The following is a 576,500-nucleotide window of genomic DNA, read 5'->3' as shown; positions in this document are numbered from 1 at the left end:
TTTTTTTAAAATTTAGGTATCAAACGTATATGTTTAGCTGCATCAAACTTTTCTGATTCTGACTCAGATTTAGTGTTACTTGGTGGAAAGACATGACCTTGCCTAATCTTTTCAAGTTCTATTTCTTTCTGAATGTCAAGTTCTTTTTCTGACATGCTAAATTCTGCTTTTCTTAATTTCATTTATTTATGTTCTTTCTTTTCTTGCATTTCTCTTTCTTTCATGTTAAATTCTGCTTTCCTTAAGTCCATTTCCAATTGTTTAACTTTAAGTTCATGGTCCAATTCCATTTGTTTCAATTTTATCATATCTACATTTGCTACTTTCATGTCAAGAGCATCTTCTCCAAAAATTTCGTGTTCAATCATTTTGTCCATTGACAGATTTATTATAGTTTGTTTTCTCATTGAAACACTAAATCATCTTTTTTCAGCTGATCAATTGTTTGTTTGTTTGTTTGTTTGTTGGGGTTTAACGTCCGAGCAGCAATATTTCAGCTATATTCAGACAATGAACATGAAATGGATGATAAAATGAACATGAAATAAAAAAAAACATGGGTCACAAGGATAATAGGGTCGACAAATTTTGATTGCCATTGGAAAAAGGGGGTGGGTAAAGTCGGGCAATTTAGCCTCCTGTGGCGGAGCGCAAAAGTTCCTACTCCTATCGAATACCCCAGCAGGGTTCTTTAACGTGCGAGGAACGTGGCATCTTTCCCAACACGGTGAACCACTATGGTTTGCGGTCAGGTTTTCCGTATTATAGCCTGACAACCCCAGCATGTAACACGCCAGGGGTACCCCATTCCACCACCTGGGGCACACATCCCAGTTGCTCTGTGGGCAGAGCGCCTAGCCCCCGGCTAGGTTTCTGAGCACTATTTAGTCGCCTTTTACGACAGGCTTAGCGCTGCTGCAGGCCTATTCTTTTAACACCCGGACCTGCACGGGGCTTAGCTGATCAAACTCATCTTGATATGGCTTTTTCATAAAGTCATGAGCAACAAAAACATTTTGTTTCTTGTTGGCTTACTAAACAATAAACTGAAATATTTCAAATGTCGATCCCGGACCAGCCCCCAGTTTCTGTTACAACAACAATGTCAAGGTCAGAAATAATCTCTTAGTAAGATTCAGCCAACAATAGGCAAATTACAATTTCAATAATTTTAATTAAACTAAATAAGTAATGTGTTACAATCTACAGTGATTATAATTACAAAAGTTACTTATCACTATACAGTCTGGATAGTTTGCTAATCCAACTTTTGATGTCCACTTTTGAAATCTGTTATACAGCAGGAATCCCAAAGTGAATTTAAGTAGTATTAGTATTAGAACAATTTAGAAAACAATCACTAATGAGTCAGATAAACAATACTTGTTTGTTACAAATTCTAGAAAATTATATTATTGAAATAAGAGGTTTGCAGTAATGTGCCATTTCTAAATTTAGCAATAAAGGTCAAACAGATCAGGTCAAACAGATCAGGCCAAACAATATCAAAATTATTACAAATAAACTGTATCCTAATAGTTTACTGGACTATCTCATTAGCGCTCTACTGAAGGTTGGCTAGATTTATTGGACTGTCTCACTAGCACTCTACTTACGGTTTGCTCGAATTACTTGATTATCTCACTAGCGCTCTACTAAAAATTTGCTGCAATTACTGGACTATCTCACAAGCGCTCTACTGAAGGTTGGATAGATTTACTGGGCTGTTCCACTAGCATTCTATTATTGCTAGATTTATTGGACTATTTCTCTAGCGCTCCATTGAAGGTTTGCTAGATTTACTTAGACTATCTCACTAACGGTCTATTATTGCTAGATTTACCGGACTATTTCACTAGCGCTCTACTGAAAGTTTTGATTAAAATTCCTAAATAAAACTGAAACATAAACAAATAAAACAGAATAAATAAAATTTATTGTATGTAAAGGTGACATATTTGCATTAATTATTTTAATGCCGATCGAATGTTTATGGCAAGGATCTTGCTTGGAATGCTAAAATAGATATCTTAACAGTCGCTTCATTTTAGAAGACATATTATGGTATTGTCACAGTATGCCTGTGTCAAATGTAAAAAAGGTATCAATCAATTTTTAACCGTACATACATTGACAAACTTCTGGAGTACCCCTAAAATGTTCCAATAATTCATTTTTTTAATTTGTACATAAAACACTTAATGTAGTTCATCTCTTTTGTATAGAAAATTCACTGTGCAGAATTGTGACAATAAGGACTAAAAATTGCTATTTTTAGCAATCTTTATCATTGTCCAAACTGAACCATATCTGGTATCTTAGGGTCAATTAACTGAATAAACAGTCAAATTAACTTAAAGAATATACATATGTAAGATTTAACACGAACTTGTTATAATAGAAGAGTAACTGGGCATTAATTATATATTGAACATTACGTGTCAAAATTGTATCACATGCAGTATCAACCCGAGACTCCTATATCACCCAATGATCACCGGCCTGCGGGTTATATAGGTCGAGGTTTGATACGGCATGTGATACAGATTTTAACATGTCATAATCATTATATCATATATTTTAAACATACTTCAACTGTGGTGTGTGAAGGGGTGTGATATTGGGTAAACGATATAGGTCTATGGTTGTGACATATTGTATGCGGTATAGATCAAGAGGTGTGATTTAGGGTAGACGATATATGGTTTAAACAAACAATTATAATGCATATGCAAAAAAGTTTACTAGTAATATTAAAATATGATATAAAAAAATATCAAAAAGGGGCAGTTTTGAACTATTTGCCTATATAAAAAAACACTGATTTGGATCAATGCTGTACCAGCTGTTCCGGTGGTGTAGTATATATAGACTTGACTTGATTATGAATCGGATTAGTGGCCGGTAATATTGTTGCTACCCTTATTTGCAATAAAAACCATAATCAAATTTTTGTACAAAACTGATATTATGTGGAATATTCATATTCAAATCTACAAAGTTTCTGAAATGTTCACAGTACACATGCCTAATAACTTTTTGTGTACATTCGTCCAAAAAGGTGCATTTGCAAGATAAGTGCATACGTTTATGCATCTCAGAATATAAACATATCAATCCAATCTATATGCATGTTACTTTTCCACTTCCGATATTTCTAAAAACATATTCTAGTTGTAACTTTCCGGTGTATTTTTCTGACAATATAAGATACTACAGTAAAACAAATCTAAATTGAACTGAAATAAGTTTGGCTTACAAAGGAAATACATTCGAAATAACTTTAAATTAACTTTTATTAGTGTTTTAAGGTTATTTGAGTATTCAGTGTTCCGTTTAGGTATGTGTCATGGTAATATTTCCCCTATACCTACTTGTCTTAGACTAGACACGCCTTGAATCTTTTTATTTACACTATCAACAATACAATAACATTAACTTTAAAACGGATGAGTTTGCATGAAACGATAAAAAAATATAGCGTTTTTTATGAACTAGCGGAATTAATACAGAGAAAGAAATTGCTTTTCCACATTAGAATCTTCATAAGATTATCATAAGATTTTGCTTATGGTCTTTGAAGATGAACGGAAAAATTGATGAAATTATACTGCAAATCAAAGCTCTTTCCTGAAAGGAATGTTTTTTGTAGCTTTGTTTTTGTTCAGGTTCAACCTTAATCACCGACAACGTTGGGTCAACAGTGATTGGTCGGACGTGCAAACTAGTGACAACCCCTGACAACAAACAATCTACAGGTATTTTCATAGGACTTGATATTTACGTTGATGGTTAAATGACAACTGCGTAAACCTTATACTTCAACAGCGCTATACAAGGCCTGGAAAATGTTACTGTAGAACATATATAAACTTGAAATTGAAGGTCAATTTTCTCCTTACTGATTTTCTCCTTTGGATACACCAAAAGGGTTGTTTCTTTGTCTATGTGAAATTGTGCTTAAATCTCAGAAATAAGAATTCATTTATAATATTTGTTCATTAAATAGAGATGACACGACAAAATCTCTGGGGTCTTCAGAATAAGTGTGTATGTACATCAAAATCAATGTACATTGTGACGATTCCAATTTTTTTTAGATGTTATAAACGGTGGATTTTCTAACTGGACGGAATGGGGTGATTGTTCTGTGAACTGTGGAGGTATTGTAAATCGTTCTAGAGTATGTAATTCCCCTTACCCACGTAATGGAGGATTAAACTGTAGTGGAGCTGATCATGAAACAAAAAGATGTGGTGAGTATGTATTGCATATTTCTTAAGATGTAAGTTTTCGTAAATAATGTTATTTTTTTTCTCTGTGATTTGTGACGCTTTTATTATACATATATTTACTATAAAATGATGATTTTAAAACCCGAGTGTCTTTTTGTCGTTATGATGTTTTTTAGCTTGATTTTGAAGAATTATCATACCCCGTCTCGTATGTGGGGCTATATTGCCATGCCCATTCATCCGTCCGTCTGTCCGGCCGTTACACTTTACTGTAATAGATTCTATGGGAGGAAACGCTTCGATATTTGTAATAGTGCTTGCTGACTTGTACTGTGTCTCCTCTTTTCAGGTTTGTCGTTCATCTACTGTTTACCAGTTGACATCGTAGTTTTCTTGGTGATGCATAACGAATATTTTTGTCACAGATTTCTCAGCTTCTATAGGAGGGAATGTTTAGATTTTTGGTATATTGCTTTTGCATAATGACTTGTATTATGTCTCTTCATTTCAAGTGTGTTGCTCAATTACTTCCTTTTTACCGTATGAATTAGTAATCACTTATGTCGTGTGTAATGAGAATTTTTGTAACAGATTTCTCGATTTCTCAGCTCCTCACATACGACTCATCAAATCAAATACGCAGAACATCTCTACGTCACAGAGACATTCCTTAGAAATTTGTTACATTGCATTTGCATGATGACTTGTACTGTCCCCCCTTCCCAGGTTCGTTGCCTTACTATTTCCTACTTACAATAGATTGTTGATTGGGGTATTCTTAAGACGACGTATTGTGCAACATCTTGTTTTTGTTGACAGGGTATTCAGAATTTACTTAAAAACATTATACATCGTTGTTTATGAGCAACTCGGCGGGTGTTTCTAGAAAAGCCGAGGACGCTTACCCTACCTGTGCACCTGGTCCATGCTCCCGGTTTTTAGTGGAGACCAAGTTTCTCATTTGCTTTTGTTACTTTGTATGTATGATTTTAGTTACTTCATGTTCCTTGTTGTGTATGTCTGTTTTCCATGTCTGGTCCTTGACCCTGGATTACATTCTTTTGATTACCGCTATAACCTTACTTTTTTGGATTTCTTTATAGGCTGGTGCATTTGTTCCGTTTAACCTATTTTTTTTTTGCCGGGTCCAAAAATGATATATACATTCAGAATTGTTTTTACCAATCCACACCCTCAGTTAATTCTAAAAACACAAAAAAATATATAGTAGGATAGCAGAGGTTTAAAAAGTCTTCAAATAACGAAGTTTAATGCATCGAAATATAATATTGCTAAATTTTGTATCATTTTTTAAGGAAAATCATTCTACTTTTAAATTATAATTGTCGCACAAATGTATTGTGGTCACAACTTGTAAAATTGTGCTTTTTGTGAGGGTGCCTTGTTTACCTACACAAATACAGGCTGTTAAAAAGTCAATTTTGATTATGAAAGCATGAAATATATATACAGAAAGGTCTGAAAATTTTCCAACGATGTTAAAAATGTCAAATTTGGGATGCAAATTTTTGGTCGTTCCCTCCGCGGCACTCGAACTCGTTGGGAATTTTTCAGACCTTTCTTTACGTTTACATATCTTCCCTGTATCAATTTGATCCGATGGAGCAGTGTAGTGAATAGAGTCGTCACATTCTGAGATGTACATATATATATGCCATACTTCATATTGGAATAGTTTTTTCTTTTCAAATAAACTAAAACAAAGTAGGGGACTTCGTTAGCTCCGAAGTCCCTACTTTGTTTTAGTTTATTAGAAACGAAAAACTATTCCAATGTGAAATATGGCAGGTTGGTAAACAAATTTCTATCGTAAATCCTATCCCCCAAGAGAACAGTGCAAAGAAACTTAAATATCCTCTCTTTTCTGACAAGAATGTTCAATACTTTTACTCGCTTTTAATTTACGACAGTTTAACTCTTCTAAGAACCTATTCTTTCGACTCATGGGTACTATTTAAAAACGTGTTTAAAAACTTGTTGCTGACACAAATAATAAAACTGGTCAGAAAAAAAAAGTGTCTTCGAGGTGCAGTGTTTGTCGCATTTCATGACCTTCCAAGCCCCTCGTACTGCAATATAAAACAATGAAAGTCTTTTTCTTTCTTTTGGCTTGCACTGGCATGTTTAACAAAAAACAAAAAACAAAACAACAAAAAAGTTGAAAATAACTTTCTGTATATCCGTTACATCCTTTATTTCGTGCATTATAAAGCTAGAACATCGTTGCTTCTAGGAAATAATTCGACTGTCTTTGTGTATATAAACCACTAAAATCCCCAAAAATCTTTCGTAACACAGTGTCAGCCAATCATTTGCATGATATGAGTGACGCTGACAATCAGCTGACTGTTCCTATATACTTGGTTTAATTTTCGTTTTCGTGCTAACATATATGTTTAATGCTGATAGACCCGGTTTTCACTCATATGTGTAATACATCATGACGGACTGAGGTGTTTCTTACCGTCCTTGGCTATCTTTTGGCATAGTCAAACCCGTGAATGTGGGCCATTGTGTATTCGGAGAAATTAGTTGTCATGTGACCACGTTCATTCATTAAATTCATTAAAATTAATGCATCAGCACTTGATTTAATGTCAATACAGCCTTGTACAGCGTACAGCAGCATTTGCTGAATCTTTGACCCAGCAAAATACTTTTTGGGATAAAAGCAACACAGTGCATGTAAGAGAGATATTGATGCATGACAGTCAATTGATGAGAAATTTCCAAGGCCGAAAACAATAATGTTATGTTTCGGAGCACTATTCTGAAATTTTGTAGGGTTGGTAGGTAGGAATTTTTATGTTCATTTAATATTTTTGAAATTAAATAAGTCATAAAGATACAATGAAAACCATATTTGCAAAGACTAAACATTTAATAGACTTAGTCCACAGCCTAATCCTTTTTTGGATTCGGCGCATGGGTAATTTTTGTTTTGTTTTGACGGAAATGGTAAAATAAAAAAAAATATCAAAAAATTCAAAAAAAGGATTATCCACGACCAAGAGCACAATTTTTCAATTTTCAATTTTCCTTTTTTCTGAAAGACAAATTTTTACGTTATTTACGTCTGAAGGAGGGTCAGTAGGATGACCGGAAACATTTTTAGGCCTAAACGGATGGTCTATTTACTATTCCAGTAGTGCTAGAGATTGTCTGTCAAGCTTTTTCCTGACTTGGTTTTGGGTATGAAAAAACGGAATCGCAACCTCTTACATCAATTATCTATAAATATACAAGTAAAGATTCTAAAGAAAAGTTAATGATACACGTTATGTTAGTTCTGAAACCAAATGATACTGGCAGTGCCTCTTGATATATTTTATACAGCTGCAAAATAAGTACATGTATATAGTTTTTGTCCAAGGAAATATTTTTCAGACTACAAATGTATATGACTATTTAGAAGTTGATAAAAATTTTTTAATACAAGATTCAGTTGAAATATTGATTTTGAAGTGTTGATTGTGAGTCAGTACCGATGGATGTAGTCTTAAAGTCTTTTATATACCGGTAATGTATTATTGTTTCATAAGAATTTCGAATTTTTTCTATCAAGTACATGACTGTAAGTGGGAAATTTTTCCATTATGCAGTTTTATTCTCCTTTGCCCGAGAACTGTTTAACTAGCACTAATGTAAAAACAAAGACGTTAATTCTTAGCAAATCATACACTACTAATTTGGTCCTAAGGTTGCAAAATGGTGCTGAAAGCGACGTCAAAGGCGTCCGTGTCGTCGTCCATATTCACTTAATTTTCGTGCGATGACTTTATGGTTATGGTTGATCAATTGTTATGAAGTTTTGATATGATTTTACTAACTACTATTAATGATTGCTTCTGTTTAACTTTTTAGTTTATTGCCCCTACCATTTTAAAATTATTAACGTGACATATGTTCAACACATCCATGCAAGTACACCTTCACGGAAAAATATGTATATGACATGTTTTATGGTTTTGGCAAGTCATTTGGCATTGAAATTTGTTCCCCATTTATTGATATCAGTAGATATTTAGTAATACATGTTAATATATATGTATAAACATGTGCATAATTCAATTATTGATTTCAGTAAATGGAGGAGTTTTCTGGACGATGTAAACACATTCACCCTACCGGTGCATCTAGGCCATGCTCCCAGTTTTAAGTGGATTCGGAGTTTCTCATTTACTTTTGTTACTTTGAATGTATTATTTAAGTTACTTTATGTTCATTGTTGTGTTAGTCTGTTTTCCGTATCTGATCTTTGTCTCTGGATTTCATTCCTTTGATTTCCGCCAGAATCTTGGATCCATTGGTTACTCTTTCAAAACAAAACGTATGTATGTTCAAATTTGCTCTTGGGCATTACCAGTCTGCGTCCATACTTACCCCTCAGGCAATACCAGTCTGTGTCCAGATTGTTAGTAAATAATAAATTTGATTTTGGGATTGGCTGAACGATCCGGTTGGACGTTTTTCCCTTTTCCGCACAAAAGTCCCGACAGACGATGGTTATACTTTGTCTTGTTTAACTTCAATTTAACCTCTATAATGGTAGCATAAATAAATATATCACCCAATACCTCTAATGACATTTGACCTGAGACAGATGAAAAAGCAGTACTGCATAGACACCAAATTTCAACCGTTACTTGATGTTGTGCAAGAATGTCAGTTACATCGCTTACTCAAAGTGATTAGAGACTTTAAAATCTTTTGAACGCTTGACAAAAGAAACGATAAAATGAATGAAATATATACTCAAAAGAATTATTTCAGATGCAAACCAAGTGCTAGTTTCAAGCATTATGTTGGTGTTCCGGAGGACATTTAGGCATTACATCGGGTGTTGGAAATTAGCGGAAAAATCATACTTCGTCTTCCGATATTTCAAGTGGGGTGTCCTAGGTGTATAATGGTGACTTTGGGTGGCCCTTATATCCAAATGTATGATATGGTCCCAGCTACAGCCAAATATGTCAGTGCAAACATGGAATCCTATAAAAAATAATATCGAAATTTGATGTCTATAGAGAAAAAAAGACTAATTTGCAATTTCAGTAATGAAATATTTGTGAAGCTTTAAGTAAGACAGTGGTAACACAATATATCTTTATTTCTATTAATTTAGCGGGATATTTGGAAAGTTTTCTTATTTGCGTAGATGTAATTGACAAATATTGATGTACCATATTAAAACCCACTAAAGCAAATGCCATCTATAGTCGTTATACTCCCATAAAGCTCTATGTTTCTGGTGTTGGTTAAAATCTATCGGAGGTAGCTTTTCTTTCTCTATGTCCTTTGACTTTTTTCCCTGACCTTGGTTGATCTGTCTTCAACGTACTATTCCATCACACAGTGACCTTTGCCTTAGACGATTTAAAAGTTTTCAGTATTGTTTTCATATAGATTTTAGTTGTTTAATGATCTGTTTTGCTATTTTTCTTTACTCTTTATTTCTTGTAGTATGATGATTGCTTTTCATAATTGCGTGATTCAATCTGTTTTCAAATTTACGCTGCTATTTATATTGATTAGGTCCAGTAAATGGCAACTGGACAGGATGGGGTAAATGGTCTCCGTGTTCTGTCACCCAGTATAGTAGTAACACCACAGCATTATACGGAGAGGGAACATCGACCAGGTGGCGGTACTGTTCAGATCCTCCTCCTATTTGTGGTGGACAGTGTATTGGGTCAGAAAATGAAACTAAGCAGTGTGTAGGTGAGACTTCATGGTAATTGACAGAAAAATGTATTACAGTTCAAAAGGATCCGATGGCTACGTTATTCGATAATAGAAAATTATTTTTTTTTTAAATCGATATAATGATACTGTTGCATAATTGCATTACACATCGTTGAAGACTGAGAAATTATGAAGTTTTGGAAGGAGTAATCAAGGGAACCATGGTTATAGCGGTAATCAAAAGAATGTAATCCAGGGACAAAGACCAGACATGGAAAACAGACATACGCAACAAAGAACACAAAGTAACTAAAATCATACATACAAAGTAACAAAGGCAAATGAGCAACTCGGACTCCACTTAAAACTGGGAGCATGGACCAAGTGCACAGTTAGGGTAAGCGTCCTCTGCTTTTCTAGAAACACCCGCCGAGTTGCTCATAAAAAGTCAAGTCCGGGGTAGAAAAAAAGAACCTCCATATCGTCCACCTACGAATATTTATTGGAAAGAGTGTCGTAATATCTTCAGAGATGCATTAATTTCTAGAATAATATAAAAAATAAATGGGCTTGGAAAGAATGTTTTAAGCCGGCAATAATATTGTTCCGATATGACGTATATATTATACAAAGTACACCGTAACGAAATAACTAATTATCGAAATTATACAGAGAGTAAAATAACTAAAGGACATCATAAGTCAGATGCTTTGTTGCATACTAATACCGATCGCAAAAACCTTATACCTGATATAAAAACTCCCCAAATGCCGTTCAAATTACGTTTTATTTTTTTTAGTTTTTGATTGACAATATATTTATTTGATTTGTTAATGCTCTTTACAGACAGGATGTTGGTATTTCAATGGGGACTAATTGTGCTCCTTATAGCCGATTTAATTTGTTTTTCTACTGCTATGATGCGCATTTCATTGCTAAAATTTTTAAAGATCCTTCAAAAATGATCTGTTGCATGAATTTACGATAATTTTAAATACCTTGATTAAATTTTGGTCATATGTAGCCTCAACTTCAAAGACTACATGTATGTTCAAAATATCTACCCAAAAGATTTTAAGCTGACTAACTCTAACAAAAGAGAGGATTTTGATATTCCGATTCGTATATGGTGATATTACTGAAGCCCCCTCTTATGGTATTAAAGTTTTGCAAGTAGTCCGTTTTGCTCGCGTTTGTAATAAAGTGTCAGATTTTAATATACACAATGAATTCCTTATCGATATCGATATGAAAATATAATAAAAACACTTATTTGTATTCATAAATAGAGATATTCGACATGTAATTGCATGCCTTCCTAATAACTAAGTCATTGTTGAGTATTCCGCTACATCTTGCCTATTTAGCATTTTACAACTACACTCCCCGAATCTATCGAAGTTACCAGTCCCACGGAACACCGTACACGGAACACGGTACAGGGTACACGGTACCCAGAACGCACACGGTATACGCAATGACCACGATACCCGGAAAGCACAAGGTAAACAGAATGGACACGAAACGCACACGGTACATGGAATGGACACGGTGAACGGAAAGCACACGGTACATGGGAAACAAAATTGATTTGAAATGAAGAATAATGTTGTCTTGAGTTGATTTTAACATATTTTGTTTAAATTTATAAACTAAGATTAAAAATTGATAAAGATATATTCATCTAACTATCCAAAATACAACCCTTAAAAGCCCGGGAAACTCGCAAATAATGGATTCAGCCTAAATCTTGATTAGTACACAATATACTTGACTTAAATCGCGGAAAAGACACAATCTTCATCGGGGAATAAATAAGCGAGTTTTAATACATGTATGTTACATCATATTAAGTGCTAGATTAAAGATCTACTACACGTTTTACAATACATGTAGCATGTCTCTTTATTTACGATGCAGATATTAATCATTTTAAATGTAAATATGATTTCAATAGTGCATTAGTATCGTCTGCTTTACAAATAATTATGATTGGTCGATATCATCTCATAACAAATAGCATGTAGTTTTAACAAGTTTGTGAATCATCGGCATACTAAGCTGATTTTCATAAATATCTCAACTCTGTTGGGCCTATATTGCAATCACCTCGTCCGGCTATTTTTTGTTAACATATTTTTTTAGCTTCTGTCGAAAAGAATGACATGAAACTGATATTAACACACCTTCCACACTGGAAGTTACGCATGCTTTTGCATCATATGCGGTAACGTCGGAATTCAGCAACACTTTTTGTTTCTAGCTTGCTTGTTAATTAAAACACGTGTGCAGTCTAGCGGAATACACAATATTTTTTTTATTGGTAGCAATTGAAATATCTTGAACATTTCTTACAAAATCGAAAAGATTAATTACATTGATTATCAGTACTACCGATAAATTAAATTTGCACATGCTGTGCACCGCAGCGTGGGATGCAACCGTAACATATATGCACACTCTTTCTGTCTAGAGAGGGAATATTGCAACTTTCTCCTAAGATAAGTTAAATTGTGCATTTTTATATACATGTATGATTTTATGTTCCATGTACCTATAGCAGAATTTGCACCTTTCACAACTTAGTATTTCGATTGAAAGAGCTTTCTATTCATCAGAAAATCGGGCTTTCATCAACACCCATTAGATAGCAGCTCATTGACGAAGATTTTCATTTCATTTGCTTATTTGCGCTTTCCGAAATAAAAAAAAACAGGTTTATGACTCTCTTTTCTACTTTCATTCATCTATTAGCAATCTGCTTTTCTATACCTTCTTAAAGTTCTGTCAACTCAATGCTGCGTTTCAGGTATTCCACTCCGATTTAAATCCTCGTGTCTAAACTAAAAATTTACTCTTACCTTTTTTGGTTTATTTATATTCATTCGTTTGTTAATAAGACAAAATAAAAATACTTTTAGTCTTTTTGTATCCCATCGATTTCGATTTTTGTCTCTTTCAGTTGTATGTTCTATACTTGTAATTGCAGAGACGAGTGTTTGGTTTTTGTTATCTAAAGCGGATAATATTTCCGTTTTATTTCCCCATTTCCCGATCGACGGAAAACGTTCCAAACGTTCAAAAAGTGAAAGTTGGACAAAGCGCTAGACACTTGTTTTGTTCGAATTTTATCCGTTTTAAACGGTTCAAATCATTAAAAATGAAATATGTGTATTCCTAAGTGTATGTTCAATTACAAGGTATCATTATTTCATAGAAGAAATTTCCAATTAATTGTAGAATTGCGTTGGATCATAGAATTTTCTCAACGAACCCGGAAAATATTGACAACTGGTATTTTTTTTAGACATTTAAAAAAGACGTAACTTTTTGGTTTGTACTGAAAATATTATCAAATGCCGACGAAGAGTTGCTGACAGTATGCACATTTATAGGAATGTTTTTATCGGAAAATAATATTGTGTAAATAAGTTCTTCCAATTACTTCCAAAATAAAAATTGATTACTGAACACTTTTAAAAATCGGACTGTTTACCAACACTTTCATTTTTGTATTGAATATTTTATCTGCCTAAAATTAACGCAGTTTCGATAATTATCTTAAAAAGAATATATGAAGTAATTCTTCCATGCAAATTTTGGCGAATTTCGTACCCCCTTGCGATAGCACAATTCACTATTTTATCTTTTTGGACCTACAATTCATTACACCCGGCAGGCGGAATTTTAACGTTTTTTTATGGGTTTTTGACTTGTTTAATAATATATATTTGATTGATAATAAAGAATTAGAAGTACCATTTGTGACAAATATTCAGAACTAATAATTTGTCCTGATTCAAACAGCATACATCTTTCACAAATCCACAGTTTTGATTGTTTACATTTGTCATTTATAGTATAAATAGGTGTGCTTTTCAACACGGCCACAATAACGTGCGTAACGTCAAGTGTTATTATGCAACTGATCACTAAATATTCCTTTCTTTACTTCCGTGTTTTTTCACTTAAAGTGACTATAATTCATTTTAAAATAATCAGCAACTTTGAAACTTACCAATTAAGGCCGGGGACGATGTATGGTGGGTTGAATCCATGTGCACAGATAAAGATTAAAGGATTTCCAGATTGTGGAATCTTGTCCAGTGACACCTTCTGCGTTACCCTTGCTGTCGATTGTAAATTTAAAGCTGCATTAGCTGCCAAATTTGTTCAGTTTTGATTCTACTGAATTTGGCTAATTCAATGAAATAAGTTTGTGTAATGCGATTAAAGCAATAAATGTCGATAAAACCTACAGAATGTTGTAAAAACAACGTTTTTTAATTAGAAAAGATCGATAGCTCCGATCTAATTATTTTTGCCATTACTTTCGAAGATTGCCGACAGGACATTCACCCGGGTTAAAAATACTTTAACCTTTATAAAAAAGGTAACAATAACAGACACGCAGGTAAGCACGTGTCTTGTTTTTATCTCTTTTCATCCATTTCTTGATTAGTTTCCAAATAAATAATGACCATATTTGTGCCACATTATATCACAATACGGCCGATGTTTTGTTTTGTTTTTTGTTTTTTTGTGTAGAACTAAAATTTTGTCAAGTGACAACGAATCATGTGATCGAAATTTCCTAACACAGATCAAAATGATAAATTTATTAAATAATACAAAACCGGACTATAAATGTGGCTACAAACAGCTGTCATTCCCAAGGCTCCAATGCTAATTGCACTAAGTTCAGTGTGTGATGGAGCTTCTACCTAGAAGAAGACCATACATCACCTAAGAGCTGCATGTTTGAACTAATAGCCCCGAAAATATTATGTGGGGTTTACTACCTTTCAGCGTGACACTGGCTCCTAGAAAACAATGCGCTTAAAATAGAATGAGAATTCCCCTGCATTTAACAAAATTAAAGGGGTCGTCATGCAGAACCCATAAAAATATTTAATTCAGTAAGTTACAGTGACAATTTTTATGTAAAAATAAAGAACATGTAATTCACTGTCAAACACAGTCAAGCTCACTTGTGCAGATTTGGTGTGCACTTTTTCCACAGCAACAAAACACAAGTACACTAAAACTTGTGTAGGACTTTCGCTAGAATTAGTGGTATGTTTTCGTACGATTTGAATGCAAGTACTCTTACTAAAGTCTTTATAATTCCATTGATTTCTAAAATAATTATAATAAATCGAAGCCTGAGTGAAATCGTACCTTTCCGGTAATAACATGGTAATATATACCGACATTTATAATCTGATACAAAATCTAATTTTATGTTTTAACCGATGACTCTAGAGACATACGACGTTTTCGGACATTGACCTTTAATTGAATCATACATATATTTTTGGCGGTTCAAATTTATTTAACAATAAATTTGTGCACTTGTATCTCTCATGATGTATATAAAAAAGCCTAGGAAAATAAATGTCTTTTATATATTACTTGCCTTCTCGAAGTCTATAAATGAGCGAAAAGCACACAGAATGGACCGGGAACACGAAAATTAGCACACGGTACACGGAACACGGTACATGGAACACAGATTATTGGAAATGTTGATTGATTCAGGGAGTGTACAAATCAGTCCACTGGAATTTTGGTGACAGATTATTTCTAATGCTGGAAATTTGATGGTATTGTCATTCTTTAATATGTGGTGAGCTAGCTTTCAGTATCTGCCAACGCTATTTAAGTAGATATTTCATTTGTCTATATGGTTTATGTTGATGTATTATTGAATGAATTGTAAAGTGCGTTTTTTTTTGTTTCAGTTCATTTTACATTACATTAAAGTGGGGCTATTAAGGCCTTATCAAACTAATGTAACTCCACCGCAGATTGCATGCGTCTGAGATATGGGTCATCAATGAGTCTTTGCGTCGTTATATTACTTTGTAGTTTCATTCTTAAGAATTGCCTTCGTCCCGTTTCCGTTCAGTTTAATACTTTGTTGTTGGGGCGCTCCAAAGCTTACTTAAATGTGTGTTCACAGTTATTGAAGAAATATTTCGGTGATCTCTGAAAGTATTATGGTTATTTGCTGGTGCATTTGTTACTTTTCACCATATCCATTCTGGTTCTATTATATCTAGAAAGCTTTCTTGTCAATTCTTAATATTTGCAAACCATTGTCAGGGAACGAACTGCGCTGATTTAGATTTAACAGATTTAATACAGAATGGTTAATATTCTAAAATCAAAGTCGCTAATCGTCAAATATTCACTGTCACTGATTTTGGCATACTTTAAACATCCGAAATGGTACAAATGCGATATGCTCTAAAATCGGGGGACTTCTGCAAAAATCTTGGTTCCCTTGAGATTATTGCGTGCTCTTTCGTTACCGTTATGACCCAAATGACTATATATAGATATCGGTGTACTGATGATATATATATGACCTTTATATAATCAATTGTAAAGAACGCCAGTGATTGAATCGGAAACTGGGTAATATTACATAAATTCAATGCTAACCGATCATTTTATCTTTTAATGTATACTTCCCGTTCTAATGCAAGCAAAAAACACGCATAGACATGTGTATGATACGTTTTAAAAAGGTACGTTGTAGCGATCTTTGGGTCACTTATGATATTGACAGGGAACCAGTTTATGAACCAGATAAAGCAGCTGGCAATGAATATTCATAAATATTGGGGCGTGCTAATGCATATGACCTATAAAGTCTTGTGACTAGCCTCAGTGCCTGAATCGGAAACTGGGTAGTGTTGAAAGCTAACTGATCATTTCATGTAAACTTCCGTTTTCAATCAAACAAGAAACACACGTAGAACACACGTGTATGATTTTTAGAGATACATTTTTATCTCGTATGAATCTAGAACTATAACGCTGTGGCGGTGACTCGGCGAAGATCTGCTGGATTATGTGGCGTATAACTACACATTAATGCAAATCATATGAAAATATTAAATACAGAAATTACGAGTGCAAGAAGTTGCTACTAGTAGCGACTTAAAAATGCCTGTCGACCCATCTGGGAGTTATGGTTCCTGAGATGATATTTTTTAAATGGTTTTCGAGCATTATCATAAAGTGTGAAACCAGGATTAAAAATAAATAAAATAAAATATATCAGTGTAGAGAGATATTCCAGTAGTTCCATTTTCAGCAAAGTCTTTTGACACTGGTTGACAATTGATGATAAACTATATACATCCCAGTTATGTTAATTGTAATGTTAATTGGGGAGTATAAAGTTATTTAAATATTAACGAAATGCTAAGACATTTAGTCGTGAAAAATCGTGAACGTGAAGAAAATAATATTAGTGCAAACAAATTTATAACGACTTCCTTAATCGCTAATATTTTTTCGCTTTCATCTTAAATTCTTAAAATGAAAAATATAACTTGTAATAACAAGATAAATGATTTGTTATAACAATACTAAATCGACTGCATAAATATGGCATGTATTAATATTACAACAGAGGTCGGTTGATGTGTCAGCCTATGAACTTTATATAAAAATGCAATATTTTAAATCAAATCTTGATCAAAGAAATGTACAACATTTTTGTTGTTGTTTTCCCTTATAAACGTTTCCATCACCGCTGGTATAATAGCGTAATGACCCCAAACACGGTAGTTCGTGGGTTTGTTTCCCGATCAAGCCAGACTTTAAAATTTGTTGTCACTGCTTTTTATGTCAATCACGCGGCTAATAAGAGAAAAAAATGACGACTAGCATGACTTAGACTATTGTTTCAAGGTGACACGTTTACCAACAGACTATTGTTTCAAGGTGACATGTTTACCAACAGACTATTGTTTCAAGGTGACATGTTTACCAACAGACTATTGCTTCAATGAGACTGTGAGCTAATATAACAAAATCGGCTCTGCATGTCGATCGTCCTGAAACAAAGCATGGTCTGCTTAATTAATCAACCGATCCTGAAATGCATGAATTATCTGCCATATGACATTAAGTCACAATCAAACGATTTTTTTGTTCGTATTTCTCTAGTTACACCCGCATGCTTGACTGAGATGATATTTAAGTCTACCTATACGGATTCGGCATCACCAATGTTAGTCTACTCGTCGGCAAAAGTCGTTATAGAAACACAAACTCAGAATCTTTGTTTCCAAAAAACTACCATATACTACGATTGGCAGCTATATTTGTATAGTTTGGTTGGAGGTAAAGTCACAGAGATAGATATGAGGAAGAATGGGAGTAAACATTATTTCCTTTTACGACCTGGTGACTTACAACCCGCAATTTACCGCTTGTATGTAAAAATAGGTTATCCAAATAATTTTACACATTGGATGGAAGACTCTATGTTTATCAAGATTGAAAACCTTCCACCAAACACATTCATCACTGGAGGGACTGGTAGGATCATTGGAGCAGGACTTACACAGTTTGATGGTAGATCACAATCTTATAGTCTTAAGAATTCACCAGGAGATCCCTCTGGCCTTGTCTTTAGTTGGGCATGTTTACGTTATGTTACTTATGATATCTATTATCTGCTTAGTCTATATGTTGATCCTAAGTTCGTATTTGGGGATCACACTTATCCATTAAAATGGTATGATACCAGTTTATTAGAGATAATAAATGATTTGGTAAAGGCGGTCAATGGGACACTACTTCTTGAGTATGTGAAACAGCAACCTATTTATGGGAATACTGCCGAAAATCTCTACGTAACATTTACTCAGAATTTTAGCAGCACACATATTGGGAATGGGAGTGTCAATATTTCAATACCTGATGATCTAAACTGTACCCACTTTCTGATTAATGAGACTTCAGCTCTTACTGATTTTTTTGACATTAAGTTCATGTCAAACATGGTAAAAAATAGGGAACCAAAACTTCAAGAGAACATTTTTTTACCGGAAGGCCATGAACAAATGACAAAAGATTTTTTGGCAGTAAAGAACAAGACTTTTTATTCAAACGAAACATTTTTAATGGGTATAAAAGATGTTGGGGATTTTCTATCAGACAGTTATTCACTAGTTTACAGTCTTAATAAACTAAGAAACGTTTCCGGTGTTAACTTCGATAGCAGCTTCCTGAGTGACATGACTATTTGGTTAGTGGAGGTGGACAAGGTCACAAATGACTTAAACTCACTCTGCACTGTAATTAGTGAGTACAAGAATGAATTGTCAAATATTGAAGCAGGTTGGCCACTAATAAATTACGTGGGTATCCAGGGCTATCTAAGGCTGTATATTAATAGGTTACCACAATCCTCCAGAAAGTACTTACTACAGTTTTTGTACACTTTGTATGATACAATATTCAGACTGAAGGACTATGACTGGAATTGGATAGAGGAGAAAGAGAAAATGTTTATAAATTGGATGGTCGATATCTTAGTAGTTGAAGCTACGTGTAGTGATTTCATGGGAACAATTGACGGATTTGCCAATCTTAGTGTTACACAACAAAATGTACTGGATGGCTATGGGTATTTAGTTTACCTCAGAGCTGATGATGACGGTTCTGTTGAGTATTTTATACAGCACACACAAACAATAAGTGGAGATCCTCCCGAACTGGAACTTCAGTAAGTGTTTAGCATTATTTAGAATATAATTAAATCTGACGATGCTTCTTCCATATGACTAAAAGAAAGTCATGAACGGTACACAACAAACGAGAGTAATATATAAGTAGTATAGGGTTCAGTTATATCAAAACTGCTATCGAGCACAGATGTGCAGAACAAATTCAACCGAATAAGAATTAAATTTACTGTGTCTTTTAGGAAAAGATACTATTGTCAGGTTTTTTTCTTGTTTTACACTAACATTTGATTAAAAATGTATTTGAATATGCGGAATTGTATACGTTTATCAATAGATGCCGATTAAATTGCATGAAGAAAACAGCCATAAGTTCCATGATGTCATTGGTAGCAGTTTGCACGTCCTGTACGAATGATGAGGTTAAACATGCAACATTCTCTTGGGAACTCAGACGTTTTAATATAACCAGCAGAATATCAGAGGGTTATAAAGGATGGCAGGATATGATGCTTACAGGTAATATCGTCACTGAAGTTCACTCAATTTATATATCTAACATATAAACTATTTATGAAATCAACCATTTCATTGGTTTTTTTTAGATTGAACAACATTAAATAATTGTATGGAATAAAATCCAATGGACATTAATTGTGCTCCTCTCCTAACTGATTTCTTTTCATAATCATCATTTCTTCAGAATCTTGTACAGAAAACAAATTAAAAGATGCCTTAACGTTACATACACATATATTGATGTATTGTCGATGAAGTGACTTTCGTTTACTTATAACAAAACTAAACAAGTACTTAAACAAAGGTTGGCTGTCCTTGAACCATGTATTGTGGATTCCTCTCTTCAATTACTTTTAAAAGACGAATGTCTCTTAGCTTTTTCTGTCTTACTCGTTTAAATGAAATACTGGTAGGTCAAAACACGAATGTTCAAAAGTTGTGCAAGTTAAAAAAAAATGTTTTCCAGAATTTAAGAAATCTAATTTTCCTAAAAGTTTAACACTACACATGCGACATTCCAAAAAAATGAAATCACATTATCCAACTTCTATTTCTATTCCAGCATCTGCATCTGAACCAGAAATTTGCCCTATTAGAACAATATTTTTGTACTTACAAAGTTTTAAACATTTTTCAGGACCATCATTTAAGTTTCGGTACCATTATTCTGTCACACACCATTTTATTACTAAAATAACTAACTTACTAAATTCTTTATTTATTTTGTTTGTTTGTTTGTTTGTTGGGGTTTAACGTCCGAGCAGCAATATTTCAGCTATATTCAGACGATGAACATGAAAAGGATGATAAAATGAACATGAAATGAAAAAAAAAGGACGGGACACAAGGATAATAGGGTCAACAAATTTTGATTGCCACAGGAAAAAGGGAGGATTGGTAAGGTCGGCCAATTTAGCCTCCTGTGGCGGAGTGCAAGGGTTCCTTCTCCTATCGAATACCACAGCAGGGTTCTTTAACATGCGAGGAACGTGGCATCTTTCCCAACACGGTGCACCACTATGGTTTGCGGTCAGGTTTTCCGTATTATAACCTGACTACCCCAGCATGTAACACGCCAGGGGTACCCCATTCCACCACCTGGGGCACACATCACAGTTGCTCTGTGGGCAGAGCGCCTAGCCCCCGGCTAGGTTTCTGAGCACTATTTAGTCGCCTTATACGACAGGCTTAGCGCTGCTGCAGGCCTATTCTTTTAACACCCGGACCTGCACGGGGTAAATTCTTTATTTAAAAAAGGTAACATATTTTACCAGAAAATATGTTAATCTCCCCTGTGGCCTGCACAAATACAAACAAATAATGATAATAAAAAATAATGATAAACACAATACAAGTCTATAGGCATACATAATTATGATCATTATTCTGAAGTATATATGAATAAGATATTATACAATACAATTTGTTACTAAGTATCTTCATTTTCTTGATGATTTAGTAGGTAGGCATTACATTTTTTTTTCTAAAATTTTCAATACATTTTGACTGCTTTAGTTCTAGTGGAAGATAGTTCCAGAAGATTGTTCCAGTGTATTGAAATGTTTTTGTTCTCTCCAAAATTAGAATTTGATCTATTTATATAAAGGTTACTTGATGTCGCTGATCTTAATGTGTATGTATTTATGGAAGAGCGTATTGCAAATCATATCTAAATGGTGTTTCTATCATTGGTACTATATTATGCTACAAGTGTCTTTGTCAGGATAATGCACTTAAAGACCTTCTGAACATTTTGCATACAGGTACATGTATACATCCCGCCGTATTTTTTGTCTCAAGTAATTATTTTCTGGCCTCTGTACGTCTTGTATTGGTTTCACCTTTAGTTTATTTTTTGTTACTTGCTTATATAGGGGCAACTCTTCAGCTGTATCTTTGTATAATGCGGTTTAGAGGTCAGCTGCAGCATGTCATGTGCTGTGAGGTTTCCCTTGTCGTTCATTAAAGATCATTTCTATCCCGGTGAGGTTGTTGTCTCTGTGACATATTCACCATACCTATTTTCGTTCTATTCACCCGACTTAAGCACATATATTATTAAAAGCTTGTGCAGCGCTGTGAGGTCAGGAATAGCCTGCTCTTTTCTATCCAAGTAGTAGAGAACTAATTCACTATTCTGCTTACTTTTACCTGATATAAACAACTATAATTGTATATTAATGAAGTTGTATAGTCAAGATTATAGTGATCTATTGTAATATTAATCCATATTGTTTTTATGTATGTATATGAAATAAGGTTTGTCAGATCCATCATGCAGCTTTAAATCCACCTGACCTCTTTACCAACCTCTTTACTGATAAGTGACACAGAAGTATACATGTACTTTGTTTTTTGATTGTATACGTGTACAAACTGTATTTGTTATTAACTCCATAAATCACTGGCCGTTACGGTCGTCCGCTTTACCCCAGTGAAAAGTGTTAAATACCTAACGCATTTTTATTAATTGATACATGCTACATTTATTAAACAATATATCTTTAAGAGACATTTTCTCATGCTAACCTACATGTACATGTATATGTCATTGGAAACTGCTCACATACGTGTCATTTGTATGTTAATAATTTGATGTTGTACATATATATTTTATCCTCCATGTATCTATTTCCTGCTTCTATCAATGAACACAACATTCATCTATGAGTTTTTAATTTCAAGTGTACACATTTGATTTTTATGTTGGAGTGTTCTTATCATATTTAATATTATCAGGTCAACAGTTTAAGAATTTGTCAGCATTTGGAAGTTATCTCTAGCTGAGGGTATCACACATGTGATACTTTGTCTGATAGTTCACATATTACAATGTATACAATATTACTTTCGGAAGTTTTATGGTCGTCATCATGAACTCGTGGATCGTTACGGCGTATCCATCTGCACCATGAAAAATGATTTGTTCAACGTGTCATAGTTTTCCTTTCCTTTTACTTCTACCCCGGACTTGACGTTTAATGAGCAACTCGGTGGGTGTTTCTAGAAAAGCAGAGGACGCGTAGCCATTTTTGATTAATTATCTTTGTTAGCTTTGGCCGTTTTTTTTTATGCCATCCCCTTTTTGTTGTAAGGAGACTTTCTAAATTTTATGGGGGAGTAATTTACTTGGATATTGTTTTCTTTTGTCATTACCAAAAAAGCTTAGTTGTCACAGTTTGAATTAATTTGAACTTATCTCCTGGAATTTGGTACAGTCTTGAAAATAAAATGAATTATATGGCTTAAGATGCCCTTGTATGACCCATAAATGTTATAATTGATCATTTCACTTTATTTACATCAAGTAGAGATCTGATTTTATTATTGATGATTTTTAACCTACCACCATTCCTTTCTCCAACCTTTAATTTGGTCTGCTATGTTTCATGCATATGAGTTACTGGGAGCGACTGCTTATAATGCAATTTTTTGTTGACTCTCAAACATTTTAGGGGAAGTTATATACGTTATAGGTTTATAGTGTTATGTTCACTATTTTCATTCTTCAAGTTAATGTATATGTGTACACTTTTTTTTATGTTATTTCAAATACCAAATATCATGTTTTAATGGCATTTACTTGAGACTGTTTTCCAAATTATTAGCCTTACCAAAAAGAATTGTCACACCTTAAAAAATGCAAACTTATTCACTGGAACATAGTGCATTATAAATACCTTTTATATACTTATTTGATCTTTTAGATTTGAATAGCCCTAAATTTGTTATGAAGTCTGGACTTCCGGAAAACCAGGGGTTTATTGTAAAAGCATCGATAAAACTAGCGTCTGGACGGTATACTCAAAGTATCTGGCTGATCACAACAGATTTTGTACCCTATGGTGGAAAGTGTACTGTCAAACATAGTTCTAGTTTTGGTAAGTTTTTCATTGTAATGTTTCATTGAAGGATAAAATATATGATATGACTTTGTTATACTACGTTTTTTTGTTAATACAACTGGACATCTGTTCTTTCAGATATCTTTTGAGTATAAGTTTTAATTGAACATATAAAGACAGTAAAAATGCGAAGTTACCTAATGAATCAATTAGTTGGTCTATTATAGCGGATCAGTATGAAGTACATGCGATAGGATGGAAAGATGAAGGGTTCAGGATACGAAAAGACTACAGAGTCGATTGGAAAGAACAACTTAATTACCGAATAGACCAAGTAAACAACGCAGGTTCATCGATTTTATATTATGGAGGTATGTGTATCATGAACTGTTACAAGTAATGTAACATAAAGATCTTAATTGAATATTGTATTTAAAAACATTGATAATACAAATAAGGGTAACAAAAAAAGCGTCTGGTACCGCAATGGTCCAGACTTGGTACAGGCACTTCAGACGAAATGGTGGGTTAAATCTAGGTTTTGCAACGAGCTAAATCTCCCTTTTATATTGAGACGTCACTATACCAGTGGTGATTAAAAAGTATGCTATTGTCATAATCGGTAAATCGGTAAAACATTTAAAAAAATCATTAGTCTTTGTTTTAGAAGAAACTGAGTATTTTTCAAGTAAGAACTGATGTTTAAAAAGCATTTTGTAAGAGGCCTTTTAAGACGCATTTCCTCATACCCCTGATTCAGGAATCTGTTCCGCAGATATTTATGGCATTCACGGAAATCAGAGTAGTCAGTACTTGTTCTAGCGTAGCGAATCAAATGTGAAAGAGTAATCAATGGAACCAAGATTATAGCGGCCATCAAAAATGTAATCCAGGGACAAAAACCAGACATGGAAAACAGACACACACAACAAAGAACATAAAGTGACTTTATGTCCCTGTGTTTGAATCGGAAACTAGGTAATATTACATAAATTCAATGCTAACCGATATTTTTGTTCTTTTAATATAAACTTCCCGTTCACAATGAAACAAAAAAAACCAAAAAACGAAAACGAAAACACACAAATAGACGTGTATGATATTGTTTTAAAAGGGTACGTTGTAGCGATCTTTAGCTCGCTTATGATATTGACCAGGGAACCAGATAAGTAACCAGATTAAACAACTAGTAATAAATATTCAAAGATATTGGGGGAACGTGCTAAAGTATATGACTTATATAGTCTTGTAACGAGCCCCTGTGCCTGCATTGGAAACTGGGTAATTTTCAATTCTAACCTACCATTTCATGTAAACTTCCCGTTCCCATACAAGCAAGAAACAGACGTAAAACACACGTGTATGATATTTAATAGGTACATTTTTATCTCGTATGAAGTTAGAGCTATGACGCTATGGCGGTAAACACGGCACAGATCTGCAGCATGACGTGGAGTATAAGTATATAATTATGCAAATCATAGCCGAATATAAAGTTCTGAAATTACGAGTACAAGAAGTGGCTAACAATATTAATATTTTGAGAAAATAACTTAAGTTTAGGAAAGTTCATAGTAACAATAAAAAATGGACAAAAGTGCTACTTAATATCGATGGATACATGCCAAATAGCATTGCATTCATTTAATAATAATATCTGAAATAGAAGAAAGATTTCATAGAAGATGTTATTCGTTATTTTTTATATATCGTGATTGTCATGAAGATAAATTGATTGACGGTGTAATTTTTCGTTTGTTACGATTTGTGCGTTTGTTCCTAGTCTTTTAATAACAAATGTCGTTACATTTACTTGAACATCTCGACGTTTTTCATATACCCACGATATCATTATATGGACCGATACAATGAGCAGTTTGAAGTTTCTTTATCCATCAATGTTTGCAAATATTCTAGACTTTTGATGCTGCTTGTGAGACTCTCCATTGTTTATGAATTACTTCCATTAATAGCATTAAAACCTATGATTTTTCAACACTGTATACTTCTATTCCCCATACTTAGTTAAAATCCCGACTTGAAAACATTATGCATCGTTGTTTTTTCCAAAAAAAAAGATGGTACAACTAGATATAAATATATAGTTCTTGATAGAGATTCCTCATACTTTGAGAAATAATTCCAAATCATCTTCCATATATACAGAGGAAGATGTTTAGAAAATGCTGGAATTTTTGATCAATTACATCTTTGTCCAGTGTGGTGGACGTGTTTTTAAACAAACGGACGGCATTCCAATGGGAACAAATAGTACTCCTTTACTTGCTGACCTATTCCTTCACTCTTATGAGGTTGACTTTATAGCTGATCTGATCCGAAAGTAAGAATATCGTTTGGCTAGATCCTTTAATCTCAGTTTTCGCAATATAGATGACGTATTATCTTTAAACAATTCTAATTTCGGGGGTTTGATACATCGCATCTACCCCAAAGAACTTGAGATAAAGAATACTACAGACACTGTGAAGTCAGCCTCGTATCTTGACCTACACTTAGAAATCGATGGTAAAGGAAAACTATTGACCAAACTTCAGGACAAATGTGATGACTTTTCATTCAAAATTATCAAATTTACTTTCATCTGTGGCAACATCCCTTCAGCACCTGCGTATGGAGTGTTCATATCACAACTCATACGTTATGCAAGAGCTTGCCGAAACTACGCAGACTTTTTGTATCGCGCTAGAACTCTAACAAATAGGCTTCAGAAACAGGGTTATGTTGTTACAAGATTGAAGTCATCACTACAGAAATTTTATGGTCGTCAACATGAAATCGTGGATCGTTATGGTGTAGCCATCTGCACCACGAAAACTGATTTATTCAACGGGTCATAGTTTTCCTTTCCTCGTTTGTCTACCCCGGACTTGACTTTGTTTGGGCAACTCGGCGGGTGTTTCTAGAAAAGCAGAGGACGCTTATCCTACCGGTGCACCTGGTCCATGCTCCCAGTTTTTAGTGGAGTCCGAGTTGCTCATTTGCTTTTGTTACTTTGTATGTATGATTTTAGTTACTCTATGTTCTTTGTTGTGTATGTCTGTTTTGCATGTCTGATCTTTGTCCCTGGACTGCATTCTTTTGATTAACGATATAACCTTGGTACCCGTGATTACACTGCTAGTAGTTATGTTTGTACAAATGTTGGCATTTGAGATTTCTGTATTTCTTCAGTCTCCGAGATTAATAAACACATTTCTTAAGGAACATGACAGGGAATGTTTTGGAAATTCCTTCACATTGTTCGGTAATATCATTTAATGAATTTTTATAAGTATTTGTGTTTTCATTTTAGACGAAGAATTGAGTAGTATAAAAATAAAGCCCGGCTTGATTGAGGACAATTATACTGTGACATTAGAAGTACAAATCTATGATATATTTAAGGACTACGCCAAATGTTACGTGACAATACCCAATGTAAGCTTGAAAGAATTTTACAAAATAAATAGCATAATGCAACAAATAAGTTAATAACCAATCTACAAATAATACTACTTCATTTACAAATCAGTGTCATTGAAGACAATTGATATCACCATGCTTTAACCAACGCACATTGAAGACAATTGATATCACCATGCTTTAACCAACGCACATTTTCAGGATACCCATTTCATTACATATCAGAGTTTGCTCTATGGTAACTTAGTTCATTATTACAATGAATAACTAAATGCTAATTCCTTTATAAATAATTCAGTTAGTACTAAAGTATATGGAATATTTGTATCCTGTTCTTTTACTTCTGTCATTTTCAATTTGTGTTTCATTTCTGTTTCAAAAACATAGAATTTGAAATGTTCGTTTACTTAATGGTGCATAATTCTAGTCAAAATTCTGCATATCAGTATCATTTATGAACTTTTAATTCTTTATCTTCCTACGTATTTGATTCTAATGCTGCTTGCTAATGAAAGATTTCTTGTTCGAACACTTGTAAAGTATACCAAAATGTGCAATATTTATAAGATTGTTTTTTTTTTGTAATTGTGACCTCAACTACAATTCTGAAATCAATATTTTTCTTGCAGGTAAAGCCACCCGTTGATCGCACGATGGACAATGATGATCTTAATAGATTTATTAAGAAATCCAATGATGATATAGACTACCATTATAATACTGGCAATTATAAACTTGTTGCAATGAACACTGAAGTGGTCGGTGCGACAGTAATGGGTATAGTACGTAAAGCTTTTTCGAAGTCTGCATAACCCAAGTGCTAAACATGCTTAACAACACACATATTTAATACATATTTAATACATACCATTGTCTGGAAACTCTTTAGAATGTTTTTAACAATGAAAATATCAGTGAAATTTAGGTTTATCTGATGTTTATAGCTAAATTGTAGTTGAATTTTGGAATGAAAAATACGGTTAATTTCTTCCATAATTTTAACACCATTTTGTATTATAATAAACCACAAGTTGTCTGATATCAAAGGAATTTCCAGGGAAACAAACGTTGTATGGATTTATTAAAAAAACTATTCAAGTGTGAATATCTATTAGACAATGAATCGAACGCAACATGATTTAAAGGACCTTTTAATATATATAATTTAAGGCACTGAAGAAGGTCATTAGTTGACTGAAAATTGTGCTCATTATATTTTTATCATTGTGCATTAATATCTTTATCTCTTACTTTTAATTATCTTAAATTAGCATTTAGATCCAAAATTTAGAGTAAAATCTTAATATTAATGCAAAATCAACGTATTGTATCTATACATACAAAACAGTGCATTTCCGACTTCTTGTTTTTCAATATATATATATATATATATATATAGAAAGGTCTGAAAAACATCGTGTACGAAGTTACAGCCGTAGATTAATCCTACGAGGAGGAATGACCCGGCCAGCGAAAGCTATATTTTTATATAGCCTAGCTGGCCGAGTGGTCTAGGGCGCTAGACTTAGTGCAGGCGGTGTTGCCATAGATGTCACAGCGGTACGAATTCGAGTCCGCGGAGGGAACGACCAAACATTTGCATCGCAAATTTGACAGTTCTAACATCGTTGGGAATTTTTCAGACCTTTCTGAACGTTTATGTATCTTCCCTGTATCAATTTGATCCGATGGAACATTGTAGCGAATAGACTCGTCACATCCTGAGACGTTTATATATATATATATATATCTCGTTCAATAATAGAAATCCTGTATACAGATTTATTTGTTGTCGAATAAAATTTCAACACGACTAGATATTTCATTTTGTATTTCACATATTTCACAAGTACTTTCACTGCTTGCGCAGATCTTCAGGTGAATGAATACATATAGTAACTTGGTAACGTTCTTTTGACGTTACGTTATAATAGAACAACATGGTAACGTTAAAAATAGAAATCGAAAGTATAAAAATAATCTAAATATAGATTTATAAACCGCCTTGAATTTTTTAATAAAATTTCTTTCCTTTATTTCTCTTAGACAAATCCCGCTCAGCGCCCACATAGATACTTGTGGGCGCGGTAATTTTTTTTATTTTTCCTTTCTATAAAATGAACATAGATAGTGATTCCAGTGATTATATATATATATTGATTTCAACCCGTGTGGATAAATCCAAAAATACGTGTGTATATATTAAAAAGTCCCTTAAAATGGTTTTGCGTTCAATTCATTGCCTAATTGAAATTGTCTGTGATATAATAGTATTTCTGTATACATGTTCAACAAATTCTGCACAACATTTACTCCGTAGGATATTCCTGACAATGGTTTAGATCTTGCGCCTTCAAACTGGACAAAACTAGGGAGGAAAAAACTTGAAAATGGAACTGTGCAGCGCTTGTCTTTTGATGATTTATGGAATGCTTTCAACAATCAATCCCAAGAACAAGCCATTGAAATCATTCAGCAGGTAAAGAGAGAGAGAGAGAGAGAGAGAGAGAGAGAGAGAGAGAGAGAGAGAGAGAGAGAGAGAGAGAGAGAGAGAGAGAGAGAGGTGGCAATTAGTAAAACAAAAACAACTGCGTATGCAATAAAGTTACAATTTCCCAAACTCATAATCATTTGTTTTGCTTTTTAGAAAAAGCTATGTACATAGAGTTGTGAGGTGTTTGAGTTACTGTAGGAGTAGTTCAATAACAACTGTTACAGTATATACATACAGTTGTGAAGGTGTTTCAGCTACTGTAGGAGTAGGAGTAATAAAAATTAAGACAGTCCATGCTCCATGCTCCCAGTTTTTAGGCCCCGTGCAGGTCCGGGTGTTAAAAGAATAGGCCTGCAGCAGCGCTAAGCTTGTCGTAAAATGCGACTAAATAGTGCTCAGAACCCTAGCCGGGGGCTAAGGCGCTTTGCCCACAGAGCAAATGGGATGTGTGACCCAGGTGGTTGAATGGGGTACCCCTGGCGTGTTACATGCTGGGGTTGTCAGGCTATAATACGGAAAACCTAACTGCAAATCATAGTGGTGCACCGTGTTGGGAAAGATGCTACGTTCCTCGCACGTTAAAGAACCCTACTATGGTATTCTCCCGGAGTAGGAACCATAGGCTCCGCCACAGGAGGCTAAATTGGCTGACCCTACCCACCTCTCCCTATTTCCAGTGGCAATCAAAATTTGTCGACCCCATTGTCCTTGTGTCTCATCCCTTTTTCATTTCATCATCATTTCATGTTCATTTTATTATCAATTTCATGTTCATTGTCTGAATATAGCTGAAATATTGCTGCTCGGACGTTAAACCCCAACAAACAAACAAACCAACCCAGTTTTTAGTGGAGTCCGAATTGCTCATGTATGATTTTAGTTACTTTATGTTCTTTGTTGTGTATGTCATCCTCTTTTGAACGTGCTCTTTTGTGTTACTTTAAATTTGCACCATGAAAACTGATTTATTCAACGGTTCATAGTTTTCTTTTCCTCGTTTGTATACGTCGGACTTGACTTTTTATGAGCAACTCGGCGGGTGTTTCTAGAAAAGCAGAGGACGCTTACCCTACCGGTGCACCTGGTCCATGGTCCTAGTTTTTAGTGGAGTCCGAGTTGCTCATTTGCTTTTGTTACTTTGTATGTATGATTTTAGTTACTCTATGTTCTTTATTGTGTACGTCTGTTTTCCATGTCTGGTCTTTGTCCCTGGATTACATTCTTTTGATTAAGGCTATAACCTTGGTTCCCTTGATTACTCTTACAGTAGAATGTTTCTACTAGAGACAGTGCTATATATATATATACATTAAAGACACATCGCCTGTTTTTATCATTTAATACAATTTGATTACAAATATCCGTTATTAAAATTGAAATTACTATGAAATTGGGAAGTTGAATAATTTCTTTTGTGATGATGTGGCTCTCTTTTTGGAAAATGCAAGAGAGTTCACTGCCCGAGACATCCATTTATGTTAAGTTAATCTTTGCAAACATACCATCGTAAGCTTTGAAAACTGGTTTTCTGCCTACTTAGAGATTCTGCATTTTTGCAGTCATCATGCAGGTCCTCTCCGCGTTTATAGTGTGTTTTATAAGACTTGCAGGCTCTAAGCTTTACTTTTTCTCTTTTGTTTTAAATAAGGCTATGGACAACTACACATCAATCCTAGATAATGTTTCCTATGCTGTAAGCGTTGAATCACTTACCAATATACGACAGCTATGTAACAGTATCGGTACAGTTATTAACAATAAAGATTATGTCGTCAGATCTGCTGCTGTGAGTAGAGTTTCCGTATATATATGCATCGCAAATTTGACAGTTCTAACATCGTTTGGAATTTTTCAGACCCTTCTATACGTTTACATTATCTTCCCTGTAACAATTTGATCCAATGGAGCAGTGTAGCGAATAGAATCGTCACATTCTGAGACGTGCAAATATATACAAACAAATTGCGGACGTAATGTAATAGGGTGAACAACTTTCAATTTAGTGTTTTTTATTTTAATCATTTACATAAAAATACAACTTTGAATAATGTATATACAGATACGCAAAAGACGATGATAGTGGCTAAATATGTATTCACTATCATTTTAGAGTTGTGTCTAAAATGCTACTAAATCTATTTTGTAGTCTTTTTAGACAACGCTTTAAAACAATGTGATGTTCAATGAAGATAAAAGATCAATTATATTTCGTAACTTTAATATATTTATGTATGCTGCAGGTTTCTTAAAACGTCCATCACTCCGGTGTTCATCTGCTGTATTGGAAAGTAAATAATCATGACAATCACGTAGAACAACAAAACAGTGGTATAATCTATATAACCTGTGCAACACTCTAAACGCAAAAAATGTTTAATTGTAATATCACTGACTTGGTATACCAATGTTTTTTTGTTGCAGTGGATGGCTTTAGAGGGCAACAAGAAAATGGTAAATGAATTCATTCAGTTGTCAGAGAATGATACATACCCGAAATATGAAGATTATATACACACTTCCGAAGGTACGTTTTAATTAACAGATAAGTAGGTTAACAACGGATATAAAGTGATTTTATAATACCCTCACTTGCATGGTGGGTTTTAAAGTGATACTTGTATCCTGTCCTTTCTTCCTCCTTTCCTCTCTTGTCTCCGTCTGTACTTTCTTCCCTTACACAGAATTAAAGCAATTTCAGGTCCGTTACTCTTCATACATCACTTTATGCAGTTTAATGAAATTTCACGGAATCTTTACTACATATTCCTGTTGTCTCTGTCTTATTTTAGATTTAAATCCAAATCGATTTGGTACTTTTATGTATCTAAATATGAAATCGGTCATGTATAGAGGACATTAGGTACCCATCTCTTAACCACTATCCCACCTACTAAATTCAATGGAACTAAATGAAACATTCACGGAATCCTCATTGTAATAATCCTATTGCGCCGCTCCTTTAGATATCGATCTAAATTAATTTGGAGGTAAAAATTGCATGTTATCCAATATGGGAGTGGGATATCAATTAAGTGACCACAGTTCTTATGGTTTAATACAAAGTCGTTATTTAACATTTTGACACAGTCAAAAATATACATATAATGAGCAAGTAAATTTATCCTTGCATGTGTATTAATATAAACAGTACTTAACGCAATACTTTGCAGTTAAGTATTGATAGTTATAAAAGAAACATCAATTGTTTAACTTAAACAAACCAAACCTCAGTTGTTGATTTTCTCCTCAAAACTTACCTATGATACTAGCATTTAAAAATTGTTTACAGACATTCTGCGTGTATTGAGTAATTCACTAGATGGTGTGACACCAGAGCTTTCTGCAGACCTTCCGTCAGACATTAATATTTATAGTATGCAAGATCAACTTTCACTACTCGGGACCTTCGAAACAGACGCCACTTCTGAGAATGATGTGAATGATTTGACGAGTGCGGAAAGGGCGTACATCGCAACGCAGTTGGCAATGAAAGCGGTCTTAGTACAGAATGGTTTTCAGGAGGAGGTACACTTAGCTGAGTTACTACATTTAAACAGCGGCCAAATTTTTTTTAAAACACGGTATTGTGCTACTATTAAAATATCGGAAAATACTGAACAATTTAAGAAAAGGACAAAGGTAATCAGAATCCAATAACAAGCCATAGGTGAAAACAGAATACAAAGATGATACACAATTTGGTCTACAGAATAAATTACAATAATACGTTAAAGTTAAATATAAAAAGGAACGTACACTAAAAATAGCAATTGTATTATGAACCTCCATGAGGTGCCCCAGAAGGTATAGCATATCAAAATTCATTATGATGCGTTGAATTTTCACAGGCTCAGAAAGCAACAACATCAATATTTGATACAGTTTCATCCCTTGGCCCTGTCCTGGAAGTTCTTAATTATAGAAAACAGTTACCAGTATATGTCAGAAAAAAGGGTATCAGTACAAGTATGGATAAAAAACTGGTGTCTGAAATATTGAACAATGGAATTGCTCAAGATTCAATCAGTTTAGAATTCGACTCAAAAAACATTCCGACTCATTCCGCCTCAGAAGAAAGAGTTCAGGTTGATTATGTATACTTTTTGTTTTTCTAGATTACTAAATAAAAGTAAAGCGTTATTGAAATTGGATGAAATACTCAAGTTTTCTGGATATGATTTAAAGATTTATTTTATGTCGATAATGTTTTGTTTGGAGCTTACGTTATGCATTACTTATTTCATCGATTATGATAAAAGTAAAGGGCAGTGATTCAAACACAAATTCATTTCACATGTATACTCTATATTTTTTTCCGTACCGTTTAGATATGTCATTTTATTGTATATTTAATAACTAAAAATAATTGTTATAATTACTTAGTTGACAGTTTTTGACAAAAATCCTTTTTCCTGGGACCCTAGAGAATCCAAATATATCACATCGAAGATAGTAACATCTTCTATTGGAATCTCAGCACTGCCATCAAAACTCAGATTTAAGAATACAATCTCTGCTGGCAAATTGTTCCAACTGGCAATACCAACTGACGTTGATGATGTGTTCACTACCCAAGTGTTCTACAAAATGTACTGGAGAAATCATGCAGACTCCTTGATTGTATTTATCGATAACGCTTGTAGTTCTCTTGCTTATCTTATAAGTTTAAAGCAATATAAAAAACCGACAGACGTTGATTTTGACTGGAGGAGGCAAGTGATGAATAAAGATTGGAAAACAGAAAATTCATTCTCAATTTTAGTAGATGGAGGACTTTATGATAAATCATCAATAGTTCATATAAGAATCCATATCTCAAGAGGTAGGCTTACAATTAAATAGTGAAAATAAACATATCAGTTAACGTAGTTATAATATATTTACAAATTTCGAGGCTTCATAAGTGATTAGATGGCTGCATAAAGAGTAAACAACGCGTCAATATCAGTCATTGAATTTGTATTTTTCGTTCGTTCATACAACTTTTACGAGGACAATAAATTTGCACGGTTTCTGTATATGATGCTGGTGGTTGTGTTATTTACTAAACATTGTGAAGGATGTAATCAAGGGAACAAAGATTATAACGGTAATCAAAAGAATGTTATCTAGGGACAAAGACACAAAGTAACTAACATCATATATACAAAGCAACAAAAGCAAATGGGCAACTTGGACTCCACTAAAAACTGGAAGCATGAACCAGGTGCACCGGTAAGGTAAGCATCCTCAGCTTTTCTAGAAGAACCCGGCGGATCTTCATATAAAAATGTAAAAGATGTCTACTGGTAAAGGATTAAGTGTTAGTTTTTGTCAAATGCATGTCAAAACCCCACCGATCAGAGAGTATGACATCAGTCAAAAATGCTTTCCTTATTAGAAAAGACCATTATTTGATATCTGCAACCCTGGATTTGTTTAGAAATTTTTCAATAGAATCTTAGAAATAAAAAGCTTTTTGACAGAGTTGTCTTCCTTTGAAATATTCATTTTCAATGCATTTTAATCAAATTGTAACGCAATGGTCCTAAACAATAGCAATGACAAGACCTATACTGCTACCACACTCTCCAAAGAAGAAATTGTGGAAAACCATAAATATGTGCTATCCTCTTTTGGTCTCTCTACCAAGGACGATGACTTTGATTTACCGACTATGTACTGGATTCCTAAACTCATTTACTTTTGTTACTTTGTTTATATGATTTTAGTTACTTTATGTTCTTTGTTGTGTATGTCTGTTTTCCATGTCTGGTCTTTGTCCCTGGATTACATTCTTTTGATTACCGCTATAACCTTGGTTCCCTTGATTACTCCTCCACAAGAATCCATACAAACAACGTTACATAGCTGGATCTGCAAAATGTACCACCAAACCTCTTTCAAAACTTTTGACTTCTCTACTCACAGCTGGCAAAGAGAGTTTGCAGTCCTACCACAACGCTTGTTACTCCCGTAGTGGATCCTGAAAAAATCGAAAGATCTTTTGGAGACAATCAGTTCAAGACTATTATCAGAATATAATAACATTCAAACCTATGATTTTTCAACACTGTATACTTCTATTCTACATACTCAGTTGAAATACCGACATACATCGTTGTTTTTCCAACAAAGATGGTACGACTAGATACAAATATATAGTTCTTGGTAGAGATTCCTCATACTTTTTCAGAAATAATTCCAAATCATCTTCCAAATATACAGAAGAAGCAAATGCTGGAATTTTTAGAATACAGCACAACATATTTGTCCAGTGTGTTGGACGCGTTTTTCAACAAACGGTCGGCATTCCAATAGGAACAAATTGTGCTCCTCTACTTGCTGACCTATTCCTTCACTCTTATGAGGCTGACTTTATAGCAACATCCCTTCAGCACCTGCGTATGGAGTTTGCATATCACAATTCATACGTTATCCCAGAGCTTGCCGAAACTACGCAGACTTTTTGTATCGCGCTAGAATTCTAACAAATAGACTTCTAGAGCAGGGTTATGCTGTTACAAAATTGAAGTCATCACACAAAAGTTTTATGGTTGTCATCATATGAACTCATGGATGGTTACAGTATATCCATCTGCGCCATGAAAAGTGATTTGTTAAACGTGTCATAGTTTTCCTTTCCTCTTTCGTCTACTCCGGTCTTGATTTTTTATAAGAAACTCGGCGGGGGTGTTTCTAGAAAAGCAGAGGACGCTTATCCTACCGGTGCATCTGGTCCATGCTCCCAGTTTTTAGTGAGGTCAGAGTTTCTCATTTGCTTTTGTTACTTTATATGTATGATTTTTTTACTCCATGTTCTTTGTTGTGTATGTCTGTTTTCCATGTCTGGTCTTTGTCCCTGGATTGCATCCTTTTGATTACCGCTATAACCTTTGTTACCTTAATTACTCTCCTTCATGATAATGAAAATCTTGTGTGTTTTCTTTGAATCTGATGGTGCAATAGTCAAATTACACTATCAAAATGATGGTTTTTTATACCATGTTTCACTGTCTGATTCTTACAAGGACTGACACGTTAAAATATGTCTCTGGGTATTTCTCAGCCTTAATTGTCAAATATTTACCACAGTGGCCAGATCCCTTTTATTCTTTCGTTATCATCCTTGTATCAATTCGATCCGATGGAGCAGTGTAGCGAATAGAGTCGTCACATTCTGAGACGTGGAAATTGATGTCACAGCGGTGCGAGGCCGCGTCAAACGACCGAAAAAAAAGAATTCTTCACTCCCTTCTATGATTACTTCTCTGCATCAATCTAATGGAGCAAGGTCAATTAATGACCTTTTTCAGTTTGCAACATCTTTAACTGTTTCGTTGTGCAATCCTTTCGAGTTTAATTCATTAATTTGTTTGTATGTGTTGCAACATCATGCCTCGACGACCGAAACCGATTAAATATGCTGGTTGATAGCTCCCTTTAGACTTTATATATTTTGGGGCCGACTGCAGCCTCTCCTCTGGCGTGAGTGTCTCTCGTCGTTCACTGAAGAAAAATAGGCACCCTTGGGCTATCATTTTTTATCCTGCGGGGTGGTTGTCTCTTTGAAATATTCACCATACCTTGTCATGTTATTTGTATTGTTGCAGTTGCATCCGACAAATCTAGACAGCGTAGACGAGCGCTTGGAAACAATATGACATTTGTAGATACGATAATATTCACTAGTACTACTGCATGTCGTGTGTGGAACAATGTTACACAGACATGGAATACCAGCTCATGTCGGGTACTGTCTTCTGTATCATTTAATTGTCACCAGATGTAATGTTTTGTATGGAGTATCTATAGCACATTTATTACAACAATCATAGACAAAAATAAACTAATAACAAAACAAACAAATAAATTGGCATAACCTTAATCTAGATAACCAACAATTTAACCAACACTTTAATGTAATAATGTGCCTACGGCATTTATATAATGTGCACGCTGTTCTTTGTTCTTTGCCAGTATGATAGTATGGTCTTAGCTTTAATGACTTTTTTTAAAAATGAAATATTTCAAAATTTGAAAATATTTATTTGCTGGCATTTTTAACATATTGAATACTAAAAATGTATTATATTCCAGCTGTCTTCTAATTCCACAATCTATGAAACGATATGCTTGTGTACGAATCCACCCGGAAACAGTTTTGCCACCACATTTTATGTCCCGCCAAACATGATAGACTTTAGCTCTGTGTTTACTAAGTTTGAAATAAGTAACTCTGCAGTACTGTTTACTATTGTTGGTGTTATTGTCTTGTTTATAATGCTGTGTATATGTGCAGTGAGAGGAGACAAAAGAGATCCAGACAAGGTTAGTTCACTTTAATGTTGTGGAGTCATAACAGTTTAAGATATAAGATGATGAAATATATTGTGAATGTATACTGTGCGCTTCTTGTAATCCAGTGTCTATATCTGTATATAATGTTCGAGTTAGGGTAAGAAAACTTATCGGTCTACGGTAAACTACATGCGATTGGCTATTAAGAATATGTGTTTATTGGAATTATTACACTGGTCTGTATTGATCAAAACATCATTAGTCATTAAGTGTAAGTCTTATTGATATCATTTTTTACCTCATTATATAAGATTGGTTTGTTTTGGGCGTAGTTGTAAGATGTTTGCATTCCTAAGTGATTCTCTGCTTTCAGTGGGCTATTTCCTACTTGATGGACAATTTCATTGAAGATGAGTACCTCTATATGGTGACTGTTTACACTGGACTAAGGAAGAATGCAGGCACAAAATCTAACGTCAGATTTGTGATAGTAGGGGATCAAGTCACCACTGATGTCCGATATCTAGATGATGGAAATAAAAAAGTATAGAATTGTTAATTAGGTTTTACCTAAATCGTGCATACTAATGTTCTTTCATTGAATTTTAACAATATAATCGTGTACAAGATGTTCAAACGTAATTATATAACCTATATTAGTATACCACAGTATCTACAGTATTTATTTTCTAAAATAAATCAATTGTAACATTTTAACTAATTACTCAAAAAAGTGATGTTGACATAAGTTTTTATTGATGACAATGGATTATTGACCTGCTTATATTCACGATTTTTTTTAAGTATCCGAATCAAAGTTCAGATGTTTTCTTAATTTATTGTTGAAAAACATTTAATTAGGTACAGTGTGATTAGAAGACTATTAATTACTATGGGCCCAGCCTTAGTCACGCAATTAAATTGTTTGGAAAAGAACAGTTACGAAGGCATTATAATGAGTTGGTGTAATAGAACATTTGTCCATCTATATCATTAATTACTTTCGCTTTTAGTCATGGAAAGTATCAAAGCTGCTCTTTTCTTGATCATTTAACACATATACAGTACATGATGTCCATTTTCTTATTATTCTTTCTCTTTACGCAAACAGCGAACAGTTTCTCGGAGTGTACTTTTATAGGAACCACCGCGTCTGTCCGTAAACATATTAAATAAGCGAAACTCTACCTAAATCGCCTTATGAATTGAGGTACAATCTTACTGGAATACTTGTACGAAGCTTCACGATAAATCGCCTTATGAGGTACAATCTTACTGGAATACTTGTACAGCTTCACGATAAATAGATATAGATTGGATTTCTTAAAGTGAAAATAATCCTTAAGGTTTTTCATGGTTGTAAGCATATCTTATGAATGGCTTGATATATTTTGAAAAAGGAACGTGAGGCGTTTGATGTAGATGTACATAACTAAAGACAATAATTGGATCCTTTTCAATGCTCTAGAAAACATACGGATATACACTGTGAGAGACAATGTAGAGCAGGGAGTATATTATAAGTTTGTTTACAGTATTTATATAAATTTACGGTATCAAATATTTACACACTATTTCTATTAGGGTTTTGGATTGGGAAGTACACGACGATTTGTTATGAGTGTTCCTAAGAAGGTAGGGAATCCCAACTATATGTCGGTGTGGCATGACAACACTGGTGAGGGAAGTTTAGCATCATGGTATCTTAACAAAATAGTCCTGGAAGACATTCAGACTAGTGAACAGTAAGCATTTTGTTTATTTTACGACGACATTGTTTTATTCCCTATGTTCTATGACTTGTGATTTTCATAACAATGTCTATATATCTTAGCTAATCATTAGTATAAACTTTTCACAATTTTACTTCTGAACCTTATTTACAACTTAAGTGATTACCACAAATCACTGAACGTGAAGCAATAGTTATAAGCATGTTTGATGCTTGAAACTAGATTCTTGCTTTTTTCAGACATATTTTCATATTTGAGGAATGGTTGTCTATAGATGACTGTGATGGAAAGATACGTACTATCGCACCCGTCAATGGTGAAAAAGGAACTAATCAATTCTCTTTTTTATTCAACGAACAGACCCGAGAAGGAACAACTGATAATCATCTGTGGTTATCTGTGTGTTTACGTCCAGAACCAAGTCACTTTACCCGCGTTAAAAGGCTATCTTGTTGTTTTTCTTTGTTGTTTTTGACAATGATTACTAATGCCATGTTCTATGGACAGGAGACAGAGTCACATCAGACATCATTTGGACCCATAAAATTTAGTTTTGTTGGCGTTTATGTGTCTCTAAGCAGCATATTAATTACTATTCCGCCATTATTTTTCATTACGTTTTTATTCAAAAATTCTCGCCCTCTGCAAGATAAGAGGGAGAAGTTAGACATTGAAAAATTCATTCTTCAGCCTAAAGATGATTCTTTACATGCAGGATTCCAAATACTAGCGTGGGTATTAGTGATTTTATCAGTGGTAGTGTCCGGATTCTTTGTCATTCTGTACAGTATGGAATGGGGAAAATCCAAGTCGGAGGAATGGCTTCTGAGTTTTTTGCTTTCGTTTTTGGAGTCAATACTGATTGTAGACCCATTGAAGGTAAGTCTATAAAATAGATATTTATAGACAAATTTAGTCAAGCAACGGCAAAAACATTGAGCCAAACTTCAACAGGTAACATTAACAAGGAACATCGGAACTATTGAAAATGCCCTTTTTAATGATTAGTATTGACAAAAAAGCAAATATTTGAAACTAATATAAAAGCAAAATTAATGTGTTAATAATATTGCAGTCGTTTTTTTTGTTTTTTTTTTTTTTTCTAGGGAAAATATTGGACGCCTTTTTGATACTTTGCATCTTCCAAAATGAACTTTGTCCTGCACTTAGATATCGTTGATCAAGGAAAACTATAGACCAAAACTTAGGACAAACGTGATGACTTTTCATTCAGAATTTTCTTGCATGTCTTGCAACATCTCAGCACTTGCGTATGAAGTTTTTATATGACAACCCATACCTTATGCCAGAGCTCGCCGTAACTACTTTTTGTATTGCGCTAGACCTCTTACAATTAGGCTTCTGGAAGAGGGTCGTGCTGCTACAAGATTGACGTCATCACCACAGAAGTTTTATGGTCGTCATCATGAACTTGTGGATCTTTTCGGCGTGCACATCTGCATTGTATTTTTGGGTATTTTATACTCTTTGTCATGTTTGTATTTTCCATGTCCGGTCTTTGTCCCTGGATGATTTCCGCTAGAATCTTAGTTCCCACGATTACATTTTTAGATTTTGTTGAGCGGTTTGGTTGTCAGGTGTTGTGCCTTTTGTGTTTCCGATGTTGTTTTGTGCACAGATATTTCCTCGTTTACATCTTCCTCTTATGACCCGTGGACTCGCCGTACTAAATGAAAATGATTGTGAAAGATGAGATTTTTTGTCGTATATCTAGTTTAATGGTATCCCATGATTTTTATCTATCGCATGCATGAGCAATTAGAAGATGATACAATTATTTTGGTATAAAAGCCTTGTAAAATTGGGCAAAAATGGTCTTAATCTTTATTTCAACAGATTATAATATTAGCGTCCGTATTTGCATATATTACCACAAAAAGAACTGGTAGGAGAAGGGTCGTGAAATTCGACAGAGAATTGATACTGGCAGAAACCAAGAAAAGAGCCAATTCTCCTATGAATAAATTACTTGGTGAGTTTTAATAACGATTATGTGATTTATTTATTGGTTTATTTTACTTATCAGTTTATTTACACATTGATTTGATATGCTGGGTTATGTTTTACTTCACACGTTTACACTATGTGACGGGTTCTACGTTTCTGGGGACCGTAAGATAAAGATGACCTCATTTGATTTAAGGCAGTCCTAACTGAAACGTTGAGTTTGTCCCGTCCTGCTTTGACTTCTAAGAATAACCATGTAGTATATAGAAATATATCAGGGTTTATCTTGTTTTCTAACCAGTTTATCTGTCTAGAATAGTCAGACTGGATTCGGTCGTTTAAGCTTTATTTTTGTTACGAAGCATTTGATTTATTTTTCTGAGCAAAACAATTGTTAATGCCTGGATACACCAAAACATTTGTTAGTTATGTAATCAGCAATAATCACTATTTAAAACATTTGTTGGATATGTAAGCAGAATAATCACTAAGGAATAACAAGATAAGTGTTTCTATAATAGTCCAAGCAATGTATTTCTGGTTTGATATGTGTTGCCAGTATTTTTTTCTTTTTTTTGTCTTTAAAGACACCTTCCGCAAGGACACTTTAATGCCGTTAGACGATAGTACAATAAAAAATCTAAAGATCCGTCGACAACAGGTGATTAGAGCAGAACAAATACTAGTAGAACTACTGGTGTATGTGGCATTTCTGTTTACTCTGTATGTAATAAGCTATAGTAACAGGGACGTTAAATGGTATACATCAAACTTACATCTCCGCCAACATCTGGTAGACCAACAACAAAATGGGATAAACAAGATTACAGGGACACAGAAGTTTGATAATGTAAGTTCAAACAATATAAAAGGGACACCAAAAGCATATACTGTAAGTACAAACATTATTGCATTGACCTTAAAGTTTAATTTTTTAAGTAGTCAAATAATCACAAAGATACCAAAATTTAATTTGGTTTGTTATCATCATTACTGTTTTGCATAACAGGGACTCCAAAATTTGTTACGTAAGCACAAAAACTATTATAGGGACTCAAAACATTGACCATGTAAGTACAAACAGCCTTAAAGGGATTCCAAAGTTTGATTATGTAAGTACAAACAAAAATCAGGGACTCTAAAGTTTGATTCTGTAAGTGCTTATACAAACAAAGGGACACTAAATAATGATTCAGTAAGTAGAAACAGTATTACAGGGACTCTAATGTTTGATTCTGTAAATATATCAATCAACATTGATTTTTGTCAGCAAAACGTTTTACATCCAATGTTTATTATCAGAGTTAAACGTAGAAAACAAAAGCAGTAATAAGACCTATACTGCTACCACACTCTCCAAAGAAGGATTGTGGAAAACCATAAATCTGTGCTATCCTCTTTTGGGCTCTCTACCAGGGACGATGATTGTGATTTAGCATCTGTGTACTGGATTCCTAACTCCACAAGAATCCATACAAACAACGTTATATAGCTGGATCTGTAAAATGTACCAGCGAACCTCTTTCAAAACTTTTAACTTCTATACTCACAGCTGTCAAAAAGCGTCTCCGATCCTACCACGAAACATGTTACTACTGTAGAGGCATTAATTCAATAAGGATCCTGAAAAATTCGAAAGATCTTCTGGAAACCCTCAATTCAAGATTATTGTCGGAATACAAGAGCATTAAAACTTTTGATTTTTCAACTCTTTATACTTCTACACCTAGATACAAATATGTAGTTCTTGGTGGAGATTCCTCATACAAGTAAACAGAAGAATAAGTTTTCAAAATGCTGAAACTTTTGATCTACAACATATTTGTCCAGTGTGGTGGACGCGTTTTTTTAACAAATGGTCGGCAATCCAATGGTAACGAATTGTACCCCTATAATTTCTAACCTATCCCTTCAGTCTTATTAGCCTGATTTATAGCTGATATGATCCAAAGGAAGACAAATCTTTTTGCTAGATCTTTTTAATCTTAATTTCGGGGACTTTATACATCGTATCGACCCCCAGAAAACTTGAATTAAAGGATACTACAGACAACATAAAATCAGCCTCATATCTAGACAAAACATACGACAAACGCGATGATTTTCCATTCTGCATTGTCAACTTTCCTGTCATCTGTGGCAACTTTCCTTCACACCAACATATGGAGTTTTCATATCACAACTCAACGTTATGCCAGGGCTTACCGTACCTACGCTGTCCTTTTGTATCGCGCTAGACCACTTACAATAGGCTTCTAGAACAGGATTATGTTGCTACAAGATTGAAGCATTCACTACAGAGGTTAATGGTCGTCATCATGAACTCGTGGATCGTTACGGTGTATCCATCTGCACCATGAAAACCGATTTTTTTCAACGTGTCATAGTTTACCTTTTCTCGTTGTCGTTTGTTGACCCTGAACTTGACTTCTTATGACATACTCGGTTGATGCTTCTGAGAAAAGCAGAGGACACTTACCCTACCTGTGGGACTCTAAAGTTTGATTCTGTAAGTACAAACAGCATTACAGGGGCTCTAAAGTGTGATTCTGTAACTACAAACAGAATTACATGGACTCCAAAGTTTTATTATGGGAGTGCAAAAAGTTGAGGTAAACAAAGATTGACACCTATGTTTGATTCAGTTAATAACTTCATGTTAATTTTCAAGAAGACTTGGGCTTATGATATTTCTTGTCAAATTGGATTTAATACTTAAATTGATCAAATGTAGTCAGGTCACCAACTGGGACTGATAATTTGTTCTATGTATCATAGCTTAGACGTATTAGATAACGATTTCAATCGTTATATAAATGATAAGTAACTTGTAAAATAGTACTTCAAGCAAACCAAAAACGGTTCATGTAATTGTCTGTCGGTAAAAAACGTTACATGGATCGATTTAATTTATATGAATAAGTCCGAAAATTTATGTTATTATATTATATATATATATTTATGTTATATTATTAAAATAAGTATACTTAAAAATCTTAGGTTATTTGGAAAATAAAACATTTGTTAATTAATTAATTAATTATATATAAATTGCATAACCCTATATGAATTTCGGTAACGTTTGTTAATGGTATTTTTAAAGATACATAGGCGTGTACCGAACAAGGGATTTCGAGGTTTTTAATGTTCCTACCTAACACATGGCTACATCATATATCTTTGGAAAGGTCTTTAATCATACTTTCAGAATTGCTTGGTAGTAAAAATGGGAAGTGGTCACAATTTTTGTAAAACTGCAAAAACAGCAAAAAATGTGTATTTCAAAATCATATAAATAATTTAAAATGAAAACGTCGTTTAAAAATAAACCTTATTTTAAAATTGTATCAAAATTGTTTTTTATCAGTTTAAATCTGAGCTTTATTCATTTTTGAATTTACCTTATAGAAATTCCTTAGAATTAGGAAAAAGACGCATTATTTTGTAAAAAAAACCAAAATTTTTTGGGGGTTTCCATATTAAACGACAGGCATTTCTTTCTTGCCTTATAAACATAAAAAAACTTATGTTTTCGTCACAAGAACATATTTATCTGTTTTTGTAAACCAAAGATCGTGGTTGATTCGCCCCTTTATTGCTCGAAATGCTGTTTTTTTAAGGCTTTAAAGCGTTAACTTATAATCGAAGACACTTATTTATTTTATGCAACGAAAATTTGCGGATATTTGATATTTTGGTCCGTTCAAGTATCTATCCAGACGTCCGTACCTGTGTCCTTGCGTCCGTCCGTACCTGTGTCCTTGCGTCCGTCCGTCCGTCCGTCCGTCTGTCCGTGCGTCCCTCATAACGTCTTGTGGCCTAGGTAACGCCTCCGTTTTTTACCGATTTACTTCAAACTTTAGTGAATGATTAGTAACAAAATTAACCTTAGACGTTGTTCACGTACATCGGTCAATGTGCAATATTTTATTTGGTTACATACATGTAAAGGATTGAATGTACTTTAAATGCTTGCGTGTTGGGTATTGTGAGCTTGCTCGCTAAATTTCTTTACATTATTCCCCTTTTAGTTAGACAAACATACAACTACGAATATCTTAATCGGAAGCTAAACCAACGCAAGAAAAAAAGGTCGAGGGCCACTGGCAACTTCTGTAGGCAGAATAAAGCATGTCGTGTAAGACGACAGGGGTCCATTAGGGGCCTGAGAGGCGTATTTTAATGGAGACAGAAAAGTAAAGCAACAATGAGAATGAATGCAAACCATACATCTTTTTCACTCTTCACTATTAATTAGCAAAGCTTCAAGAAGTTAAAGGCTAATTATAAATGCCCATTCTTGAAATTTCTTCATTTTTTACCCGAGGTTACTTTTATTGCTTTTTGGTGATTTTAATATTGATGATTGGCCAGTGTGAGAGAGTGGCTCATAAACTGTCAAATGTTGTATGCGGCAAGCCAAAACACTGTGGTATTTCGAGACATTCTTGTTACCTAATACAACCTAAAAAAAAAGCAGCTCCAGTCGGCTATATGTCGTACACAGTATGAAACTTCGTACGGCACAGTTGGGTTGTTTTCCTGAAAACATTTGGTAAATAGGAGTGACAGCATATAAATCTGTATTTACCAACAGATATCAAAGACTCACATTTCCCATTTTTTCCCTAATGATGAATTAGAACAGGGCAGAGTATGAAATCCACCAAACCACAGAATGTGTAACTGAAAACAGAAGCTCAAGCATGTACAAAAAATGGTCAACATGCCTGCTCGCAAATATCATCACTCCACTGATATTGTATTTCTGCTTGTTGAACACAGTACACAAAAGAATTTGCTGTCTGTCAATTCTAGGTAATTTACATGGTAGATCAACAATAGTACGTGGTAAATTTCTAAAGAAGTACCAAGTAATGAGAGGTTTCTGCATGGAAAGGAAACATTCCAATAGCTTAGAAAAAGCCTAGTTGTCCTGAACAGTATCAGCTCTATGCTTTAGTTGCACTAGTATAAAGCGATGAAACTGTTTCGCCTATTGGCTGAGCTTTTATTCGACAACTGGTGATCATCTGATTGCGTTGCCAAGTATTTAATTTTTATTGCGCCTTACCTCCTCACAAACATGAAATGCGGCACTAACTATTGAATAAAAATAATCCTTTCCATCTACTGTTTCAGCATTCATGTCAACTTCATCGTAATGACAGAAAACAGTGGGTATATATTAAATACAAACATGCGAAGGTTGTCAGCTACAATGTACAATCAAACCACGCAATATGAAGCAAGGAAACTATGAAAGTATAAGTGCTCAATTAGAAATTATGACCTTCGATATAGTGCAATTGAAAGAGATGTCAATATAAAGTGCGACACAATACGTTCGGACAAACCTTAACTTTTTTCCTATATATACAAAAGGAGTTCAAATAAATGTTCCTTTCCCTACATTGCTGTAAGATTTATCGCCAAAAAGTCATGTAATAAACCTGTCGATAAAGAAGGCAAAGTTTTTTTTGGCGATTCTGTATCACGTCAAATTATGCTGTATTTTGAAATACAAATGAATACGATGGAGTTTCCGATCTTTTTGCATAAATGCAAGACGACCAATTGTGTAAGGTATTAGATATAGTCAATTGGTTTGGACAATCTACCCAAAAAATTTTCTTCGAGTAAGTTTTTTACACTTTAAATGATAATGAAAAACTCGGTTGAGATTGAAGAGTAATCAAGGGAACCAAAATTCTAGCGGAAATCAAAAGAATGTAATCCAGGGACAAAAGCCAGACATGGAAAACAGAAAATCACAACAAAGATTGTAAAGTGTCGTTTACTTGTATGCGTCTTGTAATAACTTTTGTGATGCCTAATTTTGTTTGAAAGAATGTCATCGAATGGATCAAATTCAATAACTAACATTCTATATACATCACCTTTCCTACCTTAAAGCATTTATAAAAGTTGGGAATATTTTATCAGTTGATAAGCGGTTAGTTTCTGCTGTCTGACAATTTGGCATATAATACAACGATGGCAATTTATTGGCTTTGTATACGTCTCAGAGGCAAGGTATGCATTCAGCGGGACTGAAACTCAATCATGATACGCAAATATATGTCTTTTTAAGAAATATTTCAATTTACAAAAGGAATAAAACGAGACCGGGATAAACACGAAAAACAATCCGGAAAATAGCTCCTCTGCTATTTATTTTAAAGGCTTGTAAAAATATTAAGTCGCATCATTGATCTTCATTAATTGAATAAATCGCTTAAATGTATTCGAGAAAAGATTAAAAAAGACTTATGAAAGTTTAAATAGGTTATTTTGATAATAAATCTAAAGTAATATAAAGTTTTTTGTGCTGTTTAAGGGGGGTTGACAACAATGTCATTGCATTTGATTATTTATAGTTTAATATTGTTTTTATTAAGATTTTCTCCTTTTTATGACAATGTTTTATCTTACTATTAAGAAAAGGAATAATTCAGCATCAAAAGTTTAAAAATATATTGAATTGAATCTCACTGTATAATTGCAAGCTTTTCGACATATCTTTGATCTCGCGAGATTTTTAAGAAACGTGACCACGGGAAACTTTTACGACCAATCAAATCTTAAGCTATGATGACTTTTCTTTCAACACATACCAAAATTACTCATGTGTTAGGTAGGTGCATTAAAAACCTTAGCGGGAGGTCTTTTTCCAAATTTGCACTCGTCTAATAGCGTGTATAGGTAATGTGGATACTATATTAACAACTATCAGGCGATAGTAATAAATCCATTTTAACAAAGTTATTTTGCTTTTTATAGGACTATCTTTCTCAAGGTTTTACGTTATAAAAAATCTCTTCTCACTTTCCAGATTAAGTCTTCAGCGGAATTTTATTCTTGGTTGAATGATACTCTTATACCATTTGTGTTTCCCGAGAAATCTGTAATGAAAGGAAAACTAACGGCATACGACAGACAATTTACATCAGATCTAAGTAACTTTAGGAATGGACCGATTAGATTACGGCAGTTGCGAATACCTGAAGGTATGTGAATACAATATGTGGTTTCATATAATCGATAGAAATTAAAGGCGTAAATGGCCATGATATACGGGGGATCCTAAAAAGGACAACAAATTGCACAATACAAATGAATGAAAGAGTAATCAAGGGAACCAAGTTATAGAGATAATCAAAAGAATGTAATCCAGGGACAAAGACCAGACATGGAAACACACACTAGCTCCAGAAGGGTAATTTGTTCTTTGTTCATATCAAACGCTCGTCACACTGATCGTTGAAGGTCATAATAGGTTAAAAAAAATATATGACAGGCGGATTTATTTTAATACTTTGGTCGACCAATCAGACCATAGTAACAAATAGTACTCTTCTGTAAAGACAAACATTACTCACTTGTTTATTTCGAGACGAAGCTAAAAAACAAATGCATATTTCAAATTGTCTGCAATAACTTAAATTCTAGATCTTTATGAATAAGTGGGATGATAAAGTTAGTCTTCAAATTTAGGCTATTAAGATTGACGTCTTACTGCTCATCCTACCAGACAGCCGTGTAAGCCGTAGAATAAGCACTTTTATATTACTACTTTGTTTGTTCTTCTTTCAATGTTTCAATTTTGTTTGTTACACAGGACTTATTCTTTTTTAGGTGATTGTTCTGTAGATTTAACAATTGCTGACATGACATGTATAGATAAGTATTCAGTGCTAAAAGAGGACGAAAATAATTACTGTGTTGGTTGGGAATCATTGCCTTGTCCCACAAGAGAAGCTGTGTATAATATTACTTCTAATGCATGGAAGTTCACACCCGCCGTAGATCTATGGGGTCTGCCAACAATTGGTTACCATACTACATATGGTGGGGGCGGATATGTGGCCGATTTAGGCGTTAATAACGCTTTATCTCGTCAGATAATTAATGACCTATATAAGTATGTTTGGATTGATAGAAACACAAGAGCAGTTTTTGCAGAGTTCACTCTATATAATGCTAATGAAAATGTGTTTTTGTACATTTCATTTTTATGCGAGTTTCTGGAGTTTGGGTCCGTCTTACTAACCCCGTCAATACAACCTTTTCGTCCATATCAGCATGTTGGTAATTTTGGTCTAATAGTTCTTGTGTGTGAAGTTTTAGTGCTTCTTGCATCCGTCATATTTTCTATAAAAATGATTTACGAAATATGTAAACAAAGGAGAAACTATTTCACCTCACGTTGGTGTATAGTTGATGTTATAATTGTTATTATATGCTATGTTGGTTTTATCATGTATATTGGAAGATGCTTAATGATCTCAAAATGTATGGATGCTTTTCATGACAATAAGCACAGATTTATAAATTTTGGTCACTTAGCAACGTGGGATGAAATGTTAAATGTTGTTTTATCTTTTTTGATATTTTTAACAACGGTTCGTTTAATGAGAGTTTTGAGCTATAACTCCAGGATAACCCAGCTGTCAGACGTTTTGTCCCATGTATTTAATGAACTGTTTGGTTGTTTAGTATTATTTTTCATAGTATACATGGCATTTGTTTGTTTTGGACATCTTGTTTTTGGGAGACATTTAGAGGACTATAAGAGCTTGTTAGTTTCCATGACAACCATCACAAATGCTATCATTGGAAGAAACAGCATTAACACTTTGTTTTGGAATGATCCAGTTCTTGGACGAATATACTATTTTCTGTTTGTATTATTTGTTATTTGGATTTTGATGACAATGCTTTGTGCCACTCTTAATACCGGGATATTTGAAGTAAAACAATCTTCAAAACATTTGCCGGCTCCTTATGGCATTGTTAATGTGACAGAAAGATTTATAAATCAAACATTTGGTTTGTTAAGACCTTCGACTGAAGATAATACATCGGAATTTAACTTTAAATTTTTAACTGGTTTTGGTTCTCGACATTCAAAAGAAAAGCAAGCTCATTATAAGTGTAATCGACTTGGTGTCTCTTTAGAAATTATCAGATAATTCATGGCCTTCACCGAAGTACATGTTTGTATGTATATTTCATTTGAAACCTGTTCTTATTCATCATTTGTAAAAACTACAATGTATTAATTCCTTGTATGCACTATAAAATTTACGCGTATTGAATATTTCAACGTCAATTTCCAATAAAAGTATTGCTGTATTGTGTAAAGTTCTTTTCTATGGATGTACAGTGTGATGATCATCTTCTAAAATTATAAGGATGCATTATAACAAAACTAAATAACTCAAAAAATGAAACTAGCCTTTTGTGATTTATACAACATATATCATGAAAGGGAAGAATACCTTTTATTTCCAAATATTTGTAAAATTATTGCAAAAATTAAAAGCCACAGCATCTAAATTAACAATAACTACAGATGCAATGAAAAACCCGAACTGCACTTAAATTTCGTGTAGACCAGGCGTTCTTTACACCAATTTGGGGTCATGGCACCAATGTGTGGCCTCGATGGCGATACTATGCGAAGAGGTGGTTTCTATATAGACATTTTCTTTTCACATTGATGTTCACTTACGAACACGGCGACATCATAGTCGGTCGACGTCGTTGCAGGAAGTTGTACAATGTATTTCCCAGAAATTCCGGTGGCTGTGAAAAGTTAAATTTACACAATAAAATGACATGAAGTCTATCAGCTCTCGAAAATAATAAAATTGTCTCTCTAAACAATGTCATATAACATTACGAAACATTGACAACACCTTTGTGTATTAAGAAAATGATTTAGAGTAATTTTTGTCATTTTTATACGTAGACGTTCTATCTTTATTGGAGTTTTAGCGACATATGTTTCTGAGTCTTAATTTCAACCGTGGTTTGGAATAGTAAATTTTTTTTAAATTTTTTTTCAAAACTAGAATGTCTTGATGCTGTTGTGTCTGATATATATATATATATATATATATATATATATAATCCACATTGAATTGAAATAAATCAGATAACAGAATGCAAAGAAAAATATATGGCAAAGAAATCAACAGTGGAAATGGAAGATGATAAACAGATTGGCACACTTGTTCCTCAAAAATTTGACCCAGAAATCTTCTTTTTTCTAGGAATCTGGTTGTGTTCATTTTCTCATTTAATACATCCCATTATGTATGGCACCTGTCTAACAATTATGTATGTGATAATTTCTTTAAAGTGATATTGATGTGTTAAAATTTCAAATAACGATTGAACAATATAATCATGGGAGAAAAACACACATCTCTTCATAAACCACTCAGCGTTTGTAGTGTCCTTTTGCGCAAGTTCTTTTTTTCTTTTTTGACATACATGTATATCGTTAATCTTGCGACTATATAACCTTCCTTCCATCAGCTTATTTGTAAGAAGTATCACAAAGTACATAATGAACTTACAAATCCGTGTCTCATGACATGAGGTGAGATATAAAATATATATTAGCTCAACGATTTGTTCATTCACTCTTATGAAGTTGATACCAGATTGCTAAAAAAGACAAAAATGGCGCTCGGTCACTTCAGAGTCCACTCGATAGATGACAATCTATCATTTAACAATCTTAGATTCAATAGTTTATTATGACGCTACTATCCTAAAATCTCGGTTCTTTAAATGTGATAAAGGACACTTCAGACAATGAGTGGTCTACCCCATATATTGACCTACTATTGCAGGAACACCCATGAGACTAAACTGTACGACAAACTCCATTAACATATTGCCAACTTTCCCCATGTGAATGTAAACATTTATCCAGTCCTTGTGTATGCGACTGCATTTTGTTCTGACCTGCAGCTTCCATCTTTTAAGCCCGTATAAAACATCGTTGAATTCAATTAGCACGCCTATTATATAATTCATCTTTTAAAATTCGCTTGTTTTGTTTCATTATTTTATATTACCTATCAATCTGTCGTCATATATACCCGGAAAAAGTATTGCAACACTTGATTTAATATAAAATAAAAATGCTAAGCACTTATATTTTGAATTTGATGAGCAGGTTCAATTCTTAGTGAAGGTGTATTACCCACAATTTAAAATGCAATACTTTTTTTCCAGGATTATATATATTGTGACTGTGCTAATCATTTATTTGTACATGGTAGTACTTGAATAATTAAAAGTACCAATCATATATATTGCAAATTTCGATATGTTGTATATGTGTTTGAATGATTAACCTATCATCAGCAGCATTAGAATCCAATATAAATGAAGATTTTAATCGATAAATTAATTGTGTAGAAGAAGTACTCAAAACCAGCACTATCAAAATAGGAAGCCAACTCCATCATCGAGAGTTTCTACCATGTGCAACACAAAGAACGAATCCTCAGTGTTTAGTATGATGTTAGTTTTTCGTGGGATAACCACACATTTGTGAGCTTTTCTATCTTCAGCTCTCTTGAAAGATTTTGCGAGTACATAAAAATGATTCTTTTGGAACGCTTAATATTATCAGAATATACTCATTGAATATTGAGTATGTGAACAAGTTTAGGCTTACTTCCATCTAATGTGTGTTAAATATAATTTCAGTGCGAATAATTATGTTCAATTGCTTAACTTAGTCATCGTTAAATTTTAGCCAGTTGATTGAGCTTACCACTAATAAGAATTTGAGACAAATATATGACTCAACTCATTAAGACAATTATCAGAGTTAATCAAAGAGCATTTGGTAATAAACGAGTGTTTGGTCCCTGTTATAACTTTGGTTCAGATAAATTACAATATTGAAAAACAAATTCTATTTTTGTAAAATTCCAACATGTGATTGGTTTCACAACTTGAATATAGACTGCTTAAATGAATCAAAACATAAGTATTTACCACAAAATGGTAGGCAGTACATAGGATAAACATTAGCACAGCTGACCAGAGGTTTTGTCAAGGTTGTTACTGTATCCTAGTAGTTTTAACGACATGATTAATTGATTTTACAACAGCGCCAAATATTATATGATACCAGCTGTACTTACCAAAACACTAATATGAGTATGATTAATCTTTATCTAGCATCAAAACATCAACAAGCATAGAAACAATATAAATACCATATTGACTACAATAAGAAACATAGTAGTTTTCGGCCAAGCAAGTAAAACACGTGTAATCAGTGAACAAAATTATATTTATTTTCAGTTAAACGACCTGGAATTATTTGTACATTTTGAACATGTGACCTGCTTTACAGAACATCAGTTGATTCCATGTGCCTGACTCGGGCTTGTTGGTAAAAAAATGTCATGTCACCGAAGAGAGAGTTACAATATCGTATTCGATAGAAACACCCCCCGAGTTGCGCATAAAAAGTCAAGTCTGGGGAAAACGAAAGAGGAATGGAAAACTTTTGCACGTTGAACAAATAAGTTTTCATGGTGCAAATGGAAACATGGTAACAATTCACGAGGTCATAATTACGAACGTTCTTTCATCCTCTACTTTTTACTTGCTCTATTAACAAAAGTACTATCATTTTTGACTTGTTATATTGAAAGTACTGTCATCCTCTATTTTAGACTTGTTCTATTAACGAATATTCTATCATCATCTCTTTTGACTTGTTATATTGACGAAAGTACTGTCATCCTTTCTTCTTGACTTGTTCTACTGACAAAAGTACTGACATCCTTTCTTTTTGACTTGTTCTATTAGTACTGTCATCTTCTTTATTTGACTGGTGCTATTAACGTAAGTTTTTTCATCCTCACGTTTCGACTTATTATAATAACGAAAGTACTATCATCCTCTCCTTTTGGCTTGTTCTATGGACGAAAGTACTATCATCCTCTTTTGAATGTGCTCTATTGTGTTACTTTAAATCTGCACCATGAAAATTGATTTATTCAACGGTTCATAGTTTTCTTTTCCTCGTTTGTATACCCCGGACTTGACTTTTTATGAGCAACTCGGCGGGTGTTTATAGAAAAGCAGAGGACGCTTACCCTACCGGTGCACCTGGTCCACACTCCAAGTTTTTAGTGGAGTCCGAGTTGCTCATTTACTTTTGTTACTTTGTATCTATGATTTTAGTTACTTTATGTTCTTTGTTGTGTCTGTCTGTTTTCCATGTCTGGTCTTTGTCCCTGGATTGCATTATTTTGATTACCGCTATAACCTTGGTTCCCTTGATTACTCTTTGCATGTATGATTTTGGTTACTTTATGTTATTTGTTGTGTATGTCTGTTTTCCATGTCTGGTCTTTGTCTTTGGATTGCATTATTTTGATTGCCGCTATAGCCTTGGTTCCCTTGATCACTCTTTCTATTAGCACTGTCATCCCAACCTTTTGACTTGTTATATTTACGAAAGTACTATCATCCTCTCTTTTTCACTTGTTATATTGAAAGTACTGTCATCCTCTATTTTAGACTTGTTCTAAAACAATGTAACTTTTGCATATGTAAGGTATTCCACATTTGTCTTGTTTGTTCTATGATAAACGAAATATACGCAAAGTTTCGAAGAGGAGATCCTAAACGTCTACGGAGGTTGTACTCCTTGATAACGATGGACTGTTTGAACTTAAACGGACATTTCATTGCACTATTTTGCGCATATTTCAATTCAGCGATCTAGTAAGCTGATAATCCTGTTCGTTGAATGATAGTTGAGTTTCTAAGTTATTGTATGGTTGCATTAGCTATCATGTTTTGTATTAATTTAGTTTGTTTTGTTTTGTTTTGTTTTGTTTTGTTTTGTTTTGTTTTTTGTATAATTCATAAAAACCATAACGTGTAAGTCAGCATTGCATGAAATGGGAATCTAACATGTGTCAATCTCTGAGTCGGTGTCTTATTGTTAGTTATCCTTCTTCTTTCATTTAGCCCGGACATGATAATTTTAGCAATATGGCGGGTGTTTGTTGTAAAACGGAGAACGTTTACCGTACGGGTGCATCTAGCCCATGCTCCAAGCTTTATGTCGAGTCCGTGTGGCTCATTTGATACGTTTGTTTCTTTTTACGTGTTTTTGTTTTAGTTATTTCATATTCTTTGGTAAGTCTGTATCGCTGTCTTTATCCTTTGAAAATGTTCTTCTGATTTCCGATTTAATTTTGATTCCCTTGGTTATTATTTGGTATCTTTTATCTGGTGGGACAGAAGGGCGAGGCCATCAGCAAAATCTTTCTTTTATCTGATGGGACAGAAGAGCAACGCCACCAGCAAAATTTTTCTTTTATCTGGCGAGACAGAAGGGCGAGGCCATCAGCAAATTCTAATTATTGTATGGGTGTAGTGACTGAGTCAGTGTCTTAATATCACATTTTTCTTCTGACAAGTGAAAATTGCTAAGTCAGTGTCTTATTGTCACATCTTTCTACTTACATGTGTCAATCATCGAGTCAGTGTCAAATTGTTACATCTTTCTTCTGACATGTGTCAATCCCTGAGTCAGTGTCTTATTGTCATATCTTTCTTCAGACGCGTGTCAATCATTGAGTCAGTGTCTTATTGATACATCTTTCTATTTAAATGTGTTAATCAGTGAGTCAGTGTATAGTTGTCACATATTTTACTGACATGTGTCAATCAACGAGTCAGTGTCTTAATGTCTCATTTTTCTTCTGACATTTGAAAAACATTGAGTCAGTGTCTTGCTGTCACATCTTTCTTCTGACATGTGTCAATCACTGGGTCATTGTCTTATTGTTTCATATTCTTTCTTTTGACGTGTTTCAATCACTGAGTCAATTTCTTAATGTCACATCTTTCTACTGGCAAGTGTCAATCACTGAGTCAGCGTCTTATTGTCAGATCTCAATATTTCAACTTATAAGCAGATATATACTTTCTTTGGAATAAACTTTTGTTTGTAGTTTTCCGGTAAAGCACCAACAATTTTATTAGCCAGAGGGCCTTGAATATTTTGATCTAAAAACATATTTTAGCTAAAAGAAAGTTTTACTCTGCCATGGATAGACCAAATTATTAATAATTTTCCCTTATCAGCTAACAAGGAAGATTTTAAAATAAAAATGTCATCACTGTTGATCTTTCTGAAATAATTGACTATAATGAAAGAAACCAAACCAAACCAATCCAAGCAAATAGGCGGTAGCTATCAAAGTTTCCAATGGGGATACTGTAGGATAGCCCTGTAGAATATTTAGTCATAGGGAAGTCCGATAAGTTTCAGTAATAAAACTATTTAGTTCATCTAGCTTGAAGATCAAAGTAGGTGTTAGATTTATGTACAGTACTAAAACCAATGTAGACGGTTCTTTACAAGAATTCCTTCCCTTTAAGTGCATATAGCAATATACATTAGCAACACTGTTATCAGGAATTCAGTGGTGTCAGATGTATAGCCATTCTCCCACTGATGAATTGTTCGTCCAATTTCCTTACACAAAAGAGTCTTAGTGTGTTGCATTTCCATTGCTTTATCCATTAATGGAGTGTTATTGAAACTATCGTTTGTTTTAACATTATTGAATCAAACAGAATCCTTCTCCATTTGTGCTTTAAAATAATTTATACTAGAGTCTTGTTTCCATTTTATTTGATAAGATTCTAACTCCATCGGTCGTATGGAATGTATCTTTTCCTTCTCATACAAATGAGATAAGCTCATAGTTTTGATACTAGCAGCCTCTAAGTCTATGAATAGCTTACTTAAATCAAGAGTTTGACTAGAAGTACACGCTTGTTCAAAGGTGTCAATGTCAGATACATCACATGATGTGGCTCTTTTGTGAAGAGTCAAACCAGTCCCAAGAAAGGTCCCCGACTCAGTCAATAGAGAACGAAAGTTTCCAAATGTTATATCACATGGAAAGTAAGATTGATCCAGGAAAGACATTTTTTTCACTTTAAATTCAGTCGATGAAACCGAAAAGAGATGTATAACTGGATTTTGAAGTAAATCGTTTACAATATGACTAACTAATGATGGATAGAGTTGATTTTTTGTGAGACCTTGGGTAATGTCATGTCTTGAAGTGAAATATTCTAACTGAAGTGTAAACTTGCTAACAGCAGGTTTATTATCTGTTACGGACTCATCCAAACCCTTACCAAATGACATAGGAATACGATCCAGCATTACTTCTAATGCTCCGGTAGAGAAACTACCAACGCCTAAGGGTTGGGCGGAATGTAACGTACAACGCATTGTAGAATCCTCCATGACTACCATGCCAGTCATGGGATAAAAATTAGCACCGATTGGTAGGTTTCTTCTTGTTTTTCTAGCAACCATTTGAAATCCATTAGAATCCGTAAAATATCTTAAGTTATTGTTTTTCAATGAAGTTGATATTCGCATCATTAACTCTGTGTTTTTATCCTTTGGGTATGATATTGTAGCATTGTTCTCAATATGAAGAGTTGTACCCTGAATCCCGTCAAAGTTGTAAAGTGTTACGGTATGAGTGAATAATTTATGACGTATCCGAACTTCAGATTTATATTTTCCACGAGTTACAGTTATGGAATCAGCCCTGTCTAGTAGTCCTTCTTCTTTTTTACTTGCATTAAAGCAGTAAGCATTACTATTGTGTCCAAAATATCTGAAAAAGTCTAGTATTACATCAGTGCATCGTTTGGATTCCTTCTGGCATACTTTTTGTAATGCGCCAGTTCTTTTTATGAAAATTGCCTTGAGATATTTATTTTCCAAGTAGAAATATGGAATAGATTTATCTTTTTCTGTTTTTAAAGAAAAGAAATTGTTCATATTAGTTATAACGCTTCCTTTTAAGCTCATGATATCTGCAAATTGATTATTTAATTGCTGAAAGTTGCTATTTGCTTTCCTACGTTTTATCTTGTAAACTTTTAGACCTAAAGGAGGAATATCAATTCCAAAACTTATGTCAAACTCGAGTTTTGCTAAAGAATTATAAGAAACCCAAGTAGGGCTTATTTGGTACTGTACAGGTCTATCCTCGCTGTCGTAAATTTCAATGTCAAAAGAGTCGACCTGTATAGTACTGATCTCCCTCCTGACTTTAGAATAAGGATTCATTATCAATACAGATGTGAACTCTTTGGAAGTTATAATTGTGGATGTCGTTAGCTGATGTTTCGGAGAAAGTAAATGTCTATTTAACTTGAAATCTGGTATATTTGTATGAGAACCGGGTGAAAGAATTTTTGTTACGCCATTCTGAATTGTTTCTATCAAGACACCTATGGCTTGATGTATTCTGAATTCGAAATCGTCCACCGTCTCTGCAGCTGAAGTTCCTGTAATTGCATCATGATGTTGCAGTAAACTATGTGCACGTCTTGCAAGTTGGATTGATTTCCAGTCCTTTTCCCATTCAAAATCTACGACGTGTGTAGTTTGTAGTAGATAAACATAAAACAGTGACGTAAAAATCTCTGTTGTCCTAAGTAACTCCATAAGCTCGCGTATCATTCTCTTATCAAATGGTCTTGTTGTAAAATATCCACTCCAATAGTCATTTTCCTTATCTGTATACGTGAAAAAATCGCCGGATAAACTTGCTTCCTTTGACTCTGATCGTCCAATCTGTGAATGCAGAAGTTGGAAATATTCTCCAACAGAACCAAAACGCATACGAACATTCAAATCCTTCCTCTTGTTTACATAGTTCATTAATTTTTTCATGTTGTCATAGTTGACTTTGAAGTCATAATCTTCAATATAACGGAAGTCATCTCCATGAGGCATAAGAATAACATTATGTTTATATAGTGAAGCTTTTTGTTTGTATTGTTTAACAACCAGTTCAGCATAGTCCTTGAAAGTAAGTACTTTTTCGTTACTGTCTTCCAACTGAATGCTGCTTCCTAAGCCGCCGTACTTTGAAAAATCCAGCCGTCTGCAAATACTTGTATCAGGACCACAACTGCATTCGATGTTATAAAGCGTATAAGGTTCTACGTGACAAGTGATATCGTTGGTTCCATCTTCGTCCCAAGATTGACGCCATTGGAAAGTCAACAGATTACGATTTCCCATGTAACCTTTGACTGCACCATGAATACGTAATATTGCCATATTTTTCATTCCCGCCTGTCTCCATAAATACGGTAATGTAGCCGAGTATCCGAATGGATCAATTGACCAACTTGTGTTGGGAGCAATGCCAATATGTTCCTTGATCCAAAGATGACCTTCGATGAGTTGGTCGAGTATTGCTGTATAGTGGGTTGTAGCCTCATCTACAGATACCCACCCACCAGAAAGAATCTCAATTTGACCTCCGTGGACTAATTCTCGGAAATCTGATGTCAAAGACTTAGAGGATTCCTTCCACCACTTATCAAGAAAAACAGTCTCAGTCCATATCATCCGGAAATCTTTGTGATTTTTTAGAAATTTTACTGTATTTGTTAGAATACTTTTAGTCCTAATGTAATAGTAGTTATCAAATGTCCATAGCCAACCCGGATCATTGTGAGAATGTGGTACCACAACAATCTGAAGAGGCTCTGACTTAATATCCAGTTTTACTTGCTGTGGTTTCTTTTTTTCATGGACTATGTAAAGACCATCATTTGGGTTCAAAGTGAAATTTAGATCATCATAAATAGAGTCCATGGTCCAGTCTGCACTCATGTATGGAGAAAAGGGTTTACATGCGGGAAATTCATTGAACTCGGTGGTTAAGGCTCTCCCGACTGAAACACTTTTGAAGACGGTGATGCCAGCGATTATAAAGAATATACCGAAGATCAACGAGATTATCCTTTGCTTGTATTTCATAGCAACCTATCGCTTCAACTCTGTACTACGGGTCTACAAAAGAAAAATAATCATTGAACATCTGATGTGTATCATTAGCAAGTCTCACATAAATTCGTTGTTACCTGGAATATTCATTGTTCCAGCTATTAGTTTCCTTTTATCATTTAATAAAGCCAAAGCCGTTGTGTGTTTTAAAATGGTGAGACAGAGAATCAATACGGAAAAGTGTATAGATAAGATTTATAAACTGTAAAAGGTATTCAAATAAGATTTTTAATGATTTTGACAGTTGTTTTTGATGTAGATCCAAGTTTTTGCTATGATTTTTATTATTATTATTATTATTATTATTATTATTATTATTATTATGTTGTAAACCAATAAACACTTAAAGATTGTATAGTGTTTGAGTCGAAATTCCGATTAACTGAAGTCAGCCATGAATGGAGGGTAATGCAATGGTGAAACTGAATTTTAAACCCAACAATTATAGTGTAAGATCTAGTACTACAGGATGTTATATAAACTTACCTGTTGTATAGAGAACACCTGATCGTCCTCATATCAGGGAGAACTTTTGATAAAGTTTTAGTTAAAGGAAAAAGATAAAACTATAAATTATCTCTTAATCAATAAAGCATGGACAATACGAACTTATAATGTCCTTTAGATGTTTAGTCGCTGTCTGTGGTGAATTATTCAATTGATAATGACACATACTACAATTACATGACCTCAGCATTTATAGTTGCCCTTTTATACGAAGAAATAGTGTACTGGATGTAAATGTAGTTCATATAAATGTAAGAAAATACTTCTATTTAAATTCTGATAGTTACCGTTCTCTCGTGAAAAACGAAATAACTGATCCGATTTCCTGGTTTTTTGTTTCGGAAATCAAACAGTATAAGTCTATCATCACGTAAACAAAGAAATTAGATAAAAAAAAAACTTTGAGGTTTAAACGTCATAAGATTGTACCTAGCTATAACAAAGTTTAAAGTATTTGACACTATTGCATTGTTAATAATTTAAGTAAATTTGTTCAAATGAATTCGAGCATGACAATGAAAAGGGTGATTGGAGTGACACTACGTTTCAAGGTGGATTGAAGGGATCATGGTAAAATGATTGGAACAAACAACTATAAATTGAAGTGTAATAAGAAGTAATAAGCGTATCGATCCCGGTATAACATGAAACTAGTAACCATCAATAGATATGCGTTTAATTTCAGCGAGCTTGAAATATATATATACTCAATCAATAGCATTACTTTACCTTAACTTTCAGCTCCATATTTGATGCAAGACTACATAACGAAGGTCGTCTATTAAATGGATTCAAATTGTTAACTCAAGTGGAATGAGTTAATCTACTTTTGTAGCCTTAAATGCCTTATGAATAAAATTATAGTATGTCAATTGCGATCAACTATGTATTTATCATAGTTGACTCCTGGATACAGATAAATGTTGTTTGTCCCACCACCAGCTAGTGTAAGGACATAAACTGATCAAGTAATTAACTTATCTATTTTAGTCTGAAATTGGTCTATTTAGTTGCATCGAATTCAACTATCAAATACATATGATAAAGATCACAATTTCAGTTTGATATGAGAATATAACTATTCAGATTGGTTTGTACTTACGCAAAGCCTTCGGGTGTACAAGATAAAGTGTTTCACAACTACCGACTCCAGAGGCTTCATGTTCTGATAGGTTTTAAAAATGCCAGGACCGTAAAATACACCAATAAAAACTTATCAATTTTATTTCAATGTAATAATTATGTCGCCCCAGACGAATGTCGGGCGGCATATTGCTATTTTTCTCATTCTTATTTTTATTTTTATTTTTTTTTTGCTGCCAATGATTTTTGTCCCGAGTTTTCAGAGAGAAAATAAATCTGGCAAAATAGATATTACACCACTGGAGAAGCTGGTACCGCAATGGTCCTGGCATTTCAAATGAAAAGGTGGGTAAAATGTAGCTAGGTTTTACAGTGCTAAACCTTCCTCTTCCATTGCGGCGTGAATATACCAGTGGTAATTAAAAAGCATTTGCATGCTATTGTCATAATAGGTAAATCAGTGGTTACATCAGCACAAAGAACATTTTACAAAAAACAATCATTACTCATTATTTTAGAAGAAACTTAGTATTTTTCAACCAAGGACTGATATCTAAAAAAAAGAATTCGGTAGAGACCTTTTCACAAAACTGAACTATGGAAGTAGATGGTATTGAGAAGGAATTCTGTAGGGAATTTTCACTATTTCGTGTCGTAATAAAAAAAACTGGCAGATAAGATTTCTTTTCAATTTATATAGAAAACAATTCTTTAATATTCCATAAAAGAAAATTGAGGGTCACCAAACTTCTTTTCTTGTAATACTAAGAAACTAAAAGTCCCATTACATTTCTGTCGAACAATTTGCTTTGAAAAGGGCCTTTACAGTTCATATTTGTAATTTTACGAAACAGTTTTTTTATGTAAAAAATTCTATTAAAGTGCTTTGTACAAACTATCTTTACATCATTTAAACACTGGTAAGTAATTGAAAATATATATGTCTGCATGATTTTGCAAGATGACAATAAAGAATGTTCCGATTAATAGTTGTTATCCACCTTAACGTCATAGCTTTCTTCAGATCCCACCCTTCTTACATTCGGCCCCTAGATGATAGCCTCGTATTTGACGACATTGTTAGCACTATTCTCTAGAAGATTTCAACATCTATAGACAGCCAGTAAACCAACCTGAGGATATATTTTCCACTATGATTTATTGGAAAACGTGTATCCTGTAAGTGTATGTAATGAAACTGGAAATACTAAATTAAAGTACAATCAGTATAAAATTCAGACACAGCCAATGGGGAAGTGATTCATAGTGTAGAAAGAACCCTAGAAACAATGTTCTTTCGGTCTACATATGCTGTATTTTTACGTAATGATCGCCTTTTCTATATTCACATCTGTATTCATACATACTTTTCTCACTTAAATCAACCGAATGAAGAACCATATCTCCTGCAAAGTGCCAAACACAATCCATATATCTATTATCTCAACAACCGAACTAAGATTGGTTATGTGGCCTGTGACTATTTCTGAATTAAAAATAAAAATGACTTTGGTGGGTTTTTGACATTTTTACCTCCTGTCTTATTTTTAGAAAGGCTGCTACTTAACAGTTGATGTTCATGCCATCTGTTTCTGAAAGTTAAAAATTAATCGTTATTTATAGTTATGATATTGGTTTCCAACTTACTATTGATATACTCCTGACATTATCAATGATAATCCGCTGCAGGATGGTCCTGTTTATTTGTTAGATCAGATGAAGTAATGCAGTAAAATCCGGTCATAGAGGAATCAAGAACTTAAAGGATTACCTTACCTGTCTGGCATGTGTTCCTCAGATTACGTGATAATACAGCATTCACTATAAACTTGTTTATATAAATATTAGTTGGTTACTAAACATGTTACAAGGTTTATTTTTTCGTACCGTTCCATCCACGACTCGGGCAGGGGATTGGTGTTCCATCACGGTTTGAATCGAAAAGTTTCATTTTGATCAAGTACAGAACTCAAACGACGTCCTAAATTCAGTCTTTAATTCATCAAAAGATACCATGTTTCTTAACTCTTAGGTTACTTTTGTTGTAAGCTGTATTTTATTTTTGGTGGGTATTTTGAACGTTATTTGTCTGGTGAGTTAACGTTGCAATAATGACCATAAAACAACGACAAATGATATATTATAAATAAGTTCGTAATGTTTTGCGTGAGTTTTGATTATAGTTGTATCTAAACCTCCTATTAGTTCATTTATTGTTCGTAAATATTGACTTTTATAGTGTGTTCAGATGAATTAAATATGTTAGTAGGTATTTGAAATACTACTTTGTCTGTGTATTGATGACAATGAATTCGCTCGACATCACATTCCCTAAAGATAATCGAAGCATTGAAGCTTCTATACTTCATTATTTATTTTACTTTAAATTTTAATGTTTCAGTATTGATTACATGATGTTACTTGTTTATTACTTTTCAAATACAAGAAGTTAAACTTCAATTAAACAATTTTAAATACATTTCACAGTGAGAATATAAAATTGTCATTTTTTCACGAATTTATCAAACATTTACAGTGGCGGATCCAGAGAATCACATAAGGGGTGGGCCCTAAATTGATAAGGGGAATACACGATATGTTAATTATTGAATATGACATCACTAATGAGATTGACACTCTCCTATTGTGTGATCTAGCTGAAATAATAATAATATCTACGACCAGACTATAGTTTATGGTGCATGATTAAATGAAAGATCGACGTCTTCAAAGTTGTTAATTGTCAAATATTCAATGCCACTAATTTTGGTTTGCTTTCAACATCCGAAATGGCACAAAAGCGATATGCTCTAAAACCAGGTGACTTCCACTAGAATCTTGGTTTCCTTGATATAATTACTCTTTCGTAACCATGATGAACCGAAAGTTTTTTTTCAATTAAAACAACTTGTTACCGTGAAGTGCGGGTAATGTTTTCGTTTCACAAGTTCCTTTCAAATTTTTAGCGATCTTTAGGTCACTTATGATATTGACCAGGGAACCAGATTTGGAACCAGATGAAACAACTGGCAATGACTATTATATATATCGGGGCTCTAATAATGTATATGGCCTATGTAGCCAATTGTAACTGGGTAGTATTCAATACTTACCGATCATTCATCTTTTAATGTGATCTCATACATACAATAAACACACGTATACGTAGAACAAAGTCATGTGTATGATATTTAAGAGGTACATTTTGATCTCGTATGAAGAAGCTAGAACTGAAGTTATGACGGTTAACATATCGCCGATCGGTAACATAATGTGGAGTAATAATATTTAATTGTGCAAATCATATGCGAATGTAGAGTACTGAAATTACGAGTGCAAAAAGTCGCTAACAATATAAGCGACTTAAAATAGCAAAGTTTCACGAAAATTTTCTCCAATTTACGGAAATGCACGACTAGCATCCCTTTTTTTTCCCGTATGGGTCTGTGTAATTATAATAAAAGGACACCCAACTCTTTGATTTTAGAATTTCTTAAATCATTGATAACACATTTAAACACTATATGCTATACATGTACATTCGGTCTTAAATAAGAGTAGTTAAATATATAAATGCAGATAGAAACATGTGCACAATTAGTTCTCATTTTGATGTAATTGGTTGTTTCATATACAATTAATGTACATCACACAGCTGAATTGTTAGGGATGTGGTACTTTGTAGTAGTTTTTCTTTCCATCTTCACTTACAACATGTTATTGCACTTTTTTAACAGTTGTGTTATCGAACATTTTATTTGTTGCGCCTCATTTTTACAAAGACCTGTTGTCTTAGGTTTTACTGTAACACCAACACATTACTAATCATGCGCAATATTGTAAAATGTATTAACACAGAAATTTTCGAGTACATGATTCAGGTAGAGATCTTTAGGTAACCTGTGTCGTTTTGAGACTGCACCATTCAAGTGAATCTAACCTTCAAAACCAAATGCGGCGTTTTCCATACATATCATTAAACGTCCTTCTGTGCCATGGGGGTCTTGACTATCCATAAGGATGTCGCAAGTCCGCCCCTTATGGGAATTCTGTTAGCCTGTCTGTTAGTACATGGAGGTAGTCCAGCATTCGGGATACATGACCGAAGAACTCAGAATATGTCCTACTAGCGGCTGGACTGTTCTAACTGTTGACGCTCTGGACTACTCTCAGACCACACCTGGGTCCGAGAGAGTTTCCGCACTTTAACTATTTGGGTATACGTCAACGTGTAGCGTGTCGCAATTATAGTAAAATATATGGCAAGCCAAAGTGGACAAAAATAGGCGTTTTCTAATATAAAAAAAATGATTTTTTTAATTATACAAATTCATTTTTTAATATAACAAATTTGATTTCTAATATTACAAAACCCTTTTTAATATTTGAAAAAAAAATCATTTTTTGATATTAAAAATTCAATTGAATTTCTACTATTAAAAATGTTTTTTTTAATATTAGAAATTGAATTTCTAATATTAGAAAATGGATTTGTTGTATTCAATTACGATTTTTTTATATTAGAAAATCATTTTTTTATATTAAAAACTGTGACTTATTTTGCGATATTGCAAAGTGATTTTTTATTATTACAAATTCATTTTCTAATTTTAAAAATTCAATTTGTAATATTACTAGATGTGTGATATTTTGTAATATTACTAAATCAGGAATTTGTAATATTAGAAAATGAATTTTTAATATTACTAAATGAATTTCTAATATTAAGAAATGAATTTCTAATATTAAGAAATGATTTTTTTAATATTAGAAATTGATTTTCTAAAATCAAAAAAAGTATGTTTTCTAATATTAAAAAATGATTTTTAATATTACAAATTCATTGTCTAATATTACAAATTAGATTTATAATATCACAAACCCCTTTTTTAATATTAAAGCGTAATCAAGGGGACCAAGGTTATAGCGGTAATCAAAAGAATGTAATCCAGGGACAAAGACCAGATATGGAAAACAGACATACACAACAAAGAACACAAAGTAACTAAAATCATACATACAAAGCAACAAAAGCAAATGAGCAACTCGGACTCCACTAAAAACTGGGAGCATGGACCAGATGCACCGGGAGGGTAAGCGTCCTCTGCTTTTCTAGAAAAACCCGCCGAGTTGCTCATAAAAAGTCAAGTCCGGGGTAGACAAACGAGGAAATGAAAACTATGACCCGTTGAATAAATCAGTTTTCATGGTGCAGACGGATACACCATAACGATCCACGAGTTCATGATGACGACCACAAAACTTCTGTAGTGATGACTTCAATCTTGTAGCAACATAACTCTGTTCCAGAAGCCTATTTGTTAGAGTTCTAGCGCGATATAAAAAGTCTGCGTAGTTTCGGCAAGCTCTGGCATAATAGTTTTCCTTTGCCATCGATTTCTAAGTGTAGGTCAAGATATGAGGCTGACTTCACAGTGTCTGTAGTATCCTTTATCTCAAGTTCTTTTGAGTAGATGCGATGTATCAAATCCCCAAAATTAGGATTGTTTAAAGATAATACGTCATCTATATAGCGGAAACTGACACTGAAGGATCTAGCCAAACGATATTCTTTCTTTCTGATCAGATCAGCTATAAAGTCAGCCTTATTAGAGTGAAGGACTAGGTCAGCAAGTAAAGGAGCAAATTTGTTCCCATTGGAATACCGACCATTTGTTGAAAAACACGTCCACCACACTGGACAAACATGTTGTCGATTAAAAATTCCAGCATTTTCTAAACATCTTCCTCTGTATATTTGGAAGATGATTTGGAATTATTTCTTACAAAGTATGAGGAATCTCTACCAAGAACTATATATTTGTATCTAGGTGTACCATCTTTTTTGGAAAAACAACGATGTATAATGTTTTTAAGTCGGAATTTTAACTGAGTATGGGGAATAGAAGTATACAGTGTTGAACAATCATAGGTTTTAATGCTATTATATTCAGATAATAGTCTTGAACTGATTGTCTCCAAAAGATCTTTCGAATTTTTCAGGATCCACATTGAATTAATACCACTACGGGAGTAACAAGTGTTGTGGTAAGACTGCAGACCCTCTTTGACAGTTGTGAGTATAGAAGTTAAAAGTTTTGAAAGAGGTTTGGTGGTACATTTTGCAGATCCATCTATGAAACGTTGTTTGTATGGATTCTTGTGGAGTTTAGGAATCCAGTACATAGACGGTAAATCACAATCATCGTCCTTGGTAGAGAGACCAAACGAGGATAGCACAGATTTATGGTTTTCCACAATCTCTTCTTTGGAGAGAGTGGTAGCAATATAGGTCTTATCACTGCTATTATTTTCTACGTCTACCTCTGATAAAAATTGGATGTAGAACGTTTTACAGACAAAAACAATGTTAGTTTGGGCTCTGTCTGCTGGTACGACAACATATTTGTCATGTATAGTAGACAATGTTTTGCTACATCGTAGCCTTGGCACTCATTGACCAACTTAAAACTTTTATTTGTTTCAATTGAATTTCTAATATTAAAAAAATGATTTTTTTAATATTAGAAATTGATTTTCTAATTTTGCAAAATGGATTTGTTGTATTCAATGACGATTTTTTCAATATTTGAAAATCATTTTGTAATATCAAAAAATGTGACTGATAAATAAACAAAACAAAACAATCACTAATGTTATTTGACTTATCATCATAGGAGAACTGCTATGACTTCAGTGTGTGAAAGCTTTAAGTGACCTAAAAATGAAATGTTTTCAAACTTCACAGAAAAGTTTAAGTGGAGTTCATTCTAGAATAAAAGCTCCATATACCAAATATCATTGCGTAAGCGTCGCTATATATTTGTGATTTGGAATTCTAAGATATGCGCCATCTTCGTTTAGTCTTTTGAAGAGTCTAACCGACTCCTACCTTTATGCAAGATGTGTAAATATTGATATACTGTATCGTGAAAAATAATGGCAATTATATAGCAATGACGAGACCTTTATATGTGTTTCAGTGTTTATTTTTCGATTTTGTTTAGGTTTCTACATTTCAACTAGTACAAAATTTGAAAATCATCTTAAACATAAAATAATAAATAAAATTGAACATAACTGACATTAACATAGACTTCTAGCTGTAATAAAGAAAAATAATGGAGAGCAAACAGCACACATATATGTACAATACTACATTTTCATACCTTTTAGAAACAACCAAATTTGTTTACTTGTTGTTACAAGATGTAGACACAGTTGCACAAAGAGTAATCAAGGGAACCAAGATTCTGGCGGAAATCAAAAGAATGTAATCCATAGACAAAGACCAGACACGGAAAACAGGCACAAAGAACATAAAATAACAAAAATAATACATACAAAGTAACAAAAGCAAATGAGCAACTCAGATTCCACTAAAAAGTGGGTGCATGGACCAGGTGCATCGGTAGGGTAAGCGTCCTCTGCTTTTCTAGAAGCCCGCCGAGTTGCTCTTAAAAGCCAAGTCCAGGGTAGACGAAAGAGGACACGAAAACTATGACACGTTGAACAAATTAGTCTTCAAAATATAATACGATGTCTAACATTACGAAATCCACTTCTATTTTATGTTTAAATTACTGAAAACTGATTAAAATTTACCCTAAAACGACTGAAATTGTATTGGATTCACGCTCACATCATACATATCATGATTTGTAATAAGTTATTTCAAACGGAATTTTTTAAAGTTCCAGGGCAGTAAATTTGATGTCCATGTCTATTTATTGACGGAAAAAAGTTAAGATGACCAAAAGAAAAAAAACGAAACAGCCAGATATGACAAATACAGATAGAAAATTATGCATATCACCTTACAGTACACATTGTCTTTTCCATATAGATGTTTTTTGGTAGAAAATTTTGCCACACATTATCAAGAAATCCGCAAGTCTAGCCATTTTGTCTACGCTTGAGCCGCTTTGCTTTTAAAGCTACAGTATATAGTGCCGCGGTCAAATTAATTAACAACATGCTTTAAGAATACACGAAGTAAGCTTTACAAAGAATCATTTATCATTGGAATGTTTGTTGTTTATTTAATGTGACAAAACAAAAGTCTAGGATTTGAATGGTAATTAAAAATAAACACGAAAGGAACCGTCTGTCTGCTCCCCCAAACCACCATTCGGAATTTCTGGTGCCTCCACTGGATGTGTTATGAGTATCACATTTGAATTACAAAAAATAGCGTGTTCGGTCAAAAAGTAAACTGAACAGGGTTACATATTCCAACACTATAGTACCTCCTTAAATCAGTTTACTTACAGGTACTTACAGGTCCACCTCTGAGCGCTGGTCATTAACCACTATGCTCAGATCCAAACTGTCGTCATAAACGTTGTATCAGGTTATGAGGTTGGATTCATAGTTACATAAAATGTCTTGATTACTCCATAATTTATCAAGTTTGTATTCAAATGTTATTGCATTTTTGCTCAAATCACATATTCGGACAACGTGTTTTAGGTGTTGACTATGCGGTTTGTGAAAAAGAGTTTTCGAATTTCTTTATTTGAACGGTGCTGGAAAAGATTTTTATTGTGACTTCGGGTTGTACCACTAATATTGAGTTGTAATAGAGGTGGTAGGGCTTGGTCGTATATGCCGGACAAGATTTTATATGTCTCTATTATGTCCTCTCGTACACTACGGTAAGTCAAGGTAGGGAGTTTTAACATTCGTAATATGTCTTCATATGAGAGGTCCTTCACTCCAGATAAAAGTTTAGTGGCTCTCCTTTAGACATCTTAAATGGCAGTGATGTTTTTTTCTTGAACGGCCTCCAAACTGAGTTTACATATTCTAAATGCTGCTAGACTGTAATTTATACAACATTAGGAATGTGGGCTCGCCCAAGAAAGTAAAGGAGCACCGTATAAGTCACATAACGATGTTGGCTTTGTTTGATCTTTTCGTTAATGTTGTCCTCGAAAGTCAGTCGGTCATCCATCACAACTCCAATATCTTTTTTCTTTAGTTTTTGATTGTAATTTGGTGTTACAGAGACTATAATTGGACTTTGATGATGAACGTTGGCCTATTGTTATAATCTTGCACTTATCCGGATGGAATCTGAGTAGCCATTTATCAGACATTTTTTTCAAAGTTGTGTCTGTCGTCTTGGAATATGACATTATCATTTGGTGACTGGTGTCCAATTGGAGTACTAATCATGACTCTCACTCGCTATTTCCGATTACTTAGGAATGATTGTGCCCAATGTATAATATCCTTTAAAATACCATAGTGTTCTAGTTCATATAACAAGCGACGGTGTGGCTCTTTCTCAAACGCTTTCATGAAATCTAAATACACACAGTCGAGATTTCCTCCTCTGTCTAATATCTGTATCCAATGCTCTAGCACATATAAAAGTTGTAGTGATGTTGACCGTCCCAACCCAACTGTTTATTAGAGAAAAGGGAGGTTACTCTCATATACTGGTTACCGGAAAATTTGCCAATTAATCTAGAACTATTTATATACGGACATGAGGATCTATCCAACGAACAAAACGTATTATTACTGAAGTCTGTTTTTGAATATATATAAAAAAAACTCATAGAAATTCCTTGCTTAAGTTTCTATTACTTCTGTTGAACTGGTACATCATGACACAAAAGCACATGTCTCATTTTGTTTATCTTTTCTCTTCCATATTTAACCCTTCAAAGCCTTTTCTCCAATTCTTCATCTGTTTTATATGAGTAACTTTCAAAAAATATATTTTTGTATGCGCATGCATATGCTCATAAGATTATTGAATATTTCTTTAGCGGGAAGAGACTTCATGAGTAAGATGTACTTGTGTCTTATCCCTTTTGTACATTATTCAACAAATAAAATATGTTTAAACTTAAAGCATTTTTTTCTAGTGCCCTTCTTGAATATATAGCTGTTATACAACCCCTCCGTCTTTTCTTTGCCTGTTTATCTCGCTATGTTGTCATCCTGGTTCATCGCATGATCTCATATTCCTGATAGTGATTTAGTTTTTGAGTTCACGTATACGTAACACCAGACTTTTTTCGGATTTTTTAAAATATATTTAATTTGCTATTTCCTTTTCTCCGTTTTCTAAAACCAGGTGACTTCCACTAGAATCTTGGTTTCCTTGATATAATTACTCTTTCGTAACCATGATGAACCGAAAGTTTTTTTTCAATTAAAACAACTTGTTACCGTGAAGTGCGGGTAATGTTTTCGTTTCACAAGTTCCTTTCAAATTTTTAGCGATCTTTAGGTCACTTATGATATTGACCAGGGAACCAGATTTGGAACCAGATGAAACAACTGGCAATGACTATTATATATATCGGGGCTCTAATAATGTATATGGCCTATGTAGCCAATTGTAACTGGGTAGTATTCAATACTTACCGATCATTCATCTTTTAATGTGATCTCATACATACAATAAACACACGTATACGTAGAACAAAGTCATGTGTATGATATTTAAGAGGTACATTTTGATCTCGTATGAAGAAGCTAGAACTGAAGTTATGACGGTTAACATATCGCCGATCGGTAACATAATGTGGAGTAATAATATTTAATTGTGCAAATCATATGCGAATGTAGAGTACTGAAATTACGAGTGCAAAAAGTCGCTAACAATATAAGCGACTTAAAATAGCAAAGTTTCACGAAAATTTTCTCCAATTTACGGAAATGCACGACTAGCATCCCTTTTTTTTCCCGTATGGGTCTGTGTAATTATAATAAAAGGACACCCAACTCTTTGATTTTAGAATTTCTTAAATCATTGATAACACATTTAAACACTATATGCTATACATGTACATTCGGTCTTAAATAAGAGTAGTTAAATATATAAATGCAGATAGAAACATGTGCACAATTAGTTCTCATTTTGATGTAATTGGTTGTTTCATATACAATTAATGTACATCACACAGCTGAATTGTTAGGGATGTGGTACTTTGTAGTAGTTTTTCTTTCCATCTTCACTTACAACATGTTATTGCACTTTTTTAACAGTTGTGTTATCGAACATTTTATTTGTTGCGCCTCATTTTTACAAAGACCTGTTGTCTTAGGTTTTACTGTAACACCAACACATTACTAATCATGCGCAATATTGTAAAATGTATTAACACAGAAATTTTCGAGTACATGATTCAGGTAGAGATCTTTAGGTAACCTGTGTCGTTTTGAGACTGCACCATTCAAGTGAATCTAACCTTCAAAACCAAATGCGGCGTTTTCCATACATATCATTAAACGTCCTTCTGTGCCATGGGGGTCTTGACTATCCATAAGGATGTCGCAAGTCCGCCCCTTATGGGAATTCTGTTAGCCTGTCTGTTAGTACATGGAGGTAGTCCAGCATTCGGGATACATGACCGAAGAACTCAGAATATGTCCTACTAGCGGCTGGACTGTTCTAACTGTTGACGCTCTGGACTACTCTCAGACCACACCTGGGTCCGAGAGAGTTTCCGCACTTTAACTATTTGGGTATACGTCAACGTGTAGCGTGTCGCAATTATAGTAAAATATATGGCAAGCCAAAGTGGACAAAAATAGGCGTTTTCTAATATAAAAAAAATGATTTTTTTAATTATACAAATTCATTTTTTAATATAACAAATTTGATTTCTAATATTACAAAACCCTTTTTAATATTTGAAAAAAAAATCATTTTTTGATATTAAAAATTCAATTGAATTTCTACTATTAAAAATGTTTTTTTTAATATTAGAAATTGAATTTCTAATATTAGAAAATGGATTTGTTGTATTCAATTACGATTTTTTTTATATTAGAAAATCATTTTTTTATATTAAAAACTGTGACTTATTTTGCGATATTGCAAAGTGATTTTTTATTATTACAAATTCATTTTCTAATTTTAAAAATTCAATTTGTAATATTACTAGATGTGTGATATTTTGTAATATTACTAAATCAGGAATTTGTAATATTAGAAAATGAATTTTTAATATTACTAAATGAATTTCTAATATTAAGAAATGAATTTCTAATATTAAGAAATGATTTTTTTAATATTAGAAATTGATTTTCTAAAATCAAAAAAAGTATGTTTTCTAATATTAAAAAATGATTTTTAATATTACAAATTCATTGTCTAATATTACAAATTAGATTTATAATATCACAAACCCCTTTTTTAATATTAAAGCGTAATCAAGGGGACCAAGGTTATAGCGGTAATCAAAAGAATGTAATCCAGGGACAAAGACCAGATATGGAAAACAGACATACACAACAAAGAACACAAAGTAACTAAAATCATACATACAAAGCAACAAAAGCAAATGAGCAACTCGGACTCCACTAAAAACTGGGAGCATGGACCAGATGCACCGGGAGGGTAAGCGTCCTCTGCTTTTCTAGAAAAACCCGCCGAGTTGCTCATAAAAAGTCAAGTCCGGGGTAGACAAACGAGGAAATGAAAACTATGACCCGTTGAATAAATCAGTTTTCATGGTGCAGACGGATACACCATAACGATCCACGAGTTCATGATGACGACCACAAAACTTCTGTAGTGATGACTTCAATCTTGTAGCAACATAACTCTGTTCCAGAAGCCTATTTGTTAGAGTTCTAGCGCGATATAAAAAGTCTGCGTAGTTTCGGCAAGCTCTGGCATAATAGTTTTCCTTTGCCATCGATTTCTAAGTGTAGGTCAAGATATGAGGCTGACTTCACAGTGTCTGTAGTATCCTTTATCTCAAGTTCTTTTGAGTAGATGCGATGTATCAAATCCCCAAAATTAGGATTGTTTAAAGATAATACGTCATCTATATAGCGGAAACTGACACTGAAGGATCTAGCCAAACGATATTCTTTCTTTCTGATCAGATCAGCTATAAAGTCAGCCTTATTAGAGTGAAGGACTAGGTCAGCAAGTAAAGGAGCAAATTTGTTCCCATTGGAATACCGACCATTTGTTGAAAAACACGTCCACCACACTGGACAAACATGTTGTCGATTAAAAATTCCAGCATTTTCTAAACATCTTCCTCTGTATATTTGGAAGATGATTTGGAATTATTTCTTACAAAGTATGAGGAATCTCTACCAAGAACTATATATTTGTATCTAGGTGTACCATCTTTTTTGGAAAAACAACGATGTATAATGTTTTTAAGTCGGAATTTTAACTGAGTATGGGGAATAGAAGTATACAGTGTTGAACAATCATAGGTTTTAATGCTATTATATTCAGATAATAGTCTTGAACTGATTGTCTCCAAAAGATCTTTCGAATTTTTCAGGATCCACATTGAATTAATACCACTACGGGAGTAACAAGTGTTGTGGTAAGACTGCAGACCCTCTTTGACAGTTGTGAGTATAGAAGTTAAAAGTTTTGAAAGAGGTTTGGTGGTACATTTTGCAGATCCATCTATGAAACGTTGTTTGTATGGATTCTTGTGGAGTTTAGGAATCCAGTACATAGACGGTAAATCACAATCATCGTCCTTGGTAGAGAGACCAAACGAGGATAGCACAGATTTATGGTTTTCCACAATCTCTTCTTTGGAGAGAGTGGTAGCAATATAGGTCTTATCACTGCTATTATTTTCTACGTCTACCTCTGATAAAAATTGGATGTAGAACGTTTTACAGACAAAAACAATGTTAGTTTGGGCTCTGTCTGCTGGTACGACAACATATTTGTCATGTATAGTAGACAATGTTTTGCTACATCGTAGCCTTGGCACTCATTGACCAACTTAAAACTTTTATTTGTTTCAATTGAATTTCTAATATTAAAAAAATGATTTTTTTAATATTAGAAATTGATTTTCTAATTTTGCAAAATGGATTTGTTGTATTCAATGACGATTTTTTCAATATTTGAAAATCATTTTGTAATATCAAAAAATGTGACTGATAAATAAACAAAACAAAACAATCACTAATGTTATTTGACTTATCATCATAGGAGAACTGCTATGACTTCAGTGTGTGAAAGCTTTAAGTGACCTAAAAATGAAATGTTTTCAAACTTCACAGAAAAGTTTAAGTGGAGTTCATTCTAGAATAAAAGCTCCATATACCAAATATCATTGCGTAAGCGTCGCTATATATTTGTGATTTGGAATTCTAAGATATGCGCCATCTTCGTTTAGTCTTTTGAAGAGTCTAACCGACTCCTACCTTTATGCAAGATGTGTAAATATTGATATACTGTATCGTGAAAAATAATGGCAATTATATAGCAATGACGAGACCTTTATATGTGTTTCAGTGTTTATTTTTCGATTTTGTTTAGGTTTCTACATTTCAACTAGTACAAAATTTGAAAATCATCTTAAACATAAAATAATAAATAAAATTGAACATAACTGACATTAACATAGACTTCTAGCTGTAATAAAGAAAAATAATGGAGAGCAAACAGCACACATATATGTACAATACTACATTTTCATACCTTTTAGAAACAACCAAATTTGTTTACTTGTTGTTACAAGATGTAGACACAGTTGCACAAAGAGTAATCAAGGGAACCAAGATTCTGGCGGAAATCAAAAGAATGTAATCCATAGACAAAGACCAGACACGGAAAACAGGCACAAAGAACATAAAATAACAAAAATAATACATACAAAGTAACAAAAGCAAATGAGCAACTCAGATTCCACTAAAAAGTGGGTGCATGGACCAGGTGCATCGGTAGGGTAAGCGTCCTCTGCTTTTCTAGAAGCCCGCCGAGTTGCTCTTAAAAGCCAAGTCCAGGGTAGACGAAAGAGGACACGAAAACTATGACACGTTGAACAAATTAGTCTTCAAAATATAATACGATGTCTAACATTACGAAATCCACTTCTATTTTATGTTTAAATTACTGAAAACTGATTAAAATTTACCCTAAAACGACTGAAATTGTATTGGATTCACGCTCACATCATACATATCATGATTTGTAATAAGTTATTTCAAACGGAATTTTTTAAAGTTCCAGGGCAGTAAATTTGATGTCCATGTCTATTTATTGACGGAAAAAAGTTAAGATGACCAAAAGAAAAAAAACGAAACAGCCAGATATGACAAATACAGATAGAAAATTATGCATATCACCTTACAGTACACATTGTCTTTTCCATATAGATGTTTTTTTGGTAGAAAATTTTGCCACACATTATCAAGAAATCCGCAAGTCTAGCCATTTTGTCTACGCTTGAGCCGCTTTGCTTTTAAAGCTACAGTATATAGTGCCGCGGTCAAATTAATTAACAACATGCTTTAAGAATACACGAAGTAAGCTTTACAAAGAATCATTTATCATTGGAATGTTTGTTGTTTATTTAATGTGACAAAACAAAAGTCTAGGATTTGAATGGTAATTAAAAATAAACACGAAAGGAACCGTCTGTCTGCTCCCCCAAACCACCATTCGGAATTTCTGGTGCCTCCACTGGATGTGTTATGAGTATCACATTTGAATTACAAAAAATAGCGTGTTCGGTCAAAAAGTAAACTGAACAGGGTTACATATTCCAACACTATAGTACCTCCTTAAATCAGTTTACTTACAGGTACTTACAGGTCCACCTCTGAGCGCTGGTCATTAACCACTATGCTCAGATCCAAACTGTCGTCATAAACGTTGTATCAGGTTATGAGGTTGGATTCATAGTTACATAAAATGTCTTGATTACTCCATAATTTATCAAGTTTGTATTCAAATGTTATTGCATTTTTGCTCAAATCACATATTCGGACAACGTGTTTTAGGTGTTGACTATGCGGTTTGTGAAAAAGAGTTTTCGAATTTCTTTATTTGAACGGTGCTGGAAAAGATTTTTATTGTGACTTCGGGTTGTACCACTAATATTGAGTTGTAATAGAGGTGGTAGGGCTTGGTCGTATATGCCGGACAAGATTTTATATGTCTCTATTATGTCCTCTCGTACACTACGGTAAGTCAAGGTAGGGAGTTTTAACATTCGTAATATGTCTTCATATGAGAGGTCCTTCACTCCAGATAAAAGTTTAGTGGCTCTCCTTTAGACATCTTAAATGGCAGTGATGTTTTTTTCTTGAACGGCCTCCAAACTGAGTTTACATATTCTAAATGCTGCTAGACTGTAATTTATACAACATTAGGAATGTGGGCTCGCCCAAGAAAGTAAAGGAGCACCGTATAAGTCACATAACGATGTTGGCTTTGTTTGATCTTTTCGTTAATGTTGTCCTCGAAAGTCAGTCGGTCATCCATCACAACTCCAATATCTTTTTTCTTTAGTTTTTGATTGTAATTTGGTGTTACAGAGACTATAATTGGACTTTGATGATGAACGTTGGCCTATTGTTATAATCTTGCACTTATCCGGATGGAATCTGAGTAGCCATTTATCAGACATTTTTTTCAAAGTTGTGTCTGTCGTCTTGGAATATGACATTATCATTTGGTGACTGGTGTCCAATTGGAGTACTAATCATGACTCTCACTCGCTATTTCCGATTACTTAGAAATGATTGTGCCCAATGTATAATATCCTTTAAAATACCATAGTGTTCTAGTTCATATAACAAGCGACGGTGTGGCTCTTTCTCAAACGCTTTCATGAAATCTAAATACACACAGTCGAGATTTCCTCCTCTGTCTAATATCTGTATCCAATGCTCTAGCACATATAAAAGTTGTAGTGATGTTGACCGTCCCAACCCAACTGTTTATTAGAGAAAAGGGAGGTTACTCTCATATACTGGTTACCGGAAAATTTGCCAATTAATCTAGAACTATTTATATACGGACATGAGGATCTATCCAACGAACAAAACGTATTATTACTGAAGTCTGTTTTTGAATATATATAAAAAAAACTCATAGAAATTCCTTGCTTAAGTTTCTATTACTTCTGTTGAACTGGTACATCATGACACAAAAGCACATGTCTCATTTTGTTTATCTTTTCTCTTCCATATTTAACCCTTCAAAGCCTTTTCTCCAATTCTTCATCTGTTTTATATGAGTAACTTTCAAAAAATATATTTTTGTATGCGCATGCATATGCTCATAAGATTATTGAATATTTCTTTAGCGGGAAGAGACTTCATGAGTAAGATGTACTTGTGTCTTATCCCTTTTGTACATTATTCAACAAATAAAATATGTTTAAACTTAAAGCATTTTTTTCTAGTGCCCTTCTTGAATATATAGCTGTTATACAACCCCTCCCCCCCCCCCACCCCCCAATTCATCTAGCACTGTAAATAGATTAACACAATTTTTGAATGTAGTAGTTATAGGTTAATTCAGTTCATCGCAAAGATCATGAAGTCTCGGGTGTAGATTACCTGGGCCCGTAGATTGGCTTACGTTCAGGTCGTGTAGCCTCTTTGATACTTTCCCCTGTTGATGACGAGTACCGGCATTCTGTGTTCTATTGTTGGTTTGATAGCAATGGGTAATCGTCATCGTTTTCGACAGTGTATCGGTCTTTTCTTTGCCTGTTTATCTCGCTATGTTGTCATCCTGGTTCATCGCACGATCTCATATTCCTGATAGTGATTTAGTTTTTGAGTTCACGTATACGTAACACCAGACTTTTTCGGATTTTTTAAAATATATTTAATTTGCTATTTCCTTTTCTCCGTTTTTTGATACAAAAATATTTTGCATTACTTTATTTTATAAATTTGAATATAATTATTTTCTAGGAGGTTTTGGTTGGCGTAATTTACCAAATATGCATTTAATAATGTACTACAAAGGGGAGTTTTAACGTCCTTAACTACCCTGTCGGGTATCGCACGGACATATTAAATTGTTCTCCGTAAGGAGTTTTATATAGAATATCGTTTCGATCACGACTGGGCCCGACATAATTTAGCAAAAAAAAAAAAGGAAAAGAAAATATTGGATAACCCCGAGTTGTTCCGAGTTTACTAAGTGCGCCAAAGTTAAGACCATCCACCGAATAGATACATATTATCAGTACCAGTAGATTTTGATTCTAGGTATAGTTCTTTTTAAGGTATGACCTTTGAAAGTATCAGAAAACATTCCGTGTTTTCTACCCTTCCGCGTTTTAGACCCCCTATTGCTGCAGTGTAAGCTCCTGTTGATATCTTGTATTTTAGAGCTTCTAGAAAAACTTACCTCAACTTTTTAAAAAATTTTGTCCATTTATGTGTTAGTCCCAGTAAACATCCGGCAGTAGGTGAAACATAGTTATAAAAAAAACAATAATTTTTCTTTATAGAAGAGTTCTTCGTGATGTCATCACTTACCTGTGATTTGGTTTTGGTTGGCAAAATATACATTGTGTGGCATAGGGTATCTATCAGCTTTACATCATCATAACTTTTTCATTCCTAAAGATGATTGAAAAATTCTTTTGGTTCCCAACATTGCAAATAAAATTCTTTTTATCCATGGAATTTTTAAATAAATATTCAGTAATTAGACTATATGTACATAAGATTTTAATTATAATTTTATAATTTTTATAATTTTAGAGGTTTACATATAAATATCACTACAAATTTATTTTTTTCAAGTAAAACAGTTATAAATTCACATACTTAATATGAATTATTTTATCTAAATGAAACATTTTACAGAACCAAAATTGGATATAAAATAACAAAGTTATAAAGTTTGGAAAATTAGGATTCTAATCATGAAATTGTCAATTGTTTATTTAGTTGTTTATTTGCCAACCAATTAAACACTTAATGAAATGCAAATTAGTGAATATGATATCACTAATGAGATTGGCGAACTCTTCTATACCCAAGAAATCTACTTGTACCACTAGGTCGATAACATAAAACCACACATTTTATGTTTATCTTTCATGTTTTCATCGAATATTTTCATTTTTTGTTTATAGTTAAAATGCGAAATTTTATCATTGGATGCTATTTTGCGGGAGTAACGTTCCTTCGAATTGACCAGCGGGATGTTTTTGTCTAGATATAACATAATATCTAATAAAAATATTTAAAAATGATTGAAGTACAAAGTTAAAAGACGTGGCTGTAAAATAAATTTCTTACCAGATGCAGAAATTCCAGTAAAAACATCCAAATTTGCTGTTAAATCAGCACATGTAAAATTCCATAAACACCAGAATCGATAAGTCCTGAGAAGCACATTTCCGAATAGCGATCAGCATATATTTAGGATTTTTAATGGTGCTACGAAATTTATTCACACATCATTTTGTCAAAGATAAAATATATTTGAAAATCATGTGGTGAGTATGAAAGTAGTATAATAAAATTAAAAAATGAAGGTTTTCATAATTTTTTGTGATCTTTGCCTTTGGAATGAAAAAAAAAACTTAAAATGATAAAAATTCGTTCCACCATATGAATCCGAAAATGCAGTCAACCCTAACATAACAAGATGTCAGCTTCTAGGCCAGATCACTTCGTGCTTTAATTCGGGAATATTATCTTCCAAACAAGGTTTGTTGGGATAAATTTGACTTCTTTTTCTTGTAATTATATAGTTTTGTTGAAAAAATATTCTTAATATGTCTGAATTTAAAGTTGATATTTACACCTTGAAATTAAGGTCCAATGATAATACCTCGCATTTTGACTATGAACAAAAAATGAAAATATGCGATGAAAACATGAAAGATAAACATAAAATTCGTGGTTTTATGTTATAGAACTACTAGTACCACCTGACAATAGAACCAGAAATAAACATCCATACCATTATCAACAAATTCAGACAAAGCAAGACACTTGTAAATTTTCGTATTACCCATATTCCATCACACAGTGGAACATGCTACCAACATCTTCAGTGGTCTACTACAGTAGACAGTTTTAAAATGCAGATCACCACATCTGCTGTTTCACTAATTTTCTAAACAGTTCATAGTTTAAACAAAAATCACTCATAGTAAAAGTTCTTTTTTAAATTTATGCGATAGCCACGCATGCAAACAGCATGTAATAGTAATAATAATTTCTGTTATGTATTCCTTACAATTTATATCATAACAGGATTGAGTATAGAAGGCATCTATTTAGATTAGCATTTTATTCTACACTGAATTACATTATCAATCTACATGGTATGTAACAAGAAATCTCTGATATGGTGGTAGGTACTTCTAAACAATAGAACAATAGAATTCACTGGGAAATGTTTATCATCACTTCCTGGATGTATAGAGTTTTATCAGTTAACTGCTGATTATCAATTTCCTAATTGTCATATATACCATATTACACTCAATGACATTTGTTTCTCTAACACTCAAGTCCGACCTGAGTGAATTTCGGTGTTACACTGACATTTTGAGTGTTTACCACCCAGATTCCACCTAGCCAACACTGACCATTTGTATATTGCAATAGTCGTAAAATTCGATGAGGCATAACTGGGAATTCATTGTAAGATATGATGTATATTGTGTTTCTGTTTCTCAGGTAATTCGGAGCAGTTAAGATAAAAAGATTGGTCATGTCATTAAAAATTCGGCATCATCTTTTTTTATATTTTGTAAATGTTTATCATTTGTTGATGTGTTATTTTTTATTTACAGCTACGTCCAACGAGTGGGAGATATCATGTAAAAATATCACTTCGTATTTTTATCAAGTAATCAATCTTTTTGAAATTTTAATTTTGCATTTGTAAATTGATAATTGTTATTTATAAATAAAACACTTCGACAGTATTGATTTTTGTAATTTGATCCGGTGATGAACTTGTAAAAACAGTCTGGTGACGCTTTCAGTTTCTGATAGTTTTACAGTGACTTGCCTACAACCATGACAGTCTTTTGTTACCAATCTACTGAACAATACAAAGGATTGACAAAGCTATTGGGACATTTAAACTGACCAGTTGCTATTGAAAGAGTTGGTGAATACTCACCTATGAATCTTTTTATAGCTAGCTCCTAGTTATTTAAATCTGAGGCAGCTACCTGGGCTATTCTATTTTTCATTGGTGAGGGGAGTTCAAATTAAATAAATTATATTTTGTTTTGTATTTTGCTGACAAGGTTGAAAACCATGATTTAGAATAGTATATAAAAGTATTTATTTTATTTTTACTACATTGCACAGAAGTCTTATATATTATTATAAAAATAAAGACCTCAATTAATATTTATTCCCTCCTTCATAAAACTGGAATAGGCCTTCCAAGGTGCCCTTTTAGTGGAAAGTATGTGATTCATACTATAGTTAAGGAACAAGTGTTATACAAAACAGTTTGAGGTTCATGTGAATTACAATTTTTTAAATAGTGCTATGAGTTTATTTTATTCAGTTTTGAGTATGAGTAGGCTTGAAAGTGAGTTATGTGCTTTATTAATTTTGGAGGATTTCCATTGGAATTATGATGTTTTGGATTAACTGCACTGGTGTTCATAGTTTGGGATTAAGAATCACGTTAATAATAATTTTCGTTTGTGTTATAGTTTGGGATTGAGTGCATTGAGTTTGATAGAAATTATAATTTGGGATTATAAGTGCAATGATTTTCAATGAAATTTAAGATTTGGAATAAGTGTTATTTACATTGAAACTTCTTTGGATTAAGTGCAGTTAATTGAATTTATAGCTTTGGATTTATATGCTGTTTTCCTTGAAACTTTTGTGGGTTATTAAAGTGCAATATTTTCATTCAGATGTAATAGTTTGGGATTTAGTGCATTTTTCAAAGTGCAATGATTTTCATTACCATAAAATGTAGTTTGGGATCTAGTGCAATGGTTATTTTTAAATTAAAGATTTGGATTAATAGCTTTTTTCATTGGAAGTACAGCTTGGGATTACGTGCAATGATATACATGTTACTGGAATTATATGGAGAATATTTCATTGTAATTGTTGTTCTGGATTAAGTGCTATGATTTACAGCTCTGATTTGAGTGTTTTATGTGAAAAATGATTTTATTGGAATTATACTAATGGCTGAAGTGCGTGAAATTTCATCAGAACTATATATACTTATTGTACATATATAAATTAAATTTTAAATAATATGAAAACGTGCAAGAAATTTATAAGAATCCAAACTATTGTTTAAGTAGATGCTTTGTAGGAGTATATTTCAATGCATATATTTAAACAACAATATTCAATGGATTCAGCTTTGTGAGTAATATTCACAAGCTGAGAAAATTCCATATGATGTGAAACATAGCCAATATTGGCTGCCTTACACCTGACCAGGTAAATTTTCATGGGTGAGTGGCTACCTATTCATCAACTCTTACAATAGCAACAGGTCAGTTTAGGTGACTCAATAGCTTTGTCAGTCCTTTGTATTGGTAACAAAAGATTGTCATGGTTGTAGGAAAGTCAATGTAATAATTGAACGACTTTTCTAGGAATAAAAGAAACTAATTAAAGGTCCCATGATAATGTGTACATGAGAATTGTAAAGTAGAAGCCCTCAATCATGACTGGGAACATTGTCAGTAATAATTATATAAGTTACAAGACATTGTCCAACGAGGATGAGATGGCGCCTCAGCTGGTTGTTTTCGACCGCTAAAATGCTTCAAGTCAACTTTGAGAAATTTCTTATTTAAGTATGTTACAAATACAACCTACATATATCTTTATTTTAATTATAAATTTTGTTAAACGGTTTTGAACTTTCATTGATGCCGTGCTAATCGTCTCAACCACTGTTTTATTGTACCAATGCTTTGGATTAAAGCTGGACAAATCAACTGGTATCGATTTCGGCGATTTGATTAAGAATTTTCACATGTCCTTCGGACTCCTTTGTTGTGATTTTCTGGAGTCCCCAATGAATTTTGGAGATCAGTGACCTGGGAGCTCGGGTATTAACGTCCATATTGTCAGCGAAGATCAATGAGATTATCTCTTACATAAGCACCTAGCATATCAGTGGCATAGTCAACTTAGCAGATGGCATCAGGATCTTAACTGGTGGATTTCAGTGATATTTAGTTCAAAATATTACATGGTCTTTTCTTTCATATACATTTGTACCATAAATGTACAACAGAGTCGTCTTGACCATCAGTCTGTTTGAATTCTGTCTCGGTTATCCTGGTTATATTTATCTAAATTATTTCAAATTTGGTTTTAACTTTATAGTCATGGGGCTTATGTTATAGACAATTATTGTTGGTGTCTGACATCGATTTCTATGTAAGTAAAATGGAATTTTTCACTGTGAATGTGATACAAAAAATATAGCTTTCAGTTCTGTTGCAAAAACCTTGAATTGTTCTGATGGGAATGATATGAAATTTGGTTTGCAGCATCAATATTGTAAACTTCTTTTCTTTCTACCTACTATCAACTTTCTTTTTAGTGGAACTAAGGATTTTTCAGTCCACTTGAAATTCAAACATGGTTTTCTTTCTGTGAGCTTGTTGACATTATATCTAGTTTGGGTCATTATAAATTGTTAAAAAAGTATTTAATGTAGTTAATTCAAAATCCAACTTTAAAAGATTATTGGATGGATGTCATCTTTCAAATGAATCGAAATTCTCGAATATGAGTTCACTAATCATTTTTTGAAAGTTTGAAACTTGCTGGGTGAGGATTTTCAGTAGTGAGTTGTATAGTAAATGCTGTCAAGTAAAACTTGTATATTTCAGATTACAGATAGGTGAATCCCATGGAAGCAGGATGTATTAAAGCTATTGACAAGGGATCTGTCCATAGGATATGCTCTGGTCAGGTGGTTCTCACTTTAGCTACAGCAGTAAAAGAACTGATAGAGAATAGTATTGATGCAGGAGCTACTATTGTTGGTATGATAATGACTAAAAGTCTTAATATTGTATTGTGGACCATTTTGTTTTTTTTATTCTTATTTTTTCCTAAACATTTTTTTTCATTGCATCTGAACTTACCATCAATTAGTTTCATGTGATGCCAATAACAACCCCTGCCTGTATTAGCAATCCAACACTCTGATATAATGCTCAAGAATTCATTCCGTTTTCATTTCAAAATGAAACTCCTTTACAATCTAGTTCATTGTCTAGCCGGAATCACTGTCTTTCAAAACTGTCATTACCTCACTTTACTGGAGATATACTTGATTGGCAATATTTTTAGGATTCATACGGTTCAACCGTCCACTTGAATCATACCCTCACCTACGTCCAGAAGTTCTCATATTTGAAATCCTTACTTCAATTCGATGCTGCTAGTGTCATATCTGGTTTAACCATGACAAATGGTAACAAAGCAGTAGATTCACTTAAAAATCGATATGGTCAATCGCTAAAAATCACCAACACATACATGATATTTTAGCTAGACCTTACCCGCACCGCATGATAGTCTTAAAAGTTTTAGGTCATTTCTCGACAAATCTAAAGCTTACATACGTGGCCTCAAATTCTTGGGTGAAGGTCAAGAGATGTTTGGGACCTAACTGATACCAGTAATACTTTGAACATTACCCCTTGAATTTCTAAAAGCTATAACTCTAGAAAATGGAAATGACAGTTGACACATACAAGCACTTCATGAAGCTATTGCGAGATTTCAATTGAAGAATCAGACTATTTAGATAATACACAAAAAACAAGTTATTTCGAGTGCAGACTTTATGACAGGAGTAAGACGAGAACATAAAAAACAGAACTACACCCACAGATCATCAGTTAAACAGCCAAGTTTGACAAAAAAAAAGAAGTGCCCTTACTATGATGGAAGTCATTGGTCAAATGAATGTAAAGAAGTCGTTGACTATGATGAAAGAATAGCCATTGTAAAGGAAAAGAAACTCTTGTTTCAATTGCCTTGGTGCACATACAGTAGGTGAATGTAACTAAAAAAGTACATGTAAGTCTTTTCACCGTAAACACCACTCATCCTTATGTAAAAAGACTACAAATACTAATAGCCAACATTCACAAGATGATGTAAAGAGTAAGAATTAAAAGACAATACGTCAATGTTTTACACAGCTAGTATTGAAAACAGATCCACAGTTCTATTGAAGACAGCTGTAAGCCCTGTTGTCTATAGCAATACATGTATTGACACAAATATTCTCTTCGATGAAGGAGCCCAATGATCCTTTATAACCGAGAACTTGGCCACAAAATTGAAGGTGGAAAAAGAAGGTTATGAGAGTCTATACATATCTACATTTGGAAATGCAAAGAAGAAGGTGAGAAATCTGAACAAAACAACAGTACATTTAAAATCAATTGAAGGTGAACTTATTCCAATCCAAGTGTTAGTTGTACCTACTATATCATCTTCAGCGCTAAGCTTGTCATAATAGGTGACTAACTAAAGCTTGGAACGCTGGCCGGGGGCTAGAACGCTCTGCCCACAAAGCACTTGGTTGTGTGCCCCAGGTGGTGGAGTGGGGTACCCCTGGCATGCTTCATGCTGGGGTCGTCAGGTCATAATACGGAAATCCTAACCGCAAACCATAGAAGTGCAGTGTGTTGGGAAAGATGCCATGTTCCTCGCAGGTAAAAGAACCCTTCTGTGGTATTCTCCTAGAGTAGGAACAATTGGGCTCTGCCACAGGAGGCTAAATTGTCCGACCCTACCCACCTCTCCCTATTACCAGTGGCAATCCAAATTTGTCGACCCCATTGTCCTTGTGTCCCATCTCATTTGTCATTTCATCATTGTTTCATGTTCATGAACCAAAATTTATTCCTAACTGTGCGCCATGGTTTGGAGGCTTTTGCGAGCGTTTAATTGGTCTAACAAAGAGAGCTATTAAGTGTGATCTAGGAAAAGCATGTATCAGCACAATATGCTTGAATTTATATTTTGACCATAATCGAAGGAACGATGAACAACTGGGCAATTACGTACATATCCATCAACATAAAAGATCTGACACCACTCACTCCATCACTCCATGTTACATGGACGTAGACTAGATTCTTTACCAGACAAAGTGACATTAGAAAACAGTGCAATATCCGAGAACTTACACTTTAAACTGAAAAGAAACTTACAAAGACCGAACAAACTTTTACAACACTTCTGAAACAGATGGAAGTACGAGTATTTAACATCTCTCAGAGAATATCATCGCACAAGCAGAAAAAAATGATTAATCGACACAAGTTGGAGATATCGTACACGACTATAATGATTTGAATTGATGAAGTGGAAACTCGCCATTGCCCAAGAACTTATACGCAGAAGTGATGAATCCAGAAAATGGAATTACAAATTGCCCTATTGTGACTTTATCCATTGGAAGTGAGAAACAACTAAAATGAACCAAAATGAAATACTGCTGGCCGGAGGAAGAAGAATCAACAACCTTGTAGTAGTGAAATTTAGTGTAGAGTAGTGTTTAAGTATAATTATTTTTCAGTACATCATTTTAGTTCACTTTGGTAATTGATAATTTTCATGAATACTTTCAGAAAGACAGACATTTTTAAAATATATATTGCATATCATGTTTGGTTAAAGATCATTTATGGCGGCCCCAGGGTGTTGTAAATTGGACTAAATATCAACATCACTTTTCTAGGCACTTTGTGTTAAGCTCTGCTTTAAAGTCACACAAGGCAAAATCTTGACTACGACACAACCACCTTCAATGAAGGCTTTTCTTTTCTTCTCTGTGGAGGCAAAGGAAGAATTACCAGTAGAGGAACTACCTCACTTTGAACTATTTCCTGAGAGGGAAACATTTACCTTTACTGGTGCTGGAGCATGACTGAATTGCTTCTGAACCTCATCAAGTGGCAAACCAAAAAGTTTGTCATCTAAAGGAGACTTGATTAGAGAATCCTTTAAGTTATCTGACACTCTAGCTTGATCCTTGATCTCAGACCTTTTGGATAGAGTAAAGTTTGTTAAGGTTCCCATAAGTGAAAGCTTAGAGCTTTATCCACCTGAAGTTAAAAAGGTTTTACTTCAGGATGAAGAGCAACATCCTTCAGTAAGGGAGCTACAACAAATGTTCCGCTGTTCCTAACACATGAGATGCATTTCTCAGAATGTTCTCAGTGGAATTTAAAATGTCATAGTCCCTAGATCGGAAATGATCATTAAAGGGAGCTATACCGAAACCACTAACCTTGGGAAGATGAGACTCATTGGCTATGATTCCTTCATTGATAATCTGAAGATAAGTGGACATATGACTAGATTCTGGAAAATTAGTATGAGACCTAGGTTACTAAGGTCGTTAGACACACCACGAGAAGCCTCAAAAGTAGAAGTGAGTCTCTTAGGTTTAGGAGGTGACTGAAAAGGCACCTTATTAAAGTCTTTCATAAGAGGGTAGACAGAATGTCTGAGATCCTTAAAAGAAGGAGTATCCTCAGTTTCAGCAGACTTGCTGGCATTGGTAGGGCCCGACCAGTTACAGAGGAATAGGAGAAACATTCGGAGGAACCTGATCTCTAATTTCACCTTCTTCACCAGAGGAAACATTACCTTCCTGACTACTTGGGGAGACTAAAAAATGTTCCTCGTCATCACTGCCCTTGTGTTCACTTTCAGGGTTGTGAACTGTTGGAAGAGGAGTCATAGAAGAGCTAGGTGTTTGTTGGTTGGCATTTTTCTCCAAAGCTGCAAGGCGATTCGAGAAAGCAACAAACTCAGAAGATATGGATTGATGAAAGACATCTTAAACACTCTTAATCTTAATCAGTAACCTGATTAGATGGACACCAAGAGGTAGGTGCAGTTTCAAGTGCAGTAACACTACTAGAAGGCACTGCTACAAAAGGAGCAGAGGTTGACACAATACGAGTGAATTAAATTTTGAGGACCAACAGGTCCAAAGTTTGAACCATAAGGCTAGAAACTGGAAAAGCCTGACTAGTAAAACCTGGGTAGGGGTAAGCCTGAGGCCAGGGAGGTCTTAACCAAAACATGGAGTTATTAACCAAGTAACACCACAGTGTGACCCTAGAAGTCTAGAACCAGGTAATAAACTCATTGAAACACCAGGAAAACTGAACTAGCTATAGTAAGGATGTCAATTCACAGAACCTACAAAACTTTAAAATATTGGTTGGTTGACTAGTCATATTTGGAGTTACTACCTGACTTACATAAGGTAATGAACCATCAGTAAAAACGTCATTGCTAGTAATGGCTTGTAATGGTGGAGTTACTACCTGACTTACATAAGGTAATGAACCATCAGTAAAAACGTCATTGCTAGTAATGGCTTGTAATGGTGGAGTTACTACCTGACTTACATAAGGTAATGAACCATCAGTAAAAACGTCATTGCTAGTAATGGCTTGACATAAGGTAATGAACCATCAGTAAAAACGTCATTGCTAGTAATGGCTTGACATAAGGTAATGAACCATCAGTAAAAACGTCATTGCTAGTAATGGCTTGACATAAGGTAATGAATCATCAGTAAAAACGTCATTGCTAGTAATGGCTTGACATAAGGTAATGAACCATCAGTAAAAACATCATTGCTAGTAATGGCTTGTAATGGTGGAGTTACTACCTGACTTATATAAGGTAATGAACCATCAGTAAAAATGTCATTGCTAGTAATGGCTGTAATGAACCATCAGTAAAAACGTCATTGCTAGTAATGGCTTGTAATGGTGGTGTTACTACCTGACTTACATAAGGTAATGAACCATCAGTAAAAACGTCATTGCTTACATAAGGTAATGAACCATCAGTAGAAACGTCATTGCTAGTAATGGCTTGACAGAAGGTAATGAACCATCAGTAGAAACGTCATTGCTAGTAATGGTTTGACATAAGGTAATGAACCATCAGTAGAAACGTCATTGCTAGTAATGGCTTGACATAAGATAATGAACCATCAGTAAAAACGTCATTGCTAGTAATGGCTTGACATAAGGTAATGAATCATCAGTAGAAACGTCATTGCTAGTAATGGCTTGACATAAGATAATGAACCATCAGTAGAAACGTCATTGCTAGTAATGGCTTGACATAAGGTAATGAACCATCAGTAAAAACGTCATTGCTAGTAATGGCTTGACATAAGATAATGAACCATCAGTAAAAACGTCATTGCTAGTAATGGCTTGACATAAGATAATGAACCATCAGTAGAAACGTCATTGCTAGTAATGGCTTGACATAAGGTAATGAACCATCAGTAAAAACGTCATTGCTAGTAATGGCTTGACATAAGATAATGAACCATCAGTAGAAACGTCATTGCTAGTAATGGTTTGACATAAGGTAATGAACCATCAGTAGAAACGTCATTGCTAGTAATGGCTTGACATAAGATAATGAACCATCAGTAAAAACGTCATTGCTAGTAATGGCTTGACATAAGGTAATGAACCATCAGTAGAAACGTCATTGCTAGTAATGGCTTGACATAAGATAATGAACCATCAGTAGAAACGTCATTGCTAGTAATGGCTTGACATAAGGTAATGAACCATCAGTAAAAACGTCATTGCTAGTAATGGCTTGACATAAGATAATGAACCATCAGTAAAAACGTCATTGCTAGTAATGGCTTGACATAAGGTAATGAACCATCAGTAGAAACGTCATTACTAGTAATGGCTTGACATAAGATAATGAACCATCAGTAAAAACGTCATTGCTAGTAATGGCTTGTAATGGTGTAGTTACTACCTGACTTACATAAGGTAATGAACCATCAGTAAAAACGTCATTGCTAGTAATGGCTTGACATAAGGTAATGAACCATCAGTAAAAACGTCATTGCTAGTAATTGCTTGTAATGGTGGAGTTACTACCTGACTTATATAAGGTAATGAACCATCAGTAAAAATGTCATTGCTAGTAATGGCTGTAATGAACCATCAGTAAAAACGTCATTGCTAGTAATGGCTTGTAATGGTGGAGTTACTACCTGACTTACATAAGGTAATGAACCATCAGTAAAAACGTCATTGCTTACATAAGGTAATGAACCATCAGTAGAAACGTCATTGCTAGTAATGGCTTGACATAAGGTAATGAACCATCAGTAAAAACGTCATTGCTAGTAATGGCTTGTAATGGACTATTAATATTAAATTCCAACATAAATTTTCAAAAAAACAATAATGATAGTATACAAAAGGAAATTCCTTCATAAAAACATTTCTTACACTACTTAATTTTCAAGATTCTTCACAGTAAATTTACCACATGTGTCTTCTTGTGCAGCCAGAAATAAAATGGATGAATGAAGGGTACATGGCTTCTATGAGGTCATCCCATTGGCTGATATTTTCAGTAAGGGGGTTCCGCCTGTTTGACTTGTGCAAATGGACTTACTCAGAATTTATGATGGTATCATCATGTATTGTAATAAAATTCACTTTGCAGATTAGACCCTGAGTATTGTCACCTTTGTTCTGATGGATGTGGCCTCTCCCTTTTTATATACATGTGATAAGTAAATTAAGAAACTGAATAGCTTCTTTGTCAACTGAAAACAAAACTATTTTCTTTTCTTATTGCATGCAATAATTGTTTTTATATTAAATATTCTTTTTCCCCTTTTCCAACATCAATATGTAAATATATGAAATGAAATTATTTATTCCAGTACATGTATTAAATTATATAAAATGAATGATTAATAAAAATTTTATCAATTGCAGTTAACATTTTCCATAAAATCTCCACATATGTAGAAACTTTGACTTTATTTCCTCTGACTTTTTTACTGTGACTTAGTTTCCTTTGAATTTTTTAACACAACTGCTTTATCTTTTAAATCATTAAATTAATTACGATTCATGTACATGTATTCTTAGTAGTAAGTAATTTAGATTTATGGAATATTTAGTTCTTTCTCTGCCTTAATTTCAAACTTATATGTTAGTATCAGATGCATCCCAAGATCAATCTCTTTTTTCATCTTTATTATCTAGAATTAGAACAATATATATAAATAAAAACTTCCTATAGATAAGTAAATTGGCAAACAGTCTTTTGATGAATCAACTACTGAGATGTGTGAAAAAGACATCGTCTAATTTCAATATAAAGGTATCCTTGCTTTTATTTCCATATTTAAAGTGTTGAAACTCACCATGTAAAAGATTTGAAGAATCCTTTATACAGGTAGAATGCATTACATTTAAACTTACAGAATGTTAGAGATACACTACAGTAATTGTGCATTGTAGATGTAAAGCTGAAGGAGTATGGCAGTGATATGGTTGAGGTCAGTGATAATGGGTCTGGTGTTGAAGAAAAGAACTTTGAAGGACTGAGTAAGTGTAGGAATATCAATTTAGTTGTTGATGTTTTTCATCATATTCAAAAGTAGAGGAGTCTAAAAATTCTATCAGAGATATTAAGACCACAATCGTTCTTTCTCTTATGATTTTTATGTCCAATGATACATTTCTACGTGCTCTTCCTTGTGTTCTAAAAAACATTGCTATGTGCTATTCCTGGTGTTCTGTGATTCATTTCCATGTACAATTCCCAGTGTTCTATAAAACATTGCTATGTGCTATTCCTGGTGTTCTGTGATTCATTTCCATGTACTATTCCCAGTGTTCTATAAAACATTGCTATGTGCTATTCCTGGTGTTCTGTGATTCATTTCCATGTACAATTCCCAGTGTTCTATAAAACATTGCTATGTGCTATTCCTGGTGTTCTGTGATTCATTTCCATGTACAATTCCCAGTGTTCTATAAAACATTGCTATGTGCTATTCCTGGTGTTCTGTGATTCATTTCCATGTACAATTCCCAGTGTTCTATAAAACATTGCTATGTGCTATTCCTGGTGTTCTGTGATTCATTTCCATGTACTATTCCCAGTGTTCTATAAAACATTGCTATGTGCTATTCCTGGTGTTCTGTGATTCATTTCCATGTACAATTCCCAGTGTTCTATAAAACATTGCTATGTGCTATTCCTGGTGTTCTGTGATTCATTTCCATGTACTATTCCATATGTTTTGTAATTCTCTTCCATGTTCTATTTCTTGTGTTCTTTGATACATTTTTACATACCATTCAGTACTCTAGATTTTTCAAAATTTTAATTTTCCATGGGAAAACTCTAAATGAAAAATTAACTTTTCCACTCTTGAATTTTGCTTTCCATACTCAACAAATCCTTCAAAAAATTCAAGGTTTCTATTGTCATAATAATAAAATTTCCCAAAATTTCCAAGGGTTACGGGAAAGTGGAATCATAGAACACTGCTATTCCTTGTGTTCAATGATTCATTTCTATCTGCTATTCTTTATGGTCTATGATTCATTTCCATGTACTATTCCTTGTGCTCTGTAATATATTTTTATATGCTATTCTTTATGCTCCATGATACATTTCTAGATGTATTATGTTAGTGTGAATCCCTTTCAGCCGTTTTAGGGTAGATTTTAATCAGTTTTAAGTATAAATTTGAACATAAAATACCAGTGGATTGTGTAACATTAGACATTGTATTTTGAAGACTGGTTTGTTCAACGTGTCATAGTTTTTCTTTCCTCTTTCGTCTACCCTGGACGACTTTTATTAGCAGCTTGGTGGGTGTTTCTAGAAAAAAGGGATGCTTATACCAATGCACCTGGTCCATGCTCCTTATACCAATGCACCTGGTCCATGCTCCTTATACCAATACACCTGGTCCATGCTCCTTATACCAATGCACCTGGTCCATGCTCCTTATACCAATACACCTGGTCCATGCTTCTTATGATACTTTTGTTACTTTATGTATTATTTTGGTTATTTTATGTTCTTTGTTGTGTGTGTCTGTTTTTAATGTATGGTTTTTGTCCCTGGATTACTTTTTTTTTTTATTTCCATTAGAATCATGGTTCCCTTGATTACTCTTTCAAAAGTTTAAAGGTTGAGGTTAATCCTTTAGAGTTTTTTTACTTGCTGGTACAATTCAAGGGACAAAAACCTATTAGCAAGTATTTATATTGAAAGTTTGTGTAAAATATGAAAAAAAATATTCTATGACTATTATTTTATTAAAAAAAACTTTTTGTGCAGCATTGAAGCATCATACTTCCAAGTTAGAAGACTTCTCTGATCTTATTGGTGTAGAAACATTTGGATTTAGAGGGGAAGCTTTAAGTTCCCTGTGTGCACTAAGGTTAGTGATAGCAGCAATAGAACTTTTGTAATGGTCAAGTCAGCATCTACATTAATTGAACTTATATTTCTGTTTGAGTAGAAGAGAACAATATTCATATGACCACAAAAAGAATATTGTTATATTGTAGTCAGGGAATTAATTGTCGTTGTCTGGAGACACTTCGTTTTTGTGCAATAACTTCAGTTGTGGTTGACCAATTGTTCTGAAATTTTGATATGCAATTAATGTAGACCTTTTTTTATTTTTTATTTTTCATTTAATATTTAATTCTGTCCAGCAAATGTATCCAGCAGATTTTTTTTTGTTTTGGACCATTTTCAAGCTTTATGGGGTCAAAATTGGGCAATGGCCAAAAAATTAAACATTTGTAGTTTATGCCTGATTTTGAAAATTTTTTTTATTGGATTTCTCATAAAAATTCTTGCCTGTGTTTGGCATACAGATTTCAGATATCTCTCACGGTTTTCAAGTTATATGCGGTCAAAAAGGGCTACACCCCCCAAAAAATCTTCTTTTTAGCTCACCTGGTCTTAAGGTCGTGTGAGCTATTGTCATCACAATGTGTCTGTTGCCTGTCATGTGTCGTTGCCCATAAACTATTTCAAACGTCTTCTTCTCTAAAACTACTGGAAAGATAGAAACCTTGCTTGAATGTTCTTTAGGGTATCTTTAACAATCTTTGTGTGGGGATTTTTGATCTGGCAAAAAAACATGGCTGATGTTATTAAAAATTGACCATAGGGGTCAAATTGAAAAATTATGCAAATTACTCAGAAATAGTTGGGTTCAGCTAATATCTTGGGGGTGTTAAATTTTTCAGCATGATGTCATGGACCTGTGCAGTAATTTTCAGAAAGATCTGTTAACAGATGAATAAGTAATAGGTCCTGAAATGAATTTTTTTCCTGGATTTTTCATTTTCAACTTAGAAAATCTATAATTTTGTTACCCTTTTATTGCAGCCGAATATCGGCTGTTTTTCCTGGAGACTTTTCCCAAAATGCTGAAAAATATTTTTCCCTGTGTGAGAAAAACTGATGGACATAATTTTTTTTAAACCAGGTAAAAAACCAATGACATGGTTACTCGGTTCACTCTTGGGGATGTTTTTTTTTTTTTTTTTTTCGGCAAGTCGTAACCTAATGAATATTTGGAGTACGTATTTGTCAGTTTGGTATCGGTTTTCACTTCAGCATTTAACACGTTTCTGTCCTCCATACCATATTATCCCAATGTGTTGAAAATGTGACAAAAATTTCCCAAAAATTAAGGGTTGGAGCTGCTTTTAAAACAAGGAACAAAATCACTGAAAATGTTCTCCACTGAGACTACTAGTAAGATGGATTGTAACCAAACAGGGCATGGATGTTTGTTAGGAAATCCTTTATAACATTTTTGTAGAGATATTTGATTTGTTGAAAAACATGCTGCTGCTACTAAAAATTGAGGATTGCATGATTTACATCTTAAGAAGAATATTGTGCTTATTTACATTTTGGCCTCCTATTACTACTTTTTATGGCCTCAGAAATGCAATTTAAACCAAAATCTTATTATTTATCTTGTAAAATATTACATTTATAAAGAGAGATTATCAGAAAAAATCAACTTTTTAGAAACATCAAATCAGCAATTAATGACTATTATCTAACTGAAATATAACTCAAAGGGAAACTTGGAAAAATTTTAAAAAAAAAGATGGTTTAGTTTGGCAAGACTATTTGACTAGTGAGCAAGGGTGTGAATGTTAGTATGAGTGATTTTTGTCTATTCTTTTCACACCTGAAAAAAAAATCATCTTTTTTACTTTTTGTCTGACTTTCATTGGATTCCTAATAAAAATCCTGCCTGCAATTTTCAATCATATTTTGGATATCTCTTACATTTCAAATTATAAGTGGTCAAAAGGGTCACAGCCTAAAAAATCAACTTTTTAATATTTGGTTCTATTTCGAAATTTTTGTTAATTGGATTTCCTATAAGAATCCCTGCCTGCATTTAACATTCAGATTTCAGATATCTCGTATGGTTTTTCAAATTATAAAGGGTCAAAGGTCCCTCACCCTTAAAAATCAACTTCGTTATATTTTTGTCTGATTTCAGTTTTTTTAATTTTTGATTGTATTCCTACATTAAGCATATATATTTCAGACATCTCTTATAGTTTTCTAATTATAAGGGGTCAAAGGGGCGTCTCCCCAAAAAATCAACTCTATTTTTGGTCTGATTTTGAAAATTTTTGATTGAATTCATAGTTTTATGCAATATAGTGTCCAAACCATTTGTTGTGTCCATAATATATTGTATGTCCTTATGCAGTAAGTGTTTCAAAAACTAATATTGTGTCCACATTTGCCCCGTCTGTTCAGGGTTCAACCACAGGGGTTGTATCATGCTGCACATGGTGAATCTTTTTATTGATGTTTTGCTTATTGAAAAATTTAGATTTTTTTCTTTCAAGCAGTTGATTTTCCTAATGTTGCTGTTCAGATAGTTCTCAAGCCTCTGACTTTTGATGAGTTCAAATGAGTTTTCAAGACTGATTGTATAGGAAGTTATCAATTGTTTTTAATCTTTTAAAAGTATGGTTAATAATTATGTAATTTCAGCGATTTAAATATTGTGTCAAGACACAAGTCTGTAGAAGTTGGCACTAGGCTTACATATGATCATCATGGCAGACTGTCATCTAAAACACCTATGGCTAGACAGGTTAATTCAATAATTCATTACTTTATTATTTAAAATGAGTTCATGTGAGAAATTAAATCTAGAATGAAATTAAACACTGTGATAAATGAAATAAAATGAGCTGTACTTGTAGCATCCACAAAAACAATTTATCTGTCAAGTACATGTAAGTACATATTAAGGACTAATTGAACTATTTATTTGGTTTATGCAGATATAACCTCATTCACTTATTACCCCTATAGTATTTTTCAAATAGACCAAAAAAAATTACGGTCAATTCATAACATTAACAATATTTTTAAGTGCATAGAGTCACTAACTGTGGTCAGCTTACAAGAAAAATTAGAAAAAGATCTTAAGGACTCATGATACTGAAATCTATATGTTGTAAATATGGCTCAAAATACTTTATAAAGTTCTCAGTAACTAAAGTTTCTGGTGACACAGTATAAACAGTATGTTTCTATGTTATAGGTAGGAACAACTGTTACACTACAGAATATATTTTATACACTGCCTGTTAGATATAAAGAGTTCCAGAGAAATCTCAAGAAAGAATTTGTTAAAATGGTTCAAGTTTTGAATGCATATTGTTTAATCAATACAGGTGTAAGGATATCATGCAGCAACCAAACAGCAAAAGGGTGAGATGTTGTGTATATTTGAACTGTCACAGGTACAAATATGAGTCAACAAACATTTTTTATTGTGTTGTCCTAACATATCAGTTACGAGCCTTGTCATGCATCATTGTGTAAATGAAAAAATTGAAGTCTCTCAATGAATTTTTTTACAATTTATTTCTTATTTATAAAATCACTGTATAAAAAGACATTTATAAAAAAGACTGTCATTATCCTGCCCATCTTCCTGTAGTTACAAAAAAAGCCCTGTACAAATTTGTTGGAGTTGCAATTACATGTATTAATTTATTGATTGAATCCTTTTCATACAGAGGCCAATATCACATTTAAACATATTCACGATTTGATATTATTTACCAACACATGTTCATCATTCACAACTTCCTGCATGTTTCTAATGTAATGGAAAAATCTAAAGATACAATGTTTTGTTTACTTGTTAGAAAGACCATGCATCGTCAAATTGATCTTGTGACTTTATGACACATTCAAATATATTGTTAGACATTGTATGTGATGAAATAACACAAATGCCAAGACATATCTTTATATGACTACAAAAAAATCTTTTTTTAAAAATTTATTCTCAATCTAGCATGTAAAAGACAGTCACAAACATCCAATTTCTCTTCCAAGTACGATAAAATGACTGATATTGGTTGTAAAAATATCTGGAGCCTTGGTTTGGTAGATTATAAAATATGAAATGATCTTATTTTCTTATGTCAATATGTGATAGATTTTATTGTATAGTCTGTAAGGTGTCCTAAAATAATTTATATATTAATTACAAGAAAACTGGTAATTTTAATTAGCTTTGAAAATCTTGTAAAATATTTTGTAACAAGATACACATATATTACAGGAATAGAAGTACAGTAGTGTCCAGCAAAGGAAACCCAACAATGAAAGAAAATATTTCTAATATATTTGGACCTAAACAGGTAAGACATTTTATAACCTTTATAGTTGGTTTATGCTTTAAATAGATTTTCTTTTGTTTTTAAGTTAAAAGTAAGGATTACTTTCCAAAAAATATGATATATTCGGGATTACATTACCGTACAAAACCTTAAGGTTAAAAACAAAATGTTGATAGTTTTTGCATCTGTTAATCAACTTTATGTAGATCTTTGGTTTACTGGGTTGGAGCATATTTTGACAAGAAAAAAAAACACTTGCAACTTATTGTTTTTGCTTTGTTCTGGGGTTTTTCTCAGACCTCTTATTGGATGAACACTGAAGTTGGCTCAAAATCAAGCATGATAAGGTGACTGTATTCAACCAGAATTTCAAAATGGCTGCAAAATTTAGAATGGCCACCAAAACAAAACCCCCAAAAAGGAGAAAAGAAATATATTCAATTAGTGCAACTATTTTATTGTATGAGAATTACTCAAACATCTGTTTAATTTTTTTTTTTTTTTTGGAAAGCTGCCAATTTTTTTTTCAAAATTGCCTCCTCAATTGCTAATATTTTGAACATGTTTGTTTTCGTTGATAATTGATATCTAAGGTTAACATTACATTCAATGGTGGCTTAATAATTTGACTGAATCCATCCATTTGCAAGTTTTGGCAGCTTTTATGTTTTGCTTGCAAACACTGTATCACTTGTATGATATTATTAAACTTTTAGACTGCATAGAAATTGATTGGTGAAACTCTGAGCAAATTTCATCAACTTAGTTAAAGACTTTCGGAGAATGTGTCAAAAATGCATGAATTTCATTTCTCTGTCCAGCCTTTTAATTGACCTTTGATATTGAAACCACAGGATCTGGCCTAGATCAAAGTGCCTTTAAAAACCTTCATAATCAGATCAGCTGTGTGCCAGTGGTTTCAAATTTTACCCATTTGTTCCCGAACTAGTAATTATCATGCAGTCATTACCATGATATTTTGTAATCGGTTATGTCATTCACCATTTTAGTATTTCCTCTGCTACATTTAAGAAACTTTTAGTTTGAAAAAGATGAAATCAGCTATGAAGGTTAAGCATGATGTGGTATTCTCTGCAACTTTTAGTTTGTTGAAAGATTGAAAATATATAAATAATGGTATTTCATCTACTACATTTCTTCTAGTTTAACATTTATTGTCCTATTTATTTGAACACCCTTCATTTACATTGATAATATCTTAGTTGCAGAGTTTGTTAGAGGTCAAACAAAGCAAACCCTCTGAGGAGGTATCTGCAGAATATGGTGTCAAGTGCGAAGGAAATGATATTTTCAGGTGAATATGGTTTCAAGTGTGGTGGAAGTGTATTTGTCTTCTTTATTAAATCTCCATGCTTTCTTTACCTTGAGTGTGATTGGATGGCAACATATTTTCTCAGAGTATTGTTTTCACTGAATTTATGTATAGTTGTGGCAAATTTGGACTAACACAGAATCTGTTGCCGAATTTATATACCTTGCAAAACTTATTTACTCTATGTATAAACAGCTATTTAAAACCACATGGGAATCTTTAGCTTAAAACTCTTCTTTATATATCAAATAATTAGAAAGTTCTAAATCTAGATAAATCTATCATTATCTTAATTATTCTGGTTCAAGAACATTCTATAAATATATAAAAGCAATGACCAGTGTTCGATTTTTAGTAGTAGGTAATGCCAATTATTTCTAAAGATACGAGAGGTACATTCAACAGTATTCTAGAACATTCATTAAAATTTGTAAACAAATCATACAATTAAAGATCATTAAAGTGCAATAATTTTCAAGAATAAAAACAATGTAATTATGAATATTAAACATATGACTGTCCATTATTATTGTGCATAGTTGGCAACAATAGTATCTTACTGGTGATACAAGTCCGTACTGAATTACTGATTTAATAGTTTGAATCCAAAAATCAAATTAATTTCATTTTAAGAACATTAACAAATTCACAATTAAGTTCACTACTTAAAGAAAAGTAGATAATTGTAAGGGCAATCTTACACAATGCTCAGACTAGTGATATAGACCAGGAAAACTTATATTGCTTGAGATTTTGGTGAGGCAAATTATCAGTTTTCTTGTTGATAACCATCATGAGGGCTGTCCAGATTTTGTAACATTGACTTGGCTATTATGTTTGAAGAAGCCATACATTAATATAACTGTTACTGCTTTGTCCATCATACTCCACGAAAGTATGAATTTCATGAAACTGTTGGTAGTTAAGACATGTGTAGTTGTGCAAGGAATTTATAATCTGCTGAATTTCGTTGGAGTTATACCTCTTTGAACTTAGGAAAAGGGGAGACACACTTTCTATGGATAAAAAAATATCTACTTTTTGCTTTTGTTCTGTTGATTGTGTTCTCATTTGTTAAACCTGTTTAACTGTCATTTCATAAATACACACGTAGAATTTGAATTGACCTGCCACAATGGATCCCACTGCTACAAGCCCAATAATACACGCACTCATATGCAAAAATTCGTATTAGCTGGATAATTAAGTATACAATATTTTAATGTATATACATGTATTAGTTTTGAAGTTCACTAAAACATTATTAGGAAAAGACGGACACTGAAACAAACACATTACAAAAGTGCACCCTCAATATTATTGTGGTTCTCTTAAATTTAATTTCATAGAGTACACAATTTTTTTCTACTTTTTTTTGTTTTGTTTTTGTGTGTTAAAATTTAGTGCCTGAGTAACTTGAAGTTTAACTTTCCCTGATGTGTCGTCTGCTCATGACAACATGAGCAATGTCAAAGACACTGATGTGCTTTTAGAAAGGGAAATGCATTGTAAATCTTAAATAATTTATGGTATTAGACTGTCAATACCAGATGATCAGACTTATACACATCAGTCTGTCTAGGTTTAACCAATAGAATGTTAAAATTTATTACTGATATACAATTATGTTTTATAAAACATTGTTCCTTATTTCCATTCTTGTAAGAGCAGAGAGTTTGAGTTTCATAAATTTTCCAAAAAAAAGTTTGTACCAATTCATTTTTCAAAATATTTTAACTTCTGTACTGCAGATCCTTTTCTATATAGAGTATATACAAACCCTGGAAAATATTCTAGAATTTTTTCTCAACAAAACAAAAACATTCCTATTAAGTTAAATGTTTTTTTTTTTCAGTTTATATATTTTTATTATTTTTTGTATGCTTTTAAAAGTATTTATAGTATCGATTTGATTATTCATAACTATGTCATATGAGATTTAGATATCTAAATATGCCAATTAAAATGCTTTCAAATACTGTATTGACATCCATAAAGACTCAAATTACTTGACCTAGTTTTGATATTAAGCCTGACCACATGGGTTTTTGTTTATATTTACTTCAAATATTTAAATTGCTATTCCAAACAAACAAAATTAAATCAATATATTTTGAATTACGATTGCATCAAGCCTTATGGGATTTCCTTAGAATTACGATTGCATCGATCCTTATGGGATTTCCTTAGAATTAAGATTGCATCGAGCCTTATGGGATTTCCGTAGAATTAAGATTGCATCGAGCCTTATGGGATTTCCTTAGAATTAAGATTGCATCGAGCCTTATGGGATTTCCTTAGGTTTGTTTCAATAAAATTCCGAAAAATTTTAGTTTGTGTGCTCTATAGAAAAGCAAGCACAGTTAAAAAATTGTTCATTATTATTTTTTAATGAGTTTAAAATAATTTATTTTCAAAGATTTATAAAAATGGATTCAACTGATATTACTGGTACAGTGGATTCCTGTTAATCGCATGGCCTGTTTGTCAGAAAAAAATATATGCAATTAACAGGAACATGCAATTAACAGAAATTATCATTTCAAGGGAAAATACCTAATATTATCAATGTTTAAGTGGGACTTTTACACCTATTGTGTCTGAAGTTATCAATAAAGTTGTCTAGTCTTTATGTCTCGTTAGATTCCTGCTATAGTGTCTTGTCTTTATTATGTCTCGTTAGATTTCTGCTATAGTGTCTAGTTAAAAGGGTTTATTCATGTTTCTCCAACATTTAAAATTTTTCTCACCTCAGACTAAAACAACAATCAATCAATGCTGGAGATTAAGAAGCCCATTAAAGGATGGTTTATGGTACATGTATTCATACATGTAAACTACCTGGTAGTGCTTTAATAGGCTGAAAAAAAATTCCTTAGAGTTTGTAAAGTTACCGGTGATGATTTTGATGTTTTAATGTCAAATACTGCTTTTCTTAACTTTTAAATGAACATTTTTTATAGTTCTATTCAAGTTTTTATCATTACTCAAAAATTCTTTTAAGAATGGCATTAGTATATTTTTATTGTATTATAATCTTTGTATTTTTTATGTATATATGGATTGTGAGACCTAAAAAAAAAAACAATCTATCTACATGTATCTATCAATTTTGCTTTTACATGTAACATCAGGTTTATCAAAATAGTTTATGGCAAAGTTTTTGCAAGCTGTTTTTAATAGAAATTCTTTCTACTTTCATTATTTTTTCATGTTTTCCTTTAACATGTAAAATGTTCTTGTCACAATTCGTTCAAGAGGAACTTTTTTTTTACCTTATGAAAAAGTATCTCGATTTTTTTATAATGTCATCAAACTAAAGTCTGACTCTCTTGAACTTATTTGTACAAAGTGCACTGCAAGCATTGTGTTTGCTATTGCCGGGTTCTATAGTGATATGAATAAGATAAACAATTCTAATGATAGTCACACAAGCTAAACCTCACCTATCATGATTATTAAAACAAGACTTGGACAACTTTATTGATAACTTCATACACAATAGGTGTACAAGACGACACCATCATAACACACAACAATACATAAAATAATTACAAAACATAAAAATAATGCACAACACAGTATTAAGATATAAAGTTGGAAAGGTTGGTTTTCACAGTAATATAGCAAGATTTCTAAGAAATGATGCCAAATTAATGTACAGTTCTTTTTGACAAAATTTGCCGCTTACTAAGGATTCTCTATAATTATCCAAGTAAGATAAATAATTTAAAAAAAATAACACAAGCTAAAACCTCACTGATCATGATAATTAAAACAAGTGCATTTAATATTTAGCAAAATAACTTGTAATAAAAAATAATCAGTTCTATACATGTTTATAGTTAAATATTTACCTTTAAAAAAGAGAAAACAAAATGTTGGTATATGAATTTTTATTGCAAGAACAGAAAAAAAGTATATTTTTTTTTCAAAGGTAAAATACAGGTAAAGTTAACATTGTAAACCCTTTTTAGGACCCTGTAATCCTTAACTTTAATTGAATGTTGTTTTAGACTTATAATCAAATGTTTGAGAAATGTGAACACACCATAAAAAGAATCAGAAAATGTTGTTGTAATTTAAAAATTTTTTTTAATTGGATAAGATATGAGTTTTTTCTTTGAGTTCCTACGCAATTAACAGGTATGCGATTTAGTGGAATCCACTGTAGAAACTTCAGAATTAGGATGTTGGGTTCATTTTACACATATATATCTTCATGGTATGGGTTAGGTTTTGTTTAATTTATAATTGCAGACCCTTCAGGTTGCATGTAGTCTCAAACACTTAACATATTTTTTTTTTTTACGTGTACAGCATATGTAGGATGCTGACCATGTTTTGCCTTTATTTTGGCATGTGTTTCATTCAATGAGGTGAAATGTTTTACAAAATTTAACAAGTATTCATAATTGCTTCACGACAATTTCCAAATTATTTTTATCCTATATAAATAATAATTTTAAAAATTGATTGAAATAAAACTTATGGTAAATGTTCTGTACTTTTGAAATTAAAAATATATGAAAAATTGAAAGGGAGATAACTGACATTTTGAATTAATAGATTATCGTGACACTGGTTCTGCACAGTTTTTTAAATTGTTAAATCAAAAACAAGTGATTAAGACAGTAATATTATACACCTTTTGTTGGTTTTGTTGCTTAATTTTCTAATCAAAGAAGTGAAAGTAAAACAAATTTTGGGAGACAAATGAGTTTGAATTCTGGGTTTATTGAGTTATTTTACATGATTGAAATTTGAAATTAAAAATTGTGTTTGGGAGACAAAATCATGTAAATCGTGCATGAATCTTAATAGTGACCACAAGTTATATGCTGTTGCCATAATTATATTTGAAAATATTGTACTTTTGATAGGGGTATATTAAATTTTAGATTTGATCCACAAATCAGTGGGGTACTCCCATGCCACAGGCAATTAGCTAATAGAGAAACAAATCATAGTTTGAGTTATGATCAGGTATGGAGATTAGTTTTTCTCTAAAAAATAAAGAACAGATATGGTGAAAGACAAAAAATGCATATAACCTTAATACAAAAGAGTAAAATAGTAAAACAGATCTAACAAAAATATCTTCTACAAATATACCTTTTAGTTCTTTAAGACCCAAACAACAAAAGTGATTAAATCTACGATACAACAGAACTATGACACTTCTTCAAAATAAAGCGAAGAACTAAAATAAAGACACAATGACACATTAATGACGAACATCTGACTGTAGACAGTTGTATGACTGTAGTGGTGTTAAATTTTATAAGACCTTAACCATCCTCCTTTAATGTAAGGTCAAAAACGAACTGAAAAAAATGAGCACCCCATAAAATTTTATAATGTACCCAGTTCTCTTCATGAAATACCTCAACATACACCGTAGAGACAAATTGAGTTACGTATCCACATATATAAAAATACAGTTACTGAAAGCTAGCTCAGGACATTAAAAAATTAAGGAAACTCTCTCAAATTCTAGCCAGTCCTGAATACAACTTTTCAATACATTTACTGTATGGCTATATAGATTTTGCTAAAATTAGCCAGCCCTGTCAAAAAATAGCCAGTCTTGGGTTGGCGGGCAGGCTACTATTTCTAACTCTGTGAAGGGGCATATCTCCTATCATGGAAACAATTAACATGAAGTTTTAGGAAATTTTGTTATATATGAATTTATAATGCAACATGTCTCAAGTTTGAATAATAAATATATTTGTATATTCAGATTAGAGGGCTATATATCCAAATGTGAACATGGACAGGGAAGAAGCAGTGGAGATAGACAGTTCTACTTCATCAATAAAAGACCCTGTGATCACTCTAAGGTGGGTATACATTGTATTACATATTTGAAAGGCCTTGTGATATCTCATAATTTCAAGGTAATGGAAGAAATATGTACACTCATCCTTATGGTATATCTGAAAAATCTTTCATATATGAGACAAATTCATTATATTACTCAACAAGTGGGTGATAGAATCACATTGTCTGTCTGTCCATCAGAGTTTCGTCACAATTATCTTGATTCCCAATGAATGGGTTGATCTCAAATTTGGTATGTGGTTTTATATAGATGGGGCATGTTGTACAATATCTACTTCCTGTTTTGTGGGATTTCACCTTTTTTAACTACCGGTATATGGAATGATATAGAAGATTTTCGTCACAAAAATCTTAGCTTCCAATGGATGAATTGATTTCAAATTTGGTGTGTGGCTTTATATAGATGGGGCATACATTGTGAGGGATTTCGATTGCTATACAGTATCAACCTCCTGTTTCTTACGCAGCTTTTTCTGCCTTTTTTCTAGATAAGACCATGACCCAGAGATTGGAAATTTTTTATCAAGTGGGAAAAAACTAATCAGATAAGATCATATTTAAACTCCTTGTATTTTGGAAGTTATTAGTAGTTTCGGTATAATTCTTGTAAATCAGCTCCCGTAAAATGTTGTAAATTGCAGAATAGACACATTTGTTTCCTCAATCTTAAACTTGCTCTCGAGAAACTATGACAATAAAGATTTGCTGACCCATCCAAAATATATTACTTTCATTTTACCAACTGACGAATTAATTGCTTGCTTCAGTTGGGAAATTCATGATAAATTTTGGGAAAAAAAACACTTTTTGTCATTGGAAATATGGCCGATAATTGGGGGTAAATCAAAACACACTATTCTACTTCCTGGTCTGATGATCTTTTCAGAATCTTCAGGTTAAAAAATTGTTTCAATATCATGAAAAGGTGAAATCTGACTGGCAGACCAGAAAGATCATCAGAACAAAAAGGAGAAGTGACTGTTCCTACATGCCAATGACTAATTGGAACAATTAATAGGTCTAATTTTAATTAGAATGTATGACTCAGACCTGATTTTCTTCCTACTTAAGGAACTCCTACTTTTTTATCTGAAAGTTCAGAATCAAAAGTTGTAAGGTTTTTCTAGACCTTACCCTCCTAATTCCTATTTTACTTCCAATTTCCCTACTTTTTTGACAATGAGCAAAATTATGTCTGAATTGATTAAACTGACTGGATGGGTGCAGTGCTTTGACAGTGTACTTACCTCTGTGACTAAACTGACTACATTGGAGCAGTGCTTTGACAGGGTACTTTCCTCTATGACTGAAAAAACTACATTGGAACAATGCTTTGATAGGGTACTTATCTCTATGACTACATTGACTAAAATGTTCAGAATCAAAAGTTGTAAGGTTTTTCTAGACCTTACCCCCCTAATTCCTATTTTACTTCCAATTTCCCTACTTTTTTGACAATGAGCAAAATTATGTCTGAATTGATTAAACTGACTGGATGGGAGCAGTGCTGTGACAGGTTACTCACTCTATAACTGCGCTGACTGCATTTGAGCAGTGCTTTGGCAGGGTACTCACCTCTATAACTGCACTGACTGCATTGGAGCAGTGCTGTGACAGGTTACTCACCTCTATAACTGCACTGACTGCAAATGAAGCAGTGCTTAGGCAGGGTACTTACCTCTTAGAGTACACTAACTTCATTTGAGTAATGCTTTGACAGGGTACTTACCTCTATAACTGCACTGACTGCAATGAAGTAGTGCTGTGACAGGGTACTTACATCTGTAACTGCACTGACTGCATTTTAGCAGTGCTTTGACAGGGTACTTCTCTGACAACACTGACTACATTTGAGTAGTGCTTTGACAGTGTACTTACCTCTATGACAATACTGACTACATTTGAGCTGTGCTTTGACAGTGTACTTACCTCTATGACAATACTGACTACATTTGAGCTGTGCTTTGGCAGTGTATTTGCCTCCATGACTACACTGACTATATTGGAGCAGTGCTTTGACATTATACTTACCTTTATGACTACACCAACTGCATTTGAGCAGTGCTTTGACAGGGTACTTTTCTCTGTGATAACACTGACTACATTGGAGCAATGCTTTGACAGGGTACTTTTCTCTGTGACAGGGTACTTATCTCTGACAGGGTACGTATCTGCATGGGAGCAGTGCTTTGACATTATACTTACCTTTATGACTACAGCGACTGCATTTGAGCAGTGCTTTGACAGGGTACTTTTCTCTGTGATAACACTGACTACATTGGAGCAATGCTTTGACAGGGTACTTTTCTCTATGACAGGGTACTTTTCTCTATGACAGGGTACTTATCTCTTTGACAGGGTACGTATCTGCATGGGAGCAGTGCTTTGACATTGTACTTATCTCTATGACTACACTGACTACATTGGAGCAGTGCTTTGACTGGGTACTTATCTCTATGACTACATGCTGCATGGGAGCAGTGTTTTGACATGGTACTAGTACTTTGGCTCCTGGTTGTAGAAGATATCTCTTAGAAGTCTTCTTCACTCATGAGAGAAAGTCACATCTTTTCATCATTTGGCTGAGCTTCATATATGAAAACATTTTTCTGGCTCATAGAAGAAATAAAATAGGTCTCATATCGGAAACCAGTGCTAGGGACCAAATTGAATGTTCATTTTTTGGTAGTCAAAATCAGTGGAGAAGTCGCAATTATACCCCCAATAAATGAGTGTGCTGTATATTGGAATGAATTTTGTCACAGTTGTTTCAGCTTCTTATGGATGGGTTGATATACTGTATATGAGTTATATATTATAAGTGACATGCAACTTCACTTGGATACGTTTTTGCATGAGTTTCTATATGACCTTATATCGTTTGTTTTACAGATATCAAAATTGGTAAATGAGGTATACCACCAATACAACCGTCACCAGTATCCATTTGTAGTTCTTAGTATTAATATGTGTAAAGGTTTGTCTATATTATAAAGGCAACAAATTCAAACATTTAAAGCAAATAGTTAAATAACTATAGTAGTGAATTATTCAGTGGTCCATGTGTTCACTCTCTGACTTTCTCCTCCCAAAATATCACAAGCTTGTGATCTTATTTTTATTTGAAGTCACTGAAGATCTGTTATACCTGTATCAATAGGCTGATCTCAGAACTTTAAAATTGTTGAAGATAGGAAGAATATTTTGAGAAAGTCTATAAAATAAACAGAATCATCTATTGATATCATGAATGAACGAAACAAATCATTCATGGAAAATGTCGAGGAATTAACTGGTGCACAGAAGAAGTTATTCATGTGTGGTTATAATTTTGTTATTCACTCTTTCTAATTAATTTTATGGTAAATTATGAATAAAGCTGCCACCAATGCTTGTCAACACATTGAATGCACTTCAGTGTTAACTTCAAAGCTAGAATTTTAAAGAAGTTTAAAATCAATGGTTTATTGGTAACTTTTTTCATTGTAGTTTTCTGGACCTCCATTTGAAAGATTAATTACAAAATTTGTGTGTATCTTTATATAGATATGGCTAATGTTTTCAGTGATTTTCGTTGCTGTCCAATATTAACTGCCTGTTTCATAGGACTTCGTCTTTTTTCACTACATGGAAATTTTGTCTGCTATTAATCAGATTGATTTCAAACGTAGTATGTTGCTAGATTTGGCGCACTTTATAAGTGATTTTTATTGCTGTCCATACTAACAACTTTGTATTTTCATGTGTTTTTTGTTTTTGTTTTTTTGTTTTAACAAGAGACTCAGACCTTTATGAACTGATTTTTGGTGTGTTTAATTGTGTAATATGTTTTCTGCAGTGGCCAGATATAAAAGGGCAAGGGTAAGATCATGCCAAAGTACTTTAACCCCACTGCATTTTTTGTGCCTGTCCTGTCCTGTTACCATGAAAATTTCTGACTAGTGAACATATTCATGGGTAACCACGAAAATTAGCAACCGCGAAAATTACTACGTTGACAGTATTCACCATATCCATTCTCATTATAACACCTAGTAGGACTGCATATGAAACTTCACATTCTTCATCTTAACCAGTGCCATGATACTTAAAAAATGGGTAATTTAAAAAGTCGACATAACATCAGATTGACAGTGGAAGTCGACATAACATCAGATTGACAGTGGAAGTCGACATAACATCAGATTGACAGGAAGTCGACATAACATCAGATTGACAGGAAGTCGACATGACATCAGGTTGACAGTGGAAGTCGACATGACATAACATCAGATTGACAGTGGAAGTCGACATAACATCAGGTTGACAGTGGAAGTCGACATAACATCAGATTGACAGGAAGTCGACATAACATCAGGTTGACAGTGGAAGTCGACATAACGTCAGATTGACAGTGGAAGTCGACATGACATCAGATTGACAGTGGAAGTCGACATGACATCAGATTGACAGTGGAAGTTGACATGACATCAGATTGACAGGAAGTCGACATAACATCAGGTTGACAGTGGAAGTCGACATAACATCAGGTTGACAGTGGAAGTCGACATGACATAACATCAGGTTGACAGTGGAAGTCGACATAACATCAGGTTGACAGTGGAAGTCGACATGACATCAGATTGACAGTGGAAGTCGACATGACATCAGGTTGACAGTGGAAGTCGACATAACATCAGATTGACAGGAAGTCGACATAACATCAGGTTGACAGTGGAAGTCGACATAACATCAGATTGACAGTGGAAGTCGACATAACATCAGATTGACAGGAAGTCGATATAACATCAGATTGACAGTGGAAGTCGACATAACATCAGATTGACAGTGGAAGTCGACATAACATCAGGTTGACAGTGGAAGTCGACATGACATCAGATAGACAGTGGAAGTCGACATAACATCAGGTTGACAGTGGAAGTCGACATGACATCAGATTGACAGTGGAAGTCGACATGACATCAGATTGACAGGAAGTCGACATAACATCAGGTTGACAGTGGAAGTCGACATAACATCAGGTTGACAGTGGAAGTCGACATGACATCAGGTTGACAGTGGAAGTCGACATGACATCAGGTTGACAGTGGAAGTCGACATAACATCAGATTGACAGTGGAAGTCGACATAACATCAGGTTGACAGTGATTTTGGCACTAATCAAAATAACATAATTGTTTAAAGTCTTGACAGAACATCACATCTCGACCGGTTGGGTTATTCTGTATTTATTCGAAAATGTTTATTGTTTTCACAGTCAAAATTAATTGATATAAAACAAAATAGAACTTTGGCCAGTATGATTAGGAGTTTTAGATGGCTAATGTTTTTAGCTCACCTGGCCAAAGGCCATGTGAGCTTATGCCATTACTTGGCGTCCGTCGTCGTCGTCTTGGACAAATTTTTAAAAATGTTCTCTTCTGAAACTACTGGACTGACTGGTTTTAAACTTGGCATGACTGTTCCTTAGGGTGTTTTGCACAAAATGACCTTTGGGATTTTTGATCGATAAAAAAACATGGCTGCTGTTACTAAAAATAGAACATAGGGTCAGATTGCATTTTTTTTCAAATAACTCAAAAAACCGTTGCCTTTAACAAATTTCTGGCATGGGGTAAAATTATAAAACATCATGAGAAGGACCTATGCCGAAATTTTCAAAGCTGTTCATGGACTAATGTAGATGTTACGACCCATGAAACAGTTTTTTTGTTGTTGTTTTTTTTTTTTCACATGTACAACTTTGAAAATCGTCTTCTCTAAAACCATTTAAGATCATTGAATGAAAATATGTATAATAGTTCTTTAGTGTATTGTGCTCAAAATGACTCTTGTGATTTTTAATCCGTGAATAGATATGGCTGCCAATACTAAAAATGGAACTTAGGGGTCATAAGACATGTTTTTGAAAAAAAATTAAAAATTGTTGCCTTTAGCAAAATTCTGGTTCAGGTCATAAAAATGCTATGAATAATTTTAGTTGATTTTAACTTAGCCTGTCTGATTCCACAAGTTTTTCAAATAAGCAAATGGTTAACAAGGTGAGCAATTCAGGCTCTCTTGAGCCTCTAGTTATATCATCTGTTAGATAATAGTGATGTGAAGAAGCTGATAAGAAAGTATGTGACTAGCCAAACTGACATCCTGCAATTGTAGTTTACACTCCTTTTCAGAGTCGGTGGATGTTAATGTAACACCAGACAAAAGACAGATCTTTATTGAGAATGAGAAGATATTGTTAGCTGTTATTAAGGTATGAATCGGTAGCTGAACAGTACATGACACTAAATCAACTCACTTGTTTTTTTATGTTTTGGAACAATAACCAAAATAAAATGAGCAAGTCAGTACTCAAATTCACAGTTCTTGTTTAGCTCTGAATGACCCCAGTTTGTCGCTGAATAACCTTCTGATGTCAGATAAACATAGTAATTTTAATTTGTGATGTCAGTAATCTTAAAGTTGAAGGAGAAACAACAGGAAAATATATTATTTTCTTCAATGGTGTCTACATGTGTGAATACGTCTATTGATAGGAACTCAAGTAACTTCAGTTGTCTAATTCCAATGAAAAATATAAATTAACCTGGCCAAAACTATTTTCATGACCCAAAGGACGACTGTTCATGTCTTTCATTTTAGTTGAACAACATTTAACAGACTTGTTACTTCTGATCATGTATGTAAATGATTGCCCATATTTTTTATAACAACTGTGATTGGATATTACTTAAGGTACTATTATCCTATGTAGTTGATTTTATGCTGCCTTGAGTTTGTAGTTTTTTAGTTTTCATCACCAAATTTCAGACAACACTGATAGAGATGTTTGAGCCCACCAGTTCAGTATATAATGTCAATACACTAGACAGCCTGGGTAAGTGTATCTCGCAATGTTTACAGAAGCCTGGGTAAGTGTTGTCACCATGTTTATGACAGTCTGGGTAAGTGCATCTCACTTTGTTTATAGAAGCCTGGATAAGTGCATCACACCGTGTTTATAGAAGCCTGGGTAAGTGCATCTCACTGTGTTTATGGCAGCCTGGGTAAGTACATCTCACAATGTTTATAGCAGCCTGGGTAAGTGCATCTCACCGTGTTTATAGAAGCCTGGGTAAGTGCATCTCACTGTGTTTATGGCAGCCTGGGTAAGTACATCTCACAATGTTTATAGCAGCCTGGGTAAGTGCATCTCACCATACTTTAGAAGCCTGGGTAAGTACATCTCACCATGTTTTAGAAGCCTGGGTAAGTGCATCTCACCATGTTCTAGAAGCCAGGGTAAGTACATCTCACAATGTCTACAGCAGCCTGGGTAAGTGCATCTCACCATATTTATGGCATCTGGGTAAGTGTATCTCACCATGTTTATGGCAGTTAGGGTAAGTGCATCTCACCATGTTCTAGAAGCCTATGTAAGTACATCTCACCATGTCTATAGCAGCCTGGGTAAGTGCATCTCACCATGTTTATGGCAGTCTGGGTAAGTGTATCTCACCATGTTTATGGCAGTCTGGGTAAGTGCATCTCACCATGTTTATAGCATCCTGTGTAGGTAATCTCACTATGTTTATAGAAGCCTGGGTAAGTGTATCTCACTATAGTATCAGTATGAACATTTCCGTAACTATATTGCCAACCATTCTTGTGGGTAGACTAATTGTGCATTCCTGTCATTATGTGTATTTTTTCCACCTGTCTGTATCAAGCACAGTTTGTCAGTCACTCCTCTGAAACTACAGAACAGAATTCCATGAGACTTTTTAAATATTAAGACAACATAATTAGTTGTGCATATTGCTAGGAAGGTTTACTTCATGAATTTTATGGAACTTGTGCACTATGAATGAAGACATTTCCAAAATATCCCTTAATGTTTTGGATGTCATGTGCCTTTGAACTCAAAATTTTCCAGAAATATGCTACTGAAGCAGACGCTACTCCTCTGGAACTGGAATGTAGAACATGAAACTGGAATGTAGAACTTCATGAAACTTGATAGATAGCAATTTTTTCCTAAATATCATTAGTTTTCTGACAAATGCTTTCTTCACCAATCCATTTAGTTAGAAAGAATAAAGTTCCTTTATAAGCAGTGTAAAAGGAGCTGAGAAATTTAATAAAGTATGTTATGTTACTAAAAATAGAACATAGGGGTCAGACAATAGTTTTTCACATATAACTCCAAAACCTTTAGGTTTAGCTAAATTCTGACACAGGGTAAAAGTGATGTTCAGCAAGATGAGGTCTATCTCTGCTCAAGTTTTGGTTTTAATCTGTTAAGCCATGTTGGAGTTATTGCCCTTTTTCAACTTTATTTTATGCTATTTTTAATGTTATTTCTTTCAAAAATCTTCTCTGACACTACTTGACCAATTGAAACCAAATTTGATATGAATGTTCCTTGTGATATCCTACATAGAACTGATGTGGGGATTTTTGATCCATCATAAAACATGTCCCCCATTACTAAAAATAGAACTTAGGGGTCAGACAGTAGTTTTTCGCATATATCTCAAAATCATTAGGTTTAGCCAAACCCTTTCAATTGCTGAAATGATCCTGATTATAAGGCCTTCAAAAGTCTTCAGGGATCAAAGTTGTCACGTGACTCCTTGTAAGAGTTATTGCCCTTGAAAGATGAAATTCTTTTTTTTTTAGTTTTCATTCAATATCTTGAAACCTATAATAGATAGAAAGAAACTTTTATTTGCTGAAATGATCCTTATGATAAGTCCTACCAAAGTTTTCTTGAGTCAAAATTGTTGGACATCTTGTTATATTTATTACCCTTGAAAGACAAACTTTAACCAGATGAGCAATTCAGGCTCCTGGGAGCCTCTTGTTTTTTTACTTTGCAAGTTCAATTTTCAGCAAAATCTAAAACGTAGTTTTAGGGTTACGCAATTTTGAACATTTTGCGATCCCCCTTTCTTCACCATTACATGGCTTGGTATCAGTTAATGTTCCATTCATTCCCTATTTTCTACAATGGCTTCCTGTAATGTACTATTTTTTTGTAATTCAGGTGGCAGATTGGTGTCAAGTCCATCTAAAAGCAGTCTGAATAGGTACTTATTATATATATATTAACAATTTAATAGATTTTGCACTGTAATCTATAAATCTAAAATCTTAATGCATTTTTCATTATAGCATTGAATTTCACTGTTTATTTTTTTTTATTGAGACTGTTAATTTTCTTATGTATGCTCTGGACCTGGTTTCATGAAGAATCTCAAATTGAGATTTTCCTGAAATCTTCAATGTCAAGTGATTTGATTGGTCAGTATATGAGTTAGACAATCTCAATTAGAGATTCTTTGTGTTATTGGGCCCAGTTGCTATTTATGGGTATTTTGCAGATATATTTGACTTTATAGTTTCATTATACCCTACGCAATGAAGTTGCGAAGAGTATAATGTTTTTTACCAGTCAGTCCGTCCATCAGTCAGTCTGTCAGTCCATCATCAGTTTTCCTGACTTTTTTCTAAACGCTTGCAGATGTTAACATGATTTTTGGTATATAAATTCACCATGATAAGTTACAGGTCAAGTTTACATTTTGTTCCACTCTGGTGATTTTTACCAAAATTACAGGCTTCGAACTTAGCAAAATTCCTAGAAATAAAAGTTTTTTTGACTTTTTTTCTAAACGCTTGCAGATATTGACATGATTTTTGGTATATGAATTCACCATGATTAGTTTACAAGTCAAGTTTACGTTTTGTTCCACTCTGATGATTTTTACCCAAATTACAGGCCTTGAACTTAGCAAAATTCACAAAAATAAGTTTTCCAGACTTTTTTTCTAAACGCTTGCAGATATTGACATGATTTTTGGTACTGTAAAAGTGGAAATTTTCGCGGGGTGATATTTTCGCGTTTTACATGTTAAAACCTTTTGTGTGGGGGAAATTTTCGTGGAAAATTTCTTACCAAAATGTGAAATTTCGCGATCGTTGGAAATAAAATAAAACAGAGTTATCCTTCTTTCACTGATTAACCAAGTCCAAGGGTTACCCTAAGGGTTTAAATCTATATTTATGGGTGAACTTTACTAACTACATGTAGTCGTACTTACATCTAAATACAGACGGATTTTGTGGCAATCAAAATGCTTCGTCAATGGCTAGACCAAACTTCAAAAAAAATTGGATTACCAGACCCAACAAAGCATTCTGCGCCAGAAAAACAAAAACTTACGGAGGAATTAAATGACATTGTGGAAGTCAAGTATGTTGCTAAAACTCCAGGGTCTGAATCGAGGAAAAGAAAACGTGGGGAATATGTTCATTATACTCCAGAACAGAAAGCTAAGATAGCCCGCTACGCAATAGAACATGGAGCCACTAGAGCTGCCCGTCACTTGCCCAGTGAAAGTTTCTGAATGTTGTAAACAGCAATATTTTGACACTTGACATGCATCCTTGATAATATTTTGATTTGTTGCTGTAAATTGTAATGAAATTGATACATGAAATTAAATTACATGTCTTTCAACTTACAAATGAAACAACGTTCTATTAATTGAACATATAAACCTGCATAATCAATGAAAATAACCAGACTAGGACACCCAAAATAATAATGGACATATTGTCAGTGTTCACTCAAGACCTGAAATAATACATAGAAATTCCAAATAATTCGCGTGGGGGATATTGCCGCGAATATTTTTTGATAGCGAAAGTAGCGAAAATTTCCACTTTTACAGTATATGAATTCACCATGATTAGTTTACAAGTCAAGTTTACGTTTTGTTCCACTCTGATGACTTTTACCCAAATTACAGGCCTTGAACTTAGCAAAATTCACAAAAATAAAAGTTTTCCTGACTTTTTTTCTAAACGCTTGCAGATATTGACATGATTTTTGGTATATAAGTTCACCATGATATGTTACAGGACAAGTTTACCTTTTGTTCTGCTCTTATGATTTTTACTGAAATTATGGGCCTTGAAATCAGCAAAATTCACAGAAAAAAAAGTTTTCAGAACTTTATCTAAACGCTTGCAGATATTGACATGATTTTTGGTATACAAGTTCACCATGATATGTAACAGGACAAGTTTACCTTTTGTTCTGCTCTTATGATTTTTACCGAAATTATGGGCCTTGAAATTAGCAAAATTCACGGGAAAAAAAAGTTTTCAGACTTTTTTTCTAAACACTTGCAAATATTGACATGATTTTTGGTATATAAGTTCACTATGATATGTTACAGGTCAAGTTTACCTTTTGTTCTGCTCTTATGATTTTTACCGAAATTACGGGCCTTGAAATAAGCAAAATTCACAGAAAAATAGTTTTTGGGACTTTTTTTCTAATCGCTTGCAGATATTCACATGATTTTTGGTATATAAATTTACCATGATAAGTTACAGGTCAAGTTTATGTTTTTTGTTCTGCTCTGATGATTTTTTTCCGAAATTATGGGCCTTGGACTTAGCAAAAATCACAGAAATAACAGTTTTGCAAACTTTTTTTCTGAATGTTTGCAGATATTGACATGATTTTTAGTACAGAAATTCAACATAAGTTACAGGACAAGTTTGTAGATTGTTCCGCTCCCTTGAACTTAGCTAAATTCACAGTAATAACCTTTTTTTTTTCTTTTTTTTCTAAACGCTTGCAGATTATGACATGATTTTTGGTATATAAGTATGATAAGGCCAAAAAAAAAAATATGTCTGTTTCGGGTTTCCCAGGCGACCCTTATTTTTTCTCCCGACCCTAATACGTTTTTTCTCCAAAACTGATAAAATCGGTAATTTCTGCCAATTTTCGGTATAATATAGATCATTTCCGGTAAAACCGAAAATACGTTTAAAACCAGGTCACAATAGCATTTGAATAGGAGACTTATTTATATCACGTAAATCCAAGTGTAAATACAGTGTACTTATATTTTGTTCAAAATTCCTACAAAAAATAAATGTATTGTAATAAAAGACATGATTAATAGCTGTGTATGTTAAAAATTAAACTTTCTACTTAAAACCATCTACTTTCATGACTTAAACATGATGCTATTTTACAAATATAGGCTCAACTTTAGTCGAGAAAAAATTAAATGAAAATGCCTACCGACTTACCCTATTTTTGGAGGAATGTAACCCTGAACAGACATTTTTTTTTTTTTTTGCCTAAGTTACAGGTCAAGTGTATGTTTTGTTCCGTTACGATATTTACTTTTGATTAACAAAAATTCAAAGAATTCACAGTCTGGAGTTTGAAACTACAATTCCGAGTAACAGACAAAGGTCTAAAGCCTGAAAAACACTCTATTCCTTGTTAGCTGACCTGGCCTTTGGCCAGGTGAGCTATTGCCATCACTTGGCATCCGTCATCATCGTCGTCCGTTAACAATTTTAAAAAAAACTTCTCCACTGAAACTACCAAGAGGAATTCTATGAAACTTTGCACAGATGTTTCTTAAGGTAATTTGCACAAAATTTGTGTTTAGATTTTTGATCCGTCAAAAAACATGGCAAACATTACTAAAAATAGAACATGAGGGTCAGACTGTAGTTTTTCTTATATATCTCCAAAACCGTTAGGTAAAGCCAAAGTCTGATATAGGTAAAAGTGTTAAGCATGATGAGATCTATCTGTGGTCAAATTTTCATTTCGATCTGTCTAGCCGCCCTTTTTCAACATTTTTTTGCTATTTTTAATGTTATGTCTTTCAAAAATGTACTCCTCTGACCCTACTTGACCAATTGGAATCAAACTTAGTATGAATGCTTCTTAGGGTATCTTGCACAAAAGTTATGTTTAGTTTTTTAATCCGTCAAAAACATGGTCGCCATTACTAAAAATAGAACATAGCCCTCAGACTGTAGTTTTTCACCTATATCTTCAAAACTGTTAGGTTTAACCAGATTCTGACATGGGTAAAGGTGTTCAGCATATTGAGATCTATCTGTGTTCAAATTTTCATTTTAATCTGTTTGGCCAGGAGTTATTACCCTTTTCGATGTTTTTTTTTTTTTTTTTTGCTATTTTTAATGTTATTTCTTCCAAAAATCATCTCCGACACTATTTGACCGACTGGAACCAAACTATGTATGAATGTCCTTGGGGTATTTTGCACAAAAGTATGTTTAGATTTTTTGTGGTACTAAAAATAGGACATAGTTAGACTGTGGATTTTCGATTATATATCTCCAAAATCATTAGGTTTAGCCAAATTCTGAAAAGCCTTCAGCATGATGAGATCTATCAGTGTTCAAATTTTCATTTTGATCTGTTAAGCAATGTATTGATCCTTATGATAAGTCCTACCAAAGTCTTCTTGGGTCAAAATTATTAGTAAACTTCTTGTTAAATTTATTTCCATTGGAAGACAAAATTTAACCAGGTGAGCGATTCAGGCTCTTGGGAGCCTCTTGTTTTATTGGAGTCCTTCTACATGTATTTCTCTTACAAACAAATTTACTTGAGTATCCAACATAGGAATGCATAGGGTATGTGAGTGCGCTCAGTAAGGTTCTTTAATTAGAATAGAGATTGTATTGTATTTTTTTTCATTAGAATAGAGATTGTGTTGTATTTTGTTTCATTAGAATAGAGATTGTGTTATATTTGAGGATTTGTCATCATGTCAATAATTGTTGACTTAAAAACTCAATTGATGACAAACAAAACCTTGATTGATGCCATTGTATCTTCTAATACAGTTTTCTGCTAATTAAAGACTGCATTGAGTAACAGAAAATTATCTAAGGTTAAAAGTCACCAAAATTTAAACAGAATGAATCCCAGTTTATTTTGTATAAAGCAATGCATTTGTGACATTGATAAATGTCTGATAGTATGTATTCATTTATAGGAGCCTGTCAGATAGTTGTCATAGTAACATTAAGGTATGTAGTGATATAATTCTAATAGTTTATCAAACAAAAAAATGATAAAAGATTTCCTAGCTTCTACTAGACATAAGTTTGTATATGGTATTTACATGAGGAGTGGTAGATATTCTTCCTCCATGTTCAGACTGCTGTATATGGTATTTACATGAGGAGTGGTAGATATTCTTCCTCGATGTTCAGACTGCTGTATATGGTATTTACATGAGGAGTGGTAGATATTCTTCCTCCATGTTCAGACTGCTGTATATGGTATTTACATGAGGAGTGGTAGATATTCTTCCTCCATGTTCAGACTGCTGTATATGGTATTTACATGAGGAGTGGTAGATATTCTTCCTCGATGTTCAGACTGCTGTATATGGTATTTACATGAGGAGTGGTAGATATTCTTCCTCGATGTTCAGACTGCTGTATATGGTATTTACATGAGGAGTGGTAGATATTCTTCCTCCATGTTCAGACTGCTGTATATGGTATTTACATGAGGAGTGGTAGATATTCTTCCTCCATGTTCAGACTGCCTTTTTTTTTTGTCACTTAGAAGCAATGATAATAATTTGCCTGACCTTAACGGTACAGTGTTGTTTCGCCTTTTGATATCTTCCCAATCATAAATTCTAGAATTCAGTATAAAAATAGAACTGGCTTTAAAAGGCAGGTTTACAAGTCAGTTGAGCATTTAAAGTTACATCCTTTTTTATTTTATTTCAGTGTCATTTGTTGTCTTGGAGAATGTTTTCAAAGACATTCTGAGGTCATGACCTTTGTTAATAATTACCTAACAGAAAGCACAATCACTTTAAGTTTAAATCAAACTCGTCATAACAGCGCCAGAAACTGATATTGACCAATCATTTGAGTGTATGATCATAGTAGTCATATATTACTAGTATGTATGTATATTGAGTAATTTGCCTCCATGCTGTCAGTAGCAAAAATAAATTAAAATGTGAAAAATGTCTATGGTAATAGTATTGGTAGTTAAAACATGTATAGTGAAAGAAACATTTTAAATCAGACAGAAATCTTAAAAGTCACTAGTCAATTGTACTTAACCACTGATTTTGGCTTGTTTTCAACACCCAGGGAAACTCAATGGTCAACTGAACTCCCACAGTCAGTGATTTTATCAGCGTATGGACTTGGTTCAGAATTTTAAAAATCTCAAATTTTAATGAGCTGAAACTTGAAGATTTTAGGACAATTGATGATATACATTCATGTTCTTTTCCATTTCGCATCTTTTGACATATAGTACATTTGTATATTACTAGCAAAATAAGTGTATTCCTTTTTTCAAAAATAATTTATATTTAACTTTTTAGAACATTTCAGAGATTACGTCAGTTTAAAAAGCTCATTAGATCTTATGTTATAATGTACAGACTTTACTTTTGGTTTTTCTTGTGCAACAGTTCGTTAATCAGTTAAGATTGGCAAACTTCAAGTGAAGTTGCAATATCCTCTATTTAAAATCAAGTGACTTCGTAACTATGATGGCCAGAATGTTCCTCAATCAAAATAACTCGGCGAATAGGCATTTCTCAGCTTTATTACAGAAAGTTCAATGCTAACCTATCATTACATCTTTTAATGTAAACTTAGTAAGAAACACATGTAGAACACATGTACACATATAGTATTTTAGATGTACATTTTGATCTCATATGAAGTTAGAATGGACGGTTCTACAGCATCGATCAGCAGCATATGGTGGAGTAGTAATATATAATTATGCTTATCGTATGCTAATGTACAGACTGAAATTACGAGTTCAAGAAGTCACTAACAATATTAGTGACTTAAAAAGGGGTATCATTTTATAAACCTGCTTGCAGCAATTTTATACAAGTTGATCTTTGTATAATTATTTCAGCCATCTATTGGAAGTGCATTCAATAATTTAAAAAGAACATTCAGTAGTAATTTTTCAAAAGGTGAGAGTAGCTCTCCTGTGACAGAACAGAGAAATAAACGTGAGTAAATTGTCTTTGATATGGTCCATTTTGGTGAAGCTGTTGTAACATTAAGGATTCCTTCTCACCTTAACCCTTGTCATGCTGATTTGTTCTGAAAAAATGTCAAGATTTCAATATTTTGCAAACTTATGCAGATTATATGCAAATTACTTGGTACTGATGTTGACTGTTATATAGAAGTTAAAGATAGGTAATCATGAGGTGGGAGGGTTGAATGGGCTGATGCTGAAAATGGGTCTTGTGACTCGAAAATGGTCATTTTTGTGCATTTTTTGCAAAATGTGGGGTTTGACAGGAGCAAAATAGGTACCAAAGCACATTAATCCCAGAGCTTGTACCCAGTGAAGGCCATCTAAGCCAAACATGGTTTGTTACACTCACTATTGGGAGATCAGGAGTCCCCTAAAGGGTCACTCGTGAAAAAATGAAGATTTTTTTCCAATTTTTGGCTTCAGTTTGGCCTAAAACTGGAAGTAGTTATTGCAAGGGGTTGACATAGTAATGGTGGTGAGCGACATGATTCTTATTTAGATTCCAGGTGAAATAAAGCACTATAGATCAATTATACTGTGGCAAGTTTCAAGAAATGAACCATACTCCCCAAAAAAATCTCACTTTTTTGGGTGGCAGAAACTAAAAATACTGAAGTCTTGAGAATATTCTTAACTTAAATGGTAACTTCAATCAGTCATTGAAATTGATGATGTCATTAGCAGTTAAGAATTTTCTTGGACTTAAATAATTTTTCAAGTTTTGTAGTGCTTTGGCCAAAACTCTCTGTGGTCATTCTATTCTAGACCATTTCTTTTTCGATAAAAGAGTAAAACAGGAGCATTATTAGTAAATTTGTCATATACATACATATGTGTAGGTATTTGGGATTTTTTACAATGAAGTCAGGCACAGATGTCTCCAGGTTCATTTAATTTTTTTAATGGCATTTATTTCTTTCCTGAGTAAATAATGTACTGAAATCTTTTCCAGAGAGAAAATTGGACAACTTTGTGGTTAAATCTATATCTCCATCCAAGTCTTCTCCAAGGAGAAAAATGGACAACTTCATTAATGAATCTCAGTCACCAATAAAGGCTATTAGTAGCATAAAACCTGATGTATTATGTGTAGATGATGATCCTCCTTGTTTTAACCTGACATTTGAAACCTCAGAATCTGTTATTGACAAAGAACCATGTAATACTCATGGTTTAGATATTGTTACAGAGGAGCACAGGGAAACATCACAAGCAGACTCGGGTATCAGTAGTTCACAGTCATTGTTAACAATATCCTCAGATGAAGTACAGCAGTTTCCAAAACAAGAGGTTATAAGTCATCATAGTAATGAGGAAATCATTAAGGAGCATTTGTCTGACCATATTGTGTTTGATCAAGACAGTAAATGGGATGGTAGTTCAGGAGTACACATTGAAAGAAATGTAGATAATAATAACCTTCACAAATATAGATTATGTACTGAAGCTAAATCTAATGATAGCATACAACCTTTGTCACATGAAACACCATGTGATTTGGATACTCCTACTTGTGTTCATGACAGTGAGTCACATGATACACCATGTGATTTGAATACTCCCAGCTATGTTAATATCAGTCAGTCACATGATGAGGTGGATCGCTGTAGTCCAAAGAAGAATGAATTTACAAGTTTAAAGAATGATGGCACCAATTTACAGATAACTTGTATAGTTAGTTTATCAATAAGCTATATAATTAGACTATATTTTGTTGTTAATTTCTTATATTTCCATTTTGTAGTAAGCCAATTAATATTTAAACCAGAACTATAATTTACTGGAAAGTTGTCACAAATAATTAATCTTATCAGATAAGGTGCTAGTACCTTCCCTTCAAACATTGTCTATACATAAGACATTAGACATTATCAAGTTTTATATTTCTGAACTCTGTCTTTCAGGATGAAAAAGGGGACCATGCAAAAAAAGAGAGGAAGATTCTGTTCAACCTACAGAATATCAAAGACAAGGCCAAGAGAAAAAATCAAAGTATGTTATTTGTATTTGTTGTAATTGTTCTACTCATATATTGATATGGTGCTGTGGTTGTTGTCATATATTGATATGGTGTTGTGATTGTTGTCATTATTGATATGGTGCTGTGGTTGTTGTCATTATTGATATGGTGCTGTGATTGTTGTTATTATTGATATGGTGCTGTGGTTGTTGTCATTATTGATATGGTGCTGTGGTAGTTGTCATTATTGATATGGTGCTGTGATTGTTGTCATTATTGATATGGTGCTGTGATTGTTGTCATATATTGATATGGTGCTGTGGTTGTTGTCATATATTGATATGGTGCTGTGGTTGTTGTCATTATTGATGTGGTGCTGTGTTTGTCATTATTCACCAACATTTGATTTTGTGCAGCAACTTGAATAATAGTGAAAGGATCTTGATGAAATAATTGGGAATCTTTTCATGTAATGATATTTTTTTTATTTTAGACCTTAAAGTATAAATGTTCAGTTTAAGTTTTAACTTCTATGACAACATTCATACTGTGTCATAAACCTATGCTGTGTCCAAATATTTAGTTGTATCAAGCTGAAGTATATATTTTCCATACTTGCAGCTGTCCTGTTGTGACACTAAGAAATAGTTCACTGAGCTCCATGAAAATAATACCTCATATACAATACATGTAACATGCTCTGAAGTTAGGTTACAGTCTAATGGCGTTAAACAACATAAAACTACTCAAAACATATGAATAAATAGAAAAATTAACTTGAATACTATATGCTTTGTCATTGGCTGTATAATAGAAAACAAGTACTATCTTTAAAAAAAAAGGTAGCCGACAAAGTAAAATATTGTTCTTTTTATACGCCTGTCTATATAGACAGGACATATTATGGTATACCGTTGTCCATCCATCCGTTCGTCTGTCCACACGTCGCGCGATAACTCAAATTCGCTTTTACAGATTCAAATGAAATTTTATCACAATATTAATATTAACGGAAGAAAGCTCCCTTTTGATTTCGAAGAATATTTTATTTGTCATTCCAGAGTTACGGAACTTTATTCACTTAAAAATTTATACTATTGCCAAATCTGATGTAATTTCCACAACATAAGATTGCTACTTACTTACAGTTTTGAAAAGCTGTATTATATTGGGACCAACAAACAACTTCAATTCTACAATAGATTTGATTTTTATGAATACTGACAATTATCAGAGTGGTACCCTAGAAACTTATTATTCTGACCACAAGGCAATATGGACTTCCTTACAGTAGAAGTAGAAGGAATTGTACTATTAACTGTAGATCTTACCTCATAATAATATTATTACATAATGAATTATTTGTCCAGTTTTCAATTCTGTAGTTTATTATAGTTTTATCTAGTTCAAAAACAAAGAATCCCTTTTAAATGCTATTGTAAACTTTCATCATGTCAAACAGTGGTAAGATCATTTATGCTTTTTGAATAACTGAAGAAAAAACTTTGCTCACTATATATACAGACTAATTTTTTGGTAATCAGAAATCAGGTTATTGTTTTTTAAAATTTATGCCATCAGCTATTCTTACGGACGAGTGTATCTTGCGCTCTTAGCGCAGCTGTTCATTTACTTCTAAGTTTCTACATTTCTTTCAAGAAGATAACACATGGCATACAATATTTAAGGTTCCGATAAAGCTTTTTTGCGAATGCAAATCCAAATTTTCGATACAGATTTTTCAAACGCCACTAAGTTATCAGTATTTGGTCAATCAGGAAAAAGAACTGCGATCAGGTGACTTGCTTTTCCATAGAAGAGCGTCCTTAATGTCAAAGGGTAAAAAGCGAAGCTATACCTGTGTCCAAAAAAATAAAGTATGTAGTGACATATAACAAAATACACCAAGGTATAACCTAAATCCAAAATAGTAAAAACACACTTTTATGCAAGCTTCAAAAGTCTTTTAAAATAGAGGTTGGAGGAGAGAGTTCTTGTTTAGTGTATTTGAACTGCTACATGGTATAAATTTTAATACATTGTTGAAATTTTTAGTTAAATACAATTCTGAAAAATTGGTGAAGTTTTGAGAGTTTCTGTAGAGAGTTACATTTGCATAAATGTAGTTAAATATGGAATTTCTGTCTGCAACATTGTAAATGTTGTGAATATTGTTTGGTATCTGTACATATTTTAGGGTCAGAAGGAAAGAATTTCTGTAGATCATTCAGGGCCAAGATATCACCAACAGATAACACAGCTGCTGAAGAGGAACTACAGAAAGAAATTAAGTAGGATTATTGTGCCTAAGTAGGACTATTGTGCTAAACTAAGATTTGCTTAACTCATTTTCATTTTCTTAGGTCTACATCAGTAGGACTTTAAATTGTGAGTATTTGAAAAAAAATGTAATGTTTCATAGATGTACAATACTATTGTTCTTTAAAGTTAATTCTAGTTCATACCTGAACTTATGTAAATGAATGTATGTAAAGTAAGGAATATAAAACTATGTGTATGTAAAATATCTACCTAATAGGTCAATATCTAAGACAAGACACTTTGCAAATAATGTGCTGATGACATGTATAGCCATTGTTAGGAAAAATGTTAAAACTAAATTAACATTTAACAATTTTCTATAGGCTGTTTCAAAGGTTCCTATATGGATATTCTTGTTCAATAACTGCTGAATACCTCTACACTGGTTTGTCTTATGAAATCAATGGTTTTTTTTTTCTTTCTGCCAGCAAAAATTCAGGAATTTATACATTGGTCAAACCTAATACAACCAAACAATTTATCAATTATGAGCTTAACATTTAATTCATATTTTTTATAACAAAATTCATGACCTTTGCAGGTGCCATTTCTCTAACATACAGTTGACTCTCACTTGCTCAAACATCCGAGATTACTCAAACACAATTCAAAGTACCAAAATTTTCTCCTGTATAATCAATATAGATAACTTTGGGTTTCTTGAACACTAGATTGATTGATTGATTGTTGGGGTTTAACGTCCGAGCAGCAATATTTCGGCCATATTCAGACGATGGACATGAAATGGATGATAAAATGAACATCAAATGAAAAATTGGATGGGACACAAGGATGATAGGGTCGACAAATTTCGATTGCCATAAGTCAAAAGTGGGGGATGGGTAGGGTTCAGCAATTTAGCCTCCTGTGGCGGAGCGTAAAGGTTCCTACTCCTATTGAATACCACAGCAGGGTTCTTTAACGTGCTAGGAACGTGGCAACTTTCCCAACACGGTGCACCACTGTGGTTTGCAGTTATGTTTTCCGTATTATAGCCTGACAACCCCAGCATGTAACACGCCAGGGATACCCCATTCCACCACCTGGTGGACACATCCCAGTTGCTATGTGGACAGAGTGCCTAGCCCCCGGCTAGGTTTCTGAGCACTATTTAGTCACCTTTTACAACAAGCTTAGTGCTGCTGCAGGCCTATTCTTTTGACACCCGGACCTGCATGGGCTATTGAACACTAAAACTCAATAGTCAGTCTGCATAGTAATAAATCTCCGAGAAATTCCCTCACTTACCCAAACTCGCCAACCATTTTGTCAGCCTTGGTATTAAAGCTGTTTATTACAAAGCCCTATCATTAATCAAAATGTCATTGTAGGTAATACAGGTAATATTCATGTAATCACTAATTAGGTAGTCTTAATTGAAGATATAGTACTGATTGGAATTTGAGAATGTTCTGAAATCAGCTTAAATGTTATGAAAACAAATAATTGACAACAAACTCTAACTTTGAAAGTTTTTAAAAGTAAAGGCAGTATTTTTAATATCTACAAATTAACATAACCTTCTGAAAGCAGTTGAAAAATGTCCAAAGAGTAATAAAACTTCGTAGGGAGTAAGCAGTGTCTAACAGTAAGGTTGAACTCAGACCAGCAACAAGAAAAATCCGGAAATGTTTGAACTCCTGATAACTCAAAACACAGATGAAATGAAGTAATCAATTATAACAACCTGTAAGTTACTGATAAGTTGTTCTGTAATAATACCTGTAAGTTACTGATAAGTTGTTCTGTAAGAATACATGTAAGTTACTGATAAGTTGTTCTGTAAGAATACCTGTATAATTCAGATCAATGATGTTAATTACAGGAAGGATATGTTTAAAGAAATGGAGATTTTAGGACAGGTAAGACTATAATGATATATTTCAAGTTAAAAGATACAGATTTATGTAGGAGTGATAGCTATCATGTGTATATGATTTTTGTTCTGTTTTGTATTTTTCATTGCATAATTCAGGGGAGATTTTTTTTCGTTTTGTACCAGAATTCCGCTATTTCAAATCCGGATTTTACCATAATGATTCTTTTTTTTACTGTATATTTACTTCAGATTTTGCCAATTTTCGCTTTGTTTGTAGACCTCGTAAAATCATCCCTTATAATTTTTAGCCCAGGCCAGGTGAGCTATTTTCATCACTTGGCATCCTTTGTCATTGTCCGTCTTTTTGAAATATAACTTCTTCTCTGACACTACATAACCAATTGGAGCCAAACTTGGCATGAATATTCCTACATAGAACTGATGTGGGGATTTTTGATTCGTGGAAAAACGTAGCCGCCATTACCAAAAATAGAACATATGGGTCAGGCAGTAGTTTTTCACATATATATCCAAAAACAAAGGATTGTTGAAATGATCCCCATTATAAGACCTACAAAATTCTACATTAAGTCAAAGTTGTAATTGACTCCTTGATAGAGTTACTGTGCTTGAAAGGTGAAAAATTGTGTTTATTTTTTACAGTTTTCACTCAATGTCTTAATAGACAAAAAGAAATTTTTACTTGCTAAAATGAGCTTTATGATAAAGCTCACAAAAGTATGCAGAAATCAAAGATGTTGGTAAAATCTTTGTTAGAGTTATTGCCCTTGAAAGACGAAAAATGATATTTTTAGCAATTTTCAACCAAAATCTTGAAAACAATAATAGATAAAGAGAATCTTTTAATTGATAAAGTGATCCTCATGATTCCTGCCAAATTCTTCTTTGAGACAAAATTGTCAGACAACTGCTTGTTAGAGTTATTGCCTTTGAAAGGCAAAACATTTAGCAGGTGAGCAATTCAGGCTACTGGGAGCCTCTTTTTTGTTATGAAATTAACATGAAATGTAGAGCATATTTCTGAGCTACTTGTTATATTATGAAATGAAAATTTTCATAATGTAGAGTTTAGAAACTTATATTTTTGTTTTCTACATGTGTGTGTGTGTGTGTGTGTTATTTTATAGTACTATACATGTATTTAGAATATTGTCAGTTTAAAAAGTTTTATTTTTATAATTTTTATTTTGACTTTTAGTTTAATCTTGGTTTCATCATTACCAAATTGAAAGATGACCTTTTTATAGTGGATCAGCATGCTACTGATGAGAAATACAACTTTGAGATGTTACAAAAACACACTGTCATACAGAATCAAAAACTTATACAGTGAGTAAATGTACCATATTTTTTGGATTCTAAGTTGATAATTACAACTGATTTCATTAGAATTGATTGTTTACATTCATGGGGTAAACTGCAATCACACAGGAAAACAAAAGCCATCAATGCAAATCAAATTGGCAATCAATTGAACTAAAAAAAATAATTGATCAGTGCCGCTACCCATTTATGAATGAATACCACAATGTTATATTAAGTCAACCCTAAGTGCTATTCTTCAAAACCATTAAAATATATAAACAAACTCTTGAAGAAACATTTACGCCAGCACTCCACAGTTTAGTTTAGTTTCACACTTTTGGCTAGGGATGACATTAATGGAAACTGGTGGTTGCTATAGTGATTAAAAATGAAGAATCTATTGTTGATAAAACATTTTCTGAAAAAGGGTGACTTTTAAAAGTATTTTGCAATGTTTTATAAATTTTCAATGTTGAAGGGGCTTTTTTCAATGACAATTTGACTTCATTGTGAAAGTGAAAGTAAGTCAATTTTTTACCATGCTAAATTTAATAAGTGGATTACAAAGTGAAATAGCTCAAAATCTAACCGGCGATGCCCATATGATGAAGGGGTTTTTGAAGGAAAAAGTTTGGACAGTTTTGGATATTTACAATCTTAGGGTTTCAATATTATAACAATTGATACAGATTTAAATAAAACTAATAAAACTCATTTACAAGATACGCTTTATTAAAAATACTAACAAACTTAATTATATCATTTAAAGTTACTTCCCTTGATTAATATGATTTGGAAAACTTCAGCTGAGTCCAACAGTATGTAGACATCGATGACCTAAGATGCATGTCTGACCCTTGACTAAACTGGCAAATTCAACCTATCTATATTTTTTTCGTCAATTTTAGTCAAAATTTGGCGATTCGACTTATACGTAGAAAAATATGGTAGTAGGAAACTCACCTAATAGATGCCAAACAGAGTAAAAACTGTTGTTTACAGTAGAAAAAGTTCAGAGCGTGAAAACGCCTTTATAGAAATTCAAAACCTCAAACAGTTACTCAAATACACATACAGTGAGTAAAATAACAATCCACCAGCTGACAAACTAGGTGGTTAGTGACACATTATTATACAGATAAAAACTCCTTTAAAAAAAAATTATGCCATTGAAAGAAACAAATTCTAAGTGAACCAGAGAGTGAAACAAATATTAATTTCTTGAACTACTTTGTTGTTCTTAGGATGGCATGCTCCCCTCAAGTGGGAGAGGTCCGGCATTCCGTCCACAATCAAGTCACACCATGGTCTCAGGGTAGCATGCTTCCCTCAAGTGGGAGAAGGTCTGGCTTCAGTCCACAATCAAGTCAGACCATGGTCTCAGGGTGGCATGCTTTCCTCAGGTGGGGGAAGGTCTGGCTTCAGTCCACAATAAAGTCACACCATGGTCTAAGGGTGGCATGCTCCCCTCAAGTGGGGGAGGTCTGGCGTTCAGTGTACAATCAAGTCACACCAAAGGCTTTTCAGCTTCCCTGTCAAGCTTGCAGTATTTAAGATAATAGAGTGATGACTGATTTGAGTCAGAATAATGTGTCCAAGTGGGATTGTATTCCTACCTTTGGGCTGTTCATCAATGTTAAACTCATTATCAATCAACCAATCAATTAATTTTTGGATATTGGTAAATGCAATGTTTTTTTTCAGTCCACAAGCTTTAGAGTTGACCTCAAGTAATGAGATAATTCTGATGGAAAATATAGAGGTGTTCCGGAAGAATGGTTTTGACTTTATTATAGACGAAGAAGGTATGTTTTGTCTTAATTTCTAAAAATATTTTAATTTATGTTGTTAAGTTTTCTTTGTCACACTTTTAATATGGCCACAAAAATAATAATAGGAAATGTCTGGAGCTGGTTTATATGTGAATGTAAATTCTTTTTAGTAAGTAATGTGGATTACTTATGGTCAAACAGGGATAAATAATTATGATGTACCTATTTTAGCTCTCTACAAACTCAGGTGGATGTGAGCTTATATTCTCACTTGACATCCTTTGTTGTCAGTTGTTTGTTGTTATTAGTTTCATTAGACATCATTTCCTTAGATACTACTGATATTCAGATATTAATAAAAATGTTAGGAATGCCAGATGGAATGTCTCTTGTAACTTTTGGTTTCACATAATTGAACGAGAAAGCCTTCAGAGGCTATTAAAGATTTTGATTGGCCAATTTTTAAAGATCAAATCCTTTTGAACTTCATAGGATTGTTGACCTCAAGGCTTTTACAAATAATACACATCTTATGTGCCTCAAGTGGCTAAGTGGATGGATGGGGACACCCAAAGTTTCCATTAAAGCCCTTTAGTTAAACATATATTGGCTTACATTCCTCTCTGCTTATACTCAGGGTGTCGAACATGCTGCGCTACTTTTTATTAACATTGAAGTCAACTGGGACGGAACAGAGGTGAAATTAAGTCTGTTCATGTTTATTTATGGATTGTTTTTACTTGTTCAAATATCATATCAGTCATGTATTTTTTCCTAACTTAACTATAAAAATAAGTATTTAGTGTCAGTTTTGCATTTGTAAACTAAGTCATTCAGCTACAAAATTATGTGTCATTTTAATGCATACATATAACTTTTCTTGTACTATTATATAAATATCAATTTTTGCATTTAAATGTGTAGGTGGTTGGTATTGGATACGGGTCCTACCATTAACAACGAAAATTATTGCCAAAAATTTGAATAATACTCAATCATTTATATACAACACACCAGGCTACTAAATTATACTATGCACATGGTTACATGGCAATTTAACTGTTTTCATGAATCTTCATTTCAGCTTAAGAATAAAATTTGTAAGCTATTTATGGATACATGTAGTATAAAATATTGACATTTATCTGTTCATTAAAAATTTTGATGGTGAAATCTTGGTTGTCCAGTGCTCATTTGTATATAAAAAACTTGTGTGCACTGCATGTTAGAAATTAAGGTTACCTGGAGCCTCATGTTTACAATTACACATTAAAAATATGCCATCATTGAAATCTAATGATTTGTGGTTTTTGTGCAACAACTTAAATATTATTGAACTCATCTGTTTGAAAATGTTCAGTAAGGTTCAATATCACAATAACGTTCAGTATCAGGTACAATGTCACAATAAGGTTCAATATCACAGAAGTGTTCAATGTCACAATAAGGTTCAATGTCACAGTAGAGTTCAATGTCACAATAAGGTTCAATATCAGGTTCAATGTCACAATAAGGTTCAATATAAGGCAGGTTCAATGTCACAACAATGTCTTAATAAGGTTCAGTATCACAATTAGGTTCAATATCGGGTTCAATATCACAATGTCACAAGGTTCAATCTCTGGTTCAATGTCATAATAAGGTTCAGTATAAGGCAGGTCCAATGTCACAATAAGGTTCAGTATCAGGCTCAATGTCTTAATAAAGTTCAGTATCACAATTAGTTTAATATCAGGTTCAATATCGCAATGTCACAAGGTTCAATCTCTGGTTCAATGTCATAATAAGGTTCAGTATAAGGCAGGTTCAATATCACAGTAAGAAGTGGGGGGCAATAGGTAGCTTGCCTCCCCCATAAGCCTGGTGATCATGCCAGAAGTTCACGATTGCCAAATGGTTGTAAATCAAGCCATAGATTAATACCTTCTCCGAGTTAAAGTTAACTGATGCCTGTATATGCATGTGTATTCACAGATGTTATATAATTATAAAAGATAACTTTACCTTTATGAAAGAAAAAATCTTGGTAATAGCTGAACTTTGTACATATTTTGATCATAATGTTTATGGTGGTTTAAGCCAGCAATCTAATTTTAAACATGCTATTTTTGGGGGGATTTATTTAATGAAGATACAACCATACATATATATATATTATTTGACTTCTGTTTTTTAGCAGACCCAACACGGCGTGTGAAGCTAATTTCTTCACCTGTAAGTAAAAACTGGACCTTTGGGAAGGATGGTAAGTATGAATGTTTTTTAAACACTTTTCTGTCCACAGTAATTTAGTTCAATACTCTGAAGCATTTTTGACACCATAACAAAAGTAAAAAGGTGATCTTTTGACCATTGCACTTATCATAGATTGAAGGCTGCATGGATTGTAGTTACATGATGGAATTCATGTTTGATAATATAGGGGTATTGCTCAACTATGGGTGAATATTATCTGGAGTAATGTTATACATGTAAGCTAGTGATTACACATTGACACCCATATAAGTATAGCTTCTTACCTATTCAATATCTGTTATTTTATTTTTAAGATATTGAAAACATATGAAGCTATATTTATTAAGGTTTAAATTTTACTACTTCAGGTAATTTTAGTACAGTATTTTCCGGACTATAAGTCAATATTTTTTTCAGCAAAGTGTCAGCCTCGAGTTATCGACCACTTTGACTTATCTAAGAATTTTTCTAGAAAAAAATGTTCTTCCACAATGCATTTCATTAGATTTGTTTAGTTCACTTTTGATTGCTTTAATTCAATTTTTTTGGTAAACTGCTATTAACGAAAACTGTCAAACAGTCAAACTGGCGATTGAAATCGATCATTGAAACATTATTGATTATTGGTGCTATCCTTTATGAATGAATACGAGGATTTGAAATCTTTAAAAATATATAAACAAACTCAAGAAGATAGTTAACAAAAGTCTTTTTTAACTGGAACACATTAACATGTGTTTTAGAGTTATCAGTCCTTTAATATGCAAATTTATACCCATTTACGGTATGTCGTAACACATTTGCACGTGGCTCAGATTATAGTTAGTTAAGGTGTTGTCTTAATGGCTAATTGCAACAAAATTTGCAAAAAACAATTATTTTTTATTGTATTTTGTAATACGACTTGTAGTCCAGAAAATATGGTACTCAGGAAATTTGATGCAAACCAAAAAGAGGTTTGTACATATATTTAAAATTGGAAATACATATCATATCACATGACAATGGGATAAACAAAAATTATCTGGATTGCAAATTTTTGTTAAAATAATACTAACAATATGTATTATTACCAATAAACTCTCTGTTGAAGTCATCACACATAGTATATACTTGTTTGTAGATATTGAAGAATTGATCTTTATGCTGACAGATTCTCCTGTAAGTATAAGTTGTTTACTGTAATGTCAGCTTATTGCTATTTTACAACTGGTTATTCATACAATTAATTAATGATTATAATTCTTTGTATCAGAGTCTATACTTATATCATACTTATCTTTCTTATTTATTCTGCTTGCATAACACTAGAAAAAAGGTCAAAATTGACCTTTAACCTTTTACTGAATATATGATTCCTCTGGTTAAAGCTAGAAATAAATCTAACTATGCTACTGGTCCCTTCTAAGGTAATCGCATCAAATAGGAAGTAAAATAACAACTTTGAATGATTCATTTTAAACTGAATGCGAATACATTATTACAGGGAGTGATGTGTCGCCCCTCTAGAATAAGAGCCATGTTTGCATCCCGATCCTGTCGCAAATCAATCATGATTGGCACAGCTCTTAATAAAGCTGAAATGAGAAAGGTGAATATTGTTTACTGTTAATTATTCAAACCTTGAAAGATAGTATTCTGATGATTCCAAATATACATGTAAATGAGTAAAGACACATTTTGTTACATTTAGAATTATCCTTATTAGTTCAACTGACCACAGTTTGTAGTGAACTATGTCCTTGCTATTATTATCGATTTGTCTTTAGTTGTATTTTTGGGTTTTGACTTTCCTCTGCACAAGCAGTGGTTGATATATATCTACATATAGCAATCTAGTTTTTCTTTAAGTGCTGATAAGAGGTAACTATTGGTATTAAATCTAAAGGGATGCTGGTCAGTCAACATACAGATACCAATGGGAAAAATAAATTAAGAATAAATTACAGGGTCCCACCATATATCTAAGGTATTTGCTCCTTGCAAGGAAACACCTGTGTTTATATGCAGGCTACTGATAAATGGGATATGTCTGGTCTTCATGGTAGACATGGACACACCATATCAAGCCCATGACAGCCACCATTTTCTTGTTGTTACAACTCTAATCTTTAGACAACATTGTTCTATAAGCTTATCTGAAAGGGGTTAAGCATTGCTAAAAAACAGCTTACAGCTTTGGTTAGTTCTTCTGTGAAATAATACATCATATGAATCCAAAATTAATGATGTAAAATAAAAAGTCCTTACAAGCCTTCTTTAAAACAATTGAATTACAAGCAGATATCCTCAAGTGTGGATCCTTGGGGAACATTCATGTATGAGATCTTTCCAGTATTGTCTTGATCTCTGTCAACATTTAAATGATATTACATAATGTTTCAGTTAGTGGTACACATGGGAGAGATAGAACAGCCTTGGGTAAGTTTGACTTGGTTCTTAGGTTTTTTGTCAGTAGTACACATGGGAGAGATAGAACAGCCTTGGGTAAGTTTGACTTGGTTGTAAGGTTCTGGGTAAGTGGTACACTTTGGAGAGATTAAAGTCTTGGGTAAGTTTGACTTGGTTCTTAGGTTTTTTGTCAGTGGTACACATGGGAGAGATAGAACAGCCTTGGGTAAGTTTGACTTGGTTCTAAGGTTCTGGGTAAGTTTGACTTGGTTCTTAGGTTTTTTGTCAGTAGTACACATGGGAGAGATTGAACAGCCTTGGGTAAGTTTGACTTGGTTCTAAGGTTCTGGGTAAGTTTGACTTGGTTCTGAGTTCTGGGTAAGTTTGAAAAAAAAATTTAATGTAATGGGAAGATAATCCTACTTATTTTTAAGGCTATTCTTTTTATACCTTTATCATTAGAGTGGGGTTATGCTGCAATAACCTTGTCCAGGCATCAGTTCATCCATCCATCACAGATATCTCAGCTGCTGTTAGAGGAACTATTTGGTATCTTGGTTATCTACTTCCTGTTTACAATACAACTTAATTTGACAGAAATGGTTTAGTTAGGGTGTAGGGTGTGTAAGTCTCATTCTAGTTTCATTTTCCTTACCTGAATTTCTGACGTAGTATGTATTGAAATCTGAAGACCAGTGTGGGTTTTATTGTTTACTTCCAGGATCTTGGAACGCTATATTACAATGCAAAATCTTCTATTTTACGCTTTTTCTTAACACTTTCATCAACTCGAAATAAATTGCCATCATTTGGTGTCCGTCATTTACAATTTTTCAGAACTCTTCTCTGACACTACTTGACCAACTGTAACCAAACTTGGTATGAATGTTCATTTTCACATATATCTCCAAAACTGTTAGGTTTAGCCAAATTATCACTTAGGGGTAAAGGTGTCCAGCATGATGAGATCTATCTGTGGTCAAAGTTTCATTTTAATCTGATAAGCCATGTTGGAGTTATTGCCCTTTTCAACATTTTTTTTTATAAATATTTTTAATATTATTTCTTTAAGTCAAAGTTCTCATGTACTGAATCAATTTATATTGATTGTTGGAAATTTTACGCCTCAAATAATCATCTAATTGCATTCTGATTACGAAGGACATTACAAAAAGAACACGCCAATTGCATAATGCATTGAAGCAGTGTGCCACTTTACGTAATATTCAGGTTCGATGACGGTAAATACATGGAACACCTAGATAAATGAACACAAAACTCTCCAACATACTGGGTAATTGAACAACAAACTACTAGTTGGCCTTTTCCAGTTTCTAAATATTTTCAAGTCGAAAATTTTAATTTATCATCCTCCAGGTCAAAACTGTCAAACATCAAACATCCAAATTTAAGCCCCCACAATCATTGAAATAAATCATGTCCTTAGATACATGTCCCTCTCCTCAGTTGATGAGCTTTATAGCTCTAGTGCTACAAGTTATCGTATAGACATCTATGTGTCATTTTAAGTGCTTAGTTTCATAGGTATCTAGTTCCAGACACACATACATTAACATAAACACCGAAGTCTAAGAATACAATTTCAACAATTATGTATGTTTAAGACAACTCTAGCCATGCACTGAAGCACCAGCAGCTCTATACTCTTGCTCCATTACACAAGGTCAAAATAGCCCAATAGAAGGATTATTAAAAGAAGCAATATCACCAGACCACAGACTGACACCATTCCCGATAAATTTATCATCAAAATTCCTATGCCATCGTTCAAGCAAAATTAATTTTTTTATTTGTCATCTCCGGGTTTCTGATGTCACAAGGCAGAAACCGTAATAAAAATACACGATACTGTGCGTGATGGTTTCGGTAATTATGCTACTCTTTTGTAAAACACTTGGCAAAAAAATGAGTGGCAAATGATAGCATGGAACCCCTTTCATTATATAAGTTTCTTGATCGGAACCACTGCCCTCTTTTTGTAAGTATATTTGAATCCCAGGGCCTGGGTGAAATGTCAGAATGTAGCTCCAGCATTTCAACTCTTTATAGTCTTACAGGGTGTTCATTTCTATCTATAGTATGCGTCTAAAAATAAATAGAAAAACTTGAATATATTGACAGTGAATGACTGAATGCATAGGACTAAACAGGTACTGATAAGAGATTGGAGGTCAACTATTTTTAGTTGGATTGTTGTTAATACATATGTACAATCCTAATTAATCAGCATAGTTAAGTTCGCAGAAAGGGTTGTTCATTGAATTTTTTATTGACGTAAATAACATGGAATTAAATTTCATATATTAGACATACCTATAAAATGGACCTATTTATCTGCATTTGAACATAACTGGGATATGCCAATGGGACTATTTTATTGTGGTAGTGTAAGATAATTGCAGATGCTATCAGGCTTTACAAATCTAAAGGCTCTGGCGACTGCTATATCAGTTCTGATCTTAGAATCTAAATTGATAAAAATCTTCTCCTCAGACACTACGTGACCGGGGTCAGGCAGAAGTTTTGCGCATTTATCTCAAAAACTGTTAAATTTAGTCAGATTCTGACATAGGGTACAAGTGTTCAGCATGATGAAATCTGTCTGGGGTCAATCTGTTACATGTCAGCCATGTTGGAGTTATTGCCCTTTTTCGATGGATTTTGCTATTTTTAATATTATTTATTTCAAAAATCTTCTTGTCTGACTCTACTTGACCAATTGGAACCAAACTTGGTATGAATGTTCCTTTGGGTATCCTGCATGGAAATGATGTGGGGATTTTTTATCTTTTGAAAACATGACCACTGTTACTAATATAGAATATGGGGGTCAGACAGTAGTTTTTCACATATATCTGTTAGGTTTAGCCAAACTCTTTCAATTGTTGAAATGATCCTTATTAGAAGGCCTTCAAAAGTTTAAAGCAATCAAAGTTTTCAGGGGACTCCTTGTAAGAGGTATTGCCCTTTGAAAGATGAAAAATGATGGGTTTTTTTTGCAGTTTTCAGCCAATATCTTGAGAACTATAATAGATAGAAAGAAACTTTCAATTGCTGAAATGATCCTTATGATAAGTCCTACATGTGTCTTCATGTGTCAAAATCTTTGGACAACTTGTTAACTTTATTGCCCTTGAAAGACAAAATTTATCCAGGTGAGCGATTCAGGCTCCTGGGAGCCTCTTGTTTTGTATCTTGACAAATATGATAGATAGGATGAAACTTTTTAATTGCTGAAATGATCCTTATGATAAGGCCTAAGGGGATCAAACTTGTCGTACAACTCTTTGTTAGAGTTATTGCCCTTGAAAGGCAAAACGTAAACAGGTGAGTGATTCAGGCTCCTTTTTACACGAAAAAGTTTTGCTTTTATATACTGAACGCAACACTCTGAAAATGACAAATCTCTAAACATTTGAATGATAAACTAGGACCCATTGTCACGAAACCATGGAGTCACATGACGAGACTTACTAACCCTATTGCATGCACAATATAGCAGGCAATATTTTGTTAGACTGGCTGGGTTTCCTTTTTGTAAACTGGCTCACAATATTTGTAGTTATTTTCAGATGTGAATGAAATGGCAATTTATATGTTTTGCATAATTCTTGTATTTAGTTCACTGATCAATATACATTCATTTAATTTCCAGAATTGTCCACATGGGAGACCTACGATGAGACATTTGATTAATGTTAACATGGTGCCAAGATGACATCCTCATAAATATTATAGTTGATCTAATCAATAAAGTTTTACTTCATCTTTTATAAGTATTTTATGTCTTTTTTTCTTCCTGCATGAATGTCAAGATAAAATTTTGACTTTCATTTGGTTACTTTATTGTTGATACTTTTAGGCTGTAAAAGGGATACAATGCATATTTGACAGGTATTATTTGAAGCAGCTTTTTTGATGTACTGGAATTTATTACTCGCATAAACGTTTCTTGGCTGCAGTAATCTGGAACAATGATAAGATTAACAAACAATTTTAGTATTTAATTCATTGTTTTGTATCCTGCAATAACTCTGTATGTGAATGCTCCGTATCTAAAGGCTGATATTCAGAATCGATTTTGGTTATAAATGTCATTGAGAGTGAACGTTTTAGAGGTCATCTGTCAGTAACATTTCTGTATTAAATAACAGTAAAACATGGCCACTGTCTAGATTTATAGTTGGTATTCCTGCATCATGTCCGTCTGCCTATGAACAATGTAATTTGTAAACCAAAATTCTTTCTTCATTGTTTTTGATGGAATTTTATATGATGGCTTGAAATAATATTTAAGTGCTCACAACAAGATAATTTTGCTCATGAAGGGAGATAATCCAACTAGTGTTTTTTGCGACTGGTATGACCCTAATTACTCCTGTAGTCACTTATAAAGTGTTGATACTTGGTTTTTACCCAATAACATGACTATTAGTAGCTATAAAAAGGTTCCAAACCACAATGGTAAGGTTGATATTTCCTTCACAAATGGTGGCCATGTTTTTCAAGGATGAAATATGAAGCATAAACTTAGTGCAGAATATCCAAAGGAAAAATCAATAAAGATTCATTTAATTCTGCCCAGTAGTTTTTAAAAGACTAGAAATAATAAGAGAAAGTATATGATAATTTGAAAATATTTTTTAGAAGGTGCATTTTAAGCTAAAGACATAAAGATGTGTATCGTAGGTGAAAACAACCCCAAAGCAATGTAATAAATCCTACAGTACAGTAATCAATATCAAATTTGTGTCTAGTTTGGTTTTGGTCATTCTTACGTCCTTAAGTGGAATGAAGTGCTCCTATGGAATGACAATCTGAAGAAGTAATCTATTATATCACTAAACAGATGTAAACATGACATCGCCACCAACTCGGCCATTATACAATGATTGATGAGTTGGTATAATGTGAACCTATGATGCTGGGTATATATACATAAATGTTACCATAAAAAATTGTTTTTACGTAAACATTGGTATTAATAGGAGGAGAGGCCTATTGTGTTGCTGATTGAACAAAGAAAAAATATGAGGGACTAACGAATACATTTACGATATTTATAAGGGAAATATTTTAATGCTTTTGCGTCGAAACCCTCATCTTGTAACTGTTATCTGGTTTAATTCCTTCATCTTTGATCAAGGAGTGAAGTATAAAGTCCTGATTTGATGCAAGATACTCATAATCACCATGTAACAAAATTATAGCGTCATTAGATACAAGCAACTTGTAAACTCCTTTTTAGCTCACCTGGCGGAAGGCCATGTGAGCTTTTGCTATTACTTGGCGTCCGTCGTCGTCATTAACAATTTTTAAAACTTCTCTGAAACGGCTTGACCAATTAGAACCAAACTTGGTATGAATGTTACATGGGGTATCCTGCATAGAACTGTGGGGATTTTTGATCCGTCGAAAAACATGGCCGTCGTTACTAAACATAGAACATAGGGGTCATACAGCAGTTTTTCGCATATATCTCCAAAACGGTTAGGTTTAGCCAAATTCTGAGATGGTGTAAAAGTGTTCACCATGATGAGATCTATCTGCGGTCAAATTTTCATTTTAATCTATTCAGCCATGTTGGAGTTATTGCCCTTTTTTCAACGTTTTTTGCTGTATATTCTCCTCTGACACTACGAGACCAATCGGAACCAAACTTGGTATGAATGTTTCTTGGGGTATCCTGCATAGAACTGATATGGGGATTTTTGATTCGTCGAAAAACATGGCCGCCGTTACTAAAAATAGAACATAGGAGCCAGATAGTGGTTTTTCGCATCTCCATAAGCGTTAAACCATATTGGAGTTATTGCCCCTTTTCAACGTATTTTTTTTCTTTGCTAGTTTTAATGTTAATTCTTACAAAAATCTCCTCTGACACTACTTGACCAATTGGAACCAAGATAAACTTTAACCTGGTGAGCGATTCAGGCTCCTGGGAGCCTCTTGTTACATGTATAATCTTGTACGGCGTTCATTGCCGTATTTTACAGGATAACGCTTTTCATACACTGTACACGTGTATTTATCACTTCATCTAAATCTACTTTGATAAAGAAGCAACCAAACGACCGACCGTATTGCATTGTTATTTTATTATGAATATCGTTTGGCTAGATCCTTCAATCTCAGTTTTCGCTATATAGATGACGTATTATCTTTAAACAATCCTAATTTCGGGGATTTGATACATCGCATCTACCCAAAAGAACTTGAGATAAAGGATACTACAGACACTGTGAAGTCAGCCTCATATCTTGACCTACACTCAGAAATCGATGGTAGAGAAAAACTTGACAAAACTTTACCACAAACGTGATGACTTTTCATTCAGAATTGTCAACTTTCCTTTCATCTGTGGCAACATCCCTTCGGCTCCTGCGTATGGAGTGTTCATATCACAACTCATACATAATGCCAGAGCTTGCCGAAACTACGCAGACTTTTTTTTATCGCGCTAGAACTCTAACAAATAGGGTTCTGGAACAGGGTTATATTGCTACAAGATTGAAGTCATCACTACAGAAGTTTTATGTATCGTGATGGTGTATCCATCAGCACCATGAAAACTGATTTATTCAACGGGTCATAGTTTTCCTTTCCTCGTTTGTCTACCCTGGACTTGACTTTTTATGAGCAACCCGGCGGGTGTTTCTAGAAAAGTGGAGGACGCTTACCCTACCGGTGCACCTGGTCCATGCTCCCAGTTTTTAGTGAAGTCCGAGTTGCTCGTTTGCTTTTGTTACTTTGTATGTATGATTTTAGTTACTTTATGTTGTTTGTTGTGTATGTCTGTTTTTCATGTCTGGTCTTTGTCCCTGGATTACATTCTTTTGATTACCGCTATAACCTTGGTTCCCTTGATTACTCTTCCAGACAGGAAAGTTTTTTGGCATGAAGATATGAAACTTTGCTTAGGGATGCACAATTTAACTTCCGGGATGGGGGGGGTGGTATTTAATTTTGGTTTTTAAAAATATTTCGATCCTGAATTTGGACAAAAGATAACTTGTTAAGGAAGGGTTATAAAATAAGTAATGTGAATATTAAAAAAAAAGAAAAAAATCGCTTACATGCGTTAGAAGAGTACATATTTTTTGCAACTCTTGAGTCAAAAAGAAAACCAAGTTCCTTTGAAAGTTTAATGGACAACTCCTCTTAAATTACTAAAGCAATTTGAACAAAACTGTACACCATTGATGTATGGAAGATGAGCGTCGATCCTCCTTTACAACGATTACTCATATTGTTTGGATTCGTCAAATTAGTAAGTGTGTTCACACTTTGCTTAATCGACCATGATTTTACAGGCATCCTCTAGTCCTATCTTTAAATGACAGTACAGATTCTAGCAAGTCTGTCTTGTATCTTCTCTTAAGATCAGCACAGACTCGAGCAAGTCTGTCTCATATCATCTCTGCAAAGTGCAATACAGACTCGATGAAGTTCATTTCATATCCTCTCTGTAAAGGACATTACAGACTCGATCAAGTCTGTCTCGTATCCCTCTCTAAAGGACATTACAGACTCGATCAAGTCGGTCTCGTATCCCTCTCTAAAGGACATTACAGACTCGAGCAAGTCTGTCTTGTACCTTTTCTGAAAAGTACAATACAGAGTCGAGCATATCTGTGTCCTATCTTCTCTCTTAAGGACCGTACAGACTCAAGCATGCTTGTTTCATGTCCTCTCTCTAAAGGGCAATACAGATTGTAGCAAATCTGTCTTATATCTTCTCTTAAGATTACTACAGACTCGAGCAAGTCTGTCTCATATCCCCTCTCTTAAGGATATTACAGACTTGAGCAAGTATGTCTCGTATCCTCTCGCAAAAGGACAATACAGACTCGAGCAAGTCTGTCTTACACCCTTTCTGTAAAGTACAATACAGAGTCGAGCAAGTCTGTGTGTCCTATCTTCTCTCTAAAGGACCGTATAGACTCAAGCATGCTTTTTTGATATGCTCTCCCTAAAGGGCAATACAGATTCAAGCAAGTCTGTCTCATATCCTTTCTGTACATGAAAATATAGAGTCGAGCATGCTTGTCTCATATATCTCCAAAGGACGATACAGACCAGAGCAAGAGTGTCTGTAAAGGACAGTACAGACCCTAGAAAGCCTGTCTCATAACCTTTCTCTAAACGGCAATACAGACTCGCACAAATATGTTCATATTCTGTCTCTAAAGGACAGTACAGAGTCGAACAAGTCTTTCTCATATTCTCTCTGTAAAGCAAGTCTGTCCCATATCATCTCTGTAAAAGCAGTCTGTCTCATATCATCTCTGTAAAGGGCAATACAGACTCGAGGAAGTCCATTTCATATCATCTATGTAAAGGACAGTACAGACTCGAGCAAGTCCATTTCATTTCCTCTCTGTAAAGGACAGTACAGACTCGTCAAGTCTGTCTCATATCCTTTCTGTAAAGGCAGTCTGCCTCATATCATCTCTGTAGAGGACAATACAGACTCAAGGAAGTCGATTTCATAACCTCTCTCTAAATGACAGTCAGACTGGAGGAAGTCTGTCTCATGTCGTCTCGGATAAGGGCATTTATCTGGACCTTTTTTATTCTCTGTCATATCTCTTCTTGCTGATTTTAAAGAGCTTTTCGACGTTGCTCATATATTTAACTTTTTATAGATGAGCCACTTTTTTTATAGTCTGTCGTCTTAACTTCAGAAGTTCGAATGTCTTATTAGACGTATTTGCTTTTGACTTCGGTTTTATAGATTTGGGTTTCATTCTAATCGTGGCTTCTGAAAATGTCACCTTGAACTTAAAATTATGTTCTGCTAAACGTTTCAGGATAAATGATATCTTTAGAAATAAATTTAAAAAAAAAACATAAAAACTAATATTGTAAATAAATGCAGGTGTAACCAATTTCTAGTATTGTTGGGTAAAAGGAAAGAAATCTGCGGAAGAAACAACACCTAAGTTCCGTGTTAAAACAAACTTATTATTTCATTTTATTATATGAATTCGTCTTACGACAATTAAATGTTGTATTTCGTAGATTATGTTTAGTGTGACGAATAGTTCCGTCGTTTGTCTTCAATCTAATATAACGACCCAAAGTAATGTTTGAAACAGCTGGACGTTTACAGACAAACATCAATGTAGTTGACAAGGAGTATTTTTTACGTTTTGATTAAAAATAATGTTTAACTATAGATTATAAAAGTACATGTTGCAGCACAGTTATTGCATCCAAACAAATTTCCCAACTTTTAATTTATTTGATTATACATTTAAATATAGAAAAACACCTAGGTTATGTGTATAGATTGCGTGGTGAAGTGATGTAGTTTTATCAGTCTTATATAGTATATAAAATTCTTGGGAGAATTTTGCAATGCATTACAACCTAAACCATTCGAATCCTCGTTATTCACTACCCAATAGATATACTCTTGTAAAAAGCAAAGGAGATGTCTAAGATATATTGAATGTATTTAGCAATACTGTTGGTACATCACTGCTACATTAAGCCTTCCTGATTCTTATGGAAATGTACTGAAGTTTGAACAATGATTCATTTTTCTTAAGAGTATGCATTGACTTCCAAATGTACCTTCAAAGGCAAATAAATATCAATGCTTATAAAGGCGTAACAATAAACATCGGTAATATCGGTAACTTTCTGAAAAAAAAGTTGCAAAGTGACATTAATGGAAGTTCTCATCTAGGGTTACACGTTAACTTTATATTAGCAAAAGGATTATTTAAGTGCTATTACTTTTACGTGCCTAAATGTCATATAGATCTTCTGACTTAGTTATGTAATGTGGTTTTTTTTTCTAGTTAGAAGCATGCAGATTTATCCGATGTAAAGACATGTTACAATGTAAAACGATTAAGAAAACGTACATCGAAGTAGTTTTCGATAATTTTGTTTCTTCATCTGAACGGAAGAAGCGCTTTCGGTTAGTGTGAACCGAGGATGACACGTGACACAGTCCGGTTTTTGTGCCAACTTTTTAAAAACGTCCCAAAGACTCTAATAACATTCATAGTATATCTACACCTAACTTGTTCTTATTGAACTTTTTGCTATATTATACACGTTTTAAACAAGAAATGATCCGGTAATTACGGATAAAGGTCAACAGCAGATTTTTATGTCTATTTTGTTCCATATTGTATTTAGGAAGTCTAGACATCACTTAATTACCTTAAGCTACCCATCATCCCTGCCAATGAGCCGTCAGGGACAGCTATCAGTTTCACAGCTTAAGGGTTTTTTTCCTTTATTGTCTCATATAATGAAGATTTGACAATGGAAAAAAATAACAGATATGATGAAAGGCAACAAAAGCACCAGCGTATAACCTAAATCATAATAGTTAATGTGGTTCCCACATGATAGTTGACATAATTAAGTTCAGATATTGTAAATATTATCTAATGATATAATGTACTACATACACACGAATTCTGTAATTAAGTATTTAATACGGAATTTTTTTTGTTAATTTACTCATTTGTTATACATTTCTTTAAATGTATCTTTGTGATCATGATGCACAATTGGTATGCAAATCATCTGATGTCAGATATGTGACTCATTGTAATAAGTCTATCAGTAGATCAACATATTGATAAGTTTCGTTATAAATTGACTCATTTGTCTTCATAGACCTAGGAACAATTTTAAATGAGAAATTTTAGTTCCTTGGTCTTGTTTCTTTTACATATAACTATTCAAATGATGCTAAATCAAATGTCTACGTTATTTTTGTGAAGACATCGATTTAGTGTGACAGAATTTTGATGTTTTTGTACTAGTTACACATAAAGTGAATGACTAAATTATAATGTTTATCTTATGAATCAATGGCACCATACGTTCAATACAAATGCTGACATTAATAAAGTACATCACAATTATGTATCTCATGATTATTGTTAAAATGCATATCCTTATATCAGTCCCGTATATCAGGTTTTTTTGGTCTGAAATATACATATCTAGTTAACATTGACACTATACAAGGCATTAGTTTCATTTTGTCTGTGAATTCCTCGTCTTTACATGATTCAAACTCATAAGCTACTATTCTATTGACTTGTGTTAACATATGAATAAGCTCCATTTTAGGACCATAATTCTCCACTACAATACACAAGGCCTGTATGAACCACGAACCATCCTGGTTATTCCTCCATGAGTAACATCCTGTAGTAAAATAGGTCATTTTCACATTTATTTCAATTGCTTATATCTTTTTATGCATCAAATAAATCTTTGTTGTCATTTCTAGCCCATATAACCTCACATTTCAGCTGCCGGCATCTGTCGTCGTCAATGGCGTCGTTGTTAACTTTTAATTTCAAATTACATACTCTGAAACAACTGCGTGGATCGTAACCGAATTTTGCCATATGCAACCTTACATTATATACTGTGTCAATTATGCTGATCAAGCATACAAAACGGATGTTTTACAACATGTAGGTATAATTACCAATTTCAACTAAATTACATTGCCAAAAGTTTAGAGGTACTTAAAAAAAAACTAGATGCAACACAGTGCCTGAATCACTCAACCTGGAACTCAATCCTTAGCCTTACGAATATTAGGTGGCAGGGATAAAAGAATATTACTGCTTTTCCTATCTGCTACAGTTCGTAAAATATCATCCATAAAATAGCTATTTCTTTATTTTCAAGGGACATCCCAAATAAATTCATTTCTTGCCACACTCAGCTGAATCGTTTATATGGCTGATTATAAGAATCATTTCTACAATTGAAAGTTTCTTTTTATCTGTGGTTTTCGATGCACTGACTAAAAACATTTAATGGTCGTTACTTCGACCCAATAGAGACATATAGGCCTTACCAGAAGGATCATTTAATCCATTATTTAATCATTTATCATTTACTTATTTTTTATTTATTTTAGGGGTGTTGGCTCAAAACTGCAAGAAGGACCATAGTTTGGTTTTTAAAGGCAATAACTCCAATAAAGAGACGCCCTGCAACTTCGACCCATACTTTTGTAGCGCTCTTTAAAAAAAAGTGAAGAAGACCATCATTTTTAATTTACATTATCTCTAATAGTTTTGAGTTTTACCTTGAAACAAGTGGCTAACTCATATCTTCTATACACAGGCATTGCAGATATAATTACTAAAGAATCAACATAATCCTCATAATTGTTAAAGAAGACATCCTAAAAATGTTGATGATTAAATTTGGTTACAATCAAGCAAGTGGTTTCAGAAGAGAAGATTGTTTTTAACGATAATGACTTATATACAATGAAGTATCATTGAGATGTCAGTCATAATGGTAAGTTCACCTACACCATTGAAAAGTACCCGTTTTTTGGTGTGTGTTTTCTTTAGTTTCTTTTTGTTGCCTCTATACCCATATTCTTTGCTTTGTTTGTGTCATATCAACACGGCTGCTTTTGAGTTTTGAGTATTGAGTATTTCAGATATCTGCCCCCTCTAATGCGTACATATTTTTGTAAAAATATGTTGAATTAAAAAAGCAATAATAACCTGGTACTGTAGAATAGGCAAACAAAAAATCTGCTTCAACTGGAATTTTCCGAATGGATGAAAGACCAGGTTCGAAATCTTCTGAAAGGCCACTCTTGTCAGACATGCTGTCAAAGGAATGATTCATAGGCATGGTACGGCAAGCCTGAAAAAAAGGAATGATTCATTTTATGGTGTGGTACGGCAAGTCTTAAAGGGAATGATTCACTGCATGGTATGGAACGGCAAGTTTAAAGAAGGAACAATTCATTGGTGCGGTACAAGCTTGAAAACAATCGATGACTTTTTGTAAATATTCACGGTTTATACAATGACAAATTACATCATGCTTAATTCAACAAAACATATATTGAAACAGAGCATTCGACAGTCGTTAAGGTATTGATTATCAGAACGTTATTTATCTTCTTGCTGATAAATCTGACTCAAATCTTTTATACAAGTTGCATACAAAATCCGAGCTTTAAGACCCAAAAATAAACGGTCTGGCTATGATGGATGTTTGACTTATAACTGAATGAAAAGAAAAAAAAGCTTCTGACTGTTAATTAAGATTCTTCCACAAAATTGTTTGAATAATAAAGAAATTTCATTTGATTGAAGTGGCATGTTCATGGTATAATATCCTAAAGAGATAAAAAGGAAAAACAATGACCTGAAATCCTAATCAACAGCATTTGAATATAAATCTACTGAAATTAGACCAGTCTAGTGTTCACTTAAATTAAACAAACAGCGAGATACAACATTCTACTGAATACAATAAATGGGAGGAACAAAACTGATTATAAGGATTTCAAGAGAGAAAAGCAATTTATAGCAGATGAAAAATGACACTGAACAGATTTATTGAGCATGAGTGGAGATTTCCCCCAGGAATAATGATGTAAGAAATTAACCTAGAGCGGTTTGCCATCATATCTCAGCGTCACAGGCAGCTCCATGATAAAATCTTTCAATCTAGGGTACTAGTCTGGGCTTTGTGACTCAGGAAAGACAATATCTTTGATGTAAAATTGTGAGAGATGATGGGATTGATTGATAACATGCTACATTTATACTATCCTTTCTTTTATTCCAATTTCTATCAGTTTATTGACCACTTTCCTCCAAGGCTTACATTACTATTGAAACATTCCCAGTTTGCCAATTGATGACTATGCACATAACAGCTGTATTTTATGAAGTTGGTTATTAGTTCGATACATTAATGTAGATCAGAAAAAAATGTATTTGGAACAATATCACGACAACAGCTATACTAAATAAAAATATAACGAAAAGATCCAAAAGTCCCGTGGCCTTCAATAGTGGATACTATTCTCCACTCGCGGAGCTCGGGATGCAGCCATTTTTTATTCTGTTTTTGCAGAGTTACCTCCCGTAAGAACAGGTATAATTTCGAAGTCTCTCTAATCGATGTTCGAATTCGGGTGCAGAAAAAAGAGGTAACTCGAATGAAAATGGCATCCCCAACACAACGGTGTTCCTAAAATTTACAGGGTGTTTCATTTTGTTGGTAGGTTACATAAGAATGATTTTCATTTGTATCCCAGGTAAATAAAATTTATGGCAGGGTCAGTAGAACGAGAAATTCCCTTTTGACTTTCGAGATTTTCTAAAGTATCGTCGATATCGGATGGAAAACCGTACGTGCTCCGAATAGACACCTGCTCCAATGGGAGATAAATGTTGACAAAATGTTGGTCCGCAAGTCGGGAATAAAACAAAACTGAAAACACATAAGGTTCAAACTACGATGTTAAGTTTCATTCAGAGTTTAAGCTTTACAGCATATGCTAACCGTCATTATAACAAACCAAAAATATATGTTTTTATGTTTGAATCCGGCATTTTTGATCGACAAGCGGTTTTCCATGTTGTTTCGACAAAGAGTTGCCAAAGATATGTACAAATATTTGTTCTAATGTTACTGGGTAAATTGAAGGGAAGAGATAATGTTTTGAGGGTTTATAATTAAAGTCAATCCGTAAGTTGAATAAATAGACCAATCCTTTTGACATTGGTTTTCTTTAATTGTGTCAACCTATTCATTGAGAGACTGAATTGCTTAGCATTTATAGTAAGATCTATTCCTGTTTTAAGTTCGCACGTTGACCTTATGACCCATGTTGTTATTAGTCTAAGTCGCCGTGGATATTTTCCTTGTAACTTTGTTTCGCAATGTACTTGATATCCGCGAAAAACTCGCTTGGTGACATTTCATAGTCTCTAAAATCACATCTCTACATATTAATATGATCTTACTATACGGAACTCACTTGAATAAAGAAAAGTTTTGGTTTGCCGACAAGTGTAGAACATCGGTCTCCCCTGAAAGGACTAGTAAGAACGTCTAAAGATAACATCCCATCAGTTGCATACACTCTTCCTTCTATCCCATGACTAAGTATAGCACAACCAAAGCAATCACAGTCAGAATGGTCGTAGTTGGAAGCTGTAATATTGTAACATATCAAGTGGCGATGCATATGTAATAAGTGAATGTAAAAATGAAATGTTATGTCAAAATCTACGGAACTACTAGTATTAAGTTATTGAATTACAATGGAAAAATTCTTATATACTCACAAACAGGTGGCGTATAGAACTACATACAACGCATACACAAAGCAAAATAATGAAGTATGATTCTTTCTAATTTTATTGTCTGTTTTGCAATATCCTGAACAAAACATTGATCTTATGTTTTAAGCACGAACGTCAACACGTGTTGTTATGGTTTGCATAACTTTGTCATGCTGGACGCACCTATTTCATCATATCATGCAATCTTCAATCATGACCTTTGTCATGCTGAACGAACCTACGCCATCATATCATGCAACTTCAAATATAATCTATATCATAAAAGACGCACATACGCTATCATTTCATGTTAACTTGGCCTTCAATCATGATCTTTGTCATGCTGGACGCACTTACGTCATCATATCAGGTAACCGTGAATCATGGTCTTTATCATGATGGACGCATATATGCCATCATTTCATGTTACTTGGTCTACTTACCAATCATGACCTTTGTCATGCTGCACACACCTACGTCTCATATCAAGAAACCGTCTATCATGATCTTCGCCATAATGGACGCACAAACGCCATTATTTCATGTTAACTTGACCTACTTACCTTCAATCATGATCTTTGTCATGCTGGAGGCACCAACGTCATCATATCGTCTGACTTCAAAACCTAGGTCTTGAAAACGTTCTTCCAAACGTTCTGCATCTGCATCTGTTCCATCACGACACCTTTGTCCCGTTGAGGGATGGAAATTTTTATTATTAATAATGATAAAAAGTCCCCGTTTTGGATAATTATAGTTGTAGGCATTTGGTTCTGATGGAGCACCAGGCCGAAGAGAACGTCTTTCTCCACTGCAAAATGAAGCTTTTATAAGAGTTTTACCAAAATGGAGAATTAATTCAAGTGTACACAATGTATTTCAAAATGTTTAAATGGAAGTATGTTTTCTATCGCTTGCTATGCATTATGATACAGCCTTATGTTTATAGATAGACTTATGTTAACTTTCATTTTCAGTCAGGTCCTCTTAAAGCAACAAGAAATGTCCGGTAATGAGAAGGTTTCAAATCTAAGTAAATAGATTTGAAACCATCTTATTACCAGTCTATACCCTATTTACTTATCTAACTTACAATTTATCTAAAATAGTCTTTCGTTTTTGCTTAGTGTATATAAAGGAATAAAGATCAGATCAGTCACTTTTACTTAAAATTTCAAAAAAGAAAATAATCAAATGAAAGTCGTGTTGAAATTTGTTCAGTTGCAAAAATTACGCTAATAGGACACACAGAATGACACAGATTTTACTTCTTAGTATAGTCCGTTTGAGTTTTAAAATTTTTTTTGAGAAAATAAATCTTTTTTTTTTCAAAATACTTTCTACTTGCAGATTCTTTTGTACAGTGCATAAGAACTCTGGAAAATACTTTTAGAATTTTATCCCAATTTACAAATGTCATTTCAATTTTATATATTTCTAATCTTTTTGTATGCTTAAATGTTGGAAGAGCTAATTGAATATTCAAGTACTGAATTATTTTATGTGACATAAACTAACTGATGTCAAATATGCTTTTTATACCTGTATTGACACCTTTAGATTTTCAAAGTACTTGAAGTACCATGCTTTGTAATGTAGCCTGATCACATCGTTTATATTTCATCAAATATTCAAATAGCTGTTCCAACATTTAAACAGATAAAAATTAAATTAAGATATTTAAAACAAAAATTACAATAAGCCCACTTGGAATTTCTTAGGGAGGCCTGTTGAGATTGAAATATAAAAATATTTTTCAGATTCATATGTACTCTAGAAAAACAAGTACAGTTTTTGAACAAAAAATGATTTTCTAAGAAATCTTTTTTTAAAGATTTATCAAACTCAAACGGACTATATAATGCCTCTATTTTCCTGTTTTATACAACACAATCTATATAAGTATAAAGTGATACGCTTTTACAAATTTTGATGTTTAAAAAAGAAAACAAGATGTCAAATGTATAGCCGTCTTTCTATATTATATGCATTGCATGGGGTTGCCTTACGAATAGAAAATTGCTTAATGCTATCTATAAAATAAAACATGCAGATTAAAATATCTAATTAAATGTTGTTGTTAAATACTAACATACTTGTAGCAAAAGTGTAGCATTTTATTGACAAAGTAATTAAAGAAAACCATGATATCAGTGTTCATAAGCAGTAAAATCATCATAATATCCAAAAGCACTATGATTGGTGTACATCACTCTTATGAACTAAAACAAGTATAATCCAAACATATTTAACCATTCGGAAAATGACAGGTTTTCCAGTTTTAGTTTTATTCTGGTTAATTGAAAGTATTCACTGTAATCTATCAATACGTGCATGTTCATTAAGTTTTATTGCTATCGTGACGGAGCTTTTATTATAATTCTGAATGCTAATAAACAACACCGACTTTACATGTCTATTACTTCTGGTTTTACCAACAGAAATACATGAAGTACATTCACTGTGTCTGATGGTATGTAGGACAGTATTTTACCAAAGTACAATAGACACAAGACCTGTAATTTATATTGCCATCATTTGTAATTATAATGAAACAATGAACAGAAGACGTCCGTTGTACCATACCAGGCTAATGATTAAAACGGTTCCCGTTAACTGTATTGATTGTCATTCCAGAATAATTGAGGATGTTTAAATTTGCACTTTTATTTTAATTTTAACATTTTGCTGAATGTCATTTATTTATAAACTACTTAACTACTTAAAGTCTAAACAGTGTGCATAATTACTCATAATGTGATGTAACTTTTCCAATTTATAAACTATATTTCCGTGATGACGAACTGTTGCTTCAAATCCCAGTAAACTAGTGATGTTCAAAAAGTATGTGAAATCAAGATGATTACAAAAATCTTAGAAATGCACCAGGTTTAAGAAATACATAACAAATTTAAAACGATTAGAGCGGTATCAAAATTACCAAACAAATTTAGAGTTATGAGCAAAGAGTACACAGTTAAAAACAACAGAAAAAAAAACAGACACACAACTGATTGCTGAAAGAGGAGATGTAATTAGAAGTGTTCGTTTATTGCACGCGTTTGATTGCCTCCAGAATTGTTGCTAATTTTATGTTGTTTTACTATCAAAAAAGCTGCTGAATAAAGCAATGGAACGGGTTGATGAAACGTGGCCTGCATGATGGGGCGTTTAATAGGACAAAGGAACACGTGAAAAGCAGCAAAAGATGTGGTGTTACCTGACATAAATGGACGCATGAATGACAGGAGTAGATGATATTGAACCCCAGACATACCAATTCACGGAAGTTGGGAGTAGATTGCACGCTATGTGGATACTTGAAAGACAGGCGTAGATGGAACGTTACCAGGAATAAATGAAATCTTGAAAAGCATGCGTAGATAGGACGTTACCAGATACAAACGAACATTTGAGACAGTAATCAAGGGAACCAAGGTTATAGCGGCAATTAAAATAATGTTATCTAGAAACAAAGACCAGACATAGAAAACAGACATACACAACAAAGAACGTAAAGTAACTAAAATCATACATACAAAGTAACAAAAGCAAATGAGCAACTCGGACTCCACTAAAAATGGGAGCATGGACCAGGTGCACCGGTAGGGTAAGCGTCCTCTGCTTTTCTAGAAACACCCGCCGAGTTGCTCATAAAAAGTCAAACAAATCAGTTTTCATGGCGTTGATGGATACACCGTATCGATTCAAGAGTTCATGATGACGACCATAAAACTTTTGTAGTGATGACTTTAATCTTGTAGCAATATAACCTTGCTCCAGAAGCCTATTTGTTAGAATTCTAGCGCGATACAAAAAGTCTGCGTTGTCTCGGCAAGCTCTGACATAACGTTTGAGTTGTGATATGAACACTCCGTACGCAGGTGCTGAAGGGATGTTGCCACAGATGAAAGGAAAGTTGACAACTTTGAAGTACGTCGAAATCCCAAACATGGACTGAATGTGAACACAGGGAACAAAGATGATCTACATACACAATGCAGCTTACCAAACATAAGGAAAACAAGACGTCACACAAAAAACCAAAGCACTGGTAATATGAACTCAGGGAGTAACATCAGAAGCTCCGGAAGGGTAAGCATGTCCTGCTCCGTCAGCAGCATCCATCAATTTGCAAGTGAGTATAATGTGGTTATAGTCTAGCAACACTAATGCAGCTCCTCGATACGAGACACAAGGGGTACCATCAAAAGCAAATCACACTAAAGCGAAATCAAACAAAGTTTCGTAATATAAACAATGCGGAAATAATGCGGAAATGTAAAGTATAATATAGAAATAATGAGGAAGTGGTGGAAATGTGTCCAAAATAGACAAAGAACATTATGATAATAAAAATCATCATAACACATTGGACATTACCGAAAGTAAATTTAAAAACGCCAGAATTTGTTCTTGAATATGATATTACATAGCACTGAACCATGCGATAAAAATAACATTTTGTCAAAAATGTACTGTCAAAGACTTCAAATCAATGAAATGTGTGTCTGTGTAATTTCAATACCTTCACACGAAGCTGTGTGATTTGTAATTGTAATTGAGAAAGGTAGTGAATCATATGACCTAGCTTCTTTGACTTGTGTCAAAAAGCTACATCAAAACAGCTAGTAAGTTTCAATTATGGTAAGTATTCAATATGAGTTGAATCTAACTAGTTGAAGATATTTTGTCTCATCTGTGAGATAGAAACTTCATATTGGTCAATCAAAATGTGATGTCGACCGTGAAACTTCCGTGGTGTCGATATTAACAAAGACTGAGAAGATATGACCTTACTAGAGAAAAATGAGCACCCGTAAGACAGGAGTAGAATAGCCCTTACTAAAGATAAATGAACACTTAAATGGCGGTAGTGGATAGAACGTTATCAAAGACAAACAAACACTTGAAAGGCAAAAGAACAACCTTAACGTAAGTACTAAATTGGTCATTACCGTGGAAAAAAGGACCATTGAATGAGTGAAATATGAATAACATTTTAATGGACACTGGGAAGGCAGAAATCACTGAGACCTGACAGAAAATAAATTAACATTCGTAAAGCATTACTAGAATGGGTGTTACGTTTGAATGTCAGGACGAAGTTGCAGATGAACCAATTGTTACAACAGTGAGTGATTCATTGAAATTAAGGATTAGATATCACTTGGAACAATCGGACAATTGAAAGATAGGAGTAGGTGGGACGTCACCAGAGATCAACGAACACTTACAACAAAGCAGTTGGTAATGAAAATCTTATTTTCGAGAGGAAAAAAATTTTAGTGTAAATTGTATATAAAGCAATCAAGATCATTTCAGAATTTTTTTTTGAAAAAGGCGAATAAAAGACGAAAACAAAATTAACGAAAAAGTGCATAGATCTGTAATCAATCCCATTATACTGACAAATCATTCTTTCAAGTTTTCTATTTACATGGAAGTGTGGTTATATGCAATTCTAAATCGCATTCTATGTCAAGCTCAAACAAAAGCAATATTTATGATTTTCCCGAAACAATCCTTCCGAGTTAGGGTCTTGAGTTTCAAACCCTAATTCTGGAAACATTTTAAAAGTCTAAAATAACATTTTGAGTCGTGGAAGACCAAGTGGTATTGCAGTTTTAATCGTGTTCAAATTTCCTTTAAACATGCTAATATACAAAAAAAAAATCTGTCGTGTACAGATTTGTTAACCGACATGGTTTCGGGCATTTTGTAAAAGAACTGGAAAAACAGCAATTTTAAAAACACGCACAAAAATGGAGGACAACTTCACAAAATATATAATATTTGCAGTAATTTACTTCCTGGTTGTAACATATGTGTCATATCTTAATCGATTTTTGAAATGATTTTTTTTAAAGAATTGTGTACTACACAAATTTTAATCAAACATATAAAGTATATATATGAAATTTCATACATCAAGGTCCTCCTTAAATATTTTTTCAAATCTATTTTCTAACTAAAACGATGCATTCGACTTATAGTACTGAGTAATACGGTATATATTGCTTCTTTATAATTCACCAAACTACAAGGTTCTTTTTATAACTGTAGTTAACACCGTTTTTTTTTTTTTCAAATATGTTCAATTTAGTTCTAATCTGTATCATGTATCAGTGTTACTTTTGGATTCCTAAGGTTTCAATGTATTGTCCCAGCATCTAAGACAAATTTCATATTACACTCGTAGGTAAATAAGTTACAGACGACGAGGAGCTATGGTAATGAAATGGCATAAAATCTATAATTGATACAAGTTCATCCTCTGTTTTCTCTGTTTCGGCTGACCAATCAATGTATATTATTTGAGGACAAGAAAATGTGAAGATAATTACCCAAGAATGGAATTTTTGTATTTTTTGACTGACAATATTATGGCGATAGACAAGCCAAACAACCTAATCAATAGAGCATTGTCTGTAGCAAAAAATGGTTCGTTCAGTTCTGAAATGTATTTTCTGTCGTCAAACTTAATTATACATGCAAATGAGATAGTTCCAACTAAGCCGTAAAAAGTTAAACGAATGCCAAGGTTTCGTGTTATTCCTTCTGATATTCAGAAAAAAATATAATTCATCCACATTTTTACACAAAGAGTAATCAAGGAAACCAAGGTTACAGCGGTAATCAAAAGAATGTAATCCAGGCACAAAGACCAGTCATGGAAAACAGACATACACAACAAAGAGCAAAAAGTAACTAAAATCATACATACAAAGTAACAAAAGCAAATGAGCAACTCGAACTCCACTAAAAACTGGGAGCATGAACCAGGTGCACCGGTAGGGTAAGCGTCCTCTGCTTTTCTAGAAACACCCGCCGAGTTGCTCATAAAAAGTCAAGTCCGGTGTAGACTAAAGAGGAAAGGAAAACTATAACACGTTGAACAAATCAGTTTTCATGGCGCAGATGGATACACCGTAACGATCCACGAGTTCATGATGACGACCATGAAACTTCAGTTTGATGACTTTAATCTTGTAGTAAAATAACACGGTTCCAGAAGCCTATTTGTTAGAATTCTAGGGCGATACAAAAAGTCTAGTTTCGGCAAGCTCTGAAATAACAAATGAGTTGTGATATGAACACTCCAAACGCAGCTGATTATTTGAAGGGTTATAACAAAATTACCGAACTTATGAACTCTAAGCCAAAAGAAAAGTACGTATAACAAACGGCAATATTTTTTTAAAAAACACAAAATTGGAAATCCTCGCAATGCTCCTCACTCGGTACAGGCAATGCCGATTAAAATGGTGGGTTACACAGGTCTTTTAACACACAAACACTCCCTCACCCTACTTCCATGGCCCTTAATTATTTCCTATATATTTCCACACAAACAGGCAGCAGAAAACAACTACCGGTCTAAATCGGAAAAGAAACAGTACAGAAAATAAATAAGTGAAAATAAAGGGAAATAAATATAGTTAGAATTAAGTAAATCCAAGTAGGCACCAGCTTCAAAATAAACCTTGAACTTTGTGGGGAAGACGCGCCAAGTTAAAGATTAAAATAATAATATACAAGTGAAAACTACAGAAAATTAATTTGTTGATATTTTACGAGCCCATCGTCTTTAAACAGAATACTTTTAATAAGATCTGGATATCGGAAATAACAGTTTTTTAGACAGCGTATGAGACGTATTTTTATAACATTGGTCCAAACGTTTTTCTCTCATGCATTGATGGTGCCATCGGAAGTCAGAATACTGGCTACTAGATCTGACATACATTCACAACAGAAAAATATATATGCCATGTGAGGGAAGCTGATATATTACTGCACAGAGAATTTTATATGATTTTAAAAGCACAATCGCCTCGTTTCTTTTTATTACTGGGATGATGATATATACATATCTTCTGCAAAATAAATTGACTGAAACTCTTGAATAGATATTTAAACTATGTTATAAAAATAGGGTAAACTCATAAAATTCGGATTTTATAAATACTATAGCTAAAATTTAGTCAAAATATCTCCATTGTTAAGTTTAGTTCCTCTAAATTAAAAAAAAATATGATTTATAACCATCACAGAGAGGACCCGCTGTTAAGAATATCAAAAGTATTAGTATCTAACTGGGGTTTTTCTCTAACTTTTGGTTTCCTTTTGTGTGCGCGCGACACAACTTGTAGTTGTTAAAATTGTAAGAATTTTATTGTTGAACTTCAGAAAGGTATTAAAGGTATCGAGCGGAGAAAAAAAGTTGTCATTTGCACAAAGGGGGTACCCAAGTTTAATGAAATGTCTTTTGCCTTCTGTGTGCGATCCTCTTCTAGTAGTGGTAAAAACATGGATGAAATCCAATAGGTATTAGATTTTATAGAGCGGACACGAATATTGTTCACTTATCCAAGGGTAATCCAAAGTTAAAATTTTCTGCATGTCTTTTGAGTTTTCTTTCTTGTTCACGACACACCTTCTAGTAGTAGTTAATAACCATACGTCATTAAAGTAATGATGGCAAGTATTATCGATTTATTCCAACATGAATGAAACTTATAGCGGTCACTTTGACAAGGGGTACCATATTTAACTTTGTCATCTTCGATGTCATTTGACTTTCGTTGATAGGACGCACCATTTATTAGTAGGGAATTATCACACCATGTTTTATCATGTAACTCCAAAAGGTTTAAAAGTTATAGAGAGGACACTTTTTTAGGTTTTGTATGACGGACGAACGGAAATGGTGATTACTATAGGTCCGTAATAAATATACGCAATTCCAAAGTGAATGAACTATACAGCGGTTAAGCTGTTTTGTGGTTACCTATGACATTCATCTATGACACTTAAAATAATGTAAAAACTACATTTTCAATCCTAGTCCGGGTTGCTCATTTACATTTTTGAATGTGTCTTTCTTTTTATTTGTTGTGCGTGTCTATTTTTTCCTGTCTTGTCGTTTTCCTTGGATTAAATTCTTTTGATTACCTTTCGAATCATTCACGGTTCCCTTGATTTCCCCTGTAAGCTTTCAACTACGATTTGATATACGTTCCTTGACTTTTCTAATATTGACAATTATGGAAGTTAAAGAACGTCTCATTTTTTCAAAGACATTCGAAATCGATAGAACAAATGTGTTAAAAAAAATCAGTGTAATTGAGGGCATATACTGTGAGTACATGAAAATAATGTTATATCAGTGGCGTACTCTAACTTATTAGAAACATCCAGGCACTTACGTATGATAATTCCGTATTATTGCAGGCTTTTTGATGGAATTATTGGCATAGAGACATTTGATAAAGCAATTAGTTGGAGATTGATTTTGTTAAATTGCGTTCAAACATTTTAAGATGAATTACGCCATCCATAACATTAATATAGACTGATTTGGGACAGTTTCATATCGATTTCAGTGTGACTTTGTTTCCTCTTTGTGTCGAATAGAGTTCGTGAAAATTTATTCTTCAATAAATGTCTTTGTGCACGCAATCTTGATTCCGCTGGTCTTTGATTTTCTGTCACGGCTTTCTTTGAGAATAGCGTTACAAGATGAAGGCATCGTCTGTTCATACTAAAGACAACCAAATGGCTCTAGTTATTAACGTTACCAATGTTATTACAGTGCCAACATGCGGAAATGACTTCCTAATGTTCTCGGACATTGGACATTGGTGATTAAGCATTTACCATTAACGTTTCAGCACAATCCAATCTTTTCCAATTTAACTATTGAATATACATATTTCATATGATGTTATCCACAAATTGATATTCAACTGTCCTGTTATAAGCCTTAAACTAAATCACGAAACTATCCAATCACATAGAGATCTACATATTTGACTCATTGCTTTCAGTAATAATAAAAAAAAATAGTACCATTTAAATACATTGTGTTTTGTAATATACCGCAGATAAACACAATAAATGTCTCATTAAAAAATGTCATCCCTTCCAATTGTGCACACAACAAGCACAAGTGGCCAATATGTTTCACCAAAGAAAATGAAATCTTGAAAATTATGGTATTTTAGTTCTCTTTCCTTTAAAACATCGTGCATTACAAAAATTAAAAAAAATATAAAAAAAAACGTGTATCGATTTGATATTGAAAACACTTACCTTGCCTTTCTCAGGAGGTAAGGAGATTCCGGCTTATCGACTGATGTCGGACTCAGCCGTGATAAAATAGATTCTGTCGATTGGCAGAGCGTTACCATCCTTTATTTTATCATATCACGTATGTAGTTCTCTTCAAATTATCCTTCAACAGAACAGTTATGATCTGCCATGTGCTATAGAATTTATCGATGACAGTCAAGAGTCACAAACTCTGATTTGAAGGCGATTATTGACAGCAGACGATAGTTTGTCACGTGCTTTTTTGAAGCTTTTGAGCAACGATGCTGTCTTTGATGTTCAGGTAGTTATTGATTGTTAAAAGTATCACAGAAAAATTAATCCTACAATCTCATTGACCTAAAATTGCAGAATGAATGATTCTTTACAAATAATGATTCATTTTTGCAATGCGTCATTGCTTAAAAGGTATTTGTCATGTTGTACCAGCGTAATCATCAATAGCATATATATATGCTTGCCTTTAATCAGATGATTTGTCTTTTAAAGTAATTTCTTGGTTTTATACTTTTTCATATTTGATTTAATTCTATGATCTATTATATGTTCAATATATTAATGTCAAAGCTTACAACTGAGAAAACTACTTTCGGTTATTTTTCTTTCTTGTTTTAATTTATAGAGTTATAGATACTTCTTACATGAAAATAAAAAAAAACAGTGACATTATTTGTATCTAATTTGAAACACGACCCAAGCAAAACAAAAATAATGAAATACTGTCACTAAGCGAAGGGTTCCCCAGACTGAGAATCCATGAATATTGATCTTGATTAATGAATATATGTATATGGTGTCAAAAATTCATAAAAAAAGTTCAATGAGAGGTAAAGGAAGAGTGGCTCTTACGAAGTTTGTGTACAGACACTGACGGACGGGAGAGAGTGATTTCTGTATTACCGCAAAAAAGTTAGTTTTTGAGGGCATACTAAAAAAAAATACTACAACTAATTCTTACGTGTAATTTTAGTGGCAACAAGATGTCACACGAATTGGATCTATCTTTAAGGAATCGGCTGTAATTCAGGTTAAAAATCTTATCTTGTGTTTAAATTTCAAGGTCAAGGTGCATAAACTATGCTACTAGACATATTGTCTTAATATGATCTAGCAAATTGTCAAATAATAAAGTCACAACTAACACATAAACTTATCATGCGATGTGAAAAATCGCGGTAATGATTAAGATGACCCTATTTAGTTTTTTTTCCAATTTCAATGCTTAATACAATTTTTTTTTAAAAATCAAACATTCAAAAACTTTCAATTGTTGATATGTAAAAAAGTGTAGATTTACCAACACTTCTTCCAGTCCTATAATTTTGGGAAACTTTAAAATTACTTTCTTCAATTTATTTTGGCATATTTTGTTGTTTTCTGTCATAGTTTATCATAGTGATGTTACAAAATGCAGATTTTTTGTAGTTTTCATAGAATTTGTAAGTAACTAAAATCATGCATACAAAGTAACAAAACTAAATGAGCAACTCGGCCTCCTCTAAAAACTGAGTACATGGACCAGGTGCACCGGTAGTGTGAGCGTCCTGTACTTTTCTACTAACTCCCGCCGAGTTGCTCATAAAAAGTCAACTCCGGGGTAGACGTAAGGGGAAAGGAAAACTATAACACGTTGAACAAATCAGTTTTCATGGTGCAGATGGATACACCCTAATGATCCACGAGTTCATGATGACAACCATAAAAATTTTGTATTGATGACTTCAATCTTGTAGTAACATGTCCTTGATCCAGAAGCCTAATTGTAAGAAATCTAGCGCGATACAAAACGTCTACGTAGTTAACGCATGAGTTGTGATATCAAAACTCCATAAGCAGGTGCTGAAGGGATGTTGCCACAGATGAAAGGAAAGTTGACAGTTCTGAATGAAAAGTCATCACGTTTGTCGTATAGGTTCGTCAATAGTTTTTCTATACCATTGATCTTTAAGTGTAGCTCAAGATATGAGGCTGACTTAACAGTGTCTGTAGTATTCTTTGACTTAAGTTCTTTGGGGTAGATGCGACGTATCAAATCCACGAAACTGGGATTGTTTACCGATACTAGGTCATCTATAAAGCGGAAACTGAGATTTAATGTTCTAGCTAAGCGATATTCTTTCTTCCGGATGAGATCAGCTATAAAGTCAGCCTAATAAGAGTTGAGTAATAGGTCAGCAAATAGAGGAACACAATTTCTTTCCACTGGAATGCCGACCGTGTGTTGAAAAACACGTCCACCACACTGGACAAATATGTTGTTGATAAAAAAAGTTCCAACATTTTGAAATATCTTCTTCTGTATATTTGAAATATGATTTGGAATTATTTTTTTACAAAGTATGAGGAATCTTTACCAAGAACTACATATTTGTGTCTAGATGTGCCATCTTTTTTGGAGAAACAACGATGTTTAATATTTTTGAGTAGGGATTTTCATTGAGTATGGGAATAGAAGTATAAAGTGTTGAAAAATCATAGGTTTTAATGTTATTGTATTCTGATAATAACTTTGAATTGAGGGTCTCCAGAAGTACTTTCGAATTTTTCAGGAACCACATTGAATTAATATTACTACGGGAGTAACAAGTGTTGTGGTAAGACTTGAAACCCTCATTGACAGCTGTGAGTATAGAAGTTAAAAGTTTTGAAAGAGGTTTAAAGGTACATTTTGCAGATCGAACTATGTAACTTGTTTATATGGATTCTTGTGGAGTTTAGGAATCCATTACATAGATGGTAAATCACACTCATCGTTTTGGTAGAGACCAAAAGAGGACAGTACAGATTAATGGTTATCCACTATCATTTCTTTGGAGAGTGCAGTTGCAGTATAGTACTATTTTCTACGTCTACCTCTGATAATAATCATTGGGTATAATATGTTTTGCAGACAAACACAATGTTGTTTTGAGATTTGTCTGCTAGTACGACAACATATTTGTCATGTATAGTAGACAATTTGTTTTGCAACATCGGGGTCTTTGAAAACCGATGTAGCCTTTGCACTCATTGATCTGCTTAAAACTTTCATTCGTCTCAAAATTAAAGACCTCACGGCCTCCACCCACTCTGCCAGAGAATCAATGTCTTCTTGTTCTCATTTTATCCATTTTTGCGTAGTGCTCCACGGCATCCGTAAGAACATCATAGTTATAATTAATTTAACTTTCTAGAGCGTGGTTCACGGTACTTGGATTCAGAAAGGACCCTACGAAGTGATTCACTATCGATGATGTTTAAATCTCCAGTGACGACGTGACCAGAAGGACCATATTTGAATGGAGAGTCAGTCAGGTGGTTTAGCCTTGAAATCCTCAATCTTGAGGTTCTTCAATAGCCTTTTGTAATTGAAAATTTTGGATGCAATAGGTGAAGTATAGGAATATGAAATAATCGGTATTGATTTGTCCTTGAAATAGGGGGGAATTTTGTTGGTTACGTTTTTGTGATGGATGGTGTTAGCCAAATTAATTACATCTATACCTTTGTTGACAAACGGTAGTGGATGAAATGATCGTTTTTCTTCATCTTGACCTTTTACATAAACCGGTTTAAAGATTCTGTGGAAACCAATCTCCAAAATGATGACAACAATCCAAAAAATCTAGAGCGGAAACAAAATATTTTGCTAACGGTTGTAATAATTAATATATATGCCTGTTTTTCATAAATATTGAAGAGTTCGTAACATGCACTCTATGTTTTTTGATATAAAAATGTCTTATCAAATAAGCTACTTTTCCACAATTTGTCTGGTTAAAGGGGCTGGTTTTTATTATTTCTGAATATACCACTTCGAATGAAAAAAAATAAAAATAATATGAACAATTTTGAATTGTACACGGAATGATAGGTATGGGACTTAGGTAGCTGGATGTCATGCAGTAAATGTATTTACAAAGCAACACAATCCTTTACCCACTTTATATGAAAAAAGTTTTGGTTGTACATTGAGAAAGTTTCAATCGCCTTTGATTTTCAACTAAAAGCTGTAGTATTATTCCATGGTGTATAAATTCGGTTTTACAACTGTGTCAAATACGTGGAGGTCATTGTCATTTGTCGAGAGCTCGAACTAACTGCTGTAATCCCGTGGTTATAAAATAAATTGTCTTTATGTGCAATATGAAATATTTTTAAAAAATTGTGAATATCTGAGTTTTACGATTAAATCCGTTCATTAATAGTCTTCACAGTTATTTTCGTATAATTCTAACTCCCGCTTTTTTTGTTATACTTATTCTGGGTAATCAACGAATTGGAAAATAATCTAAAAAACAAAATGGTGGAACGAAAACAAAACAAAAAGGAGCAAAAAAAATGAAGAAATGTACACACAAGAAAACAAAAGAAAAGTTTAAAATAAGATAAAACTTTAGCATCCTGTTCACTCCATTAGGAATTTATTTTTAATCTGCTTGTTCTCTGCAGACTCATAAATAGCTTATTTTCTCATTTTTTTTTTGTATTAGTTCTTTTCCTCTTTTATTAATTAAAACATAATGTAAAGAACGTTGCAAAGTACGAATTGTTACCAAAAACATCACATACCAAAACAAGACAGACGACGCTTTTTTAATATCTGAATCAAGTTACGAATTTATAATTGGTGAACTGTATGTTTCGTATTTCAATTCTTTTATTGGTTCAACAAGTACACTATTTCCAATTATCAATATATAACAGTTATCTAAAATATTCCGGACACCAATGCCCCCAACGTGGCCTTACATTTTACGGAGGCAGAAAGAAAGACCTTAACGAGTGAAGCTGGGAAATCGTCAATTTTCCATTCCAAGATGGTGATATTCCTGAAGTTCTCTTCTATGGTATTTACATTTAACAACTATTCCGTTTTGCTCGTATTTATAATAAAGTGTCAGATTTTTAATGAATGCAATACATTACTCGCAGAGAAACTTTTGCACCAGAGGTATCAATGTCACAAACTTCTAAAAATATTTATGATTTTTTTTCACTATTACATGACATTGATAAGAAAAATAAGAAAAAAACACCTGCAGGTTTTTTAAATTAAAAATGGTATTTTTACGGAAATAAAATCTTTAAAACAGATTCTTTCAAACAAGATCCGATCTCTTTATCGATTGTCCATGATAGATCCATTGGTAAAGAATATGATTTTCAAACTAGTGTATATTCTGTGAACCATGTTTTCTGTGGATATCTCATTTTGTCTATATGTTGTATGTAGAGATATTCCATGCAGAGAATCGGATGTATTATTGAGTGACTTGTTTTAGTATGTTTATTGTTTCAGTACATTCTTGACCTAACATTAAAAGGCCTTATAAATCTAGATTAACCAAACCGAAGATTTCATGCCCCTGTCCATAGTCAGGATTATCACAGAACATGAATGTGTCTTTGTGTTACAGTTTGATTTGAGGCTTTAAGAATTGTCATCATTCTGTTACCGTAATTGCATTACTTTTGTTGTGGGGCCTTTTAGGTCTTACTTAAATCTTTTGTAATTTCTGCAAGCATTTATTCTTGTTATTTTGGTTATACAGTGGCGCATTTGTTACATTTAATCATATCCTGAAGGATTGAAGCAGGGAGATGGTGCTTAAAGAAGTGAAGCAGGGAGGTGGTGCTTAGAGAAGTGAAGCAGGGAGGTGGTGCTTAAAGGAGTGAGACAGCGATATTATTATTCTTTTTTGTAGTTTTCTTGGTTGGCGCATGTGAACGTGATTTGTCGTTTCAATACACTCCTTACAAATAAGGTTTCTGGGACAGGGTTATGTTGCTACAAAATTGACGTTATCACTACAAAAATTTATTGTCGTCTTCATGAACTCGTGGATCGTTATGGTGTATGCATCTGCACCTTGAGAACCTAATTGTTCAACGTGTCATATTTTTCTTTATCTCCTTTGTCTACCCAAAATTTGACTTTTTATGAGCAATTTGGCGGGTGTTTCTAAGAAAGCAGAGGACGCTGAACCTACCGGTTCACCTGGTCCATGCTCCCAGTTTTTAGTGGAGTCCGAGTTGCTCATTTACTTTTGTTGCTTTGTATGTATTATTTTGGTTATTTTATGTTCTTTGTTTTGTGTTTCCGTTTTCCATGTCTGGTCTTCGTCCCTAGATTACTTTGTTTTGATTTCCGCTAGAATTATGGTTCCCTTGATTACAATTTCATTAATTATCCTTACATTTTGTTTCGTTTTGTTCACGCACACAGGGCGTCCAACGTTAAATTAAATTATTAAATAATTTTTTTGGTTCTTTAATAATTCCAGCAAAAAAACATAAAAACCAGGGACAGGGAAAGACTGTACTAAAACAAATCAAAAAGAATTAAAAGTGGGTTCATCATAACGATCCACGAGTTAATGGTAATGACCATTAAATTTTTGTAGTGATATATTCAATATTGTAGTAACATAACCCTGCTCCAGAAGCCTTATTATAAGAAATCTAGCAGGTATAAAATTCCACGACGATTCTGGCACAACGTGTGAATTATGATAATATGATATAGGAAACTCCATACACAAGTGCAGAATGGATGTTACCACAGATGAAAGAGTAAATATGTTGTCGATTAAAAATTCCAGCATTTGGTAAACATCTTCTGTATATTTGGAAGATGATTGGAATGATTACAAAGTATGAGGAATCTCTACCAAGAACTATATATTTGAATCTATGCGTACCATCGTTTATTGAAAAAACAACGATATATAATGTTTTTGAGTCGGGACTTTAACTGAGTATGGGGAATAGAAGTATACAGTGTTGAAAAATCATAGGTTTAAATGCTATTATATTCTGACTATTGTCTTGAAGTAATCGTCTCCAAACGATTTTTCAATTTTTTAGGACCCACACTGAATTAATACCACTACGGGAGTAACAGATGTTGTGGTTGGGCTGCAGACCCTCTTTGACAGCAGTGACTATAGAAGTTAAAAGTTCTGAAAGAGGTTTGGTGGTACATTTTGCAGATCCAGCTATGTAACGTTGTTCGCATGGATTCTTGTGGAGTTTAGGAATCCAGTACATAGATGGTAAATCACAATCATCGTCCTTGGTAGAGACCAAAAGAGGATAGCGCAGATTTATGTTTTTTCCAAAATATGAAAGCAATGTTGATGCAAATTCTTCGCGTTTGTCGTATAATTTGGTAGTTTAGAGTTTTTCCGTTCCATCGATCTGTATGAGTAGAAATGAGACTGACTATATAGTGATTGCAGTATTCTTTATCTCAAGTTTTTGGGTAGGTGCGTTGTATATAAAAATTCTCACAATTCTGCCAATGACCTTGAATGACAGATGATGAGACAAAACTTCCGGGAAAAAAACAAGCAGGCTTTAGATCCAGTGGAAGTTACATTGCCCATCTGGGTAATAGTTGTGTAGCAATCAGCTGGAATGCAATCTTCACTGCATAACAATTTTATAGACTTTGAAAAAGCCTTTCACCCTTAAGGGAGATCAGTTCTCTTAGTGCAGTTGGATCCATCATAACAATCCACGAGCTCATGATGACGACCATAACATTTCGGTATTGATGACTTCAATATTATACCGGAAACTGAGATCAAATGGTGTCCCTATCTTTGGATCAGAGCATCTATAAAGCAAGCCTCATAAGAGTGAAGGAATCGGTCAACAAGTAGCAGAGCACAATTTGTTCCCAGTGAAATGTCGTCCGTCTATTGAAAAAGTTCCATCACACTTTCCAAAAATGTTGTCGATAAAAATTTCCAGCATTTTGTCAAAATCTCGGTATATTTGAAAGATAATTTCAAATATTTTTTTAAGATTATGAGGAATCTCTACAAAAAGTAATCAAGGGAACCATTGTTATAGCGGTAATCACAAGAATGTCATCCTGGGACAAAGACCAGACATGGAAAACAGACATACACAACATAGAACACAAAGTAACTAAAATCATACATACAAGGTAGCAAAAGCAAATGAGCAACTCGGACTTCACTTAAAACTGGGAGCATGGACCAGGTGTATCGGTAAGTAAAGTCCGGGGTAGACTAACGGGGAAAGGAAAACTGTGACCCATTGAATAAATCAGTTTTCATGGTGGAAATGGATACACCATAATGATCCACAAGTTCATGATGACGACCATAAAACTTCTGTAGTGATGACTTCAATCTTGTAGCAACCCTGTTCTAGAAGCCTATTTGTTATTTCATATTTGTACCTTGGTGTATCGTCTTTTTTGGAGTAACAATAATGTATAATGTTTTGAGGAATTATTTCAACTGAGTATGGGGAATACTTGTATAAAGGTTTGAACAAACACAGTTTCTAATTGGCATTGGATTTGAATCCAAAAGGACATAAAAGAGTAATCAAGGGAACCAAGGTTATAGCGTTAATCAAAAGAATGTAATCCAGGGACAAAGACCAGACATGGAAAACAGATATACACAACAAAGAACATAAAGTAACTAAGACATATGCGACCATTGACAAGCTGATAAATAATAAGCTCTGGAATATACTGAAAAAGAAGAACAGCCTAAAACAAAGTGCGAAGGAAAAAACTGTAGCAGACCTTTGTTCTACAAGGAACAAAAAGGATGGATATTAAATTGAATTGAATCAGGAGTGACAATACCGTGATAAGACCCCTATGACAGTTGCAAATAATAAGGTTATTATAAGTAGTTTCGAAAGAATAATCAAGGGAACCAAGTTTATAGCGGTAATCGAAAAAGGTTTGGTAGTGAGTACATTTTGCAGAGTCAGTTATGAAGTGATGTTTTTATGGATTTTTATGGAAATTTTGGAATCCAGCACGTGTACGGTAAACAGTAACCATAGATCTAGATGATCTTTATATGTATTAAAAACTTTTCTTACTGTAGTAATGACAAAAACCTAGGCTGAACTTTTTTCACAACCAGTATGATCAATTATCAAAAATAATGGGGACATCAATCAAGGCTCATCGAAAACAACAAACCATAGACCTTACAAGGAATTTGTATGCTTCGGGAACTATTGCATCATTTTGAACGATGCTTATCTTTGCTAAATTTCTAATTTCTATGAAAAAAAGTTATTATACATTAACAACCGATTGCTATAGTACGAACAAAATCTGTACATTATTCAATATTATTAAATATCTGTATTTTGTTTGTTTGGGTGTGTGTTTTTTTTTTTTTTTTTTGTTTGTTTGTTTTGTTTTTGTTTTGTTTTGTTTTGTTTTGTTTTTGTTTTGTATTTTGTTTTTTGTTTTATCTGCATAGTATTGTATCAACTGTATACGTTGTATATATTAATATATTCATAAAGATACTTTCCTTTCGCTTCTTTTCAATGTCTGTTCATTTCACAGTTTTCTTGCTTTTTCATCGTCAATGAGAATTTTTCTTTCGAACTCAAAATTAAGCTGATTATTAAGATATGAAGGGGTTCAATAATGACGTTTGTAAACTGATGGAACAATTAAAATGTGAAGCGACGAACCTAACTAATTATCAATTTGCCTTTTGTTTGCTATTCCTGATATCTAATTTCTAATGACAACGCCTAAATCGGATTAAGAAATACTAAAAGTGTAAAAGCTCCATAAAACTGGATTTGCTTCTGTTTCAATTAGTGGCGATTATAGCGAGTATCTCTCTATCGATTTGGATAATGTCTTTTGTTTTACCAACACTTCAACAATAATGCAGTTGTTATTAGTCAAGAAAGATAGAAGAACTTTAATCTTATTACTGCTTACTATTACGCAGTTTTTGATCCAACGGTTTAAAGACATCTTGATTATTTTTCTAGTAAAACACTGCTTTGTGTATATTTTTTGTGTTTAAATCAATTATTTATGAGTCTCACAATCTATCACACCAAATCACAATAAACCAATAAAACTATAATAATAAAAAAGCAATAAATCACTGATATATGTGTTCACCTTTTTATGGTATAGGACATTTCTCTTTTTAATAATTTTAATGCAGTTTAACCAGTTGCAGTGTATTATAAGAGTAATCAAGGGAACCATTGTTATTGCGGTAATCACAAGAATGTCATCCTGGGACAAAGACCAGACATGGAAAATAGACATACACAACACATAAAACAAAGTTACTAAAATCATACATATAAAGTAACAAAAGCAAATGAGCAACTCGGACTCCACTAAAAATGGGAGCATGGACCAGATGCACCGGTAGGGTAAGCGTCCTTTGCTTTTCTAGAAACACCTGCCGAGTTGCTCATGGAAAGTGAAGTCCGGGGTAGACGGATGAGGTAAGGACAACTATGACACGTTGAACAAATCAGTTTCCAGTTTTCATGGCGCAGATGGATACACCGTAAAGATCCATGAGTTCATGATGACGACCGTAAAACTTTTGTAGTGATTACTTCAATCTTGTAGCAACATAACCCTGTTCCAGAAGCCTATTTGTTAGAATTCTAGCTCGATACACAAATTATGCGTAGTCTCGGCAAGCTCTGGCATAACGTATGAGTTGTAATCTTAACACTCCAGGCGCTGAAGGGATGTTGCCACAGATGAAAGGAAAGTTGACAATTTTGAATGAAAAGTCATCACGTTGGTTGTAAAGTTTGGTCAATAGTTTTCCTTTACCATCGATTTCTAAGTGTAGCTCAAGATATGAGGCTGACTTCACAGTGTCTGTTGTATCCTTTATCTCAAGTTCTTTGGGGTAGATGCGATGTATCAAATCCCCAAAATTATGATTGTTTAAAGATAAGACGTCTTGTATATAGCCGAAACTGAGATTAAAGGATCTAGCTAAACGGTATTCTTTCTTTCGAATCAGATCAGCTATAAAGTCAGCCTCATAGGAGTGAAGGAATAGGTCAGCAAGTAAAGGAGCACAATATTTTTTCCCATTAGATTGCCGACAGTTTATTGAAAAAGAGCGTCCACCACACTAGACAAATATGTTGTCGATTAAAAATTGCAACATTTTGTACACATCTTCTTCTGTATATTTTGAAGATGATCAGGAATTATTTCTTACAAAGTATGAGGAATCTCAACCAAGAACCATATATTTGTATCTAGGTATACCATCTTTTTTGGAAAAACAACGATGTATACTGTTTTAAGTCGGGATTTTAATTGAGTATGGGGAATAGAAGTATACAGTGTTGAAAAATCATAGGTTTTAATGCTGATATTCTGATAATAGTCTTGAACTGGTTGTCTCCAAAAGATCCACATTGAATTAATACCACTACGGGAGTAACAAGTGTTGTGGTAGGACTGCAAACCCTCTTTGACAGCTGTGAGTATAGAAGTTTAAGGTTGTGAAAGAGATTTGGTGGTACATTTTGCAGATCCAGCTATGTAACGTTGTTTGTATGGATTCTTGTGGAGTTACATAGACGGTAAATCACAATCATCGTCCTTGGTAGAGAGACCAAAAGTGGATAGCACAGATTTATGGTTTTCCACAAAATCTTTTTTGAAGAGTGAGGTAGCAGTTTAGGTCTTAGCACTGCTCTTATTTTCTACGGCTACCTCTGATAATAAACATTGGATGTAAAACGTTTTGCAGACAAAAACAATGTTGTTTTGAGCTTTGTCTGCTGGTACTACAACATATTTGTCATGTATAGTAGACAATGTTTTTGCTACATCGGGGTCTTTGAAAACTGATGTAGCATTGGCGCTCATTGACGTACTTAAAACTTTCATTCGTTTCAAAATTGAAGACCTCACGGCCTTTAACCACTCTGACAGAGAATCAAAGTCTTCTTGTTCTTGTTTTATCCATGTCTTCCGTAGTTCTCCACGACATCCATAAGAACTTAAAAGTTATAATTCCAATTTATGGGGCGTGGTTCACAGTACTTGGGACCTTTAGAAAGGATATTACTTAGAGATTCGTTTTCGATGATGGATAAATCTCCCGTAACGACGTGACCGCAAGAACCATATTTGAATGGAGAGTTTTTGCAGGAACAGTCAGGTGGTTTAGCCTTGAAGTCCTCAATCTCGAGGTTCTGCAATAGCCTTTTATAATTGAAGTTTTTGGATGCAATGGATGAATTATAGGAATATGAAATAATCGGTATTGATTTTTCCTTGAAATATGGGAAAAAATTGTTGGTTACGTTTTTGTGATGGATGATGTTAGCCAAATTAATTACATCTATACCTTTGTTGACAAACGGTAGTGGAAGAAATGATCATTTTTCTTCATCATGACTTTTCACATAAATTGGCTTAAAGAGTGTGTGGAAACCAATATCTAAAATAATGGCAACAAGTCTGTATAATGATGAGGTAGGGTCAGAAACAGGAGTATCAAGACTTGTTTTGTAAGGGATGTAGTAGAGTGAGAGGTATAGAATAGAGTTTGGTTTTAATGTGATGAAGTCCAAGAGGTTTTTGTATGAAAGGAAAGAGACCATCTATTGAGACATCATGTAACTTAGATGACGTATAGTGGCGATGGCCATGACTCCTTTCCCGTCTTGGAGTTTTGTCAAATAAATTCAGCACATTTATGCTATTGTTATATTGTTTTGAAAGGTTTCCTACACTTCTGATGTTGTCATTGCATCCGTAAGGTATTGCAGTACCTAGTCTACGTATCCAGTACTCCTCTCTTTCCCTACGATAGTTTTTACTTAGAATGGGACTGTTCGTAGGATGGTAATTTTTTTTCTAAAATATGAACTTTCATAGGGAGGATTGAATGGTCTTTTTGATTAAAGGGTTAATAAACTGTCGGAAATTTGTTGGTATTTATTCCCAATCGATGACCGCACATTCTTTTGTTTAATAGTTCTTGTGTTTCACCGATATATATTAGACCGCATAAGTTGCATTCTAATCCATATATTAAGTTTGTTGCTTTGCACCTTAAGTCATCGTGACTTCTTGTATGGAAGGTTTTGTTTGTAAGGGAACTAGAGAAGTACGAGTCGGTTATAAGAAAGTTGCATGTTTTGCAATTTTTAATACGACATTTTGATATAGTACAATGTGGTTCGTCATCGTTGTTGTCAAATATATCATTTAAAGTGATGGAACATGGTTTTGATAATTTCAAAATAGTCAGAACTGTTTTACTGGAATAGATGGTCTGCAGACTGACCGTGTGATTGGGTACTTTTTTGGAATGGACGGGGCACTATCCATTCCAGATGTGAGCGTGCTAAGATTCCCATCTAGGGACACCACAACCAATTAATATTATAAGAACCAACGGTTTGGTAAATTAAGCACAGCATATATCGAAAGTTCAATTATCTATATACTCACATTAAAACTAAACAAAGTATTTTTTTGTTAAGTTTGTGCAAGAATAATGTTCTGGATACATACTTTTGAAATATACACATTTAACATCTACCTAGTTAAAAAAACTTCTAAGTAAGAACTGAAACTATAATTTCAATATTTGAAAATGGAGCAGAAATGTTGGCACATTCAATGCAGCTTTAAATACAGTATAACAATAACAAGAGAAAAACCAGCGAGCCAAACAAACAAACATAGTACACAACCGTTTATTTTTTTTCAATTAGGTTTCAAAACATCTGCAAATTGTTTAATTAAAAACTCACAAATTTATGCATTTAAACAAAACAGAAAAAAAATAATCTAAGTTCTTATGGACAATTATAAGTAATGTATGCTTCTAAATATGAAGACATTTAACCACTTCACCATAATCAGTTCTTCAGAAATATGTCAAGTAATGGACCAAAACAACTACAATGATTCAAACTCAAATACAATTTAGCATTCTGTATTAGATTTATGCTTCCAATAGAATTTATCGACATTTCTCTTTCACTGACGATACTAATGAGCCTACAAATATTCATTACTCTTACTAAATACAGTTAAAATGAATAATCCAAAAGTCTCAACAACTGCCTAAAGAATTAGAATGACTTTTTGGTAAAAACCATAGGAGATGTTATTGGTTTTATTTAAAAGCTATCAGAAAACGAATTGTTCTCAGTTGATATTACTGCAAAGATACAGATTAACATTATTCAAACATTTGTTTGCCGTATACTGGCGTTTATAATACGCTGTTAGTTTTGAATGTTGGCTAACGTGTTCTTAGCAAATATATCAATGCATGTAAGAAACAAAGAAAAAGAAAAGAAAACGATATGTGAAATGAGGGAAAATCGGTGAACAAAATACAGCCAGCAACACATAGAGAACAAGTCGCGCACGCCTCAAATGATCTGAAGTATATACACACAGAAATGTAGATGTTTCGCAACAGTAGCAAGTTCCTGCTATAGGTCAATAACGAACAATTATGAATGAAATTAACACTCCAGCAAAGTCAATCAGGTCATGATCAGGTCATGGTGACGACGTTCATGTCCTGATTCTTAGTGTTGGTATTCAGAAAGTCGGTATAACTAGACAATAGAAATACTGTTAGCAAGCCCATATTAATGGCAACCTCCTTAGAGCAAATATCCAGAGCTGGATGATTCCTCTGAAGGCAAGAGACATCAATTATCTTCCTAGCACTATTGGTCTTTATCTCTCACATATATTTTCTATTTCTTCCGCCATGAATTAATTTCGTCAACGAACAGCATGACGGATGTCTTCTGGAACAGCCCCTTCCCTGTTTTTGTTGGGTTGTTGCTGCATTTTATTTTTGTAATTCATAATATTTGCCTACAAGATATGTGGACTGATGAAAGTACGGACGGGCAAACAGAAGACATAGTGATTTATGTTAAATTTTATATGTTGTGTCGAATCTTTCAAAATGTCTTTAGAAAAAAGCTTACTCCGTTTAGAGATTCATTGTAGGTTAGTTTCAGAATGTTTATCATATTTTTAACTTTGTAATTTTAATGTCATCCAATTGATTAATTGTCACCTTTAACATGTAAAATAATATTCGAAGGCACCAAAAGAAATCATGCGAAGTTGAATTGGGGTTGGTTTTCAACAGTTTCAGTACGATAAGTCCATTGGTTTCTCAATATTGGAAGATTTGTTTCGCTAATCAAAACGTAAATCAAAACTGACGAAATTCTAGAGGAGTTGTGCATTTTCTATCTATTAAACGCAAAGTCGGATATTCGAGCTGAAATGAATATTGTGAAAAGATTTGATTATTAATACTAAAATCTGATTTCATGTAAAGAAAGTAAATATGTTTAAGTTGAATTATACTGTTTTAACGTAAATAGTGCAAGATAAAATCGTATATGACCATGAAAAATTGGGGTGCAATAAAAGAATCCGCCAAATATTTATAATGAAAGGGAAGATTCATTTGTATTCCAATCAGTCCTTGTACGATAATCAAATCTTCTATTTGCTCGTTATCGATCTGTCAGGCTGACACAAACTATTCTTACCCTCCAAAATAATTATGTAAACCCTGTAAATCTTAATCTAATACTAGTATACCGACCTGTCATACTCTAAACATAGGATGCATAGTAATTCAGTTTTGTTTCTACTTGGATGATTGCAGAGAATTCAGAATAATTGAATTAGTGGAAATCTCAAACGAACTACATGTGGGTACTTCTGATTCAGTGACCTTAAAACCAGATATCGCTTCCCAAAATAAATTATCATATGATCAAATTATTTTTACTCAAAAGAGATTTCAGCTGTGAACTGTGTTTATATCCTGTGGGAAAAATGGCTGAAACAAGCAACGGCATGACACATAGATAAGTATAGGAACAATAACATCAAAATATTAAATATGGATCAGTGGCGGACCAAGAGGAAGGAAGCAGGTGATTTTGCAACCCCCTTTTTAATGAAAAAATTGTCATTATCATTTGTAAAATGGACAAAAAATGGCAAATAATGTCTTTGCCCCTCCCCTTTCTTTGATGAACCCCGACTGTCATCCCTCCTTTTTTAAAAGTTATCCTGTGCTAAGAAGTTGAGTGCAATATAAAATGTCCAAACAAACTTCATCAATTTTCAAATGTCGTAAACAAGTCAAATTGAAAAATCTATACACATGGGGCTGTTTGAATGTTACAACAAATAAACGAAAATGGATAGGGCGAAATGTGAAGACGCTTCGTTTGCGGTTGCCTTCTCCCTCGATTTTAATGAGCAGATAAAGATATGGGGTATCTAATGTCATTCTTCAATGGAGATACCTGATATATACAGCGAAAAGCGAAATCAGTGTCGGATCCGAAAAGGGGACCTGCTGACTGGTGTTAGGGAAATGACTTGCTTCGGTGGTTTCCACTTTTTTCATCAACACAATCAATCTTGAACTTAAGCATAAGCGCCCCCTCGTTTGACCCGCCTATGAAGAAAAAAATAATTGACCAAATGCCTTCCTTTTGATAAAGATTTGGTTATAAAGTTGGCTTAATAGTACTGATGAAAGAAATTAAGGTGTAAGGGAGACGTAGTCTGTCCCCTTTGGAAAGTTTATAGAGTATTGGGAAAATATGTCCAATACTGAAGATTAAATCGTTAATTATCAACATTTCTTCAAAATATTTTCTGGTGATAAAGAAGACTTCATCCACTCTGAAAGAAAAGCAATTTCTCTTTTCTATTTTCGGTCTACCCGTTTCCTGGCATAGTATCTCATGATAACAGAACCATAGGGGGAATGAAATGAATAATAGTAGTATGAACAGTGAAATGGTTTTAGTATCAAAGTCTTTGTGAAGTTAAATTGTACGTGCAAAGGCCAAAAGTAAAGGAATAAGAAATGAATAGAAAAGATTACTGTAAAGTAGCTTAATCCCTTTCATTTGGTGAGATCCATGTTTTCTTGTAGATATCTCTGGGAGGAAAGATAATGACGCCTACCATAAGGTTGTTCAATCCACAAATATTCATCTCTCAACATCCATGTTTACCCATTGTTTGATCTCTACCTTCATTACAACTTCGAACTTTGGCATTGAAATCTTAAACGATTAGCAAAACGTCATTCACTGATGTAATATTCATATCTTATTGCAATTGTTCATAGAAGATGCACATCTCCAGTCTCATTAGGGGTTGCTAAACATGTTATGATCTTTCTCTGTGTGCATTCTATTAAAACAAACAAAACTTTCATGGATAGGCTTCCATTTCATTGAGCTTTTCTACCTGTAGGTGTCATATTGATAGAATCACCTTCTGTGTACTGATCATCTCTTCTAAAATAAATGATGGTATTGTTTGAGTGTGTTGTTACTACTCAACTTCCTGTCCATCTACTTTCACTGACTCCTAATATAACAACATTGTATATTTTCATTTCTTTTTTTTGTGCTTTGTTTTATATTGCTTTTTATGCCTCATACATCATCCGCACATTATCATCAATGGTCGCTGGATACATTTTCTTGAAACGTTGGGAAGAAGTTAGCAGTGACCACCGTCTACTTATTGCTAAGATAGAACTATAGTTAGGAAAGTCTACGAAAATCAAATTAAATAAGTACTAAATCGCTCTGACCCAAATGAAACACCAGGTATCAATGACAGGTTTGGTGAACCAATGGATGAACATCTTCAACTACCGCAAAGAGAAGAAATAAAAGCTGCAATCAAACACTTGAAAAATAACAAAGCTCTTGGCATTGTCACTTGACCAGTGAATCAGATATACAAAAAAAATGCTATAGATCAGTTACACATCTTGTTCTCCAGGATATGAGTCTAGAAATACTTCCAGATAATTTGTGTTAAGGACTTATTGTCAAGTTACCAAATACCAAAAACAAAAGGGTGATAGAAAGGACTGTTCTAACTAGTGTGGTTACCATTCCCGCCAAAATAGTTTCAACTTGATTTAGATCTAAATGTGCCTGAATTTATTACATTTTACAGAACGAAACAATGAGCAATACATCGAATTTAACAGAAAACTACATCTAAACGTCCTATAGACTTAAAAAAACATTTGATAGCGTACATTCTGAAAGCCTTTGGAAAATACAAAATACATTTGATTTCTTTTTTACACTGTAATGTATTAAAATAAGCCAATAGTGTGAAAGATGAGCGGAGTTTGTTTTGCGTGCTACACGTGCATTTATGTCTGTATTATGTATCTTTAGTTATAGATTAGATTTGATAGCCAAAACAATGCGTTTAGTTCCCAGGCCATAAAATAACACCAAAGCGATATTACATTAGCGACAAGGATGGTGATTTTCTCTATAAAAAAACAAATAGAGGATGAGGATTAAATTCCGATAGAACTGTTAGTGAAGTTTAAATTCTGATGTATACGTGATAAGATTAAATTCTGATATATACGTGATAGGATTAAATTCCGATTTCACATTAAAACAATGGCTGGACATTTGGACTTCCATGCACCAGAACCGTTTAAAGTTATTGGTGAAACAAACCTTGCGAAATCCTAGGAACAGTATTTAAAACGGTTCGAGTATTACGTAAAAGCAACCAGAGTGTCTAAAGATGAACAGAAAAGAGCTTTGCTACTACATATAGCTGGACATGAAGTACAAGACATTTTCGAAACATTTACCGATCCGGGAACTAAATATCATCAAGTTGTTACGGCACTGAACAATTATTTTGAACCAAAGAAACATATACAGTTTGAGAGACATATGTTCAGGAAAGCTAAGCAACACGACAGAGAAACAATAGATGATTTTATTGTGAGAATTTCAAAACTCTGTATCGCTTGTGACTTTAGGCAAGACCAACGTGAAGATATGATTCGAGACCAAATTGTTGATGGGTGTAAATCAACCGAATTAAGAAGGAAGCTACTAGCAGCGCAAGAACTAACTTTAGAAAAAGTTTAGAGACTTGGCAGAACATTTGAATTAGCTGTAACACACTCCGAGAAGATGGAAAATAGCAACAAACTCGAGCCGTGTATAGACGATCCAGACATAAACAAAATCAGACAAAAACCGAAGCAATTCAAATCTCGAGGTGCTCCGAAATCGTATCCGGAAAACAACAGGGAAAGATTGTCACACGCAACTGCTCAATGTTACAGATATGGAAATACGGAACATTACGGAAGAGATTGCAGAATATCTCGAAATATTACATGTCGTAAATGTGGAAAAATCGGACATTTTGCAAGAATGTGCAAGACAAAATCAACAAAAAATGTTCACGCGATTAAGGACGAAGAATTGGAATTATTTACATTGTATGGAACAAACTATGCTGTCGTTCCGTTATCTATTGAAGGTAAAGTTGTCGATTTTCTCATTGATTCAGGGGCTTCTATCAACGTAATAGACAGAAAAACATTTGAGAAGTTAAAGGTATCAAAATCTCGAGTTCAGAAATGTGCAGTCAATGTATTTCCGTATGGTAGCAAAATACCTTTAGAAATGTTTGGCAAGATTACATTGAGAATGACTATTAAATATAACAAGCATGATGTAGAATTTCACATGATTAAGGGAAATGGAAGGCCGTTAATTGGCTATAAAACTGTTACTGGGTTAGGATTGCTCCACATCGAAATGTTAAATAGTGTCAACAACCTTTCTAACTCCAACACAGACAGGATAATCAGTTCATTTGAAGACAGACTCGTAGGTCTTGGTAAACTTAAAGACTTCAAATTGAAATTGCACATAGACAAATCAATAAAACCTGTTGCTCAGCCAGTACGAAAAATTCCGTTTAAAATGAGAAAACAAGAACTCCGACGTAATAGAGAAAGTCAGTGGTCCGACACCATGGGCTTTAGGCTTGGTAGTAGTGCCTAAGAAAAACAATGAAGTCCGTCTGTGCCTAGACATGCGACAAGCAAACGTAGCTGTTCAGAGAGAACGTTTTCCGATTCCAAATATAGAGGATGCTCTGCAACAGATGAATGGATCTGCGATATTTTCTCGACTAGATCTAAACTAATCTTTTCATCAGATAGAATTAGAAGAAGAGTCGCGTTATATCACCACATTCGTATGTCACAAAGGCCTGTACAGATACAAGAGACTGATGTTTGGAATTAATTCCGCATCCGAGTTACACCAACGTGTTATTGAGCAGACAATACAAGACATACCAGGTTGTAAAAATATTGCCGACGATATAATTATCTATGCGCAAAACCAAGAAGAACATGATAAAACACTTCGTGCATTGCTTACCCGACTCCGTGAAAAGAATCTAACCTTGAACCGAGGCAAATGCAGAAATCAATTGAAATTCATGAGACATTTATTATCAAAGGATGGTGTCAAACCTGATACAAACAAGATCGAAGCAGTACGTAATTTTGAGATGCCAACGACACCAGCAAGTGTCAAATCTTTCTTGGGATTAGTTAATTTTTGTGCTAAATATATTCCAAATTTCGCAACAATTGCAGAACCGCTTCGCAAGTTGACAAGAAAAGAAGTTGAATGGCACTGGACTGCCGAACAACAAACAGCATTTGAAACACTAAAACAATTACTCACAAGTGCCGAAGTAATGGCATACTACAACCAAAATGCCGAAACAAGTAGCATCATGGATGCCTCTCCTTTTGGTATAGGGGCAATCTTAACACAAAAGCAAACCAATGGTGACTATAGGCCAGTGGCCTACGCAAGTTGAACATTAAGCCCGGTCGGAAGAAGGTATTCACAAACAGAGCGTGAGGCTCTAGGAGTTTACTGGTGAATCCGTCGTTTCAATGTGTATTTGTATGGAATGGATTTTACCGTATTTACTGACCACAAACCTTTAGAACGAATTTTTATCGCAGCACATCAAGCGCCGCCACGCATTACAAAATGGGTTCTAAACCTACAAAATCACAGGTTCACAGTGAAATACCGACCAGGATATTTAAATGCAGCTGACATATTGTCACGTTCGCCAATGAAAGGCAGTGTAGGAGATGATAGTAATGAAACAGAACATTACGTTAATTATATTGCAGTCAGTGTATGCCCGAAAGCGATGACTTTGAAAGAAATTGAAAATACATCCGCACGAGACAAAACAATGAATCAAATTCGAAATTGTATTGCAAAAAACAAGTGGTCTAAATAAGGACAGATGAAGCCATTTTATCTTGTCTACAAAGAACTAAAACAGTGCAGACCTCAATAATCCTCAAAGGGGCAAAAATAGTGATCCCAAGTAATCAGCGAAAACACGTTCTTAGTCTTGCTCACAAATCGCATCAGGGAGTAGTTAAAACAAAGCAGTTACTACGTGAAAAAGTTTGGTGGCCACATATTGACTCCGATGTAGAATCATTGATTCAATGTTGTCATGCTTGCCAGTTAGTATCAAATCCGCCTCGACCGCCAACTGTTACAATGTCAGAGTTACCTGACGTTCCTTGGGAAAAATTAGCTATCGATTTAAGCGGTCCGTACTAAAACAACGAATATCTGTTAGTAGTTATCGATTATTATTCCAGATTTCCAGAGGTTGACATTATCAAATCGATTTCGACTGCCACAATCATTAACAAATTGCGCCGAATATTCTCAGTCCATAGATTATGTGCAGAAATAGTTTCTGATAATGGCAGTCAATTTGTGTCGGACGAATTTAAAGCGTTTCTTAATGATAATGGTATAGAACACACCCGTGTCACACCGTATTGGCCACGTGCTAATGGTCTTGTAGAGAATTTCAATAAGACTTTAAAGAAAACTATACGCGCCGCATGTGCTGAAGGAAAAAACTGGCATGACGAATTGTACAATTCCCTATTATTGTACCGTGCAACACCTCTTTCAACGACTGGATATGCTACCGCATCTCTACTATTTAACAGAACTGTAAAGATCAAATTACCTTGCTTGATCAACAACAATGTGCCAAAAAGACTGAAGGAACGAGATGCTAAAAAGAAAGCTGCCGAAAAACACTATGCAGATAAGACAAAAGCAAAGAACTACCAGATATTTCGTGAAGGACAAAATGTAATTCTTACAAAGAGAGGTGGAGATAAACTTTCGCCAAAGTTTGAAAATAAAGTGTACAAAGTTGTAAAGCAAAGTGGAACAAGTGTCCATGTGAGGTCAGATAACGGTAAAACTTTCTATAGAAACGTCTCGCATGTCAGACCGTATTATGGACAATTTACAGACAAAATCGGGACGACCATTCCGTTAATGATCGACCACCAAGAGATAAGAAGAAACCTCGACGATTTAATGACTTTGTGTCCGCTTAGTAGACAGTGCACTGGGACTTGGACAAATGTTTAGTATTAGTTTTGTTGTGTGTAAGGGGAAGAGTGATAGATTTATAGACTCATTTGGATAATTAAAATTTCTTTAACTGGAATGATATGTTTACAGTTTCATGGTTGATGAATATCTTGCTATTGACATTGACAGTAAAACTAATTATTTTGCTACAGTAAAGTTTTAATTCAAAAACAAGGGAGAGATGTAATGTATTAAAATACGCCAATAGTGTGAAAGATGGGCGGAGTTTGTTTTGCATGCTACACGTGCATTTATGTCTAAGTCTGTATTATGTATCTTTAGTTTTAGGTTAGATTTGATAGCCAAAACAATGCGTTTAGTTCCCAGGCCATAAAATAACACCAAAGCGATATTACATACACAAAACAGGGATTAATAGAAATGCTTATCCAGTTTTAGAGAAAGAAAAGGAATGTTCTGTGAAAAAAAAACACGCTGATTCTTACAAAAGAAGTCTTGATTGATGTTGTTGATATGTTGGAATTTTTGGTCGACAACATTTTTGGCGAATTTGGTGGACATGTGTTTAAGCAGACCATTATAATACCTATGGGAACAAGGGGTACCACAGAAAAAGTAGAAACGAACGAGTATGCCCGTTTTTCAATTTCAGTTTACATTATGCGGGTGATATATTGCCTCTGAATAACCTAGTTTCAAGGTTTACTTGTGTACTTATAACTGATCAGCCCGAATACACTTGGAATTAGATTAATTACTAGTAATTGAGATAACTAATACCTCACCGGCCTAATACCTAGACCTTAACTTATACTTTGATACTACACAACGTTTAAAATTTATAACAAACGGGATGATTTGGACTATCAAGTTGTAAACGTTCTCTTTATAAGTGGTAACGTACCATCATACTAAACCTATGGAGTAGACATTTCACAGTTGATCCGTTATTGTCAGGCCAGTGATTTGTACACAGACTTTTATTGCACCTCACCGATACTGTTGAATTAGTTTAGGGAGTATATTAAACCTTTATTGATATCATCACTACCGACGGTCTTCGTTACATTTAAAAGACCTATATGAAGTTGAGCGACAAGATAACTTTATTAAGGTGTCATGTTTTACCGGGTTGACCAAAAGCCCAACTTGACATATACTATCTCCTTTGGCTTATTATGTCAGAGGAGCTACACATCTAGGTCTCCATTGCAAGTCTTTAATCACACAACCATCATGTTTGGTCGTTAAAATTACACAGAGATTCATGTCATTTATTTAAGAATCTTTAAAATAATTCAGTTAATTTTCGCATATTTTAACTACAACACGAGATGATTGTGCAATTTATCTATTTTGGATAATTTTCTAGACTTTCCGTATTATTTACATAATTTTTAAACTTTGTTAACAAAAATGAAACGGTCCTGATGAAAAAAGCTCTGTCGTTTTATGCCTCCGCCATGACAACGTGTCGGGGGGCTACAATTTTGAAGCTGGACCATGTTTTACCCAATTACAAAGTGCCGCCGGTGGAACAGGATATCCATATAACCCTAACCAAAATCTCAATAATTTTGTTGAAGTTCTTATTACAACTGCTCCGGTGTTTTCCCATGAAATTCTACAATTCTGAGTACAAACAGAAAAAAAGGCCTACCTCAATATGCAAATCAAGTAAGACTTTAACAAGAAGAAAACTTAAGCCATAACCAACAATTACCTTCAACAATAAATCGCTGGGAGAAGAATAAAAATTCTGCCCGAAGAAATGTAATTAGCAAGTACAATGCAACTTGAAAAAAAAAAGAAACAGATTCTAGAAGGGACCCAAAAGCAACATCAAACAAGTGGCTGCAAAATGGACAATATCAGTTGGCAAACGAAATAGATGAAGACCAAAAGAAAATTGGCCAAAAATCATGAACAGCGAGTTCAATAGTATGGGAAAGAACTTTGGCTAAGTAAAGAAATTTCAAAATACCCCCACTTAGCAAAAGTTCATGAGTCAAATATGGAACACTGATACCTCAGCATTTTCTCTTTTTAAGTGTTTACCGAAAAATATGATAGTATCATGAAAAAGAAGATCAAGTGCTGAAAGTTAGATATCGTGGATACCTGTCTTCCGACAGCGACATAACATAAGGTAGAGTATACCAATACAATATCACACCAATAATTACTTAGAACATTTTTTTTTTCAAATAGGCATACCATTTGTTGAACATATGTAAATTTCGGTTATTTTTAAAGATAACTCACACCTCAATAAATAGTAGCAAAGTTTAGAAAAAATTCAATTGAAATAATTGCTTCATCTAAAACTGTATCGTAAAATGTTTGAATAAAAGTCGCATGAAGTATAATGGTATCAGACAGTGGAGGAAACACGGGCGATTTTGGGTGTTTTTTATTTCTCTTTTTTAATGTAGATTTCATATTTAACAAATACATTATTGAGATTTTAAAAAATATGTTGACAATAAATTTATCCATTCTATACGCATTAAAGTCCAGGAATATACAATACCGAATTTTAAAAAAATGGTTGACTCCCACCCCTTATGTTCCGGGCGCTCGTCCAATTGTGCCGAGATTGTAGACGGTTCAATCATTAATCTTTAGGTAGAAAACCATAATTAACATCCATTTAAAACAAGATTAAGTTCAGTATGGTTCTGTAACTGTTACTACAATATAGTCCATAGAATGTGTATAACGGAAACACCGCCACGTTCCCTGTGGTGTCTTTTGGGCGGAAAAGTTTATATAAATATTACTCTGTATTTAGTAAATGAAATACATAGAACAAATTATACTAAGTCCTATGAATGCACCACATAGTAATCATTGGCTATAACATACAATTTGTAATGTAAGGAAACGGTTATGGACTATTATTTAACGATAATTTGCTACATCGGTAAACAATTCTATTCCTGACTTGGCATTACGATGTTAATTTCTATTAAGTCTTTAGAACGATTATATAAATTAATAATCACAATTTGGCATAATTAGACTTTCAATTGAAATACTTGTTTGTTGTGTTTGTCTGTTTGTTTGTTTGTTTGTTTGTTCATGAAGCCGTTAATGCTCACAAGGCAAGAGAGTCCTTTATACACATCCACCACCAAGTTTTACTGGAAACTGCCGACGGTAGTTAAATCTGATTTACGATAATATTGTGTTTAGGTGGCGGTGAGTACTGGATCAAGTACTTAAAAATAAATTTTCAAATCTAACACACCATGGATTTCAACGGGTAACACAGTCATGTAAGGGTGAATTTTCATAAAAAGTGGTATCCAAGCTTTGAATTAATTTGTGTAAAAACACAATTCATTGATCGTGCTTCAGTATTACTTATTTTGTCAGAATTCTAAAAATATATCATAGATTATACAGAGAAATAAGAAAGCTTTTCATGTGACCAGGTAAATGTTAACCAAAAAAAAAATAAAAAATAAATAAATAAATAAAATAAACACGTGCTTTTGGTCTATTATTTAAAGAGTGTGTGGCCCCCACCTGGTTTCTACAACAACTACTTCTTTTAACTGAACACTGATAATAATATTGGTTATAAAAGACAAAACTTTAGTACTGGAAACTTTTTAATGGTATGTTTTTTGTTATGTTTTGTTTGTTTTGGGTTTTGTTTGTTTTGTTTTGTTTTGTTTATTTTTATTTTGTTTTCTTGGTTAACGATTTTAGAGTGTGTATGATGTGTCAACCTAAAATAAATACTGAATTCAGGTGAAAGTCTTATTTGTAGATTTTTATTTCATTATACTAAAAAAATAATTGCATTTCAACTGCAGAACTCGTGTAAAATATTGCGTTCCCTGATAAATACTAGTTTTTAGAACAGTATTCAGACTTGAAGCTTTATAGTCAGTGTATAGGTATATGAGAATATAGTGCATGAAAATGACTACTTTGTCTTATAAACAATTTATAGTTATTTGAAAGTATAGCGCGTGAAAACGACTACTTTGTCTTATAGTCAATGTATAGTTATATGAGAGTATAGCGCATGAAAGTGACTACTTTGTCTTGCAGTCACTGTATAGTTTATATGAGAGTATAGCGCATGAAAATGACTACTTTGTCTCATTTGAGATTTTCCATGTATAACACATTTATAGTTGTTTCTTTTCTCTTTTTTTGTCAAATGTATTTATACTTTTTAATCTATCTTTTTCCCCTTTTTTTGTATTTATCAAAAACAATAAATAAATTGAAATTTTAATAAATGGAAATTATTTTTTCACATGAACCCAATAAATAAGTAATCAACTGACCTGAATCTCCTGAGGAGATATGGTGAAGTGGATTCTGCTGAGGACGGACTTAATCGTGGAGACGACATTCGTCATTTTATCATCGATCCAGCTCCCGCAATTTTATAGCAGCGAAGTCCATGAGATCTAGGGCGATAAAATGATAGTATTTTCCGTGATATCTGATTCATCAGAACGTGTCAAGATTGATCTACACAACAATGCATTTCTGATAGATTTTGGTGACGGATTGTAGGGAAGCAAATTAAATGCCCTTTATAGATTTCTTTAAAAAAGATGTTGTGTGACAATAAAACAATAATTATATGACCAAACAAGCTGATTTATCGATATCAATGATAGCTGTTTTGTTTTTTGTTTTTTGCTTTTTTTTTGTTTTTTGTTTTTTGTTTTTTGTTTTTTTTTGTTTTATAGAAAACAAATATTATGAATGGCTACATTGAAATATTCGTGTAGAAATTGTTACATGTTTAGTATGCATAAGAAAGCATTCTTACGTCATACAAGCCTATCGGAGTATCAGTGTTTAAATTAACTTCGTCGCGTCCATTTTCTGCTCATCTCTCAAAAGCGATACAAATTAAATTGATGAAATAAAGTTCTAGCGATAAATTGCATAAAAAACTCTCTACGGTTTTACTCTGATCACAAATGTTCGAATACATACACTCAAATTATATTTGCTATGGCAAACACCGTACCACTGACCAGATCCTTACCAACTTACTACATGACACATATTTTTAACATTGTTATTTTCTTGGTACATCAACCAGTAATTAAAAAAAACTTGTGTGAATCAGATTGTTATTGTCACAGTAGAACGCCAGCTGCACGTGATATAGTAATAATATAAATAAACTTCTTAATATCGTAACGGTACAAACTGTTATATCGGGAAGTTGAAGTATTGTATTGGTTTGATACAATTATAAGGGACTAACAAAACAGTTTTGTCATGTCTGAAGGTTTGTATATCATGAAATGATTTGACTAGGGAAATGCTGAAGATCTGTATATGTGGCTTGTGTATACATTTATGGATACAAGAAAAGTATTTAAAAAAATGGGTGTATAAGCCATAATACTCGTGATCTATGTTTTGTCAGTTTTTCATTCAATCAAATATCACACCATAGACCTTATATTACTAACAGTAGTCAGTATCGCTTTCATGCAGACAGAAATTGTTAATAATCTCATGTTGACATTTTCACATAGTACGTGTACTTTCTTTACACCATAGATTTTTAACGTAATTTTTATTATTTCTTTGTCTATTATGACTCATTTTCAAGAAAATATATTGTCTTTCGAACTGTGCAAAGTAAAGGCCCAGAAATCCGGAATTATGAGGGGGACTGGGCTCAGAGAGGTCCGCAATAGTAATTTTACAATGGCGGGTAATCAACCAAAATTTTCAAGAATAAAGACGACTTTATATGCATCTGTATATAAAAACAAATAAAAAAGCAAATTTTTTAGTCAGCTAATGAAATTCTTCATGCAGTGCCGTCAACATCTACAATGATATGAACCAAACTCACTTTCACATATGAGAGCCCCTTATGAGGCCAAATCTATATAGATTAGTTGTGTTGGTAGCGTGTTGTATACTGCATGGTCTTAGTAAAGAAACTGGATGCGATAGGGTTCCATTATCCAAACTCCACTTCAGTTTTCTCTCAGTTGATTCTCCAACGTGCCCCTTGTTTTTTATGATTCTTCTTCCATTTTCTCTATTCCTGTTACACCATTCCTCGATTTCCTACAACTTTACTTTTTTTCCGGCTGTTTCCATGTGAACTTACTGGTCCCTTCTTTTCGTCTGTCTCAGTGCCTATGGTATCTACGTATCCGACTCTTATCCCTGATTGTTGAATTGTGCTTGTTACAGGCTATATTTCGATCCTCCCTGTGCGTACTTCCAAATTCGAGCTTAATTATTCTAATCTTCTCATCCCTAGGATCTCTTGGATTCAAGGCTATCTTTGTTCTAGTTCTTTTAAATTCCCAAACATGAGGTGAAATTGGCAGTTTGAGTTTGAAGATCTGCTGTAGAGCCATATGCTTGTGAAACAACCAGACGTCTCCTTAGGATCTTAAAGAACTCGTCTGTGATACATGGAACTTCATAGAGAATCAATGGCTATACCAATACAGGAAGTAGACCATTTTGAAAGGTCTTTAGTGGAATCCGAGTTGCTCATTTGCTTTTGTTACTCTGTATGTATGATTTTAGTTACTTTATGTTTTTTGTTGTGTGTGTCTGTTTTCCATGTCTGGTCTTTGTCCCTGGATTACATTCTTTTGATTGTCGCTATAACCTTGGTTCCCTTGATTACTCTTTCCCTTATTACTCCTTGGTGTTACTAGTCTTTCAATGTTGCATCGAACCACTTCCACAAACACGTGATTGGCTTGTCTACTAGTAACAGTATATCCTCATTTTTTATCCTCAGAAAAAAATCTTGATCCTTTTCCTTATGATCAGGCGTCTGGATTTTTATGTTTTGAATTTCACTCTTGCTCAACTAAACATATCAACGAGGGCTTCAATATCCAATATATTTGCACATTTGTTGTTGTTATGTTGGTTATATCGTCAACAAAGCCTCTATTAGTTGGTAATATGGTGTCTGAAGACATCTAAAGGTAAAAATATGGACTCTCTTTCAGCCGCTTTAATCATTAAATAAATTCCCACTAAAAATAATTAAGACCACCGGTATGGTGCAGCATATCACAATGCCTCTATTTAGCTACTGTCATATTTTTGTTACTAATCCAACGGTGAACATGAGATGTATGTTGTGTAAATTGCTATATCTTTCCATGGATATTCTCTGGAAGGTTTGTATGGGGCTTTCATAAGCAATGCGTATGGTAAAGTGACATATGCATTCGCTAAATCCACCTGTTGTTAAGTCATCATGCACGGTTGATTTTTGTTTCTTTAGTGAGTTATGAGATGGCATTTGTGTGTTCTAAGCACCCTAAAAAAAACCCGGAATGCCATTTTTTTAAAAAATATATGTGTGTATGTGTATTTGTTGGCACACACATACACATATATGTTGACCCGTTGACCCGGCCAACGAAAGCTATATTTTTATATAGCCTGGCTGGCCGAGTGGTCTAGGGCTCTGGATTTTGTGCAGGCGGTGTTGCCGTAGATGTCACAACGGTACGAGTTCGAGTCCCGCGGAGGGAACGACCAAAAATTTGCATCGCAAATTTGACAGCTCTAACATCGTTGGGAATTTTTCAGACCTTTCTATACATTTACATTATCTTCCTTGTATCAATTTGATCCGATGGAGCAGTGTAGCGAACAGAGTCGTCACATTCTGAGACGTTGTATATATATATAAAAGTCTAAAGGGTTGTACATCGATACCGATAAAGATGTTAATACACTATTATAAAATATACAATGTTCATATTTTGTTTACTGCACTTCGCGCAATAAACAATACGCACATGGAAAATTTATGCTATTTTTCAATAGACAAAATTTTTATTCTTGCCAATTCTTATGGCAAGCCAAAGTGAACAAAAATGGGCATTTTCTAATATTAAAAAAATGATTTTTTACTATTACAAATTCATTTTCTAATATTACAAATTGGATTTCTTATATCACCATCCTCCCAAGTCGGGGTTTGAAGTCAACTTTCGCTCACTCAAAGCGAAGGTGGACTCAAAACCCTGACTTGGAAGGATGTATATCACAAAACACTTTTTTGATGTTAAAAAAAATCATTTTTTGATATTAAAAATTCAATTGAATTTCTAATATTAAAAACTATTTTTGAATATTAGAAATTGATTTTCTAATATTAGAAAATGGATTTGTCGTATTCAATGACGATTTTTTAATATTAGAAAATCATTTTGTAATATCAAAAAATGTGACTGATTTTCTAATATTACAAATTCATTTTCTAATATTACAAATTCATTTTCTAATATTACAAATTCAATTTGTAATATTACAAAATGTATGATATTTTGTAATATTACTAAATCAGGAACGATTTTTTTAATATAAGAAATTGATTTTATAATATTAGAACATGGATATGTCGTATTCAGTTACGATTTTTTAATATTAGAAAATCATTCTGTAATATAAAAAAATGTGACTGATTTTCTAATATTACAAATTCATTTTCTAATATTACAAATTCAATTTGTAATATTACAAAATGTATGATATTTTATAATATTACTAAATCAGGAATTTGTAATATTAGAAAATGAATTTTTAATATTAGAAAATAAATTTGTAATATCAGAAAATAAGTGTTTCCTAATATTAAAAATGATTTTTTTAATATTACAAAATAGAGTTCTAATATCACAAAACACTTTTTGATATTAAAAATGCAATTGAATTTCTAACATTAAAAAACGGTTTTTTAATATAAGAAATTGATTTTATAATATTACAACATGGATTTGTCGTATTCAGCTACGATTTTTTAATATTAGAAAATTATTTTGTAATATTAAAAAAATGTGACTGATTTTCTAATATTACAAATTCATTTTCTAATATAACAAATTCATTTTCTAATATTACAAATTCATTTTCTAATATTACAGATTCAATTTGTTATATTACAAAATGTGTGATATTTTATAATATTACTAAATCAGGAATTTGTAATATTAGAACATGAATTTTTAATATTACAAATTGAATTTCTAATATTAAAAAATCTTTTCTAATATTAAAAAAGTGATTTTGTAATATTGGAAATACATTTTCTAATATTACAAAATATTGATTTTTGTCCACTTTTGCTTGCCATAAAAATTGGCCGTACGTAAACTAGATAAGTATTACAAAAGTATTCCTACATATTTTGTATTTGAGCTTTCGCATCACGTTGATATGTTTCATAGCACTTTTTATGATGTTGTCAATGTGTATATATCATTTGCTATTTTGACTAAATGTTACACCTAAGCAAAGAGTTAGATCTACATATTTAGATAGATCCTTGACCTAAGCGTCAAATGAATTTTAAAAAATGGCGGGAAACCAAATCGAAAGTGAAAGTATAGAAGACGCGCGAATCAACATCAAAAAAGTGAGCTGAAAAGATGTTCAGTGACTTAATTTAGTTATGTTTTGAGTATGAAAAGAGTTTTCTTACTCTCTACCAACACAGTTTTACAGGTGAGCATAAATAGTGTTCTAAAAGGCACTTTCATCTGATTTTTGAAGTTAGTTTCTGTTTGAAATATTTTGAAGAAAGTGAAAGTGAATATAGTAACCGAAATTTCCAGTTTAGTACTTGTCACTCGAATGAAAGTTGATCTGAAGAAATATTTTATCGGGGTAATTATTTGATTTTCTGTTGATGAACTTATTTTAAACAAGTTGGAAACAGTGCCTGTAAAACGTTAATTGCATTTTATTTTTACTATCTAACAATCAAGTAATATAACAGATTTATATGAAATTATGTATACAGTCACAATGCTTTTTTGGTGATATATTTGTCGTATTTCAAGTCATAACTCATTAGCTTGCTCATATAGCTGCTATATTTGAAAATGCAGAAGTACTTCTCAGTGCTGTACATTGAACTTTGTACTCCAAGAGTATTTGTTCTAACTTTGTCCACTGAAATAAGTATAGAATTATTTCTGACAGTTAATTTTGCCTAACAAACAATTTGCATCACATATTTGGTTTCCTTGATAGATTTCAGGATGAACAGATCAGCATGACCATGTTGCCATTGCCATGCACACACCTTTGTTTACTGGGCAATTCAACAGTGGTCTGCATGGCCCCTTTTGGTTGTCCTCATTATTTTTGGCCATTACTTGCGAAAAACAAGTGTTGACAAATCAGAACCATCATCCACACAACATTTAGCATTTAAATTAATCAGGGAATAGTTAGTAAATATACATTGTAAAGGAGCACTAGAAGCTATCTGAATTTTCATCTTCAGTATTTGACGCTGATGCAGACATGAAGAAACAGTTCCAATACGTTTAGTTTCAACAGCTTTAAATAAAAATGCATTTGTACCCACACCCCAGTATATGCATAATTCTTCCAAAAATTCATCCTGTTCTGAAATTGCTCACTATTGCCCTCTGACGTTAAAGGTGCGATTTTTGAAATTAGTAATTGCACTTTTTGTGCATGAAAATGCCAAGTGAAGCGAGGCAAACAAGTATTTGGAGAAACATCTAGATTTCACACACAAAAAAATTGTCCAATTTTAGGTGGGGGCAGCGTATACCCGACTATGCCTGTTGTGTCATGGGTTTTGCAGATCCCATAATAGGAATCTAATTTCACATTCATTGCTACTTGTTTAATATATGGACATTTTGTTTTTTGAAATAAACCTTATGATGTGAAAAGTCTCGTCGAGTAAAATTTGAGTTTCCCTATGATTTACCTCTTAGAGAGCAAAATAAGAAAGAAAAAGCTTTTAAAATTATCTGTTAACAACTTTATTGCATATTGAATTTTAATATTAAACTTGTTTTGACGAAATGAAAAGTCAGATTAATCAGAGCTGTATTATATTGTATGCATAATATGGATGTATCATCGATCTGTTTTACTGCACGTAGTCCATCAACACCTGGTTGAATAGCCAATCCATCAAAGAAAAGCTATTCAACCGGATCTGGTAAAATGGCCCACACATAATGGGTCTGGTTGAATAGCCACAGCTTTTTTTATCAATATTTGTAAAAGTTACCACAGGAAATCATTTAAAAAAAAAACAGGTCATGACAAGGCATGACATATTTCTGAATTTTGAGTCAGATTTTTTTTTGTCAAAGGCAATTTGAAAATAAAAGAAATACATGTAGGGGTGAGCTTGAAAATTGGGTCAGGGAGATGAAAATCAAGGATTTTTTTTTATTACCTCAAAACATGCATTTTATGGTCTGGTATTTTTTAATTAATGATGAAAGTAAAAGTATTTATTCTTCAGAAAACTGGCAAATGACATTGCTTACACTTTCTTTTGGTTATAATTGTTTTAAAACACACTGTAGAAGAGGAAGTATCTTATCCCTTTCGATTCGGTATGGGAGATATATTTTTTGCATTGACCACCACATCACCAAACTCTAAGAGGGGTTAGGAAAGTACCAATGATTATGGGGGATTATCCTTATTTTCCGGGATGCTCATTGCCTTTTAAATCCTTTAGCAATTGCACCAGCACAAAATAACCAAAGCCTTTACTCACATATAAAGTGAAATGAAACAAGATTTGTAGTTGGATACCGTTAAGCTATTAATTTACAGGTCATATCCATACCTGTTGACCCTTCACATTAGGAGGATACTCCCACAGAATTAATGGGAAATGTTTAATCATCCATCTGAAAATGAATGATTTGTGGTAGATTTTTAGTTTAAACTACTATGTTATGTGAAGGTACAAAATAATTGTTTGTTTGTTTGTTTGGGTTTAACATCAGAGCAGCAATATTTCAGCTATATTCAGACGATGAGCATGAAATTGATGATAAAATGAACATGAAATGAGGAATGGAAAAAGGGGTGGGACACAAGGAGAATGAGGTCAACAAATTTTGATTGCCACTGGAAATAGGGAGAGGTGGGTAGGGTAGGGCAATTTAGCCTCCTGTGGCAGAGCCCTATGTTTCCTATTCTGGGAGAATACCACAGTAGGGTTCTTTAACGTGCGAGGAACGTGGCATCTTTCCCAACATGGGCACCACTATGGTTTGCGGTCAGGTTTTCCTTATTATAGCCTGACAACCCCAGCATGTAACACGCTAGGGGTACCCCATTCCACCACCTGGGGCACACATCCCAATTGCTCTGGGCTAGGGTTCTGAGCACTATTTAGTCGCCTTTTAAGACAAGCTTAGCGCTGCTGCAGGCCTATTCTTTTAACATCCGCACCTGCACGGAACACAAAATAATTGAATTTTAACATAAAAATGACTTGTACGTAAAAATCTTCCACATGACACAGTGTCGATGGGGAGAATCTCCACAATGAATTGTTCCAATGGTGAACAGGTATGCATATATCTGAATCGATATAAAATACATGTATCACATTCGGTTTCAACATTTAAAAAAAAAGAAATGTTCTAAATTATATTGGAAATGCAAATTTATGATTACCATACACTTTTATTTTACATTATATAATTTTTGATATGGTTTGTGTATGCTACTATTTTCACAGTAGTCAAAAACCTCCAGTGCTAACAGTCCTTTGCTGCTCCTAGATAAACAGTCAAAAACTTACAAAATTTCTCTGACTGACTGTTTGTCTGACATGTCTGTCTGTTAGACAGTATAGGGCATCTATAAAAGGATTACTGAATGTGTTCTACTTGATGAAATAGTATGATTTCTAATTTTTCAGGTAAGTATTTTTTTTTGTTCAGCCTCTTATTTGATATTCAGGATCTTGGTTATTGTTTATCATTGCTAGTTATAGAATGCTCCTGTCTTAAATCTACATGTATCCTAACTGTTCAGGGTTGGACATTTGGGGTTGAATTAAGTTGTGCACTGTGAATATTTTTTGGGGGGTTTTCAATCTCATACACATACATGTATATTTTTCTTTTTGTACTCAATTTCAGAATGGAGGACATCGATAAAACAGTATTTAATATGCTGGTGCCTATCTTTCCCAACTTAACACAGGAGGTTATTGAAGTTAGTGTTAGACATCCAAGTAACCATGGAGTACCATTAACTGAGGACGTTCTGCTACAAAGGTGTATTGACGATCTGTTAGAACTCAGAACATTCACAGAGCAGTCATTGAAGAATAAGTCAGTTGCCAAATTCTTCTCATATGATGCTAAGAAAGCTAATAAATCACCAAACCCAGCAACATATAGACAGCCAGCAGATATTGTTCGGTCTGATGGTATGTTCATATAGAGATATATTACATGTTAGTCTATTCCAGTAACAACTTTTAAAAATACAAATGTACCTTGATTAAAACCTTCGATGCTTGCCTTAAGCCACTAGCCCAAAGCCCGGGGCCAGTAAAAACTAATTTGAGTCAGTGAAATGACTATGTACATTTCTCGTTTTGGGCTAGTTGAATCTTATACAGTCCTCTATTATTCGGGCTAGTTGTTGAGAATTTTGAAGGAAAGGACTGTAAAGCATAGAATACAGTGATCGAATTTAAGGGAAGTACTTGCTAAATGCAAGATGAAGTTTATTTTTGCAAGTAGAAATTATTTCCATTTGCTAAAATTTGCTAGCGGAATTCTGTATGCCATATAGGTAAAGTCCAGAAATAAACCAAACAACTTAAATTTAGCGAGTGTAAATTTTCAGTACTTGCTACATTCAGCTAGTGGAAAAAATTGTGAAATTCAAACCTTGGAATATGACAATAGATAAAAGAGGGAAGAAAGCAAATGTAATCCTTCTATATCTAGTAAGACATGTTGGCTGTGGACAAAGTGAAATAAGCCTAAGTCCAGTCCAGTACAGTTTCATAAAGGTTTTGAAATGTCACAATTTTTTTAACCTTATGTAATTGCAAACTTTTAATTATTCCTAGAAATGACTTTTTTATTAGATTAACTGAAATGGTTCCTTCCTTTTTGGGTATGGATGATAGTAAAAAAATTGAGTTTATTTTTTCTGGTAATGATAATGGTGTATGTTGCATATGTAGGTATATACATGTAGCAAAAGGCCATGTGAGCTATTGCCATCACTATGTGTCTATCATCTGTCACTGTCATCCATTAACTTTTTCACACATCTCATCTGAAACTACTTGACTGAATTTTTTTCTTTATACAGTTTTCAGTATCTTGAAAATTTGTGATAGAATGAACCTTTCAATTGCTGAAATGATTCTTAATATAAGGCCTACAAAAGTCTTCAGGGATCGAAGTTGTCATACAACTCTATATAAGAGTTATTGCCCTTGAATGGCAAAAAATTACGATTTTTGCAATTTTCAATCAATATCTTGAAAACTATAATAGATAGAATGAAACTTTCGATTGATGAAATAATCCTCATGGTATGTCATTCCAAAGTCTTCATTGAGTCAAAATTATCGGACAATTTCTTGTTAGAGTTATTGCCCTCGAAAGTGAAAAATTTAATCAGGTGAGCGATTCAGGCTCCTGGGAGCCTCTTGTTTTATCTTGCCACCATTTCTAAAAAAGTCCATAGAGGTTGAATTGCAGAATTTTGCAAATATCTCAGACGTTTTGGTTTAGCTTGGGGATCACTCAGCTGCTTTGCATTTGACTTTTGGACCTTTCCATAACTGACCACTGGTCAATTTCTCATGTTCCAATTAATTAAATACTTATTGAATTTCTCTCCACAACCCCTAATTCTGATGCCTTCAGCTACTAGATGAAGCATTGCTTCATCCCCTCAGTGTTCTAGGATTCCTACTTCCCAATACCTGAGGCAAGTGAAATTTGGGTCAAGGAAAGTTAGGTACTTAGTTACACTTTCCCGTAGCAAGTTAAAAACTTCATATGCTGTAAGGATTTGTTTTGTTAGGAAAGTAGTCATTGACTGTGGGAAAGCTGATTTTATATGGATTTTTCTCAGAGGAAACTTCAATTCCTGAAAAATCCTAGAACACTGCTCTACTGAGGAACTTACATTACAGTTCAGGTTGATTGACGGAGTGTCCTGTCCATGGGGCTTGGCTCTACTATACCAAGTGTCGTGAGCAGTGGCCTGGAGCAAAATTTCCGTTTATTGAGTTTTTGAGTCCCAATAGCCAAACAAAGTTTTGATTTAGTTTGTAAATAAATGTGTTAAACTTACACTTAATTTTCACAATCAGCAGATTCTGATAAATCAAATATACAGGCTAAAAGTCAGTTTCTTGGTTTAGGACTTGTTTGATAAGACAAAGGGTTTAATACATACATGTATAACAGACAAATGCTTTGGATATTGGGTCACCTTGAATACCAGTACTAAAGGAAGGAAATCCTTCCATGGTATAGTCAAACAAATAATATATGAACAGTTATATTAACTATCCTAATTAAAAAGAACACTTTATTAAAATAGCATTTACATAGTCACAAGGAAAAATATTTTGGTGAGGTCCAGTGTATGTATGTGGTCTATACTCAACAGATAGAGTTGCAATCTGGTCAATAAGGCAGGCATACATTTTGGTATAGCTAAAATCTTGCAGATTATGAAATTCGTTAAGCATGATGGGATGAACCTATCTATGCCAAAATTCCTGAATTTTACATTTCCAACTTCGAAAATTTTCTCTGAAATCACTGGATGAATTGAAACAAAATTTAGGATCAATGTTATGTTGAACATCTTTAACAATCTGTGCGTGGGGATTTTTGATCTTGCAAACATGGCTGCTGTTACTAAAAATAGACCATAGGAGTCAAATAGCAGAATTTTGCACAGAACCCATAAATAGTTGGGTTAAGCTAAAATCTGGCAAGGAGTAAAATTGTTCAGCATGATGAGTTGGACCTATGCCAAAATTTTCAAAAGATCCATTGAAAAATGAACGAGTTATGGGTCCTGAAATTTTTTTCTTGAATTTTACATTTCCGACTTTGAAAATCTTCTCCTCTGAGACTACTTGTAGGATGGATTGTAACCAAACATGGCATGAATGCTGGTTAGAATATCCCTTTAGATTTTTGATCTGTCACAGACATAGCCAATGTTAATTGAAAAAACCAATGGGTCTAGCTAACATTTCATGTGGTAAATTTGATCAGCATGGTAAGATGGACCTATGCCATAGTTTTCTTAAAGATCTGTAGATTGATGATAGTTTCATTATGTAACTGTTGTGTTATATGATCATGCCCCTCTTGGGCCATTTTTTGGTATATCTAACAGTATCTATCTATCCACTCACTTGTGGAATATAACTTTTTGATACAAGTATATTGTACATGTGTGGTTGATTGATTTACTAAGATTTACTTGTTTAGGCCTTCACTGGAAAAAGAAGAACGACCTGATGTTACAAAATTTTATGAATCTGCTATGGTTTGCAAATGCCCAACAAACTATTTTGTTTTTATTGGCTAACTTGTTTTGTTATAAACCCTATTCGTTTTTAACTTTTTGACTTATACATGTAAGTACATATTGATGAGAACTTTTAGATGAATATTATACAGAATATTCAAGATACTAAAACCTTAGTTCTTGGATTCCTGTCTCCTTCATTCATTTCCCTTATTCTATTAAACTGAAAATGATTTAAATTAAAATTTCAGTATAACAGCTCATTAACATTCACTGCATTACAAGTACAAGTAGGATGTCTATATTTTTATATCAATGTGCTCATTCATTTTTGTACTTCTACTTTTCAGAATCATCAGACAGTGACAAAGATACTACTAATGAAGACCAGACAACCATATCTATAAATGTAGGGGTAGACTCTCCTGCCAGTGCTTTACAGGAATCTCCAGAGAAGAATAAAGCTGTAATGATTAGAGGACATTTCCCAGCTAAGGATGTTGTTGTCATAAATTCTACAACAAAAACGAATAAGGAAACTTCAGATATAAAAGTTTGTAAAAAAAATAACATGAAGAAGGAGACAAATAGCAACAGTATGAAGACTGGCTCAGTGGAGAGCTCTGAAGAGAAACTGATCAACAATGACATGTATAGAGAGATCGACTTTAGTTCAGATTCCAATTCAAGTGATTTGTTAGCAGGTTCTAATCTTCTATATAGTTCTGATGAAGAGCAGGATCTTCCTCTTTTATCTAGTCCAATGATACCACTTCGACCATCACCTCTAAAACTTAAAGCCCCAAATGTCAGTTGTGGACCAGATTTCTCTACATGGAGAGACACTGTAAGTAAGTCTAGTACTTCTGCTGTTGCTGCTGATAAATCTATAATTGGAGGCAGAAATTTACTACAGAAATCTCAAACTGTTCCTGAAGTAATACCAAGCAACACATTGTCAAAACCAGAAAACAGAGGAGTCACAGCAACTGTCAATGTAAACAATAATAGAGACATGAATATTGATATCACTGTTAATGTTAGTGCTTCATCAGGAAAAAAATCAGATCAAAATTTGTTAAATCAGGTGCCTTCTACAAGACCAGCTGTTCAACAAACACATCAGCCCACTTCTAGTCCTTTAAATACAGCAAGTAATAAGCCTGGGCCACCTGGTCTGCAGCCAAGAAAGAGACAACTGAATGCCCCAGCTCTGCCTTCATTAAGTAAACCACATCTACCATCCAGTTTTTCTATAGAAAATATTAGTAGAAATACTGCTGTAACAGTAGATAAAGAACCAGTAACAAGAAGTGGCATTAGTGTACCATCAAGTATGCTATATACTGATTTGCCAATGCAAAGAAATCCACTAATGTCTGTTTCATATCCTAAACCTTCTGATCCATTAAAGATTAAAATTTCCAACAAAGCTGCAGGTAGTCCATTGCTTAAAGCTCCATCAGCAATACCACATCCATCCACGGCAGTAATTCCTAATAATCCTAGAATCTTCATAGCTTCTAGACCAATGGTCACTAGTACTGTTACCAGGCCAGTTGAAAGGATAGTCCCTCCTTTTGGACAGAGAGACAGACCTTCTGGTACAGTTCCAGATAGTTCTCATGTCACACCTGGAATACGGGCTCCTGTAAGGCCTGCTGGAGTTATATCTCAACCTGCCAATGCTATGACAATACCAAATGTGTATCAGACTAATCCTGTCCATAAAATATATGTACCAAATATGCCTGTGGTGCAGGAAAATCCTGTGAATGTACGGAAACAGACTTTGCCACCAGCTGTAATTAAAACTCTCCAGAAAAATTATCCTCCTTCTACAGCTTATAACGCATTGGAAATCCCACCAGTTACAGCTGGAGGTTTTACTGCTGCATCGACTGCAGGGCCAAGTTCTACTACACAATCAAAAAACATCAACTACCCACAAACCACAGCAGCTACAGTTAAAGTTCCCAACATAGATCTTAGGTAAGTAATATTATCTAAACCAATGAATTTGTTGTAGGTAATAAGGCTGACACTATTTTTTCACCGCTGATACTAATTTTTACCTATACATGTATCACCAACATTTAAAGCAGGCCTAGTACCTGCTCGACTACGTCTGTCCATCCATATTAAGGGTACCCATCTTGTGTAATCTGTAACCAAAAATGTATTGAAATATTATTATTCAAACTTTGCACAATGTTTGTATACATAACATTATATACATGAAGGAATGTAACAATTCCCTAAAGGGAGATAATTCAGCTCAAAAGTTAGGTCTCACTAACAACTTCCGGGTCAAATGGCCACCCCCATATGTAGTACCAAAAACACACTGAACCTAGACATATGCATGGTAAGTGCATTATTTGTGTGTATTATGATTAAAAGTAGTCAAAATAAAGCTGAGAATGTGTACTTTAAAATCATATATGTAATTAACTACAAAAGTGTATGAATATTGTTTAAATGTGTTAGTAATATGCCTCCATGCTGTCAGTTAGCAGAAATGGTAAAAATGTGGATTTTCAGTATTATTTATTCAAGTAAATTTTGTGAAGAATTTCTGCAATCATCGTACCGTTAGCTTAATGATTTTGGAAGCCTTATTTTCCAAGCTTCGCAACAGTATGCAACTTTAAGATGTCATTTGTCCTGGGAATTCACAGTGAAACTTTGAAAATTACTTTTTTAACGTGTAAAGTAATGGAAACATTTGAAGTGGTTAGTGAGACCTTAGAACCTAACACAACTCGTCCTAAATCAGTAAGCTAACTTTTATTGTAAAACCACTTTGTGGATTTCTACAAAATTTGGTCACTAGCATCCTTAGGGTACATGTATGTGCTATTTTTTAGAATACATGGGTCAAGTCACCAATTTCTACATATATCTCAAAAACTTCAAGAAATACTGGAAAATAAATGTGACCTTCCTTCTTCAGCTTAGAGAGCTCTATTAAAGTCTCAGTTGAGTCAAAGTTGTAGTATGATCTCATCCTTTAAAAGCAAAAATAACACTTTTTACAGTCTGGAAAACTATACTAAAAAGAAAAAAACCTTCATTGATATAAATGATTCTTATGATTCTCCATTGGGTTGAAGTTGTAGGGTGACACTTTGTTTGAGCTATTGCCCTTGAAAGGCAAAAGATGATGTTCTTTTTTTTTTTTTTACAGTTTTTAACCAATATCTTGAAAACTTGGATAGGTAGAAAAAAACTATAATGCTTAATATAAAGCCTGCATAAGTCTTCATTGTTTTAAATTGTATAATGACATTGCCTTTGTAAGGTAAAAATGAACCAGGTGAGTGATTGAGGCTCCTGGACTGTAGTTTAGGCAATGATTAAGTGGTTTAGAAAGAACAGGTCACAATTGGGAAAAACAGCATCTTAGTCAAATATTTAAATTTCATATTCTTAACCAATTTTGATGTTATTTGTAGAACTGGCTTATATGGAAAATCAAAAATATGTACAAAGATGTTTGAGAAATCTTACAGGAGGTACGGGACTTTGTTATATTTGTTCATGCTATACCGTAGGACCACTTTATGGATACAACTCTTGGGAAATCACTTAACTGATTTTGTTCAAATTTTGTAGGACTGTTAGTCACTATATGTAATTGATTACATTGGCATGCAGTGTAACATTGAGGGTTGGTTGAGAAATATGCAAATAATAGATTTTTGGGAGGGATACTCGATTTTTGGGTACAAAGTACTAGATACAAAGTTTTTTTCGATAAATCAAAGCTAAATCAAATGAGCCCATTCGGAAACCATTTATATGTCCTATACAATCTACCGTACAAAGCTAGATCTAGTGAGTCCATTCGGAAACCATTTATATGTCCTATACAGTCTACCGTACAAAGCTAGATCTAGTGAGTCCATTCGGAAACCATTTATATGTCCTATACAATCTACCGTACAAAGCTAAATCTTGATAGGTAATTATTGAGTTTATCTGGCATAACCATCACATACACATGTAAACATATTATACATATGTGGAATGGAAGGATGAGGAGTATAAGACACACTAAAAGGGCAAAATATCGAAGTATTATTTCTTAATATGCACAAAAAGTTGATTAATGAAGAAAGAATCTAATATTTGCAAATATAAATGTGCTAAAATAGTTGTTTACAACAGTACACTCAATATACGAGAGGGCAACAAAGGTATGAATATATTTAGAAGGGATGGAGAACAATGCATGTAACATGGTTTACGCAAATAATTAGTCATTTCCATGAAAATTACCAGCATATGCTTGCAATTCATATACCAAACAAGAAAATCAAGTGATTATTGGTTCACATGGTGTAGAAGGTTACACTAACGATTCACAAGTTCATGATGCTGAAGGGATGTTGCCATAGACAATAAACATAACAAAGTAACTGGCAATAATACTTTTTTTTTATTTTTTTGTATCATTTCCCTGTGGTAAGATTTGTCTACCCTTTAGGCATTTATACTGCAAATAAATAAAAGTACAAATACATTGTACATGGTTTATATTATTACATTTATAGTTCACCATACTTTCCACATCTTAATTTTATTTATAGGGTTGTAACCCCTCCATATTGCAAATATACTGAATAAATTTGGTGAGAGGTTTATTTATATTTATAACTGATCATATTTTGAAAATTCTTAGGCCAGCATACATAAACAAATCATTGGTAATTATATATAATGTTATAAAGTCACCTGATTGTGGACATACACCCCTTATTTACAGTTATACAAGCTAATGAAGAGAATGGAAACAGCTGATATCAAAGTGTATTGAAACAAATTTTGAACATAAAAACATATCTCTTTCCAATAAAACTTATTGATTTCAATAACTGAAAGAAACAAATAAGGCTTTTTTTTACCCTTTCTGGTCAGATTTCCATTGTTTATGTTCACATGTAAGCATCTCAGCAAAAAATTCATTATAAGTTTGTCACTCAACTGAAAACCGATGTGTATATTATACTGCATGATTGGGCTGTCATTTTGATTTTAGAAACTTTACAAGAATTATAGGACTTAGTTGAATTTGTACATGCTACACTATAGGAAAACTTTGCACACTTTCTTAAGGTAGGGTGTATTATGGTATATGTATATGGTTTCTGTCCATCTGTCCATCATTCACACTAAGCCAATGCTGCCAATTTTTGTGAAACTTTGGTGAATTGTTTCTTTTAATTGATGTTGGCTCCCTTTTGATTTTTATAAATATGTAGTGGTATTAGAGTAATCAAGGGAACCAAGGTTATAGTGGTAATCAAAAGAATGAAATCCAGGGACAAAGACCAGATATGGAAAACAGACATACACAACAAAGAACATAGAGAAACTAAAATCGTACATACAAAGTAACAAAAGCAAATGAGCAACTCGGATCTCACTAAAAACTAGGAGCATGGACCAGGTGCACCAGTAGGGTAAGTGTCCTCTGCTTTTCTAGAAACACCCGCTGAGTTGCTCATAAAAAGTGAAGTCCGGGGTAGAGGAAAGAGGAAAGGAAAACTATGACATGTTGAACAAATCAGTTTTCATGGCACAGATGGATGCATCGTAACGATCCATGAGTTCATGATGACACCATAAAACTTTTGTAGTAATGACTTCAATCTTGTAGCAACATAATCCTGCTCCAGAAGCCTATTTATTAGAATTCTAGCGCAATACAAAAAGTCTGCATAGTCTTGGCAAGCTCTGGCATAATGTATGAGTTGTGATATGAACACTCCATATGCAGGTGCTGAAGGGATATTGCCACAGATGAAAGGACAGTTAGGCTATGAATGAATACATGTCAACTTTGTTGTACTAAAATGAAATTTGTTCAAAATGTAGTAAAATTTTTATATAAGGTAAATGAAGGATTTGTATCCTTACTTCATTGTAATGATGTCACAATGGTGTATGTCATTTAACAAAAACTGTTGAAGATTTTCCAAACCAACCTTCTTTTGTTGTTTTTTCAGATATTTTTACATCCAGATGTAAACTAGTATGTCCAACCTAAGAAACAACTTTATATTTTCAAATATTTTAACTACCGGGTATGTATAAATGAATGTATTAATGTATTCACAAAATATGAAATTGTTTCTTGGGTGTGGACACCATGTTTTTTCCAGAAAAAATTTAAGAAATTGACCAAAATATGCATAATGATCAGAATATCCAAATTTTGGTAAACTTTAAGCAATTATTTCGTCCTTTTAATGCAAGAATCTTTATAAGTCCTTATGTGTTTTCAGTTGTAATGGATTGAAGTCTTCAAATTCATAGTTAACACTTATAACAATTGATGATTAGTTTTTATACAAAATATTTTGAATGTGTTCAGAATGATGAGATCTATCTGTGGTCAAATTTTTGTTATTGCCCATTTTTTTATGTTTTTTTTTTGCTATTTTAAACATTATTACTTTCAAAAATCTTCTCCTCTGAAATTACTTGACCTATTGAACCAGACTTGCTATGAATGTTTCTTACGGTATTCTACATAGAACTTTTTTATCCGTCTAACAAAATAATCGTTATTATTAAAAGTAGAACATAAGGTTTAGACAGAAGTTTTTCGCATACATCTCCAAAACTGAAAGGTTTAGCCAAATTCTGACATGAAGTAACAGTGTTCAGCATGATGAGATCTATCTCTGGTCAAATTTTCGTTTTTAATATGTTCAGCTGTGTTGCTCTTTTTCGACGTTTTTTTCCTATTTTTAATGTTATTTGTTTTAAATCCTCTGATACTAGTAGACCAAAAAGAATCTAAATTGGTATAAAGATTTCTTAGGGTATTCTGCATAGATCTAGTGTGGGGATTTTTGATCTGTCGAAAAACATGGCAGGTGTTACTAAAATAGAACATAGGGTCTTGAAAAATATCATAGATAGAAAGAAATTTTTAATTGCTGAAATGATCTTTATGATAATGCCTACTAAAGTCTGCAGGGGATCAAAGATATTGGATAACGTGTTAGAATTGCCCTTTTAAGGCAAAAACTTAACAAGGTGAGCGGTTCAGGCTCCTTTTGTTTTCAAAAATTGTAGGGTATACTGATCTTTCAATGTTTTAGAGTTAATAGGGTACAAAATTGGGCCATGTAAAAATAAACCTACTTTTTAGCTCACTTAGCAGTAGGCCAAATGAGCCATTGCCGTCACTTGGTGTCTGCCATAGTCAGTTGTCGTCATTGTCATTAACAGTTTTTCAAACATCTTCTCCACTGTAAGAGTAATCAAGGGAACCAAGGTTATATCGTTAATGAAAAGAATGTAATCCAGGGACAAAGACCAGACATGGAAAACAGACATACACTAAAAAGAAAATAAAGTAACTAAAATCATACATACAAAGTAATAAAAGCAAATGAGCAACTCGGACTCCACTAAAAACTTGGAGCATGGACCAGGTGCACCAGTAGGGTAAGTGTCCTCTGCTTTTCTAGAAACACCCGCTGAGTTGCTCATAAAAAGTGAAGTCCGGGGTAGACCAACGAGGAAAGGAAAACTATGACCCATTGAATAAATCAGTTTTCATGGTGCAGATTGATACACCATAAAGATCCAAGAGTTCATGATGACGACCATAAGACTCCTGTAGTGATGACTTCAATCTTGTAGCAACATAACCCTATTCCAGGAGCCTACTTGTTAGAGTTCTAGCGCGATACAAAAAGTCTGCGTAGTTTCAGCAAGCTCTGGCATAACATATGGGTTGTGGTATGAACACTTCATACGCAGGTGCTGTAGGGATGTTGCCACTGATGAAAGTAAATTTGACTGAATGAAAAGTCATCACGTTTGTCGTAAAGTTTGGTCAATAGTTTCCCTTTACCATGGATTTCTAATTGTAGGTCAAGATATGAGGCTGACTCCACATTGTCTGTTGTATCCTTTGTATTAAGTTCTTTGGGATAGATGCAATGTATCAAATCCCCAAAATTAGGACTGTTTAAAGATAATACGTCATCTATATAGCAGAAACTGAGTTTAAAGGATCTAGCCAAACGATATTCTTTCTTTTGGATCAGATCAGCTATAAAGTCAGCCTCATAAGAGTGAAGGAGTAGGTCAGCAAGTAAACAAGCAAAAATCTGTAACTTCTGAACAGATTTTGATGAAACTTTGCATAATTTTTTCCATAGGGTATCCTCCATAAAATGATTAGTTGGATTTTTGATCCTTTGAAAAACATGGCTGCAGTTACTAAAAATAGAACATAGTGGTCTGACAGCAATTTTTCTCATATATCTCCAAAACCATTAGTTTTTAACCAAATTTTACCTGTTGAAAAACATGGATCTGTTACTTAAAATAGAACATAGGGTCAAACAGCAGTTTTACTCGTATATCTCCAAAACTTTTAGGTTTAACCAAATCTTGACATAGGATTAAAGTGTTCATTTTAAAGTCAAATTTGGTGAAAATCTGTGGACTCATGTTTGAGTTACTGCTCTTTTCAGACTTTTTTGCTGTTTTTAATATTACTTTCAAAACCTCAGAAACAGCTGCACAGAATTCAATGAAAGTTTGTATGATTGATTCTTAAGGTATCTTGTACAAAATGACTGTTTGGCTTTTTGATCCATGAAAAAAACTAAAAATAGAATATAAGGGTCAAAATACTGTTTAAACCTTTGAATTTAGCAAATTTCTGATGAAGGGTAATATTGTTTACCATCAGAAAATGTACCTATGCCAAAATTTTCAAGAAGATCCGCCAGTGTAGGAGATTTGGTCCCTGAAACTTTTATTTTTTTGTTTTTGTTTTTTAAGTGTACAACTTTGAAATCTTCTCCTCTGAAACCATGTGACAGAATTTAATGAAAGTTTGCATGATTGTTTTTAATGGTATCCTGCACTGATTGATAATTTAAAATTTGTCATCAATCAAAAAACATGGCGGTCTTTTCTTAAAATAGAACATATGGGTTAAGATGCTTTTTTTGCTATTTTCCTCAACTGTAGAAGAATGTGAAGATGAAAGCAAATCAGGAGATAAACATGATATTCTGAGTTGACTGGCAGTATTGAAATTTTCATCAGATGCTAAGATTCTAATGATTTTTTTTTTTTTATGAAACATTGTGGCCTAATTTGAATGATGATGGCGAAAGTTTGACCTGGGGGCCATTTTCTTGCTAATTTTTATATTTACTTTGATTGCAGTGGTATTTGGTATATATAGTAAACATAATCTCTTGAGTTGAATGGTTGAATGACGAAAATGGTGTAACTTCATAAAATGTTCTTTTTCAGCAAATTTGAATGTCTGCCTATTTTTTTCAATCTGATTTCAGATATCTCTCACTTTTTTTTGTTTAAAGGGGTCAAAGGGGCCACATCCCACACCAAATAATAATTATTTTATACTGATTGAAGTGTCCCTCCATCCTTTCTTTCTTCCTTCCGCTGAATGGAATTCGATATAACTTTCACAAAATCTTCATAACATGGTCTCATTGTGCACCTCCTATTTTAAATTTTTGATCAGAATTGATTTAGGACTGTGGTTTCACTTTTCTAAACATTGACTTTGTCATTTGTGAATATGGGGACATGAGGGACCCATTTCTTACATGTTTCTCCTCCTATACCACTGAATAAAACTTCCACAGAATCTTGATTGCATGTTCCCATTGTGCACCTCCGTTTTTAGATTTTGATTCAAATCAGTTTGGGGTTTCACATTGCAAAACATGGACTTTATCATTTGTAAATATGGAGTCATGGGGACCCATCTCTTATTCCTTACTCCTCCTATACAACAGAAAGGAATTTCAAGAAACTTTCAAAAAATCTTTATTACATGTCCTCATGGTGCACCTCCTATTTTAGATTTTGATCTGAATCAATTTGGGGGTTTCACATAGCAAAACTTTTGTGCATTTGAAGTCATGGGGACCATCTATTATTTGTTACTCCTCTTATACTATGGAATGGAATTGAATGAAACTTTCAAAAAATCTTCATTACATATTCTCATGATGTACCTCCTATTTTATATTTTGATTTGAATCAATTTTGGGGGGGGGTTCACATAGCAAAACATGGATTTGTCATTTATGTATATGGGGACATGGAGACATCTCTTATCTGTAACTCCTCCTATACAACTAAAACTTTCTCAGAATTTTACTGAATGTTCCCAATGTGCACCCCTTTTTTAACTGAATCAACCTGGGGGTTTCACATAGTAAATGATGGACTTTCATTTGTGCATATGGGAACTTTGGGGGACCCATCTCTTATCTGTTACTCCTCCTATACCACTGAATGGAATTGAATGAAACATTGCAGAATCTGTAGTACATATTATCATTGTACATCAGAGTTTGATCCAAATCAATATGGTGGTCAAAAGGTGCATGTTATCAAATGGGGGAGTGGGGGGTATCAAGATAGTGAGAGTTGCTAACAGCTTTTGTAGTTTATTTTTGGTCCAGTTTTGCAAATCCTTATGACAATCCCTGCATGAGTTTTTCAATCAGATTTCAGATATTTCTAACAGTTTTTTTTATTATTTGTAAGGGATCAGAGAGGCCAAACCCCAAAAAATCAACTTTTATTTTTGGTCTGATTGCCAATTTTTTTTCCTCATCCGATTGCCTATGAAAATCATTCCCTGTATATTTCAATCAGGTTTCAGATATCTCTTAAGGTTTTTGAGTTATAAGGGGTCAAAGGGGCTACTCCTAAACAAATTACTGATGCTCTGATTTTGAAACTTTTCATTGACTTTCAAATTTTGTGCTATATCATGTCCAAACCAGTGTCCATAATGAACTGTAAGTCTGTCAAAAACTAATTTTTTGTCCACATGTGCCTCATGTGAACAGAGTTCAACATGCTGTTATCATGCTGTGCTCCACATAACTCTTATTCTTTATTGAAGGAACCTTCCTCTTAGAACTTTAATCACTCAAAACAAATACAGTGGGAAATCACATGCTTTAGAGTATTAACATATGATATTTTGACGCCAAGCTACGCTAAAGCATTACCAGTATGATATATAATCAATAACTGTAGCAAAATTTTATAAATCAAATTATACATGTTTGTTACAAGGCATTTCTTTTGAATTCATTTTGGTAATTCATTTTGATAATGTCTGATTTGTTTATCCTCTCAAGTCAGGGTTTTGAGTCTACCTTCACTCCCTCAAACCCATGACATCACTCATTCATATTAAGCGGGTATCGTCTAGCCAAATCCGATTGGTCACTTTTCCTTGTACAGAGCACCAGTGAAAATTGTTTTAACATAAAACATCATTGGAAAGATATACAAGAACACAAGGTAATGGACGATTAGATATAGTAACTGATATTTGTAAGATGTCACAAATAATTCAATATGGTCAAAAATGTTAACTGTAGATTATGTTTAGAGTCTTTATAAAAAAAATAGATGTTATGTGTAGCCATTTTGTAAGTTATATCAAAGAGTTTCTATTACGAGTGATTTGATTGGATGTTGGATCTGGGTTAAATTTAGGTAACCCCCTAGATGGCACTGGACGATACACGCTAAATATGAATGAGTGATGTCAGGGATTTGAGGGAGTGAAGGTGGACTCAAAACCCTGACTAAGGAGGATGGATTTGTAGACTGAGAGTTAACAGAATAAGAAGTATCATAATCTCTTTGGCCATACTTAAAAATATTTCTGTTTGACATAGTCCAAGTGCTCACATAAACATTTGGTTGGTAGGTAGGTCAATAATTTTTTTTACCAAGTCTGAACTTTAAATTTTCAGAAGATAAATATAAAGATCTGCATTACAGGAATTCTGTCAATAACTATATAATGTTTGCTGATTATAGTGTAACACCTATCTAAACCTGTAGGAAATGTAAGAAATTAAAGATAAACAATATTTCACCAATAAAAACTTTCTAGTTGAACCTTATGACAGGTGAGTCAGGCTATGGCTAACACACTAATTTTCAACTTTGGCCTGAGATAGTATTGTTCTCCTAATTCTAAGTATAATTGCATTAACTGCAAAGCCCAAGTTGAATTGTTGAACTGATTAATCAATTCTAAAGACCAATAAACAAGTGATAGTCAACTGTGTTTTGTATATATTGGCGTTTAAAGATCATTTCTCACCAAAGATCCCCTCAGGTTATTGTTAGTTTTACTCACTGTTCTGTTTTTAATATGCAATACACTTTTTTTTTGAACTTCTACTAACCATATTCAGTATTCATCTTCAAGATGTGTGAGATCATGTGAACTTTTGTTAGTAGTGAGCCAGTGATAATTGCGGAGCAAAGAGCTGAGCAGGTGATTATTCCTGATAAGGAGGTGGAAACTCCAGAGTTAATTCCTGAGGAGAAGGAAAATCAAGATATTGTCTTTGAGGAAGCAGAAACTCCTGAAATGAGGACAAAGAAAGCTAAAGATAACCTTAGGAAAGAAATGGTAAGATCGTCTCTGCTTCTTGAAATATTTTTTTTGGGTAATGCATTAGGATTTTCAAGTCAATTTAGGAATAAAATAGACCCTTTTGTGGTAAGTTAATGAGCATGCTCAGTATACACTTCCACGAGGTAGGGCTTGGGTAGAACAAAAGAATTTTCCTTGCGGAAGTGTGTATTGAGCATGCTCTGCGAATGCTCAGCAAGTAGTCTACAGTTAGCACTAAAGGGTCTATTATTATTATTATTATTATTATTATTATTATTAGAGGACTCCAAAGGGAGATAATTCAAATTAAACATCTCTATTTTCCTTTGATGTTAGTGTATGAATTTTACATTTCAAATGTAACAGGAAAGCATGATTTGACTCACAAAATTATACTCTGCCATCGAGGATCGAAACCTAGACCGTTTGGTGACAAGACAACAACAAACCGATTGGTAGAATTAATCTTTTATCCAAATCAATTAACTGACTATTTAAATCTCACTACCTACTACAAAGCAGGTAGGTCGTCCTGCCCCGCAAGTAATGGGACTTGATTCATAACCCACCCCTATATCATTGTATTAAACAAATTTTTAAATACAGATAAATAAGTTCATATCCTTTATCATAGAACAGGTTACAAAATTTGATCCAACAAATGTTTTCTGCTTAACAATAAAAATATGTTACAAGGAAAATAAATCACACAATATTGGAGACGAAATTGAACTTGATAATATTTTATCTCACTAGGTACTGATGTTTCCTGATGTGGATCCTAATTATGTTGACCAATTGTATGATAGATACCAGATAATGCAGAATTGGCAGAACATTATCAACAATGTTTGTAACCATCTCCTGGAAGACCCTAACTATCCAAAGGAAGCAAAAGCACCTGTAACTGTTCCTCAGGTAAAATACATATAAAATCTGCGATATTGAGATAATTAAGGAAATTTTATTACTTCGAGAGAAATAAATTTTCATAGTTTTAATATGAAAGCTAGCTGAGATATTAAAACTTAAAATTTATTTCTCAAGATGTGTGAAATTTCATAATCCACAAGCTGAAGTTGTAGATTCTATTTCTTTTAACTTTTTAAAATGAAAACTTTGGCATCTGTGTCATGGCAGAAATTCTAGCTATCCTCTGTCTATGATGTCAACAGTTGTTAAGATAAAACAACAATAGAAATGTAATGAAGTTGCATTCAACCAATGAAATTTTATAGACAATGCAATACAATCACACAACAACCAATTGCCCATTTAGATTTTGGCATATTAGCCTCTCAGAACTTGAATCTGAGACGAGACACATTTTCCCACACTGGTCAAGAAGTGTGAAAATTGATTAAATATTAGATAATTGAAGGTTTCATCACCTGGATTATTACTCAATAGCCAAATTTTGATGTTGGATAAAAGTGTTCAGTATGATGATATCTATCTGTGGTAAAATTTTCATTTTAATCTGATAAGTTATGTTGGAGTTATTACCCTTTTTCAATGTTTTTTCTTTCAAGAATATTTTCATCTGACACCACTTGATCAATTGGAAATAAACTTGGTATGAATGTTCCTTGGGGTATCCTGCATAGAACTGGTGTGGGGATTTTTGATCCATCGAAAAACATGGCTGCCAGTACTAAAAATAAAAACATAGGGTCAAACAGTAGTTTTTCACATATATTTCCAAAACCATTAGGTTTAGCCAATTCTTTCAATTGCTGAAATGGTCCTTATTATAAGGCCTACGAAAGTATTCAAGGATCAAAGTTGTCAGACAACTCCATGTTAGAGTTATTGCCCTTGAAAGGTGAAAAATGGCATTTTTTTCACACTTTTCAGCCAATATCTTGAAAATAATGATAGATAGAATGAAACTATCAATTGCTGAAATGACCCTTATGAGAAGGTCTACAAAAGTTTGCAGGGATCTAAGTTTTTTTTATGACTCTTTAATAGAGTTATTGCCCTTGAAAGCCAAAAAATTACGTTTTTAGCTCTTTTCATCCAATATCTCGAACTGTAATAGATAGAAAAAATCTTTCAGTTGATGAAATAATCCTTATGATAAGTCCTATTAAAGTCTGCTTTGAGTCAATTGTCACAACAACTCCATGTTAGAGTTTTTGCCCTTGAAGGCAAAAAATAAACCGGATAAGCGATTCAGGCTCCTGGGAGCCTCTTGTTCTTTCCAATATTACTTTTTATATTACTCACTTTAAAGTGAGACGGTATAGTGATCAGGATCAGGAGTCTGTTTTTCACACCTTATCTGCTCCTTAATCTAAACTATCTAAATTCCAGCAAATTCAAAATATGCGTGTCAAATTTTACTAAAACTTAGAAAATATGACAGCTCAAAAGAAGCATTGTTTGAATTACACTGGCTGCCAATTAAAGCAAGAATAAGCTTTAAAATATTAACATACGTGTACAACTGTTCAGTGGGTAAAGCACCACAATATTTGACTGCTCTTTTGTCACATAAAGAGTCTAAACAAATTTTGAGATCATCTGTTTCCAGTGAAGGTTACTTTGTAATTTCTTTTAATAGAAAGAAAACATTTTCTGACAGAAGTTTCAGCACTGTAGGTCCAAAACTATGGAATGAGTTACCTTTAAACTTAAGAAATTGTGAATCTTTGGACATTTTCAAAAGTCAACTTAAATCATTGTATTTTGCAGACTGTTTTTCACTATTTGAATTTTGTATTTTATATCGTGCACATACTGTATCATATTTATACTATATATATATTTTTAAATTGTAAAACGCCATTGAATATATTTGTATGTAGAAATAGGCGTTTAATTAAGTAATTAAGTTTCAAAGTTTCAAGTTTCAAAGTTTAATCAATGGCATATTTGACTTTGCTGATTTGTTCAAGGTTAGAGGATGTCATGTGACATTACTGATTTGTTCAAAGTTTGAGGATGTCACGTGGTATTACTAATGTTCCAGGTTAGAGGATGTCATGTGACATTACTGATTTGTTCAAAGTTTGAGGGTGTCACGTGGTATTCCTAATGTTCCAGGTTAGAGGATGTCATGTGACATTACTGATTTGTTCAAAGTTTGAGGATGTCATGTGAAATTATTGATTTGTTTACTTTAAAATCTGCCATTGCTTGTACACTTCAATGATTAATTTTTAGGTAGTACAGAAACCAAGTATTGATTATTATAATGAATTCAGTAGTTCTGTGGATGGAACATACACAGTTCAGTGTGAACAATTACTGATGTCAGAATTTAAATGGGTGAGTATTCATAAACAGTTGATGAAATGATCCTTATTATAAAGTCTCCATTGTTTATAAGTTGTGAGAGATTCTTTGTTTCAGCTATTACCCTTAAAAGGTGAAAAATGACAGTTTTTGGCAGTTTTCAGCCAATAGCTTGAAAATTATGAAAGATACAAAAAAACTTTTAATTAATGGAATAATCCTAATGATAACCCCAACAAAAGTCTTCATTGTTTTTGAAGTTGTTGGATGACTCTTTGTTAAAGTTATTGCCCATAAAAGGTGAAAAATGACAGTTTTTATATTTTGTTTTTTAGTTTTCAGCCAACAAAATGAAAACTATAGCAGATAGAAAAAAAACTTTCAGTTGACAAAATGATCTTTATGATAAGGCCTATAAAATTCATAATCAAGTCAAAATTGTCAGATGACTTGTTGTTAATGGTATTGTCCTTAAAAGTCATAATATAATGTTTATTGCAGTTTTCAGCTTATGTCATGAAAACTGTAATTGATAAATGCCAAATTCCGTGTGAGCTATTGCCGTCACTTGGAGTCTGTCGTTGTTGTTATCGTCCTTAGCTGTGTACAATTTTTCAAAGCTCTTCTCCTTTGACACCACTTGACCAACTGGAACCAAACTTGGTATTTAATATTTCTTGGGGTATCCTGCATAGAACTAAAAAAAAATTTCTCCTCTGACATGTCTTGACCAATTGGAACCAAATTTGGTCTAAATGTTCCTTAGGGTATTTTTCATAGAACTGATGTAGGGATTTTTCATCTGTTGATAAACATGGTGCCTGTTACTCACTTACACAATGGGGTCAGTCAGAAAGTTTTCTTACATATCCCCCAAATAGTTAATATGTTTAGTCAAATTCTATCAGTTGCTGAAATGAACCTTATTAAAAAGTCTCATGGGATGAAAGTTGTCAGACTACTCCATGTAAGAGTTATTGCCCTTAAAAGGTGAAAAATGATGTTTTTTTTTTTTCTGACAGCCAATATCTTGAAAACTACGATAGATAGAATGAAACTTTCAATTGCTGAAATGATCCTTATGATAAGGCCTACTAAAGTTTGACGGAATCTAAGTTTGTTGGAGGATTCCTTGTTAGAGTTATTACCCTTGAAAGGCAATTATTTTTAGTAGTGGTCAGGTAATATCTTGAAAACTATAATAGATAGAATGAAACTTTCCCTTGCTGTAATGATTCCTATGATAAGTCCTACCAAATGTTTTTTGAGTCAAAATTGTTGAACAGCTCTTTGTTAGAGTTATTGTCCTTGGAAGACAAAAAATTAACTAGATGAGCGATTCAGGGTCCTGGGAGCCTCTTGTTGGCCAATACCTTGGAAACTATGATAGATCAAAAAACCATTCAGTTGATGAAATGATCTTTAAGATAAGGCTGACTTAGTCCAGTGGGTCATTTAACTTGCATGACGTCTCCTTGTTAGGGGTAATTCCCTGGAAAGGCAAAAAATGAAACTGCTGAGCAATTCAGGCTCCTGGGAGCTATTGCCATTACTTGGTGACATTGTCCCCATTAATTATTTTTTAAAAGTTCTTTTTCTCTGACACTAATTACAGCCAAACTTGGTTTTATTGTTCCTTAAGGTATTTTGCCTAGAAATGATGTGGGGATTTTTTTATCCATTAACAAACATTGCAGATGTTACTATAAAAAATAGACCATAGGGGTCTGTCACCATTTTTATGTCTTTATTTCAAAAGCTGTAATGAATAAGAGAAATGTTTGACTTCTTAAGCTCTTCCGTCCAATGAGATCTATCTACCCAGCTAATTTCAATTGAATCTTGCAAAACAAATATTATTCCTCCTTATATGCCATTCTTACCATTTTTTTTGTGCATTTTTGGGTTTTAACTTAAAAATCATAGAATTTTGCTTAAAGAGGTCAATTCTCCATCATATAGAAGACATCACCTTTCATCAATGAGGAACAACCAGACCAACTGGAACCAAATTAGGTATGAATGTTCTTTATGGTGCCTTGCCTAGTACTGATGTAGGGATTTTTTTATCTGCTGAAAAACATGGCTGCTAGTACTAAAAATAGAACAAATGGGCAGCTGTTTTTAAAAATAGACTGAAGTGGTGGGAATAACAGTTTTTTTGTAGACTCTCTAAAGCTATTAGATAAAGACAAATTCAAAAAAAGACTTTTTGGGTTTTTTGTTATTGCTATTTATGTTATTTCTAAAATCTGCCTTCTCTGAAACTATTAAACATTTTTACCAAACTTTGAAAAATGTTGTATTGTGCACAGAAATATCATGAGGATTTTTTTTATCCTTTGACAAAGATGACTGCCATTACTAAAATAAGACAGTAGGGGTCAATCAGCAAAAAATATATATGTTTGGTTTTTACCAATTCTGTGTTAAAGTGTTCAGTATGAATTAATCCAAACAATAGGGATATTTTTGTGGAAATCTGTTGACCGTTGTTGGATTATTATCCTTTGTTAGTTTGGATGGGCCCTTTACAGATGGTCCAATTAATTATGTTAGTCAAACGGCTCAGTGGGAAGCAAGAATGATATAAATAAAGGGAACTCTTTAATTGAAGATACTTTTGTTCCAAAGATTCGACTATGATTTCAATTTTCCATGGTGAACAATTGAAGGTGGCTATTTATAGCCTCTAGTTATTTTGTCATTTCGCATTGGTTTTTAATGACATTTCAAAGATTTTTTCAGAGTAAGGTTAGAATGTTATTCCTTTTGTGAGTGTGGACCAGACTTCATGGAAAAACCACACAATCCAAATTCAGAAGTTTGAATGTTCTGATCATAATGTTCCTACTGTTCTGGGTTGTACCTCTGCAGTCATATTAATCTGCCCCTGCAAAGCATTTTATTATAACCCCCACCTAAACAAAGATTTCGGGGTACATAAGAATCACCCTGTTGTCTCTTACTACTTCCATTTGTCTGTTCACATTTCTTGCAATTCCAACTCCGCCTGAATGGCTCAAGGGATTTTGATGAAATTTAATGGGAATGTTGGGCATCTTATGTAGGCAAGCGTGAACGAATATGATTATTACGAGTGGCTTAAGGGTTGAAACCACAGAGGTTTGCTTCCACTATTAAATATGAAACCAAACTTAATATTTTAACAAGAAAAGGTTGATCCCAGATTTGGGGATGCTTCTCTTCAACTCAGTTTCTTTCAAATTAAATCAAAATATATCACCATTTACTGCTTTCCAATAATAAAGGAAGAACTAATAAATAAACACAGGTGTCACAGTAAAATTCTTTTAGTTCCATCAAAACTAGGATTTGTACATTTAAACTCCATATTTCTACAATCCCTTGGACTGAAAGTGAAAATACTTTTGACATCACTAGACAATTTGGTTTGCTCATGGTTTATGGTGTAGTATGAAATTATACTAGAAACTCCAAATTTTCCACACTTTCTAGTGTCATTGTAGATCACGTGAACATCCTTTGTGAGCTTGTTCATATTATTTCTAATTATTTCAGATATCATTAAAGGACATCAGAAAGATTATGAGATGTTTTAAGGGACATTATTCTCCATCTCATAAGGTCCTAACTCAAGCTATGATGAACAGAATGGAGGAATATTCTAAAAGAGGTATGCTATTTCTTGAATCTTTGCTCTGCATGTTTTATTTTGAGATCATTTTAACCTAAATGAAAGTGCAATTTACACAAATTTTGCATTTGTATTTTTTACTCTTGAACTGTTTGCCATATCTGAAGGATTATTGACAAAGCCCATGTCATTCTCAGATATTGGATTGTTCTGCATATTTTTACACCCCAGCAAATATGTATTTGGGGAACATAGGAATCAGCCTGTCTGTCTGTTCATCTATCCTCACATCTGGTAGACACCTTCCAAACTACTCAAAGGATTTCAGTGAAATTTCACCAAGAGGTTGGATACCATATGCAAATTTGTGTAAAAGAATTTTAGGGTAGACTTCAAAGGGAGATAACTTTATTTAAAGGTTTTGTGGTAAACCACATAAATGCAGATCTTCCAAAATCACTTTATGAAATATTATTCAAAGATTAGCTATCATATGTACCCATGCATGAAGGGAAATGATTATTGTTCAATGCTTCCAAAGTGAGATAATTCAATTTAAAGGTTTGACCTTTATCTAAAACTTCAAGCAGTGAAATTGCTTACTATATTTGAACTTAATCTAAACAAGTTTTTAGCTCACCTGGTCAAAGGCCATGTGAGCTATTGCCATCACTGGCGTCCGTCATTGTTAACAATTATACAAAACTCTTCTCCTCTGTAACTACTTGACCAATTAGAATCAAACTTGGTATGCATGTTCCTTGGGGTATCCTGCATGGAACTGAAGTGGAGATTTTGATTCGTCGAAAAACATGACAGCTGTTACTAAAAATAGAACATAGGGGTCAGACAGAAGTTTTTTGCATATATCAACAAAACTGTTCAGTTTAGTTATATTCTGATATGGATAAAAGTGTTCAGCATGTTGAGATCTATCTTTGGTCAAATTGTGGTTTTAATCTGTTAAGGTCTCACTAACCACTTCTAACGTTTCCATTACTTTACGTTAAAAAAGTAATTTTCAAAGTCTCACTGTGAATTCCCAGGACAAATGACATCTTAAAGCTGCATACTGTTGTGAAGCTTTGAAAGTAAGGCTTCCAAAATCATTATGCTAATGGTACGATGATTGTTAAAATTCTTCACAAAATTTACTTGAATAAATAATACTGAAAATCCACATTTTTACCTGTTCTGCTAAATGACAGCATGGAGGCAAATTACTCACACATTTAAACAATTTTCATACACTTTTGTAGTTAATTACATATATGATTTTAAAGTACACATTCTTTATTTTGACTACTTTTAATCATAATACACACAAATAATGCACTTACAATGCATATGTCTAGGTTCAGTGTGTTTTTGGTACTACATAGGGGGATGGCCATATGACCCGGAAGTAGTTAGTGAGACCCAAGTCATGTTGGAGTTATTGCCCTTTTTCAACAATTTTTGCTATATTTAATGTTATTTCTTTCAAAAAATTTTCTCCTCTGACATTATTCGAAAAACAGAACATAGGGGTCAGACAGAAGTTTTTTGCATATATTTTCCAAAACCTTAGGTTTAGCCAAATTCTTTCAATAGCTGAAATGATCCTTATTATTAGGACTACAAAGTCTTCAGGGATAAAAGTTGTCAGAAGACTCCTTGTAAGAGTTATTGTCCTTGAATGGGGGAAAAATTATGTTTTTTTTTACAGTTTTCATTCAATATCTTGAAAACTGTGATAGATTAAAAGGAACTTTCAGTTGTTGAAATGGTCCTCATCTTAAGTCCTACCAATGACTTCTTGAGTCAAAATTGTTGGACAACTTGTTAAATTCATTGCCTTTGAAAGGCAAAATTCAACCAGATGAGCGATTCAGACTTCTGGGAGACTCTTGTTTTCACTTTGTTGTTTTTCAGAAAAACATTTGAATACATTTGTTCATCCCTACTCCTATGCAAATACAGTGGTCAAGTTCAAAGGAGGTATGTACCATACTTACAGAGAGGTATTTACCAGTTATGTACACATGTTCATTGGCATCTCCTACCAGTCCCAAGTCACTGTAGAGGTCAAGTTCAATAGAGGTATGTACCATACTTCTATCCTTACTGCCACTACAGAAAGGTATGAACCAATCATGTACACACGTCCATTGGCATCCCCTCCCAGTTGCATGTCACTACAGAGGTCAAAGTCAAATGAAGTATGTACCAAAAATATACACATGTCCAACCTCTACTACCATGCAGAAACAGAGGTCATGTTCAAAGAAAGTATGTACCAGCTGTATACCGAAAAAGTGATAATTTTCATGGTGATTTAATTTTCACTGTAATGGCTGTCAAAGTTTGAATGGGAAAATTATATCACACGCAATATTTATGAAGATAAAATAGAGTTATTTATCTTAGTCTCAGGGGTTTCATTAATTTTATGCAAGTCAGGGACCTTTTATTTTGCAGGAGGTACTTTTTATGTTTTTCGGTAATAGAGTGTTATGGAATTTTAAAATTCTGGGCAGTTCCTTATAGCTGCTTAAAAGGATAAAAGTAACTGGTTCTGCCTCGTATTGAAAGGCTTTTGTCTTATTCATTGAACTGTTTGTTTGCCGTGTAAATTACATTATGCAAAAAAGAAAACCTCACCCAGTTTTTGAAGAAAGAGGAGAAATTTACCACACAACAATAAAAAAAAATAACACATATACAGTGTACCTGTTGATATAACAGAAAGTCAGTTGGCTCTTAATTTCACAATAAACATTAACCATATCAGTTTTGTAATGCAGATAAGGATTATGTTTTTTTTAATAGATGTGTAAGGTTTTTTTTGTAAAGCATACATTATTTTTTATGAATAAAAATGTAAAAATTCACGATACAAGTAAAAAATCTTTTTTTTTTCATATCAGTTTGCAAAGAAAGCTATATGATTAAAACATTTTCCTATGGGGGTGGGGTGGGACTTTTGGGGATGGAGGACTAAGTTAAAAATTGTTGTTTACTGGGCATCAGTCATTCAAAGCTATTCAGTTTTAGTATTAATACAAGGTTAAAGGGAACAACATGTTTCTATAACAGCACTAGGTATACCAAATCATCTCTAACAATGATATTTGATATTTTGGTGCTTAAATTGAACTGTCATTTCCTACACATGTGGTTCTATGTTAAACATGTGCATAGCTCACCAAAATTTACAGTATTTATATGATTTGTATTTTTGAATTTTACATTTAACCATTACATATGTCACATCATTTTATAATTACTGATCTGTTTAATTAAAAGAATATGATCAGGTATTAACTCATGAAGGGTCTACTTTTTACAGTGGATGGTGAAACAGCTTTAGCCATGACATTCCTGAAATCAGCAAGACCTATTAGAAGTGAAGCCATTGTTTGTCCTGCGCTTCAACTAGAAAAGGAGTATGTGAATATTAAAACAGAGGAAGAGAAAAAGGTATAACTCTTATTGTTCAAGATGTTAGATTTCATGATTTCTTCTCAATATACTTTTGTTTTTTTTTAAGATATGCTTAGGAAAACATCTAAATGTTTTAATGACTACAAAATTGTTCTAAGTTGTTGATAAAGTATATGTTATATAGTTTTAAAATTGTCTTCAAAATTTATGTAAAATAACTTTTTCCTTTGACGTATAGCTGGTAATTGTACATGTAGTTTTTTATCTTTAGAATTTAAAAAAAAATTTATTATTCATTTTAAACATTTCTGATTTTTAAGGGACATTTTTAACTATAATGTGGTAAATGGAGCCCATCACTGGTTTGATTTTTATTATATTTATACTTTGAGTGGAGGTACTTAGCAGGATACAACATGTACAACTTCTTAGAAAAAGTTGTCCACCCCCAACGGTTTTCAGATGATAACTTGACAATGGATCAATGATTTTTCAAGGTTGTTGAGTACCAGATTAAGTTCACTTGATGTTCCATTATTGCCTTCTTTTTGTACATTTATTACAGTTTACTTTGATAACTTACCTAAAGTTGTAGTAAGTTCTCTAACTGGCTCTTTGGACAACATAGGTTTTTTTGTATTTGTTAAAAGCAGTGTGTGACACTATATTAAAATAATTTTATTATTTATTGTATAAACTACTTAGGTACTGAGTTGTCATTAACCTTGATTGGTCTGTAGTCCAAAATTAAAATAATCACAAACTTCAAAAAAGTTTTAAGGATCAAATCTTAATTTGGGACTGATATTAACTAGAAATTAAATTATAAAAATTGTGCTTAATTATTGATTAAGCTGCACTTGCACAACCAAATTTGTGACAATTTACACTTGTCATAAAGCATAAATTGCATAACTCAGTCAAAATTGAAAAAAAAAACATCATTGTAATAGGACCACAAAAAGTTTTGAACTCATTTCAGTTACCCTTCTGGATCCTCTTTGTAGGAGATCTCCTGCAATTCATTTCCAGATTGCAGGAGATTTCATGTGACAACATTTTGACAAATATTTTGTATATAGAACATGTGAATGTACAAGTCAGTATATATATGTGTGTGAAAGTGTTTAATATTTTATGCAGTTTTAACCAGATAAATACAAAAACAAATTCCAGAAGCAAAGCCTGGTAATAAATTTCTCTAAATAAAATAAAAATTACTATCTGGAAACATTTTGTGTCAGTCCTGTATATTAATCTGCTTCCAGAAACGATAATTTTGGGGCATAATCTGGACATTGATGACAAAAAGAAGTTTGAGTAAATTCTGTTTGAAAAATAACAATATTGACATTATTGTCTATGTAATCTACCACCAAAACTTCTCAATATCAAAGACACATGGGAGAAGTCAGCACAAACAAGGAGATTTTTTTGCACATTTCTTTCTCTAAATTAGGCCCTGAAGTCAATTAAAGAATAGAGTCTCAGTTTTAACATTGGAATTCTATGGTAATTATACTATGACATGAAAGGAATGAGAGTGATAAGACCATGGAGGGCCCTTAGTAGCAGCCAGTTTTTGACCAGTATTTTCTGCATGTCTTTTTACATCATTTTCTCCTGTGTACAATACTGAAATTGAATTACATGCATATGGTTGGTAGAATACTAAGTCACTCTTGTGACAATATATGCAATTTAATCTATTTTGGTAAATATTTGCATGTGTATTTTTTTTTGTGGGATTGCTGGAAATAACATACCCCAAAGGGCATTATTTATTTTCTTTTAGAGTAAGCATCCTTCTGGTTAAAAATTAGAACTAAAAGTTTAATAAAATCACCACCTGACTATCCATATGAAACATTCAGGATATTCTTGTTGATGGAGAACATCCAAACATTAATCATCTGTTCATAGCGTTAAATTAACCAAGACAAGACCAATGGTAGAAGAAGAACTTTTATTATCAATATGAATGGGCCCATGAGGGCATGATACATTACATATATTAAAATTATAATGTCACATTACATTGAGCTTACATAAACAGATAACACAGATCTAGGTACAACAGAGATGAGAAAGGGAAAAATAGATACATAAGTTCCAACCACAGTTAGCTATTTATATTCAGTTATTAAAATAACCCAAATGAACATTGCCATTTTTGAGTTGCCAAGGGTTTCAATGATTATTTTATCCTTGTGTCCGAGGCAGGAGGAGCAACTTTCTGGATGGTCCAAATGCTGAGGACACCAAGGTACGATGCTTTAAATAACAAATATGAACTTTGCCCAATTCAAAAAGATTAAAATTATGAGTTTCTTTGATGACCACCTCTGTGTAATTTCTAGTTAGGGACTATATATATATAAGACCAGGAATGCTATCTTTGTCCTATGCAGATTAGTTAGCTATCAGGTCACCAGCCTGCAAAGGGCACCAAGAGACAATGCTCTATGGCAACTCCCATATTTTTTTTTTTTTACATTTAACAACACAGGGTAATACTCATTAATATTGAATTATTTTACAGTTTAATTATATCTTGCTTTGTTTTATGAGGCTGCAAATATTAGTCAATATATCAAGATTTTTATTGTTTAGTAGCCATATTACCTTTTTATTAGGATTTAACAAGTTGAAGTTTGGACAGATAAGATTTATAGACGTGTACATATTTTTCGGGTGTCCTCAAGTGATTTGCAAAGGCTATGAAATGTGTTTTTCATCATCTACTTCATCAGAATTGCATCTGAGGCATGTCCTGCATTGTCAAGGAGTACCCTTATAACTGGTATATGTGTAAACAACAAAAATGACACCCGTTAAGTATGAACAATACATTTATGGGAGGTCTTGGATTAGATGTTCACAGACACGGGAGTTTTGTGTCTCCTAGCAGGGTGACTGACTAATTGCAGTAGAAAGTTATGTTTTGCAGGAGTCTCCTGCGAAAATCTTAAGGGTTAACATGTATGTGTGAACTGGTTTGGAGTTTTCAATAGTTTATTCTCTCAATCCATAATTGCTGAACCTTTGTACAGTGTGTAAAATTTCTAATAAAAAAAATACCTCTTGTTGTTGGATATCCCCAAGACTTGAATGAAGTGGTTTTCGCTATAAAAGCTATGATCAGATGGGTTTTCTTTTTAGGACTGGGTTTCCAATAAAGTACATGAACAGATCTGTGCAACTGTATAAATTATGATTGATCATTGATCAGTTTCAGATCAGTCATCAATTTGTCTAAGAGATTAAAAATCTGTGTTTGCTTCTGCTTTACATCAAGTGACACTGATTGTTTCTTATAATAGATCATTGATCCATCAGGCATTGTATAAAAGAAGATTGGGTATGTAAATGTACTTACTATGGTCAGATTCTCAGGAGTTAAATTCTAATATGGAAAGGAATATTCAGTGATAAATTGTACTTTCATTGTTTTAGAATTTGGATGAAAATGGGTATCTTTTCATGATTGATGTTCATCCTCCATATCTTCGTAGGAAAAGGACCGTGAGTTGGCTGTCAGTGTTAATGAACATGAGTATGAAGAGAGCGGTCAGCTGATAGAATGTGGCTGTTGCTATGGTGAAGTTGCATTTGAGATGATGGTACAATGTTATGATGGTCATTTGTTCTGCAAGGAATGTCTGGAGAGATATGCTCAGGAGTCTGTCTTTGGACATGGCAAGGTATAATGATTTTAAAGACGACATTCCAAATGTCTAACAAGTCAGATCTACGTAATGTCTCATTTCCTCAATTTGACCATGTATTTCGATATATATATCTCGGCATTAGCCTTTTTTTTTGTTTTTTTTTTTTGAAGGCTTCTATTTTTTTTGTTTGTTTTTTTTTTTTTTGGTCAATTTAAATTAAAATCTTTGTCATTGATTCAGTGCTAATCTCATTTTTCTCATTAATTGATAAATGTTAAAACACAGTTTTCAGTTACAAGCTACTTATCATGCAATATAGCTGAACAATAATGCAGTTTTCTATATTTTCAGGCAGATTTACTGTGTATGACAGAAGGTTGTGATGCCTCTTATCCTACTAGTAAGAACACATGTAGTTTAGATAACAGTTTTATTACATGATAATGTAGTTTATTATTAAGTTTAGTGACAACTAAATTATACAATTAACATAGTAAAAAAAAAGTGAACAGTTCAGACTGTAGCTACGAATGACACAGAACAGTTCAGACAATAGCTACAAATGACACAGAACAGTTCAGACTGTAGCTAAGAATGACACAGAACAGTTCAGACAGTAGCCACAAACTACACAGAACAGTTCAGACTAGCTACAAATGACACAGAACAGTTCAGACAGTAGCTACAAACGAAACAGAACAGATCACACTGTAGCTACGAACGACAAAGAACAGTTCAGACAGTAGCCACAAACTACACAAAACAGTTCAGGCTGTAGCTACAAATGACGCAGAACAGTTCAGACTGTAGCTACAAATGATACAGAATAGTTCAGACAGTAGCCACAAACGACACAGAACAGTTCAGACAATAGCTACGAATGACACAGAACAGTTCAGACTGTAGCGAGGAATGATACAGAACAGTTCAGACTGTAGCCACAAACGACACAGAACAGTTCAGACAGTAGCTATGAATGACACAGAACAGTTCAGGCAGTAGCTACAAATGACACAGAACAGTTCAGACAGTAGCCATGAACGACACAGAACAGTTCAGACAGTAGCTACAAACGACACAGAACAGTTCAGACAGTAGCTACAAATGACACAGAACAGTTCAGACAGTAGCCACGAACGACATAGAACAGTTCAGACAGTAGTCATGAACAACACAGAACAGTTCAGACAGTAGCTACAAACAACACAGAACAGTTCAGACAACTACTATTGTAATATATATATATATATATATATACACACACACACAGTGAAACTTCCCCAAACCGGACCCTCAGAAAACCGGTCTTCCCTTCAAACCAGCCGTTTTCAAAAGTCTTGGCCAGTATACCTTAAAACCTGTGTGTTTTGTCTTCAATAGACCGGCCACCCCCTAAAACCGTACATCGGCCAGTTTTTCACAGTTTTAGTTACATATTTCAAATAAAAACAACCTCTCAATACCGGCCGCCCGGTTATTGTTCACCTGTAATAAATGTGTCAACAAAACTGTAAATGATTATGTAATATTACGTAATTAATAATTCATTCACTGACCAGTTTGCATTTCATCAGTGGACAGATGATTATTGAAAGGGACAGTAGTTAAAACAACAAATTTAATCTAGACATTACATTTTGTCACTGTTTGGCTGTTAATTGGTGTGTACACACGTCAGGCAACCGGGTCATTTAATGGTACGATCTTTACGATCTTTTAACTGTCAACTAATGTGACCTGTACCCAAGCCTAAACAACATAGGGGTGAAATTATTAGACTGTTGATAGGTAATTTACAAAAACAATACAAATAATTGATTACCAACAATAGCCCTTTGATCTTTAATACACATTCTTTCAAAACCATGAACATTATTTTGTCTGCAAGCTTTGAATTGTACATTTATTTGTCCACAACAGGTCAATTACAGAAAGCTTTACCCAATAATATATTATCTAAGTATGAAGATAGAGTTCAGGAGGAGAACATTAACCTTGCTGATTTAGCAGATCTAGTCAGGTACATATGTTTTAACTTAACATCTTTTTAGCAGAGATATTCTTTTCAAATAGTAAAGGTAACTTACAGTTAAAGAAACATGCAAGAAAAGAATTCCTACAAGAATGTGATTTAGATGTCCCAACTGTGATTTGGTATTATCTTACTATACTAATTGCTTTGTGGTTGGTATATAGTGGACATGGGGACTGTCCATTCATCCCTTTGTCCAAAAACCCTATTTTTGCTACTGTTTATTCTGCAACTACTTATCACATCCACATGATATTTTGACAAAAGCTTAATATAGGTATTATATTATGGAATATATTATTATGGAATACAATTTCAGACTTAAACTGCATCAATTTCCTGTTTGATGACTGTTTATATTTTTACCAAATGTTTTACTTGGGTGGGATATTTTTTAGTGAGCTTAGCTTATATTTTTTTCTAGTTCTCTATAAATTTAAATTTCCCCACTGTGGTTTTATCTTATTATTTTCTCTAAATGTTTTAGATGTCCCCACTGTGATTTTGCTGCTTTGATGGACCCAGGAGATAAAGTTTTCAAGTGTCATAACACAACTTGTCTGAAGGTAGGTTATAATTCATCATTTATTTTCATATGGCTGCAAAAACAAAATTTCAGTCCTTTAATGGTATCACACCATTTTCATCGTTGTCGGTGTCTGTTAACTTTAATATATTTGAGATAACTTGTGTAAAACTTATCTGATCTTTTTGAAGTTTCTACACATTGTTCCTAGGGATAAGGCAGAGGGCCATGTGAGCTATTGTCGTCACTATTGGTCCATCGTCTGTCATCCGTCATTGTCTTCCTCGTAAACTTTTTCAAACATCTCAGAAACTACTCAACAGATTTTAACCAAACTTTGTATGAATTATCCTTAGAGTATTTTGAACAATCCTCATTTGGGGATTTTTGACCTGGTGAAAAACATGGCTGCTGTTACTAAAAATTGACCATAGGGGTCAAATTGCAGAATTTTGCAAATAACTCATGAACTAAAATCTGGCTTGGATAAAATTGTTCAGCATGATGGGATGGACCTACGCCAGAATTTTCAGAAAGATCTGCTGACAAATGAATGAGTTGTGGGTCCTGAAATGGATTTTTACCTGAATTTTACATTAGGCCAAAAAAAAAATGTCTGTTTCGGGTTTCCCGACCGACCCTAATACATTTTTTCTCCAAAATTAACAATATCGGTAATTTCCGCCAATTTCCAGTATAATACGGATCATTTCTAGTAAAACCGAAAGTACGTTTAAAACCAGGTCACAATAGTGTTTGAATAGGAGGCTGATTTATATCACATAAATCCAAGCGTATTACTGATGATGTGCACAATGGAAGCCACCAGGGATGTGCAACACAGGATACCAAGATGGCTGATCCACCAGGTAGGTGTAGAATTGCGAGGTAAAAGTGTGATTTCTCTTAACTCCATGCATATATTAGGCTGGCTTTGGGAATGGAAATTTATATGTGCCTGCATTGAAGTATATTACCGAAATCAACATTTGAAATTTTGGTTATAATGGGGAGTAACGGAGAGTTCCAACTACAAATTTTGTCGGAAAAGAAATTTCGGAATAACATTGAATATCTTTGTATAATTTCACTTTTGTGACTATATCTACAGCTTCTTAACTGTATAGCAAAGTGTTACTACTAAATTTGGTCGTTTTAAAACTGTCAGTAAAGATCAATATATTTTGTGTTTGTTTACAAATTGTCCCCCTTTGTTTATGTGGCAATTAAAGCCTTCAGCTCAGACAGAGTTGTCTGTCTTAGTGGTCGTTGATGAATTACTTTGAACAATTAATGTAAAAATCATGATGTTATAATTATATTATTTACATTTATATGAATAATATATATTTTTTGGATTTTCAGTAAAATGCTATAAGTGTCAAATCATGTAGTACTACTGATTATTTTGCATATCAAAATATTGCATAATACCATTTGATGTGTTCACATTGAATTTAAAGGTATTGTGAATAAATCCAGTTGGTTGAACAAAATAAATTCACAATAAAATATTGTCAAAATCAATAATTCATTTGGACTGATGTACATGATGTAAACTGATGCTTCTTACGTTTCTGGTTGTTAAATATTTCTTACATTTTAATGTTTTTCTGAATCACTATTGATTAAACTTATTTTCTGTGTTTCAGGTCGTACGTGGAGGGAGATAAATTTTGGATTAAATTCGCCATCCTGTGGACATATTTGTGAAAAGTTTTAGATCTGAATAAATATAGAAGTTAAATATATTTTTATGAATTGATTTTAGCCCGGTCAATGACTATATTAGATATGACAGACGCTATGAGATGAATCTTTATGTAATCATGAGACTTATTTTAAAGCAAACCTAAATACTACAAGAGTTTATTTTAAAAGGAAAATAAAAAGGCTGACTTTATGTTTTATTTTTAAAATCTCCAGTTGTTGAAGTACTTTTGGGAAAACCATTGACATCCAGCGCCCTAGACCATTCGGCCAACTAGGCTATATAAAAAATATAGCTTTCGCTGGCCGGGTCATTCCTCCTCGTACGATTAATCTAGGGCTGTAACTTGGTACACAATGTATGGTAGTACGGGACAGTTCATTTTTAGATGTTCTAATGTAGGATAGAGGATCAAATTAATGATGCATGTCACAACAAATCAATATTATACAAACGTCTCAGAATGTGACGACTCTATTCATATATATATCATTTAATGTGTACTCTAATGATTTTTTTTCATGTTGACTTTCTGATTACGTTGCATATGTAGTTTGTATTTAATTGTTTAAGGTATTGTCATTATATCTCTTAAAGAGGAAATAAAGACACGAATAAATAACAAAGGAAAAGAGCCAGTTTATTCTAAATAAACCGAAACAAAAACAAAATGTGCTCACACAAAAAATGTCTTATTGGGTTAAACAAGTTGCAAAACAAGTGTAAAAGTAACATGATCAAATTAATTTAATTAAAGAAAAAAAAACCCTGAATGTGAATTAGATGTTTATATGCACAAAATGAATGAATAAAATGTGTTGTGATGCAGGGGCGTTTCAGAACACCTGCATCCTAATACATTCCATTCATTTAGTTTACGCATCATATAAACATCCAATTTTTAATTCAATACCAGACTGTAACAACTGAAAGAACAAAACCACTTTGCAAAGTAAATGAAAAAAATCAAATATTTGAACAACCAGGCATGAAAAATAGGAATATTGACAGCTGTCTTTTAGAAATGTGTCATATGTATTGATTAAAATCTTAATTCAGGTAAAGAAGTATGAAATCTATATTTATAACGAGTCTCTGTCAAGGGCTGTTAGAACGGCGAATTTTGTCTATACTACCCCGTCAGATAGTAATGATAAAGTACTTAAGTCAAAGTAAATTAAAAAAGGTCCGTTTCAAAAATGGTATAACTAAATGCCAAGAAAATCTTCCACACCTTTTGTAATGGGTTTCTCTCCCCTAAACTGTAATACCCCTGAAGCCACAAATATCGTGGCACTAAAATATAATAACTGCTGTCACCAAGAAAGCAAATCTCTCGTGTCAGGGCTTCCAAATAGACTGATTGAATAATTAGATTTTTCTTGTGCAGGTTCAGTTACAACTTAAACAGATCATATTCAAGAGCCTTTTATCCCCCAGTCTTTGTCCAGTGCCAGACTGATAGTTTTTAACAGTTAAACATTAAAAGCCTTAAGGAGGTTTGAATTTTGAAGTCCAAAACACAAAACCTGACAAAATTATTAGACATAGAAGACACATAGAACAACACTATGAAGAAACACATATTACAATCAGCAACATGAACTTGCATTAGTTCTAGAGTGAACTCAGCTGCTCAAGACATGGTAGCGGTTTCTGCTTGTTGCCACTTATTTTACGGTACCAGACATACATTTGTACAACTATAACATACAGGTCAGACATTCTTCATACTCAAAGTTTAATAAAACAAATGAATGAAACATTTTGATAACACTTTATTCATATAAATAGGCATTTTTCACTTAGTCTTTCAAAAAATACATCAATGAACAGAGAAATTTGTAACTTTTTAAAATATAGTGTACTTATATTTTGTTCAAAATTCCTACAAAAACTAAATGTATTGTAATTAAAAGACATGATTTAATAGCTGTGTATTTTAAAATTAAACTTTCTACTTAAAACCAAACACTTTCATGACTTAGACATGATGCTATTTTACAAATATAGGCTCAACTTTAGTCGAGAAAAAATAAAATGAAAATGCCTACAGACCTACCCTATTTTTGGGAGGAATGATACCCTAAACAGACATTTTTTTGGCCTTACCAACTTTAAAAATCTTCATCAAGACTACTGGATCGATTGTAAAAATATTTTGCATAAATGTTATGTAGAACATGTTAAACAATCAATGCTTAGGGATTTTTGATCTTGCGAAAAACATGGCCACCATTACTAAAAATAGACCATAGTTGCCAAATTGCAGAATTATGCAAACAACTTAAAAACAGTTGTGTTTAGCTGAAATCTGGTAGGGAGAAAAATTGTTCAGCGTGATTGGGTTGACCCATGCTGAAAAGATCCCTTGGCAGATGAATGAGTTATGGGTATTGAATGCATTTTTTCCAGAATTTTTGTATTTCTAACTTAAAAAATCTTCTCGTCTTGAACTACTGGATGGATTGTAACCAAACTTGGCACGAATGTACCTTACAATATTCTTAACAATCTTTGTGTAGGGATTTTTAATCTGGCAAAAACAATGGCCAATGTTTCTAAAATAGGCCACAGTGGGTCAAATTGAAGATTTTTGGAAACAACTTCATAACTAAATAAACAAATGGGTTGAGCTTATGTCTGACAGGGTGAAATTGATCAGCATGACGAGACCAACCTATGCTGAAATATCATTAAGATCTTTGGACCAATGTTGGAGAGTTATTGTTCTTGAAGAGTCAAAAAGGACTATGAGAAATTTGATTTATGACAACTAAGATACTCTCTATTTATTAAATGATACTTGTGAAATAGTACAGTTAGGTCAAGAGTCCAGCTTTAGAAAGCTAAAAAAATCTTTTGACAAGGTGAGCGATTCAGGCTTTTTATAGCCTGTAGTTTATCTATGGTCTGTTTGCCAAAATTTTAAATTGAATATCAAATTCTTAGCTATGTTGTGTCTAGACCAGTTGTTATGTAATGAATTGTAAATTCCTATGCTTAAGTTTGTCAAAAACTAATATTGTGTCCACGCTTGCCCAGACTGTTGAAGATTCCAACACTGTGGTCATATCATGCTGCACTGCTAAAATTTAGTCCTAAGATCTAGTTTTTTTATCTTGTGTAATTAGGTCTCCCATGAATTGTCGGTGTGAGCCTGATAGTAATCAGCTTTACTGACCATCTGTTTGTCATTCAAAAAATCATGCCCTTTCTACATGATTTAATATCTTAAGCAGATTTTATGTGTTTTGGACTCTTTTCATGTTAGAGCGGTCAAAGTTAAACAAAGCCAAAAAAATTCAATTTTTTTTATTTTTGATCCGATTGAAAATTCCTTCTTTTTTTTTATTGGATTCTTCATAAAAATCCCTGCCTGTATATTTCAATTATATTTCAGATATCTTACGATTTTCAAAATGTAAGGGGTCAATGTGGCCATACCCAAAAAAAATCAACTTTTTAAGTTTTGGTCTAATTTCAATTTTTTGTTTTTTCATTGGATTCCTCATAAAAAATCCCTTCCCTCATTTTACAATCAGACTTTAGATATCTCTTATTGTTTTGTAGTTAAAAGTGGTCGAAGGGGCCACACCTGAAAAAAATTAACCTATTAGATAACCTGGCCCAGGGCCATGTGAGCTATTGCCATCAATTGCATCCATCATTGTCATCAGTCATCATTAACAATTTTTCAAAACTGTTCTCCTCTGACATTATTTAACCAATTAGGACCAAACTTAATATGAATTTTCCTTATGGTATTCTGCATAGAATTGATATGGGGATATTTTATCCATCACTAAACATGGCTGCTGATCCTTTAGTTTTAGCCAAATACTTCCATTGCCATGATGATTCTTATTATAAGGCCTACAAAACTCTGCAATAGATCAAAGTTGTCAGACAACTTCCTGTTAGAGTTATTACCCTACTAATATTTTGTCAACACTTGCCCCAACTGTTCAGATTTCGACTACTGCAGTCATATCATGCTGCGCTTGGTGAAGCTTTCCATTCATTTAAGTGATGAAACTTGGTATAATTGATCACCACTTCTTGAAAGTTTGTCTTTCATAGAAAATTTTGGTACTCCCTGGTCCAGTAAACCATTATTTGTATATTTTTTCAAGGCTGAACTACCATTTTGATCTTTATGAAATTGTACCATAAAGTGCCATACCACAGAAGGAAGGCAGGGAATGTTTATGGTGGTTATGACTTTAACCTTTAGAAATTAAGGCCCAGCAGGGGCCAGAAACAACTGTTTTCACAATAACTTGACTTTCAGTGTTTGGATTTCTTTTGAATTGAACCACAAGGTGCAATATTATATGTATTTACATTTGGGGTAGCCAATTTGAAACATAAATTTAAATAATAAAGAAATGTTATGTATAATGTTATTAATATACTTTAATAAAGGATAATAATTTTCTGTCTAAATTTATCATTTGTATATATTGAAACTGATATTGACAAGAGACCTGTAGATGATTGCTATATATTCTGTTGACAGGAGACCTGTAGATGGTCGCTATATATTCTGTTGACAAGAGACCTGTAGATGGTCGCTATATATTCTGTTGACGGGAGACCTGTAGATGATTGCTATATATTCTGTTGACAGGAGACCTGTAGATGATTGCTATATATTCTGTTGACAAGAGACCTGTAGATGGTCGCTATATATTCTGTTGACAAGAGACCTGTAGATGGTCGCTATATATTCTGTTGACAGGAGACCTGTAGATGGTCGCTATATATTCTGTTGACAGGAGACCTGTAGATGATTGCTATATATTCTGTTGATGGGAGACCTGTAGATGATTGCTATATATTCTGTTGACAGGAGACCTGTAGATGGTCGCTATATATTCTGTTGACAAGAGACCTTTAGATGATTGCTATATATTCTGTTGACAGGAGACCTGTAGATGATTGCTATATATTCTGTTGACAGGAGACCTTTAGATGATTGCTATATATTCTGTTGACAGGAGACCTGTAGATGGTCGCTATATATTCTGTTGACAAGAGACCTGTAGATGATTGCTATATATTCTGTTGATGGGAGACCTGTAGATGATTGCTATATATTCTGTTGACAGGAGACCTGTAGATGGTCACTATATATTCTGTTGACAAGAGACCTTTAGATGATTGCTATATATTTTGTTGACAGGAGACCTGTAGATGGTCGCTATATATTCTGTTGACAGGAGACCTGTAGATGATTGCTATATATTCTGTTGACAGGAGACCTGTAGATGATTGCTATATATTCTGTTGACAAGAGACCTGTAGATGGTCGCTATATATTCTGTTGACAAGAGACCTGTAGATGGTCGCTATATATTCTGTTGACAGGAGACCTGTAGATGATTGCTATATATTCTGTTGATGGGAGACCTGTAGATGATTGCTATATATTCTGTTGACAGGAGACCTGTAGATGGTCGCTATATATTCTGTTGACAAGAGACCTTTAGATGATTGCTATATATTCTGTTGACAGGAGACCTGTAGATGATTGCTATATATTCTGTTGACAGGAGACCTTTAGATGATTGCTATATATTCTGTTGACAGGAGACCTGTAGATGGTCGCTATATATTCTGTTGACAAGAGACCTGTAGATGATTGCTATATATTCTGTTGATGGGAGACCTGTAGATGATTGCTATATATTCTGTTGACAGGAGACCTGTAGATGGTCACTATATATTCTGTTGACAAGAGACCTTTAGATGATTGCTATATATTTTGTTGACAGGAGACCTGTAGATGATTGCTATATATTTTGTTGACAGGAGACCTGTAGATGATTGCTATATATTCTGTTGACAGGAGACCTGTAGATGATTGCTATATATTCTGTTGACAGGAGACCTGTAGATGATTGCTATATATTCTGTTGACAGGAGACCTGTAGATGATTGCTATATATTCTGTTGACAAGAGACCTGTAGATGATTGCTATATATTCTGTTGACAGGAGACCTGTAGATGGTTGCTATATATTCTGTTGACAGGAGACCTGTAGATGGTTGCTATATATTCTGTTGACAGGAGACCTGTAGATGGTTGCTATATATTCTGTTGACAGGTGACCTTTAGATGATTGCTATATATTCTGTTGACAGGAGACCTGTAGATGGTCGCTATATATTCTGTTGACAAGAGACCTGTAGATGGTCGCTATATATTCTGTTGACAAGAGACCTGTAGATGATCGCTATATATTTTGTTGACAGGAGACCTGTAGATGATTGCTATATATTCTGTTGACAGGAGACCTGTAGATGGTTGCTATATATTCTGTTGACAGGAGACCTGTAGATGATTGCTATATATTCTGTTGACAGGAGACCTGTAGATGATCGCTATATATTCTGTTGACAAGAGACCTGTAGATGGTCGCTATATATTCTGTTGACAAGAGACCTGTAGATGGTCGCTATATATTCTGTTGACAGGAGACCTGTAGATGATTGCTATATATTCTGTTGATGGGAGACCTGTAGATGATTGCTATATATTCTGTTGACAAGAGACCTGTAGATGGTCGCTATATATTCTGTTGACAAGAGACCTTTAGATGATTGCTATATATTCTGTTGACAGAAGACCTGTAGATGATTGCTATATATTCTGTTGACAGGAGACCTTTAGATGATTGCTATATATTCTGTTGACAGGAGACCTGTAGATGGTCGCTATATATTCTGTTGACAAGAGACCTGTAGATGATTGCTATGTATTCTGTTGACAGGAGACCTGTAGATGATTGCTATATATTCTGTTGACAGGAGACCTGTAGATGGTCACTATATATTCTGTTGACAAGAGACCTTTAGATGATTGCTATATATTTTGTTGACAGGAGACCTGTAGATGATTGCTATATATTCTGTTGACAGGAGACCTGTAGATGATTGCTATATATTCTGTTGACAGGAGACCTGTAGATGATTGCTATATATTCTGTTGACAGGAGACCTGTAGATGGTTGCTATATATTCTGTTGACAGGAGACCTGTAGATGGTTGCTATATATTCTGTTGACAGGAGACCTTTAGATGATTGCTATATATTCTGTTGACAGGAGACCTTTAGATGATTGCTATATATTCTGTTGACAGGAGACCTGTAGATGGTCGCTATATATTCTGTTGACAAGAGACCTGTAGATGGTCGCTATATATTCTGTTGACAAGAGACCTGTAGATGATTGCTATATATTTTGTTGACAGGAGACCTGTAGATGATTGCTATATATTCTGTTGACAGGAGACCTGTAGATACTGCCAAGAAGAATGGAAAGAACACTTTGGTAAAAGATGTGATGAAATTGAAAAAAAAGATGAAGTCAAACTCAGGTTACAATTGTAAGTTCTCTCAGTATTCCAGACAAACAACATTGTGTTGATATGTAAAATTAAGGAAAAATAGTTTTATGCATCTACTAGTAAGTGCATGTTTGAAAGACTGAAAGGCTGACTATGACACCCAAGTTTCTATTTACAAATTCATAAACAGCCCATTAAGCTAGTGTTCAGCCAAATTTCATAAAGCTGATTTTAGACTTGCATGTTTCAGTGAGGAGAAGATGACAGCAGCTAAGATTAGAACATGTCATAAGTGTAAAGCCAAGTTCACCAAGTCAGATGGCTGTAATAAAATGACATGTCGATGTGGAGCCAAGATGTGTTATATTTGTAGGATACCTAATGTATGTATATATAGAATTTATCAGGATAAGTAGGATAAACATCCCTATTTACATAAAGAATCATTCATGATGATAGGATGATTACTATATTGTTACAAGAAAGAAGTAACATTATGATAAGGTGATTACTGTATTGTTACAATAGAGACAGTAACATGATGATTGTGTGATTACTATATTGTTACAATAGGGACAGTTACGTTATGATTAAATGATTACTGTATTGTTACAATAGAGACAGTATGTTATGTTTAGGTGATTACTGTATAGTTACAATAGAGATAGTCACATGATGATTAGGTGATTACTATATTGTTACAATAGATACATTATGATAAGGTGATTACTGTATTGTTACAATAGAGACAGTAACATGATGATTATGCGATTACTATATTGTTACAATAGAGACAGTTACGTTATGATTAAATGATTACTGTATTGTTACAATAGAGATAGTCACATTATGATAAGGTGATTAATATATTGTTGCAATATAGACAGTTAATACTATAAAAGATCTAAGCCTATTAAAAAAATGTATATATTGAGGAGAGCAAGTTTGTCAAAAATCTGCTGAGGAGAGATAGATATACATTATAATCCCATTATTCATTACATTTTAATAACTTTTTTTGAACCTTTGACCTTTGCAGATTGATTATGACCATTTTTGTCGACATTTCCGTGATCCTAACAAAGGAAAGGCATGTACTGAGTGTAGCGCTTGCTCTTTATGGACCAACCCTGAGGTAAACGATTACAATAATATTCTTTATTCATTCTTTTATTTTAGTTGATAACAAATATCTACCAATTGCTTTTGTGAATAAGGAAAATTTATACAATGTACAATGAAAGAAATTAGCAGTAGACCTACAAACCGAGTCTATGTAAAATCAAGCAGGTCTGTGATGAAATTGGCTCAATTGCTTTAAAATTTACAGTGCTGCCTATGATGGGTCTTTGATGACAAAAATTCAGTTTCTAACACTGATGTACTATTTTACAGGGATTGAATTTAAAAATTTTAAATTGGAAGTTTATTGGTTGTCTCTTTAATGAACATATAGAACATATAGAACATATAGAGTTTCACATGCAATTATGATTTCTACTACAAAATTGAATTTTAAGTTTTATATTACAAGTATTTCCTCTTAAATTTGGTTACTTAATTTTGACACAGTACATTGGTTTTATATGATAATTTCTTCTATAAACCCCTATAGATGTGTTTTCTACTGTAGCAAGATGATGAACGAGCTGTTGCTGAAATTAAGAAAGAAGCTGAAGAGACCAGGAAAGTAATGGGTAAATTTATACTTTATATGTCCACTCAAAAATCCTGGTACAAGTAACAATACTGAAGGAAAGGGTATATTATTTGCTTTATTGGTACTTCTTAAAATAGGTAGTCATACAGGACAGATATTACTGCCCAATGTTGCTTAACATTATAAATCAACTAAACATTGAATATCTTCATTTATAGAGAACTTTATATTTTTTATGAAACTTTCCTTGTAAAAACATTACTGTAGGAGTATTGATAAAACAACATGGTATATACTATTGTCTGATTATGTCAATTATTTTTCAGGTTACACAGAGGAGAAGTTAATTGGTGCTCCTGATGAACCGCCTAGTAAAAAGAAATGTATTGGTCAGGGACAAGTTCATGTTGTTTGACATTATAACATACTCTTAGTAGAGGAATGAACATCTGAACCCCCGCGAAATATGATAACTACAGATTGATTAGGATAACACATTCAAAATGATTCAGGGATACATATATGTCATCTTAGTGAATAAAGGAAAGACAATTTAGAGTCTTTGTACCTAACTAATGTAGGTTAAAAATATACTTTTCAGTTATCATTATTTGTTATTTGAAAATGATTCTCTTATGTAGGTAGGATGAAACTGAGAATAAGTCTTTCAGGGGTAGAAGTATTGAACAGTATTTATATCCCCATTGTACATTCATTATTTTCAACTACATGTATTTGTCACAGCTACTTGAAATTTTGACACAAGCTTTCTATGAAAATGCCACAACATAGGATTTGTTTCCTAGTTTGGAGGAATACAACTGTGTTTGAGGACAAAATTTAGATTTTGACCATATTCTAAAATTTTGGTACAGGGGTATTTAAGTGGGCATTGATTAATAGATTTCTTGTTTTTCATGTATAACCTGTTGCAGTGGTCCTTACAGGTGTACAAGATTTGTAGGTAGATACATAAAATAGTTTCAATTTTGATACAAATAATATTATAATGAACATGAGTCGAGATATTCCACATGATATTGTAAGTATCTTGTTTGTTGGGGTTTAACGTCCGAGCAGCAATATTTCAGCTATATTCAGACGAAATGGAAAGTAGCTATAATCCTGTTTATCCAATTCTGGCATATTTATACATTTAATTGTAAATTTATATTTTGCTTTACTTTTGTCATGCAAAAAATTGAGGAGTGTAACTACACATGCTGTTGGTGTTTGATATAGTTTTCATTCAAAACTCTAAGATGATTTGATGACATCGCAATCACTTACAATGTTTTCATGGATATTTTCAAATATCTTGCCATGTTAGAGAGGTGGAGAAATTGTCCAGATCAAAGGAAAAAAACTACAGATTATTGATAACAAAATACATTTTCTGTTACAGTTACCATTGTGTTCATAATTCAGGAATGTTTTTTTTTTCTTTTTAACAGAATTATGCTATTTCAAATCCTGATTATACTGTTACGATTCTTTTTTACTGTATATTTACTTCCAATTTTGCCAATTTCCGCTTTGCTGATCTCATAAAATCATACCTGATAATTACGTATACCCCTGTAGACAATGAAATACATTCTCTGCTCGTGTTCTACCATTGTGTGTTCATACATGTATGCACTATCAGATTAATGTTCTGGTTTAATGAATTTCATTGTATTTTTTTTCACTAAATAATACTATGCCAGTTTGAGAAATGTATAGTTTAAGTGACATCAATGTATTGTTTAAGTGACATCAATGTATTGTGTGTTGCCATAGTAACTGCCATTTAAGTCATTTTTATAATATTTTGCAGGTGCATTTTTTGTAACTTTGCAGATTGCCATTTTAGTGCTTTAAATTATTTAGTGCTCATAGATTTATTAGAACAAATCTATCAATAACTTACAAAACAGATCAGTTATTTGTTTTAATTTATGATAGTAATACATTAACTATGATAGTACATGTAATACATTAACTATGATAGTACATGTAATACATTAACTATGAATTAATGTTTAATTGGTCTAATTGTTTTCCACTTTTCATGGAAACTCATTGTCTAACTCCACCTCTGATAGCAGATGTTGTAATCGTTGTTTCTTTAAAGATGCAAATTGTTGGAAAACATGTCAGGTCCTGTACAGGGAAGCCTGTCTAAACCAGACAACTTATTATGTTCCTCTATGTCAGGTAAACTAAACACATACCTTAATTAGACAGGTTAGCAGTCCAATTGATGTTGGTATAGACAGGTTACTTGATAAAATCATATGTAAGCTGTAAACAAAAAAACTAACTTGGAGATAAGTCCTAATGCACTCTGATATATTTTGCCAGTTATGGAATGAGAAAAATGCTACTTCCATTTCTCAGATTTTAAAAGTGCCGAATAAATGAGTATTGTGTGAACCTTGAGTACATGTTTTTTTTGGGGGGTAATCTGTCCAACATACTGATAGTCCATTTATTCTTCATATTTTGAACAATTTGATAAACTATTATTGATACTTGATGCTAATTTCAAGTTGCAATTACGGAGCAATCCTAAGGTTTTCAAGATGCAAATGTAATTAAAAAGTTGTTCTTACATTTTATTGTTTATTTTTTCTCATTTTTATCTAAAGGAGGACTTACTTGTTTGTTTTTTTTTCTTAAGAAACATATATATATATGTATTTATATTTGTTTGTGCAGATATCATTTCATTTTGTATTTTATAAAAGCTAGAATTTTAGCAAAAATAAGAGATTGAATGAACAGTTTCCACTAACAATTTGCTCTATATATTTTAGAGCTTTTTTTTACTGAACAGACTGAGCCATATAATTTATGTCAATGTTCATCAAAGGAACTTCCTTACTGTGTCTGAACACTTCACAACAATATAGAACATATGTAATTCCTTTTATATCAAATGACAATCAATATCTCTGTCAAAATCAGTTAATATGTTTCAGGAAATTATTCAACTTAATACTACATATGTTTATTATTGCTGCAAATGAAATTAGGATCATGTCTTCGTTGAAGATTTGAGAGACTTCTTTTTTTGGTCTTGAAACATGAATGAAATTTACGGTAAATTTTGCAGAATGTCACAAAAACCAGAAGCCCTGTTTGTCACAGGAGCCCCCGTGTCAAATGTGTCTGTAATACACTGATGATGCACCTGCTTGCAAGATTTGCCAAATTAAGAACATGTTTATTTTTGTATAAAGACATGGTTTGCAGATCAGAAATCCTTCCAAGACTTGTGATACTAATTGCCTGTTGGTTCAGCTCAATCCTTCCAAAACTTGTCATACCCATGGTCTGTTGGTTCAGCTCAATTCTTCCAATGATTTGCACTGCAGTGACAAACTGTACCAGTACAATAACTTGAAAAATTTGGGGATCAGAATTTCCTATATAATATGCATATCAACATATTGTATCCTGGCCATATAGTGTCACGAAATTCTGTTTGGTAGTGTCAGACTAGTTGCAATGAGAAAAAGAGGACTGATGGAAAGACTGATGGACACATAAAAAATGTTAATACCCCAATAACAAATCCCCAACTTTGTTGCATGGGATATATTTCTGACTTAAATTACAAAAAAGTCCAACTGTCACCCAGTTCCATAATATTTCATGAAAATCAAGATCCTGTGACTTTGCACACATTATGTGTAGAAAAATCCTGCAAAAAAATAATAGGTGTAGTTCAAAAACAACAGGAGATAACCAGACAAGCCATATAGCTCTATTTCTGATGAAAATGACTTAAGTCTAACTCTCCAATTTCCGTAATATTTCATAAAAATCAAAATCCTTTGACCCTGCACACCATCATGTGCAGAAATATGGTAAATATTTTAGATGTAGTTCAAAAACTACAGGAGATAGCCGGACATGCCATGATCCATATATTTCTGAGTAAAATGACTAAGTGTAACTATCACCAATTTCCACAATATTTCATGAAAATCAAAATCCATTGGCCTGCACACTTTCATCATATGTAGAAATATCCTGTAAAATATTTAAGATGTAGTTCAAAAACTGTACGATGAGATAGCCGGACAAGCCATATAGCCCTATTTCTGATGAAAATGACTAAGTGCAACTATCACCAATTTTTGTAATATTTCACGAAAATCAAAATCTTTTGGCCCTGCACACCTTCATCGTGTGTAGAAATATCCTGTAAAATATTATAGATGTAGTTCAAAAACTATGGATAGATAGCTGGAGAAACCATGATCATGTGTAATCCGAACGGACGGACAGGGGAAAATTAATATGCCCATGACAGTTTGTTGCAGGGGCATTAAAATTCTGACTCGAGTAAAAGTATTCAGCATGATGAGATCTATCTCTGGTCAAATGTTCAGCCATGTTGGTGTAAAAGCCCTTTTTCAACATTTTTTCCTTATTTGTAATGTTATTTCTTTCAAAAATCTTCTATTCTGAAAATATAAGAGCAATCAGAATCAAATTTGGTATGAATGTTCCTTCAGCACCTGCGTATGGAGTGTTCATATCACAACTCGTACGTTATGCCAGAGCTTGCCGAAACTACGCAGACTTTTTATCGCACTAGAACTCTAAACAAATAGGCTTCTGGAACAGGGTTATGTTGCTACAAGATTGAAGTCATCACTACAGAAGTTTTATGGTCGCCATCATGAACTCGTGGATCGTTATGGTGTATCCATCTGCACCATGAAAACTCATATATTCAATGGGTCATAGTTTTCCTTTCCTCTTTTGTCTACCCCGGACTCGACTTTATGAGCAACTCGGCGGGTGTTTCTAGGAAAGCAGAGGACGCTTACCCTACAGGTGCACCTGGTCCATGCTCCCAGTTTTTAGTGGAGTCCGAGTTGCTCATTTGCTTTTGTTACTTTGTATGTATGATTTTAGTTACTTTATGTTCTTTGTTGTGTATGTCTGTTTTCCATGTCAGGTCTTTGTCCCTGGATTACATTCTTTTGATTACTGCAATAACCTTGGTTCCCTTGATTACTCTTAAAGGTGTTCTGCATAGATCTGGGATGCAGATTTTTTATTTGACAAAAAAACATGGCCACTGTTACTTAAAATAGAACAAAGGGGTCAGACAGAAATTTTCACATATCTCTCCTGAATCCCTCAAGTTTAGCCAATTTCTGACACCAGTAATAGTATTCAGCATGATGAGATTGATCACTGGTCAGATTTTAGTTCTACTCTCTTAAACCATGGAGTCATTCCCCTCTTTAATTTTGTTCCCTATTTTTAATGTTATTTCTTTCAAAAATCTTCTCTGAAACTACTGAACCAATTAGAACCAAACTTGGTATGAATGTTCCTTAAGGTATTCTGCATAGATCTGATGTGGGTATTTTTTATCTATGGAAACATGGTTGCTGTTGCTAAAAAAAGAACATAGGGGTCAGTTGAAGGTTTTCTTAAATATCTCCTAACTCATCAGGTTTAGCCAAATTCTTTCAATTGCCAAAATGATCTTTATTATAAGGCCAACTTTGGTCTGCATTGGATCAAAGCCTTTGGATGACTATTGTTCTTACAAGGTGGAAAAATGGCATTTTTTTTTTTACAATTTGCAGCCAGTATCTGGAAAACTTTGATAGATAAAAAAGAAAACATTAATTTGCTGAAATGTATAAGGCCTACAATAGTCTGCAGTGATTGAAAGTGTTATCGCCCTTGAAAGGCAAACAATTTAACCAGGTGAGTGATTCAGGCTTCTGGGAGTGTCTTATTTTACACCATAGTATCCTTTAAATTGACTGTATGCCTGCTATTTTCACAATGATCAAAAACCTTCAGTGCTAACAGTACTTTGATTAATACAAATGTAATAATGTCTGGCAGAAGTTTGGTCAGTCAGTTTTGGTAAAACTCACTCGGTTAATTTCTAAATTAACAATAAAGGGAAATAAGCAAATGGCTGTCAGCCATTTCCTGAGTTTTTCAGTCAATAATCTGCATTTTTCACTTTTCCAGAGTCTTGGTCTTTCATTTTGCTAGGAGTTCTTTCTTATAATTGCTATTCATTTTATGGATCTGATAAAATAAAAATGAATTGCATGAGTATTGTAATAGTATTTTCTTGTACAAAATATGTTTCCTGCATCAAATTTGTTTTACTAAGGAAGTGTGCAATGTGAAATTGATACCTTACACAAAAACTTTAAGGGGTTAATTAGAATCACCTGTCTATTTGTCTGTGCATCCAAAGCATAATAAAGCATAATGGATTCATTCTGTCCACATAGTTTCTTAACCACTCAATAGATTTTAATAAAATTTTATGTGGATGTTAGATATCATATATAGATGTGCTTGGAGATATTTGATGTAGAATGCCAGCAATGTTGTAAGCACAACTCCTGCACTGATCAAAGGATTAAAGGTCAGATATCATATTTAGACATCCTTAAAAAATAATAATACTCAAGAATATATAGTATATTACCTATTGGAAGCAGGGGTGTTTTTTTTGCTCAACTGTATTTCTATTTGCTTCTCTATGAACATCTGTCAAGTAAAGCATATACATGTAGTTCTAAACAGAAACTGAATTTCACATTTTGATTGAAGAGAATGACTTGTTAATATTGTTAAATTGTTTAAAAATTTATATGTCTAAATGTTTTTATTCTAATGCCAAAAAAAAATAGTGTAGTTAATTAGGAATATCTAGGTAATTACTGAAAATTTCTAGAATTATGTAAATATTATGCAGGTGTAACGGTAGAGCATGATTTGACTCACAAAATTATACTCTGCCACCGAGGATCCAACCCTAGACCGCTCGGTGACAAGCCAGCGACAAACTGATTCGGCTAAAGAATTAATCCTTTAGCCAAATCAATTTACTGGCTATTAAAATTTCACTACCTACTACAATGCAGGTAGTCCGCCCTGCCACACAGGAATTTGTATTATAATTACTGAAATGTTATCAAGAAATCATTTTGGAACTTATTTGTACGAGTTATAATGGAACCATATGGTGCTATATAGCCGGAAAGCTGGAATTTATTGTCTGGTTGTTCAGGAAATAATTACATTTACTGTGCAGATCATTAAAATCTCCTTGGATAGTTGACTTTATATGTGATGTTTCATTAGTCAATGAAACATGTTGTCAGGCTATTTATAAAGGTCATGCCAAAAATTAAGTGGACTTCTTCTATTGATCACTGTGTATTGCCTATTTCCTATGTGTATCTAATGAAATCGAAATAATATATGAGAAACTGTAAGAATTAAATGTTTCATCGCCGTGTAAAAGCATTGACTGGTCCCACATTTTGGACATGAGGTATTAGCACACATCATTGAAAATGTGCTATGTTCAATGCTTTAACATGCCCATTAAGTATAAAAAATGAAACAGTCAATTCTTACAGTTTCTCTTATATTATTTCTATTTTATTTGATACACATAGGAAACAGGCAATACAATTACATTGCATAAACAAAGAAATCTTCAAGATTAGGTATTTTATTTTTTATCTTAGCAATTCATCTATCTGAAATGGAAGATATTATTCAAATTACATTTTTCATCCATTGTCCAAAGATCATTTCAAGACAATTTTGGGGTCAAATGCCAAGTGTTAATTGGATTGAGAAAGGTTTCTAATTTAATTTCCAATGGATGACAATCTGAAGATTAATAATGTATTCTTCATCAAAAAAGGAAGCAAAATGGCATTCGACCAGGATAAATGAAATGTCCTAGTAACAAAATCTCTATTGAATAGGCCAACATATTACATGGCCACACACTACAATATGTCGATAAAGCTAAATACCTTGGCATTACGATCCAATCTAACCTTAAATGGCACAGTCGTGTGAACAACATGCAATAAAGCCACCAATATATTAAGCTTCCCTAAAAGAAATTTAAACATCTGGTAAAGGTAAAGGAGCAGGCATATACATGGCTAGTCAGGCCATCACTGGAATATGCCTGCTCTATTTGGGATCCATACAATAAAGATGACATAAACAAAATAGAAATGATACAAAGGCGTGCAGCATGGTTTGTGACAAACAGGTATCCCATTACATCTACATCATGCAACATCTAAATTGAAGAAGCCTAGCTCATAGAGAATCAGACAAAAGATTAATAATACTATATAAAATCAATTATTTCCAAGTTACTATCACCAAAAACAGACTGCCTCTCAGACAGTTTCAGTGTCTGTTACAAGTCCAACAATATTTCCAAGAACCATCTAATTGTGGAACAGTATACCAGTAAACATTGTTATGAGTGACTCAGTCAAGTCATTCAAAACAACCATTTCAATTTACACTTACAATCATTAAACATCTACCTGTTTTTATAGTTCACATAACTCAATCTTATTGTTTATGTTTAAATGCACTAATTTAATTTAGTTTGGAAATTTTGTAAAAAGCATGCACCGAGAAAAGTGTCAGTATCTCCAGCTTGTTGAAGTTGGTCAGAAGATTGAAGAAGTAGAAATTATTTTGTTTGGGATTATTTGAATTGCACAGTGCAGACCAATCAATGTTAATGAAATCACAGTTAACCAAGCAAGGATACACAAAATAACCTAGTTTGCTCAATGAGAACCAACCAATCAGAAAACTTGTTATATATCAAATTGAATTATGTATTGAAATAACCAGTGTAAATGTGAGAGCTTTGCCTTTAAAAGATAGTTATCTAACCTTTTCTATTAATTTATATACAGTAACATGTTCATTAATTATCACACCACATAGTAATGCAGCAAAAAACACTTTATATATGGTGTATGCTAAAAGTTAAGCACTTCAATTTTTTTCAGTTTATAATTGCATGCTTTTTGCAGTGTTGTAAGGTGCCAAAAATATGGGCTGAATTTCCCAGTAAATTGAAAAGGACTCATGAGCTAATTTTTGCAATTCTGTGTAAATCTGAAAAAATAAGATAGCATTAAAATTCCCACTTGAATGTCATGAAATATACAATAAGTAACAAAACAAGATATGAAGACCACATCCTTTTTTTGCATATCAATTTTGACAACCCATCTTTTTTTCTAACAGTCTCCACTATGTCCTTCAGTCTCAATGCTGACAGCCCAATTATCTCTGGTAGCCTCAAAAATGTTCTTGTCTGTTCACATATCAATCAATGCTGACAGACCATTCTCTCTAGCAGTCTCGACTATATCCTTCAACTTATTCTTCTTAGGGATGAAATAAACATGTAGCCATTCCTCTACTGTTGATTCATAGAATACCTCAGCCAGGGATTGTTGAAGTCTAGTTTGTAAAACACAGAAACTTTCCAACAACCTACAATGAAAAAAACTCCAACTAAGAATTTAAATAGAGAATCTCACAAGTTTGCAACATGTCAATATTTTCCAATAACTAATAACAGACCTTAACTTTCAAGACAAGAACACGGTCTCAACTGATTCCTTAAAATTAAAAAAAAAATAGTATGAGCATAAAAAGAATTATTGAAAGGTATTTCAACATTCACATTGCTTCCATTAATTGTCTTAGTAGTTAAATAACAACGTCCTGTTCTACACTATGTGTGCAGTATTTTTTAAACTGCTCTGGTATGTAAGGCTACAGGTACATTCAAGAGACAAATATTCAATTTGATTCCATGTATTGCAACTCAGAAAGACAAGAGACAGGCAAACAGGAAGATTTCTCATTAATACTATAAGAGGATAAGACTTTGTTACCACATCACCAAAGCATTCATTATGTTGTTAATTTTTTTGTTGAGCCGATGAATTGAAATATGTATTTATTTGTAATAAAGAATTGTTGCAATAATGAAGGCAGAAAGTATTGTTCAAAATTATCATGATTTTGTTTCTTGAAATTTCTAACACATACTAGCATTAATTTTATAGGTTGCAATGGTTGACAGACTCACTTTGTCGGCTTTGATAATAACAGGCGTAATAAAAAGCGTCACCAAGTGCAACATGATACAACCCCAGTGATCAAACCCTAAACAGTGTGGACACAACATTAGTTTTTGACGCACTTAAGCATAGGGACTTACATTTCATTATGACCACAAGTGGTTTGAACACAATACAGCACAAAACTTGAAATTCAAATAAAAATTTTCTAAATCAGATCAATTTTTTTCTGGTGCTACCCCTTCGACACTTTATAACTAAAAAATCATCAAAGATATCTAAAATTTGATAATCATGTGCAGTCGTAGATTTTCAAGCAGTCCAATATTTTTTTTAATCCAACCAAAAAATAACAAGAGGCTCCCTCAAGCCTGAAAAGCTCTCCTGATTTTCTGTTAATTTTCAACTCTAACAAAAAGTTGTCCGACCCATAGTAGACTTTGGTAGGACTTATAAAGATCATTTCATCAATTGAAAGTTTCATTATTTTGATTATAGTTTTCAAGATACTGGCTGAAAACTGCTAAAAACATGATTTTTTGCTTTTCAAGGACCGTAACTCTAACAAGGAGTTGTCCAAAAATAAAAAGTCATTTTTCACTTTTCAAGGGCAATAACTCTTACAAGGAGACATCTGACAACTTTTATCCCTGAAGACTTCTGTAGGCCTTATAATAAGGATCATTTCAGCAATTGAAAGAATTTGGCTAAACCTAATGGTTTTGGAGATATAATATGCCAAAAACTGCTGTCAGACCCCTATATTCTATTTTAGTAAGGGCAGCCATGTTTTCCCACAGATCATAAATCCCCACATCAATTCTATGCAGGATACCCCAAGGAATATTCATACCAAGTATGGTTCTTATTGGTCAGGTAGTGTCAAAGAAGATTTTTGATGGAATAACATCAAAAATAGCAAAAAATGTTGAAAAAGGGTAATAATTCCAACATGGCTTAACAGATAACAACAAAAATTTTACCACAGATAGAATCATGCAGAACACTTTTCCTGGTCAGAATTTAGCTAAACCTAACAATTTTGGAAATATATGCGAAGAACAGTTGTCTGACCCCTATGTTCTATTTTTAGTAACAGGGGCCATGTTTTTCATTTTTAATCTGTTAAGCCATGTTGGAGTCATTGCCCTTTTCCAATGTTATTTGTTATTCTTAATGTTATTTCTTTCAAAAATCTTCTCCTTTGACACTAATTGACCAATTGGAACCAAACTTAGTATGAATGCTCCCTGGTTATCCTGCATAGAATTGATGTGGGGATTTTTTATCATGTTTTTTGACGGATCAAAAATCCTCACACCAGTTCTATGCAGGATACCCCAAGAAATATTCATATCAAGTTTGGTTCCAATTGGTCAAGTAGTGTCAGAGAAGAGTTTTGAAAAATAGTTAATGACGATAACATCGATAGACGACAACTGAAGTGATGGCAATAGCTCACGTGGCCTTTGGCCAGGTGAGCTTAAAAATCAATTTTTAGGGGTGAGGCTCCTTTGACCCCTTACAACTCAAAAACTGTAATTCATATCTGAAATCAGACTGGAAACAGCAAGCAGGAAGTCTTCACCCCCACAATCAAGTCTGACCATTGTGGTATAGAATACTGTATAACAATATCATTGAATATCATTCAAATTTTTTGTAAGTCTTATAAAAACTGAAATCACATAAGTCCCACATTCATTGAAGTAGAGAGTTTTCTTTTTCTTGCCTACTAAAATTACTGAGAATTATATATGTATTCTAATGGGACATTGATCAGATACAAACTATTTATGAATGCAGAGCAAGCTCTGTATTATTTTATATAGGTTTGAACTTACTTTGAAACTGCATTCAGTAGGGGTCCTACATGAACTGGATTGGTGGAACCTCTCTTCACATGGTAATCATTCATCCATGTAAAAATACTGAAAAGTGATATAACAATATATGTAGTATAATAAACAATCAAAGAATATCAAGCTGTAACTAAATCAATAACAAATATGGTACTGTTAACAATTACCATAACTGCAGATGTTATCATGCAAACATTCATTTTGTTTTAGCTTAAAATATTTTTCTAAAACAAGGATATTGGGCGTAGCAAGGACTTTTTCTCACATGGTTGAATACTGTTTTTTTTTTTTTTAATCCCGTCTGGTACTGCTCTGAATTTTTCCAAAGAGCATCACACGAATTAGATAGCTGTTCAGAGTATTTCATGGTATTGAGGAGGGGTAATGTGGCATGCTTGTGTTGCAGCATCACACAAATTAGATAGCTGTTCAGAGTAGTTCATTGTATTGAGGTGTGGTAATGTGGCATGCTTGTGTTGCAGCATCACATGAATTAAATAGCTGTTCAGAGTAGTTCATGGTATTGAGAAGGGGATATGTGGCATGCTTGTGTTGCAGCATAACATGAATTAAATAGCTGTTCAGAGTATGTCATGGTATTGAGGAGGGGTAATGTGGCATGCTTGTGTTGCAGTACGATGAATGATGATTCAGTAAGTTACCTTTCATTATGCATAAAATCTTCATATGAAGTCTCTAGTTGATTGAAATCAAGCATATCTCTGTACACATTATATCCTGGGAACTCACAAGGTGGTGCTCCTAGACTGTAATATCAAAAATCCATGAATTTTAAGTAAAAAACTTGTCTACATGTATAACCTTTTCACTTAAATATTACATCATTGTTCATATGGATACAACTTTCATAGTTTTTGCGCGTTATTTAAATCATGTCATTAATTTTTTTCCTTAAATAGATAAGCAGACAAATGATATCCATTAACAAATTAAATTTAAGATGACAACTGACTTCCTAGAACTGAAGAACTGAACTTACTATTGATATGGACTAATTGGCAATAAAGATTTAAATTTGAGAATCTGGGAAACACTATTATGGAGATCAGCATTAAATGTTCCTTTGTTGATAATAGACAGACAGACACCAAGACTAGGAAGAGCTTGTGGCAACAACTCACACAGGACAGCATAGTGATCATACCTACAAAAAGAATTGGTATTCATCATACATTCTCTATAGTTTTATAAGGTGAACAGCAATAACTATATTTGCTTGGGTGGGGAGCAACTTACCAGTAAAGACAATTGTAGTAATTTAAGTTACATTCACAAAACGTGGGGCAAGTCACCTCCCATGCACATATTGCCTCCAAACCCAAAAATTTAGATGCAGCACATTATTTTCACCCTTATAACTAAATTATAGCCAAATCCGAGCATGTTGAAATTTTGGTGGGAAAATCAGTCAATATAGCAACAGCAACTTTCACATGGTCAGGAATATTACTTGCCATGGTAACACCAAATTTCAAATCTTTGTGAAATGTCTGAATTCGAACTCAGCATGTCACTTTCACCCTAAATACAAAATTTTATCCAAATCAGAGCATTTTGAAATTTGGCTGGAAAATCAATTACCACGGCAGCAGGCATCAATCGTTTCTGTTTTTTTTCTTTTTTGCATAATCTTGTTTGGAATATCAAACTGTACCACTGTACTGAATTTCAAGTTCCTAGGCATCTAGGTTTCCGAGATATTGCTATGTCCAATATTTTGACCTTTTTTCCTTATTTGGCAGCCATTGCAAAATGGCCACCTTTTTTCAAAGTTTTGAAAACTTAAGGTACAATTCCAGATGGTACCAAATATGTGTGCAAAGTTTTGTAAGAATTGGCCAAACCATTTCTGAGAATTCTGCCTGAATAGTTCATTGATAGGAAGACCGAAGATGACGTAATAATAATAATAATAATAATAACAATAATTAATGTTTATGTTTTGTGAAACGTGGGGCAAGTCATCACCTGCACACATACTGCCTGGAAACCATAAAATGTTGATGCAATTATTTTCACTCAAAATTTAGATTCAGCATGTCATTTTCACCCTAGAAACCAAAGTTTATCCAAATGAGAGCAATTTAAAATTTTGGTGGGTAAATGGTTGCCATGGGAATGGAAACTTTCACTTCTTCTTGATATGTCAAAATACAAACTCAGCATGTCATCCTATTCATCCTAAAAATCAAATTTCATCCAGATCAGAGCATTCAGAAATTTTGGATGGAAAATCGGTTGCCATGCAACAGGACAACATATCGTTTTCATTTTTTAGCATAATCTTGTTTGGAATCAAACTGTACCATTGTACTGAATATCAAGTTCCTAGGCACCTAACTTCCCATGCTATTGCAATGTCCTATATTTTGACCTTTTTTCCTTATTTGGCAGCCATATTAAAATATCTGAGAATTTCTCTGGAAAAGTTCATTGATAGGAACATGGACGATGATAGAAAAATAATAATAATAATAATAAAAAGATTTATTATAAACAGATTAAATAGGGTTTATTTACAACAGAAAAGACAACAATTAAAGAGGTATATCTGAGGTTAACAATGTCAAATCAAGGTTCTAATATCTTAAATTTATCAAAATTTAAATAATACTTCGTATCATATTTAATGCCAGAATCTTCACTAGAAAAGAGATTGTTACATGGCATTACATGGGAAAAATTGCAACATATATTTTTATACGTTTTAAAACATATGTAAACATATGTTAAGGACTGGTATGGTAAAAATATGTTTTTGTGCTACTAAAAATACATGAACTCTTTTGTGCTATCAAAAATACATGTACATGATCTTGTATGTTTTAAAAAATCATATGAAAACCATATTCTCTTTATATGTTTTTTGTAAACATATAAACACCCTATCATTTTTATTTTTTTTTTTCCCACAAACTAATTTGTTAGTCAGAAATTTCATAAAGATATGATAAACATGTTTTCAAAACATATGAAATAGGTATGTTGCAATTTTACCTGTGTATTCTGTAGCATTTTTCTACCACTCATGAGAAGAAGAGTTATTTATAAATTTTCCCATTTCTTGGTATTATTACATTTCAGTCAGAGTATGTGTCTTTCTTATCAAAAGTTAAACTCCGAAAAAATGGCATCATAGAATGTGAACACTTGTCAGGTTAAACTGTTTGCTTTTCTTGACTTTAGTTGTGTCATCAATGGCATATTATTCAACACAGATTTTGACCTTTGACTGACCTTGACCATCCAGTTACTGCATAACCCCTTATTGCCTTGAACTTTGACTTCTCCTTTTCCATTACAGCCTGCCAGACTAAGTGGTTCTCTAAATGATAACCAATGTTTGTAACATACATATTGCAACCAGTTGCACCTTTGAATGCACTGGCTAACCAGATGTTAGGGAAAACTTTAGAAAACTTTTCCCAAATGTCTGAAATAAAAAATATACTGTGCTAAAATCATACTGATAAATCAATCATAACAGTGTATTGTCTTGGTCAAGTAGTTTTTGCTCTTGTGTTTACCGGTACTCAGAAGATAAAATTTAAGATCTCATCTTAAAATAGACAATTGAGGATGATGAACAACAAAACTCTACAACAAACAGGATGACAGATTTCTCCATTCTATATTGTTAAACAATCCAGCTGCCCCAGTGTATGGAGTTGTCATCTTATAGCTCATATATTTTGTAAAATATTGTAGTTATTATGTCAGCTTTCTCTTTTCAGATCATACAAAAACTAATGGATATTTGTCCATAGACTGACGTCTGCTTACAAAAAGCTCTACAGAAGTCACCATGACGATGTCATCAGCTTGTGTCTTACAAGAAGCTGCTAACCATTTGGAGCACTTGTGTTCATCACTGGCCTCAGCACAACGAAACTTCAAAAATTACTTAAGTCTGAGAAAATTCTTAACTGTTTGTGAAGTCATTGCTTTCAAAAACATTGATTGGAGTTACCATGTGTTCGAATTTTTTGTCTTTCTTTTGTTTGTCCTTGTGTGAGCTTAAACATCTTTAACATGCTTTACCCATGTATTACCCATCTTTGACACCCTCACTTTTATTGGCACTTTTTTTCACAGTATTTTCAATTTTCTTCATTTAAAATGTATTTATTGATATATACCTGGTGGTAAAAGAAACTTTGTCAGGTAATGCCAAACCATAGGTTCTACCAATCCTGCTAGACCTGATTCTGTAAAACACAAACAAGAATCTCTGAAAAATCCTAAATTGCTCACCTAGCAAACCATGCCCTATTAACTAAGAAAGTAAAGGTATCATGCTTTGTTATCATGTTTAACAAAAATTGCTGAAAATGAGCATATATTGATGAATTCTGTAAGTTCAACTGAGTACCTAAGGCACTGTAAATGTTGGAAATGCCTTCTAAGTGTTTTATAATCTCTGGAAAAAAAATTGAGCAGAAGTACCCTATGCTCTGTTATTCCACTTGGTCTTAGGGGACATTTGCCCAGTATACATTTGCTGAAAAATAACATAAAATGAAGTTAAACCATGGCCACACAACATTTTCATCATCAACATTCAACTCAGGAGACCATGTTTCCTGAATAAACCAAGTGTCGTTGAAATCAAAGCAAGTATAAAAATTAGTCGGAAAATGGCCACCCAGAATAAACTTTCGTCATCACTTTTCGACTTCGAACACAATAATTCCTAAAAATAAAACCATTAATCACTAGAATCCAAGCAACTGGTGAAAATTGTCACAAGATGGCTGCCAAAAAAAATTCAAACCATCATTTTGTGAACGATACCTTTAGAAACAATCATACCAACTTTCATTGACTTCAGTACAGTAGTTTCTGAGAAGATTTTTGAAAGTAATATATAAAAAAACAGCAAAAATGTCCAAAAAGGGAATTAACTCCAACATGGATCAACAGATTTTCACCAAAATTTGTCTATAGATAGATTGTATCATGCTGAACTATTCTACCCCCACGTCAGAATTTGGTTAATCCTTACAATTTTGGAAATATATGAGAAAAATTGCTGTCTGACCCCTTGATTGAAATTTAGTAATGGTGGCCATGCTTTACGACGGATCAAAAATCAAAACAATTATTTTGTGCAGGATATCCTACGGAACAACTATGCTAAGTTTCATCCAAATCCATTCTATAGTTTCAGTAGAAAAGATGTTTTAAAAATTGAACCATGGTGACAAACAATGACGATGGACTCAAAGTAATGAAAATAACTCAAATGGACAACTTCCAGAAGTATAAGTAAATGATAAGGTTTAAGTCTGTAACAATTTAATTCAGAGATTTTCCTTCTGTTTTTGGAAAAGGGTTCAAGGCCAAATCCAATGTAAAAATAGAGCAAAAAACAGTGACTTGGATCTCAATGCAAAAAAGGCTGTAATCACAGGGTATAATCTTATAAGACTGGAAAACCTGTGTATGGTATCAAATTATTCCACATTATTGCTTTTATCGAGAGGGTGCTGTATAATATCAACCCACATTACTGCTGTGATTCTGGGATTCTAACCTACTGGTAACAAGACATTACTGCTGTGATTAAGAGACACTTAGCTAAAAAGACATAATTCTAATTGACGTATTATATCATCACACATTATTGCTGTGATTAAGAGGCACTTACCTAACAAGACCGGTAATTCTGTGTGATGTATCATACCATCCACATTACTGCTGTGATTAAGAGGCACTTACATAACAAGACCGGTAACTCCGTGTGATGTATCATACCATCCCACATTACTGCTGTGATTAAGAGGCACTTACCTAACAAGACAGATAATTCTGATTGACGTATCATATCATCACACATTACTGCTGTGATTAAGAGGCACTTACCTAACAAGACCGGTAATTCTGTATGACGTATCATATCATCACACATTATTGCTGTGATTAAGAGGCACTTACCTAACAAGACCGGTAATTCTGTGTGATGTATCATATCATCACACATTACAGCTGTGATTAAGAGGCACTTACCTAACAAGACAGATAATTCTGTTTGACTTATCATACCATCCCACATTACTGCTGTGATTAAGAGGCACTTGCCTAACAAGACAGGTAATTCTGTTTGACTTATCATACCATCCCACATTACTGCTGTGATTAAGAGGCACTTGCCTAACAAGACAGGTAATTCTGTTTGACGTATCATACCATCCCACATTACTGCTGTGATTAAGAGGCACGTACCTAACAATACAGGTAATTCTGTGTGATGTATCATAGCATCACACATTATTGCTGTGATAAAGAGGCACTTACCTAACAAGACCGGTAATTCTGTGTGACGTATCATATCATCCCACATTATTGCTGTGATTGAGGGGTACTTGACCTTGATGAAGTTAAGTACAGCCTTGCAATGAGCAAAGAACAGATGTTGAGGGTTCAGGTTCTGTAGTGACATTCTCTTCTTACATTTTTCACAAATTCCAATGTGATAAACCTGAAACAAACATACAGAATAGTTGAAAAAAACAGGAACAGCAGAGAGGTCAAAAAACATATACCCTTTTAATACATGAAAAATAACTATAATTATATTTTTAGTATCAAGAACTGTATGTATCAATTACCTCATCCGCCCCAATATGAAACCACCGTATACCCTGATGCAATTCCATGATTTGGTCTATCATCATACACACAGCTGTTAGTGAATCTACAAAAAATATGATGAATCTTTAAAATCACCACTTATAATAATAAAGCATGATATGTGTAACACAATGCAAAATTAAAACCTAAAAACAGGAGCTATATACAAAAATTTATCATCATCAATTCTAAGCACATCAACCAATGAATGAAATTAACTTTCAAAGTACTGATTTTTATGTGTGGATTGGATATTGTGTTTTATTAGTTGACTCCTTAGCATGTGTCAATATGTATATGTCAATACTGCTTCTCATCAGCTGGTTTCTTCTTTAATGGCAACAGTAAAGTTCTGTTTTTCTTACCTGGATTAGAGGGACAGAGTGCCATTGGATAATTAGGAACTTCTCTCAATGTTCTAAACTTGTCATGTTTTAACACGAACTACAAAGGTACAAAGCAATTCAGGTAAATATTAAACAGAATCTGAATACATGTACACATTAACAAACAAGAGGTTCCAGGAGCCTGAATTCCTCACCTAGTTAAATTTTTGCCTTTCAAAGACAACAACTCTAACAAATAGTCAGACAGTTTTTACTCATTAGAAGACTTTGGTATGAATTATCATAAAGATCATTTCAGCAATTGAAAGTTTGTTTCTATCATAGTTTTCAAGATATTAGTTGAAAACAGTAACAAAAACTTCATTTTTCACTTTTCAAGGGCAATAACTCTTAACAAGGACTTGACTGGCATCTTTGATACCTGAACAGTTTTGTAGGCCTTTGAAAAAAATTGTCTAAATCTAATTTCTTTGGAGATATATGAGAAAACTTCTGTCTGACCTCTTTGTCTTATTTTTAGTAACAGCGGCCATGTTGTTCCATGTATCAAAAATCCTCACATCAGATCTATGCAGAATGTCCTAAGGAATGTTCATACTAAGGTTGGTTCTTATTGGTCTGGTAGTTTAAAAGGAGAAGATTTTAGAAAGAAATAGGATTAAAAATGGTTAACCGTTTAACAGAATAAAATGAAAATGTTACCAGAGATAGATCTTATCATGCTAAAAACTTAAGCCATGTGTCAGAATACGGCTTAGAGTAATGGTTTTTGAGATATGTGTGAAAAACTTCTGTTTGACCCCTATGTTCAATTTTTAGTAACAGCAGCCATGTTTTTCAACAGATAAAAAATCCCCACATCAGTTCTATCAACTATACCCTAGGAACACTCAAGTTTGGTTCTTATTGGTCCTGTTGTTTAAGGTGCACTATACAGTTACATTAAGGCACACTGTTTCGCACACCAAGTTACCCCGGTCAAATTTTGTAAAACTTAAAATTAAAAGTTGAAATTTGGTGGATAAATTCTTAAATGTAGTTAAGCATTTATACATAGGCAGATGTAATATATGTAATGGTAAACAGGTGTAATTTAAATGAAGAATGGTATCCGGAACGTTTCAGTCCCCTACCGTATTAGCTTCTCTCCTCAGCATCAGATGGCTGATTTCCAAAATACCTGATTTTGCACGAACTAAAACTGTGAGAGAATGAATCGAAAAGGGTCTTATTATTTTTACCATTTTTCCACCTACTTTTTGACTCTATGAAGACGTTAATAGGACTTATATTAAAGGATCATTTCATCAATTGAAAGTTTCATTCTATTTACTACAGTTTTCAAGATATTGGCTGAAAACTTCTAAAAACATCATTTTCGGCCTTTCAAGGGCAATAACTCTAACAAGGAGTCATGAGAAGTTTGATCCCTGCAAACGTTTGTAGGCCTTATCATAAAGATCATTTCAGCAATTGAGTTTCTTTTTCACATTTCAAGGGCAATAACTCTTATATGGAGTCGTCTGACAACTTTGAACCCTAGAGACTTCTGTAGGCCTTATAAAAGAATCATTTCAGTAATAAAAAGAATTTGGCTAAACCTTACAGTTTTTGAGATACATGAGTAAAACTTCTGACTGACTGTTTGTTCTGGTAACAGTGGCTATGTTCTTCCATGGATCAAAATCCCTACATCAGTTCTATGAAAAAAAACAAGGAAATTTCATACCAAATTCAGTTCAAACTGCTCAAGTAGTATTAAAGAAGATTTTTGAAAGAAATAACATTAAAAATAGCAAAGTAACTTTGAAAAAGGGCAATAACTCCAACACGTCTTGTCAGATTAAAAAATAATCTTACTGCCGATAGATCTCATTATGCCGGACAACTTAATCCCATATCAGAATTTACTTAACCTTACAGTTTTGGTTAAATACATGTATATGCATAAAACTACTGCCTTACCTCTATGTTCTACTTTTAGTAGCAGTGGCCATGTTTTTGGATGAATAAAAAATCCCCATATCTATGCAGGATACCCCCAGGAAAAATTCAAACCAAATCTGGTTTCCGTTGGTTAAGTAGTATTACAGAAGATTTTTGAAAGAAATAACATTAAGAATAGCAAAAAAAAAAAGTAAAAAAAAGGGCAATAACTCCAATATGGCTAGACAGATTAACACGAAAATTTGACCACAGATAGGTCTCATCATGCTGAACACTTTTACCCAGTCAGAATTTGGCTAAACCTAACCGTATGGAGATATATGTGAAAAACTACTATCTGACACCTATCTTCTTTTTTTTTGTACTGCGGCAATCAGGATTCCCCAAGAAACATTCATACCAAGTTTGGTTCCATTTGGTCAAGTAGTGTCAGAGGAGAAGAATTTTGAAAGAAATAACATTAAAGCTGCATTAGCTGTCATTTTCGTGAATTTTTGTTTCTGTTGAAATATGCCTTAACCTTACATTATTTCTACTAAATTGTACTTTTGTACTTTTCTTATATTATTTCATTTGATATCCACAAATAAAATGCATCAAATACATGAAATAGGTGTCTATATATTTACTGTCTTGCAACACAAAAAATCGACCTAGTTAAATTTGTATGCATGTGACTTCTGGTGACCTTAATACGCACATATGCCGTAAGGGTCTCTTCTTTAATAACAAATCTGATTGCAAAGCAAAAGTGGTTATTCAACGGCAAGGAAGACCGACAGACTCAAGCCATAAAAGAAAAAAGTTGGAATACAACGCAAGGATCCTTTTGAAATTTACGTATTGTGATATAATGTGGCACAAATATGGTCATTATTCATTTTTAAAATTAATCAAGAACTAGATGAAATTATATGAAAACAAGACAAGTGCTTACCTGTGTATCCGTTATTGTTATTTTTTAATCAAGGTTAAAGTATTTTTAGCAAGGTGATTGGCCTATTGACAATCTATGGCGAAAAATAATTAGATCAGAGCTATGGATCTTCTCTGATTAAAAAAAACATTGTTTTCACAATATTCTGTAGGTATTATCAACATTTATTGCTTCAATTGCATTACTACGAACTTATTTCATTGAATCAGCAAAATTCAGTAGAATCAAAACTGAACAAATTTGGCAGCTAATGCAGCTTTAAAAATAGCAAAAAAATGTCAAATAGGGAAATAACTACAACATGGCTTAACAGATTAAAATGAAATTTTGACCACAGATAGATCTCATCATGCTGAACACTTTAACCCAGGTCAGCATTAAGCTTAACCTAACTGTTTTGGACATATATGTGAACATCTACTGTCTGACCCCTATGTCCATTTTTAGTAATGGTAGCCATGTATTTTGACAGATCAAAAATCCCAAAGTGATGGCAATAGTTCACATGGCCTTCTTATTTTCATATATTTTCATCTCTTTTCACAGCTTAACTTAAAATCTTACTTCAAAATGGCCAAATGATTGTACAAGTGGTATAATAATCAACTGATTTTCTTCAGCAAGTTCCTGTATTCTGTATACTGCTTCTTTGCTGAAAAAAAAAAAAATATATATATATAAATAAAACTCATTGAAGTCCCTATCAATAAACTGTCATGCTCCATTGACTTATAAAGTATTTATGATTATCCCTTCTTCAATAAATAATCTGCTAGTACTTTTCAGACTGTTACCACTGTCCATGTACATAGACATATTACTTCAAATTCTCACTACTGAGTTTTTTTTCTGCTTGTTACCAAGACAATGAGATATTCTAAGTTACCTGTATGCATGAGGGGAGGCTAATTCACTTAGATCTCCATGATATGGAAACATATCTTCATATTCAACAAGTAACCCTGTTGCACCCAATTTCTTGAACATGGGAATCACCTAAAAATCAATTTCAAATTTTACAGAAAATTATATAATACAATGTGAAAAGTTGTTCTTGAACAGATAAAAATAACATTCCAACATTCATATAGTTAATTTCTTCAAAAAAGAACATATAGTGAAGAAGGTTGTTATTTTCGAAAAAGTAAGTGTCCTTGTTTTAAAAAAGGTTTAAAAACTCTTTTTTTTTTCTTGCATTCTGTAATGTGGTTTGTGATTCTTAACCGTTTTCAAGTGATGGACCCTTTTTCATTTTAATTGATATGACAATTTTGTTTTCTCAATTTCTTTTTATTGGTTAATTCTTATTTTTAAACATTTTGCCAATAGTTACGATTGTTGTATTTCTTTTCCTTTATGGTTCAACCCTATTTTAGCTAAACTGGTTGCATTTTTCATTGATCTACTAGCTACATTATGTAATTACAAATACAATCTTTTATTACCACATTGTCAATGTATTACTTGAGTATATGTAACATCTTTTATTATCACAATGTCAATGTATATATCATAAAGAATGGAAATTATCACATTTTATAATATATTGTTTAACTCTATTGTTCATATATATGCATTATGACCAGATGCTTTTCAATTGGAATATTTACTAAAGAGGTATTACATATAATATATAAAAATGATTTAGTAATGAAATACCTGTTCTAGATACTCCACCTTTGGCGGGGCACCCTTCAGGTCAAGGTGAACCAGACTGAAAATATTAATTAGTATTCAAGTTATTATGTTTCTTCAGATATAAAGTTAAACAACAAAGTTATGGATGGCGGGCCCTCGTAAATTCAGTAATATTAGATAATATGAATAAAGACATATAAAACTGTTATTTTAAATATAAACTGATACAAGAATTTCTAATCCATTTTAATTAATTTATCTTATTAGGGTATCCATGTAAGATATACTGGCATTGGATATACATGTACCTGTTGTGGTTCAGCCTGTATTTCTTTCTAAACAGTACAGAAAATCCTACCAGGATTATGACTAATTATTTGAAATTAGAAAACTGCTTAACATAAGATGCAAACATGGGTGTTGACCAAACCAATTTTTAGAAGTGCTATGAGATACACTAACCTATGATTCTGGTCCATTAGATTCATCTCTGTTAATTGGAATAACCTGATAAAGAAATAAAACAGAAATATAAAAGTTATGTAAATGCAATCTTTCTCACCTCTTTTGGTTCCAAGATAGAAGTATAGAATTAAAGTTACTTCTGATAATCATGTGGAATACAAATACATATATACAAATATTTTATTAGCTCCAACACAATTACAATAAGTTGTTAAGGCTGAAATAAAAAAAAAGCCTACATTTTATATAGAGATACATGTAATATATCGATGTGAGGATGAGTTGAGATGTAGCACATGATAATACTGCCAGTATCGAAAGTAACTATTTTACTCTGTTATTCAGTAATCTTATAATTGCATTTTTGATCATTTCAATATACATTTAGCAAAAAATCTAGTAGTGCGACTATAGGCTGTCCGTGTGTGACTTCAGTTTCATTCAAAACTCCAAAGAAAATATGAGATGATGTCACAATCACTCCCAATGTTTTGACTGATATTTTTTTCAATATCTTTTCATTTATGAGATCTAGAAAAAATTCAAAGGAAAAGAGTACAGATTACTGATAATAGTAAATATACAACTACGACTATTAATAGATCTATAATTCTTTTCTGCTGATTGACAACTTTTAATAAAAAGCTTCACAAGCATGATACGACCACAGTAGTAAAGCCCTGAACAATTGGGGCAAGTGTGCATGGACACAATACTAGTTTTTGACACACTTAAGCATAAGGACTTACAATTTATTTTGGACACATCAAATAGTTTTGGACACTATTTTGCACAAAATTTTAAATCAAATTAAAAATTTTCAAAATTAGACCAAAAATAAAATAAATTTTTCAGGTGTGCAGGCCCCTTTGACCCCTTATAACTAGACAACCATAAGAGATATCTGAAATCTGATTGTAAAACACAGGCAGGGATTTTTATGACAAATCCAATCAAGTAATTTTTTTAAATCAGACCAAAAATAAAACATGAGGCTCTCGAAGAGCCTGAATCGCTTACCTGTCAAATCATGCCTTATTAACCAAGTAAGTAAAGATACCGTGTTTGACCAAAAAATTGCAGAAAAAGAGCATATTTTGATGAATGTTGAAAGTTCAACTGAGTAACTAAGGCACTGTTAAATGTTGGAAATACCTTCAAAGTGTCTTTAGAATCTCTGGAAAAAATTTAGGCAGGGGTCCCCATATGCCCTGATATCCAATTGGGTCAAGGGGAATTCCCAGCGCCCTAGACCATTCGACCAGCTAGGCTATAGCCTAGCTGGTCAAGTGGTCTAGGGCGCTGGATTTAGTGCAGGCGGTGTTGACATAGATGTCACAGCGGTACAAGTTCGAGTCCCGCGGAGGGAACGACCAAAAATTTGCATCGCAAATTTGACAGTTCTAACATCATTGGGAATTTTTCAGACCTTTCTATACGTTTAAAAAATCATTTGAATCTGAGCAACTGGTGAAAATGGCAAAAAAATGGGCGCCATTTTGAAAATGGCCACCAAAAAAAATCAAAACTTTTAGTCAACTCAGAACATTATGTTTATCATTATAGTAGCTATTATCTTCATTATTCTTCTATCATTGATGAAAAAATAGCAAAAAAGCATTTTGACTCCTATGTTCTACTGTTATTGAACAAGTCATGTTTTTTTGACTGATGAAAAATTTTCAAATTTCAGTTTGCTGCAAGATGCCCTAAGGAACAATTATGCCAACTTTCATTAAATTTTGTCTCACAGTTTCAGAGAAGATTTTCAAAGTTGTACACGTGAAAAACGACCAAAAAAAATAGGTCCATCTTCTGATGGTGAACAATATAGATAATAGTCAGAATTTTGCTAATTTCAACCTTTTTTGAGTTATTTGCAAAAAAAAAGCTATTATGACCCCTATGTTCTTTTTATAATAACAGCAGTCATGTTTTTTGATATTAGAAATATTTTAACAATCAGTTTGTGCAGGATACCCTAAGGAACAACCATGCCAAGTTTCATGCCTACTGGTACAGCAGTTTCAAAGGAGGAGATGTTTGAAAAAAGCTAACAACAACAATTCAAAGTGATGACAATAGCTCACAAGGCCTTTCGGCTAGGTGAGCTAAAAAAGTCGATTTTTTGGGGAGTGGCACCTTTGAGCCCTTATAATTCAAAAACCTTAAGAGATATCTGAAATCTGATTGCAAGATGCTGGCAGGAATTTTTAAGAGGCATGTAATATAAAAAGAGTAATCAAGGGAACCAAGATTGTAGCGGTAATCAAAAGAATGTAATCCAAGGACAAAGACCAGACACAGAAAACAGACATACACAACAAAGAACATAAAGTAACTAAAATCATACATACAAAGTAACAAAAGCAAATGAGCAACTCGGACTCCACTAAAAACTGGGAGCATGGATCAGGTGCACCAGTAGGATAAACGTCCTCTGCTTTTATAGAAACACCCGCAGAGTTGCTCATAAAAAAGTCAAGTCCGGGGTAGACAAAAGAGGAAAGGAAAACTATGACCCATTGAATAAATCAGTTTTCATGGTGCAGATGAATACACCATAATGATCCACGAGTTCATGATGACGACCATAAAACTTCTGTAGTGACGACTTCAATCTTGTAGCAACATAACCCAGTTCCAGAAGCCTATCTGTTAGAGTTCTAGCGCGATACAAAAAGTCTGCGTAGTTTCGGCAAGCTCTCGCATAACATATGAGTTATGATATAAAGACTCCATAAGCAGGTGCTGAAGGGATGTTGCCACAGATGAAAGGAAATTTGACAATTCTGAATGAAAAGTCATCATGTTTGTCGTAAAGTTTGGTCAATAGTTTTCCTTCACCATCGATTTCTAAGTGTAGGTCAAGATGTAAGGTTGACTTCATAGTGCTAGCTATAGGTTAGTAATTTTAATTTTTGAGCAGCATAGTTCTGATTCACTCTATGCATTTCAGAATTATGAATGAAATAAAAAGAATGTTTCGTTGTGTGTTGACACTAACTAACCATAAGTCTCAAGTCTTGTTGACTTCATTTACTCTAAGGAGAAACAGCCTAATTTTCCTTTCCTTGTTTGTCTGCCCCAGACTTGACTTTTTGTGAGCAACTCAGTGGGTATTTCTGGAGGGGCGGAGGGTGCTTGCCCTGCCAGTGCTCCTGGTCCATGCTCCTGGTTTTTAGTGGAGTCCGAGTTGCTCATTTACGGTTGTTACTTTGTATGTATGATTTTAGTTACTTTATGTTCTTTGTAGTGTATGTCTGTTTTCCATGTCTGGTCTTTGTCCCTGGATTACATTCTTTTGATTACCGCTATAACCTCGGTTCCCTTGATTACTCTTTCAAAGGTAATTTAAGGCAATATCACTGGGATCTTCCTACGATTCTTTCAAACATTATTTTGAAATCTAAGGGGTGGTTTGATTGCACCTGTCTGCTTGACCGTCCAAATAATCTTGAAGCCAGCACAGGGAATTGCTCCGGAAGCATGCACTTTCAAATATGCAGTCTGACTGGTATCAACAAGAAATACTAGTCTGGCTACATAACTATTATAGTGGAAGCAAGCCTGTGTGAAGTCAGTAACTGTGACAAGATGTTCAGATGATGTTTTAGTATATAGGAACAGTAGGTCTTAACATAAAACAACATCCCATCTTATGTTTATTTTCCATATTTTCATGGGAATAGACAAATAAACAATTTTCTGCACTTGAGACTTATGGTTAGTTGGTGTCAACAAACAACTAAACATTCTACTTATTTGATTCATAATTTTGAAATGTATAGAGTGAATCAGAACTACGCTGCTCAAAAATTAAAATTACTAACCTACACTATAGCTAGCACTATAGTCTATACTAGTATAGCGCAGTAATACTATCCAAGGCTTGCTACCTTCCAAAATTTCTCTGTTTTTCGGAATTGACAGTATGTTCAGTTGATTAATACTGTTGATATAGAGGGAAAACGTTCCAATAACAAAACACTAACTTGTGCAAAAAAAATATTCTTTTACAATCAATCAAGACTTGTCAAGCTTTTTTTTTGATTTCCTGTTTACTTTCGGAAGATTCCCGATTCTTGACTTTTAGTTCGACTTTTTGTGTTAAGTCCGAGAAGTTCCAGTCGACTTCTATTTTTGGTGAAGTTGTTTGTAAACAGACAGACTCATTCAGTCATTGTAGTGGTGTTGAAACCAAGGAAAGTAGTCGGTAAAAGTAGTTCTTTTCCAACATTCACTTTCCATTTTTACAACTGGACTCCTTACCTCTGCTAAATGCAGGAATAGTCAGCATGTCACGGCTTTATTTTCGTGCAACATCTTCCAACAATGTGGATACATGTACAGTACATACAACTTTGTTGGTTAGATCATTTGTAAAAAAATTCCTGATTTTTCAGTCTTCTCTCCTGCCCCCTTTTCACTCACAAGCCATGTTCACATGCAGGAAGCTTATATTTGTGAAACAGCTATAAATTTTGCCATTGGCTATATAAGCTTATGTTATAGTCTTTTCATACATCATTACATGTGTTTTCAATTGGCATGTGAAATTGGTCTTGAAAAAAAGCTTTTTGTAGAGTATGTACTGAATTAATACTTAAGCTAATTTTTTTACATTTGAAAAAAAAACATAATGCAGTAGAATTGTGAATTGTCAATATCAAACAAAATTAGAAATAAACAGGTAAAACAATTATTCATTCTGCCTATTTTTTTTCCACAATTTACTTAATCCCTTTTTATTTGTAACTTTGTGATCCCCCCCAAAATGCATGTCTCTATGCTTTGAACTTCCCCCTTTATTCGTCTGCAAACTTACATGTACTTGGGTGTAATCCTGTTTTTCAGACCTGTGAAATTTTCAGTTTTCAACAAGAATCTTAAAGAGATTTTTTGGACCATGGCTATTTTGCTGTATGGGGTAAAATAGCTTATTTCATGTCATTTAGCTATTTTGTCTGATCCAGCATAATAATTATATAATGTTATTTGGCTATTTTCCCATCAATATTTAACAAAAACTCAAGACTTCATAGTACAAACTTTATAAATATATATAAGATTACAGAATTGGAGATATGACGTATGATGAAATTGTATAACAAAAGTCATAAAATTTTGAATGAAAAGTTAAATAAATAATTAACACATAAATTAAAGTATAATAGGAATTCTAATCATTAGAAATTCACAGATTTTCTGTCATCAAAAATCGTGAAATGGTTTAAAAATTTTTATATTTTTTTTTCAAAATTTTACACATAAATTAAAGTAAAATAGAAATTCATTGACACAGATTTCTGTAAATAAAAATATAAGTGTTAAATACATTTACATTGAAATTCAGAATAAAAATACACAAAAATTAAAGTACAATAAGAATTTGAAATGTTTAAAATCGATACAGATATCTTTTTATAAAAATAGGACTGCATTTAAAAATGTTATGAATTAACATTGTACATAGATAATCTGCATCTTCATCACAAGTTTAATTTACATATTTATATAGGATGGTTCGATTTCTGGTTAAAAATGTTATACTTCTTATAAAATTATAAAAAGAAATTGAAATATACTCAATATAGCTTATTATAATGTCAGTAAGAAGCCTATATATATGATTTGTGATAAAAGCATATTATCATTAATTATTAATCAATTTTAATTAGGTCCGGTAAATTATTCTCAGACGCTATTTTGCCAGATCTGGCAAAATTGTCTCCCAGGCTACTTTACTTGATCTGACAGAATAGTCTTCCAGGCTACTTTACTGGATCTGACAGGATAGTCTCCCAGACTACTTTACTGGATCTGACAGAATAGTCTCCCAGGTTACTTTACTGGATCTGACAGAATAGTCTCCTCTGCTACTTTACTGGATCTGACAGAATAGTCTCCCAGGCTTACTGGATCTGACAGAATAGTCTCCCCTGCTACTTTACTGGATCTGACAGAATAGTCTCCCAGGTTACTTTAGGTCTCACTAACCACTTCAAACGTTTCCATTACTTTACATGTTAAAAAAGTAATTTTCAAAGTCTCACTGTGAATTCCCAGGACAAATGACATCTTAAAGTTGCATACCGTTGCGAAGCTTGGAAAATAAGGCTTCCAAAATCATTATGCTAATGGTACGATGGTAGTAGAAATTCTTCACAAAATTTACTTGAATAAATAATACTGAAAATCCACATTTTTACCTGTTCTGCTAACTGACAGCATGGAGGCAAATTACTCACACATGTAAACAATATTCATACACTTTTGTAGTTAATTACATATATGATTTTAAAGTACACATTCTCAGCTTCATTTTGACTACTTTTAATCATAATACACACAAATAATGCACTTACAATGCATATGTCTAGGTTCAGTGTGTTTTTGGTACTACATAGGGGGGTGGCCAATTTGACCCGGAAGTGGTTAGTGAGACCTTACTGGATCTGACAGAATAGTCTCCCCTGCTACTTTACTGGATGATTTAGATGTATATGTTTAATTTGTTGTTGTTATTAAATCAAAGTTCATTTTTCAACTTTCATTGAGTTTTTAGTGAAGTTACCTAACTGTATTTAAACATCTTTAATCCTCATCTCAATCCCTAAAAAGTCTTAATTTAGAAATATAGATAAATCAGAGAAAAATCTTTATAAAGTATAACAAATTAAAAGACAACTCATCATAGATATCTTGATATTGACTAGTCATACATTTTGTATTTATCAAAATATTGACTACAAATTCATTGCAACTTCAACTGAATTAACCTGAGTCAAAATTTGTGATCAAATTCACATGTCAGCAGTATTTGACACACTTTTGTTGGAGGTCTGTGAAGTGTGAATAAAACAATCATATGCACTTACATTCATCAACCTACATGACCAATGCAGAAAAAATAAATGGTATGCAAATTTATGAAATAATACAATGACTGCTGTTGGGTGATCAAAAACCCATACAACCACCACAGAGTTTGTTTCAGATACTTTGACTTCTGTTTAGGTGATTGAAAACCCATACAACCACCATAATTGTTGACATGTACATTTACATGATTTCACTAACATTAAATAAAACTTAACCGATCTTATTTACTTATGTTGCAGGACAGCCTATTTAGTACATGTATATATAGTAGGTAGTACTATGTACATTTTATGCCAGTTTATTTACTTGGCTAAATCAGTTTTTCACTGGCCAGTCATCAAGTTGTCTTGGGTTTGACCCTTCATCCCACTTACAGTACTATAGAATAAATTATTTTAATCATGCTCTCCTGTTAAACCTTTATACCTCAATAACTTCTACATTTGTATATGTAACAGTATGTGGCTACCACAAATCTTAGTTGCCTATTCTGTCACTCTTGGTGTGTGATGTTAATTAAATAACCTGAAAATTTAAATGTCAGATGGGAAAAGCTTACTTAAAAAAATATTTTGGTGTTAAAAATAAAATATCAACCAAAAACATGTAATGCAATGTGTCTTTGCCCTTGAGTTGAGCCAGGAGAAATACTGCTTTCCAATATTTGTCTGTCCTCATCAATGATCAGACACTGTAAAGTGTAGTTCAGCATTATAAAGGTCTAACAATGGCAGTGTGAGGCCAAATATGGTCACCAAAGTTGACAATAGTCTGATAAACTGAGGTTGACCTGTTAGATTTTGGTTTATTATAAGAATTTGTAGGACATTGTGTCTCATAGTATCTAAGATTTTATTTTTTTAGGATAAAGATGAGGAGCCATGTTAAAATCAAAGAAGATGTTGATGATCGACTTCATCTTGTAAAAGAACCTGGTCTGTACGGATATTCCCTTTTGGCAGGTTTGTTCTTCTCATAATCCTAAAAGGCTAAATGCTATGAAAGTACTATTGTTCATGGGGTACATTTATTTGTATCAATTTCGTGTTTTTCATGTGTAGGCCAAACCATGAAATTTTGTTCCCAGTGGGTAGGAGTTAACCATTGATGTGTATACTGAAAACTTCAAAACCACAAATTCAAGAATTGTGTTTCTTCTTTGATGCACGAAAATAGGTATCCATGCATTAAAGTACTTTCAAAGTAGATACTATATACACACAGTTTATCTTCCTTTTCTAAATGTTCATTTTTATTGCTTATTGGTTCTATTCATAAACCTGTCACAGTACATTTTCATGTATCTAACTGTAAATATATGTTGGTATGAAAATCCATGTAAACAACTAAAATCTATTCAGTTGCAAATTATTTCATTTAGTTGCTCATGATGATTTGAAATTCCTGTTACTGAAAAGTGGCAACATCACGTGCTCTATGCTCATGTGAATTTTACAGTCATGACCCTGCCAAAAAAAGGCAAAAATGATTCCAGTACTATTCATGTAAAATTGTTGAGAGTAAGGGAATATGCCCACCAGTTTCTGTAATACAACAAGATGATATACATGTACCTTACTAATTTTGTCTTATTTTACAGCTTTTACAGCTATAGGATATGGAGCAGCATTATATAGTGATGGTAATTCTCTCTTTTTATGTGTATTATTTTGTGCGGTTGTGTTTTACCAGTATTTATTTAAGGAATGTAATATCTGAATATGTTATCTTGTATAAAGAACTTAGGTTCAGTTTATGCAGAATAAATTGTGAAGCAATTGAACCAAAGTTCTTTATACAAGATAACATATTCAGATATTATTTACATTACTTATAATTTAATATTTTGGCAAAAACTGTGATAAATTCAAATTAATTTATTGCAAAACACATGTCATTTACAGATAGGATAATTTCATTTAAATTTAAAGTTCATGACATTGTTTATTTATCTGATGAAAGGAAAATTTTGTATCCAAAGTAAAAAAAATGGTGGTATCATTTCTGACAGTAAAAATGGTATTATTAAATTATATTAAAATGTAGAAAATGAATGCTTGTCAATTCTTTTTGTAAAACTTTTCTTTGAACGGGAATCATAGATAACACTCAAATCAAGCTTTGTTTTAGAGAATTACACTCTAGATTTCATTGTAGGCAAATATCACTATTCATTTTTGTATTCAATTATATGTACATGTACTTGTATTGGAAATGTCATTATGCCGCTTCAATATTGCATAACATTTTCACTTTCTCATATGTACACCTGTATTTTATTTCAGACCCTGTAATAAAGCAGTTTATTTACATTTCCTTTGGTATATTTGTTGGATTGTCATGTATAGAGGACCATGAGGTTTGTATTCTTTAATTTTCAAGTACCATCTAATTTTAAAAAGTCTTGTTTAAGAAATTGTAGTCGTATAATGTTATGGCCATGTTATCATCATCATTTGTAGACATCTGATGTTCACACAATAACTAGAGTATAATTTTTATAAGTGTATGGACTTGAACCATTTAGGAAGTAAGGGGTAAAAAAAGCATCAGAAAATTGGTTTCTGCACAGTAATATGAACAAAAGTGTATGTAACATTATAAATTTTTGTTTGCTTATATATTGGAAAGCAGAATTAAGGAACATTTTTTGAATCCTTATGATCTTGTTATAATTTTATAATTAATAGTACATTATGTATCAAGTTTTAAGTTGATTTAAAAAAAAACAAATTTAGTAATTTTGTTAATTTTGAAAAAAAAATTAAGTATAATGAGAATGGATATGGTGAATATTTCAAAGAGACAACAACCCCATCAGGATGAAAAATGTCAGCTCAAGATCACCCATAAGTCTTCAATAAATATATTCTGTTGCTGAATGGTATAAAAGTCTAGATTTTCCTGTTGGACTTTTGATGTTTCTAGGTAAGCAATTCAGGTTCTCTGTAGCCTCTATTATTTTGTTTACAGTGTATGACAAAGCCATTTTTTATTTCAATCCCAGTACTTTCCTTGATTACTCTTATATAAAGCTTTATTATTGATGTTAACGAGATAGTTGGTTTATATTCCAGGAGTGTTTGCTAAATAAATCTGACAAGGAAGTAAAAATTACTAGAATGACAATATGGGATAAAATCATGAATACATTTACCAGGAAACCTCCCCATGTAGGTTAGTATATATCAGAGCTTAGTACATTTACCAGGAAACCTCCTCATGTAGGTTAGTATATCTCAGAGCTTAATACATTTACCAGGAAACCTCCTCATGTAGGTTAGTATCTCTCAGAGCTTAATAGGAGTACCAGGAAACCTCCTCATGTAGGTTAGTATCTTAGAGGTTAATTGAAGTACCAGGAAACCTCCTCATGTAGGTTAGTATCTCTCAGAGGTTAATAGAAGTACCAGGAAACCTCCTCATGTAGGTTAGTATCTCTCAGAGCTTAATAGAAGTGCTTGTTTATATAATTTTTGGGGTACCATTTTATTATTTATTCAATATTTTTATATCAAAAATTGATTGTGAAAGATCAAACAATTTTTTATAATAAAAAAAAATATTCTATGAAGATTGAGTTACAAAAAAAACTGCTTGATTCGAAGTCAGAATACTGTGTTTTAGTGGTGTGACATGTCTGCTTATGGGCTGCTGTTTTGTGAGCTGGAACATTAAAAGTCTGGTTCAGAGTATTATACTATAACGAAGCAGGGTTTACTTAAGGAGGTAGACCTAGGGTAAGGGACACAACTCTTACAAGGCATGGGAACTTTTGTATTCAGAATTTTACATCAATCTCATGTAAGCATCAAAAGTAACTTGGACTGATTTCATTCTGTTTTAAATGAAGGCGAGATAGGCTTTGGTGAATATGAATATGATACATAAGTATCACTGATTTCAAGAGTTATGTCCGTTACCCTAGGTCTACCTCCTTAATATATTATGATCCTTAAATGCATGAAATATCTACTTACAGGACTTTACACCACAATCAATCAATTGATAAGAATTTTATTGAAATTTACTTGCAAACAAGTTCATAGAGTAATAGGATGTAATGACTTAGGGCAAACAAGCTTTTAGACAACTCACGGTGTTAATGGATTTGGCCCTTCTGTGTGTCTGTCATTGTGTCATAGCATTTTGTCACCTTGATAGCATCTAGATTTTGTATTTCTGGATAGATTTCTTTCAAAATGGTTAATGATCGATAGCAGTTAAGGCTTGGATTTAATCAGTTTTCTCAGAAATAGGTCACTGCCTTGGTGGTCTCAGGGTAGTATGCTTACCTCAAGTGAGAGAGGTCCTAGGTTTGATCCCTGGCAATAAAAACTTGGATTTTATTGATTTTCACAGAAATCAGTGTAGGGGGTCTTTTTGGGGAACAAGCGAAAAATTATTGATTTAGGCTTTTTTTTTTCTTCATAATGCTTCCATTTTGGATAGGTTTCCTTCAAACTTGGATGAATGGTTACTAGCAATAAAAGCTTGGATCTGTCAAAAAATTTGTTAAATGAATTCATTCTCAATATATTTATTTGTGACACAAAATTGAATACTTATCTTATCCTTTACCCCACATACACCACTGAATAGAATTTAATGAAACTTTCATAGGCTATTTATTTAATATTAAAAATGTGCACCTCTTATTTCAGGTTTGATCTGATTGTTGATGTATTTGTTTTGGGGGGTGTACCATAGCAAAACATTGACTTTGCCTTTTATGAATAAAGTATACCCATCTCTTATCCATAACTCCTTCTACACCACTGTGGAGAGGGACATCAATTAAACAAACATTACTTGCAGTTTTCCTTCTTTTTTTCTTTACAGTTGTATTTGATATAGATGATATAATAGGTGTACATATAAAAGATGAAACTGTGACCTACTTTGGTAAAGGATATCAGGTGGTTCTCTACACTAATACTGGAATGGAAATAGGGGTCACAGAGTCATTTATATATGGTAAAGATAGGTAAGCTATAACAGGGGTCACAGAGCCATTTATATATGGTAGAGATAGGTCAGTGATAATGCAGATCACAGAGCCATTCATATATGGTAGAGATAGGTCAGTGATAATGCAGGTCACAGAGCCATTTATATATGGTAAAGATAGGTAAGCTATAACAGCAAATAGTATAGATAGCTTGAAGGGATTGGGTTGGTCTTTCCTTGATTAAATGACCTGATGGAATATAGATAATAAGGAGATTTTCTATCATTTTATAGTTATTTCAATCTTTTTCAATCAAGTTAGAAACTTCAAATTTCTTGGTCAATTTTCACCAGGTGATTGTAATTTAGTTCAATTTAAATGTGCTCCATTACATCAAAATAATCATTGAAACTGCCACTTTATTCACAGCATAAAAAACTATATTTAATGTTATTAGCTCACCTTACAGAAGACCATGTGAGCTATTGTCATCATTTCTCATTCACCATCGTCATCTGTCGTTGTCGTTAACAATTTTTCAAAACTTTTCTCCTCTGACACTACTTCACCAATTGGAACCAAACTTGGCCATGGCCATCTTTACTAAAAATAGAAAATAGGGGTCAAATTTTCATTATAATCTGTTAAACCATGTTGGAGTTCTTGCTATTTTTTTTTTAAGTTTTTTTTTAAATTTTTAATGTTATTTCTTTCAAAATTCTTTTTCTCTAAAACTACTTGACCATTTGAAACCAAACTTGGTATGAATGTTTCTTTGGGTATCCTGATGTAGGGATTTTTGATCTGTCAAAAACATGGCAGCCCTTATTAAAAATAGAACATAGGGGTCAGACAGTAGTTTTTCGCATGTATCTCCAAAACCATTAGGTTTAGCTCTTTCAATTGCTGAAATGATCCTTATTGTAAGACCTTCAAAAGTCTTTGGGGATTAGAGTTGTCAGGTGACTCCTTGTAAGAGTTTTTGTCCTTGAAAGATGAAAAATGTTTTTTTTTACAATATCTTAAAAACTATGATAGATAGAAAGAAACTTTCAATCGTTGAAATGATCCTTATGATAAGTCCTACCAAAGTCTTCATGAGTCAAAATTTTGACAACTCCTTGTTAAATTTATTGCCCTTGAAAGACAAACTTTAACCAGGTGAGCCTCTTGTTTTATCCAACTTTTTTTGTCAAGCATTCTAAAATTAGATTTTACACTGAGTAATTGATGAATTGTAAATTCTAGGAAAATTTAAATTTTATTAATCTTTCAAACATATCACAATATAAAGTCTTAACTTCTCAGTCTAGCTACTGCAATTTTTTTTTTCATATAACAGTAAAGAACATGAAAAGTTAGCAGAGAAGATAAAATCATTCCTGAATATATCGGAGCCCATTGATGAATCTGTTGATAGTGATAGCCTTGGTGATAGTAGCTCTGATGAGGAAGAGGAAGAGGACGGATTTGAACACCTCTCTAAACAAGCCATTGAGGAGGAACTCAATCAGGATCAAAAGGATAATTAATGACATTTGTCAATAGAAACAAGAATTGGCAATCAGCAAAATTTGTTTGGCACAAAACTTATGGTATAAAAAGGATCAATAATTTTATCAAATACATGACCAACACTTTTGACATTTAATCACAGAAAATGTGCACAGAGGCTTTTTTTTAAATTAATTGAAACCAAATTTGCCTAATTTGAGTACATACCAGTAAAATCATAAATGTACAAGTGGAAAAAAAAACTATGGCAACATTTGAATATATCACACAAGAATTGGCACAAAAGCATTTATGGTTCATACATTTTGGAAAATTCCACATAAGACTTACCAAATCTTCATATTGTATTTGTGATTTTATTCATTATGAATATTCATTTTATCACTTATTTAGATGATACATATTTGTATCACCTAGGTACCAAACAACCCAAAACTCTGTATGTAAAATAAAGGTTGTAGCCTCAGGCAGCCAGAATAAGGAACACGGAACACTTCCCAACAGATAAATGCATGGCATGTGTTGGTTGCCAACTTAAAACAATAAAGTAATTAGAGAAACTAGTGCTGTGAAATGCTTTTTTACATAATCCTTGTGTCATTTGTTACTGAAAACTTGTTCCTAGTCCCTATGTAGCAATACATGTATGGCCAGTCAAATGTCTAATTTTATTTATATTGATCTTAATTTTTTTTTTAATAAACTGAGTTTTTTTTTTTATCTTTTCTTACTCTTGAAAAACATGCTAGAATTATAATATATTTAACTCCGATATGATTGCATTTATAAATATGTGAAACTATTGAATTCATATTTTGAATCAAAGAAATGCACTATTGTATACGAGAAGATGCTTATATAGATAAAGGAAAGCATGAATTGTTTATGTTTTATGATAAAGAGGGTTTTCCTTGATAACTCAGTCTTTTGATGGATGTGGTAGCCTTATATGAACAGATTATTTACCTTGTATGTACTTACATATTTCTCTGTACATTACTAGTGGGTTTAACAGTTATTGATTATGTTTGACTTCCTTTTATTTACTGGTATGAGCCTTCATATGTATCATTTGGTATGGTAAAAGATTGGCACATATCTATAATGTTAACTGTATAATGACTTATGAAACACTTTGATGTAGACAATTTAGATAGTTTTAGTGGGTTGACGTGACATTTACCAGTCAATATTTTTTGTAAAATTTTTTGAAAGAACAAATAATTTGCCATTTGGCTACCCACAGTTGTGAGTGAAAACATATCTGTAGAAATAAATTGTACTATAGAAGTCATATGCCATTAAAATAGACTATAAAGGTAGTCCCTTAGGTAGAAGAGGAGGTATTAAATTTCATTTTTTTTATAACAAAATCTTCATTTCAATAAAGAAATCGAGAAATAGTGGATGGAGATTTGTTTTCTCCAATGAAATGAGTAAAAAAAAAAGGAATTGTAAAGTGGCAGGTAAAGGGCAGATCCATTAAAAACTATGATAGATAGAAACCTTCAATTGCTTAAATGATCTAGATATGATAAGGCCTACAAAAGTGCGTGGGATCATAGTTACTGGATGACTCCTTGTCAGAGTTGTTGTCCTTGAAGGGCCAAAAATGATGTTTTTAGCAGTTTTCAGCCAATATCTTGAAAACTATAGTAGACAGAAAGAAACTTTTCCTTGATGAAATGATGCTTATGGTAAGTCATACCAAAGTCTTCTTGAGTCAATATTGTCAGACAACTCCTTGTTCAATTTATTGCCTATGAAAGGCAAGAATTTAACCAGGTTGGTGATTTATGCTCCTGGGAGCCTCTTCTTATTGTTCTTTTTTTAACTCACAGGAGGAACCAATTTATGTGTTCTTTTGTACCATATACTTGTAAGGTAAACTTTTTGTTGATCTAGGAGTTTGTTATATTGTTAAGCTTGTCAGTATCATTTTTAATTGGGTGTCTTTAATGTATATCTATGTTACTACATTGTATTGTTCAACAACAGATTTTTGTTGGCAATGTATTATGTAAATCTGCAGGAGTGGGTTGTCTGAATTACTGTGAATGCATTATTGTTCATGTGGTACTTATTTTTGTAGTTTTCATGGGTTGGGTAAACCATATACTCAAGTTCTCAATGAAATTTAAATTTACCTTTCATTTGTTTGGTAGAGTTGTCAATTCTATGAATTCAAGAGCGCAAACCCTTAAATGAAAAACTAAGACTAGTTATTTGATCTATAACAGTTTCTGAACAACTAATAAAACTGAATTCAGTGAGGTTTTGACATGCATGAATCACCTACTGTCCGATTTTTATAAAAAAAAAAAAAAAAAACTGTTACTTAAGTCATATCAATGTATCTTACTACTTATCTGTTCATGCTTTATTAGTGTAAACATTGTAGCATTATATGAATTTGTGATCATGCTTTACTGTATACCTACTGACCACCAGATTCTGGTACTAATAGTGTTTTGAATGTAGGGTAATAACAATATTATTTATCCATTTCTTACCACAACTTCTTTATATTCAGTCATAACTAGCTGGAGTACATGTAAACTCTATTTTGGAATGCATTTTTAGACTTGCTTCAAATCTTTCAGTTGATCTAGATTTATACAACAATCTGAAATTTCTTTTTTTTTGCCTGTATTATACCATTTTAGATTAAACATGAGAAATTAACTAGTATATTAGTATAAACAAGTTGTCTTATCTCTGCAATGATTTTATTTTGTTACTGTGTATTATTATTGTATTATGTCTTTCTAGTAATAATGTTTTCTTGTTTTTTGTCTTTCAATAATTTTTCCTTGCAATAAAGTAACAGTATTACACAAATGTCAATATTTTGTGGTGGGTGTGTTTATTTAGTCCCAATTTAGCTTGAGCTTTGTGACAAGTAAGTAACCTGTTTTACTTAACTTGCAGTCAGGGGATCAATTGTGTATGGGGGGGGGGGGGAGATAAATAACATACAAGGGTTAGGGTAATCAATATTTTGTGGGATGGGTGTATGTTATTTCCTTATGATTGAATCTTTGTTGCTGTTACTATTTATAACACATTCTACTTAATTCTGTTTTTATATCATTTGCAGAAAGTCCAACTTCTATATAATTTTATAGTTTATTTTAGAAGATAAAACAAGAAAATAGAGAATTTGATTTTGAGGATGAAGAATAACACTTAATGATGTGTTAAAAATAATGCATAAAGATAAAATTACACACTAATTACAAAAAAATGTGCACATTTACTCATTCATAATTCATATATATTGCACAACTTATCTAACTGCTTTTTGAATTCAATGGTTTGCACTAGATGTATTGAAACAAATGTGTCTAACAATGATAATTCAAATAAAGTTTTTTTTCTATGACTGTAGAATGTTTCTAAAAATGATACTCACTTTTTTTTTTCTTCAAAAAATGAGTCATCATGCAATATATTACTGTATTTGATATTTAAATTGAATTAGGAATCAAACTACATGTCATATACAAAACTTAAACTTGGCAAACGTGACTATATTCTGATTTTTAATGAGACTATATATAATTCATATGTGCAGTGAAGGTGGAAATTGTTTCATGTGTATTTTAATTTCTAAGGGAATGTTTCTAAATTCGAGTAGTTTTATTTCCAATCTGTTTATGATTTTTTTTCTTCCCATTTAATTGTGTATTTTTGAAATCTGTTGTACCCTTATACCTCCCATTTCAGAATATTTTTGTCACCAAAAAATTTACTGAAGCATTTTTGTATTTTTCGGCTACTATTTATATCTAGTTGAGGCAAAAATCAGTTTTTTTAGTAATTTGATTCTACAAACTTCTTCTTTCTTCAAAGTAAACTTGCATATGTATCAATGTCTCAGCTTTACAATGGTACCAGCAGTAACACTTAGGGTGTTGGGGTAGCTCAATGTCTCAGCTTAACAATGGTACCAGCAGTAACACTTGGGGTGTTGGAGTAGCTCAATATCTCAGCTTTACAATGGTACCAGCAGTAACGCTTAGGGTGTTGGGGTAGCTCAATGACTCAGCTTTACAATGGTACCAGCAGTAACACTTAGGGTGTTGGGGTAGCTCAATGTCTCAGCTTTACAATGGTACCAGCAGTAACACTTAGGGTGTTGGGGTAGCTCAATGTCTCAGCTTTACAATGGTACCAGTAACACTTAGGGTGTTGGGGTAGCTCAATGTCTCAGCTTTACAATGGTACCAGCAGTAACACTTGGGGTGTTGGAGTAGCTCAATATCTCAGCTTTACAATGGTACCAGCAGTAACGCTTAGGGTGTTGGGGTAGCTCAATGTCTCAGCTTTACAATGGTACCAGTAGTAACACTAAGGGTGTTGGGGTAAAATGAATAAAATGTACCCCTACCCCGCCGAAAAATTGCTTAAATTGACTTGTTTTTCAATGTCAAAACCCTAGAGTATTTATACGTCAGTAAAAAACGGTTTATTTGGTATTTTCTGTTTAGTAATATCACACTCTATATTTCTGGGGTTCTTTTGATAAATTTTCCTGATTTTCATAGTCAGAATTTATCCAAAAATGCAAAAAATGGGATTTTCGATTTTTCCGTAAAAGTCAGATAAATTCTACTCTACAAGTTATTGCTCGACTGAAACATCTCAAATTTGGTATCAATCGATAGATAATTTTATTTTCTACATAAATAAACCACAAAAAACTAATTTTCAAGAAAGATTTTTCAAAAAATGGTAAAAATATTACCCCTACCCCTAGAAAACTGGTCACAGTATTAATCAGAATTCTCATTCACATCATACCAAGAGTGTAGAACTCATAATTGAAGCATTCATTGTTAAGATAAAGATGTATAAAATATATCTGATCAATTCAGGCGCTTATTTTTTTCTTTTCGGGTGACAATTACTATAAAATCAGAAAAATGGGAAATTTCAGAATTTTCTTCTATATCACCCTTTATTGTCTTTTTTTTTTCAGAATTCCGTAGATTAAACAAGCCTTTATGTGATACAGCACATTAATATTATGTCTAAGCTTCAAAATGAGCCTGTGCAATAAATATTTGAACATATTTATGTCATGTTAGGTGGGAAAATGTGTAACTTATCATAGTTAAACTATACATCAAAAAACTTATTGATATCTCTACACTTGATGATTAAAAGTGCAGAGAACTGGTTTTATCATACTGATGGACAACAGTCAGATAGACTGAGAGTGCAAACCTTAAGTTCCCTTTAATTTTGCATTTAGGATACTTGTAACCATTGAAATTTTTTTTAAATCATTAAAATGCACATTATGAACAAACAAAGGAATAAATATCATTTTCAATTAAAACCATTAACACACAATATACATGTACATGTAGCTACAATAATTGTTGTCATTGGATTGAGAAAGAAACAAACTAGAATTTCAGTGATCAACATCTTACAAAAGGAAGGCCATATACCATAATGTCATGTATGCACATATTCTTTATTTCAATATAAACTCAAAACTTATTCAAATCAAAATTTAATAAAGTACACGAAAAAAATTTCTCATTTCTTCTTTAATAGAAACAGAATAGGTACTTTCATACTAGTCGAAGTAGACCTACGGGAAACTCTAATTAATCCAGATAAAAAATCTTAGATTGCTAATTCACAATACCACATATTCCTCCTAAAGGCTGAAGTCCATGATATGCACCTTTTCCAACAGACTTCTGCAACTACGAAATGAAAAATCTGAAAATGAAAGAAAACATTGTTCCATGAAGTATAACACTCTACAAAAATACATCAATTCCTCCAAGTGTTTCTGAGTTGTCGCCCAAGCATATAGACAGACAGACAGACAGATATATAACATAATACATCCATCAATAGTGATTAGACATGTATACATGGAATGTATATCAATAGAACAGTACAAAAATGAGTATACTTGTATTACAAAAAAAATCCCTTCAATAATCTCATAAACAGAAACAAACAAAAATTAATAATTGTATATTAATCATAACAGAATAAAACATATATCAAAACTTCTCACCAACAGTTACAATATTTCACTGCCTGTAAATAGTCATCCTATTTGTTGTTTCGAATTTCGTAAACATACATCAATAAATCACAGTATTCTATAAAATAAAACATTTGAAATTGTTTAGATTTGTACAAAGTTTTAACCACTATAATACATGCACCAATACTCCATAATAAATGTACAAAGTTTTAACCACTATAATACATGTACAAAGTTTTAACCACTATAATACATGTACTGGTACTCTATAATACATGTACAAAGTTTTAACCATTATAATACATGTACCAGTACTCTATAACACATGTACAGGTACTCTATGATATATGTACAAAGTTTTAACCACTATAATACATGTACCAAGTTTTAACCACTATTATACAAGTACAAAGTTGAAGCCAGCATAATACAGGTACCGGTACACTATAATACATGAAAAAAGTTTTAGCCAGTATAATGCATCTACCATCACAAAGTTTTAACCATTACAATAAATGTACAAATACCGCTTTCAAGAAAAGAAAATATATATTTAATAAATAATTTACTAGAATACAAAGTCAGAAATCATACCTGTTAACCTTTGGAACATGTGAGAGATTTCATGTAAACATTCAATTATTCAAAGAAAGTTTAGTCATCTTAAATAAAAACCTCCCACAAATGTTACATTTTTATGTGGGAAATTCTAAATTTTTCATTGATTTTGAGGGAATTTCCCTCCTTGTAGGAGTATGCAGAGAGTTCCTTGCACTCACCAATTCTGACTCTCAAAATCTGTTAAATTTTACAAAAATGTTTATCCAATTTTTACGAAAATTTGATATGTACAGCTTTGTATGATAACAAATACTGTTAAAATTACTAGTTAATGATTAAGTACAGATTGTGAGATATTGTGATCACAAATCTTGTTTTTATAAGAAAAAGATATTGAAAAAGTAAACTACAAGGCAGCTGAATGGACTAATTAAGAAATTTAACTTCCTTCCTCGTAAACAATGTTATGCCATCGCAGTATACTTGACCCATCAGGGACGGCATACACAATAGTAATCACAGAATTCCAGTCAGTGTCCAAATTGGTCCATTAAGAATATAAGACTCAAATGATAAAAAAATCAATATCTAGGAACAAAATACAGAGTATCAGAATCTGTTTTATATACTGTATTTTGACTTCTTTCTATGCTTGTCTCTGTATCATATATGTGTAGATTGTCATACTCAGCATATCCATAATCAGAGGTACCAAACCCAACAAATCCTGTCAGGGGAACATCCTGTATACTGGATTCACATACATACTTGTCATTTATATATACTTCTATCTGATAACCCTGAAATTGAAGTCAAAGCTTTCAATGAATTACCCTGATAAGTTACCAAACTGGCAATATAACACACCTTAGGGATATCATATTTTAATTGGCTAATCCTATAGTATAGGCATGTATTTTGAACCCGTTTTATTTTTCTTTTTTAAACCATCACCAAATCAAAAGTATTTCCTTTGACATAAGTTGTTATAATATTAATTTTTGAAGGTGTTAATTATAATGTTGAAGTTGTTATTATATTCATAATTTTAACCCTACCACTACCCATAATATCAAGTACCAACCTGTAACAGCAGTTTTATATTGTTCCATTCTTTGGTTGCCATGGGAACAGTTCCTGACTTCAATGCTGCCTTACCTCCTGAGAAAATACAAACCCTACTTTGTTTTATTAGCAGTGAGGCAATTATGGTACAACTGGTTGTTATTAGCGACATCTAATTTGTACAATGTCATTAGTTTATTTGTATTAGTGCAATACTTAAATACATGTATAAAGTTAAAAGATCTGTTAATGAAATAAGTAGTTAAGGAATGTTTCGTAAGTTATATACAATAATATGGGTCATTACTATAATAAGTGTGAACTGGCCCAAACCAGGCTATTGATTATAACCTGTTCAAAAATTAGAAACATTCCTTAAAATTTCAATTCTAATAGATGACAGTCCAAATTTAAATAATTAATTCAATGAGTATTTTTATTCTTTGAATTGTGGAATGTGGACTAATCAATGTTAATGATTGATTAATTGATTGTTGGGAGTTTGACGCAGCAATATTCAGGTGAGCAAATCAACTTTGAGGTCAGAGTACCAAGCCTGGTTATACAATATAACCAGGTCAGCTCAAAGAGAAACAACCAATCAGAGAGTTTGTTACAAATCAAATCAAATTATTTACATATAACAAATGAGATACTACTGGTTAGTATGATATTTGTAAAAGTCCTACCAATGTCATAAGTCAACTGATATGTCTGGTTGGCAGGATACAGATAGAGAAATACACCTCTAGCACCTTTGAGTTTAACCCCTCCTCTATCTATGCGAGCTGCCAAAAATACTCCCTCAGTACCATTAATCTCACTTGTCCTGACATCCATAGATACTGTGATATCTTCCCTATATTATATAGAAAAACCCATTAAAGATACAAAAGACTGGGGTATGAAGGACAGATGAACCCATCATAGATACAGAAGACTGAGGTATGAAAGACAGAGGAACACATCACAGATACAGCAGACCGAGGTATGCAGGACAGAGGAACCCATCAAAGATACAGTAGACTGAGGTATGGAGGACACAGGAACCCATCAATGATACAGAAGACCGAGGTATGGAGGATAGAGGAACCCATTAAAGATACAGAGGACAAAGGAATGGAAAAAAAGACAAGCACATTGATCACAGTATAAATACCATCATGTTTCAAAACAGGATAAAGTATAGCTCACCTGCACACATTGACAAATCATTTTTCATTGTATAAAGATCTCTGCATGAACATTTCTTAAAAGTTACAACTCATTTTCTTAAAGTTGTTTTACTCTTGATGATGAATAGAATACTGATAATAAAGAAATGAACATGAAATTTAAGTCATAAAAAATTCTAGCAGAAATCAAAAGAATGTAATCCACAGTGCCTGAAATAGCCACTCGCCCACTCACCAGTGGCGATTAAAACCTTATCTGGGCGATTGAAAAGTGCTAAAAGTAGATGAAAAGCTGGCCCAAAAAAAACTGTCTGGGCGATTGATAAAAAATCGTCAAAAAATAATTACTGCGGTTATTTTTCCAGTTGTTGGTATTTAGTCCTTTTGCATGGCATACCCGAACGTCTGATAAAACAGCCACGCTGATTGGTTGAAGAATAGAATTTAAACCAATGGGAACTCAGTTGATATAATTAATCAGAATACTTCGGATTTTATCGTAGCGATCGGGGTTTATCTTAACCGCTAACTTAATGCGGCAATGTCGAAGTAGTAAAACATTGAGCATGGACAAATCGTGGTCTTTTTTAAAGAGAACATCGACAGCCGATGAAAAGAAACAGTCAAAATATGCAAAGTAAGAACCCTACATATTATGATTACATTTTTCGGAGTTGTAGCGTGTACTGATGAGGGGGAGGACAGCACATCGAGGGAGATGGAAGGAAGGGAGGGGGCGGGATAGAGGTGAACAGGAGAGAGAGAAAGAAAAGGGGATAGAGAAAGGAGAAAAAGGGAGAGAGAGGAGAAGAGAACACCCTGCACATTTTTCAATTAACCTGTATCTTCTGTGAAATTTATTTATATTTCAGTTTTAACATGTTCAATCTATATTCAGACCCATCCATCAACAAAAATTGGGCAAGTCATAATCATTTTGGGCCAGTGACTTCAAATTTTTACAAGCCCAAAAAAAATTTTTCGGGCCAGCCTTTGGCTGGCCCTTATTTCAGGCACTGAATCCAGGGACAAAGACCAGACTTGGAAAACAGAAAAACACAACAAAGAACATAAAGTAACTAAAATAATACATACAAAGTAACAAAAGTAAATGAGCAACTCAGACTCCACTACAAACTGGGTGCATCCACCAGGTGCACCGGTAGGGTAAGCATCCTCTGCTTTTCTAGAAACACCTGCTGAGTTGCTCATAAGAAGTCAAGTTCAGGGTAGACGAAAGAGGAAAGGAAAACTATGACACATTGAACAAATCAGTTTTCATGGTGCAGATGGATACACCCTAACAATCCACAAGCTCATAATGACGACCATAAAACTTCAATCTTGTAGCAACAAAACCCTGTTTCAGAAGCCTAATTGAAAGAAGTCTAGTGCCATACAAAAGGTGCTGAAGGGATGTTGCCAAAGATGAAAGGAAAATTGACAATTCTGAATGAAAAGTCATCACGTTTGTTGTAAAGTTTAGCCAATAGTTTTCCTTTACCATCAATCTCTAAGTGTAGGTCACAATAAGAGGCTAAATCATGAAATACAGCATCAGTGAAAATTACGCTGTATATGGTATTACATTTGGTATGTCTAACAAAATAAAAATATTTACCATGCGTAATCCCCAATCAGATTAACAGTTCTCCCAAGGGTATCAGCCACATTCCAGTACACAGGCTGTTGTAGTACCATCTGGCGTAATACCATAGAATGTGATGGATCACCAGAATTGTGGACTTCAAAACACCCAAGCTGCTGAGCCATGTACTTAGGTTGATCTACCTCAGAGTACTCTGAAAAATATAGTTCACACAATGTAAACACTAAAAGTAATTAGGGAATTCGATAAGCTTTTATTTATTTTTCCCCTTCTACAGTCATAAGGATAAATTTCACACTTTCTCATTTCCCTTGGTTGTGCTCTCAAAATACTTTTGAACAGTATTTTAGTAGCTATCCACTTTCAGAATCATGCAGAGAGTGTTTTATGGGTTGATTTATTGATAATACATGTACAAGTAGTTTTATATCCTATGGCAGATACAATTCAGGAAAGGAAGTATTGATAAATTGAACAGACCATGCTTTGTACTAGTTTGACATGCTGACCCCAATTTTAATTGAGCTAGCTCACAAAATCAACATCCTGCAGGTATTGCAACTCACTCTGACACATTATTCTGACTCTGGGCCTACAGCTTGTCACTCAATCTCTTATATTCTGTGTTGAAAGATTACACATTTCTATTTTTAATATGTTGTTTTGGAATGCTTTATATTTCTTAAATTCAAAAATGAATTTTTAATTGATAGTGATTGTCTTTTCAAGGGAGATAACTTTTATCAAATCAGCACAATCTTTGGTATCTTAATTAGAACGCCTTATATAAAAAATCTAATTAATCGGTAAGTTTCATCAATAAAATGTCCTAAGAAAACTTATATCTAAAATATAAATAAAATGTATGTGACCTTTTCTAGTACGCATTACTTCGATATGTCATTCTTACAATAACAGACATTTAAAAAGGAAATTTGTACCTAGAACAATAACCAGTAACTATAAAATGAATGCACATGTCAATCTTAGTACAAACCTTCAAAATCTTCCAGATAAGGGAATGGGAATGATTTGTCAGGAGGTGGAGATGGATGACTTCCTCTATGTCCAGCAGTTAGTGTTGTCAGGGTTAATATAGTGTCAGGATCTATGTTTAAACTCAATTTTCCATTGGTTATCTGTTTAAAATAAAAGGAAATAGTATTCTGCAAGTTTTATAAATCTGATGATTAGAAGAATGCAATGCTAACTACACCTAATACTGACTGTCAAATTTTGACCTATTTTCTGCTTTCTTTAATAATTGTGAATTTACAATATTTTGATTCATCTCTCTGAGTCATTATGCCTATCTTAAGTTTAAAACATAATTCAATTTAGTCAACAATCTTGTTTTTACTCCCTGATTGTTGCACTTCAAAACAAATAAAATATACAGAATTAAAATACCCACTGCAATTTTTCCGATGTTTTCCATCATTTTAGACTCTTTTCCATTATATCCTAACCGACTCAACCATCCATTAAGATAGCCAACTTTTCCCTGTAAACATATTCATTTACATTTCTTTAAAACATCTTCAACATATAATTTGTTAAAATATTCTTTGTGCATCTACATATACAGCTTATCAAAAGAAATACTTAAAACTGTAAAATACATTATGATTTAAAAAACTAGAAGCCCTGTTTATCACAGGAGCCCCTGCCTCATTTGTTAGTAGTGTTTTTTTTTTGTAGTAAATCAAATGTGTCTGTAAGACACTAATGATGACCCGCTCGCTAGAATTGCCAAATTAGGAACATGTTTATTTTTGTATGAAGACATGGTTTGCAGATTCAGAAATCCTTCTAAGACTTGTGTTACTCATGGTCAGGGGATCAATTTGGGGATCAGAAATTCCTAAATATATGCATATCTACATATTGTATCCTGGCCACATATTGTCATGAAGTTCTCTTTGGTAGTGTCAGACTAGTTGCAATGAGAAAAACAGGACTGATGGACGTATTAATGGACTATTTCTAAATAAAATGGCTAAGTGTAGCTATCACTAATTTCTGTAATATTTCACGAAAATCAAAATCCTTTGGCCCTGCACCCCTTGATCATGTGTAGAAATATCCTGTAAACTATTTTAGATGTTGTTCAAAAACTGTACGAGGAGAAAGCCGGACAAGCCATGATCCATATATTTCTGAGTAAAATGATTAAGTGTAACTATCACCAATTTCCGTAATATTTCACGAAAATCAAAATCCTTTGGCCCTGCACATCTTGATCATGTGTAGAAATAACCTGTAAAATATTTTTGAATAGATAGCCGGACTAGCCATGATCATGTGTTATCTGGACGGACCGACGCCCGGACAGACAGACGGACAGGGGTAAATTAATATGCCCCCGACAGTTTGTCTCAGGGGCATAAAATTAAAAAAAACATATGCAACGATCCCATACTTTATCTGTATACAGCTTTATCTCATCAGAATTAACCCCATACCAATATAAACACCATAGTACCACATTACAATACTTCATTATTGGCTATTGAAGATAGTTTGTGAAAAAATAACAAATGATGTATACTTTTGCTTCACTGACAGAATGTATTTGTTGAAAAGCATCAGTAACCGAATACAAAACAAGAAGCTCCTACGAACCTGAATTGTTAACCTGGTTAAATTTCGTCTTTCAATGGCAATAAATTTAACATGAAGTTTAAATTTTATGCGATTGAAAGAGTTCGGTTTCGACTACACATGGACGTTTCCGGATCCACAGACGCTACTCCCAATTTTGACTTATTCAAAGCAACCTGTTATGTGGAAATGACATTTTTGATGTAGGAAAAATAATTAAAATAAGAATTTCCCACATAACATTCGATGTTGCTCAGAATTTATATCATATCTAATATACAACACATAAAAAATTATCTTCTGAAATGATAAGCAAGACATTGGTACCTTGATTACTCTACCATGAAGTATCCTGATAAAGTGAAGTACAAGTATCTGTATGTACAAGCAATACAACACATGTAAGTCATTAAAAAAGCATAAACAATCACCAACTAATACATTTCTGGATAATACTTCAACCTCGGATAACTCCAACTTTTTTGCTAGTCCCTTCAACTCGACTTAACAAGGTATTACTGTACTTTTTCACTTACCAGAATCTATCCCATATCAAATATTCTGTTAACACTCACCAGAATTTCTCCAAATTGAAATGTTACTGTTTGGTATGTAACATTAAACTGTGGCTGCTGGTAAAAACACACTGAATGGGTTGATGTCTACAATATACCATCATCATTAAAACACAGTGAATGGGTGGATCTCTACAATTTACCATCATCATTAGAACACACTGAAAAGGTGAATGTCTACAATAAACCTTCATCATTAAAACATACTGAATGGGTGGATGTTCAGAGAATGCTGACATCATTACAACACACTGAATGGATGGATGTTTACAAAATACCACCATCATTACAATACACTGGATGGGTGAATGTTTACAATATACCATTATCATTACAACACACTGGATAAGTGGATGGCTACAATTTACCATCATCGTTAAAATACACTGAATGGATGGATGTTTACAATACACCATCATTATTACAACACACTGGATGAGTGAATGTCTACAATTTACCATCATTATTAAAACACACTGGATGAGTGGATGTTTACAATATACCATCATCATTACAACACACTGAAAGGGTGGATGTCTACAATATACCATCATCATTAAAACACACTGAATTGTTTGATGTCTACAATAAACTTTCATCATTACAACACACTGAAAGGGTGGATGTCTACAATATGCCATCATCGCTACCATACACTGGATGAGTGGATGTCTACTATATACCATCATCCTTACCATACACTGGATGAAAGGATGTCTACAATATACCATCATCGTTACCATACACTGGATGAGTGGATGACTACAATTTACCATCATCATTAAAACACACTGAATGGATGGATGTTTACAAAATACCACCATCATTACAACACACTTGATGGGTGGATGTTTACATTACACCATCATCATTACAACACACTGAATTGTCTGATGTCTACAAAAAACCTTCATCATTACAATACACGGGATGAGTGGATGACTTCAATTTACCATCATCATTACAACACACTGAAAGGGTGGATGTCTACAATATAGCATCATCATTAAAACACACTGAATTGTTTGTCTACAATAAACTTTCATCATTACAACACACTGAAAGGGTGGATGTCTACAATATACCATCATCGTTACCATACACTGGATGAGTGGATGTCTACAATATACCATCATTGTTACCATACACTGGATGAGTGGATGTCTACAATATACCATCATCGTTATCATACACTGGACGAGTGGATGGCGGCAATATACCATCATCGTTACCATACACTGGACGAGTGGATGGCTACAATATACCAATATCGTCTTTTCACTCACTGATAAACAAAAGAAGAAACAAAACAAACAAAAATGACAGGGGTTTAAATTTAATGCTAACCTATTAAAGAGAACATACCATTGTCTCAATAATGATGGTAAAATCTTTCTGATCAGGACTAACTAGTGTCACATAGCTACCTCCATACAGAAATTTTCCAACCCCATGGCCATGTTTTAAGTATCTCCACCCAGGAGAGGTGAACTGTGTGGTATGGGCTGTAATAAATATATTAAAAAAGTATGGTAATAATCCAACATTAATGTACTAGTGATTAGTACAGATCCTTGTTAAATAATAATCAAGGGAACCAAGATTCTACTGGAAATCAAAAGAATATTATTCAAGCACAAAGACCAGACATAGAAAACAGACAAACAAAACAAAGAACATAAAGTAACTAAAATAATACATACAAAGTAACAAAAGTAAATGAGCAAGTCAGACCCCACTAAAATCTGGGAGCATGGTCCAGGCGCACTGGTAGGGTAACCGTCCTCTGCTTTTCTAGAAATGTCCACGAAGGTGCTCATAAAGAGTCAAGTCCAGGGTAGAAAAAAGGAAAAGAAAATGAGTTCATGATGACAACCATGAAACTTCTGTAGTGATTACTTCAATCTCGTGGCAACATAACCCTGTTCTAGAATCCTATTTGTAAGAACTCAAGTATGATACAAAAAGTGTGCATGAATGAAAAGTCATCATGTTTGTTGTAAAGTTTGGTCAATAGTTGTGTCTGCATATAAGGGAATTATTTTTTACTGATTATAAGTCCAATTTCATTCAGCACTTACCAGAAATTTCATGTATGTACTATTTATCAATAAATCACTATATTTAAGTAAGATCATCCTGTATGTAAAACAATTATAAAATATCATCCATATTTCACTAAGTATGTTAAACTCACCAGTGACCCAGACTGGGTTATTGACAACATAGTTTCCACTCCATGGTGAATTGGCCATCATTAAACTTTGTCTGACAAATGGCAGAGCATTATAATATCCTGTTATCATATTCCAAGCAATTGTCCTGTATAAGAAGTTAATTTTATATTTCTATCTACCTTCTTGTGATTGTAACTCTTTGATGTTTTAAACATTTATTGACTTTCAAAAAGGTTGCTATGGAAATTTATCAACCTGATAAAAGATAGTTATTACTGGTACTTCAGCATTTTATCTTTCCTGATATTACCATGCTGTTGGGTTGATAAATTACCATAGCAACCTACTCTCAAAGTCAATAAGTGTTTTATTACATAACATGATTTTGATGCACCCAAAAAAATAATAATAATAAAATATGATCATCAATTTGAATCTTGGGCAGTTCAAGGAAAATCCCATTCTATTTTTAGAAACATTTCGCACAACCTACTGTCCTGTTTTTAGATCATAACTATTTTTATATGAAATTTAGGTTGCTTGCCCACTGACTTGAAACCCCATCTCATATTCCTTATCATTCAAAACCAAGAAAATAAGACATTATTTAATAAATAATACATGTATTAACTACATCTGTTATAGTAGTTGTTACTATGTATTATATGATGGCATTAACTATTTTGAAGAATATGTTAGATTAACATACATTGATATTCAATATCCAAGTACATAGTATTAAGGAATTTAAAGAAAAACAAACTTTATAATTAAAGATCTTACCCTGAGTATAATCCATTCACATAGTTCTGATTCAGAGTCTAGAAAAACAATCAAAATTTTTATGCTTTACTTGTGGCTGATAGCAGTCACCTAGAATCTTGCTTCCACATCATCATTATATAAACTCATACTAACCCATTATGCTTCGACTTTATTATCATCACATTACATTCACCCAATATTGCTTAGCAGCTAATTCATTATCATTACACATGCCCAGCAACCTGCTCGTACATGATAATTTAAATCAAATTACTAGAAAATTTCTAGGAATTTGATTGGCTAAGAATACATCTTAACAAATCCCAAATACCCAACTTGTTGCCAGATACCCAGGTGTAATTAACTACTTCCTTGTGGTATATCACAACTTATTAAGCATCAACACAACATCCACTTCAAAGATATCAGAAAGATTTACTTGACTTGGGTAGAAGAAAAATATTTGAAACATTTTCATTACACATATTTCATTTTTGATAAGCTGTTGTATTTGTTACAATATCCTTTTTTTTTATTACAATTTATAATGTAGTTTTTAAGTACTTTAATGCATGAGTGTGAAATTTTATCATTTAAAAATTAATATTACCAACAAAGTTTAAATATTAAATTCTTTCTTGGTCATAAAAAAATTATTTTTATTGAAAATTGATGTAAATTCTATTTATTTTAAAATAATTTATCAAGAGGCACTGTTCTCAAGAGTTGTTTAACACCTCAAGTTTTTGTTTTTGTAAATTCTGAATCTGTGGTTTCTCGACACCAAATAATACTGCAACTTTCTTTGCGGGCCTCCCTCTGTCTGAAAGTTTTATATCTCCCCTTTTTGATTGAGATACATTGCTTTTCTCTTTGAAGGAGATTTTCCTTAGCAGTTATGTAAACAGTATTCACCTCATGAATGAAGATTATTTTTTACATAATTTTTTCGATTGATTAATCAGAATTCTATTCCAGAAGAATATGAGAATTGTTTCATTGACTGCCGTAAATCCCATTTCATACGAAATATCATTTTGGACAAGATCTAAAATTATCAACTTCTGGATCATCGAAAAACAAGAAAGTCACTCAACAGAGGGATTTGCATTATGGCGATCAGTTTTTCATGGTTGTTAGTCGCATTTTACAGGTTGTGGCTATATAGAGGTAAAATGGGAAATTTCTTGGGACGGATAAAAAATTGGTTATAGGCAGAAAGTGGTTCTAAGGATAGGGTCGCTAGTACAGGTCTATAGACAGAAATTGGTTCCAGGGACAGGGTCGCTACTACAGGTCTATAGACAGAAAGTGGTTCTAGGGACGGGGTCGCTACTACAGATCTATAGACAGAAAGTGGTTCTAGGGACGGGGTCGCTACTACAGGTCTTACTGTATTTAAATCTGCTTTTACAGTAGATCTGGTTGTTTCACTTTTGACTGTGTGTATAATTATCCAAGCTATATGCAAATTCACTTCATTTTGACCCTCTGAGAGTAAAATAGATATCAATGGACTAATATTGGTGATAAATTTGTTTCATACATGTACATTCATATCCCTAGATATGGAGATTTTTTACACCTTCAGCTATGCCTCAGGGTGTACTGTGGTATTTCCGGTGTAAAAAACCTCTATGTCTACGGATATGATTGTAAGTGACTTGTAATATCTACTCACCCTAGCCCAACAGCCTGCTCCTATATTATCATTATATGTACTGAAGTCTTCTGAAGCCCATAGTTGTTTCCTTGTGTTGCGAGCAGCTTGAGTTGATTCTGTTCCAGGATAATGGACTCTTTAAATTAAAACAGACAACAAATGCTACAAATCATTTACCCATTCTTTAGACAATTCAGATAAAAATTATAAAATTTAGAATTTCCTTACTATTTGATTCCACACACGATAAAAAACTTTAATGAGTTTAACCATTATATAATAAAAATAAATTATTCATGAAATTTTCTGGAAATTTAATCTTAAAAAGCTAACAATTTAGGGATAACAGTCAATAAAATGCTTCTCTGGGCACAGCTTGATATGACCTCAGACAGTCGGGGCAAGTATGGACACATCTCATTTAAACTTGATACAGCTTTGAATTTTGATTATGATTAGATATTTTAGATATTTGACACAGGATAGAAATTTGACAAGAATGGAAATGGTCACTTTTTGGCTCCTTTCTCCTAAATGGTTACAGTCAAAACCTCCAAAAACAATCTGAACCTTCCTTTTAAAAGTATGGTACCTTGTGGTACAAAGTAAAAGTGATCAATTCCCTTTTACTTAAATTATCATCCAAAACTCTAAAAAAAATCATGTTTCTGGCCCTGGTGTGACCTCTAGTTACTTGACTAAAGGCACAACCACAAAAATCAATCCAAGTCTTCATTTTGTTAAATGGCACTTTGTAGTAAAATTTAAATGACATGCATTCACTTTTATTTAATTATCATCCAGAAATAAGAAAAAAATACTTGTTTCTGGTCCATTTGTGGTCCCTTATTCTTACTTGGCTCTAACCCAAAAAAATCAATCCCATTCTTCATTTTATGGTATGGCATCTTTGGTAAAATTTATATGAGATCACTTCACTATAACTACAATTGTTGTCCAAACTTAGGGAAAATGCTTGTTTCAGGCCCCTTTATGGCCCCTAAATCAAAAACAGGTTCTAGTCTTAACTCCCCAAATCAATCACATTCTTCCTAAAGTATTATGGTACTTTGTGATACAATTTCTGAGAGATCTGTTAACTAAAATCAAGTTATTGTCTGGACAGCAGAAAAATGCTTGTTTGGGGCCCCTTTTTTTTGGTCCCTAATTTCTAAAATGTTCAAGTCTTAACTAAAAATCAATCCAAGTCTAATTGTTGTAGTATAAACATTGTGGAACAATATCATAGACATTCCTATGCTTTTACTAGCATTATATAGTTCAAATCTATGAAATGCTTATTTTTTCCCCATTTTGGCCTCATATTCTAAAACAAATTAAGCTATAACCCCCAAAAATCAATACCAATCTTTTGTAGTTTGAAAGAATTTTGTAAAATTTTAAAAAGATCAACCAACGAATATTTAAATTATCACACAATTGTCAAATGATAACAATGACAACAGTAACAACACGGACAACGAAAACAGTGCCATACCATTATATATGACTGAAAATTTTTGGGGTAATATAAAAACTGCCAGGATCTGCTTGGAGAAATCCACAATTATGGTAGGAATAACTTATATTACAAAATGTAGCTTTTTCTTTGAAAATTGAACAACTACTGAATGTATTCCAAAAAAGATTATAAAGAAGAACCTAGTTTCTTATCAATGATAATCTCAAACTACTTTCCCAATAGATGCTATGACACACATTAATGCTTTGTTGCATCAATAACAAACTCTTTCACTCTTCTAGGTTGCAGAGAACTACCTACCCAATATATTCTATGGCAGACATCAGTGCACGATCCTTTTCCATATCATTGACAATCTCAAATCCTCCATCAACAGCCACTATTTTAACAAACTGAAAACCATGTTCATCCAATTTTGCTCTTAATATCTAAAGAAATTGAAAGTATTATTTCACAAAAAATGTACTCTTTTAAATTCTTCACAAATGAGCTTTTCTGAAGGAAGTTAAATATGAAGTCTGAAATTATGTAATATAAATCAATAGCTTTTGGTTAAATCAGTTATAGACATTTTACATTGACATCAATTTTTCTCACTAATGCTGAGCTTTACCTTAATGTAGGTAGTATTGTATGCCAACTCATTCCAAATCTAAAAAATAAACATTATTTTGAAATAAAAAATTATATGTGAAGACAATATTAATCTTATCTGTGCAATGTTATCAACTACAAACTAGTCTATTTGTGAGCTGCTACTTTTTAAACTTTAAAATAAAGATAAAGGTTTGCATATCACTCCTCTTATTTTCTAGAAAGCAACCATATCTTTAATGCATATCTGTAGGTAGTGTACTCCAAATGTGTAGTTCCATAAATAAATAAGCCATTAGTTAAGCCATATAAGCTTTAGCATTCACAGAAAATTACAATTATCTCCATTTACAAGCATCTATCTATCCAACATTCCTGTTAAGTTTCTACACATCTACATATCCAACATTCCTGTACAATTCCCACACATCCACCTATCCAACATTCCTGTTAAGTACCCACACATTCAATTATCCAACATTTCTGTTAAGTTCCCACACATCCACCTATGAAAAATTTCCGTTAAATTCCCACACATCCAAGTATGACACTTTCTGTTCAATTCTTACACATTCAATTATCCAACATTTCTGTAAAGTTTCAACACATCCACCTATCCAACATTCCTATTAACCCTTGTCGTGCTATGCCCGGACATGTTCAAGATTGGACAATGTTCCACTTTATCGGTTCTGGCAGTGTAAATGTGAGTTTTGGAAAGAACAATTTGTGTCCATCTGCAAGCAGCCTGACTTTGCTTTAAAATGAGGCTATCTGATATAGAGTTTGTTAATAAATAATGACTTGAAAGCTAAGAGAAGAGGTCACCAGTTTCAGCTGTCAAAAAAAATGAGATTTTTTGGGAGGTAGGGTTCATTTCTCGAACCCTCGCCAGACCAGAATTAATCTGTAGTACTCTATTATGCCTGGAAACTAAATAAGAATGATTTTTGTCACCACAATTTCGATGTCAACCCCTTGTATTGACTACTTCCAGTTTACAGACAAACAGAGGCCAAAAAATTGGAAAAAAATCCTCATTTTATCACATGAATGACCCTTCAGGGGGCTCCTGACCCCCCACTCGTGACTGTAACACACTTTATTTGGCTTCAGTAGCCTTCACAGTCTTCAGATTATAGAATGAATGTGCTTTGGTTCCCAATTTATTCCCGTTGAACCCCACAGGTAGCAAATAATGACCAGAAATGGACAAAAATTACCATTTTCGAGCAACAGACCCATTTTCACCCGTTGGCCCACCCACCTGTACAACATTCCTATTATGTTCCTGCACATCCTCCCATCCAACATTCCTATTAAGTTCCTACATATCCACCTGTCCAACATTTCTGTTAAGTTCCCACACATTCACCTGTACAACATTCCTGTTGAGTTCCCACACATTCACCTGTACAACATTTCTGTTGAGTTCCCACACATTCACCTGTACAACATTCCTGTTAAGTTCCCACACATTCACCTGTACAACATTCCTGTTAAGTTCTTGCACATCAATCTACACAACATTCCTGTTAAGTTCCCATATATATTCACATATACAACATTTCTGCTAAATTTTGAAATGCTTATTCTTAGTTTTTTCCACATAAGGCTATCAATTTGAATTTAAACATTTTCTGTTGCATAATACGATTAAGGTTAAAATTTATTTTGACTAGACTAACAGTAATAAGTTACAAATATTAACTGTAACTATGTTGACCAGACTATAGACTATGGATACCTTACCCATACGAAGTGTATATCTAAGTCATGGTATAGACTATGGATACCTTAACCCTACAAAGTTTATATCCAAGTCATGGTATAGACTATGGATATCTTACTCCTACAAAGTGTATATCCAAGTCATGGTAAAGACTATGGATACCTTACCCCTACAAAGTTTATATCTAAGTCATGATATTGTTTTGCACCCTTTATCCATCTGATGATGTAAGTAGCTGTTGTGTTGACATTATAGTAAGGATTATGGGTACCATTACCGATCCAACCAGGCCATCCCCATGGTAATCCATACAGTAAAATATCACGATTCCTCTGTTGAAAAAAATGGTGAAAGATGTACAGAGGATTGTTACAAATAACAATTTAGTGTCAATTCTTGATTTAGATCATTGACAACAATAAAGGTAACAAGTAATTAATGTAAATTCTAGGATTTTTGAAAATTTTTCCTGTGTGGTCCATTAGTAAAAACATGTTTTGACTCCTGCTGATTTCATTTTACAGAATTAAAATTGTAATTTCTGTAAACCTATTAATACCAGTAACTCTAAGAGACTTCTCAATGGATTTAAGCTTAAATGTAACCACTATAGATAAAAGGAAGGGTATTTTACAACTGATCTATTTTAAATCACTTAACTTTTGATTTTGGTACCTTTTTTGCTTCTTTCATTATCCACCATTCATATCCTCTATTGCAATTTTCATCCCAGCTGTTATGTTGATGGGAGGCTTCACTTCCCTCTGAGATAACCACAAAACTTTAAATGACTTAAACAGATTTCGATACAGGAAACATTTGGTCAACAAGTAACAATATATTAAAATGTCATTTGATTCATGGCAACTTCAGTTTTTGCATGGAACAAAAAATTAACAATGACAACAACAACTTCATACCTGCCAACTTAAACAATTTAAGCGTATTTTCATGATTTTGACCATTTGTCCCACTAACACAATTTTGAAGGTAATTTTTTTCCCAAAATTATTTAGAAACCCAGCAATGAAGCCCCAAAATTTGTGTTTCAATCTCAATTTGATTAGCAGAGCCATAAGTCTTACAAAAGGTGTTAATTGCTGTCTAAACAGGTATGGGTATGTTGTATGACAGGTACATAATCTATGATAAGCAATCAGCTGATCAGGGTTATTGATGATGATTGACAATTAGAAAATGAATCTTGATTAGATCTACCACTATTAAAAGAATAGCCAATCATTTTCTTGAGATTTATTTCTACTGCACAATTAATTTGCCGAATACTGTCAAATTAAAAAATCTAAATTTGAAGAACCACATGCATAAAAATTATAAAACTACTATAGTTTATGGAAAATGTGTTACCTCCCTTACATTATTTTTTTTTACATTTTCTGTTTGCAATAGTTATCAGAAACCTTTTAAATGGTGATGATTTCTTTAATATTTGATATATTTCCTTATTTACTGCACCTCATGGTGAAATGAAAAGACAGAATGTCAAATTTTCAATCATACAAGTAAAATGAAAAATGTCCTTTCATACTAGAGTATTTGTCTTACATTACTACAGTAAAATCCATACAAAATGTATCACGAAAATGTCCACTCACACATTGCCCCACCTAAAAAACCCCATGAGGATTTCCAAAAGTTGGTGTTAGTTTTTCCTTGCCCCACCCCTATAGAAGTGGTGGATCCTTATCTGTTCACATTACATAGCTACAAAAAAAGTTACAGGTCATAATGGTTACAATTTTTTAACAAACAACAGCTGGTTCATAAGAGCCTGAATCCCTCAACTGTTCAGTATTGAAAATACTGCCATATTGAGCTCTTTATATCATTATGTATTTATATAAAATGTTGGAAATGCCATCATAGTGTTTAAAAACCTCAAAGTCCTACTATGCCCCATTATTCAATGGCTTTGGAGATATATGCAAAAAACTACTATCTGACTCCTATGTTCTATTTTTAGTAACAGTAGCCATAATTTTTTGACGGATCAAAAATCCCCACATCAGTTCTATACAGGATACACCAAGAAACATTCATACCAAGTTTGATTCCAATTGATCAAATTATATCAGAGGAGACGATATTTGAAAGAAATAACATTAAAAATAGCAAAAATCATTGAGAAAGGGCAATATCTCAAACATGGCTTAACAATTTTACCCAATGTCAGAATTTAGCTAAACCTAACGGTTTAGGAGATATATGCAAAAAACTTCGGTCTGACCCTTATGTTCTATTTATAGAAACTGTGGCCATGTTTTTCCACGGATCAAAAATCCTCACATTAATTCTATGCAGGATACCCTAGGAACATTCGTACCAAGTTTAGTTTCATTTAGTAAAGTAGTGTCAGAGAAGAAGATTTTTGATAGAAATAAATTTAAAAATAGCAAAAAATGTTGAAGAAAGGCAATAACTCCATCAATGGATTAAAACAAAAATTTGACCGTGGATAGATCTCATCATTCTCAACTCTTTTCCCCATGTCGGAATTTAGCTAAACCTAACAATTTTGGAGATACATGCAAAAAACTATTGTCTGACCCCTATGTTCTATTTTTAGTAACAGCAGCCATGTTTTTCAACAGATCAAAAGTCCCCACATCAGTTCTATGCAGGATACCCCAAGGAACATTCATACCAAATTTGGTTACAATCCGTCCAGTAGTATCAGAGGAGAAGAGTTTTGAAAAATTGTTAACGACAACAGACAACGACGACAACGATAGAAGACGATGGACACCAAGTGATGGCAATAGCTCACATAACCCAGTTCCAGAAGCCTAACTGTAAGAAAAAAAGTCTGTGTAGATATGGCAAGCTTGGGAGTAATGATATGAAAACTACATAAGCAGACGCCAAAGGGATGTTACATTCTTTTGATTACTGCTATAACCTTGGTTCCCTTGATTACTCTTTCATGGTACAATAATCAAAACCTGTAATCTGTGCATACACTAAGAAACAATCATACCTACTTTCATTGACTTGAAGATTTTGGAAATTCAGTTTCAACATTCTTAAATATTTGTTACATTTCCTCATATACTGTACCTCATGGTATGCATATAATGAAAAGTAAGAGTTGCCAAAGTTTCTCTCAATCTGTAAACAAGACACTGTACAGCATCATGCTGCCACATATACTACTTGAAACTTATTTAGGCCTCAAAATACTTGCTGAACTGTAAAACTTCAAGTTCAAACATGAATACTAACTCCCCTTCAACTGACATAAATGGAAAGAAGGAAACACGTGTTAAATGTATAAATTTTCAAATAGTAGAAATGAATTTGAATGTAAATAAAAGTTTTCTCATTTATTTTTTTGAATTTGAAAATAAAATTCTAAATTTTAAATAGGTTTGGAGGAATCCAACACGAAGAAGGGGCTTACAAACTTCAATCTATTATAGTGCATGCACATGTTATTCAACTGAAAAAGGTCCTCAAATGCTATAGTGATTGTCTAATTCATACAGTAAAACCTACACAGTTTGCAAAATATGTCACGAAAATGACGATAAGCTCACATGGCCTTATAGGTCATGCAGGTGAGTAAAAACCTGGTTTGCAGCGAATTATCATCTAGCCTAATTAGCAAATGTCAGCATTTCGAAATACATGTCCTTCCATCAGTTCAGAGTTGAAAATTACTTACCTCCACTCTGTGAATCGCCTCCTATTTCTATTTTTAAAATCTGAAGACTAGCACCAAAATGTGGCTGGAAATGGATAAAAAGTTAAATAATTAAATGCATTACTTAGTGCAAATATTGATGTGTTACAACATTATATATCAGACAATTTGATATTACTTCAATCTATAAATGAATTCTGCAAAATAGTAATACTAATGTTCATTAACATAATTTTTCATTAAGAAATTTGATCATACATTTTTTGTACATGTACAATGTATATAAGTTTTACTTTCATTTTAAAGATGAAATGACTTAAATCTTTCACCAGTAACATGCAACTAAGTCCATTGAAAATAAGGCTTTCTGTTACCTTAAACAAGTAATCAAGGATTTCATTCCTTTCTTTCTCTGGATAATTCTTTACTAGTAGAGATGTTGCCTAAAAGATAGGGAAAAAGTACTACATTTTCACACAAGATCCTTATCACACACAACAACTTATGAAAATTAAATATATTACATGAAACTACAAACACTACAAATGTATACCCAGTAAACTAGAACTAGATCAAACCACAGAAACTCATCAACAGTACAAATGTGTATATACCCAGTAAACTAGAACTAAGTCAAATCACACAAACTCATCAATGTTGTGTGAGCTTATGAAGGGTGTCAGATGCTTTTTTTGTGAGTTCTTTCTTTTTACAATCTATGGAATATCGCAATAGCATAGTATTTTGAACTACATGTCAAAAGGTACTCAGGCTACTTTAAAACACATTACTCCTGACACAGTCTAAAAAATGTAAAAAATGCACTAAGAAGTCCCTCAGAATGGGAAAATTCAATAACCTATCTATTTTATTTCCAAGTTTGATGTTCAATACGTATTGCTCTTATTGTTTCATCCAATTTCATAAAAAGTCAAAATTTACTGTCAAATTCTATAATTGTTATTTAGTTACCAGTCTATTACTCTGAGAAAAGTAATTTACACTGATTAATTTCTCCAAATACACAATTTTTGCAATTTTTGTTAATTTTTGTATCTCTAATTGTATTTTTTTTCACATATTTTAAGATGAGAAAGTTAACTGTAAAAACAAATGACATGTATAATTATGCTGGTAATGATTCCAGATTTAAAACCTTAAAACTTAAATTATTAATGACAGGTGTTCTATAAAGTCTAGCAAACAGCAGGTGTTCTAAAAAGTTTTGCAAAGAGCAAGAGTTCTATGAAGTCTTACACAGAGCAGGCATTCTATAAAGTCTTGCAAAGAACAGGTGTTCCATGAAGTTTTGCAAAGAGCAGGTGTTCCATGAAGTCTTACACAGAGCAGGCATTCCATAAAGTTTTGCAAAGAGCAGGTATTCTAGGAAGTCTTGCACAGAGCAGGGGTTCTATAAAGTTTTGCAAAGAGCAGGTGCTCTATGAAGTCTTACACAGAGCAGGTGTTCTATGAATTCTTACACAGAAGAGAGTCTGAAACATAAATGGTGCAAAATCATTCTGTCAGAAATGATTCTGTAGTGATTGTTAGAATTTTAAACACAGACAGAGCAGGTATTCTATTTAGTTTTGCACAGAGTAGGTGTTCAAGGAAGTTTTACACAGAGCAGGTGTTCTATAAAGTCTTGCAAAGAGCAGGTGTCCTATGAAGTTTTGCAAAGAGCAGGTGTTCTATGAAGTCTTGCACAGAGCAAGTGTTCCATAAAGTCTTGCACACAGCAGATGTTCTATAAAGTCTTGCACAGAGCAGGTGTTCTATAAAGTCTTACACAGGGCAGGTGTACTAAGAAGTCTTGCACACAGCAGGTGTTCTATAGTCTTACACAGGGCAGGTGTTCTAAGAAGTCTTGCACAGAGTAGGTGTTCTATTAAGTCTTACACAGTACAGGTGTTCTAAGAAGTCTTGCACAGAGCAGGCATTCTATGAAGGTGGTGCATCATCAAAATTGTTACTAGTAAATGAGACTGAATAGTGCAAAGTCTGAAATTATATTACAGTAATCAAAGTGGGGGGAAAATATTTTCTCCTTAAGTCTGTGTTGCACTGCAACACAGTTAACCTCCTATGATTTTTTTTTAGCTACTCCTGTTAATATGCAGCATTTAGATGATATATAGTCTTCTTCTTGTAATAGTTAAAGTAGAAGCTTTTTAATACATTGTTCTTAGTGAAATTAGAATTGGAGCCTAAGGAGAAGTGACATCAGTGGTCTGTTGACTTAAATGAAATGCATGACACAATATCATTTTTCTTAAAAGTGTTAAAATTTAAATTCTTTAAAGTCATAGGAAGAGTGATGCACAATTAAAATTCTCTCTAAAACATTTTTTCTTAAAATCAGCTGAATGTGTGTCATTTTGGCTGTTTGTGCGTGGTATGGTGGTCTGTTCGAGTGCACTGTATCATGCAACACCTCCTTTTTAAGCACTCTAGGTCTTCTGTCGGGTTACCTCACCCTTAGCTTCTGAACAAAAGTTCTGATACTGGAAGTACAGGAAGAAAGTTACAGATTCCTGGTTCTGGATTTTCCTTGAGGTTGTGTCCAGAAGCCTTTCCTTGTCTAAGGGTGTAGCCGCAAGGCAGCGCAGGTTTTAGAAGTTTTCCTTCTCCTAGATGGGCTACCCTCCAAGGTTTACGAGCCCCATCCACCCAAGGCTATCTAGTTTTAAGGCACTATGACTCGCCTTCGCTCCTTTTCCAGTCAATCGAAACAGCCGGACCAGGTCCACCAGTTGGTAAACCTGTTGTGAAGATTGGAGTTGGACTTTAGTTGTCAGAGGTTGTTTGAGACGCACGCCAAAAGGAGCATTTAAAATGATATTGAGAGCCCATTCCCAAAACCACCCCTTGGCTTTGACAACCTTCCGTGACCAGCAGAATGTGTGATTTTGACTGATTTTCATTTCTGATGGGTTTAAGAAATGTACAGCCAGCCATTGTACTCAGAAAAAGTGAATTAACAATTGTGCTATACCCACGTTGTAAAGGCTACTGCAGCTTACGATAAAGAACAGCGTTCTTGTTGGGTCACGGTGTGACATTGCCAGCATTTCTTGGGGCTTTGTTTTTTTTGTTTTGTTTTACCCCTGTCAGTGTGTTCCCTCTATATTCTTACTTCACTCAATGTGATACGTGTATATATTTTAATTTGATGAGAATCCTGCCATTTGATTGGTTTGTTGACAAAAATCAACATTGTTTCAATTGTATAAATAACTTGCTATTTAGGCCACGCCCACCTTTTACAGAACTACTTTTTGCTTGTCAACATCCGAAAAGTTTTCAGTCACATTGTAACGTTGAAACGTTTTTGTGACAATAAATTATTAACTAACTTTATGTCCGCCAGGTTTATGTCAAATTCCTGCTTAAATAACTGTGTCTTCAATTTTTGGAAAATAACTGAACATTTCCTGGTGATGAAATGACAGCGTCTTGCCGCTGATTTTAAAATGGCCGCCATTTTGTTTACTAGAACTACTACACAGCTGGAAAATTAAAGTGCTTTTACTCAGTGTTAATAAAAGTCATGGATATATCATTTTTTAAAATTTTTAATTAAAATATAATGAATGTATTCAATTTCTGATTAGTTTATATGCTATAACCTAATTTGGGTCCATTCACGCTGAAACATGAACAGACCCAAATTAGGTTATAGCGTATAAACTAATCAGAAATTGAATACATTCATTAAGTATCATAAATTTTGTTGACTTTATTTTTGCATTTATAATATTACATAAATACATGAAACTATTTTCTATATGTGTGGTTAACTTATCTATAAATTTGTTCTATCTATGTTAATGTAATCTCAATATGATGGAAATAAAGAAATGAATGAATGAATAAATGTTAGTATTTTATTGCATTTCTAATGGTTCTTACAACTTGCTTGTAGTAATACTTTTTAATCTTACCAAGTTAAGAAAGATTTGAGAAAACATAAGGAAGAAATTTGAGAAAAATTTAGTCCAGCTCCAATATGAAGTATAAGAATTCTAATTTCTGAAAATTCAGCTCACATTACTATTTATGTTTGCATCTAGTTACCAGTTAACCACCTATACTGCATTAAGTATGTACAATACCAAGTTTTTTGTTGACTATTATTATTGAAGTCTTATTCTTTTGTTGCAGAGATGCCGTGTGCTTAGATCAGCCAGCCCACCCCCAGCAGGCAATGACACATTTTTGCTAAGTTCAGACACAGCCTTGAACTCTGAACTCCTAGCACATTTTGCAGTGCAAAAAAACAACAGGTCGTCTACTCCACATGAAGAAGCATTGCTACCCACCACATTGACCAGAAAACCAACTACGTGTAAGCCAGCAAAACCCATCCACACATCTGCAGCGAGAAGACAACTCCTTAAAACCAGTGACACATCTCCAGCACCAAAACAACCAACAGCAAACATACATATACCAGCTCAATACAAATTACAGCTGCCATTGACAAATTATCTCCGATGGTCATCAACAAGAGTGTGGTAATTAACCTCCTATATGCCACAGGGCCACTTTGGGCCACTTTCAATACTACATTGTACCTTTCAGTGCCAGGCAGTGGCCCAAACTATTTTTGTATTGCGGGTCGTGTCACAAAAGATGACATCACTGAAAACTGAAATGTCTGGTGGTGCTCCGTCAGTCTGGTTTTGGGTATTTCCACCTGAGCAAGAAAAAGATAGAGCATTTCTTGGATTACCATACGGACCTGTTCATATGCCGAGACAAGATGCCAAACCGTTCCCATATTTTTATCTTCTCTTTTCCTAGAATCTCATGAAACAATTTGTTAGACAAATGAACAGGTACTTTCTGTTTTCAGTTCAACAAAAAAATTTGATCACCGAATGCTGAAATGGACCAGTCAAAGTTTGAACACAATTTAATGTATGACAAATTAACATGTTATCTATGACATAGTAAGAACACATTTAACACAATGTGAATATGCTCATAAATGTTTACAATGTACTTAAATTTCCCAACTCATACCGGTAAACTGCAATGTGTTGTATAAGTTTCAGTGACATGATGTTAATTTGTCCATTCATCCATCCGTCCATGCTCAAGTCAGACCATCATTTCATTCTTCTGTTCATTTCCAGATATCAGCATACTGTGATTTTTTTACCAGAATAGAACAACCAAACAAATCAAATTAAGTACAACCAGAGCAAATAAATAATCATCTTCTGAAATGTTACTAAAATACCTCACTTTATCTCTATTCCATAGGTCAGCTTCAGAGTTATGCAAATTAACAGTTACTTCACAGTTATGCAAAGTCAAATTTCTGGAAATTTTTCTAGAAAGAATTTGTGGAAAACTAATGGAAAAGTTGGACTTGTTGAATTAAAGCATATCTGGCAATTTTATTCAATATGGGCTTGAACGAAAAGGCATGCACATGTATAGGAGAATACTGAAACACAAAACATATTGTAATTGACACCTTTGTTTTGACATGTAATATCAAGAAACCGGTTACAGAATATTTTTAAATTTCTACATTTAATTGACAGCAGGTAAATCCTGATGCAGAATGATATCAGTTATAACCCTGCATCTAGAATACAGCCACTTATTGACTTCATAAATAAGAAATTCATGTATTATTATAAGCCAAGTTGAGACTTGCCAGTTGATGTATCTTAAATGGGAACAAAGGGTTGGACATTGGTATTGCAATACATCCCAACCAAGAAATAGAGGTTCAGAATTAAGTTCTGGATGTTATGCGAGTCTGTAACCGGTTATGTTCTCTAGATAATCATTTACCAGTACTTCCCGCTAAAATTCTGCAGGGCATGAATGTTATTCTCAAATTACTCAGAGGGCCAGGACTATTTATGAAATGGCTTCATGTTTTTTGCAGACAATTTTTTTTTGTCTGTTGCATTAACGAAAACTCTTTGGCAGCAGTGTACTTTTTTTACTGGAACAATAAAATAAACCAGTCAAATAAACCAATGCCAAGATGTTTATGCTTGTCAAAGAAGCTTTCTTCTTTGAGCATATACATTGCAAAGAAGCTCCATGACGTAATCAGAGTTGCCTCTTCATACTTATATAATGCTGCATGTAGATCATTGAACAATAAACTAAAAATCATTAATGCGTACAATACCTTTATGGGCGGAGTTGACCTTTCAGGTCAAATGATGGCATCATATAATGATCATTGTAAAGGTTGTAAAGTTTGAAAAAATGTAGTATTATATATTTTTCAACAGATTCTACTGAACCCATATTTGTTATATTTCCAAAATACAAGTGACAATCCTATAATGTCTAGACCAGCTTTCATCAAACATGTCATTGAAAGCCATTCTGAGGACCCCTTAATGGGAAAAAATCCACAAATTGGGAGAAGAAAAATAAGAAAAATCCTCTTTGAAAAATATGAAGACTGCATAGCCTGTTCAAATAGGTAAAATGGACTTTGTTGGAGGTCAAGAACAGAATGCTCTTGCTGCATAAAAGGAGTGCACATGACGTGTTTACAAAGACTTGAATGTTAAAACTTAAGAGTGATCATGATTTTGTTAATCTGATTCAATAAATATTTATATGGAAAAGTAATGATGCTGTATTTCATGTAAACTATTTAAAAGTATTAATCACATCCCTTCAGACTTTTAACAATGATATTTTAACAACAGAAGAAACAATTTACAAATCTATACAAAAAGTAATAAAAATAGATGAAACCTTTACTCATATTAAAACTAGATGAAACCTTTACTCATATTATTTTATACAAATATAAAGTGATCCATTTCCGCCTACAATACTGTTAAAATGGTAACAAAAATATGTGCAGAAAAGTGACACACAAAAAAACAAACAACAACAGAAACAAAACAAAATATAATGGAATGTTACAGGGCAGAGATTGAACGGACAGAGTATTGACCCGAGTAAACAGTACGATGATGTCAAAAGTTAAGGTACAATTCAGATTGTGACAGGTACATGTATGGTTTGAATGGAATTAACTTGGGCCACTCCAAGGCACTGAAAAGAAGTGTGGGCACAAAAACTCTGGCATTCAACATGCTGTGTGACTTGCCTGGAAAACCAAGTGACAGATACAAATGTTCATGTACAAATGTATAAGGAAGGTCATGGATAACCAGAGACAGAGTTCTATGCTTTCATCTTTTACTGAGAATGCTAAACCATAGCACACCAATGAAGTCACACAGCAAGAAGATTGACAAATTGATATAATCACTGGAGGTCTTGCAGGAGAAAATTTTAAATACGTAGATTCGTGTCTCATAGTCATACACAAAAGAAAACATTTTTTTTTTCGGGAGATTGATCTTCTTCGCGTGAGTGCACCACAGGCGCTTGTTTCTGTTTTTTTTTTTTTTTTTGTGGGGGAAATACTATCAACCCCTGTTTGATAGTATTTCCCCAACAACAGACAGAAACAAGTGCCTGTGGAGTGCACATATGAATATTATTATTTTACCCCTCCTCCACTAATTGCACCTATGCCATCAAACCGCCTGCCAAAACCCGACGTAGTATCAATGATATAATCAGCGTTCAGTGTAGCATGTTCGTGAGCTAAGGCAATCAAGACGATTAACAAACATAAACTCATCGTTTTCCCCCGAGTTTTTACTGACTGGAACTTTCTTAGATTCCTCTACAATGAAAAATGGAAAAGAGCATACCGGGAACCGGTTCATTTCTGTAACATTTGCTACGTATAAAGAGTAATTTTATTAACACTGAGAACACAGTTGTAGCTTTGGCAACGTATATTAATAAAAATAAGACATTGCAGAAATCTTTAATGTCACGAATAAATCATATTGAATTGAACAGAGGGTTACTTTTCCACATGCATGCTTTATTTGTCTTTTTAAATAGGTAGACAAAGAAACAGTAAATGTGTATACTTCTATAAGTGATTTTTTTTTTATATTTTTCCAAGAACTCACAATTGTCACCAAAACTCCCCCCCAAATATGCATGTAATGATGCACAAACCTGAATTTTTAGATGATTTTGGAATAAAAATACTTACTGTTTAGCAATAATATTGAGTAGGCATTGCCTATCTCAACGAGCACCTTTAGCGAGACTAGTAGTATAGATGCACGTTTAGGTTATTATTTTTCAGAGGGATTAAGGGGATTAGACCCAGTGCGCATGCGCATAACGTCACATCCGGTGACCGGTCACCCAAGGTCCACTTGCGGTCCCATTATCCGGGTTCCCGGGACTACGTTCCAGGTATTAGCTACTAGCAATACTCTCTCACGTTATATTTGTATATGTGTAGCATACTGAATATTGCGATCGGGAACCAGCCTACGGTCCCCTTCCCTTTAACGGTCACTTAGATGGGTGACTCATGACCAATAAAGGGAACATGGGGACCTTTTGATGAAGGAAGGGGGCCTTAAAGGTTAGGAGGGGAAACGACCTCCATAGGTATCCTCATTAAGTGTCCTAATTAGTGTCAGTATATAGTACATTTATACTACAAACAGGTAAGAATAAAAAATGGGGTGTATTATGACAAGAGTTATCTTTCTTTGTTTATATTGCATTTTTTTATTTTTATATTTTCATTATCGTTAATTGTTTTTTTAGTAATATTTTTTTGTACACATATATAACTAAACTACTTCGATCACCTATGAACATTTTTATATTCTTCTCGTATTTGATAATTCATGGATTAATGGTTGTAGCTTGATATATTGGTGTTCTTTCTATGTATAAGTAAGGACAGTGCCCCTTATATAGTTTTGCGAATCGATCATGCGCAACTTACATCTTGGCACTATCTATATAAAAATATTACTGAAACGGTCCTTATCCATGACAACAACTGGAGACCGAATACAAATACGGTTGTAATGTAACGTGTTCTGTGGTTCAGATATAGAGGAAGGGTTTGTAATCGACCCTATCATAACATCTCTGTGTACTGATTTTACGTTTATTTGCATTGTTCTGGATGGCAAGGTGATGCTCTGATGAATATTCTTCTGGTTCTCGTGAACCAACCGGATGTGCCTCTTTAAGCTGTCTTCCGACTCAATATTTTAGAACAGCGAGAACAAGGAAACCTTTGGTTTATATTCATATTGGATGTACTCACACATTAACACCATTTACTTGTTGAACGTTCGCCATGAATTTTGCCTTCATGTCGTTTTCTGTTATAATTGCGTGTAAATTCCATTTCGCATATACGACAGGAATATGATGGAAGGTCGTGGAAAATTTTGTGGTGATGGATAAAATTCTGTTTGTTTTCAAAGGTCTCTCCGCATACCTCACGTAGGAATGACATTTCCGAAAAAGAAAGCAGGGTGATCTCCCCTTTTTGTTACAAACACAAGTATAAGTATACCAAGCGTCACAAAAAAGGTTTGGTTCGATGATTACTGTTACAAAATGATGAAACTTTTTCATATTCATAGAATTGCATCGGGTGTACACTACTTATTTGTCTAACAAGGACACTAAACCGAAACACTTAACTGGACGGTATAAAAAAAAGATTATTAGAGATTAAAAAATACTGTGCTATAACGTAAAGATGCTTTTATATTTCATTTACTTATTCAAAATGAAAAAAAAATGCTAGATTTTGTTTCACACACGATTATATCAATCACTATCTACGAGGTCAATGACCGATGTTTGCCGAAGCAGGTGTTCCAATGATAGATTTATCGTGTAATATATGGTATATATGATTTGGCGTGACAGTGGCATAATTGATCGGACTTTACTTAAAAGGGTCCCTGGTTGCAAGTAAGCAAGCTTACTTCGAGGCTTTGGGTTCAACACAAACAAACACTACAATGAACCCATCCCCGTAGGAAACCAGGCGCCAAAGCTGACTTCGAGGTTAAGATTCATATCTTTTTTGGAAAGGGTTTTGTTGCTACAAGATTGAAGTCATCACTACAGACGTTTTATGGCCGTTATCATGAACTCGTGGATCGTTATGGTGTATCCATCAGCACCATGAAAACTGATTTGTTCAACGGGTCATAGTTTTCCTTCCCTCGTTTGTCTACCCCGGACTTGACTTTTTATGAGCAACTCGGCGGGTGTTTCTAAAAAAGCAGAGGACACTTACCCTACCGGTGCACCTGGTCCATGCTCCCAGTTTTTAGTGGAGTCCGACTTGCTCATTTAATTTTGTTACTTTGTATGTATAATTTTAGTTACTTTATGTTCTTTGTTGTGTCTGTCTGTTTTTCATGTCTGGTCTTTGTCCCTGGATTACATTCTTTTGATTACCGCTATAACATTGGTTCCTTTGATTACTCTTTCTCTTCTGGAGTTCTGCAAGAGAATGACGATTTCGAAAATGTCCGGAGTGTTTATCCTCCCCGCGACCACAAGCGATTGGATCTCACACGTTTGAATTTCATTGATCGCAATTAAAATCATTTGAATCCATAGGACGACGCTAATGAGGAGGCGGATCTCATCTTGAACTCGTCGGCGTCGAACTAATACACTTTAGCAAGGGGTGGAAAGGGTAAAAAAATCAGTGGTGAAAATGGTCATAGTCCAAAGAGTCGGTGGCCACTTCCGATTATGGGTACCCAGATGTGTCTTGGAATAACATTAAGAACGTAAGACGATGAAATCGTAAATAAAATAGATAAAAATAGGTGTTTCTAGTTGTATAGTACAACTACACTAAAGAAAAGAAAAAGAGACTCCCTCCTTACAAAAAAGACGGTAGGGGAGTACAAAAACCGTCAGCGACAGCATAACAAACATATTTACTACCAGAGCCTCATAACACGGGTCAAAGTTTGAGTGTCAGTAACTTGAAAACATACTAAAGCTCCTTATAAAGAACCCGTCATACAATACTTAAACAAACAAATTGGGGCGAAGGAAACAAACCACGAATGAAAATATGGACAGAAAAATAAAATTCTGTATACAGTTCAATGGTTTACCCCATAACGGGTCAAATCTAATTATAATAAAAATGAAAGGCAATACACATTTCAAAATGTATAAACGTTCCAAATTAACAACGGATAAACCTTACGATAGTCAGTATAATCTATAGGCGTTAGTAAAAATAGAAACAATAATTATTCATACTGAATACAAAAAATATTAAAACAAAAATAATTAAAACAATGATAAACACTTATTTCTTAGTGGTAAACATTGCACAACACGTCATTACACCTGTAATGTATTCATAAAGCAGAATAAAAACGGTTAAAATCAATACATGGGCTATTCAAATCACCAGTAAAATGGAAAGTTTCAAACATCTGTCCCTTTATTGGTCATGGGTCCCCCTCTAAGTCCATTTCCGGTCTTCCTCCCTCTACTGGTCACTTCCGGTCCACGGTCACCGGTTATGACGTCATGTGCATGCGCATTGGGGCTAATCCCTTTAACCCCCCTGAAAAATAATAACCCAAACGTTTATATACTACTGACTCGTAAGAATAGTAAAGGACAGTAAAATCCTTTTGGAACAATAGGTGGGAGTTGGATGAGAATTTTGGTTTTGCAAGTGTAATATTTTTATTTATATTTCAGCAGCAAGCGAAATCAATATTTTCATTTGAAAATCTGCCTTCTAGAATAAACGGGCTTTTTTTCAATGAATGAGTAAAAAGTAATGTTTTTCCAAAATTTTGAACATTTATTATTATTTTTTATGAAGTTCCCAGCAACTGACACCTGTAAATTCCAAAAAGAAAATGATTGCCTTTCCTATCTTAGAAAAGCTATGCTTCGATTTGGATAATACAATCGGAGTTGTTTTTTTTTTTTTTTTTGGAGGCAGGTTAGGTTCTTAGCAACAGTAACAGTGGAACAGCGGAGATACACGAACGTACATGAACGTTTTTCCCGAACTTTTTAAATAGTAACCAGGAGAACCATGATCCTAGCGGAAATCAAAAGAATGTAATCAAGGGACAACGACCAGACATGGAAAACAGACAAACACAACAAAGGACATAACATAACCAAAATAATACATACAAATTAACAAAAGTAAATGAGCAACTCGGACTTCACTAAGAACTGGGAACATGGACCAAATGCACCGGTATGATAAGTGTCCTCTGCTTTTCTAGAAACACCTACTGAGTTGCTCATGTAAAGTCAAGTTCGGGGTGGACGAAAGAGGAATTTTTTAAGGATAAACTATGACACATTGAACAAATCAGTTTTCATGGTGCAGATGGATACATCATAACTATCCACACGTTCCTGATGACGACCTTAAAACTTCTGTAGTGATGACTTCAATCTTGTAGCAACATAACCCTGTTCCAGAAGCCTATTTGTTAGAGTTCTAGCGCGATACAAAAAGTCTGCGTAGTTTCGGCAAGCTCTGGCATAACGTATGAGTTGTGATATGAACACGCAGGAGCCGAAGGGATGTTGCCACAGATGAAAGGAAAGTTGACAATTCTGAATGAAAAGTCATCACGTTTGTCGTAAAGTTTGGTCAATAGTTTTCCTTTACCATCGATTTCTAAGTGTAGCTTAGATATGAGGCTGACTTCACAGTGTCTGTAGTATCTTTTTTCTCAAGTTCTTTTGGGTAGATGCGATGTATCAAATCCCCGAAATTAGGATTGTTTAAAGATAACACGTCATCTATATAGCAGAAACTGAGATTGAAGGATCTAGCCAAACAATATTCTTTCTTTCTGATCAGATCAGCTTTAAAGTCAGCCTCATAAGAGTGAAGGAATAGGTCAGCTAGTAAAGGAGCACAATTTGTTCCCATTGGAATGCCGACCGTTTGTTGAAAAACACGTCCACCACACTGGACAAATATGTTGTCGATTAAAAATTCCAGCATTTTGTAAACATCTTCCTCTGTATATTTGGAAGATGATTTGGAATTATTTCTTACTAAGTATGAGGAATCTCTACCAAGAACTATATATTTGTATCTAGGTGTACCATCTTTTTTGGAAAAACAACGATGTATAATGTTTTTAAGTCGGGATTTTAACTGAGTATGGGGAATAGAAGTATACAGTGTTGAAAAATCATAGGTTTTAATGCTATTATATTCAGATAATAGTCTTGAACTGATTGTCTCCAAAAGATCTTTTGAATTTTTCAGGATCCACATTGAATTAATACCACTACGGGAGTAACAAGTGTTGTGGTAAGACTGTACACCCTCTTTGACAGTTGTGAGTATAGAGTTAAAAGTTTTGAAAGAGGTTTGGTGGTACATTTTGCAGATCCAGCTATGAAACGTTGTTTGTCTTGTGAAGTTTAGGAATCCAGTACATAGACGGTAAATCACAATCATCGTCCTTGGTAGAGAGACCAAAAGAGGATAGCACAGATTTATGGTTTTCCACAATCTCTTCTTTGGAAAGAGTGGTAGCAGTGTAGGTCTTATCACTGCTATTATTTTCTACGTCTACCTCTGATAATAAACATTGGATATAAAACGTTTAGCAGACAAAAACAATGTTGTTTTGGGCTTTGTCTGCTGGTACGACAACATATTTGTCATGTATAGTAGACAATGTTTTTGCTACATCGCGGTCTTTGAAAACTGATGTAGCCTTGGCACTCATTGACCTACTTAAAACTTTCATTCGTTTCAAAATTAAAGACCTCACGGCCTTCAACCACTCAAGAGAATCAATGTCTTCTTGTTCTCGTTTTATCCATTTTAAAAATGAATAAGTTATGATGATTTATGATGCCCCATGCCACTAAATGCATTTTTTATTGGCTGACCAAATCACAGGTAAATGATGACACCATGAAGAACTCTCCTAATACAATATATTTTGATTTGTACTGAGTCTTCTTATTTTGGTTGGACCTCTTTTTTGGCACTATAGGTTACTTTTTTAATCTAGGTTTTAAACAAGACAACTGATACACATTCTCCTGTTTAATAACTAGACCTTACCTTTATATAGATCAAACAGGACGTCTGAAATCGAAAATTTATGACAGACATGATGATTTTGACTTTCAAATTATAAACTTCCGTTTCGAAAGTTGCAAAATACAAACTTCTCAAGCCTATAAAGTGTGCTTTTCACAGCTTAACTGTTACTGTCGTTCGTGTGATATGTACACGAACTTTCTTAGTAGAGCGATGATACCATCAATTATGAGTGAATTTTATAATGTATTTATTAATTGCTGTTTCAGTTAATTCTGACCTTACTTTAAAGGGGGAATTTTAAGTCTGTATAAAACTAGTTTAAGCCAACCGAAGACATGCGCCTGTCCACAGTCAGGAGAAGTTGGTCATTAACGTGTATTCGTGTAATTATTTGACTTTTTAGTTTATTTTGAAGAAGTGTCGTCGTTCTGTTACCGAGGGTATTTATTACTTTTGTTGTAGGGGTCTTTCAGAGCTTACTAAATGATGTGTTTACATACTGAAGACATTTTCGTGATCTCTGTAAGTATTTACTATTTTTTATAAAGTTTATACGATGATGCATTTGTTGCGTTATATATATATGTATTCCTTTTTATGATAATGGAAGTGCATAAGTTTTATGTGATGTTTTCTTATTTCACTTGGAGTTGTATTATATTCCACATAGCTCATACATGGAGTTGTATTATACTCCACATAGCTCATATAGATTGTCTCTGTATTCTATTTAAACGTTTTGGTCATAAATATGGATTTGTTGTCTCTCAATTGTCTTCTATATTGATGCTTTTTTTTTTGGTTCTGCCTTCACTGTTTATCCCCATTTACAACAAATTATATTTGGATTCACTATAGATTTAATCCAGTGTTATTATTTAACTTACGAGTAAATCAAGAGTTCTGAGAATTTTAGTTCTGTGATCTTTTGCCAAAAATTTTTTCCTTAGCATATTTATCAAACCGATGCACTGGCCCCTGTTCCAGTCCAAGTCAGGATATCATTTCTTTTCTATGTGTTTTATCTATTGTTTTAAAGTTGGCCAATGTTTTCTGTTTTCATTTTTGAATTTGTTACCCCAAATAAATGCTGGTTTTGATAAAGGTTTAATTTTACTCCGAAGATCTACGACCTCATTTGCAAATTTTGTAGATTTGATATAATATAACCATTTTACTTTAACGTATAGAAACATCATAAGTTGAATTACCTCCTATTTGGTTGTGAATTTCATAAATGAAAATTGGTTTGATTGGCTTTTGTGGGTATCTGCCTGTTTCGTACACAACTGATTGTCTTTTTGCGACAAATTTTTGCAACAATTTCTTATTCGAATAAGAGCATTTCTGTGTAAATATTAATTACTGACCAAGGCTATAGTGTACCACAGAGCAACATCTTCCTGAGTTGAAGTAAATGTAATGATAAACAAAAGGTATTTTATGCATCTTGATAGCTACTAGTAACATTTTTGAAAACTAATTCTAATAAATGTTATAGCGTATTTTGTTCATTGTTTTCGGAATCACTGATAGGACAATAAAACCATTAACATTGTCTATATTTACACGAGTAAGACCGTGTTTTATCTATCGAACGAAGTTCAAATACAATTAAGTTCTCAATGAGAACAATAAATAGGCTGTTTGGAAGCATGGTAGTACTTCTCCTCAAAGTTTACGGTGCTATCAATCTCAAGGTCGTCTTTGTGTAACATATACGGTAACTCGAACCCATTATTTTTCAATTGTTTTTCAGTTCTTGTATTCCCGTTTGAAGCCAGTATTATACCAACCGTATCCTGCCATATGTTTGCCACTAGGTTAGCGAAGCCGTATGACGAACGTAGTGGCCTAGATCTTATCGTTGTAATACCAGTATTTAAGGTGGCATTTAACATGGTCATTAGAATCCACAGTAATAACAAAACAAAAAGGAAATAATAAACCCGACCTAAAACAGGTTCGATAGAAAACAAGTCATTGATACTGTTCTTCCCAATGATAGCATTAATCAAAGTAGTAGAAGATACAAGTAAGTCTTTATATGTTGACAGATATCTTCCAAAAATCAGGTTCCCGAATATTACAAATGCCATGTACACAATCGAAAACATAACAAAACATCCACTCAGGTCATATCCAACATTCAATAGAACGCGACCTAGTATATTTATTCTGTCATTGTAGCTTAAGAACCGCATAATTCGAAATGTGGTGAAGTATATTAGAAATGCAATAACTACATTGAATGATTCATCCCATACAGCGATATGGCTAAAATTCACAAACTTGTTTTTATCTGTTTCAAATTTTTCCATCGCAGAATTGATCATTAGCCATCTCCCTACGTACATCGCCAGGCAAACAAAGAACAAGGTAATGATTACCACGTCAAGAAAATTCCAAAACTCTTTGAGTCTTTTCTTACCATTTTTGCACATAAATATACATTTTCTTACGGCAAATACAGACATTCCCACAAACAAGATAAGTTCAAGTATGAAGACTATTAACCCAATATTACCTACATGCTGATAAGGTCGAAATGGTTTTATTGAAGCTCGAGATGTCATTCCTCCAGTGATCGGAAACTCGCTCAAAATTGAAACGTACACAAAAACATTATTGTCAGCATTGTATAATGTAAACTCTACAAAAACTGCCCGCGTTTTCCTATCAATCCATACATATTTAAAAAGATCCCGTGTAAGGAGCCTAGAAATGTTATAGTTAACTACAAACTCCATGATATAACCTCCACCCCCATAAGTAGCATGCGTTCCTGTCACTGGAAGTCCCCAAGTCTTTGTCGCTGATATAAATGTCCATGCAGGTGAAGTCATATTGTAAACATTTTGACCTAAAACGCACGGCAGATTCTCCCAGCCAACACAAAAGTCAGAATCTTCTTCTTCGAAAATTGAATACTTATCAAAACAAGTGCTGTTTTCCCAATTGATACCACTGCAGCTTTCTTTAAAACAATTTAAAAAAGTATATGAGTCAATTAGGCCAGACTAAAAACATGTGTAAACAGTTTTTTTAAGCAGGAAGATCTCAAGATGTTTATTCTATGTTCTTGATTAACTAGGCACTTGTGTTTCACATTGACATAATAAAGAAATAAGACGTTACAAGAGAGAATGTGCATCGCATCAATCTAAATAAACATCTGTTTTAAACTCATTATTATAACCAACACCATAAAGTACAATAGAAAATTGTATACCCAAAAATAAAATCACCTTCTTTGTTTCGGATTTGTCTCAATCTCATCGGTCCAACTCTAAAATTGACACTGTCATCGACAAATAATCTGTCATATGCCAATAACGTATTACCACTACTGTCTTTCCCAGGAAACAAGAATGGCAAAAGTGTGTCATCGAGCCAAGAATACCATTGTGATGCCGATGATACCTGCAATTTGATAATTACTACAAATTTGTGGAATGTGTATTCATATGTTGGATCATTATTATACCCTGTAAACATTGCAACAGTTTTTTGGTCGGCATTCAAATGGGAACAAATTGTGCTCCTCTACTCTCTAACATATTCCTTCACTCTGATTTTATAGCTGATCTGATCCAAAGGAAGGAATATCGTTTCGCCAAATCTTTTGATCTCAGTTACCGCTTTAAAAATGTTGTATTCAGTAATTCGACGGGTGTTTCTAGAAAGGCAGAGGACGCTTACCCTACTAGTGAACCTGATCCATGCTCCCAGTTTTTTAGTCCGAGTTGCTAATTTACTTTTGTTGCTATGTACGTATTATTTTGGTCAAAAATGTTCTTTGTTGTATGTGTCTGTTTTCCCCGCCTGGTCTTTGTCCCTGGATAACATTTTTAGGACATCCACTAGAATCTTGGTTCTCACAATTACTGTTTATGTTATCGATCACTCATTAGTTCAGCAATAAAAATAGAAAACTACTACATCATTCCATACCTGCCCTAGTTTAAGTGTAAAATCTGAACCAGTTCTCGTAGTGACTAATTGCTGATCCAAATGGTTTTTAACATTAAACCACCTCATATCTCGGTTATTGAAACTAATCAGGTATAAAACTCCAAGAAGCACAAGGTACAAAAGCAGTTCCACAAAACTTTCTTGTACGTTTAATTCATCTTTTCTCTTTTCCTTCATCTTTGCCACCTTGCAAGAATTAACTGGTGAAACCTTCGTTTTAAACATGTCTAAAATAATTTGAATTCAGTATTATAATTTAATCAATTCTGAATGGTAGAATTTTTCAATACCATAGAATAGTATCTCCTTATTGACCTAATGTTTACAATATATAACTATTTTATAATCATTTCCTTGGTACTGAAAATATTATAAAATTCTTGAAATAAATTATTTGTATGTTTGAAACTTATTTCTTGCTTGCAATGTTTAATATATACATGTGTCGATAATTTTATTTAAGTCTACGGTAAAACAAGCCTCTAAACAAAGAAAATATCAATATCCCAAGTCTGTGAATATGCACATTAGCATAAAGAACTAAAGTATAAAAATATATCAAATAACCATTTCAGTTCATGGTTAAACTTTTTACAGATACTTCAAAACATGTTGCATGAATTTGATAATACTTCAAGATATCCTTATGATATTTTGGCCATAGGTAGTGCTAACTTCAAAAACTAAGTCCAAGATATCGCCCAAAAGTACTTGCGTTGACTGTCTAACAACATCTTTTCTTGATTTATTTATTATAAAAAATGCAATCTTCACACTAAAATTTATGGGAAAAAAGATGATCCCAATTTTCTTATTGTTAATTTTCCACTCCTATATGTGATATTCCTGAAGCACCCTATTACGGTATTTACATTCCACAACTGGCTCGTTTTGCTAACATTTGTAATAAAGTATCAGATTATGACAAACGTATCAAATTCCTTACAGAAAAAACCTTAATACAAGGGGTATTGATAGTTTTTGTCACGCAAATATAGTCCTTAACTGCCCTTTATAGATTTATTCCTTAAGGGTGTGATTTGCAAATTTTTGTCTATTCTTTGAGCCTTGCTTTCACAAATAGGTGTGTTCACGTTTCTCCAACATTTGATAATTAGACTAAAACAACATAAAATTAAGGTTAGGTATTATGGGGTCTTCAAAATGGTTTGATAATTTAATATAATTGTTCAAACTTTGCCATAAATAATTCTGATAAACCTGATGTTACATTAAGATAGATAGATTGTTTATTAGCGTCTCACCATCCATATATACACAAGACATAGATAGATTATAATGCAATAAAAATCTTCTCATATCATTCTTAAAAGAATATTATGAGAGACGATTATAAACTTGAATAGGATTCTTAAAAGGATAGAGCTCCTTACATAATAGAACTCTTGAAAAAAATCCCATTAAAAATTAAGAAAAAAGAGTTTTTAAATCTAAAAATCACCATTGGAAACATAACAAACTTTAAAGAATTTTCTTATTAAAAAGAAAAAGTTATAAAAGTATTCTATTAAAAAGAGATAAAAAAATAAAAATTAATTCAATCAACAAAATCTGTAGTGTAAATAAAAGTTAGCAGGTTTTTGCATAAGTTTGAATCAATGTTACATATTGACATGCTAGGACATTTGACAGACCCTTTTTTCAGAATTTGTTAAGTTATTTAAATTATGCCAAATGATATATATGAATTACCCTTTTAATGGGCCTCCTAGTCCCCTGCCATGATTGATGGTTGTTTTAGTTTGAGGTGTGAAAAAATTAAAATTTTGGAGAAAGGTGATACTTATTGCCTAATTGCATCTATACGTAAACCATGAAAAGTCATTTTTCATTATCGCACTACACCAAATCTTGCATATATAGTACTTGACGTTACTACTTCAAATCCAGTCAACTGGAATTGTATAATTATTACTTCTTCTAATGCTGGCAGTTTTGATAGTATTTTCCTTCTTCTATATGTTCTGAGCTAACATTCAGTAATTGCCACCGTTCGTTAGGTGGATGTCTCATTTCTCATATCTATACGGTATATGTATTCCAAGGATATAATTGGATGTATTAAAGAGTTAATTTCATGGTGTGTTTGTGTGTTCTTTCAGTTCTTTATGGATTTCACATTAAAGTCGATGGTTAAAGACTTATAAATTAGGTTAAACAAATAGAAATAAAACAATTATTGTATAATTAAAAATTATTGCAATAAAAACAATTAGCTTTTGAACAGAACAGGGAAAAGTATGTGAATATAATAAAGTTTAAACAGTTATATTTATTATTTATAACTTAAGTCAAAATAAAGTAATAATAATAATAATAATTTTTGTACTAACAAGAATTAGCTTTCAACCGTAAAACATGAAAAAAGTAGAAAGGAAAAAAGGGTGACACTGGTAGTATAGTCAATATTTCTAACGGTAAACCGGTGAAGTAGGACTTAAACTATATATAGGAAACTGAAGTAATAAACACAGGAGGAAATGCCGAAGGAGAGGGTAATAATGTACGTCGCCGTATGACACGAGTGACAGGTAAAACTATACACATGAAATATGGACAATAAATACAGGAAAAGGGGGTAATATATACTTTTAACGTAGGACACCCGGAATACGACCGAAATGTGTGATAGAATATTGAATATTGTGCAGAGTAGTATTCTATATGATTTTATCATCAATAAAAAGTATAGCAAAAGTTTGTAACAGACACGTTAAATGTAAAAAAAAAGAAAAGAGAACAATAAAAGAGATTTCCATATCAACCATATTACATTTTAAAAATTCCGGCAGTCTGAATTCATTATTTCATTGAAGAACAATATTATAAGCATCACACATATTTCGTATAAATTTTGTACATAGTGGGCTATATTCTTTTCACATTTTAATCAACCTGCTTTTGCGGAACAAGAAAAACTTTGTTGATAGGAATGAAATTAATTAAAAAGTTGAAAGAATAAAAATACTCTGGAAAAATATTGCGGTTCAATATTTTGTGGAAAATTTTTTAATTTCTTTTTTTAAACTTACAAACGTCAGAACCTTCGATGACACGTTAATACCAGAAAAGTGTTAAATTATTATTGATAACGATTGTTTAAAGAACAGATGGAAATATGAATAAAATTACCACCAAACTTCTTTCAAAGCAGCTTTCTTTCGTCAAAGTTATCTTCGCAGTCTAAGTTGACTCTGTTCTATACTCGAATGAAGCTGTTACGGAAACATTTATGTTTACCAAACATTGCTTACACAGTAAAGTTTTCTTCCTCGGGTCAGGCATTAAAAAGACTTTTACCAGAGCCACAAAAACGTGAAACAACCGTGTAGCTTGCACCGCATATTGTAATTGACTTAATCAGTGTATATTGGGTCACTTCGATTTGTGGTCTTCGAGTCATCAGAAATATCGATGACAACGCCCACAATCGAATACAACGCCACCTGTGACGAATCACGTGACCTCCGTAGTAAACAATTATGATAATTTGATGCCAATTTTAGACTTATCATAAATATTAGAGATGTAATAGTTGTTTTTTGTTGGTCAGTATAGTGTTCCAAATGCATATGCAAAATTTGAAAAAAATCGTGAACTTACAATTTAATCCAGCGCAGATTACATGTGCCTGTCCACAGTCAAGAGATGTCATTAATTTGCCTTTTTGTCGTTATACTTTTACCTTTTAGTCTTTTGTTGAAAAAAGTGTCCTCGTTCTGTTATATACCGCCATTTATTACTTTTGTTATTAGGGCCTTTCAGAGCTTTCTTAACGGGGTGTTTTACACTTGTTGAAGACCGTTTGGTATTTACTTTTTGTATCTGGGTTATCTAGTTTGTGCATTTGTTGCGTTTCACCATGTCCGTTCTTTTTCTATCATACCTAATATCAATGACACAGGTGATATTGCCCTTTTCTTCGTCTCTACCAATATCTTCTCTCGATCATACTGTATACATCGAACTCCTCTTTTTTTCATTATTAAAGAAAAAACACATGATAGAAGTATAATCTGAAAAGGAGAAATAAATGTAATTAGTAGTGTCACTTCACTAGCTACACAAATAAGTAACGACGACAAAACTACTTTGCACTTTCTTTAAATATGTTTGCGTAAATATAAAAATAGACTAATTATTAAATCGACAAAAAACTCTCGAAACACAAACCTTTAATGGATCTACGATAAACATAGACTCAAAAAACGACATGCAGAAACACAAAAGCCACTCTTCTGATTTAGATTTTCCCCACTCCATGCTGTAAAGTATGAGGAAAAATCCCGAAGCATTAACTGCTAGTGATAACAGAGCCCATGCGATATAGCGACACCAAAACGGGAGAGGAAACTGTGTATTAGTTATCAAAGAGCTGATATCATGATCTGCAGGAAGATTAGAGGACTTTGTATCTTCCATATCCCCAATCATTTCTAAACGTTGAAACATCTTAGTCTTTCGAATCTTATTTCGTTTTTTAGAGTTCCGAAATATGTATGTCACAATAAATATTGGAGGAGCAACAATTAATGCACTTATAATTGAGATGTATATTCCAGATAAAGAAAACGAAATTGGACCGACGGTCAATCTGTATCCAGTGTCCTGACCGTAAAACATTGCGTTCGTTATCATTGTTAGAAAAAGCAACGTTAAACAGCAAGCAAGACGTTCTACTCTCGAAAAATTACTTTGCTCAGGACGCACAGCTACTGAAAGCCACATATGATTGTCAGTTGTGTTCTCTTTGGTTTTTTCGTCAAACAAGAAAGAAAACTTGTGAGTATCTTTTTCATTGTATGCTGGTAAGGCACATTCTATGCTTCCATCATCATGATCGACGGACAGCCATCGATTGCAAATAAATGTAAATCTATTCAAATGAGAAATAAAAACATACATTGTTCATCAAAAATAGCGTTCAAAGTAATAGTTATAGAAGTGCTATCAAAAAGGATTCGACCATTTATTCAAGCATGTTGTCTAATGTGCTTTGCAAAATGTTTGTTTTCTGCCTATTTTTCATGAAAACTGTAAGATTATCTCTTTTCTTTGTAAATCTTTACAAATGAATATGGCTTAATTGTCATAATTAATTTTACCGTTCACAAGTCTGGACGTCTTCTAGCACAATTTTATCAAGGTACCAAGATGCAGAGTGACCTTCACCGTTGTTATCATGCCAAATTTTCAAAACTGTTGGATCCCGTATACGTTTAGGTACACTCATGACGAATTTTCGAACACTTCCCACTTCAAATCCCTAATAGTACATTAATAGGAATCAATCTGACTGAAAAACAGTATCAGCTTATTAACTGAATCAACAATTTGTCTTTTTTATGTATAGATGTCAAACTTGTTGACTAATAATTAATGATTATACATAACTAACCCATATCAAATTTAAACAAATGGTGAAAATTTTTTAAATATTTAATGCTCAAATAATCAAATCAACAACATATTAGGAATCAGTCAAAGCTACTTACTTGTTTTGATCCATCATCTAATAAACGGATGTCAGTATCTGTAGATTTCTTTTTATTTCTTCCTTGTTTTCCTCCAAAAATCATAAACTGAACATTAGATGTTGTACCAGCATGTCGCCGTAATCCAGTGTGAACTGATATTATGTAGAGGTACTCATCATTTACGGAATTGTCAATCAGATACGATAGTGCCCACTATAACAGAGGTCAAACCACTATTTAAACAAAAGTAGATTCTGATTTTTACAAATTAAAATCATTTCTGAAACAACAGAGACAAAAACACAAACAAAAATACAGACATACATAATCTAAATTTTTTCAATTTGTTTATAATAAAAGATTAAACAATGGTTAACGTTACAGTAGATTACCCTTATATGATCCTTTTTGTCCTGCTTAAATGCCCAGACACATATCAACAAATAAAGCACAACCAGTGATATAACAGTAGCAAATACAGCAGCATTATCCTTCAGATCAAATTTCTGGAACACACTGCCGAAGTCAATTGTGTTCGGTGGTACATAAAATGTAGTCGCAAAACTTTTTCCCGGTGGGTTGCTACAGTCACACACAGTCTCATTTATTGACGATAAAGTTGAAACCTGAAGTTACGAGAGATATATACATAGCAATCAAAAAAGAATAATATGTAAATGCCACTTAAATAATAATTTCAGGTTCATACTCAACATTTGACAAACTTCGAACTTATTTCACCATAATTTTCCATCTGACTTCCAACAAACCCGTAATTTAGGAAATAATTTAAAACAGTGCTGGACCTATATTATTCGAATTCAAATTCATTTTAAAAAAATATGAAAATCCCAACTTTATCATGCTGTGCTGTTTTTATCAATTCTGTAGAGAGTGTTGAGTAACTGAGTTATGTTAACGTTTTGTGGTGTACGCCATAATTAAAGGGAAATTCTTTTCAATTTTCCATGCTGGTCAATAGGGCAACATGTAAATCGCATGTGTTTTTTTCTGTTGTCATTTTCTAAGGATCGATAAAAACTGCCCAACAAAAGTTTGTATTTTTTTGTATTAAATTTTACATAAAATTAATTTAACATTCTCAAATCTAGGGAATGATTATGCCTTAAAAATTCAGGAAGAAGAAAATCTGTGGTGAAACTATGCCCAAATTTGTCAAAATATGATGTTAATAGGTAAATATATTTTAATAAAAATGAAAATTATACCAGAAATAACGGGGCCGCCATTATTTTTAATTAAGCTATGAACAAAAGATTATATTTACTGAACAGGATGAATTATCCCATCGATCGTTGATATCGTCCCATACTCGACAACCAACAGTAGCTCCAGCCAATCCATATACAACAGTAGTAGTGGACCGACGTCGTCTGTTAGATGAAGAGGCATTGGTTGTGTTTTTACCTACAAAATAAATAAATAATATTTTTTAAAGTTATTTGACTGCACTCATATGAACATGCAAAGTTCAATATCACGGCTTTATAAGAGTTTTAGTAGCAAATGAATATAATCTATTTTTTATGTTTTACTTAAATAGATACATTAGGTATGAAATTATAATTTGTTAAGCTGACTGTGTAAAATGAATAAAAAATGCTTATTATGAATAAAAGTTACTTCATACATTAATAATTAAAAAAACATGGTAATAAAATAATTGAAACAAGCTTCAAAAAGATTATATCAATTAACCGAAAGACAAACAAAAACTGGTCAGAAGTTTCCGTAGTGGTCGAGTCAGTTTAAATGGAATCATTTGTACTTAACATTTTGGAAATTCAGCTTACCATTTTCAATAAGAATTCCGATATTAACATTTGTCGGTTTAGTGTACAACTCGGCTTTGATTACTATTTTTATATAATTGTCTGTTATCCAATTTTCTGGACTTATAACCATCTTCAGATCATGAGTTTCTGTGGGATTTCCATTCCGATTGATAAAAACTGTGTGATTAAGGTGTTTTAATGCATCTTTAATTTCAAAAATGAGACTATCTCTAGGATTCTTCCAGAATAGTTTATGTATGATCAGCTGAGAAGTGAATTCCTCAAAGTCATCTGGAACTGGAATATGTACATACTGACTATCTATGTTACCATTCGGTACTCTAATTTTGGATGGAATGACTGAATTTGATGTCTTGTTATCTCCTATTGTGACAGTAACCGTCTTAGAATTGATGTACTTTGATTCTTTGTCCCATGCAAATGGAGTATGATCAAAGGACGTAAGCTGAAGTACACGACATTAAATATTAATAGTAAGTGCTCCGTGGAGAAATATTAACAAACAATGTATACATTGGGGTATAAAACAAGAGGTCCCAGGAACTTGAATTGCTCACCTGGTTAAAATTTGTCTTTCAAGGGTAATAAATTTAACAAGGAGATGTCCAACAATTTTGACTCAAGAAGACTTTGGTTGGACTTATCATAAGGATCATTTCAGCAATTGAAAGTATCTTTTTATCTATTATAGATTTCAAGATATTGCCTGAAACTGTAAAAACATAATAATTTTTCATCTTTCAAGTGCAATAACTCTTACAAGGAGTCGTCAGACAACTTCCCTGACATCCCTGAAGACTTTTGAAGGCCTTATAATAAGGATCATTTTAGCAATTGAAAGAGTATGGCTAAACCTAACGGTTTTGATATATATGCAAAAAACTACTGTCTGATTCCTATGTTCTATTTTTAGTAATGACGGCCATGTTTTTCGACGAATCATAAATCCCCAAAACAGTTCTAGGTAAGATATTCAAAGAAACATTCATACCAAGTTTGGTTTCAATTGGTCAAGTAGTGTCAGAGGAGAAGATTTTTGAAAGAAACAACATTAAAAATAGCACAAATCGTCGAAAAAGGGCAATAAATCCAACATGGGTTAACGGATTAAAACCAAAACTTGACCAGAGATAGATCTCATCATGCTTAACACTTTTACTGTGTCAGAATTTAGCTAAACTTAACAGTTTGGGGATATATTCAAAAATCTACTGTCTGACACCTATGTTCTATTTTTAGTAACGGCGGCCATGTTTTTCGACGAATCAAAAATCCCCACATCATTTCTATGTAGGATATCCCAAGAAACATTTATGCCAAGTTTGGTTCTAATCAGTCATGTAGTTTCAGAGGAGAAGAGTTTTGTATTATTGTTAACGACGACGACGAACGCCAAGTGATGTCAATAGCTCACATGGCCTTTGTGACAAAAAGTACTGATAGCAAGCTCATAAAAAAATATGTGATCCCTCTTCAAGCGGACATTATATTAGTTTAAAACATCAAACTGGATATATACAAATGGAGCGTAGCCTTATATCATTTCATCTGATCCAATTGAGTGGTTTTAGGAGTTTTGCTTACGAAGTATAACGTAGTACTTTTTTGAAATTTCACAAACATATATTTAGCAGTTTACGATTAGATATGTGAACAGACTAATTACAAAAAATACCAATCATAACTAATGGAAGAGTAATCAAAGGAACCAAGATTCTAGCGGAAATCAATGGAATGTAATTAATTTCGATATACTGTACATGTGTTTCAGAGACTACTAGCTTGTCAGCAGCATTATAATCAAACATTAAGGACGAACGGGTTGACAAAGAGAAAGAACAATTGAAAGGGTGACTCCCACATTCTCCAAAACATATCATTATTAAAATATCTTGTATAATCATTTTCAATGTGACAAAACGAACGATCTTTCTTTAATAATTCAAAAATAAAATTCTCTTGAGCAAGTTGCTAAATATAATGCGAAGGAACTTATATCTGTGAAACCCGCCTTATGTAAATTCTTGTTTTATTTTCAAGGTAGTCAGCTGGTAAATCGCATGCTAAATTTCAAAATCCAATTATCAAGGAGAAAAAGGGACAACTGAATATTATTAATCACAACAAAGAGAGCTATCAATAACAAAACAAAAAATGAACGACTTCTTTACAAAGTTCAAAATCAAATTTGATCGGTGCCGGTGACAATTTTATGCTGCCTGTTTATATTATTTACCATGATGGAATTTAGAGAGTTTGCGTGCGAGAAAACCTGGTTTATCCCACCTTATCAATCGGAATCAGAGCCATTGTTTATATTGCCATTTATTATACGAACTTTTCTTTTTGACTATTATTTTTGTTTAGTGCAGAGATTTTATCAGTTAGGTTGTTTTTGTAATTACCATTCATTCAAAAGAACCTATGAGTATGGACAAGGATGCATCGAGAGAGGTGATTTGATCTATCCACATTTCAAATATTAAAAGCTTTCTCGAAAGACAAAAAGTACAAGTCCTAGAACGAAGTGTCCAGGTAAAAATCACTTATTTGACATTAAAGTATAAATTGATAGTATGCGACACATTGGCTTAAAAATTAATCAAAATGTCAAGTATCCAACTTTTTCTTCAAAAAGGAAAAAAAGTTACACCCGCACACTGAGTTGTTTTAAAAGAGTAATCAAGGGAACCAAGATTATAGCGGTAATCAAAAGAATGTAATCCAGGGACAAAGACCAGATATGGAAAACAGGCACACACAACAAAGAATATAAAGTAACTAAAATCATACATACAAAGTAATAAAATTAAATGAGCAACTCGGACTCCACTAAAAACTGGGAGCATGGACCAGGAGCACCGGTAGGGTAAGCGTCCTCTGCTTTTCTAGAAACACCCGCCGAGTTGCTCATAAAAAGTCAAGTCCGGGGTAGACAAACGAGGAAAGGCAAACTATGACCCGTTGAATAAATTAGTTTTCATGGTGCTGATGGATACATCATAACGATCCACGAGTTCATGATGACGACCATAAAACTTCTGTAGTGATGACTTCAATCTTGTAGCAACATAACCCTGTTCCAGAAACCTATTTGTTAGACTTCTAGCGCGATACAAAAAGTCTGCGTAGTTTCGGCAAGCTCTGGCATAACGTATGAGTTGTGATATGAACACTCCATACGCAGGAGCCGAAGGGATGTTGCCACAGATGAAAGGAAAGTTGACCATTCTGAATGGAAAGTCAGCACCTTTGTCAAGTTTGGTCAATAGTTTTCTTTTACCATCGATTTCTAAGTGTAGGTCAAGATATGAATCTGACTTCACAGTATCTGTAGTATCCTTTATCTCAAGTTCTTTTGGGTAGATGCAATGTATCAAATCCCCGAAATTAGGATTGTTTAAAGATAATACGTCATCTATATAGCGGAAACTGAGATTGAATAATAGTTTGATATTGAGATCAAAGTTGAAGACTAATGTCATCCCCCATGGTATGCTTCATATCAGCATGAGGGGACCTAGCCACATGTTGAATATCAAACGAAAAGATTACCACCCAGACACGATTTGTTAGTCAGTGACATATTTATTACTCAAGGGTATCCGCCATCTTTTGAAGCTAGGATCATTTAACACAAAGAGACTGATAACGATATTGACAGTAAAAATATGTTTACCTGAATGTTTTGTTCCTTATTGGAATTGTAGCTCTCTCGATCGAAGTTGACACTTACACCATCCCCATCTGTTAAACCACCTTGTAATAACACATTTATCATTTTTTTATCCTCAAGAGATTGGATATAGCTGCTATGTACATCAACAGCAAGTTGCTTTCGATAGTTGAGGACTTTCAATACTTCTCTAAAGTCATCTATACTTCTCAGCAAATATTCTACATATTCTTTTGTCTGGAAAGATCATGCAAACAAAAAAATGAAAACGGTGTAATGAAATTGAATTTAAAGGAAAAGCATAGTATTAGATGAGCAAAGAATAAACGAAGATTTATGAATCAGGGAATATTCTTCTTCAATAAATTTTACCGTGTTTAGTTGGCTTTGTATATCCAATTCATTTTTCATGGCTACGTGTGAAGCTATGAAGGCTCTTTCTGGGGCTGTAAGATCTGCATCGCTGTAGCCAAGTAAATCCCCTCGACTTCTTATATCAGACATTATAGTGTAAATATCTAAAGATTCAGGACTGTCAGACGAATAGTTAGGAAGAAAATTCTCCAATGCATTGCTCAAAAGTCGTAGAATACCTAAATGACGAAAAAGCTATTACTGCATTTTTATTACAGTTTATATATTTTCTTCAATATATTTACATTTAACATTTTTTTAAAAACGTACGAGTTTCCTCCATGAAAATATATTTTTTCTTAACCGTTGGTGAAATACTGTGTAAAAATATAAACTAATGTAGATAATACATTAACAAAATACAACAATGTTAATCAAGTTAACAAAGCTAATTTTTCAAAATAATCATATTTACCTTCACAAGCATTACTATAATCTTCATACTTCGGATAGGTTTCCGCATTTGTAAGTTTTATTAGTTTTGATAACATTACAGTATTTCCATGAAGTGTTTTAAACTGAAATAATATTGTATATCATTATTTAATAATTTACATGTCTAACTCGATATCAGATGCAAAGGATAATTTTATGGAACAGCTGTACGTTTAAGTGAGAAGGACTGCGTAAATAAAAACATTTGTGTTGGAAAAAGCGTAAATACTGCATTAAATTATGGTTGTGGTAATTGTAGAAATTATTCTACTAATTTATGTATTTTGTTCTGTGTGTCTGTTTTCTCTGTCTGGTATTTGTCCCTGGATTCTTTTGTTCCCTTGATTAATCTTTCATCATTATGAATTCGCCTACCAAAGGTAAGTATGCGTGTATATGTATGACCTAGTGTTGGTCAGTCAGATGAATATTTTTCCGACGCAGTCGATATACATTCGCTTTTTACCCATTGACCTTAAGGACGCTCTTCTATCGAAACGCAAGTCACCTGATCGCAATTCTAATTCCCGATTGGCCAAATACCGATAACTTAGTGGCGTTCGAAAGAAAATGTATCGAAAAATTGTAATTGCGTGTCATGTGTTATTTTCTTGAAAGAAATGTAGAAACTTAGAAATAAAAAGAAGAAAATTTTAATGCATCGGCTATCTTTTTTTAAAGATAGTATATGTTTATAAACAATACAAATTATACTTTACAGTAGTTAAAATATCATACCATTATTATGGTACGTTTTTTAAGCTCAATTGAAGACGTAAAACATCCATGTTGGATTGTTAGATTTAGGAGTCGGTCCTGCTCACATTAGCTCCGTTAAACAATAACATGATAACTACCGAAGCCTTATAGACAATGAAACGACTAAAATGTATATCATGTAATTACAATATAAATCGCTTACATTTTATGTCTTTTTTTTTATTTACGCCTCAAGATACCTACCTATATTCCTCTTTGTTCACTTTATAGTTTACACTGCTAATTCAACCATTTCGCTTTCAAAGCGTGAGCAAAAATAGTCATGTGCAAATTTAGGTGCATTTGTATTAGGACATTGTTAAAACAGTGCACACAAAATCTGAAGAAGTGAATCGGTTTATAGAAGAAAATTTTATTGCTTTTGTTTGAACACAAAATGACTACTATAAATTACTGACTTTTATGATTTCTATGTGAAAACCTTCTTTTTCTGGTTGAAAATTCGGGAATTCCTGTTTTATTTTAACTCGTTCTTCTTTGAAGTTGCAGTGCAAGGTAGTAAACCCATGTGATATTTATTATGCTACAAGTGTATAAACACATAGCATTGAGTGAAATATATACCTCGGGATGAACTAAGATAGAATTACACATTGAATTTGTGAAAGTATCATTAAATCTTATTTATAGATAGATACCCCGTCCCTATTCGATAGCATGGACCTTTGGCCCTGATCCCCAAATTGACTTGGATAAAAATCTAAAACAAGAGGTGCAAAGTAAGAACGCGTGATAACATTATGATTTTGCGAAAATGTCTTTAAATTCGATTCAATGATCCAGAAAAGTAAGGTACCTTCATCGTATCCCTTACTTTTCTGGATCATTGAATCGAATTTAAAGAAATTTTCGCAAAATCATATTCTTTTATTCCATGTTGTTCTAATATAAAACCTCAAAATTGATTTGGATCATATCTAGAAAAATGTGCACAATGGGAATATGCAATAAAGATTATGTGAAAGTTTCATTAAATTCTATTTTGGAGGAATCGAAGGAATAACGAATAAAATTTGACAGAGTAAATATTTTGTTGATACGAAACCTTCAAATTGTGTTCACTCAAAATCCTTCATAGGAGGTGCATAATGGAAAAAAATAATAAAGATTCAGTGTTGTAGGAGGAGTAATGGATAAAAGATGGCTCTCTGTAAGTAACGGAAGGTAGTACAATTAGACGGTAGGTTTGACACCCTTATGATGTATTATAACATTAGTAGTGATATTAAGCTAACGTTAAAGAGTAATCACGGGAACCAAGGTAATAGCGGTAATCAAAAGAATGTAATCCAAGGACAAAGACCAGTAGGGTAGGCGCCCTCTGCTTTTCTAGGAACACCCGCAGAGTTTGCTCATAAAAGTCAAGTCCGGGGTAGACAAACGAGGAAAGGAAAACTATGACCCGTTGAATAAATCAGTTTTCATGGTGCAGATGGATACACCATAACAATCCACGAGTTCATGATGACGACAATAAAACTTCTGTAGTGATGACCTCAATCTTGTAGCAACATAACCCTGTTCCAGAAGTCTTCGTAGTTTCGGCAAGCTCTGGCATAACGTATGAGTTGTGATATGAACACTCCATACGCAGGAGCCGAAGGGATGTTGCCACAGATGAAAGGAAAGTTGACCATTCTGAATGAAATAAATTTTGGTCAATAATTTTCCTTTACCATCTATTTTTAAGTGTAGGTCAAGATATGAGGCTGACCTTACAGTGTCTGTAGTATCCTTAATCTCAAGTTCTTTGGGGTAGATGCGATGTACCAAATCCCCGAAATTAGGATTGTTTAAAGTTAATACGTTATCTATATAGCGGAAACTGAGATCAAAGGATCTAGCTAAACGATATTCTTTCTTTCTGATCAGATCAGCTATAAAGTCAGCCTCATAAGAGTGAAGGAGCCTTTCTAAGATATCAATTTTGTCATTTGTTTACTTACCACGCTTGACTGATTATTTACATTTTTGTTCTGAATAAGTGTTCCTAAACCAACTGTCATATGGTCAACATTTACTGTTGCTGTTACTTCTACGTCTTCTGTTGCGTTCGTCATAATGTCAATTAAATGTTCAATATGCTTAAAGATAAGACAAGAATATCATCTTCCAAGTCATTTTTAATTTCTTAAAGGCAACAAATCTAATTTAGAACACTTTCAAAAGCAATGATAAAGAACGTTATCACAACGAGGAAAGGAAACTAATTACAGCAAAAATTACCGGCGTCAAACTAGATTATAAAAACATATTGAAGTTTGGATATTTCCAACAAATAGACAATAAAGGTAATATCAAAATTACCTAACACAAATAAATTTATAATCAAGTCAAGTCCAAAATAAATCTGGCAAAATAGATATTAAACCACTAGAGCAGCTGGTACCGCAATGGTCCTGATTTGGTACAGGCATTTCAAATGAAATGGTTGTTAAAATTTAGTTTTTACAGCGTGCTAAGGGATCTATTGACTGCGATTTTATCGATTGATTTTTTATATAATTGAGAAAAAATCGGGTATTAGAACTAGTTTCATACGAACTTTTGTTAGAGGACGAAAGTGTTTACATAAAGAAAGACTTATAAAAGGCAAATATCATACCTGTCAATGTTATACCTCATTTGTAAAACTTTATCTTTTAACCATTCGTACTTTTAAAGTGAAGATAGATTGTTTTGTATATGAAACAAGAGAGAGAAAATAAACAAAAATGCAAGTTACAATGCATTTACTGTATTACTCGCTATGTAGTCATATTGTTTATTCTAGAAATATGATATCATTCATTGAAAATAAAGCAAATCAAAAGCATTCAGGCTTAGTAAACAATTAGTGATTTTGACTTAATTTAATTTGATTTAAATTGATTATCAAAATAATACATGGAAAGGTCGCCAATCATCGTGCAGGTTTTTTATTAATTGAGCAGTGCAAACGCATACTTGCATAAATTCCTTTAAAAGTAAGCATAAAGACTTGGACTATTGACTTTACATTTTTAATTTTTTTTATCGTTGTTTTCATTCTTTTTTTGTTTTTTTGTTTTGAGGATTATGTACCATTTAAATTTACACTTTTAGCATTCTAGTTAAGTTGCTTAACTATATAATATATGACAAATAATACGAAAAGTCGAATGTCATCTTTGTATAAACGTTTGTATATTTACAAAAACAACATATTTTATACACTAGCACTGGAACTTATATGTTTATCTGAGAGCTGGGGGTTAATTATTGGCCCATTACGAATACACCTCATTGACCGAGTTTAACGTCGTTGTATAACATACCTGAGAGACTGAGCTAAATGTCGTTTGATCACCATAATCAGGATTGAGATACATATCCCATAATTCATCAAATGTTTTTGTAGTGTTGGTTCCGATAGTCAGTTCACCAAGTTTTCTCCAATCAGACGGATGTGTATCGAATATTGTCAGAGGCTGAGACTGTAAATTCATTGCAGATAAGATCATTGTTTATCGAATATTATCAGAGGCTGATTCTGTATATTTATTACATATGATATCACTGGGTATCGGATATTATTAGAGGTTCAGACTGATAATTTATTATAAAAAAAAAAAGGTCATTGTGAATCAAATGTTGTCAGATGCTCAGTCTAAATTCATTACAGGTAAAATCATTCTGCATCGGATATTTCGAGTGATTAACTGTTACATAAAAATCAACTATTCATTCGATGCTGTAGAATACAATGGCAAACGAATTATGTATTATATTTATAGTTTTTTTTATGTGAAATCATAAAATAAATTAGACATTCAGAGATGTCTTCTTATCATTACGAACTGATTCACTTACCAATTCTTTCACAGACATTCCTGCTACTTCGGCATTCATAGCCACCTGTTTTATATTTCCAGTTTTCCAGTAATAATCGATAGTATTTTCAGAATTAGTCAGGTAACTATTTACACTTGCTTCGTCAGATTTAGTATATTGTGGCATTATCTGAAACGATTTCAGTATTTTATTATACTGAAATTTTTTCCCCTTTTCATCATTTATGTTTGCAATAAGACTTAATACAAATAATCAGGTGCAATCATTTCATCGTACATAATGTATGGAAGAACAGTAAATTGTTTACATAATGTATGGAGGAAAAGTAAATTGCTTACATAATGTATTTAGGAACAGTAAATTGTTTACATAATGTATGGAGGAACAGTAAATTGTTTACATAAGTTATGGAGGAAAAGTAAATTGCTTACATAATGTATTGAGGAACAGTAAATTGTTTACATAATGTATGGAGGAAAAGTAAATTGCTTACATAATGTATTGAGGAACAGTAAGTTGTTTACATAATGTATGGAGGAACAGTAAATTGTTTTAAATAATGTATGGAGAAGATTAAATTTTACATAAGTTAAATGATGACGGGTGTTCCTAGAAAAGTACTGCACGTTGCCATATCAGTGCATCAGCCCATGATCCCAGTTTTGATGAAGTCCGGCTTTCTCCCTTTTTTGTTAGTATTTCGTGTTCTTCTTTGTCGATGATTTTCTTTGTCTAGTCTTAGAATAAATTATTTAGCTCATCTCTCGTATCTTGATTCCCTTTATTACTTTTACATAAAAATCATATAGCATATGCATTTCTTACAAAAATCGACCCCTTTGATTTGGAACATATGAAACACATATGTAAAATGTAGAAATAAAATATGTTTGCAAGCAAAAATATTTGAACACCATGTTTGTTAGTGAAAATATATGAGAAACATAATTTCGTCATGTAGCAAACATATAAAAACACGTAAGTTGCTATCATTCGTATGTAAGAAATATTTTATTTTGGTGTGTAAGCAATCAAGATATGTTGACGTTGATAAAATACCTGACCAAGATTTGCTGATACTTCGGCATAGTCTATAAATATATCAAAGATCTGTACTTTTAATATAACTTCATAGTTGTCGGCAGGAATACCCGGCTTTACTGTCACGTAGTTTTCTTCTTCCCCTTAAAATATTTAGGAATAGACAAATATCTGTGTAGTAATACCTGAGTATTAAAAATACAAATAAAAATCAGTAGTAATTTTTTTATAAATAGTTACTTATTACCGTAAAGATTGAATAGTAAATGTAATTTGTAACGATCGCAACATAAATATAGCACACTTTCAGATTTCATATCTTTATCAAGTTTTATATAAACCTAAAGATATCAAATACTTTTCAAGATTAAGATAAAGGAGCATACATCCATAATAAAGCAGAGTTTCTTTTCCATCAGATGATGTCTGTATAATTCTAAAGTTAAGTTCTTCTTTTACATCATATAAAGAGTTTCTAACAGATCGAAACCCCTCGTCCATCCATCCAATTGTAAGTATCTTCTTTTCCCCTGAAATGACCGAATGTAAACATCTGTTTAAAGTCTTTTAAACCAACCGCATGATTCAAATAACATAATAAGCATCATTTATACCTCATGACTGTTTTTTGGTTATAAACCAGTACGTTTTAAAAGCTGATTGAGGCAAATCATATGGCAAAGTAATACAAAACAAAATGTTTGTATCGGACAGCATCCCTAACAACCCATGTCCCATCCATATATAGCCAGATACAAAATTCAAATCCAATCGAACCATTGGAAGCCTACGAGGTAACTGCGACAAATTTCGGACGGACTGATATTTTGACGCACTTCATAATCCGCTCTTTATGTGGGGTATAAAATGATTATGTTTATCCTCGAATTTTGTTGTTGTCATTTCCTAATTCTCTTTTTTGAAATTAAAGTCAAACAAGAGGCAGACTTATGCGTCTGTAATGTCTTTACTTGAAGCTCACGATGATGGGACTAAGATTATCACCTAATCAAAGTTTCTACAGTAGATTAGATGGTCATCTATATCGCAAAAATGTGATTAAAGAACTTGCCTAACTTTCGCTTCTTTTGTTGCAGCAAACCAAGGATGAAGTCGGCCAAGAAAGACTGTAAAAACTAATAGGCCAACCAAGGAATGTTATCTATACCTTACATAAGGTATTAATACATGTATTTACATTTTTTGGCTCGAAAAAAACATCGTTGAATTAAAATCTTGCATCTGTCTTCCAATTGTTTATGAGAAATAGAAGTATAGAAAGTGGAGAAAAAGTATGTTTGAATAATGTTCAGAAAGAGATTTAGAGGTAAGATTCTCTGCAAGAGTATTTTAAAATCCACATTTCGGTTTCTAGCTTAGTCAAAGTATCATAAATACCACTTTAACTTTATTTTTGCTAAAGATCACATTTATCATTTCATTACAACATACCCCAAGGTCCATCTTCGACATAGACACTTCCACCATATGGCAGTGTATTGGAACTAACGATCCATACTGCCATACTTATGTCTTGTCCAATTTCCATGTACACCTCTATTAGGTACCCAGCGCTACTATTTAACACATTAGCTTTTAGTACAAATTCATTAGAATTCACATCTAAAATGGTAAGCAAAAGTCTTTACATCAAAAACATCACAAGTCAAGTAATATTCATTACAACTCTCATACGCTGTAAAAATCGAAACATATGAAAAACTGTGAATAAATATCATTTAGGAATCAAATGTTTTCCAAAGGACTAAATAAAAAATACGGTTTTTATGTAAAATTAGTTAACTTGTAATTTCATATCTGTTGCCATTTTTCTGTGTACAAAAGAGTCTTGAGATGAATGGTTGTTAACGTTTATAAACGTAAAAATTGCAATCTATATTTCTGTAATATATATTTATTCAACAGATTCAATTTGTTTTTTTAATTTGTGTGACAACTTGTACCATAATAATCTTTATAAACTTTCTATTTTGATAAGTCAGTTTCACAAAAATTGGACGTATTTAACCGGCTTTATTAACTACCTGACAACATCCACGTCTTCCAGTCTGGAGCATCCACTGAGAGCCGGGTGTCTAAATCAAAGTGTCTGATATTCCACCAGAATCGTGCTTGTTGTTCATCAGAACACTGTAGACAATAAGCCTTTAAAGACGTAATTGCAGTCAACGCTGTTTTCTCCATACAGTTAAATCTACATCTACAATCAAAAGATTGACATTAAAAACTATATATATTCTTACGAAATATAGACCTTTAAGAGCACAGAGGAGTCTATTTAGTCCAGGAATACAAGAAAATTAATGTATTCTCAAATTTAAGATGGTTTATTTTACTTCGTATTATTCTATTTATTCTATTTATCTATCTCTCTTTTAAACTGTCCAGTATCAAATATGTTTTCTGTTTGTATGTATAGTCGATGTTCAAAAATAAAAAAAAATAGAATATATATATATACAAAATAAATGTGTCATAATTATAAAAAAAAAAATAACTACATGTATATGACGCCGTCTAAAGAAATGTGATAAGATGAAATATAAAACAATAGTTTCTTTAAGCATATATGGGAAATACAAAATGAAATGATAGCCTGTAACAAAATGTACAATGAGGTAGTTTATTTATTAAATCTGATAAAAGTAAAATAAACTTACTCTATGGATAATAAAGACACTTTTTGATCAACTGTTTGAACATGATGAACGAAGTAGCTTACTGAGCTGTTGTTATACTGGACCCGGATATATACAAGGTAGCCTTTCCCAGCAGCAACGTCGGTTTTACGGACTAACAGCGTACTTGTACCGTTAACATACCCTGTAAATGTTTCACATTCACTCGCTTGTAACATTTCATTTTCAAGCCAATATAAATAATTTATCTCTTGTTCTTTCATCAGGGACCAATCATAACTATCTACCTTAAGGAATTTATCAAACAGATCTGCTAGGAGGTCAACTAGACATAGTCCATCTTCATCAATAGCCCAAAGGAAGAATTGATCGATTCCAATTATATGTATCGCATCCTCTCCTGCCTTGATTTGGTAAAGAAGCATTTTGAGATTTTTAAGAGCAGCATTTAATAACCTAATAGAATCAGATGATTGATTGGCTTCCTCCATCCAATCGTTTAACGTGTTAAAAAATGTTTCGTTTGCTACTTCCGGGAGCCCTGTTAATGTTCTAAATTCATACAACGTATTCAAACTTTTGGAACTTTCAGATAATGCTTCTAAGAAAATGTCTGTATCTTCAAAAATGTCATCTGAATCAAACACAATATCCATAAATTCAAGGAACTCATTTTTTATAAGCCTTTCATCTCGAGGTAATGGCTCAACATCAACATTTTTCTTTTTCAAATCGTCCTCATCAAATTCAAACATATACTTCACGTCATATAGATAGGTAAATGGTCTTGTAACAATTCTTTCACCTATGCTTCCATCATCAGGTATATCATACTGTTCTATTGTGCTAACCGTCATGTTGTCAGCTTTAATACACAATTTATTAAACGACTTAATCTGTAGGATTCTGTTATAAAATTCAGTACCGTAAAAAAATGCCACAGTGTCTTCCACGTAAGATAAATACTTGGTTTCATACCACTTTGTGGTCTCATCGACGTTGTCTTTATAAATCATTTCATACTCTAGGTTAAATTGTAGGAGCTTATAAATATTAAGAGTCTTAAAATTGAAGCACTTCCATTGAAAGTCAAGTCCTGAAGGATCTCCGGGACCGTTTAATAAACTGAAAGAAACTGAACGTGCGTCTAAATTTAAGTATCCTTGCCCAACAGTCCTTCCCGATCCACCATCTATAAAGGCATGAGGAGGTGGTTGTTCGATTCTAATGTACATGGACTCATCCATCCAATGAGGCATCGTTTTATCGGGGTACCCAATTTTAGCATAAAGACGGTACAATCCGATACCAAACTCTCCTGGATGGAAACCGAATTTGATTTTGTACTGGGGCAGTGCAACAACTACCTTTTCAATTCCTGTGACCTCGTCGACTTTGTATAATTTCCAGAATTGGTGAGTAACGGTTGTTGTATTACACAGATTTTTTGTCAATAAGTATAAATCGACTTGCGCAGAAGTATATATTACCATTGCAGATTCATTGCGGAGGAACTTAGCGTTAAACACATCTTCCGTAAGACAAGGTGGAACTCCTTATAATTAGAAATTATCAAATAAGAAAATTAGTAAACTATTGGAAACTTGTAAAACATTCCTTTAATTTTTTTTCAAGTTAAAAAAATGATTGATAGAGAGATTTGTATGCTGATATTAAAATTGTTGTGGCTCGAATTCTGTACATGAATGGCGGCATCAGATGTTTAATTTTTTTTCTCAAGGAAAGTTGCATCATAAATCTTTACACTGAAAGTGCCAACAAGAACTCAACGTATTATATGCAAGAGTCTTCAAAATACCGCTCAATAGTTATTCCTTATTTTATGATTTTTTTTCAATGAAATTGGAAGTACTTTTTTCATGTGTTAATGCAGTTTTTCCTTCTTTTTTTTTGTTGTGTCAAATTTTTAAAATTTCAAAACTGTATCATTGTTAAATGCTCACTTCTACAGTTGCCGATATAAAAGTTATCACCAACACAAGTGTGACCACCACATGCAGGTGCTGGGTTATTACATTCCCTGTACCGTATCTTAGTACCCGTTCCATATTCCATTTTTGTATTAATACTGCACGCCTTCCAAGCTCCCCATTGTCCCCACTGTCCTTCCACTGGACCTTTAAGATACGTATTAGAACCATCAAAAACTCGAGAATAGTTACTTAGTAATATGATCGGAACAAACATTACATGCAAGACATGTTGTAAATCACAAAATCTCCCTATTGAGGACACCTTTCAATCGATTTTTTCCAAGAACTTATTGAAATTTTTGACAAAACACATAGAAATCCTAAATATATTAATTAGAATTTTTCGAGGTGAAATCAGGTGATTATCTTTACAGCTTTGGCCAGATAGACGTTTGAAAATCTGTTTGTTCCAAAAAACAAGATAAGCGAAAAAATATGAATTTAATTAATAATCAAAAGTCTTTCCATTTGTATTTCTTGAAAATACTAAAGTATTTTGTACTTATTTGATTAGAAATCAATATACCACATAATTTCTTTAATTCACTTCTTCCAAATTCAGAACAGTCTTTGCCGCCGTTGCACGGTGTAGGGTTATGACATGTGCGTCTTCTAGTTGTTTTATCGCTACATCTCCCGCTACAGCTAGCCCACTCTCCCCAGGACCCATATCCACCGTCAATTACCCCTACAAACATTTAAAAACTGTTTTGTATATTAATAAATTAACAATCCGAAATTCATACTGAAAATGAAAGATTCTGTGTCATGAATGGTAATATATTAATTAAAATGCGCTATACAAAAACAGTTTTAATAATGCGTTAATATACTGCTGCGAATAAGAATTGCTTTCGTAAGTTACATAAAAATTTCTTGGCCGTTTTTAATATTCAATTTTCAAAAGAAACAACCAAATTTGATTTTTCATAGGTAGCTCTTTAGGTGGAGAATTGAAATTCGGAAACACAATAGAACATATTACAAAATCAATACAAAAAAACCGAGATACAAATAAAAAAAAATCAGAAAAAAAATATTAAAGACTGATCTTTTTGTTATGGCAGATGATAAATAGCTCACGTCATACTAGGCCATCCCATATTCAGGCCAGATCATTTTCATGTATTTTACTTGGCCGAGTAAACATTAAGGTAGGCTAATTATTTTAGAGCTTTCGGGGAAAATCAATGAATGACAAAAATAGAACGTACGAAATAAATATTGCCTTCACTTGAGCAGCTGCAAAGGCGCTATTTATATTAAATAAGTTGATAATTGAAAATATAAGTCCGAGTCATATCGTTTAGTCTCTCTTACATATTTATTTGAAATTAAGTAACTTAAGTGAACACACTCAAAATAATTAACATATTTACACAAATCAAGTCCAATTTTGAGACTAAACATTCTAACAAGTTTGAAGGAAATTAGTATAAACCAAAACGGGGATCCATTCAGGCGACAAGTCTCAATCCTAATTTTATGAACTAATCATTCCCCCCTTTGGCCCAATCTACTGATTTATCTGAAATGGAAGGTAAGATCAAGTTTGTCTGATAATCTTCTGACAACACTTTCAAGTTAAAAAATTAAGATTCGTATAACAAATGTAAATATCAAGGTATAAACAGAAAGTTGGAAACTACTACAATGGTCCTGACTTGTTTAAGGCATTACTGATTAAAATGGTGAATTAAACAATGTTATAGTCCTCTAAACCCCCCGCTTCCATTTTTTACGAACTGATCATATTAGGTCAATGAGCAATCAAGGAATCAAAAGAATGTTATCAAGGGACAAAGACCAGACATGGAAAACAGACATACACAACAAAGAAAATAAAATTACCAAAATTATACATGCAAAGTAAAAAAAGTAAACGAGCAACTCGGACTCCACTATAAAGTTGAAGTTGGACCAGACGCTTCGGTAAGGTAAGCGTTCTCCGGGGTAGACGAAAGAGGACAGAGAAATTATTACACGTTTTGCTAATCAGTTTTCATGCCGCTGATGGATTTTTCGTAACGATCCACGAGTACATGATGACGACCATAAAACTTCGTCACTTATGACTTCAATTTATAACTTCCTTAGTTTAACCGTTATCGAAAACGAATCTCTGCGTAATATCCTTTCTAAAAGTCCCAAGTACCGTGAACCACGCTCCATTAATTGGAATTATAACTTTAAAGTTCTTATGGATGCCGTCGAGGACATTCAAGAAAATGGATAAAACGAGAACAAGAAGTTATTGATTCTCTGTCAGAGTGGTTAAAGGCCGTGAGGTCTTTAATTTTGAAACGAATGAAAGTTTTAAGTAGGTCAATGAGTGCCAAGGCTACATCAGTTTTCAAAGACCCCGATGTAGCAAAAACATTGTCTACTATACATGACAAATATGTTGTCGTACCAGCAGACAAGGCCCAAAACAACATTGTTTTTGTCTCTAAACGTTTTATATCCAATGTTTATTATCAGAGGTAGACGTAGAAAGTAATAGCACTGATAAGACCTACACTGCTACCACACAGTCTCCAAAGAAGAGATTGTGGAAAACCATAAATCTATGCTATCCTCTTTTGGTCTCTCTACCATGGACGTTGATTGTGGTTTACCGTCTATGTACTGGATTCCTAAACTTCACAAGAATCCATACATACAACGTTTCATAGCTGGATCTGCAAAATGTACCACCAAACCTCTTTCAAAACATTTAACTTCTATACTCACAACTGTCAAAGAGCGTCTACAGTCCTACCACAACTCTTGTTACTCCCGTAGTGGTATTAATTCAATGTGGATCCTGAAAAATTCGAAAGATCTTTTGGAGACAATCAGTTCAAGACTATTATCTGAATATAATAGCATTAAAACCTATGATTTTTCAACACTGTATACTTCTATTCCCCATACTCAGTCAAAATCCCGACTTAAAAGCATTATACATCGTTGTTTTTCCAAAAAAAATGGTACACCTAGATACAAATATATAGTTCTTGGTAGAGATTCCTCATACTTTGTAAGAAATAATTCCAAATCATCTTCCAAATATACAGAGGAAGATGTTTACAAAATGCTGAAAATTTTAATTGACAACATATTTGTCCAGTGTGGTGGACGTGTTTTTCAACAAACGGTCGGCATTCCAATGGGAACAAATTGTGCTCCTTTACTAGCTGACCTATTCCTTCACTCTTATGAGGCTGACTTTATAGCTGATCTGATCAGAAAGAAAGAATATCGTTTGGCTAGATCCTTCAATCTCAGTTTCCGCTATATAGATGATGTATTATCTTTAAACAATCCTAATTTCCGGGATTTGATACATCGCATCTACCCAAAAGAACTTGAGATAAAGGATACTACAGACACTGTGAAGTCAGCCTCATATCTTGACCTACACTTAGAAATCGATGGTAAAGGAAAACTATTGACCAAACTTTACGACAAACGTGATGACTTTTCATTCAGAATTGTCAACTTTCCTTTCATCTGTGGCAACAACCCTTCGGCTCCTACGTATAGAGTGTTTATATCACAACTCATACGTTATGCCAGAGCTTGCCGAAACTACGCAGACTTTTTGTATCGCGCTAGAATTCTAACAAATAGGCTTCTGGAACAGGGTATGTTACTACAAGATTGAAGTCATCACTACAGAAGTTTTATGGTCGTTATCATGAACTCGTGGATCATTATGGTGTATCCATCAGCACCATGAAAACTTATTTATTCAAAGGGTCATAGTTTGCCTTTCCTCGTTTGTCTACCCCGGATTTGATTTTTTATGAGCAACTCGGCGGGTGTTTCTAGAAAGCAGAGGACGCTTACCCTACAGGTGCACCTGGTCCATGCTCCCAGTTTTTAGTGGAGTCCGAGTTGCTCATTTACTTTTGTTACTTTGTATGTATGATTTTAGTTACTTTATGTTCTTTGTTGTGTATGTCTGTTTTCCATGACTGGTTTTTGTCCCTGGATTACATTCTTTTGATTACCGCAATAACCTTGGTTCCCTTGATTACTCTTAGTTCTGATTTCAATTTATTTGCAATATTACCCTGTTCGAGAAGCCTAATTGTAAAAAGTCTAGCGTTTTACAAAAAGTCATAAAGGCATAAAGTATGAGTTGTGATATGAAAACTCCATACACAGGTGCTGAAGGATTGTTTCCACTTGATGAAAGGAAAGTTGACAATTCGGAATAAAAAGTCATTGCGTTTTCGTATTGTTTGGTCATCTTTTCCCATCAATCTCAGTAGTTCAAGATATGAACCTGACTTCACAGTGTCTGTAGTATCCTATCTCAAGTTATAAAACGCGTCCATGATACTGGAAAAATATGTTTTCGATAAAAAAAATTCCAGTATTTTGAAAATCGGTATATTTGGAAGATGATTTGAAATTATTTTTACCAAGTATGAGCAATCTCAACCAAGAACTACATATTTATATCTAGGTGCACCTTCTTTTTTGGAGCAGCAACGATATATTATTTTTTGGGTAGTATAAGACTAATCAAGGAAACCAATGTTATAGCGGTAATCAAAAGAATGTCATCCAGGGACAAAGACCAGACACAGAAAACAGACATACACAACAAAGAACATAAAGTAACTAAATTCATACATACAAAGTAGCAAAAGCATAATGACCTCGCTTCTTGACCACGTCCTGATGTTTTATCTCTATACTAATTCATACACCATAAAAATGTTTATAGATAAAATGAAAGACCTAGTAAATCAAACCTCGATTCAATAAATCGGTGTTCCTTCTGAAAATTTAAATTATGGACTCGTTTTCATAACTTATTTCAGAATGTAGAAACTACTTGTACCTTATTTAAATTAGACCTCCCAATTGTTTCATACAGTCACTTCATGTAGGATTTACCACAATTCCATTCTATTTTCTATTCTTATGACCTTTTTAATCAATTAATCAGATTTTAATCTTTCATGATTATAAAAGAGTTATTAAAAAGAAACGATTCTTTATTTTGTGCTTGCAAGTTTGTTTGTTTGTTTTTGTTTTTTTTTGTTTTTTGTTTTTTGTTTTTTTGTTTTTTTTTAATTTGGGGGGGGGGGTAAAAGCTATTTGTAATCGAAAGTGGTTTCTCGTTTTTTATTGATTCTTTCTAAATATATATATATATATATATATATATTATATTATAATATTAAAATTATAACAATGTACAACGTTCGGATGGATAGTTAGGGGTGGTTTGACTATTAATATAATACTTACTAGTAGTAAGTTTACACCATGCAGTTTGGTCCTGCCGACTGCCGTCTTCATATATAACATGTCTATCGTGTAAGCCGATGCAGTTTTGATCTAAGGAATTTTTGTTTAGGTAACAACTACCCCATTCGGACCACTTCGCCTCATATGAACAGACCAGGACAACCAAATGACCTGAATTTTACATGATTAAAGTTATTGTTTTAATAAGTCTCTTTCATTGTAATGATTGTCTTTTGTATGTTTTTTGTTTATATTGTTGTATGGCTGTTTATGTTTTTCAACAAATGATGGTTAATATTTAGTTTCATTGAAGATTATGGAGATATTTTTTTTGATTTTGCAGACAGACATTCAGGCTAATATAAAGTGAACAAAAAATGTCATACAAATCTGAAAAATCTACTGTAATTATCAATGTACTTTTCTTTCTTTTTTTTTTTTTTTTTTTTTTGTCTTTTAGATATTTTTTTGAATTTTAGATAGTTTCGAGATAGGTGAGATTGTTTTTTTTGCAATTGAACATTTTGGTTTTAGAAAAAAAAATGGAATACTAGTATTTTAAAATGATAATGAGAAAAGTAATAACTTTTATTTTTCATTATATAAAGTGGTTTTATTGCTACCTTAACATCGTTTTATGATTTATAAAATAAAATTGAAATTATTCAATACTTACATAAAAGAAAAGCTATAATCTGACTCATCTGTATACTTTTTACTTCTTGGATATTATGACCGAATAGTGGTCATGTACTGGAACAACACTAATAGACACATAACAGTTCTATGTTGACATAACTTTTTATCAATGTTTGTTCAAGTAAAAGCTGAACATCCGATGTTTAATAATGAACAATTTTAATGGAAATGGCCACTCCCTGTCATTATATTTAGAAAAACAACATAGTACTTTTCCAACATTAAATCAAAGCTTTGTGTAACTGCCATTTAGATTTCACTTACATTGCCTAATGTTTTAAACATTAAATGATTTATAGTCCCAACACAACGACCTTTCCTTAGTTTACTTTTCTCATTAAATATGTTCAAACACTTTGTTTTAAGCTTTCAGAATTCGAACACAATTCATTATGATATTTGTAATAAAGACATTTTCACCATTAAAAAAAAGTATTGTCCATCCTTTCAAAGCCTTTTACGATTTCACTATATTTTGAATATATATAGTGGATTCATGATATTCTATCGCTTCCATGCTCTTGTAAGACAAATGGGAAAATTTAATCTCGCCATAAGAATTTTACTTTTAATTAATTACTCGATAAAGCTTTTTATACGTAGACGTCTGTTTGCTTCCTAGAATTGCTACTTACTAAATATGCTGACGGTCAATCAGTTCCTGGAAATAATTCTTTTGAACATTTAAAGGGCAGAAAAAACTGTCAAAAACATCACTTTTCTTACATTATATTGAAAATATACGAACAAACCCCATGATGCAGAAATCAAATAATGGTCTTTCAAATAGAGAAAGAATCCTTGAAATTATAGTGTCAGATAGGTGTAGATGTGATATACATGTTTCTGATTTTTCACCTTTTTCCTGATTTTTACAAAAGTACATAAAAATGATCGAAATACAACTACTAGGTTACCGATAAAGAGAATAATAGTTTATAAGTAACTATTATACTATATATCTCAGGACAGCTATATTGTACGTTTTTTCTATAACTGACCAATTTTTCGTCCTATTCAATGTCTCAAGAAAGTTCCGATGACACTAGTATCAGATTAAAAATGACTCAAGTGTTTTAAATCGTAAATGTTGCTTGCCCATAGCTAGCGTCGGCACATCCCTCTCAAATTTCATTCTTATACTGCTTCCCAAAGATAAGAAATTCCAAGATTCCAAAATGGAAATACTTCTTATTTAATTATCTTAAAACTCCCAGATTTACCTATAGAGTATCATACTGTATTTGTTAATATAATCAGCTTTAGTAAAAATCATTAACATTGATTGTCTTTGAGGTCTTTGTAGATGAAATGTTAGAAGTGCATTTTCAGATGAACAAGGATTCACGAGGATAGTTTAATCCATATTTTAATTATGGCTTAAATAAACCTCAATTAATTATATGACGAGAGCATTTACTACATTTGTAGATAAAGAATTTATATACATTTGAGATTGAAAGACTTTTTATCTCACATGTTTACATCTAGATTTATTCATCGCTAATGTTTGCATAACATTTGATATACACCTTTTGTTTAAAAAAATGTTGTTTGTTCCTTGATTTCTGCACAAACATTTTTGCTTTTACCTAGTTCCTGGTGTAATGAAACAACCTCAAATAATATTTCATACTTCCATTATAACAATAATTGAAGATCAAGATTTTAAGTTTGCATGGCTAAACTGTCAATACCCCTGCAAATATACCAAACAAAATGTTTAACTACGTTTATATTTGAGCAATAACAATGAAAACCTGACAGATATTTTACAGATAATGGAAATTGAAATACAATTTACCATTCGATTAACTGAACCAGCTTTTATCACTTATATTACATTAAAAGCCTTAGTTTTGTTTTATCAAAAGCCTTCATTCGTTTGATAATTTAAAGCAAAAATAATCGTTAGTTGTGTTCCAGTCAAATTTTCATTTTTTGATTTTTTATTAATAAAAGCGTTGAAATTTTAGATATTCTTTAATTCTAATTTTTAAAAAATACAATACTATCAATTCAATATAAAAATTGGTAGTTTCACAGGTGAAAACACATTGAAATAGTCGCCAAACGTAGATTAACTAAACTTTGAATTTAACCTTGTACAAAATATGGAATAAAGCATAATTGTTTATAAGTATGAAAATTGAAATATACAGGTTTTTTTAAACAATTTATGTAGTTCTAGCAGAAAAGGCTCCTAAAAACATCATGTTTGTATGTAATCAAAACTACATTGTCTTTCTATATTGAAGGAGAATAGGTTTTGGCTGTTCACTTTGCATTTACTCAGCATTATACTTTATAAGAATATGTTGTACGCTGCAAAATACAAAGCTAAATTCAGTTCTCTGTGAAACTATTTAACAGGGAGCTAGGAGATATGATTATTTAATATTAGGTAGAGAAAAAAAAAGCTTATTTCTTGAGAGAATGAAGACTTACTGAGTAAGCGTCTGAGTCTGATATTAAAATATTTCATTATCTGGTTCACAGACCACAGAATTTTTGCCAAATTTAATTGAAAGGTATACAAGCAGACAACTGAAATGTGTATGGGAAAAACATGTGTACCAATCTAGGCCGATAATCGTATGAAATATCAGTATACCAACATCTCAACCCTATTATGAACATCTTTCACATTCGATTCGTAACTGTCCAATCTAATTAAAATTATACCTATCATTGGTCCTTTCAGTCACTGCATGTAAGATTTAACAATACTATGCTTTTCTTTATGCTTTGGTGACAAATTCTGATCAGCAATCAGATTTTACCTTCCATGATTTCGTAAGCGTTATTCAAAGAAAAAAAGGATTCAGAGAAAGTCATCTGAATAGACATTAGAATTAAGTGTTGTTGGATATTACATGCAGGATTGAAGTGATCAATGATATGTCTAATTCGAAGAGCGAGGATACTGTCAAATTAGTACGAGAATGCTCAGTCTATGCTGATACAATTACTCGAGAAAATTTACGGCCGATCACAATTTACTTATACGGTAAGAAGTTTCTACATGACAAATGAGACAATTCATACTGCAAGTGCTTTAGGTTCTTTTTTGTTTTGTTTTTGTTTTGTTTTGTTTTTGTTTTGTTTTTGTTCTGATAATTACGTATCCCTAGGGGATTTGGTTCACAAGCAGTCGGTATCGACTGAATACAGTCAAAGAGTAATCCTGAGAACTAAGATTCTAGCGGAAATCAAATGAATGTAATCCAAGGACAAAAACTAGCCATGGAAAACAGACAAACGCAATAAAGAACATAAAATAACTAAAATAATACATACAAAGTAATAAAAGTAAATGAACAACTCGGACTCCACTATAAACTGGGAGCATGGACCAGGTAATGAACCTTTTACATACTCGTCGACAATTGCGGTAGAAAATAACCGTACTATGTATTTAAATTGTTCATATAATGCCCAATTAAGCGGTACAAATTTGATTTATATCATAGGGATATAAACATTTAGAATTTCCTTTTGATTTAACGTCATATTGTGGCTAAGGTTTTTCTAAAAGGCATAACCTTTAACGAGTATATGTTTTGCTTTGTATATATACATATTTTTTTCAAGATCATGTGGTAAAAAATATCAGATACATCTTTAAAGCTTACATAGTTTCAAAAGTCCCAAAAATAGAAGTGATACATGTTTCATATTCATATATGTGGAACAAATCTTTTTTTCGGAGAATTTCTTGAATGTCTTAAATATGATATTACAATTGGCAAATTATTATTATGAATTTTTCTAGGTAAAATAAAATTTAATTTTTAAACCAATAGGCAGCGAATTGAAAGTGCCATTGTCATTAAAAATACATTTAAAAAGATATAATCTAAAACAACGACTTGTTTACAATTTTATACATTAAGTATGGACTTTTGTAGTGTTATTTTGTTACATATACTAGTAAGTTAATTTGGTGGGTCTATTTGGTCTTGTGACGTCATTAATGTCAATGAGTAATCAAGGGAACCAAGGTTTTAGCGGTAATTATAAGAATGTTAACCAGGGACAAAGACCACACATGGAAAACATACATACACAACAAATAACATAAAGTAACTAAAATCATACACACAAAGTAACAAAAACAAATGAGGAACTCGGACCCCACCAAAAACTGGGATCATGGACCAGGTGCACCGGTAGGGTAAGCGTTCTCTGCTTTTCTAGAAACACCCGCCGAGTTGTTCATAAAACGTCAGGTAGACGAAAGAGGAAAGGAAACTATGACACGTTGAACAAATCAGTTTTCATGGCGCAGATGGATATACCGTAGCGATCCACGAGTTTATGATGACGACCAAAAAACTTCTTTAGTGATGACTTCAATCTTGTAGCAACATAACCCTATTCCAGAAGCCTTTTTGTTAGAATTCTAGCGCGATAGAAAAATTTTGCGTAGTTTCGGCAAGCTCTAGCATAACGTATACACAAGTGCTGATGGGGTGTTACCACAGATGAAAGGAAAATTGACCATTCTGAATGAAAAGTCACCACGTTTGTCGCAAAGTTTGGTCAATAGTTTTACTTTACCATCGATTTCTAAGTGTAGGTCAAGATATGAGGGTGACCTCACAGTGTTTGTAGTATCCTATATTTGATTAACCCCTACAAAGTAAGTTTGACTGGGAATCAAGTCTTGTTTTAAAGTAGTTGCTAAGATAATATTTGAAGTATAAGAAAGTCTTTTATATATTCATAGTTTCAATGAAAAGTCATTGCATATAACACTATCATTATGTTTATATATGTTAACTCACTGTACAGTTAATAGTCTCTCAAAATTCTTAATAGAATGACACTTGTATTTTAATTATACTCATGTCTTGTATATATAATTGTATTGTATATGTTTTACAAGTGGTGAGTCTTTATCAAAGTAATGAATCTTAACTTGAACTAGAAATAATTAGAATTAAAATCATAAGGATTACTGCTTCTAACATATGACGAAGTTATTCTGGCATAACCAATTTTTGAACATTTCACCTTTGTTCATCAAAGGCTTTGCGGTTCCAATAACGAAATATGTCTACAAATTAATCTTTTAAAACAATTAGAACAAAAATACGTTATTTTATATATATTTATGCAATTTGTAATCAAAACCTCATCAAAAGACGTCGTCAAACTAGAAATAGTGATTGATAACAGTCTATCAGTTCTCCAACATGTATCAGCTATTGGTATATTCGTTTTGATTTTTGTTTCTTCTTTGTCTTTTTGTTCACATTATGGCTATTTTGTTTCTGCTCCATGGCACAGGTCACTTGCTTATTTGTATCGTGATAACTTTGCTTTTCCGGAGGAATTGATGCAATCATCCCAACCTGCTTATTAATCTCGTAATAACTTTGTTTTTCTGTTTTTGGTGAAACAATCATCGCTACCATATCTGTCCAGAGATCGGACATAAGATTAGTTATTCCATACGTTTTAGGTATTGGTTGAGCTCTTACTGTCGTTATTCCACAATTTAACGTCGCGTTCATCATTGTCATCAAAATCCAGAGTAGGAATAAAACAAAAAAGAAATAGTACATTCGTCCCAAAACCGGTTCCACAGAGAATAAGTCGTTGATACTATTCTTACCTATTACAGCATTAACAAGTGTTGTTGAAGAAATAAAAAGGTTTTTGTACGTTTCGAGGTATCGCCCAAAAATTAGATATCCAAACGAAACAAAAGCGGAATAGACGATTAAGAACATCACAAAACATCCCAACAAATCACGAATAACATGTGAAAGGACTACTCCAAGCTGATTTATTCTAGCATTATAACTCAGAACCTTCATTAAACGGAATGTTGTCAGGAAAATAACAAAAGCCAAAGAAATATTTAGCATTTCATTCCATAAGACAATGTGCGAAAAGTTAACGAACTTCTGATTGTTTTCGTGAAATTTTTCTAGGGCATCTTTAATCATTAAGCACTGGCCAATATACATGATAACGCTTAAAAAGAACAAAATGATTATAACAATATCCAATACATTCCAAATTTCCTTAAACGATTTTTTACCGTTCCGATATACATATATGCCATTATTTATAGTAAAAACAATCATACCTATCACAGTAATAACTTCACAGACAAGTATAAATATACCATAGCCTCCAATATGTTGATAAGGTCGGAAAGGTGTAACAGATGGGGTATTTATTACACCACCAGTTTCCGGAAATTCCGTTAAAAACGAAAAATATGTGAAAACATTTTCATCGACGCTGTAAAGTGTAAACTCGACAAAAACAGCTCTGGTTCTGCGATCAATCCACGTATGTTGATACAGTTCAGTTGCCATTGTCATTGATATATTGCGGTTAACGTTGAATTCAGCTACATATCCACCCCCACCGTACGTTGACTGTTGTCCCAAGACGGGTAATCCTAAGGTATCTAAAGCAGAGACAAAACTGTACGCAGATGAAGTTATATAATACACATCTTCACCTCTCACACAAGGTTTAAGTTCCCAGCCTACACAATAATTCCCGTCTTCTTCGTCGTATACATTATAGTGTCCATAACAGGTAAAGTTTCGCCAAAATTCCTCTTTACACGTCTCTGTAAATACAATTCATTTAACTGACCATTAATATTATGCGTTTCCTCAACTTTGTTTTCGTAGAACTTTTGTAAATCTGAATATTGATTGATTGTTAAGGATCCGAATTTTATAAATGCCGATCACTTTGGAAAAAGTTGTTAATAATGTAAGCGTTTATTTATGAAAATATATTCACAAAGTATTTCAAAACAGTAAATGTCTCTTTCTTTAAAACAAACTGCGAAAAATGAAAATAAATTGCAAAATAATTTAAAAAAAAAAAAACTCTAAAACTCTAAATCATTTTTAACTTAAATTGGTTTGCTATTTTAAAACTTTATGAACCATAAAAAGTATTCGACACATTTAACTTCAGTACTGTCGCCTTATACTGTAATAATTCAAACAAGCTTTATTCCTTTTATAACTTAAATGTAAATTTCATAACTTTTAATATCACATTTTACCTTTTTCGACTCGAACCTGGCGTAATCGCATTGGCCCAAGTCGGTACTGTGTGTCATCTGATGTAAACAAACGCTTGTAAGCATTAAGTAGATTGCCATTACTATAGTATCGAGGGAAAACAAATGGGATTAAAGAATCTTTAAACCACTCATACCACTCTTCTGTCGAGGTTACCTGTGTTAGGAAACATAAAGCGATGTTACTCAATTTTGCCGAAGTTCCCCAAAGCAATTCACTATTGTCAAAAGAATAATAAAGAAATGATTCTTTTTTATACATTTACTATTATTGGCATACTTCATCAGAAAAGAAATCAGACTCGTATGACAAATGATCAGAGTAATATTACCTGTGAAAACCGCCGAGTTTCACCAGAGGAGACTGTCTTGCTGATTAAGTGGTTATCTGCCATGTGTCGAATGTTATACCATGAAGGATCTCTGTTGCTGAAACTTATCATGTATAGAGCTATCAGGAAAGCAATATACAAAATCAACTGAATGAACGTGTTCTGTATCTGCAGCTGGTGTTTTCTTTCCTTTTTCATTTTTTCTAACCTTTTCTTACTAGGTGGTATCACTGTCAACTTTGCTGTTCCTAAAACATTTTCATATTGCCTTTCATTAAGAACAAATCTTGCATAAAAAAAAACAAATGTTCTATATATTAACACCGTAACAACTTAATCATCTTCTCCCTTTTTCAAGTTGCTCTTCTTTTTCTCTTAAACATATTCAAGTATGCTCAGTTTCAATATTTAGTGTAAAGATTATCCTGTAAAAATGTATAGAAACAGGAAATGTGTACATTTGTTTCAAATATTTTCAGTTGAATTTCTGAAATCTTCATCCAAACTAAGAAATGCTAAGAAGAGTTAACGGACTAAAAGAAGTGTAAAGATATGTTGTTACATCATGGTTATTTTTAAACAAATGTTATTAGAACAGCACCCTTTTGCTTAACAACAATCAACTATATATATATCACAGTTCATATAATAGAAAAATGTATTTGATAATGTCCAGTTTAGGAACGCATGAATTTCATTGTAAAAAATTAACTTTGAGGTATCATAGGAGCACGTTCACTCGCGATATTTTATGTAAATATGTACTTAACTAGAATTGCTATTCACACAATAGACGTGTCTATATTCTTATAAAATGAGTGATTCTATATAGAATTTAAATACAAATTGTAAAATTCATTCTTCACAAATCACCTTTATCTTTGTTACCAAATGTAATGGCCTTCCTTTTTGTCTCCAGCAGAACTTTCTGTCTGTCTAGTTTTAATCCTTCCTTTCCTTCATCATAGCGTTTCACGATGCAGGTGAAGATCAGTGATACTACCACGATCTGTCAAACAACAGTATTCTTCAATAAAATACATCAATTGTCTTGATTTTTTATTATTTTTTTAAATAAGTAAAAAAAAATAAACTAAAGACTAACGAAAATGATTAAATGATTTATAAAAAAATTAAACTATCAGATCCTTTACAATGTTTCATATAAGTTTGATTAAATGCAAATTGTAAAATACAAAATTGTTGTCTACGGGTTAAAGATAAAGAAACACAATTATTATTTATTTTTCTTAAAGCAAATTTCAGCAAAACTGGCATTAAAGTCTTCTCTATCTGATAATATACTGTAAATTATGGGTCAAAATGTGCAAAAAAAAACGATGAACCAATATTAATATGACTACAAGGGGTTAGGCTTTTTTGCTTTGGATTTTGTACATAAGTGTTAATCCGCAAATATGAAGTGTTACTTTGTGCGAAGAAATTTTTATCGCTTTCATTTTTTTCTAAACTTCAACCTAAAAACTACCTTCAGTGGGTCAACTAGGAAGATTGATTGGAACAGCGATAGGAAAAAACACAGAAGCCATTCTTCCGACTTGGATTTTCCCCATTCCATGCTGTATAGAATGAGAAAAAAGCCAGATACTAGTATCGCAAGCGTAACTATTGCCCATGCAATGTATCTACACCAAAATGGTAAGGGCAAATCTGAGTCATCTGTTAATCTCCCTGCATCAATGTTTCTTTTACTAAATAAGTCATCTTTATTTTCTTTTATTTCTTTCATCAATTTATCGCCGTCCTTAGTCCTCGATTTTCGAAACAAATGGGTAACTAGCACTATAGGTGGTGCCGCTATAAGTGCACTTATTAAAGATATATAAATTCCGGAAAGCGAGAACGATATAGGACCAATTTTAATCCTACTTCCAGTGTCCTGTCCATAGAACATAGCATTGCTAATCATTGTAAGAAACAATAATGCTAAACAACAAGCCAGCCGTTGAAGTCGTGAAAAGTTACTGTGCACTGGTCGGACAAATACAGATAACCATAGATGATTTTCTGTCGAGTTTTGTCTTGCTTTTTCATTGAAAAGAAACGAAAACATGTGTTTTTCTGCATCGTTCGAGACAGGGATTGAACACCCAGTTTCTTCATCTCCAAACTCCACTGTTAACCATTTATTGCATATAAAAAGAAAACTGAAAAAGAAACTAAACTGAATTAGTATAAACAAGTATGACAAAGATATGTTGACTATGGATCAATATCGTATTATCAGTATGACTTTATCTACCAGTTTTGATTATGAATATAGTGAAATGTTTCTGACATGGAAATAATTTTGTTCGACACAGATATGTCCTGATATCATCCTGACAAACCAAAAAATCTTTTTGTCGACTTAATTGTTATGCTGTGCTATATTATCCGATATTTTATATTTATATAATCATTTAATTTTCACAAAAAATTATTTATTTTTATATTTGTGTAATGTGGTCTGGTCCAATAACCTACGCTTCTCTAGTTTGTAGATCCACCATTTCTATTTTATTTAGGTACCAAGAAGAGTTGTTTCCCTTTCCACTATTATCGTGCCACACACGTATAATTGCCGGGTCGTGTATTTTCCTTGGTACACTCATAATAAACCTCCGAATACTTCCAATACCAAAACCCTGCCATTACATAATCAAGAAACCTAATGAAACCATGTAGACAAATGTGGCACATATCATGATTTTTTTTATGAAATTCCATAAAAAAGGGTAATATGAATTTAATTTATATTCAAGATTATTAAAAAAACGAAAGTTTCAATCTATCCAAGAATACGACTAGGACAACGATACTTTATTAATGCAATTAAAGGGCCCTTAGAGGGTATATAATTACAATAAACAAAAAACCATCATAATGAACAAAAGGAATTAATTATATTGTTTGGATATAAACGTATTACTATCTTGTCTCTTAAACGTATCGATTCGATTAAGCACACAATTTACTTCTTTAAGAAATGGCTATTGGAGTAAAACTTCAGTATTTAACACTTCAAGAAGTGTATGAACAATTAGAATTTAAGCAACGTAAATATAGTAATGATTTACACTATGTGTTTCATCATCAATATTTCTGGTGATATATTCTGTATTTTTCTTCTGTAATCCGTCGATGATAGTCATGTAGACGTTAGATTTAGTTCCTGCGAGTCGATGGAGACCAGTGTGGATTGTTAACATATACAGGTACTCGTCATCAGGGTTGTTATCTATAAGATAATTTAGGTTCCACTGTAAAAAATAGAAAACTTTCTTTATATAAAACGGTCAGTTTTGAAGCAAGTGTTTACTGACTGACATGTACACTAGCATGCTATCGACTTCATTTATTTTTACTATTGTATCGGTAAATTATGAAAACCTGTGTTGGTTGATCAAATAAAATCATACTGCAACTTCGAAATGAGAATATAAAAGCAACTTCGTTAACATGAATCTTCAAAACTACTGTGGTCGAGAAATAGTTTTTAGACCTATTTCCATATAGTTTTTTCTATTTGACATAGCAAGGTACTTGATAAGTTTCACAAGTCAACTTTTCTGTGTATATAAAGAATATTTAACGTTGATCAAAGTCATTACATTTGTTAAAATGTATATTAAAATTCTAGTTTCTGGTTATTTCCATTGCAGATTCTGCCCAAAAAATAATCAAAGAACTCAATATAGGTTCTGTCTTGAGTAAATATGTGTTGCCTAATAATACATTTGTAACCAACCTTTTCTTTATCTCTTCTGTCTTGTCGCATTGCCCAAACACAAATTATTAGGTACAAAACAATTAAACAGATAACCGTTGAAAATACCGCAGCATTATCTGTTAAATTAAATTTCTGGAAAACGGTACCAAAATCAATGGTATTGGGTGGTACATAGAATGTCGTGGCAATATTATTGCTAGGAGGACTGGAACATTCACATATAGTCTCAGATATTGTTGAACTGTTAGACACCTGAAATACATCCATATTGCGCAAAATTCTTTTTTTTAAATTGATATTAGACTCAATGATTTTGTTTTATTCTTTCATATACGGTTTTCTAGTAAGTTACTTGTTTTTAAAAGTTCTGTTGTTCTAAATCGTCGTTAAAAGGGAGAAAATTCTCGATCACAATGTCAAATTGAAAAATTGCTTATAAGTTTGTTTGTTTGTTGGGATTAACGCCCGAGCAGCAATATTTCAGCCATATTCAGGCGATGAACATGAAGTGGATGATATAATGAACATGAAATGATGATGAAATGAAAAATGGAATGAGACACAAGGATAATGGGGTCGAGAAATTTTGAATGCCAGTGGAAATAGGGAGAGGTGGGTAGAGTCGGGCAATTTAGCCTCCTGTGGCGGAGCCCTATGGTTCCTACTCCGGGAGAATACTACAGTATTTTAACGTGCGAGGAACGTGGCATCTTTTCCAACACGGTGCACCACTATGGTTTGCGGTCAGGCTTTCCGTATTATAGCCTGACAACCCCAGCATGTAACACGCCAGGGGTACCCCATTCCACCACCTGGGGCAAACAAACCTATTGCTCTGTGGTCAGAGCACCCTAGCACCCGGCTAGGGTTCTGAGCACTATTTAATCGCATATTTAGTCGCGCTGCTGCAGGCCTATTCTTTTAACACCTGGACCTGCACGGGGCTATAGATATTGAAGATAACATTTTATGATATTTGTAAATAAGCGATAAAAATTACGAGTGCCTAAAACAGAAAAATTTTACAAGATTCGTGAGAAAGTCAGCGAGGATTTGCTTAACATGTGAAATATCAAAATTTATCACACAAAGTTCGATAAATTCATTGTCATATTTATGTTTACATAACTGTTAATAACAATTAACCATACCTACTGACGGTTCATTCCTTCAATTCCACTTTTTTAAATTCAGGTAAGAAAAAGTAAAATTTTGTGTTGGAATAGAGGGATTATACTATATAAACATAAATTAACCTGTAAATAACTGTTGATTGAGTTCAGGCAAATGAAGTTTTCTGTTCGTTTTTTATAAAATATTGTGTTTTTCAACAAACGGTCGGCATTCCATTGGGAACAAATTGTGCTACTTTCCTTGCTGACCTATTCTTTCACTCTTATGAGGCTGACTTTATAGCTGATCTGATCCGAAAGAAAGAATATCGTTTGACTAGATCCTTTAATCTCAGTTTCCGCTATATAGATGACGTATTATCTTTAAACAATCCTAATTTTGGGGATTTGATACATCGCATCTACCCAAAAGAACTTGAGATAAAGGATTCTACAGACACTGTGAAGTCAGCTTCATATCTTGACCTACACTTAGAAATCGATGGTAAAAGAAAACTATTGACCAAACTTTACGACAAAGGTGATGACTTTTCATTCAGAATGGTCAACTTTCCTTTCATCTGTGGCAACATTCCTTCGGCTCCTGCGTATGGAGTGTTCATATCACAACTTATACGTTATGCCAGAGCTTGCCGAAATGACGCAGACTTTTTGTATCGCGCTAGAACTCTAACCAATAGGCTTCTGGAACAAGATTGAAGTCATCACTATAGAATTTTATTGGTCGTCATCATGAACTCGTGGATCGTTATGGTGTATCCATCTGCACCATGAAAACTGATCTATTCAACGGGTCATAGTTTGCCTTTCCTCGTTTGTCTACCCCTGACTTCACTTTTTATGAGCAACTCGGCGGGTGTTTCTAGAAAACCAGAGGACGCTTACCCTACCGGTGCACCTGGTCCATGCTGCCAGTTTTTAGTGGAGTCCGAGTTGCTTATTTACTTTTGTTACTTTGTATATATGATTTTAGTTACTTTATGCTCTTTGTTGTGTTTTCCATATCTGGTCTTTGTCCCTGGATTACATTCTTTTGATTACCGCTATAACCTTGGTTCCCTTGATTACTCTTATGGATAAATTCAAGAAAAAGAAACAAATATAAGTAAATATTTATTTATTTATTTTATAGCACTAAGTTCACAGTAGTAATATAAAATGAATAAATTAATAAAAGATATTTACTTGTATTTTGAAACTAAATATTGGTTGAGGACGTATGACAGCAGACTCAAGTAAACATATATTTAACAATACACAATACATAACCACTATAACACATATAACATTTAATTTAAATTTGTTTTTTGTGTGTTAAATATTAATATTTATTACTGAATCAGATAAAAAGAATAATTAAAGTTTACATTTCAAATTGACCAAATGAATAACTTACCGTACAAGATGTATTATCCCAAGTTTGTGTCTGCTCGTCCCATACTCTACAACCCGTCGTAACAACGGCAATCTCATACTGTTCAACGCTGACAGACCGCTTTCGTCGTGTAATAGTAGAGTTTGTCTGATTTAATGTTGATAGATCTAAATAATGAGAGCATTACATTTTTGTATGAGATTAGGAACTTTCTTTCAAACAGTATTTGAAAGTTTCAAAATTGAGCCAGAAGATAATTAATACATAGTTGATGTCAACTTGTTGAAGATTCAGATTTATGCACAGAATAACAAGTATATTTCAATATGCATTTACTTATGAAAACGCCAGTCTATAGTTGTTTTTCAGTCTCTGTTCCTGAAAATAATTGTTGTAAATTTGCAATAGTTAAGTACAGTTCTGCCTTAAACCCACATATAAAAGATATATAGAAAATCCCAAATATGTTTTTTGATTAGAAATCCTACAGTAGGCTTCACAGAAAATGTATTCAAAAATAAAAGTACAAATGAATGTTGCCCACTGGAGATATTAACACTTAGGTTTCGGTTATGTTCTACAACAGAAAAAGTACAGGAAAACTTTCCGCCAGAAATTTTACACCTTAACCAGTCAAAAAATATTTTACGATAAGTAGCGGGTCCTTATACATGCACATAGGAAGCGCGTTTTTTTTTAAGGAGATAACAACTTTTTTTATACAGTTTCGTTGATTATCTTAATATATAATGAATTACCCACTGGCTGGTTTTCAGGGCAGAACCATACTTAAAAAAAATATTGTATAATACTACTGTGTTTGATATATAACTAACAGTTCTTTTTTTAATGACATATCATAGTACTACCATCGCTTTAAAGCAGGATGGTACAGATGATAAGAATGTCCAACCGGTTTTTTTTTTTTTTTTTTTTTTTTTTTTTTTTTTTTTTTTTTTTTTTTTTTTGGTTTTGTTTTGTTTTTGTTTTTTTGTTTTGTTGGTTTTTTTAAACGTATCTAATTATCAATTGTCTAGTTTTAAGAACCAAATTTAATTTATGATAAACCGCTTGATCGAAATGATTTTTCACTGAGTACTATTCTCCTACGTTCACAGTTACGGTGTTAAAGCTGCATTAGCTGCCATTTTCGTGAATATTGGTTTCTGTTGAAATATGCTTTAACTTTAAAGTAGTTCTACTAAATTGTACTTTTCCTGTATAATTTCATTTGATATCAACAAATAAAATGCATTAAGTACATGAAATAAGTGTCGATTCATTTATTATCTTGCTAGACAAAAAATCGACCTAGATAAACTCGTATGCAATGAACTTCTGGTGACATTAATCCACGCATGCGCTGTAAGAGTCTATTTTTTTTTAAAATAAAATCTGATTGCAAAGCGAAAGTGGTTAATCAACGGCAAAGTAGACAACGGGATCAAGCCATAAAAACAGTTCGAATATAACGCAAGGATCCTTTTGAAATTCACGTATTCACTCTATAAAACATTTTATTTTCTAAAAAGGAAGATAGAAATTAGATATACTGTTAAACACATAGACTTTCAGTGAAAACTAATAGGAACTAAAAATAAGTATATGAAGTTACAGGTCAGTTTGCTCGGTTTTTAACATAAGATATTCAAGTTCACGGTGATCAGTTCAATTCAAGTGTTGAATTATCATGTTTATTATTTTTTGTGGTGATTTCGACATTATATTTGTTTATTTACTTGATTTTTCACAAATTCAACATTTTTACGTCATGACATTTCGATAAATGGACCGCATCTGGGGTTGTTTCGTTGTTTTTGGTAGGGCCTTTTCGAGAGTCTGCCTTCAGATAGTATGTCAGGGAGCTCCTTTGTTGTAACTAGTATCGTATTGGAATTAACCGACTTGTAATGTGATGATTGCCTCTGGTTGAGCAGGACATTCTTAACCTTCCGGTGATGTCACTCCTCGTTTTTGAGGGAGTTTTGTTTTCCTTTATATTGTTTGCGACTTTGTGCATTCTGTTTTCATGTTAAGGCTATGTACTTGAATTATAATGTCTCGAATAGTCGCTTTGTTTTTGACGCCAAGATGTTTTTCCGATAAACAAAAACATACTAAATTAAAGGTATATTTTCCACATAATAATCGGCAGCTTTTCAGTAACCGATTTCCAGGGAATGAAACTATTTACCAGGACTTAAAGTTTGACACCCAACTTTATGTATTTCGAATCCGAATGACTTGCTTTACTAAAAGTGTGTCATGAGTCCGTCGTATAGGTTGATTTTTTTAACTAACCTGTTACAATTGTAAGTAGGGATGATACATGGTTGAGTATTAAACGAACGTCATACGAATGTCATTTGAATCTCTTATGAGTACAGAATAGTTAATCGACAGTTCTCACACTATACATGGTTCAATTACCTACCTGAATCAATAAAGATTCCAATATAAACATTGATGGGATCGCTGATTTTATAAAGAGTTCCTGGCAGAATGACTTTAATTTCATATGTTTCCGACCAATCTTCATTTTCTATGAGTTTCTTCCAATCATAAGTTTCTTTAGTAGGTGCTTGTTCATTCCTTACGTACAATGTGTGCCGTAAATGAGTAATCGGGGCTTTTATTGATACAATGGGATTGTCGGTTGGAGACCTCCAGTAGAATTCATACAGTATAATTTGGTTTGTTGGTTCCGTAGGGTCCTCTGGCACCGCAATCTGTACGGTTTTTCTATCAACTGGCGATTCAGAATTTTTGAGTTTGACTTTAGACGGTATGAGAGTGTTGGTATTGTTACCTTCGCCAACTGATATCCTTGTAGTTTTGCTTATATACTTTGAATCCTCTGTCCATGAAAAAGGTGTCTTCTCAAATATTGCTGCCTATTTTAAATATCAAAAGAGTATAAAAATATAACGCACCCTCATTTGTTCACAAAAAACCGCTTGATATGAATTTTGTAATGGATATGAGAAAATGTTTTAATTTTTTTTATTTACAAATCATTTGTTTAACTGGACGAGATTGTCAAAATAAAAAAAAAACAAATGTTCTCAGGTTTTGTTAAGTAGTACAATGTATGTAAAGATCATAACAATTATTGACATTAAAAATTCAACTGAATTAGACATATACAGTCACCTATGATACACATGGAAAATTGCAACATATGTTTTAAAATATATGGGAGTATATGTTTAAGATCAATATGGAAATTTATGTTTGTGTGCCTATGTTATCACACCGAAACAAAATTTTGTTTTTTTTTTTTCTAAATTACTAGTACATTTTTTCATGAATTATTTGTGTTCCTTACATTGTAACATATGTATTTCACATGCTTTTGATGGTGGTCCTAAACATATGAAAAACATGAAAAACACATGTTACAATTTTTTACATGAAATCTGTCATGCGTTAAGTATTGTAAAATCGTTGGTACACTGGAAAACACAAAGCTGATAATGAAAAATGAATAAATACATTTAGATATAAAACAACTTTTAAAAAACAGTTGAAAAGTAACGTATTCATATAATGCTTTTAGACATCTTTTACACATTGTTTAATTTTGAGTTAGAAAAAAAAAATTAAACAACCTGTACATTTTGCTCCTCAGTTGATTCAAAATCAGTGCCGTCAAAACTGATATCTATGCCGTCATCCTGAAATCCAGACTGGAGAAGTCCTTGAAGGCTTTTTGTATCTTCTGCTGTTTTCAGGTTTTGGCGAGATACTTTTACCAATAACTGTTTTCTGGTGTTCAGTTTTTGCATTACTTTTCTCAGAGTTTCCATGTTTTCGAGAACCAAACTTACATCTGCAGGGCTCTAAAAGTAGTCAAATTTCAATTAACATTGGATGAATATTATTTTGCACGTAAAGGTGTAGGGCCATTAGGCTACGAATTTGGCCCGAAAATAACACCACTGTTTTTATTCCATAAAAACTGACAAAAACATGGTAAAATATGTAAATATTAGGAGAATAAATGTTCATAAGCTATAGTTAATTTTATGATGTGTCACAATTGTACGTCATTTAACAAAAAAACTGTAATTGTAATTACATCCAGAAATCTATGTCCACACCAAAGAAACATATTTATATTGTAACAAATGATAAACTTAAAATAACGAAGTATTGCAAAATATGAACGGACACAATTTCCTTACCAAAACATGATTGAAAAGTGACCAAAAAGTACAAAATAATAAGAATATCCGAAGTTTGGTAACATAATTCTTTTGTCCTTATATTGCAATAATTTGCATAAATCCTTATATTTTCTTTGTTGTTGTAGATTCAAGTCACCAAATTCACAATTAACACTATCAGTTTTTTGTGGAGTCCGAGTTGCTCATTTTTACTTTCCTCACTTCGTATGTATTAATTTGGTTAATTTATGTTTTTTGTTGTGTGTGTTTTCCATGTCTGGTCTTTGTTCTTGGATTACATTCTTTTGATATCCACTGAATCTTTAACCCTTGAGTACTTTTCAATACTAGATGATTAATTTCCAGTTGTAATCCTTTGTAATTCAGCCATTTCTTACACCCTAACGCGAATGGTTTACAGATACTGATCATTCTATTTCTTACACGAATTATATGGCGACAAAAATATAATTCCTCATGAATTTGAAAATAAAGAAACATTTGGTCAGATAACCTTCAAAAGAGTTTCATACACGAAATTATGCGGTAAATTATAGTTATGGTAAAACTACAAACAACGTTGGAAACAGAATCACGGTAGGTTTGACAATGTAAACATTGTGATTCTGCATTTAAATGTTATCGGAGTTTTAGAGACATAATTGCAATATTATCTTTAAACAATCCTAATTTCGGGGGTTTGATACACTGCATCTACCCAAAAGAACTTGAGATAAAGGATACTACAGACACTGTGAAGTCAGCCTCATATCTTGACCTATACTTAGAAATCGATGGTGAAGGAAAACTATTGACCAAACTTTACGACAAACGTGATGACTTTTCATTCAGAATTGTCAACTTTCCTTTCGTCTGTGGCAACATTCCTTCGGCTCCTGCGTATAAAGTGTTCATATCACAACTCATACGTTATGCCAGAGCTCGTCGAAACTACGCAGACTTTTTGTATCGCGCTAGAATTCTAACCAATAGGCTTCTGGAACAGGGTTATGTTGTTACAAGATTGAAGTCATCACTACAGAAGTTTTATGGTCGTCATCATGAACTCGTGGATCGTTATGGTGTATCCATCTGCACCATGAAAACTGATTTATTCAACGGGTCATAGTTTGCCTTTCCTCGTTTGTCTACCCCTGACTTGACTTTTTATGAGCAACTCGGCGGGTGTTTCTAGAAAAGCAGAGGACGCTTACCCTACCGGTGCACCTGGTCCATGCTCCCAGTTTTTAGTGGAGTCCGAGTTGCTCATTTACTTTTGTTACTTTGTATGTATGATTTTAGTTACTTTATGTTCTTTGTTGTGTGTGTCTGTTTTCCATGTCTGGTGTTTGTCCCTGGATTACATTCTTTTGATTACCGTTATAACCTTAGTTCCCTTGATTACTCTTTCAAGATGCAATGCAATTTAAAATCACTCAAACATCGATAGGTGGCAAGAAACTTTCAGTTCTTTTTTTATTTCAAATTTGAACGGTACAGACATTATATTTTGTTTTTATATTAACAAATTCAAAAATATTCTTATGTCTAACAGGAAGTTCTAAAAGTCTCAACCATGTAAACCCCTTTAGTTAATCAATATCTTGTAGATATGTGCATAATTGTTCCATTTGGTCTCGTTATGATCAAAACAGATGTTTAAAGAAAAGGGTTTCATAGATATGGAGCAGACTAGTGGAAGCATGAATGAACAGAAGAGAAGGAAACATGAGTATTTCTCTACACTTCTATGGGCATAAAACTTTTTCTTTAATTCTTCATGTTTTACTTCGTCATTCTTGATTTGTTTATCCAGACGATTTCTCTTTGCAATTCGTGAAGCCATGAACGCTCTTTCTAGTTTGGTGAGGCCGTCTTCTTTCGTGTTCTTTAATCTTTGTTTTCTTCCGATGTCTTCCATAACCGAATACATATCAAGTGTCATTGGTTCATCTGGCGAAGACCTCGGTATTATAGCTTGCAGTAGGTTGTCTAGTAGTCTCAAGACACCTTTATTACAAAGTATATAATACTTGTTATGTCATAAAAAATATGTAAATACATTTACATCATTAAAACATGTCAGTCATTTTTATAGGCTTCACTTTAATAAATAAGAGATCAATCATTGTATGGTAAGTGTTGATACAAAACAATTTTCGGCTCTATAAGATGGATAAATATATACATACTTTCGCAATTCTGAATGTAGTCTTCATATTTAGGATACGTCTCAGCGTTCCCAATAACAATAAGTTTCTGCAGTAAAGATGCTCCAACATTAAATGCACAGTTCTAAAAAAAACAAAACATACTTAAGTTTTAAACAATATCATATAAAGTTTTAGAAAATGAAAAAAATCATCAGTAGTGAACAGGACAGTCCTCATTTTAGTTATATATATATAACTATGTCGAATAAAGGAACAACAATCTATGCTATATCTGTTATTGAACATATCATATTTACATCTGATATTGAACATATTCTACATATTTACCTTAATCTTTCTGTTGGTAAATTTCTTATTTTTCAACATACTACCAATACTCCGAAGGACTTGTTTCACTTTAACCGTGGATGTCGCATCGATTTCATTGGTCACAGCTTCCAGTGTTCCAGAGAAATTACCAATTTTCTGACATGTGAAGAATTAAAGCGACGTTATATCAATATTGTTGATACAGGAAAACAAATACAGAAATACAGGCAGGTATTCACGGAGGCTTAATCTTGAACGTGCAAACGATGTGGTCAATTGACAGAAACCAGATAGACACGCACAAACAAAACAAACAAAAACTAAACAAAAAAGTGAAAAATGACTATTACAATTCACATGCAAAACAAAATATACATGTCACCATTAGGTAGTTCTTACGTATCACAATTGGTTCTATTTTCTCTTCGGATTTTAACGGAAGGAATCTTTATATAATCGAGTAATTACTACATAAAGGCTTTCGATATCACAAAAAAAATCACATTTTTTCAACCTATACAACGAACTCATTCTCAAATACAGATGTACTTGTAAACGATTATTATATGCAGCACGGAAAGCTTAATACTCACACAAAGTTACTTAATCATGCTAAAACATAAGGTATATAAGTATGACATTTTTGTCCAATCGTTTAAGATAGCAATTTTTGTTTAAAAATTGACTTGCTCATATGATCTTTAGATAGAAACTGAAACACTGTATTCACAAGCAGGTTTCGGTGTGACACACGGTGCGTCCTTATTATATGACTTGTTACTCACTGTGGTTCTCAAGCCAGCATGGGAAGAATTGGGATCGATATAACATACGATAAGGACGTAAACTTTTTGTAGGTGTAAACTGGCCTGGAGCTGGTATGTTAGCTAACTGTTTGTAGTCATTTCTTTGTTTATTCGTGTAACATGTAATCAGTTTCTTAATTCATGTTTTACAAGGGACCCTGACCTTTTTAACTGTTTTTTTATGTGTGTGTGTGTTAAATTGTGTAATATTTTGTCCACAGTTGCCAGATTTTAAAGGGGGTTGTGATCACGCCAAATTACTTAAACCCCGCGGCATTTTTTGTACTAGAAAATCGGTGTGTCGGTGTGATTTAAGTTATGATTTAATGAGGCCTTAATTACAACATTAAATGAGCTAAAACTAATTTTTATTCGGGAATTTTATTTCACTTAAAGCCCTTTTTTAAGCCCCTTTTTTAAGCCTCAATTCTGTCGTTGAGTGAAAAATATCAGCAACGTCTTCTATTTTCTACATCAACTTCAAACGGACTTTCTGATTACAGATCGCATATTAACTGAAGAGAACAATATTGCAATTCTTTTTTTCTACTCAGGAGTATTCATAAAGTTGCCTTCTATATTTAAGACAGTATTTGTTAATGATTACAAGATTTTATCGCCGTTAATTGCCTATAACAATATTGCTGTTACCATATTTTGTTGATATTTACATCTAAAATTCCAGCGATGGCAGTTTGATCTCCAAGATCGGGATTGTCATAATCTTCAACAAGTTCTTCGAATGATTTTGTCCTAAATGAGCCATCTGGAAATGTTTCTACGGCAATATCAGTCCAATTTGAAGCATCTAGATCGTATATTGTGGGAGGCATCGTCTGAAATAGTCGTAAAGTCATTTACAATGTAAGCAATATCCTAATGAACAAGATATGTTTCCTATACAAAAATATGTTTTCGGGTGACAATAAAATTCGATTTGTATTGATTCTTGGAAAACGTCATTACAAACATTATGCAGACATTTTTTTTAACAAACTAACAAAAAGTGACTGCTCAACAACGAAAATGTTATGCATCAAAGAGCGAAGCTTAAAATGACCGAGTAGACGAACCTTCGGGTTAAAATATAGACAAAATATAATAACTATTTATCACTCTGAATTATGGATTGTCGTAAAAACACAGGGTTTCCGCAAAGCATGACGAAAAGTTAGGGATAAAATGAACTGTTATTAGACATTTAAGTAATAAGACCTAACAGACAAGGGATTAATTCAACATACAAAAAATCTTCGAAAAAGGTTAACAGAACCGAAATTATAACAAGGACTACATAAAGCGTTTTGAAGATTTCAAAAAAACCTTTTTTTCTCTAAACGAGGATTGTTTTTATCTTAATTTCGTCATTTGTGTTTGTGAACTCAATTACGTCATTAGTAATCTATTTTCTTTTTTTTTTTTTTTTTTTTTTTTTTTTGAAAACAACCCTTATGTTGCCTAATTGTTTTTATCTTTAAGATTGACAAAGTCTATCTCAATTTTCAAGATCTTCTGAAGACAATCAATTCAAGACTTTTATCTGAATATAATAGCATTTAAACGTATGATTTTTCAACACTGTATACTTCTATTCTACATACTCACTTAAAATCCCGTCTTAAAAACAATACACATCGTTGTTTTTCAAAAAAAATTCAAAAATCATATTCCAAATATACAGAGGAAGATGTTTACAAAATGCTGGAATTTTTAATCGATAACATATTTGTCCAGTGTGGTGGACGTGTTTTTCAACAAACGTTCGGCGTTCCAATGTGAACAAATTGTGCTCCTTTACTTGCTGACCTATTCTTTCACTCTCATGATGCTAACTTTATAGCTGATCATAGCTGATCTGATCCGAAAGAAAGAATACCGTTTGGCTCCTTTAATCTCAGTTCCCGCCATATAGATGACGTATTATCTTGAACAATCCTAATTTCGGGTATTTGATACATCACATCTACCCCAAAGATTGATTGATTATTGGTTATTGGGGTTTAACGCCCAAGCCGCAATATTTCAGCTATATTCAGGCAATCTAAACCAAAGAACTAGAGATAAAGGATACTACAGACACTGTGAAGTCAGCCTCATATCTTGACTTACACTTAGAAATCGATGGTCAAGAAAAATTATTGACCAAACTTTACGACAAACGTGATGACTTTTCTTTCAGAATTGTCAACTTCCCTTTCATTGGTGCCAAAATTCCTTCAGCACCTGCGTATAGAGTGTTCATATCACAACTTGTACGTTATGCCAGAGCTTGCCGAAACTACGCAGACTTTTTATATCGCGCTAGAATTCTAACCAATAGGCTTCTGCAACAGGGTTATGTTGCTACAAGATTGAAGTCGTCATTACAGAAGTTTTATGGTCGTCATCATGAACTCGTGGATAGTTATGGTGTATCCATCTGCACCATGAAAACTGGTTTATTCAACGGGTCATAGGTTTTCAATCCTCGTTTGTCTACCCCTGACTTGACTTTTTATGAGCAACTCGGCGGGTGTTTCTAGAAGCTTACCCTACCGGTGCACCTGGTTCATGCTCCCAGTTTTTAGTGGAGTCCGAGTTGCTCATTTGCTTTTGTTACTTTGTATGTATGATTTAAGTTATTTTATGTTCTTTGTTGTTTATGTCTGTTTTCCATGTCCCTGGATTACATTCTTTTGATTACTGTTATAACCTTGGTTCCCTTGATTACTCTTTCAAATGAATACTCAGATACTGTACTCAAACTCATAATATCTTAAATAAGATCAACTAGATTATTACACTGTGACAGTAATAATTAAACGAAAGAATCTCCATGGTTTTCGTTGAGATAAAAATAAGATTTATACCAAAAGCTTGGATATCAATCTGGAAAATGTATTAACACACTTTAAAATAATTAAAGAAATGGTATATTCCTGTATACACAGATTCAGCAATATTTTAATTTTTTAACCTCAAAGGCCATCATTTAAATAGATTGCCCAAAAACGGGGCTAAAATTAAAAAAAACTTTCGATAACTCAAAAGAGCGTCTATAATGAGCCGAACTAAAATTAGTCGAATTTAAAAAATTGTTTTAAAATGCATATTACCTACCCCTAATCCAGAATTTTTTTTTATTTTTTTTTTTTTTTTTGGTTTTTTTTTTTTTTTTTTATTTATTTTTTATTTATTTATTTATTTTTTTTTTTTTTGTAAAATTATTTTTCTAACAATTTTACTTAAGATAATGTTATGTCTAGATACTACACAACAATTTTTTGTTGTCTGCTAAGGTTTGGAATCTTGTCGTACAAAAAGTTAATTACAATTAAACCAAATGAAATACGGCCGACGACGATGATGCTATATCATTCAACAAAAGCTCTTTTTATTTTTTTATTTTTTTTCCTCTTGCTTTCGTGCTTTAAATTAGAATGAGTTCGAATGGCAATTCATAAATCCAAATGAAGTACGTTTTACAATTTAGTTATTACCAAATCATCAAGCGATGAACCTGCCACTTCCGTATTCATGGTCACTTTTTTAGTATTTCCTGTCTGGACATAATAGTCAATATCACCGCCAGCATTGTTTAAAAAGGAAGAAATACCCGCCTGACTGGTCTGGTATTGTGGTTGTATCTGTGTAAACGAATTGAAAAGTCCAAAAAAAAATCATGATAACATAATACTTATACTCTTAAGCATCAAAAGCAATAAATTGAATTGCATGTATGTATTGTCGTTGGCAATATTCTGCACATACTCTTGTAGAAATAAGTCCTTAAAAAACTAAACGTTTAACAAATTAAGATTTTGTTATAATGAAATGGTACGTAACATCGAACATTTGTGTGACCTATATTTTATGATAAAGATATTTGTGAAACATCCTATAACGCATTAAGACTAAAATCTAACGACGAGAAGAAGATGTTACATTCAAAACAATTGTTATAATTTAATCCAGGTGTCAAAAGAATAGGGCCGCAACAGTGCTGAGCTTGTCGTAAAAGGCGACTACATAGTATACAGAACCCTGGCCGGGGGCCAAGGCGCTCTGCTTATAGGGCAACTGGGTTGTGTGCTCCAGGTTGTGGAATGGGGGTACCCCTGTCATGCTACATGCTAGGGTCGTCAGGCCATAATACGAAAAATCAGACCGCAAACCATAGTGGTGCAACGTGTTCGGAAAGTTGTCACGCTCCTTGCACGTTTAAGAACCCTGCTGTTTGTATTAAATCGGAGTAGGAACCGTTGCGCTCCGCCACAGGAGGCTTAAATGTCCGATCCTACCCACTCCTCCCTATTTCTAGTGGCAATCGAAACCCCTCGACCCTATTGTCCTTGTATCCTATCCCATTTCTCATTTTAACATGATTTCATTATCATTTCATCATCCTTTCCATGTTCAACGCCTGAATAATACTATCAAGTGTCAATTGATTGCGCCATTTGTGATTTAAGAAACAAAATCACGGAAATTTCATTTTATCATTGTTTTACCACGGGCTGACCATTTATGCTGCATTATTTTACTCCGAGCAATTAGACAATGATAAAATATAGTTTCCGTGATTTATTTCGATTTTAATGAACAAACATGATACATTTTTTACATATTCGTGGCCTATTACGGTAACCTTAGACCCGCCATATGTGTCCATATTTGGCTGTACAATTGTCGCTACATGTATGTCAAATGAAATAGTAGCTAGTGAAACTGCTTTGTATTATTAAATTACACTATAACAATAAAGTTGAAACGATAGCACTTTCCGTATATCCGTTACACCCTTCATTTCGTGCATTATAAAGCTAGAACATCGTTGTTTCTAGGAGATAATTCGACTGTCTTATTGGATATTAACCACTAAAATCCACAAAAATCTTTCGTAAGTGACGCTGACAATCAGTTGATTGTTCCTATATTTGGCTTAATTTTTGTTTTCGTGCTAACATATGTACTCAATACTGTATGCCCCGTGCAGGTCCGGGTGTTAAAAGAATAGGCCTGCAGCAGCGCTAAGCTTGTCGTAAAAGGCGACTAAATAGTGCTCAGAACCCTAGCCGGGGGCTAGGACGCTCTGCCCACAGAGCAACTGGGATGTGTGCCCCAGGTGGTGGAATGGGGTACCCCTGGCGTGTTACATGCTGGGGTTGTCAGGCTATAATACGGAAAACCTGACCGCAAACCATAGTGGTGCACCGTGTTGGGAAAGATGCCACGTTCCTCGCACGTTAAAGACCCCTACTGTGGTATTCTCCCGGAGTAGGAACATAGGGCTCCGCCACAGGAGGCTAAATTGCCCGACCCTAACCATCTCCCCCTTTTTCCAGTGGCAATCAAAATCTGTCGACCCCATTGTCCTTGTATCCCATCCCTTTTTCATTTCATCATTATTTCATGTTCATTTTATCATCAATTTCATGTTCATCGTTTGAATATTGCTGATATTGCTGCTCGGACGTTAAACCCCAACAAACAAACAATACTGTTAGACCCGGCTTGCATTCATGTGTGTAAAATACATGACGGACTGAGGGGTTTCTTATATAGTTTGAGGTCTTTCACGGACGGTGTAAATCATCAAAGTGTTTACACATTCCCGAGCATAATCAAACCTATGAATGTGGGTCATTGTGTATTCAGGGAAATTAGTTGTCATGTGACCACGTTCATTCATTAAATTTATCAAAATTAATGCATTATCACGTGACCTAATTATTGATCCGATTTGTGATATGCACGCTATATATATAGCATTGTATTAGCCTACAGGATTTTGCTGAATCTTTTACCCGGCACATTTTTTTGGGAATGATAAATTTCCAAGGCCGAAAAAAGTAATGTTATGTTTCCGAGCACTACTCTAAAATTTTGTTGAGTCGGTAGGTAAGGATTTATTTTCATTTGTTTTTTTTTCGACACAGTCGGTATAGTTTCGTTGTTTTACCCTCTGACCTTAAAGACCCTCTTCCGTGGAAACGCAAGTCATCTGATCAAAATTCTGTTTCCAGATGGGACAAATACTGATAAGTTAATGGGTTTCGAAAAAGGAAATTGAAATTGTGTGTCATGCGTTATATCTTGATAAAAAAACGAAGTAAAAAGAACAAATTTATCTGCGTCGGCTATCTTTTTCACAGATAGTACTTGTTTTTAATGTAAGTAATACTTTGTTTAACATACTGGATTAATATAAAACAAAAGTGTCTGGATATTGATATCTATTTAGTTACTCTTTGTAACATCATGAATTTTGAAACTGTAAACCGTAAAGTTTTAGTATTAAAGACATTTTTTACATACTCCCTTCTACATAATTTAACATGTTGAATGGCAGGTTATGATTTATTCACTATATGTACTTGAAATTCCTCTTCTCTCCTTCCTTTTTTGATTTTTTTCTTCTACCTAAACTTTTTTTTATGAAAAACAGAATACAACATAATTTTTTTTTACCATTGTGGAACTTAATTTATTTTTTTCTAGCCACATGAAAATTATTTTTTTTTATTTTTCTTCAAAGTGAAATTATATTTTTTCAAAAATATCCCAGGTACTCAATATAAAAATGGTGCATGTACACTGTACTTTTACGTTTACCGACCCTCCTTCAGACCCCCTACCGAAAAGTTTTATTTGTTATTTTAAAAAATATGGATTGGAAAAACAAAGAGAAATATTAGTAGTTTATATTTAGATTCGATTGTAAACACACATGTCGTGAGTGTGCTCTTGGTCGTGGATAATCCATGAATGAACGTGGTCACATGACAACTAATTTTCTCGAATACACTATGACCCACATTCACAGATATGTCTATGCCCGGGATTTGTGCAAACGCGTCAATGCTTTACACCGTCTGTGAGATACCCCAAATAATAACCCTCTGCCGTCATGCATTACAAATACCACATAAGAGTGCAAACCGGGTCTAACAGTACTGAGTATATATATTAGAACGAAAATGAAAATTAAACCAAGTATTGGAACAGTCAGCTGATGGTCGGCGCTTGAGATATATATTTTTTTATCATTGTTTTGATGGCTTTGATTTCCACTAGAACCTTGGTTCCATTTGTTACTCTTTCAAGACAAAACGTATGTATGTTAAAATTTGCTCTTTCGGCAATACCAGTCTGCGTCCATACTTGCTCCTCGGACAATTATGGACATAATTTTTTGCATAAGGTCACAGTGTTCATGCGTGGACAAGTACAATGTTTCGTTTATTGATGATTGTTATTGTTTGTTTTTATACATGATGGCGTGGCATGTGGCGAGTACTACCGTGTAGGTGTGTAAGTGAATTTTACGGAACATAATAAAACTTTTTTTAAAGCATAACGTTAAATATTCTTTATTAAATATGAATTTGATGTCCACATACGCTACTGAAATGAATGAAAACCGCTAATACACATCGGAATGTTACGTATGTTTGTTTACATGATTGAAGTGGACAGTAATTTACACACACACACACTTGTGGTCTCAAAGCCTTTTAGGGACGTCATATTAGAATAACATGTTTGCTTTTAGTAAATTGGGATACCCCATTGCAGTAGTTTCGTAGTTAAGGACGTGTCTGGTTATACGAAATCGACAATGTTGCTCGATAACGCATAACTATTCAGAATTTCAAAATGTTAAATCTTTAAATCTTCACGAGTTATATGGATTTAACACGTCAGGCATCCGATGATAACTTAGTGATTCAGACATCCGATGACAAGTTAGTGATACAACTCGTCAGGCATCCGACGGTGTTAATGATACAACTTGAAGACACCCGATGGCGAGATAATGATACAACTTGACACACACCCGATGGCGAGATAGAGATAATTATAATTCGTCATAGATCTGACGATGAGATAAAGATATAACTCGTCACACATCCGATGACGAAATGAAGATGTACATCAACAGACATCAGATGACGAGATATTGATATTCCCGACTTGCGGACCAACATTTTATCAACGTTTATCTCCCTTTGGAGCAGATGTCTATTCGGGACACGTAAGGTTTTCCATCCAATATCGACGATACTTTAAAAAATCTCGAAAGTCAAAAGGGAATTTCTTGTTCTACTGACCCTGCCATTAATTTTCTCTACCCGGGATACAAATGAAAATCATCCTTTTGTAACATACCAACAAAATGAAACACACTGTAAGTTTTAGAAACACCGTTGTGTTTGTCTGCTGGGATTCTATTTTCATTCGAGTTATCTCTTTTTTCTGCAACCGAATCCGGACATTGATTAGAGAGACTTCGAAATTATACCTGCTCTTACGGGAGGTAACTCTGCAAAAACAGGATAAAATATGGCTGCATCCCGAGCTCCGCAAGCAGGGAATAACTGATGACGAAATTAATTGCCTAACATTTTATTCATCGGTAATGTAAAGGTAACATTTTATTTTCATTTTTTTTTAATACAAAAATCAAAATGGATGATCCAACGTCATTCAACTGACCTGTTATTTTTTGTTTGTTTGTTTGTTTCAGGGCCAGAACGCTTTAAAAAGCATTATCGATCTGTGTACATCAAAGGAAAATGTCACAAATTACCCATAAAAGATATAAATCGTCAGATACTCGATAACGAGAAGTACCAAGAATCTTACCTGCCCAACTACTCTACTGCACTCAACATAATCTTGGAATATATCGTAAATCTGAGCCTTGAGAGTAACATTATATAAATCTTCTGATCTTCCGGGCTTGACTTTAACGTAGTTTTCTTCTTCCGCTGCAAAAAAAAAGAAGAAAGCTTGAGGAGTATTATTATTTGGTGTTATTATATACAGTAGGTCGTAGTTTTAATTCTTCGGTGCACGTAAAAATTTATACTGGTTTTCGTGAAATTTATTTCAAATAATGATGGAGATTCCTGCTTTTGCGAGCGTGGCATTTAACACCCAAAATATGTGTAGCTTTTGTACGCGGTAGCGTGATGGGTTTCCAAGAATAAACTCGATAAAAAAAAATTCAATACCTCAATATTTATTAGCAAAGAACATATAGTTATTATAATATATCATGTTGTTCAAGTTGCATGAAACTAAATATGCAGAGCAGACTTTACCTATAGCTATATTTAGCCGGTCCTGATTCAAAGTAACTGAATTTCCAGGAGTTTAGTTTCTTTATCGGTACCCAAATCTTGCGCATTTAAATAGTTCCTGTAGTTTAAGGTCATTAATCATTCGAAATGAAAGTAAAAAAAAAAACACTGGAAGAGAAAACGAACAGCAAAACAAACAGAAATCCCTTATTTACCGTACAAGGCTGTTGGAAAACACGTGTCATGAAATTAGGAAAATAATTGCGGTCTTGCAACTGTGCTTCCAGTGAACATCTTGCTTTCTTAGGTTGTTTCCATGACTTATTTACCATACCTATTCTTGTTATATGTTATTATAAAGAGACAATTAAAAACCGCAGAAAATGATATACTCGTAAATAGATTGAAGAATAGAGAAATTCGTTGTGTTCAAAAGCAATATCTACATACTTTCAAAAGTATCAGCCTCGAGCTCTAACCTACCCTTTCAAATTCAGTGATGCATGAAATTTAAAGTCCGTGTGCCTCAAATAACGGTCAATTATTGATACTTTTACGATCTTGCCTCAGATAACGGTCAATTATTGTGTACATTTAGATTGTTCTGCGTATATTCCCTGGATATGAGAGGTGTTAAAACAGGGAACCCCTTATTCAGCTACCCTGGGTTGTAAGGGGATTTCCATGTACTGCAGGAATTATTAATAAATTTATGAGTTTAAAAAAAATACACAAGCTTTTAATAATACTAAATTCCATTTCAGACTGAACCAGAATCGTAGTTTTGCAAAATAAAAGACCATATGTGGAAAATCCCGTTTTTTTCTTCAGGTCAGAGATAGGTGAGATTTTTGAATAAAGAAGTAACACAAAAAGTATCGGTATTTGGTTCGCTTTGAAATCATGTGACATCCAAGATGGTTACATATGACAACGTAATCATTGGAGCTAACGACCTGGTATTTCATTTGACAAAAGTGATGGCAAACATAAAATTCACGAGTTTCGGAATATTTTCGATCATTTTCGTATTATCTATTGAAAAATTGTAAACAGTTTACTGGTTGAACCATTTCAATTATTCACTGAAATACAAAATATATCACACAGTTCACAAAATAAATTTTAAATCGAATTTGGTAATTCAACAAGCGAGAAAACGCGCCGACTATCTTTTCTAAAGATAGTTTTTACCCTTATTGTGTGTGGAACATTTTACCTAATTAATAAAATTGCAATCAATTTTGATATAGCAAATATATTTAAAATTAAATGGTCTGTATTGATTTGTATTTCAACAAAGGGATTTTAAATATTAAAACAGTACCCCATTTTAAAAGACCAAAAACAGTTAATGTAAAACATATAAAGAATAATTAACTAACTGCCAAAATAAAGTAATGTTTCCTTGCCAGTGCCATCAACTTGTACTATTCTGTAGTTCAACTGTTCTTTCCAATCTATAGATTCGTCTAAAGTCGTCCGAAAGCCTTCATCTAACCATCCACTAGTTTTCACTTTCTTGTCTCCTAAAAATTAGAAAGCAATTTAAATATGATTCATTACTGATTTCGAATGCCTCCTTTTCAAGAAAGCTTCTTCTCAATGCAAAAAAAAATATTGTCAGACCCTTTCATGATAATTTTCTAGGCAAACCTGAAGCAGTTAAAAATTTTTTGTCGAAAACTATTAGAGTTTTATGGGAAAGCGTGGCCTCTGCCTCGCGGAAGCACTGAGTGTGCTCATAATATTAGCACACAAAGTGAAAAGGCCTATTAAAACATGACCTTACATCTAAATAAATTATAAAGATTTATCGAAAAGGGAATAAAATTATAATTACAAGATTCTAGATCACTTTTAGCAAATCATGTTACATACTAACCCCATGATGCATCTTCTATTTCACACCCTCCACCTCTGGGCAGAATATTTGTTGTTATTATCCACAATGACGTTGCCTGCAATCCATTTTCACCTACCATTAATGCCTCTATTACATATCCAGAGTTCGGAGTAAGAACATTGGCACTCACCACGAATTTCTTAGAGTAGTCAAAGTCTGGGGAGACAAAATTAATGTCATCACAAATGAACGATACGTATAGAATGATAAACTGAAAAAGATTTAAAAGATAATATAAACAGATCCTTAAATTTAATATAGCGGTGAATAATCTTATACTAAATTTGTAAAGCGGACACGAATAATGGTTACTTGGACCAGGGGGATAACTTTAATTCAGATTTTGACTAATGTTTATTTTTCTTCCGTTTGATACAACATCTACTTGTGGCGAATAATCATCATGAGTTCTAAATGGTAGTAAAATTACAGAACGGACACAATATTGGGACAGACACACGGAAAAACTTTATTATGGGGATCCCACCGTAAGAGTTCAATAATATAGTATAGAAATACACAATTAATTTATTATTAAAGAAAAATTGGTTTTATTTTATTCATATTAATAATCATGTAAACAGGTAGACTCATTACAGATGACCTAGATACATATGCAAAGTTGTAATTACAATAACCGATGAACTAATTTGCTTAACAATTTGCGTTTGTACACAGCTCTGCTGGAAAAGTATATCGATTACTGTTAAAAAAATTCATCTGATCAGACAAAAGTGTGAAATAACATCCTTATGTTGATAGGTTTTAGACGCATAAGTACGTAGAGAATGCAAGAAGGAGGGTCAATCAATTTTCCGTGAAATACTACAATAAAGACTTGGTGTTTCAGTTTGAATGCAGTGAAATTCATGGCACACAAGTCTTAATATATCATTTTAATTGGCTGCGATATAAAGATTTTTCCCTACATGAGAAATACCTTATTGTTTTTCTTACGTTTATTTTCTTTTTCTTTTTGTACCATCCATAGACCTCATTAACAATTTTTATAGAAGTTATCTCCCTTTTACTTAAGATTTTTTTTTACCATAGTAACTTCTTTTTCATTTTTAAGATAATCTGACCTCACCTGGTCACAATGTACTACATGACTGCTAAAAGGTTCATCATCTTCTTTACGAGTTCTTTCCACAAAACAAAACAAGAACATTATAAAAAAACCAAAAAAAAGAGTTATGTCCCTTTAAATAAATTTCTTCCAGTCGCTCATTATCTTAAAAAATAGAGATAGCATCAACCAGAAAACGTTTACACAAACAAATGACCCATTTCTTATTAAACCTTACGGGAGATATATCCCTTGAAATGTCATACCTAAAAATCGAAAAATTATATTTCGGGAGTTGGAAGTTGTAGAGAAATGGGACCTTCACCAATGATCTTTGGTTCATGTAACCTTTTATTTGCACCCAAGGTCAAAGGTCATAGAGTGCCTAAAAGCTTTCTCACTGCAAACATCAGGCCTTGATGTTTAGAAAATGATAAGAAATAAGTGCATACATGCAGCTTTAGTTCCATTGAAATTTCGAGCATTTTAAAGCGAGGATACCTATTTTAAAATCTACAACAGATACACAAATAGTTTTTACACAAAATGAAAGATCCGCTCAAGTGTATTTGTTTGACAAAAAAAAATACAAAGATCAAAATTTAAAAAAAAAAAACAACGAATCGACAACAATTTGATTTTTTTTTATAATATACAATGGTGTTTATATTCCATCAGTACCTAGAATTGATATTGCATCATTTTTTCAACTTGCTCGAAAGGGGTCATGTGATATGTCATTTTGAATGTCTAAAGATTGCGTTTCAAAAATCAAAGTTTCAAACTCCGTATTTCATAAATGTTCGAAGGGTAGGGTTATTTAGTGCAAATATCAAGTTTTTTCAAAGAAAGTTTGAAATTTCTTAAAGCGTTCATCCGAAATATCCATGCCCCCCCCCCCCTAAGTGGGTTGGGTTAGTCCATGAGTGCAGACACTAAAATGTTTTATATGGATAGTTATGTTGTCGCATATCTAATGAAAGGTCGTTATGAGTACATCGTAAATATGTATTCCGTTTTAATGAAAAAGAATCTGCAAATGGGGTTATAAGTAATATGAAAGTAGGGTTTTTGCATATCAAATAAAAGGCCATTATCTCAATATTAAAAACAATGATGAAAAACTGACATTTACATTTGACAGGGAAATTGTTGTGAATATTAATTTATTATACATCAAACAAAAGGTATTAACGTGTACAATATCAGGAGAAAACTTTCAAGTGAAAAACCTTTCTATTGTTTTACAATTGACATACTAGTTGATGTAGATTTGTGCAAAAAGTATGAACTGAAACCTGCTAAAGTAGTAAAATTGTAATAAAATTGTAAAGGAAGCTCTAAAGGTGTGCTTTTATTTTCCACAGTTTTTTTGTTAAAATGCTATTCAATAATTTTAATTAGGGCTGGAAAGAGGGAATTTTAAGTAGAATTAAAGACATAGATATTCGTGACCCACCGACAGTACAACCCAGTTGTCTTATGAGACTTCAATAAAAATTGAAATTCGAATGATTCTACATGCACAATTTCACACATGAATGTTTTTACACACCGCATGTAAATGCAAATAGATTCATAAATAATTACACCATGTATAAATTTACCTCACCTGGGGACCAGGTGTAAATAAATAATACGGGCTCAGTGTTGGGACATAACTCTTCTTGTGTTACATAAATGATCTGCCCGATACAGTCAACTCATCCCTGCGGCTATTCGCTGATAACTGTTTGAAATCAAAAACCAAAACGACCACAGCAAACTACAGGAAGACATTGAATCGCTGAAAAAAATGGGCCGCAGACTGGGTTATGTGTTTCGACGTCAAGAAGCGTTACATACCAAGCCTCAAATAGTAAAGCCACCGTTTATATAACCTGAACAACCACGCACTAGAACAAGTTATTTCAAACACTTACCTTGACTTGCTAATATAAGATCTTAAATGGAAAGAACAAATAACTAGTGTATGTAACAAAGCCAATTCAACGCTAGGATTCCGACGACGTTATTTCCATTTATAGTCTGAGGGAATGCCGAAAAACAGCATATATATAGCGTTAGTAAGATCTATACTGGAGTACGGAACCACCTAGAGGACTCAACAGTGTGCGTCAAGAAGCCTGGGGAGTTCAGAATCACTCATCAGTCAGCGATTTACCGCACATACAACTGCGTAACTCAGTAGCCCAGCAGGGACTGTACAGAATGTACACAGGCAAATATTTTTTCACGCGAAATCATGAAATTAACGTGATTTTCACTTGTTTCATGTGAACAATTAATGTGAATAAGGAACCGAGAACTACAAGTGAAAATGGACATATTGTCTTCAAAGTTCAGATTAACCCAAAACATGAAACCAACAAAAGTTAAAATGACATATGATCAACAAACTGGCAATTCGAAGACAAAACATCTAGTTCTTACGATAACATTTGTTATTCAAGTAAGTTTCAGAAGTCTATCTTAAAACACTGGTGCAAGGTTATCGATCCGGTATGGATTTGTCCGTCACTGCATAATTTCCTTCATGCAATTCAATTTTATTTTCATCAATTTCAACATTCCACTGGTTATCATTTCGTTCCTGTGTTGTACACAGGCGGTAATCACCATACGAGTGTGTTGTACAGGTTACAGACCACCAATTCAACCAATGAGCATTTGGAACGTACGCAAAAATAGTCCTACGCAGAAATTACCCCTGTTCCTCATAGTGCTGTGAAAAAAGTTCTCATCTTATTTAAAAAATTTAAACAGTTTCTGAAAGGAAAAACATTTCTGTACATTTTATAGGTGCATTTTGCTTCTTGTGATGTGAAGCCTAATCTCCATAATGATTTTTAAATATACCCCTATCTTGTGAAAACACTGGGATTTCCCATGCTATTTATAGACACTTCACTTCCGGTGACCAGTACTGCACTGCAAGTCTGCTAACCCCACATGCCATTCTGAGGATTGTGAGCTGACATATGTAGAATCATGCTGATATATAGTCCTCTGCAGGTTAAAGTTAAGGTAAAGTCCAGAGAAGCCATTGAATATTGTGAAATTAGCATAGAAGCCTATGGAAAGTGGAATTAGTGGTTTTTAGCCTTAAGCTTAAGCCATGGCAAAATGAAAAGTTTCTTGAAATAGCTTTAAACTACTTGAAGATCTTGTTAACTTTGCCATGAGAGGAATACACTACAAAAATCCTTCAAAATATGCATTTTTTTAAGTTATAGGTCCAAATTATGGAAAATTGGTCTTTTTGGCTGATTTTTATGTCCTATCTTGTAAAAAGTGTAGAAAATTTAGTAAAAATATCAAATATTAAACTTTGAGGGCTATATTTACCTAAATATGGTGGTAATAAGCACTTGAAATCAAGTTTTGTGTAGATTTGAGCAAAAATTATGTTAGAAATGAGGAAAAACTCACTTTCATTACTGCGGTTAAGGCCATATCAGCATTCCCCTATGGCAACATGGAAAATCCATTATTGAGTACTTTTTTTGCTTTAGGTGCCCTTTACTGGTCATGTTTTAATGTGAAAACACTGTATTTACAAATTTAAAGCCAAATATATCACCTTTTGTGAAAATTTAAAGATTTAGGATTTTTGACATGTGATCAAGAAAAAGGGGGAGGCATGTCAGAAATAAATTTTTAAAAATAGACCAATTTCTCAGAAAATGATTACTTTTAAAACTATTTCTTCATTAATATTGTTAAAAAACAAGTTGTGATTGATATTTTTTATTTGAAAAGTCAGAAAAAGTTCTTTGCAAATATTTAATGCATTTAAGTATGGTAGAATATTGTCACTTTTTTGCTCGCACAACTTGGTTACCCTATATTTAAAAATCAAATATTTAAAAAAGTGCTTGTCACATTTCACTGAAACTTTGCAAATGCATTCAGTATGTGTGTAGGAAGATACCTGTGTAGTTATTTATTTTTTCTAAGACAGAAAGTGACTCTTTAGGTTACAGACCACCAATTCAACCAATGAGCATTTGGAACGTACGCAAAAATAGTCCTACGCAGAAATTACCCCTGTTCCTCATAGTGCTGTGAAAAAAGTTCTCATCTTATTTAAAAAATTTAAACAGTTTCTGAAAGGAAAAACATTTCTGTACATTTTATAGGTGCATTTTGCTTCTTGTGATGTGAAGCCTAATCTCCATAATGATTTTTAAATATACCCCTATCTTGTGAAAACACTGGGATTTCCCATGCTATTTATAGACACTTCACTTCCGGTGACCAGTACTGCACTGCAAGTCTGCTAACCCCACATGCCATTCTGAGGATTGTGAGCTGACATATGTAGAATCATGCTGATATATAGTCCTCTGCAGGTTAAAGTTAAGGTAAAGTCCAGAGAAGCCATTGAATATTGTGAAATTAGCATAGAAGCCTATGGAAAGTGGAATTAGTGGTTTTTAGCCTTAAGCTTAAGCCATGGCAAAATGAAAAGTTTCTTGAAATAGCTTTAAACTACTTGAAGATCTTGTTAACTTTGCCATGAGAGGAATACACTACAAAAATCCTTCAAAATATGCATTTTTTTAAGTTATAGGTCCAAATTATGGAAAATTGGTCTTTTTGGCTGATTTTTATGTCCTATCTTGTAAAAAGTGTAGAAAATTTAGTAAAAATATCAAATATTAAACTTTGAGGGCTATATTTACCTAAATATGGTGGTAATAAGCACTTGAAATCAAGTTTTGTGTAGATTTGAGCAAAAATTATGTTAGAAATGAGGAAAAACTCACTTTCATTACTGCGGTTAAGGCCATATCAGCATTCCCCTATGGCAACATGGAAAATCCATTATTGAGTACTTTTTTTGCTTTAGGTGCCCTTTACTGGTCATGTTTTAATGTGAAAACACTGTATTTACAAATTTAAAGCCAAATATATCACCTTTTGTGAAAATTTAAAGATTTAGGATTTTTGACATGTGATCAAGAAAAAGGGGGAGGCATGTCAGAAATAAATTTTTAAAAATAGACCAATTTCTCAGAAAATGATTACTTTTAAAACTATTTCTTCATTAATATTGTTAAAAAACAAGTTGTGATTGATATTTTTTATTTGAAAAGTCAGAAAAAGTTCTTTGCAAATATTTAATGCATTTAAGTATGGTAGAATATTGTCACTTTTTTGCTCGCACAACTTGGTTACCCTATATTTAAAAATCAAATATTTAAAAAAGTGCTTGTCACATTTCACTGAAACTTTGCAAATGCATTCAGTATGTGTGTAGGAAGATACCTGTGTAGTTATTTATTTTTTCTAAGACAGAAAGTGACTCTTTAGGTTACAGACCACCAATTCAACCAATGAGCATTTGGAACGTACGCAAAAATAGTCCTACGCAGAAATTACCCCTGTTCCTCATAGTGCTGTGAAAAAAGTTCTCATCTTATTTAAAAAATTTAAACAGTTTCTGAAAGGAAAAACATTTCTGTACATTTTATAGGTGCATTTTGCTTCTTGTGATGTGAAGCCTAATCTCCATAATGATTTTTAAATATACCCCTATCTTGTGAAAACACTGGGATTTCCCATGCTATTTATAGACACTTCACTTCCGGTGACCAGTACTGCACTGCAAGTCTGCTAACCCCACATGCCATTCTGAGGATTGTGAGCTGACATATGTAGAATCATGCTGATATATAGTCCTCTGCAGGTTAAAGTTAAGGTAAAGTCCAGAGAAGCCATTGAATATTGTGAAATTAGCATAGAAGCCTATGGAAAGTGGAATTAGTGGTTTTTAGCCTTAAGCTTAAGCCATGGCAAAATGAAAAGTTTCTTGAAATAGCTTTAAACTACTTGAAGATCTTGTTAACTTTGCCATGAGAGGAATACACTACAAAAATCCTTCAAAATATGCATTTTTTTAAGTTATAGGTCCAAATTATGGAAAATTGGTCTTTTTGGCTGATTTTTATGTCCTATCTTGTAAAAAGTGTAGAAAATTTAGTAAAAATATCAAATATTAAACTTTGAGGGCTATATTTACCTAAATATGGTGGTAATAAGCACTTGAAATCAAGTTTTGTGTAGATTTGAGCAAAAATTATGTTAGAAATGAGGAAAAACTCACTTTCATTACTGCGGTTAAGGCCATATCAGCATTCCCCTATGGCAACATGGAAAATCCATTATTGAGTACTTTTTTTGCTTTAGGTGCCCTTTACTGGTCATGTTTTAATGTGAAAACACTGTATTTACAAATTTAAAGCCAAATATATCACCTTTTGTGAAAATTTAAAGATTTAGGATTTTTGACATGTGATCAAGAAAAAGGGGGAGGCATGTCAGAAATAAATTTTTAAAAATAGACCAATTTCTCAGAAAATGATTACTTTTAAAACTATTTCTTCATTAATATTGTTAAAAAACAAGTTGTGATTGATATTTTTTATTTGAAAAGTCAGAAAAAGTTCTTTGCAAATATTTAATGCATTTAAGTATGGTAGAATATTGTCACTTTTTTGCTCGCACAACTTGGTTACCCTATATTTAAAAATCAAATATTTAAAAAAGTGCTTGTCACATTTCACTGAAACTTTGCAAATGCATTCAGTATGTGTGTAGGAAGATACCTGTGTAGTTATTTATTTTTTCTAAGACAGAAAGTGACTCTTTAGGTTACAGACCACCAATTCAACCAATGAGCATTTGGAACGTACGCAAAAATAGTCCTACGCAGAAATTACCCCTGTTCCTCATAGTGCTGTGAAAAAAGTTCTCATCTTATTTAAAAAATTTAAACAGTTTCCGAAAGGAAAAACATTTCTGTACATTTTATAGGTGCATTTTGCTTCTTGTGATGTGAAGCCTAATCTCCATAATGATTTTTAAATATACCCCTATCTTGTGAAAACACTGGGATTTCCCATGCTATTTATAGACACTTCACTTCCGGTGACCAGTACTGCACTGCAAGTCTGCTAACCCCACATGCCATTCTGAGGATTGTGAGCTGACATATGTAGAATCATGCTGATATATAGTCCTCTGCAGGTTAAAGTTAAGGTAAAGTCCAGAGAAGCCATTGAATATTGTGAAATTAGCATAGAAGCCTATGGAAAGTGGAATTAGTGGTTTTTAGCCTTAAGCTTAAGCCATGGCAAAATGAAAAGTTTCTTGAAATAGCTTTAAACTACTTGAAGATCTTGTTAACTTTGCCATGAGAGGAATACACTACAAAAATCCTTCAAAATATGCATTTTTTTAAGTTATAGGTCCAAATTATGGAAAATTGGTCTTTTTGGCTGATTTTTATGTCCTATCTTGTAAAAAGTGTAGAAAATTTAGTAAAAATATCAAATATTAAACTTTGAGGGCTATATTTACCTAAATATGGTGGTAATAAGCACTTGAAATCAAGTTTTGTGTAGATTTGAGCAAAAATTATGTTAGAAATGAGGAAAAACTCACTTTCATTACTGCGGTTAAGGCCATATCAGCATTCCCCTATGGCAACATGGAAAATCCATTATTGAGTACTTTTTTTGCTTTAGGTGCCCTTTACTGGTCATGTTTTAATGTGAAAACACTGTATTTACAAATTTAAAGCCAAATATATCACCTTTTGTGAAAATTTAAAGATTTAGGATTTTTGACATGTGATCAAGAAAAAGGGGGAGGCATGTCAGAAATAAATTTTTAAAAATAGACCAATTTCTCAGAAAATGATTACTTTTAAAACTATTTCTTCATTAATATTGTTAAAAAACAAGTTGTGATTGATATTTTTTATTTGAAAAGTCAGAAAAAGTTCTTTGCAAATATTTAATGCATTTAAGTATGGTAGAATATTGTCACTTTTTTGCTCGCACAACTTGGTTACCCTATATTTAAAAATCAAATATTTAAAAAAGTGCTTGTCACATTTCACTGAAACTTTGCAAATGCATTCAGTATGTGTGTAGGAAGATACCTGTGTAGTTATTTATTTTTTCTAAGACAGAAAGTGACTCTTTAGGTTACAGACCACCAATTCAACCAATGAGCATTTGGAACGTACGCAAAAATAGTCCTACGCAGAAATTACCCCTGTTCCTCATAGTGCTGTGAAAAAAGTTCTCATCTTATTTAAAAAATTTAAACAGTTTCCGAAAGGAAAAACATTTCTGTACATTTTATAGGTGCATTTTGCTTCTTGTGATGTGAAGCCTAATCTCCATAATGATTTTTAAATATACCCCTATCTTGTGAAAACACTGGGATTTCCCATGCTATTTATAGACACTTCACTTCCGGTGACCAGTACTGCACTGCAAGTCTGCTAACCCCACATGCCATTCTGAGGATTGTGAGCTGACATATGTAGAATCATGCTGATATATAGTCCTCTGCAGGTTAAAGTTAAGGTAAAGTCCAGAGAAGCCATTGAATATTGTGAAATTAGCATAGAAGCCTATGGAAAGTGGAATTAGTGGTTTTTAGCCTTAAGCTTAAGCCATGGCAAAATGAAAAGTTTCTTGAAATAGCTTTAAACTACTTGAAGATCTTGTTAACTTTGCCATGAGAGGAATACACTACAAAAATCCTTCAAAATATGCATTTTTTTAAGTTATAGGTCCAAATTATGGAAAATTGGTCTTTTTGGCTGATTTTTATGTCCTATCTTGTAAAAAGTGTAGAAAATTTAGTAAAAATATCAAATATTAAACTTTGAGGGCTATATTTACCTAAATATGGTGGTAATAAGCACTTGAAATCAAGTTTTGTGTAGATTTGAGCAAAAATTATGTTAGAAATGAGGAAAAACTCACTTTCATTACTGCGGTTAAGGCCATATCAGCATTCCCCTATGGCAACATGGAAAATCCATTATTGAGTACTTTTTTTGCTTTAGGTGCCCTTTACTGGTCATGTTTTAATGTGAAAACACTGTATTTACAAATTTAAAGCCAAATATATCACCTTTTGTGAAAATTTAAAGATTTAGGATTTTTGACATGTGATCAAGAAAAAGGGGGAGGCATGTCAGAAATAAATTTTTAAAAATAGACCAATTTCTCAGAAAATGATTACTTTTAAAACTATTTCTTCATTAATATTGTTAAAAAACAAGTTGTGATTGATATTTTTTATTTGAAAAGTCAGAAAAAGTTCTTTGCAAATATTTAATGCATTTAAGTATGGTAGAATATTGTCACTTTTTTGCTCGCACAACTTGGTTACCCTATATTTAAAAATCAAATATTTAAAAAAGTGCTTGTCACATTTCACTGAAACTTTGCAAATGCATTCAGTATGTGTGTAGGAAGATACCTGTGTAGTTATTTATTTTTTCTAAGACAGAAAGTGACTCTTTAGGTTACAGACCACCAATTCAACCAATGAGCATTTGGAACGTACGCAAAAATAGTCCTACGCAGAAATTACCCCTGTTCCTCATAGTGCTGTGAAAAAAGTTCTCATCTTATTTAAAAAATTTAAACAGTTTCTGAAAGGAAAAACATTTCTGTACATTTTATAGGTGCATTTTGCTTCTTGTGATGTGAAGCCTAATCTCCATAATGATTTTTAAATATACCCCTATCTTGTGAAAACACTGGGATTTCCCATGCTATTTATAGACACTTCACTTCCGGTGACCAGTACTGCACTGCAAGTCTGCTAACCCCACATGCCATTCTGAGGATTGTGAGCTGACATATGTAGAATCATGCTGATATATAGTCCTCTGCAGGTTAAAGTTAAGGTAAAGTCCAGAGAAGCCATTGAATATTGTGAAATTAGCATAGAAGCCTATGGAAAGTGGAATTAGTGGTTTTTAGCCTTAAGCTTAAGCCATGGCAAAATGAAAAGTTTCTTGAAATAGCTTTAAACTACTTGAAGATCTTGTTAACTTTGCCATGAGAGGAATACACTACAAAAATCCTTCAAAATATGCATTTTTTTAAGTTATAGGTCCAAATTATGGAAAATTGGTCTTTTTGGCTGATTTTTATGTCCTATCTTGTAAAAAGTGTAGAAAATTTAGTAAAAATATCAAATATTAAACTTTGAGGGCTATATTTACCTAAATATGGTGGTAATAAGCACTTGAAATCAAGTTTTGTGTAGATTTGAGCAAAAATTATGTTAGAAATGAGGAAAAACTCACTTTCATTACTGCGGTTAAGGCCATATCAGCATTCCCCTATGGCAACATGGAAAATCCATTATTGAGTACTTTTTTTGCTTTAGGTGCCCTTTACTGGTCATGTTTTAATGTGAAAACACTGTATTTACAAATTTAAAGCCAAATATATCACCTTTTGTGAAAATTTAAAGATTTAGGATTTTTGACATGTGATCAAGAAAAAGGGGGAGGCATGTCAGAAATAAATTTTTAAAAATAGACCAATTTCTCAGAAAATGATTACTTTTAAAACTATTTCTTCATTAATATTGTTAAAAAACAAGTTGTGATTGATATTTTTTATTTGAAAAGTCAGAAAAAGTTCTTTGCAAATATTTAATGCATTTAAGTATGGTAGAATATTGTCACTTTTTTGCTCGCACAACTTGGTTACCCTATATTTAAAAATCAAATATTTAAAAAAGTGCTTGTCACATTTCACTGAAACTTTGCAAATGCATTCAGTATGTGTGTAGGAAGATACCTGTGTAGTTATTTATTTTTTCTAAGACAGAAAGTGACTCTTTAGGTTACAGACCACCAATTCAACCAATGAGCATTTGGAACGTACGCAAAAATAGTCCTACGCAGAAATTACCCCTGTTCCTCATAGTGCTGTGAAAAAAGTTCTCATCTTATTTAAAAAATTTAAACAGTTTCTGAAAGGAAAAACATTTCTGTACATTTTATAGGTGCATTTTGCTTCTTGTGATGTGAAGCCTAATCTCCATAATGATTTTTAAATATACCCCTATCTTGTGAAAACACTGGGATTTCCCATGCTATTTATAGACACTTCACTTCCGGTGACCAGTACTGCACTGCAAGTCTGCTAACCCCACATGCCATTCTGAGGATTGTGAGCTGACATATGTAGAATCATGCTGATATATAGTCCTCTGCAGGTTAAAGTTAAGGTAAAGTCCAGAGAAGCCATTGAATATTGTGAAATTAGCATAGAAGCCTATGGAAAGTGGAATTAGTGGTTTTTAGCCTTAAGCTTAAGCCATGGCAAAATGAAAAGTTTCTTGAAATAGCTTTAAACTACTTGAAGATCTTGTTAACTTTGCCATGAGAGGAATACACTACAAAAATCCTTCAAAATATGCATTTTTTTAAGTTATAGGTCCAAATTATGGAAAATTGGTCTTTTTGGCTGATTTTTATGTCCTATCTTGTAAAAAGTGTAGAAAATTTAGTAAAAATATCAAATATTAAACTTTGAGGGCTATATTTACCTAAATATGGTGGTAATAAGCACTTGAAATCAAGTTTTGTGTAGATTTGAGCAAAAATTATGTTAGAAATGAGGAAAAACTCACTTTCATTACTGCGGTTAAGGCCATATCAGCATTCCCCTATGGCAACATGGAAAATCCATTATTGAGTACTTTTTTTGCTTTAGGTGCCCTTTACTGGTCATGTTTTAATGTGAAAACACTGTATTTACAAATTTAAAGCCAAATATATCACCTTTTGTGAAAATTTAAAGATTTAGGATTTTTGACATGTGATCAAGAAAAAGGGGGAGGCATGTCAGAAATAAATTTTTAAAAATAGACCAATTTCTCAGAAAATGATTACTTTTAAAACTATTTCTTCATTAATATTGTTAAAAAACAAGTTGTGATTGATATTTTTTATTTGAAAAGTCAGAAAAAGTTCTTTGCAAATATTTAATGCATTTAAGTATGGTAGAATATTGTCACTTTTTTGCTCGCACAACTTGGTTACCCTATATTTAAAAATCAAATATTTAAAAAAGTGCTTGTCACATTTCACTGAAACTTTGCAAATGCATTCAGTATGTGTGTAGGAAGATACCTGTGTAGTTATTTATTTTTTCTAAGACAGAAAGTGACTCTTTAGGTTACAGACCACCAATTCAACCAATGAGCATTTGGAACGTACGCAAAAATAGTCCTACGCAGAAATTACCCCTGTTCCTCATAGTGCTGTGAAAAAAGTTCTCATCTTATTTAAAAAATTTAAACAGTTTCTGAAAGGAAAAACATTTCTGTACATTTTATAGGTGCATTTTGCTTCTTGTGATGTGAAGCCTAATCTCCATAATGATTTTTAAATATACCCCTATCTTGTGAAAACACTGGGATTTCCCATGCTATTTATAGACACTTCACTTCCGGTGACCAGTACTGCACTGCAAGTCTGCTAACCCCACATGCCATTCTGAGGATTGTGAGCTGACATATGTAGAATCATGCTGATATATAGTCCTCTGCAGGTTAAAGTTAAGGTAAAGTCCAGAGAAGCCATTGAATATTGTGAAATTAGCATAGAAGCCTATGGAAAGTGGAATTAGTGGTTTTTAGCCTACACAGGCGGTAATCACCATACGAGTGTGTTGTACACAGACGGTAATCACCTTACGAGTGTGTTGCAAACTTGGCATTTTTAATATGTCGTCTATGTAAGCATCTCCACCTACCTTTCAATTAATCGCTGAATTTCCTCTGACCCTGTTTACACCACCTCTTTTCTATCCGAATAAAAAAGAAGATGGTTGCAAGATCAGAAGAGATTTGGAGTAAAGCCATTGTTGTTAAGTATACAGGGTTCGACATTAACGGTTGCCCGATTGCCCGGGGCAAGTAAATCGCCGGTCTGGGCAAGTAAAAACGACATCAAAGTTGCCCGACTGGGCAAGTGAAAAAAATATGTGCCCAAATTACATTATTTCTGACCATCGCAGCTCTAAAACATCGAAAATTACTTCTGTATAGTTCGCCGTTCTTCCCGACCTTGCTGACCTAGATTATCATTGGATAGTTTTCTGATTTTCCCTTTGCCAAAAATAGATCGTATGATATTAATGTCGACCAATCGGATGCGTCCAATTGTACATCTATTTTCGTTATCCAATTGAACATCGCGATTTATTTATGGAATTTCTTACTTTGGAAAACTGTAAGAAATCTGTATCGAAAACTTCGAAAATATGAGAGAAAAAGAGAAATAAAATTCTATTGACGATAGTTATTGTTGTCCATTTGTTAAACTAAAGATGTGAAATAAAAACTCCTCACATGAATACTTGTAATTTCTTTGCTTCTTGTTTTACCCCTTATTCCCGCAAAAAAAATATGACGGCTTTTCGATTTATTTGGCTTGCAATTAATCAATTCTCCCCAAGTGTCGAGGGAGTAAACACTATATAGTGACACAAAGTTCCGGGCAAGTATTTCAATATTTCGGGCAAGTGAATCACATATGTGCAAGTCAAAGTAAGTGTTTGAAACAGAAACATACAGAAATGAAACGAGCTTAACATACCTTTCTACCTATTTTGGACTATTTTATCGATACTGTAATTGTAAGTGCTGGAATTTGTGAAAATCAGCCAAAAAATAAAAAGAAATACGAACCTTATTCAAAATAAGGCACACGACAACGTAGGTACATAGTTGACAAATTGATTAGGAAAAAGTGAGTTATCTCCCTTCAACATTTTTTAAAATTTTCTACATGTAATACTAAAAGAAGAAATGATAACAACCTGACATCATCCAGTTTGTCCAGTTATGATTGTAAGATTTTTCCTTTGTTAGGAGGTCTAGATTCCAAACATTCCAAGAGAACCTGGCTCCCTTCAATTGATCAGCGGTGCAGGTAGGACAGGATGATCTCAGAGATAACATTGAAGTCAGTGCTGTTTTCTTCATACAGTTCAATCGACATCTTCAAACAAAATGAAAAACGAAAGTAGAAAAAAAATATTTAATTCATATCATATATCAACGATTAAATCTAATGGATTTGGTAATTAAATTATAGGTAAGTTGACCCTTATATGTAAAAATGATTTACTGCATGTGTAAAAAGTAGTATTTTGGCATATATTGAAAAGTACCCGGAACAACAAAAGAATGATAAAATAAACTAATCTTACATCATTAAGGAATAAAAAATACACACGGAAAAACAGACAGCACAAAGCATTGTTTTATTTTACATTCATTGAACGTTTTTATACAAACACTCTTTAAGTAAGCAAAATTTCCATATTTTAATACAGAAATTTAAGATTATAACTAGTAAACAAGCAGACAGCAACGGCACAAATTAGAAATTGACTTCTACCGCTGATATATTCCCACTGGATGCACGAATCCAGTTAAAATCCGATGTCGACCCCGGTGCAAAGACCACCTATTCCTGGTCCATGCTCCCAGTTTTTAGTGAAGTCAGAGTTGCTCATTTGCTGTTATTACTTTGTATGTATGATTTTAGTTACTTTATGTTCTTTGTTGTGTATGTCTGTTTTCCATGTCTGGTCTTTGTCCCTGGATTGCATTCTTTTGATTACCGCTATAACCTTGGTTCCCTTGATTACCCTTTCAAGACAGTCGATGTTGGCGCGTGCAACTCGTTGCAGATGTAGAACAATGGATTCACATTTACATATGACAGTAATTATCATATATAATATTAATTGAGCATAAATATTCGCCTTTCCAATTCAATAGAAATTCTAAGTGCAAACCACCGATCGCAAGTATTTGTAAATCATTCCCTCCCAGTTTCCGTTTTAGGCTCAAATATTTTACTAATAAATATTAAAGCGCGGTCGCCGCTTGGTCAGTTTTGTAGTTTGCTTTTTCTAAAACCAATAGCAGTAATGTTAAGAACAAATACTGACAATCGCTATCGTATTGAAGGCTTTGTCTAGAGACGGGTTAGAAGAAAGTGTTTCACTAGCCTGTTATTTTGGACCGGCCTTGCCGGATGTCGAAAGCAATGCCGATTGATATCTAAATCACCCCAGGGATCAGGAAGCATTTCACGCCCGTTCAGAGTACTAACCCTACACTAGTACAAAAGGATGTAAGAACTAGGTCCAAGCAAAATCGGGCCCTGTTAGTGAGTGAAAATTCGAAACTGGAGATGCAGTGTGAAGATTTGGAACTGCAGTTGGAGCAGGCTATACTGTTCAAGGACCAAGTAGATCCATCGAAGGCTCTAACATTAGAACTTCAGCTGCATATCTCACGTACTTTATTTACTAACACTACAGCACCAAAAACAAAAGCAAACAAATGGTTGATCGCCTGTTCATGACATCTGTCGATACATCTTTGATATAGGTAATTATAAATAGATAAAATCCCTTTGGGTCAAGTGTCTGTTCGCGAGTATAAGCATCATGAAGATATAATTCGAACCGGGAAGTTATCTTTGCAAGACATTAATGGTAACATGGAAACATTATATATGCTATTTCATCAAAACTTCGAACAATAGGGAAGCTTATGGATTCGAACAACAAAAGAGACCTGGGGGTCCTATTATGGCTGAACGGCCGTGAATTCTGTCGAAAGTTCAGTTCCGGATTTTGTTAATTGCAGCACTGCCGTAAGGCAAACAACTGCGCGATTGGTTTCTCACGAGGACACAATCATTCAAAAAAGGATGATGCAAACCAGCCAAATCCAACCTCTTCGATGAAGTAGCATTCCATGTAACTGTTCAACATATGCGCATATAATATGTAATCAACATTTAAATTCAAAGGTATCAATGTTACCGACCACAGAACCAGATTTTCAATTTATTATTGATGGCATCCAAAATGGGTTTTCGATCGATCAACAATTTAAAAAAAATTGTGTTGTGATAATTATAGATCGGCATTATCAAATAAAATTAAAGTTGAAAATGTGATGAGTCAGGAATAAAAAATGAAAGTTACGTGGTAACCGACAAAAGGCCTTTCATTACTAGAGAATTAGGATGATTTAGGGTGAAGTTATTCAGGATATCGGTATGTGAAAGTCAGATATGTACCTCAAATATATCGATCACCCATTGCAAAGTAATTTTGAGAAGTGAATAGATGAAAATTGGGCATAGTATAAACAGCATTAAATAGCAAGCGGACATGTCAAAGAACACACATAATAATTCAAACCTGGAAACAAAATGATTCAATCATATTTTTAGATAAAAAAAATCCTGGTATACGATATGCTCGGTTACTATACTTCATGGGGTCATTCATGATAATCATGTTGCAAACAGTATTATGTTTGCTAATGTTTATATGATCTCTGTGTTATAATTGTCTCAAGCAATAAATAACTGCAAACAACGTTGTTCTTATTGCGAGTTAATTGAAGTAAACGATTATTTTACAATTCGGATTCTCGAATGATTGCGAGAAGTTCACGATCATTTTCGATGGATTAACGGATAAACACGATTTTGTGCAATAACGAATACTTTACCTAGGACGAAGAGAGTTAGGTTGGAGTGTCATTGGGAGAAGTTCGAAGATTGAAAGAAATTTGTGAATAATATAAACTTGGCTCTCTCGTAAAACATGACAAATCTCTCCTGAATGTTCAATTGAAGAATGCATAAAGCTGACGTGTATGACTTTATATTGAGTAAATGTAACGTACCCCTTTGAAAATTAGTTATCTTCCGTAAAACACTCGAAACTTAACCGCAAATGTTGTAAAAACTCGTTGGGTTATCGTTTACCATTTGTTGATCATCCGTAAAAGCTTGGACAAAATTGTAACAATTATTCTTTTAAAATAATATGGTATACGCACTCGTGAATTGCTCGTATTTAACCGTAATTATCGTGAACTGTTATCGTAAACGCATCGCATTCATTCTTAGTAAATCGTTAAGAGTTGTTTATGCTCATTAACCATTCATAAGTCACTTGTAAAAGTCGCTTATTTGCAAGGGTTCATGTAATTTTTTAGGATTCGTACTAAGAACAATACATATTGTATCTGATAGGGGTATAAAAAAATGGCGGAAAGGGACATCGCTTATCTTTTGTGAAGTGAAGAATTAGTCGAACCTCTAGAAAAAGAACAAACCGATGTCAATTACAGTTGACAAAATCAAAATTTAAACAATTTTGTAAACTTCAATGAGAGACCATGCTTTACATGCTTTTCGAACTTCGGGCAAGGATCCGTATTGAATAACTGTACATTTAACTAAAATTTCAATGTTCTGTCAATGTCCCAGTCGTGCTGTGATTGTAACCGACCGAGAAAGTCTAGGGACATTTTGCCTATCGACTCATTTGATAGTTGAAGGACGGACAGGAGGTACCTTTCTCCTCTCTCCCGCCCAAATTCTCCCTGTCTTCCTTCACCCCGTCCGCCGTCTCATAGTTTACAGAACCGAGTGAAGATAATGATAACAACACTATATTTGACATAAAGCAATATAAGAATAGTGTCTAATTTAAAAATCACACCTCGGCAAAAAAAATACTTCAAGAACAATTTAATACTATATGATTAAAAAGATTATTGCATGAGTATTAGTGCAATTATGATATCTGCTCGGGCCAATTTTCGCCAATATGCATGCAATAACCCAGTAGTATATAACATAGCAACAGTAATAATTTGGTCAATAATTTGGACGTCTCATTAGCTCAACTGGCCATGTGCACTATTACCATCACTTGGCGTCCGTCATCGTCGTCGTTAACAATTTATTCAAACATCTCCTCTGAAACTACTTGACCTATTAGAACCAAATTTGTTAGGAATGTTCATTAAGGTGTTCTAATTGAGGATTTATTTGATTTGTCGAAAAGTAAGGCCGCCTTTACTAAAAATAGAACATAGCGATCAGACAGAACTTTTTCACATATATCTCCAAAATCATTTGGTTTAGCCAAATTCTGACAAAATAAACGTGTTTAGCATGATGATATCGCTTAGTGGTAAAATTTCGGACATGGGATAAAAGTGTTTAGGATAATGAGATCTCTCAGTGGTCAAATTTTCGTTCAAATCTGTTAAGCCATGTTGGAAGGGTATTCAAGGATACAAGATTCTAGTAGTTATTGCCCTTTTTCGACGTTTTTTTTTTCTCGTTATTTTTAATGTTATTTCTTTCAAAAATCTTCTCCTCTGACACTACCCCTCCGATTATAACTAAACTTGGTATGAATGTTTCTTAGGGTATTCTGCATATTACTGATGTGGGGATTTTTTATCCGTCGAAAAACATGGCCACTGTTACTGAAAATAGAACAAGGGGTCAGTCAAAAGTTTTTTTGCATATATCTCCCACACTGTTAGATTTAGCCAAATTTTTTCAGTTGCCAAAATGATCCATACTCTGAGGCCTACTAAAGTCTGCAGGAAACAGAGTTTTCGGGCAATTTTTTGTACTTGAAAGGTGAAAAATTACATTTTTAATAGATTCCAGTCAACATCTTGAATACTATGACAGATAGAAGGAACTTTCAAATGCTGAAATGATCCGTATGATAAGGCTAAAAACCACTAATTCCACTTCCCATAGGCTTCTATGCTAATTTCACAATATTCAATGGCTTCTCTGGACTTTACCTTAACTTCAACCTGCAGATGACTATATATCAGCATGATTCTACATATGTCAGCTCACAATCCTCAGAATGGCATGTGGGGTCAGCAGACTTGCAGTGCAGTACTGGTCACCGGAAGTGAAGGGTCTATAAATAGCATGGGAAATCCCAGTGTTTTCACAAGATAGGGGTATATTTAAAAATCATTATGGAGATTAGGCTTCACATCACAAGAAGCAAAATGCACCTATAAAATGTACAGAAATGTTTTTCCTTTCAGAAACTGTTTAAATTTTTTAAATAAGATGAGAACTTTTTTCACAGCACTATGAGGAACAGGGGTAATTTCTGCGTAGGACTATTTTTGCGTACGTTCCAAATGCTCATTGGTTGAATTGGTGGTCTGTAACCATAAGACCTACAAACTTTGAAGTCTAAAAGTATACGGGATCAACGTTGTCAGGCGACTCCTTGTAAGAGTTAATGCCCTTGAAGGCTTAAAATGTGTTTTTAGCAGCTTAAAAACTTTAATCGATAGAAAGAAACTTTCAATTATTGAAATGGGCCTTCTGAGAAGTCCTACAAAAGTCTTTTTTGAGTTAAAATTGTCGGGCACCTCCTTGTTAGAGTTATTGACCTGGAAAGGCTAAAATTTAATGAGGTGAGCGATTCAGGCTCCTGGGAGACTCTCTGTTGAGTAAATCTGTATTTTAGTCCCAAAAGTTCGTGCGAAATAAGGTATTTTGAAAATCAGCCATCTGATGTGGAGAGAACCTAATACGACAGGGGACTGGAACGTTCCGGATACCATTCTTCATTTAAATTACACCTGTTTGCAATAACATATATTACATCTGTCTATGAATAAATGCTTATCTACATTTAAACAATATATCCACCAAATTTCATTTTTTAATTTTAAGTTTTACAAAATTTGACGGGGGTAACTTGGTGGGCGAAACAGTGCGCCTTAATGTAACTGTATAGTGCACCCTAATATAAATAAAATGCTTCGTCGAGCGTAGCTAGATACGCCCGGATAGGTCGAACCCTGAACAGACAGGGCAAGTATGGACACAAAGTTCTAGCTTGATACAGCTATTACTTCTGAGTGTAATTAAATGTATAATGCATGATAACATTTTGACAAAATAGAAACTGTCATAAAACTTAAGTACTATTACTTGCTATAAGACTTTTAAAAGATAGGATGAACAGACAAACAGACGGACGGACAAAGTGCTGTCTACATAAATCTCAGAATTTGTATGAATTAAGTCCCATAACTCCAATGTACATGTATAATCCAAAATATATACATAATCAAACGTATTCGCGTACACTTATAGAAATTGTTTTTTCAACAAAGTTTCATCAATATTGCATGCTGGGAGCGTTTTGAGGTTATTGCGCAAATACGGAAATCCCCCTCCTTTAAGAATTAAGTCCCATTACTCAAAAATGAAAAATCATATCAATCAAACGAAACAGTTCACCAAAGTTTCATGAAATTAAGTGCAATTTCTATTCAGTTTGACTTTGAAAATTGAAAACATCCCTCTGTCTTATGAACAAAATCTCATAACTCAAGAATGAAAAATTATAAATTAATAAAACTCAACACCAATCAAAAGAAACCAAAGTTTCAAGTAAATAGGTGCAACTACAATTGACTTACAGTTGATAACTGCAAAATTTCCCTTTTTTATGAACAAGTCCCATAACTCAAAATTGTAAAATCACAAATGTTCTATAACTGAAAAAGAGCTTTCCTCAGTTTAAATAAATAATGCACCAAAATATCATTGAAATTGTTGCAGGAGTTTTGCGTTATAGTTCAAAAACAAAAAAAAATCACCCCATTTTTTCACGGACAAAGTTTCATAACCCAAAAACAAAATAAAATGAAATTATGAAAATCGAAAGGGAAATCATATCGATCGAACTATTCACCAAAGGTTCACATTAATGTATGAAGTGTGAACGAAGGATGGACAGACAGACGACACCGGTATACCATAATACAATTACGTCTCAAATGACGGGCATATTTAACGAATTATACATTATTAAATGTACTTTGAAACACATCGCTCCATTTTTTTTCATTTTAGGAGACTCTGTCTGGTCGTCTGTAGTTGTTTCCAAAATCAAAGTGTTACAAGCAATCCAATCGTCTGAAAAAGGTAGATTATTTGACTTGTAATCTGCCTTCTGGTCCCGGCACAACAAAAAAAAAAAAGAAAATTCGAAACTGTTTATTATCTCATCAATGTTAAAGACTTCGACTTCAGTTACCATGGAAGTTCTAAAATTTGATCTTATTTTTTGCAGCTTTTCACCAAATCAATGTTTGCATAACCAACTGGAACGGTTTATGTTGTTCATAAACCGCTTGGGTCACATGAAGTGTAAACTATCCCAAAATCAAAATCCTTAAAAATAAAAATATTTTTGTTAAGAAATACTATTCTAATAGTTATATAACATTCCTTGTATTAATACAATGAGTTAAAGAAAATTAAAGAGATGAACTGATTCATCCATTTAAAGAATAATATGTACTTACTCTACATTAAGCATAGATGGGTTCGTTTCAACTGATTGTGCGTGCTGTAGGAAGTGGGTGTATGACTTCTCAAACTCTACCCGTATATAGACTAAATAGCCAACACCGTCGGTCGCATTTTTTGCCGTAACAGTAAGATTAGCAGTACCATTCGGAGATGGTGTAAACAAATCACATCCGCTGGCACTTGCAACATCATTCTTTATCCAATCAATATAGAACAGCTCTTGTTTTTGCATTGTATACCAATTAAATGAATTTATAGTAACCATGCCAACAAATAAGTCCCCTAAGTAATCCAGTAAGCATTTCTCCGTGCCATCTATTGCTAGCATGAGATAGTTTGTTGTGCCTATATACTTTTGAAGTTCATATGCCTTCTCGACAGTGCCTTTGATACTAGAAAATGATCCAAACATCTGCAGAAATTCATTCTCGTACGTTTTTGATACATTAGCATTGTACAACCAAGTTTCTAGATCATCAAAGAAAGAAGCATTGGCTGATGGTGGAAGACCAGGCAATCCATTCAGTCCATATAAACCAGAAATAGTTAAGGTGCTCTCTGCTAATCTTATGTAGAAATTTGTAACATCCTCTATAAAGTCTCCATCTGAAAACAACATTTCTATGAGTTCTTTAAACTCATTTAGTATAACTGTTTCACTCGATGGAAAAGAAGCAACATAATCGGAGGAGGTTGTTACATTTTCATCCCTACTTTTCGGCTTTTTCTTTCTTTGATAATCTGACATATAATCTATGTCATAAAAAGCTGTTAAAGGAACTAGCTCATATTCAAAAGGTCCTTCTGGTTCTTGTGGCGTTTGATCAGAACAAGATTGGAAAGGTTTATCACATTCCATGTCATTTTTTGAACTTGCAGCAGCTTTTTCATATGAATAACTCACATTAAAATAATCAGCGGTTTGACATTGTGAGTTGTTGGCTTTCAGTGATAATACTTGGCTGTAAAGTTGAGACCTCTCTAAAAATGCAACAAAATTCTCTATTCTTGGAAGAAAGGTCGTTTCGTACCACTTTTTCTTTGCATCAACCACTGTGTCGTTGAAAAGTAGAATTGAATCAAAGTTGAATCGTAAAAGTGTATATATTTCCTTTGTGACAAAGTTTAAACACAGCCATTCAAAAGTAAGACCAGATGGATCACCTGGTCCTTTGGTTAGACTGTAAGATCCTGTAAGAGCATCGAATATGTGATCCCCCGTACCAATAGTTCTACCAGAACCCCCAGTTATGAAGGCTTGAGGAGGAGGATGTTCAATTTTAATATACATAGATTCTTCCATCCAGTGAGCCATCGACCGTCCGGGATAACCAATTCGTGCATATAACCTGTATACACCCAGCTCATACTTGCCGGGCTTAAATGTAAATTTAATTCTCCACAGTTTGTCAATCAGCAATTCTTCCGTCAAGTTTGTACCAGAAGGCGTTATTTTGTATAACTGCCAATATTGACGGACGATTGTTGAAGTGTTACATTTATTTTTCGTCATTAGAAAAATATCAACTTCTGCAGACGTGTAAATTACCATGGGCGTTTCCATCTTTGTGAATTTCGTGCTGAACATTTCAAAGGTCAGACATGGAGGAACAACTGTAATAGTATATTGTTTTTATTAGACATGTGTACTTATAAGTGAGTATTGCTAACATGTAAATGTGAAATATTATTAAAACTGATCAACAGGTTCCGAACAACGAACTTAGTAGTATATTATTATTATGTAGACAGCTAAACACACTCAATATTCATAAGCCTACCTTGGAACACTATAGTCTTAAACAATAACATCATAAATGATTCGTTCCAATGTCCCAATGGCCATATCGTATATTATACAGACCGACACATTATGGCTTGACTATAAAAAGTATTTGTATTTTGATTATATTGACCTTTCGCTTTTAAACGATGCGAAGTGTAAGGTGTTAATATTTATTTTTATTATTAATAAATATTCATTGCTTGGCCGAAAAAAAACACAACGTAAACATCTTATTTCTCATTTAAATGTCATTTATACACATATCATTAACTCAGTAAATGGTTCAATTGACTAGGTAAATGGTATCCTTACCTCTGCAGTTTCCATATTCTTGCTCATCGCCAACACAATAGTCACCAGCACATATCGGGGTCGGATCGTTACATGTCCGGGTTCGTAGACTCATGCCAGTACCATAGGAAGTTACACCGACTTGTTCTTTAACACAAGTCTGCCAAGCAGCCCAAATGCTCCATCCACCAGCTACTGGACCTGTTTAAAATAAGGTATTCATAAATTATTATGTAATATGAGACAGTCAGTTAAAACCTGAAACACTTGTGAAGGAGTAATCAAGGGAACCAAGGTTATAGCGGTAATCAAAAGAATGTAATCCAGGGACAAGGACCCGACATGGAAAACAGACATACACAACAAAGAACATACAGTAACTAAAATCATACATACAAAGTAACAAGAGCAAATGAGCAACTCGGACTCCACTAAAAAAACATAAATTCATGCCACCATTCATTTTGTAAACCTTCTTTTATTGTTCTAATTATCTTGAAATATATATAAAAAAAAAGTCGTCTCAACATACGGTTTGAAAAGTCGGAAGACACTCCGATTTATCATGGTCCAAAATGACTGTCCGACATTCGTTAGGAATTATGGATCCGAAATGTCTGTAGCGAACTGGATGGCATGATAAGTTTATTACGTCATTTTCTAAAAGTATTTTAGCCCCGTGTTTAGTCCATCCCTCTGAAAAAAGCTATGATTCGATTTCTATTTAATCATCAAAGCTAGCATTTTTTTTTCCGAGTATGGTTCTCAATCGCATTTTCAGAATTAAAAAAAAAACAGTTACCATTGTGCAATGTTGAGCTCCCCAATGCAAACCGAATAATGTTTTTTATGGTCACAATGAAATTCCTTCAAATATGAGACAGGTGAAACCTGAAAGGCTCCCGAAGATACTTAAATTGATGCAACCCTTCATTTTGTAAGCCCTATTTTATCATTCTAATAACCTTCAAATATGGTTTAAATCTTCCTAATGTCCTATTCATACACAGTCCGTATTGCAATGGTTCCAAATGTCTTATGGTCGAATTGTCCGGTATAGGTAAACAGTGTGGTACCAAAAAACGTCAAAACGTCTTTAAAGATTTTTTTTTAAATTTTATTTCGTTACGATTTGTTTCGTTTTCATTTTGCTTTAATTTATTTTGTTCAGAAATTATTTCGTTTCGATTCACTTTTTATCGATTGGGGAGCGTAGCGAGCCAAATTTTTTTTAAAGGTTTTACGCAGGTCAGAATATTTATTTTCAATTGACAAGCAAAGATCAGAATATTTATTTTCAATTCTCTAGCCAAGATCAGTATATTTAAAGGAAAACAATGACACGGTAAACAAATAGGTAATTATGGTGCTGATGGATACATAAATTACACCGTAAAGATCCACGAGTTCATGACGACGACCACAAAACTTATGAAATGATTACTACAATCTTGTAGCATCATAACTCTGTTCCAGCAGCCCAAATGAACGAAGTGTGTGTAGCTACGGCAAGCTCTGGCTCGTATGAGTTTGAAATGAAAACTCCATACACAAGAGTTGAAGGAATGTTGCCACATGAAAAGATAGTTGACAATGCGGAATGAAAAGTCATTGCGTTAGTCGTATAGGACATTACAAAATTTCAATAACACTTCCAATGTATTACAATGTGTACATTTTTACAAGATCCCATGAAGTTGGAACGGTATTCCTAAAACATTGCCTTTTATCAGACTTTATAGTATTATTTTATATTAAATCAACCTTTGAATGCGTGGGCGAATATTGTAACAGAATTGTATAGGTTGTTTATCTTATAAAATTTATATTCAAGAAACAGCACCACATCGATTTTGATTAATTTAGATTAAAATGTCCTTCATACTTATACTTAGTTTCCTTTTAGGAATGACATTGAAATTTTCTTAGTTGGTATAATGAATGACTATAACATATGACATTTGATCATGAAGCTAGTATGTGCATAACAGTATAACCATTCCTACTCAGCTATATCTACTACAATAAAGAATAAGCTTACATACGGTACATGTCTTCCTTGTTTGACGTTTATCGAAACAACATGTTTCAAATCATTCTACCTAATTGGTGACCCATAAAAACGCACTATACTAACCAATAAAAAGAGCCCTTAAAACCGTGAGATATCAGAAATTTAATTGAAAAACGCAGGCAAACATTTTCACAAGGAATCCAATTAAAATTATCAAACTACACCATGGTTAGTATAACTATATAAAATGGGGTATAGAGAGGTGAGTCCATGGGCAAAAGCACGCTTGAGAACACACAATCTGACAAACATAGGCTAGCTATACGAACATTAACCAAAACCCTGGGTGAACTAAGGTGCTTCAGAAAGGTCAGTAATTCTGCTTTTTGCAACAAAACACTCGCCGTTCTTCTCGATGAAGGTCATGTTTGGTAAAGAGGTAGAAACTCAACAAATAAAGTGCACTATTCTGGAAACAGATACGTCATAACGAGATGATGACGACCGAAGAACTTTTGAAGTGATGTTATTTGTCTCTGCGGACAAAACTTAAAAAAACATTGTATGTGCTTGTAAAACCAATTGTTTGGTCAAGGAATTGGGCATTGATAGCAACATCCCAGGTAATGCATTTTTGACAAAGCTGAAATTCTAAACAACCACAAGTCTTTCTTGTCTATTCTCAACATCGAAACAAAATGTGGTGACTTGCCTCTTTTTTATTTGATTCCCAAACTTCATAAGAACCCATACAAAGAAATATTACAGTATATAGCTAGAGCTTTATCTTGTACACGAAAGAGATGTCAATTCACCTAACAAAGATATTGTCCGCAGTGAAAGATTGACAGCAAGCTAATTTTAATACCACTTACTCTCGTAGTGGCATTAATCATATGTGGATACTTAAAAATTCTAAAGATTTACTTCAAAACCTAAAATCCTGCTGTTTTTCGTAAATAAGTTCTCTTCCAACTTTTGTCTTCTCAACACTTAACACTACGTTGCAACGTTATAAATTGAAATCGTAGTTAAAATAACTTATTCGTAAGTCTTTTACTGATTCGAGATGCTGTTCTTGGTTACAAATCCACTTATTTTTCTAGAACATTTCAGAAGGGTAACGTGTGCTACACAGAAAAGCAGGTTTGTTGCATGCCTGATTTCTTTATCGATAACACACTTGTCACATTTAGAGGAGCTATTTTCAGAAAAAAAGTTGGCATTCATATGAGTACTAATTCTGCTGCTCTCCTAACCGATTTATTTTTATATTTCATACGAGACTGATATTTTTGAAAATCTTGTAAAAAATAAAAAATATAAAAGATGCTAAATCCTTTAATTCCATACAGATAAATTGATGATGTATTGTCCATCAACAACCCTTCTTTAGGTTACCTTCAATACTTCAATATATCCACCACCAGAGCTCGAGATAAAGGAAAGTTTGTTCAGCATCTTTTGGACCTACATCTTAAATTTGACAACAGTGCCAGTACAAAGTTTTATAATAAAAGAGGCGACTATAGTTTTATAAAAATTTCCTTGCCATTGCAGCAATATATCTTCATCTCCTACATACGGTGTTCTTATTTCATGATTGATTCGCTAGAGCAAGTACTAACTACTCTGATTTCCTTGAACGCCATAAATATCCGCGTAACAGACTCCTGAATCAGGGGTGTGAGAAAATGCGTATCAAAGGATCTCTTACCCAATTATTTTTCAGTTATTCTAGTCCATGATTGAAAAAATACTCAATTTCTTCTAAAACAATGAGTAATGATTGCCTTTTTGTAAATTGTTCAATATACTGATATAACCACTGATTTATCACTCTATAGCATACAAATGCTATTTTATTACCACCAGTACACGTATATTCACGCTCCAATGGAAGAGGGAGGTTTGGTGCGATGTAAAAACCCTAAATTAAACCCACCAGGACCATTGCGGTAACAGTTAATCCGGTGATGTAATATCTATTTTGTCAGATTTATTATGGACTTGACTTTGTTATTGGTGTTCGGTAATTTTTGTTGTTACCCTTAATTGCAAACCGTATGATCTGTAAAATAGAAAATCTATAAGCTAGAAATGTTACTTCAGAGAAGTGGATAATTGACATTGAGATAATCAAAGTTTTTACGTACGCATGTCAGAGGTCAAGAAAGAATATCGTTTAGCTAGATCCTTTAATCTCAGTTTCCGCGATATAGATGACGTATTATCTTTAAGCAAGAGCTTGCCGAAACCACGCAGACTTTTTGTATCGCGCTAGACTTCTAATAAATAGCTTCTGGAACAGGGTTATGTTGCTACAAGATTGAAGTCATCACTACAGAAGTTTATGGTCGTCATCATTAACTCGTGGATCGCTACGGTGTATCCATCTGCGCCATGAAAACTGATTTGTTCAATGTGTCATAGTTTTTCTTTCCTCTTTCGTCTACCCCGGACATGCCTTTTTATGAACAACTCGGCGGGTGTTTCTAGAAAAGCAGAGGACGTTTACCCTACCGGTGCACCTGGTCCATGCTCCCAGTTTTTAGTGCAGTCCGAGTTGCTCATTTGCTTTTGTTATGTATTATTTAGTTACTCTATGTTCTTTGTTGTGTATGTCTGTTTTTCATGTCTGGTCATTGTCCCTGGATTACATTCTTTTGATCACCGCTATAACCTTGGTTTCATTGATTACTCTGTGTCTTTAGCGTTCTTCCATTGTCGGAGGCCAATATAAGAGCGTCTGTAGTGTTTATTTTTAAGGTCTTTGGGATAAATCAGGTGAAGAAAATCACCAAAATGAGGATTGTGAAATAATAATGTTTTCAATGCACAAAAAAAAAATAAATGCAGTAACTGTGGATAAAGTTGGCCTCGAAGGAATATAGAAACAATTAAATCGGACGGAAGATGTGTGTTATTTGTACCGATTAGTATTTCGTAGTTTGTTGAAAACTTATCAAAAAAGGTAACTATAAAACAAATAACTATGTGATATTGTCACCATCGTAGTAAATTGTTATTTCGAATAATTTTGACCAAAATATCTCCAATTAAAATAATGTGTTAATAGAAAAGTAGTATAGGAGAGGTAGAGAAATTTGATAGTTTAATGCTATTACATACTGCATTTAGAAAAAAAATAAATTCTATGCAAGGTTAGAAATCATATTTGATCAATCTTGTCAAAAATGGCAAATAGAAAATATTTAGCAAACACAAATTGATAATTATAATAGTCTAGAATACATGAATCATTAATTATATTTTCTGACTTACTGCATGTTTTCGTCAGTGTGTTTTGTCCAAAAAGACTGCAATCAGTTCCTCCATTGCATGGTGTAGGAGCCGTACATGTTCTGGTCTTTGTTGTAGCCTGGCCACACATATTAGAACAATCTTCCCATTCGCTCCATTGTGTGTAGCCACCATCAACAACCGCTGGATTCGTAATAAACACGTGTATGAATAAGTCATGCACCTACTACCGAATATGCAGTCTGATATTTGTGTTTACTTGAAATGAAGTTGAGTCGTTTAATTGTGGGATCATCACAATATTCCTCTAGTGGGAGCCTTACCCAGTAACTTGAATATAGCATAACCCTGCACATTATCTGGTGGCATAGCTCTGTGACTAATAAATGTGCGGTCTCCCTCCTCCCCACGAAACTAATTCAGTTTTGGCAAAGGGATAGATTGATAAGATTTGATAAAAATGTCGTTGAAGTTCAATTTGCTCAACTGGTAGTCTTTACTCTCACGGGAGGAATTTCTTTTAAATTTAAATTAAGATATGTATGCTATGGTCAAGCTGAAATATCAACTTCAATAAACATAAAAATAACAAAATTTTTATTCAATCAAATAATTTGTAACAAATTAATAGTAAATTGGACTGCACTATATATTTAAGCCTTTGCCTTTCCAAACAGACTTATGTTCTGAAAAAGCAGTAAATATATTTTTAAATTTGATATTTAGCAAAATATGGTTGTTGAGGCACGTATGAACACAAACGTCTTCGGGCTGATACCGAAGGCAATTTATAACATTCTGAAACTACTACATGGCAATACAAAGTCACTTTACAGAAGCAAAAATATGTTTTGAAGAGAATGCAAACTTCTACATACTTTGTTAACAAGAAAAGTGCGGAAAACTGAGTCTGCATTATTTTTCAAAAACATTTCTTTTCCATAACTCATAAAAAAAAATCAACGGACCGAACTTGATGATCTGTGACTAGTCGTGGTAAAGAAATGTACTTAATATAAAGTGAATATCTGCATGTATTACAAAAAAAAGTGCAGTAATTTGAGTTCATCAGCGGATAGGAACAAAATTCTAACTGGATCTGTACCAATTATTGAAAAAATACTACTTGCCGCACTGACGGACGAACAGAGTGCAAACCTAAAATAACATTCGGCGAAAGTTGCTGACAGGGAACTATTATATAACGAGAATAGGTATGGTGCACATGTCAAAGAGACAACAACACCACCGGTATAAAAATGTCTGCCTAAGGCCACCCATTGATCCAATGAACGACGAAGGAACCCAAAACATGATTAAACACAGGTACAGCGAAAAAGTTGTCCCTGTATATTCATGTAACATAAAAGTAAACTAAAGGTTAAAACGAAACAGGATCTAGAGATACCACTTGTATTGTTTTAAGGAAGAATTATGTATGAAGAAGCATTCAGGTTCAGGGACAATAATTGTATTTTGACATCAAAACTAAAAGCTACTTGGCAAGTAATCAGGCGCGTAGCTACCGTTAGGCAAAAAAGCTTTTGACTGCACTTAATTTTGCCAATTTTTTTTTTTTTTTTTTTTTTTTTAAGATAAAATACATCCAGGAGAGGCATAAATGATGCTCTAAAACGCTATCCCCGCGGAGCTTCGGGGGGGGGCTCGCCCCCCTGGACCCCCTACCAGGGCTCCGCCCCAGACCCCCTGCCGTAATTTTGCCTACACTTCAATTTGGCCTCAGCTACGCGCCTGGTAATGTCCTAGATATTGACTTTTGCGGAACCTAAATATTCTAAGATGAATACGAGGTTATAATCTTATGATCAGTTGAAGCATTTAAACTTTAATTGCAACATGTTCTAGTGATATACAATAACCGCCTTCATTAGCATCGTAAGCTCTAACTTTTAAATTGTTCAGTACTAGATCAATGGTATCATCTGCAGTCTTGTTGATAGAAAATCAAGAAGTACTATTCAAAATGAAGAATGACAAATAAAAAATAGATAGAAATAAATATTTATAATGAGAAAATAACGTAGGTCTACATTGCATGGTGGAACATATATGCACAGAATTATTATGTCTGGTGGAAACGTGAGGACAGACATTTAAGAATTTTAATGTGATCACTTGATATTCTAAAGGTAGAAGATATTTATATAATTATCTTGATTCCAGACGATCCCATTCAAACGTTTCACTCAGCATAACTGCGATGTCTGTAACCGCTATTATACCGAAGTCTACGTTCAGGCGAGCTGTGCTTGCTCCTACACAGAGGAATACAGCGAATTATGGAAGGAGGTTATTATAGAGAATTTTGAACTGTAACTGTGTCCTGAACTATGTTCTTACGAAAACGAAACATTATTCTAAATTCTTCTAGATCGTGAGCTGATATTTAGTTTTGAAAGCGAGGATTACACATTCTTTGTTAAACTTTGCCACTCACATGTTGCATAATGTGTTGCAAAATTTGGCCGATCGACTAAACTGATTCTCTAGTTATGCACGACATGTCATCTGCAAATGATTCGAGTGTACCTTTTTATAACCTCTATTGAATAATGTTAAACATTGTATTGCACTTTTTAGTGTGTCCTTGTGTGATGTAAACTTAGTCATTAATCATGTTTTTTTCTTCTTTCGTCCATTTTAGTGTTACTTTAATATAACTGTTACATTGTATAATCTAATTTATGAGGAAATTAAAATATGTATACATGAATGAATGATCTAAACGTACATGTCCAACCTACCATTATGGTCTAGATTGAATCAGGCTGTAAAGTAATTAATATGCTAACCTGTTGTCAAAAAACAAGACCCAGTTTGTGTCACTGGGTCCTTGGCATCATTGACCCGTGTTCGAACGCCATGACATGTTTGATCTGGACTGCCATTTTCAGGTCTACAAGATCCCCATAATCCCCATGATGATCCTTGTACACCAATCGACCCTTTTAAAATAAAATTTCTTTGCTGTACCATTTAAAAAACAACTGTTAAATGTTACCGGCTCACAAAACTTTCTCTTTATAAAATGTAACAGAATTTCTAACAATTTTTTTTCTGGTGTTAAATTCATCGATAAACGAAATTTCTTACATTTCTGTAACAACCAACTTAGAACATCACTTACTATCCGATACATCATAACACTTACTGTCCGAAACATGACAACACTTATTGTCCGATACATCACAACACTAACTGTCCGAACTGTCTAAAACAATGGCAACACTTACTATCCGATACATCATAACACGTGCTGTCCGAAACATGGCAACACTTACTATCCGATCCATCATAACACTTACTGTGCGATACATGGCAACACTTACTGTCCGATACATGGCAACATTTACTCTCCGATACATTACAACATTTGCTGTCCGATACATGACAACACTTACTGTCCGATACACGGCAAAACTAACTGTCCAATTCATGGCAACACTTACTGAACGATTCATGGCAACACTTACTGTTTAATACATGACAGCACTTACAGTCCGATTCATGGCAACACTTACTGTTTAAATCATGGCAACACTTACTGTCCGATACATGGCAAAACAAACTGTCCAATTCATGGCAACACTTACTGCCCGATACATGGCAACACTTGCTGTCCGATACATGGCAACACTTGCCGTCCGATACATTGTAACACTTACTGATTTGTACACGACAACACGTACTGTTTGATATATGAGAACACTTACTGATTGAAGGTTGAACCTATACACTTATCAATTGGTATTGACCTTTTCACGGAAAAGGCCGAAGCGACCGCTGGGTACATTTTTTCGCCAAAATGACACGGAATACGTTTAATTGTGCATTGCCTTGACTCTTTTGAAAGTTAAAATGCTACATAAATTTGTTTGAATATAATGTAAAAATGCCCATTACAGGTGAAATGGAAGAAATATGAAATTCCGAAAATTCCCCACTTTATGAAAAACTCATAATTTTTACCTTGAAACCGAAAAGTACACGCCTGAAATGAGCAATTATGTTGAAAACATCGATATATTAAACACAAGTACCCAACATGTCTTTTTTACATCGATTATATGCTAAATATCAACACTTTTGCTCATGTTGATGGATTCTTTTCATGGGGAGGGGGGGCAATTTTTCACCTAACTAGACATCGAAAAGTTAAAATATTTATTACTCGCGCTCATTATATAATTGTATTTGAATATACAAAAGTTTGTTTGAAGAACGGTATGAGAAGAAAATTGCCAATTATAGATGAAAAGGAAGAAAATATGAAATTTTGAAAAATTGTCAATTTGAAACTGAAAAATAGGCGCCTGATATTAAAAGATTTTTTATCTCTGGACTCGAGTTTTTATGAGCAACTCTGCGGGTGTTTCTAGAAAAACAGAGGACGCTTACCCTACCGGTGCACCTGGTGGAGTCCGAATTGCTCATTTGCTTTTGTTGCTTTGTGTGCGTGATTTTAGTTGCTTTATATTCTTTGTTGTGTATATCTGTTTTCCATGTCTGGTCTTTGTCCTTGAATAGCATTCTTTTGATTACCGCTATAACCTTGGTTTTTTTTATTACTCTTAAACAATAGTCCCCAACATGTCCGTTGTACGCCGTTTATATGCCAAAACTTGGAAAAGTTCAAATATTTATTACTTGGGCTCATTTGAAAGCTAAGACACTGAAATAACACGTGATATAGAAGAAATTCCGAAATTCTGCAAATTCCTCTTTTTACAATTACAGTAATTGTAACCCCAAAAAGAAAATTAAAGTGCATGAACTGATCTGATATGTTGGGTACATAATTATCTTAATTATGAAGAACTAAATATGAGTTCTACAGTGTCTGTATTCTGTGAATGAGAATTCTGTCTGATACTGAGACTAGTTTTCTAGGGGTAGGGGTAGTGTTTTTAACAATTTTTGAAAGTTATTTCTTGAAAATTAGTTTTTCGTGGATTATTTACGTAGACAATTAAATTATCTATCAAATGATACCAAATTTTAGACATTTTAGTTGAGTAATAACTTTGAGAATCGAATTTATTTCACTTTTTATGGAAAAATCGAAAATCACATTTTTTTGCATTTTTTGATAAATTCTGACAAAAATTCATCAAAAGAACCCCAAAAGTATTAATTGTAACAGTACTAACCAGAAAATACCAAAGAAGCCATTTTTCATAGAAGTATAACTACTCTAGGGGTTTTGACATAAAAAAATATATCAATTTAAGCGATTCTTCCGTGGGATAGGAATTCATGTTTTTTTCATTTTACCACTAAAATCCTTAGTTATACGGTAACTTTCTTGGTACCATTAGGACATTGGCCTACATGATGGTTTATATACAAATCAGTTTACTTCATTTTGTGGAAAGGAGAATATCGAAGAATCAAAAAACGTAAAAAATGGACTTTTGCCTCAACGAGGTAAAAGTAGGAAAAAAATTCAAAAATGTTTTTTTTTTCTTTTTTTGCGACAAAAAGATTTGTAATGGGGGGGTATAAGAGTACCTGAAAATCACCATGAAGTCGATGAGTGTGGGGATCCATGCGGGGTTATCTCATTTTTACAGCCCATGTACTATAATTTTTGAGGTTCGTTGTCTTAATCATTCGACTACTGTGACTATTAAGGAATGATGGGTAAAAGAGCACCTGGTACCTTGGACTGTCGGTTTTTTTATACGTATTTTAACAGAAGATATGTATATGTTAGACAGTTTAAGCCTTTTAATTAGAAAGAATAGCACATTTATGTAAAAAAAACCAAGCCTCGACTAGCTTAAGGAACGTTTATTTTATCATCACATCTATGGGTCATGAAATACAATGTAACATTTGGAAAATGCTATCCGGAAATTTGGTATACGTTTTTCTGCTATAGATTAAATACCTATTCATGTGTACTGATGTCAAACAAAATAAATATAGGTAAAATATGACTTCACTACTTCTGAAGAGGCCAAACGTAAATGTTGAATAACATTCTAATTACTATTTCCAACACCCAAGAGTGTACGCGTTAACATTAAATACTCATGGATCTGAACACTGCTTTATCTTAAGAACAGAATTATTTGATCAATATGAGGAAAAATTTGTCGACACAATTGTGTTTCCTCTGTATCCTTGGTATGTTAAAAATTTTCTTGCCTTAGTCCAAAACAAAGTAGACTATTAACTTTCTTTTAAGGTTTTTAGTTCTAAGTATTGTTTTAAACATAATTAGAGGGACATTGAACGGTAAAGAGTTAGGTATACAAAAATGACCTTTACCCACCCAACCAGAAATACCGATTGAACTAACAAGCTTTAGTATTTTTTTGTAGTCGTTTATTGTTTTCATCTCTTCTGAAGTTATGGTAGAACCTATTAATGAATAGAAGAAGGAACGGGTGTGGTTAAACGCAACAAATGCATCACCGCATAACCTTAATTCAAAATAGTAAATGCTATCTATTTTTAAAACGGCATGATATACTGAGTTTTCTTGCGCTAAAGGTTAAAAATATCTTACAAAAGTATTGTCCCACGAAAATATAAAAGTGATGGCATAACGAATCCATGAACATAATTAATTGGGAATAATAATAAAGTAATAGAAGTTCTATGTTTTCTGAAATTGGAATAGCATTACATACATATATATATTAATGTCCTGAACGATTTTGGGCCATTCGTCCTAGAAAACATCTATACATAAGTGGACGTCGCCAAAAACTCCGTTCCTATTAAATCAATACATCGACGTTCAAAGGTTAAATTGTCTGATGTCCAGTGTATTCGTTTTCGATGTGATTTTGATCGCGGACATTCAACATGTATATTTTTTATAATATTCCACCACTTCAGTTTTATTTACATCGTAAAATATTGTTGAATTATATGTAATACCTCCTGATTTACCAACTTGTTATGTGACGGGTGCTGCTAGCGAAGCAGGACATGTTGGCCCATCGGAAACCCCTGATGTCACTCCCGGTTTAAATGGGAAATCATAATGCAAGTGCTTTGATTTTTTTATTGCCATCACTTGGCGTCCGTCGTCGTCGTTAACAATTTTTCAAGACCCTTCTTTGAAACTACTAGACCAATCAAAACTAAACTCGGTCTGAATGTATTTTGCATAGAACTGATGTAAGGATTTTCGACCCGTTGAAAAAACATGGCCTTCGTTATTAAAAATAGAACAAATGGGTCAAAAGAAGGGTTTTCCCATATATCTCTAAAATGGTTTGGCCGAATTTTGACAGAATACAAGTTGACAGCAGGCTAAAATCCATCTGTAGTCGAATTTTTGTTTTAATGTACTTGGTCATGATGGAGTTTTTGCCCTTTTTCGACGTTTTTTTTTTTTTTTTTGCTCTTTTTAATGAATTTTTTTCTTCTTTTAAATTCTTGTTCTCTGCCATTAATAGACGGAACAAAATTTATTACGAATATATCTGATTGTATTCTGCATAGTATTAATTTGGAGATTTTTGATCCATCGAAAAACATGACCCCTGTTAATAAAAAAACAACAAAGGTGTCAATCAGAAGTTTTTTCTCATTTATATTCAAAACCGTTAGTTTTAACCAAATTCTTCTATTTGACGAAATGATCCTTATTATAAAGCCTACAAAAGACTACATTGGTGAAAAATGGCGTTTTTTTTTTTTTTGTTTTTTGTTTTATTTATATTTATTTTTTTAAGTTTTCAGCTAATAACTTGAAAATTATGATAGATAGATTGCTGGAATGATTCTTATGATGAGGCCTACAAAGTCTGCGGAAGATCAAAGTTGTCGACACCAGGTTAAAGTTATTTCTCTAGAAAGGCAAAAATGACGTTTTAGAAATTTTAAGCTATATCGTGAAAACTATAATAGAGAGAAAGAAACTTTCGATTGATGAAATAATTCTTATGATAAACTCTACCATAGTCTTTTTTTAGTCAAATTGTCGGACAATTCCTTCTTAGAGTTATCCTTGTAAGATTAACCAGGTGGGCGATTCAGGCTCCTGGGAGCCTCTTTTTGTTTTTGTGGTTTTTGTTTTTCCTTTTCGTCAGTTTTTTGTATATGTAATTGTATTTAATTCTGATCGCTACATTGTCTATGTTTCCTGCTCCATGTCATGTTCTTTGGTTTTGAGGTCTCTGAAATGTCCTATTTTTGACGTTTCGGTATTTTATGCTATATTCTTATAGCTTTGTAACAATACTCATTTTATTTCAATATATCTTGCTAGTTTAAGTACCCTTATTGAGAATTAATACAAAAATGTGGCGACTATTCTTTTAACCGTTTTTGTCGAGTGGCTGTTTTAAGTTTTTTTCGTACTTAAAAAAATCTACACATTTTAGAACAATGATTACATAATACATTATACTTTAAACAAACATCCGAACCCCAAATCAGTTAGATGAACAAAACATTCATCTTTTTCAAAATTTACATTTGTTCATACAATCAGATTAAGCACAAAGAAAATGGTTTATACTTTGGTAATGTTAATTAACATTGAATATTTGCAGGGATATGCGTTAATAAACAATGCAGAAAACTCAGCATCATCATCATTAAATCATTTTAATAATAGATGCACCAAATTAATCCGACCTAATCCTTTTTTAAAGACAACATTGCTTTAATGAGCGATTAACAGTGAGAACGCGAATATTTGTTTCAGTTTTTCTCAATGAAAAATTGAAGATTCTAAAATTTTGCGATTTTTGAAATAGAAGAAATAGTTTTACGTCCAGAATGAGCGTGCAATTTTTTTACCATTCACTCTTCTTGTTGGGGTGTTTCCAACACAATAGAATATTTTCATGACTAGCTTTAAGTTTCGAGCATTTTTGTGACGTGAACTGATTGTTAACGCTAAAATGTTTTAGTAAAATTTTATATTAACCCGCCATATTAAAGATTCACCTCCATGTTGAATAATACTAAGTAACTAACCTAATCTTGTTAAAGTAATGAATGAATGCAATTATGCAAATTTGTGGTTGCATCACAAAGGGAAAGCATTTTTTAAGATTTCTGTTGTACCAAAATGTCAAACTTTTTTTTTTTGAACAACCTTTTGGTTATTAAAAATTTGAATGAAGCCTGCTACATTATTGTACTTACCTAACAAGGTGGTTATCACCAGAAAAGCGACTAATTTATTAATTCTCAACATTTATTTCTCTTTAGTTAACTTCATATAAGAAATGTCTATTCTTCTGCTGGAGACTCATTACCAGAATCATAACAGAGAATAATATCTACTTCGTAGGTCATTACACGATTAACATAGAACTTGATTATTTGCAGACTTGTCAATAAGTAATGAAAAACAGTTTGTTCAAATAAGGCCTGACTAATTATGATAAATACAAGTGTTCGTGTATTGATATTCTCCATAAGAACTTGATAATAACGCCCCTTACGTCGCTTCTTATTAGCGTTGTATGCATTTCTTTTTTGAAAAGAAAAACTAATATTTAGCCTACAATAAAATCAATTGCATATCCCGCTGTTAATTATTTCAATACAAATATTTTGTTTTAATTATTTCAAGAGTAAAAAAAGTTAATTCGATTCTTCTGTAAATAGATAATTTGCCAAGAATAAAACAGGTTTATACGATAAATAAACTATAGCAATTTTAATAGTTATGAAATATACTATTTTTAGAAAATAAGACAAATCGCTAGACATTTCTTTTTGTTCGAATTTTATCCGTTTTAAACGGTTTAAACCATAAAAATGAAATTTGTGTATTACTAAGTGCATGTACAATTACAAAGTATCATTATTTTGTACAAGAAATTGTCAAATGATTGTAGAATTGCACTGGAGCATGAAATTTTCTCAACGAACAGTAAAATATTGACATCTGACATTTTGGTATGCATTTTCAGAAAGACGTAACTTTTTTGTTTGTACTGAAAATTTTATCAAATTCCGATGTAGAATTGTTTAAAGTATGTACATTTTTAGGAAATATTAATCGGAAAATTAGTTCTTACATTAATGATAGAGTTTGATTACTGAACACTTTTAGAAATCTGACCATTTACCAACACTTTCATTTGTGCATTGAATATTTTTTGCCTAAAATTATCACAAATTCGATAATTATCTCAAAAAGAACATATGAAATTAATCTTCCATGCAAAATTTGACGAATTTCGTACCCTCTGCAATGGCGCTTTCCACTATTTTAGCTTTTTTTGAACCTACACTGTGTTACACCTGACATTCGGAATTTTGACGTTTTTACGGGTTTTTGGAAAATTTAATTGATTATAAAGAATTAGATGTACCATTTGTGACAAATATTTAGAACTTACTATTTGTCATGATTCCAACAGTACACAGCTTTCACATAATCGCAGTTTTGATTGTTTACAATAGTCATTTATAGTTTAGATAGATGTGTTTTTTTTTCAACACAGCCGCAAAAGCGTGCGCAACGTCATGGCTATATGCGAATGAGCGCCAGGTGACACAGTCCTTTAATTTCAGCTAATCGATACGTAGTGTCCGTAATAAAATGACCAACAACGTCAAGCTATTATAGATGAGCTGAACTTCAATTGCGGTTGACTTGGAGGGAGCATGAACTGAATTCTTCCTTCATACTTAAGTTCACCTTTGTAAGGCTTCTGTTTTTATGTGTACATTTATTGTTTTTTTTTCTTGGTGTCCCTGGCGTTGCTGATTCACTTGGGAATCTAAAGACGCCGCCTCCACTTCACTCGTTCATTGATACGGACGGCAAAACGTTTTGAAAATATGGAGCAATATATTTATATACGTGCTTTAAAAGTTGGCAATAGACCTATTGTCGACTCAGCGCCTTTGTTTAATGCAAAAATACCGCGAATTATTTGGCTTGATTCATAATAGCATACATACTCTTAATTAAACTCTATAAATGTAAACCTCTATTGCCGAATTTTCTGAGATTATAGATAAATTAATTGACACCTTCTACCATTTCTTATGTATATTTTCATTTAAGTGATTTGTTGTACACAAGAAGACATGTTAACTCCCAGAAAATTGTTTTGTAACATTTAATTTTCGACATTAGTAGTTTCAGCATGTCAAAAGTAAACTTTACTGAGCATGTTAAAGGCCAATATTATACTCGATTCCAGCCACGATTCATTGTTTAGTATTCAGATCAAAATACACAAACTTTACCTATGAACAAAAAGTATTTGTAAATATATGCTTTTCCTGAACATTTCAAAACGTCCTCACTTAGTTAGATTTGATTTACGGCGGTTTTTAAAAAAATTTATCCTATATTACATGTAGCACCAATGAACTGTTCTTCTGTGGAAAAAAACGAGGTACGACGGTAAATTGACATCATATGAAGCTACGAGACATTTATTCCTGATTTATACGCATACAATCGTAGTTATGTGTAGTGTAGAGACATTGATAAGATGAAATACGCCCTCAAATTGTCGTTCATAAGCGTATCAAGACGACGATGAGCTGACGAACGACTACACTTTATCCAACATTGTTATACCACGTGATGATCCGTAGTACGAATAGGGACAGTCAATCCATTTCTTTCTTTTACAGCTCAATGGTCTCAAGACGTTCGCAATACCTGAAAACAACAAAAGGAACATCTACAATCTATGACAAAATTAGTTTTACACAGAACCTAGACAGTACTTTGTAGAATATTTTTGGCAATTTATTAAATTATTTTATTTCTTATTCAACTAGATTTTCCAGTTTTATTTTTGTTTTGTTTTGTTTTGTTATGTTATGTAATGTTTTTTTTTTTTTTTTTTTTTTTTTTTTTGTTAGTGCTACGTATTCTTATTTCGGTTGATACCTTGAAACACTTCGGTCTTTTGTTCCTATAACTTTTCATACCTTTCTTGAAATTTTCATTGAATCCTGTATATATGAGTGGATTTAAAGCACTATTAGAATAGGCCATACAACACGCAGCAAAATTCAGCCCATAGTACCAATCGCCAAGCTGTAAAAATACAACATGTAGCAAAGTTTAGTCCATAGTACCAATCTCAATCTTTACAAATACAACATGTAGCAAAGTTTAGTCCATAGTACCAATCTCAATCTTTACAAATACAACACGCAGCAAAGTTAAGCTCATAGTTGTGATCCCTGGGATGTAAAAAATAAGATTAGTCTGATGTCAAAAGGTTCTGTCTTATGTGAATTAGAGGTACAGTTATATAATTTGATAAGGTGTGTATCATGATCACCATTTTCTGAGTTGATGGAATAAATTATCAATCGGCAGCCACCTAGTGAGAACCAAGAAAAATAAGTTACTTTTATATACTAACACCAGTTATTGTTTTGTTAGCAAGAACGAAATAGTGGCAAAGTTACTGTTGAGAATGTATCAAGGGAAACTAGAGTTAGATCCATCAAAGTTATCATTACGTTGACGATCGTTTCTCAAAAGCATATTTTTTTTCAACTGCAACACCGGAGATAGCTATATTCTATTTGAAGAATGGATGCGTCAATCATGGATTTGGCAGTGACGTATTGAATTGACTGGTGACGCGTAGGCAGAGCCCCTAAACGGGTATTTGCCGCTGTCAAATCTAAATTGACGACGACAAATTTTCAAATACAATACGGTTTGTGCATTCAAAAAAACATGACAATTACCATCTTTAAAAATAATCTGTGCATGCTTAAATCATTTGCCACCGTCAGTCGTGGATTTGATGTCCTGAAAGCTATCCAATGAAATTCTACGTGAAAATGAATGCTGCATTTGAATTGGATTTTGATTGTCTGAATTGTACCCTTTTTGACGCTACAGTATTTTTTGCCGATATTTAAGTTTTGACTCAAATTAATTGAAGCAATCAGGGATAAGACTTGTAACTTGAAGTAAATATATTTAAAAATTGAAAGAAAGACAATTATTTCCTTTCCGAATATGTTTTTAATATATTGATTTTTTTTACAAAATCCATTCCTGAACTTATTTTATTCCTGTACAAGAATTAAAATTCGATCAAAAGATAGAAGAACCATATCTTATATGGTTTTCTAATGCAAACAAGCAATCCTACTTTAACTTATTTTGACGTCGTTTGGAATACACACGTAAAAGTTATAATTACGTAGAACTCCAGATAAGAACCATGCAAAATGTGATTCAAGGTTGGAAAGCCTATATATTTTTATATTTGATATTTTGTTTAAATTTTATTGTAAACAGAAATTGACATGCGGCTTTTCGAATAACCCCTGTTCTTTGGAAATAAAAACTATATTGGATGTACTGTAGATTTCAAAAATAAAGTGGTACAATTCTGTAAATGACACTAGAATGTCATCGAAAATGTTAGATTTTCAATATGGATTATCTTCAAAGAGCAGACAGATTGGGATGAATAATTATGCATTTCATAATATAGACCTGTAAAGCAACTTTATAAAAAAAATAAAAATGTGTAGGCTTTTTTGGATGTATCACATATTACAGAATTTGCATGATTCTAACAAAGACTGTTAATTAAAATATTTTAACGCAAAGCAAATTTTATTGAAGTTTAAAAGTTGAGAGTTGTGAACATCAGCAGCAGGTTTCAGAAAAACAGACTTTAAAACACGGATGGCAAAAACAAGGAGTTGGTTACACGGATTATCTATAAAAGAAATGGAAGATGGACCAGTGAAAAGATACATTATTGATTGATCGAAAATTCATTTGTTAATTATGTCACAATTTTCTCACTAAATTAAAACAATTATTGTAGATTAACGATTTTCGTATAGTCACTACTCAGTACCTTATTTGCTTTGAAACATTCAATAACTTAATAAACTAGGTTTGTTTGTTGGGGTTTAACGTCCGAGCAGTAATATTTCAGCTATATTCAGACGAAATAAACTAGGAATCACCTCCATGCAAATAAAAGTACCACTTTATCGTTCAAACACTGCAAACTGATAAAGGCGCTTCAAATCAACGTTTGAAGACAACATTGTGTCTATATAATACGTCACAATGCTCCAAGATAGGTTGCAGAAGGTTAAATGTAGTTGTTAATACTTTACCGTGCTTCGGTCTGGCCTCAGCTCACTGTATAAAATTATCACTTGAAAAGGCAACCAGCAGACAGCAAATACCATCAAAATGGCAACTAACATTACAATAACCTGAAATGTACAACCATTTCAAATTACTATTTACTACATTAGTGAAAAAAAGTAAAAGGGGAAACGAAAATATTTTAGAAAACTTAATCGCCAGCGTTTTAAGTGTCTCCAGTATGTTTATAGTTCATTTAATTAAAAACAGATAATAACACTTTTAAATGGAAAGTTCTAAAAGGAACACTTGTTCTTCTTTCATGCTTGAAAATTTCATTTTATTTTAAAATTCATTCCGTATTTCTATTAAAGTATATTTTTAAAACGGTGATTGGTCACTTATTCTATTTTCTTAAAGCAAATTTACACTTGAAAAAAAAACAGGAATAATTCACTAGTAAAAACGTTTTTGTGTTTTATTTTACTTAATCCTAAAACGTAACATTAATGCAAATGACATTAATCCCTTGAGCTGCAACTCGTTGGTTTCAGTATTTAAAAAATATATATCTATTTTAGTTTGTGGACGAGCTGGTAAAAGTCTCTGAATTCTCCTTAATTAGAAATTATAGGAGATTATACATTTATTATAAACCTTGAATTAAAAATGGTTGAACAAAATGAACAAGTGTGTTAAAAATAGAATTATTTTCTGATTATTTCCTCAATAGACAATTTTGATTCCATTGCTAATGAGTAATAATTATTTTTGTTCTGCAAAAAATCAGAAATAGCATTAAGAATCTATACTTATTGCTTAGTTTTAGAAACAATGATTGATAAGCCACAAAGTTTTAATGTATTGAGATTAGTCTTTTTTTGTTATAGCTCTTCGCATCGCATAACTTTTGATTACTGATAAGTCACAAATCACCTCATTGATTGAAGTTTAACTTGTCTTATATAAGAACTATAAGTTTTATCTTGCTATATTGTGTGTTATACGTTTTAAAAAATAGGAACGCTCGACCTATTCCCCATTACCTGTTTCATCCATTGGCGGATCCGGTAATTCTGAAAATGGACCGCGCTCCGGCAATTATCACTGATTTTTTGTGTAATCTATCAACAGTTTTGAGCATCAAATATTCGGTCCACTTTTGATACAATCTTTTTTATTTATATATTTCTGACTTAAGAGAAATATTTTTTATTCAACTGGGAATACTTTTTTACAACATCTAAACCAGGTATATGCCATGTAGTAATGAAGGATATTTAGCTTGGATCAATGTATTGATAATAATATACAACGTTCAAACACACAAATGCTAGTAAAAAGTTCGGGAGGGGCTCGGTGATTATCATACCGGTTACTTCATTTATATTGTTGTACATTTTTACACTTGCAATTTTCACATCGAAGTATTTAATGAACGACAGATTTATAAATACCTTTTTCCTTGTTTTGGACTGGGCCTCTATTCTAGAATCAACTCTTTCCCCTGGTATTTTACTTAACCACAATTTGACGATTATAATAGAATAGGCAATGGTCATTACTAACATTGGCACAAAGTACAAAATAACTGAGACAGACACATAATAGGCAGTTCTAGACGGCATTGAGGCTGTAGTGTAGTTTCCAACAGTTTCACTGACTGTCGGCCAGTCGTCGTCACACCACTGTTCTGTATGGTTCAGCCACACACGAACTTTAAGTTTTCTGGCAATAAGTGTTGGCGACGCTATTCCTACAGAACATATCCAGATAAATATTAAAGACGTTCTTGCTTTTCGAGTGGTCATATGAGCCCTGAGTGCAAAGACTATTCCAAAGAATCTGTCATAGGCAATCAATGTCAAAGAAAAAACACTGGCAACCAAAGAAAGAACTGAAAAAAGAAATATTAAAATAAGAAATCTTATAATGCTTTGAAAACTTCATGTGAGGTATATTAACTAACATTAACTAGAATGATCATGAATGAAAATTATACTGAGTAATATTAACCTATTATATATAATGATCATGAATAAGATTGTACTATGTAAGAATTTATTTACCCTATTACATGAATAGTACTCAAGGGAACTAAGATTCTAGTGGAAATCCAAAGAATGTAACTCGGGGACAAAGACCCGACATGAAGAACAGACAAACACAACAAAGAACATACAATAACTAAAATGATACATACAAAGTCACAAAAGTAAATGAGCAACTCAGACTCCACTAAAACCTGAGACCTGGACCAGGTGTACCGGTAAGATAAGCATACTCTGCTTTTTTCTAGAAACACCCGCCGAGTTGCTCATAAAAAGTCAAGCCCGGGCTAGCCGAAAGAGGAAAGGAAAGGAAAACTGTGACACTTCGAACAAATCAGTTTTCATTGTACAGATAGATACACCGTAACGATCCACTAGTTCATGATGACAACCATAAAACTAAAATGATCATGAACGAAAATTACACTGCATAAGTATTACCCTGTAACATATTATAAACATGAATGAAATTGTTCTAAGTATTAACATAAGCAAGATTATGCTGTGTAAGTAATACCATATTACATATAATGATCACGAATGAAAATTATACAATCTAAGTATTACCCTATTACTATCAAACAAGTAAGTACATCGTATATATCTTTGGTGTCGCTACTTCTTTTTTTTCTGCAGAACATATACATTAAACACCGATTTAACCCTTCGGTAAAACAGATATACATTACACAGAATTGGACGATAGGACTCTGTAACAATTACATGTGGTATATTGACATTAATTGTATTCAGAATAGACACAACATATTTCTATTAGAGAGATTCATGGTCTAAACATTTCAGTTTTGGAAAATGAAATGCATTTTTACAAATTAAATTACATTTATCATTTTAAGAAAAAGGAAACAATACTATAAAATGTATTATACATCAAAGAAAAAAACATACAATATAATGATATAATTATTCATAATGTTATTTCGGATAATCAAAATATTGATCTTGCATCATAATACTATTGCAACGCTTGTAATTTACAGAAAAGAAGCGTTACGTATGGGAAAGGACGGGAATTTTCCAATAAAATTTAATTATCAATTTATTTTACTGAATAGGACTAAAATCAATTAATAGGATTTCAATATTTTTTCAAATTGTTTCCATTATTACTCAAGTATTCTGAGTATATTATAAAGTTATTCAGCTAATTAGTATTTAAAAAATGTAAACTTTGGTAAAGTAACACAGAAAGAATAAGTAGTACATCAAGAAAAAAAACAACCACACAAACAAAAAAATTTCTTCCACAGAGTGTCTTAATTGTCAGTCTCTGTAAGAATCAGACAGGGGATGAAAGACGGAATGAAAAAAATGAAAGTGCTATTTTACCGTTAATATTTCTATCAGAGTTCGAGATAATGGAAATTACAGAAACAGCCTGTTCTGCATTTTTTTAACCTACATCTCGAATTTGACAACAGTGGTCACCTCAGCACTAAGATATTATAAAAGAGACGACTTCGATTTTAATATCATGCTTTCCTTACCTGTGCAGCAATATCCCTTTATCTCCTGCATATGGTGTTTATATTTAACAATTGATTCGCTACGCTAGAGCAAGTACTATCTATTCTGATTTCCTTGAACGCCATAAATATATGAATCAGGGGTATGAGGAAATGCATCTTAAAAGGTCTCTTACACAATTCTTTTTTAGACATCAGTTGGTAGTAGAAAAATACTCAGTTTCTAAAGCAATGATCAATGACTGTTTTTTGTAAAATGTTCTTTTTGCTGATGGGACCGTTGATTTACCGATTATGACAATATCAATCACCACTGGTATAGTCACACCGCAATGGAAGAGGAAGGTTTAGCGCACTGTAAAATCTAGATTTGAAAATGAACATTTCAAGGGCATACAAGTCTGTCAAAAACCTAATTTTTTAACATGCTATTGGAAAGCTTCTGAACGAATCTAGTTATGCAATGTTCAAATTGTGGTTTTATAAAAAATCACCCTTGAGTGGTTATATTGTCAGATCGGTAGATTTTTTTAATGCACCACATACATGTTTCTTATTTTTCCCATTTTGTCTGATTCTTTCAGAGACTGACACGTAACGGTCATCACAATCCTAAGTTCCATTTCCATTAACATTTATGTCAAATACTATATCTAGACTTAGAAAGCATTAGTTAAGCCGTTGACACAAGAATACTAAATAATAGGTTTTAATTGGTACTAATGATTCTACTGTTTCGATAAGTTTTTTTAGTATAATATTTGGAACGTCAATAACATAATTGAGTCATGGTTATTGAGCAATAATATCTGTTAGTAACTCATTGACATTTCAAGTAACATAACAATATTAACACTGTTCATCCATATCAACTGATAGTACTACTATTAACAATAAAAAAACCAAATGAAAAATCATTCAAGTGAAATTAAGATACTACACATAGTAGATTCTTACATGTTGGTTTTACCCAAGAACATCAAGAGTGACTTGACAAACCACTGTTTTATTGTTAGTAGATCATTCTAAACATAATCCTAAACATAATGGCACTCAAGATTTACATGGCGTAGAGGTTTCTGGCGATATGCACAGAATTGTAACGGGATTCAACTAGTTTTATGGAGCCCAATCCTTCCCTTTACGCATGCAAATGCAGACAAAAAAATATGAACTACACGTACACGATCAATATCACAGCACAAGAGTCAATGAAAAAAAGGGGGGCACAACACAATCAACAAAAAATCACAGAACGAAATATTATTGAGATGTTTGTTCAGTTCTCACTTATATTTGAGTTGATATCTTCATTTAACAGAATAATTCTAATTTATTAGTAAAGTACTTCGTAGAATTGTATAGAATATGTATATAGAACTGTAAAGCATATATATATATATATATATATATATAGTTTACATGTGTCTTTCTCTAGACATCGCTCAGTGGTAACAGCTGATAAATAATGGTCATAATACTTTCCCCTGTGTTTATGATTTTACAGCTTTTATTCACACGATGTCTGTATACAAATATGAATTATACCTCTTCCGATCTAGTACTTTAATTGTTACCAATCATGTTTTAATGTGTTTGCATCATGCGCATTTATATTTTTTTCTCTTCTTTCTTTTATATTAAGTTGTTATTTATTTTAATACGATGCAACTTCCCATCAAAACTTACTACAACATTTGTTAAATTCTTCATCCGTACAAAAAAACTCAATTGTTTTTTTGTTTTTTGTTTTACTCTCCATTTTGTTTTTGAATGGACACTATGAAATTGATATGGGCATCCCTCTTTTATAACCATCCATTATTTGACACAATTTCCTAGCATCATTGAAAGAGAAATGAAGGGAACAAAAATTCTAGAGAATATAAAAAGAACGCAATCCAGGGACAAAGACCAGATAGTGAAAACAGGCACTCACAACAAAGAACAAAAAATGACCAAAAATAATACGTACAAAGCAACAAAAGTAAATGATCAACTCGGACCCCACTAAAACCTGGGAGCATGGGCCAGGTGCAACGGTAGGATAAGCGTCCTCTGTTTTTTTTTCTAGAAACACCCGCCGGGTTGCTCATAAAAAGTCGTCTGTGGACTTAATAGCCAAAATGCATCCAAGCTCATTAATAGTAAAACAGAGATTTGTTTATTTCTGGAGAAAGATGTTATCCTCCATTTTTAACCCTTTTAAACTAGAAATGTAGAATACTGTATTAATATTTCAACTAGCTAGGTACATTAAGAAGTATATCTTATACTTATCTTATACTAGGAAGGAAAATGCATGAAATGGTGCATTCTATTGCAAAGCAAAATATTTTTGAATAAGATGTACAGATAGACGAAAAAATGCATGCAGTGAGATTTACAGACAGACATAAGTTTCCAGTAATTCTTGTATTGACACATTTGGTTGATTTCTTAGATTAAATGTTTTGTTTTGTACGTTACTCGTCCTTCAGCTCTTCCTGTTTCAAAATAACTAATTAACTATAGAATTCGATAAATTAATTGATCATTTGCTTCTGGAAAATCTAAGCTTATTAACTGCTTTTAAAACGCTCTTCCAAGAAATTGTGACATGTTGTCCTAATAAATTAGATCGTTTTGGAATACAAGAACTAATTAGTTTAAATAGTGCCATCAGAAAATATTTGATAACAACCGAAACATCACATGACAGAAATTATGAAACACTTATAGGAGCTACCAAAGAATGCTTCACATTTAATTTCAGTTCATCGTAACTATCTCCTTTACCTCGTTTTTTAATTTATTTTGTTGATGATCATGAAACTGTTCATTTGCTACTTAATTTCACACAAACGCAGATCTGAAACCATTTGAGTACTAGTTAAATAACCATCATATGGTAGACAAATTTAACCCGTTATCTCTTGGATGGTGCCGTAGCCATGATATTTTGTAAGTAGATTAGGGTTTTTTACAACTTTGATTTCCCCGGTATTTGTTTCTGTAAGGTTTTATTTCTACCCAAACCTTCGTGTCGCGGATAGATTTGTTTCTGTAAGGTTTTATTTCTACCCAAACCTTCGTGTCGCGGATAGATTTGTTTCTGTAAGGTTTTATTTCTACACAAACCTTCGTATCGCGGATAGAAACTACTACTACGTTCTTCCTTAATGGAAGTTAATTTCTAGATGACTCGATGTTAAGTGAATTCGTGCATGCTTTAATTCGAAGTGTGAGTAAATCAATCTATGCAAAATTACTATAAAATTGGCAGGAATTACAAATAGCACAATTTGAGCCTGTGAATCAATCGGCTATCCTTATTGAATAATTATTTTCACCCATAGATAGTCGAGCTAGCTGGCAGATTTACTGCCACATGATACAATAAATTCTGGATACCATGCTGTTTTAGGTTTATAGAGTTTACAGAAAGGTGATAAAATTTATTTACAGAACTCCTACATAATGTGAAGATGGAATGCATGCTATCATATAAACCTTATAAATAAGGGATGTTTTTGTAAAGAAGGTCGCTTTTATATTATATAAAAATAACATGTCTCACCTAACTTATGTGCAAAGTCAATATTTCTGAAAATTGATTGATAATGAATTCTTTTCTTCTGATTTTGAAGACCGACATCAGGCATTTTCTGCATTGAAATACGTCAATTGTCTACATTTGTAATAACAAAGTAAGTATATCTTCATATCAAACATATATGCCCAAATCCTACAGTTCTGACGATCAATTGTGTGTCCTCCATTTAGTATTTAGTGTAATGCTATAAAACAAATGTCATAGTGTCAAAAATCGTGTTTCCTCAAACAGTTTAATGCTGCAGAATTTTTAATGTTAAACAGAAAAAAATGTTTTAAAGCAGGACTCTTCCGTTATGTTTCTGAATTAACAACATGATGGATGTTTATTGGATCATTGAACGGCCTGTTCTCAAATAGTGACTGGTACAAAAGCTTATGCTGTATGAAGAACATGTCAGAATGAGAAGATTTGTACTTCAACTTCAATGCTCTAAAAAATGAGCTTAGAAACAAGTTTTCAAACAGACTTAAAATGTTAATTTTGAGAAATTTACACGCCAACAATTTTAGTTTCACGACAGAAAACATCCAAAGGAAAAATTCTTCCGCTTCATACTAATTTTACGTTTATGGTTATAAGAAAAGAGCTGTATAAGACAATCATAGAAATATTTGGTAATTAAAAGTTGATCTCTTTTATGATTTTACTCAAGCACATCGAAGAAATACATCGACATCATTTGTATTTCAAGTTATCATGGCATATGAAATGAGTATGTTGAAAATCTTTAACTGATCATACAACAACAAAAATGTCAAGTGAGGTCAAACTACATTAGCGGATTTGAAAGATCATTACGGTTTGCAGGATGTAATTATACAAGATTTAATGGTGTAACGGACGGCTAGGATTAAAAAAAAACTGTAATGGGACTAGAGGATGTATGGATATATTATATGTCAATGGAATGATAAATCAATGAAGATTTTGGATGTCATTCTTTTCTAACAAGAAAGCGGTAATGTTTTCTGCTATTTTGCATTAATTAGAGGAGGGGTCAATCGACCTAAATTCACTTTTGATTAGTAATATGAGTAAAATTGTGCGTTGTAGGTATCAGGAAACAGGTAACATGTAAAGATCACATGTATACAATTTCAAAAATGCAAAAAAGAAGTTTTTCCTTTAAAAGTTGACTATCTAATCACTGAACAAATGCCCCTAAAATGGGCTGCATTTTGGTGCATTTTCAATGATTAAGAGAAAATTAGACACCCTAAAATATTACAATGCATACCTGAATAACAAATAAAACAAACACAACGTCATCGATTCGACCTGCAACATCTTCTTTGCAAAAGAGTTTGAAGATGCAAATTTTCACATATTTTAACTACTAATTATACAAAAAACTGTAAAATACAAAAACACTTTTAGCAGTATTTATTATTCCAACAAAGAATTTTAGGATATATTTTTGATTTATTTTATGTTTTTACTGCTCCATTTATTAGAAACAGCATATTTTAATATTTTCACAAATCTATCTCACATTATTAAAAATATCACTTCCAAAATAATATCACTATATTAAACATGTAAAAGACGTACTACATGTGACTCAAGTGGATACATCTTGTTATCAACAAATCACAGACAAACGATTGAGTCTGATTTGTCTTAAAATCATATCAAAACATCCAGTAAAGTTTAATTCAGTGATAATTAGGTTGGATGTCAAAGAAAACATACTGTCAGATTGCTGGCACTTGCAGAAGCATGAAATAAACTTAATCTCATTTCTCCAGGTTTATAAAGGTCTGGTGAATATAAAATATTTAGTGAATGTATGAAATAGTTAACGATGCTTTACGTGTATTTCAATTATTTAAGACTTCAATGATTTCGAGAATATATACTTGGAAAATATTTTGTCAATTTCCAAGGACAATTTCCTGTAGTTCATTAACGTTATTTCCGTTCCATGACTATTTATTGGTAGAACTACTTGCCTTTCAAAAGACTAAACTAATTTTGACGTGAACGTAAAGAGAGATTTCAAATCCAGAAATCGTACATCTCATCAAAACCCATTAATGTTGTATTTATAGATTAAAATACCAAATCAAAATGACATGGCCTAAAAGCCTAAGATGTCCTTAATTACATATGGGAATAAGGATAAACAAAACGGCCGAAAATACATTTCTTGGAAATGAGCATCTGTTTAAAAGGTAGATTATGATAAAGAATATTCCCAGAAAAAAAAACAGACACACATCAAATATGAACTCACGTTTCCCTTTTCACTAACTAGTGTGAATTTGTATTGTAATTGTCAAAGATTAATAGAAAGGATTCTTTCATGAACATCTAGACAGAACCACTTGTTGGCCTTGAGGATAGTAAAAAATAATATATTCCGATGCCTTGTTACTAAAATAAACACCCTACATCTTTGTCTTCATTTACATGAAAAACAAACGATTATAAAAACCTAGGAGTTGTCACAAAACAATGGCGGTTTTACATGTTATACAGCCTATTTTATTTGTTTTTTGTGTTTTTTAGTTTGTTTGTTTACATTTTTTTATGTGGTTGGATTTTGTTTTAGAATGAACAAAATGTTTATAATAGGAATATTTGTGAACTTCGAACAGGTTATACGAAATTAAACAATAAAATAACGAATCATGAAACGTCTTCAATTTATTTGTTTATGTGCGGTCAATCTTTTGTTGTCTGTTTTCCTAGTGACATCGTGTTCTGACTAAACAAGCGGATTCGGATTAACTATGTATCCATCTCTCCGCTAGATCATAGGCTTGGTTATCCAGGATGTGAACAATTTCTAATTACAAATATGTTGTTTCCACCTCAGTGTACTTATAATTGCTTTTGTAAACATCTTCCTCTGTATATTTGGAAGATGATTTGGAATTATTTCTTACAAAGTATGAGGAATCTCTACCAAGAACTATATATGTTTATCTAGGTGTACCATCATTTTTGGAGAGACAAAAAAATGTATAATGTTTTTAAGTCGGGATTTTAACTGAGTATGGGGAATAGAAGTATACAGTATTGAAAATCATAGGTTTTACTGCTATTATATTCAGATAATAGTCTTGAACTGATGGTCTCCAATAGATCTTTCGAATTTTTTAGGATCCACATTGAATTAACTACGGGAGTAACAAGTGTTGTGGTAGGACTGTAGACCCTCTTTGACAGTTTTGAGTATAGAAGTTAAAAGTTTTGAAAGAGGTTTGGTGGTACATTTTGCAGATCCAGCTATGAAACCTTGTTTGTATGGATACTTGTGGAGATCAGGAATCAAGTACAAAGACGGTAAATCACAATCATCGTCATTGGTAGAGAGACCAAAAGAGGATATCACAGATTTATGGTTTTCCACAATCTCTTCTTTGGCGAGTGTGGTAGCAGTATAGGTCTTATCACTGCTATTATTTTCTACCTCTACTTCTGTTCATTGAATGTTAAACGTTTTGCAGACAAAAACAAATGTTGTTTTGGGCTTTGTCTGCTGGTACGACAACATATTTGTCATGTATAGTAGACAATGTTTTTGCTACATCGGGGTCTTTGAAAACTAATGTAGCCTTGGCACTCTTTGGCTTACTAAATCTTTCATTCGTTTCAAAATTAAAGACCTCACTTTTCGTCAGCAGCATTCGAAATAAATTCATGGGATTGAGGCTTCAGTGTTTGTGAGCTTCAAAATTGTAATACTGCAAATTTCGATAAATTATACATGATATATTTCGGAATTAAACAAGTCGGACTACTAGGCTGGTGAATATCCTCGGGACCTTTTGTTCACCAGCAGTGGCATTGATCTAGTGGTTATTATATACCAAAATCCAATCACAATAAAATTGCAAATTTCGTTATGCTGTACACATGTTTGTCTACAAAATAGATATATTGATTATGGTTTAACGCCTCATGGCAGATATTTTATGCATTTCAGGACGAGAACGATTAACCAATCGAACAAAACCTGTTTTGTACTAGTTGGCTACACTGAGTCGGACAGTTATCGTTCTAGCACACAGAAGCAACAGCCCACAAGTTGGCAGGCCACTACACTCGGACATTTCATTCTGACTCTCGACCAACAAATCGTCACCTTTCCTCTTTAATACCACGTGCTTGGTGGAAAAGCAGGGACACACAATTTTGAACTCTTTGGTTTGGTTTGGCACGGGATTGAACTCATGAACTCCAGCATTCGAGGCGAGCACTCTACCCTAAGTCCACCGTGGCGGTTATTGTAAACAAAAATAAGTGCTTCTCTCATTTCAGAGAATGTAAAATGTGTGATAAAAAATGACCAAGAAGGTGTTTCTGTCTGAAAATGTTCAATTCAAAGCAAAGCATTCTAACAAGCATTTAACGATTTTCGTTGCTAAACAAAAACTCATTGTCTCATTCTGATTTTTAACAACTTTGAATTTTTTATTAAAAAATAAAATATTTTCTACAGAACACAATGTCATATTTTGACAGAAAAACACATTAATTGGAATTTGAGGAAATAATTACAGCTATATTCATGTTATTTACAATAATGTTTACAATCAGTGTTTCAACAGAATAAACCATTCTGATTCTTTTTTGTTTTATACCTGTGATCCTAGATACATATCAGTGTCCTGGGTTTTGTTTTATACCCGTGACCCGCGTTCTGTGTTTTGCTTTATACCCGCGATCATGGATACATGTTCCATGTCCTGTGTTTTGTTTTTATACCTTTGACCCGTGTCCTGTGTTTTGCTTTATACCCGAGATTCTGCAGATATGTACCATGTCCTATGTTTTGATTTAAACCTATGATCCTAGATACATGTCCCGTGTCCGATGTTTGTTTTATACCTATGAACCTAGATACATGTCCCATGTCCTATGTTTGCTTTATACCCGTTATTCTGGATACTTGTCCCATGTCCTATGTTTTGCTTTATGCCTGTGATCCTAGATATATATCCCATGTCCTGTGTTTTGCTTTATACCTATGATCCTGGATACATGCTCCGTGTTCATCCTTAATTCATTTTTAGTTTTGCAAGTTCAAATATTTATCGAATCAATATTGGTTTCACATGAATTATCAATTCATTAGCAAATAAAACAATTTTAACTAAAGCAAATCTTAAAAATTTTAACTAAAGCAAATCTAAACATTTTCTCTGTTGACAACAGAGTCAACAAATCTCGTAAATAAAAATTACTTTGGTAACATTATGACTCTTGTCAGCCCACTCCAATACCAGAATAATTAACATAAATCAAATTATTTACCGCATTTCTCGGAAATGAATCAGTTTACACGTTGAAAGCTATACGTGTTTGATTGTGTCTGGATTCAAAGGAAATAAACGAGATTAACATGTGATCATGTGCATTTGTATTTGACGTCCGCAGAATCACAATAAAATCGCATCATCACCGCTTAGATTGTTTCAAATAAAAACCTTAATCTAAAGAAGCCACTATTCCAACTCGAAGGTAGACGAACACCAAACCAGGTAAAACAAAACAACTGAAAGAAGATACATAAATCTTATAAAAAAAAATCGAATGAGGAAAAAGTTACAAAAGGGAAATCAAGGAAACCAGGATACAAAAGGTAATCAAAAGAAGACAATTCAGGAATAACGACCAGAATATAGACACAAGATATAAAATCATGAAATAGCTAAATCAACACGTACTAAGAGACTAAAGTGGCATGGACTGCACTGAAAACTGGGAACGGGTACACAGGCAGGGTAAGAGCAAGAACAGATCTCCAGAATGAATAATGAAGGAGACAGACATTCGTAAATGAGTGAACAAGGCTTCAATTCGTGCTGTTTTTTTAAGGTGTTGATCTTCTAGATTGTTGAAACGGGTGGTTATGAAAGTCAAATGATCGATACATAACTTACAAACAATCTTAATATGAGTCGTTACGGAAAAAATGAGAAATTAAATTACCTTTTTTTAATTCTAAAAGAATGATTATAGAAACCAAAGAAACGAGTTTTCAATCTTTTTCATCAAATGTTTTCATGAGCATTATCATATGATATTTTGAATTTCGTCGAACAAAAGTTTGTTTTTTTTAAACTAAAGAAAGTGTTGATTCAGGTTATGTAACTATACTGACGTTTCAATTAGCTTTCCTCGGAGAATTACTGAAGCTTTTATAATCAATGAAAGTGTTATGTCAAGTGTTTAACTTTAAAAATATCTATGGAAGAGTATTACTAGAGAACAATACAGTAATAATATGAGTATCCAAGCTATCTGTCATATCGTTTACAATTCCCAAAGAAGAAATGATGAAATTTGTCATGCGAATTTTATTAAGCAGAAAAGATGCAATATATCATTGGTTGGTTGAGAACATAATTACTAGGTTCAGCAATAAGGCTTTGATAATTCTTTTTTTCCTTAAGAAAACCAATAGTTGAATTTCATAATTCATTTTATGACAACTTATGAAGTACTCTTGAACTTGGTGGTTAATTGCAAATTCTTACCAATTTTAGTTAAATAATGATGAAATCGTACTTGACATTCTTGATTTTATATGGAAATGACAACTAACGACAAGACAATAATTACTCTATATCAAGTTTACCATACTTGTAACATTGTATTTCGGAAATGTGAAATCATAAACTTTTATAACAAAAAACTATTTGTAAGCCTCCTATGGTTTTGGTAATTTTTAGTGTAATGTCTTTTTATTTGTCAATACAAAAACAAATTTGAATATGTTCGATGTTCCCAAATCACTCCCATTTCCGTAAGGGCTCCAAAGTCAATATGTACGGCTATATGATTCTTTTTTTTTAATTTCTACCAGCGGTCATTTTAAAATTGAGCCCATTTTAAGTTGACAATATGGCTGAATCGATGGCCATGGAGAGACCTATTTTTGAACTATACGTCTACCTCTAACCAAGTCTACGGTTTTTTCCTCTATCTGTAATAATTTATTACGTCTTTAACGGCGGCCATCTTGCATTTCTTTAAATGACGACGTACAACTTCACATGGGGCACTATTGTTTATGCTTAGTTTGGTTTCATTCCATTCAGTCAATTCTGAGAACACTCCCACACAAGACAAAAATTTGGGAGAAATAAGAATAATAAAAGAATAAAATACAAGAAGAAACCTAACTATAATAATTTGTATCCCCACTTCGATATAACATTTACAATGCAAGACATTAAAAGTGTCATTATTGTGTTGCCTTATTTTCAGTTCACCAAGAATGCCAGAGGGTGTGACAAGATGACATGTCTACAATTACAGACACGTAATTTTAACGTAGTTAATTTACCCTGCTATTATAGATTATTTCTATATCGTTACCAATGTAGTTAATTTACCCTGCTATTATAGATAGTTTCTACATAGTTACCAATGTCAATACGTCCCTTCATGTAAGATTGACAGAAGTTAGACATAGAAATTAAATAGCTTTACCAAATACGATATTTACTCAAACCTTTGTCTTTCTACAGTAAATTAGCTCAGACATTCAGAGGAGTCATATCGATATTGGATTCATCAGCACAAAGAATACCCGTCCTTCATAAGTAATTAAAGCCTTTATTGGAACTATGACAGTTTTCAAAATTGATTCCAATAAAAACATGAGAATGGGATGGATATGCTAGACAAAACCACAAGTAAATTATTTAGAAGACTTTAAATAAAATGAATGTTTGATTTTTTCCATTACCTAGCACTATATTATATATTTTAATATTATATTAAATCAAGTAATCATCAAAGTTCATTATTTTTTTAATGGACTGTGAAATTTTAATTTTACAATAAGGGCTAATGTAGATCATTGCATTTTTTACTTTTTGTCAATTCTGTTTGTTGTCTACTGCGACTGTAACAATTAAGTAACTGCTCGTCGACTTTGTATCAAATAAAGGCATTACAATCTGATACGAATCAAAACCAAGATTCAATTAAAATCGAGTGAGCTTCGGGGAAATCAAAGCTAATTGACTGTTCAAGTTGTAGATCCTGATGACATATTACTGAGAAATTGTCTACGGTTTAATAATTAAATCATGACCATCGTAATATCTGCTTAACACATTATTGAGTTCAGAAATACTTGAATTTTTTCGATGAAAATAATTTTAGAAGTGATTTTTACTACTTATACACAAAACTATTGTTCATTAACAGTACTACAGTATGTATATTCTTTAAACCTTGGTTCCCTTGATTATTCTTTGAATAAAAATAAATGCATGGTGGTTGGTAAACAGATGTTTTATCTACTGAAGTGAAATTAAAATTCATTTTATTCAAAGGAAAGAAACACAAACATAAGGGAGATAACTTCTATAAAGGATGATGAAATCCTTCACTTCACAGGATCATCATGTAAAATTCGGGAAAGACCTGAATTAAAACGACTAATGGTTTCAGAAAACAGACAAATAAAGATGAAATTTATAAATAGATGATCAATTAAAGAGCATGGCTTAGGTCATGCCTCAAAAGCGATAATCTGACAGTGATTTCCGTCTGCCAAACCCCAACATAGTCTGGTTTGTTAAAAATATTTAAACGTACATAAAATATTTACTTTGGAAAAAAAATGCCCGTTTTCGGTCAAGTCACAACTCAATAAGCTAATAAAATTTTCCAGAATAATGTACAGTAACCATAAACACGAAATGTATATCAAAAGCGCTTCTTCATGTAATGAATTACGGTGAAAATATTAAAAAGTCATATCCGGTAAATTAAATTGAATACTTAATACTTTGGCATAACCGATTTGTTTTAGTTAAAATTGTTTCTAATCGATTGATAAACATATCTGTTACTTTTTCCTTCATTAAATAGGATTACAAACTATGGATTATATTATTTAGTATATTTTTATTTTACTTATTATGCTCTACTTCTTGTATTCTGAGTAAAGCGTAGGTTCTAGTTCAAAATGATAATAAAAATAAATCTAAACAAATATGAAGATTGCACAAAGATACCAATAAAAATGTTAATACACTATATATAATAAAACATATAATGAACAAAATTTTCGGTCAACTAATGACCTTCTTCAGTGCCTTATAAAACATGGGTGTATAGGAAAGTAAATGGTCTGTGAGCACAACTCACTACCTAATCAGGTAGATGTGATGTATTAAATTTTTTATCGACAATTAACAAAGATTTTGAATATTGTGTTAATATAGAGACACACGTTTTGTGGTGATCTTGAACACTGGGTAAAAATATGAAACTAAGAATATTTTCATACACTGTGATGAAAAGAAACTATACAAAACAGGGAGAACTTAATGTTTTTTTATGAATTCCGTGTGAATGTAAAACACGGAATTCTTTCATCCAAAACACCTCCCATTTCACTCTCTGTCGATCGCTCCAGATCGTGTTTTTATTAGATTAGATTTTGCTTTTTGTTGAAATCATCGAGGCAGTGGTTTGGTCTAAAGAGTTGACTCACATGGAGTAAAGGCTTTTTTGTTAGGTCGCTCCTGCATCCGTTCAAGCGCTTGTGAAAAGGCTGTTTAGATTCGCCAACATATTGAAGGCCACAGATGGGACAGTGAAGCAAATATATTACATTAGCACTCTTGCAGTGTACGTTACAAAATATTTTGTAGCGTTTTCCCGTGACCGTGCTGGTAAATAATGACGAGTGGTGCATTTGTTTGCAACATTTACACCTTTTGTCACCTTAGGAGCGACTGGAACCAAGTCGGGCTTATATATTTCAGCCCTGGCAGACTACGCAACGTCTGTCTGTCTGAAAGCAAGACTAGGTGGTTTTGGAAAAAAATTTAGATTGTGTGGAGTTTTTTTCGGCAGAGGCCCAGTTCACAGACCATTTACATTATCGCTATTTTGTTTAAAATACCTTTGATCTTGCTATTCAGTAATTTTCAATCTCACGCCAGTCGAGTGAGAATGAAAATTATCGCTAGTTTCTATGTCCTCACGTGACATACAAGCAATAGCGTAGGAATATTGGACGACCCAAATAACCGTTTGTTTGTTTACTGCGTGTGAAAAAAATGGCTAATTTGTAGCAGCAATATTTTCTAGTCTACCATGGAAAATGATTAAAGATAAATTGCAGCGCTTATAAAACTTACATATTTAGGTCAGGAAAACTGAATATAAACGGAAATTAATACCTTACTATTCAGCAAAACAGCGGTAAACAGATTATTAAATATCTTTTTCAACTCGCCGCAAAGCCGCTCGACAAGATAAGTATGAAAACTCCCTCTTATTTTGAAAAAATATTAAAAAAACTGATAATCACACACTAATTGTGTAAGACACTGCAAAAGGTCATTAGTTGACCGAAAATTTTGGTCATTATATGTTTTATTATAGTATATTAACATCTTAATTGGTATCGTTGTGTAATCCTTTAAACTCGTATTATTCTTAAGTCGCTAATATTGTGATCGACTTCTTGCACTTGTAATTTCATGAATTTAATTCGCATATGATTTGCACAATTATACATTTATACTCCACGTAATGCTGCTTATTAGTGACGTGTTTTCCGCCAAAGCCTCATAGTTCTAGCTTCATACGAGATAAAAATGTACCTCTTAAATATCATACACATGTGTTCTATGTGTGTTCCTTACTTCGTATGAGAACGGGAAGTTTACATGAAATGATCGATCAGCATTGAACACTATCTAGTTTCCGATTCAGGCACAGGGGCTGGCTCGTTACAAGATTATATAGGTCATATCCATATTCATTGCCAAATGTCTCATCTGGTTCCCTGGTCAATATCATAAGCGGCTCAAAGATCACTACAATGTACCGCTTTATATATCATATATCATACACATGTCTATTTTGTTGTTGCTTGTATGAGAACGGGAAGCTAACATTAAAAGATGAAATGATCGATTAGCATTGAATTTATGTAATATTACCCAGTTTCCGACGATTCGAATATTGGCTCGTAAAAATTGACTATATATAGGTCATATATATTATCAAGACCGCGATATCTATATATACCCATTGCCAGTTGTTTAATCTGGTTCCGGGGTATTTAAAAACAGTAGGGTCATTACGGTTTCGAAAGAGTACACAATAATATAAAGGGAACCAAGAGTTTAGCGGAAGTCACCCGAGTTTAGAGCATATCGCATTCGTGTAATTTCGGATGTTTGAAAGTTAGCCAAAATCAGTGACAGAGAATGTTTGACGATTAATGACTTTGAAGATTTAAGTCTTTGATTTTGTATATGTATATGAGACGTTTCTATAATATTGATTTGTTGTGACATGTATCTTTAATTTGATCCTCTATCCTACATAACAACTCCTAGATGAGCTGTTCCGTGCTACCATACATCATGTACGTAGTTTCGGCCCTATATTAATGCTACGAGGAGGAATGACCCGGCCAGCGAAAGCTATATTTTCATAAAGCCTAGCTGGCCGAGTGGTCTAGGGCGCTGGACTTAGTACAGGCGGTGTACCATAGATGTCACAGCGGTACGAGTTCGGGTCCCGCGATTGGAACGACCAAAAATTTGCTTTGCAAATTTGACAGTTCTAACATAGTTGGGAATTTTCCAGATGACATAGATAAAACAGCATATATAGAGCGGGATTTGAAATCAAATGACACACATTTACTCGAAGATGTTGTTGATAAAATATACCCACATGTCTGATGCAGCTGAAACACCGGACAGCTAAACTTCACAATTAAACATTTTACATATCGATAATTTCATCATCGAAATTAATCAAAAACATTGACAGATCAAAGGCGGGATACAACGCATCCTCACCAAAGAACTTGAGATACAGGAAACTACAGACACTGTTAAGTCAGCCTTATCTTGACCAGAGGTTACCGCAGCTATACAGAATTTTTTAATCGCGCTAGACTTCTTGAATTTATGCTTCTGGAGCAGGGTTATGTTGCTACAAGATTGAATTCATCACTACAGAAGTTTTATGGTTGCCATTATGAACTCATCATGAACTCGAGGATCGTTACGGTGTATCCATCTGCACCATAAAAATTGATTTGTTCAGCGTGTCATAGTTTTTCTTTCTTCTGTCGTCAACCCTGTGCTTGACTTTTAATGAGCAAATCGGCGCGGGTGTTTCTATAAAAGCAGAGGACGCTTACCTATCGATGCACCTGGTCCATGCTTTTAGTTTTTAGTCTGAGTTGCTTATTTACTTTCGTTACCATATATTTTTGTATTGTTATGTTCTTTGTTGTGTCTGTTTTCCGTGTCTGGTCTTTGTCCCTGCTTCATGTTCTTTGTTGTGTATGTCTGTTTTCCATGTTTGGTCTCTATTCCAGGATTACATTCTTTTGATTGCCGCTAGGATCTTGGTTCTCTTGATTACTTTTTGATGATTGAGCTGCCAAACCTTTTAAGATGAAGTCTATCAATGGGTTGTCTTATTAGAACTCAGTTGGGAAATTTACATATCAAAGTCTTCCCTCCCCATGAGGTACATTAATATCGTTTATGTCATTTTTATGTCCGTATCATGTTCATTACACTGATCATTGGCTGTACATATCAAAGACAAGTTAATGATCATTCCTATTTGAAACTCAAGAATATATTTGTTATGTGTCTATGTTTGTAATTTAAGAGAAAACTATGCTCTGTTTAGGGTATTATAAATGTTTAATAGAGTTAATAAATAAGAAACTTCAATTCATAGCATTTATATCAACTGTTGTTGGAAGTAGGAGAGTTTAACCAAGAATAAAACTCGGTGCCAAATGTCACAGAACAGAAAGCAATCAATACGAAATTCAATCAACAAATATAAACTGACAAATCATGCAGACTAAAAATCAAGGTGTATAAAAATAACAATTCTTCAAAGCGACTTCGTTACTTTGTTTTTATCCTGTACATACTATTTGATTATATGACATCTGATTTCAAATGCTTCATCAAATTTTAAAACTTAATATTGTTTTGGGCCATACAATTTTAGGGAATATCTTCTTAATGATGTATCGCATTTAATAATTAAAGTCATCGTGTAAGGTGCCTTACATAATCTCACCATTTTATTTACCAAATATCATAATGATTCAATTTAGAGAATTTCATAGAAAGTGAAGTGTTTGTCCTAACATCTCGATTGTCCTTCAAAACTAACTTTAAATTTCAAAATTCAAAAGTTTTGCCTGAATAAACTTATATTATTTTGTTGATTTTGAACTTTAATAGTTTTTGTATTATGCTTAAAGATTTGAAGAAAAAAGAAATTGTAAATTAAAAATGCGCTGTCACTATACAAGTGATCTGCATGTTTTTACAGTTGATTAAATTTTATAGTTTTATTATAACAATGTTTACAGTTATTAAATTATTTATATAATCAATACATTGGAGAAACTTAGCTTATTTGTTACACGAATTAAACATAGCTAACCTCCATGGGGTTCACGTCTCCTGCCGTTAATAGATCATTCTTATTTGGTCCACTTTTAACAAAATAAAAGATTAAGAACAAATATAAAAAAAACTGTTAACCAAGTTTCTGTACATTTAATTTTGTACATTCAAGATTCTGCTTCTTATCTGTTTGTTTAACCTGTTTTGTAGGTAATTAAAATTTGTGTTTTTCTTTGTTGGCTTTTTAAGGCGAAGGGCAAAGCCCTATGTTGCTACATAACCACGTAGTATTAGTCACTTCATTTCTTTTTCAGTCATTGATAAAATTCAAAAACGTGCCCCTTTCCTCTATTGTATGCTGATAGTTTGGTTTCAAATACCCTGAGCATGATATGTTGGAGACTTATGATTTATCAGTCAATTTTTCAGCTCTAAACGAAACATTTAACACCTTACGTTTGCTCGTTCGAAGAGCGTTAGCAAGTTTTTCAGTTGACAGCTGGTCATTTTTGTTTAGTGATAATCGATGATTTTAATTAATCATTTTGTTCTTATACCACACTGTTAAGGGAATACGATATAGGAGACATTTTTCCAGAACATTCGTAGTAAAGCTGTCTTGAAAAATGAAGTAAAAATAATCGTTTTTTTAATAAAATCTTTACTTTACTTTGAATTCAACTATATTTCGACAGATCTTGCAAATTTGTTTTTTTTAATTTAATTATTCCCAAACGGTGAAAGGTTACTAAATCAAGTTTTTTATAAAGATGATGGACATTAATCCTGAATTTATCATACTTGTCATTTTCATAACTTATCTGTCTGAAGTTTTCTATTACGCCAAAGGTAACTTTGTTTTTGTTTCAAAACATTTCAATGAAGCTTATCATTATTGCAGCTACATGAAACATTAACCATACCATACTTCAAAATTTACACAATAAGCGGGTCAGAATATGTGTGTATACACATTTATACAAAAGTAGACAATAAAAACTAAAGAGCTTCAATTTATCATTTATACAAAGAATAACATCATGACGATAGTAACCCACAACAGCAGAACAGACATAAATACATTCTTCCTGACCATTGTAGCCCACAAGAGAAGGACAGACATAAATACATTCTTCCTGACCATCGTAACCCATAACACAAGGACAGACATAAATGCATTCTTCCTGACCGTTGTACCCACAACAGAAAGACATAAATTCATTCTTCCTGACCATTGTAGCCCACTACAGAAGGGCATAAATACATTCTTCCTGACCATTGTAACCCACAACAGAAGGACTGTCATAAATACATTCTTCTTTTTTTTCAGTTAAAAGATCAATGTTTGTATTATTTCTGATTACAGTTTACATCCGTGAAAGAAATGAAGTTAATAATCCTGTGTAAATTTATCCCAGATGATTTTTTCTCTACATTGTAATGATACTCAATAAAAATGCAAGCCATGAAATCAGTGTGATGTGTGTAAAGAAATCAAACAGGAAATCAGTAGTTGGCTTTTCAATAATCTTCTCAGTTACAAAGGATAATAATGACTAAAATAAAGAAAATCACTAAAAAGAAAACGAGCTTTTAAACTTTTTCTGCAATTGAATCATAAGAACGTAAATATAAAAACAGTAAAAAAACGAAAAAAAACATTATTTAATTGTAAGCTAAATATGTAAGCAACGTTTCTTCTCTGCTGTCAGTAGAGTTATTCTGAAATAAGGTAACTCTGATCATAGCTAACAACCGAATAACCCTTTTTGTAAAAAAAAACTATTGATTTATCCAAGTTCCATGCGATTTTTCAGTTTTTTTGTTTTGTTTTTGTTTTTGTTTTTTTTTTATTATCATTATTTGTTTTGTTTTTTTTTGTTTGTTTGTTTGGGTTTTTTTTAGATTATAGCCCGAAAGTTATTCTAACGTCAACAAAGATGCCCAAAAATGATACTTATACAGAACGAACATTTTATCGGAGGGAATGGCAAATGATATCTCAAGGACATATCTGATTCATTTGAATTTCAACAGTATTACATAATAAGTATTTTCTAAAAAGTTTAAATTGAATATTTCAGTAGTTAATGGGGAATTTTGGATATAAAATGCCAGCCCCTTCCATCTATTTGCCCGACTGAACAATCAATGTAAGTGGGTGTTTTACGTTAGAGTTGAATATTCTTATCTTGGTTAATTTCTGGCATTCTGTACTTTCTTCAACATGTTGATGGCTGTTCTGATTTTCCCTACTCTCACTTTGATGTTTATCTTTGTATTTACGACACTTCTTACATGGGTGAATTAGGTTATCTCCACCAGGACACCTTGAACAATAGGCTCTCTGCTATTGGCATTGATTTGCTGACTATTTTATTCTCTGTGTTGATTCTTAGACCTTTCAATCCCGTTATAGATTCAAGTATTGTTGTTTTGTCCCGCATCTAGCTGTGTTTATTTGAAAGGAAAGCAAGGTCTTCAGCAAAATTAAGATTTTCCAACCGTTCTAAAATAGTCCTCTGAAAGCCATTTTTTCCCTGTGTAGTTTTCCTGATTACCCAAACAATGGCTATCAAAAAGGGGAAGGGCAATGATATGCAACACCGAATCACTCCTGTAAATACCCAGATTTTTTTCTGTTCCATATCCTCTATACAATACTCTTCATGTCATTCCATCATAGGTGGCCTTTACAATGGAGATTTAGCGCAAAATTATGTTAACTGATTATAATTCTTTAAACGAAGCCTTTTCAGCCGTATCAGCGGCTTTGAGGGAGTTGATACCATATGGTACCTGTAGGTTTTTCTGGCTGTAATTCGTGGACAGGAAAATAACTATATGAAAACTATTATAAGATGTAATTAAGGTAGACGAATATTGCCAAAAGCGCAGATCAGGGCATAACAAGAGGTTATACGGCTCAAAATACGTTATCTTAAAGGGTATTAACATTGCCGACAACCGAAATCGTTGGAAAAAACAAGAAACGCTCATGAAAGACGTCAGTTGCACGGAAAAATTCCCCGAATAAAATATTGCGGGAAATACTGGAAAGGGCATATGAACAAGTTATAACTATGAAATATATTTGCACTACTCTGCCCTTCGGCAAAATAAGAATTCTGTCCGCAGAATAAGAAAATGTACAAAAGTTGAATAAAAATAAATATATCTTGTCTGATTTTTGAAAATCAAATATATGACTTACAAAACATATTGAGGATGTTGCATTAGTAACGACACAATAAAATTCTACGACTCGTGCTCACTACAGTTCATGTATGTTTAAACTTTTCCACGAGTCTGATCATTAAGCCACAGACCGAAAATTATTAACGGTACGTCAATATATATATGTAAAACATAAACAAAGAATAAATAAACAATAATCAATCAAATAAAACACAATTGTCCATTCACTTATGAAATAAACATATTTTAATATTTTCTGTTGTAATTTTTGTTTTTTCTTCGAGATTACCACAACACTGGCTACCCTTCTTTGCGAGCTGCCACATCTCAGTTGTTCCTCTAATTTGTTTTTGTTTTTTGTTGTTTGTTTTATCCCTCAGTTCTTTGTTTTCATTTTCTACGGATGTTTCTTCTTGTCTAAACATTCTATAAATTCACCAGGTCTGGTACACTTAAATTTGTGACTTCTTTAAGTTCCTTAATTTCTTTTTCGTATTTTTCTTTTAATTCAACTATTGCATTCTCTAGTTGGACTATTTTATTTTATTTTGGATCTACCGTATTATAACCTCAATGATTTGTTCTGCTGTTTCAACGGTTTTGTCGCCATTGTTGACCGCTGTGTATTTTGTAATTTCTGGCTATGGATGCGAAGTACTTCAATAAGCTGATGCCCCGTGCAGTTCCGGGTGTCAAAAGAATAGGCCTGCAGCAACGCTAAGCTTGTTGTAAAAGGCGACTAAATAGTGCCCATAAATCTAGCCGGGGGCTAGGCGCTCTGCCCACAGAACAACTGGGATGTGTGCCCCAGGTGGTGGAATGGGGTACCCCTGGCGTGTTACATGCTGGGGTTGTCAGGTTATACTACGTAGTGGTGTATCGTGTTGGGAAAGACGCACGTTCAAGAACCCTACTGTGGTATCCGATAGGAGTAGGAACCATTGCGCTCCGCTACAGGAGGCCGAATTGCCGACCTATGCATTCATCCCTTTTTTGTAGTGGCAATCAAAATTTGTTGACCCTATTATCCTTGTGTTCCATCCCATTTTTCATAGCATCATCATCATTTCATATTCATTTTATCATCTATTTCATGTTCATCGCCTGAATATAGCTGAAATATTGCTGCTCGGGCGTTAAACCCCAACAATCAATCAATCAATCAATCGATAGGATTAATGTTCTAATCCCAACTTGTTGAGTTGTCGTTGAGGAAACTCTTTAACATCCCAAGAAGTGTTCTGTTAAAATGTTCTATGAGGCCATTTGAGGATGGATGATATGTTGTTGTACGAGTTTTTGTTATTTCCAGAAGACACAAAGATTTGAACAAATCTCTTTCAAAGTAAATCCCCTGATCACTGAGCAGTTCCAGCGGTGGTCTAAATCTAGAGATAAACTCCCTGACTTAGCAACACGTTCTGCACACTGGTGAAGCAATGGATACGCCTCCATCAATCTAGTGGAGTGGTCTCCTGTTGCTAACAAAAAACCGATTATTTTTTCCAGTAGAAGTGGACCAAATATGTCGGTACCGATACAATCTAAAGGATTACCAACTCTATTATCAACAAGTGCAGCTTTTTATTTTTTCTCCTTTCAGTTTTTGCATATCTCATATCGGTCTAGGATTATTGGAAAGTCTTGGCCCATCAGGTGAACGAGTACTTCATCCTCTCTTTCGTTTTCTTTATTCCCATGTGACCTCCATATAAGATATTGTGGGAAGCTATTATAATCTCTTTATCTATTTTATTTTAATAATCATTGGTTTTGTCCCGTATAACTGCTCCAACTCGAGACTGACGTAAACTCTCCTTGATTTGAGGTCCGTGTGATCATGTTGTCTTTGGTTCAAGTCTTTTACAGTATCAGTACTGAATTCTTCCCATTCTTCTTTTTCTTGACATTCTGTACAACTTGGATATAATTTCCTTCATTCTCATGTTGGTACAGTTGCCCTGGTGTTCTCGACATGGCGTCTGCATTTGGCAAGTTTTACTAGGGACGTTGCTGTATTTCAAAGTCATATTGGCTCAGACTCAATCCATGTTGCAAGTTGTCTACTTGGGTCTTTGAACCCAAAGAGCCATCTGAGTGAACCATGGTATGTTTGAAGTAAAAACTTCTGTCAAAGCAAGTAGTGTCGAAAATGATGCATGAATGCATCTAAGCAAACATTTCTCTACCTGTGACACTGTATCTCTGTTGAATCTTGTCAAGTTTCTTAGATGCAAATGATATGGTCTTTTCCTTCCTCTCTTGAATTTGGAACAGGACTCCTCCAATTCCAGTATCTGAGGAAGCATCTGTTTCAAGAATGTAGGTACCAACAGGACATATTTAAACCAAAACAGGTGGTGAAATCAAAGCTTCCTTCAATTTTCAGAAGGATTTATTACAAACTTTTGTCCATGTGAAGATAACATCTTTTCTGATAAGATGACTGAGTGGTGAAGCAATAACACGAAAGTTTTGAATGTATTGGCGGTAGTAATTGCATAAACCGAGGAATTGTTGAATTTCTTCAGTGGATGTGTTTTTTTTCCAAGCTTGGACTGACTGGATGACTTTTGGGTTGGGTTTAATTCCATTTTTCCTACTATAAGCCAGTACAGTATTTCCTCTTTCACTAATTCACACTTGGGGGGTATCAGTTTCAATTCTTTCTGTACAATTCTCAATAGTCCATCCAATATTTGTAGATGTTCATCTATATCAGAACTAAAAAATGATTATGTCATCGAGGTAAATAAGTTAAGTTTGCCACTGGAGACCTAGCTCTGAATATTAATTCTATACAGCCCCGTGCAGGTCCGGATGTTAAAAGAATAGGCCTGCAGCAGCGCTAAGCTTGTCGTAAAAGGCGACTAAATAGTGCTCAGAACCCTAGCCGAGGGCTAGGGCGCTATGCCCACAAAGCAACTGGGATGTGTGCCCCAGGTGGTGGAATGGGGTACCCCTGGCGTGTTGCATGCTGGGTTGTCAGGCTATAATACGGAAAACCTGACCGCAAACCATAGTGGTGCACCGTGTTGAAAAAGATGCCACGTTCTTCGCACGTTAAAGAACCCTACTTTGGTATTCTCCCGGAGTAGGAACCTTTGCGCTCCGCCACAGAAGGCCAAATTGCCCGACCCTACCCACCTCTCCCTATTTCCAGTGGCAATCAAAATTTGTCGACCCCATTGTCCTTGTGTCCCATCCCTTTTTCATTTCATCATCATTTCATGTTCATTTTATCATCAATTTCATGTTCATCGTCTGAATATAGCTGAAATATTGCTGCTCGGACGTTAAACCCCAACAAACAAACAAACAAATAATTCTATATACCTTTGAAACGTACTTGGAGCATAACAAAGACCGAATGGCATTTTATTATATTCGTACAATCCGTACTTTGTAATAAAACTGTTTTTGGACCATCTTTATCTTCAATCAACGGTGGCAAATAACTTCTCTGAAGGTCCAAGCACATGTCAATTCTTGGGATTTGATAAGCGTCCTTGATTGTCAAATCGTTGACGTTACGGTTGTCCATGCATCACCATCGGACAGAGTTATCCTTCTTCCCAATAAGCACCACTGGAGAGGCCCATGCTAATTCTGACGGTCTAATCACTTCAATGTCCAATTATCTTGAAGGTACTGTTGTTCTTCTTTTTCAAAATCTGCAGATGTACGTCTTAGGGGCTGTATCACTGGTGCTCCACCAGCAATGTCTTTTCTGTGTTTTATGACAGAACAAGTTCCAACATCTGTTTTAAAAGATGCAAATGCATTGTTTGTTTCTGATAAGCATTTCAGATTGCTTTTCCTTTGTTTGATTATCAGGTATGTTCTCGCAACTTTGTTTTAAATAGGCTTTTCAAATGTTCTGGCAACGTCGGAAGAGTAATCCAGGGAACCAAGGTTATAGCGGTAATCAGAAGAATGTAATCCAGACATGGAAAACAGACATACACAACAAAGAACATAAAGTAACTACAATCATATATACAAAGTAACAAAAGCAGGTAAACCAAGATCTTGTATATCTTGAACAATACGCAGCTCCCCAAGAAGGTAATTTTTTCTTAATCTGATTGGATGATTTTCCATATTTACTAGTCTTATGGATACAATCTTCTCAAATGAATCAATCAATGACTGTTCTGTCCCTCACTGGAGTTTTCCTCTTCTATTACTTCTATCCTTGGACTGCAAGACCTTCTGTGTTTCACTTCTTCTTTCTTTTTCCACTTGTAGTTCAGGCTCTTTAAATAGTTAACCTAAATCAATTCTCTGCTGATTCATCATATTCATTCTATTTTTATCATCACAATTCCTTTTCCTGAAAAGGCTGCCAGTTGGCCGTCAGTACGAGCCTCTAGTCGTTTAAAGAACAATGCTTCTGATATTGTGACTTATTTTGCTGATTTATAGGATAGTTACGACGGAAATGGCCTTTTTTTGCAGGAAAAGCATTTAACAGTAAGCTTGGTGTTCTCTTGACCTTGAACTTCTTTCTTATTGAATTTGTCACCTGTCCTGTGTCTAGGCTTTGAAAAGAATCTCTGTTCGTCAGCTTCTTATCGATTAATTCTCCAACTGATTTTGTGATATCTCTAGTCATGGACTCTCTCATATCACGTCCAAACTGATTCAATCTTACTTGAGTTGCATATCTATGTCCATCTCCTCTACACCATAGGTCCTCAATATCATAGTCACAAAAGGATGTCTCTTTTATCTGCTCAACAGATCTTATCTTCGGTCCATCTTGGATGCCGCTTTTAAATGTCAAGTGCCATGGAACAAGATTACTTGCTTCATCTTACACTTAGAAATCGATGGTTAAGGAAAACTATTGAATAAACTTTACGACAAACGTGATGACTTTTCATTCAGAATTGTTAACTTTCCATCCATCTGTGGCAAAATCCCTTCAGCACCTGCGTATTCAGTGTTCATATCACAACTCATACGTTATGCCAGAGCTTGCCGAAAATATGCACACTTTTTATATCGCGCTAGAACTCTAACAAATAGACTTCTGGAACAGGGTTATGTTGCTACAAGATTGAAGTCATCACTACAGAAGTTTTATGGTCGTCATCATGAACTCGTGGATCGCTACGGTGTATCCATCTGCACCATGAAAACAGATTTATTCAAGGGGTCATAGTTTTCCTTTCTTTGTTTGTCTACCCCGGACTTGACTTTTTATGAGCAACTCGGCGGTTGTTTCTAGAAAAGCAGAGGACGCTTACCCTACCCGTGCACCTGGTCCATGCTCCCAGTTTTTAGTGGAGTCCGAGTTGCTCATTCGCTTTTGTTATTTTGTATGTATGATTTTAGTTACTTTATGTTCTTTGTTGTGTTTGTCTGTTTTCCATGTCTGGTCTTTGTCCCTGGATTACATTCCTTTGATTATCGCTATAATCTTGGTTCCCTTGATTACTCATCCATATTATTTGATCTATTGGTTAGTACGTCATAGGCAACACTATGATCAGGTAGTCCATATATTCAATGCTGATGTTGTCAAACAGTTCTTTATCTATCCCTGGGTATACCATCTGTACCCTTACCTTCTCCTACATATATAAAACTGATGAAAATGCTGTTTGTGATGACTTGGTTGAAAATGGTCATTGATATGAGTTTGTATTAACTGGTCTTGGTTATGAGTTTATGAAAAGTTGTCTTGAATTTGACTATAATTAAAGCTGCAAGACCTATAGTTAGTTTCTTCTTCATAGAATTCTCTCGCTTAAGTTCTATTTAACTCCTCTTACACTGATTTATGTCATCTCTTTAGACAGATGTGTGGTAGATATTTAAAACATCTTGAAATTTCAATAAATCGTGGTGCTATGAATATTATAACTAATGGAAAACACCTTTAAATTTTAATAATTCTTAGTGTCAAATTTTATATATGGGTAAACACATTTAATTTTCATAAATCTTGGTGTAACGTTTGGATAAACACTTTGGAATTACTGTAATTCTTAGTGTTGATATATTTTAATTTTATTTCTAATTATCACAAATTGCAATCAATACCAGTTTGTAAACAGTTTGTATTGTAAAATTGATTTTCTAGTAGCGTTGTCGAATTTCCATTTTTTTACCTCGCTGCCACCAATTTGTGGTGATTTCTGGCTGTGAATCTTTGACACGAAAATAACTATTTGAAAACTATTATAAAATGTAAATAAAGCTTTTATCATCAGCTTTAAATATGATTAAAGTATATAAAGTTATGTTTTAATTCAGTTACAATGCAATGAAATTACCAGGAAAAGTGAGACGTGAGAGTACCTGAACTATGAAAAATTATGGCTGGTTCGCTAATCGTCAGATTTCGAATTTCTAGAAGATTTATATTAAAAGCAAGAGTTATTGTTCCTCGTTAACATAGTTTCGTTTCCGATATAAGACAACAAATATGTAGGTTGCAGACGAATGTTGCCAAAAACGCAGATTAGGGCATAATAAGAGGTAATCAAAGAATGATATACAGTTTAAAATGCGTTATCTTAATAGGTATTAACATTGCCGACAATCGAAATCCTCGGGAAAAACTAGAAACGCTCATGAAAGACGTCAGTTGCACGGATAAATTCACGGACAGAAATATTGCGGGAAATAGTGAAAATGGCATCTGAACAAGTTATAGCTATGAAATACATTTGCACTACAGCATCCTTTATCATCCTTATGAAACAATATTTCTATAAAAAACAAATAGAAGGTATAATTGCCATTATCTGGTAATCATTAGCGATAAATGTAATAGAGTTCGTCCGCTCCATAAAGATTTGCTAATAATGAATGAAAATTTAAAAAAAGAAACAGCGGAATGGAACTACACATTATCATTAAGATTGGAATATTATAAGATTGGGGGCAAATCATTGTCGATACAAGACGCCTTTCAGAAATCTTTATTTAGAACTAAATTATTTATGTAGAAAGCAATATTTTAGAGAGAATATTCTGAATTTGATAAATTTGTAAACACCTTTTTTATTAAACAAGGTAACTTATATAAAAAGGTAATGATGCACACCCAGGAATTTTTATTACACATTTATTTCTATAATGAACTGTTAGAATGAGTAAAGTCAATAAAAAATTATATGTACATATGCACTCAAGAGTATTATGCATCTGTGTCCACATAGAGAGCATGTGTATAAACACTAAATTTGATTTCCAATTATTTGAATTTTAAAAAGTTATAGAAAAAAAATTGTATTTCAGTTGGAAATATGTTTCTAACTTTTATATCTTTGGTTAAAAAATTACAACAATTGTTTTCTGAATGTGTTTGTTGCTATTTTTGTTTTGCTTTAAAGGAAGTCGTTGTAACTTTATGCATTTAACAGTTCGAGGTCCGACTACGTTTAGCCTAATGGGAGGAAACATAAACATATTCCCCATCTATTTCTCATAAAAGAACAATCAGACACTAGAAATATGTTCAAAGACTTTCAGAAAAAGTACCAGATATGGTGAATCGCAACAAATGCACCATTGTATAACCTTTATAAAATTGTTAATACTAACAGAGATCACATATATATTCGATAAGTGTAAACACACACACATTTTAGTTCTCTGAAAGGCCCCGACAACAAACGTCATAAAATCCACGGTAACAGAACAGACACTTCTTCATAATTAACTGAAGAGTCATATAACGACACGAAGACACATTAATGACAAACATCTCTTGAATATGAACAGGCGTTAGGGTTAAAATAGTTTTATAAGGCCTTAACCATCTCCTTTTAATGTAGATAAAAAACGAACTAAAACAACAAACACGCCATAAAATTTAATCCGAAATATATCTAATTCTTCTTTAGGGAATACCTCAATAAAATATATAAACAAAATGTCATACCCAATTAAAGATAAACGCTCATATTTAAGAATGACAACACATCCAGAATTACTAACATTAAATATATGCAGTCACTACAATTCCATTTGACCGGAATTGGAGTAGTAACGTCAAGTATTAATTAGAATAGTAGTGCAATACTAGAAATGACTTAGTTTTTACGCAGGGTTGTAACTAGGGGTCTAATATCTGTATTTGTGCAAACAAGGTTCAAAGAATAGACAATGATTTTAAAATCGTATCCTTAATGAATCAATTTATTAAGTGCAGTCGAACAATCCAGATTTGTTTGAAATAATGTGCTTTATATACTATATTTCAATAAAAACTGGGTGAGCAAGGCTTATATTGTTTTATTAAGAACTTACAATTATTTTAATATTTAGAACGGTTTGTAACGGTGGATAAGCTTAGTAAAAGTTTTAAAAGTTTTAAAAGTTAGTGTAATTGGCATCCATGGTGCAAAATCTTTTTGTAAGGAATCTGTTAATTGAAATTTGACACACTATTACAAACACGTGCAAAACGAACCCATTATGAAATGGAAAAACTGCAGGATGGTGCTTCGAGGTTATCACAATTTAGAAATTGAAAATTAACATTAGGGAAATCAAAATCGTTTCTTTTGTCAGATATTTTTTGAAAAAAAGCTTCCATTTTCTAGTGTTTATCTAAATCTAGAAAAGGTGTAAGAGTACTGCCAACTAAGTTCTTTTGCGTAGATATCTTTAACATAGCTTTTGAAGTTTGGATAAATTACGTCCAAACATTATCAAGATATTTAATTAGATATGACAACTTTTCCTAATAAGTTTATGTCGGAGTGTTGAAAACAGGGTAGAAAAGTCATAACTACCTACAGAATTATATAAGAATCTTGGAAATAGTGAAGCCGAACTGATACCTCCAACCAATTTTTGATACTCAAAGTGTAACACCATTATATCCATAACATTTATTGCATTAAATAATAATAAAGTTTTCAATACCGAGCACCGAATGCGAGCCTAAAGATAGACGTTACGTTAAACTGGAATTAGTATCAGACAGGCCTGCAGAAAAGGGTCAAGTAGGTAAAAAGTTAAAGTAGCCTTTAAATTGTTTCAAACTTAAAATATGAAATTCAAAAAAAATTAAAAAAAGAATTATACACAGTATCTAGATCAGGTACGCTGAATTATTTATAAAACAACAATTTACCCTTCCTATCTCGTCCTTTTCAAATAGCGTCTCTTTTCAGATGATTTCATACACGTAACAAATATACAAGTGTGATGCTCGGTTGTAGAAGAGAGTTCTCAAGGGAACCAATATTCTATCGGAATCAAAAGAATGTAATCCAGGGACAAAGACCAGACATGGAAAACAGACGCACTAAAAACAAAGAACATTAAAAATAACCAAAATAATACATACAAAGTAACAAAATTAAATGAGCAACTCGGATTCTACTAGAAACTGGGAGCCTGGACTAGGTGTACCTGTAGAGTAAATAAATCAGTTTTCAGATGGATACACTGTAACAATTCATGAGTTCATGATGACGACCATAAAACTTCAGTAGTGATGACTTCAATCTTGTAGCAACATAAACATGTTCCAGAAGCCGAACTGTAAAAGATGTAGCGCGATACAAAAAGTCTGTGTAGTTACGGCAAGCCCTGACATGACATATGAGTTGTGATACGAAAACTCCTTATGTAGGCACTATAGGGATGTTGCCACAGGTGAAAGGAAACGGAAGGTCATCGCTTTTGTCGTATAGTTTGGTCCATAGTTTTCCTTTACCACCGACATCTAAGTGTAGGTCAAGATTTGAGGCTGACTTCACAGTGTCTGTAGAATCTTTTATTTCAAGTTCTTAAGGGTAGATATGATGTATCAAACCCCAAAACTATTACAATCTTCATAAGATTTACTTTTGAATATCTCAACATGTTTCCTGTGTCCATGATGTAATCATTTAGGCAGAGAGGATAAGCAGTTTAAAGAGTCCTTAACCTAAAAAGTTAACAAATGTCAGCAGACTTTTGATGCTGCAATTGAGACTGTCAATCTTGTTTTACTTAAATTACTTAAAGTGGTTGGATTGTAATAAATTCTATGTCGTTTTTAAGTTTATTAAATGTTAGTATTCTAGAGTTGTGTATTTCTATCGTGTCTGAAAACAATGGAAATGCTTGGAAAATCCTTTATTGAAAAATTTACCGGTCTGACCTACATACTGGATACTGCAATTAGGTTGAGTTAAAGTTATTGAATAGGCTATGTGGTTTGTCTTTCATGTAATGTCACTATTAATTAAAAGTAGGTAAAAAAATTGCACGTAGCCACTTTGTTAGCATTATATATCCAAGCAATGATACGTTTTTTTACATTACATAACATCATGATGTAAGTTGTCCGGGAAAATCCATTAAATAAGGCAAACAACAAAAATTACCAAACACTAATCCTATTCATAATCAAGTCAAGTTTAAAATAAATCTGGCAAAATAGATATTACACCAACGGAAAGCTGGAACCGCAGTGGGCCTGACTTGGAATTAAGAACAAGTCAAAGACTGTGACCATGGATAAGGATTACCCGAATACGAAGAAAATTATCTGAAGCACTGCCAAATAAATATTTCAAAAATCGTTATGAAACCGGACGAAGACATAGGAATAACGTATAGAGACAAGAAAAGGGTTCAGTTCAGGATAAATATTTGATAAAATGAAACACAGAAGGCCAATAGAGACCAATGAAATTATTTAAAGAGTAATCAAGAGAACCAAGGTTATAGCGGTTTTGTTTGTTTATTTGTTTATTGGGATTTAACGTCTGAGCTGCAATATTTCATGAACATGAAATGGATGATAAAATGAACATGCACCACTATGGTTTGTGGTCAGGTTTTTCGTATTATAGCCTGACAAACCCAGCATGTAACATGCCAGGGGTACCTCATTCTACCACCTGGGGCACACATCCCAGTTGCTCTGTGGGCAGAGCGCCTAGCCCCCCGCTAGGTTTCTGAGCACTATTTAGTCGCCTTTTACGACAAGCTTAGCGCTGCTGCAGGCCTATTCTTTTAACACCAGGACCTGCACCGGGCGGTTATAGCGGTAATCAAAAGAACACAATCCAGGGACAAAGACCAGACATGGAAAACGTATACATAGCAGGAAAGAAAAATGACCTTTTTTAAATTTGGTACCTAACTCCAATTTATTTAAAACACGACACGCAAACATCATAAGCACGGAGACGCATTGTTCTGTTAAACATAAGACTTACAGAAAATCTTTTGGTGATCTCTGAAAATATTAACTATTTTACACTGAGGTTATACGCTGGTGCATTTGTTGCGATTCACCATATCCGCTCCTCTTTTCATTACTTTTTGGATGGTATATCTCATTTGTAAGATCTCTGAGAATGTATTATATGTATTATATGCATATTTAGCAGTGTCTCAAAGTCCCAGTCCAATTATGAGAAATGTCAAATAATGACACTTATATTAAATAAATGTTACTTCTTAGGTTTTTTTTGTCAAATTTGAATATGTGAATGACAGGTCATAGTTCTCCAAGTGAACTCAATATCATGCAATTGTTCAAGATTGAACTCTAAAATATATCGTAATTCATGGTGGTCAAATCTTTGCGAATGATATTTATTATGAACTTCCATAAAATCGCTTAAATCATCAATTAATTTATCGAATTTGTTTTAAAAGCATCATGTCACTAATAATATACGACTTGTGATGTTTTAAATAACATTGATTGTTCCTTTTCCTTTTATCCTTTACAATTTAATAAGAACTGAATTTTTCATATTTGTCTTTAATTGACAAAAATATATTCGTGTAACTGAAACCGTTATTACCGGGGTTTCATTTCTATCAATTTGTCACAGTGATTATATACAGGACACAAGGAATGTAGACACCGATATAGCTTAAGATAGAGCGTTTGTGAAGTCTAAGTCGGTCTTTCTGGTTTAAGTATCTTGGGGTTTACTAACAGTGATTTATGCTATTTTTATGTAATCGGGTTGTTGAACTACAATCTAACGGAATTTTACTCACTTCAAATGTTAGTGGTGTCGCTGATGAAGAAACACATAATTACCCTTCTGAAGCCGTCTTTAATCCTATTCTTACTTTCATGCCATGTACGTGGAATTCGATTATTTAAATGTCCCATTAATGGCGCTTCTGTATTTCTACCTATATCTCGTATCAACCTAAACATAATTGACGTCATTTTCCTTCAGTAAAAATCAGTAACATTGTGGAAACAAAACTGATTATAATTCAGTCAAAATGTTTTAGAAAGATGCATCATCAAACGGAAGAATCTGATCCTTAAAAGTCTTTGTAAACAACTACACGATGAAGTTCGATTGCAGTAATGTAATCCTTTATCTATTTCTACGATACTTTCGAATACAAAAGAATAAATTTTCTTCAGATTATGGAAAAGACGAGGAATTAGAAATTGTCCACATGAAATAAACGACTCATGTAGTCTACATATAACAAAATTCATCAATAAATCTTTTAGCATATGTAAAAGATATATGCGACGACTCTTTTTCCTACACTGATCCATCGGATTAAATTGATACAGGGAAGATAATGTAAACTTTTAGAAGGGTCTGAAAAATTCCCAACGATGTTAGCACTGTCAAATTTGCTACGATCGTTCCCTGCACGGGACTCGAACTCGTACCGCTGTAACATCTATGGCAACACCTCCTGCACAAAGTCCAGCGCCCTAGCCCACTCGACCAGCTAGGCTATAAAATATAGCTTTCGCTGGCCGGGTCATTCCTCCTTGTAGAATTAATATATGGCTGCTCATCTAGGTGTTGTTATGTAGGATAGAGGATCAAATTAACGATACATGTCACAACAAATCAGTATTATTAGCTGTCCCTTACTACCATACATCGTGTACTAAGTGGTTGAATTGGAGAAATAATACATTATTTTTTCTATGAAGTTTTATACGCATGACAAAACATCCTTGAAATCAATGAATTCTAGATAGGCCTTTTGGAATATAGTTTTATATTTCGTAAACCTAACTTTTCTCTGACTTTTTTTCAAAATGATTGAAAACTATATTGTGAATGGTGATACTTTTTGGGGTCTTATGTTATTGTTGTTTGTTCAGGATTTTCGTGAAGTCTTTTTAGTTGTTCTTGTTCTCATTTTGTGTACGTTTTATAAGGGATATTTACTAACCGTTACCGATATTATATAACTGATATCCATGTATTTAAATATATTACTTGATTTATCGATAAACACAATCAACCATTATTTTAACAGAAGGATATAGTAATGGTGATGTTTGTACGATAAAAGATCTATGTTCGTCTCATGACAATTTCTGGAGTTAATCAACGGATCTCAATGGACACACCACACGCAACAATAATAAGATATACCATTATGTTTAGATTAGCTTTTATCCACTTTCCGATATATATATATAAATCATTGAAGAACTTAAAGAAAACACGATATTATCTATTTCTCATCAGTTTCAGTTTTTTTCACTGAGAATTACATTAGTGTTTGGTGCATGGTTGTTATATTTTTACTAAATGTTAAGCGAAGCTATCGAAAAAAAAACACAGATCGATTGTTGTAATTTTACAACGAAATGTTCACTGTAGGTGTCTAGGAGCGTTGTTAAGTTGTATTTGCGGGGAAATGGATCCGATATCTCATGATACTTAAAATAACGACTCTTCATTTTGTTTTCAATTGTGAACACGTGTATATCGTATCCTAATACGATAAGTACGTTTGTACATTATTAGCCCTGGGCCCTGTCGATGCCACTGCTGATGGACCAAGGGTTACCGAAGGTATTCACCAACCCAGTAGTCAGACCTGTTTGACCATGAATTATATCTTATATAATTAATCGAAGTTTGCAGTATTCCAAATTTTGAATTACATTCATAAAGCACCAAGTTGTTATTCTTTTTTTATTATTTTTGCACATGGTAAAACCTCTCGGTGCCGGTTTGACTTTTGGATTTGAGTTTTTCTTTTACACCATTAACTATGGGATTTAAATATTCCTTTCTATTTACTTTTAATGCGGTGATGAGAGGTTAATTACTCCTTGAAACACGTGAACAGCATATCAAAATCTGCAATACCAATATGATTGGTATATACCAAGTTTCTATTCTAACAAATAGAAACAAATATATGACAGAACAGCATTTTAGCAACTAATTTTCAAGCGAGATTTAGTAAGACATTTCATTTTTCGTTATTTTGCACACTGTATTTACTGAATGTTATTGTGTTATAATGTCAGCACTAAATATATAAATATCAAATGTAAATAACATATGAAATGATGTTACACAAGACAAAAGCTTATTAACAAAATACTAAAATTGTAATCAATAACATAAATGAATCATGAAAGGATTTTGAATCAGATTTAGAGATTATAAGTTTAGTACGAGACAAGTTCTAATAGTCAATATGGTTGTTAAAATGTAACAAATTTCCAAATTTAGATAAAAAACAACCGCTGCAATGTATAATACAGTTTTAATAATCAAATTTATTATCAAGCAAACTCAACGAGTATAATCTTTCCAAACAGAAAATTGTTTCGCGACATGTAAGATTTTAGATACAAAGATACATATACTTTGCCACACATATTTTAATTTGCTAATTAACATGTTTTAAAATAATGCTGATATTTTCTCGATTCGAAGCCGATAAAACGTTCACAAACAATTGTATTTAACAAACGATCGTCGAAAGTATTTTTTTAACTTATTTGTAAAAATACATGCAAAACTGTCACTAAATAATATTCAGGAAATATGCAGGACTTTTCAATCACGCTCGCTTAATTTGATTTTTAAAATGCAATTTTAAATCAACACAAATAAAAACAATATAAAATAGACAGTTAAAAAAATAAGGACTCGCCTGTAATAAGTGATGGATGAGTGGCAGTATATAAATTTCTAGATATTATATTAATTCATTATGCAGACATTTCGCACTTGTCAAAAATGAGATTCGATCGAAAACATTAGATATCAAATGCTTGAATGTGAAGGAGGATTTTAGTGATCGCGAACCACAAAAATTTGTTAAAAGTATTTAAAATTACAAAAAAATCATTTTTTTTTTGCAAACAATAAATTAACATTTGCAAATGATACAGAGTAGTTCATAGTTGGTTTTCATAGACTGTACCCTTTTTACCGTCTTAAAATTTAAATTTGCATTTTTTTTATTTCCCCCAAAAGATAAGACAAATACGACTGTTTTGATCATAAACATGAGTGAATAAAATTTGAACATTTGGAAATGTTATATGCATCTTAAACCATTGGTATCATTTTGTAAATTAATATGATAATGATTTTTAGTGCCCCCTCTCCGTATTGATGTAACTAAATGCAAGTATAAAAAAATATCAAGACATTTATAATTAACGAAAACAACACCGAAAGTTTCAAATAGTATTCAATTTCTTTTTTTTTTAACTGTTTTTTGTTTTTATTTGATTTTTTTAAAATTTTCCCACGTGCAAATATTTTTGTGCAGAACAGTATAGTAAGGACTAAAATATTCTATTTAACTAATATGGGGCGGTGACTAAATTGACCTGCTCTTGTATTTAAGGGTTTTTTGTATCAAATTAAACGGCTCAATATTAAGTCAGATGAAGGAACAAAGTCGTATGCTGGATATAGGTATACGCTGAATAAAGTAAATTGCATGACAAGGCCACATAATGACAATGGTTGAAATCTCATAAGAAGTAATTAAATGTATCGTATCTCAACTTGACTTTTTATGAACAACTCAGCGGGTATTTCTAGAAAAGCAGTGGGCGCTTACCCTATCTGTGCACCTGGTCCATGCTCCAATTTTTCAGTGGAGTCTAAGTAAGTTGCTCATTTAATTTTGTTACTTTGTATGTACTTTTTTGGGGTTATTTTTTCATCTTTGTTGTGTGTGTCTTTTCCATGTCTGCTCTTTGTCCCTGGATTACATTCTTTTGATTTCCGCTAGAATCTTGGTCCCTTTAAATGCTCTTTTAACTCTGAAAGGTTAAGAATTTATAAAACCTTTATATAAAAGAATCTGAGTGTGCAGTTTTAAGCCCCAACATAGAATTTCGCAAACTGTAACTATCAAATAGTACATTGACCATAGGACCCCTTTAAAGCAATTGAATTAATAGTAATTACACTATCAGGATACAAATCGTTAAATTGCTGGAGGCCGACGTCTTTGTTCTTTGTTTTGTTTTGTTTGTTTGTTTTTTGTTTGTTTTTTGTTTGTTTTTTTTTAAGTTGGTATCCTTAAAAATAACGTAATATATTGTATACAAGATGTCATATAAATTTTGAGACCGGTATGGTAAGGCATTTATCTGCTACTTTGTATTCATTTATTCTTTGTAATATATTACAATGACCCTGTCCTAATCTTTAAAACTTACGTTCCTCGCACGTTAAAGAACCCTACTGTGATATTCTCCCGGAGTAGGAACCATAATGCTCCGCCACAGGAGGCTAAATTGCCCGATCCTACCCTCCTCTCCCTATTTCCAGTGGCAATCAAAGTTTGTCGACCCCATTGTCCTTGTGTCCCATCCCTTTTTCATTTCATCATCATTTCATGTTCATCTTATCATCAAGTTCATGTTCATCGTCTGAATATAGCTGAAATATTGCTGCTCGGACGTTAAACCCCAACAAACAAACAAACATCTTTAAAAATTCAACGTTTTACTTCTCCTATAAATTTGTTGGTCGTGATACGTTGTTCCGAAATTGAATGGAAGACATTTTGTATCCCAAAATATCCCACCATCAATTGGCTAGCAGCATTTTGTAAATGTAATTCACATGTATGCATCACACGTCTTTTTTAATTTCCCGAGTTAAGTAGAAAAAAAATGAGTATTTTTCATTCCTTAATTTCATTTTGTACTCATTCGATGCGGTTTAAATAAGACCATTCAAAGTTAATTTCATAGAAGGCAATTTTTGGAAAACCAATTAGGAAAATGGTATTTCAATTTGCTGTTTTAATGCATCAGTGGGGACGGTTCTGTTTTGTTTTTCTTTTATTTGCTAGGTGATAAAAAGGCATATGACACGCATTTAAATGGTCGAAGGAGTGTTTATGAGCCAAAAATAAAGAATAAAGATCGTTACAGGTGAAACTGCGGTACAACACTATTTTTTTAAATATTGTTCACTATTAAAGTTACAAAGTAAACTAAATTGTCTACCTAAAGCACGCATTTATACAAAACAAATGCATGATTCTTCTTCGTTCTTCGCATTTAGGTATTTGTCTTATCTTACACTGAAACGATTTGTTGTGTAAAACAACTTATTTGTTTCCCCATCGATATTCGAAACAATTTCTTGCCTCCACTCCTGAAAATGACCATGAATGGATACCCATAAAAATGCCGATATCCAAAACCACACTTTTTTAAAAATATGATTTCTTTACATTGTTTCAATATGTAAGAGTACTACTTATTTTTCACAAATGTATAAAAATGGACGGATATCAATTCAATTTTTATCATAAGAAGTGTCTATTGAATCGTTTTTGTAGACTTTCTCCTGTCAGTAGATGATACTGACCTTTCATGTATTCCTTTATAAACAGCGTATCACTTTACTTTACATTGGTATGGTTCATGCAGCAATACTTGACTTTCCAATCGATCTGTTCACGAAGTCTGAACTTGTTGCGACGTTGGTGCATTTCTTGCATCACAAAAAGGGTTTTGTTGGTATAAGTTTAAAAATGTATTGACATGATAAAACGGATATTCAATAAATTATAATAAACTTAATTAAATGTTTTATAACTTATTATTATTTTACAACTAAAACAGCATTAATTGCTGCTTCATGATTTGTATGTCTATCATAGACACAATGGGCAATATTCCTTCATTCTTTGATCTGTTGTGATGTTTGACTTTTGCCCCGAGATTTTTATAAGGTAATTGCTTGAATGGTGCTCGCTCTTCTACTAGTAAGAAATCATAAACAAAACAGTGCACAAATATGGTGTAAAAACTAAAATACGGATAATGCCTGTTGAACCACGAGGCGGTACCAAAATATCGCATGTTAAAATACTGTGATTGAATATATCAATCATTGTCTATTATACTGCAACACAAAATCCGTGAACGATCACAAACCAGAGAGATAACATCAACTTAAAAAAAGTTACCTTTTCTACGTAACACAAGAAAAAATTTCATATTAGTACAAAGTAAATCACTTTTAAAGATATGGTCTGTGACTGCAAAGATAGAACGGTTCCAGGATAAGCTGTTTTTTTTTCATGCACTAGAATTTTGTTCTCTGTTATGTCTTATCCTGTATTGAATAATAGAGGATACAATACAAAACAATATTAGCGCCTGTGATGTCGTAGTCCCTCACTAAAAATTCCTCATAGTACTTTTATGATTTATTATTTTCGTCGGTTTTAAAATGGACATCAGCATAGAAGTCAAAGAATAGGAAAAATATTTTTAAATAATCAACTTGACGAAGTGTCTCCGGTTCATCCTGTCAACACCGTTATTTATTGTCATCAATAACAAAGAAGTATCATCCAATATTTGACAGGTTAGTAATATCTAAAATCTTTCTGATCATTTATCATTATCATTTACATGTAACTGTAGGAAAGGGTCACGTTGTATACAACAGTTTTCGATTTTTATTTTTTACGATAAACATTGGCCAGGAAATTCACTCTACCTCATGGCACGTAAGCTTCACTAAATAGCGTCCAGTTTATAAATTCAGTAAAGTGTCTTAGATATTATGTATCTAAATCAAGAAATACAGATTGACAAAGTTTGTCAAGTCGAATTAAAGGCACTAAAACGGCCATTATTATTACATATCTCAATCGATGTTCCACGAAAGGATATCTTTATTACAATGGAAGCTTGTTTTCCAATTCAAGTGATAGGATTTATTTTCTTCTGTTATTCATTAAGTTTGCATGTATAGCAAACACTTATGTTTAATATGCCTTGTTTTCACTTAAAAAATATGGAAACAACCTTAGGTACACATACAACATGGGTTTGACATTAACTATTAGGCACACATACAACATGGGTTTGACATTAACTAATTGCTGCTTAAATTATTTCCATCTGTTGTTGTTAATCCAGTTATATTTGTTATTCGTGTGGACATATTTTTTCTTCAACTGCACCATGTAGAATGAAAGGAGCTAAATTATTATAAGAGGCATCATTATTCCAAATAGTAGACACTTTATAATAGCTAACATTGGGCATCTAAATAAAGTTTTATGTAATGTTCGAAATAACGGAAGTCATGGGTATAAAGGAGAAAATAACCTACTCAAACCACTATATATAGTTTGGACATAACATAGTAAATGCCATTTGAATATTTCACAAATACTAAGTAAAACCTCATGACAAATTGCAATTGCTGACAATTTGAAACGAAATTAAAACTCTGCAAATAGTAATCAAGGGAACCAAAGTTATAGCGGTAATCAAAAGAATGTAATCCAGGGACAAAGACCAGACATGAAAAACAGATATACAGACAATAAGGAACATAAAGTAACTAAAATCATACATACAAAGTAACAAAAGCAAATGAGCAACTCGGACTCCACTAAAAACTGGAAGCATGGACCAGGTGTACTGGTAGGGTAAGCGTCCTCTGCTTTTTTAGAAACACCAGCCGAGTTGCTCATAAAAAGTCAATTCCCAGGTATACAAACGATGAAAGGAAAACTATGAACAAATCAGTTTTCATGGCACAGATGGATATACCGTAGTGATCCACGAGTTCATGATGACGACCATAAAACTTCTGTATGGATGATTTCAAACTTGTAGCAACATAACCCTGTTCCTGTAGTCTATTTGTTAGAATTCTAGCGCGATACAAAAAGTCTGCGTAGTTGCGGCAAGCTCTGGCATAACGTATCAGTTGTGATATGAACACTCCATACGCAGGAGCCGAAGGGATGTTGCCACAGATGAAAGGAAAGTTGACAATTCTGAATGAAAAGTCATCACGTTTGTTGTAAAGTTTGGTCATTAGTTTTCCCTTTACCATCGATTTTTAAGTGTAGGTCAAGATATGAGGCTGACTTCACAGTGTCTGTAGTATCCTTTATCTCAAGTTCTTTGGGGTAGAGGCGATCTGTCAAATATTACTTTAACATTTAAACAACCAATGACAATAATATCGGTTATAAATATATGCATTGTCATTTAAATCTACACCTAAGGGGTCAAATAGAATATAACCAGCATAACCAGATACATAATTAAATCTAGGTCATCTGGAATTGAGTTATCAAAAAAAAATTCTTCAAGAAAATTTTCTAGATATAATAAAGCAGAATTTTGTAAGTTTTTTTATGAAGGAATTAAAGTATGAGAAAAGTATAAAATTTAAATCAACAATATGTATAAAAAAATACATAACGGATCAAATACCAGTTCATAATATTTTCGTCATGTAAACATCATATCATATGATTCTGCATAAATCGACGATACATGAATGAAGTGCTGAAGTTAGTTTGACATTATTTTCAAAATCTAAATAATCGCTATGATACAATACGAACACTGAGGTCAACACATAGCTCTCTAAATACTTTTTGTAGTACCGCCCTGTAATCAGCATAACGAGGACAAGACATTAAGATACATACTCACAGTTATTTCAATGAATCAGTGAATTGCTAAATAAAAGAAAACAATATTTCTGTGTAATTTATTTGTACAGATTTAGATATTCCGATTTACTCAATGAGGAAGTCTGAACATAACAAGAAGTCTTGTTTTTTGTGGCCTGTGTAATCTATTTAAAACCAGTTTGATCTTGTCAAATCCATAACATGTAGTCTAAGAAAAAAATATAAATATTGAGATTTTTTTAAGTTACTTGGTTAATATAAGGAGAATGGAAATGGTGAATATATCAAAGACAACCCCACCAGGATGAAACATGTCATCCACCGATGGGTCTTTTCAATGAACAAAGAGAAAACACAGGGAAGGCTGTAGCTGGCCCTAAAACAACATTATACACAGCTACAGCGAAACAGTTGCCTCCAGCAACATAAATATAACTGAAAGTGAAAACGAAACAACGCATACAGAGGCCAGAAGTTCCTGACTTGAGACAGGCGCAAAAAGTATTTTGACATGATCATAACCCTCCCCTTTTAAAGCTGGCCACCGTGACAAAATATTACACAATTAAACATACCCAAAAAGCAGTTCAAAAAGGTCTAAGTCCCTTACACTCATATAAAAATCGATATTTTGTTTTGAGTACACCCTGTTTATAATTCATATTTGAATCTTAAACTAAGTATTTGGTTCTAATAATGTTGATAAGAGGTTACTTCTTTTAAACAAAACATTCGTAATATCTATATACTAGTAGTTGGTTATTTGACAAGCATTAGAACTTAGTATGTTTAAACCGAAATAAACGAAGGAAAAATAATAACAACAATTAATGTTTATTGTATGTCTTTGTTTGTTTGGGTTTTTTACTTAGCAATATTTTGAACTAGGAAATATTAAGGAATGACTTCCTGGCATAAGTTTGCATTTGTATGTAGCAAATCTCTTTGATCTGTTAATTACATTAATTAGTGCAGCAGAATGTAATTACATTGTAAGTAAAAGTTAATCTAATGGAATAAATGTACTCATAATACTTTCATGCTTCATTTCTAAAAAAAAATAGTATAGCAATATTTAAGGGTGATTCATGGCAGAAAAAAAAGAAAGTGAAAATTACTATTTTGATGAACCTGTTATTTGTGGCTATACATCTTTACATTGGATTTATTTGACGAAAATAATTAAGACGAGATTGAAACTCTTGAAAATTGAAATATGATATGAATTTATTATCTATCTATTTTTAAAGCTGACTTCAAATTTTTAACAGAACCATAATGGAACAATAAAGAAATATAAATGTCAGATATAACAGCAAACTACTGTTGTTATGATCATGCCTTGTTCTTAAAATACATACAAAAGCAGGGAGGAGCTTCATAATAGATCATATTTCCACTGTTTATGGAAAATAATAATTGGAGTTTAGTTTGATAACACAGTTTCAAAAAGGAAATCGCAAATCAATAAGCTCAAGTATCACGTGACATACTTTGTGATGAAAAGGTATGTAAGAAATCATAGAATGTTGAGCTCAGAGGGTGACCAACTAATAAAGGTGGTGCATGTATGTTATTTTATCCCCAAATAGCATTTGGTTGTTCAAGAAAAAGCGTTCCATCTTATTCTTATGATAAGTCATTAGTTACAAATCACTGAGTCAATAGTGTCTTAAATATTCTGTATTATAAACAGATCCTGACAAGAATTCATTCTATTAGATTTATTATTACTGTGTCTATCATACAAAACAAGAAACTCTACAACAGTAATTAATTATACGATTGATTAATGATAAATTTGTTATCTGTACAATACCACTAGAAACATGAACGGCCATGGCAAAACGCAACAACTGCACCAGCATGTAACCTAAATACACAGTAGTAAATACAATCAGAGGTCATGATCACCAAAAGGTTTTCAATAAGTGTATACAAACACATAAGTGTAAGCTCTAAAAGGTCCCGATAACAACAAAAAAAAATAAAAATCCAAACCCACCAGGGTCATTAAGAAAGAAAAAGGTCGCAATGAACTACACATATCGATTTGTTTGTTTTTGTTTGTTGGGGTTTAACGTTCGAGCAGCAATATTTCAGCTATATTCATACGATGAACATGAAATTGATAATAAAATGAACATGAAATGATGATATAATGAAAAAGGGATGGGACACAAGGATAATGGGGTCGACATATTTTGATTGCCACTGGAAATAGGGAGACATGGGTAAGATCGGGCAATTTAGCCTCCTGTGGTGGAGCCCTATGGTTCTATGGTTCCTACTCCGGGAGAATACCACAGTAGGGTTCTTTAACGTGCGAGGAACGTGGCATCTTTCCCAACACGGTGTACCACTATGGTTTGCAGTCAGGTTTTCCGTATTATAGCCTGACAACCCCAGCATGTAACACGCCAGGGGTACCCCATTCCACCACCTGGGGCACACATCCCAGTTGCTCTGTGGGCAGAGCGCCCTAGCCCTCGGCTAGGGTTCTGAGCAAAATTTAGTCGCCTTTTACGACAAGCTTAGTGCTGCTGCAGGCCTATTCTTTTAACACCCGGACCTACACGGCGGTACACATATCGAAATAACAACATCATTATGTCGACGAGTAATCAATGGAACCAAGGTTATAGAGGTAATCAAAGAATGTAATTCAGGGACAAAGACCAGACACGGAAAACAAACACACACAATAAAAAACATAAAGTAACTACAATCATACATACAAACTAACAAAAGCAAATGAGCAACACCAGTATAAAATGAGAGCATGGACCAGGTGCACCGGTAGGGTCAGCGTCCCCTGCTTTTCTAGAAACACCCGCCGAGTTGCTAATAAAAAGAAAAGTCCGGGGTAGACGACAGAGGAAAGGAAAACTATGACTTGTTGAACAAATCAGTTTTCATGGCACAGATGGATATACCGTAGTGATCCACGAGTTCATGATGACGAAAATAAAACTTCTGTATGGATGACTTCAAACTTGTAGCAACATAACCCTGTTCCTGTATCCTATTTGTTAGAATTCTAGCGCGATACAAAAAGTCTGCGTAGTTGCGGCAAGCTATGACATAACGTATGAGCTGTGATATGAACAATCCATACGCAGGTGCTGAAGGGATGTTGCCACAGATAAAAGGGAAGTTGACAATTCTGAATGAAAAGTCATCACGTTTGTCGTAAAGTTTGTTCAGTAGTTTTCCTTTACCATCGATTTCTAAGCGTGGGTCAAAATATAAGGCTGACCTCACAGTGTATGTAGTATCCTTTGTCTCAAGTTCTTTGGGTACATGCGATGTATCAAATCCCCGAAATTAGGATTGTTTAAAGATAATACGTCATCTATATAGCGGAAACTGAGATTAAAGGATCTAGCTAAACGATATTCTTTCTTTCGGATCAGATCAGCTGTAAAGTCATCCTTATAAGAGTGAAGGAATAGGGCAGCAAGTAGAGGAGCACAATTTGTTCCCATTGGAATGCCGACCGTTTGTTGAAAAATGCGTCCACCACAATGGACAAATATGTCGTCGATTAAAACTTCCAGCATTTCGTAAACATCTTCTTTATATTTGGAAGATGATTTGGAATTATTTTTTACAAAGTATGAGGAATCTCTACCAAGAACTATATATTTGTATCTAGGTGTACCATCTTTTTTGGAAAAACAACGATATATAATGTTTTTAAGTCGGGACTTCAACTGAGTACGGGGAATAGAAGTATACATTGTTGAAAAAAAAATAAACAAATGTCGAAATGACAATATACCTTTGATATTGTTTGTGCAATACAGAAGCAGAAACACCAAAATACCGAAATCTACCAATAACCTTCTGGTTTGGCTGTCGGATATTGATATTATACAATTTATATGTTCCTCACATAAACTGGAAGACCATTCATTTAAAGTTTTAATAAGTAATTTGATTGAATGAAAAAACTTCATCCATAGTATCAACTACTGTATAAAGTCATATATATTGATACAAAAAAAGTCGTTAAAATCTTATATTATAATGGTTGCCAAGAAACAAACTTAAAATAACAAGCATAGGAGCAAGCGTACATGTGTGGACAATAACATCACAGTATTGTTCCTTAAGCAAAATTGTTGTACCTTATGTAGACATCTTGTATGCTTCGTATTGTGTTGGTTCATTAGTACATTTTATTGGGATTTTCAACAGATTTTATTTTCTCAAGCATAGGCTTCATAGTTCCAGAAATAGATTTTAGAAATTGTCGGAATTTCTTGTCTTCTTTATACTTTTTATATTTAACAGATAATTAGTTTGTTCAGGATTAATGAAGAAAATATATATATATATATATATAGAAAGGTCTGAAAAATTCCCAACGATGTTAGAACTGTCAAATTTGCGAGGCCTGCACTAAGTCCAGCGCCCTAGACCACTCGGCCAGCTAGGTTATATATAAAAATACAGCTTTCGCTGGCCGGGTCATTCCTCCTTGTAGGATTAATCTAGGGCTGTAACTTAGTACACGATGTATGGTAGTACGGGACAGTTCATTTTACATGTTATTATGTAGAATAGAGGTTCAAATTAATGATGCATGTCACAACAAATCAATATTATACAAACGTCTCAGAATGTCACGACTCTATTCGCTACACTGCTCCATCGGATCAAATTGATACAGGGAAGATATATAAACCGGAGTTTCCCAAAGGCTGGATGGTATGTAAGCACAAAAGGGACCCTTTTGTTCTTTTTCTTAGGTTTGTACACGAGGGGATCTTTACGGCTGATTTTGTTAGCACGTTCAAATCCCCGATCTATATCTGTTGATTTATATTGGAAAGACATTCAAAAACATCCCAAGCTCTCCAAGCTCTTTCCGGGGGCCCCGGTCCTGGCATTCCGTAGACCTAGGAGCCTAAGAGATGCCCTAGTAAGAGCAGAGATTCCATCTCAGCCAAAACAAAATACAACGGGCCAGTGTCGACCATGTGGAGATAAGAGATGTAAGACCTGAACCCAGATGCTGCACACCAAAACTTTTAAAAGCTACTGCACTGGAAAGGAATTTGCCATTTTTTGCGACGTAACTTGCAAAACCGAAAATACCATATACCTTCTCCAGTGCCGATTTGGTATGCAGTACGTTAGCGAAACAGAACAACCTTTCAACAGACGTATGAATGGTCATCGCAGTGACTACAAATGCAACCCAGACCTCCCTCAAAGTCGCCATCTTAGATCTGCCGGACACACCCAGGAGGATCTCCACAACATTGTTGTGACGATCATAGAACATAATAAAAACTGGTCAAAATGTAAAAGAGTATCTCGGGAAAGCTTTTGGATGAAGAAATTGCAAACAACTTCTCCAGATGGAATTAACGAAAAAAAATAATTCATTTTAGGTCTTGGTCTAAGGCTGGTACAGCACTACTTGCTATACATCAATACGCCGTACTACTATATTTGGACTTTTTATTTTTTTAAATTGTTTTCCACAGTTAATTGTAACTTTGATAAAAAGACCCTCTTTCATTCAGGCTCCTCATCAGTTGCTTATGTGAGCCTTTGATAAAGGTACAATCACCCACAGCGTACGCGATTCAGCTTCTGAATCTGTTTTGGTCTTGAACTTTGTGAGTTTTATGCTCATATAGTTTAATGAGTTTTATGCTGAGGAAGGATATCAGTTATCCGAAATATTCAATTTAAATTTTACCATCTTCTGGTGATGTTAAACATATTTAGACGTTTATTTAATTTATTGTTATGTTTCACATCGTTCTTAACGATCCATCACCCCGTTGACTATTATTTAGACGATTAAAAATGATGTAAACTAAGCAAGATCTACAGTATATATATATATATATAGAAAGGTTTGAAAAATTCCCAACGATGTTAGAACTGTCAAATTTGCGATGCAAATTTTTGGTCGTTCCCTCCGCGGGACTCGAACTCGTACTGCTGTGACATCTATGGCAACACCGCCTGCACAAAGTCCAGCGCCCTAGACCACTCGGCCAGCTAGGCTATATAAAAATATAGCTTTCGCTGACCGGGTCATTCCTCCTCGTAGGATTAATCTAGGGCTGTAACTTAGTACATTTATATATATACTGTAGATCTTGCTTAGTTTACATCATTTTTAGTGATCTACTATTCAACAGAAGAAAAAGCCGTGAAATTTACTATACATGCTCTTAATTTTATATCGACAATTTTACATGTATCTCAAGTAAACCTTTCTTTAGTGTTTTCCTGTATCATAAAGAACTATATAGATTAGTTGTAACAACCTGTATAGTGAGTATGTCATGTTTCCATAGCTTTGACACAATGGAACAACAGATCTTTGTACTGTGATTTTAAAAATGAAAGGGTAACAAAGGGTTTTCCAGCATAAAAAGTGAAGTTTGGCAAAATATTTTCTTAACTAATTTCAACAAAAGAATAATCATACGGCTCAAGATTTCTAGCAACTTAATATGAAAAAAAATAAAAATTTTAAGAGGAAAATTGGTTGGACTTTTTTAATATATTTATGACTGTGTAGATCTGTGTGAGTCTTCCTATCAATTTGAGCCGAGTCTACATAATATACAAGAACGAACTGATATTTGGTATGATGAAGACATGGAACATTTGGCTGAATATATTTATTGCTACTTATAGAAAGATTCCGGTGTCTTAATATGTAGAAACACCAAACAATGAATCTGTACGGCAATATTGTCTAAAGCAATATCAAAATAAGAAAATGGCAATCAATCGAGAAAAGAGTGACCCATCCTTTTCTCGGCTCCAAGTTTAGCTCCCTGAAGAAATGGTTCTTTATATTTTGATTATCTATTATCCGCTATCAGTTATTAGAAAAGTGGTACTTTACAGAAATGCGCCGAGTTGAACTATAATGCTCATTAGTCCAAGAATATTTCCGAGAATTCTAGTATACTTTGATCACGCTGCAGGCATTATTTTACCAACAGCATAAAGCCATCATTTGTAATTTCCATGTATGTTATGTTCAATATATAAAGTAAGCTGATGAGTTATATTCATTCCTCTTATTCTAAGACTGTGATCAAAATGCGCGTTGTTGTTTTTGGACATTAAAGAGAAATGTTTCAAAAAAGAAAAAAGAAAAATAACTCATTACTTAGGAATCCTTATATTATTTACATATTTGCATATTTGCAATATTTTTAGTAAGACATTAAATTGAAGACTGATGCTTGAAACAGAAATTGATGAATAAAAACCATTCTGCAAGAGTAATCAAGGTCATAACGGTAATCAAAAGAATGCAATACAGGGACAAAGACCAGATATGGAAAACAGACATACACAACAAAGAACATAAAGTAACTAAAATCAAACATACAAAGAACAAAAGCAAATGAGCAACTCGAACTCCACTAAAACCTGGGAGCATGGACCAGGTGCACCGGTAGGGTAAAACATGTTACAAACTGAAGATAAAAGTAACACACACAAATAATTTTTGCTTGTCAAGAGAAAAATTATATATATATATATATATATAGAGAGAGAGAGAGAGAGATTATTTATTATATATATAGAAAGGTCTGAAAAATTCCCAACGATGTTAGAACTGTCAAATTATATATATATATATTTTTTGTAGCTGAAAATTTCTAACTATACTTTCAAGAAATCAATGTTTTAAATGATATAACGAGAATAGGTATGATGAATATGTCAAAGAAACAACAACACCATGGGGATGAAAATATCAGCCCTAGGTCGACAGACTGTTTCGACTTACCTTGCGTAAAAGTGTTGATTTTACAGAAGAAAGCTCCAAGTACCCATCCCTCTGTCACATCATCAACAAGTGTTACCCAAGTGCACGAGATCGTCACCATTAAATCAGCAACCGCCAAATTGATGAGGTAGTAGTTTGTAGTAGTCCACATTGAATTGTTCCGAATCACTACAATAATGATTAATATATTTCCAAAAATTGAGAAGATAACTATAACGATGAAAAGAATTGCTTTTATTACTATTTCCCAAACAGGGACCATTTTGATATCCCCACGGTATGGATATATGCTATAATCCATTTGAAAGTTATAATCCAAAGGAAAATCTTCATTGAAAGTGATGTTTGTCCCGTTAAAAATAGTATAAGTTCTGTATTCTTCCATGTTGCTGTTTGAAGTGAACGTTTCAACTGTGGTTAAGTAATGCAAAAAGGACATTTGAAGACAATAAGCCTTGCCGATCAACCTCACTAACTGGAAAACTTGCCGTGCTGTACTTCTTAATCAGCCTTGCCGAACTAACAGAATAACATTCTATGATGTACAGATTGGTTTGCCTAAATCAAGTCCTGATGAAATCAATAGCGAAAATCTCCACTGTCAAACACAGAGAATATTTTGAAGTTTAAGCGATGTTAACGCCGATTGACAAGCATATGGTTCGATGATATGATGCCCAGTAAATGACAGAGCAAACAAGTCACCAATTGCTTGTGTCAGAGTCACTCAAGAACTTCGTCAGTTTTCAAATTAATAAATATTGAATTATTTTCCGTCCTTGTAAGTCGGTCAAATTTTGTTTTCCATACATCTGACATATGGATAGATTTTTTATATTGTTTCTCAACATATTTATGTCATATTTATTTCTCATTTCGATGAAAATGCCAAAATAAAAATAATATCGTATGACAGGTTTTGAAGGTCAACCCTAAATAAGTCTTTTTATTGCATTTCATCAACAAAATCTCAGTGGTAGTGTTTATATGAAGCCCATGATGTTTATTGTAATTTTCCCTTAATTTACTGACTAGATATTTTCGAGCACTATGATTTGTTAGTCTCTTGTCTTTGTTTAGTGCAGCTTTCTCTTTCATAATTTTCATCAAGGATGAACGTTTTCTATCTGCAGTTGTTTGCCTGATAAACCAACATTCTGACCGTTTGTTCTCGATTAAAATTGTTCTAGTTGCTAGATAAAATGGATTATCCGGCCCGCTACATGTCAAAGGTCCCTTTGACTTATAAAATTCATACAATGCAACAGGATCGCGATCGTTGAAGATTTCGTACATTCGTGGAGTTCTTTACGGATGTCTGAACTTTTTTCTCCTTGTTTTTCTCTGACGCTCGTTTATTTCAAGATATTTGGTGCCGTAAAATCCTGTCATTAAATTGACATCACCCCATCTGAAATATTTATTAGAATAAACTTTAAAATTAGTTCGCGAGCTTTAGAAACATTATAAAGCGAGCTTTTCCATCATGTTTGGAATCTAGCATTAAGCTTGGTTTATACTTCGGTTGCGACAGCGAAGTGATGATATTTTTTTCTGTCACTAGATAAATCACAACATGAAATAATGGATCTTTGCAGAAATGTTTAATAAAATTCAACTTGAGAGTGATGTCGCTGTGATGAAGCCAATTTTGCTTTATGTTGCTGTCGCTACCAGAGTATAAACCTGCCTTTATTCATACTAATGAACGTCTGATGAAACAAAATGCCATACCAGTTGATTTTGATTTCTTGATTTTTGTTAATAGTCCAGAAAACTAATATATATTTGTCATTTTGTAGATTTCCATTGAGGGTTGGAAGTATTTACCGGTATATGCTACCCAGACATTGTTGGATTTTGTTAGGTGGATCCTATCTGAACTGTAGAATGATGTGACATTATTCATTATGGGAACAGGAGGGATGCTTAGGATATTAATATTCATATCAGATGATATAGGCATAAAATGAAGATGTCCATAGAAATTGTTTTTATTTAGTAGATATTGCATTTTTAATATGAAGTTATCGACAAGAAACAAATAATCTTCCTGTGTGCAAACATGGATTTCTTACAAATCTGTTTTGTAAAATCCGAAAAAATTCAATGTAGTGTAAAATATAAGTGAATGGTTAAAAGTATTTAATAAATCAGAATAAAAATGTATGTGTGATCTGAAAATCAATAAAATATGCATGTACTTCTTCTTCTTGTATTACATGTACAACTGTACACTGGATTGCTAATTTGAGAAGTGTAAGAATGGAATTATTCAATATACATGTATATTACATGTTGTGCAAGTTGACACCAATATAACTGTCATTTATGTAAATCGTCATATGATAAATTTTCTACAGTCCCAAATTATTTTTTTCTCTGTACATGTGTATGTACATGTACATGTAAGAGCCGTAATTACAGAATATCCTTCCAAGCACAAACTATGAAAATATTTATTTGAATTTAAACCATAAATGTATGGTATTTTTTTCGTATTCAAAGTAGTGCAACATGTCATACTATGTACATTTATGTTGAAGCTTTAAAATTTGTCATTTTATAATTGATACATGTAGATGTCCATGATACAATGTGATCATATTCCTCACTTGAAACAGGCATTTTCTGTTATATTTGAATTTAACATCATTTAACATGAAAAATTGTGAAAAGGCCCAATGTTAACTAAAATATGTACTACAAATCTGAGACTATAGTGTTCATTAACACCTCTCAACCCAAAGTGAATTGAACTGTGTTATTCAGCCATATTGTGTTAATCAAAGCCTCTGGATTGGTATTTTGTAAAAGATCCTTCTCGTATAACATATTGATCTCCTCATCGGTAATTGGCTGTGATCTTTTGGGCTTACTTTCTTTTCCCTTGTTGTTTAAGAACTTTTTGTTTTGCCATCAAAGCATTCCTTGTAAAATTAAAGAGTAATCAAGTGAACCAAGGAAATAGCGACAATCAATAAATGCAATCCAGGGACAAAGACCAGATATGGAAAACAGACATACACAACAAAGAACAAAAAGCAACTAAAATCATACATACAAAGCAACAAAGGCGAATGAGCGACTCGGACTCCACTAAAAACTGGGAGCATGGGTCACGTGCACCGGTAGGGTAAGCGTCCTCTGCTTTTCTAGAAACATCCGCCGAGATGCTCATAAAAAGTCAAGTCCGGGGCAGACAAACGAGGAAAGGAAAACTATGACACGTTGAATAAATCAGTTTTCATGGTGCAGATGGGTACATCATAACGATCCATGAGTTCATGATGACGACCATAAAACTTATGCAGTGTTGACTTCAATCTTGTGGCAACATAACCCTGTTCCAGAAGCCTATTTGTTAGAATTTTAGCGCGATACAAAAAGTCTGCGTAGTTACGGCAAGCTCTGGCATAACGTATGAGTTGTGATACGAACACTCCATACGCAGGAGCCGAAGGGATGTTGCCACAGATGAAAGGAAAGTTGACAATTCTGAATGAAAAGTCATCACGTTTCGTAAAGTTAATTTCTTTCAGGAATTTTGTAAACATGGCTACTTCAATTAAAGTTTTCTTTAGTTTGTGTTTATTTTCTTGACCGTTGATGTATTTGTGTATATCACTAACAGACATGTCCATTAAATCTGGATTATATTCCTTTTCAACATTTGTGTTTAGATCAGATTTTGATTTTTTAGATTTAGATGAATGAACTGTGGGAGTGTCACTTTCAAGCTGTTTACTATTATGCACATGATTTGGTGTTTAGTTCAATTCAGATTCAGGATTTGGAGCGGTTTCAGCTGGTCTGGACAGGATGAGATAATGGGAGGTTGTGTTTCCATGTGTAGAGGTGGAAGCTGACTTGTTTCTGTTTGGTATATGGCAGTAGATATCAGGGGTGTAATTTGTGCACTATTTTCTCTGGGATTTGAAATATTTGTTCTAGATTTTTGAAGAAGAGGAAGCAGTTGTATGAGCAGATCTATAATGTAGTGTTCCTCTGATTCATTATCTTTGGGTTAAGGCAGTAATAAATCCAAGAGCATAACAGTTTTCTGGTCATTTTTCTCTTCAAGCGTTTTATCATATTGAAATACTTTTTATGTTAAATTGTGACGGACACTCTGGCTCCGAGTCCAACATGACTGAAATGACAGGGAAGTCGTCTGCAAACTGATAATGAATCAAATCTGAACAAGATTTGGGATTTGTCAAATATATGCCGATGAAAAAAAAAATAAAATCATTCTTAGGTTTTCATGGCATCTTTTATTTCATTCAGCTAAAAAAAAGTGAAAACGAAACAAAACAGCGAAAAAAAAGATTAACCGGATACGCAATCGCAATTCGTTTACATCGTATCTATGGTGGTGGCCATGATACATTTATGCTTACCAGAAAAAAGTAGTTCCGCCAAACACGTGAGAGGGAGGAGCAGAAAGTCGATAACCTGCTAATGTACGGATACAGCAAAAAATAACCGTATACCTTTATTCGTATAACAAAAAACCTCACTGCAGGATAAAAATATGTGGAAGGCTTTTCATGAACAGAATTCCCTCTTCCATTGCAGCTAGAACAGACCAGTGATAATTAAATAGCATTTGCATGCCATTGCGTCATAATAGGTAAATCAGCGGTCACATCAGCACAAAGAACAATCATTACTCATTATTTTTTAAGAAACTGAGTATTTCAACTAAGGACTGATCACTAAAAACAAATTTGGTAAGGGACATTTTGAGACGCATTTCCTCATACCACTGATCCAGGAGTCTGTTACACAGATATTTATGGCGTTCACTGAAATTAGAGTAGTCAGTATTTGCTCTATCGAGGCGAATCAATTGTGGAATATAGAAACACCATATGCAGGAGATGAAGGTATATGTTACATAGAGAAGGACACTTTATGATATTAAGTTAAAGTCGTCATTTTTATCATAAATTTTAGTGCTGAGATGACCATTGTTGTCAAATTCGAGGTCCCAAAAAAAATTCAGAACAAGCAGTCTCTGTAGTCTTCTTTTTCTCGAGCTCTGGTGGATATATTGACGGTAACCATTTACCAAAAGAAGGGTTGTTGATGGACAATACATCATGAATATATCTGTTTGTAAAGTTTAAGGATTTAACATTTTTTATATTGTTATCCTTTACGTGATTGTGAAGAAATTCAGTCTCGTATGAATATAAAAAAAAATGAGCTAGGAGAAGAGCACAATTATTGCCCATTGGAATGCCAACTGGTTGTAACCGAGAACAACATATTTTTCGAAGTAGAAAATATTTACGAATAAGTCCTTTCAAACGAGACTTTAATTCATTATGTAGCAACGTAGTATAAAGTCAAAGTTGGGAGAGAACTAATTTCCGAAAAACTGCCGTATTTGAGGTTTTGAAGTAAATCTTTAGAAATTTAAGTATCCACATATGATTAATGCCACTACGGGAGTAAGTGGTATTGCAACTAGCTTGCTTTCCATCCTTCACAGCGAATAATATCAATGTAAGATGGTAATTTGACATCTCTTTCATGGAGCAACATGATGATCCAGTTATATACGTTTCTTTGTATGATTTCTTATGAAAGAGTAATCAAGGGAACCAATGTTATAGCGGTAATCAAAAGAATATAATCCAGGGACAAAGACCAGACATGGAAAACAGACACATACAACAAAGAAAATAAAGTAACTAAAATCATACATACAAAATAACAAAAGCGAATGAGCAACTCGGACTCCTCTAAAAACTGGGAGCATGGACCAGGTGCACCGGTAGGGTAAGCGTCCTCTGCTTTTCTAGAAACACCCGCCGAGTTGCTCATAAAAAGTCAAGTCCGGGGTAGACAAACGAGGAAAGGCAAAATATGACACGTTGAATAAATCAGTTTTCATGATGCTGATGGATACATCATAACGATCCACGAGTTCATGATGATGGCCATAAAACTTCTGTAGTGATGACTTCAATATTGTAGCAACATAACCTTGTTCCAGAAGCCTATTTGTTAGAATTCTAGCGCGATACAAAAAGTCTGCGTAGTTACGGCAAGCTCTAGCATAACGTATGAGTTGTGATATGAACACTCCATACGCAGGAGCCGAAGGGATGTTGCCACAGATGAACAATTCTGAATGAAAAGTCATCACGTTTGTCGTAAAGTTTGGTCAATAGTTTTCCTTTACCATCGATTTCTAAGTGTAGGTCAAGATATGAGGCTGACTTCACAGTGTCTGTAGTATCCTTTATCTTTGGGTTCTTTGGGGTAGATGCGATGTATCAAATCCCCGAAATTAGGATTGTTTAAAGATAACATGTCATCTATATAGCGGAAACTGAGATTGAAGGATATAGCTAAACAATATTCTTTCTTTCTGATCAGATCAGCTATAAAGTCAGTCTCATAAGAGTGAAATATTTTTCCAGCCCAAATCTCAAAATCTCAACTGTGAATCTCGAGACATGGAACTTAGTATTATCGTTAAGTATTATCGTTGTAACATATTTGATGATTTTTTTGTAAGTTTAATAATGAATATTTCTATTTTGTTTCTTTAGTTATTGAGTGATTAGTAAATCCAATGATTAATTTTGTTGTTCATCTTAAATTAACCATTGCATTTGTTAATTTTAAATTTTAATTGCATGATTTAATCAAGTGCATTCCATAATGTACTTTAAATATCAACTTCTGGCACTTCCTGTTACTTTATTATAATCAAATATTGATAATGTAGCATATCCTTCTTAAATACTACATTACTATGTGACAAAAACAAGTTATAAAGTAAAATAAAGTCAAAATTATACCAAGACTCATTTCTGAATGGTTTTGTAAAAACTTACTCTTTTTTCATAGTTTTGCATTCAAGACAGTAATATTTCATATTGTCATATTTAAGTACATGTAATTGAGATAACATTCACTTTAACTCACTAAAAGTAAAACTTTTAACTTTTCAAACTTTGTTTACATTGTTTCAAGGTCAATGGGAGATAACTTTTTACCCGGGTTTTACTAAAAACGTGATTTGACCCTGATTCATTCTCAGAAACTGTGTAAATGGTGTTTTAATTATGTGATTAAAGTCTTAATTCAGGACCAGTGGGTGAATTAAATTTAATGACATGATTATCATTTTAATGATTCATTAAAATTAATGACAAGTTTAACAACAAGTTCATTACATAATTAATTTTAATCAATGGATTAAGGTATTTTGATTACTAATTACGATTAATGACAAGTTGAACAACACACCCCAGGACTTTTACATGTGCATATTGTATTTATCATATGATAGTGTTATTTATGTTATGTGACGAAGAAAGCGTTTTAAGTTGAAAAAATTGTGCTGATCGAATTGTCGCTGTTGTATTGACTATGAAGTATGTCTAAACAAAGATAGAAAGAAGCCTATATATCTTCTGTAGTTGCATGCTAAATTAAGTTCACGATTCGAAAAAGTCTTAACTGAACCCTTCACGATCTTTTTAGGTATTATTTGGTCGTTTTTAAATATTTTACAAATGATATAAGCATCTTAAAGTTTGATTATTAATAGAATATTGACTGTACGTATAAAATCGCCTGCACAACCGAGGAAAATCTCAATAACTGTGTCCACGTCGATAATCAATTCCATAGGCTGAAGTGTTGTCTTTAGTATTTTTTTTTTGTGACAAGCTGAGCATCAAAACAAATGACGTGTTTCTCCATATCTTTTGTAAATGATAATCTTTTTGACAAACTACCTAAAATTAACTGAAATACTACCGACTTTTTTAGTTCATATGCTTAACATCCACAATCATGCTGCAATTCTGGGCATATATTATCGATCTGTTCACGATCATATCTCTCGCTTGAACGCATGACAGAGTATGATATTGCAAACTAAAGTATTGTCGTATAATCTTTATTACTGCTAAATTCTCATTTCTGAAACATACTTATTACATTCAAAACGCCAATTTGCATATAAGAAAGAGTAAAGTGTGACCTTTTTAAAAAGTATTTCTTCTATTAAAACTAGAAGTCTATGATTCAAGTCTAAAAATTGTATACGTATCTATATTTGCATATTATTTTAATTTCTGCAGTTGACTAGTCAGTTTGAATTAAACATTTGAAAGTAAAATGAAGTGAACAATGGTTGAAATTTAATTTTTTTTTAAGATTCAGCACTTATCAATTATAAGACGCAATCTGTTAAATGATGATGTTTCTACGTTTTGCTTTCAATCAAAAACAAAGAATAAACTTTACTCAACGTAATTTTATATTTCAAAAATAGAACACGTTCCCGTTTGTTTGTGTTGCAACAGACATATGGCACTTCTTGTTGACGAAACCTTAATCCTGACAGATTCGAAAAATGAGCTGCAATGATGATTTGTTATCTATATGCCATGGCACTGTCTTTATCATTAATTTGCTGTAAAATATATTTGATATATATTTTTTTAACCTGTTTTGTTAGCTATGCCTGCATACGTTTTTATGTCAAAGACAGTGTAAACGATTTCCAGACATAGCAAAATATTTATTTTAGTTTTCTTGGCTTCGCTTTCGTTTGTCATCTTGTTATCTGAATATTTTGAGATTTATCAAACTAGGTTATGATAATTCGATTACACAGAAAATGATAGTAATGATATTGTCTATCTCCAGATTATACTCGTAAAATTTACTTTGTTTAAAGGTTTTTTCAAAATTATTTATTATATCACGGTTAAAAGCGACTTTTATAAAGAACGTTGAAAATATATGCTTTTTATATGACGTTTGTTCTTTCAATGTATTCTCATTGATCATTGTTCTAAATGAAAAAGTAACAAAGAATTTATCGTTTGACTACTTTCAGTTTGCTAGTGGAAATAAAACAAATCCAAGGACAAAGACCATACATGGAAAACATGCACACAAGAAAGGACAGAAAATCACCAAGAAAATACATACAAAGTAACAAAAGGAAAAAAAGCAACTCGGCATCTACTAAAACTGGGAGCATGGACCAGGTGCACCGGTAAAGATTATGCTGGTGTCTCTCTCACCTTTTGTTTTACGGTAACATTCTACACAAAGCACGGAAAGTTCGATACTCACCCAATAAGTTAAATAAACCGCTAAATAGGCTCATTCGTAAAGGCGGACTTGACTTTTTATGAGCAACTCGGCGGGTGTTTCTAGAAAAGCAGAGGACGCTTACCCTACCGGTGCACCTGGTCCATGCTCCTAGATTTTAGTGGAGTCCGAATTGCTCATTTACTTTTGTTACTTTGTATGTATGATTTTAGTTACTTGATGTTCTTTGTTTTGTATGTCTGTTTTCCATGTCTGGTCTTTGTCCCTGGATTACATTATTTTGATTACCGCTATAATCTTGGTTCCCTTGAATACTCCTTATCGTTATGACATTGTTGTCAAGTCGTTCAGGATAGCAGTTTTTCGGTGTTAACATTGATTCATTCATTCATTGTTTTTACATAGAAATTAAAACACTATATCTAAAAGCAGTTTTTGGCATGGCATGTGTTGTGTCTTTTTTGTATTACTTATGATATAACGTGATTGTAAACCCTATGTGAAGAATTTGTATTAATTTTACATACGGTGAGGAAATGACTTATTGTAGTTTGAAACTGGTCTTGAGATTGCATGTCAGTTAACTGCTAGTAGTTGTTCATTAGTTTGTACATTTGTGAAATTAATATTCAGTTTCTTTTGTAACAAGGGACTCATACCCTTTTGAGCAGATTTTAATGTGCGCTTAATTGTGTAATCTTTTTCCACAAAGTACTTTAACCCAACCGCATTTTTTGCGCTTATCCCAAGTCGGGAATTTCTGGCCTCTGTATGTCTTGTTTCGTTTTCAATTTAAGTTTATTTTAATGCTACTTGAGTATATATACTATTTTTCCGTACCTATGTATAATGATGTATTGGAGCCAGCTGTAGCCTGTCCTGTGGTACGAGGGTTTCCTCGTCGTTCATTAAAGACCAATGGATGACTTGGGCTGACATTTTCATCCCAGTGCGGTTGTTGCCACTTTGTCATATACATCATAACTATTCTCGTTATATTTGCAATTGCAATATCATTTTATCAATGTACCAATTTTGTGTAAATATGTAATTACATAAATGCATATTTTAAATCTAATATTAACTTTAAGCAAGGAAATAATACAACTAATGGCTAAAGTTTGCAAAGTTCATGAAATGCATTATTCAGTCAGCATATTTAATAAGTCGTGCAATTCAGTTAAACGATATATTCAACTAAATATTTTTTATATGCAGACAACTAAATGCGTATGTCAAACCCAAAATACTTTGACCTGACAATAAAGTGTGAATAGACATATGAACATTGGTTTACCATAATACGTCTGTCAAAGCATGGACATATGAGAACTGTTATGAATAAACAACTATGTATCTATGTACAATTACAGAGTTAGCTTTGTATTGAACTTTTATATGGAAGAGACAATTTAACATTTTGTAATAACAGACAGATTCAAACTAAATAAAGTACACTCTTGTTGTATCATAATAGGCCATCGTATTATATACGATTGTTGTTTTACTTCAGACACAGGGAGTGTATTTATTCATTATTCATTGATCCGTCATATATAAGAGTAATTAAGAGAACCAAGGTTATAGCGGTAATCAAAAGAATGTAATCCAGGGACAAAGACCAGACATGGAAAACAGACATACACAACAAAGAACATAAAGTAACTAAAATCATACATGCAAAGTAACAAAAGCAAATGAGCAACTCGGACTCCACTAAAAACTAGGAGCATGGACCATGTGCACCGGTAGGGTAAGCGTCCTGTGCTTTCCTAGAAACACCCACCTGCTCATAAAAAGTCAAGTCCGGGGTAGACGAAAGAGTAAAGGAAAACTATGACACGTTGAACAAATCATAGCGCAGTTGGATAAAATACAGATCTTAAATTGAAGTATTGAGCAAACACCGAATTTGATTAATGATCTATCATTTATCAAATCAAACTTGTTTATCTTGTTTAAACATGTATATGTGTATGCTTGGCAGATTTGTTTTTTTTTATATTTATATATGCTATTTTTTCAAAGGCAATCAAGAATAAAGAAAAACAACTAGCGACGCTCGGTAATACAGATGATTATTATCTCTGAATAAGATTTTATGAACTTGCAAATAAAATGTCGACTGAAACATCTTAATATTGAATCAACAGGAAGCGATTACTATTACAACTTTACTGGAAAAGATTAAGAACACTAAGACAGGAATAGAAAAAAGACTAAAGCTTATGGTGGCAAATCGGATAGTGATTAACGAACAGTTAGACCTCTTTTGCATTTCTAATTTTTCTGTAAAGAAAAAGTCTAGAAAACATTATTTTTTGTATTTTATGTCATACTCTCGGACATTTTATGGTGTAAATGAACAAAGAGTGAATTCAACTAGGATGAGAAAGATAACAATGTAATAAAAACAAAACTAAACGTATAAAGATAACAATTATGTAAAGTAATGTCATGAAAACAAAACTAAACAAAAACTTAAGTTAAAAAAAAACAATTTATACACTATGTTTAGCACTTCCGTCTTACTGTCAAGAAAGAAAGATTATCGTCAACAGCTTTGATATAGTTTATTTGATTTGTAACATGCTTCTTGTTGGTTGGTTTTGGTAGAAGTTTTGTTGTATTACAGAACTGTTTTTTGTATAGTGACGTCATTAACATGGTCCGCATTCCGTGATTTAAATAGACAAAAACAAAACGATAGCGGGTATTTATTTGAAATCAGAAGAGATTGACTATGGAAAACCAATACAGTTGGAGGAATATACAAAATTTTGTTTTCAAAACATTTTCCGCCATTAGACATCACAAGCTCATGTTTTCTACAAAGAAAAAAAAATAAACGAATTGGCAATATTAAAATGAGTATAATATTTTGTTTTTGACCGATATCCTTAATTTGTTTGTATAATACAGAGTTCTTTTTCTTTAATTGTTGACATGATATTAAAAATGAACAGAGAATCAGCTAACAAGTGATTCATGGTCCTTAATACCCCATAATCATTTTCAATCTGCAATAATTGATATCTTCTTTCAATCTTTTCACGGTCATTACTTTACTTTGACAGTATGGCGGGCTGTATAGGCACGAAGAAAGACTTTTAGTAAACTTTTGAATGTGATCGATTGATATATATTGTGAATAAGAAGCACAATATTTCAATTTAAATAACAGTAAACAGTTATAGACAGTAGCAGTAAGTTTGAATTCGTTATGTATATGTCACTGTAATTCAGCAAAAGACAAACAAAAAACACGGTAAACAATGCGCTCTGCAACACGTTACACTGAAATAAAAGAAACATTCTTCGTTACTTAAACAAATCAAAGCAATGAACCTGTATCTCAATTTCGATTCTTTTTGTATTTTATTGTATTTTTTTGTCTTGTTCTTTTCTTTTAATTTTATCTTATTTTTTATTTATGACGTATTATCTTTAAACAATCCTAATTTCGGGGATTTGATACATCGCATCTACCCCAAAGACCTTGAGATAAAGGATACTACAGACACTATGAAGTCAGCCTCATATCTTGACCTACACTTAGAAATCGATGGTAAAGGAAAACTGTTGACCAAACTTTACGACAAACGTGATGACTTTTAATTCAGAATTGTCAACTTTCCTTTCATCTGTGGCAACATCCCTTCGTTCATATCACAACTCATACGTTATGCCAGAGCTTGCCGAAACTACGCAGATTTTTTGTATCGCGCTAGAACTCTAACAAATAGGCTTCTGGAACATAGTTATGTTACTACAAGATTGAAGTCATCACTACAGAAGTTTTATGGCCGTTGTCATGAACTCGTAGATTGCTATGGTGTATCCATCAGCAGCATGAAAACTGATTTATTCAACGGGTCATAGTTTTCATTCCCTCGTTTGTCTACCCCGGACTTGACTTTTTATGAGCAACTCGGCGGGTGTTTCTAGAAAAGCAGAGGACGCATACCCTACCAGTGCACCTGGTCCATGCTCCCAGTTTTTAGTGGAGTCCGAATTGCTCATTTACTTTTGTTACTTTGTATGTATGATTTTAGTTACTTTATGTTCTTTGTTGTGTATGACTGTTTTCCATGTCTTGACTTTGTCCCTGGATTACATTATTTTGATTACCGCTATAACCTTGGTTCCCTTGATTACTTTTTCATATTCCGTGTTATATATGTATGGACGTAAAGATATATATATGTATGCATCCTTGTATTGACATAATATGTTGATCATCGCCGTGCATCCTATGTATCTACATAGTAATGTACTAGCAAGTAAGATGATAGAGTTGCCTCACCCCATTAGACTTCCTATATGTATTATATACTTGGTGTGGCTGTATTTGTATACTGTTACAGATCCTCTTTTTTATTGTCTTACTCGATACCATCAGAGGTTGTTGTCCTATTCATTTACATAATGTGAGAATGTTGGCGCTCTAGCTTTACTTACGAGGAAGTATCATTCGGTCAACGAAAGCTATATTTGGTCGAGTGGTCTAGAGCGTTGGACATAGCGCAGGCGGCGTTGCCATAGATGTCAGAGAAGAGAAGGTGTTCGAATCCCGCCGAGGGAGCGACCAACTTTGCATCGCACGTTAAAGGTTAAATAATCACTGCCTAATTACATAACATGTTGCTTCATTTCATGTCATGTTTAAGAACACCATATATAGGACATTGTTGCTGTTCAATTTCTTTAACATATTGAATTATAAACATACCAACAGATTGAGTTTGGCTGACATGATACTCCCTCACATGGGTTTGTGCTTGCACATGATGAGCATGCTGTTTGTCCAGGACAATCTGAAAAATATTTTAATACCTTAAAGTAATGAGTCATTGAAAGGCATACCAAAGGTAAGTAGAGCTGATAAAGTCTTCTACTGCCGAAAGCATAGACGCTAAATGAACAGTTTTAGAAAATGCAAATCAACAAATGTTTAAGCAGGAATTGAACTGTTCCTTCGATTTTTTAACTGTCTGTTCATTTATAGTTATGACACACGGTCATATTTAATCACTGAATAAATTGAATAGCCAACTTTGAAACTCAAATTTAAACTGTCAATGGATCAAAACGGATGGGATATTGGGGATTAGATGGTCGGTATGGAAATGTTTGATTTGATTAAAAACTAATGTGTGCATTTTGCAGCTTTGCAGAATTTAAAAACATTTTAAAAAATGATAAAAGCCTGGGCAGTTCTATTCTATTGAGAATATGAAACTTTTATAGGGAATGATGATATCTATAGAGAATATATCCTAAGTATAAAGATTCTTTGAGGTTGGAAAATGGTGCTAAAATGAAGTTTATACTATTTAAGGGGTGTAAAAGGGATTCAAGGGAACCATGATTCGAACGAAAATCAATAGAATATAATCCAATAAAAAAGAAAATACACGGACGGTAACACACACAACAAAGAACATGAAGTAACCAAAATAATACGTACAAAGAAACAAAGGTAAATGAACAACTCGGCATCCATTTAAAGACTTGGAGGAGTAATCAAGAGAACCAAGGTTATAGCGGTAATCAAAAGAATGCTATCAAGGGACAAAAACCAGACATGGAAAACAGACATACACCACAAAGAACATAAAGCAACTAAAATCATACATACAAAGTAACAAAAGTAAATGAGCAACTCGGACTCCACTAAAAACTGGGAGCATGGACCATGTGCACCGGTAGGGTAAGCGTCCTCTGTCAAGTCAAGTCCGGGGTAGACAAATGATGAAAGAAAAACTATGACCCGTTGAATAAATCAGTTTTTATGGTTCTGATGGATGCACCATAACGATCCACGAGTTCATGATGACGACCATAAAACTTCTGTAGTGATGATTTCAATCTTGTAGCAACATAACCCTGTATAGACCAGATGCACCGGAAGTGTAAGCGTCCTGTGCTTTTCTAGAAACATCCAACGAGTTGCACAGTAAATAACAAGTCCGGGTAGACGAAAGAGGAAAGGAAAACTACAATACGGTGAGAAAAAAACGGTTTATATGATACAAATGGATACATCACAACGATCCATGATTTCGATTGCGACCATTAAAAATTGTAGTGATGACTTTACCCTTGTAGCAACATAATCCTGTTCAAGCAGCCTAATTGTAAGAAGTCTAGCACAGTTAAAAAATGTTGGCGTAGTTACAGCAAGCTCTGACATAACAAGTTGTAATATGAAACTCCATACGCCAGTGCAAGTACATTTTTGTATCTTGTAATTTGCGTATACTAAACTGTTTCTTTAACGTTTGTTCTCAATGAAATAACCATGCGTTGGCTGAACATCTTACTTTTTAAGGTTAGATGTATGGTAACCCTGCTGAATAAGAATTTTATTGTTGATATATGTCTGAAGAAGCTGTCGACCAAAATAACAAGAATTTTTTTCTTTAACAATAAAAAGGTAACATTTTTTCTTATGATAACAAATAATGCATTTAATTGGTTTTTGATTTCCTTTTCATGGAGGTGTCCTCTTTTCGACATATAGAGGAAAGATTATATGAAACCTGAAATACCATTGTTCCAAACAATCCAAAGCAAAAGCTCTTTAAAAAATAAGTGAACTGTGACCTAGTATACATCACACTATTCCTAAAAACTTTTTTTTTAATTTGAAGATATTCAAAGAATGTTTAAGTACGCACATATATTAATTTACTGTTTTAAACTGGGTTAATATTTAAACCTTAATTTTCTTACTTTTCTATCTGAGTGGATTTAGAAATTCATATTCACTTACCTCGAGCTGCCAAATACATGGAAATAAAATAAAATAGAAAAATAAGTCTAAACATGTTGCCTTTTTGTCACTGTTCTTAGGTATAGGTCTGCAGTTTGACAGATGTCATTTAATATGAATGGGTATTCTATGATTTTTAACAATAAATCCTTTTTATATAAAAAAGAACACTAACATATGTCCTTATTTTTTGTAAGGATAAAAAATTTTGTTTCGTTATGTTGTATGATTTAAACTCTTCCTTGAAACATATTCTGTTGCTGATAAAAAGATAATAAAAGATACACTATAGGTTTTCATATCGTCAGTTTATCTTCTGTACTGTTTTGACTATAATTTTTCAAGTTTCGCTCAATGTCAATTATATGCTATCTGTGTGCCTTACAATGTCATGGAAACAACCGTAATTGAAGCGAGAGGTAAATAGTGCTATTTAACCTGGTTTAACCCAACATTTCTATCAGAAACACGTAAACCAGGTCAGGAGCGGTTTTGACTACATTTACGGACTATCCTTTATTCCTATTCCTGTTAAGTTTGCCGAGACTTTATCAGTCGTGTCACTTTGTTATGATCCTGAATTCTTTTCGTAAATTTCAGTTTTATTTACAAAACGTCAACATCTTCTCAAAAATATTTCTGTGTTTATTGTCTACTTTTTCGAGTATCATTTGACTATGGATGGTAACGAATACTCGATCGCAAGGCCCAGTACTCAAGTACACAGGCGCAAAACCGGAACATAGGTTTTAAAACATATGGTTACATATGTTTAGGACCTGTATGGTAAAAATAAATGTTATTTTATGCTTTAAAAACACATTAAATCATATGTTTTCGAAAATCATTTGAAAAATCTTCTCTTTTCATATGAAATCTTATTAAAAACAAAATACATGATTTAAACTTACTTGTTTTTCATGAAATATTTCATTAGTCAGAAAAGTATGTTTTTCATATGTTGTTTATGGTGGTCCTCAACATATGACAATATGTATGACAAACATATGCTGCAATTTTTCCTGTGTACAATTTAAGTACTTGGATACTTATTTGCTTTTAAACACCTTGAAGGAAGCAGGTCCCTAATTAAGTTTCAATCAGTTTTCTTGAATGATTAGAAACTTTATTGTAAAGGTGTTAATACACGGATCAATGTTAGCCGTACGGTTTGTCAAAGTGGTAGGTATAAAATAAACGTTCGTTGTTATCTTATCTGTGATAAACTACTGTTTAATCGAAATCAAGATTGCTAACTCCACGGGAACATATGATACAGATTGTGTGTATCAAGAATGGTTGTTTGACATGCTTCTTATTTGGTACGTAAATACAAAAATTAGCAAAAAAAAGCGCTATATTATGGAAGATCTTTTGTAGAAATGGTGGTCAGTTGTTTATTGTTCAAGGTAGAGCGGTTGTAGTCTGGATTTGAGTTATGAAATAATTATGTCTTCCATTAAGATGAATGTTGGTGTCATAATATTTCAAATTGACCTATATAAAATAACAAAATGCCGCACCCCAAAATATATATATATAGAAAGGTCTGAAAAATTTCCAACGATGTTAGAACTGTCAAATTTGCGATGCAAATTTTTGGTCGTTCCCTCCGCGGGACTCGATTTTGTACCGCTGTGACATCTATGGTATCACCGCCAGCACAAAGTCCAGCGCCTTAGACCACTATATATATAATGTGACACTGTTTCTTTCAAAGAAAAAACACGGGCGTAATAGCTGGTTAAAAACTGAAATAAATTATGAATCGTCCACTTATTCAGAAGATGACTTCAGAAGAAAATTTATATAGAGAACAATCGTAACATTGATTTAGAGAGTATTTCTGTTATTGATACATTATGGTATATATGTTATGTGTTAAGGCGAATGTTACAAAAACTAAATCCAGTTATTTATTGACGTAAGCTCACCATAAACATGGTGATAATCTTTACAGTTGACAATAACATGAAAAGTAACACAAATGCAAGTATTTTATGTGATGCGACATTCCAATTTGCCATTGAAATTGTTAGAAGGATCTGCATTAGTGTTTAGCTGACAAAATATATTCTTCCCATATAACCATAAAAGAGAGAAACAGTGATATTTATTTTTATTACTAAATATGATGTTACTCATGGAGTGTATCCCAATCACTTACCAAGTTTTTTCGTCGTGTAACAGATGTTCATAAACTATTCAAAGTAATGAATGATGTTCATAAACTATTCAAAGTAATGAAAATAAGATGGCGAATATCAACTAAGAATGTTGTAGAAGCTTCAGGACGAGTAAATAAGTAAAACAAATCCGTTTGACCTTTTTTTGTATTTATTATAATGATCTTCAAGATGATATCAAGTTGCATAAGAAAATTTTTTATAGATGATGTACGAAACCGAGACAAAAACAAACGACAGCACTCGAATCTAAAATTAGAACAAATAAAGAAAAAAAAACAAAATCAACCATTAACAGAGGAGCAATAACAATAAATCTTCCAAAAATCTTGTGGCAAGTAACCAGTCACCACCTATAGTTGCTGTCTATCGACAACACAAGAACCAAGACTAATTCTGCACTAATATTTCTACGAATCTACAGTAATCAGAATATATCGAATGCAATTTGTTCCGTTATTTTACACGTCTCTCCTTTTTACAGAAAATAAGACCCATTTAAGAGTCATTTTGTCTTGACATCATTTAATGTAAGATGCATTAACATGGAATTGCGTTCTTTTCAGCTAACAAATGTTTCAGACGTTTCTTTTTGTAGGATCATTCTGCTAACAGCTAACAAATGTTTGAGACGTTCCTATTTGTAGGATCATTCTGCTAATTAGGTCTACAGTAGATGTATCAAGACGAGGGTTTAGTAACAGGCGTCATTACATCATTGTGGTAATCAGAAGCTAGGAGTTCCTATATTACTTTATAAACTATCTAACCTAGTACAATACTGTAGATCGTAACAGATAACGAAAATAAAGAACCTACAACTATACCATTAGTAAATTGAACAATGCAAAAATCATATTGTGATTTTTAAAATTAGGTTAACGAGGACAAAAACAATATACCAAATAATTATAAACAGCAAATAAAAGTACACAAAACTAAAAGTAAATTAGTAAAGCGAATTTTAGTGAAAATTTGAAACAGCAACTCGGCGGGTGTTTCTAGAAAAGCAAAAGCAGAGGACGCTTACCCTACCGGTGCACCTGGTCCATGCTCCAGTGGAGTCCGAGTTGCTCATTTGCTTTTGTTAATTTGTATGTGTGATTTAGTGACTTTATGTTCTTTGTTGTGTATGTCTGTTTTCTATGTCTGGTCTTTGACCCTGAATTACATTCTTTTGATTACCTCTATAACCTTGGTCCCCTTGATTATTCATTCACTTCTCGCAACAGCGTTGATAACAAACACGCGTGTAGGTCCTCTGTTTTCTATTGAAGAAGAATGGTACTTCTTTCGATAGAGATGTCCATTACATATACCATATTTAAATAATTGGCGCTCTTAGTTTAGTTTGAAAGAGATTTATTTTTAGTAATTAATTGATTGACCCAAGTGTTAATCGACCCAAGTATTTAATCGAAGAAGAGTCATATAAATAAATTCTACGTGTATATAAATATACATTTTTTTTTCGAAAAACTTTTAATGTACGACTTTATTAAGAGATTGATAGGCATCATTTATAGCTCAAAATGACCGCCAAATCAATGCACATGGCCATAATCGATTGTTTCGATATTAATGGGTGTTTTGTTTGTTTGTTTGTTTTGTTGTTGTTGTTGTTGTTGTTGAGCAATGCGTTTAATGTATTTACAGTCCTTGAAGTTGGTTAAAGTGACACATACGTTCTGTGCATAAGTGGATTACCGAACAATATTTAGACAATACAAATGCTTATAGAAAAGCTTTTTATATGTCCCAAACGAATGCTTCCTATTTGCAAACAAAGACAAGAGTGCCGAAACGAAAGCCAGGCTTATTTTGTGTAGCCAGACTCACATCCGACTTTACTTCGCATATATGGATGAACATAAAGGAAATTCGAAACAAATGGCCATGATATACATATGTACCGAAATTTTTTCCGTCATTATTTTCCGTCATATCTCATGTAAGGTAAGTTTTATTTTATATACACAAAGTTTTATCAATAACTTTATAAGGTACATTGTAATGAAACCCATTATGTGGAATAGAAGTATTAAAAACAAGACAATGTCGTCAAAGTCTTCAAAACAATTTAGACAACAAAATCTTGAAGGCCGACTCTACTTATACACACACATTTGATTTGAAATGCATCAGCTCATTCAATACCCCTGAAATGAAATTAAATCAGTGTCGAGATCAAGAATATGTTTGAGTTATAATAAACACAAATATTTTAATGTTTCATTCCATTGACAATATTGATGGATTGGATAATTTACTTCATTCATGTAGTGAGAGTTTAAATGAACTTTTAATAATAGACAATTTTGAAAAAAAATCTGTGAGACGATTTGGATATATAGGTGAAATACCTGTACCAAAACTTGAAGTGTAACTTTATTTTTCAGTTGATAATGAAGGTGTTCTGATAACGATCAATGAGCATGAAGATGTAGCTGCTATATCAAATTTGGTGAAGAATGTAAAGACATACATGATGTGTAGTGTACAGACTTAACAAGATGTGTACAAGGATACCAAATCTGTGTCACTTGTGGTTTGAAGTTTAGCCTTCTAAAGCAACAATTTAAAATTGGACTCTTGACGATATTTTTGTCGTAGCAAATGTCCCAACACCAAGATTGATAGAGACACCACAGGGAACATTCAAGCAAATTTTAGTTACACAATCCAATCAGTAAATTCTGTGAAGAAGTATTCAAAGTTGTGAATGTCAAAAACCTAAAACATTTCGTCACAGGTCCTTCTCTGCATGCTGAACAATTTCACCCCACACCAGATTGCCGATAGTCCACAGTACATAGAGGAGGGAAATTCGGGTAATAATATTTTTCTTTAATACAATTGTCTATTATAAGTTGTCAAAATGCATATGATAGAAAATCAACACATGACATCAGCCACATGGTGCACATGTAAAATTAACTTCTAAACTGGTGTAGAGATGGCAAGAAACTGACAAACCGTACTTGTCAAATGACAATATATATATATATATATACAAACGTCTCAGAATGTGACGACTCTATTTGCTACACTGCTCCATCGGATCAAATTGATACAGGGAAGATATATAAACGTATAGAAAGGTCTGAAAAATTCCCAACGATGTTAAACTGTCAAATTTGCGATGCAAATTTTTGGTCGTTCCCTCCGCGGGACTCGAACTCGTACTGCTGTGACATCTATGGCAACACCGCCTGCACTAAGTCCTGCGCCCTAGACCACTCGGCCAGCTAGGCTATATAAAAATTTAGCTTTCGCTGGCCGGGTCATTCCTCCTCGTAGGATTAATCTAGGACTGTAACTTAGTACACGATGTATGGTAGTACGGGACAGTTCATCTAGGTGTTATTATGTAGGATAGAGGACTTAGTGCAGGAGCGTGAAATTATTTTAAAGTATAATACGATGACGTGTGAAATTAGGATTTAAATTGTCTTTCAGTTTGAAAAAAAAGGTTAAGAATACACGTCCCACTACTTGTTCATCTTACTGCTGCATTGGCTTCGAAGCTGATAACCAAATATCAGAATTACAGAAATTAAGACGTTTCGAAACAAATCATTATTGAATTTAAAAAAGAATGACTTTCTTAACTAAGAAATATTCCGTTTCTTTATATGAACGAACAAACTTGTAAATAAATAAATAGAGAAAGCTTACAAAATTTGATTTGATTTGATTTGATACCATATTAACTTTTTGTAAGAGGCAAAAGCTCTGACCTTCATTCATAACATGTGCTCGTGTTCGTGACCTTCACTCGAGTTCGAAAAGAAACTAAAAAATGTAATTAACGAAAACTTAAAAAGACAGTATCAATAGTGAGGGAAAACAGAAATTCAAGTAGAACCCTCGTAAATCGACGAATTATGAATTGTTCAGTATCAGCGTAACTTAAATTCACTGTTATCATGACGTGGGTAGTATCTCTAGGTATTTCAATTTTGATCGTTTACTTAATAGGTTTTTTCTATTGACTTCACTTCAAAATGACATTAATAAGTGTATTGAATCAGATTGGCATAATTGATATTCTGATATGTCGTATAAAAGATACGTGTGATCTTAAATCATTGGAATGTATATTGGCTCTTATAAGGTTGAAACGGGGTCGAGTGACTATTGAACTGGCAAAATCAAGTCAAATCCCTTAATTCTGAGTGTTTCCAAGCTAACATCGATTTATACATAAGATCAAGACAACGCATATCGCCAATCACTTTTAGTTTTAGAAATGCATTGTACATATTAGAGACACTGATAATTTGTTTCAATTAATACTTATCTTTCCGTAATTATCAACTAGGTTTGCCTTATGCCTCTAAGAAAGCTTTTTTAATATTACAAAACAAATAAATTATAAATTAGCCATTTATGTTTATTTCTATAACCTGCTTAAGTTTATTGAATTATTATTGAATACACTACAAACAAAAACAATACAATGATATCCTTGCCCAGATGACAACGACCTCTGTATGTAACATAAAATAGGATCAAATGGATGATAGACAAAACATATTGTATCGTTTATCAATGGTTAATGTTTATTCCTTAACAAATTGATGCATGAACAAAATACAGGTGGTGGTGTTATTGTGCCCCGCTGCTCGATGATTCATTAAAAGAGAGAACTACCTTTGTGACTGGGTCCTTAAATCCTACTTTAATTGATTTTGATATGCCATTTAGTCATTTCCGATTTGTTTTTAAACCCATCATAATAATCCCAAAGAGCTTGACACAACAGATATCGATACCCCGCTTTGTCTTTTTGACTGTACTTGAAGAATTCAATGACAAAAACCATTTCAAACTTATTGATGATTCTTTTAATAATTTATATCGTGAAAAAAATTCCGTCCACTACTGCAATTAGAGGATATACTCTCCTATCATAATCTTGTAATTGTTCAAATAACACTGACGATTTTTGGTAAATTAAGGCACCCAAAACTTGTTCTGAAAAATGATATATATTTTTATTATGTTAACATGACTACAGATTTTCATGACAAAATAGAAAATAAGATCTATCTTTTTTCTTCGATCTCCATAATGTAAGGTTTTGAAAAATACATTTTACAGGAAAAAATGTTGGATTTGCTTGTATAAATGTCTCATTTTACCTCTGTTTCCACAAATTGTCAAAAAGTTATCTGCAGTGACCGATCTATATAGTGGAATCTTAGTTCCCCGGAGCTATATATATAAATTCCCAACAATGTTAAAACTGTCAAATTTGCGCAAATTTTTGGTCGTTCCCTCCGTGGGACTCGAACTTGTACCGTTGTGACATCTATGGCAACACCGCCTGCACAAAAACGCGAATTTGACAGTTCTAACATCGTTGGGAATTTTATCCGTTTACTTTATATTCCCTGTATCAATTTGATCCGATGGAGCAGTGTAGTGAGTAGTCGTCACATTCTGAGACGTAGGGTTATGTTTCTACAAGATTGAAGTTATTACTACAGAAGTTTTATGGTCGTCAACATGACCTCGTGGATTGTTATGGTGTATCCATCTGCACCATGAAAACTGATTTGTTCAACGTGTCGTAGTGTTCCTTTCGTCTACCCTGAACATGATTTTTTATGAGGAAGTCGGCAGGTGTTTCAAGAAAAGCAGAGGACGCTTACACCATACAGGTGCACCTATTCTATGCTGCCAGTTTTAAGCGAGTCCGAGTAGCTCATTTACTTCTGTTATTTTTTTATGTATAATTTTGGTTATTTTATGTTCTTTGCTGTGTGTGTTTGTTTTCAATACCTGTTTTTTTCTTGGATTACATTCTTTTGATTTCCGCTATAGTCTTGGTTGGTTCCCTTGATTACTCTTTCTTTCATCCATGGCACCTAGTGTTGATTGTTTTATCCATAACTTCTCATTTCCAACGCTCACCTCCAAAAATGTTATGAAGGTGTCTATAACTATATTTCATTGTCCTCCTCAGAACTACCTTTACCTGATCTCTGATCAAGAATGTTAGTGTATGAGTTCCAGTTAATAGTTACTGTCTGAATTGTGCGTAGCGCTCCTTAAATGTTTTGAGCTATTGCTACTCATTTAAACGTATCCGCATTTAGAATTCTCAACAGTAATTGCGATAAGACTTGTTATTTTTTGTTATTAATTAGTATTACTTTAACTAAGTTTTAAAAATTATTGTATATTACCCATATCATTTGTCACAAATGCTCCATGCTAAATAATGGTCATCAGAAAGTTTCTCATCGTAAGTGTAATAAAATATATACTGTAATTTTGAATATTGACTTACTTTCTTAATGACATAATATGAACATTCTTCTGAAACGTAAAAAAATATGAAATTATATTTATTTCTCTTTTTCAATTTTTATAAAACGAGAATAGGTATGGTGAATATGTTAAAGAGACAACACCCCGACGAGGATGTCATCCCAAGGCCACCCATTGGTCTTCAATGTACGATGAGGAAACCCTCATACCACAGGGATGGCTGCAGCTGGCCCAAAAGGCTTCATTATATACAGTTAAAGCGAATGAGTAGTCCATATATACTCAAGTGACACAAAGATAAACTAAAGGTTAAAACAAGACATACAGTCATACAGACATACAGACATATAGGCGCAAAACTGCGAGGGTGTTAAAGTACTTCAGCGTGATCACAACCCTCTCCCATTAAAATCTGGGCACTGTGAAAAAAAATATTACACAATTAAACACACCTAAAATCAGTTCAAAAAGGTCTGAGAGTCCCTTTATACAACGGAAATAAAGAAACTGAATATAAAATTACACAAATGTACAAACTAAGGGCCACTAGCGGTTAACTGATATGCCAGCTCCAGACCAGTTTACCCCAACAAAAAGTTATGTCCCCATCGTATATAAAATCAATTCCAATTCTTCCCATGCGGGGTTGAGAATCATGATACATCATGTCATACAATAAGGACACAACCCATGTCATGTCAAAAACTGCTTTAAAATGTAGTGTTTTACATGTAATTTCTATGTAAAGACCTTATGAGCGAATCAAAATGAATGTTAATACCAAAAACCGCTATCCCTAACAATTTGACAACAATATGGTAACTATATCCCTTACGAATGAACCTATTCAACGGTTTAGTTCACTTATTGGGTGTGTATAAAGCTTTCGGTGCTTTATGTAGAATATTACCATAAAACAAAAGGTGGGAGATACATGAACATATTAATCCTTTACAAGTACATCTGTATTCGAAAATGAGTTTGTTGTATCAGTTGAACAATTTTGCGAGTTTTTACGAGCTTGTGATATCGAAAATCTTGATATAGTAATTTCTCGGTTCTATAAAGATTCCTTTATCCGAAACATTGTTACAAATACGAGCAAATCGAGCCAGTTGTGATATGTAAACACTAAATGATGGTGACAAGGGGCGTCCTCATTTAAGAACGGATAATTGACAATAGAGAATGTATTATAATCCCTTTTATGGTAAATTTCAATATTAAGTTGACCATTATTGATAGGAATACTAAGATCAAGACATTCTTTATTATCAATAGTAGCTTCATTCAAAGACAGTTTAACAGGATATATATCTTTAGTATTGATATTGAAGTCATTGTTATTTAGAGCCAAAATATCGTCCAAATTTCTAAAGGCGTTATCATATTTTTTCTACAGTACAGAAAGAGGTCCGAAATAAGTTGTGCACAATTGGTCCGCAATGGCATTCTAATAACTTGACGATAAACGGTTTCGCTAAAGTGTACGAAAATGATGTCTAACAAGAATTTCAGTGATGTAACCATATCAGAAGAAGTCTAATTGACATAGTTGTTATGTTTTTCGTTAGTTAAAATAATCTAAAAGAATTCGAACAAATATATTCACATCCGGATTTATTTGATAAGATATGTGAATATCTGTTTTATGAGATTATGTGGAAGTGCAGAGTATAAAGTTGAAAAATCAAAACTTTGAACAGATTCGAAAGATCCCACATGGGCATGTAATTTATCAAGCTCTTCAAGCGAGTTTTTAACACTCCTAAATGCAATTAATTCCACTATTTTCATAAGCTTAGTTACAAAAATTTGTAATCAACTATATAAGGTGATTTGTGAAGTTTGGGAAGAGAGTCCATGCTACTAGGCTCAGCTTGTAAAGAGATAGCATAGTCGATTTTGATTTCACTTTAACCTTGCTTAAACATTACTTTAAATGAACTAGAGCCGTAATATATCGACATGAACATGAGCAGTCTACTGATAAAGCAGATGATTCTTGCCCTTCGGATGAACTTCAACCTTATCAAAATAAGATCCATTCATTTGTAACAAGACCCCTTTCTATTTCCCATTCAAGTGATCTTTCTGATCACCCAATCAGATTTCAGCTTTCATGATTGAGTACTATTTTTAAAACTTAAAAAGGTAATCTGAAAACGTCATCTGAACAGTAAGTAACCTGGAGAGTTGTTAGATCCTTACCGTAATGACTGAATGGAACAATTAGTATGTCTATTTTTCAGTAGATTGAATGAACATTAGCTTAACCCACAGTTTTGAAAGGAGTCTTTGTTGAATACTCAAAGTTGTTTGTGTTGATTTAGATGTTGTTACTCCTTCTTTCGGTCTCTGTTTTCTGATTTTGTATTTAAATTTTTCATGAACATAACAAGGATATTTATCAAATATAAATTGCTTTTACCATTTGCTTGTCTCTCGTGCTACTAGACCAATGTTCAGTGTGGTCCTTCAAAAAATTAACATAAAAAGTATATATAGGGGAATACAATCAGGGGTTGATATTGTTTCTAACAGATAATTTCTTAATTGATATTTGTTTTGTTGGAGTTATTGATGATCAGAAATCAAAAACCTGACAGAATTTTATATTAGAGATTGTTCCCTGCATGCTTCATTTGATTTTCTCCACAATTTACACAGAATATTAACATTTTACTTCTTTGTTACAGGATTTATCTAGCAGTGTAAAGAAATGGTGACTTTATTATGCAAATTCCAGTCTCGCATTCATGTCGTACAAAGCTGGTTATCATACTTAATCTACAAATGACCTTGCACTTAATAACCAAAGATAGAAAGTACTGAAGCGCTCGGATTAACAAATAATACATCCAATGAAATAAGTCAAGTACTAGTAAGAAATTTATACCATCAGACTACAGACACAGCATCGAAAAGGTCGAAAGGGTTCATGGTAACTAGGTGTAGAGTGGGTTTTATATCAAATTCTCACTATATCCAAATCATTTGTTTTTACAGTGATGTGACATTCTTTAATTTGACTTGTAACATTTGGAAGGTAAATGAGCAAATGTGAATTATCAAGACAGCAGAACACAAAACGGCAAAGACATAGCAAAGAAAAATACATATACTACATTTCAGTAAATGAGCAACCCAAATTTCATACAAAAGTAGAACCATGCAAAGAGGCTGGCAGCGACTTTTCTCAGTAATATCCACAGAGCTGTGATGTTAATTGATGTCGAGTAGTTTTCTAACAGACAAAGTCCACATTTAAAATCTACATGGCTAATTTTCGAATACATATAAGTGTCAGCATAAAAGTACAGTGATAACTTTGATGAAACTTTAGCCGGGTCATACAATAATTTGAGCTTACCGGCCAGTCTCTTTCGTGTTTAAATAAGAGTGATCTACAGCCCCTATTAATCCCATGATATTACTAATGTAGTTAATTAATATATAAAACGATATAATGCAAACAATGTACCCCTTTATAATTTGATGCAAACTAGAAATTACTTTCTCATTTATTAAGATTTTTAGTGAAAATGTGACATAAAATAAAATAAAACACCAACAAGTAACAAATATAAAATAGCTACGAGCAATTTTAAAACCCTCTTCTATATGAATATAAAATGCAAAACGCCATTCAACCTTCTTCCATCCTTATAAATAAATACTGATTATAGAATAGAAAAACTTTCATACAATGAAAGACAGCAGTAATATCTAGTTAGCACAACATAAACATAACAACAAGCAGCAGTGAAAAAAAACAACACAAGTGTTCATAAATAATGTAACAGTCATTGGTGCAAGAAATCAGCCTTGTAGTAATACTGGTGTGGCATCGAAGATCATGTAACTATTGCACTGGTTTCATCAGTTACTAACCTGTAAAATATATATACATAACACGTGAATAATATTTCATTTCATTTTAATTATATATTACAATTTTCAGAAACCCACATTTAAGAACGGGTATTGCAACCCATTACATGGGAAGGGCATTTCAGTTCGAATGGTTAAAATTATCTCAATGTTGTTACAAGATTAAAGTCATCACTACAGAAATTTTATGGTCGTCATCATGAACTCATGGATCTTTACAATGTATCCAACTGCACCATGAGAACTGATTTGTTCAAGATGTCAGAGTTTCCTTTCCTCTTTCGTTTTTTCCTGGACTTGACTTTTTTATGAGCAACTCGGCAAGTATTTCTAGAGAAGCTGAGGACCCTACCTGTACACCTGGTCCATGCTTTGGATTTGGTCATTTACTTTTGCTACTTTGTATGTATTATTTTAGTTACTTAATGTTCTTTGTTGTGTCTGTTTTCCATGTCTGGTCTTTGTACCTGGATTACATTCTTCTGATTTCCTCCAAAATCTTGGTTCTCTTGATTACTATTTTTAAGAGTTATCCAGGAAACATAACCGAATTTTTTTTCTTTGAAAATAGCAAGCAAATCTGCAATGTTTATATCTAAGTTGAATGTTTTTTTTAAACGTCGCTAATCATATATGGTATTTCCATATCAACAGTTGCTTCCGTTTATTATAAGCCAAATGAGCAATTCTGCTTGTGTCTTTAGATCAGTAGAAAGTCTTTATCTTGCTGATTAACGTACATAACCGTATTGTAAACTATTGAACTATATATTTTAAGTTTTGAATACTTTTTTTGTATATCCGTTTATGGAGAAGACATCCAGTAATCTCGGCTTACCTATTAACTATTGGGCACTGGTATTAGTGTCTGATGTTTCTTGGGCAGCTTCTTGATCTGTAACAATAATCTTGTTATTAAATAAAATTAATAATAATTCTAAACAAGGTTGTTATTAAAAATATCAATTATAACCGTCAATATTTAAATTAGGTTTATCAAAATAAACATTAATAACATTTAATTTAACTATGATAAAAAAACAACCTTAATAATAAGTTCAAAAACAGTACAATTACTTTAAAATTTATCTACATGTGCGTATTAAAAGAATGTTCATTTTAAGAATCAGATATATCCAATTATCACTCGGGAAAAGGTGGTTACAGTTATGATAAATCAAACTTCAAAAATTAGAACACACACCACACAATATCTAACACCTTATACTTTGATGCACACCAATTGAGTTAAGTGTCTTTTTCGCATATGACAAATAATAAAAAAAGAATGAAACAGAATAATTAAATAAAAAATAAATTCAAAACTTTAAAAATTAAGGATTTCCTTGTAAGACTCAGGCTGTGTATGGCCCATGTCAAATAAAGATCACAAATCCATGTTTTCTAAGAAATCAACGTTGTTTTGTAATTTACTGAAACGGTATTAATAATAAAATAAATCACTAGAAACTTTAAAATAAAGGGACATAGTTCTTTGATCTGTCCATTATTAAGCTGATTTGTTTGGGGTTATTTTTATCAAAACTATTCTGGGTAATGCAATTTCGATAAAGAAAACTCCATTGCCTTTTTGGTATTCTGGTGAGTTAAACACACAAATAGACTTAATTCTGTGCCTCCAATATCAAGGATCTGCCTGATTTCTACATGGTCAGTCTCTTAACACTTTAGTGTGCATCAAACTATATGGAATAATCTTCTTTTAAAGCCATGATACCCTCTACTTAAATTTAAGATACCGTGCAATATAATGATGATCCAGTCATTTTCAACTATTATCTGTAGAAGATGTATTCAAGTATATGTAATTACATAACAGAGTATAAGCAAACAGCAAAGATTGTCATTGGATGGAGAAGACTTAGCCTACTTCAATTAGACTACTGTACATAAACAGCATCGGTTGTCATTGGGTGGAGAAGACTTAGCCTACTTCAATTAGACTACTGTACATAAACAGCATCGGTTGTCATTGGGTGGAGAAGACTTAGCCTACTTCAATTAGAGGTACCAGTATCGTATTGCATATCCCTGAGCGGGTGTACGTCAAAACATGGATGCCATAAAAATATAGTGCATTTTCTTTTTGCCTCTCTACAAACCAATGTTTTGTCAAAAGACATGAACAATGACTTAAAAAATAGAGCAAACATCACACTGTAAGATGAAGAACTTTTTTAAAAGAAAATCTAACATAATATCATAAAAATGTTCCACTGAAAAGGTTGGTTTGGTGAGTGCAAAACGAAAGTGAAAGTAGGGAAAATGGCTATTTATAGTTCAAGACTACTTTTCTGTCCAATCTTCGTGGACTCACCCTATTTTCTTTGCGGGAAATTATTTTTTCACATGTCCTTAGAAATGCTGCATAAGTGAAAGTTTTATTGAATCAATTTACATATTTTTTAAAAAATCCTAAAAATATGCACTTCACTATAGAAGTCTATGGGAAAATTAATACGATACTGAGACCTAGACTACTGCACATGAACAGCATCGGTTGTCATTGGGTGGAGAAGACTTAGCCTACTTCAATTAGACTATACATTACATAAACAGCATCGGTTGTCATTGGGTGGAGAAGACTTAGCCTACTTCAGTTAGACAGTACTGTATATGAATAGCTTGGGAAAACTTTCATGCCAGTCAGCAAAACTAGGTATCATGAGATGGAAACCCTCTCACTGATACCCACCGTAAATTAAATTTGACAAAAACATAAAGGTCAAAGATCAATAACCCTAGTACATATATACGACATATTGTCTTGAGGTTGTCTTAATACTCGGATGACAGAATAAAGAGCGTATTTTAAAACGGACACAATTTGTCATATTAAGAAAAAGAGATTTTTGTTTGATGCACAGACATTAGTTTACCTAATGATAAAGGTCACAACCTCTTTCGATTATTGGCACATGAACAAAATGCTTTTGCTTCGGATGGACGCACGAATATGGGAGAACAGAGAGACAGGCTGATTGCAATAGGACATCCACAACTTTTTTGTGTCGTTGCTCTAATTATTCCCTCCTTTAAAGCATCCTATGCAAATGAACGGAGTATTTAGAATGTAACACGCACTTGTCGAGAACACAAGATTAGATTAATCACTGGCCAACACCATTTAAATGGAATTTACAGTGTCGTGGCTATGATTATCGCGAATTCATTAAGTGAAAGGGATTCAATTGTGCACTTTTTTGGCAGTTAAATGAATAATATCATAAAATATACCGTGAAACCAGGTACGACATTCGATTGTTGCATCTGCAGTTGAATTTGGTAAATGATTTATTGGAAAGCAGCAAGTTAATTTAATTCTTTTTTCTACATATCAGAAGAATCAGGAAACAGTTTAGTATACAAACCTAATCGTTTTTTCTTACACTACATGATTAATTCATCTAAAGCAGCAGTTCTACCATTCACGCGTGCAAGAGCTCTAAGCTAATAACCTACAACAAGCCTATGTGGGTACCTGATGGGTGTGTGTGTGTATAATAATTGTGTCTAGTATAAAAGTTTCGTGCTCCAGCTGAGTGTACATGTCGGGAGGGATAATAATTGGTTGTCATGGTAGCCGATGGTGTACGTCTGAACCTCATTATTCCAGAGGAACGAGTTCTACCTGTTGTGTTCTGTGTGGTTCTTGGTCGATATACATTCATTACTTGAGCTGCATCGCTGGATTCTGGTAATTCTTCTTGTGGTCCAGGGTACCTAAATATGCCGCATAATGATAATGAATTACGTAAAACTTTTAAAAATACCAGTTTTAATTGTGGACCAGTAAAAAAAACAGATTAATCAAAATGAAGACGAAAATCTTTTTTTTTTGTCAAAAAATACTATACAATACTATAAAGCAGTCGCGGGTTATTATACTCTATGTGTAGGCACATTCAGTAATACTCAATAGGGAAGAAAAAATTCAATGCCGATCAATGACGTAAGATTTGTCTGATAATATAAATACTTACCAAGCATTTTGATAACGATGTGAATGCCTATCTTCACAAGATTGTCTGAATTTACCCAACTGAAATAATATAATCAATTCACTTTGCATGCTAATAGTTGTGCAAAAATATAACCAAGACCCTCAAAAGCATTTAATAACAATATTTATTCTTTTAAAAGACAGTTATATTCCCATTAACTTACTAACTATTCAAATCAAAACATGCACTATGAATTTCAATTAAGAGTTTGAAAAGTAGATATATATCATTTAAACAGGTCTTTTCGGTTAATTTTATTTTTCAAACAAGTACCATGATTTGCTGTCCCGTGCCAGGGGCTCTCCAATCACTGTAATTTGGTACCCCCCATCCAACCTCTCCTACTTTACTATTCCTAGATTTATGGAAAGGTGTACCGGTGGCAGGTCTCCACAAGTAGTCAGCTTCGCTGGTTGCTTCCCGTGACATCTTACCAATACCGACTTGTCTGTGTTCTTCGTCAATCTTTATATTATGGTCTTTTGTTCCATCAGGACCTAAAATCAAATCAATTTATACAAGTCGAAAAATTCTGTCAAAAGTCGGTAATTTTGTACAGTGTACAGTTGTGCAATTGGCATCAGAAACAGACTTACGAATATTAACTTTTAAAAAAAGTAATAAGATTGACGATGAAATAAGTATAATACTTCAGTCCTTTCCTACAAGCTTCACCTTTCCCCAGAATAGTCGAGGAATAACCAATATTATGATATGATATCATGTCCTGCTTTACCTGCTTCCGCAAAACGGTAATAATGTATGACGTAATCATAACTCAGTTTAGAGATAAATATCTTCACATTAACCTTGCAGTAGTTTAAGCATATTGTCGAATGCCTGACGTACACTGCAAAAATTAAGTCTTGCATGCAGTTACATGTAAGTTTAAAATAATCATACTAAGTGTAGACTCAGACCAATATATTGTCAAAGAAATTTGGACTCAAACATAGAGATCTGACTTTACTTCACTGCAATAAGTATATATACTCCGTGTAAATATTCTGAGGAGAACAGTGTACAGCGGGGAGAGGGGGTGGTGTTATTATGACACATATTCTTCTGAAGGCCGTATAGATAACAATAAAAAACATATCTCTGTCTTAGAAGCGTATCCTCTCTCTATCTCCCTATCTCTCTGCCGAGAAAGCCAGTTTACAAATAGCATATACGGCAGTAACGGGTCAACTGTGAAGTGGTTACTCCATAGACGATATTGGTATATTGTAACTTATAAAGGGATAATTTACAATTCGAAGTCAAAATCATCACATTTGTCATAAAATTTCGGTTTTTAACAACCTGTAAATCAGAATAAATGTATCTGTTTTTTTATTTAATTTCAAGTTCGTTTGTGTAAATCAAATGTATGTATAATATACATGAAATAGAGATTACTCAGAGATATTACGTCACAAACTAGTTGAAATTGAAACAGTCACTTCTCTTTTTCTGTAGTAGCCCTTGTAAAAGCCTAGCTTCAAATGGATATGGAAACAGATTGGCCAAGATTTGCGCACAGTTTGTTCCCATTAGTATCCAAATGTTTTGTTGTCCCAGATCACCTGTCCTCCAAACACGACAAAAATATTGTCGACCTGAAATGATTCAACTACTCTAACTATATTAAACTCTGAATACTTTTTCTGGATAAAATCAGTTTTGTTTTCTACTAGATAAGCCTTTGATTGACCTCATACTAGAAATAATAAGATCATGTGGTAGCGTGGTGTAAGCAGAAAAAAATCAAAGGTTTTTATAGAATAAAACAAAAGGTCTACCAAAAGATCAAGTAGGTCTTGGAATTTTTGAGAATCAACATTTGGTTCAAGCCAATTTCAGAGTAAGCTTTTGAGTCAATTCTTCACGATCGTGAAAAAGGAGTGTTGAAAGTGGTTTAAGTTGGGTTATCTGTGCCTAAAGTTATACCAAGTTACAAACATGTGATTATGTTAGGATATACCTAACAGATTGCCGAGAGCCTTTTCCTTAAAAAGACAGTATAGCCTCAGTAAGTCTAGCATCGTTCACCTACAACTTCGTATATGTGACAATATTATTATTATACTTGCCAACTGACACGACTTCGTCCAGTCAATCTTAAATAATCTGCCTTGAACCCAAGAATGTTCATTAAGGCAATTTGGTAGGTAATCCAATCAAACAAATGTGGGATTGGGTTTCCCAAATAGAATAAACTTTTTTTTTTGTTTTTTTAGAGAAAACAATAAATTATATAGATTCTATTGGGGAAATTGAAAATGTGACTCACATTCGTCGTTTTGGCATTGTGTTGTAAATATATACATTATGTACTTTTATTTATTTTGTATTGTATTATGCCATAACCATTTGATGTAATTGTAAATGTGTTTGTGCTAATAAATATTGTCTATTGAGTATTGTGTATGTTTAATTTGCATATAAAAATATATCGTTGAAGCTGACCTGTAAAAAGCATTCTGCCTTTCCACGGCTCATCGCCGTCAATTACATTGTACATTTCTCTTCCGCTTGTTTCCGCCGGCATCGTTAAATGGCCTGTCACTGTCTATCGATTGTCCCACTTAAATCAGATATCGAGTTGACAACGTGACGCTCAGACGGTTTCTAAGGAAGTTGAGATCCGATTCGAGGTTTAGAGGCTATGCGTAAACATCCGGTTGGAAACCAACACATGAATATATTTTTTTCCGTTAAAAAAATACTAGTTACCTCATAGGTATGTATTGAAATTGTTAAAACATGTCTTAGCAACTTTAATATTTCTAAAATGGAAAAATATAGACGAAATTACTTGCACTTTCTGATTGTAGCTAAATTTACAAACAAACTTAAGTTATTGGCTATTATTTTTTTTTAGAACAAGACCCATTTTTTTTAAAGAATTTTTAAAGAAAACTACTAATTTGAATCTATATATGAATTAAGAACTGTATATTTGGTTGGTCTTAATTACCTTTCGGCTCTGCATAATATTAATCACTGCTATGTAGGGCTTCCTTGCCTTCAAGACGAAAATGCGCGAGATTTTGCTGTAAACAACTGGGACACGTTGTTAAAAATATGTCGATCAAAAGCTCAATAGAGCTTATGTTTATTATTATTTATTTCAAGCCAACTCTAAATAAAAATTATATATTTATTTATTTAACCTTTACTGTGCCAAAGAGCCCATATATAGGCTTTCCCTACTCCAGTATTTCGCCAGGAGCCTATATACATTTGTATAGCCATATAGGCTTAGGAACTGTTGTTGCATATTCAACAATTGTTCTGCAATAATGTAACTGACATCACAAGTGCTTTACAGGGTAAATTGACAAATTAATTTCTTGCATGTTTTGATCTTTTGTCTACCTGATGTTTTCTATTGGTCACTGAATGTTCACATTTCATTTACTTCTCTCTTTTTTAATCTTCACTCAAAGTTGACATCTATTACACAGAACATTTTATTAGCTGAAAATATAATAATGAAATTCAAATTTTGTTACATGCACATTTTGTAATAGTGCAAGGTATTTTCTGATTCAGAAAAAAATTACTTGGCATACAAGTAATAATTGTAATATATAAAATTTGGGACTATTCCTTTAAAAGTTTTAAATAATAAGCTTAATTCAAAAGTTCAAGATCAAAAACAAGATTTTGAGAGAATTGTACTCAGAAAGAAGATTGTTTCCCCCTAGTCTAACAGAAAATGAAGTATAAAGTCAAAACATGTAAAGTTAGATCTGATCCAGCAACTTATAAATTTTTAACCTAATAACAGAAACAAATCCTTTCATCCAACATATCAATCTACACCAGAAGAAATAAAAAGATAGTGCTCCTTTTCTGAGAGCTTTGACCAGCAGAAGGTGTCATTTCATGTATGTAGTTCATAAGTTAGGATACATGAAAGAGGTGTTAAAGGGAGCCGGCTCTGTCATGGCCCAGTGGTTTCCTATATATATATATATATATATATGTTATCAACTGAATTTTATTGACCTTATGGGGGGACTGGGCCCTGCCCCCTTTTGGATCAATCAATGAAGAGGCTAAATATGGGAAATAAGATTTATCTAGAAGCCCCAAATTGAAAACACTTTTCTGAAACAACTAACTGTATCATATCTATGTTCGTTAATGTTTTTTTTTCTTTCTTTCTTTTTTATGTACGTATGTATGTCAATGCGTACATGTACTGAGTAATTTGCCAGTAAAATTTCATTCGTAAAACATTTAAGAGTTTAATTCCAAATGCAGTGCCTTTTTTTATTTCTGCTTTCGACCCCTCCGCCATTGTGCCCTTTCTTATGATGTGAGGTTATTATCAACATCATAAGCAGAACAGTTGAACTTGAATCTTCAAATTCTTTCTTGGCAAAATTGAGGAAAAACCGTGGCACTCAAAAAGTCTGGAAAATGTCATCCAAATAATTCAGAAACTCCTCCCACAAATTACAAAAAAACGATAAAAATTCTAACTGACCAATTGCTAGCTTTCTTAAGTTCAATCAAACCAAAATATTTACTTGTCAATGAGGGATAGTGTCATAAATTTCTATCAAAATTAACCTGTAGATCTTTATCCTGTGATGCTTAGATCAATCAACAGATGGTCGTGAGAAAGACTGTGCAAACAACATTAATCTTAAACCTGATATAGCTAATCACCATTTACTGACCCATAATCAACCAAATACATAACACTTCATAAGTTTGAAAAATCAAAGGAGAAAAAAACTGTGAGGCTTGCAATAATACAGATTGGATGAGGTTAATTTCCTGACAGGCCAGTGACAAACAGATTCGGCTGAAAAATTAATCCTATACCATAGTCAATTAAATAACTGCATATCAAAATCTACTACCAACTACTGGCTAGGTAGGCTTTCCTGCCACACTTCCCCCACGTCAAGAGTCTTCGTACCGTAAATGACTCTTAACACAACTTGCTCATTCATGACCCTGTAAGTTTTACAGGAGAACATGATTAGGTGAGGTAACAAGATCATTCTCTTGCCATCAAGGTTCAAACCTTGGACTTCTTAGTGACAGGCAAGTGACAACCTGATTCAGCTAAAGAATTAATCCTTTTGCAAAGTCAGTTCAGTGACAATTTAAATAACATACCTACTTCAACACAGGTAGGCCATCATACCGCTGATGTACTCTCAATAAATCAATACCCCAAGTTCAATATAATTATGGGGTCTATGTTACATTTCTAATTGACAATTGGCAGTTGCATTTGTTAGTTATCAAACCAAACTTTATGATATGTTGACAGAAAAACATGGACACAGCTTTCCTTAAAGAACATCTTGGCGACTGCTTAACAACATGTTTGGCTGAAGTAGCAGAAAAACGACCAAGAGATCCAGTAGAGTATGTCGCTCAGTGGTTGTACAAGTTCATGGAAAATAAGAACTATGCATCTGAGGTAAAATAATTAAAATATGGCAGTTACTTTGTATCAAGAACTGAAACCTGTATGGTTATAATCTTTACATGTTTTCATACATCCAGATATTACAACACAAAGCAAAAAAAAATGAATGAACTCAGTACTATAAATACCCTTGAAAGTCACTATAACCTCGTACATTTATACATGTACATGTGTATGTTACTTTTTTCAGAAAGTGAAAGAACTGAAACAGTTAGAGGAAGAGAAGAAAAATTTTGAGAAAGAACAAGAAAGAAAGGCAAAGAGAAAGATCGAAGCTGAACAGATTGCAAAGGAAGATGCTGACAAGAAAAAGGTTTGAAGAACAATTTTTATGTAAATAAAAATGTGTACCTCACAATAAAAAAAATAGCATGTTTTACATTCAGCACATTTTTTTCTTGCATAATTCACATATGACAACCATAAATTTATTTCCCACTAAAATCAACCGAATCAAACCAAATCAAGAACAATAACTCTTGCAAAGTGCCCATTTCAAATACAATCTTAAATTATATTATTTTGTCTGATATATCAATAATGAAATGCTTGGCTATAATTGGTAAAATCATGGAAACAGAACCAGTAAAGAGATTTAAAAAAAACTTCAAAACATCTTTAGTTAGCCTTGGTCTTGAACATTAGATAACCATTAAAGAAATGTAAATCTTTCCAAGTGCCAGTCTGTATAAAATTCAGACACTGTCTTTGGTAGAAAGATGATTTAGATGATTCATGATGTAGAAAAAATCCACTGAACAAACCATGCTTTTTCGGTCTACATATGCTATACTTTTTATGTTGCTTGGTATACTAATACAATGAACAATAATGGTCAACTTAGTTTATGGCATAATTGAGGCTACACTAAACATTTCTATATATGACTTCGCATTACCTTGTATCAGGCTGATGCAGAAAGAGCATTAAAAGAAGGTTCATCAAGTAAACTACCTCCTGTGGTAGAAGCCCCAGAACCAACAGAGGAGGCACTAAAACCTGCAGAATCAGCAGTTGAAAAGACAGAAGAGAAAAAAGAGGAACATGAGGAGGAAAAGAAGGTATAATTTGATATTAATGTTCATACATGAGTTGAATTGACAAGTCAATTTATCTATGGCAAACTGATCCATCACTTAACAATGTTGTTTATGATTCAATTTAAAGCACATAAATTACCTTTTTCCAAAATATCTAAGGGACTTTAGATAAATACTGTTAATTACTTGCAATAAAATATGTTTAAATCCTCTATTATTGCATTTATATAAGTTTAAAATAACTCTAACTGATATTGCTATTAACAGTTGGAAAGAGACTGACATAAAGTTCAGTTTCCTATCCACTTTTTCAAAATTGATAAAATACACATAGAAATTTTTGAGATTTCTTAAAAACTTGGCACAAATTTCATTACAATCGATATTTTCTGGTGAAGAAGTGTAATAATAAAGTATATTTGGTAAGATCTGGCCAACATACATTTTCTCTCAACTGAGATAAATATGATATTCCGAGTTCTCAATAATAACTTATTTGAATTTATTTATTAATTTTTTTTATAAATTTTTATATTTTTAAAATAGATGGCAGTAAATATCTTTGATAAGAATACAAAAGGTCATATTTTTATTTGTGTTGATGTCATCTTTCTAAAAAAAAATGTAATAGAGTTATCCTTCTTTATATGTATTCCTGAATTGCATATTCACTAGTATTGCATCCCCATATTAAAACGCATTCGTGATCAAGCAGTTGTCAATGTAATATGCAGAAACATGATTTGCATGGCTTTCTGAAAAAAATCGAGGATATGGTTCCTCAATGAAATAAACATAGTAGTTGTTGATGAATTGGTCAATATTGCGATATTTACACTGCCCATAGGACAGTGGTATTGACTGTGACAGTGAAAATGACCTCGCCTACGGCTCAGTCATTATCTTAGTCTTAGTCAATACCGCTGTACTGTGGGCAGTCTAAATATCACGATATTGAACAGTTTATCAACAACTATTATATGAGTAATTAATTTTTGTTTATGTGGTATAACCTTAAACCTGAGGAAACAGATTTTTATTTTATACAATTACATGCATGTTGTGCTGTAGTTTTGTTGTCAGTTGTCGGTTTTTCTCTTTATTTAAGTAGGACAAAGCTTAAACAACTCTGTAGTAAGTAATCTCAAAACACAAAGAAATCCTTCTCTACTTCATTATAAAATTTACATTAAAATATTGCATAATAATGGCATAATGATGGTATGCACTGTCAGTCTTACAACACCAATACAAGATCAGAAATGTATTGTTAAATAGTGTACATATAACCTATTACTTTTGTGGTTCTATCAAGCTGCACTAATTGAAACACTTTGTATTTGTTATTTGTATGCATGTTTGATTTTGTTATTGAAGTCTTAGTTGAATATGTTTGATGATATTTTTACTGCACATCTACCATTTAATGATGTAAGTTTTGTTTGGAGAGGAATTTTCGCTATTTGCTGACTTAATAATCCTTGAACTACCTTTAGAGAACATTCAAGTCTGTTTCAATTCAACAGAAAATAATATATATATATATATATATATATATACATAGAATATTTAAATGAGTTTTTAAAGAATATGTCTCCATTCATATTTTTTTGCTTTTTAGGGTAACTCTCCTGTGGCAAAAAAGTATGTTTAAAACCCACTCAATTTTGTTGAACAGACTTGAGATAACTTTACTTTGTTATTACAGGAAGAAACACAGGAAAGTAAGGAAGCAGAAAGTAAAGAGGAAGAAAAAGAGGAAGCACCTGCTGAAGATTGAATATAATATTGACTCATTATTAGTCACTTCCATCACATAAACCCTGAGGCATTCTTAGAAAAACTTGTTTGTACTTAGTAGTTACATCACTTTGTTTAAGGTACAATCTGGTTTGATTGCCACAAAACTTCAAAAATAGATAAACCTGAGAACATGTTTAACTTCCATACTAACTCAATGTCTTGGAAATTGATGACGTCTTCAACAGCCAACAATTTTCTCACTCAAGTCATTTTTCAAGTTTTGTGGCACTTGGACCAGATTTCTCAAAATTTTCTTTGTTATTTTATTGTTTTTTTTAAATTTTGAAAAAGATATGAGATTTTGTTTGTTTCTTCCTGACTTTCTGTGATATTTGTCCCATTTTTATTTGACCTAATTACATAAATAAGTACGTAAGAAGTTAATGAGGTTGACATTGTACTCAGTTGTTATAATTCTTGACAATCCTTTTTGTTTTAACTTATTGTATCAAAGTAGTTATGAGTGTAAAACACAAATAATCAAAATTGGTGCTGATCTAGTCTTAGTTACCAGTATGAGGGAACCAGTGCCATTCCAGTAGAGTTAATTCCCTTGTCTTGCCTTGTTCCCCAAAACCTGATTGTATAATCTGCTGTAGCATTATTTTATATTGTAATTTTTTTACGTGAATTGTTTGCATTGTATTTTGTGTATTCTGCAAATCAAAAATAAAACATTATTTTGATCCACCATATTTTGGTCATTTTAGATTTTAGAGTGCTACTATTGTTTTATGGATGTCAAGTCTAACAGAACCTGTGCCCAATTCATTTTTTTTAAAGAATGTGTGAGTATCTTGCTTTTGGCTTTCCTTTTTGATATAATGTGACCACCATGTGGTTACTAAACTTCATATTTCATTAAGCACACTGGATTCAGTATTGTTGCTATGGCTAATACAGTTTTTATATGGAATTACTTATTTTTATTTTACTTCACCATGGTTCTGCTTTTAACTGTAATAACAAATCTGCTTCAGAAATTTCAGGATTATTAATAAAAAAGATGAGATTTTTCTAAAGCTCTGCATTCATTTTGTCAAAATCTGCAAAATAAGAGCTTTAATATTGATGTCCTATACAACGTACGTGATGTATTAATGTACTTTCATAGTGATGTCCTTTCTCCAGCAATGCTAGAAGTTGTCTTACAAGCTATTTTCTGACTTGGTGCCATCCTAACCTCTAGCATCTGACATGTTGAAAGCCACTGCAAATGTTAATTAGCTAGTGTTTTTAATACTTTGTCTTTTATTTACAAAAAAGAAGTTTAACCTACCGGAAATCGAACAAAAAAAATTAAATATTTGTTAAATACCTAGAAAACATTTGTAATGAAGGCAGTTGTCAAAATGACCAACAATTTTGAATTAGGTCACTAATTTTACAGAATACAATATATTTTTGACAAAACAAACTTAAAGTTGGTAAAGGCAATTCATTGGTTAATTTGATATGTTCGTTTCGCAAATTTTAAAATCCGTAATTTTATCAACCGGAATAACACACTCAAAAAGCTAAAAACCAAATATGAAGTTCATTTTAATTGTCATTTTAAGGTCATTGTTTTTCTTTAGTCACCTTCTCCCGTGTAATGGAAAAGAAACTGTATAAAACATTTCAAATGGGAAATAGTTTACTATAATTCTGCCGATTTCAAGGAACGGCGAAACGAGCGTTATGCATATGGCGCTCGGAAGTAAGAGGTTAGGGTATGGAGGAACAGAATTACAACCTCTTACGTTGTAGGAGTAGTGATGTATCAATGTACTTCAATACTAATGTCCCATCCAACCTAGGGGATGTATCAATGTACTTCAATAGTGATGTCCCATCCAACCTAGGGGATGTATCAATGTACCTCAATAGTGATGTCCCATCCAACCTAGGGGATGCATCAATGTACTTCAATAGTGATGTCCCATACAACCTAGATGATGTATCACTTATATATATAACGCAAATTTGGTTATACTGCAAATATTACAATTTTCTCTTTCTGTTATTGTTTTTTTTTTTTTTTTTTTTGAGTTGTGAACTAAAATTCCCAAATTTGACCAGAGAAAGGACTTATAAAGGACTTTTCGGACAAGGTTGACCAAAATGAAAAGCATGTGATGAATCTGAAATGAGATTTTATGTCTCACATCTAAGATAAAGGGTACAGAAAGGAGTATATTGCCCACTTGTTCTATCTACAGATACAGCAGCCACTTAGTTCTGATTAAAGACATAATATATATTTTCTTTAAATGTTTCGCCACCAAACTATGCCAGATGTATGGTTTCAATGGAGAAATTTATGTAAAATCACAGACACCAAATGATGGCATGAGTCCACACAAACTTGTGGGTGAACATATAAAATAAGACCAACCACATAATATGCCTAAAACTTCATTATTACTAACAAAATAACAACAAAACTCAGATTGAAAACATGTCCTTTCAAACAAATATCCTTAAGTTCATTTAAATTTCCATTGTCCATAAAAATCTTTAACAGCAGTATTATAATTCTATCCTGTGACAATTTTTCTTTGCTTTTTTGATTGAATGGCCTGTAATTCCTGTTCAAGGCTGTCATCCTGTTCTGGAACCTCAGCTAAACCATTACATTTCTGTATCATATCTGCAACCTTATTGTCTAACTTGTCACATAATTCCTGATCTGAAGATTTGCCTGAAATACAAATACACAGAAAATATATAACATGTCTGTGAGTGCATCAAAATAGTGTGTATTTGTTTAAAAAGCTAAGAATTTTGGGGACAAGTTCTTATTTTCATTTTACTAATTTCTTAAGATACTATGAATTCAGAAATGAGTGAATTTATGACTAACAATTCATGTTTGGCAAAAGTTAGATTTAAATTTAAATCATTCCCAAAACTACAGTTGATACATATTTAGCTTAATACTGTTACTGGTAATTTCCTCCTATCTAAGGATCACTCCAATATGGGATTACATAAATGAGTAAAATTTATAATTTGAACTATAGAGCTACTTTCCACAAATGTTTGACTTCATCATATTACATATAGCACACGTAAACTAGGGCATCTACAATCTCAATGTAGTCCTAATTATATACTACTTACCTTCAATATAAGTGTAAATGTTTAATCTAGGGTCCATAGAATAACCTGGTTTTCTTTTCTTAGGAACATCTATGCCCATCAGGAATTTAACCTTTTTCATCATATGATCAACCACTTCATATTCATTGGATTGTTTTGATAAGTCATTGCGTACCACTTCAAAACCATCAATAACAATAGTTAAGAAGAAGTTCACCAAGATAAAGTTAAAACAGAGTGCAAACAATCCAAAAATGATAGGTCCAGCAACTCTTGTACTTGTCCATGCCTTTTCATAGTCAAATTTACCTGAAATAAAATACTCATATAACTAGGAACTCTAACTGTTTGCAGTATGTCTATCAACAGGTTTGAAATAAAACTTTCAATGACTTACATTTGTAATTCATAAAAAAAAAATCCTTGGAGTAAATAGTAAAACTACAAACATTGCATGCTTAGCAGAACTGAACAGAACATCTCTACATCTAACAGTTCAATTTAATACGATTGAATTTTTAAACCATATCCTGAACTCCCCTGATATACTAGTCTACGAAATGTTCAGTGAAGTTAAAAACAACAACTTGTGAATGTCCCATGTAAAAAATATTCTAAATAAATTAGGGTTCTGTCATCTTAACTTACAACTTAATAACCTTCAATTTTATATCAAAAGAATCGAACAAAGACTACAAGATCAGTTTAAGCAAAATTTAGTAGGCTCAATAGCTATGAATGAAAAACTCATTTTTCCGTAAAATATTTATTCCGTCTAAAAGACCCCCATATATTGATTTATGTAAATCTAAAATAGAAAGATCTATCATCAGTAAATTTCGTATGAGTGCACATGCACTAGAAATAGAAAGGAGTTGGTACAAAAACATAGAGAGAAAAAAAAACGTATTTGTAAATCATGTGATAGTGGGAACATAGAGGATGAATATCATTTCTTCTCGGTGTGCACCCACTACACACCGCAAAGAAATCAATACAGAATGAAATTGGACAACCATAATTTAATTTCTTCATCAAAACCTCACCTCACACCAAGAGACATAGCATATATATTAAACAGTAGCTCTATAGAAATACTAAAAATAACTATCAAATTCATGAGTGAATGTTGGAATCGAAAGTCAATTTAATTTAACAGAAATTATATTAATATATAACGTTAAAACTATAGATTAATCTGTTTTGATCAGATTTACACCACTGTTGCACCATGGTCATAAATTTACTTTATATGTAATGTATATTACATTGTACTGTTTTTGTTCATGCCATAATCATTTACTGTAAATGTGTTTGTGCAAATTAAATTGTCTATGGTCTATTGTCTATTTCTGTGTAAACTTATTTTACTGACAACATAGTATGTTATGTAAATGACATTAGAATTTTAACACAGGTCCCCATTGTAAATAAAAACATACAAAAATACCTTCACAAAGCCAAATCTAGACATCAATAAGTTTTTGTTAATTTCTCTCCTTAGATTAGGCCCTGCTTCATTATGGTCACAAAACTAGTGAGATATTTCTGTCTATCTGATGTCTAAAACTTACTGTCTTCCTGTCAATATGCTTACTTTTACCTATGTTCTAAAGTAATACAACAAAGAATACTTCTGCTGTAATGTTGACTGACGAGGATAGATCCTTGAATAGAAACATCTGGTTTATTTGTGTATCTACTTACCTATAATATTGCCCAGGAATAGCAAGATCAATATTGTAGAGATATAAACATACCTAACATCATGGATAACAGTGTCCATATTGTTGAGTAGAAGGTTCTGAAGTCGAACATATATGTGTTGAAGAAGAAGTAAGCAGTTATGGAAAATGCTAGGAATCCAGACATAAAAACAATTCCAAAATTCATCAAAGGTTTAGCTACATAAAACATTGTTGACCCAAATAACGCCACTTTCTTGTTGAATCTTAGAAGTCTCAAAAACCTTAATGTCTCCATAAATGCCAGAATACCAAGGAAGTACCCACAACACTGAAATATATAAAACTTATTTTATGTAAATGTGTTTTAATGTACCCATATTCTACATGTATTTTTAAATGTGGATGATATTTATATCAATAAACAGTACTTTTAGAATGAAATGGTGGGAAAATAAGTCAGAAGTAAGATAAATATTGCACTAGTTCTGAAATTCGATCTATAATTAAACTAGTTCAGTATTTAATAAATTTGCAGTAAAATGTATTGTACATATACAGATCGATCCATACAATCACAAAGGGATGTACACAATATTCATTACTATGAAAGGGTTATAGCCTTTATATTGGTGAATATTGTTCCTAGTAGCTGTAATAGCTGTAACATCTAATTCTTCTGTGTATATAAGACCTTGTCAATAAATAAAATAAGCAAATACCCATAGATACATGTGTACATATGAATTCCCATTTAAAATGCATCAGTTATTATGATTTGCAAACTGTTATCACTTCATCAGAGTTCAGTGAAAATAAACACTTAAAAATAAGTACCGGTAGATGCCAATAATTAAGATTGTGAATGTACTTTTCAATGGATACATCTACAATTGTAAATTGCTGATGAATCATCAGCTTATCAATGGTACATAGATATAACTTACCTCATCTAAAACTACTGGAAAGAAAAAGTTGACAAAGGTATTTGGATTATCTCGGATTTTTCTCATCATCCACACACTTATCACTGATCTGTATATAAACACTATGATGAGGGCATAGGCCAGACCAAGTACAATGCACTCCCACACATTCCAAAAGTCCTAAAAAGAGTCAACCATCTATATTAACATAAGGTATTCACAAAATGTAATACAAGATTAAAATATCACTCTTGATATACTGACTTAGTCATTAATGTTACAACCATCAAAAGGGCAATAATTCCTGCTGGTGTAAAGGAATATTTTACAACTTCAGCAATCAAAAAATTTGTTTTTTTATTATAATCATAGACATACTTTAAATATTTTACTTTATTATCAAAGGTTTTTCAGTAATAGCCAAAGCGAGCATGAATGCAAGTTTTGTCTAAAGCAGGACAGTTTCTCTCACAAGAGTTCATTAGTCAAAGTGCTTTAGCAGGTAGCAAATATATTTGTGTAAATTATAAAGATAGACGAATTGAAAAAAAAATTAAATTCTGTGTAACCAGAATAATTTTGCCCCAACCTAGTGGTAAACTAGAAATAACTCTAACTAAAGGAAACATCCACCACCTCAGAGATTATACCGTCAAAATATAAAAGTCTTCACTCAAGCCTGATATTGTATCCCACAATATGGCATACATATACAAAATTGATGTCAAAACACCAAGTAGCTATGAAGTAGCTATGATTTAAAGTAGTTGCAGAGAAAACTGTAATCAAAAAGGTGTGGATAGACACCATAACTATTACATATCTCCAAAGTGGGGGGTATAAAAATGTAGGATGAACATTATTCTCAACTACATAAGTAAATAAGATTATAAATGGAAATGTATCTACAGGTATTTAGATGGTTACCTTGAAGTACCTCCATCTCTCTTTTCTTATGTTTCTGACTTCTTTAACAGTATAGAAGATTACAAAGCCCATAGTTATCAGTTCTATTGCCATAACAAAGTACATGAACCCATTGCCATAACGATCAAGCCGAAATATGAAAAATCTCTCAAATGGCTCAATCCCTGTAAAATTAATTAGCCGTAATATTAAATTGTTACATTACGATAGTTTTTCCAAGGAACATTAATGCTATTAATATTAAAAGACTATAATGTTCAATGTAAATTATAATTATTGTGTATTATTACTTCTATTGATGAAGTTATGTACTTTTTCTGTGTGCCTTTTTCCTATTAAATATTTTGTCCATTGCTTATATATCTCTGTTTACTTTGTCATACCACTGTCCATTGACAGTAACTGATACTGTTTGAAATACCATAGCATTCTTTGATTTCAGTACACAAAGGAATAAAACTAACCTCCAGTTTGCAGGAATTCCAGAACATATAAACATACTCCCCATAAGTTGTTATTAGGATTGTAAAGATTGACTTCTATAAATATGGCTCTGGTATTATTGTCAACCCAGTTATTATCCATTAATGACTGTACAACAGATCTTGCATCAGTCATAGATTGTCCTAGTTCAGCAACATAGCCCCCACCACCATATGTAGAAAATATTCCCCAATATGGATAACCACCTAGGCTCTCTGATGTACTGTAGGTGAAGAACTCATCAGGAGTGTCAAATTGGTCTATAAAATATACAAAAGTTCTATTGCATGGAAATGACTCTTTAGGACTAAAAATATGTATGTTTGAACATCTGAATTTCAGTGAACATATCATTCTACCCTGTCATTAGAGCTCTAACATAAATTAAAATGACTGAATATTACTATGTAAGACATTACCAAACAGTTCTCAAGTATAAAACATATCAATTAAGCCAAACACTTCAATACAGTATACCTGATGCATTCAATGGCAGCCATTTCTGTTTGAAGTTGCCTTTTTCTGCTGAGAAATACCCATAATCATCTCGACACAAAGGTATAAGGTAGTTCTTGGGGGCTTCACATTCATCTACAATCATATTATCATAACATTTGAAAACACTTCATTCATTAAAAAAAATTACTTATAAAGTTAGAATTTTCAAACAGAAAATATTGCAAAATAAACTACCAGTAGATAAACTGTGGACAAGCTTACAAAGAGAATACCGTACCAGAATATGAAATTAAATATATAACCCATACATTCTCCCTTTCGAATCCTCTGACAGGAGCTACATTCCCTCATGCAAATGTACATACCAACATTCCTATTAAATGTAATGATATTCTCTGGAGCCATTAAGGAGGAGTTGCACTTACATGGTTTCAAATACAAAAAATACCAATCATATATATATTGCAACTTTGGATATGCCATCACCGAGAGGTTCTACCATGTGCAATACAAGGAATGAAGCTTCAGTGTTTTAGGTATTTTGAATTTGTAATACTGCAAATTTTGATAAATATGATAAATAAAATCTGATATGTTTTGGGGTCATTGGTAAATACCTTGGGGGATGTTTGGTCAACATGTAAAACCCTTAAATTGATTATCTCCCTTTAATGTCATCCAACAGTAAATACATTCCTTCATGCCAATCTACAAATGATGCCCAACCTGCCCTTAAAATTTCATCAAAATCCCATGAGTGATTTTGGAGGAGTTGCACTGACAAGGTTTTAACATGTAAAACCCTTAAGTTGGTTTATCTCCCTTAACCCTTGTCATGCTGATTTGTTCTGAAAAAATGTCTAGATTTCGATGTTTTGCAAACTTATGCAAATTAGTTGCACAATGGTCCAGATGCTGATTTTTGTATAAAAGATAAATATAGGTGATCACAAGATTAGGTGGATGGGGTGAGGAGGTGGTGGGAGGGTCCATTTTTGGCCATTTTTTGCCAAATGTGGGGTTCAACAGGAGCAAACAAAAAAAAAGCACATTAATCCCACAGCTTGTACCCTGTGAAGGCCAGTGAAGCCAAGTATATTTTTGTTGTAGTCACGAGTGGGTGATCAGGAGTACCCTAGAGGATCACTCATGAGAGAGAATGAATATTTCTTTAAATTTTTGGCCTCAGTTTGGACTAAAACCAGAAATAGTTAATACAATGGGTTAAAAAAGTAATGGTGAGGAGAGACTTCATTCTTATTTAGATTCGAGGCAAAATAAAGCACTCTAGATTAATTCTGCTGTGACCAGGGGCCATTTTAAAGCACAGTCATGCTGCTTGCAGATGGAAACAAATTGTTCTTTCCTAAACATTGCCAGAACCAATAAAGCGGAAACTGGGGGCCAAGCCCATATAAATCCGGGTGCAGGTATTATAACTAGTATCCGAGCTTGTTGTCATACTTCATCCATATCAATTACTGCAGATAAACTAAATTGCGCAAAAATGTACTTAGTCACTTTTGCATGTTTTCTTGATTCGAAGATAGTTAAGCGAAATATAGACAAAGTGACAAAGGAATTAACTTACAAGGTACAACTCGAAGTTGTCTCAGCCTAGCACTTCCTACCAAAATTGTCTGTTTATCTTGTATAAGTTTAGAACTTCCTGTAAAGGTGTCACCATTATACCAGTCTGTATCATATAAACTGTTCAATAAGGCATTTTCTGTCCAGTTCCAGAACTGTGCTATAGAACTTATCTAAAAATATAAAAAGTTAATCAGTGAATAATTAGCAATACAATGACAAATAAAAAAAAAACTCCAAGGAGTTGAATTGATTACATCAGTAAAAAAGGCTTCAATGAAAGAAAAATAAGCAAATCTGTAAAGCAACTTCCATATTTTCACAGATATTTTTTTTTTTTGTGCTTCATGATATCAACTCTACTTTGTTGCTTTTCGGGGCATGCACTTTGTGTAAGATCTAATATTGTCTAATAAAGGGACTAATTGGCAACTGTTTATCTTTTACTCCTTAACCTCAAAAAAACTTTCACTGTTTTATACAATGTACTACAAAAAAATAAAAAATATTGTTGGAAAGAAAAAAAATGGGGGTGGGTGGGGGGTGGCGGTAGGACACAACATAAATTGGCTATAACTTTTAATCCAATCAAACTGAAATTCAGATACTTTTTGAAGTATGATTTGGAAACTGTCAGTGGGCAGACAGAAAGACACAGGAAGAACTGACACTCCAGGGTAATACCTCGTCACTTCAAGTGGCAGGGTATAAAGACGAGACAAGATACCACTCAAAACATAAAAATTGAAGAGCAACCAGTCAATGTTTACCTCTTCAAACTTGACTGTATATGAAGGAGAGAACGCTCCCAAATTAAACATGTTATTGTAGTTGTTATACTGTCTGTAGGACCAGGGATCTCTGTTAGTATAGGCTATCATCAGGATGAAATACAGGAAAAATACACAGATAGCTATCTCCTTAAGTAAGGAATACATGGCTAACTCATGTTGTCTGAAATAATTAAATATATAATGTATTTATCTAGACTTTAACTGTGGATAAATTTATGAATTTACATGTACCAGTTATGTAAAATAAAAAGTATTTTCTTTGCTGTAAAGTATAATGTGATGATCAATAATGATAAACAAGCTATCTTCATATATAAATAACAATGCTAATTCTATCAAATAATAGAAATTTAGTATAATCCCTCAAAGTATACATACAATATGTGGACAGACAAACTGACTGACAAATGAACAGGAACTCACTGATGAATATGATATGTCCATCACACTTTTTGTGTGTTATAAACCCATATCTACTAAAGAGCGAAATGCAAAATGTAGCTTATGTCAATTGAAACAAACAGTTAATTGAAGTTTCATAAAGAATTGCTTTCAGCATTTTTGAGGCATTGTAGGAGGTGGGATTCATGGACAGACAGCAAATAGACGATATTTTTGTACTATAATATATCATGCCTGTTAGTATATAAACTGACCTTTCCTCTCTCGCAGTTTTTAAGAAATCCAGCTCTGGAGGAAGTGGTGCAGTAGACTTTAATTTTTCTAATTCTCTCATTTTATCAGGGTTTTTTAGATCATCCTCTGTTAGATGTGTATGTAGCCATTCTTCTCCATCCTCTAACTGTTTCTCATTCTCATCATCATTGGCCTCTGGTTTTTTAATGAAAATGGCATAAATCACAGCAATAATGATCACCTACAAACACATTCAAAATACTTCAATAAATTAATGGCAAAGACCTTACTAGACTTATATAAAACAGCTTATTTGTTCTTTATAAAGTAATATTGCTGGTGCTGCTAGCTTACAAGCTTGCCTGATGCCACTCCCAGTTTTTTCATGCAAGTGCTTTAGTTTTTGTGTGCTCCTTTGTTTTTTTTATCTTTAATTCTATGTATTTAATTCTGTTGTCTATATTGAGTAAATGAAGTGTCTGTGCTTCTAGATTTCATTTTTTGGTCATGGCTTTGGATTTTGATGCTTCAATACGTTTTTGCCAATATTTATCTTATCACTTATTCCACTATGTTATCCAATCTGTTATGGTTAAATATGGTTAAATAAACTTAAAATTGCTTTTTTTCAGAATGAGTAATCAGGTTACTGCATTACATTAAACAATTTTTTTCAGTACTCTCTAAAAGGCGTATAAAACATACCTTTAAAGGTTGTGAGAAGAAAATTGATTCAAAACATGAAATAAAGAATGATATAAGCCATTCCAAAGACTTCTTAGGGCCAAACACTCCACCAAACTCCACTGTAGCCCAGAATGCTACTGCAACAGTACAGAATGACAAAGCATAGCCTATATATATCCCCCAGTATGGCAATTTAAATGGCTTTTTCTTTTTGTCCTCATCTTTCTTAAGTGTCAAAACTTTTGGAACTGGATTAAGCTCAGCAGATGGCTTTTTGACATAATTCCTTGGAGGAGATCTGGTTTCAATATTTTTGACATTTTCATCTTTATTTTGGTTGTCATCTTTATCTAACATGTCCAATTCATTTTCAAGTTCTATTTTGACAGCATTAGCATCTAAATCTGATTTCTCTCTCCTTCTGGCCTGTCCGACTATATCATTCTTCTCTTCTTCAGCCTGTTGTTCATCCATTGCTTTAACCTTCTTTTTGAAGCAGGGTAAACATAGAAACTTACTGTAGAACCTATACAATAGTCTTTCCTCTACCTTTTTAGGAAAAGGTTTAGAGAATCTGAAAAGAGCTACAATCAGCAGATTTATAGGTAATGACATCAATCCACTGACTATTCCAATATAAAGTCCTGTGGGAGTTATAGTCACTGGACCTACACCATATTCTTTAGGATTGGAACCTTCATCAGCATTATAAAAAGCAATACTGGTACACATAGTGGCAAACAGCAGAGATAAGCAACAAGTCAATCTTTGGATTCTTGTAAAGTTACTCTTGGCTGGACGTTTGAATATAGAGAACCAGAGATGACCATCTGCCAAGCTGTACTTAGCTTTAGTCCAAAATAAATAGTTAAAACTGGTGAGCTCAGCTCGCCCTGCTACTGGAATCATTCTGTCAATCTGTAAGTACAAGAACTTGCGCAGGTATGATAAAATGTACAATAACTGAAAGAAGTGTTCCTCAAAATCTCCTGGTTAAATTTGAATTCTAATCAAAGTTTTAAAGACCAAAGGGCAATCAATGATGGTACTTGATCTAGAAACTTTCAAAGCACATGTGTACTGATAAATAGCATAAAAAATGGAGACTAAGAACTGTTAGACAGTAAGGGTCACATACTTTGGACACATGTGTGTCCCAAAAACCACACTGATGTGGTGAATAGCAAACAAGAGATTAAAAATAAAATCTATAAATGTGACCAATTTGTAAAAACTATTATAGTACTATTTTAAATCAGATGAAAATATGCATGGAATAGAATAATACTCACTAGTCCATCATCTTCATCTAGAGACAACCAGTTCTCACAAATGAAGAAGTATTTATCCCCTGTTTGCAAGTCTTCTATCTGCATCCTACTAAAATACCATTCTGGGCTACTTCCCATGTTGTCATGCCAAATCCTACAGAGTGTGAAAATATAAAATCATCATTTTATATACTTGTAAGTTTATAAATAGAAAATAAGGGTTATTTCCGTTGATCACATCATGAATTGAGAAAATAGAAAGTATGTTCAAACTACTATGCAAAATTTATGGAACAGTTTTTTGTCGTTCCCTCCGCAGTGACATTTATGGGAACACCGCCTGCACAAAGTCCAGTGCCCTAGACCTCTTAGCCTGCTAGGCTATAAAAATTATAGCTTTCACTGGCCAGGTCTTTCCTCCTCTTAGGATTAATCTAGGGTTGTAACTTTGTACACAATGTATGGTAGTATGGGACAGCTCAACTAGGTGTTACTATGTATAATAGAGGATCAAATTAATGATGCATGTCAAAACAAATCAATATTATACAACGTCTCAGAATGTGACGACTCTATACGCTACACTGCTCAATCAGATCAAATTGATACAGGGAAGATGATGTAAACATATAGAAGGGTCTGAAAAATTCCCAACAATGTTAGAACTGTCAAATTTGGGAAGCAAATATTTTGTCGTTCCCTCTGCAGGACTCAAACTCGTACTGCTGTGACATCTATGGTAACACCACCTGCACAAAGTCCAGCGCCCTAGACAACTTGGCCAACTAGGCTATAAAAAATATAGCTTTTGCTGGCCGGGTCATTCCTCCTCGTAGGATTAATCTAGAGTTGCAACTTTGTACACAATGTATGGTAGTACGAGACAGCTCATCTAGGTATTATTATGTAGGATAGAGGATCAAATTAATAATACATGTCACAACGAGTGGTCTAGGGTGCTGGAATTTGTGCTGGCGGTGTTGCCATAGATATCACAGCAGTATGAGTTTGAGTCCTGCAGAGGTAATGACAAAAATTTTGCTTTGCAAATTTGACAGATCTAACATCGTTGGGAATTTTTCAGACCCTTCTATATATATATACCAAATTTTGATAAAATGGATTTTATGACCTGTCAAGGCACATCAGCCATCAGAAAGATTATCACTAACAATATTAATTTGGAATTATGGTTATTGGTCTTCTTGAATGTGCTCTTTATCCACAAGAAGTATATGTAGAGCAATATTACACACATAAAATCATCCACCTGTACAGTACATTAAAAGACAATTAAATTATTGTATAATAAATAACAAATGCTACCGTAAGTGTGTCAGTTTCCCAAGTGGCCGGGGTACAGCCAGTACAAAGCCATCAATATTAGATGCCTGAAGTACAGGTCTTTTCTCATCAGCCAAGTATCTGGGTGCAGTCTCATCCTGATCTCCAGTCAGTATAAACGATATTTTGGCTGTTGTACCTATATTGTCATATACATCACATTAAATACAAGTATATGAAGGCTATAATAGACAGTTCCATTACTTCAAAATACATCTATTTAGGATATAACAAAAAAATGGAAATGGAAAAAAATGCTAGTTACAATCTGATATAAGCCTGTTTTGTAAAGAACATATTTCAATCCAAGAGAAAATGCTCATCAGCAAAAGAGCGGGCAGTATTTTTAAATCATAACGAGTTACAAAAGTTAAATTAAACGATGTTAGCTAAAGAATAAAGATTCCAAAAGTTATTAAGTGTCAGTATCTGTAAGAATCAGGCAGTGTGTGAAACATGGCATGACAAAAACCACCATTTTGATAGTTTTATTTGACTTTTTTCAGCATCAGAATCAAGGAAAACAGACAAGAATTTTCATATCATACTGGACCATTGAGTTTTAATTTCATTGAAATGCACTGAAAATGAACATTTTTCTAAGATTCTATTGAAAGATTTCTGAGCACAGACAGTGATGCAGAGATCAAATAATGGTCTTCTCCAATAGACAATATCCCTGAGTGATATTACATTGTCAGATTGGTGGGGTTTTGACATGCATGTTTCTGATTTTTTCCATTTTGCCTGATTCTTACAAACACTTACACTTATTTCTTTCCAATTTTGCATCTTCTATGTTAAGGTATCCTTATGTTGTAGTAATGTCACTAGTGAACTTCAAACATTTTTTTAAATTTGTCATTGATTTTGTGGGAGTCTTCCCCTACTTTGGGAGTGTAAACAGGTATGATACTTTATTAGAGTTTAAAAGTGAATATGGTTTAGTATGAAAAGAAACAGCGACGTTTAAATTAAGTACACATATTCTTTGAAATTTACAATATACACTGACAAAAAGATATTAAACTTGTTTTATCTAGACTGTAACATCAAACCACACTCATATAGAATATTTGAAGTAATTACCAGCTCCTTTTCTTGCACCTGTGAATACCTGTAATTCATACAGGTATTTATCTCTAGGATCATTGTCTGGAAGTGGTGATGATCCTGCCTGTTATAAACAAAATAGTCTTGAATCATTAATTTGTGTATTTATTGAGTTACTCTATAGAAATTCAACAAATATCGCTTTAAGAGGCATTCATTGCAAAAATGAGCTCCAGCATTAATTTTTTTTTCTTTTTAGATGTTTGATTGGATAAATTGTATTCCCGGCATACCGCCTTGAACACTATAAATCATTACTCTGAAGACACATTACTTCACTGAAACTTAAATTAGCCATCTTTATAAACATTTGAGGTTATATATACATGTTAAAAACACACAAAACTCTCTTTTATTCCTAATTCAGAAACAGGTTACCTACAATATAACCAAAGTCATGTATTTCTAGAAAAGCAGAGGACGCTTACCCTACCAGTGCACCTGGTCCATGCTCCCAGTTTTTAGTGGAGTCTGAGTTCCTCATTTGCTTTTGTTACTTTGTATGTATGATCTTAGTTACTTTATGTTCTTTGTTGTGTATGTCTGTTTTCCATGTCTGGTCTTTGTCCCTGGAATGCATTCTTTTGATTACCGCTATAACCTTGGTTCTCTTGATTACTCTCCCTCATTACAATGTTGTACTGTTGAGATATTGATTGTAATGAAGATTTGGTTGATTAAAGTGGGATATGTATAAAGAAAGGACTACAGCAACATAAGAATTTGGTGTGTGTAGACTGAAAAAAAATCATTGTTTTTTTTCTACACATTGTATTACTTCTATCATTGGCAGTGTCTGAATTTTATATTGAATGGTACTTAAATGGATCTTTTCAAGGATTTAACATCTCCATCCAAAGATACATGTTTTCCTTACCATAATTCTATCAAGAAGATCCCTTTTACGAGCCCATATACACATCAACAAATACAGACACATCAGAGATACCATGGTGCAGAAAATAATGGGATTCTCATCCAGCTTAGTAAAAGCTGAATCATTCAGGTCTATTGTGTTCATGGGAACAGCAAAACCTGCAGCAAAGGATGTCAGATGGCTGGAGAGGCAGTGGATACGGTCTGGAGTTGATAGTGGTCCAACCTGAAAATAGTAAAATACAAAAGGATGTCAGATGGCATGGTAGGCAGTGAATATGGTCCAGAGCTGATTGTGGTCTGATGGTTGAAAGGACATGGTTCTGGGATGTTAGTGGTAAAATAAAGTAAAAAGAAGAAAAGCAAAGTCTTTGCTGCTTAAGTTGAGTTGATACTACTTGGAGAGTTAATCTTTTCATTTAACTGTTTTAAAAAGAACCAAAAAATCAAGGTTTATTTCACCTTCTCAATAAGAACACTGGTCTATAATTCTACAGGGAATAATCAAGGCTTACCTCATGTTCTTCATTAGACCACTTGTCAGTAATTCTCCAGGGAATAATCAAGGCTTACCTCACGTCCCTCATCAGACCTCTGGTCAGTAGTTCTACAGTGAGTAATCATGGCTTACCTCACATCTTTCATAAAAGCACTGGTCAGTAATTCTACAGGGAATAATAATGGCTTACCTCACATCTTTCATTAGACCACTGGTCAGTAATTCTCCAGAGAGTAATCAAGGCTTACCTCACATCCTTCATCGGATCATTGGTCAGCAGTTCCATAGTGAGTAATCATGGCTTACCTCACATCCTTCATCAGACTGGTGGTCAATAGTTATACAGTGAGTAATCATGGCTTACCTCATATCCTTCATTAGACCACTGGTTAGTAATTATCCAAGGAGTAATCAAGGCTTACCTCACCTCCTTCATCAGACAACTGGTCAGTAGCTCTACATTGAGTAATCATGACTTATTTCACATTCTTCATTAGACCACTGGTCAGTAGTTCTACAGTAGGTAATCAAGGCATATCTCACATCCTTCATTAAATCACTGGTCAGTAGTTCTACAAATAGTAATCATGGCTTACCTCACATCCTTCATGAAACCACTGGTTTGTTGTTCTCCAAAGAGTCATCATGGCTTACCTCACATCTTTCATGAGACCATAGGTCAGTAGTCCTCCAAAGGGTAATCATGGTTTACCCACCATCTTTCATCAGACCACTCCTCAGTAGTTCTACAAAGAGTAATAAAAGCTTACCTCACCTCCTTCATAAGATTAATGGTCAGTAATTCTATAGTGGGTAATCATGGCTGACCTCACATCCTCCATTAGACCACTGGTCAGTAGTTTTACAGTAGGTAATCATGGCTAACCTCATATCCTTCATTAGACTACTGGTCAATAGCTCTACAGTGAGTAATCATGGCTTACCTCACATCTTTCATTAGACCACTGGTCAGTAGTTCTACAGTAGGTAATCATGGCTTACCTCACATCCTTCACTAGACTACTGGTCAATTGATCTACAGTGAGTAATCATGGCTTACCTAACATCCTTCATCAGACCACTGGTCAGTAGCTCTACATTCAGTAATAAAGGCTTACCTCACATCCTTTATCAGACCACTGGTCAGTAATTCTACAGTAGGTAATCACGGCTTACCTCACATCCTCCATTAGGCTACTAGTCAGTAGTTCTACAGTAGGTAATCACACCTTACCTCACATCCTCCATTAGACCACTAGTCAGTAGTTCTACAGTAGGTAATCATGGCTTACCTCACATCCTCCATCAGACCACTGCTCAGTAGTTCTACAGTAGGTAATAAAGGCTTACCTCACATCCTCCATTAGACCACTAGTCAGTAGTTCTACAGTGAGTAATCATGGCTTACCTCACATCCTCCATTAGACCACTAGTCAGTAGTTCTACAGTGAGTAATCATGGCTTACCTCACATCCTCCATTAGACCACTAGTCAGTAGTTCTACAGTAGGTAATCACGGCTTACCTCACATCCTCCATTAGACCACTAGTCAGTAGTTCTACAGTAGGTAATCATGGCTTACCTCACATCCTCCATCAGACCACTGCTCAGTAGTTCTACAGTAGGTAATCATGGCTTACCTCACTTCCTCCATTAGACCACTAGTCAGTAGTTCTACAGTGAGTAATCATGGCTTACCTCACATCCTTCATTAGACCACTGGTCAGTAGTTCTATCCCACCATATACAATAAGCACTGAAGATACTGAGTCTGTAGACAGCCTGTTTATAAGCTGGTTCTGGAGGCAATGGTGGGGCTTCAGTTGCCTTAACTTTTTTTGGTTTCTTTGTCTTTGGGTAATCTGTGTGAAAAAAAAACTATTATAGCAAGAATGTTACCTACCTCTGCAAAATGTGAGAAATACACATACTGGAAATAAACTCATATATTAACTGTGTGCATTAGTAGGAATGGTTCAGTAGTTATTTTCTTTGGTATTATATATACACACCCCTTCCATAAGACCTGCTTATCTTTATATCTGTAAATCTAAGAAATAAGCAAAATGTGTGTATATATAAACTATAGATAAGGTGTAAAATTGTTGACAGGAATTAATGCCTTTGTTTTTAATGCATTAGCAATAATATTGAGGATAAGCATCTTTTCTTATTTATTTATTTTCATTATGCAACACAAAAAAAATAAGTTTTATAGTAAAACTTCAAAAATGCTGCTCCCTGTACCAAATCTCAATTTCACATTGAATGAAATATCCCTTTTTCTTATTATCAGCACATATAATATCTTTAAAATAAAAATTAAATTTATGAAGGAATGTTAACAAATCAGAAAAAAATTATGATCCAGTCAAACAGTATGACTTCTATGGCCTATCTAAGTAATGGCAGCCATGTTTGTCAGTTAGCTGATAAAAAAAAAACACACCAATTCTAATTAGAATACACTAAGTCACATTTATACCAAGTCTTAAAATGGTCAATTAGTTTCAAAGGAAATGTAAATATAAAAATAACTAGAAATATTGTGAGCAAGCTCACAAAAAAAAATACCACGCTTTGAATTGACACAAATGTACAACACATGTTGAATTATCTCTTTTATTCATCATCTGACAGTAATTAGAATCCATCATGCACATGAACATATGATACCTAATCTTCCTTTAAAATTTCATCAACATCCCTTGAGCAGTTTAGGCTTGCTTGGTTTTAACATGTGAACCCCTTAATTTGAATTATCCCCCTTTAGTCCTCTGACAGTAATTACATTCCTTCATACCCATCTACATAAGATACCCAATATTCCTAAAAATAAAATCGAGGAATTGTTTTAACATGAAAAAAACTCTTAATTTAAAATATCTTCCTTTGAGACCTCTGACAATAATTATAATCCTTCAAGGACATCAACATATGATACCCAACCTTCCTACAAAATTACATCAAAATCCCTTGAGCAATTTAAGAGGAGATGCTCTTACAAGAAATGTGGACAGATGGACAGACAGACAGATGTACAGATGAACAGACAGGGTGAATCATATGTCCCCCCCAAAAAAAAAATTGTTTGTGGGAGGTATAATAACAACAAAATAGCAAAAACAATGTAAAAAAAAGGACAATGACACGAAAATGAATCAAATGAATTTCAACAGTTTCACCATTGAAAGATTTAAATCTCCGACCCTCATGTCAGCCTTAGTTTGAACCTAATAACTTTTGTGACATTTAAAGAAACAGCTGTTTGACCCTTTGGTCTATCTTTAGTAAAAGCAGCCACATTTGTTAATGGATGAACATCAGTTAAGGAACATTTATTCCAAGTTTGGTTATAATTGGTTAAGTAGTTTTAAATGAGAAGATTATGTTAACAATGAAAAGGGATATGACAGGGACAGACAACAAAAGATGTTGACCAAGACAAGTGGGCAAGTGTGGACACAATATTTGGTTTTTACACACTTAATATAATGAGAAAAGGTATGGTGTATATGCCAAAGAGACAACATCCCCACCAGGATGAAAATGTCAGCCCAAGGCCACCCATTGATCTTCAATGAACTACCAGGAAATCATCATACCACAGGGCAGGCTGCAGCTGGCCCCAAAACATTGTTTTACACATGTTCAGTAAAAAGAGTTGCTTCTATATACTGAAGTAACATAAAAAATAAACTAAAGGTGAAAAAGAAACAAGACATACAGAGGTCTGAAATTCCTGACTTGGGACCAATCTGACCATAAATAAAAAAAGCTGATTTTTTTTTGGCATGGCCCCCTTCTGCCACTTACATTGTGGAAACCATAAGAGGTATCTGAAATCTGATTCAATGCCTAATTTCCCCTTTGAGCCCTTTATTTTCAAAGCAGTTGGGACAAAAATCTCCAATAAACTGTTATCAGAGAGATATGTCACACATGGACACTGTTAATCAAAAGTTGATATAGTAACAATTTTATATATTATTGACAATTTATCATATCCAAACAACCATTTAACAACACCTAAGTAGAAAGAATTCCTGAGCCTACAGTAATGTAAACATCAAAGTCAGTAGACTGTGGGGCATATGTATGAAAAAGTTACTGAACTGTGAAATATTAAGCAATACATACCAAATACAATCGACCTAGTACAAGTCATGTTTAACCGACAGAAAACTTATTAAGAAATTTCAATGTCAACAGAGCCTGACTGCAGGAGTTAATGGATACAGAATTGAGATATAATGATGCTAAATACATACCTAGCATAAGTCGTTCAAATTAAAATCACCTAATCAGAAATTTAACATTATGATCACAACTTGGACACAACTGCCAAAGCCAATGACAACATTGGAAAAGAAATACCTTAGTCTTGCCAGGTGACACAAAAACTATTTCAAAAGAAACAGAATGTCCCAGAGAAGCAAATAAAAACTTAAGTAAATGGAATAAGAATTTAGAATAAGACATTGATAATATAATATGTTTTGTGATTAGAATTACCTCAATGTAAGATTTGTGATATACAGGCTATATACAGGCTAGGTCTACTGATTAAGTTATTAACCACTAATTCTCAACAATTCATTGAAACTTACTTGTACAAGCTCTTCTCTTCCACTTAGATATCTTTGTAATATCCACATTTTTTGAATCCAAATCATTGTCATCCATCCAGTCTTCATAATCATCATAATCACTTTTCCAAAATTCATAACACATGGTTGTATAGACAATGGTTGTTGTCGTTGGTTCGGTGGTTGTTGTTGTTGGTGGTAGAGTAGAGTAGTACAACCAGTAATCAGGATCATCTTCACTCATATTCATCAACAGGTGCTTGATACCTATGTAATATGTTGTTGTCTCATTCCTGAAAATAATAAAATGTTTCACAGGGTGCAGTTATATACGATCATAGGTCGAACCTTGAACAGCTGGGGTAAGTATGGACACATCATTCAAACTTTACACAGCTTTGAATTTTGATTTTGATTAACAGTAGATATTTGACACAGGAAAAGAATTTAATCAGAACTAAAGTGGTCACTTTTTGCCCCTTATTGCAAAATGTTTCCTGTCAAAACCTCCAAAATCTATCCCAACCTTCTTTGGGGGTATTGCACCTTGTGGTACAATTTCAAAGTGATCTATTCTCTTTTACTTATATTGTAATCAAGGAATCAGAAAAAAAAGTTACATGTTTATGGCCCCTTTGTGGCCCTTTATTCTTACTTGGCTCAAGTCACAAGCCCTAAAATAAATTCTGGGCTTCCTTTCGTGATGTGGCACCTTGTAATATAATTTCTCAAGTTATTGGCCAGACATATGGAAAATGCTTGTTTCAGAAATTAAAACCACTCTGGCCATTGTGGTATAGAATATTGAGGAAAAATATTATTGGCATCCCTATGCTTTACTTGACTAGCATTTTATGAAATGCTTCATTCTAGTCCCTTTTTCGACTCTAATTTTTATACAGTTCATGCCATATCCCCCAAAATCAATATTAATTTTCCTTTTGTGGTTTGGAACTTCATTATAAAATAAAGATCTACTCACTAATTTTTAACTAATCACACAAAAACAAGTGGATGATGACAACACAAAAGATGACAACATAAAAGATGACACTGTACCACACCATTATATGACCTCAAACTTTTTTGAGGTCATATAAAAAGAACTACAAAAACTAAATTGATACCCCACTCCCCCATTCAATAACATACACCTTTTGACTACGATATTGATTTGGATCACAATTTTAAATAGAAGGCGCACATTATAAGTTGACCTATGTAATTAAGATACTGTGAAAGTTGTACGAATTCCACACATTGATGTTAAAAGGGTTACTGATAATAAGTACTTCATGTCCTCATATCCATAAATGGCATAGTCCATGTTTTGCTATGGGAAACCTCCAAATCTATTTGGATCAAACTCTAAAAAAAGTAGGTACACAATGGGAACATGTAATAAAGATTCAAATAAAAGTTTCATTCTGTATATCGTTGTCTGTTTTCAAGATAAAAGCTAATATCTGCATAAATTATCTTTCAAGAGCAATAAATTTTATCATATTGGTCAACAAGATTTTGTGTTCCAGATGACCATCAGATTACCTATGGGAATGAATTGGCGAACTGTTCCTACATTTGTGATGATTTCAATTTCCCCACATTGTAAACTTCTTCCTTCTAAGTCGCAACATACCAACATTTCCAGCCTATGGAGTATACATTTCACAAAGTCGAGTCTGTGAGCTGTATGACACAGATATTATCAAATAAACTTCTTAATCAGAGGTAAGTTCTGTCTTTTTTAATATCATCACTACAGAAGGTTTATGATCCTCATCAAAACTTGATTGACTGACATGAAATCAAATTACTATCTCACAGATTAGAGAAGATATCTTCAATTAGAGTCCACATCTTACAAGATTTACAACCAACCAAACTTGACACATACTAGCTACAGTGGTACAGCTCCTTTGATATTACAGAGCAAGTCAAATGAGTTTGTGTGGACACTATGGGTGACTCAATGGCAATTCTATATGAAGACATGGTTTTTATCTAAACATTTATTTTCACATTGAGGTTAATTTAAGCCCACAGCAACGTCATAGTCAGCCGTTTGCTTGTTTTCTGTTGTTCTTTGTTCCTCAAATAGCCCATTTCGTCACCATATGTTTTTTCTTGACTATGTAAAATCCATAATTTTAGAGCAGATTGAATCTCGGCAGATTCCAATGATCTATGTTTTCTAGATTCCTGGTCATGTAAGCAATTATATGTGAATCTCTGGACATAAGCTTTTTCGAGCACTAATTTAGGGTATGATCCAAATCATGTAATGCCTATAACAATAATGTTTGATGCATCCTCCCTTTTCTGCTCACTATTGCTCATACAATCCTGTATTTCAGTCTCCTCTGTGATATTTGATAAAACAGTTTCACTCGGAATATGTGATGACAGCCACTGACTCATCATTTAACCAGTACAGTCCATGTGCCCACAATGAGCTCTCTTTAAACAGACCTGCAGTAATTCCTTTAGTCAAAATATCTGCAAGGTTTTGATCAGTTGGACAATATAGCCATTTGCAATTGTTAGTCAGCTCCTAGATTTCATGCACACAGTTCGCTAAAAAATGTTTAGTAGACTTGGTCCACTGAACCACAATACTGCTCTGACCAAAATATGATGTTGAATTGAAGTGTTGAACTTATATGTGAAGATAATCAGGTACCTACTACTACTGCCATCAACTTAAGTCGAGGGAGTGTCAGTTGTTTCAGTGGTGCTACTCTAAGATACACTACTGATCCACATGTATTTCGACTTGCATCTGTGAAAACATAAAGAATGAGTGGTTCTGATGTCATATTATTGTTGAAGTAGTATCTCTGAATCACTATTTCGCCTGCCTGTGTGATGTCTTTGGCTATTTCTGTCAAAAAGTACTAACTACTCTGATTTCCTTGAATGCCATAAATATCTGCCTAACAGTCTCCTGAATCAGGGGTATGAGGAAATACGTCTTAAAAGGTCTCTTACAAAATTCTTTTTTAGATATCAGTCCTTAGTTGAAAAACACTGTTTATTCTAAAACAATGAGTAATGACTGTTTTTGTAAAATGTTCTTTGAGCTGATGTGACTGCTGGTTTACAGATTATGAAAATAGCATGCAAATGCTTTTTAATCACCACTGGTATAGTCACACCACAATGGAAGAAGGAGATTTAGTGCACTGTAAAACCTAGATTTAACCCACCATTTCATCTGAAGTGCTTGTACCAAATCAGGACTATTGCAGTACCAGCTGCTACAATGGTGTAATATCTATTTTGCCAGATTTATTTTGGACTTGACTTGATTATGAACTGGATTAATGTTCTGTAATTTTGTTGTTAATCTTATTTCTGACACAATATTTCATCAGTTTCATTATTCTGTAACATTTCAGGAATTTTCGTTTATTTGTCTTGATCTACTACTTATTCGCCTTGCACTAACTCTCTTACTTTTTCATTGTTGGAAGTCCATGACCTCAAGTTAATTCCTGTTTTGATCATCATGCTCCTAGCTTCTCTCAAGTATTTCATTGCTTCACTTTCACCCTGTAGGCATAAAAATGATATTGTCTACATATAAATCTCATTCCATTATTTGGGTATCTTGGTCCTGTTGAGTTCAAGATGTTTGAGAAGTGTTGCATTTATTATGAACAGTGAGCTCGTGGTGCTGAAAAGTACTGATTTGAATCTGTATGCCTGAAATAGACTATGCTGATCTGATGGGTTGGATAACCATAAAAAGCGGGTCATGTCTATTATCTTCATGCAAGCCAACATGAAGGAAATCTTTCTCGATATCTGTAGATAAAGCTACTGGTTTTAATCTTCATAAATTACATGTCAAGTCATTCAGTTTTGGCTGGGGGTATCCATGAGATAATCAATCAAACTTGGCTGGTCAAACATTTGACGACAACTGCAGTCATAGACTATTCGGATTGGTGTCGTGCTCAATTCCTTTGTTACTGGGTGATAAGGTATATAGTGAATTTTCTCTGGGGTCTGCGCATTTGTGTCAATTTTTTCTATAAATCCTCAACGTTCCTGTTCCTTGATGATGTCTCTGTACTTTACAAGTAAATCTGGGTGCTTGCTTAGACATCTGATTACATTTTCTGTTTTGTGTTTCATTGTGATTATGTTTCCATTGCAATTTTGCAATATACTTATTGTCTGGAAATTCGATTGATTGATTTTGGTACATTCTCAAAAATATGTCACCTTCATCATCAGTTTTATTGCTATTTGTCCCAACTGATTCTAACTTCCAAAACAACTCCATCATGCATTCTTCTATTTTGTGGCTTCTAAGTGTATTGAATAGGAGATGTTCCTGATATATATCTGTCATATTTCACCAGTCCTGACAGAAAGTATCTGATCTTAGACTTTTCAGCACCATAAAGTCCTCTACTATGTACCAGTAATAATCTGCAAGGGATATCTCAAATGAATTGTCTTGTGTCACTAGATGCACTTATTTCAATTCTCATAAGTACTTCAAATTACAGTCTAATTTACCGACGGTTCTGTAGCAGCATGGCTATTGTTGGTACTACAAGTACTTTGATGGGTGACCTCTTTCCGTCGTCTGCTTGTAGGTATACTGTAGATTTTTCTAAATATCTGACATTGTTGGTTTTACTTCCAAATGATGACTAGTGTATCTTTTCTGTACCTTTTTTGTTTATTCTAAGTCCTTTGAATACTTATGAAAGATCTCTGGGCTCCTTCATCAAACAGTAGGTGGGTATCTATGGTCATGATTTCTAACCCAACTGGCACAAATAGTGGTTTTAAGTAGCACATTGGAGCATCTATCAAGTGATTTGTCTCAATAACAAGAATCTACAGTTTTACACTCATCACCAGGGGCTGATCTAGGATTTGAGTTTAAGGGGGTGTTAATTGAATTAAATGCAGTGCAAAGCAAGGCAAAAAATGTTATGGAGCCAAAACTTTTTTTTCTTACCGATTTTGGGGGGGGGCATACGCCAGGTACACCAGTCCTTGGATCCGCACCTGATCAATTCCATTTTATTGTAAATTGTAGCTTCAAGCTTGTGAGGTTGTTTCTGGATGGCATTTGAAGTAGGGCTTTTATGTATGCTCCGTGACCTTTCCTGAGCAAGTTTAGGGCTTCCATGTAGATAACATTAGTTAAAGCAAACACTGTTATTGATTGCAATGCTTCTCCAGTGAGTTGGGCTTTCAGGTACTTAAAACATTGAACATCTCTTAACGATATATTTAGATGCACAGCTTACTCAGCTGCCAAAAACTTTGCAAATCCAATATGTTGTTGCAGAGAGCTAGGAATGTGAGTTTTGGTAGGCAATGAGTACTAGATCTTGAAGAAAACGTTGAGTGTGTTCAATGTAATGGGAACCTTTGTTCCATTCTTTTAATGTAATGGGAACCGTTGTTCCATTCCACAGTGACATTTGGGCTTCGATAACTTTTACAAACTTATGCATCTCCATGACTCTAGTCTCCAGGTTTACAGAATGTTCATCTGAGTCCATGATTTCTTGGTCAATGTTCTCTGTATCCGTCACATTCATGATTTGTTCATTAAGTTCCTCCAAGAATGTCTGTTTCTTAATCAGTCTCTGAGAAATGACTATCACTTCAATCCTGTTGCAATCTTGTATGTATCTTGCCTCTTCAAACTTTGAGCAAAGTTTGGTAACAGGGCTCCTGTTTCCATACCGAATGGACTTCAATCTTTCTAGTTAAGTCCTGGTCACTGCTCCAATGTGTAGACACTATGGGTGAATTGACGGCCATGCTATACAAAGACATGATTTCTATCTAGACAATTATTTTCACAGTAACCTTCACTCCCCCTAAGCCAACATAGTTGGCCAAAGTTGTTGCGAGAAGTTGTACAATATATTTCCTGGACAATCTCAACAGTTAGGTCATATGATTCACTACAATATTTTCTAAATTACAATTATAAATCACACTATCACCATGTGAGGGCTTGAAATTGCATAGTGATGCATTTTATTTCCTTTAAAGTTTTCAAGTAAGTTCTTGGCATGATAGTTTTTTGCTTAATATCTTGATTTGTTATATCAAGCTCAAGTTCAAATGTTTCAGTGTTTTTGATTATATAGTTGGTATTGTCCAATGTTTCACGGTGATTTTTCATTATCTTAATTTAATCAAAGTCTTTTCAATTTCAAAGGGAAGACCTTGTATTTCTTCTGATTATTATTATTCTTTTTTTTTGTTTTCTGCCGCCCGATTTCCCCGCTTGTGATTAAATCGTATTGCCACAAAATTTTGACCATCTTTTGCAATCTGAGATAAGACTTTGGAATTAACCCTGTGAGACGTGATCATTTGTCATTCCAGAGTTATCTGCCCCATAGCGGGAAAACTAATTTTGTAAAAATTTCTTAAACTATTATAGGTACACATAAGCAGAAAGTTCCAAATGTTCAGAAACAGAGGGCAGTACTACTTGACAATGTTTCGAAAAAATTTGAGGTTTCCCTGGTTATGTGATTTAGTGACTTAAAATTTGGTTGGTCACTTAACATTAAAACCATAAATCATACAGACTGGGACCTTCACTGTTGATCGTAGATAATTTGTTGTGTGTTTAAAAATGTCAAAGGTCAAAGGTAACTGAAATTTGACCTTGGCCTTGTTATGGGGTGGACTTGAAAACGGTAACAGACAGAAGAAAATGACGGACACATAAAATGTGAGATCTTCATTTGTTATGTAGAACACTAAGCATTTTAATGTAGTGTTTTGATGTTATAGCCCGAAAACGAGTATTTTTGTGATTTTTGCAATTTTGGGCTTATAAGTCACAAACCGTTGCAGATAGAGGTGTACTGTAAATGACAAAGATGTTCAGAATAACAAGCTCTACAAGAAAAGTAGAGGTGTTCATCCAACATTTTCGAAATTGTAAGAGACATGGCCAAAAAACTGATTTTTTATGCTATTTCAACAGGATCAGTTAATTTTTTTTTATACACTTCAAAGAAAAGTACCAAAGAACCATACGTTTTCTTGACCAGGAGCATAAATGCTACCAGGACATACCAAGATCAAAGGTCAAAGGTCAAGGTCATTTGTTTTAATGGTCAAAAACTGGGTCTGGAAATGGTTTTTTGCCATTTTTTCCAATATGGTTCAAGACAGAGAATTAAAACTACTTCTTACTATTACCTGTTAAGAAAGTTACTAGTGTAGAAGCAGGTATATCTGTCTGGACGTTCATTGATGTAACTGGATCGATCAGCAGTTGTATCATTCTCATAAACCATTGTATCTAAGTAACTAAGCATCTCTGCCATAGCTTCATCTGTCAGTGGTAGCGTACAGTTAAAATCATAGTCGTCTGTAGTTGGTGCTGATTCAGCTCTATAATCAACAGAAATGTCTTTAGCATTGATGATAATACACAGTCTGATGTTTTTTTTTTTCTGAATCATAATCACAGACACAATCTGTCTTATCCAAGTACATTTAATAGTTTTATTACTGATGTACACTTATAAAAAAACAATAACATACTCAATACTGTAAGCAAAGACTTAATGTTCCTCTCACACTAATATCTGATAGAGTTTCCATTTCAATTAATTTATTACAAAATTTCAGGAAATAATAAAACTGTGTAAAAACTTACTTTATGAAAACATACCACTCGACTGGTTTCAGTTCTAAAGCAAACTCTGTCTGTGTATCATTTGTATTATTAGTATTGGCTAACATTTGTTCTATATAATCTATCATATCTGTTACATTCAATATCTGATCTAGCTTAATATGCAGGGAACCAGTATTCTCTATGTCAACACTGTGAATAACCATTGGCTGGTTCCAGTCTCGTGTGATGTTTCTCACAATGTCCACAGAGGTTTCATAATTAGTCCTGTCAACAAATATATCAAACATCTGTGCATTATCTTGGACTGGTACTTCAGCTCCACTATCGTTACGATACTTCAATGACACAACATCACTAGAAATCTTTTGCTTACTACCAGCAGTTGTATCTGTCCATGTGTATACATTAACTGTCTGCCGCTCTGCCTGCAAAATTGAAATAAATATAAAGTCTATGAGTGAACTATAATATTATATTATTACGAATATTGATGAAATCGTCATGTAACAATATCTTTAATAATAAACCAACCCAATGCAGCAAAGAAATAATGAATTGATCAAAGATGTCTTCAGATAAAAAAAAAGAACACAGAATGAAGCGGAGACTACACTCAACAATATAAAAGGTGTTCCAAAAATTTATAAAGAAATAAGTGTATCAAATTCATATTCATCATGATTCTCAATCTTTCTAGCTCTATCTATGATCTCAGCACCACTTGGATCTTTGTTCATTTACGGATTTGATGTCAAATTGTCTTGTTTTATAATATGAGTTTTTATTTCAGTTTACTGGGATAAAGCCATCTGTTTTGCACTACTGAAAATATATGGAATCTTTTCCCATCTGTTGAAATATTAAATTTAAATAATTGACCGTTGACCATGATCATGTTTTAGGATTGAGCTTACCCAGCACCTCATCCATTTTGTAAACAGAAAATTAATTGTTTCTCTGAATACTTGCAATATTAGGTGTATAGTCTTCATCATATGTATCTGAAGATGTCCTTGACCAAAACATCTCTCATCTGAATTCTTTGTCTTTATTTTTTCTCAATTTTTGATTTTCAATAGACATGAAAATGGGGTTTCAGGCAAAATGTAAGCTAAAATCAAATTATGTTCTGAAACTCCTGTGTTGGCCTAATCAGAACCAGGCTAATATCGTTCTTAAACCAGTTATTCTGTATTGGCTTGGTTTGGCAATTTATACTACTGTGAAAGTACTTTAATTTGTAAATACCAATTTTTGTGGATCAAGGAAACGACACAAGTTTGTGGATTTTTGAATTTATGGTTTTGAAGTTTTCAGTATACACATCAATGGGCACTGAATCTCATGGTTTGGCCAATTCATGAAAACCACGGAAAATTGGTACTCCACGAAGAATAGTACTTCCACAGTTTATGAAAGTTATCTAACAGAATATTATAGTAGTTATTTATAACACAGATTATTACAGTGAAAGTACACAAATTCCTGAATACCAATTTACAAGGATTATGGAAGATACACAAGTTCATGAATTCTTCAATTCGTTGTTTTGAGGGTTTTAGTAAACACATCAATGAGAATCTCCTTTTCATTGGGAAACAAGTTTCGTGGTCTGACTCGACCACGAAAACCACAAAAATTGTTACCAAATTTTTCGAGAAGAGTCTAAAATGTTGTCTACAATATTGGTTTTAGTCTGTAACATTTTACAGAAAGTCAGTATTGACTGGAAGACCAATATAATTAGACATGCAGTACCTCCATTTCCACTTGGTATGTTGTTTCATTGCCTGTTTCACCAAATATTGACTGAGACTTGGGTTGTAAAACACTTGAATGGCCACCAACTTCTAGATAAGGGTCTAAAACACAAAAAATAATTAAGTACTAGATGGACATCCTAACAGTTTTGATTGAAACTACTTGAATTGATTGAATTTGCTATGCATCAGTTCATGCATTCAATATACAAACTTTGTAAGAAAATTAATAATAATAAGTCTATCTGACATGACCCACATTTAAATTATTGACAGAGCCTCTGATTCTCAGCCTAATCCATAAATCATTCTTTGTTTCTCATCAATGCACTATATTGTTTATTTCTTCTGTAAAATAAGAAGAAATAACAGAGAAATACATGTATGAAAGCATTTATCTGTCATGGTTATGAAGTTTTTATCAACATACCGTTGTTAAGATTGATAGTCATTCGTTTCCTCAATGTTATATTGAGTTTAGGAGATTCTAAAACAGCATCTTTCTCCCCTACCACTTTGTATTTAGATATGGTCTTAATTAATTCTTCTTTCTGTTCTTCTACTTTCAGAAATATCTCTTTACCCTACAAAATACTGAGTCAGATTAGTATCAAAGGTATGATGTATTTATAGTAAAGTATGGTTACTTATTGATCAAACTATAAACCATTTGCTGCACCTGTATGAAGTAAATGATTATAAATTTCTGAAATTCTTTGGGAACATGTATTTCTTAAGTTAATATATTAGATATCATAATAGAAAGAGTTTTGGTACAATACTATGTAGGCCAATAACTTGAAGCAAACCTTTGTTTTTTGTCTATTAAGTTCATCCTGAATAGCTTGGTACTGCCCTGCAGTAAGTGTTGTGGTAGAGAATGGTGATGGTGTTGTAGCTGATACTTCATAGTACCCATTATACAAAGCTGTAGACTGGTCCTCAGCTGATTCTGACATAAATCCAGCAGCATGCATCATGTTACCTGTCAGAAGAAAGTCACTTTTAAGCCATACTTCAATAATACAGAGAAAAGAGAAGAGACATTTGGTAATGAATATGGATACAATACTAATTTTCAGTTAATTTGAAATTTGAAAATTTCAATTTGAAAAAAAAAAATTTGTTTCAAGCAAAAATAAATTGTTTACCTAATAAAAGTGACCACCATGGTCTCATTGATATTCAATATAATAATGATTGAATATCTAAAGCCTCAACCATATACTCATTTATATCTAACTTAATTATGATTGTATCTCTATAGTGTTCACCATAATCTTGTTGATACTTAACTTAGCTATGAGTGTATATCTAAAGTCTCCACCACAGTCTAATAGATATTGAATTACTAGTTCTTACCTAAAGTCTCCACCATAGTCTCATAGATCTTGAATTACTAGTTCTTACCTAAAGTCTCCACCATAGTCTCATAGATCTTGAATTACTAGTTCTTACCTAAAGTCTCCACCATAGTCTCATAGATACTGAATTACTAGTTCTTACCTAAAGCCTCCACCATAGTCTCATAGATACTGAATTACTAGTTCTTACCTAAAGCCTCCACCATAGTCTCATAGATACTGAATTACTAGTTCTTACCTAAAGCCTCCACCATAGTCTCATAGATATTCAATTACTAGTTCTTACCTAAAGTCTCCACCATAATCTAATAGATATGGAATTACTAGTTCTTACCTAAAGCCTCCACCATAGTCTAATAGATATGGAATTACTAGTTCTTACCTAAAGCCTCCACCATAGTCTAATAGATATGGAATTACTAGTTCTTACCTAAAGTCTCCACCATAGTCTCATAGATCTTGAATTACTAGTTCTTACCTAAAGTCTCCACCATAGTCTCATAGATCTTGAATTACTAGTTCTTACCTAAAGTCTCCACCATAGTCTCATAGATCTTGAATTACTAGTTCTTACCTAAAGCCTCCACCATAGTCTCATAGATATTCAATTACTAGTTCTTACCTAAAGCCTCCACCATAGTCTAATAGATATTCAATTACTAGTTCTTACCTAAAGCCTCCACCATAGTCTAATAGATATTCAATTACTAGTTCTTACCTAAAGCCTCCACCATAGTCTAATAGATATTCAATTACTAGTTCTTACCTAAAGTCTCCACCATAGTCTAATAGATAATGAATTACTAGTTCTTACCTAAAGCCTCCACCATAGTCTAATAGATATTCAATTACTAGTTCTTACCTAAAGCCTCCACCATAGTCTCATAGATATTGAATTACTAGTTCTTACCTAAAGCCTCCACCATAGTAGTAGCAGTTTCTTCTCTATCGTCAGCAGACACCTGTGTTTCTTTACTAAGCAGCTGTGTATAGCCTTTCAATATCTCAACACTATCTTCCTATAATAAATGGCTTCTATGTGTTTATGTTTCAAAATATATTTATGTATTTGGCCATGACTATTATACAAAAGTAAAATAGTATTTATTTTTTTCTGATTTAAACTAGATTCTTTGATTCAATAAGCTTCAGTTTTATAATACATCATAATTCACCTGTTTCAAATTCTGAAGAGCTCAACAATAAATTCAAGATATCCAAGCCCTGATTATAAAACAATCCTTTAGAGAATAGTTAACAAGTTTTTTTTTTTTATTTTTTCAGGCTTAAAATTAATTTTGTTTGTTAACCCTCTCCTTATCTACACAGATCCTACCCAAACCATGTCATTTTTATCTCTATTAGATAAATTCAGATAAATTATTGAAATTTAGGCCTTAATGAATGCATAGCCTTCAAATTTTTTTTCAAAAGGTGAATATGGTAATTTTACTGTGGGTTCAAACCGTTTATATATGTGCAGTATATTTTGCTATTACAGCCAAATAAGTAATATGGTTCACTGTGCCAGTATAAAAGAGATAAAGTTTGCCAAAAAAAGGTTGGAAATTCAGTTGCCATCTTTTTGGTGCTACACCAGTATTTTACCTGAGCAGTTTCTGACATTTCATTTTCTTTCTTGGTCAATTCAGACAGAGCTGCAGCAGTGTTCTGAACAGCTTCTATTGAGGCTGTTGATATTCTCTTAAATCCACTCAATATAGCTGCTCTGGTCTGTAAATCAAATAAAATACATATTATAAAAATACAAAAGAAATTAAATCAAACAAAAACACAACATGTAAATATCATGTATTAAACCTTAAACCTTAAAAAGAAGTTTAGATTAGAAGTAGTGGAGGTATAATGACTAACCTCAGTCCTTCAAACATGGGCAGTGGAGGTATAATGACTAACCTCTATCTTAACAGGAGCAATGGAGGTATAATGACTAATCTCTGTCCTATAAACATGAGCAATGGAGGTATAATGACTAACCTCTGTCCTTCTAACATGAGCAGTGGAGGTATAATGACTAACCTCTGTCCTTCTAACATGAGCAGTGGAGGTATAATGACTAACCTCTGTCCTTCTAACATGAGCAGTGGTGGTATAATGACTAACCTCTGTCCTTCTATCATGGTATAATGACTAACCTCTGTCCTTCTAATACTGTATGATGACTAACTTCTGTCCTTCTAACAAGGTATAATGACTAACCTCTGTCCCTCTAACACAGTACAATGACTAACATCTGTCCTTCTAACATGGTACGATGACTAACCTCTGTCCTTCTCACATGGTATAATGACTAACCTCTGTCCTTCTAACACTGTATGATGACTAATCTCTGTCCTTCTAACACTGTACAATGACTAACCTCTGTCCTTCTAACACGGTACGATGACTAACCTCAGTACTTCTAACACAGTATAATGACTAACCTCTGTCCTTCTTACACGAGCTGCTTCACGCTCAGCTTTAAGTTGTTGTTCTAAAGCCAATCTGTCTGCCTCAGATAAGTTTAAGGCTTGTGTTGAAGCAACTGAAGTACAACATAATATTACTAAGTCAGTAAAAAACAAAGATATACACTAATATACCGAAAACTTTTATTTTTTGCCGTGAAAATGAGCATAAAATAGGATTGAAGATTTTTTTCAAATTGTACATGAATAATTTTTCATTATCTTAAATTTTCATATACAGAAAATATATGGAAAAGTTATGTTTTTTATTGTTATCTTACTTGAGATTTATAAGTCGATACTACAGATGTATACAAATTTTTAATGAGTTAATCCATTTTTAATTGATTTACTGAAAATTCATATTAATTTTATCTTGGAAGTAATTAGAGGGTCAAGGAATTACAAATAACTTACTTGTGGTAGCAACAATATCAGCGTCTGATGGTGCAGCATCTGATTCTTCATTAAGAAACTTCCCTAGACATTTGGCCACTGGAGCAATCTTTATATCTGCCCCAACAAACAAGTTATTGACAATTCCTGTTTCACTGGTAGCATTAGCTAACATATCAGAAACATCTTGCTGATTTGCTGGGTCAACCTAAAACAGAAATAGACATGATCATTTTATAATTTGCAAAACCAGAAATCATTTTTTGCACTATATATATTTTGATTTTTTTGTCATCAACAGGTGAAAAATTAAAAAAAAACAAAATAAAATGGTATATTTTCTTGCACCATAGGTGGCAAAATACATAACTCAGTTAAGTCATAGTTTTGTCCAAAATTATCCTTTGTAATGTCAAAGACCAAAAGTTGAAAATAGGAGAAATAAAATGACAAAAGGACTCCTCAATGTTATAACCCACAAAAATCTACAAAGTCTTATGTTGATGTTTCTCCTTGTCCAATCAAAATGGACATTCTTTTTAAACTGATACATACCCTAACATAGTTCAAAGCATCAGCAAATGCACCAACTTGATCATAGGCTCTAGCTATAATTTCTACCATGTATCCATTCTCTGCAAGTCCATCTGGAATTGGGGTCTCTGATCCATAGTTATTGGGATATCCTGTTCATTTAAAAAAAACATATTGTTAAGTAAAATAAGTCATATATCTCAGGATATATATAAATATATATATATCTATATGTCACATTAACATTCAGGAAAGGTGCTTTAAAAAACTCTTATAACAAAATAATCAGATGTATTTTCTGTGCATATCATTAAAATATGTTTATCATATTGAATGTTTGACTTTATAAATGATGTTCCATCCATCAATAAAACACAGCTCTAGCTATTTACATAGGCCATGCCCACAGTTATTGGACTATTTTTATTGATCACTGTGTACTGCCTATTTTCCTTCCAAAAATTAATCCTCAATACTGATGAAATAAAATTCAGTAAAAGAAACATATCAAATTTATTTATAAAAAAATGAGGATTTCAATTATGATTTTCCATTGTTGTGTAAATCCTTTGACCTCAGCATATGTCTAAAATATGCATCTGGTCAACACTTTTACATGTCAATATAATAACAAAATTGAAACATTTAACTCATAAATAAAAAAACAAGTCCTAACAAATAAAAAAATAAACATTTATTTTGAAATCACCAAAACATATGGACTAAAATATTGCATCACCCACAATATCTTATTTGTTCATTAGTTTATTATGACATATTACTGAATAAATATTGTAAAATATAACTAAAATCAACAACAGAAAAAAAAACACTGAAAGAAAGCTTGAACATTTAAAAAATGATTGATCAGAAAAGTTGTTTTTTTTATATTCATTATCACAATGTACATGTACACATTTGGGGGTATATGGATACTGGGGATACAAAATCATGGCGGTATGGACTGAAATGTTGAAGCAAATACCTACAATGATGAATGACAAAAAAATATATATTGAAATGCAAAATTAAGACATGAAATAAGCCCTGAATTTAGTACACTGTACGGGCACTTGCTGATTTACAAAAGCAAAGATATAGAACCAACCATGAAAAGTTCAGACAGTTCATGGAAATAAATACTAGTACTACATGACATTTCTGTTAAATAAGAGACCCCTCTAAAATGTATGCATACCCCACCAACTGATCAGAAATGCCTACTTAATATTGGATTTCTTATAAAAGGCTATATTAAGGTATATTCCTTCTCCCCTATCTGCACTGAGAATTGTACCCCCAGTCAGCACAAGCAATATTTGGATTTTAGCAATTAGTAATGGCTTTAAAATTCCAATTTTTTTTTTTGTTTCTGTTTTAGATTGTTCAAGTGGGCTCAATAAAAGTTTAATGAATTATTATTGAAACAAATCACAGGGAAATGAATGAGAATTAAACATTTTATAATGTTAATTTTATAATGACCCCACACCCTGAACAATTGATATGTTTCACCACCACAAATACAATATAAAATACAATTGATAATCATAGAGTTCCTTGAAATATCTATCTCATTTCTTTAAACCAAGACCTAAAAGTTCACTTTCCTGTGTCTGTACTGCCACAATTTTGTATCCTCGGTATCCAAATATCCATAACCCCAAATGTGTGCCTGTACAAGGTGATTATGCTAAACTATCATAAGTTTTAAGTTTCTTTACACAGTGCTGGCAAAATTTGATAAAGCTTTGAAAAATTGTTAACATCAGAAGTAAAACACAGAAGACACAGAAAAGGGAAGCATAAGCTTCTATGGACATTCATTCAGGCACAAATAAACAGTATCATAACAATTAAATTATGTCATAAACTTACTTCCTTCATGAAACCAGACATATGGCCTATCATAATCTGATCTATATCCAAATTTATATAGCTTGAAGTTCCATCTATCCTCATAATCATAAAAACCTCCTGTCCTTACTGAGAATTTAGTATCATAGGCCACACCCACACTAGGGTTAATGTTGACATAAGCATTGTGAGACTCAGGTTTCTCGTTTATATAGAAGGTCTTCTGGGCCCAACCTGCAATATGTCATATAAGCTAAATAGCTTCTTTCCAAATCCTACCATCAGTTTGTATGTAAATGTGTATACTGTATTTGCTTGTGATTATATACTTGACTAAAATATGTTTAAACTAAATATGTCATAATTTACTCCATGTATTCGATATAAATAGTTGGTACTTCAGACATGTCCCATTTTTAGCACTCTACACGTTGACGTATTCCCAAACAGAGTAGGGAAACGCTCTTGGACCCACGAGGGGTCTGGGAGTAGGCCAGAGCATCAACACAGCAGCCGAGCCTCTAGTAGGACATACTCTGACCGAGTTCTTTGGTCAGGTATCCTGAAGGCTGGGCTCCGCCACCAACACCAGTTGGTTCCACTAACCCACTAATATCGACAGTGAGAGGCCTGTATTGGTATTCATGGTCAAAAACCCCCAATCATGTGTCCCATTTTTGAGGTTAAATTTTTAAGAGACAAAGTGGATTCCACTATTTAATTGCATATTCCTTTTATCACAAAGGAATGAGGCATTATTTTTTTTGGCAAAAACTTACTAATAAATGATCTAAATGGGTAAAACAACAATTCAGTGAAATCCAAAAGAAATTTCTTTTTTGCAACAACAGTTTCTGTTTACTTTGACAGACAGGCATTTCATTACACATTAGAAAATAATTTACCTCACTTTTTAAAAATATAATTAAACATAGAAAACTTTGGGTAGTCCTCTAAAAGTGATAGTTTCTGTTAATTGTTATTCCCGTTAATTTTCATTAGCCAATAGGCTTTTAACAGAATTTACTTGGAATTAACTTGTACTTTTTAGATCCATGAAATAGATAAAAGTGATTTGTATTTCTAATTTTTTTTTCCAACTCTTTATCATTTTTTTTATTGTTCTTACTGCTTGTTATTTTCTATTTCAGGATTCTGCTGTGATAATAAAAATATCATCAATTTTTAATATTACTAATATTACTAGTACACCAAATTAACTGTGATGTCACAAATAATTAGAATAACAGTGGTTTTGAAAGTCTTGACAGAACATCATGTTTTGCCCTATCCAACTCTATGAAATTTTCTGTCTCAACTTCAAAACATCCGTTATTTTGTCCCATCTAACCAGCAGAAGCTTCATTGGTTCCCCATCTCCATGTCTTCACTTTAAAGTAGTAATATCGAGATGAATTCCCATTCAGAAGAGGACAGTTAGGTAGTATAGCCATTGTTGGTCCGTTTCTTCCTGTACTGGCATAGCTCTCCCACTTCCAAAGTGGTATTTGATAGTTATAATTATACCAAGATCTCCCATATAAAATCCAACTGAAATTTTTTTTTAAAAAAGAGGTTGTAGGAAAAAACTGACTGATCTAATTGCAAAAATATACGTAGTAAAGTCTTCAAGTATGTGTCATAAAATGTACTAGTAATAAAAATATTTAAAATAATCAAAGCATCTCATCTTTAATCAACAGTCAACAAAAGACTTTGTATAAAAAGATCATTGAAAATGTTGTTTGCACAGGCCCTTGGGACCATAAATATCATTAAATCATTCCAGATTTGAATTATTATGTTTGTTCTTTGACAAGTCTGCTTGCTATTTATTGCTGTTTATACTATGCCTAGTTTTCATCTATACACTTCTCTAACTAGGCATTGGATAAACAGCAATAAATACAAGCGGACATGTCAGAGAACTCGCATAATAACTCAAATATGGAAACAAAATGATTTAATGATATTTTTTAGATACAATAAAAAAAAAATTCTGGTCCCAAGGGCCTGTGGTTGTTTGTCTGATAGAAATGTTATATTGATATATTGATATAAGGAAAGCTAACATACTCATAGTAGAAGTAAACACCTCTGGTCCATCCCTCTATGTATGTAGCCAGGCTGTATCTACTGTCTGCATTCACTTTACTGTTACAGTTAGTAATACATCTATCAACACAAAAATTATTCACTTGTTTTATAATAAAGATTTTCCATAAAATTCGGAAACACAACATTATTTTTTTTTCGTCCTTAGAGACCAATAAGTTGACTTACTTATCTGTCTTGCATGAACTGGAAAGTGTTGATTTTATCCCAAAAAATATTTTGCTTGGTCAAAGATTCAGCAAATGCTGTACATAGAATTTTCAGATCACACATTGGATCATGTGATAATGCATGTAAACAATGAACATGGTCACATGACAACTAATCTCCCAGACCATACCATGACCCACAAGTATAGCTATGCCCGGGGACTGTGTAAAGGCTTCGATGCATGACACCATCCATGAGAGACCCCAAATGATAGCCAAGGGCATTAAGAAATCCTTCAGTCTGTCACATATTACAAATACCACATGTATATGTATATATGTTAGCACAAAAACAACAATTATACCAAGTATAGGAACAGTCAGCTGATCAGGTCAGCGTCACTCACATAATGCAATTAATTGGCTAACACTGTCTTATGAAAGATTTTTGGTTTAAATCAACAAAGAAAGTCAAATTCTCTGCAAGAAGCAACAATGTCCTAGCTTATAATGTACGAAATAAAGAGTGTAACGGATATACGTAAAGTGATTCAACTTTATTGTTACAGTGTTATTTAACAAGATCTTAATACATTACATACTTGGCTTAATGAAGCCTGTGAAGTATTACTTACTGAAGTCCAAGTATTGGAGGGTCTCCTTCAACAATGTATATGTTCTGTGTATCAGATGCTATTCTGCCTCCCTTTATAACATACACTCTAATTTCAACCTCGTCATTTTCATACATATCACCAGAATACAGGGTGTCAAGGATACCATTGGATGCATTTGGTAATATACCTAAAATATAGTATTGAAATATAACTTGTAAAATTAAGTTATGATAAATTCAGGTTATTTCAAGGTTAAAATATTTCAAGAATCAAGTATCCAAGTAATATCAGCCCTCAATATCTACTCAATATGATTTGGTTTTATATGATACACAAAAGACACATACACAGTACTGTGAAAGTACTTTAGTTTGTGGATACCAATTTTCATGGATTAGGGAAGAAGCACAAGTTTGTGGATTCTTGAATTTGTGGTTTTAGGCTTTCAGTATACACATCAATGGAAATCTCCTTTTTCGCTGGGAACCAAAAACTTGTGGTTTGGCCTACCAATGAAAACCACGAAAATTGGTGCCCTATAAACAATATTTTATCAAAAGCAGACCACTGAATTCCAATAAACCTTAGAAAAAGAAGATTTTTTTGTATCAAATGTATCTTCTTCTGAGATTATTTTTATCATTTACAAGTAGTTACAATATATTTGTAAAAGTAAGTATAGAAAAAATAGTTGACTACTGCCTTGTTATGACATTTGTAACACGGGTCGAGAACATTCATGGTTGTAAGGTTCTTTGCATAATTCAACCCCTTATAATTTCATATCGGTTCAATATATTACACAAAATAATAGATGGATATAAAAATCCCAAGGTTTACATTAACATATGGACCTTATATATATATATAATATGTAATATATATACTGACCTGAACTGTCAATTCCATCAACTTTAGAACATCCCCTGTCATTCTGAGCATCTCCTGCAGAGTATGTACAGTTTGTTTGAAATGGAGTCTTAATCGACCAATCATTATCAAATGTTGGCCATGTCTCACAAAGTCGTCGACACATCCATATAAATTTCATGCCTGATTTATCACTGGCATCAACATCAGGATCAATGGCATTAGTGAGTCCATCAATGTTGAGGGGATCTATGGCTCCCCACCTCCTCATCATAAAGTCTCCTCCAGTGATCTGGACTGTGATGGGGGTTGGTATAATTCTGATAAAACAGTTATCTATACTGTACATTCCTATAACTTCATTCATACTGACATTGAGCCTGAATCTATATAGACCATAATCAAGAGTTCTTGGCTCTATAATTAACTGTCTTGCTCCTATAGAAAACACATCAGCACCATTTAAGTCAATAATCTCAGTTTCATTCCCAGTTGCTTCATCAACCTTAAATACTTGCCACCAGAAATAAGCAACCTTAGTAGCTGTACAGTTTATATTAACATCAGATTTGACAACTAGTTTTTCTGATTTATAATGAGTTTTCAGTCCTTCTAAATCATTGTCACACATGGGTTCATCACAAGTATTTGGAGCAGATACATTAACATAGGGCCACCAGCAAGGTCCTTTAGTGACACCAACACGGAAATCAAAATTTTCATTTGCTACCTTATTCTGGCAGTACATTGTCACAGTATAATATCCCTCTAGAATGAATGTTGAGTGTAATGTAATATTATAGTCATATGGATTATCAGTTTTGTTGGAATACCAGATATCTGAATCTTTCTCAAACCACATCTTGTCTGGATCTGTCCATATATGGTTCCATTCAGGAATATCTTGACACTGTAAGGCATTTCCAAACATAATGTACTGATTGGGGTCAGCCATTTCTGTCAAGTCTATCAGATAACATGCATCAGATCCCACTGTGCCTGGGTGAATCTGATAGGAAAATGTTGAGTTCTTGCCACGTGGGTGGTCACAAAATATAGAAATGTTAAAACAACCACGCTGAATACATATTAGTTTTGTAAGCTCTGCAGAGTTGTGAAAGTTTTCTACTCGGATAGTAACATTATAGCATATATCATCATCATACATATGAAAAGCTTCATTCTCATAGTAATAAGATTCATCTGGATTATTGTTAGTGTCTCCATATGTCCATTCATATGTGACATGGGATCCACGTTCCAATGTAGCAATAACCTGCACAGGGTGTTCTTGTGTGTAGTAATTACTGAGAGGACCCCCACCAGTTTTCCCTATTCCAGTATCAGGATTGTAATCCAGAATTGTTAAACCTAAGCCAGTAATGGCTTCATACAGATCATGGTCTGCTGTGTAGTTCTCATTACTAACCAGATTCCAAATGTTAATTTTAGCAGTGTAGTTACCTCCCCTGGTATAAGTATGGAAGACATCAAACACCATATGTTTGCCAGCCTCATAATTGTTATCTTGAAAGGTTGTAGGAAGGAGTTTAGGTGTGGTGACAGTACCATCACCAAAATCAATACTATAGGATGCATTTGTTGGATATCTGTTTTGGTGATGAGTCCACAACAGTTGGAAGGTTACATTTTTTTCATATGTGGGTGTAAATGGTGGACCTATGTAGTTAACATTAGTTGGACATCTAAGGAGGAACTTAGTGACAGGTATCTGTACATAGATAGGACCAGTTGATGAAGAAACATCAGAAGAACTCAAACTGTTCTCAGCATGTAACTTAGCATGATAAACTCCAACAACTGGAAAGAAATGTTTGTAAGTCCTTTCTTCATAATGGTCACAGTCCTTATTGACAAATGGACTACCATCACCAACATCCCATGTACATGTAGCACGACTTCCCCATGACATAGTAGCATTTAATGCAGCATATGTATCAATAGGGACATACATAGGGTATGGGGTCAGAGTTAAACCATAGATTGGTTTGTCTGCATCGATAGATACTGAAAAAAACATTGAACTGACCAGATTTGATATATTGATGGATACATTATAGAAGTTCTCTTCAAGATATACATGGCCAACTGGAATGGCAAAAAAGTCTTCAGCCATTGTTGTGACTTCAGCAGGGGTTGGTTCTGTAGCATTTGGTGGTAAAGTAATCAGACAGGCACTTAATAGATGTTCTGGGCAATCTGGAGGTGTAGGCACTGGTTCCTTTGTGGTATTTACTGCTAATGTTATTGCTTCCATGGTATCATTGGGGTTTATGGTTGATGTTGTGCAAAGGCGAAAAACTTCCTCACAATCAGGTTTTTCAGTTGTTGTTGGTACAGACACTGCTTCTGGTTCCACAAAATCATCAGTAGTAGTAGAATTGTCATCAAAGTTTATAAAGAAGGATGCTGCTGTTGGTACTGGTACCCCACCCATAAATCTCAACCAGATCTTTGCTGGGCCTCCTGCAGCACCTGGTTCTATTCTGACAACAGTGGTCCACTGGACATCAATATTTTTAACTCCATACTGAACATAAATGTCATGCTGACTGTTGTGGTAATCCACAGGTGTTTCTATGGTGAAGTTTACACTATATATTCCAGGGGCCAGGAAGATATGTGTATAGTTCAATGTCTCAGGCTCCAACATTAACTCCAGGTAATTACTTTCTATGGGAGAAAAATCCTTGAAATCAATGTATGAAGTAAATCTTGAACACCAAAACATTCCTATGTCAAAGTTAACAGCATCACCAACAGGTACAAATGGTCTATCAATATCAACAGTTAGGTTGGTTATCAGGTAGTCTATCCAAACCTCTATCGAATCAGACATCATTGGGCTGACTAAATTGGTCATGTTTACCTCTAAAATATGTCTTCCCACTGTGGTGTATGAATCTGGGAAAACCATCACAAAACCTTTACCAGCAGGTTCATCAAAACTGGTCAGGTTCAATACAGTTCCATTCAGTTCAGCATGAATCTCTAAATGTGACCCACTAGAGAGGAACATGTTGACTTGTCTTGAGCTGAAGAATGGGATGGGAGATGTTGGTTCTACAATTAGCCCTGTGATGAGATCCTGTACTGGGATGATAAATGTAACATTCATAGAACTAACTAGGTTCTCTGCTATTAAGGTAAAGGTGTAAAAAGCAGAAGTCAGGTACAAATGGGAAAGGTAACCCTCCATTTCTAAAAAAAAACAACAGTGAATCAGTAAATCATTGTTAAAGCAAAAGTTTCTGCCTCCCAAAAAAATTCAATAAATGGAGCCTCAACATTTAACACATTTTTGTCAGTAGAAAGGATGTGGATTTTATTACTATCAATTTATTTACAAATGTACATTCTTTCTTTCACTGTTGTGGTATGTAAAGAAAACTTAATCATATATATAACTATAATAGGCATAGAACACATGTACTAACCTTAACACAGTGTACAACCAAATGTCAAACAATGCTTTATACAGTTAAATTTTTTAAACAAAATAAAGCCTTACTTTTTAAATGTTATTTTGATACTGAATTAAATCTGATAACAAATGCAAGAAAACATTACTAGACTCTTTTCTTAGCAGAATTTCTAATTCCTCTGTCTTTCATTTTTTTGTATCTTTTCTATAATAAATTATACCTTTCTAATATGTCAAACTATGGCACATTGTCTAATCTTATACCATTGTGTTATTTCAAATTCAAGAAGGAAGCAAATATTGTTAATTTTAGAGAAAACAACTGGGACTATATATTACCATTGACAGATCCATTATATGTAGGTTGCAATACAGAATTGTTCACTGAAGTATTATTGATCATACTAATAACACCACTGAATGGATAGTCAAATATGTAGAACTGTCCGTCTCCCATATCAGCTTTATATGTCACATTGGTGCCTGAAACATAAAGATATTTAAGTGAGAAAGTGGAGGTGGTCTGACAGTGAAGAACGGTCCATTTCCAACCTCAGCTCTAGATGTGACATTGGTGCCTGAAACACAAAGATATTTAAGTGAGAAAATGGAGGTGGTCTGACGGTGAAGAATGGTCTATTTCCAACCTAAGCTTTATATGTCATATTGGTGCCTGAAACATAAAGATATTTAAGTGAGAAAGTGGAGGTGGTCTGACAGTGAAGAATGGTCCAATTCCAACCTCGATTTTATTTGTCACATTGGTGCCTGAAACATAAAGATATTTAAGTGAGAAAGTGGAGGTGGTCTGACAGTGAACAACTGTTCATTTCCAACCTCAGCTATATATGTCACATTTGTGCCTGAAACATACAGAGATATAAGTGAGAAAGTGGAGGAGGTGAACAATCTCAGCTTAATACATCGCATTGATGCCTGAAATAGCGACTGTGTTTATTAGGTGGTTCTAGTTTTCTGTAACTCAATATTTCTATGGGTGTTTTTTTTTCAGGACACAACTGCATGCCACAGGGACTTGCTTCCACTATCAATTATGTAGTTTATAAACATAAAAAGGGTGACACTAGAAAGTTCTGGAAAATTTGTGTTTCTAGTGTTATCATAAATAACGTAATAAGTCCTGAGGAAACCTCAGTTACCTGGTTTGTCCAGTGATGTAGGTCACAGTAGTTTCACAGTAGTAGTCCAAGCAGTTGTAGAAATATGGAGTTTGAACGTTCAAATCCTTGTGTTGACTGAATTAAAAGTATTTAAAGATGATACCTATGTTTACTCATTAGATTCATCAATTGTTAAGTGATTGCAGAGCAGTGAATAGAAATTTGTTTGATTTCATTTTTTTTATATAAAAATTGAGACAAGGCAAGGAACAATAAATCTGAGGTCACCCTTTTCATGGTTATATACTAGTTGGACTGCCTGTTTGATAGTGGAGCAAATCCTTGTGTGTACACTTTATATTTTTGCTTCAAAATGAGAATATTGTTAAGTTTCATGATAACTGCAATCACAGTTCTGCATGTCAATAAACAGTCCAAAATTTGGTTAGATTTTTAAGTTCTGTGGTGCCATGGTTAGGAGTTATATTCCAAAATAGGGTATATAGGAACCACCAGAAGATGTCAATACTTTACCTTGAATTATATTCCAGATGACTGAAGACAAGTTCCCCCATATCATTGGGTATATACTTTACCTTGAGTTATGTTCCAGATGACTGATGATAAGTTTCCCCAGATTGTTGGTATATACTGTACCTTGAGTTATATTCCAGATGACTGAAGATAAGTTCCCCCAGATTGTTGGTATATGTTCCTTCTCAACAGTCAGGTTTTGTACTGTATCCTGCACTATTATTACATACTGAAATATAGAAAACATAACTAAGGATGTACAGCATAGACCCAATGGAAACTTTCATAGACCTTGTCAATAAGATCATTTCAGCGATTTATTATTTTTTATTATCTATATCAGTTTTTGAGAATTAAACTGAAAACAGCAAAAACATCATATTGGTTTTTAAGGACAACAAATCTTATAAGGAGTAAATTGAAGATCAAATTAAGACTTTGGTAAAGCTTTTTAAGCTGAAGAAGGAGAGTCACATTTACTTTTTGGTATCTCTAGTAGTTTTAGATATATGTGTACAAACTCACAACTAAACAACTGTTATCTGGTATAGACATTATCCTATTCACTCAAAATGGTGACAAAATGACTATCCATCAAACTGTCAAATATTGATAGATATCAATACCCTGACAATATGCACATCTTCAATCCATATATAATCATTCTGCAAAGTATCAATTATGTACCCTAAATACTGTATGAGGAGTTAAATGGAATAACTATATACCCTGAACAGGACGGCTCGACAGAATTACGGACGGACAGGGGTAAAACAATATGCCCCCTAACTGAACATTGCAGGGGCATAAAATGACATCTTAGATAATAAAAGTAATGTGTCATGTGACTTACACTGGTTGTATAATCATTGACAGCATTAGCCGCTGTTACAGTGACAGTATAGACTCCTGATGTATTGTATATGTACTCCTGGTATTTGTCTGTAGTGACATTCCCATTACCATTCCCAAAGTCCCATGTATACACTGGCTTCGTTCCATTGTGGAGAGTCAGATTAAATATGAAGCTTGCATTTGTTGCCACTTGAAACAAAATGGTAAAAGACAATTAAAATAACAAATTTAACAAAACTTCCTGCAGTAACTGTTTTCCTATTTTTACAGAAAGACAAGTTGTAGTGCTCGTCAGATACATAAAACAAAAATACAGAACAATATACATCAGCCATGATTTGTTGCTTGTACTTGAGGACAACATTCATTCATTATAACCACTACAGAATCCTTAAAATACAGCTTTATATATCCTACTGACTTTAATGTAAATAACAATACATGTATATACATAACTATACCCTATTGGCATGATAAGTCTTACCAGCAAGGACATTTATAAAAATTACCTGAGAAAGGAGCAACAATGGAGAACTCTGAGATTAATATCAGCTGTTCCACTAGTGCAACGGCCTGAGCTGGTGGTATAGTCACATTATTCTGTATTGTGGCTGTTACATTGTAGAAATACTCATAGCCAGTGAATGTGTGACGAAACTTAATTCTTGATGGTTTCTCAAGGAACATTTTCAGAGCGTGCTGTCCTTCAAATACAGTAGGAGTAGTCAACAAGTTGTACCCCAATGATGTTCTAGTAGCCCAATTACCATCACTATTTACATCATAGTAGAATTCATAATGTTTTCCTGTTGAATCCCTAATGGCCAATTTACCAGCAGGCTCTTTGATAGCCAAAATATCTCCCATCGAAACAGACAATAAGTCAGAATCTGGGACTTCATAAAACTGTTGACCTGTATTTATGATATCCACAATTATTTCACCAGCAAAAGTGTAGTTAGAGAAAGGAATTTGAGACCAGTCTTGGATGACAGGATTAGGTATAACTTGACCATTTGTTGTGTCTACACATTTCTTTTTGACCAGACTATAGACAGCACTAGTACCACACTGTTGTTTCCAGCGAGATGCAGTTGTCTGACTGCCACATGATAAACCATCCATGATACATGCATTACTCTTTGGACAATAGGTATAGCCTAATGTACATGCTGGTTTGTAAACCTAAAAACATGTAAACAAAACATCTGATCACTTAAGATGTAAAGTAAACCTGAAAGTATAAAATTACATGTAGCAGAACTAAGAAAAAAACAGATATACTTCCCAATTAATATAAAATGATGTACAAGTACCTGAATATGTATTAAGCCTGTAGATGATGCCTCAAACTCTAATCCCACAATTGTACCATTTGAAGTGAAGGTATGCTCAGGCATAAGGTAAAGCATATCACCTGGATATGATGTCCCAGATATTAACCCTGAAGACTGCCCTGATGTAAACCCTCTTGTATCTGAAAAAAATGTTTACAATCAAATTTTTGATAGTTCAATTTTCATATGGGATATTAACACTAAAAAAATCAGTCTATATATAAAAAATCCAAAAATAGCTGAATTTTGATAGTAATGCATTATTTATTATTTAACTTAAGAATGTTAGCTGAGGCCATGTAGAACAAAAGTGTCAATTTTTAGTTACCTATCAGGTTCTTGAGAATTTAAGGATAGGAGAGTTTTTATTCTATTAGTGGAATGGAATGGAAGTGTCTATTTAGAGGGGGCCTTATTTATATGATTACCTGGAGACTGCATAGGGTAAACTGTACCATCACCCATATCTACTGAAATGGTCAGGCTGGTTCCCATGGCAATAGTCAAATGACATACAAATCTGGTTCTCATGACAACAGTAAGTTCACAGGTCAATGTTAGTTGCTTCACTCTTGTTTGAACCTGTCACATATGCACATTTAACGAATGAATAATCCTTTTAAAGGAATTATAGTTATTAGTAAATCAGTATACTTTCAAACCTTATTGCTAATGTATAAGTTTTGAATACTTGAGCAAAATATTTTCAAACTTGACAATGGCAGAATTTATTCTGGGTAAATGCATTGCATTTTGCTTTCCTCTTTTCAATATGACAGTTATAATTCTGTTTCACTGCCACAGTAGATATTTTCAGTTTATTTTATCCATTATATTAGGTCTGTGTTTATGTTTGAAGATAGGGGCCATAATTCCTAATAATTAAGTACCAGTCCATATAAAATTCCTATTGTAAGGTGATTCATGATGTAGAGAAACCCATGTAACAGATAATGGGTTTTTTTTGGTCTACATATGCTATCCTTTTTGTGATAATAGTACTTTTTGTATTTAGATCTGTACTTTCAAGAAAACTAAATTTATCTCTCACTAAAATCAACCAAATCAAACCAAATCAAGAACAATAACTCCTGCAAAGTGTTCATTTCAGGTACAATCTATATAAATTATATCTCAAAAGCAAAGTTCCCCCAAACGAAGAACTAGACTGATTATGTGATCTGTATGTAAACAGGAAATAGAAATGAATTTAGTGTGTTTTTGACATGCATGAATCACCTTCTGTCTGATTTAAATGAAGAGTGCTACTTAAATGGTAAATTTTAAATGCCATCTGTATTTTATTGTCCATACTTTTTTTTATCTATGTATGTAAAGATCTGATTGATTTGTACTTAATTTGTCACCCGAAAAGTCCTCATTACATTACATGTATAATTAACCATAATGCAATTATTTTTTTTCTGTATTTCATTCATACCCAAATGTGCACCAGTTCACAGTGTTGATGGTCAACATTATCATAATGCAATTATTTTTTCCTGTATTTCATTCATACCCCCAAATGTGCACCAGTTCACAGTGTTGATGTTCAACATTATCATGAAAAGTTTAGAAAATCTGTTCAAGTGGACTTCAATATAATGAATATTTGAAGGAAAGAAGTTCTTTATGCAGCAGACAAAACAATAAGCTGTCTTATTGGTAGTAACTGAATGGGAGTAAAAAAATATATGTTAAAGATACCTGTACTAATGAAAGGCTACTCTTACAAATGGGAATAACTCTGTATGCAGAAAAATGAAGGAAGTATTAATTCATACCTTCAGTACTGTATCATGATACAGAGTAGTCATGTCATCAGAAGCACTAGCCTTCACTGCCACATCTCCTGACTGACGGATGTTATAGTCTATGTACTGAGTGGATATAGGTCCAAAGCTTGGTCCTCCATCAAACACAGTTCCATTAAATGTAACACTAGTTCCTCCAGTCAGATTGAAGTTAATGGTGCTAAGAGCATAAGTCTCCAGGACATCTTTAAAAAAATAAAAAACACTTTTTGTTTTACACAACATTTTGAAAGGAGATTGTCAAAGATCATAAAAACTTTTGTATAGTATTTGCTATAAATATATAGATATTTGATTTTCATGAAACTATCACTATCATCATTTTAACTTTCTTATATGCATTATAAGATTAACAACTAAACACACATGATCATTCCATTGAATAATTAGCCCCTTACTTGAATTCAGTTAAAGTATTTTAAAACATATCATTACAAGGTACTTACCAGAAGCAGGAACTATCTTGAATCCACTGAGTACCACGGGGGCTGTGTATACACTGTCATAGATGTCACTTGTACCACAAGTCTGAGTTATGTCCCCTGGACAAGTGGCATCACATGTACCAGATGTTCCTGAGGAGATTGTGTGGCCACATAAACAGACCATGCCTGCTGTAAGGCCTGCATACCCATATCCCAGCTGACTACAGAGAGACTCACACTCAGTGGCATCAATATTGGAGGGCTTATAGCTCCCTGGATTTACATGAAGTTCTCTAGTGACTGGGGAATCCTGGTAACATCCATGATAAACTGAAATGAAGTAAACACTCCATTAAATTAATGTTCTGATTTTTACTATTTTTCAAAACATTTTGCATTGCAAAACTGGCTCTGAAAAACAGCGCATATCTGAAATGTTAAAATATTATATTGCATCCTTTATCACTTCACAATGTTATTAAAAACTTTAATTTAATTATTGTTTTTCCATTACTGATAAAAAATATCAAATTTCCTCAGAAGTATAAAAAAATAATTCTATGATCTATAGTATATTTATATTAGATTTATACCGACACAGATAACATACCTGTTGACCATCCCACATCAGAGATATACTGACACAGATAACATACCTGTTCACCCTCAAGAGGGAAACTCCCACAAAATCAATGAAAAGTTGAGAATTTTAAGATTTGTGGGAGATTTTTTTTTAAATCAACTATATATTCTGTAAAAAAATACTAAATAATTGAATTATTACATCAAAAATTTGCTTTTACGTAAAAATGTCCCACATGAGACAATGACAATTAGGGAAAATCTCTAACACGAGACAGTGACACAGGGGAGAATCTTCCACATGAGACAAAGATGTTGGGAGAGAATCTCCCACAGGTTAACAGGTATGCAAGTTGAAAAATCCCATCACAAAAAAATCTAATTTTGAGAACCAATAATTTAGATCATTTTCTTTCTTACATTAAAACATCATAAACATGGTGGAAAATAAGATATATTTCAGTAAAATAACAAGCCTGCAATTACATGAAAACAACATTACAGTATTTCCAGTACATGAATAATGTCAGTAAATCTGACATCTTACTTTCAAAATATTCATTATCAGTAAAAGAGTGCAGTTTACACCATATATAAACAAGGGTCTGAAAAATTCAGAATGATGTTAACACTGTTGGTATAGCATGTACGGGGGACCGAAAGTGTCAATTATGGGATCTATGGACGTAAACCATTATAACTTTGAACACTTTGCGCATAGTGTCATCCCCGAATTAGGGCAACCATATTCCTCTTTGATGTTGCTTTCCTAAGGGGCTACACAATAGGCAGAGTGAATAGAGGCCATCTTGGTTGGTATAAGGTATGTAAGTCTCGTTCTAGTTTCATTTTCTTAAACGGAATTTCCGATGTAGAACGTATTGAAAACCGGAGACTGATCTGTATTTTATTGGTTACTTCCGGGTACTCAAAACACTGTATAACAATGCAAAATCTTCTAGTTTATGTATTTTCTTACTTCATTTATCATGTAGAAATAGTTATTTGTCATTTTTATTGGTATTTTTTATACAGAAAGATTTTTGCCCTTAGCACTGAACTCAATGCTCTCTAAATGAAAAATCACTATGCTTTTGAATGGTAGACTAGGACCCATTCTCATGAAATCACGGGGTCACATGATAAGACTTACACACCCTATAGCATGTACAGGGGACCCAAAGTGTCAATTATGGGATCTATGGATGTAAACCATTATAACTTTGAACACTTTGCACATAGTGTCATCCCCGAATTAGGGCAACCATATTCCTTAGATGTTGCTTTTCTAAGGGGCTTCATAATAGGTATAGTGAATAAAGGGCATCTTGGTTGGTATAGTAAGTTTATAAAGAGAAATGGATTTGTTAAAGTTTATTAAGAACTTTGAATATCTCCATTGGTTGCAATTGATCAGAATACTTAAAATTTGTAGTCATATTGGAGACTTGATAATTTATGGAGACTCCTATTTTTTCCGCTTATTCATGTCATTTTCTAAAATCAATTAATGGAGTCTCTCGCAGTCTTCTGTTTACAGGTCACCAAAGGTTAAAATATTTCAGAAAATTTGAATTGTAGTCATAAACATCAGAATAGAAATAGATCATGGAGACTCCTGTTTATTTCTTATCATAGAAAAAGGAATGGATATGGTAAAACATAAAAATGCACCAGCATATAACCTAAATACAAAACAGTAAATACTTTTAGAGACCACTAGAAGGTCTTCAACAAGTGTTAACACATTACAGAATGATGTCACTTTCTCAGAATAAACTAAAAATTAAAATAACAATAAGACACATTACATGCATTGATCAACATGATTTATCAGTACACCTCATTATAAAGAGCCTGTCTATTTCAATAACTAACGTCACGATCTTATACAGCTTCACCGATTAATCATATTGAAGGAGGGGCAATGACAAATTTTTTGGTCAAATTCCATATAAGTTCTTCCAGTATCTCCCATTATTGGTTTGAGGATCAATTAAAGTAAAAAAAAGATGTCTGGAAAGTTGGAGAAAAAAGTTGACTAATTATAAAGTTACCTGTTACATATAAGTATTTACTATCATGTATATTGTATGAAACTAAATCTTCATATAAAGAAATAGAAATATTGCCCTGCAGCACACACACACAATGCATTTTAATCATGATTGTAGTTTTAAGTACAAGTCCACATAAATATCAGACACTGCCAATAGTAAAGTGATCCATGTAGTAGAAAAACCCACCGAACAAACAATGCTTTTTCATATGCTATTTATTTACAAAACAATATTTATTTCTGTATTCATATCTGCACTTTTGAGAAAATATTACATTTATCTCCCACTAAAATCAACCAAATCAAAATAAAATCAAGAATGATAACTCTTGCAAAGTTCCAATTTCATGTACAATCTATATATTTTTTTTCTCAAAAGTGCAACAACCCAATGAAAAACTAAGGCTGGATATGTGATCAGTAACTGATTATGAACAAGAAATTAAACTGAATTTGGTGGGTCTTTGGCATGCATGAATCACCTTCTGTCTGGTTTTTTATAAAGATTGATACTTAAAATGTGGCTAAATATTTATTCCAGTTCAACAACAGGATTCATCCACATTGTTGATTCACATTTTCTAATTGAAAATGATACATTATCAAATGAATTCAATAAAAGAAGTCATTGTATATAATTTGTATTACAGAAGGAAATACTTAATTTAATTTTTGACATTTTTTTTTAAATACACAGTAGATAAACTTATTCATTACTTGTTACAAATGTTTTATTTTATGACAGGATCAATTAAAAATAAAAATATGTTGGTTAATAAAATTGTATTTCAATATATTTCATTACTTTTTAAAGTGAAAATATTCAAAAAAAAAACTTTTCATGGTAGGTTGAATACTAAATCTAAAATTAGGACATACCTGATAAGACCTTTGAAACACTGAACACAAAAAAAACTGACAACACTTTCTGAAAAAAAAAAAAAAAAACATATTAAAAGCAAAGTCACTATTAATTTTTATCTTGATAAGACAAAATATATTCTATATGTATGATATCCTAACAAAATGTACTTGAAAGGTTTAGAATCAACATAACTAAATGTTTTAATGAGGACAATTTTTATAATGATAAGACAAATCTAACACTATCTTAAATGAAAAGATTTCTGAAGATGAAATTCTAAATTGTATTAAGAATTTGATAAATGGAAAAGCCTGTGTCGATGATCAAATTATAAAAGGGTATATCAAAACATGTAATTCCCTTATGTCAATTTGTTTGAAACTGTTCAATATAGTATTTGAATCTGGAATTGTACTCGAGAGTTGGTTAGTTGTGAATATTATACCATTTTACATCAAATATGGTAGCAAAAACAGATAAAAAAAAAATTAAAGACCCATTATTATTTTGAACTGTATGGGTAAACTATTTACATCCATACTAAATGCCCAGATTGAACACTTTTTTTTAACAACTTTCAAAAATTTTATACAGATTTTGAACAATAATGGAAAACACAAATTTCTAAAATGCCACAAGTCTTACACAAAAGTGCCGGAAACTAACATACACAAAAGTAACAGAAACAAACATACACAAAAGTGCCAGAAACTAACATACACAAAAGTGTCAGAAACTAACATAAACAAAATAGTTTTGTTTGTTCTGTTTTTACAAAAATATAAAAAAAAAATCACAAAAAATAATTGATGAAAAATATTATGACACTAACACAATATTTGGTTTTATTTCTTAAATTATTTTTGAGGAAGTGACCATGAATTTTATGACTTTTGTTTTCTGGGCCTTTTAGAGCTTACGTTAGGTGTGTTTACACTTGTTGAAGATCTTTATGTTGATCTCTTAAAATAATCTATATTTTAATTTAGGTTATATGCTGGTGCATTCCACCATGTATTTTCCTTCCTCTACTATCACAGTATAACAGTTCTATCAACTCTCAATACCTTATTACTCTTAAATAACAAAGCAAAATGAACTATTCTAATGATACTTAACTTTCATCAAAAGTGGTTAAATGTGAAGTGAGTTGACAGGGGAGTGTCAGTGAGAATGTGTGTAATCAATTCACATGAATTATTTTTAAAACAAGTATTTTATCTTTATACGTATCTTAAATTAACAACTGTACTGTTATATTCAAATTAAAATATATTTCATAGATATGTATTTTTTCTTTCGTTTACTTTTTTTCCCTTTTTTTTTTTTGGGGGGGGGGGGTGTGTGTGGATTTTATTACTTTTTTCCTAGAAATTATTCATAAAAACGTAAGTACATCTATTGCAAGAAAAAGCACTCTACAAAAAATCCCTGTAATAATGTTATAATCAATGTGATGTTAGCATTAAACTTACCAATAAATTATAAGTTTTGATTCCTCTATCCATGGCAGTAAAGACACTCCTTACTTTGTCAAATGGTAGCGCTCTAATGACTTAAGAATCAATTTAAGAAACAATAAATAACAATGTCAATAAACTTCAAACTAATCTAATGGAGAAAACAAATATTTAAGTTACTAAAGTTCTAATGAAACGAAGCAGCTTCTGAATCAATATATATATAACTTGTTTAACTCTAGTGTAAATATTCATGCAATAACTTTCAGTAGGGGGTTGTCAATACATTCTGAGAAATTCTAAATGCATTTCAAATTGTACTTGATGTCATATATATAAAGAAAAATGTCAAGGAACAGAACATGTGTATGCTCTATTTTATTTCAGAGTATTCCTATATAAATAATATCTAATTATATCAAAACATACTTTCTGACTTAATATCAGACAACATTGAGATTTGAGCTAAAAAATAAAAAGGAGAAAACTTGGGCCTCATCACTTTTGTTACTGCACAAAGAGGTGGTGCTTCAAAACTAATAACTTAAAAAAATAATCATGGAAAGTGTGAGTAACCAACATATGAGTGCCAATCTCCAAGGATTCCATGTATATCATATTTTGGTTATTTATGACAACTAATTTATCATTCTATTTATTTGTTAAATTTTCTTAAATATTTATTGTTATTTTCTAATGAATTTTGAATTTTGTGATCACAAGATTGATATTGACATGAAGTAAACATCAGAAGAGAAAGCTTAGCGGTGTATTGACATGAAAACATTTTTTATTATTGTTAAACAATCCTAGTTTCAGGGATTTGATACATCCCATCTACTCCAAAGAGCTTGAGATCAAGGATACTATAGGCACTGGGAAGTCAGCTGCATATATTGACATACACTTAGAGATCGATGGTAAAGAAAAAATATTGACAAAACTATATGACAAACATGATGACTTTTCATTCAGGATTGTCAACTTTCCTTTCATCTGTGGCAACATTTCTTCAGCATCTACATATGGAGTTATCATATCACAACTCATATGTTATGCCAGAGCTTGTTGTATCTACACTGATTTTTTTGTATCGTGCTAGACTTCTTACAATTAGGCTTCTGGAACAGGGTTAAGTTGCTACAAGATTGAAGTCATCACTACAGAAGTTTTATGGTCATCATCATGAACTATGGATCATTACGATATATCCATCAGCATCATGAAAACTGATTTGTTCATCATGTCAGAGTTTTCCTTCCGTCTACCCCATACTTGACTTTTTATGAACAACTTGGCAGGTGTTTCTAGAAAAGCAGCGGATGCTTACCCTACAAGTGCAACCGGTCCATGCTCCCAGTTTTTAGTGGAGTCCAAGTTCCTCATTTGCATTTGTTACTTTGTATGTATTATTTTAGTTATTTTATGTTTTTATTGTGTTTGTCTGTTTTTCATTTCTGGTCTTTGTCCCTGGATTACATTCTTTTGATTCTGCTAGAATCTTGGTTCTAACTGATTACTCTTTATTTCACATGTGATTTATGGCTATTTATAACATAGAAAAACATCTATATCATAAAATAATTTTAAATAAATAAAATACCAAGCTATCTGATAGAAACATACAATATAAATCAATTTCTTATTTTGATTTATTCCATGATTATACATGACATATTCGTCTCCATGGTAACACATGACATTTCAGTGTCCATGATTATACATGACATATTCGTCTCCATGGTAACACATGACATTTCAGTGTCCATGATTATACATGATATGTTAGTCTTCATGGTTACAATTAAATGACACTTTTGTCATTTGGCAAAATCAATTACATACTATGAAGTTAAAATTATAGGATAGCATTAGTCTATTTACTCTTCTGTTTTTCCATGCCAAATAACTGAACAATTTACCTATCAAGGTTTTGCATCAATTAATTTCTTACACATTCATGTAATTTTATTTTGCTCTTGAAACCCAACGTCAGAAAATAATGCAGAACATACCAGGTATTGTTTTTATATGAATTAAGTAGAATTTTATTGAATCCCTCAGTCATTGTTACATCATACCAAAAAAAATATGGACCACATTGACTTTATGTTTAGTTCTTGACATTGTTTGACAGGATCTGCCCTTGCTATTATCACAGAAATGTAGGCTACAAACCATATATTACTTAAACATTTGTTCTGAAGCATGTGTTCTTAATACAAAGAAATATTGGTCTAGAACTAACTTCATTTTTCTTTCAAAACTATATTAACAATAAACAGAAAATGAAACAAATATTTTCAAAGTAAACACTGTACAAATTAAAAATTCAAAAGTTAAAAAATTACTTATTGATATGTTCAGGACAATAACTTTCTACTTTATATCATGATCAATCTATATCTAAAAGAACTGTCTTACATAATTAGAGAGTTTGGTTAGCTTACCTGAAAACAATACAAAAGGTTCAAAGAAAATAGTTCTTCAATAGAGTCCATTATTTCATTCAGCAATAACACTAAAGCTTAAAACAACATAAAACGTAAAGTTATTGTACAACAAACCAATTGTGTAAGTCTTGTCATACAAATTTTATTTCAATAAGTAGAAGCAAAAAAATACAAAACTAGTTATTAGTCATCCTACAGCATATAGCTTAGAACAACCTCAATACAATGGTGACTGAAGCTTTTCTGTACAAAGAATGTCCCATATTTTTCTACTTTTCAAGTAGTCTCAAAGATATAAATTAAAATTCTCCTTAGATTTGTTACAATACAAAAATAAATCAAAGTGCTGTTAGCACTGGAGGTTTTTTTTTTTATTCTTGTGAAATTGTAACATAAACAAAATTTCAAATTTTATATGATTTAGTATAAAACTGTTATCAAACATTTGCATTTTACATATTAAGAACTGTTTTTTTTCCAATATGTATAAACTGAATGTCATTCCATACTACTGATCCTACCTCACACACATCTTCAAATTTTATTCCATCCATTTCACCTTTTTCCAAAATTTTTAAACCTGTCCAAAAGTTAATGTACATTCAAGTTCTCAGAGTATTTCTCCTACACTGTAATTATACTCAAATAAATTTCAGTTCTAGAAAATAATTTCCTTGATGAACAGAAGACTTTCAATAACTAGACACTTTTATCAATTTTAATTTTCCCACAAATATCACATTGTAAAAATCACTGCACTCCACTTCCTGTTTGTTTCTGGTAAAATATTAATGATAGGATAAAGAATTTGATAAGTGTGTTAAATGGAACATTCTTAACACATTACTGCAAGAACTAAATTCCCTAAATGCAAATATATTACTAACTATCTTTCAAGGCCAAAAAGGAATCCCTCAAGTCTTCAGTTGATATAAAGACTAGATCTTAATTTTATTTGCAGAAATATAAGAATATTATTGGACTAAATAAATGCAAGAAACCTATTTACTGGTTATAAAAGAAGTATTGAATGATATGAAAAGAATTACATTTGGACAAAATTTTTGTGTAGTGTTTAGTAGGGAAGTTCTAGTGATGGACAGCAACATAAGGTATTTGATCCTAAACGATCAAAAACCCCAAAAACAATAAATTTTGACATGCTCTATATTGTCTTGAGGTTGTTTAACAGATGCCTTTAGTACATGTAGTAGAAAAGAGAACATGCAGCACCTGTATATAAATGTGGTCATTGATCACTGATGAGTTTCTGATCAGTCATCAATCTGTCAAACAGATCCATTACACCGGTGATCACATCATGCGACGATAAATCTTAACATTAATTACTTACTTTTATTTTACATTTGCTTTATTTTTAACACTACAATATATGAATTTAATATCTTAAATTTAAGATAAATTTAATATGGTATTATATTAAATTTGTTCCAATTGAAATTCTAAATTTACACGAACCAATCAATCATCTGTCATTTTACATAGCAAAACTGGGATCAGATCGATCATCAATTGGTCAGCGATCATTCTGTCAGCAGCTATCGACCTGTCAAAGAGTTGCGCAGATTGGTTCAGGGATTGTTTGATACAAAAACACACACCAACATATATATGTATATGACACATTTTCATACAAATTTTCTCTCTACATGGCAAATACCAAAAGCCTATCTACAAGACGAAAAAAAATACATCAAGAACAAATAAGTTTAATGTTACCATAATCATTGGCTTAATATATGTACCCACTCCTTTCCTCATATCACTGATGCTACAGATCATACCCACTACTGAACCAACCTGCGATGAATTAAATCTATACAATCTGTAAAACATTCTTAGATAAGATGTGTAAATATTTTGAAAGGGTATTGCATGAATATTGATGTGATTGTTTTAATTTAATTGTCATATAAAATGCTTGACATACATTATTTCAGGGTTTGTCCACCAAGTATCGTTAATCAATTCTTTAAAGTGCCATAACTTTGTTTTTTCTCCTTTTTTTAAGTGCGGAAAAAATAAGTTAACAAGAAGTGTAACTAGGATTGATGTAGGAATATTTTGATGTG

The 576,500-nt window shown here is 33.3% G+C and overlaps 15 protein-coding genes and 3 long non-coding RNA genes across 44 annotated transcripts; 8 read left to right on the top strand and 10 right to left on the bottom strand.

The window, feature by feature from the left end:
• Window positions 1–23,612: 23,612 nt before the first annotated feature.
• LOC148618486 (uncharacterized) lies at window positions 23,613–31,965 on the top strand. The gene is made up of 7 exons (XM_088576852.1): window positions 23,613–23,835; window positions 24,027–24,170; window positions 27,113–27,237; window positions 27,852–28,004; window positions 29,543–29,701; window positions 31,365–31,502; window positions 31,957–31,965. Exons 1-7 carry the CDS (start codon window positions 23,685–23,687, stop codon window positions 31,963–31,965), a joined length of 879 nt encoding a protein of 292 aa, XP_088432978.1. The 5' UTR covers window positions 23,613–23,684.
• A 1,719-nt stretch (window positions 31,966–33,684) lies between these two features.
• LOC148618485 (polycystin-1-like protein 2) lies at window positions 33,685–50,827 on the top strand. The gene is made up of 12 exons (XM_088576851.1): window positions 33,685–33,810; window positions 34,100–34,538; window positions 37,309–37,448; window positions 37,796–38,026; window positions 38,370–38,540; window positions 39,581–39,741; window positions 39,969–40,608; window positions 41,587–41,722; window positions 42,285–42,547; window positions 46,840–46,874; window positions 48,463–48,707; window positions 49,336–50,827. The coding sequence occupies exons 1-12, from the start codon at window positions 33,685–33,687 to the stop codon at window positions 50,670–50,672; spliced, it is 3,924 nt and encodes a 1,307-aa protein (XP_088432977.1). The 3' UTR covers window positions 50,673–50,827.
• Window positions 50,828–56,564: 5,737 nt separating this feature from the next.
• On the bottom strand, window positions 56,565–63,775 carry LOC148618484 (alpha-mannosidase 2-like). Of its 7 annotated transcripts, none has more exons than XM_088577476.1 (2): window positions 63,755–63,775; window positions 56,565–60,394 (listed from the first exon to the last, which is right to left on the bottom strand). In XM_088577476.1, exon 2 carries the CDS (start codon window positions 60,359–60,361, stop codon window positions 57,119–57,121), a length of 3,243 nt encoding a protein of 1,080 aa, XP_088433602.1. In that variant the 5' UTR covers window positions 60,362–60,394; window positions 63,755–63,775; the 3' UTR covers window positions 56,565–57,118. The 7 variants fall into 7 exon arrangements, with proteins under 7 accessions (XP_088433602.1, XP_088433600.1, XP_088433605.1 ...); XM_088577474.1 differs by lacking the exon at window positions 63,755–63,775 and adding an exon at window positions 63,626–63,727; XM_088577479.1 differs by lacking the exon at window positions 63,755–63,775 and adding an exon at window positions 63,346–63,366.
• LOC148618483 (mismatch repair endonuclease PMS2-like) lies at window positions 61,007–139,931 on the top strand. Of its 8 annotated transcripts, none has more exons than XM_088577483.1 (26): window positions 61,007–61,146; window positions 85,564–85,719; window positions 93,034–93,120; window positions 94,874–94,976; window positions 97,589–97,691; window positions 98,148–98,317; window positions 99,183–99,261; window positions 100,464–100,555; window positions 106,320–106,419; window positions 109,313–109,397; window positions 112,594–112,673; window positions 113,231–113,297; window positions 115,449–115,491; window positions 120,259–120,292; window positions 122,175–122,274; window positions 123,262–123,983; window positions 124,214–124,301; window positions 126,467–126,560; window positions 128,417–128,453; window positions 129,630–129,760; window positions 131,441–131,541; window positions 133,685–133,753; window positions 134,867–134,904; window positions 135,230–135,334; window positions 136,129–136,164; window positions 139,811–139,931. In XM_088577483.1, exons 2-26 carry the CDS (start codon window positions 85,584–85,586, stop codon window positions 139,871–139,873), a joined length of 2,763 nt encoding a protein of 920 aa, XP_088433609.1. In that variant the 5' UTR covers window positions 61,007–61,146; window positions 85,564–85,583; the 3' UTR covers window positions 139,874–139,931. The 8 variants fall into 8 exon arrangements, with proteins under 8 accessions (XP_088433609.1, XP_088433608.1, XP_088433610.1 ...); XM_088577482.1 differs by lacking the exon at window positions 61,007–61,146 and adding an exon at window positions 62,207–62,323; XM_088577484.1 differs by lacking the exon at window positions 61,007–61,146 and adding an exon at window positions 79,821–79,954 and having other exon boundaries at window positions 133,688–133,753.
• A 7,039-nt stretch (window positions 139,932–146,970) lies between these two features.
• LOC148618482 (caspase-3-like) lies at window positions 146,971–187,931 on the bottom strand. Of its 2 annotated transcripts, none has more exons than XM_088577471.1 (5): window positions 187,796–187,931; window positions 151,829–152,076; window positions 150,959–151,134; window positions 148,677–148,821; window positions 146,971–147,342 (listed from the first exon to the last, which is right to left on the bottom strand). In XM_088577471.1, exons 1-5 carry the CDS (start codon window positions 187,861–187,863, stop codon window positions 147,092–147,094), a joined length of 888 nt encoding a protein of 295 aa, XP_088433597.1. In that variant the 5' UTR covers window positions 187,864–187,931; the 3' UTR covers window positions 146,971–147,091. The 2 variants fall into 2 exon arrangements, with proteins under 2 accessions (XP_088433597.1, XP_088433596.1); XM_088577470.1 differs by lacking the exon at window positions 187,796–187,931 and adding an exon at window positions 161,364–161,722.
• Window positions 187,932–192,847: 4,916 nt separating this feature from the next.
• On the top strand, window positions 192,848–241,942 carry LOC148618481 (uncharacterized). Of its 6 annotated transcripts, none has more exons than XM_088577459.1 (18): window positions 192,848–192,986; window positions 196,427–196,719; window positions 200,168–201,809; window positions 212,121–212,295; window positions 213,037–213,198; window positions 215,452–215,556; window positions 219,067–219,181; window positions 221,057–221,224; window positions 222,474–222,604; window positions 226,084–226,272; window positions 226,591–226,639; window positions 228,160–228,259; window positions 228,759–228,837; window positions 237,806–237,903; window positions 238,115–238,247; window positions 238,904–238,999; window positions 239,498–239,561; window positions 239,851–241,942. In XM_088577459.1, exons 2-18 carry the CDS (start codon window positions 196,428–196,430, stop codon window positions 239,937–239,939), a joined length of 3,687 nt encoding a protein of 1,228 aa, XP_088433585.1. In that variant the 5' UTR covers window positions 192,848–192,986; window position 196,427; the 3' UTR covers window positions 239,940–241,942. The 6 variants fall into 6 exon arrangements, 5 of the variants coding, with proteins under 5 accessions (XP_088433585.1, XP_088433587.1, XP_088433583.1 ...); XM_088577461.1 differs by having other exon boundaries at window positions 212,118–212,295; window positions 221,057–221,122; XM_088577457.1 differs by having other exon boundaries at window positions 212,118–212,295.
• A 5,076-nt stretch (window positions 241,943–247,018) lies between these two features.
• On the bottom strand, window positions 247,019–267,379 carry LOC148618480 (hexosaminidase D-like). Of its 3 annotated transcripts, none has more exons than XM_088577466.1 (14): window positions 267,296–267,379; window positions 263,298–263,342; window positions 262,857–262,911; window positions 262,084–262,193; window positions 261,762–261,849; window positions 258,332–258,410; window positions 257,945–258,030; window positions 257,631–257,814; window positions 255,473–255,541; window positions 254,571–254,766; window positions 252,313–252,477; window positions 251,975–252,079; window positions 251,295–251,381; window positions 247,019–248,854 (listed from the first exon to the last, which is right to left on the bottom strand). In XM_088577466.1, the coding sequence occupies exons 2-14, from the start codon at window positions 263,321–263,323 to the stop codon at window positions 248,677–248,679; spliced, it is 1,428 nt and encodes a 475-aa protein (XP_088433592.1). In that variant the 5' UTR covers window positions 263,324–263,342; window positions 267,296–267,379; the 3' UTR covers window positions 247,019–248,676. The 3 variants fall into 3 exon arrangements, with proteins under 3 accessions (XP_088433592.1, XP_088433590.1, XP_088433591.1); XM_088577464.1 differs by having other exon boundaries at window positions 267,200–267,373; XM_088577465.1 differs by lacking the exon at window positions 267,296–267,379 and adding an exon at window positions 267,134–267,153.
• Window positions 267,380–267,419: 40 nt separating this feature from the next.
• Window positions 267,420–280,036, top strand: LOC148618479 (cytochrome b-245 chaperone 1-like). 2 transcript variants are annotated; one of them, XM_088577469.1, is made up of 7 exons: window positions 267,420–267,516; window positions 271,050–271,147; window positions 271,786–271,827; window positions 272,471–272,544; window positions 273,263–273,362; window positions 275,028–275,172; window positions 276,479–280,036. In XM_088577469.1, exons 2-7 carry the CDS (start codon window positions 271,057–271,059, stop codon window positions 276,666–276,668), a joined length of 642 nt encoding a protein of 213 aa, XP_088433595.1. In that variant the 5' UTR covers window positions 267,420–267,516; window positions 271,050–271,056; the 3' UTR covers window positions 276,669–280,036. The 2 variants fall into 2 exon arrangements, with proteins under 2 accessions (XP_088433595.1, XP_088433593.1); XM_088577467.1 differs by having other exon boundaries at window positions 267,420–267,670.
• A 2,087-nt stretch (window positions 280,037–282,123) lies between these two features.
• LOC148618478 (galactocerebrosidase-like) lies at window positions 282,124–310,044 on the bottom strand. 2 transcript variants are annotated; one of them, XM_088577463.1, is made up of 18 exons: window positions 309,857–310,044; window positions 302,715–302,783; window positions 302,362–302,425; window positions 299,352–299,440; window positions 298,844–299,008; window positions 296,964–297,002; window positions 296,651–296,778; window positions 294,886–295,003; window positions 293,223–293,260; window positions 292,460–292,584; window positions 291,628–291,767; window positions 290,263–290,349; window positions 288,498–288,587; window positions 288,081–288,222; window positions 287,096–287,276; window positions 284,989–285,158; window positions 284,319–284,395; window positions 282,124–284,034 (listed from the first exon to the last, which is right to left on the bottom strand). In XM_088577463.1, the coding sequence occupies exons 1-18, from the start codon at window positions 309,989–309,991 to the stop codon at window positions 283,816–283,818; spliced, it is 2,076 nt and encodes a 691-aa protein (XP_088433589.1). In that variant the 5' UTR covers window positions 309,992–310,044; the 3' UTR covers window positions 282,124–283,815. The 2 variants fall into 2 exon arrangements, 1 of the variants encoding a protein (XP_088433589.1); XR_015921388.1 differs by lacking the exon at window positions 284,989–285,158 and having other exon boundaries at window positions 283,993–284,034.
• Window positions 310,045–317,813: 7,769 nt separating this feature from the next.
• On the bottom strand, window positions 317,814–331,811 carry LOC148618477 (polycystin-1-like protein 2). The gene is made up of 12 exons (XM_088576884.1): window positions 331,630–331,811; window positions 331,261–331,494; window positions 327,579–328,026; window positions 327,053–327,192; window positions 326,157–326,390; window positions 325,783–325,977; window positions 325,393–325,553; window positions 324,461–325,163; window positions 324,174–324,303; window positions 320,246–320,493; window positions 319,540–319,714; window positions 317,814–319,268 (listed from the first exon to the last, which is right to left on the bottom strand). The coding sequence occupies exons 1-12, from the start codon at window positions 331,759–331,761 to the stop codon at window positions 317,914–317,916; spliced, it is 4,155 nt and encodes a 1,384-aa protein (XP_088433010.1). The 5' UTR covers window positions 331,762–331,811; the 3' UTR covers window positions 317,814–317,913.
• A 21,637-nt stretch (window positions 331,812–353,448) lies between these two features.
• Window positions 353,449–419,240, bottom strand: LOC148618475 (uncharacterized). Its single transcript, XM_088577452.1, has 25 exons — window positions 419,047–419,240; window positions 412,719–412,871; window positions 409,927–410,088; window positions 404,649–404,828; window positions 402,544–404,164; window positions 395,157–395,338; window positions 380,400–380,576; window positions 379,900–380,043; window positions 378,075–378,199; window positions 372,926–373,072; window positions 370,118–370,282; window positions 368,659–368,796; window positions 368,350–368,452; window positions 367,947–368,167; window positions 365,600–365,830; window positions 364,423–364,882; window positions 362,010–362,155; window positions 359,499–359,732; window positions 358,828–359,010; window positions 358,235–358,395; window positions 357,237–357,915; window positions 356,621–356,756; window positions 355,748–355,995; window positions 355,398–355,572; window positions 353,449–354,947 (listed from the first exon to the last, which is right to left on the bottom strand). The coding sequence occupies exons 1-25, from the start codon at window positions 419,096–419,098 to the stop codon at window positions 353,557–353,559; spliced, it is 7,614 nt and encodes a 2,537-aa protein (XP_088433578.1). The 5' UTR covers window positions 419,099–419,240; the 3' UTR covers window positions 353,449–353,556.
• Window positions 395,312–412,581, top strand: LOC148618476 (uncharacterized). The gene is made up of 3 exons (XR_015921386.1): window positions 395,312–395,434; window positions 404,632–404,842; window positions 412,090–412,581. It is a non-coding gene; the product is annotated as an uncharacterized LOC148618476 (long non-coding RNA).
• A 1,795-nt stretch (window positions 419,241–421,035) lies between the features above and the next one.
• On the bottom strand, window positions 421,036–476,539 carry LOC148618474 (substance-P receptor-like). Its single transcript, XM_088576849.1, has 5 exons — window positions 476,155–476,539; window positions 425,425–425,864; window positions 423,994–424,095; window positions 421,813–421,921; window positions 421,036–421,537 (listed from the first exon to the last, which is right to left on the bottom strand). Exons 1-5 carry the CDS (start codon window positions 476,537–476,539, stop codon window positions 421,428–421,430), a joined length of 1,146 nt encoding a protein of 381 aa, XP_088432975.1. The 3' UTR covers window positions 421,036–421,427.
• Window positions 476,540–487,684: 11,145 nt separating this feature from the next.
• LOC148618473 (uncharacterized) lies at window positions 487,685–492,216 on the bottom strand. Its single transcript, XR_015921382.1, has 3 exons — window positions 492,035–492,216; window positions 489,989–490,073; window positions 487,685–488,553 (listed from the first exon to the last, which is right to left on the bottom strand). It is a non-coding gene; the product is annotated as an uncharacterized LOC148618473 (long non-coding RNA).
• Window positions 492,217–494,291: 2,075 nt separating this feature from the next.
• On the top strand, window positions 494,292–503,879 carry LOC148618472 (uncharacterized). Of its 3 annotated transcripts, none has more exons than XR_015921384.1 (4): window positions 494,292–494,943; window positions 495,877–496,176; window positions 496,620–497,051; window positions 503,202–503,879. It is a non-coding gene; the product is annotated as an uncharacterized LOC148618472 (long non-coding RNA). The 3 variants fall into 3 exon arrangements; XR_015921385.1 differs by adding an exon at window positions 500,617–500,810 and having other exon boundaries at window positions 494,292–496,176; XR_015921383.1 differs by having other exon boundaries at window positions 494,292–496,176.
• Window positions 503,880–504,013: 134 nt separating this feature from the next.
• On the bottom strand, window positions 504,014–511,051 carry LOC148618471 (protein SPMIP2-like). 2 transcript variants are annotated; one of them, XR_015921381.1, is made up of 7 exons: window positions 510,873–511,051; window positions 508,695–508,918; window positions 508,401–508,459; window positions 508,049–508,140; window positions 506,157–506,196; window positions 505,235–505,291; window positions 504,014–504,396 (listed from the first exon to the last, which is right to left on the bottom strand). XR_015921381.1 is itself a non-coding variant. In XM_088577454.1 (6 exons), the coding sequence occupies exons 1-5, from the start codon at window positions 510,952–510,954 to the stop codon at window positions 505,242–505,244; spliced, it is 507 nt and encodes a 168-aa protein (XP_088433580.1). In that variant the 5' UTR covers window positions 510,955–511,049; the 3' UTR covers window positions 504,014–504,396; window positions 505,235–505,241. The 2 variants fall into 2 exon arrangements, 1 of the variants encoding a protein (XP_088433580.1); XM_088577454.1 differs by lacking the exon at window positions 506,157–506,196 and having other exon boundaries at window positions 510,873–511,049.
• LOC148618470 (uncharacterized) lies at window positions 511,013–517,403 on the top strand. The gene is made up of 5 exons (XM_088577455.1): window positions 511,013–511,146; window positions 513,706–513,858; window positions 514,058–514,180; window positions 514,776–514,928; window positions 516,616–517,403. Exons 2-5 carry the CDS (start codon window positions 513,712–513,714, stop codon window positions 516,685–516,687), a joined length of 495 nt encoding a protein of 164 aa, XP_088433581.1. The 5' UTR covers window positions 511,013–511,146; window positions 513,706–513,711; the 3' UTR covers window positions 516,688–517,403.
• Window positions 517,404–519,091: 1,688 nt separating this feature from the next.
• Window positions 519,092–572,125, bottom strand: LOC148618469 (uncharacterized). The gene is made up of 42 exons (XM_088577451.1): window positions 571,970–572,125; window positions 570,509–570,557; window positions 567,010–567,318; window positions 566,534–566,748; window positions 565,178–565,331; window positions 564,729–564,889; window positions 563,922–564,597; window positions 563,411–563,601; window positions 562,681–562,786; window positions 561,242–561,385; window positions 557,479–560,679; window positions 556,606–556,774; window positions 555,783–555,881; window positions 555,058–555,257; window positions 553,728–553,940; window positions 551,871–552,001; window positions 551,337–551,523; window positions 550,896–550,996; window positions 550,060–550,185; window positions 549,362–549,470; window positions 547,897–548,072; window positions 547,518–547,671; window positions 547,086–547,189; window positions 545,346–545,752; window positions 544,883–545,077; window positions 537,695–537,966; window positions 534,783–534,946; window positions 532,587–532,811; window positions 531,686–531,773; window positions 530,579–530,735; window positions 529,274–529,406; window positions 528,000–528,899; window positions 527,315–527,535; window positions 526,635–526,818; window positions 525,866–526,037; window positions 524,293–524,406; window positions 523,797–524,075; window positions 523,333–523,496; window positions 522,427–522,585; window positions 521,555–521,810; window positions 519,816–520,103; window positions 519,092–519,393 (listed from the first exon to the last, which is right to left on the bottom strand). Exons 1-42 carry the CDS (start codon window positions 572,000–572,002, stop codon window positions 519,230–519,232), a joined length of 11,550 nt encoding a protein of 3,849 aa, XP_088433577.1. The 5' UTR covers window positions 572,003–572,125; the 3' UTR covers window positions 519,092–519,229.
• Between the last annotated feature and the right edge of the window lie 4,375 nt (window positions 572,126–576,500).

This window comes from Perna viridis, chromosome 4 (assembly GCF_037379345.1).
Source record: "Perna viridis isolate PV_CMFRI_1.1 ecotype Kerala chromosome 4, ASM3737934v1, whole genome shotgun sequence".
Classification (NCBI taxonomy): Eukaryota; Metazoa; Mollusca; class Bivalvia; order Mytilida; family Mytilidae; genus Perna; species Perna viridis.
This window is presented reverse-complemented; position numbering and strand designations above follow the sequence as displayed.

What these genes read in the sequence shown, in the direction of transcription:
- LOC148618475 (XM_088577452.1), bottom strand. Translation starts at nt 419,098, where the DNA reads ATGTTGAGAATTAATAAATTAGTCGCTTTTCTGGTGATAACCACCTTG. An exon ending in GGTGATAACCACCTTGTTAG is followed by an intron (nt 412,872 to 419,046) that starts GTAAGTACAATA and finishes TTATTTTAAAAG; the next exon opens with GGTCGATTGGTGTACAAGGA. An exon ending in AACATTACTTTATTTTGGCA is followed by an intron (nt 378,200 to 379,899) that starts GTTAGTTAATTA and finishes TTTTTTTTGCAG; the next exon opens with CGGAAGAAGAAAACTACGTT.
- LOC148618484 (XM_088577476.1), bottom strand. Translation starts at nt 60,361, where the DNA reads ATGAAATACAAGCAAAGGATAATCTCGTTGATCTTCGGTATATTCTTT.
- LOC148618478 (XM_088577463.1), bottom strand. Translation starts at nt 309,991, where the DNA reads ATGAGTTTATGTTTGTTAATCGTCTTGATTGCCTTAGCTCACGAACAT. An exon ending in TAATGAAAGAAGCAAAAAAG is followed by an intron (nt 299,009 to 299,351) that starts GTACCAAAATCA and finishes TTTTTTCAACAG; the next exon opens with AGGAATCGTGATATTTTACT. An exon ending in ACAATACTACCTACATTAAG is followed by an intron (nt 296,779 to 296,963) that starts GTAAAGCTCAGC and finishes CAATTTCTTTAG; the next exon opens with ATATTAAGAGCAAAATTGGA.
- LOC148618477 (XM_088576884.1), bottom strand. Translation starts at nt 331,761, where the DNA reads ATGTCTGATATAAGAAGTCGAGGGGATTTACTTGGCTACAGCGATGCA. An exon ending in ACAAAAAGGATCATATAAGG is followed by an intron (nt 325,978 to 326,156) that starts GTAATCTACTGT and finishes CCTCTGTTATAG; the next exon opens with TGGGCACTATCGTATCTGAT. An exon ending in ACAAATCCGAAACAAAGAAG is followed by an intron (nt 319,269 to 319,539) that starts GTGATTTTATTT and finishes ATTGTTTTAAAG; the next exon opens with AAAGCTGCAGTGGTATCAAT.
- LOC148618474 (XM_088576849.1), bottom strand. Translation starts at nt 476,539, where the DNA reads ATGGAAGAATACAGAACTTATACTATTTTTAACGGGACAAACATCACT. An exon ending in AATCAACACTTTTACGCAAG is followed by an intron (nt 425,865 to 476,154) that starts GTAAGTCGAAAC and finishes TTCTTTTTTCAG; the next exon opens with TTCTTTCTTTGGTTGCCAGT. An exon ending in AGTCCAAAACAAGGAAAAAG is followed by an intron (nt 424,096 to 425,424) that starts GTATTTATAAAT and finishes TGTACATTTCAG; the next exon opens with GTTATTGTAATGTTAGTTGC.
- LOC148618480 (XM_088577466.1), bottom strand. Translation starts at nt 263,323, where the DNA reads ATGAATCTAATGGACCAGAATCATAG. An exon ending in AGGTGGAGTATCTAGAACAG is followed by an intron (nt 262,194 to 262,856) that starts GTATTTCATTAC and finishes ATTGATTTTTAG; the next exon opens with GTGATTCCCATGTTCAAGAA. An exon ending in TTCATATTGGGGCGGATGAG is followed by an intron (nt 257,815 to 257,944) that starts GTAATTGATACA and finishes TGTTTGTTTCAG; the next exon opens with GTTTATCACATTGGAATTTG.
- LOC148618471 (XM_088577454.1), bottom strand. Translation starts at nt 510,954, where the DNA reads ATGCCGGCGGAAACAAGCGGAAGAGAAATGTACAATGTAATTGACGGC. An exon ending in CATCGTTATCAAAATGCTTG is followed by an intron (nt 508,141 to 508,400) that starts GTAAGTATTTAT and finishes CGGCATATTTAG; the next exon opens with GTACCCTGGACCACAAGAAG. An exon ending in AACCACACAGAACACAACAG is followed by an intron (nt 505,292 to 508,048) that starts GTAGAACTCGTT and finishes TTATTGTTACAG; the next exon opens with ATCAAGAAGCTGCCCAAGAA.
- LOC148618469 (XM_088577451.1), bottom strand. Translation starts at nt 572,002, where the DNA reads ATGGATAGAGGAATCAAAACTTATAATTTATTG. An exon ending in CAAGATAGTTCCTGCTTCTG is followed by an intron (nt 566,749 to 567,009) that starts GTAAGTACCTTG and finishes ATTTTTTTAAAG; the next exon opens with ATGTCCTGGAGACTTATGCT. An exon ending in AAAACTGCGAGAGAGGAAAG is followed by an intron (nt 526,819 to 527,314) that starts GTCAGTTTATAT and finishes TAATTATTTCAG; the next exon opens with ACAACATGAGTTAGCCATGT.
- LOC148618483 (XM_088577483.1), top strand. Translation starts at nt 85,584, where the DNA reads ATGGAAGCAGGATGTATTAAAGCTATTGACAAGGGATCTGTCCATAGG. An exon ending in TCTAAAAGCAGTCTGAATAG is followed by an intron (nt 115,492 to 120,258) that starts GTACTTATTATA and finishes ATTCATTTATAG; the next exon opens with GAGCCTGTCAGATAGTTGTC. An exon ending in CTGGACCTTTGGGAAGGATG is followed by an intron (nt 133,754 to 134,866) that starts GTAAGTATGAAT and finishes ACTTGTTTGTAG; the next exon opens with ATATTGAAGAATTGATCTTT.
- LOC148618486 (XM_088576852.1), top strand. Translation starts at nt 23,685, where the DNA reads ATGAAGTCTGGACTTCCGGAAAACCAGGGGTTTATTGTAAAAGCATCG. An exon ending in ATCGATTTTATATTATGGAG is followed by an intron (nt 24,171 to 27,112) that starts GTATGTGTATCA and finishes TTTTCATTTTAG; the next exon opens with ACGAAGAATTGAGTAGTATA. An exon ending in GTGCGACAGTAATGGGTATA is followed by an intron (nt 28,005 to 29,542) that starts GTACGTAAAGCT and finishes TTTACTCCGTAG; the next exon opens with GATATTCCTGACAATGGTTT.
- LOC148618479 (XM_088577467.1), top strand. Translation starts at nt 267,636, where the DNA reads ATGTGGATACATGTACAGTACATACAACTTTGTTG. An exon ending in CGGATATTCCCTTTTGGCAG is followed by an intron (nt 271,148 to 271,785) that starts GTTTGTTCTTCT and finishes CTTATTTTACAG; the next exon opens with CTTTTACAGCTATAGGATAT. An exon ending in CAGGAAACCTCCCCATGTAG is followed by an intron (nt 273,363 to 275,027) that starts GTTAGTATATAT and finishes TTTTCTTTACAG; the next exon opens with TTGTATTTGATATAGATGAT.
- LOC148618481 (XM_088577457.1), top strand. Translation starts at nt 196,428, where the DNA reads ATGGAGGACATCGATAAAACAGTATTTAATATGCTGGTGCCTATCTTT. An exon ending in ATAACCTTAGGAAAGAAATG is followed by an intron (nt 212,296 to 213,036) that starts GTAAGATCGTCT and finishes TTATCTCACTAG; the next exon opens with GTACTGATGTTTCCTGATGT. An exon ending in AAACAGAGGAAGAGAAAAAG is followed by an intron (nt 222,605 to 226,083) that starts GTATAACTCTTA and finishes ATATCTTCGTAG; the next exon opens with GAAAAGGACCGTGAGTTGGC.
- LOC148618470 (XM_088577455.1), top strand. Translation starts at nt 513,712, where the DNA reads ATGGACACAGCTTTCCTTAAAGAACATCTTGGCGACTGCTTAACAACA. An exon ending in AAGATGCTGACAAGAAAAAG is followed by an intron (nt 514,181 to 514,775) that starts GTTTGAAGAACA and finishes ACCTTGTATCAG; the next exon opens with GCTGATGCAGAAAGAGCATT. An exon ending in AACATGAGGAGGAAAAGAAG is followed by an intron (nt 514,929 to 516,615) that starts GTATAATTTGAT and finishes TTGTTATTACAG; the next exon opens with GAAGAAACACAGGAAAGTAA.
- LOC148618482 (XM_088577470.1), bottom strand. Translation starts at nt 161,461, where the DNA reads ATGGTAACGCTCTGCCAATCGACAGAATCTATTTTATCACGGCTGAGT. An exon ending in GACAAAGATCATGATTGAAG is followed by an intron (nt 151,135 to 151,828) that starts GTAAGTAGGTCA and finishes ACAATATTACAG; the next exon opens with CTTCCAACTACGACCATTCT. An exon ending in CAAAACTTTTCTTTATTCAA is followed by an intron (nt 148,822 to 150,958) that starts GTGAGTTCCGTA and finishes CCTTTTTTTCAG; the next exon opens with GCTTGCCGTACCATGCCTAT.
- LOC148618485 (XM_088576851.1), top strand. Translation starts at nt 33,685, where the DNA reads ATGGATAAAAAACTGGTGTCTGAAATATTGAACAATGGAATTGCTCAA. An exon ending in GGACACAGAAGTTTGATAAT is followed by an intron (nt 42,548 to 46,839) that starts GTAAGTTCAAAC and finishes CTACTGTTTCAG; the next exon opens with CATTCATGTCAACTTCATCG. An exon ending in CATCGTAATGACAGAAAACA is followed by an intron (nt 46,875 to 48,462) that starts GTGGGTATATAT and finishes ATTTTAACAAAG; the next exon opens with TTATTTTGCTTTTTATAGGA.